Genomic DNA, 505,741 nt, shown 5'->3' with positions numbered 1-505,741 from the left:
CCACTACCCCAGTCTGCCAATCCAGAGTCATTGCACCATCCCTCAACCCCCATGCAATGCTGAAAAAGCACTGTACGATACAAATATGTAAAATTCACTTGAGCCCAAAGACAATACAATATACGTTTAGTTATGTTTTTGTGTTTTCAAAAGCTAAGCATGAAAGCTACTGGTTCCATCTATGTGAAGCATAATACTTTAATTAATGCTGCTTGCCCACAATTTATCATTTTGTTTGGGGCTTTGAACTCCCACACATTTTGACAGGCAGTTCATTTGCTAAAATTAAAAAAATAGAATAGTTCTCTTTGTAAAATGAATGCACAAGCAGCACTAATTTAAACAATAAACCTGTGTCCCTTTGCTTGTGGCTTTGGTTTAATAAATGTACTTCTGTGTAATCACACTAACCACAAAAAGGTCAAATTTTATGTTTGAAACCTTACTTCAAGCAATAAAGAAAGAACAAAGAAAGATAACTAAATTATGTTAAATTTAAAATTCTTTGCATCACTGTGAAAAATATAAAAACTCCATCTCTGATTTTATTGGTCAACAAAGCTGAATGGGAGCCACACATAAATATTCCATTTAGATTATCACATTATTATCAGCACACCATTACCGCTAGTCCATTATGGCATATAAGCGTCACATTGAAGGTATGTTCCAGTCCAACAGAGCAGTGTTTGACTTCACCGTTACCTCTGCTATAACATTAATATCACACATTAATCTTGGCTGCAATCCCACAGCGTATCTTTGGGGACTAACTGCATTACTGGAACGATGCTGTGCTCATACTGATGCTGTGAGGGATGTATCAGGGGAGCTATGAAAGACCAGATAATTAACTCGAGGGCCAACCAAATAAGTCATATTCAGATAAATTATTCAGTATTTGCAGGCGCATGAATGTGCTGCCTCCTCATATTGCAGGCAACACAATAGTGACTTACTGAAACATTAGCAGTTCATTGCTGTCCATTTTATTACAATGCTGGGTCATTTCCATGAGGATACAAATTACAGATTCAGTGGGGCCTACTCTTGCATGCACAGTATGTGGAATGCTAAAGAGTCTGTGCAGAGAGCAAAGATAACCACAACCTGAACCTGTAAAAGACGACAGTTTTTAAGGAATCTGGAAAACAAAAATCACAACATGATAGAAAATTACAAATGTTTGTGTTGAAAATTCAAAACTGAAAATGGAAACAACGGAAGAATGGTATAGAAAAGTAAACACTTCTTTACGTTTTTGTTGTTCTAGTCAGTCTGTGTTTTACTTTCTGACATTTCCTCTCGTCCCTTCTTCTTCTGCAGATAGAGCTGAGTAAATAAAATGAGTCAATAAAATGTGAAGGCCAAAACTGCTTTTGTGGGGTCCAAAATATTTGCATAATTACATTAGTTACACCTGCATTATCATAGACACAGGTGTAACTAATGCAATTAACAGTGCCTGCATTCCAGTGTCAGACTCCTATTGGCTTGCATATCTTACTGCCATTAAAATTAATACATTGATTTAGGTATAGGTATTTAAATATTTGAAACTCTGAACTCTATGCACATGCATCTTTATTGTCTGTCACAGTCTTTGACTGGTGATCATACACATGCAGTTTTTTATGTCCTGTTGATTGAAATCTATTAGCAAAATTAATTTGGATAATAGCATTGGGCCAATAAGTGTTTGGACAATGACTCAATTTTTATATTTTTGCATCTATACACTATCTTCATTCAAGAAGTTTAACCAAATTATTGTTATCAGTTTTTAACAATTTAATTCTAAGAATTTTTAAATGCTGTATTATTAAATACAGTCAATGAAGTTCCTATCTCTACAGCCAAAAGAGATCATGAAATGTTGTTTCCTCCCTTGAGATGCTCTGCCAGGCCTTTATTAAAGCAACTTTCAGTTACTGCTCATTTGTGGGTTCAGATTTGCCTTCAGTAAAGCATCCTCTGATGGGTTGGGATCAAATGACTAAGTGACGAACGGACAAATATCCCATTTCTTTGCCTTGAGAAACCCTTGGGTCACTTTTTTTTTTTTTTTTTTTTTTTTTTATGCTTTTTAAGAATTTAAACACATTCTAATAATGACGACTGAAAATTTAGAAAAAGCCAGCACTTCAGGTTAGATTCATCTTCCACGCAAACATTATCAAAATAACACTATTTTATGGCAGAATGGTGAGCGTGCAAGGAAAAGAGTCCCCACGCTTGTACGTAAAAGAATTTAATAACTGCTAAGCTTACAAGCCAAAGAAGTGGCCCGGAACAAAACCCTGAATCAAAAGGCTCCAGGGGTGCTGTTTTGAGGTCGCTGATGTTGACCTCCGTTTTGAAGAGGGCCAAACAAAGTGTCACATATCTTTAAAGCTCCTCTGTGGCCCAGTAGCTACACTGCAAACAGAGCACAGTGCAAAGATTAAAGCTCTTTGTTACCATGGAGATCAGGACAGAGGCCGACACTTGACAGGTGAATGGAAAGAGAGGAGGGGAGGGGATAATTGACAATAGGGGTGGGGTCAAATCTCACCCTTTACGCTCATTGGTCTGCTTTGCATCACGTTGCCTGTATGGAATGCAAACGAAAGAGTCGCTTCGGTCCACCCTCCCTAGGCCAGGTCTCCTTTGCCGCTGCTTCTTCTGCTGTTGCTGGAGTGCTCCGAGTCTGTTGGGCGCAGCGAGCCACCGTCCAGTGTAGAATATCAGGAGAAACACTGAGCGAGAGCAGTCAGAAGGAGAAGCGACGAAACAAGGTTTTCGGCAACGGTAAGGTCACGTATATTTGGGTTCTTGGCGCAGGATGTCACGGTTCGCACAAGGGTCACATACCTGTTTATATGTGTTTATATGTGCGTCGGAACGCGTGAGGTTAATCGATAGCACAAGCAGACGTCTACACGGGCCCCAGCACAGCAGCAGGCGTTTTTCTAGCTGACTTGCTAACGTCGACGTTAGTTTAAGTGCTAAGTTTAGTGTGCAGATCCTCATATTGGAACAAAATTGTGTTATTATTATGAATAACAACAATCCAGATGTAGCTAACGTTAGCTAGTTTTGTAATGGAATTCAGTGCGAGCAGGAAAGGAGGAAAAATACTTATGAATGAAACAGCGCATGAGCGAAACGTTTATTTGCAATGTTTTGGCCAGTAATAACGCCTCCTTTTTTGTTTTTGATTTACACCAGTGTCTGTAGGGTGTACCTTTGCTAATTTTGAAATGCTAGGCAAAGCTGGCCAAGTGGATACAAACAAGGAGCTGTGGCCCCTCAGGTCATGACATTTGGCACAAAGAAGGAGGTAGTTATGTTGACAAGTGAAGGTCAACACAGCCGATGGCCCGGGCCCTTTAAAAAGCTGCATGGAACAGTCTGTCCATTTAAGGGAAATTAGCAGTGCTTAAGGAGCACAAATCTGTGAGGCAGAAAAATAGAAACTGCAATTACACTTAAAATTGGCTGCAACAAATGGAGTGTAAAATGACTAAGTATATAGCACAATAGTAGCAATGTACTATAATGATGCATCATAGACTTATTTCAGCACTGGAACTGTATTCACCCCAAGCATATGTGCACAAAAGGTTTAATGAACATTGCAGCTATTTAACATATTTTCTTAATTTGTGTAATAAAATGCATTTATTAAAATAGTTAAAAAAATATATATTTGGATCTCAATGAGTTCAGTGAACTTCACATATAATTAAAGCAAAACACAAAAATGTGCATAAGTTGAGGAAAGTGGGGGGGGGGGGGTACTTATGCGCAGACTAACTGGTGTGTTCAATCATAAAACAGCCTCACATACAAAGGAGACCTACACAGTAGCCATAGACAGAATAAAAGATGAATGTAGCCATTTTTATGTCACCCACTGTTTTGGGGCTCTTTTGTTTTTGTTGTTGTTTTTTGTAGAGTCAGATGATATACTATATGGATAAAAAATGAAAAGGTGCTAAGCTATCACTGATACTATCAAGTTTGGTTAGTGCTAAGTAATAAGGTAATAAAATGTTTCTTCAGTCACCCAAACTAAAGCACAACCTCTTGGATGGTCTCTACTACACTACAAGCCATGATAATGAGGTCCAGTTTAATGACTCAAAAGTAGTGGAGCTTGGTCTTTGACTTTCATGGGCTCCAGATGTGTGTGTTTGAACACCTGTCAGTCATTGTGGCCTTCCTCCTGAGTTGTAAGAAATTCACCTCTTTTAGAGTTAAACTGAGGCTAAAACCGTTTTTTGCTCCAGGCTGTAAACGTGGTTTTAATGCTATAAATTTGACCATTTTAACATGGAAGTTTCTGGGAATTGCCTTTGTTTTGGAGCCAGGCTCAAGTAGCACCTAGAGGAACTAGAGTTTGTTTTGTTTTTTGTTTTGTTTTGTTTTTTCCTTTTTTTTGTTGGCTTCATTTTTCGGCTTGACAGTAGCCACACAGAGTGATGGAGAGCCTGTCACTATTGTTGTTAAAAGACCCTCTCCATCATGATCCGGACACCAGTTGCAGCCATTAATGGTTGTTTCACAGAGTTACCTAGATTACCTTTACAATTTCTTCCAGATAGCTCTTGAACAAATGTTGGATTTCTTTAAAGCTGCAGTTATAATTGAAATTAAAATCAGATTAAGCAGAACTACTACATGTCCAGGCTTGGTTTGGTTTCTATGTTTTATTAAAATCTTATTCATTTTCAAAGTTCAGGTTATTAATTTACAGAGAGTGTTGTGCTTTACTTGCCTTGTTGTGGCCTTGGTTTGAAGGTTATTTTGTGCCTAATTTGCATCTATTTCCTGGAGCCAGTGAGTTGAGACGGCCACTTCAAAAGGTGCTGCAAGATGGTGCCGAATATCACTGTATAAAAACTGTGAGGGGTCAAAATCTAAAAGCGGTATATAATTATGATGAAAATAATACTAAGCTGTTAAATATAGGCATGGATATAGGTTTAACTTGCAGTGAATCTTTTTTAGATTAGGGATGTTTACTGATTCGTAGCTGGGAGGGGGGAAGCAATCATTTACATCACTTCAGCTCATACAAACAACTGACTAGTTGTGTGCAGCAGAAAAAAACACAACAGGCTTAGGGAAGAAACTTGTAGATTTTCTTCAGTGATACTGGGGTTAACTGAAGAAGAATTATGCTTTATCCACTTAAAAGCATGTCAAGCTGTTGTAATAGAGTAGAGGACCTTTAAAAACCTGACATCAGTTAGCTAGCTGTGAAAAATCAAGCAGAGATAATTACTTACCCTTCAATTCTTATAGAGAGCACCTGATGCTGTTATTCAAATTAATTATGGGCTTTTATCAGGGAGTTATGAAAAGGTTTATTTGTTTATTTCACAAGAGAGAGAAGCCAAACTTTGTTCCTATATTTTGTTTAGAGATGAGCTCATTTACATATTAGATAGCCATGTTGTCCTTCATCTATATCTGCTTTACATTTACTTGTGACTTGCAACTGCCTGTACCCTTCAGTACACAGCCAGCATATATTGCATGTCATAGCTTTCAAAAGATCCACCTGAGGCAAAATGCCACAACAGATGGCTGACAGACTTCCTGATTGATTGTAGATACTTGCAAGCTGTAGTATAGTTATCAGTGCAGGTACAAATATTGCAGTGATATGTAGTTGTGTTTATCTGCACCAGTAGGCACGGCTACAGTGTTAAGTTTTTCTGTGGGGTCCCAGTTTGTTCATTTTTATTATTATTATTTTTAAACTGCTTATTTATTTCAGGGTCACATAGTGGCTATAGCTGACACCGTATGAAAATTGACGTCTTCATTAAAGTAGATGACAATTCAGGTGAAATAATGCTATGACACATTGATGACCTTAAACTGCATCCCAGGGGCCATGCATAGGTGCAAATTATTAGGTTGGCCTTTGGCTAGGTCCACACTAGCCCGGATAAATTTGAAAACTGCGTTTTCGTCTGAAAACGCTCCGCGTCCACACTATCGTTTTCAGTCATTTTCACAGAGTTGTTCATCCACATTGAAACGTCCGAAAACGCTTACGTTCCAGTACTGCGCATGTGTGAAACGCAAGACGATTCGACCTGCCTCATTTCTGTCTGCTGTTTATTTACTTTCCTGCTCTTTGAAACATCGGGGCAAAATGTTGAGGACAAGCACCGAGTTTTTAAAATGGACTAACAATGAGGTGGAGTTGTTGCTGCGAGTAACACAAAAGTCTGGTAGTGAGTCAGCCCCATAGACTTTACACCAGTTGCAAAAGCGATTGAGAATTAAAGAATTTGAAGAAAAGCTATCTAGAGCATGTGCAAACTGATATTAATCTTTAATAGGGCTGTCAAAATTGAGCACAAACAAAACAGCTGCTGTATAATGTCCTCTGCTATCTTAGTTTAATTAGTCACATGACTGCATCACATGACTAAAATGTTTCATCGTTTTCGAAAAGGCTCCGGTTTCGCTGTCCACACTGCGACGTGAAAACTGCATTTTCAAATGTATCTGCTTTGGAGAGCGTTTTCAAAACGCTGCATTTTCCTTGACCCTAGAGCTGGGCGATATAAGATTTTTTTCAAATCACGATATGCTTTTTTCATTTCAGGCGATAACGATATATATCACGATATAAGCCAAATAACTATATATGTAAGATTTAAATGTGATGTTGCTCACAAATAAAATGTGAAATAATCAGCAGCTTGTTTTGATTTAAATATTCATTTTCCATAATAAGTTCAACAGGGCAGATGTACTTAAAATGAGGCTTCAGTTTTATGGTAAAAATGGTAAATGGCCTGCATTTGTATAGCGCTTTACTCATTCCCTAAGGACCCCAAAGCGCTTTACACTACATTCAGTCATTCACCCATTCACGCACACATTCACACACTGGCAATGGCAAGCTACGTTGTAGCCACAGCTGCCCTGGGGCACACTGACAGAGGCGAGGCTGCCGGACACTGGCGCCACCGGGCCCTCTGACCACCACCAGTTTTATGCAAAATAAAGGCAAATATTACAATCTACACAAAAGGCAGCCGCTAAAGCGTTTAAGTTTCAAAATAGAACAAACAAAACAGACTACTAAATTGTCAGTTCCACTTAGAAACAAAATATTAATTCTAAAAATAAACCTTAGTTTATTTTACAGAAAAAGAGACAAAATTGACCAACTTACATAATATTGCTTTGGAAGCGCTGTCTGAGAGAAATGTTTATGTCCAGGGAGTTGGTAACGAGGATCCATTACCTTAATTAGCTGCTTGAATCCTTCATTTTCGACCGTGTTTATTGGTAGCATGTCTTTAGCAAGACAGTAAGCTATGGCATTCGTTATGTTGCTATGGCTCTTACCTTTTTTGTCATATGGTAAGACGCTGGCGAAAGCCGACTCAATTGACTGTTGCTGCTTCACAGGGATTCCCCTGGTTGTTTTCGATGACAAATTAGCGCTTTCAGTCAGAGATTGAGCGTGCTCCAGTGGGTGGCACTGCTTCAGGTGATAAAAAAGGTTTGTTGTATTTCCAGACTTTGTGGGAACATGCTTTCAGCACAATTTACAGTGCGCGTTACGCTGTTTTTTGTCAGACTTCAAATAGCCGAAATACCTCCACACTACGGAACTTCTCTGGCCTTTCCTTTCGACAATCTCTCCGACATTGGAACCGTCATCTGTGTTCCCTTCGGTATTCTGGTCACCAAAAACCCGGCACGGCGGCTGGCTGCTTCTCAAACAAATACACACGTGCGCCTTGGCACTTGAGCTGTACGTAACAAGTTACGTGACGTGACGCTGCGGCTGTGATTGGTTCGGCTCTGCGCTACTTAATTTTTATTGGCTATTGGTTTTTTTTATAAGACAGGAAGAGCGAGATGAGGTCTATCGCAATAGTTTCATTTTTCTATCGAGAAAAAGTTATTTCGCAATACATATCGTTATCGTTTTATCGCCCAGCTCTACTTGACCCAAAACGCCGTCTCAGTGTGGACGGAAGGCCAAAACCGAGAGAAAAAGATGCATTTTCAAACGAAAACGTATTAGTGTGGACATGGCCTGTGTGTCTACTTCAGTGTCTTTTAATAGTATAAACATTGACTAAAGCTTTCTGTCAGAATGTCAACATGTGTTATCGTTTTCATAATTTTAAACCTGTTGAGTAACACGTCTGTTATTTTGGGCACAAGATTTTGCTTTTGAAAGGTAATAAATTAACACAGTTAAGCTCTCTCAGCTATTTCAAAATGACGAAGTAGCCTCTCTGTTATCCTTTGGATAAGCTCTAATTTTTTTTGTCTCTCTGGTTCCCTGTTGGCATTGATATATATTTAAAGGACTTTAAAGGATTTAAAGGAAGCACTACATTTCTGTTTGCCTCTGCTCATACCTGACCCAGTTCTCTCTTTCTTTCTTTTTTTCTGCTGGCATGAAAGACTCCTGAGAGTGATGCCCGAGAGACTGCTTTGATAGAGTAGTTGGGATTGAAAAGTGTCGCTAATCTCCAAGCTTTAGCAGAACTATTTAATGGTGATATTTATAGATCAGAGAGAGAATCTTTCATTTCTCTGTCGGCACCACTTCAGCCTCTCAGTCTGTCTGTGTGCTTTTCTGTCTGCTTTTGCTGTGTTTATTTTGAGAGGCATTAACAGTCTGAGACATTTTTAGTGTCTACTGGAGCATTTTGCACCTTACAGCCTTAGACCTTACTAAATGAAGGAATAAGGCCAGGGTCCTCTCTGGAGAGTGAAGTCAAAGTGTTTTGTATCTTCGCAGCGTGAGCCTACATATGCTGGAACTGCACACTTAACCTGGAAAGCAGCCAGAGTCTCTTTGTGCTGGTCTACTCAGCTGTGGAAGGCAAGGTGTACAGCTGAATCGGAATCAGATGGCTCAATTACGCTTCCATGGTCGGCCTTTCCTTGGGATCAGAGGGTATCGCTATCTTACACACTTTAACGAAGGCAGTGGCCTGCTTGCTCTGTTTGGACAAGCCCATCAGCTATCATCAGGCCCAGGGGATTCTCCCAGCATCACCAGAGTTCTCCAAGGAAATGCTTTTTCAGAACACATTATCTCGACACTGACTTGAGGTTCATTCCACTGAAAGAACAATGAAATATGAGACCCTCTGTAATTCAGGTCCTTCTGCGTGGTCAAATAGCATTGAAGAGAAACTTCTTCAGGACCTAATGTTGAGGACCTCCCACACACGGTCATGTGACCCTCCAAAGTTTACCCACAATACACTCTTTGAAGTCTTCTCCAATTGATCATAAGAAAAAAAATACCAGATACAAGTAATCACTATTTTTATCTGTTACACTGCATTGTGGATATTAAATTGGTGCAGTTCTACTATGATATTGATACTATGGTATATCACATGATATTAAACTTTATTTTTTCTACAAAGAGCTTTAATTCTGAACAAAAATTAGATTAGATTTGGGCTTTAGACTGTGACGTAAATGTTTTGGGGTTTTTTTTCAATCGTAATTCTGATTGCTCAAATGTTGGGGAAATTTCTACTCACTCCATTTATGTTGAGCTTTTTTTGTAATTACTGACTGTCAAAGTTTGGCTTTGCTTCATGTAATACACTGAAATTGGGTGGGAGGTACTGATTGGAAGGGAATGACCCATTAAAAGTTGAAATAAATAGGCCAAACCCTCTAAAATGATATTTTAGTTTCTTAGAGGTAAGGTCTTTGTGCAGAGGTTCTATTGTAAGAGGCAATCTTGTACTTAACAAATGAAGCCATTAGGTGTGAGTAATAAAGACAGTGGGTCCCCATCCTAAGTTGGTCTTTTTGAACTTGGTTAGTTTGACTTTAGTCACAGCTGTTCTGCTAACTAGAGAGAATTAGTTTTGTCAATTTATGAAGTCTAAAGAAAAGCTTTTGAGACCTAACCAGTGTGTCAAAAGTAGCTCTGTTTATCCTTTTTCAAGCAAAAAAATGGTAACATTGAAAATAATTATTGGCATTGATAAAAATGAACTGATAAAACCCTATCAATACCATAAATGAACAGCAGTTATCAGTTTATCATTATATTGAATTTATTCCTATGTTTTAGGTTTGTCCGTCTTTATTTCTTTTCATTACCGCAATATATTTTTAGTGCCTTAAATTTTTTGCCACATTTGAAGGTGCGCAAAAAATTTCCTTGGAAGAAAACACAATACCCTATTTCAAATGGTTCATTGAATGTTTGTGAGATAAATGTCAACAAAATAGCCCCAGCAAACTCATGTTCATTTTGTCAGTCTGACTCCATACCAATTTAATTTAATAATATCTTGCCTGTTTTGCCATCTGACATCTTTAAATGTCCTCATTATCCTCATCCTCAAATAATTTAGTTTACCAACTTTAGGGAAGTTAAATAAAAGCAATTATTTAAATCTTAATCTTAATCTTAATCTTAAATCTTATTTAACCTAGACTTTTACCATCATAGCTCCGGTTAGGGTCTATTAGGCCCCTGGCTGAACCACCTTTTATACCTCCTTGCATCGTAATTCCTTTGTTTTGGAGACTGAGCTTTAGGATGTTGAGTTTTATCATCAAAGAGCTGATATCTCACTGAGCCACACTATTGGTCTTTTCTTCCTGTTTTTAACCCCCCCCCCCAGCTCTGTTAGCCAAGTGTGAGATTTCAGGCTTGCACTTCTGGATGCACTGCCAGCTAATCTATATGCTAATGAGAAGATGATAATCAATGATGTTCACGCATGGTTGGCCCCAATCAATACTATATTGCACCCGCAAACGGCTCAAATAGCCACATTTCAAATTGCCAGACAGTTGGGTGGCGTGTTAATGTTGTGGGGTAGAGCATAAGTATGCCATTATCCTTTGGTTTTTATCTTCCCAATTCCATGTAAATGAATTCTGTTGTCATTAAAGAGGAGTTTAAATTCAACTCTAAAGCTATCTCATTTCATTTTTATGAGGGGTTTTGCTGTTTTTCCTCTTTTGTTATTTTGTTTCTAAGCTTGATGTTTTTACAGAAATCTTTGGCACCAATTATTCAAAGCTTTCAGTAATGAATCGATCTAGTCTAGTCTAGTGTGTACACTGTTATGTTTTTTTTTTTTAAACTGCCTAGCTTGGGAGTCACTGCACCTAGTGCTCTGATTACCACTGGGACCACTGTTTCCTTCACCCTCCACATCTTCTCAAGCTCTTCTCTGAGCCCTTGGTACTAATTCCAGCTTCTCGTGTTTCTTCTTCCTGATGTTGCTGTCATTCAGTATTGCTACATCTATCACTATGGCCGTCTTCTTATGCTTGTCTACCACCACTATGTCTGGTTGGTTAGCCACCACCATTTTGTCCATCTGTATCTGGAAGTCCCACAGGATCTTAGCTCGGCCATTCTCCACCACCCTTGGGGGTAGGGCTGCTCGATTATGGCAAAAATGATAATCACGATTATTTTCACTGAAATTGAGATCTCGATTATTTGATGATATTTATTTAACAATAACAATGTATTGAATAATGGCTTTAAAGATGTCAAAAAATAATATAAAATAGTGTGCAAATACTGATAACAGTGCAAATGTTTGCAATATAAAAAATAAATGAAAAATGTAAACATCTATGTTTAGTGAACTTCAAAATACTGCATAATACTGGTTGTTCACTGTGTTAATTGAGCAGTGGTCTTTGGCGAGGAAGGGGTGTTCCTTCATTGTTTGATCGTATGTCACTTTGTGAGCGGTCTTCAAATGATTGAATAAATTTGTAGTGTTGCTCTGTGGTGCAGCTACGACACCGTAGCAAAGTTTCCACACTATGTCTACTTGATCCACGTCTGACTCCGCGAACCCATAATGTTTCCACACCACTTAAGTCGTTTTACCTCTCTTTTCAACCAACGGCATTCTTTCTTCAGCAGCCATTATCCTCTCCTCTCCAAATAACTTCTGCTTAGCTTTCCGAGCTTCCCTCGGGTCCTCTTAATTGTTGTGACCCGTGTTCGAAACGCAGAGAGGTGCGCTCGATTTGCCACACGGAGCAGCGCGAGAGGAGGAGCTAATAATCGGCTCAGTCATTTTTAATGATCGTTGAAAGCCCAGATCGTAATCACGATTAAAATTCGATTAATTGAGCAGCCCTACTTGGGGGCATCTCCCAGCCTCGTTCCTGCTTGTTCCTGTGCTGCCATGATTAGTGCCTCTTTCAGTCCAACTTTGTCCAGCCACTGGTAGGACTTCTGGATGTCAGCCACTTCCTCTATCTGCCAGTGGTACATACCGTGCAGGGATCTAGCCTTCCATGATTGTTCCTTCTCTTTCTCGGGTTTCTGCTGCCTGAGGTATTCACGGAGCATGTGGTCCGTTGGGGCCATCTTCATGATGTATTTGCGGATGTTTGTTGTCTCTCCTCGTCAGTCTCTAGACATGAGAGCAGTCCCTTCTTCACAATGTTGGAACACTGAGCTACTAGTTTTTCCATCAGTGTAAATGTTGCGTATTGAAGATTCCATAGGTCCCTCATCCTATTCATGTAACCCCTTCCTTGTTCAGCCTGTGACTCACTGTTCCTGTCCTTACCTGAATGCTAAGGAAAATGGGCCTATTGCAACTGCAGGTTATTTGTGGAAATTGTGCTGCAGACTTGAAGTGAAAACTGAAATACTGAAAAGGGAAAGAAGCCTTCGGTTTTCCACTGTTCAGGTCTAGACTAAGCAAAAGGGAAGAAAAATCATTTCAGGGTTATTTTTATGAAATGCCTCATTATCTTGGATTTTCAGCTATTTGAAAATAATTTGGGTGATGTGGGGGGGTTAGGGTCTAAGCATCCTAAAAAAAAAAATTCAGTATTCAGGAAGCATCAGAGGGGGAGGGGAGAGTAAAATCATTACCGTCATCTTCATTAAAGAGGATCCTGTTGTCCAATCAGGATGCGGCTCTGCATGGGGATTCCATAAGCACCCGTTGGCTGTCGCTAGGATACCACATAATCAGGAGGCAGGCTGTGGCCTGGTTGGTGGACTTGGGTGTTGATGCTGGGACGACGAGCTCGCTGTGTGTTGGGGGTAGACAAGAGGGGCAGGGGGTTTGGAGGCAGCACAGAAACACCCTTGCACGCGCTCATTTATTCACTCAGTCAGCCAGGCAGCCAGGCAGCCAGCCACTCACTTAGGCAGACAAAGAGGAAAGAGGAGCAACATCCTGCAGGAGGACAGCACGCTCCCCGGGGGATGGGGCATCATACCCCTGCATCGCGTTGGGGGTGTCGGAGGAGGTAGGAACACCAGGGTTAGGGGGCTTTGTCTCAGAAGCTGAGTACCCCTCCTCTCTCACACACACACACACACACACACACACACACACACACACACACACACACACACAGAAATATATATAAAAATACACACAGGCACACATTTCTCTGTGGATCTTTTAGCTATTAAAGCTATTATCACACATCAATCGATTAGTGGAGCTGACAAATGCATTCTCATAGTATTTTTAATGTGGGTCATCAGAGTTGCATGGGCACTGATGGAGGTTTCTGCACTTCCTTACTGTGATGTAAGCTCTGTAGAGACAGCCAGTCTGTCTGACAGTCTCTTAACAGCTCTCATCGTCTTGCTGGATATGCGAAACGGATCACACACAAAGCTGACTGTCAGTTCTTGTGGTCTTGTTATGCCAGCATGAATGGATCAATATGCTCCAACAGCACTTAAATTACATTGTTATGGCATTGACTGGCTCTTTGCACTGTGTTTCATGCTGCTGGTGCTGCTTTGATGTTCTCTTAAAAAAAACTGAATAGCACTTTTCATGGGTGCAAGGGGTCCTCCATGAAACCCAACTGAAAACCAGATTTGTGGATGTAACAATGTAAAAGTGGTACTTGGTTGAGGCTGAGCAAGGGGTGATCTACATGGCACTGTTTACTGATTGATGGGTGACTCCTCTCAGAGGGACATGGGTTGCAGGGATCATTACCAGAGGGGATTCCCTCCCCTCTCCCCACATAAGGAGGCAATATGAAGCACACTGTGGGATGTAGGCTAATGATGGCATACAGACAAGCAGGCTTTGGCAGCAGTGGTGCTTTGTTTACAACCTGGACCCAGCTCTGCCTGACTGCATTTCAGTTTTTCAGCCACAAATATGAAAACATCAAGTTTTCAATCAGTGACTGGCACTGCTGAATGGAAAATAAGGGTCTTTTTAAGTTAGGAGATCTTGAAATATGTATTTTATGTTTTTCCATTTTTCATCCAGTTTGAATTAGGATCCAGTTCTTTGCTTTAATGCTGTTAGATATATCAGGTTAATATGTAAAAGCATTTTTAATTGATACTTGTACTGCCCTAATTTGACTGTTTGCTGCCTTTCTTGTTATGCAACCTATGTTTTAAATTAAAGCATTTAAGCTGTTTAAACAAATATTTAAAAAATGTCTTTTAACTCACTCACTGGTTTGCTCAAATATTTTGTAACCTTTTGTGGGCTGCTCTGCGTTTGCCATTTTAAGGAATAGCATGTGGTTTAGTGAGATGGCAGATTGTTTCCAAGTCTCCTTTGTAGCCTAAATGGGCTGTAGAGCTTTGCTTTGGCTCCTAATCTGCTCAAAAGAATGAGTATGTGGAGGAAATGGCTTAAGAATTGCAGCATGACGGCAGCATTGCTCCTTATTTAATTACTTCCATTACACACTCGTCCCACTCCTGCCCATTTAAAATCCTGAACCTGTTCACTCAACCTTCACCTCTCACTTGCTCCTTTTTCCTTGTAGCTGCGGTGACTTAATGTGAACCTGTATAACCTGAAGGCTAGAAATTCCTCCCTCCCTTTTTTCCCCTTTTCTAACTCGTACAGTGATTGTTATTCTTTCTGATTCCCCCATCAAACATGCTCATTAATCTCATTCTTGACACTAGTCTGGATCTTAATGAGTTCAGATTCTTTTCTTGCTTCTTTTTACTTCTTCTTTTTCTTTTCTTTTTAAAAAAAATTAACTTCTGGACTTTGTTTAAACAAATGAATCTTTGACTTTTTCCAAAGATTGCTTATTTTCCACCAAGGAAGGATGCTTGATCTCCTTCCATCATCTTCACTTTTTATCACCTGCCATGCTGAAATCTTCTCCACCTCGTCTGCCCGGAGAGCTCTGAACCTTTTTTGTTTTGTGCTAATGGTTAGCAAAGCACCAAGGGACCAAACCTAAAAAGGCCTTTATGGAAGGACCCTAAATCATTCCTCCATATTCTTGTGACTGACTGAATGAAATAGATTCATTATTTTATTTTTTTAAATCTCACTCACTCAACACTCTCGGGCTGAGTGTTGACTTAATTTAGGCTTGTAGTGTCAGCTTACCCCTTATATTTATGCTAAATTCAGTGGAGTTCACTGGATTCCTGAAATACAATTTTATGTGTATTTTTACATGAAAACAGAGGTATCATTTATTTTCCAGCTTGTGTTTGTATCCTGCATATTCATTTCATGCAGTCGGACAGCATATCCGTCTTTGAAAACAGAGGTGTGACTTAAACAAGATGACAAGAGATATCCCGATGTTTGTTTTGTAACTTGTACTGAATTTATATAACTTTAGCTTGGCTCAGTTTATTGAATACATAAATACAAAGTAAACAATGAGATGAAAACTCCCTTCTTTGAACAGTAAAAACAAAGAGTGTATAAAATGTTTGAAACTTGAAAGCGGCTCCCCAAAAAAGATGGTATGCCTTGTTTTGTATGAGAGAGAATGCTTAGTATCACAACATATATGTATATTTTGGATAGTTTGTCAAGCTGGGGGCTGGACAGTCATGGCAACAGGGATGTGGGTGTCAAATTAAGTCGAGGTAAAAACAAAAAAGAAAGTTAATGATTGGCTGCAGAGTTCGACATGATCTCTTTCATGGTTTCTGCAGGGAGAGATGCTAAAAATTTAAGAACTCTGCTTGACATTCATCAGATTTTAGATCGTGTTACTAAAGATGTTTTTTCTAGTCAATCTTTGAACCGTGTGCTTTTATTATTCAGGTAGTTGCTGTAGTAAAAGATTGCAGTGACCTACAGCTTACACTGGGTTGGTTTGCTGCTGGGTGCGAAGGATAAACTGAGCACTGAAATGCTCACTGAGCTGGGGGAAAAAATGTGAAACTGGTAATTCGCTGGTCGATCTGCATTCCTAACCTCACCTATGGACACGAGCTCTGAGTCTTGTCCAAAAAATAAAATCATAGATACCCAAATGGCAGAAGAGTTTCTTTCGAAGCATAATAATTTGGGAGGGGCTCGAAGTAAAACGACTACGCTTTCATGTCAAAAGTGGTTGTTAAGTTGATTCAGGCATCTGACTAGTGTGTTTTCTCAACTCCTGGGTGAGGTGTTTTGGGCATGTGCTACAGGGAGGTGACCTCGGGGCAGTCGGAACATGCTGGATGTGTTTCTGGAGTGGCTTGGGAATGGCTCGGTGTATCCCCACAAGAGCTGGAGGTGGCAGGGGAGAGGGAGGTCTAAAGGTATTGGTTTAGACCCTGATCAGGAGCAGAAGATGGATAGGTGTAATAAAGATTAGTTTCAACCCTAAAAGTTATAAGTAAAACAATGATTTTGTAGTTATGTATTAAATGTTTTTTGAAGTCAAGTACTAACTTGAGCAAGCTGAAATTTTGAGACTATTTTTCTTTACACTAATATAAAATCGACGAAACTTGAACCTGGTGAAATCTTCATAGCCAGAGTTCAGAGTTTTTGTTCAGAAGAGATTTTACTTAACTTGAGTTCCTTTTTTGGGGGTCTTTTGATCATTTATGAGTCTAAATTGCATTTTTTGGTGGCAGGGTGATGCGCTAATCAGTACCTACTTACTTTTCATTCTCTAAAGGGATTATGGCACATGTGTCAAACTCAAGACCCAGGGGTTCAATCCAGTCCTTTGCAAGTTTTAATCCAGCCTGCCAATCAGTTTAGTCTTTGAAAAACTTATTAGTCATTTGTAAGTTTTCATGTGAACCTCCTTTTTCATCCTAGAAGCCTGTGGAGTTCATTTAGTTTAAAATTTTCAAAGCTCTTTAAGTTTTACTTTTGTTTTTCTTTGAAATTCCCCACATGTACTGAGCTTTCAGGTTCATGCTTTTAAGAATTTTAAGATTGATTATTTTACCTTGAGATATTTGTGCTCGACTAAATGATATGACATAGTTAGGAATCTTTGGCCAAGTTGTTGTTAACAATATCTGATGTATGTAACCATAATAAGCTGTAAACTGTATATGGCCTTAGGTGTGACCAACCGTGGTAAAATTCATTTTGTTGCCCTTGACTTATAGTGCAACATAAGACTAAAACAGTTTGGGTAGATGTGTCACTGGTCTTACATTTACTTGGTGTTGAGTGGTTTATTAACAGCCATGTTCAGGTGCATCTTGTTTCTACTACTTTGTCTCCATTCAGTTGTATGTAAATGTAGAAACCTAAAGCATTTTTTTCAATCCATGAGCCAAAACTCTGAGTTAATAATAATTGAGTTGGTTATCTAAAAAAAATTACTAATTCCAACTTCTGTATCAGTGGCAGAAACAAGCTTCCATACATTCATCAGGTTTTTTGCTTCTTTCTTGAAGGCACAGGAGAGCCATTCAGAAGAGCCGGGGGTCAAAGGTGAAAAGAGCAGAGGGCACCATGGAGAGTGAGCCAGGGGCCCCTGCTTCCACTGCCAGCAGTACCGGGACCACCGCAGCCACCACCACGTCCACCACCAATTCCTCCAGCACCACTGCTGTCAGCAGTAGTAGTACCTCTAACACTACTACGACTACTACTACTTCTACCACTTCCACTAGCACTAGTAATAGTAGCAGTAGCAGCAGCAGCAGTAGTAGTAGTAGTAGTAGTACTAACACTAGCAGTACTTCCAGCAGTAGTACTACAGCTGGAAGACAGGCAATGCCTCAAATATCGGTTTACAGTGGAATACCTGACCGTACAGTACAGGTGAGTGTTTTGGTTCTGTAATAAAACTGCTGAGAGCTTAAGTTGAGGTATTCTGTGTAACATCCTGACACTCTTTGCTCTACTGCCCTCTGTTGGTGTTTAAAATTGACATACAAGCTTCTAAAATTGTTTTGATGTTGCATCGTTTATTACAAGGGAAATTGATGAAAAAGGGAATTTGTCTTCCCCGTGAAGGATCTCACATGTGTGGTAATGTTGGAGCATGTCTCCAATTTGAAGGAAAGAATGTTTTCTGTGCTTTAGTGCTTTTGACCCCTTGCCCTCGGGGTAAGCCTCTACACAGGCTTAGCCTCCCTCTGAATTAGGTCCACTCAACTTTGAGTGCTGATGGTTTGACAGCAGGGTTTTTGTTAGATTGAGCCCTTCTTTTCACCCCCTCAGCATGCTGACAATCACAAGGCAAACACTATTGTCACTGAGCAGCACTGTGAGCATAAAGGACCACTGGAAATCAGTTCATGCATGTATTTCATCTTTGCTGCTTGTGCCCGTCTCCGACACAATGTGGGTCCTGATGCTTCTGTGACACTGTTGACTGCAGGTCAAAATCCTTGGAAACATGTTACTTGGAAACATGGCAGAGGGCACTTGGAGAGGTGGTTTCACAGTGGTAGGGGTTTAACTCTCTTAGAGTTGTGTCTGGCACAGGGTGAAACCTTTCTGTCCCACATTTAGGAAAAAAGGGTTGTTTGTGTGCTTGCAGTAATTGGAGGTTTTGAAACCCTGACTTCTGTCTCCCGATTAGTCTCTTAAATAGGCAGGGATGCAATCAGTTCAGATTCAACACATTTTGATTAGACCACATTTAGGATTGCTTAATGAAGAAAAAGCAGCAGTTTGGTCTGTAAAGCATTTTGAAATACTATCAGGACAAGATTTTTAAGCTCAAGTGATAAAATGATTATAAATCTACAACTTTGTAAAGTTTGTAAAATGTTAAATTCAGAATAACTTAGTTTTATTTAGAGCAGAAGTAAATGTCTTAGGGTAAAATGTCTAAAATAAAGCATAAGGGTATTATTATTATTATTGTTAGGGATGCCGCTATATCATCTGAACATATTTTTATATCATAGATATTTACGTTACTAAGCCTTATGAAATTCCAACACATAAATCAGAAAATGCACCATGCAATTAAACTGACATTTCTTGATGTTGTTTACTGTTATCACACCATTTTCTTTTCATTTTTCCCACCAGATAATCTGCATGAGCAAAGATCCTAATAAATAAAACTGCATTTAATATGGGGAAGTATTAGCAACTGTTACTGGTATCAGAGTTTTTGGGTTGCCTGCTTTTTTTGTGTGTGTCTTTGGCATTGTTCTAGCACCGCTGTATGTTTGTAAAAGAGCAAATCATTTCTAAAAACCACAGGTAAGGCTGTACAAAGAACATAACTATTTTTAGGACAGGTGTGATGTTGGTGGCTTTAAGCGGTTGTATAATAGAAGAATATGAGAGAGTGTGGAGGTGGGTGATACAGCCTCAGATTATATCACAATATTTCAAAGAAATTTGCAACAATATTTCTGGTAATATAGAAAACGTTTTATTTGTGAATGAAGTGGTGCCAGCAATAGCAGCATTATAGTGCAACAGTAGTGACACACCTCAAGTCAAACGGGTATTGTTTTCCAAGGAAATTTTAACTAAGTCTAAAATAAGTGTTTAATACTTTCGCAATAACTGAAGTAAGCTTGTAACTCTTCAGAAGGCTGCACAATATTGTCACACAATAAAACTGAAGCTGAAGAATATTTTCCACCTCTGATGTAATTTGGGTCTGCTATTTTTTTGTTTTCTTTTTTTTTTTTTAATCTGTTGCCCCAAGGCCTGCTTTTCCACTGGTTGAATTGGCCAAATAATATGCAACTGCATCAGTAATTTCTATCCACTGTTTGCTCTTCTTGTCATATGAACTTTAACAAGTGCTCCAGCAATGCTCGGTTTAGACATTTCTTTACTTTTGTGTCGTAGATCACCAGCTGCTCCACTTTCCTCTTGGCATGCCTTTGTAGCATGGTTATACTTACAGTGTGTTTTTGGTGATACAGGTTTGCGTTTTCGATGTTCAGCAGGGACGGTTTTCTTGCACATTTTAGAAAGCGTTGTTATGTTGGGGGATGTTGAAGTAGCTCCCTTTTACCAAATAGTCACTGTAGGCGGACACATGGCTCTGGCTGTCAGATATATCTGGGCTTGTCTACTTGTTGTGCCATTATATAATGTAAACACATGGCGTTGCTATAGAAATAAAATTATAAAACCCATTTTCTTTTCTTTTTATTTATCATGTAAAAATTTGTACTGAGATTACCCACATGGTAGAGGCACAGAGGCTTTGGTTTGCTTTGTTGACACATCATGAAGAATTGATGTTGTTTTGAGGTGACTGAATCTGTGATTCTTTGGATTTTATGAAAGTTTAGTTCAGATGTAAAAATCAAATGTTTTTGCACCTGTTTTTATTTGCAGGTATTCCAGCAGGCGTTGCATAGACAGCCCAACACAGCAGCACAGTACTTGCAGCAGATGTATGCAGCTCAGCAGCAGCATCTGATGCTGCAAACTGCAGCTCTCCAGCAGCAGCACAGCCTCAGCCTGGCTGCTGTACAGCAGGTCAGCAAGCAGGCATCACAAATAATTCATCCTCTCAGTTTAGAGATGATGATTGCAGTTATTGTTGACCTGCTGCAAGACATGTTTTAGAAATTGTGCATCACTCACCCTGTCCCTTCTGCCTCTCTTCCTTTGTGATAGGCCAGTATCGCGGCTGGCCGGCAAAGCTCTTCACAAAATGGCACTTCATCTCAGCAAACAGGATCTACTCAGGCTACGGTAAGTGCAGTTTGGAGTGCTGCCTTCCTAAAAGCCTCTTTAAGTTATCTTTGTCCTGTTGGATTATCATCGAGCCAAGTTGATTTTTAGCAGCAGGATGCTAGCAGCTTGGTTGCTCCTTCTGTTTTACCTTTAAGATTCAAGTTTCTTTTTGATTTTGAACATATTTAGCTGTAAGAAATATTAGCAGAATGAAAACAGGTCAAAAAAAAAAAATTTAACTATTAAATTAGATGCTGTCAAATTTAAAAGTTGGGATATGATGCTTTGGTCTCGGAACTCCTCACATCTTTTCAGGACTTGTATGTATAACCTAATAATCCTGATTATCTCTCCCCATAGATCAACCTGACCACGTCTCCGGCGGCAGCTCAGCTGATCAGCCGAGCTCAGAATATTAGCTCAACCCCCACCACTATTTCCCAGCAGGCTGTTCTGCTGGGCAGCCCATCGAGCCCCACTCTTACACCCACCCAAGCACAGATGTACCTGCGTGCACAGATGGTAAGACCACAGAGAAAAGAAATGGCCACAGGCACATTTACATGATCCTCCACTTTATGCATAAACACTAGCACACTCGTAGTGCCTGATTTAAATGGGTATGCCATTCAGATTTCTTTATTGTCATACAGTCAATACATCACATATGCATTACTGAACAAAATTGCATGCACAGAGAAAAACTCACCGCAATAAAAACAGGGCTGGGTTAAAAAAGAAAATATGAAGGTGTTATTGCACATGTATAAAACATTACATACATAAATACATAAATAAATAAAAATATACAAAATACATATTGTGTTTGTAAGTAATTCCACTGTAAATGGTGTGTTTTGTTGTCATCTTGGAATAGAGTAGGTGGTCAGGATAATGCATTTGCCTACAGAGAGCTCTTTGCAAACATGGAAGTCTTTAACGTGAATGCTCAGAAAATATTTTTTGGTGTGTGTGTGTGTGTGTTCGTGTGTGTGTTCGTGTGTGTGTTCGTGTGTGTTCTCTCTTTCTCTTGTTGAAGGAATAGAAAGTGGTTATTTTGGGTATAGCTGGTTTTGGGTGCTTGTCAGTTGGAGTTTCCAGATTGTACAACTGATTTTGCAAACTGAAACTGGCAATGAGGTGATAGAACAACCTGCTTATTACGAGCAAAAACACAACGTTATCAGATGCCTGTCATGATTGAGGCAGGAAGCAAACTGCATGTCAGTTTAGTCATGGACTTTATTTCGAGTACAGTTTCCTGGTGTTACATTTGCTCATATCAGTGTCCCAAAATATTTTCTTTAGTTTCCTGTTTTGTCTTATCATACACCAGAGGTTGAAAACTAACTAAATATACACATGCAGTGCCCCATGATTAAATGATTAAAATGATTAAATGATCTTCTGTCTGGTTAAGTATTTGTAAATAGTTTTGTAAATAGTGTGATTTAACATTTATTGGGAGCCTGTGCCCCTTATTCAGTGTAATGTCCAAGGTACTGAGTCATATTTTCTAAAGCAGAATGGATGCTTCTGGCACAGCTTCACCTACTTCATAGGTGCATGTTTTGGCCTGTGGCTTTCATCAGGTCAAAATGGTTATGGCCATTATTCAACACCATGTCCTGGGTACTGAGCCAGTTTTCACAGGTAGTTAGATACTGATTTGGTGATACAAATCTTTGTCATCAGCCCATGAGTCTGGGCTGACGAGGATTAAAATTGTAGTTCACTAGTTGGTGGGGGCATATGATCAGTAATGACACAGGAGAGTAATTTTAGTTTACAGTTTGCTTCTCCTATTTTAGTTCCCCATTTTAATGTGTGTCATACTTTCCAGGCCCAGGTACAGGTGGCGAGGAGCCTGGGTCGTGCTGTTCCTCTGTCCCCACAGCTCATCTTTACCCCAGCTGCCACTGTGACAGCTGTGCAGTCTGACAGCTCTACGCAGGCCTCCTCACAGGTAATATTGCTGGAACGTATGTTATCACTAATAATACAAGACCAGTCTTTTCTCTCGCCTTAACATCTTTTCCAGCTCCCTCTCATAAATATAACTTTATATATTTTACACATATGTAGCAAAGCAGTAATCCATAAAAATAAATATTGAACTTAAAAGCTTTAAATGAATTTCCAGCATTTTACAAACAAAATTCTTATGAACATAGTCAAAAAATCCACAGCTTGAGCCATTTGTGAATCTTGTTTGTCTCTTTTTCTATTTTGTCTTAAGAATCAGGTACAGAATCTGGCCATCCGTGGCCAGCAGGGGGCGACAACATCCTCCTCTCAGACTCAGACGCCACAGGCTCTCAGTCTGAAGCAGGCCCCTGTGCCTATCCAGCCTGCCTCACTGATCAAAAACCCAAGTCAAGGTACCCAGGCCTCAGCAGGGGGGAAGACCAGCTCCTTAGACAGTCCCTCTGAAGGAGGGAAGAAGGGGGACAGTGCAGCAGTCACAGAAGTCCGAGCTATAAACATGAGCCGCAGTGTCACAGCTGTGAATGCTCAGCCTCTGCTTGCTCCAGGTAAGAGAAGTTTGCATATCCACAACATTAAATCCCACCCATTAAAGGAATGTCTCTCACAGAAGTGAGAGAAAAAAATAATAATGATGGATATTAGTGATGCAAATAACAAACCCAAAACAAATGGTTGGTTAACAGGTTGTTTTGTTTGATCTTTAAAAGTACAGGAAGTAATACTTTTCTTGTTCTACTTACTGCTCTCACTCTTTTTAATCAAGAAAATTGTCTGCGGCTCAACCAATATTTATTGATACGTGCAGCCTTAATGTGTTTTAAACCTAATGCTTTGTGCGCTTGCCAAATTGTTTGCAACACAAAGTCTTAAAAAACAGCAATAAATTCTGTGTAAGATATCAAGATGTGCTTACTAGGTCTGGTTGAATATGAGTGTTGGTATTAAATGGCAGCATTGTGGTTCAGTTGATGGCACCATTTCCTCACAGCAAGAGTGTTCTGGGTTGAAACCTTGACAGGGCCCTACTGTGTGGAGGTTTGTCTGGGACCACTTAATTCAAGTTAAAACTTGTGGCTCCACAGTGTAGTGGTTAAAACACATTTAACATGTGAAAGTTCAAGACCAGAAGAAGGAGGGTTATGTCAGGAAGGGCATCTGCCATTAAAATCTCTTCTAAATCAAATCTGTGGTGACACTGCCATACGCTCTAGACAATCTAACCAACATGTGCAAGCTAACGAAATAGGGTTGTTACATTTATAACAAGTTATTTTTAGGCAACACTGTAGCATAACAGATTACATTTTAATGGCCCCAATCATGTATTGTAGCAACTTAAAAGCAGTCTTATAAACCAATGTTTGTCAGGTCACTGCTTTGATTCTGACTAAATTATATCAGCTGCTCGACTGGATTGCCATGAAATTATGCACAGCAGAGATTGGTGGTCACAAGAGCATGAATCCTAGTGTCTCCACTGAGTCTCCTCTTCTGTGTTTCTTCAATCAAATTGTCTTATAGCCAGTAAAATCTTTAATCTTAGTCTATTTTAAATGCTGTTCCTGAGCACATCTTAGATAAAACTTGTGCTGCTCATGCTATGTCTTCTGAATGCACCAATGTTTTCCTCTGAAAAATAAGTCCATGTGGGCCACAGAGCATGTAAGCTCTAAAACTGCAGTGAAGTTATGGTTTCATTTTTGTGGACAGAAAAAGGAAACTGACAAACTGTTTGCCGGCGGCTGCATGCTTCTGTTATATCAGATGTACATTTCAAACCTCAAGAGAGATTTTGGCTTTGTGACAGCTGTCTTATATACATACACAGAGCTGTGCTCTAGTGTTTATAGTGAGATTAGATGAAAAGACATTTCACACATGGACGTTTGAAAGCTTTTTCTTGGCTGTTGCCGTGACTTGTCGGGCCTGCTTCACAAATCCATTCACTCACTAAAGGGGTGAAACCAGCTCTATTAGAGACAGCGTGTTGGTTTTGTGTCTGGAACAGTCTAGCTGCTTTGTGAATTAGAAGCTGTGAAAGGCACACTGCCATGCAAGAGTGTTTTTAAACCACTTATTGTGTAATTGAAAGTCAGCAGCTGTTTTTTAAAAAAAAATGTTTTTTTCCTCTTTTTTAGCATGAATGGTTGTGAATGTTCTAGCAGCACAAGCTGATTACGTCAAATTAAGTCCCATTTGTTTGCATGATAAGTCCCTTTAGATGCATTTTAAGGAGGGTCCTGATAGAAAATCACATCTTACAAAATAATTTGTCTGTCTGTGCATGTGCCATATTTATGTCTGTATGACTGCATGGCTGTAACCCTCTTTATACATTTATGGTTGGTGTTTTGCGTGTGTGTGTGTGTGTGTGTGTGTGTGTGTGCGCGTGTGCGCACTTGGGCTTGTGTGTTTGTGAAGAGAGGGGGAGGTGGGGATTATCTGTGCACAACTGTGTCTTGCTTTGTTTCAGTAATAGATTCGCATAAATGAAAGGGAGGATGGAAGCTGAAAATCTGGCAGCATGCTGTCTGGGAAATAAAAAAAAATTACCATGGGTTGCCATAGCAGCAGCCCACGAGGGACAGGTGTGCACATGAGATGCTGGGGAGTTATTACTCTGTGGATCAGGAAGAGAAGAGGTAGTGTGGCTGGCTGATGGGATTCGGATTAGGATAAAAGCTTGGATTCAACTTTACTGTGGCTGGGTCAAGATGCACTTTGCTTTAGGGGGTAAAATCGGTAATAGAAGGGAGCAGCCATTATTTTTAGCTGCAGGAAACCAGAGATTTTGCTCCATGTTGTTGGTGGGTAATTTCACTCCCTGAGGATGGTTTTGGTTCATAGAGTGAAAGATTGTAGAGGTAATTGCTACTTAGAACTTTATGTAATTCATCAGCAGTTTTAGTGATTTTAGTCTTATTAAAATTATGACACTTAGCTACTTTTGAAATGCAACAGTTAATTGCTATTATGCGCCAGGAAAATTTAGATATGAACTCAGCTAGTGGTTGTGCACAGTTCACATTCATGATATCAATTATTAATAGTTTCAGTTGGCAGATGAACCACCTATAATGTTACAATCTTACTAACTTTGTTGCTAGTTACTACACTGACGTTGACTATATTAGACATTCAGCCTAAATTCACCTAACAAAATGGGTGGTGAATTTATGCAGGAGGCCTGCAGACTTTAGAAGTGTTTAGAAGTGTAATATGGTAATTATGGTTTCTTGCACAAGTAAAAGGAATAATTACATCAATAACCTTGCTTTAATTAGTTTTTTTATGTTTAAAAAAAGAATACAGTACATACAATAGTGCATATTTGCAGTGATTTTTGTTTTAAACAGGACACACCCGGCCAACCAAGGGGTGAACAATATCCATCATAATTTCACAGATTGATAAATGGATTCATAAGTAGGCTCAATAATTCATGTGAAGGATGCCTTATAGCGTCTCAAAGTGAAAAAGAAAGGGATAATAGATGCAGTTAAATGGTTGGTGTGCACAGCATGTGTTAGCATGTATTACCCAGACATAAACTTTAGGTTGCACAAGTATATTTTTAAAGTCCAGTTGCTGCTTAGCAGCTTGCCCTGGTGCTCTATGGTCTTCATTCCGGCCTTTTACCCAGTTTGCTCTTGTGGAGGTAGTCCACCAGTCAGCTTTGTCTCACAGTCAGACAAACTCCAGGTTTTGAGTCCTCTTCCTGCTCTGGAGGGCCACTCCAACCAGAACCTGCAGTGGGCTGGAAAAGAGTTTCATGTGTGACAAAGACTAAAGGATGTAGTTGGAGTAGATCCACTCACAAAAGTGGCAGCTCATTTGTGCTCATTATTGTCACAAAGTATATATTGCATTACTCCATAATTCATTTAACAAAACGGAGGTGCACCTCCCATCAAAAGACTCCTATGCGCATACCCTTGTTATCGCCACAAATAGAATCTTAATAAAAAACAAACACCTGACGTGTCTCATTTCTACCAAATCTGTGTTAAATCTAACTCAGCATAGAACAAATTGATTAATTGTGCTTACTCTGAGAGTTTGTCAGATTCACATTCATGGGAATTGGGGAGGAAGCAAATGTTAGGCCGTCTGGCTTGGTGCAGCAAGTGTATGTCTGTCATCACCTTCTCTCAGCAAGAAAGAGCCGGCACCACACTATAAAACCACAGCAGGGAAACCCCATCAGCACTATTCTCACAGATGAAAGGATGTGATCTTCACACGATGTCTGTGTTATGGCATATAATCATGTAACTGCTGGCATTGCTATGAGTCACTAGCTTTATATAGATATAAAAAACTGGACACACGAAAACTTTTTTCTTTTTCTTTCTTTAAGGGGTGCTTATGTATAAAACCTTTACTGTACTGTAAGTTTGGAAGCCAGTTGGGAACTGGATTCATGGAGCTAATTTTCCTTGATAAACAATCTTCAATCCTTATTTGGAATCGTATTAAAATTAGGAAAGGTGACTCAAGGTCTACTGTTGCTGTGGTGTTGTTAGTCAATATTTTTCAAGATGGTAAGCCAAAGCAGCAGTCAGTGAAAATGTGGAAACTCTGGGGTTTTCCAGGGCCTGGTGCTGCAAAAGCTGGAAGGAATGTATACTGTCCTCAATTTTAGGACATTGCTCTGCAATACACAGAGTAAGAGGTCTACAAACATACACAGCCTTGGGGGTGGAGGGAGTGGGCTTCCGCATACTGTAGACTATATGATTTGTATGTATATATTAGTGTGGGGTGCCTGAGTAATTCCAGTCCCTAATCTTAAGACCTTAAGGGGGAATAACATTTAAATGAATTTCCCAATCTTCCTCTTCTTTCAAGACTTCTTTCTGTTACTCATTAGAGGCTTGAGAAAGATGTCAGGATTCATGAGAAGGGGCTGATTGTATCCGGTGTGTACTGATTCAGAAATCCCCCTCCTCCTCCCTTACAGGAGGCTGAGAGTCTCTTGATACTGCAAGTTTGATGCAGTTTAACCCCAGCAAGGGAGCTTTCTGCTGCCGTTTTGATCTTTGATCACATTACAATAGAATAATCATTAATAAAATAGGTAAATGTGCACACCATTTGTTAACTATTGAATATGGCAACCAACAAGTTAAAGATAGACATACATGTAGCAGGCTCTGCTACTGTAATTGGACCTTTCCTGACTGTTTCGTGTCTTAAGGTGGTCAGTTTGGAATGACAGAATTGTAGTCAGTCTCCAATACTCAATGATCAATTAAACTCAGAACAAGCACCAACTTTGAGTAGCCGCCTTCATGTTACATTCAAGACTAAGAACAGCAGACTGTGGCTCCCTCAACTTGTGGTGTTTGGAGGTAGTAGGTTGACTTCACAGCCGGGAATGTCTTAAAATTATTAAACTATCTTGTAACGTCAGTGGATGTTACACCACAGTGTGTCATACAAACTCATGTTTCTGCTGTGGAAAGATGGCCGATGTTAAAATCAATTCAAAACAATCTCGTTTTCTGGTCCATTTACTTGGTATTTACACATAGTATGGTTTTATGTAGCACGTCTATCATCATCGTCATTCTACCACTTTGTAGAAAGTCCACTTTGAAGAAATATTTGAGTTCAGAACAAATGTTCACGTTATCCAGGAGATTAAGAATCACCACAGTCAGTAGGTTTATTTTTATTTTAGTGCAACCACAAGGCTGCACTAAAACATGGTTTGTGTCTTTAAAAAAAATGGATTTCTCTGGAATTTGATGCTCGCAATTATCGTGTAGAGCAGGGGTGTCAGACTCATTTTAGCTCATGTGCTGAATACAGCCCAATTTGACCTCACATGGGCCCGACCAGCGAAACCACAGCATAATAACCCATCAAAAAAACCTAAACTCTCAAAGCATTCCCATTCAGCTTTGTCTCAATTGTTTCACATTTGGTGTGTTGCAATTTTTAAAAAGCTACTGTTTTAACTTAAAGAAACGCGTCAGCGTGGCTCCTTGGCTTAACCATCTTTGGGGTGGTTTTGGCCGGCAGTGTGTAATGTCTTTGTCAGCAGGAAGGCTGTAAAAACTGGACATGATTCAGAGCCCTGGTTTGAATGGCAATTAATGATTAGGACTAACACTCTCATCATCTATTCTTGCAGTGAAAATCTAAAACTTATGCTCCTCTTATCTGTAGTTTTCACACTTTATGAGCCCTTACAGGACGCCTGATCAGATATTTTTAGGAGACTTGTTGTAGACTGTTAACTTTGCTTTTCTACGCTTATTTATTTTGGTTGTCTCAGACGAGAAGACAGTTGAGCAAACTTTATTTAGTAAATTAAAGTTGCTTAAATGGGAAAGGGTGGACTTTAGTTCGCCGTGTCCATGACCAACACAAAACTGATTGCTTGAAGTTTTTATTCTCTTCTACCATACAGACTCTTTACATTAAAAAGATGCTTTAAATGAAAGGCTTTGGGGCTGTGATGTTTGAGTTAACAAAAAAGCATGTCTCCACTCATTTCTTTTCCCCACCCATAGGCATAGTTGTTGAGTTGATGGATATAATTTTCCACGGTCTGTTTTTAAAGTTTGTTTCTTTTTTAAAATCCCTATAATGGTTAGCATCTAGCTGGCTTTATCCACCCATCCACGTCTTATGTTTATCCTTCTCTTAACATAATAAATATTAACTGAAGGTTTTCATCGACGCCACAGCTAACCAAATTTTCTGTCAGTGGGTTCCACTGTGTCTCACCATGTGAAAATGAAAACTCTTCTCAGCGGTCCTCGTACCATTAAAGGGACTAATGACATGCAAACTCTGCTGGATAGAAATGTCTATATTTTCCACGGCAGGGTACGGAGTGTGGTTGCTGCCTCACAGGGAAACTTTGGAACCAGATGGAGCCTGTCCCACACGAAACAATGCAAAAAGAACAGGGGGGCGGAGGGAGGGGCCGAGGGGGATCTAAGACAAACACTGATGCACTTGGCAGTTTTCCACTCTGGGATTTACTGCGATGTTTATTAACATAACCAGATGCACCTCTAGGTTCACATGGCTTATATAGCAGGACCTGCTGTTTAGTAGTTTTCAGGGATAACTCCTTGTTTTTGGGGGATTTTTAGTAATCAGATTTTTTTCTTTGTTAATAAAGTTGTTAGAAATCAAGGAGGTGTGTGAGATACTGGAACCCACTGACTCATCATTAACTCTATACAGGGTGTCATAGACAGTTGGCTCTGCATGTTTCTTCCTGAGGCATTTCTAATATTAGACTAGCCTCAGGCTACTTCCGAAGAACACTCTCCCACTCGCACATGCTCCCACAATACAAGATTGATGTGCTGTGTCTTGGGCTTGGGGGCAAGTTATGAGCTCAGGATGTCCTTTTACCCACAGCAGCACTGACAGGTGGTGACAGGCCATTTTAAAACGATTTGTGAGTAATGGTCTGGCCAACACTGCAACAGTGGGCCTCTCTATGCACCTTTCAACAAGCTCTTAATATTATATCCTGTCAACAAGGGACTTACAGGTGAAGGCGCTGCAAAACAAGCTCTTTTGTGCAGACGTCTACATTTTTCAATGTTTATGAGCCTGAGGCGCAGTTCTCCGGATATCAAGAGTTTGGACAGTTGTCAGCATGCATGAGAAAAAGAATGCTCATTGTATGACGATGACTTGCTTTGTAAGGATATTTATGAACAGTTCTTTTTCTTACCAAATAGTTTTAACCAATAATCCTAGCTGAAATAAAATCACTTTCAGAAATAAGTGTTGGTGTTCTCGTTCCAGCATACACCCAGATTCAGCCGCATTCTCTGGTTCAGCAACACAAGCAGCAGCAGCAGTTTGTGGTTCAGCAGAGCCAAGGTTCCCAAAGGACGACGGGCCAGCTGCTGCAGACGGCCTCCGTTCAGCCGTCACAGCATCCTGTCCCCGTGCTGCCCAAACCTGCTCCTCACCAGCTTTCTACACCGAGCCAGCAGGCTACCATCTTCCACTCCACTATCAGCCCACATGCCCTTCACTCCTCCCTCAACCATGCCAAAGCTCAGCCTGTCCAGCTCACTGCCATCAACCTACAAATACAGCCAACGGTATGTACACAAACGCAGATTAATGCCACACACAAAAGAGCTTGAAGACAGGATTTTTCTAGGTTGTGCAAATGCTGCAGGTTTGACACAAATGGCAGCCTACCCATAAATAAACAGTTATAACAGCTCAAAAACTCCACAGATCATTTTTCAAGGAGGCTTCCTATGCTTTAACTTATTGTCTCTTGTTTATTTGCAATGACAGTGTTGGGCACTCATATTAAACGCGGTCATTACTTTAAATAATGACTGTGCGTCATCCCTGTGAGTCACAAACTCAGACTTAAAACTGCTCAAAATGCTCAGTTTCAGACATTTTTTCCCCCATTCTTGGATCTTTATAATGGCAAGGTGAGCAAATATGTCTAATATGGTGATCTTACTTAACTACCTGCTGTTCAAACACTATGTCTGACTGCTAGCTCATCTGAAAAAGTTGACTTTAACCTTAGATGATGTGGTAGCTGAACCTAGGGGCTACACCAAATCTCAGCAAAATGTAAATGAGGATTATTTTGAAGAGTGAAAATATGTCCTTGAAATGAATGTAACCCATCTGCTTTAATTAAAATCACGATTAGATGTACAAAGCTATTTGCTTTCAAATTTTTGAGACTTTATTTTCTAATATGAAAAATGTCAGTTCAATAAGTCAATTCTCCAAAGTGAACTTTTCGCCTGTGTCCTACCTGTAGATATAAAACCACAGGAAAATATCTCTCTCAGAGTAATGCTATCCTTTTCAAAATTGCGTAATGAATGTGTTTAAAGTATTTTGAGTTCTGGTACACGTTCTGCAAATGGTATTTTGACAGTGGCAACCAGCTAAACAAAAACTACTTTTACAGCAGCGCCACAGTCTTCATTTCTTCTCCAAGAGACACAAAGGAAAAAAAAAAAAAAACACAGGAATTTTCGCAGTATTATATTTTCCCCCTCATGTGATGTTTTCCAAAGCTGATGTATTTCAATTTTTCAGTCCCTGATGTTTGTTGTCTTATCTGTCTCAGATGTCTTCTTCTCACACTTTTTTCTTTTTGTTTGTTTCTACTGCACTTCTCAGGCCTCCCGACTACTTCAGGACAGTAAAGATAAGCCGACCTCGCTGGTAGTCAGAGAGACATGTCAGACCCCGTCCACACAGCAACAGCAACAACAACAACAACAGCAGCAACAGCAACCTGCAGCTTCTCCATCCCAACCCTCCAAGCCTGTAGAGCAGCCCAAGGTTGACTCAGCCGCACCAGCTGTTCAGCAGCAAGGTAGAGACTCAGTGGGATTTTCTAAGCTGAAAGTCTTATTAAGAGCATAATTTATGTACTTGCCTCTGGGACGACATTACTAGTAGGAGTTTAACAACTCTGTTAGCTACAAATTTGTTCCTCGACAATTCAGCCATCTCACATCTGATATCTTTAATCTGTTCACTTGCATAATGAAGGAAGATGGATTTTTGGTTTCTGCCAAAGGTGTTATGATAATGAATCCAGTTTTTCACTCTTTTCCAGCATACATCAATCACATAGACATTTGTTGATTTCATTATGGGTAAACTGATACATCAAAATGATAATAGAAACTTTAAAACATTTATATTATATCCTTAATTCTGCTAAGTTCCCTGAGATTAAAAATCTTTTTCGAGAGGTACACCGTCAAGAGGAAAATGGATATTTTAATAATTGTAAGCACAAAAGAGCACACAGTGGTAACTGTTAAACACTACAGATGATTTAACACACAATTCAGATTATAAGCAATTTTACAGTCAAATAAAATCAAGATCAAAACTGGTAGAACAATGTGCTCAATTGTAACCTCTTCTGATAATGTCCAGTCCTTCTGTAAGGGCCTGCCTTGTTTTGGCACATGCTATCTGCTGTCGAGTTGTGTAATATTCACCTGGCCAATAGTGAGCAGTTGACGTTGAAATGTGTTTACATTTGTATAGTGTGCTAAAGTTTTTACACCACAAATATACCACATCCCACTAACTATGGCCTTGGTCTTAAAGTACCAGCTAACCTAAAGTATAGCAGTCTCTATTCTTTTGGATTTTGTTATATATTGTTATATATTCAATTCAATTCAAGTAAATCAACTGATAGATGTATGAATCTATATTTGCGTTAAAAATGAAACCAGGAGTCAAATGCAGCTGAGAATGTTGTTACTTTCATATTTTATGTGTTACCTGTTAAAATGTTACCTTTGATGTTTCCTGTCCATTAGAGAATGCCTGAGGCTTAGTCTTGAAACACGCCATCATGACAGTTTATTGAAAGAATCAAAGTTCAAAGTTTTGTATGCATACTAAGCAATGAACGATTGATGAGCTCTAAACTGTTTTTCAGTCACATTTTCTCTTAACAGTTTGCAAAAGGTTACCAAAAGCTGTATCTTGAAAAATTGGATATTTTTTGAGCCACATATTAGGCAGTGAAGCAGATGTTATGTTCAAAACAGAGGAAGATTGTTATAATCCACTGGTTGGAGGGTCTTTTGGGGCCCAAACTTAGGACAGAGCTGTCCCAACAGAAGCTCCTTTTTCCCCCTCTCTTGCCACTAGCTAAGCATACATATTTGATAGCTACAAAAATTATCTGCACTGTAGTTTTTGGTCAGATTTCCTGCTCTGTGCTAAAACCACTTTCGACTATGAAATAGAGTAGTAGGAATTTATCAATCTGATACTGTGGATTTGAAATTACCAGTGGCCCCTTTTGTAACCGTTTAATATTTGCTAGTTATTGTTTTATTAATATCCCCCTTTGACCTGACAACCCAGACCCTTTGCCTTTTTTCTGGATTGAGTGATTTATAGCTTTCCTTGTAATTATCACAGGGAAAATCTGAAATCATTCTTTCACTGATAACATTAAACAGTCACTCAGTTGCAGAGTTTAAACTAATTGGACTTCATCTTAAGAGTTGCAAGTGGCTTTACACTAAATAAGTGTGTGTGTATCAATTTAATATATAGTTCAGAGTTTGTTTTCTGTATAAAGGAAAAATATTATAGGCTGCCAGTGGGAGGGCACTGAACCGCTGTTAACCTCCTTAACATGCAGCTCTAAAGGATTTTTTTTTGGGGGGGGGGGTCATTGTGTAACAAAATGACAAATACAAGCTGGCTTTCTGTCTCTATGTTAACCTCATAGTAGCCTACCAACTTTTGCCATATGACTGCTAAGATGGGCTCCAGCCCCAATGTGACCCTGAGTTGATAAATGGTTAAAATGTTTCCCTGACAATTGGGGTTTGCTTTAGTCTTAACCTTTAAACATGCAATTAAAATAACAATTTTTTCTAGTTATCATTTTGATTTTACTGGGGTTGCATCCAACGACACAGGTTCACTGGCACATCTTTTTGCTTTGGGCAGGAACTCTGGGATTTACATCTCATTTAGTTTCTTTCACTTATGGGAAGTTTACCGGTCCTTTTTTGTACCTGTCTTTTTCTTTGTGGTAGTTTTCAAGTCTTGCACCTTCTCTTTGGTGACGGGCAATTTCACACTATCGTCATGCATTTCCCACACGCTAATCTTTATTGTCTAGTTCATAGTCATGTGGTAAAACACATACTTTCGAAAAGTGTACGTCTCTGACAAAGGAGACTCAAGTATTGCCTTCGAATGTGTGGAGATGTACAGTTCCACATAAGCTCCTTGATGATACCAGGTACTGTTTTTGTACTTACTCCGCCGGGGTTCCAAACGATTCGAGGGGATGTCAGCACACTGCATGCAACCCATTGGCTTGTCAGTGGCGTCACTCAGTCATGAGGGTATCTCCTTCACGAAAATCAAAACCACCACTTTGTTGTGGCAGTCGTGTCACATACTAATTAGGTCACAGGACACTTGGCTGCGTTGCTATATGACCCCAAGCACATTAGGTGGTACTCGACTGTAATCGAAAATGAGTCGAGTTGTGCCCCGCATCAAGCTGATCTGAGTAGGTACTGATAGAAATGGGGCTATAAAGGATATTTAGGGACCCATTTGGGGAAGGCTTTGAGACGATGTTTTGTTTCTATGGAGTAATTCATTAAATTAAGTGCGGACCAAAACGTCTAAATAGTGTGGAGATTATTCCAATATGTGTTCTGGGGAATGTTTTTGTGTGTGAGGGTGGAGGGTACATTGGGGGACTCGGATGGCCCGTGTAACTCTAAAATCCTTTTTGCGGCCCTGCTGAAAAGCATGCCTTTTGTGGCAGGGTTATTTGAGGATTGCTTGCATTTTCAGTGAGAGACTGGTTGAAGTCCGTGCCAAAAAGAAGATATTTCCTGTAGTAGGCTGAAGCTGGAGGCTCTGTGCTGGTTTGTGTTGATGTGCAGCAGCAGCAGCAGGCGGAGTGAGGAAGATCAGAGCTACTAACGTGGGAGGAAACGGGGAGGCGGGGAGATATTTACGTGAAGCGGCGCTGCAGCTTAAAGCCGCGCACAACAGCGGCAGGCTGGCGTGTTGGAGCAAAAACAAACAGCAAACCGCACGTGCTTTTTGACCGAGAAGAGCGGAAGTTGCGCGGTAAGAAAACGCTTTCTCATTCAACCCAGCCGGATTTTAGGGTGACAAAGCGCAGAGGAGCGGTGTTTACTTTCGCTTTGGAGGGGGTTTTCACAAAAAGCCGAAGCGTCTTTGTGGCGGTGCAAGCGACAGATGTGGGGTGGTTGCGTTGATGTTGACTGGTACACTGTTACAGGAGGTCAGTGCGGGATCGTTTAGGTCTGCCGACAGATGAGCAGGTGGATATGACTGCTATAATTTGCCTGAAAGTGACCGTAATTGGACATTTCTGAGATTGCGAAATGTAATCAAATTAGTCCGTGCAGCTTCGGTGCTGTTATATGAAGACAGACATTTACGATGTTGCAAACAATATACTACTACTACTACTACTGATAATAATAATAATAATAATAATAATAATAATAATAATGATGATGATGATGATGATGATAAAGTAAATCCATTAAAGGATTCGCGTTCTCAAAAGTTTAGCCTTTAAATTTATGGCTGCAACTAATTACGTTATCCATAAATCTATTTATCTATAAAACATAACAAACAAAACAAAGTTTATGTTTGCCTGCTGCAGACCTCCGAGGTGTCAGCTCCATCGTTATCACACACTCAGTGGCCACTTTATTAGGTACAGCTTGCTACCTTTTTGGCTTCAGAGCTGCTCTAATTCTTTGTGCCATAGATTCAACATAATGCTGGACAGATTCCTTAGAGTTTGATCAGTACACGATGTCAGCATCACAGGTATTGCAGATTTATCAGCTGCACCTCCATCAGATGAATCTTCCATTCAAACACATCCAAAAGGTGCTCTGTTGGACTGAGATCTGGTGACTGTGGAAGCTATTCGAGTACACTGAACTCATTGTCAGGTTTAAGAAACCAGTTTGACTTGATTGGAGCTTTGTGTTATTCTGCTGGAAACGGCCCACAGAAGATGGGTATGCTGTTGTCATCAAGGGATTTGGATTTAGTCAGCAGCAATACTTGGGTAGGCTGTGATTATTAAAGGATGCTCAGTTGGTACTAAGGGGCTAAAATATTAATTTCAATTCATTTATATAGCACTACAACAACGGTCCCTAGCAGTTGGGAGGCTGAACAAGCCAGGATGGATCCATGCTTTCATGTTGTTTTTGCTGAATTCTGACTCTACTATTTGAATGTTAAAGCAGAAATCCAGACTCCTCAGACCAGGAAACCTTTTTCCACTCTTCTGTTGTCCAGTTTTGGTAAACACATTAAGTTTGTTGCTTCAGTTTCCTGTTCCTAGTTGACAGAAGTGGCACCTGGTGTAGTCTTTTGCTGCTGTAGTCCATCTGCTTCAAGTAGAGCTTGACCACTGTAGGACTTTGGATACCGATGCCAATCTTTGATGATTTAAAAATCCCATATTCTGATATGTTGTTTTTTATTTTCTATCTTTCAGACACACAGAGAGCTTTTCCTAACATTTATTATTTATTGTTATTTCTTTTTTCATTTATGCCCTGCTTTGATCAGCTGATTGTAATATTCTAAACTTGTTGCCAACAGGGGAGGTTGCAGAGTGCCCTCTGGTGGTTAACATGGTTGGGGCACTTCTCCTGTGTCTTATTTACTTTTAAAATCTTCATTTATTGGCTGTTATAAACGCCAATACTGGTAACAAAAGGCTTACGGCGGCTGATAGTCCAACAAAATCGGTCAGGCTTGAGTTTTTAACTGTTAAGAGCGGCACTTGGCAGGGTCTTCTGCTGCTGTCACTCATCTGCTTCAAGGCTCTACGTTTTGTGGGTTTTGTGGGTTCAGAGATGCTCTGCTGCATACTTTGGTTGTAATGACTGGTTATACTGGTAAATATTCTCTGACCGCTGACATCAACAAGGGATTTCTGCCCAGAGAACTGCTGCTCACTAGATGCGTTCTCCTTTTTGGAGACCCTTTGTATAGCCTAAAGGTGGTCGTGTGGGAAAATCCCAATAGATCAGACATGTTTAAAGTCACTTAAATTACCTTTGTTCTCCATTCTGATGCTTTAATGTTATTGGCAGTTTGCATTAAACAGTTAAACTGATGTTCATTAATGGAATTCGCCAAATTGGATGTTGAGTGTAATAAATTGTAATTATTAAAATTTAAGAAACTGAGATGGGTAACTGTTGAACATTTTAACTTAAATGTGATGCAGATTTGATGACAAGATTAGTTGATTTTTGTTAAATATGCCTGTTAAAATTTCCCCCAAATTAAAATGGGAATGAAATGCTTGGTTTTACAGCTGAAGTTTTGTTTGTTTCGTGTGTTTTTAAACATAAAATTATAGCAAATCGCATAATATGTCCAGCATAGTGTCTGCAAATCTGTTGTTTGTAATGTTCTCAGCATTGTCTGCAGCACATGCAGCAGTGTAGCATCACAATAAAATTATTAATTTTAAGTACATTTTTGGGAAAATTATTAAACAAATACCCTATGGTTGCCTTTTCATTGTTACTCTAACACACTGTATTTATATTTATGTGCATAAATATGCATACAATCCAATATATTTCCAATATAGTATATTGGATAATTACATTAAATTTGATATAATTATGATTATATGAAAATCAGAAATTTCTATTAAAAAATAAACAAAAGGAAAAGAAATCTACTTGTCTTGCTTAACCAACAATGTACAACCAAAAAATATTCAGTTTATTGTAGAAGCATCAGCAATTCAGATCTGAAAATGTAACGTCTTTTCTGCTTTTCTAAATGACTGAAACGATCATCAGCTACTTCTTTTTAAGCTTTAATTTCATTCAAACTGAAACATTTCTCAATGGATACATGCTCTTTTTATATTAAATGCACCCATTTTGTTTTTGTTTTTTTCTCTCCATCAGGTGGGGGTTCAGCGAAGAGGCCGAGTGCAGCAGTGGGGACCCCACCTCCAGCCATGACCTCAGGAAATGAGAGCGAGGCGCCCACCGTGACGGGCAGCACGCCACAAAACGGAGAGAACAAGCCACCTCAGGCCATCGTCAAGCCCCAGGTCCTCACACATGTCATCGAAGGCTTTGTCATCCAGGAAGGAGCTGAGCCGTTTCCCGTGTGTGTAAGTGCTCAATCTCGGCAATACTGGCAGACAAACATGATAAACAACCCAAAGCCAGCACCGTCTCCAGTGTACACGCCTGCAGGGAACTGTCAGCAGGCAAACACATACCCTCTGTTACTGCTAGCAGTGACATCGTACAGCTTCTGTTTGATTCAGTCGTTAATTACAGGGAGATGAGACCCTGCGAATGGGAAAGAATACAGATGGAAAAAGGTAATGAGCAGCGCTCTGTAGTCAGTTCATTTAATCAAGGGCATTAAAATCCTTCCTTAATCTGTGTAGTCATCTCCCTTGAAATTGGCTCATTATTATCTCATATTGTTTGTACAGTTTAACATGTGCTTTTATATTAATGTTTGTATCTTCTCAATTGTATTAGTCATTAGGGGGGAAAAAGTGTAGTTTTAATTTCTAGGCTTTGGCCTCTCTGCCTCCTACTGGACACTTTGTGAAAATGCTCTATATACATGCACACATGGCTAAACAAGCAGATTACATTTCCAATTTTTAATCAACAGACAGGAAAAGAAATAAAATGCAGTATGCGTATTTATGAAGATGCGTACACACTCGATGACACACAGAGTTGAGGATTATTTTTCCTTTTATAGGAATACGTTTTTTATTCATTTTATGACTCAAATGAATCTGATTACATTTTCCACCTCAGTGTTCTGTTAATTTTTTTTAAAAAAAAGAATAAATTAAACACCGAGTACATATTTCTTATGATGCCAACACTGTCCTGTAAAAGAACTTGATTGTTAACAGTTAACTGTTACTTTATATACGCTGGTATTCAAGTTGCTTTATGTGCCGTATGGACAGGAGAATTAACTGTATGCAAGCTTCATGTGTGCGACATGCAATGCTTGAAAATCGGACTACATTGAAGTGAACATGTCAAGTCTACATTATCAGTTTAAAGGGTCACTGTGTGTGGTGGTTTAACAATGATGGTGTTTATCTGTTATTTTTGTGATCGCTATATATTCAAACATTAACATCCGGAAGACTTTAAAACATTCACTTGGTGACCACTGTTTCCTTTTAAGTCTAAAAGGTTTAAAGTGTAGTGCCCAGCATTCAGCTGACTTTTTTTTTTAATGTCATCCCATCAATACTACGGTAATGAGGCGCAGTGGGGCTGTGCAGTGAAACAGCTGCCCTGATTGCCAGGTTACAATTTGGAGTAGCAGCAGTCTTTGCGTTAATGTTGCTGCGGCGACAGAATGCAGCTGTTGTGATAAAGCAGTCCAGATGTAAACCCTTAAACCACACCCATTGTTTCTTGTTACTGTTGTGTGCAGTGTTTCATTTTTAGTCCATTTATAAATATTTTCTGCCCCACACCAGGTGGAGCGTCTGCCCATTCTCATCGATAGTCCAAAGAAGCTGGACCATCAGCTCTCATCTGACCCGGACAAAACTCCGGTCAGCAACGCAGCCAACACCGACTCCGAGCCCGAGGACATGAGCCAACCAGGTGAGACCAAACACATTACAGTGTAGATTGTGTGGCTTCACCAAGTTTTGGAGGTGTTAGTCTGTCGCTCCTGATTTTTCCTGCCAGTCTTTCACATAACATTAAAGGAATTCCACTTTACAATGATCATCCTCTCATAGTATTGGAAGGTGTTCTGAGCAGACACCGATCCAACAGACAGAAACTCTGACCCTGGTGTATCCGTACAGTTTATTTAACCACGTAAACTGCGTTTTGCTCCTCTTCCCCAACAGTCAAACCCCACACTTCTAAATAATGTAGACCCTCTGGAAGTGTTTTTAACTCAGTTGCTGGAAGTTCATTATTAATTAGATGTTCTGTCAGTTCCTGTTTCCTGATACATGCTTCTTTTTTTTACCTTTGTCTAACATGTTGTAACAAGTTGTCCATTTATAAGTTAGAAAAAGATCTATGTAGAAAAGTGCTGAAAATATCACTAACTGGAAACGGTGTGGAGTAGATATTTGGCAACACTAGCTAATGTTGACATTTGTGGTTTTGGTGCAAATGCCTGTTTTTTTGCCTTCACTTTAATGTGGAACACTTGCAGGAAGTGCCATCAATAGCTTTACAAGGGTTGACCAGCTGATGTAAATAAAGCAGACTAGACTCACTGCACTCTCAGAGAAATGTCTTGAAAAAGGTTCAAAACAATGTAGGTTTGTTTGTATTTGTGCACAGGAAGCAGATAAGAATTTTAAGTTGTAAATAACATCTGTACCCTGAGCCTTAACCATCTCATGACTCTCCATCAGAAGTAGAAATGAGGCTTTAACATTGAGCCCCAAATAGTTTAGATGAGCTACCTACAGCTTCATTTTCTGCATATTAAACAGGCTGAATATACTTAGTATTACGTCTGTCCTTTTTTTTTTTTTTTTTTTTTGTTCAGAAGAAAGTCTAATACTTGACATGTGTGTTGTGTTTATGCTGCTTCCTCTCCCCCAGAAAAAGATGAGCCCAAGCTGACGTGTGAATACTGTGGCTGGGTTGATTTTGCTTACACATTCAAAGGCTCTAAAAGGTTCTGCTCGGTGGTTTGTGCAAAGAGGTAAATAACCTTGGCTTTTTTTTCTTTCATGTGTGAAAATAGCTACTTTTCCATTATGTTCACAAAAAAGGAATTAAAAAATTATATATTTGTATGAACAGATACAACGTGGGCTGTACGAAGCGGATTGGACTTTTCCGTCCAGAGAGGAACAAACCAGCAAATCGCTGGCGTCGACGGTCTCAGGGCCGCCCCAGTATTGAGGCGAAAAAGCAGGTAAAAACATGCTTCTTAACTGTCGTAAAACTTCCTCATCAACACTTTACCTCTCATCAGATACTGCTTCTGCTGCACATTTTAAACCCTGCACTTTTCATGCCTCGTGCTTTTTAATGAAGTTGAACATAATTTGTGTGAGCCCGATTATCTCCCTCTGTCTTTAAAGGGTCATTAAGTACTCAATGATCTTCGTCAGCCTTTATTGGTGACCGGCAGAAATGGGAGAGCATTAGTAGAGATTTTCTGCCTTCTGCACAAGTTATATAGATGTAGATAACAACTGGATTCACAGTTTTCTCCCCACACGTGAAAGCCTTCTTTTAGAACGTAACACATTATCCTGTAACTGATCTTAAAGAGAAGCAGTTTAGGTAATTATAGCAGAAATTCAGTGGAAAATATAAAGCAAGCATTTTACACCACAATAGTCTCTTTTTAAATTTTCTTTTTGGATCAAGAACTTTTTAATATTTTATGGCCAGCTTATGTAATGTTATAAGGATTCAGCTTTAAACCTCCAGTGGGGGGTGCTTTTGTGTCATGTTTACACCAATATGCTTAGGGCTTTGTAATTCAAAGACAAAGTGATCTTTGAGGCAATGCTATTGATACATTAATCCCCATCATATCCCTGCAGGTGTATTATCGTCATTTAAACCTATTGTACCCTACAAATCTTACTTATTACCTCATTAATCTTTGCGTTGACTTTTATATTGACCTGTGAGTGTTTTACTTATGCGCTATCCTTTTCTTAAATGTAACAATTGATGTCACTCCTGTTTGTATTGCTTTGCAGAAGCTGGCCTCATCACCACAGCAAACTCAGGGCGGCTCTGTATCCTCGCCACATCCCTCCCAGCCCAGTCAGGAGGAATCCAGCCCGTGTTCAGACATGTCGAGCTACGAGGAGCCACCGTCTCCCTTGTCAGCAGCCAGCTCTGGACCTTTGGCTCCTGCTCCGGCTCCAGCCCAGGTCCCCGTCCCTGTCCGCCGTCAGCCGAGCAGGGCCCCGGACCAGGAGGCCTGCGTTGGGAGAGATGGAGCACCGCTCTGTCAGCGCTTTGTACCCAACGACCCCACCAAGTGGAATGTGGAGGAGGTTTATGAGTTCATCCGTTCACTACCAGGTGAGTAGGCTTTGCTCAGAAGGCACAATCATAACGCTTTATACTCCGATGTGTTCCGTGCATGAAACCTGTTTGCCTGTTATTAACTGTAGCTTGTGCCTCTGCTGTTTTCACAGGTTGCCAGGAGATAGCAGACGAGTTTCGCTCTCAGGAAATCGATGGACAGGCCTTGCTCCTGTTAAAGGAGGACCACCTGATGAGCACTATGAACATTAAGCTGGGACCTGCACTCAAGATCTTTGCACGCATCAACATGCTCAAAGACTCTTAGCAGGAAACCGTGTGTGTATGGGTGTGTCTGTTTGTGTGTATTTGTAGATTATAGCACTGATGGCACAGAGTACTGACTGCACTGTGAGCAGGCCTGCTCCATTACTGGACTGGTTCCTGTCATCCAGAATCTCACTCAAGCTTGACTCGACCTCCCAAACCAGATCATACTCACCGGCATCAGCTCAGTCGCCTTGTGACCATTTATGCTTCTGCTTGGTAACGTTAGAGTGACGTGTCAGACACTTCAGTCTGTGTTTACATGCAATCACAGGAGCAGCTTCTCAGTTGCTAAACCTTAAAGGAGCCTGTACAAAAGCTGTGCCAAAATCTTTTATTTTTCCAGATCAAAAGAATTTATACTTTAAAAGTATACATGGTTGAAACAGCAGACGCATAAGTTTCCACCTGGCAGTGCACCTGGTGAGTTCTTTCTGGGTTTAAACAAAAAAAACCAAAATGAGCTGATGTGGGTATAACTGTTAGTAGAAAAGACATCAGATGTCAAAACTGGAGACAAGTTAATGGCAAGCAGCAGCCTCTGGGGCTGAAAAAGCCAACGCACAAGTGCCAAAAACTGCAGTTCTTCTACAGTCGCTGGCTCTAAAAGCCATTAATCCCCCTTACCCAGTTTATGCTTCCCGTTGTCGCCTCGCTAACAGTGGTGCTGACCAACAGTGACATCACAACTGCTGGCAAGCACGACGCATTGGTGTCGTGTAGGCTGGTGTGTACTATCATGCCGCCATTTCAGTGACACAGTCATACAGAAGCTCGGAGTTTCTAGAGGGATTTTTATAGCAAGGCAGATGCAGCAACAGCTTAAAAACATGACTTTGCTGTAGCTTTGCATCCTTTTTCTTCTTCTCCCATACCAATGCTCCTGCGAAGGATTCTTCTTAATAGGAGATGAATCTGATGTGCGTCAAGCACCAGTATCAATGGGTACAGGGCTGTAATGTCGTCACGGTTGGTGTAACAAGCAGTTTGATAACCATAAGCTAGACTTTAGACCCCAATGTTAAAATGCTTGACTTTACTGTATCAATAAACATGTCTGCAGCCCTGTACAAAAAATGGTTTGGTCTTTCTGGATAGATTACACTTTCAAACAGCCTCACTGTATCTGATAGCTCTTGGCGAAGCTTCCATTCAGCTAATTTGAGTCACTATATTTAACTTCTCTACTGTGTTTGGTGCCTTTGGGAGCTTTTTTTAATGCAGTTAACTGACATTTTATATGGTACTAAAGCACTGCTGAGCTTCATATCTGTGCAGGTATCTGTACTATAGATGTAGCTTACTAACCAAGCTTGCCAGCATTAACTGATAGCACTCTTTGCTGTTGAACAAATACATTCACCACAGCTCCAACACAACATGGACGTATAGCTCAAAGTTTAAAGTGCCAGTCCATAAGTTGATAAGTGATGTTGCACTACGTCCATCAATTACATAATCTGCTTCTCTGCCATAAACAGGCAACGGGGGAAAACACCTCTATAATGTCACCTTTTCAAGCTGGGAAATGATAATCTTCTCTTACATGTGTAATCTGTTAAGCTGTGATCACACTGCAGGAGAATTAAGATAACAAGAGTGTCCTTTTAGTACCAGATGTAACAGCAATTATCAAATGTCATTAAGCAGATTCCAGATGAAGATACTGATCCTGTGATAATTACAGAAAAATGGAGTGTCATGTTTGCCCCGGAGAAGGGTTAAAAAAAAAAAGGTCTATAAAAGCTTAACTGGGGGAAAATGTGGCTAAGAAAAGAGACAGTGCCAAGGTGCATTACCTGTTCAGTTATGATTGGGCCGGGTCACACTGCAGCACAGTCGGTGCTGAATGGAGGCATTGGGACAAAACATGAGAGAAGTCTGGATTTATTATATTATTAGACATGTTTTTGTACAGTTTGGTTAGCGTGTGAATGAGAGCGAGGTGGCTGTATGTGCGGCTGGGAACAGAAGATTGCATTCATTAATTTGCTCTTTTTTATTCACTTGATGCTCCTTTGCCTTTTCTCACAATAGACTCTCACAGCTCTCGAATACAAAGCTTGAATGCGGAGAAACCATTTAAGCAGCCTCTTTTGTGACATCGATTTTTCCCTTCCAACCGCCAGTTTTCTCCTCTGAACTTACACTGCTTACAAATGATTTTTTTTCCAGCTGCTCTTTTGTTTTTTTGTTAAAGATTTACTAAAATATGATATTGATTTCTTGTATGAGATTTGTAAAAGTACACTAAATTATCAAAGGAAAAATTTTGGTATGCTGCTCTCTTTACGTAGCAGCCGCGTTTTTGGCACTTATTCTCTCTTTTGCTTTAATGTTGGGAAACACTTCACCTAAAAGTGAGAAATCTGGAGTGGCATTTGTGAAGCGGTGCCAAAAAAAAAAGTTTATATGTGCATCACAGCTCAAGTGAGGAAGAAGAGTGTGAATCTGTTAAGTTATCGTTTTGTTTTTTTAACAAAAGTATAAAAGGTGTTTGATATTTTGAAATATGCAAATGTATAAAGTACCATTGGCTTGGGAATTTTGGGTTTGTCTTTTGTTTTGTTTTTTCTATGGGGAAAAATTTTCATATTGTGTTTTGTGGGCGTGTTGGAAAGCTGACTTTTTTTTAGATACTGCTTTGTTAAAGCTTGTATTTATCAAAACTGTTTGTTACACATTTTGCAGTCATAAATAATTTGCTATACAATTCTGTCTCGGGACATTTGTGTGTCTGTGGACTTTATCATTTATTTATTGATTTTTATTAATGGGACACCTCTAGTTGTTAATTTATATACAAAGCGTTTAATTTCACAAATTCCATTTGAATGAATGTACTTGGATGTTATCATGCTTTCTTTCTCTTGAAGTTTCAGACTCGTGAGGACCGAAATGTAAAATGCTGAAATATTTTCAGTTTTATTTCATTAAAGATGGAAGGTAGTTTTGAAAATGGGTAGCTTTGGCAATATATTTTGAGATTTCTTCAATTAAGAATTGAAGATATAATTATAACCAAGAACCAAAGGGTTTTGTTTTTGTTTTTTTTTTCATTTAAAAAGGCACATTGACATACACAGTGACACAAAAGTGGCTCATTTCCCAGACTACATATCTTTTTTTTTTTCTTGTATATACATGTTCAGCCTCCCTGTCTACATGATGTATTTAAAGAAATATGCTCATCTATAGAGTGATCACAACTGAAATCCAAAAATGATTAACAGACAGAACAGCATCTGAAATGATGGCGTTATTGGGATATGATAAAAAAATAAAATAAAAAATAAAAACATGAGCTTGAGAAGACATGCAAAAGCAAATTAGCTTTTTTTGGGGGGGGGGGGGGGGGGGTTGCTTCCATCTGTGTTTATTCTATTTGGCTTACTTGATGAGGGAGGTGAGGAAACTGAATCATATAAAATATATGAAATATAAAATCCAGTAACAAACCTGGAACCTGAACACACACACAGAACATAAAAAAAAATATGGATCGTTTGGTTTATAAAGCATAAGGTAAACAGAACATAGACTTTTAAAAAATATTCACTAATTATAGAACAGGCCTTTTAAAAGTACTGGTGCAGTATTTGAGTGGTTCGGTATAACGCACTGGTTCACGGTTCACTTCCTAAGCTGTATACCTGCTCTTTCTCGAAATTGGAACAAAGATATTTCCAGGTGTTGAGCTCTTATAACGTTTCGTACAATGGCTAACGGGCGGTTTCCTTTTTGTTTCCGCTGAACTACAATGAAGAAACAGGTAGCTCGAGTTTTGTTTCAAACGCAGAGAAGAGCGGCGTACACGTACAGTATAGAAAACTACAGCACAGACACGCCCATTGTTTTGATTTGAGAACGGACCAAACCAAAAGAAGTAGCGGCTTTTTTTAATGTCTTTTTCAAGTAGAAAATAATTTAGGTCAATAGTTTATGTTTATAGCTGCACTTTTCTATATGAACACAGCTACGCATACAGGAAGCAGGTGAAAGCAGTGAAACAGGAAGAACCTCTATTATTTTTACCGCCCCTCCCCCGCGTAATGGGTAACAATGGTTTAGTCCAAGTTTGAAACATTGGTGTTTTGAACTGGAGGTTTTTAAACTCCGGAAAGAAACACTGTAGCGTTTCTAACATACTACTCACCTCTAAAACCTATACTATATTCATTCAAATAACAGCAACAGGTAAGTTCGCCTTTAGAAAGTTGTCATATTTTCATTTCTGTGTAGTCTCACTTTTGATTTTAACAAATAATTTAATTTAATTTAATTTTTACACATTTTATTTTATGTAATTTTTTGTTAATACTTTAATGTACACATGTAATAGTACATTTTCTGTGTGTGGAGCATAGTTGTACCCAATTTTACCCTTGTATCCAATTTCATTAGTTTTCATTTTTTTTCTAATAAATAACGTTTAACCTAAATATTTAGGTTTATATCAATAAACATATTTATATCAATAGCTGCTATAGTGTGTGTGTGTGTGTGTGTACATATGTATGTGTGTATATATAAATATAGAAAAATGTGTGTGAATATAGATAAAGTTCAATATAGATATAGGACTATTGTACATATATAGAAAAAGGTGAAAAACCTTTATAATTTCCTAGATGTAGTCACACTTTATGTTCTTTTTGATCACTACTCCCCAAACCAGGAGGCAAATCTTAACATCTGAAACTGTAGCTGTGCTCTTTCTCATTAAAATATTACTAAAACTGTTGCTTGATTGTTAATCAATTGACGAACAGTCTCAGCCATGAACATTTTGAGTGGAGGCGTTGTTAAAACCTGACAAAAGTGACCATTCTTACCACGTTAACGAGTGATTTAAATGTCTAGACTGCTTCTGAAATGCCAAATCAGAGAGAGGGGGCCACTGATGATTCCCCTGCTGACCTTCCCTGTCTGGAAAAACTTGACTCTCCAACAGGTACGTGGCAGTTATTACAGCAGTTATTGTTTTCAGGCACATTCAGAGGCCATTAGTAATTGAAATATTACCACCGTGGCAGTTTTAATTATCTGTGGGTGTGTGTGTCCTGTCTGTGGTGTCAGGGAGCCCACCCACTGCCTCATTATCCAGTCTAATGGAGCTGGAAAATTGTGTTTCCAACCTGAGTCTTGCACATGAGATAGTGGTGAACAGAGACTTCTGCTTCAAACCCCGAAATCCTTCTACAGACAGGCAAGAACACACTTAACCACATCTACAGTGACCTTGGTTATTCTTAGTTCCTATATTAATGAGTATTTTTACCCTTGAGCTGTTCTTTTAAACTGCTTATCTGCAGCCTGGAGGGTAGAGTGACAGAAATCGTTCACCGGGCCTTTTGGGACAGTCTTCAGGAGCAGCTGAACAGCGATCCTCCAAACTACAGCCATGCTGTCCTTCTGCTGCAGGAAGTCAAAACTGTGAGTATCTGGCATTGGAAGGGTCAAAAGGAAAGCACAAACATGATCACCAACCTTACAAAAGGAGAAATTAGTGCTATCTGATCAATAAGGCATTACTTTAATTCACAATGCATTTGTTATGACGCTGTCAAAAATATTCAGGTTTAAAAAGAAATTTAGAGGTTTTTTTGTAACAGTTAAAAACTCATTTTTAAAGTGACATAAAAAAAAAAAGTCAGAGAAATACACATCACAATGATATTACAACAGATTGGGTTTGGCAGTTGTGTGACAGTCCTTTGAGTTTATTTGAGTTTGTACATCACTTCGATGTGTAGAAATCCTGTTGTGGGCAGATGTCCCAGTCCTTTTCACACAAGAAAGAAGCGGAACAGCTGCTTGTTTCAGAGTTTCAAAATTGATGAAGTGTTTGTGCCTTACACTGAATGAAAATATTGGTGGTTGAAAATATACAGTACGGGGAAAGTGATTATCCAGCTCATTTCTTTGATCATACTGAAAAACAACATTGTATATTTTAAGATGAAACATTAGGTCACTGCAAAGTGTATTTGTAGCTTTTGGGAACCCAAACATATATACCCAGATGTTTATCTTTAATATAGTCACAATACTGCGCCTCCACCATTGACAAGGTTTGGCCGCTTTGAGAGTGTACATTCACTTAGAGAAGCTCTGTCTTTGCACAATCTTCTATTTCCTGTAAATTTAAATTAAAAAATGGAATAAGATCCCTTGAGCACATATGTAGATTTTCATATCTTCTCTTTTGATTCCCAAAAAAAAGAAGAAATGAAAAAAATAGAAAGAAACTGGCCATGTCATCTTTAATCAAACCCATATACTACTCTACTTTTATCTTAAATGTGTGTTTGTATTTTATAGCTTGTTTAAGATTGTGTTTATGTGCCCAGGGATTGTAAACTTGGTAGTAGCTAAAGCTTTATTAAATAGACTTAAAAAACAGTTCCAAGTGACTGTTTGCAGTGTATTATATTAAATGAACTAGATAAACTGAATATTTCCGAACATAGCATAAAATGTTAGTGAAAGCAGACATTTTTCTTCACATTAGATGCTTCAGTCCCTGCTCTTGCCCGCTCACGTCAGACTGAGGTCTCAGCTTGACGAGGTGCTGGATATGGATCTGATCAGGCAGGAGGTCGACCACGGGGCTCTGGACCTCCACCGACTGGCGGAATTTGTTATCAACACCATGGCATCTTTATGTGCTCCGGTGCGCGACCCAGAAGTCAGAGCACTGCGGGATCTCAAGGAACCTGTGGAGCTCCTGAGGTAAGAAGCAGGTTAACAACACCTTCACCGAATAAACTTGTGTCTGACATGGAATCAGTGGCAGGCTGTGGCCGTGTATTAAATCCAGCATGCAGCAAACTGTATTCCTGTAATGACATCACTTGCAGACCACATTATTACCATGAAATGTAACGTAAAACCGAATTAATATACATTCACTGATCAGTTTTCTGCTTAGTAATGCAGTGTCAATATAAGATAAATCCAATCATTTTTTTCAGTTGGTGTGAGTTTGGATGCTCCGTTCTGCAGGAATACCTCTCATAATGTCCAATTAGAACTAAAAATAATCCTCAGCTTGTGCAAATATTTAAAGGCGCTTGTAAATTCTTGTTTTAAAAATAGTATAAATCCCACCAGAATTAACCAAATCTATTTAAACAAAATAAAGATGCAAATCTATTAATTTATATCCAAAGCATCTATATATTGTGCTGTAGAGATATTAACTAAAATTGAACTTTGGCCAAGCTGTACTATCATATAATGCCAGTTTGTGCCACATGATGATGCTGTGAGTAACCTTCATTTAACTGGCCAAGTCCTTTGCTCTAGCGATGACCTGCTATTTCTTGAGGAAATGCATGTAGAGCTAAAAAGAAGTCTCAAATGTTTAAAACATCTCCACACAGCCTTTAAAATTCTGCCCCCTAGTGGTTGAGGTTGCCTTATTTCCAAGAACGTCAAAAAAGATTTCACTCAAACATTGTTCCTCTCAGGGAGATCTTCCGTGTCTTGGGTCTCATGAAGACCGACATGGTTAACTTCACCATTCAAAGCCTGAGGCCTCATCTCATGCAGCAGGCCATACAGTACGAGCGGGCGAAATTCCAGCAGATCCTGGACAAGCAGCCAGGTGAGAAGGGATTTCATTTCCAGCACTCTTCAATCTTCAACTCCACTGGTGCAACGAGTGATAGATGATAAAGGTGACTTTGTAAGTGCTACATTTATGGTCGCTAGATATTTCAATTTTCAATTAAACCTCTTTTGACCCTCGTCTCTCCAAAGTACCATCCTGCCATTTTTCTGCTTCTCATATATTGGGTAAGGAGTGGGACAGCCAATCCCTGAACTGAGTTTTTGGCTCATGTACTGTGCTTCTGTAGCACTGGCTAATCAGAGTAACTGGCAACGTGACAGTCACTGAAAAAGCCATGTTAGCATCCATCCATTTATTTTGTTAATCGCTCATCCAACTTAGGGTCATGGGGGGAGTTGAAGCCTATCCCAGCTGTCATATGGTCAGAGTCGGCCTTTACAAAAGGCTGACAAAGAGACAGAGAACCACACAGTTTCACATCCACACTTAGTTGTTTTGTTTTGGGTTGTTTTTTAATGTAATTGTTTCATGTAAAAAACTCCAGAGTAGACAGCATGCTTATGGAGTCACTAGACAAATAATCAGTAACAGCCATTTAGGATATTGACCCCAAGTGGTCAAAGTGGGAACTAGAATCGTGTAACTCCCCGTGGTTTGATTTTCAGGCTTAAAAAATTTTTACCTGCAGTGGGAGATTTTGGCCAAACAATTTTTTCTCACTACTCTGGTGAGTAGTTTAAAGACTGAAAAGTCTAAATAGTAAGCAAGATCATGAGTTAAGCAAAAGATTTTTATCACCTGGGAGAGACACCTGGTGCAATTCCATGTGAAGCTATTGTTGAGATGGCTGGAGCTTATTTTAAGTGTCATTGAGTGACATGTCGAGGAAAAGGAGAAGACAAGACGGGTCCTTTTTAAGAGCAGCAAAAAAAAAAAAAGAGCGATGGTAGCCAAGAAGTACAAAACCCAGAGAATCACTTATGAACATTAGTTTATTTATAAGCTAGCTGTCCAACCTTATATTATGTGCATAGGTACATCACTCTTAACAAATGTTCTAGAGCAGGGGTGTCCAACTCCAGGCCTCAAGGGCCGGTGTCCTGCAGGTTTTAGATATTACCCTGGGTCAACACACCTGAATCAAATTATTAGTTCATTACCAGCCCTCTGGAGAACTTGAAGACATGTTGAGGAGGTAATTTAGCCATTTAAATCAGCTGTGTTGGTTCAAGGACACATCTAAAACCTGCAGGACACTGGTCCTTGAGGCCTGGAGTTGGACACCCGTGTTCTAGAGTCATCACAGCAATCAGGTTTTCACCAGCCATCTCTAACCAGAAACCACCTTTTACTGGGTCCAGCTCCTCCACCACATTCAACACCAGTTCCACAGACTTAACTCCAAGGCTATAGTCCCACGTCAATTGCAAATGTACCATAAAAGTTCAATATATGCTGATATATTACTCTTCATAAAAAGACAAAGTGGGATGGAGATGATTGACTTTTTAACAGAGCACCAGTCTTAAACTAAGGTAGGTGTGGGGAAAACCACAGAGGTAAATTCAACAAATTATTGTGCTTTAAAGGTGCATAGTTAAATCTGTAAATAATAAGTGCAAACACATACAAGGTAAACACAGTCTTAGCAAAATAACTCAAGTATGAATTCACGGCTAAACCCTACATGAGTTTCTAGTTTCTATTAGATAGAGCATGTTTATTTTTTTAAATGATGGTCTCATTAATTTAAAAATTGATGATAAAGCAGGGGATGCTCTAAGTTGCATGGAGTTATTGCTCAGTTTCTCAGTCGGTCTCCGCCTCAATCGTCACAACATCTAAAATGGAGATGGTGAAAACGCTCAGCCAGATGCCTGACAAACCACAGTGACATAACCATGGCTACATCCATCTTTAATGAACAGTCTATGGCTGGCTCGCTCAGTAGCCACTAAAATCCATGATTCACTTAGTCGGTCTCATCTGTGTAGTTTCAGTTTTTTAGTATATTCTTAATCATTTTATAATTTGTCACTTCTCTTCAGATTCTTTGGACAATACCACCGCTTGGCTTCAGGCAGCAGCGTCTGAGGTGGTGTCGGCGTGTGAGGCGCAGTCTGATTCTCCCGGTCCTGACAGCCGCGGTCCTCTCAGCCCCACCGCTGTCCTCAACCGGGCCTACATACGTCTTCTCCACTGGGACCCACAGGACCAGAAATATCCTGAGGTCAGCTGCTGTCTGAAAAATTACATCACGCCCACGCCTTTCATCGGACCCGGTGATATTTTATTGATTATGAGGGAATGTTCAGTTTGCCTACCCATTCCTTCTCACTGGTTAAAAGCATGTGAAAAGCAATTTTTTAATTTCAAGCACTCGTACAAGTGCGGCTCCATTTTTTAAGAATCTGAACTCAAAGACTTATTAGTCAGCATCATGTGTGTTTCAACAGAGTGCAGCTGAACTGATTTTAGACTTGGTGTTACCTAGCGCTGCATTAATATAATTGATGAATCATGACAGTTTGCATTTGTATACTGTATGACCCCTGGAAAATCATCAATTACCTGTGGCTTTCACAATCTTATTTAGGGTTATAGCCATTAGACTCTTTATTGAGGTATTGATTTCATATTTATGCTGAAAACATTGCCCCCTTGTGACCCCAATCTGTCTTCCACGCACAGACCATCCTGATGGATCGGGCCCGCCTGGATGCTCTTGGTCAGCGGCTCCAGATGTTGGTCCTGGAGGCGTCGGTGCTGCTCTTGACTAACGCTCAGTGCGGCCGTGTCGTTTTCTCCCTGCAGGGGTTTGTAGGTAAACTCAGGCAGTCCATCACTGCCCTGCTGGAGGGCAGTCACACCAGGTAAGAGGAGGATGTCGTGATGCATGTACTGGCTGTCACAGGGAACAGGTATTGTATGAGAAAGAAACCAACGGAGGTGACATGAGGCAGCTAGCTTGTCAGAACAGATCCAGCTAACCTCATTCTTTCTGTTCAAGAGAGGGTGTGTCATGATTAGTGGATAAATGTGGAACAGCAGCTTGTAATGTTCGAGGTCTGCTCGCACTCTGGTCCGAGCTGCAATAAAATGCAGCACAGGCTGTTTCTGCCTTAATCGCCTTTGTTACAATGTGGCGGTATTTAAAGACCACCGCTGTTTTTTGACCCTTTGTAATATGTTCATGCGATCATTATTTAAATGCCAGAAGAGAAATCCTGAGCAAAATTAGAAGCCATTGCCACGGTTGAGCATTTCTGCCTTGGTGTGGTGTAACAATGAATATCTCAAACTTGGCCTGGATTCATAGTTGAGAAACTTCAAAAACTGAACCAATCAACATGCGAGGCTAACTTGTTAGAGCTGTTTAGGGGTACGAGGTTTATCTAACATTAGTGAGGAATTATCAGCTATAATCAAGCCTGAATGTTCAGATTATCTATGAACTCTATGAACTGGATCTATTTTACCTGACTGTCTTTTATGCATATACTGTTACCATGGTGTAGGCTAATACTAAACAGGACCAGAGTTTCAAAATAGAGCAGTCCTAGACCGCATATCTCCGCCATGGCTGAAGACGACCTCAAATCAATTTCATAGATTTGAAAAAATGTTTGAATTATTTCGTGATGTTTTCTTGAAAAAATAGAAACAATGTTTGATATTTGGCAAGTTCTCCAATTTTGCCAGGCATTGTTTTGTTTTGTTGTTTTTTTTAACTGTTGGCTCTAAATGTTGTCAATAAGAGCAGGTATCCTTAATATGGTCACAGTGCAGCCTGTGAGCACAGAAGCCCCACCTACCTGCTGTTAAAACCGTCTGTTTGACAGCAACAGCCAGTCAGAAGAAAGTTGGCTTAAAAGGGAGCGTGGTCTTAGAGTTAGAGGAGCTAACACTGTTTGTTTGAGACTGTAGAAGTAGTAGAAGTGGAGTAAGGAATATGTTGAACTGTGTAATATGTAAAGCTTCCCCAACTTTAAAATGATGGAGCCAAAAATGAGGATAATAGTTCCACTTTAACATTTCTAACACTGTAGAAGCTGTTCTGATAAATTTAGTTCCAGACAATCTGGCATTTGCTCTTCAAAATCTATTTCCAGGTCGAACATCTGTGGCTCATTTACTCCTACGTTAGTTTTATCATTGCATAGCAGAAAGTAGTCTTTCAGTGTTTTAACCGTCAGAGCAAAGCAGATATGCCTCAGCAGCAGAAGAGGTGGGAGGAGACAGAAGACGGCACTAATTTGCATTTTCATAAATACGCATCTACTAAAAAGAGGCAAGGGTGTAGAATTATATCGAAGCCATTTTAAGGAGTGCGCTCATGGAAAAAAATGTGTAATTGTGAAAAACAAAGATGAGTTTGTAGGAGTTTAATCAATGGGCAGAAGAGGAACTTTAATCAAATTCCTGCTCTTGGAGAACTCCTTTATTACTTCCATCAGTCCCTGTACATAGATGCGTAGGCCTGTGAGACAATATATGTCTGATGAAATTGCTGATGGTTGGTCTTATGCTGGTTTCTGGTGCTACAGGGAAGCTGACCTGAAGGGGGCCTTGTTGGGGATTGGGGAGATAGTATTGCAGCAGATGTCCGACGCTCTGGCTACTCAGGGAGGAGCAGCACTGCCGCAGGAGAGCCAGGATCTGCTGAAAGGACAAATATCTGAGCTATGGAAACAGAACAACCCAGTCTGCGTGCTTATAGGTAAGACATGATGGGGGAAATGAAATAAATCCACATATTGGACTTATGTCAGTGTGTATTACTATATAATGTCAGCTTTTTACATTTTGTAAGGTGTGAGTAGAAAAAAATAGCCATTTAAGGCTACTGGAAAACATTTTATAAAGAAGTATATTTTAGGCAGCAAAGACTCATGTTTGGAGAATCACCATTTTCAATGGACAGATTAAACTAATCAGTTAATTTGATCTTTTTTATGTGCGTTAAATGTCACAAAAAGACCATGGTGATATCAGGATGTAGAAGCAGATCATGTTCCTCGAAAAATAAATCCTCAAAGTATTTATTATAAAAACTACAGAGTATTTGCACATGTTTTTTTCCTTCTTTTTAAAAAGCAATATAATCTTGTATTTTATATATTATAAGATTATAATATTTATAATACAGTTGAACATCTACTCCATATTTCTTTATATTTTGATTCCAAAGAGCCAGACTTTATTGCAGTGGTCTTGAGCAATAGTTCTCCACGCTTTCTGAAGGTCTTTTAAACGTGTCCTTTGACCATTGGCTGCTTTTTCCACTCATTTTCAGTCCACTCCTTGTACCTGACCATTTTCATAGGAATGTTTTTTGTTTGTTAAACCACTTGAGCCTGACTCATGAATCATTCAAATTAGCACTTAAGGGACAAACCAGTGTTTGTCACACTGTCATTAGCAGCCTGTTCCCATGTCTTCAGTTGACTCTATAAACAACAAGATGATTCCAAAGAGCTATTAGCTGAAAACTTGGCATATGTTGGCATGATGTCCAGTGTGTACTCAAAGACATTGAGAAAGCATCAGGTTTTTGGTTAAGTTCTTACTTCATTAAAATTTAGGGTAACCTGGCTAAACAGAGTGGTTAAAAAAAGGCGGTCGTGGAAAAATATTTTCATTAAGATAGATAAGTACATGTTCCTGCACTTTAATGCTGCTGAGTTTAGATAATCTCTGTTTAAACTTGGATGTGTGCTGCTGCATAGCTGACTTCTCTCCCTCCTTCTCTCCATCAAACAGGAGAAAGGGTACAGGGTTTCCTCCAGGACATGCTGCGGGGCGGCCCTGCTAAAAGGAGTCCAGAGCTGCCTGCTCCCCTCGGGCTGCTGAGTGCTGAGCTACTTGAGCTGGGGACGGCCTTCGGGCGAATCGTCCACTTCAACCAAACAGTCTTTGGTCCCTTCTATGCGCCCATCCTCAGGAAACTGCTGTTCCAGCCAGGAGGTGCCGAGGCTGGGGAGGACTCACGCTAAACTGAGGCTGACCCTTTCAGTTTGTAGCTACACTCTTGAGCAATTTAAAGAAAGAAAGGCACAGAACCAAAATCCTGTGTTGCCTTATACATATTTACTGCCTTTAGAGAAAAAAAAAAAAAAAACACGTGCAAGAAATTATGTAATTCTGACCCAGGTGAAAGCTATAATTATTATATTTAGCCATTTTAAGACGCTGAATGTGAATGATTTTAGAAATCAGTGCACCAAAGAACATATGCTAAGTCTGTAAATAACACTTAAGCTTTAATATGTAGCTCTTCATGTTGAAAAATGTTTATGAGTAACTTACCAAAGACAGCATGCACTTTTTCATTATTTTTATTATTATTATTTTTTCTTCTTGAATCAAAAATATACTTGTGTTTCTTTCAGTCGTTGACATTGGAGGGGGTGTGTACTACTAAACAAATACCAAAGTGATATATTTTTTCCACCAGCCATTCAAAGACATGAAAACACGTGTGCTTGAAAGAAATCATCGTTCAACTTGTTACATTTTAAGCAATATTTCAGAAAAACTGTTACAGGATACACGTACAATGGAATAAGTTAAATCCTAAAGGGGTCTTATTTTTAAATCTGTATTTTTTTTTCTTTTTTAAAAATACTAATAAGGTTTTTAGTATTTTTTCCCCCATTACATGTTATTGTAGTGAAGCTTACAAGAGTCCTGTTTTAAATGTATGTACACGCTAACTTTTCAAATGTTTGGAGTGACTGTGCTATAGCTGACTGCCAACAAGGAAAGGAAGTGTTCAGAAACCTATTTGTGCCTTTTTATTTGCTTCTGGCACTATTTTTGTAACACATTAACAAACTGTATAAAAAAGATGGACATAGCCATGGGGTCTATAAAGTGAAGCCAGTGCATAAACGCCTTAAACCTAGATTCTTTATAATGGCCAGCAGGGGCCAATTCTGGAAGCAGCCAAAAACTGTGTACAAGTGAGAAAAACTGCAGTTCCTTCAGTGACCACTTGTGTCTCCATTGACTCTCATGTTTAATCCACAAGCTTGGTACAAAAACAGATTTGGTCACAACTATACAGGGTTTTTTTTCTTCGCACATACAGTAAATAATAATTATAAATGCAGAAGCAGACAGTTGGTGATTTCATTGGTCGCTACCTTACTGATGCACCCAATTGTGATGATACGATACCTGGTAACTTGTATTTCTTTCTTAGGAAAAGACTTATTATACTTTCAAACATACTTTTCATAAATAAAATGTTATCCATCTAATTTATTCACATTAGTCTTATTTTAGTTCTGTGAGTGACCACTGCATACTGACGTCCTTTACAGCGACACTTCTCAAAGCGCCTCCAGATGACTACTGCTGTGATTTGGCGCTATATAAATAAAATTGAATTCTTTACCTACCTTTACCTGCTGTCACTGTGAGCACACCTCATATGCATGGGGTAAAGCCAATAACAGAAACATGAGGTGAAATAATACCACATGGAGTTGACAACATGTTACTGTATGTTACTGCAGTAATGCAATAAAAGCTTTTTAACAAGTGTTACACTGAGCATAACAAGAGTGAGGACCAGCGAGAGTGGGCAAACAAGAGAGAGAAGCTGATAGGGAAAGCATCCGAGTCTGAGTTTTTCAGCAAATAAGTTAACTTATAAGTCATAAATAAACGATTTCTTTGCTTTTAGCTTCCTCCATGTTAGCTTCCATGCTTTTGACTCGTGAAACACAGAAATGAAATTAAGTCAGTAAAATATAGATTTAAATTGAACAGAATGACTCATTGGTAGCAGATCCAAATATCAGATCAATCCACACCTATCTACATCCATCTTTTATATTCAGTCAATCAATTTCAGTAAAGATAAAGTTTATATTAACTTTTGCCAGTGTTGCTTTATTGTTTTCTAATAGTTCATGCTACAGTCACACTAGGTAAAACAGTGGTAGGAGACCACAGCACGACCAAAATTATTGCATCACTCACCAATCACGTTGGAATCTCACTGCCTTTAAAATGGTTACATTAAAGACAGGGAGCACGTCTGCAGTCAGGTATCTTCAAAATGACTTTGGTGCTTCAAGAAAGCGCTACAGCAGCACAGCCAGTCTGCTATCAGTTTGCGGCTGAATGGAGTCAAGTTGGCAGTTACATTGCGTTTGTGAAAATACAACGATTAAATGTGATAAATGAGTGAAAATCTCAAATGCTTCAGGAATTCTCATTGAACAGAAACTGACAGTAACTCATATTCAGTGGGGCCCAGCAAGTTTCTCATAGATTTGAAATTCCTCCTCAAATACTCACATAGTTGCTGCAGGAGAGCAGGCAGGTTGTACTCATCGGAGTAGACTAACTCGGATTGTTTGCCAGTCTGTCTGCATTTATAAATTAAATGGCAATTATTTGACTTTCTGGGGATTATCGGTGACCAATGCAGTCGTCTTGCAGTCCAGTGTGCTTGTCCAGAGGTTTAGGGTGCTGCTCGCTCAACCTCTGGTTAACCACTTGGTCACCACAACTATAGTCAATCAGTCTCGAGTTGTAAAAAATAAATAAATGAATGGATTCAAACACAAGGCAATGGGCAATTTTTTCCTGCTTTTACTCTAGTGTAACTGAGCTGGTTTGAAAGCTATGCAGGATGACCCAACGTGCATTTTAAAGAGTCAGCTTTTCATTTTCTATTTAAATTAAATCTATACCCATAGCTGGAATTTAGCTAAAATAAAACATTTCTAAAACAATTCCAGTTTTGAAGAATTGTATTCATAAGGTTAGCAAAAACATGCAAAAAAAGGACAGGTAATTCTCATTTAACTTTGACTTTGCTACAGGTCCCAACAGAACTGATAAACATATACCTGACAGAAAACTGTTTCTTCATGTTGTGCAAATGCTACGTTTACTGTGTTGAATACTGATGTGTGTGTGTTTTCACCAGGCACCTGGATGCTTGGCTCTGACTTGAATGCAGTTGGAGACATGAGAGACACAGAGACTGGGGGCTAATCGTTTGTTTAGAATAAAAAGTTGCACCACCCACTAATCTCTTTGGCAGGAGAAAGAGTGAAAGTATAATTGTACATTAATTACCACGTTTGTTGTATTTGTCACTTTAAATTTTAAACAGCTGGTGTAATGTTTCTGCTTTTAACTACTCAGCCATATAAAAGAAATCAATGCTGACAACAGACGTGAGAGGGATTCTTTAGTCTTTGTATTATTTAATGTCATTAATATAATATTGCTTTGAAATTTGAAACAGTATCACATTTTCATTGACAAACCATACTCTGTCCAGAAACATGGGCAAAGCATTGTATGCTGGTACAGTTTTTTTTTCTTTTCCTCTACATTTTGTTACCCTTTAATAATAATTCCCACATTTTCAATAGACCTGAATCAATAGAAATGCTCATTAATGGTCTATATCATTAATGGTCTACAGTGCTCTAAACATTACAGTACCTACATAACAAGATCAGAAAGTCACACGGAGGCCAGGAAATAGACTTGACCTTTCTGAGTGACCTTTCTCAAGACAGGAGTGATACACAGGTCCTGTTTAGCCAGTGATGTGGGACTACCGGGTTACCTTTTAGTCTGTGTTGGGATTCATCTCAGGGGCAGTGGAGGAGCAGGGGATATACGGAGTGAGATCTAAATGTCAGAGTAAGCGCTGGTTTGGCCCTGCACATTGCGTAAGGCTTACCTCTCAGTTTCTCTCTACCTCTTTCACACTGCTCTGCCCGCTATAACTCAACACACACAAACACACTCGCATCGGCTGCTCCCCTTCAACTCACAGCTTGGTATCCGGAAACTTGAACGCTGGGGCGAGCTACACAAGGAAAACACCAATGTTAAAAAGAGCGGTTACATGCACAGCGATATCATGCCACCAAAACTTGCTTTAAATAGCTTGCTGCTCATTTAAGTGTAATGCTTTCATATTGTGCATCCATAATAGAGCAGGTTGTTTCGGTGACACACAGAACGGAAGAACATACATGACAAAATGTTGGACGACGATGGCAAAACGGAGGGATGAGGGTGAAGCGCTGAGTTGGCGTGTGACGGGGAGAGGGAACGTAAAAAGCGAATGGCAGATGAGTGAGAGGAGACGAGACACTGCTACGGTACATACAGAGAGACTGCTCAGGCCAAGTGCATCAAAGGGTACGAAAACACAAACACACTGCCAACATGCAATCGTCAGTGGAAGCTAACAGTTAACAGTCAGAAACAGAGTGGCAATGACACAGCCACGGTACCGCACGCAGGCCGGTTACACCATAATAAAAAAAAAATAAAATCAGTCAGCCTCCACGAGCTCAATCCTTCACTTCTCCCGCAGCACACAAAAAACAAGGACAGTGGCCAGTGATGTAACGGTCCAAACTCCCATGAGGACAGACAGAAACAAGGCATACAGCACGCACAGCAGGTAGTGCACACAGGGGAGAACCCACAGATATGTGTCGACTTCACGACGACCTTTTTTTTCAGTCACAGTGCAGGAGGAAAATCTTTTAAGAAAAAAAATAAATGGTACCACGCTCTCAGCATTACAAATCCACTCGCATTAACACGACACCAGAGCAACATTTAGATTTGGCTCTTTTAATGTAGTGGAATAAAATCTTTTCACCCCCTCAAAGTAACACACTTTGCATGTACTGTACCTAATTCTAAATTGGAGTGAAACAACATGGATACCTACTCAAGTAATCATGATAATAAGATGCTATGACGGGAAATGTGCATCAGATTGTGCTAGAGGCTCATTAATAGACCCAATATTCTTTTTTTAAACTTTGTTTACGTTTTGTTTTTTTTGCCTCTGGTAGTAATGTTGGGATTCTTTACAATCCCTTCTTAATCATTCCCCCCAACCCGCATTTCAGTTATGCCCCATCTATCAAAAAGTATCACAAAAATCCACTAATGTCCCATTTGCACCATAAGAAAAAAAGAAAACAAGGTCTTAAAAGGGATAGTGCCATGTTTTTAAACACAGTGTTTCTTTTCATTTTTTTTTCTTTGTTTAAACTGACAATAAGAAGAAGCTGTGATTTTCAGGCTCTCAGTGCTACCACGACTGCTGAGAGGCACTGGGCAGTACAAGGCCAGAGCAAAGACTCATCCTGACAAAAACTGTACCATCTCTGCATCAACGTCATCCCAGCTAGTCACAGTCAATTTAAATACAGCAGGAAATAAGAAGTGTTGCCTTTTTTTGTTTTCGTTTTTTTGCCTTTAAAGTCTTTTAGAAGCAGGGTGGAGGCGTGCAGTTGTTGGGTGGTGGTGTTCGGGCAGGTCAGGGGATTTTAGTTGATTATAGATAACCATAATGAAGTAAGGCTGTTGTCCTTGATATTGTCCTTCTGGGTGTGTATGTGTGTATTTGTGTGAGTTTACGAGGTCTCAGTTTTTGGTCCGTTTTGAGTCCAGACATCAGTGATTAGATTCGTGACCGATTCCTTGTGGTCTTTCTATGAATATTGTACAAATGCGTAGAAAAAAACCCAACAACAACAAAAAGAAAACACAAGTTGTTTGCTGCATGTTGCTGTTTTGTCTTTCATTGATTAATTGTCCATCTTGCATCCCATGCTATCAAAGCAGCCTCCTCATAGTGCTTCACAGTGGTAGATGCCTGGTAAGACAGGACAGGCTACAGATGGAGAAAGAAAAAAAATTATAACTGTCGAGAGGCAAAACAACCAAACAATTGTGTAAATGAAAAATATATGTTAATAAAAAAAACCCAAAAAACTAAATATAAGATTAAGCTACTGACTTTAAATCTACCAAAAAGACACAATAAAGAAAAAGTTATCATTTTGGAGAATATGCTTGCTGGGAATTATGCAAGAGGACACAACTGTACACTTAGTATGGAGCTGACTGGATTTACAGGTAGCAGACCACCTGCTTAATTAAGCTCAGCTGCCATAAGAACAGATACTGAACTGAAAATGTAACTTTCTTCTGAGTAGTTTTTGCTTTATTGGGGTTATTTTGTTTGGTTAAGTTTTATTTTTATTGTACGAATGTATTTAAGCCATTCTGTTTTTGGTTGTGTTTTTTGTTTTGGTTGCTATAACACAGACATTTCCCAACTTTTGGGATAAACTAAGTAGAAATGCTTTAATCTGTTTGGCATACAATCTTATAACTAGCTAACCTGGCTTTAGAAAATGAAAAACAATCAGCACCACTAAAGCTCCCTAACGATGTGGCTTGTTTAACCCAGCGGTTCTTAAAGTGTGGATGGCATACCCTGGTGGGACTTTCAGAGCCATCGCAGGTCAGTGTTTGCAAGTGTTTGCAGATGAGTTGGCGTCTTCCATGTGAACAACAGGCACCAGTGACAATCTGCTGGAAACCAAAACAGTCGCAAGGAAACTTGCATGATGGGCTTTAGCAACCAATTTCACAGTGACCCCAACAACCTCAGCAACCATTGCACTTTTTTTTTCCCACGTTGCCAGGGTGGGAGTGGAGGGGTCGCCTGTGTCTAGGCCGGTGTGAAAACTAAAAAGTGCAGTATACTTATAATTTAACTCTATAATCTAAATCTAATAATATTAGAACATTTCTTCAGCTATTTATTAAATAGCTGAACTTTGTCAATAATCAGTGGGAGAATGCTTTGGTGCATGTGCTTATTGAGACTGGTATATGTAGTCTGTGTGATTTCTGTTTCAGCTTCATATTAACTATACACCTGTGAGACTTTTGTCAATATCCTCACGTAATTCTCTGCTAGACATATTTCCCAAAACTTCAAACTGTTCGTCTAACAGTTTAAAACACTGACTCCTTACAGAAAACCATTTTTTAAAATAATATAAACTCAACATTTCTGGAAATACTTCAACTTGCCTTTAGCCAGTGTGAAGTCTAGACAGAGCAATAGAAAAAATGAGCATGCTTGTTTTGCCTGTGGAGAATCAATTAAAAAAAAATGGCTTGAAAGAGGAAGAATAATAAAGATGCAACCTCTGGGAGCTATCGGGGAATTGGAGGCAGATGCAAGTTGTCAGGAAGAGGAGGATGAGGAGGAAGAGGCAGTTTGGTTGAGAGAGCGGGGCCACTGTAAAATGAGATCAGTCCAGGATCATCCGTTCCAGAGCTCCGCCATTGGCTGTAGCAGCAACAGGCGACGGAGGCTGCCAGGGGGTGTTGGGGAGGCACGGGGGAGCCGCAGGAGTGTTTGTCATGGCAGGTAGGAGGTTGGTTTGGGTCGCTGGGCAGGGCAAAGGAGGGTGCAGGAGTAGGCAGCCCTGAGGGATGCTATACCATCACAGTGAGAAGGCACGGGGCTCACATGTATATATGTGTGAGTGTGAGAGATAAATAGAGAACCGGATGCAGGGGCAGAGGAAAATACAGGGGGTGCAGAGGGGCGGCTGTGGAGTCCGGCCTCAGAATATGGTGGTCTCGTACTTGGTGCTGACAGGGCGCCTGTTGGCGTCCCGCTGGTCCAAGAGCCAGGTGGTGCTGCCCAGGGACTGCATGTCTGGGTCCATCTCCAGGGGGTCGATCTGCCGGGGGAGGGAGGGAGGAGGGACGAGAGGAGGGCGTGAGACGTGCGGCAGTGGAGGCCATTGCGCCACACTGACAAGTCCTCAGCTCACACACGTGCATGTGGATTAGAGGTACAGTCCAGTGATCATGTTATAATCACAGACACTCAGGGCTCAATCCACAACATGGATGATGTCTGACAGAAAAGACCCTCAGCCTGTATAAGCAGCGGCAGTAAAACCAATGATACGACCCTCTGGGAGTTAAAACATATGCTGATTAGTAGTTCAAAAGCACCATGCTCTACACCATTGGCTACTGTCATAGCACAAACGGCAAAGACACATCATTCTACATGCATTACGCTGATTAATTTACTTAGAAATACATTTGACTTTTAATTAGCTTGAAAAAAATCTCAATGTAGGCGTTTGGCAATCTGAAATTTCCTGCTTATGAAAGACACCTTCAGTTGAAAATATCTTAAAAAGACACAAGAAATGAGAAACAGTTTAAAACCATCGAGCAGAAACAACTTCAGCCATCATGTTATTGACGCAATGGGCTAAACCCACACTGGCACAATTTAGCCAACAGTCTTCATATAAAGACGGTAAATCGCATCAAGGAGTCCCTCGTCCCCGAATGGGTTTAACCACAGAGCTAATTGCATTTTAACACTAAAATGTAAGATGAAGATGAGAGATGGGAAAATAAAAGGATGAGGTTCATGGTTGAAATACTAAGAACCACACAACGTGGAGGCGAGGTGCACCGAAGCACTCAGATGCAAGAAAAATAAAGAGGAGAGGGAACTGTGTGTAAGAAGATGCATGATTAAGGATTGAATAGAGGAAAGGAAAGAGAAGGACCTGGACTCCAGGGCTAACAGAGTGCAACGGGAGGAAGGAAGGACGGTGGGTAGTACACGTGTGACAGTGACAGCAGCGGCATTCGAGCAGAGGGGCACCCTGGGAAGCAGGAGGACCAAGAAGACAAGAACAAAGACATGTTAAAAAAAGAAGAGCGGAGAGGGACAGAGCATTTATATGCACTAAACGGACAGTGTAGAAATCCAGAAGCAGCAGAACGAGCAGTTCATTATCTGTCCTTAAAGCTCAAGAGGGCAAATTTCTCAGCATCTTTGAGTTTTCTTGTCATTGACTGTTTACTTAACCCTGTCCATGAATAGTGACGGTCCAATTATAGCTTAGCAGCTCCAGCTAGGCATGGCAGTATTTATTTATACTTGTGTCATTTTTGGCCCTCCATATGGCAGGTCTGTGAAGCGCTGGATTTCTCCACTTGCTCAAGTGGCGTGCATGTGGCTAAAGTAAAGATGGAGCAAAGTGTGAGGAATTAATTTACGAGTGTTTATACTGTTTATAGAAATCAGCAGCATGCCCAGATGACTAGCTTGGTAACTACAGTAACTGTGCATGCATCTGATTTGAGAAATGAACAGTCCAGGGTAACAGTATTTCTATAAATTGTTCAAATTCACATATCAATATTTGTCAGTGATCCCAGTGAAGCAATTATATACTGGAAACAGCTACAAAGGTTGCATCAATGTTGTTTCTATATTCCCAAAGCAAACAAACACAACAAAGATTACAAACTTAGCCCCAAAGCCAAGAAACTCAAGTACATACATCATTATTAAGAAATCCACTTTGCAGCGTTTCTTTACTGAGTACATCCTGGGGTCTGTCAAAGGCTAACATTACTGGCTAGGCCCTGTTCTTTATTGAATGGGCACATTTACACTCCAGCTAAAGTTACTCAGGTAAGCTACATTTGATCATCACGCTCATTAACAGTGGAAGCTTTTTAAAGCATTTTTAGAAATATTTTATCCACAGCACAGATAAACCACTAGGGTTAGCTAGCTTTAGACATGACAAAAACTATTCGTGCATAGATGATGAGCTGGCGAGGTTTGTGAAATTTAGCCAGGGGTGTGCGGCTTTTGAATCTGTCTTAGAACACTGGTTTAACAGTTGTTTTCAGTTATGTTTACCATCTTCTGCTTTATTTCAAAGCTCTGACACTAAATGGGCACACACTCAAATATTCTGGTTTCCTAATACGTCATGTCATTGACTACAGTTTAACCCATTAACAGTAATGTATACATGTCATCTAATGACATATGTTTTAGTCACTGCATTATTTCTAGGGTGGGGCTTTTCCTAGCGTGAGAAATACACCGACCAATCGCAATTGGATTTCTTTAAGGGAAACAGCCATTAACGGATCTGGCCAATGGGCGTACACTGGACTTTTTTTTTTCATTTTGAGATGCATACTTAAGATTCCTTTACAATATTTTTGTTTTAAAACAAGAGGGAAAAACCTGACAGTAACAGTTGATAAATATTTTTAGTTTTAGGAAATATTGTCTTTATGTAAACTACAGAGGACAGGGCTTAGCAGACAGTGAATCTCTTCTTAGGTAAAATACATGAAAAACCTTCATGATTGTCACAGTTTTTGTTTCACTTCACTTGGTAGCAGCGAAGTGTATTAAAACAAATCGCAGCTGACAGAAATCAGCCCCCCCCCCTCTGTTCTCATCTAAAACTTAAACAACCAGCCAGGCTCATTATGCAGCTCTGTGATCACTCCATATATTATCCTTGCAGGCAGGTAGTAAAACAATGTGATTTGTGTCTCTGAATAAGCAAGTGGTCCAGCAGTGTGTGTGTGCGTGCTCCTAGCGGCGGCTGTGCAGCGCTCTCAGGTGACAGTGATCACTGAGTGCTTATTATATGCAGCCTGAGAGGTCAATGCATCAATGCTCAGGGTATACGTGAACATTTATGCAGCACACTCAATCAGAAGTGAGGAAGCAGCGGGTGGTTCTGACCAACGAGGCTGTGCACAGGCTTAAAAAAATCCCAGAGGAAATCACACACCTCCTCCCACCCCCCTGTTAGCAACAAATAAAAGGAATCATTCATCACGCTTCACATATGCACAAAAAGAAAGTCTCCTCTGATTGGAGTGACTCACAGAGCAAAGTAATGACTCATCACTTTCTACCACACGCACAGCAAATCCTCCTTTGTAGGTGGCCCATTAGGGGTTCAGCAGTGGAGAAAAAGTGGGTCACGGGGTCTGTCTACCTATTTTGAAGTATGACTGCACAATATGTTCCTTCACACCCGCTTTCCTTTTAACGTGTAGAGTAACCTCACCACTCAAATGCACTCAGAGATGCACACATTCGCCACGATTTTCTTAAGGTTTTATAGGCTGGTACTCACTGCTGATCTTCGCATGCTGCTCCACGACTGAGATACAGGACGGCTGGTTTTAGTGTCTATGACCTCAGAGCCCAGAGATGAAGGAGGCATGTAGTGTCTCGCCCTGGACTGAATCGCCATCTGATAAGCCACCTCAAACGCCTGTCCCAGCGTTAGGATGATCTCGTAGGTCTGTGTCTGGAAAATAAAGATTCATTGTACTGAAATATGTGACGAAAAGCAAAGCTGAAAAAAACAAGACAAAATCTTTATGCGCTTTGCTTGTGTGCTCAGTAAACATTTAGTTTCCATAAAAAAACACAACTAAGCACCTTGTATTAGTAACACTACAAAGCTTGGACTAAAAAAGTCTTCTGAACGTGTTACAGTATTTGTTTTGAGTTAACCACTATTCAATTTGGTTTGCAAACACTTGTTTTCAGCAAATTCACAGCACACAAAAGCGCTGCTCTTCACATTTTTAGGATAATTACTTTGTATAATTATCCACAGGCTCTTGTTTGAATATGATGCATTTACAGAGAAAAGCTAAAGCAGTTTTTAATCTGACATTCTGTGCATGGAGGAGCTGTGTGAAGTATAAATAATCAAGGCTCAGTAGTGTTTTATTTGGCCCTGTAAAGATCTTTTTCAATGCAGTTCATTAAAAAAAAAAAAAACCCCACAAAAAAAATGTCTCCCTGCAGTTAAAGTGCCCCCACAGTGGTCGATCTGCCAAAAATGAAACATCACTATTGACCTTTTAACAGACCTTTCGACTCAAATGACAACATAATTTGTGCTTGTGCATGGAAATGCCATGCATAGCAGGAGTGGGTCTTCAATCAAGCTATTTGATGAACCAATCAAGAAAATAATCCATAGGATGCTCCAGGAAGGTTTAACTGCAGGATATCTGACGTCCTACAAGGGACATTTTGGTTTTCTTACTTTATTTACCAAAAAATTTGCAAAACATTCCACAATGATATGAAAATATGGGCTCTCTATAGTGGATTATTTTAATATATTACAGTGATTACAGTGTATTATGCTTGTAGTTCTAATTCTATTATATCAATCACAGGGCTGATGTTACTCACCACTTCCACAGTGCTGAAGACATGACAGAAGTGGTGGCCGCTCTTCAGATCCTTGGTAATGTATGCAAATGTGCAGAGGTCATCTGGGTCTTGGGCGGCACATGAGATATTCCTGATCTCATGTTCTGCTACTATAGTCTAATGAAGACAGGAATGAAGTGAGCGCTAAATGGGAATCAACCACTAATGGACAGTCAGAAAGTCGACAGCAGTGTTTGCGTTGGACAGGTCAATAATCAATAATTCCCATTACCTTTGTGGCTGCATCGATGAACTTAACACCTCTATAGGTAATGGACAGTATGACAACTGGACCCTTTTTGGAGTCCTTGGATTTCTGGAATAGATACAATAAAGAATAAGTGAGAAGAAAGAAAAAAATCACTGCCTATTTTGGGGAGTTTATTAATTGTTATGACGGATAAAAAAACTTTTCAGTTATTCTTGAAAAAGAAGGAAAAATTAAGGTTTTGTAAGACTAAACCCAGATAATAAAGCAGTAAATCTTTGTCCATTCTCCTACAGTTTAGGCTTTGTCCTGTTTTATATTTGTGGTCTCTCTATGCTTCTTTTGTCTCTCTTCTTTCCCCTCATGTTTTCACCAGTCGCAGCAGATGACTGCCCCCCACCCCTGAACCTTGGCTCTTTTGGGCCAATATGCCCGATCATCTCCTTTATAAGAGCCTGGACACAGATCATGAACCAACAGTATTGTTGCTCACATGAAAGCAAGCAACCATGCTAAGGGTTTAGTTTCAGCTGTTTGCTGGCAGATACATCTAGTTGTTTATACATTAGTGTATTTTAGGGGACTTAAAATTGATTTATTATTGGATTGATGGCATGAACTAGCGTGGTGTTTGCCCACAATGTAAATTAAAGTAGTAAAAAAACCCAAAACAACCGGCAAGAACCTGTAAGAAAAAAATAAGCTTTTCAAACCTTATTTTGTGAAAATGCCACCAATCTTTTCAAATTAAAAAAAAAAGTATGTTTAACTGGTTATTCTATGCATAAAGTTAAAGCTCTCTCCCCAACCACGCGTCAGTGTTGGGTGTTACCACGATGGCTTTTACATTTGCTCTTAGAAGGACTTTGATAAATACTTACCCTAATTTTAGCACAGGCATCTTGTGTGGACTCAATCCCTCGTAGATCCCTGATTATCAATGATCCTAGATACTAGAGGAAAGAGTCAAAACACAATTTAAAAAATGATTTAAAAGTTGGTGCTGGCAAACTAAGTCAACTACAGACACAGACGGGCCATCGCAAGCACAGGATGTATTTGAATTAAAATGTCCTACGCTATTTCTTGTTTAATAGTGCAACGTCCATCTATATCATATATTTACAGCATATTCTGGCATCTATGCTGAAGACAGTAAAAGTGACTTACTGTTGCCTCGTACCCGCAGGAGTCCAGAATTAGTTTCTCAGGCTGGTGATGCCAGGCGGAGACCGTGGCATAGGTAGCAGAGTGGCTCGGCGGCCGGAGGTTTAAACGAGACTCTTTATGCCGGTCGCTGTGTCTGTCCTGCACAGATGCAAATTAACAGGCTGCTAAACGCAATAAAGAGAACAGACTGATCCAAGAACAAAAAAAATCCTCTGCCTTGTGTTCAATATTTGTAGATATTAAAGGGGATATTATTTTCACTGTTTTGCAGGATGTTTGTAACCACACTCATTTCAAATACTAATTTGTGCATCCATCAAGCTGGCAAGGTAAAGGGTTTTTGACCGCTGAACATAAGTGTGAAGGCAAATGTCTGGTCAGCACTTTAATGCAAGTCTTTTATGCTAGGAAACTAATAAATATTCATGCATGCTGGGCCTTAAGGTCAGTGTAGGCTGTGCTCATTGCTTTCATGAATCAATGTCAGAGTAAAATATACTGATGATGATCATTACACACTAAGGTTTTATGGAAATGGTAAGTATTGATTTTTATACAGCAGTGGTACTATATTCCTTTTCCTTATTTGTGGATGCTCCTGTGTGCTTCCAGATTGGCCTCAGTGAGTCAGAAAGCAGCTATGCCAGCTTGACTGTTTGTGTCGTAGTTTGACCTTTAACAAATGCTAAGATTTGATCACTGTGTTATTCTTGGTTTCTTTTCTTAAAGAAGAAACCAAGAAACTGAATTCAGATCAAAAACTGCTCAATGGCACTCCATGTTTTTTTTGTTTTTTCTTCTTTGGACTACTTCATCAAAATTACACATATTTATATATAAGAAATAAACTCAAGTTTTTGTTCATTAAGAATCAGCAGTGCTTCAAAGGTTTATTTGGAAAGGGAGAAAATATCAGACAGATGATTAAATATGATATCAAGTTTTCCAACTATATTGATTCAAAATGTCAGCTCCAAAATGTGGGTTTCCAAAACTTTCCATCGACTGTATTTTCTACGTACAACACATACAGCACATCCTTAAGACTAGAGCCACAAGGTGGGATGAGCTGATCAGGATACCTCCAGGACATCTCCTAGTTGAGGTTTATCAGGTATGTCTAATCAAGAGGAGAGCAACAGGCAGACCCAGGACATACTGGAGAGTTTATATATCTCCAGGACTAAGGACTAAGCAAGAGCTGTAGGAGGTGGCTGAGTGGAAGGATGTCTGAACATCTCTGCTTAGACCTGGCTACGCAGCAAAAATAAAATGTAAAAAACCCAACAACCTTGAATGCACCTCTGCTTTTTTCACTGGTTCTGGTTCCATTTTACTTTAATCAATCACTCTGCACATGCACGCTTCAATGCGATTCAAACAGCAAACTTAGTTTTACATCCAGACCACCACAACACATTTAACTTTTGGCAGCATTTATTTATTTGTTTCTTTTATTTATTTATTTAAAAAAGAAAGAAGAGGTCAGAGTGATGTGATTATTTAAAAAGAAATAGCAATACCCCCAAAGTTATTTTTACGTGATAACAAGCAGCAAACAAAATGAGCCGCCCCCCCAAAAAAAATCTTAGACACTGGATAAGACAAATGATGTCAAACCTATGGCTAGAAAGACTAAATATACTGTAAATATTATGTATGTTAGATTGAAGGTCAAACAAGGGGTTGTAGAAAAGGTTTGCAATTAATCTGATTGACTTATTGTCAATGGTTTTCTGTGTGTGGAAACAGGGAACAGGCTGTTTTCTTTTCATCTTTGTCGTTTCTTTGTGCCTGATTGTGCTCCTGCATCTGCTGAAAGCTACAGACATTGTTGGAGAAAAGCATTCAGGTAAAAGAAGGTGGCACTCACTACAGAACGTGGCCTCTCGCTATAAGAACGCAGAGATACACTACAGTCTTGGTCGACTCCTCTTCGCCTCCGATCTGACTCGGTCAGGGGAAGGAGCATGTCCATGGAGCGACTGGTGTAGGGGTCCAGCTGACTGAGGGGAGATGTGGTCTGGGATAGGAGGTCATGGAACTGCCATACGCATCGACACCCACCCACACACACACAGACACACACACACACACACACACACACACACACACACACACACACACAGATTAATGATTTGAAAGCACCGTCTACACAGGCTGGTTTTCCTGATCTACATCCAAGCCTAATCCTTGACAAAAAGAGCCTCTTCCATGGAGATTCTCAATTCTTTTTAGCCCAGTTTAATCTGCCTGGGAAATCAGCCCTCAGTATTTAACTGTTGTGAACATAATGATATTGAAGAATCTCATTCCAAAATTAGATTTCCGCTGCAGCAAGAAAAAGGATCCATTTTCTCACAAAATGATGTTGGTATAGAAAAACAGCTCATCCGTGCCATGCTGCTTTACACTTCAGCTCTGTCTGGATTGTTGTACAGTAAGAAAAAAATTAACTAAAATATAACAGCACACAGGAACGAGGGTAAACATGCTGAGGAAAAAGAAATCTCATAACAGACAGGAGTGACACGATATGTGTGTTATATCGAGGGTATGAGCAGAGCTATCCTTCTTACTAAGCACATTAAACATATCTGATCTATTAATCGAATAAGTGTCGACTGTGGTTAAATAGCAGCACTAACACTGCTGCAGTCTGGCTGGTGCTTTAAATAAAAACATCTTCCATCTTTTGGAGCTGACTGTATTTTTGTGAATTCTAGAGAAAATGTGAGAAAATGTGAAATACATTACCATAATTGGGGACAGACGGCGGGACTTAGACGGAGCCTCTTCATAGGGTCTCTCTGCTAGAGAGGCAATGATCCTCTTCCTGTGACCCAGAGGACCAACCTTAATAACCTAGAGAGGACAACATCAGGGCATAGCATGAGACTTTCCACTGTACCCTTACATCCATATCTGACATACAGGAGTTTATCTAGACTAAACTAATATAGATACTTTATATTCAAAATAAACTGACACAGAGTTGGTGGCAAGCACCCCTCACTGGCAGGCATCCACAGGCAAACAGAAACGACTTTCGTCAATAATTCAACCTCAATCTGTTTTGCCGTAAGCTTGAAGTACCGCACTGTCTCCTTCTCGGGACACTCTATAATTTACGACCCATTTTTGGACATAGTGCTTAAAAAACACACAAGACTTTACTGATTTATGTACGATAACATGTGACATATGAAAAGGATAAAGCATAACAGTGTCACTATGTAAATACACACTGTGTTTGCCATTCACAGTATATAAACACTGCTGGTCTATGCACAGCATCTGTCTCGCTAAACATTTTTGTTTTTACAAAGGCCACTTCAGCTAGTGAGTCTAAAATCCTCACAAAAGGAACAATAAGCTAATGTTATGTAGTCGAAGCCCATCACCTCAAAACTGACAATTTGCATAATTGGCTATTAACATTCATGCTCATCCAGTAAAGGTGGATGTTGAGTGATTAATGTTACATTTGCAATTATGTCACGGGTACAAAATATTCCGTAACAGGCTCATATGATTCTTTGTCTGAAGCTTCAATTATTTATTCAGTGGGAGTCAGAGGCAGAAGAGGCAACTGGTCTGTGTGCTGGATTTCTGGTGCTGTTTTCATTAAAACCATGTACAGAATCCCAGTGAGGCCAGTGTGCACGAGGCCTGTGAAATGAGACAAAATTTAAATAGTAATAAAGAACACCTTGGGAATATACGGGGAACCAGCTCATAGATCATCTCAGTGCTCGATGCTGTTTGCTGTGAGACGCTGAGGAGGATGTCGGAGATGTAATGGGCAAAGTGAGTTCTGCCAAGATGCTCAGAGGCAGTTCTGCTACTCTGCACACTGAAAGTAATGTGCCCTGCACTCACACCCCCATCTTTCTGCATCGCAGTCTGCTGGACACCATCCCTCGCACACTGCATAGACAGTATGCTTGGCTGCTGCTCGACTGTTGCTGCTGCTGCTGCTGCTGCTGCTGTGACTGCAGCTGTTGCTGGTTTCTGCTAATTTACCGCCACAGTTTTTTGTGTTTTTCACAACTATGCACAAAAACAAACGAAGTGAGAAGTGCAAAAAAACCAAAAACCAAAAAGAGAAACGATGACTCAATATCAGCTTTGTTACGGTGCTCTCTTTGCGTATGAGCCATATTGGATCATATCATTGCTGCTATTTTTTTATGATTCACAACAAGAAAAATTACATTTTCAACACAATCTGTTATAAATTAGAAAACACGGAAACATTATCACCACATTAAAAACTGACAGACAGATGTTGATTCCATATACATTAGTGATCCAGTCACACCCTCTCTCAGAGTAAGAAATATTGATCGCATTATTGCAGTGAACAGAGGAAATGCACATTACTGTTGATTGACTGACAACCATTTGGTCAAATGAGATGGTTGCAATCAGACAGCTGCACAACATTCACTCCTCATACAAAAATATGGTATTGGTATATAGATGGAATTTATGTACTGCTTTATATAACGCACATTCCTGTCTCATCACATTCTGTCCGACGAACCTGCTTATATTGACTCTCACAATTCTTATGTCTCTGCTGCTCCAATGTCAGCAATATAACGCTATGACATGTTTACATTACATGCTATTTTCACATATGAAGTTTGGACAGTTTGGGGAAAATCGAGTTGGGATATTTTCCAGTTGTCATTTCTCAGATGCAGCACACATAAGGTAACAGCCCACTTCAGACATGTTCTAGTTTGGACATTTCTTATATATCCACTAATATATAGGCAAGAAATCACCACTCACTCATGGTAAATTACCTTTTTATGAGTTTCTTGCTCTGAGCAAGATGATATCATAACACTGAATTTACACAAGCTTCTCCTTCTTATAAAGTGCAAAAAGGAGATAATGCTGCAGACATTGCACAGCTTTCATATTAAAGCAGTTGATCAACAATAAACTTCCACTTTGCAAGATCTCTAACATCAGTTACAAAAAGTGAAATTTGTACAATGTGAATAAACCAGGTATCAAGTAGCAAATGGAAAAACATCAAAAGGACGCCTATAAAGTTGTTGCAACTCAATACTGCTTAAGCACTTTGATTTGTGACTCCAGCAGACAAAGCAATGGCAATTTGCAAATCATCATCACAGGCAGATTATTCCATTTGGATAATTTACATGTAGCCAATATTATCAATATTTCATAATAAATTATTTTTAAAAAAAGAGAGCCGTCTTGAAAAATCTCTAACTATGGATCATGTGTTTTTCTACTTCCATATTCTAGTAATTATGTTTCAAACCTGTCAGGAAAACACTGTTCTCCATGTACACACAATCTTCACACATGTTGCACCCATGTTTCTAGGCAAAATTAATAAGACCGCCTCTCTAATCACTAATTATCATAAAATGTCACACTATTTCCATACGGATAAAACCAAATTACATTTCTCCATGTCAACAGTCACAACTTTGCCTCTTAATTTACACACATCTGTTAATTATCCACTAATTACTGTGTGGTGATTTTGTCTCTGCTATAGTTTTATGCAAATGCTTCCATCACGAAGCATTTCTGATATTTCAGCTCAGCATTTTAAAGTGCTGCTTAACTTCACTGGGAGCCACATATTAAGATGGCCTTGTTACTAAGGCTGTGAGAACTGGCCCACAGCATCACAGATTCAAAAGCTGACGACTTCATCCATCCACAGAGTTAATCGGTGCTGGACTGTAAACCCCAAAAAGACCCCAAAAAGTTCATAGAGCTTAAATAAAAGCAACTAATCATCAACTAAGGCAAACTTAAATCAAATGTTTACTGAATTATTTTCTGAGCACATGCTATATATCTGTACTTTAATTTTAATAACTGTAAATTACTGTTTTAGTAACTATTGTATGATGTAAATATGTAAAAATTTTGTGTGTTTCTGATGTTTCTGATGTCCTGTGTCCTGTTCTGTTTGTATATGTGTTGTTTTTTTTTGCTGCTGTTACAACCAAATTTCCCCTTGTGGCACAATTAAAGGATTATTCTATTCTATTCTATATCCATTTTTGTATGTCACATTTAAATACAATCAATATTCATGACTCTTGTCTTGTATGAAAAGTATGGTGAGTGATTATGTGATTATTTATTATTAAAAAATGTCTCAATTTATTTTAGTTTTTATTCATTTAGTCTTAGTTATGACTTGCAGTTATAATTTGAGAATATGATTGCAATATAATATATTATCATATAAACTTACCTTTTTCAGTTTCTTTAGACTGCTCTCTCTAATTGCTCATGTACCATATGTCTCATTTCTTGCATGTACAATGATACAGCAACACAACAATCCAGAAACACTCACACAGACCTCTCAGTCTCAAAAAAAAACTTCATGCCAGAATGACAAGAAATAAAAACAAACTACATTTCTTCTACCTTTTTGAAATTAGTTTTGTAGCTATACAATACAGTTTCTGTGTGTCCCTTTTGTTTAGAGTGCATGTTTTCCTGGTGCAGAGTGTTTTTTCTTGCATCTGTGGTTTTACCTGACATTAGAGAACATGCTAGGTTAATGCTGCTTATGTCAGCCCATGACACTCTTATGAAAGATATTCATTATCTGAAGAATTTACTTTATGGTTAAAGAAAAGCTTTATATAAAACAATAACCTTTATGATTGCATGCTCTTGATGAAAATCAGCAAGACAGCTTAAAAATATTAACTTTAAAGATTTTCTTCCTTTACAATGAGCATGCTCACTCCTTGCGGTGCCACAGTGTTAGTCACTAGCTCACCTACCCACCTCAGCCATGACAGCTTTGTTATTCAAACATGAAGGTAAATAAAACACGACCCAAGCAACTGAACTGTAAACATAATGGTACAAATATAGAAGTACTAAGTAGAGTAGAGCATTCAATATTAATGGGTGAGCACTGACTATTGTAGACACAGTTAAATACTTAATATTACTTAATTATATTTTTAGGTAGCATTTATTTTATCAGAAAAAAACGTTTTTGGACTCAGAAAGGGAAAAACCCATAAAACATTGCAAAATGTCATGAAACTCAAAATATTTTAGTAGAAAGAAAGAAAGAAAAATAATTTTTTTGCTACCTAATGCATTTAATTACTCGTAGTGCATGCATTTATAATCTGAATAATCAGCGGCCTCTTACATTGATGATCTCCAGTTCCCACAGGTTCTTAACACACTCCAGTGTGCGGTAGCCGCTGGCAAGAAAGTTGGGCAGATATTCATGCAGGCCAAGGCCATCCAACCAAGTGGCAAGAGATGTGCTGCCATCACACCCCAGTGCTTTTACCTGTGGAGACAGATGCATCTAAGTAAGCAAGAACTGTGACTTTATGGAAGAACAATTTGGGTTTTCTACCCAACTAAAGCTGATTGCTGCAGCGGCCATGCTAGGCAAATAGCTTAAGAAACAGCAATGTCAGTTCAGCTCTTGGACGACTGCCGGATGGCGTGCTGTGAAATCATATAGAAACATTTATAGTCCCCAGGGAAGGTTACTCCTGACTTTGCTGATCCCTTCATATTCCATCTAAACTTTTCTCTTCTCTGGAACGAAAATGTCATTTGTACAACACTGCAAAGCTCATGATCTTAAGTGACAGTATATCAGCTGCTTCCACTTCTTTAGGTACACTTGTTCAAGTGGTGGTCTAAAGGAACTAGTACATGCCCATGCTATAGCACTGTTTGACCTGTTCATGCTGGTGGCCATGAAATGAAAATGATACGATGCTTTGCTGTAGGCACGTAAATAGGTAATTTTAGCCAATTGCTAGGTGGTTGCTAGGCAACATACAATAGATCATGTGTAATTCAGTTTTTGTGGATATAAATGAGATGCTACTGTGATGACATAAAAAAGATACAATACTTTTAGATGGTGTTATAATCGTTAAACACTAAAAACAAGTCATTTTAGCCTGTTGCTAAGTAATATCTAGGGAATCTGATGACATCAGAAACCTGATATACAAAACCTTCAGGAGCCTATGATGTACCTGCGTGCCAAGTTTGGTTGCTCAACTCCTGACTGTGTAGGAGGAGTTAGCAGCCAAAAAAACAAACACACAGACAGAGATTTGTACAGTAAATCAGTGGCACGTAGACATAGTCAAGACGATCTGCTCAAACCAAGTTCAAACCAAGAACATGGAAAAGAGTTGCCTTTTAATGAAGCTTAATTGAAAGCCAACAGTGTTCTTTGCACTGAACAGTTTGGATAATATTGTTCCATTCTTAAAATAACTTCATCAGCAATAACTTGCAAGTAAATATGCAAGAAATGGACATTGGAGAAATGGAGGTGTAGCAGTATGCAGACTGTAGAAGGCAAGATCAGAATGATTCACTATCGCACTCACGACGGTAAGAACAAAATTGGCCAGTGCAACTGTTACATGAGTTTAACAGTAATTTTGCATGCACAGTTGGTTTTTGTTCAGTTTAACAACATTTCTACAAACATCTTAGTGAAAGAGGCCAAATGAGTTCATTAAACTGTAATGACTTCCATATTAACCAGAGTTCAATATCACAGAAAACATCTGTGAACTAAAACGGGACTCACATCAGTGCTGGACCAACTGCATAATGCTATCATTTCAATGTTTTTTTTACAGAGTCACCGGTTCATTTGTGGATTAATGTTAAAATGATACTAGCGTAGTATAAAACATAATTCACTCAAGCATACCTTAGGTTTAATTTTTTTTTATTGTAAATGAGGAGAAAAATTGTCTTTTAAAAATGGACAGTTGTCTAAATAAATGTAATAACTAGTGTTTTATGACTCGTTTTTTCATTTGCAGTGATATCAAACAGATATAAGAGTATAACAAACACAAATAAAGCCACTCATCCATCCATCCATTCATTCAACTATCCTCTTAATCAGTTGTCCAGTTGAGGGTCACTGAATAGGAGCCTATCCCAGCTATCATAGAGTGAAAAGTGTGTATTCCTGAATGAAAGATAATAGGTTTTAAATGAACCCACTCTGTCATTTTGTTTGCTTAGACAGCTTTGTTGCTTCAGGCTTAACCCACTCTGTGGACAGCATGAATACTCCTTCAACACTATAACACATATCAGGGTGCCATTTATTTATTTTTTAGCTTATTTGCTGTTGTTATTAAAGTACTTGTCCTTATTGTTTTTTTGTTATTTGAGATCCTGTCAGTTGCTGGTCTCCTTAGTGCTGAAGATAACCTAAGATATTAAGTACCTTGGGCAAGCTGCGTGCCGCGTGGAGGATTTTCTTTCGATGTCCTGGATCAGTGATCCCGATGTCTCTGAGATCCTGGTCCTCCATCACGTTACTTCCCTGGATGTGCACAAACACAGGAGAGACACACAAATAAACACATTCACACACAGGCACACACAAAGGCGTAGTCATCAGACATACGTGCATGCAAACAATCACATACACACAAGCACATAGACAGTACGCAGAATGGAAATGGATATACAGAACAATAGTATGCAAGAAAAATCATTTAAAATACCGTATACATATTTGCACAGAAATAACCAATCCACTCAATAAAAGTATCATGACTTGCTCCACAGCCTTACTGCAAGGGTAAAACTGTGACTGAACAAATACACACTTGCCCTTAACACACACCGCATGCGCAAACACGCAGAATATGCACATCTCTGACACAAACAGTAACAGCAGAGTGGGAGGACAATGAAGTCAAATAAATTGTGCATGCCAAGAGTAATCAATCTGATCTGGTGCGACTCAGCAGGAACAAAGCCTTCAGAATTGCTGCTGCATCTCCAGGATCCCTGTGCTGCTGTGCTTCATCCAGGGACACCAAACAGTCCAAGAGGAAGTATTCCACAACAATTTCAGACTATTTGTTAATTTAGGGTGTGGAAACAATGAACAATAGATTTTTTTTCTCACATCCTGAAAGCTTCAAAAAGAAAATTCTTCCCTTATTCAAATCAAATCCCCACTGCCTTCATTGTCTTATACTGGTTTATAGGTAGGAATGTAAATACAAGGAGAACCATGAAAATGAAGAGCTAAGCGTTTTTCCCTGACTGCTGCAGATTGATTCTCTCTGGCCAAGAATGTTAAAATGTTCTGTAGTCTTTACTCAATCTGCTCTCACTGGATTGGTTTCAGAGCACAATGCAGCAGTATTCACAGGCCTCTATCAGGGTGCAGTTGGGAGATTACTCACTGATCGCAAGAATAAAAGGTCAAAATGAAGCGGGCCTGATGTAAGGGAGGTCCAAAAATAGATCCTCCACTTTTATTAACACGGTTGGAAGTTTGATGATGCCTCGGGAGACTCTGCAAACTTGTTATTTCATGCTGCATTTGAAACATGTGACAGGAATGTATGGTTCAGTTCTTACATAGCTTATAAGCTATGGTAGTGTGATTTGATCTGATACGACTTGCAGATGTAGCCATGGTAGAAGTCCTTCATCTCACTAAATGCACTCAGTTAAGGCAACAGTGAATTAGAACTGCTCTATTCCCCTTCTCCACAGAGGAATAGTTTAGAAGCATAAAGATTTTCCATTTTTAAAGCGGCCGTAACAGGGAAATGATAAAGAATAAAGAGTTTACGGATCAGAATGTTTATGTTCAGCTCCATATTATGATATTTGAAAATGGGGGGGATGTAGGGTCTGATGCAATATTAATGCAGAAGAGATGCAGTATAAATGGATGATGATGGACGAACTTCTACGATGTTCTCCTCCACTAGATTGTTTATCTCAAAAAAATGAAATGTGTATTTTTTCACGCAAATGAAATGTGTGGCCATGAAGGCCAAGAGAATGAAAGCGACGGGTGCCCCACTTTTGGTAGCGCAAAAATGATTATCATCGTGTAAAAATTATGAGAATGGGCACACAGCTGTTCATAATTTATGATCCCTCAAAAGCTGCATCTCAGAGCAATCATCACATGCAGAGAGCCTTGCCGACTCATGTGAGCGGCTGCTCTCGTGCGCTGACGGGCGGGCACGAGGAAACTTTCCAAGCAGGACTATACAGTGTATCTTAAGCTGTGACAGCAGTGGGTTGTGGGCACAGTAAGGCTTGCGTGCTGAGACTCCTGTCACTGCAGAATTAAACTGGGAAGAGCTTTCAATCCCCTCTGGGCTCACAAACGATATAGTGTTTAAAGTAAAATCTGCTCTGGGTTTACCCTGATCTTATTTTTATGTGAAGTGATTTCTAGAAATGGTTAAATATTACTACACGTTCCTCTGGGCTCTATTGCATTGTTCCAAAATAGAGTGTTAATACATAAATGAAATCAAACATGACGGGAAACTGAAAAGGAGCCACAGTACTGCCCTCTACTGATCAGTTTACTCAAATTTGCAATGAATCCCACAAATGAGTTCTGATATTTAAGTTCAGTTAGATTGATGACATCTGAAGCAAGCCTAGCACAATCTAAAAGGTCAATATTAAACATTCACAGTGCCTGCCTGCCTACTCTGACCTTTCTTCTTGTTTGCAACCTCCACATCCTTGTAAATATCCACGGCTAATTTGCCTTGTGAAGCTAATGATTTATTTCCTTGATGCATCAAGTCCAGCAGACACATTAGCTGTGGCATGAACATCAGAAAGGCTAATGAACCAAGTCCACATCACATTGTACCCTGGAAATCTTGATCAACATGGATTCATTCAATCCCAATCAGACGGTAAAGCTCGCTTTTTGTTCTCTAAGTCTACTATGATAAATGTTACATTTTGGGCAAAATAACAAAATACAGGCAGAGATACTGCTTAGTCAATTGAGGATGACAGTTATTCTACCTGGTTGTTGCATCTGGCTTTTGTTGGCTTATGTTGCCTATGTAAAAAATCAATAAGAAACAGATTTCTTCATCAACTAAATGAAGTACCTGCTCCCTCATTTACAAGAGGACTAAAAACATATAATGATTAGATTTAATCAGTCAAGGTTAGAAATCATCCTTTTTTAGTGCCAAAGGACTCATCCCCTCAAATCTTATGCATTGAAGTCTGAATTTAATACAGATGACCTGAGTTTTGTACAGTACAGTACAACTGGCTGAATCCATAATGTGTTTTTGCTGGACATTTTCTGACTGAAAAAGTCAACTTGCCCTTTTATTCCTAGTGTACTAATTACGTAACAGCATTTCCAAATCTCTCAGTGTCTAAATTACTTCCAACTTAATTAACTCCAGAGTATTACTCTGGAGATAACTGATTTATTAGTGTAGCTGTAATCACCTTCTACCAAATACTGTATTCCTTTATTTTTACAACCATGCTCTTGTGTTATCGCCTCATAAACAAATATAAATCTGAGTCTGTCTGAATGGTCACACTCTTATGGATTTCCACTATACTGCAATCTCATTTCTACCCAGAATGGGAAAAGAAATCCAGAAAAGACAGTAGCACTTATAAACTATACAGATTTGTCAATACAACCACTCTTTTTTTCTGACCTCACTGGTCTCACTTGACTGAGCTCCACTGTGACATCGGACGCACTGTATCATATAACCCATGGTGCTAATGCAGCTCTGTGGCCTGAGAAATGTTACCCCCAGGCCTACTTATTTACAGCATATAGCCATGTTTTCAGAGAAACATGACTATCAGATGGAAAGTGGTGTTTTTGGCTATCCCTGTCAAATGCAATATCAGGTTTCCTCACAATGTTCTTTACGGGAAACATGATAAAGCTTTCAGCCAGATTGTGGACATCGTTTGAGCTTTAGTATGAATATATTAATATTAGATTCTTACTGGAACATAAAAAAATGCTAAATTGTATAAAATTCTTCAATAACTTTTTATGTTTTAGGAAAACTTATCTATTTTTTAAACCACTACAGTGGTTGATTTTGATCATTTTTTACCGTTTAAATAATAAATTAGAAAATAGAAAAATAGATGCATGCAAACATGTGTAATGCAATTGTAGCATATCTTTGTAAGAAAAAAATAGAGCACAACAGCATGCTGCTGCAGTGTAATCATCTCTTGTAAGGTAAATGCAAGACTGGCCCACCATATGGATAGTATAGAGAATAATCCGTGGAAGATTTAATAAGATTTAGCAATCAACCATGCAAAGCGTATCTAGGATAAAACATGCTGTGGTTATATTAAGAATTGTTTGTCCTGGTTAGGTGACTATATCTAAACAGAGGTCAAGTACAGTGGCTGTAAATCAAGGGAATCAATGTGGAGACGGACATCTGAATTTTACAGTAAATGAGATGACTGGGAATGCTGGGAAAAAAAGTTAATGAATGTTGGCTGTCTCTGTGTTCCCACTGGTGACAGCTCATACTCTTTATAGGGATTCAGGAAGAGGCCATAAATTTTAGCTGGGTCATGCATTGTATGGAGGTGAGGAGGAGTTATGGAGGGGAGATGGGAAAGTGTTATAAAGGAAGAGAGAGAGTGGAAGGGTGAGTGAGAGATAGAAATAAGGGGGCGTGGAGTTACCAAGAGACAAGCAGAGTGGTGACATAAAAAGACTAATGCAGCTTGTTTGACAGCGGAGAGACAGGGTGATGTAAAGTGGAACCGACCCTTGAGATGACATGCTGCAGGTGACTCACCATGAATCGTAGGTCATCAAAGCCATTGAGCAGGAGCTTGCTCTCGTACTGCGGCAGCCCCACGTGCTCCAGCCACTCTCCCACCGGCTGGTCCAGGGCTTTACCACAGGCCCCATCTGCCGAGAGAGGGAAGCGCTTCAGCAGGGAGAAGCCGTTCAGCCGGTAGCAGCGGCACTCAGAGGACGACACATGGCATTGCCACATCATCCTCGGCCAGCAGAAGCAGAGCCGAGTGCAGCAGCACCAGGCAGGGTAGGGGGGAGACAGGGTCCAGGCCGGGGGTGAGGGGCTCCCACAGTACAGGCGGGGGCCCGGCTAAACTCAAACACAGGAGGAGGAAAGGAAGTGCTGCAGGCACCGCTCAAGCCCTGCAGGGGACTGACTAGGCTAATATACACCCACTGGTGTTAGTGTGACTGACTAGATATGTCAGGCAAGGGTGGAGGTAGTGCGGGGAAGGGAGCCCATCTGAAGCTCTGTATTGTTAAGTTATGTTGGACTGAGCCACTACAGCATCTTCCAACAAACCGAGCTCACTAAGCATTCCTTTAGTGAGCAGATGAGCAAGTGTAAAAACAAGTGCCTAGTTCGTCCAAAATCATTACAACACACCACTACAAGTCAAGAGACTAGATCATTTTCAGACTGAGTGGAAATGGAAATTATGTTTCACTAAACAAGACATTTTCATATACCTGACATTATTTACTCTGTTAAAAATATCCCCGTCACTTATTCTAAAATCAGAAACTACTCCATCAGGATGTAACACAGAAATACTCAGCTCCCCCAAAATGAATCTGTCAGGGTTTTCACCACATACTTGTAAAGCTCTGGCTGAGTCCCATGGCTTCATTGGTCAACCTCTTTGAGAGCTAGGACAAGGCTCATACAATGAAGGTAGCAGCATTCTAAAGTACTGTTGAGGTACGCGTGTTATTTTTGATCAAGGAATAGACATTTGCTTAAATCATATTTCGTCCTTACTCCACAGCCACACGGAGTACGGTCAGGTAGACATATTGTAAATCCTACATCAAAGAAACGTTGGCTTAGGCTTTCCACAGTGTGCTGATTCCAAACTCCTCAATTCATAATAAAATCCAAGTTTAGATTCCTTGATAAAGCTCCACGTAAGCTGTCTGCCAGAGGAAAAAGGCTCAGTGTCCTTGGTGGTACCAGTGCTCCCTGTGCTGCCCACATTCACACTTTTCAGCAAGCTGCTGGATGTGCGGCTAAGCCAAAGAACGTGCTTCTCATCTCTGAAAGCAGTAAATCCAGGTTCAGATCCAACAGATGGCAGGTGAGCCTCTTGACTCTGAAGCGAGGATCACTGCAGGACCACAGTGCCGGTTAAGGTAGCTCCTTCCTGAGGCAGGCGCCCCCCACTCCCTCCCCAGCCCACCTGGTTCTTCCCCTCGCTGGGTGCAGCTAGCAGCCTCTGTGCTCAGGGCAGAGGTTTGCTGCATCCCCTGCCTGTCGGAGACACGCAGGCAGCGCAGATGCAGTCACAGCAGCTGCTCCTGGCTCACACACGCTACCCCTCACTGCTCACAGGGCATAGCGTCCTCACGCTGGCTACTTCTACACAGGAGACCACCGATCTGCCTCAAGCTCAGCCACTGCCGCCACGTCCTTCTCACATCCACGACAGCCAACAGACTCACTGTTCATCCCCCCCTTCTCATCCGAGCAAATCCCTCAAGCTCTTCTTTGTAACTCCCCCCCCCCTCTTGTCTCTCTCGCTTCTCTCTGCTTTCTTTCTCTCAATCTCATAGCCCCATACCCATACTGTGTGATCGCACTGCAGGGCTGCCGTATGCTGCCTGATGAAGTGGGGTGCTGCTCCACGTAACCACCTCTCTCTCCCACTATATCACTTCCCCTCCCTCTGCCTCTCTCTCCCTCTCTGGCTTGCACTCTCCCTCACTCTGTCTCGCTCCTTGCCTCTCGTTCTCAAACACATAGACAGATGCAAACGCACACACACTTTCTCTCTCGACTCATCGTCTGTCTGTCTACCCCTTCCCATTATATCTTGCTCCTCTTTCTCTCTCAATCAAATGCACACATACTCACTCTTTTCTGGCAGTGTCTCTCTAACCTTAACGTACCTCTCCCCCTCTCTCCCCCTCCACTGCACTGATTAGAATTGCACAGAAGCACTCTGATCTTGCCAGTGCAGAAAGGACACCACCATCAGAGGCGAGGAACAAGCTCCGAAAGCCCCAAATCACAGTCTTTTCCAGCTAAGAATGACTAGAATTTAAAGGGATGATGGAACCTCGATCCAGTTCTGCAGGAGCCACGCCAGTTTTTTTGGCTAACATGGGATATTGAAACAAAGACTCTGCTCAAATCCCTGCTTATTACCAGAAGGCTTTAATTCATTTACATCTTACTTTGATGATAGGACAAGGGGGGGCAGCATTGATTCAAGTCAGCAGAGTTTTTAATGCACTTGGAGAAGAGAAGAGAAGAGAAGAGAAGAGAAGAGAAGAGAAGAGAAGAGAAGAGAAGAGAAGAGAACATGTCGAGACCTGCCTCTTCTCCATCTCATCCAGCATGACAGAAAAGAGGCAAATTCCATTATGTACTTCCAGATGCTGATGTCATGTCAACCATTTTTAGAGCACAACAGAGGCTTCTTACAGGAAAAAGCCTGCATAAGAAAGTATGATGACATAAAAGTTTTAGAATTGGGGTTAAAAATAAATAAATCAGATCATGTGTGACATTAACATGTCTTTAGTAATCTGATCACAACTGGACAACTGCAGAAGTTCACACTTGGCATTTGAATGCCAAGTTATCGCTTTTAATCATAACTACAATTTGCAACATCTCAAGACACTTGAATTGGAGGTAAAGACAATACAATGATTGAGCCCCCTGTGAGCTAACGCTTCATGATGGTGGGAAGTAAGGAACCTCTTTTAAGTGGAAAAGACATCCTGTAGAACCAGTATCGGGAAGGGGCAGGCATGTGCCTTGGGGGTTGAGGGAAAGAGAATAACGGGGAAAAAAAGAGACAATGACAAAAATGTGAAAGGGAAAAGTCAAAAACTAATGATAAGACCAAATGCCACCCATATGAAAAAGAAATAGGAAAAACTTCTAAAAGACTTGCATCAGCTTTAGCTTGCTTCATATAGTGAATCATATAAGGCTTATATGATTTACTCATGAAAGTGGCCACTTTCTCATTACTTTCATATATTGTTTTAGGAAGTATCCAAAACTTACAAGTTTCATTTATATAATTTTTGAAGGGATCTTATATCTGTTTTCACTCTTGTATGCTGTCACCAAAGCACTTTCTCAGAGGGGTTGGGGCCTTTTCTTTCTTTGTATTATTGTAGGCTTTACAATATAAAGTGCCTTGAGGCAACTACTGTTGTGATTTGGTGCTATGTAAATAAAATTGAACTGAACTGAATTGAATTGAATTAAAGTGCCTTTCACAGATTATAAAATCATCCAATAGTCTTTTGCAGAAGTAATAATAAATAATAGCCACAGGTGTTCAAACTGCTAAAGCCAATGGCAGATGCACAGCTGTATTTTAGTGACTACCAAAGCTTCAGTTGACTAGTGCTACTCTGCAGTCAAGTGGCAACTTCCTAGGCTGAAAAATGAAGCCAATGCTAAAGTACCTGAAGTAGACAGCTTATAGCTATTGAACTGTAACTTTCTTTGTGGTGTTGGTGACGTTTTGACATTTAAACAGTTCAAGAGTCTCTGCCTCAGTTTTATTGCATGAAATTCTATTATTTTATGTTTTATTAGAACTAATTTATGAATATGTGTGGTATGTGCTTTGCACCTCCACAGTTTATGGAAGCATTTGCTAACCAAGTTTAGCACTTCATTTTTTCGTCTAAATATGTCCATCTTTCATTACTCTGTCTTTTTCCCACAACATGTCAGGACCCACTAACCTAACACCCGAGCTTTAAAATGCAGTCTACACAAACCAATCCCTGATGTCCCAAATGCTACGTTCGTCTTTTATAGACAAAGAAGGTGGATCAAACCACCTCCAATGGGGTTTGAGCTATGTGATCTCGGTACATCTTGAGTATATTCACACCTGTAATTAGAACTGTCCACCTGTGATCTTGACCAAAAATGCATGTTAATGACAGGTGAACAAGGCCTGAAAGACTCTCTCACTCACCTATGCAAGGTGTCCAGTGGTGTTATCCCAGTACAGCATTATTATGCAGGCTTTCAAGCAGCCTGCAATCACCTCACGCATTCCCCAACGGGTAGCCAGCCAGTCAGTAAGGTAGAGAGGGCGAGGAGAAGCAATGACAACACAGGGAGGCAAAGTGAAGGGCTATTGATTGAACCTTCTCTTTAATTGGCCACGTATACCTTTGTTTCTTCGCCCTTAACAATTAGGTGAAAGACCAAGTCAGGTCTCAATGACCTGTCAGTCATCCACAAGGACCGATGCTCATCATTCGTTATCAGGAAAAGAGGCTGCTATTAAATTTTCTGTGACTGAGGACAAGAATGATGGATAGGGGGAAGGAGAAAGGAAGGGAGAAGGAGAGAATGTGCAAGAGAGATAAGACTGAAAAAGACTAATAGAGGAGGAGGCGATGAAACATATGGGTGAGATAAGATGGTAATAGGAAGTAAGAAGGATTGAAGTGGACTAATTATGATTCACTACAAGATCCCACAACTCCTCCTTCTCATACTTTACACTTTTCTTCTAAGCCTCATACCAAACTCAGCTTTTACGATACAACAAAACTGCTCAAAATACCATCCACCCCACTCAATTTCTTCCATTCTTTTGGGACAGGAACACCTCCCACGATAGTAAAACCTAATTACTGACTGACAGAGGATCCAATTCTCCTTTGGGGGGTGGGGGGAAATGGGTCACTGTCTTATCCCCTGTTAAACAGCCCAAGCTGTCAAATCTGTCCAAGTGGGTTTCTGTGCTGTGTGAGCACTACAAGGTCTAGACTTGGCGCCATGGAACACCCCGAATGGCCTATTTACCGAAGAAGAGGTAGAGGTTGTGTGCAGATAAAGCCATGCCTCTTTATCAGAGCAGGAGAAAAGCAGTAGCGCCTTGTCAACACACCCAAGCACTGGAGAAAATGAGCCGCAAAGCTGAATTAATTCAGAGAAACTGAAGGCGGACTCTTTTCCTTTGAACGTCAGAGTGTGCCTGTACACAAACCGAGCCGATGCCTCCTGTGTGCTGTTAGCTGTGCGGTCTCTTTCTCCAGTCCCTCTCTTTTTCTAAGCACATTTACTCAGTGAACTCTTAGCATACAATCAAGGCACTTGTGATGGGCACACAACACAAACATCATTATCTTTGAGGATTTATATGGTACAAAACTGCATTAAAATTCTGCTAGCCAAGAAAATCTGATTCTTTTCAGAAATTGCTTTGAGAAGATGAATGACCATCCTTGACTTGTGTTATAATGTGGATAAGGTTTTCCTCATCCTGTCACAACAAAAGCTAAAAGTGGAATAAAGATTTACAATTTAGGTTTCCATCTTTGTGTAATCCCTCCTCTCCTACGTCTCTCCTCTCCTATCTATGTGTACCTCCTTCCCCATGTGATTACTCTGAAGGGTAGCCGATCGTTCCCTTACACAGTGAAAAAAGAAATATGACCTTTTTATTAAGAGACACACAAAAAAAAGCATCAAAAGCGTCCTGGCAACCATCAGAACTAGTTGTGCACAATCTCCGATTTAAATCGGAGCAGCAAGTGTATGACTCAGCTGAATCTGGGACACTTTCAGCATGTCATTCTTCAAACAAGGACTATTAATAGCACACACCTATAAGTGTAGAGAAAACAAACACCATATTTGCTCTTACGTAATGTGGAATAACTCCAGGTCTTAATTGCTTAGATAGCATTTAATCCAACACTGCTCACTGAGCTGGAATTTAAGTCAAAATTAAAATGATAAATTAACAAGATTTCCTTAAAAAAGATATATTTGATCTTAAAGATAATGAATGAACAGAAATTATCCTTAAAAGAACTGCATTGTGATGAAATAAGTACATTTAATGATTTCTAAGAACAGTTTCTTTTTATTGTTTTTGATATACTTTTGTCCTCTTCTTTTAAAAATGTACATTTTTAAATTGTGAGATTCTTAAAAGCACTTTGATCTGCATTTTGTTACTTTAGGGGAAATCATAAACATTGAGAATTTTCACCTCATTATTGCCACTCAAAAAGCTGTCTAATGTTTATTTACTTTTACAATATAGGTTTTACTTCTCAAGGCTAAAAGAAATCGATTGTCTTCCTGACATGACGACTGAAAATAAAATTTAACGCTAAATCCAAAACAGAAAATTTACAATCTTCACTATTTTATATTAAAAGTGGTCAAAACAATCACATAAATACACCAAATGAACATTTGTAAGCGGATTACAGGAAGATGTTATGGAAGAAATGACAGCATAGAATCAGAAAATGATGAAAGAAACTCTCTCGTTGCTTTGGTCAGCAGACACTGCAGCCCATAAGGCATACTGCACATTACTAATGAAAATGTTATCCCAATAAATCTGATGAGACACGTAAAACGCAGTCCTGTGCAGAAAAATGCCCTTACACAGTCCTGTACGACAAAGCCTCCTTTCCTACAGAGTATGCAATGGAGGTAGGTTTACACTGTATCAACTCAGTTGTGTTATCTAAACAAACTGAGATGATGCCAGCTGGCTTCTCCCTCTGTACTGCCTGAAGGACACTTGATGAAGCGTACTATCAAATCAAGCCCTATTGAGATCTACAGTAACACGAGAAAAAAAGTTACAACACCGAGGGGAATTTAGAATTTGATTTCCCATGAAGTGGAAACCTTGTGAGTAATAAATAACAACAATGATGTGCCAAACAAAAGTCAGCATGAATCACTGTAACTTGTGAGAACAATAAAAGTGCTCTCCGTCTTTTCTGAAGGCGTGTTTAAATGCCATGAAGGAGCTCTTGCTGGTGTAAAATGACTGGTTGCAGATAATATTATATATAATTCGTGCTCAATAAACTCATCAGAGTTAAATGAGTAACATTTCCTTAATACCCCAGACAGTGTTGTTGTTTTGCATTTACACCACAAAGTCAAATCTGTGGAGAAGAAAAGACTCCAAATTCAAGTTGGTTATTGATGGATTACCTGAACTTGGTATGGGCTGCTTGTTTTTAGATGTTTCAATTCCTGCTCCAATTAAGTTCATGATCTTCTCAATCTGTTGAAGAGAATAAACGTGAAACACTGGTGAAAAATTACCTTACCCGAGACTGACATATTAACTCATGACTTTAAAACAGAAGGCAAAACATCATAATGGATTGACTTTAATGCATTAATGTAAAACACACATCCAACCTTCCATTATCCTATCTGAGCCAAACCAATTATAAAACAGGAAGCAGTGAGACTGCCGGGAAAGTTAGGTCTGTGCACTGCTACTGCTGGGAGTGTTGGAGAGAAGGCAGGCTACTTTGCATTGATGGATTACAAGCAACAGTCCAACGTGGACAGCAATTCAATGACTAATGCTTCACTCAGCAAAAACACAGACGGTTGATTAAGGTGAAGCAAGAATATCTAGGAAGTTCTGTAACCAGGTCCAAAATGCATAAACTAAGCCCCAAGAGAATGAGAGCTGCTGTTGACTGTTTCAGGGAGTAACTGATTGCCCCCTCAGACCTGTGTTATTTAGGCTTCGGAGAATAAAGCAATAGCTTACTGCAAGATTAAGTGTGCACAATGCTGCATGCAGGAGATTACAGAACAACTCAAAGAAGAGTTGTTCTGGGGCTTAGAGCTGAGCGTGTTTATTTAAGAGGACTCTGATTTTCCAGAGCCAAAATATATTTTAAGGTTGTTTGTTTGTTTTTGTTTATTTTGCTGAGTAACAGAACATTTGTGCAGATTCTAGTGAAATGCTTTTGGGGACTGATAAAGGTATCACAGCTGATATTTGAAAGGCAAGGAAGACAAGCTATGAACATTATTTTTTTTTCATCCCAATAGGAATGAATATGCACAGATTATACACTGAATCTGTGGTATGTAGGAAGTACATTTCAGCAGTAGAAGAATACTCCAGTGGTTTATTATTGCACTTCATAGACTTGATTTAAAGTTTGTCAAAAATTGAAACACTGAAAAAGCCAAGATAGAATTACTTTCTACATTTTTCATTGCATAAAAATCATAATAAACAAACAAGCTTTAAACTCTACACTCCAAAGTTTGAAACACAGCATTTGCTATATACTCTACCGAGACAGAGAATCCCAGCTGTGCCCAAAAACAGTTAAGAAATTACGCAATCAAGAATAGCAGGACTTTCCAAGTGTTTTTTTAATCTTCACTGGCATAAAGGTAGTTTAGAGGTGCAACTGGCCTGCCAGCTATCAGAGGTGATAACCCTGTGTGGATTATCTGCGATTTCTTGTTGTTTTTATCAGTAGTTTAATTATCTGCAAGTGACTATTGCATTGTTACTAAACACAATAATTCAAAAATGGAACAGTTTGACATCTTCAAGTTGAAATTCATAGAAAATAAACTAATAAAATGAAATCTGTTTTTGCATGTTAATCTAGAAGTTTTGCAATTTTAGGAAATGTGAAAAAGAAAAAATATCTAAAGTTTGGACTTTAGCCCAGTGAAAAAAGGTGAAATGGCTCTGAAACATCCTCTTCATGACACTGACATTTAAATGAAGCTTATGCGTAAGTTCAGTAAGGAAGATCTGTAGTCACCCATCTGTCTGCTTCCCAGGTGTTGACGGATAATCTAAGCTTTACATCAATTCCACTTTCCCACGCTGTCAAGTTGATTATGACATCACAGGTCTAGTCCAATCAGTTTTCTGCCAGCCTCCTTCAGGCCGATCAGCCTTTACTCAGCTACTTTAAATCTCACTGCGCATCTGTCATTCTTCCTTGCAGTCGCCTTCGTGCAACCCACCTCCTCCCTATCACCGCCTCTCATCACTCAGGCTCCATTCAAGCCTCCATCTTCATCTCCACCACCAGCGTCTAGACTCTGGGGGGGTCCTGCCCTTCTCCCTATCACTGTACTGCTGTGCTAGGCCATCGAGGTCTGAACGCCAAATACCTCAAATTGAATTTTGTACATCAATAAATCACGTTCAATTCATTTTAATGATCACTTCTTATTGAACCGAAGCTTCCTGTTGTTCCAAATACACTTATGTTCACTATCAATTTTATTCAATCGGTCATGGTTTTGGTACAACCTAAACAACCCTAAACACCAAGTTAAGCTCCCAGTCGACAACACCTTGGCAACCTCTGGTGCTAGGGAAAAATGTGTAGGCGAGTTACAAAGTTACAAAGGAAGTGTTGCACCAAACGCCTCATTGTGATTGGTCACTAGCAGAATGTTGCCGTTGCCCATAGTTTGTATAGAAGACACCAACTTGCCGTCAGAAACTTGCATACTACTGGCTGAGTGGTAGCAAAACTTGAAAACGTTTGAACTGTTTGCTAACAGGTTGGTTCAATACAAACTATAGACAACCTTGCAAATCTGCTAGCAATCAAAGTAAAGCTGTGTGGCTAATTTTGCACAATCACTCACCAAATGGCCGGGGGAAAAACATTCACCTTCACCTGCTAAAAACATTTGGTTAAAGCTTAAAAAATAAAAATAGAAATCCAAAGATGAAATAGATGTGAATTTTATTTGTCTATTTATTCATTTTGTTAACTACTTCTCCAACCTAGGGCTGTAGGCGGGATGTGTTCTATCTTAGCTGTCACAGGGCAAAAGAAAAAGTACATCCTGGACAGACTGCCAGTAAATTACAGGGCCATCAAATGAACATCCTTATATTTTATTTATTACAACCCTATTCCCCATTCCTATGAATAATAATCACTATAATCACTGGCCAGGTGTATAGTCATGCATCAAGAACAACAAGGCAAATGATCTGTACCAGTCACTCTGTTGTAAAAGAATCTGCTACAAAAATAACATTCAATATTCTTCAGCTATTGCAGACAAGTGTAAATCCAACTACAAGTTCTGACAACTTCAAGCAAGCCAATTAACAGGCTGGGGTCACCTTAAAATGTATGAACACAGTATTGCGAATCAGGCTAGAGACTATATTTAGAAACACTGGAGTAGTCTATTCATAATCAGCATGAAGATTTTTGCAAGCCTGAAAAACTGATTCTGCTTCCACTAGTGACACCAGAGACACAGCCAGGCTTATTTGATGTAATATTTAGTGTTTGAAAAAGCCCTATGCACTTTGCTAGTGGCATCAACACTGTGGATTGCCTTGATTCATTTGGAAGTCAGGCACGTGGGACACACAGCATATGCCTCCAGCAATACAGACCTCACATTACTTTATGAATTAACCCAGTTACATTCTATATCACATAGACACACTCATAAGGAGTGCATTACATCTAAGCTTAAGTGCACCTTTATTAAGACCCGTCACCAAAAAATGCTGCTTCTGAGGAAATTAATTACGTAATAGCTAAAGTGCTGAAATGTCTTCATGTGCATATGGCCTCATCCAGTGCATACAATTCCCCAAACAATAGTTGCAAAAAACTTTTAGGATATTTTATGTGATTTAAAAAAGAGAAAGTTGCCATCATACATGTTAAAACACACAGCACTGTGCAAACATTGCACCCACCAGAAGTAAAGCAAGGTTGCTTTCAAAAACAATGTAATGAATAGTTTATCAATTAAGTTCATATAAAGTCCATCTGTTGCTTTTAAAACTGCATTAATTCCCCCAGGTACACTTTTACATAGTTTTATAGAGTGAGTAGGATGTCCACAATATCTTGGAGGGCTTGCCATAGTTCGTCCTCTCGCTTCTTCCCAGACTTGGGCGCCATAAAATCAGGGCTTTATTCTTTGGCTTTTACTCTGGCTCTGTGTTTGCTGTTTGTACCCTTACCTGATGCCCAACATTTTTTGCACTGTATTGTATATTAAAGGTATTTCTCATGAAACAGTTACCATGTGAACTGTGCCACATGTACTTATCCACTAACAAGCAAGTCCACTTTAGCCCTAAGCCAAAGTTAAAAATGGTGGTTACGCAAGAATGATGTTACAGAGGAATTTTTACACCACAAGAAAAATTAAAGCAATAGTTCTGGATTTGGGAAAATGTGCTTGTTGGCTTTCTTGAAGTGAGTTAAAAGAGAGGATCAATAAAATGCTCAGATCTGCACACAAAATATGAAGTTATAGCTAAAATTTGGTTACTTCAGGTTAGAGTAAAGGTGCGACACAATGAGTGAGCCTCGCTGTGTCTAAAGTCCACAAAATCTGCCCACCAGCACCTCAAAATCTCAGTATTTGTTATATCTCGACTCCATACACAAAATGAATGCCCCCAGGAACAGCTCCCAAGAAGTCAGCAAAGACATCAGGAAATCACCAGCCACAGCCAAAACACATAGTCTCTATTTCCAAACTTTGGTTTTTGCATGAATAAAATTACTGATTTTATTCTATAATATATTAATTGGTGATAAAATAGGCATAACAGTTGCTGGATGGAATATTTTGTTGGTTTTAGACAAAACTAATATAGCCATTTAAACCTGTTTCTAGGTTTAATGCCAAGATAACCAGCAGTAGGCTGTTCTATCACTCAGTGTAACACCAGTCTAACTCATATTAAGAAAATTAAGACATTTATTTCAGTGTCAGACATTTCCCATAATCACTACTGTTTACTACCGCCTGTATACCTCATGGAATTTCTGCATTAACACAAAGCAAAACCTACTTTAATTCAGTTTTATTTATACAGTTTCACATCACAAAAAAAATTAATTATTAAAAAAACTCATCTCAAGGTGCTTTATATAGTATAAGGTAAAGGCACTATAACATAAGACACAGAAACCCAACAATACCCTAGAAGTAAGCGCTTTGCATTACTGAAAAGAAAAAAAACCCAAAGCTCTATTTTAACAGGAAGAAACCTCCGGCAGAACCAGGCTAAGGGAGGGCAGCCATCTGCCACGACCGGCTGGGGTGAAGGAAGAAACACAACAAACAAATCACAGAACAAAGCGCAAACTACAAGAGAGAGAAGACACAAAGCTAATTACATGCAGTAACGGTGTACAAATACATGGGGAGTGAAAGAGAGGAGAGGTGCTCAGTGCATTATAGAAGATCTGCCTGCAGCTTAAGCCTACAGCAGCATAACTAAGGAATGGGTCAATTACTAGCTTTATCAAAAAGTTATATATTTGAAGCCTAATGTGTATAATAGACACAGTGTCTGACACCTCCCATATGGAAAAGATTTATATAAATCTTATAAAGTTTGTATCTGTCTTGTGTGAAACTTGTATGAAAAGCATACAAGAGTGAAAACAGATATAAGATCCCTTGAAAAATTATATAATGAAACTTGTATGTTTTGGATACTTACTAAAACAATATATGAAAGTAATGAGAAAGTGGCCACTTTCATGAGTAAATCATATAAGTTTTTACTATTTCTTTTCCATATGGGCTGAACCCAGCCTGATAAAGATAAAGGCTTTGACCCACAATGGAAACTCCAGGAACCTCAAGTAATGCGGTAGTTTGGAAGCAGTGCTCTGTTGGCCTAACACAGCAGTATAGCTAGCGTGCATCAACCTAACCAAATAGGTATGAAATAATAATTTATAAAGTCACAGTTTGTTCTCTGAATCTAGTTAAGCACTGCTTTTTCCTTAAGTATTATATCTGAAAGGTGAAGTTAACCCAGCCTTTTCTCAATGGTATTAAGTTTAACTCATAGCGTATTTTCTAGAAAATGTCTGGGAGTCAGAGGGGATATGATCAAGTAGATGTATTCACACTGAAATGCTACTGATAATGCTGTTATGAAGCACTTGGAGGTTTGAGTGGGCTGTATCATAAAAATCGGTGCTCAGCTGAATGATAGCACTAAATCCTGAAGTGATTTAGATGTTAATACAGTTTAAGCCGCTCCTCAGTTCATGCACATATTGCAAAAAATTATCCACTCTGTGCCACCTTTTCATGCTCGAGTGCTTCAGTGAAAAAGATCCGATGGTAAAGGTGAAATCATTTTTGCTTCTTTCCAATGCAATCAACCGCCCTACTGAATTCCTGTGATCACTCCTTCAGTCCTTGGCACTTACTCTGTAACACCTCCAGATATCATGACTTATTCCTCTCAATCTTGAAACAAGCTTTTTTCTGAAGAGGTTTTAAATCCTAATTAAATCCTAATTATTGACCAAAGGACAAGTTAAGATCAACATTCCTTGAATTACACTCTGCTTTGTCTCAGAGACCAAATTTTTGGAGGACTGGTCTTGATCTAATTTAGGAGATTAAGACTTGAACATAAATCCAAGGTGATTAAGTAATTTAACTCCTTAACTCACCCCCACTCTGTGTGGGTGATATAAAGGCAGGTTCTGTTGGTTTGGAGACGTTTGTTTGCCAATTCTCAACCAATGGTGGGTAAAAAAGTATATCAGGCAACTTGATTGCCCCATTTTTCTCCCCATTCAGGCCAATGACTGCTTTCTGCCAATAACAGTAAAATTGCAAAGAAATGCTTTGCAATTTTTATTTTCCTGTTGTCTGTAGCCTATTTTCATTTTAAAGGAAGCAGTTGAGGTTACTGAGATAAAGAGGCTGTTCTTAGCTGCATGGAAAACTAAGGAGGAAGGCACGACAGCATGAGGATTTTGCTTGCATGCGTCTAAAATTAGATGTGTGCATACTGCAAAATGTATTTAGAAGCATAGGTGTGAATAAAATGTAATATACTCCACTCAAGCTGGTTGGGTTTTCTCAACAAAAAGGTTTACAACACAGCAGCAGTGGGGACGATGTTGTAGTTTATGGTGGAGCTGGAGCCTTGCCCCTCAGACACAGCAAACAGCAAAGAGGCAGAATTGCAACCAAGACGGTGGACCCAGGATGACTGAGAGATGCTGTCGTTACAAGAACAAGGCCCCTTACTGTATTCAGAATCAAGACCTCTGCTGGTAAAAGGCCAAAAGTATCCTTTCAAAGAAAAGCAACTTTTTACCTGCTCCCATCTGCGAGTTTATTTAGGACACTAACAAAGCTGTTTAAACAGAAACCAGGTGATATGATGTATATTTATATGAGAGGACAATAAAACTGCTGTAAATATGGAAGGAGCAGCGCTTTAACCACAGAGGCGTGCAAGACGTTGCATTTCTGCTTAGCTATGTTTTGCTGGTTCAACAAGTGTTTGATGCTCAACTCAAGTGAGCTAATTAGGAAAACATAACATCAAGTCATTTTTGATCTCTTGGTGCTGCTTTACTCGTGAGTGAGACGTTTTGCACGCAGGAAAAGAAACACAAAAAGCACGTTAGAAATCAGGTTTGCCTACATTTTATCATCAGCAGAAAGTCAGTTATCAGAACTGTAGCAATAACTCAGTGTTGCTTAACAGCCTGGGATGTATTGTGTATCCTTTATATCACTGACAAATCAATACAAATAACACATTGCTGACTTAAATCAATGGCACTTTAACATGCTGGTGACTGAGCCTGTTATCTTTAAGACAGGCCTGTTATTTGCCAGGGTTTGGACAATTTTATCCTGGGGTAGTCAGCCTGAGTGAGTGTTACTCTACAGTCTTTAGATACTAACTCTCATCTTGGGTGTTTTAGTGCACACAAGATGAGAAATAAATACACGTGTGATGACATTCCAAGAGATTCTAGACCCTCAAGTACTGCTGGAAACCAGGAGATGGAATATTTTAATGTAATTACAATAAAAATTGAAAATTCCCCAACTTCAGCTAGAGGCAAAAATTACAGACAAATTGGTCGCACATCAGCAATGAACATTTTTTAAGTCCTATTAGGGTGTGACTTCTATAGGGTTTAGTTGCTGTTGGACCTACTTGTCTGGGGACACTGTGTCAAACATAAATAAAAACAGAATGCAATTAATTAATTTTAAAACATTTAAACTCTATATTTAATTGAAATTATTACAAACGCAACATGTCAAATGCACAAAGTGACAATTAATATTCTATTCAGTTGTCCTGTCCCTTCCACCAAAGAGCAAATCAACAGGCAAACTGGGAAGTACAAGTCAGCAAACAGCTGAGGCCACTCCAGTAGTGTGCTGGCAGACATACTGCATCTTTATCACAGTATAGATGTGTGTATTTACCATGTTTTATGTCCCATAAAACCCCATGGAAAGAGCTTAGATTTAAAAGAATGATTAAAAAAGCTGGTCTAGAGCAGGTTATATTTAAGAAAAGAGAACAAAAAGCTGCAAAATCATCACCTTCTGACCAATCAGTTATCTAGAAAATAGCATCAACAGTCCTGCGACATCCCTCTGACCTCATACATACTAAGAATGAGTCTCACATTTCTTTTGAACGTCTAAAATCTTAGTCTATCTTTGCTAAACATCAGTAATAAATAAAGATTCAACTTTAATCCTTAATTAATTCCTTAAAATCCCTTTTTCCTGTTCGTTCAATCAATCAATCAAATCAGTTTTATATTTCTATAAACCTCAATATATAACCCTAAAACAGGAACTCTATTTTTACTTGTTGACTTGTCAATTATACACACAAACATCACTAATTTGTCTGCAGAAGATGTAATACTTGCTGGCTCTACATATTTAACATATTCATATTTTTCTAACATTTTAGATTTATGTTTCTTTGTAGCATGCAGCAGTCTGTTGTAAGCAGACTTATCCATGACTGTGATTGATCAGATGGGGCCATTGCTGAAGAGGTATAAGCTATATTAAAGACCCGATGACAAGCTAAGCTTGGCAAGTGTCACTTGATCAGCACCATCCTTCCTTAATTTCCCTTTTTCTGTGCAGCAAGAACACAAAAAAGTATAAAAATGCTACATTATACACATATTTGCAGTTCAGCTAGTTTTGTAACAACAGTAGGCATTTAAATTCCTCAAACTACATACTAGCTAACATGTTAGAGATAATGTGAAATGATCCTAAACAATGCGCTTTAGAGAGCATTATTGTTCACTGAGCCAGAGTCTGAATGCGCATAAATGATGGCTGCAAATCCAGAACAGAAAAGACAAAGAAAACGATGGCTGAATATAGAAATACTAAAAAGACTACTTAGAAAGGCTGCCTGCTTCACTGTCGCTTGTCTGGAAACAGGATTAGCGCCTCAGTATCACTGTCAATAAAGACAGATGGCCCAGTAGCTCCACAGTATACAAGACCAGCAACACATAATTCTATCCACCAGATTTTATTTGACAGCTCTGAAACCACACAGCATAAATAAAGCCTGTGAGAATCGTAACAGTAAAGTCAAGAACGCCTTTATGGTTCAGCTTATTCATCTTTTCAAGTATCATTCAAGAATCCGTATGATGTAAATATAGTTACATATAAACAGGTTTGAAAGTATTTTTTCACAAGATTCTAAAATTCTATTGAGGAAGAAATATATTTTAAGGTTTATTGTGAAAGCTGCTAGCTTAGGTTGAACTCACATTGCAATAAATTTAAGGGCCGCTTAAGTGTAACTTTCATAATAATTTTACTCAATCCTGCTTGTCAAAAAAAACCCCCCTCCAATTAAATATCTGTGCCAAGTCACAAAATCAAACAAATTTGAAAAAAGGGTGTTCACTTTTATGCAGTTGTATGCAGATTTCGCCAGTGAATTATCAGAAAACATACAAAACATCAAGGGTGCTAATATGTATTTTTTTTGTTACTCTAAATCATAGATGTTAAATTAGTGCAGTTTTATAATTAAAGCTATTAAAAATATGTTACATGGACCTGCTAATGGAGCTGAACGCATGCCATGAAGATCATGGATCACAGTTTTTGTGGTGATCTCAATGCTAGAGGACGCCTGGAAAGAGTGGAGAGTTGAATTGGCTTGACAGTTTTGGACATCTTAAAATGTACAATCTGAAATTTCTATTTTCAAAGTTTTAAACTCCCATTTTTAAAAGGAATTATAGTTTCAGCTCTTGCCCATGTGCAAAAACAGCATTAAAAAGCAGTTTGGAAGCAGTGTAGAAGCAGTCTCCTGCTTCTGATACACCTGTTGTGAAATTTTACAGGCATCAGAAGCAGGACTGTGCCTCACCCCACCAAGCCTCCTGAAAACACCATTACTCTCATATTAATGTACCACATCTGTCAAACCAGATCTTGGAATGTGTTCACTCTGCTGTAGCTCGCTATATAATTTATGAACCAGCTTGCACATACTGTAAAAAACTTGGCACCAGCTGTAATCTACAACATTATGATATTTTTGTGCCCTTTTCATTTTTTCTTACTACATGCATAAAGCATGTGAATATTTAACAGAACCAAATTAACAAGATAAAAATATATTAGAGGGCCACATCAGCTTGTGTGATTTATAACCACAGCCATAAGTAAAGGAAGAATAATTTGAAACCCCAGAAATACCACTGGGAAACTTTGAGTACATGCAGAAATGAACCCAGTCAAGCATCTGTAATATGTGGCTGTGTTAACCTTTGGCTTTTGAGCGTTCAACACATGTACGATGCCAATCACCTTAATGACATTAAGATAACTGAAGTGAAAATTACTATATAATTGAAGTTATTTGTAGCATTACATCAAAGGGAAAAGGAGAAATTCACAATTAAATCCACATGTAAAAGTAGTGAAAGGTGAAAGTAGTCAGTTCACTGGGAGAAATATTTACATTTGCTAAATGCCTGCTATTGATAATAACCATCAAACCAATTTACAAATGTTGTTTAATTTTACAGGAACAGTAATGGTAAAACTGGATAGTAGTTTATCTTTGAGTAGTTATTAATAAATGTTATTAAGGCCTGCAAGATGTAGTCTAAGATGCATTTTTGAAGCTTAACATTTTTTCCCTATCCTCAAAGAAAGAAAAAAGAACCTTGCTTGTTCCTCTATAATTAAAATATACATTCAAATGAAAATAGTGCAGGATGCTGACATAAAATCATGTACTGGAATATTTAGATTTGGTGGGATGTTCATGAAACATATAGTTGTGCTTGAAAAAAACTGTAAATCAGGTTTTAAAATAAATATCACCACTTAGAAGGCATTTAAATTATTCTCAATTAATAATAATTACCATAACCTTTACCATAAAATATTAACACTTGCTGCAATTTTATTTGATTTATATGGAAGCCCGTTTCCGCCACTAAAGAAAAAAAAGAAAAGGATCCATAACTCGAAATTTCAAGTTATTTTCTCAAAATATTGACTTTTTCTCTCAAAATTTCGACCTTTTTTCTCAAAATTTTGACTTATTTTCTCAAAATTTCGACTTATTAACTCGAAATTTCAAGTTATTAACTCAAAATTTTGAGAAAAGTAACTCGAAATATCGAGTTAGCGCTGCCAATCAGTAATCTATGTGAATGACATCATTTCCTTGTTACCCGGAAGCTGAAGCCCTCAGGTACAAATGCTACAGCTAAGCTACCGGTATTACATCTAGTCATGAATGCACAGATTGCTGAGTATGTTCAGCGTGGCTTCAAACATGATGAAATCCTTGTGTTATTAGCTGAATCACATGGCATTACTATCAGCAAACGTACTTGTAAAAGCGCCAATTTGTTGCGATCCGGTTTCAGTTTTCAGTTTTATTTGTCATATGCAAGTTAGCACAGGGTCAACATTGCAATGAAATGTGTTTGACGAGCAGCAGTCACTCAGCAGCATGATACAGTAGGAGAAAATATAATAAAATATAATAAAATAAAATAAAATAAAAAATAGAAAAATAGTAAAGAGCAAAATGTTAGAGAGACATGGTAAAAGAGAAAAGATGACTAAACATATATGTATCTATAAATATAAATATATGTACACTAGTGATTAAATAAGAAAATCTTGAAAAGAAATATGATGGGAGGGCAGATGGGATATTGCACAGGAATGAGCAGCAGAAAATTACAGTATTGCACTTTTTAAATATAAATATCAATAACAATAAAGTGAAGTGACCAGTGCAGATTAAACAGAGTCCTTGTGAAGCTGCAGGGTAGCTTCTGAGTGCTGTGTTGTGTGTGTTTAAGTGTTGTGGTTGAGGTGTCGTATGGCTTGGTGGTAAAAACTGTTTTTAAGTCTTGTAGTCCGAGCAGACAGACTCCTGTAACGTCTGCCAGATGGTAACAAGGAGAACAGCTGATGTGCTGGGTGGCTGTGGTCCTTGATGATGCTGTGTGCTTTACGGAGGCATCGCTGGAGATAAATGTCCTGAATGGCAGGAAGCCTCATGCCAGTGATGTGCTCTGCTGCCTTCACCACCCTCTGTAGTGATTTACGGCTGCTGGCAGAGCAGCTTCTGTACCAAACTGTGATGCAGCTCGTCAGCAAGCTCTCAATTGCACACCTGTAAAATTTTGAGGTGATGTTGGCGTTCATGCTAAACTTCCTCAGCCTCCTCAGGAAGTAAAGCCGCTGGCGAGCTTTCCTGATAGCAGTGTCTGTGTGAAGGGTCCAGGAGAAGTCCTCAGTGATGTTGACTCCAAGGAACTTGAAGCTGCTGACCCTTTCAACCTTGACACCGTTGATGTGGATGGGCTGGTGTTCTCTGACTGGTCGTTTCCGGTAGACCACTATCATTTCTCTAGTTTTGCTGATGTTGAGAGTCAGGTTATTTTCCAGGCACCACTCGTACAGTGCCATCACCTCCTCTCTATAGGCCGTCTCATCATTGCCTGTGATGAGGCCTATGATGGTTGTGTCATCCGCAAACTTGATGATGATGTTGGACTCATGTTTAGCAACACAGTCGTGTGTGAACAGGGAATATAGGAGGGGGCTAAGCACACAACCCTGTGGCGTACCTGTGTTTAGGATGAGTGGTGAGGAGGTGTGCTTACCAACTCTCACCACCTGGGGCCTGTTTGTGAGGAAGTTTAGAATCCATCTGCAGATCGGTGTTCCCAGCCCAAGGTCGACGAGCTTCGTGGCAAGTTTTGAGGGGATGATAGTGTTAAATGCCGAGCTGTAGTCGATGAAGAGCATCCTTGCATATGTATTCCCTTTCTCCAGGTGAGTGAGGGTGGTGTGCGTTGCCAGGGCGATGGCATCCTCTGTGGCTCTGTTTGTCCGATAGGCAAACTGAAGAGGGTCCAGTGTGTCAGGGAGGGAGGAGCAGATGTGACCTTTGACCAGCCGCTCCAGGCACTTCATGATGACGGATGTCAGTGCAACATTAGTCATTCAGACAGGAGACCACTGATTTTTTGGGAACGGGAATGATGGTGGATGCTTTGAGGGACGTGGGGACCACTGACTGCCTCAGGGAGAGGTTGAAGATGTTGGTGAACACCTCTGCCAGCTCGTCTGCACACACTCTGAGTAGCCGGCCTGGGATGCCGTCCGGTCCTGGAGCTTTGTGAGGATTGACCTTTTTAAAGGTCCATCTCACAGCTTCTGTTTTCAGAGTTTTGAGTGTGCGTTACTTTGCGCCATATGCTTCCGGGTAACAAGAAAGTGACATCATTCACGTAAATTACTGATTGGCAGAGCTAACTTGAAATTTTGAGAAAAGTAACTCGAAATTTCGAGTTATGTTTCTCCAAATTTCAAATTATGTTTCTCGAAATTTCGAGATATGTTTCTCGAAATTTCGAGTTAATAAGTCAAAAATTCGAGTTAATAAGTTGAAATTTCAAGAAAATAACTTGAAATTTCGAGTTATGGATATTTTTTTTTTTGTTTGTTTTTTTAGTGGCGGAAACGGGCTTCCATAGAATTATGAGACATTTTGACAAGTTTTTTAATGTTAGCAAACTTCAGCTGCGCCTGATTTAAGCTAGCTAGCTACTAGTTTAGCTAATTTGGGCTGTAAGATTTAACCTAGATATGTATGCATAAATAATTTTGTTTAACACAAACAATTAAAACTAAATTTGAACTTGATTTTTTTTTATTTTACGAGACACCACAAATCAATAAGAAGTAGTTTACCCTCAAACTTTGCTGTCATCAGTGGTGTTGAAGTTAATGCCGGGTGTTCTGGGAATCCATCCTACCCCTTGTTTCTGCGCATGCACTGCATATGCGCACAACACAAACCCCAAATTTACTTCATTTTTTTAAGCTATTGTGAATATTTGCTATGGTTAGGATTAGGGTCAAATTAGCCTACAGGCAAGACAATTTGCCAAAGTAGGATGGTTTCTCAAAACACCCGGCTGTTATATTCCTCAGCTTTCCTGAGTGACAGCATTTCCTGGTTTTACATTTTATTCGTAGTGGGAAAGAACTAAAATGGAGAAGTGGCTAACAGAGTCAAATTCACAAAGGAAAAAATTTTTAGAGAATCAAAAGAAGGAAATAATTCATTACAGGGTCATGAAACCTGTTCTAAACATTGAAAAAAAGCTCACCTGTGGTTATTGTGTTTGACAGAAAGGAAATAAAACAACTTTACAACCAAGGTATATCGACTAATACAGTTTACATATTTAAACTGAATTTGGAACAATTACAAAAATATAAAGGATGCAGGAAATGTCATTGTTCATCTGTTTTCAATAAAACAAAATTATATGCAGTCAAAACAATCTTACTTTAGGCAGAAATTCTGATGAAAGGTGCAGGTCCTAGGCACATGTCAGCAATATCATTTAGTAATCCAGCAACAGCTGACAGCACAAGCACAGGACATCATGATTCATGTCATAAATGTGAAACAACAGATGCAGCAGCACCACTCACCCTGCAGATGTCTGCCATTTCAGGGCTCTGAGGTTTTCTGCTGAGTATTTTCCTTAATTAAAGCTTAGTTTAATCACACTACAGACAACTCCACAAGGATTTGTATGCGTCAAAGCATTACACAGTAGTATCACTCTCCACACCAACAACTTCAAGTCCTGAACTAATGGCTAATCTGAAGATTTTTGATCCACAGTATCAGAAAGGAAAGCTTTCTCATCACAAAAACGAATGCCTGTCTTTGTTTAAATAAAAAATTTCATAGAATATCAAGTCTTTTCACAATAAAGGAGAACAAAAAATGCTTTATAGTTATATAACATACCAGATATAATATTTTTTTAAATGTATCAATGGGGTTATTGAGCTCAAAGGTTTCTTTTTTTAATGAGATCATCTGAATGCCATAATGTGTATACAGTTTGGCTTTCTTTGTGTGCACATACTGCCACGAAAGTGTTTATTTATATGACCTGAAGCCCAGTCCCCCTCTAGGCCTGGTATGTTGCATTAATGTTTTCATGTTTAATGTGGTGGTTGATTGCATTATGACATACATTGGCTCAGCAATTGGATCAGCAGACTTCCAGACAGATCCATAAGGCAATTTCATGCTTAGGGTCACTGGTTTTATATATCCACTATAAACAATCTTTGAGCAGCAACTGCAAAATTGGTAAACATAGTAAACATGAGTATAGTAAGCTACCGATGTTCATTAAAAGAGCAAAACTCGAACTTTTATCCCTCACAGCCTGGTCTATGGTTAAAAAGATTAAAAAGGCTGAAGCACCAGTAACTCAACTACATAACTGTGAGCAAAATGAAGAGGAACAGGTGAGAAACAGCCACAAGAATCATATCACGCATCAACAAGAATAACAAGACAAATTCAGTTCACAGGCCATTTGAGTAGAAAGAGTGAGCACAGAGGGAGAGTGATATGACAGAAACCGTTTGTAGGCCTAAAGAATAAGGCAGCAAGGATTAAATTTGCAAAAGAACATGCACAGTAAGGCTTTTTAAAACTTGTGTTATTTTTGGATGGTTTTTAAATTCAACCTACAAGGATCTAATGCTAGAAAGCCGGTATGGAGAAAGCCAGGGGGGAAATCTTCAGTCAGGTCACCTTGCTTTGGCACATTATGACAAAGCAAGGTGGAGGACGCATGCAGGTTTGAGGCAGTGTTCAGGTGAACTTGTATATATTCACTGATGGAATCATGAACTCTGCATTTTAAGGGTAGCAACCAAAATAAGCTTCTTTTTTTTTTTTTTTGTCAGGATGATGACTCGAAAGCGACTCTTTGAGAGTCCTTAGAGCACCTAAGGGAGAGAAAAAAAGCCAGCTTGTTGACATGCTTGTCTGCATGAACTGAAAGCTTTGCTGACTGAAACATGATGGAAAAACTTCACCATAGCTATTAAGAGAATGCTGTCAAGCTGTTCTACAAGTAAAAGGACAGAAAGCAAAGACTAAAATATTATGACTTTGATGCTAATAGAGAGCATCCAAGTACTTTTTTGTCCTTATTTGAACTTAAGCATAACAAACATTTTGTGCCTAATGTAATGCCTTTGATAGCTGTTTTTATTTGCTAATGCAATAAAAATGTGGTGTAAGTCTCCCTAAGTGTTGGTGCTATTGTATATATACACATAGTGTATATAAACACATGTATGCACAAACTGATTTAACTTTTGCCCTCAGCCTCACCCACACCCATATCCCCAACCCAAACAAATCCCTTGAAATGTGGAAGAGAAACAGACACTCCAGGACAGCTGCAAAACAGGATGCCCTTGAGAACAGGACACCCCACCCAACATAGCCTGGGTAAACAGTCCTGTCAGAGAACAGGGGTGGAGCAGAAAACAGGCACAGGGTATGCAGGGCTGACAAAGAGAGAGATCCAAGTTCAAGATGTCTTGGACCCCTAAACTGCTTCAGCTACTGCAGCCCTTGTTGTAACATATGGTACAAACCATACTTTTTTAATGTGAACATATTTTTTAAAAATGCTTTCATTAAAACATGAGGCAAGATTAGTTTAAGATAAATCTTTTAAAATTGAATCAAGTCCAAACAGGCTCGAAACTGAGTCAAGATCAGGGCAAGCAAGTCAGCTGTCTTACTGATGGTCACAGTGAGACAGATTTAGGTAACATTTACTGTAACAACTCACTCTGAGCATTCTTTAAGAAAAGCTTAAAGTGCTGTAAAATCGATTAAAAATATAGAAGAAAAAATGAAAAGAAAACTGATTTCCCCAACAGGCATATGGCACTTTTGAACTTTCCAGTGCAGTCAGTATACATACACTTAAAATAACAGTAAAGGCTTTTAAACTTTTAGGAAGCAGTCATGATTTCTGGAGCCTGTGGGGCCATCATTGACATCAAGGGAAGACATTTTGTGTTTAATTGTCATTTAAAAGTCATGCATACAAACATAAGCCTTCTTTGAATTTGCAATCTTAAATAATTAAATATATAAAATTATGAAATCAATGAAATCTAAAAGAAACTAAAAAAGTGCTGTCCTTCTGGTGCACGTTGCAAATTCTAAAATCTTAAAAATGAATTTTTTGTGTTACATTTACTTACAACTGATAATATATGGAAAACAAGAATCACAGGCATTGGTTTACAATCACAGACTGTCTTTTGGATAACTGTGACCATAAAGCAGTGTCTTCAGATGCTGGATTTTGGAATAGTCCCAACCTAACCAAAAATAATGGATGAGCGACTGAACATAAAAGATGGATGTAGCGAGCACAATGTGACCCAATGTTAAGTGAAGTCCTGTTGTGAAACATTAGCTGGTCTATGAGCTTTAAACTGGATGTAACAAGCAAGTGGAGCTCACTGAGGAACACTACACAGTTACAGGATACTATATCTTGCTTTACCTTCCTTTTGGACCCACAAGTTACAACTTGAGCATGATGATGTATTCAATAACACTTGACGCTAGCAAATGAGATTGTAACATTTAATAAAATTGAGTAAAAGAGCAGAAGCAGTGTTTCCTCAAAGACATGTGTATAATGTGACTTTGATTTGCAACCATTCTTCCCTGCTGGACATTAAGGAATGCACATTTGCATTACAGTCACTTTTTAGATCCATCTTTTATATAAAGTCTTAGTGGATATAATGAAAGAGGGTTTCGTATTGCTCATTTGGCTGCCCAATTGTAGTTTCTCTTCTGTTTTGCATAAAAAGATTGATTTTTAAGAAACTAATCGGTCAAGTTGTAATTATCAGTGGAGCCAATAGCTTTTGCTTAAGCACTGATAGCAAAAAAAATCATGCAAGCAGGAAGAACTGAGTGCCCCAAATAAATTGCAGACAACTAAAGCCTTTTCTTAAGAGGCATTTTAGTTTGACTTAAACCATTTGCTAGCCAAGATATCAGCTGGGTTTGATGACATATGGCATTATGCCAAAACTTAATCTGATAATCTGTTTAAAATCCTTCACGTTATTATTGTGATGGGGAATAATCACCAGGCATGAAGCGTCAGATATGTTCTACTTTGCTGTGGACATTTTAAAAAATTGTACTGCTCTGCCTCTAAGCTGTATAATTTAATAATATATTATCAGTCGTCAGCCATTGTCTTCTTTGTCTCCAACCATTTAAGTTCTGCTAAGAAATGATTATTCATTCCGTGGTTTTTGCAGTGCTTTAGGGTGTACTGCATTGATGCTCCAAAGTGCTCAGAAATCACAAGTTAAGGCTTTTGGCAATAATGGGGGGTGGAGGACCATTCACATTGGGCTGAAAGTAGATGGCGCAAGACGTAGAAAAGGAGCCAGAAGAGAGCAGGAGACAGTGGAAGCGTGGGTCGGCCCTTGAGACATGTACTGAGTGGATATGGAATGACAGCACAAGCCCAATTAGTCTTGGATGCCAGGGCTGCTACAGGGAGGTCGGTGCAAGTGATCAAGCCATTCATGCATTCAAGCACTCGCCCGCAGGCATTCTCCGCCGACAGCCTGGGTAAAGTTACTCTATCACTGCTTCTGCTGGACTCCTGATCGCTCTCATAGCGCTGCCTCCGCTCTCCCCCTCTCCCTTCCTTCCTTCCTTCCTCTAGCATGAAATGCACTGCCTCGCCCGTTCTCATTTGTCTTTTTTCACACTAATCAAGAGTTACTTCTCTTATTGGTTTTCTTTTTTTTCCCCTCACACATTCACACTTGCTAACACACTCTCTCTTAAAGACATTAACACGCTCCACTCGAAAGCCTGTCCATGCCTGAGCAGTGACAGTACCACTCCCTCTGTCCTCTACACCCTCCCACTTTTTCCCCATCCCTAGAACTTGAGTATTACCTCATCCCACTCAGAGGCAAAGGAAGGCATGCGCTCCATGGATGGCTGCCCAGAACTGCAGTTAGACACAGACCCACTTCGGCCAACCAGACCTCCATCCTCCTCTCCGAGTGGTGATGCCAACAAATCAGAGTCTGACTTGGACAAACTTCGAATCAGCCCCGCGTCTGCAGGTCTGACTTTGGCTGCTCCTGCTGATGCAGACTCAGACGAAACCTCACTCAGCTCCTTTATGTCAGCCTCTGGATTCTGGATCACGTTGGTGGGGTTAACATCCGGTGTGCACTCTGCCATTGTTTTTGGAGCTGCCAAGTGCAGCTCAGTGCCCTTAGTGTTTTTCTGCCGTACTCTAACTTGTTCAGTCAGTCCAGAGAGTGATCCAAAGTCTTTGTGGAGTTTTTAAGCTTGTAGTTGTGGAAAGCCAACAGATGTACTGGAAGATGCAGATTAATGAAATATAGATGTTGAAGGTTCAGTTAATCTTTCTGCGCAGCAGCTCACTCAAAGTCATTCAAAGTTCTCCTGTTTTGAGGGAAAGGCGGCACAAATGAGAGACTTGTTGTGCACGGAAACAATAATCAAGGTCCACCCACTAGTTGTATCCTGTAGCCCTCCCCTTACTAACTGGCTGCTCACTTTGATACTCCTACACTTGCTTTTATCCACACATGCAGCTTTTAAAAAAAATAATAAAAAAAATCAGTTTTTATCATCAGCTCAAGTCATTTATTTAATTATGCAAAGCCTAAAAGAGAGTACTCCCAAAGAAATCTGGGAGGGTAACTCAGGATTAGATAGAGCAAGAAGCACATGTGTTTATAATGTAAATATAAAACATACAGGAAAATGTTTCTACTTTAAGATATAATCTACTCACAAATATTTAAAAAACTTAAACTCACCAGAACCAAAGAAGCCAGAATCAAAGTTTTAACTACTGCATCTTACCTGCTGGCTTTTGCTGGTCCTACCAGTTCTTTCCCCTTCCCTGTGATTGTGTCTGTCCTGCTCTGCTCCAAAATCTCAAGGAGGACTGCTTCTATCATGTAGTGAGGATCAGACGACGGGAGGATCCCGAAGCCTGGCCTTATTCAGACTGACAGCTGGGGTAATCAGGTTACTGACGCACTGGGTGGCTGCTCCATTTTAAAGGGAGGGAGAGTCGGGATTCCTACGTTGTCGTTCATGCGTGTCTACCAGTGTGGGTGCGTGGAAGAGATTGAGGTTATTGAGTTACTTAGCTTTGTTACTGTAGAGCAGAAAGAGTCAAAAAAGTATTTCAAACCTTTACTAAACCTGTATGGAATACCAATGAGATTTCTAGCAGTGTACCTTTGTGCAGTATACCTATTTATACACAGCGTATTCCTATCTAAAACTCTTTTCTTGGCCCAACTCTGTTCTGATGTTGTGACCTAAAATCTTGGTAAAAAACTAAAGATGTTCCTCCAGGAGCTTCTCCCATTTTCTTACCTCTGCAAATTCTACCTGACCTGAAACTTTATCGCTAACAGACTTACATATTCATATATTATAATCACAAATCCATTTGAGGCCCAAATATTCACAGTTCAGTGAAACTGATTTTGGTGCCATTTTCATTGTTATTATCATTTATGATTATATTTCTAATCTAATCTTGTGCAAAAGCACTCACTAAGTTGTAGGCAGCAGCTCAATCAGGATTATGTACAATACACATCCAGTATGCACACAGTTATTCACATTAAACACATATACAAATGGAATGAAACATCAACTAAGCATAAAACAGGGGTAATAAGGGTCATGCATACAGCTGCAGACAGATGTGACTGCTTCTTCTAGTCATTTGGTGAGACCAACTCACTAAGATTGAACTGATTTTTGCAACTGATTCCAAGCAGCATCTTTAAAAGTCCCCTTCTTTTTTTCTAATTCATCCTTACGACCAAAAACATATTTTTTGTATACTTTTTTGAAGGATGTAACTCTGTAGGCTCTGCAAAACCAAATGTTCTTGTTCATGAGTTTACAAGAGGACAAAACAGTTCATCCACTTCAAGCATACAATGTGCAATAGCAAGAGTTTTGAGTTTTGTGATGAATCCATCAAGCTTGTGTAAACACCGCGAGGATGCCTGCACACGAATAACGTCAACATAATCCAGCACAGGCATAAAAGCCCTGGGAACAACTCTTTTTTTGGCCTCAGAGGAAGGCAGGACTAGGAATCTAAAATAAATACCAAATTTTATTTGATCTTTTACTAACTGGTAAATGTGAGTCTTTGAAGAGAGAGAGGTAGAGGCATACTGAGATAGTAACACAATTTTAGAACCATGTAAAGTAATGATTAAAAAAAAAGCTGAATGGATTTCATTTCACATGTGAGGAGAGTTTAAGATGACACCAGACAGTGTTTCTGCTAGAAAAGGTGTTGAAATGTCACTCTTCAGACAGGGTAGAGATGAGTGTCAGGGATGATTTGTGACAGAAAGAGAACAGCAAGAGTGAAAGGGAATATTCACAAGATGGTAGTGAGACCTACCACGCTGTATGGTTTGTTGACGGCGGCACCGACAAAAAAAAGACGGGAGAAGATTAGACATGCGTAGATCAGGTCGAGCCCTTTGGACTTGGTGACTTAGAGAGGCAGGGTTGAGATGGTTTGAACCAGTAGTTGATGCTCTGGACAACAGGTGGTGAATATGAAGCTCAGAAATAAAGGAGCAAACTCATGGAGAAGGCTCATGAATCTAGTGCAGAATCAAAAGTGAGCCTTTATTTTGGCTGGTGAAAAGTTCATAAACAAAGTCCATCAGAAAACTAAATAAACTGGCTGGAAACAGAGAGAGGAGGTTAACAGATGCTGTGACAAAAGACAAAGGAAGAGCTTGAGCACACAAAAGAAAAAAGACTGGGTGAACAAAGCTTTTCAGTCTGTGGCTCCAAGCCTCTGGAACACTTTACCAACGTTTAGCTGACTCTGTGGAGTCTTTTAAAAAACTCATTTAAATCCATTTATTTATTTGTATTCTGTTTTAATGGTTCTCCATTGATATTAGTTGTGTTTTAATTATCTCACTTTGTGACCTTTGTGTTGGTGAATAGCACTATTTAAATAAACTTACCTACTTACAAAGTCGTTATGGGGAAGTGGACACAGGAGGGTCAAGAGTCACAGGTGACAGTAATCAAATGCAGTTACACAGGAGGGGAAGTGAATTAAACTCAAGACACTAGAAATGAGAAACTATAAAAATAAAACAGGAAGTGAGGACCATAACTGAATGGGAAATGCAGGAACAATAAAAATCTTAACATAAAGCAGTTGACATGGGGGAATAAGATAGGAAACATTGAGGGAATAAAATATACCAGCAGAGAAAGTAAATGGAACTAAACACTGAAGACTGAAAATGCTACGGAATAACACAAAGATGACAGCATAAATAATGAGCAAAGTAACTGACAAACAGAAAATATTTAACAATAAAAAGAACCTGAAAGCCCCAAACTGAAAAAGGTGGGTCAAACACCCAGGACCATAACACATGCAGAGGGTTGATGTGACAGAGGATGGCTGGGATAGGGTGAGAGGGAGTGAGGGTGAGGGAGGCAGATGATCCACTGTGGCAACCCCTAAAGAGAGCAGGCAAAAGAAGAAGACTCTTTCATCAAGAGGTGAAAAAATGTATCAAAATGTATCTAAAATTGAGGGCTTATAGTCACCTGAACTATGACTTCATGAGAGATTCTTTCAAAATGTGGCTATTTTTAATATGATCACCCCTCACCATGTCAGAAAGTTGGAAAATTTTTAGCTTGACATAATTTATCAATTATATATATGAGTTTTTGTTAAGTACAAAGGTTTTAAACATTGAAATAGGAAATCTTGATGATATGGCAGGAAGATCTCACACCCCCTGTGCTATTTATGACTCTTCTCAAAGGGCGCTGACGCTGACAAAAGATTCGCTTGTGAGACATCCTTAGTATTCACAGGCAGCCATAGCAGTGCACAGCTTGCCTCTGTGCCCTGTGCCCTCAATCAGCCAAGTTCCTTGCATGCTCACCTCTTCCCCATGGGCAGTGCTGGTATGAGCATGACAGAAAAGATAACATCCTTCGTTCGCCAAGGAGGGTTCATACAGCCAGACGCTGCTTAGGCTCGCAATAACAAAACCCTTTCCTAATGACGCACGCTGGATTGAACGTCTAATGATGAAACAGTTTAAGTTATACACGTATTCAGTGCCATTTTAAACAATAAAAGCTCTGGAAAAAAAAACGTTACGAGATAATGATGTCTTCACGCCATATTAGAGAGACAAAAATAAAACATGCATCCCCTCCTTCAGCTGGCTGGATGCTGAGCCTTAGGGTAAAGACAGTGGTGACTCATGAACACTCCTCTAACAAAGACATGCACACTGTGCAAGTAACAGAGAGGCAGTGTATACAGTAAACGCACATGCTGAAGTGCAGTGTTTTCAAGTGCACAGGGTTTGTGTCTGTGAATGTGGATTTTGTGCCCCTAAATTGTTTGCACACCGTGACACATGAATGCCTTTTTAGGATTCCTCTGATTCTTCTTGTTTTATCTGCACCTGCTGTATGTGTCTCCAGGTCTACAACTGACATTTTTAATAACATTTCAAAACTTCTAATACCATTTTCTCATCACTCCAGTATGTAAATCATTATCCTTCTCTGCAATTTGGTGCCCTGCAGTTCCCACCTAATCAGTCGGCATTACAGGCACAGAGAATGAGGCCACTGGGTAAAGATCTAATAAAGTTAATCAACCGAGGACGCTATTACCTTCAGATAAGTTCCAAAACAAGTGCTGCAAATCAGCGTCTGATGAAAATCGTAAAAAGTGAAATACAGCTCCCTGCATGCCTGTGAATGCGTAGATCCAAACGGCATTTTTTCACTTGTTTGCCTTGGAGAGATTTAGAGTACATTAACCCCAGAGTCATGGACCCGAATGCTTTGATGCTAACCTCTGAGGTCCTCTGATCCCAGAGGCAGCAGGGATGCCATTCATCCATGCTATCATTTTCACAAACCCCAAAAGTGGGAATTATTACTATTTATCATTGGTGTAGCAGAGCAGTCCAAGGACTGATATCATACTAGATCCAGTTGTGCTTAGAAGACTAGAAAAAAAGGTCATTTAGAGGGCAACAACGCAGCAGATACACATTCTGAAATAACCCCGAAACACATTCGGGACCTCAGCAGCAAAAGTCATGTGTTTGCCATCATTTTGGAGCTACTGAGAACAAGTGTTTCACTCTGAATAAAACACTCGGCAACACTACAAATGTTCCTTCATTGTAAAAGACACTTCAAAGTCAAGGGATGAAATAAATCACTTCAAATAGAGGCAACAGCAAAACTACCTGCTGTTAGCTCAGAGTAGCTAAAGATGAGGCTCCTGTGAAAGCTTTCCAGCAGACACGAACAGCACTGACCTCTCAGCAGGGAAATGGGAGGGCAAGTGTGCACGGCTGAGTGAAGACGTAGTGCTGGATATCCGTCAGCGTTAGAGGAGGAGGGCAAGAGAAAGAGAGACTAGAGGGTAGAGATGCGATCTTTTCTCAGAGTTTAGTGGGGTTTTGTCAGTAATCTCACTTTGCTATTTTTTCAGACTCTCTTTTACCAGTAAGATCTGAAATATTTGAAGGCTATGGGAAATGAGGTTTCCTAAACTGAAGGAGGCAACAGTTGGCTACCTGATAGTGTGTTTCTAATTAAATAGCTTGGAAATGGTGATGCCCAAAGAGTTTGGTGGTTAACAGTTTTCAGCTATTTTGTAAAGTGTGGTAAAAGAGTGGTTCACCACTCAAAAAAAAGCCTATTTGTTTACCGAACATGTGCAGCTATTAATTTATTACTGTACCTCTGCCAAGGAGGTAGCATTTGCATGCATATATACATGTCATTCTTTCTGTCTGTAAACACAATAGCTCAAAAAGTTTTGAATGAAATCTGATAAAACTTTGTAGAGGTGTAGAGTTGATTCATGTTAACAATCCTTTTAAATTTGGCTTACATCCTTCAAGGTCTTCAGAGTCAGCTTAATGATTTATTCATCAAAATTTGATAAAAAGGATTATAACTTAGAAACTATGATTCTTACAAGTGTGCTATTGTCAACGAATAATACGTATATAATAAAGATTTAAAATATGATGTCACATTTGACCTCTGACCTCTCCTTCAAGGTCAATAGACCAATCATAAGTAAGATGTTTCTTACATCCATTGTTTGTATTGACAACATATAGCCATAGAGGGAATGATATATGGGGGTTCTAAGTATCCCGTCAGAGTTTGTATCCAAATATCATGTCACATTTGACCTCTGACCTCATTTTTACATTTTACATCTGCCTTTCTTTCATGTTGGCCCCAAAATATGTTATTTTTACTGCACTACAAACCTCTTAAATCATGCTTAAAAAGAATAAAGAACACAAAATGAATATACAAAAAACAATACGATTCCCTTAAAAGTAAATACTGCCCAGAGACTGAGCTGCCTCAGTAGAGGTTTGCAGTCTTGGAGTGCTTCTTGTTTAGACTATTTTTGACGTGGGTTTCCCGTTTTTGGAGATATCGCCCTTCTGTTGAATGTGTGTTTTGGTTTTCACATGGAACAGGGTCCTTTTACGTCTGAGATGTAAATTTTGTCATTGGACAGCAAGTGCTAGGATCTGTGTGTAGATGTCTGCGTGCCTGCCAGTTTTTTGTGACACATTGTGATACTACACTGTACTGATTACGCATGTGCCCTTCAGTCAGATTTTAAAGAAGCATTATAGGAATCATGACTCGTCTGTGCGTTGCAGTCCGTATCTGCAACTGAGAATAATCCCAAAGTCCAGTTTGTTTGCCAAGTATGACTGCTGCATGCCACGTCCAGGCGTGGTTAAGTGTACGGCACCCTGAGTGGCTTAAATAAGTTTCCCCAGGCATGGTATGTGTACAGCCAGACCACACCCAACAAATGAACTCCAATGATTCCTGAACTACAGCTGCCTCTTCTAAGATGGAACTAGATGGCAGTTACCTTGTGGTCTTCAAAACACCATAAAAAATACAGTTGAAAAACTCAGCAGGCATGTCTCTTTCCAGAAATCATGACATGTTTCCAAAGACCTTATTGTGAGCATTTTTATGCAGACAATATTTTGTTTTCGCTGCCTACAGGGGCGTTAATCTGCAGAATGAGTGAAGTTGTTGGCAGGTATAGTAGAAGAGAAAATACTTGAATACATGAAACTGCTCACAGCAGGTTCATGGTGTATGGAAAGAGACTTTGTTACAGAGGTTTCACTTATTTATTTATTTTTTTGGCACTTTGGGCACCACAAAGCAAGCACCATTTAGGGTCCATTATATTAAAGAGAAATCAAATATTACTTAAGAATTTATATCCATATTTAGGCAATTCTAATGTATAAATTAAGCTTAATAGGCACAGAATCATGTGCAGACATCCATGGCCCTGAGGTGATGGTCATGACTTTGATGATCCCCATTTTTCCCCCTGTTTAACGAGACTCTCTTGTGTGATTGTGACTAAAGGGTTCATTACAGTCTTTGAAGGGATTTTCACTGACCTTGGTGGTCCTGTGGTACTTTTTCTAATGCCATTATCAGATAAGAAGTGAAATATATCTAATATTTTAGATTTATATTTTCAACTGGCACATTTATGTAAAGTGTAGCTCTGTCACATTACACCAAGAAGGTTAATGTGTGGAGTCCTCTCTGTTCCTGCATGACTTCCCTCCCTCACACAGCCCAAAGACATGCATGTCAGGCTAACTGGTTTTCAACTTATTCTTCCTCCCGTCTCTACCAGCTGGTCATAGCAGATAGATGCCCTTTCCTGACTTAGTTGGAGGTTTCTTCCTGTTTAGAGGGCGTTTTTCCTTCCCACTGTTGCCAGGTGCTTGCTCAAAAAATGCTTTTTGATTGTTGAGGTTTTTGCTGTGTTATTGTAGAGTCTTTACACTCAAAAAACTTTGTTTGATTACTTAGATATATAAAAATGCTTGATTAATATAAATCTATTATGTTTATGGTTATTAATCGATTCCTTCTTGTTGGTTATATTTGAATTAAAGAAATTCAGATCAACTAGATTTATATGTGTTCATTCACTGACAACAGACTCTGTCATTGCTAACTATTACGTATGCTCCACACCCTGGAAAAAGTTCAAATCAAAGCAAGTGGGAAGAAACATTGGAACGCTGATAAGCAACACATCCTCAGAACTACTATTTGCAGAACTACTTTTTTTTGCACCCTTAATATCAAGGGTAAATAATGCATAACTAATGTACAATTATATACCTCAATATGTTCATTTCTGTAGGAGTGATGAGTAAATCTTTTATAAGTTTATAGTTAACAATGATACCTCAACCCTATGCTGTGTTGTTTGTTTTCCAGTATACCCCTTGCATGTTTTTACTCTTACTGATCTTACTGGTCTCGCTGTAGATATTTTACAATTATTAATTACCTTTCATGGTTAATATCTTGCTCAGTGTCAAATTTCTTTCCATTCATGAAAATATTCCTATTTTCCCTCTTCTGACTGATTATAATCATTAAACATCTGATGTGTCAAGGTTGAAATGAGAGTTCTTTGTGTGTGTTTTACAGTTGAAATGTAAGTAGAATTTATTTGATTATTCTTGACTTTACCAGAAGTACATCACAAAATAAATGAGCCCTTTATCTGCTCGTTGGCGCCTGCTCTTTAATCCATGGTAAGTTTTTTACACATTTCTAATTAGATGCACATTCATGTACTTGGGGTTCGGGTAAGCTTCATAATATTATCCTTGGACTCCACTAGAGGATATTGTACGCAATGCATGGTGGCATTGATATGCAGTAACGTATACTTAAAAACTATGCTGAAATCATTTACATGATTTGCCATTTTAAATATATGGCTTCAGTAAACTAATCAAAAATATGGGGGTGTTAGTCTAGTTAAGTTAAGATTAACAACCAAACTGGATGAAATGGTTATTTACAGTATACTGTATGTCAGTATATACAGTATGCTGTGTTTGTGTGTTCATAAGGTAATAGTCTTGTTGCAGTGCAATTTTTAAATGAATTATATTACTTAAGATATTAAAACTGTATTCTATATTACAGGACAAATCAGGATCATTCATTTGAGGGATTCTTGAGAATTCATATTTAGATAAGCTTTGTCTTGCCTTCAGATGTTTGTTAAAATGTCTGTATTTCTTCTTTTAATAGTAGACTTGTGTTTTTATCAGACACAATACAGACATGGAGGGTAGGAGTGAGAACAAAAACAACGTTGGGGCTGTATGTGACAGAGAAGATGCCCGTTTGGATATCAGTGTCTTCATTCAAGCTGTGGTGTTCCTCACTGGTCTGGCTAGAACTGCACAGGCATGTGGTCTGCTGTTTGGACTTTAGCTATCCACCAGAGTTCAAATACATGTTTGAAGATATTTTGGAATCTTGATGGACACAAATTGTTATCCACAGCAAAAACTCTCAAAACCAAGCTTAGTGTTAGGTTCAAGATAGTTGAATGTGTGTGTGAATGGGTGGATGACTGGTTGTGTAAAGCGCTTTGGGGTCCTTAGGGACTAGTAAAAGCGCTATACAAATACAGGCCATTTACCATTTACCATAAAAATATAGGCAACTAACTCAGTTTGCTTGGAATTTTTAAAAACATGTTGAGTCTTGGAAACTGTTGTGGACAACAACTCATTAATTTGTTTTTCCTAGAGAAATGATGAAATGGGTGCAACACCCATGAATGCTAAACTCGAGGTTTTTTTAAATGAGACTTCACAAACCCAATTTTTGCCTTTTACTTTTGAATTTATGTTAAATATGTTAATACATTATTTTATTTTTAAATGGTATGTTTTAATATTGACTGTTGAACCTGTTATAACAGTAATGTCGGGTGTGTTAATAATGTAATTTATCTAGAATTTTTTTTATCTCATTAAATGAATCTAATTGAAACAAGATTGATATTCATAATACTTGACCTGTATCAGTTCATTCAACAAGAGTGACACTTAAATAATAGTGTTTAAAATAGGCAAAATTTTGTTGCTCTGCAGTATTTGATTGAGGCTGAGTAAATTAACACAAATTCTGTTGGATTTACTAAAGCCAAATATTTGGACTCAATGAAAGGTTAATAAATTAAAGCTACATAACTGAATAAGATTTTTTGACGAATTTATTTCATGTTCATATAACTTTATCAAGATAGATTAAGCAAATGAGAGTTTTTGGTGGCATGATAAAATTATGTTCATTCAACAGATTAATTTTTTGAGTATACCATACAATATAAAGCCCAATGAGATGACTGCTGTTGTGATTTGGCACTATATAAATAAAACTGAATTGAATTAAAACTGGCCTTAGGTGTGAATGTAGAATGAATGATTGTCTCTTCTTTAGCCCTGTGATAGACTGGCAACCCATCAAACTCCACCTATCACTATTGCGGTAGGCTCTAGACATCTTGCGACCCCTAACTCGATAACTAGTAAGGAAAGTGGATGGCTATTTGCAGAGCTGTGATATTGACATAGGCATCAGCTGTACTTACATTTCTTGAGTTTATATGCAGGGCACATAGCAGGTTGAGAGCGGGTTGTCTATAAATCAGAAGGTTAGTGATTCGATCCTGATCTCGTTGGGTTCACATCAACAGAGATCTGACCTGAAGGGTCCTTGGTCAAGATACTAAACCTAAGTACCTGCTGCATCTGTTGGACTGTACTTAAAGACTCAAATTGCTGTTAGAAGGTGAATGTGGCTTTGCTCAGTTTCAGAAGAAAAGTGCTATAAGTTGCAGTCCATAAGCTTGGTAACACTTATTTGCATTTTAAACTAAACTGGTGACTACGGGAAACATACCTTGTAAAGATTATGCATTTGCACTGTCATACATCTGCTAGCATGGCTGTTAACTGATCAGGGAAAAGAAATAAGGTGTCAGAGTGCTGCCCTGAATTTTCTTGCATTAAAGAGCATTCACTCAGTGGAAAATATAAGTTTCCACTTATGTTTAGTGCGAAAGCAATTGGACAAGAGCAGTGTGCTCGGAATCTGAAGGCTCAGGAATGTGTTGATAGGCAGCAGATGCCTTTGAACGAGTTGTTGTGATGGTGAGAAACAGGGAGAGCTGTATCCTTAGCAGACATTTAAGGATTGTTTCCAAGAAATGTACCAGCGAAATCTGGTTATATGATCAACGCCATTACAGGTTTTATATGCCATCATTGTCAAAAGGATATAAAATACATTTTCGGTGTGGTGTGATAAGGGATTGCTCATTCTTTGCTTTCACACTGCGAGGAGTCGTGTGAAACAGTAAATGCTGCCGGCCACATAAGGACAAAGATAAAATTAACAGATAAACATAACAGGCCGGAAAGATCAGAATCAAAACACAACCTGGAATCTAACTGTATCTCTGCCATTTGCATGCAAGAACAGAAACAGTAGTATGTTGGCTTGTGTGTGGGGTGGGTGGGTGTTTACCTGCAGTGTTGTCATGCATGAATGCACGCATAAGCGTTTTATGGCCGCACGTGCACGTATGTATGCATGCAGGGTAAATGTTTGTGTTGGAGAGCCAGAGGCATGCAGAGCTTCCTGTGTTAGGTTAATGCTCCCTGTGTCGCTCTCAGTGAAAACAATGGGCACAGCTCCATGTTTCTGAATTTCCCATCAGGGGGACGATGATGACAATCGCCACTGACAGATTAAACACATTCCCTGTTTTTACTGCGGCTGGCTTAGAATATCACGGTTAAAGAGAAGAAAAAGGAACACCACAGATTTTCCACTTGTATTTAAGTGCTAACAATTTTCTGCTTCTTACTGAAGCTACATGGTGAGGCATTGAATGGGGAACACATTTATATTCAGAGGAAAGATGGGACAAAGGGAGAAGACGCAATCTCATTCTCACCCTACACAGGTAGAGTGAGGATGAGAGGGCAGAGTAATTAATCCACAGATAATGCTGATGGTTCACAGCCAGGTCACTTTCAGCGTAACATCACCATAATAGCTGCCCTTGACAAGCTCCATATTCAGTGAGCACCGGAAATGTATGTCTAAATGATAGTAATGATATTGGCAGTCATGAATCAATGAGACATGCTCAATATATTCAGCAAGAGAGAGTCGAGAAATTTATTCTCAGCGATGTGATAGTGTCAGACAATGCACTTCCATTATGAACCGGCTCACACAGCACTTTAAGATAGATTAAGAACACAAGTTGAGAATAAAGACATTAATCACTGTTGATAGCTGAAGAAAAAAATCCATTTATAAAAGAAAGGTTTGTACATGTTTAAGGTACAAAATACTACAGGAGCTTCTTTCTATCGTCACCTCTTTGTTGGACAAACTCTGGTCCAAACCCCTGGCTAAATCTGCCTTCATCTTTAGATATGCAACACTAACTCCAGTGCTTTTAGCCTTTTCAAACTTTCTCAACAACAAAGAGAGCAAGAATCCTCTCCTACAAAAATAGACTCTGCCCTTGACTCTATATTGAGCACATTTTTAGAAACAACTTTACTTGTTGCTGGAGTAAAAGATGGCACAGCACTCTAGCATTCATCCTCACTGTGATGATGACATCTTCAGATTTAAAAGGTGACATTACAGGAAATGTTTTGTTTGAACCTTGATTTACCTGCTTGTTTTTATTTTTAGAAGGAGAAATGTCTCTGTTGTTTTATGTGTATAAAACATGTTTTTTTCAGTCAGTAATAGCTGCAAATGTGCAAATTAGCATCTCCTCAGAGAAGCATGCCTCGGCAATTTGAAGACACTAATGACAGTAAAAACTCTGAATTCTCACAAACTGTGCTTAGAAAATGGTTTCAGTTTTGTTTTAAGGTACTGAATATGTTAATTTAGCAGAAAGCTGATTATCGGATCAACAAATCTTTGGCAAATGAGTCATGTTAGAAAAGAAAGCACAGAGTGGACTAGCAGTCTAAAGTACACTTTGATAAAGACGGGCCTTAGCTAATTTCTAACAAGAGCCGAGTGCTTGTATTAAACACCATCACATGCATGAGTGAGATAGTAACAGATGATGGCTTTTTCAATTTCCACGTCGGTGCATATTGACTGGCAGAAGAGAACAAGAGAAATTTCTATAGGAGAGATAAGCTATTTGATTGCAAAGACAGCACCCAGCAGAAACAATTTGCAAAACTTGAGGCAGTTTCACATGTGCCTCTGAGGCAAAGATTTTTCAGACTTCTTTCTTTTCTGCTGTTAATCTTCCACAGCCATTATGGATAAAACTGCAGATTTTGCACCTTCGCTTTGTTCGTTTCATCTTCTGTGTGCATGAGCAAGTGAAAAGGACTGTACTGGAGGGCATTAAGTTGTTCATGATCCTGATGATAAGAACACAGAATGAACATGAGCAGGAAAGCCTTTATGGCTGCACCATGTGGGGCTGCTGTCAGTCAAGTGAGTATTATCATTCTATTTTTAAAAGAGAAGACAGAAGAGAGAAAAAATGTTTAAAGTTTTCAGCATTTGGTGAGAAACACTTTAAATGCCTTATTTTTTAGGCTTTTGAGGTTATTATGTATATAAACGAATATACTACATCCTGCACTTGGAAAATGTTCCTTTATATAATTGATATAGTTTATCCAGAATAGCCAAAAACAGTCACTGGACACTTTATTAGGTACACAAATTCAACTGTGCATTAACACACATCTAATCGGCCAGTCACATGGAAGAAAATCAGTTCATTTGGGCATGTAGATATGGTCAAGACCAAATCCTGATGTTCAGACTGAACGTCAGAATGGTGAAGAAATGTGATTTAAGACATTCTGAATGTGGCATGGTTGCTGTTGCCAGATGGGCTGCTCTGAGTAATTCAATAGCTGCAAGTTTACTGGGATTTTCCCACACAACCGTCTCATGGTTTTCAGAGAATGATTTTATAAACCAAAAAACCCCGGTACGGCCAGATGAGCAGAATCAACTACCTCACAAGTGTTGCTTTATCATAGAGGTTCCCAAAGTGTGGGGCCCGCCCCCCCCCCCCCCCTCAGAGCCATTGCAGGGGGGCCCGTAATGAAAAGAAGAAAAAAAAAAAAAAAGAGCGCTTGGACACTGTGGACAGGTTTTTGACGGGGCTCCCACACAAACGCAAAGCAGGAGATGAAGCATCGCCAAATATGTTTCCAAACCAACTTCCTTCCAAGCCAAAGACTAGAAAATATGATGAAGCATATCTTCCCTTTGGCTTCACCTGCACAAGTGCCAAGGTAGGTCTCCCCTGCAAAATTAGTTTTCCCTGCGTCGGGAGCAGCGCTGGGCTCTCCAAATCACGACAAACAGTATCCCACATTCTTGATTTTTAGTTCACAAACACTTCTTGTAATAACGAACTACTCCTGACATTTTGGACATGTTAGCTCTTTATGCAGTAAAGTTACAGCGGGATACAAATAATATCAGGCTGATCCTGCCGTAATTTGTTCCCCCGGTTCAAATCACGGACAAACAGTATCCCACAGCTGTTTTTGTTTTTGAACCCATTTTGCACAGAGAGGCATTTTTTGAAAAATGTATTGATAGCAATGTTGAAAATTATTACACAGGAAAAAACAACTACACGTAAAATAATTACACCGTGACGCCTCTGCCTTTCTAAATGGAGGGACAGTAACTGCGTGTATATGTAAGCGTGTAAAACCTGAAGATAGTCAGATTAACAGTATTTTGTCTCTATCTGCCATTCTGCAATTCATCTCATGTAAACAATAACGTGGCGCACAGCGTGACGTGAAAAGAGGCACATACCTTTGACGTTGCGTGACTGAACTCTGTAATCCTCGTCCACACGTAAACGCAAAAAAGGAGTTTTAAATAATCTCCGTTTTCGGTGAATCGCAACGCCGTTTACGTGTTGACGAAAAGCCCAAACGCATAGATACAGCTGAGTTTTCAAAAATACCCGTGTAGGTGTGGACGTAGCGTAAAAGAGTTAGTAGTATATTTTATTACTACCTGTAATTTATTGCCGTTTACTTGTATTTGCTTAATTGTTTACTAAATGTTTGAGGTGTGAAATAAACCGCAATGGAGTTTGTAAACAAAATATGGGTGTGTGTGGTTGGAGGATGCGTTTGTGGGGGGCGCGAACATTTTTCTTGTAAAAAAGGGGGGCCTGGCAAAAAAAGTTTGGGAACCACTGCTTTATCATGTTCATCCCTTCATAACCACACTGTACCCATCTTCTGATGACTGCTTCCAGGAGGATAAAGTGTCATGTCACAATGTTCAAATGATCTCAAACTGGGTTTTTTTTAACATGACAGTAAATTCACTGTACTCAGATGGCCTCCAGAGTCACTAGATTGGTCCAATTTGGGAGCTGGTGGAACAGGAAAACACAGATTATGCTATCATTATACTATCATGTTAGTATGAACTAAAATCGAGTATTTTCAGCGTTATGACAAATTAAAGCAGTTCTGAAGGCAAAGTGATGCCCAACTGAGCTTTAACAATCTTCCACTGTCCAATTTTGGTGACCCCGTGTGAATTGTAGCCCCCTTTTCCCAACTTAGCTTACAGGAGTGGCACCTGGTGTGGTCTTCTGCTGCTGTAGCACATCTGTTTCAAGGAAGAATGTGTTGTGCATTCAAAGATGCTCTTCTAAATACCTCAGTTGTAACAATTAGTTATTTGAATAACTGTTGCCTTCCAATCACCTTGAAGAAATCTGGCCAATTTAATATGACTTGTGGTTTCAACAAAACATTTTCTATCAGAGAACAACCATATTTTCTCTTTCTCTGTACACCCAGGGATTGTTGTGCAGATTAAGTTTCTAAAAACCTCAGACTAGCCAGCTGTCACCAACAACCGTGTGCATTTACAGAGTCGCTTAAATCACCTTTCCTCCCATGCTCAGTTTGAACTTCAGCAGGTTGTCTTGACTATAGTCCCTATAGTTACTGGTTTAACATCTTCTTGTTTTAATGTGTTTTATTTTTGTCCCATGTTATACTGCATTTTAAACTTATAATGTTGTGCTTTTCTTGACAAAGGTTAACGTTTAAAGAATGTAATTAAAAAAGCATGTATATCAAATGTTGGGAAAAGTGCAATAAAGGTAAGACAAACTAGAAATGTTCTGAGTACACTGGAGCAACATCATATGAACAGAGGGGCAGGGTGTGCTTTAAAAAGCCAGAAAATGAGATTTCCTAAGAAAAGCACAAAAATAATCTTGTGATGCCACATCAACGATTGACTTGGGAAACTCTTAAAAGGCAGAAATTTGCAACTGCTTTTAAATGCATGTATGGACGGGAACCATATGTTTGAGGTGATGAGGACCCTAATAAAAAATTCAAGTCCTTTAGTTGGAGGTGAGGTTATATGAAAAATTTATCAGGTGACTTTATTCCAAATTTAGACTTCAGGAATTGGGGAAAACAAAAACACTCCAGAAGAGAAGATCGACCTCTATGTGCCTGGATTTTTCTTTTTCTGTAGCTTTTAAAATTCAGCTTGACTGTTAGAAAGGTTCATGCCTTATGAAGTGTCTATCCATGTAAACAATCATAAGAATAGGAATAATTTGATACTTGATTTTAAAGGTTAAACATTTATTCATTCATTTGAATTCATTAGGATCTGTTATCATAAAGGAATACTTCATATATTTAAACGGTTGGTATGGTTGCGTTGCTGTTTAGGAAGAAAATTAGGCAAATTTAAGTTGTTAGAAATCGTTTTTATGTATTTTGAGCAGCTGACATGCATTTGGAGATGCTTGCATAGTCAAATGTAAATGTAGTCAACACCACTTGCTCAGCATCACTGGGTCCATCCATCTCAGATAGTCTTTTTAGAGCATTCCCTGCTTGACCGTCTCGAATTTGCATGAAAATTTTATGGTACAAAGATTGAACATACAGTTTATTATAGTTGTAAATTTCAAATCCTTACAAAAGAGAAAGAATGAATGAATTTCTGACTTAAATATTGATTAATGGAGCTGAGCATTTACATTCACTGGTCATTTTATTAGGTACACCTTGCCTGTACCAGCTCAGACATCCTTTTGCATTTAGAATTCCCTTAATTCTTCATGGTATACATTCAACAAGGTGGTGGATACATTCCTCACAGGTTTTGCTCCCTATTAACATGATGGAATCTTCTATTGCAAAATTGTGGTGAGTCTGTGCAAATTTCAGCCTCTGTTTCCTGTTCGTAGCTGACAGCACTGGCAGCTACGAACAGTGCTGTCAGCTGACAGCACTGTTATGATTGTTTACATGGATAGTTTACATGGATTGACACAATCTCCTCAGTGCATATCAGTTTGCTCTTTTGCTACAGTAGCCCGTCTGCTTTGAGGATCAATATGGTGTGTGTTCAAAGACGCTCTTCTGCATACCTTGATTGTATTACGAATGCTTATTTGACAATTGATCCCTTCCTATCTGCTTAAAGCTTTCTGGTTATTCTCCTTTGACTTCTGCCATGAACAAGGCATTTTCAACCAGAGAACTTCTGCTCACTGGATATTATCTCTTTTTGGACCATTCTCTGTAAACACTCGAGATGGTTGTGTGAGAAAATCCAAGTAAATCATCAGTTTCTGAAATACTCAGACCAAGCCATCTGTCACCAACAAGCACGCCACGTTCAGAGTCACTTAAATCACTTTTCCTCGCTCAGTGACCTTCAAGCAGGTTGTCTTGACCATTTCTACATGCCTAAATGCAGTAAGTTGTTGCCATGCAACTGGCTGATTAGATATTTTTATTAACGAGCAGTTGAACTATAAATAACATAGTGGCAGGTGAGAGTAGCGTTTTCTTCGGGCCTTTTTGTACTAACTTAAAGTGCAATAATGTCTGACAGTTCCAACCGTATCAGTAGTTTAGGGTAAATTGTTTGGCTGTCCTTTTGACTTTATGAAACTCATCTGTAAAGTGCAAAATACTTGTATGCAAATGCTAACAGATGAATATTTAACACACAGTTATTTATAAAACATGGCAATGCACAACGCAGTGGAGCAGGTGAAGGAGAATCACTGTCAGTGTCCACAGAGCATACAGCTGGCCGGTGGCACCCTTGGGGTGGGCTTAAGACAGTTTATACTGAAGCAGGGCAGCTAACAATGTTATGTGCGCTCAAAATGTTCACCCAGTGGCAGCGAATGACTAGTTCTTCAGTTAAATATAGACATTTATCCGATGGCGTGTCGTCATTTTGCTCAAGGACACTTTAGCAGGCTGTTCATGATTGAATCTCCTCAGTGCAGTATAGTAATAGTAAATACTCTTCATCTCCCATCCCAGTATGCTCCACTGTGCTGACGGTAGGTCTAAATCAATCCTGGAGGGAGAAGAAATAATAATTCCAACTTCCTTCCTGGTCACTGGCATGGCCCACTCATCAAATTAGCTTTAATTGAATCTGATTCAGTGTCATTCATTTACTAACCAACTAGGCGTTGCATTTCATCATCTCTCAGGAAGAGTATTGTTCAGAGTAATCAAGAAGGAAATCTTGGGAGAAGTGTAGGTTGTGGAACAAAACACAGGTTAAAATGTGAGGCGAGTGAGAGATGAGATGCAAGCCTTGCTTTGTTTTCCAGATACTGTTGTGTAGTACATCTGTATCAGCTGGCAGGCCCACGGGAGCCCCTGCTGGCCAACACAACCACTGTTTGAAACAAGCAGATTCAAGAGGCTCTCCCTAAGGCCAAGGAAAATGGATATTGATCTGGAGCCATGACTAAATGGATTAAATTACAGAGTAGTGTTGGTAGCAGGGCAGCAGAGAGAACGAGGCAAGAGGGAGGAGGAAGAGAGGAGGTAGAAGAGTTGGAGGAAGAGACAAAAGGGAGGAGGAAAGGGAGAGACAGGGGGTATTGAAGAAGTCTACCCAAATCTTTGCCTTGCAGACTGCTTTCTTTCTCCCTGATTCTTTTAATCAATACTCCACCCAGTAGCTCTGTGCAATCATCCCCTGCATGCCGTACTGAAGCATCACCCTGGTCTTCATGCAGTTATGAGCCAAATGGTTTTAGAGGAATTGCTGGTCAGGGGATTATTATTTTCTATTCAGCCAAGGCTGCTGGACGGAAAGAATGCCAAGTGCATGCTGGGAGTGAAAGAAGATGCACCATCATGAATACAGAAGCCAAACTATCTTGCAAAGAGCGTAAATCTGGGCGGAGGTGGCTGTCTGTCTGCCGCAGTCTAACCTGTTTGGTATGAACGGTTAATCAATCAGTAGTTCTGCTTAAGCCCCTCTGTGCTGAGGCCTCGCCGATGGGTCTGGGGGTCTGCAGAGAATAGCTTTCCGAGTGCCTCTCTGTGAGCTCTGAGTGTTGATATTCGTGACATTAATGCGTTGACTTGTGACAGGAATATCAAAAAGGTGAATGTGAGCTGCACTGTAAAAAACGAAAAAAGATGAGAAGAGTTAGCAAACATCAAAAGAATATGAAGTTAAGCAATTTAACCAAGATAAATCAAACATCCTTACATTAATAAGTCTGTTGCAATGAACCCACAGAGAACTATAACCCAAAACTGTGAAGCTTTGCACAGCTCTGCAGCACCTTTCAGCTCATTGTTTTGGTTTAAAGTGGACTGGTTCTCATATAGTGCTTTTCTACTGTACTTCAGCACTGAAAGGTCTTTATACAACAGGCCTCATTCACACACATTCTTACAAGCACTTCTTTTTGCTTTCAATCTAAGATTTACACTTTGATGAACCCATGAGAGAGCAACTTGGGGTTCAGTATCTTGCCTAAGGATAGTTTAGCATGCAGTATGGAGCAGATAGGAATCTACCTCCAAAGCTACATAGATTTAAACAGTGTGTTTAAAGCAGGGGTGTTGAAGTCCAGGCCTCGAGGGCCGGTGTCCTGCAGGTTTTAGATAACACCCTGGGTGAACACACCTGAATCAAATGAGTAGTTCATTACCAGGCCTCTGGAGAACTACAAGACATGTTGAGGAGGTAATTTAGCCATTTGAATCAGCTGTGTGGGATCAAGGTCACATCCAAAACCTGCAGGACACCGGCCCTCGAGGCCTGGACTTCGACACCTGTGGTTTAAAGTGTGTTCCACAAAAACACCCAACACTAGCTGTGCAGCTTCAAATGGTAGTGTTAGCTCCTAACTGGTGACATTTGTTGAACATTTGGTGGCTAAAGCACCATTTATTTCTCTAACGAGATAGAAAAAAAAAGAAATTGAATTTATTTCACACTGTTGCATGTCAGCTGAGTAAATGAATTCAGGAGGTGTGTTTTGTTTTCCCTGTTTGTAATGCAGTTTCAAGTTTTGCCGATGTGCAACTCTGATATTGGTGAATTTGTTTCAACCAAAGTAAAAATTTCACTTTCAGATTTATTTCTTAATGAGCAGTGTTGTTTGTTATATATGAACTAAAAATGCAAAATCTGATACCTTGGGAGATTCACTTCCTGACATATGTTCTAAAGGCGAAAGGGGTCCAACTTGATGCTGGCAAGTTGTACCGAACAAAGTGGCCAGTGAGTGTATATGATAGTGTTTTATAGTGCAAAATAGAGCTCCAGTGATGGAAACATCAAGGGAATACTTTCTCCCAAAGCTCCCTTTGCCTGTATTGTTGAAAATATCTCTGCATAAATTTTTTTTTCAGGGCCTAATTTCACTCAACCCGACAATGCGGTGGATGCTCACGAGCTGCTTTGCTTCTGTAGATTTCATTATAATACATATTTCTCATGATTTCCTCAACTCCTGAGCTCTAATCATAAACACTTCTCGCCACTCCACTTCCTCCCCTTCAGGGCAACGCTCCACTTCATGGCTGGATTGAATATTCATAAAGAGTCTGTGGATTTCAGATGACACAGGGGCATCCGCCTATGCTCGACATATGCATAAAATGTGCATTAACATGGTTTTATTTCTGTCTCACTGATGTGGAGAGTGAATGTTTATAGGACACTTAATGAAAGCTGAAACCTTTAGAGTGGCCTAAAGAATGCATGTAATCTAGCAGTCTCTTTGAAGATTACAATTTACACCATGCATGACTGACAGCTCCCAAAAGTTATCTGATGTGGTGCACAGCACTGTAACAGTTTGGATTGTCTTTGCAGTGCCTTCCCTCTGCTCTGCAAGTCTATAAATTGGCAAACGCAGCGTGAAGCATATGGCTATTGCCCCCCAACAAATTTGTTTCTTTTTTGTACATGGCCTAGAAATTTCCTAAACCATAAAGCCACAAAAATGTCCTCTGGGAGTGTGAGATACAAAGAAATTTGACAGTCCATGGAAGCACAAAAATCAGTCACTGCACATCATTCCAGTGTCTTGGCTCTAATTGGAAAGCATTACGACTCTCTAGCTCCATCTGTTGAGAAAATTTCATAACTATGGGCAGAGGTTTGTGTTAACGGATAGGGAGGTTAGAGCCCAACTAGAGGACAGAAGTGAATTCTTGCAAGGCATGGAAGATACAAATGTCAGCTGAGATAATGATTCACTAGCTGCTGCAGATTCTTATGTAAGAGCTGTAATTCTTCAAACATGCTTGACTGAGTAAACTAATGAGGGTCGGGTGAACTTTCTCATTTGTCTTGTGAAACAATATTAGAAATATCCATCTGTTGTGTTTCTCTGCTTGCAATGCTGAGAGAGGCTAACACATTAACCAACACATTAATACCTGCAGGCTGAGACAACGTGCCCCTCGCATGTAGGATGAACCAAGTACGGGAGAGGCAAACCTTGAAACTTCTTTCTACAATTTCTGGTTTCAAATTCTCTAAATGTTTGCATCGAATAACAAACCGGGACACGAGCAGGTAGAGTTCAGAGTGTATTACAGTGGCAATAATTGCATTCTCGTTTTCCGCTTTTCCTCTTTTGAGAGCAGAAGCAAACACTTTTTTTCTTTTGAGCGATGCTGTGTCAAATCCATTTTTGAACACACACACAATCCACACCATGTAATTCTGTCAGCAGCTCAAAACAACATTCAGCTGCCAACTATGAGCTTTAATTTCAAAGACACAGTTTAATTTTAAAAGGATCCATAAAGCAGTATCTAGGCTGATATACCGGCTCTGTGTCACCTACTTAAGTTGATATGCCAAACCCGTTAGCAAAGGGTTGCCTGAAACATTCAGGAAATAAAAATCTGTCAACTCTTTTTCCAAATGTATAAAACAACATTGCTATAATCTAAATTAGTGTTTAATTACAGAGTTTTTGGCATGTGAGCAATATTAGTGGTCTTTAATCTTTGTTTAATGTTGTTTGGCTATGTCTTTGTTTTATAATCCAAATGCTTCAGCTGCACTTATCTATGCAAAGATGTTTTTGCATCTTTGGCTTTCTTTTACTTTTTAGAAATACCATTAACCCATCAGGGACTGCAGATGAGCATTTAAATGATGGACCCAAGTGCTCACGTTAATTAATGTGCATTGTCCCTGTTCAAATAAACATTAAAAATACATTTGAGTTGCACTGCTGCCCAGCTGCTTTCGTATCACCCCAATAGAGCACTTTGCTCTCAGACTGCAGGCTTACCTCTGTTTCCTATGGTATTTAAAAGTAGAATGGGAGGCAGAGCCTTCAGCTTTTAGGCTCCTCTTCCCTGGAACCAGCTCCCAGCTTGGATTCAAGAGACAGACCTTCTCTACTTTTAAGATTAGGCTCAAAACTTTGCTTTTCAATAAAGCATATAGTTAAATGTGGATCAGATGACCTGGAATCTTCTCTTAGTTACGCTGCATTAGGCAGCTGGGGGATTTCTGTGATGCACAGTTTTTTCTTCTCTCGCCCCTTTTAACTCACCGTATGTTTATACATCTCTCTGTATTTAATTGTGAGTTACTATTAATCTCTAACTCTCCCCGTGGCTGCCCCTCCCTGAGCCTGGCTTTGTTTCTTCCTGTTGAAACAGAGCTTATTCTTCCCACTGTCGCCAACGTGCTTGTTCATAGGGGGTGGTCTGATTGTTGGGGTTTCTCTGTGTTATTGTAGGGTCTTTCCTTACATTACCTTGAGGTGAGTGTTGTGAATAAAACTGTTTAATAAAAAGAAAAACATATTGAATTGAATTGATCTACTTTTTAGCTCCTAAATGCTCCTCATTCTTCACTATCTTTGTTGTGTTATGGTGTACAGATACTGTTAATTGCCTTGATTCCTGTTGCATAAAGTTGGAAGTAATTGGACAATTGGCTCAAGAGCAGTTTCAAAGCAAGGTGAGGCCTGTGCCCTTGTTTCATGATGAATTAAGAAGATAAAAGATGTGGATCTTGATTCCAAGAGTTGAACTTGCTTTTGGTAGCGATTCAACTCTGACTGTGATTTCCAAAAAGATGTCAATGTAAGTGAAGCTGAAAAACCAAATATAATCCAACATAAACCTATCAGAGGAAAATTAGCGGTCAAATCCACAGACTATTATAGTCTTAAGACTGAAAGAACTTGCCAGCTCAGGACCACCAAAAAGCCTGAAAGACCACAAGGATGATTGCAAGTTTTATTCCTTGGTTAATAAAAACACCTTCACAACATCTAGTCTAGTGACATCTTGCAAGTCAAGAAAACTCTTGAGGAGGAAAGTGTATCATGTCCAAAATCTTTGCAATTTTCAGAATGACTGGAAAAGGAACATCTCATTATCGGAAGCATGCTGCATCCATGAAACAGATGAGCATCTAGCTACCAGTGTTTTATGTTGTGACTGCTGATCGATACAGCAGGATGAATTCTGCAGTGTACAGAGATATACTCACTACCCTGATTCAAACAAACCAGCGTTTCACTCACATGTACAGGGAGTGCAGAATTATTAGGCAAATGAGTATTTTGTCCACATCATCCTCTTCATGCATGTTGTCTTACTCCAAGCTGTATAGGCTCGAAAGCCTACTACCAATTAAGCATATTAGCTGATGTGCATCTCTGTAATGAGAAGGGGTGTGGTCTAATGACATCAACACCCTATATCAGGTGTGCATAATTATTAGGCAACTTCCTTTCCTTTGGCAAAATGGGTCAAAAGAAGGACTTGACAGGTTCAGAAAAGTCAAAAATAGTGAGATATCTTGCAGAGGGATGCAGCAGTCTTAAAATAGCAAAGCTTCTGAAGCGTGATCATCGAACAATCAAGCGTTTCATTCAAAATAGTCAACAGGGTCGCAAGAAGCGTGTGGAAAAACCAAGGCGCAAAATAACTGCCCATGAACTGAGAAAAGTCAAGCGTGCAGCTGCCAAGATGCCACTTGCCACCAGTTTGGCCATATTTCAGAGCTGCAACATCACTGGAGTGCCCAAAAGCACAAGGTGTGCAATACTCAGAGACATGGCCAAGGTAAGAAAGGCTGAAAGACGACCACCACTGAACAAGACACACAAGCTGAAACGTCAAGACTGGGCCAAGAAATATCTCAAGACTGATTTTTCTAAGGTTTTATGGACTGATGAAATGAGAGTGAGTCTTGATGGGCCAGATGGATGGGCCCGTCGCTGGATTGGTAAAGGGCAGAGAGCTCCAGTCCCACTCAGACGCCAGCAAGGTGGAGGTGGAGTACTGGTTTGGGCTGGTATCATCAAAGATGAGCTTGTGGGGCCTTTTCGGGTTGAGGATGGAGTCAAGCTCAACTCCCAGTCCTACTGCCAGTTTCTGGAAGACACCTTCTTCAAGCAGTGGTACAGGAAGAAGTCTGCATCCTTCAAGAAAAATATGATTTTCATGCAGGACAATGCTCCATCACACGCGTCCAAGTACTCCACAGCGTGGCTGGCAAGAAAGGGTATAAAAGAAGAAAAACTAATGACATGGCCTCCTTGTTCACCTGATCTGAACCCCATTGAGAACCTGTGGTCCATCATCAAATGTGAGATTTACAAGGAGGGAAAACAGTACACCTCTCTGAACAGTGTCTGGGAGGCTGTGGTTGCTGCTGCACGCAATGTTGATGGTGAACAGATCAAAACACTGACAGAATCCATGGATGGCAGGCTTTTGAGTGTCCTTGCAAAGAAAGGTGGCTATATTGGTCGCTGATTTGTTTTTGTTTTGTTTTTGAATGTCAGAAATGTATATTTGTGAATGTGGAGATGTTATATCGGTTTCACTGGTAAAAATAAATAATTGAAATGGGTATATATTTGTTTTTTGTTAAGTTGCCTAATAATTATGCACAGTAATAGTCACCTGCACACACAGATATCCCCCTAAAATAGCTCAAACTAAAAACAAACTAAAAACTACTTCCAAAAACATTCAGCTTTGATATTGAGTTTTTTGGGTTCATTGAGAACATGGTTGTTGTTCAATAATAAAATTATTCCTCAAAAATACAACTTGCCTAATAATTCTGCACTCCCTGTATGACACAAAGCACACTGCAAAAGTAACCCAAGACTTTCTCAAGGCAAAGAAATTGGATATTGTTCTGTCCAAATCCGTCGCTTGATTTCAACCCAGTAGAGCGCGGCTTTCATTCACTGACAACAAAACTGAAGACAGAAAACATCACAAGCAAGAAGCAACTGAATGAGATGCTCTGCCAGGCCTGGCAGGTAACAGCATTTAGTGATGTCCATGAGCTGTAGATTTCAACTAGTCACTGACTGCAAATGATTTTCATAGTATTAAAAGCATGGCCTATATTAAAAATGATTGTTTCATCCAATCAAATTGAGCCTCTGAAAATCACATCAGTTAAAATCACATCAGTTAATACTATAGAAATGGTTAGATTGTGACTGACTTATAATCAACAATGGTGTTGTACAGAGGGAACATTACGAGTTTTATTACAATTTTTGATTGATAAAGTAAATGCTTTAATATTGGCTGTGCTTAGAGTCTGAACATAAGGGTTTAAATAATTACAAGGAAACAGGTTTTTAAACCAACATTTTATTCCTGCAACCATTGCAACAAAGTACAAAAACATTTAAAATCTAAAACAAAGCAAAACCTTAGTGATGAACATTGTCAAATCAAACCTGCTTCTCTTATGTGTTCGTTGAATATCAGTGGAAAAAAAAAAAAAAGTTCTTCCAATCATACTCTTCAAAATGAGACGATTTGTATGGCTATTGTCATAAATACCAGGAAATTAAGTATTTATACAGAAATGACATAATTTAAATGCATGTTCAAGGTTGAAGACCGGCTGAGCAGGCTTACAAAAAAAAAAAAAAAAAACCCCAAAAAACAAAAAAAAGAGTTTAAGCCAAGTGTCCTCCGTACTCAGCGACTCTTCATGGAAACAAACAAAGCACAAAGTCCACTCGGCCTTATCTGTCTGGTCTCATCATGCCCGGCCTCACCGGCGGCATCATCATCGGTCGAGGATGACGCATCATGTTTGGCGGTCCTGGCATCATCTGCATGGGTCCTCCCATTGGTGGCCTCATGCCTCCTAGATGTGATGGTGATGGCATACGCAGCTTTAGGTATTATTCATTACACCAGTTTACCCAAACACCCACATCAGTGCACTGACAGACTTTTTCAAATAACCTCCTTGTCTTTTGTCTCATCTGGCCACCAAGGCACAGAAATGTCTGATTGCTTAAGATATTTTAATTTTGCCAAGGCTGATTCAGAAGATATTGATTTTACAGTGATATAAAAGCAAAAGAAAGTCTGCCAATCAGGAAAGAGAAGTCACACACAATACAATAATAAATAAATATTCAAATAACCGTGTGTGGTCAACAGCTTCATCTGCATATGTGGTCATTGCTTATGAATACAACCTTGTTTAACAACAATGAGTCTAAAACTTTTTAAATGACTATCTTCAAAACATTTCTGTATCATATTGAATAAATATCAAATTAACAATTGAACTAGGGCCAGGCCACACCTTCAGGTAATACCAAATTGTATCATAAAATTAAGGAAAAATGTTTCTTACCAGGCCCACCGGGCATCATGCCATGTGGTGGAGGCCCCATCATAGGCATCATTGGAGGACCTCCCATGGGGGGTGTTGGTAGCATGCCTGGACGAGGAGGACCAGCTGTATTTGAGACAGAAAAATGCCAGTGGACAATTAATGTTAAGACTCTGTACAGTGCACAGAAATTTACATGTCAAAATCCCATAGAGTGAATCACAGTATATGCAAAGAGCCTCATTTACAGTGATATGTGACCAACAAGAGAAAACAAATATCCAACAACAGACAAAGCTTATGCTCACTACAGTTCCAAGGGATCGTTTTATTGGTCGCAGTTTTATCATCATTATCTTTGACCTTTTTTTTTTTTTTTTTCCTCCTTCTCTTTGATCAATAAATCTGCAAACTTGTGATTGTGAGTTTTGTTGCTCCCCTTAATTCATTTTCACGCATGAGCTCAATGTTGGGGAATTTTATAGAGTTTCCCTATAGCACCACAGCAGGCCATGGTTCACTTAGATGCATTCTCACTCCTGGAAATAATAAAATAATTGAAGCGAGGTGCTTCCTGGTGGGGGGAAAAATAGACTAGTCAACTTGTCTAAAAGACAACACTCAGCATACAGCCAAAATAGAGTACCAGCTAATGGATGAGGTTAAACATGGTAAAAATACTGGATGTGTATTTAAGCAGCATTTAATAACTAATAATTACATTATTCAGTATTAAATTCAGGATTTTTAAATCTCACTAATAAGTGTGGTACTTTACACTGTGCATAACACTTAACAGTTTGCCTATGTTAATGTTAGTGCTAGCACCAGTAGCCATCTTTCCTTGCAGGCTAATCTGCACATAACTGTGCAGAATATGGTTACACACTGCCGTGTTGGAAGTAAACCAAACATGCAACTGTTTATTTCTAGGTTAAAGTAGTGCAGAACCACACCGGTATGTTCAACCATCATTTCTTTTACCTCCCACTTTGCTTGTTTTCAACCTACATTAACAGAGAAAGAGCTGCTGCTGTCTGTTAGAGCTCCAGTGGTGGATAATGGTGGACGGCATCTTAACATCTTGCAACCACTAATTAAATTGTCTTAAACATTAACAAACTATTTATTTATCAATTTATGTGATTAGAGTTGCCACAATCAGCTAGAGTGGGGGTGACTCAACATATGTTTACCATTAACTTTGTCGTGCAGGTTTGTGGTCACAGTTTTACCACAATTTGGAATTTAAAAAAAACAAAACAAAACAAAACAAAACAACATTTTACTGACCAAAAAAAAAAAAAAAAAAAAAAAAAAATCTGCAAATCAGTGACTCACATCGTAGCTCAATTTCATCTTAATTTTCACACAACACTGAGAAATTGCTCGCAGTTGCTCTTCCTCGCACATAACACAACAAGAGACAATCTGCTTCAGATGCATTGTCACTACTGGCAATAATGCAATAATATAAGCAAAAGGTGCTTCTTGGGTAGCGCTTGCAGGAGGCACAACATGATGTGCCTCCTGTGAATTTACTCAACTTTACAGGCACTAGTTACATATGAACTCAATCTGACATTACTTAAGGAATGTGTGCTTTTGTCTGATCTCACAGGGTCAGATGCATCTCTAGCATAGACGCTAGATGCATGTAATAAGTTAAGATGCTGAATACAAAGCCTCTTATTTAAAAGCTTTAAAACGCTGATAATTGGCACATAGTCTGGACTTGATACACGTTTGTATAAGCAATCCCAACCTGAGTCATAAATCCAGCTTTTAGCAAATATATATAGTGTATATATAAAAACACTGCATATTTTTTTCATGTCATGAGATGCTTTATTCACGCGAATTAATTGTTAGTTATCCTCAGGATATGACTGCTAAAGCTCCACATGTATGGCTTCTTGTTAGTCTAGTGAAATGCACTTCATTCAACCTCCAATTAAAAAGAAAATGTTAACAGAATTTCCCATATGGTTATGAATTTATAAAAAGCCAGTGTCCGTGTTATGGTTGGTTAATTAAATTAGTACCAAGTGTAAAGACTCACCTGGGGGAGGGCCACCTGGGAACGGCGTGGGAGGAATCTTTCCCTGTTGAAATGCGGCCGCTGTTGGCAGAAAAGACAAAATTAAAAACACACAAAAAAAGAAATTTTTCATGAAGATTATGAATCGTGTACAGATCCCAATCTAACTTCAGTGCAATGCTCTACATATGGAGTCCAACAAATGGGATCTTTTTAAATGGGAGAGGAAGTAACATAAAAGTGACTTCAAAAAACAAAATCAAATGTCATGTTTAAAAGCCACAAAGAAGAATTTAGTTTGTAAAACAACAGATTCCTCCACAGTGGACAAAAACACTCATGAGCTTTGCATTTTATATATGGATTAGTGGTTTGTAATCTCAGAGGCCCAAGTAAGCTGGTGTATAGAGCCCACTGGTTAAGCAGAGAACTTGGATATCCTACATGAGTGCAAAAGCATGCCTGTGTGGGATATGTAACAGGCTTTTACTGTCTGCCTCTAAACCAGCTTACTAAATATGGAAAAGAAAGAGCATGCAGCACCCACATTAAGCATATAGGCGGTTTGCTGTACAGTGGTCCCTCGCTATAACGCGGTTCACCTTTCGCTGATTTTTTTTTGTGCAATTTTGCATGCTTTTTTTTTTTTTTTTTTTAAATTACAGTGCATTGTGTTCTGCATCCCAATCGGCTGTAGACTATCGTCAAACAATCTCCGCCGTGTCTCCTGTCCAGTACAGAATGCGTTCAGCTTGTCAAATTTAAATAAATCTTCGATCGCTAGCTAGTTTTCTCCCCAACAAACACAACAATGTCGACGAAACGTTTTGCACCGTCAAAGGCACCTGCAGTAGCACCCAAAAGGCAGAGGAAGATGCTAACCATCGCACAAAAAGTTGGACTTCTGGACATGCTAAAGGAAGGTAGAAGTTACCGTATTTTTATATAATACTGGACTTTAGGGCTGTTCGATATAACGATATATGTCGGATGACGATATAAAAACGTCTATCGTTTCATTTTACGCTATCGTTTGTTTCGTGGTGTCGCAAAATAAACTGTTTACGGCAATATTTTTTCATTATTATGATGGTCACTGTAGTGGCTATATTAATTTCCTAAAGTTCTCTCTTTCTCTTATATTTAATATAACCACACTACAGAAGGACAAGCGCTTGTTTTTATGCGTTGTCGTTAGCAACAACGACGGTAAAACCACCTCGTGTCCGCTTGTTTATTTTCCACATAAACCTTTCACAATAAAGCTCAAGATCCTGTTGAGACTTTTCAAAATAAACTGAATCACATGAAAGATGCAGAGTATTTACGGATGAGAAGCAAAAAAGAGCCGTCAGGTGCTAAAAAATAAACCTTAGACTCAAACATTAGAACAGGCTTTTCCCCACAGCACGCTGTGTAATAAATACTCACAAAGAAAACGGCGGCGTTACAACCTATGTCTAAAAATGTATCGTTTCATGCATCACTTAAAACACTCGACTCCAGGTACGCGACGCCCAGCTGGAAACACTTCACGCAAGTCGAGCTGCCCGACATTCACAGAATTTACAGAAAATGTCACATTTTTGTGATTTATATCGTTATCGGACGATAGATGTCTTAATATCGGGATATGAGATTTTGGTCATATCGCACAGCCCTACTGGACTTATTTTTCTATGAAGATTTGAACTTTGAGGGTGTTTAAACAAGAGAGAAAAGTGTGAAAATCTTCTTGCCTGTCTGAGAAAAGTGTGTGTAGTGAGGGGTTTTACAGCCTTAAAACATCTATAATAATTGTAAAAACTAAAGTTGGCTACTTCGCGGATTTCACCTATCGCAGGTTACAAGGCTCGCAAAATCTCTGGTAGCCCTTCGGGCAGGCACTCGTCAGTTTTTGGTAGCCCAAAATAAATTTAAGTAGCCCGAATAAAAAAGAGCAATTTTTTAATGTTCTGTTTCCTTTACAATACTATACATTAAAGTATAATATTGTAATGGAAACAAAAATTAATCAGAAAATTGTTAAAATACAAATCACAACAACTGTATAAAAATTACAATCATCAACTCAAATACTTGGTTCTAATTGAACAGAAATTTCTATGAACTTGCAAGAACTGTGTAGAACATGAATCAGTCTGTGTCAGATCCTGAATCTGAAATTTCCACTGAAGTCAAGGGTAAGGGGTAAGTGGAACCAAGATTTAGGCCATTTGCTTTTTGAAGTTTGCAAAGACTGCTAATTTTTGACAATGGTAGTTCACTCTTTGCAACATAGTACGCTTTTGAAAGATTTTTTCAGGACTTCTGCTTGTGCTTGGTTTATTTTTAGTATGTTTTTTGCAATTGCTGTTTGTTCTGGGAAAGATATTGCAGACTGAGCAATAATGCATTTCTTGGATTTCTCATGGGTTCTGATGGGGTCTTTCTTAAAATTACTGGTTCCAGTTACAAAGGCGCTTGTCGACTCAAATGAAATGAAACTCGCAACACACCTGGCAGAACATCATGTTATTTAGCTCGTCATATTCCAGCCACATAAATTCTTTTGTCCATGAAACCAAAAAAGCTGAGCTTTCTTTTTGCCTCATAGTCTGATTTGTCATAACTTTTCCGTTTTGTGGTAGGCTTTTATTTGGCTGCCCCTTCTTCACCCCGACCTGTCTTATTTGGCTCAGCAGAACTAAAATACCGGCGTAAATCCTGCTGCTTTTACACACGTACTTACATAACGGTCAGCGATTCTCTGCGCAATCAACCTCTATGACATGTTTAAGCTTGCTGTGGGAGATTTCACTTGTCACGTTTGAATAGTAAGCTAATGAGTGATAAGACGATGTCAGAGGAATTGGTGCGCAATTAATCGTCACTCACCAATCAGTGCTGCCGTTCTCTACACACCATTCGTGCGATCGCAAAGTGAAAGCGAAAGCAAAAAACAAGCGCAAATTCAAACGCGATTTCAGTATGTCACATATTGACAGTGGGTCATCGATGCCAATCACATAATTACTCAGCTACATTTTCGAAAGAATGCAAAAGCATTGACATATATTTTTCCTTCCTATGATAGCCCGACGGGCAGGGCTGAGGTAGATTTTGGTAGCCCGACTGGAAAAATCGCTAGCCCCGGGACGTCGGGCTAGCAATTTTGCGAGCCCTGGGTCATTTTTAGAACGCAACTCCCGCGATAAACGAGGGACCACTGTACAAGCAAATAAAAACATCACTGATGCTGCCACTAGAGGGCACTTTCACATTTAAGTTAGGCTTGTTGGACATGTGATCTGTATCCAAAAGAGCTCAGAATCAGAACAGAGTTTCTCCCCTGATCAAAACATGTTTTGTCATCAGGAGACTATGACTCACGTTTCCTAATCTTACCTGAAACCAAAGCCTGTAGTAATTTTATTCTTGACACAAGACATTCAGACAATAATATTCTTACTTGTTTTATCAATGAGACTCTGTGCTTGCTCCTCCATCCATTTCTGGTAGTAATCTTTCACATTTTCTTTGTGCTTTCGGCCACTGCAGTGGGTTTTCCTCACTGACGGCTTAAACAGAAACAGAGTAAAAGCATGAGATATTGAACTGGAGCAGAAAAGACACACACACACACACACACACACACACACACACACACACACACACACTAATGCCTTTCAACAATTTGATTTGATACAAACAAAACTTACCGAATCATGTGTAAGGTAGGTATCACAGTAGTCACAGTAAAACCTGAGGATTTAAAAAAACAAAAAACAAAAAAAAAACAACAAAGGTTAACTTTTTAGTGGTTTTTTTTTGTTTGTTTATTTTTTTTTGTTTATTTATTTATTTATTTTTTTTTTTAAATCCAGACCTTTTAAATATGACCAATCGGATATATTATAATTCTGATCATTTATCAGTACATATCCATATTTCTATATCTATGTATACACTTGTGAGACTTCATCACAGCAGATGCCTTTGTGTCAAAGTAAGCGGTTATCAGCGCTTTGTGTTGACATCATTTTGCAGAATCTGTTTACCTGCTCTCATTTGCCGTTTTAGCTGTTTGGCGTTTTTTTTAAATAGTTTTGTGAGCTTTAACCTGAGATTCTGGTGTTTCTGACAAAATACATGTATATTTAAAAATCAAATTACGATTTAATGAATAGATATTGCATTATTCAAACTATAATTGATTTGAATCAGAGAAATCGATTGTTTAAACCCACCCCTAATATCAATAACATAGGGCTGGTACTCTTATACACTCACTGGCCACTTTATGTCTGCTCAACAATGCAAACAAAGTAAATAAATTTAATAGGCTAAATCACATGGCACCAACTAGTGCATTTTGTCATGTAGACTTGGTTAAGTTTTATATTATACATGACATGGTTGTTGCTGCCAGGCACGCTGGTTTGATTTTCTTGAGATGCTCAGCACATCAAACCTTGAAGCAGATGGACTACAGCAAAAGAAGACCATACTGGGTGTCACTAAAGTCTGCTAAGAACAGGAAAATGAGGCAACAATTCACACCAAATCGTTGCCACGGCAGACAAAAGATTGAAAATATGTTTTCTGGTCTGATGAGTCGCTACTTCTGTTGTGATATCTGAACGGTCATGGACTGGCAGAAGCAGCATGAAATGCTGGATCCATCCTGCCTTGTATCAATGGTTCACGGTTTGATGGTCAATAATCCAGGTAAGGAAATCCCATAAAGTTTATTCAGTTCATCTGTACATAACATTTTCAGTGGGAAAAGCATGGATGAGAAATTAAACTATTCACTCACCGAAAATGCTGCATCCAAATAAAATGAACTAACTTTTAAACAACATGGCGTACCTGAGTAATGTCCATCCTTTTAAAAACAGTTTTCAAACAGGGTAACACCATGTCACAGGTCAGCTCAAAACACCACTAGACAAAATATTCCCTCTAATATATCTTTTTGTATATTAGAAGTGTGTTGTAAAGGACAATGCATTTTTTTAAGTAACATATGTTCCATGCAGGTGTTAGAAAATGTCCAGCTAGATTTTGAGATGCCCTACACAAAAAGTCCCTCCCAGCTGGAAATATTTACCTTTCACAAAGCATAGCATGTATACTTCTGTGGTCATGCAAGAAATGTTTACAGTATTCTTATTTTTCAGAAATAGATATGATATTCTCAGGCCAGGTGACTCACAATTGTAGCTAACATCAAATTAGTTGAAAAGTACCATTTTAAAAAAGTGATTTTTTGGCATGCATTTTCCTCATCATAAAGTGATGATAATCTTTTAATAGTCTCACTTTCTTTTTTACTTATTTGTTATGGTGAGCTTTGCAGCTAGTCTCCCTCTATGGCGTTCACCTTGAAAGTAAAATAATGTTAATATGTGTCAACAAGATCTTTAATCTAATACCAGACCACACTTCTACATGTGAATGTTTTCTGAATTTAAAAAAAGGCGAAAAAACAATGAAAAGTTTGAACTAAATACACATTTAATTGTTGGACCATTAGGAACCGCGAGAAAACTCGAACAAAACAGCGAACTGCTCTGTAGTTTAGATATTTGTTAAGCATATACAAGTTACGTTAGCCTCAATAGAAACCACTGATAGACTGATCTATTCAATATCACGGACCCATGACTTCACTATCTGTCGATATTTGCTGGTAAATGTTGGCTTTCGCTCCAGCAAATAGCCAGAGCCCAGACACAGCTTACAGCCTCGGTCTGAGCATACCCCGGTTATTAGTCTCCAGGGTTTTTCTTACCACCAATTCTTACTTAATTTAAATACAAACGCACATCAATGCTGTTAAACGAAATAGGTAAAAGACTTATCAGTAAAAACAAATTTTATGTGAACTTACTTCGGCATGTTTCACAGCAACCTCAGCCAGAAAGCGCGACGCCGGTACTGCCAATAAGCGTTCCGACAAGATATGGAGACCTCCACAAATTTAGTTCCGCCTAAAATCGTGTTACGGAAAATTACATGGTTTTCTTTCTTCTGTTGGTATTTAGCTATTTAGTTGTGATTTAAATACAGTAGATGAAAAGTATGATGATAATAATAATAATAATAATAATAATAATAATAATAATAATAAAGTACAATAACAATAATAATTTTTTGACATTTAGTGATTTCCATTACTATTAGGTAGTATATACTACCACTGCATGTAAATGACGTAATTACATTCATAATTACAACCAAAATCAGCAACTTTCAAACAAACAAACTAATTAAATTTTTTTAAACCCACCATATTAGCAAGAAGATTTTGTACCAATAATAAAACAATTATATTTTGCAATCCAATTAAAAAAGAAGGTGGTGCAGATAAAGGGCATCATTTACATATATCTAGTAGATTCAGTGTTGTTCAAAAGAAAACCCAACAACAATAAAATAAATGTGTTAATTTCTCCCAAGACACTGGACAGGAAATGTTGTCAAAAGCACTATATTCATATAACCCCCTATATTGATAATGAACAACGCACGTTTTTTAAAACTTTGTATTCATTTACCATTTATAAAATTCAAAAATAGGGATTTTGAAGCATGAGATTGATACATAAAATATGATTATCTGAATAGATAAAAGATTAGGTACATGAGGTCTATTGTTAAACTGTGAAAATTTGCTATGTAAATGATATATACAGATCGTTACTGATTTATATATTTCTTTCCTGTATGTTGAATTTTGCTTTCAAGCATAATCACTTCATAGAAAGGTTAAGGAAAAGTACATCTTTAAAAAGTGAGTTCTTATAATTCTGAAAAGGTTTTGTATGTTTAATTATTATATTCAGTGCTGTTCTTTTCATATATATTGGTAGTCATACTGTCCATATTTTACACTGAACTGATAGATGGGAAACAGATTTCATTGATAAACCAATGAAAAGGTGGCTACAAATAGCAACAGATGACGTCGACGCCCACCAGGTGATTGGCGGAGGGCGACGAGCGCGCTGTTGCAACGTCAAACATCGTCCCCCTAGTTGTGCCATGCGCACTAACGGTTGTTGTTGTTGAGCTGGTTGTTATGGCTGAACAAGGCCTCGGACTCAATTGAGAGAGGACCCCCGTACCACCCCCGTCTCCGCCACGGGACACCTGGCACCCATGGAGGGCACGGACATGGACGTGGACGCGGAGCTCATGCAGAAGTTCAGCTGCATGGGCACCACGGACAAAGACGTCCTCATTTCAGAGTTTCAGAGGCTGCTGGGCTTTCAGCTCAACCCTGCCGGCTGCGCCTTCTTCCTGGACATGACCAACTGGTGAGTGCGGGGATTGGAGGGCCCGCTGTGGGGAGGACAGAAGTATGACGCTAACCTAGCTTTATAATTAGCTTGTTAGCCTACATAGATAAAAATTGTACAAAATAGAGCGCTATGGAGGTGACGTTGAACCCTGAAGGGAATCATAGCACCATTCCCATTCCATGGGATGGCTGTTAACTCCAAGCGATCATCACTGGCAAACGGAAGTGAAACGGTAAAGTTTGCCGTGACCGCAGAGGAAACAGTAAGGTGAAGTCACTGAGGAACCAAATAGCTAGCAGGCTAATTTAAGCACAGGGAACTCTCGCTCCTGGATCGTCAGCCATGTTACATAACAGCGCACAGAGCCAGTTAAACCGTGCTCCTCGGGAAGCCAAAACTCAAGGCAGCGCCGCTCACTTCACGTTATTCTGATGACGTAACCAGTCGTGATCTATCAACGGCCGACAACAAGTGGTCTTGATCACAACGCCTTTGTGCTCCTGGCCAGCTACGCTCACGTTCTTTAGTTTGTCAGCGATTGATGCCCTTGATTGGATCAGTTTTGAAAGATAAAACTTGATTTCACATAGCTTCTGTATAGGGGAATGGAGCTTAGGAGGTCATAATGGAAAGAAGGCATCATTACGCGGCAGTTGTTTGAATCTGTCCCCTTTATCCAAGATTTGGAAGTTCTAAGTAAACATGAATTTATGGCTAGTATATGAGCAATGGCTCAGAGGTAGCAACCCACTAAACCAGGCAGCATTATTTCTCTCTTACTGGCAGAGCTAAACTAAGAGAAGTGCCACTAAGATGACTATGCAGGACTGTACAACTTTTTTTACTTCTTTTTGTTGTGTATTTTTCACACTTACATGCTTCAGATCAGCAAAAAAATGTGAGTAGACAAAGATAATCTGAGTTAAAACAAAATACAGTTTTCATATGATGATTTAATTAAGGGGGAAAAAAGTTATCCAAACCTACCTGAGACAAATCTAATTACTAGTTTTGCCACCCTTGGCAGTAAGAACTACAATCAAGAGTCTGCAGTAACTGGCAATGAGTCTTTTACACAGCTGTGGAGGAATTATGGCCCGCTCTTTAATTCAGCCACATTAGAGGCTTTTCAATCATGAGCAGACTGTTTAAGGTTATGCCAAAGCATCTTAATCAGATTTAAATTCAGACTTTAACTAAGCCACTCCAAAACATTTGTTTTCTTTTTATCTTATTTATTTTGATCTTTCTGATATTTTGTTGTTGTCCTGCTGCATAACCTGAGTGTGCTTCAGCTTCAGGACAAAAAACCGATGGCTTCAGGATTTTCTAGTATAGATTAGAATTCACGATTCCATCAATAATGGCAAGTTGTCCAGCTCCTGAAGCAGCAAAGCAGCCCAATGCCATTATACTACCACCACCATGATTGACTATTGGTGTGATGTTATTTTTTATCAAATATTGTGTTAGTTTATGCCAGATATAAAAGGATATAAACTTTCCAAAAAAACTGAACTTTAGTCTCATCATTCCACTGAATATTTTATGTTTTGGGGATCATCAAGGTGCATTTGGCAAGCCTTTGTGGGGATTTTTTTGGTAGCTCAGTAGGTAGAGCAGGTCATCTAATAATTGGAAAGTTGGTGGTTTGGTCCCTGGCTGCTCCAGTCTGCATGCCAGATGGGCAAGATACTAACTATGCATACTAGAATGGATACTAGAATACTAGAATGGATGCATCAGAGTATGAATGTGTGTAAAATGTAGATAGAAAGCACTTAAGCATAGAAAAATGAATAGGAGTGTGTGAAAGAGGCATGTTAAATGAAGCGCTTTGTGCTCTGGGAGAGTAGAAAAGCACCATATAAGAATCCGGTTTTGGTCAGAAGTGTTTTTTTGCTGTGGAACTCTCCCATAGATGCCATTTTTGCCCAGTCTCGTTTTTTGTTGAGTCATACACTCTGGCATTAAGTGAGCCAAGTGGGGCCTGCAGTTCCTTAGATGATGTTCTGGGTCCTTTTGTGACCTCCAGGATGAGCCGTGTATGTGTTCTTGGAGGAATTTTGGTTTGGATAGCTTTTTCCCCCTCTTAATAATTGAAATCATCATTTGAAATTTATTAGTTCTTTTTGACTAATTAAAATTTGTTTGATCTGAAAACATGTAAATGTAACAAATATCCAAAACATAAGAAATCAGAAAAGGCAGAAGGTGCATGTTGAAGTTGGACAGACTTTACTGTATACTGCAGCACTATGATTTCAAGATTAATAACCGGGATCGATAGGTATTGCTGATGTGTATTAACTCTATGCTCCTTCTTTTGCATTGGAACAGGAATCTGCAGGCTGCTATTGGTGCATATTATGACTTTGAAAGTCCCAATGTCAACACCCCATCTATGTCCTTTGTTGAGGATGTGACAATTGGGGAAGGAGAGTCTGTCCCTCCAGATACACTGTTCACTAAGACCTGGAGGATACAAAACACAGGTATATGGGATTTACATTTACACCTTCACATTGTATACATGTAGGTAGTCTTTATAAATCTGTAACATGTTCATGGATTTTGTTGAGATGTATTTTGAATGAATTCTTCTTGGTGTCTTGTAGGTGCAGAGTCGTGGCCACCGGGCGTTTGTCTCAAGTACATTGGAGGCGATCAGTTTGGGCATGTAAACACAGTTATGGTGAAGTCACTAGATCCCCAAGAAATATCAGATGTGAGTGTGCAGATGCGAAGTCCCACAACTCCTGGCATGTACCAGGGCCAGTGGAGGATGTGTACTGCCACTGGATTATTTTATGGAGGTAAGAACCACTACTACTTTGATTAACTATCAAGTACATTTGAGACCTATGACTAATAATAGTAAATAATAATTTCAGTTCATACTAAGCCAAGATTTAAAGATTTAAATCTCATTTACAATTTTCGATTCCTGTGATGATTAAAAACAACATTATAATATAACTGTTAGTATTTTGCTTTCATGTTCACAACAAAGGTCTTGTTTAGGTACTCTGTAATACATTAGGCTCCCCTTTTCTTCTTAGCTGTGTTCTTTGCTCATCTTAATAACTTAAAGTCAGTCGCTTTTTACTGCAGCTTCAGAAAAGATCGTTAAGAGACATCAATCAAGAAGATCAATCTCGAGGAAGTAAGACTCTAGTTTTTGTAGTCAAAACCTGCAGGATTATCAGTTGTGTGTGGCTCCATGTTTCTGCAGATCCAATGGTCGTTCACTCAGCCCACTTTTAACAGTGTGCGACAATTTGCTGTCGGCTTTGGGTTTTTTTCGCCTCTGTGACTGCTTTGCAGGTCTCTGAGCCACGTGAGCTCACTGTCACTCTGTGCCCTCTTGGCCTCCATCTGTGCCTGCAGACTTCCCACAGCGGAGGCAGGTTGGCAGGAACCAATAGCTGCCGGAGACTGGCTTTACAAAAATTGCCCCCTAGTCAAGGCCTAACACTTCCTCACCCCCCATGATTAGGATTTTTGCCATAATTGAACTGCCTTAGTTTATACCTCAGTTTCTCATAAAATAAGACGAACAACAAAATTTCATCAGACTGTCAGGTTTTAACCAGACACCAGACAATGTTGAGGATGCCCGTGGTTTAAGTCTTCATTTGAGACTTGTAACAAACCTACTTCATATTGTTGTCTCAGGCATGTAGCTCTGGCTGTGAGCACAGAGGTCCCACCCACTATCTCAGTCTTTTGTTTTAGAGGGACAGGCAATCAGAAGCAAGTTGGTTTAAAGTGAAGGGGGGAGGGAGTGAAATCTGCATGTTTCTGACAGAAGGTCACCTGGGGGGGCTCCACAAATGCCCAGCAGAGAATCAACATCACCCTCAGCTGTAGATAATCACACCTCAGCTTGTGAAACCTGTTCACAGCAGTCCCTTATCTCCTTCCTCATCATGCACTCCTGTGCTTACATCTACCTCTCCCTTGTTGTTGTTATCAGAATCAGAAAACTTTATTAATCCCTAAGGAAATTATGCAATTATGCCAGCACCATTAGTTACATTGCTGGTAACAATGTTAGTTAGATTTAGCAGGTTCATTGTTTTCCCTTTTTCCTTGTTCTTTTGGAAGAGGTCACGATACAAAGTGGAAGAGAATAGTTTCAGTAATTATTTTCTAAAAGCTTCGAAACAGCAATGCAGCACATGCTTTAGGGGATATCCTCCAAAAACCAGAGGTTAACCAGCTGTAAAGCATGCAAAAATGCTCTAAAAGAGTACAAAAATACATATAAAGAGTTGGAAAAGAGCAGAAAAGTTCCCCCTTAAAAACCTAATTTTAGTTTACAAACTAAACCACATACTCTTTTTTTTGTTTTTTTGGCACCAACACACGGCAACAAATTCCTGTTTTTGTACAAGCTTGGCAATAAAAGCGATTCTGATTCTACATATTCTGTTAATAGCAATTTAACACTAAGAAAGTTGTCAAACTAGCAAAACAATTGAGTCTTACACAGTCAGGTCACTTTTGTGCTCGTTTGTTATCTCCACAGATGTAATATGGGTGATTCTTAGTGTAGAAGTTGGAGGTCTTCTTGGAGTGACTCAGCAGCTATCTTCCTTCGAGACGGAATTCAACACTCAGCCCCAGCGCAATGTGCAGGGAGACTTCAACCCTTTTGCCTCACCACAGAAGAACAAGCATGATGCCACTGACAACAGCTTCAGAGATCCAGGTGGAGCTTGGGAGCGCACGCAAGAGCCAATCCAGCAAGATCAGAATGGACTGTCTCATAATGCTGTAAATAGGGCGTCAAATGGTCTCCAAACTAATCTTTCTGTGGTAACTTATGGACAGGTATGTATATGTAACAATGAACTCATCACAGATCTACTGTCACCTTTAAACCTACATCACTACATTCACTCCGTTATACTTTTAAGTACCATATGCAAGTTTTCGTAAAAACTACATTCTTTCATTCTACATGTGATGGGCAGCAGATGAGCAGTTGTTTTGACTTGTACAAAATTTTTAAATATTTAGCTTTATGCAGTTCTATGGCTCTATAGGGTGTAGCTTACGAAGTGTTCGACATTGCCAGACTTTCTTTGCATCTTTGCAAACCCCTGACAGGTATCACAGTGGCAGCTATCAGCTTTCTTTGTGTTTGGATTCTGCCTGTGTTCACTAGAGATTATAACAAAGAATATAATGGAAAAATGCAACACTGTCGTTGCAAATAAGAGAGCAGTGCTGGCAGAAAAACATTAATCTCTGGAATTTGTAAGTTATTATTTATTTTACCACTCGGTATACCCCCCATGTTGCTGTTTATTTATAACGTGACAGCTGCACATTAGAGCTCTTAAACTTAAACTTGATCCATTTAAACAAAGCACTAAGTAAACTTTACGTGCTGCTTTCAGCTCTGACGCTGTCCCACCAAGAAGGAGATGGGGAAATCATATCAGTGCTGAATTGTGAGACTGAAACCTTCTTTCGGCAATGCTACGTGGATTTTTTTCTTTATATGCCACAAAAAGAAGCCATAATGGTCATTGTTTCTCTGTAAAATTAAATTCTATTACATTATCAGTGTTTCGTTTAGTTCCACTTAAACTGTGAAGCTGGTCCCAAGTATCAGATATCTTTTTTTTTTTCTCTCTCTCCCTCTCTCTCTTTCTATGGGCATGAATATGATAATTGCGTTTATCATTTTCTTCCTCTTGGGACTACACATATTTGCACACATTTTAACACAAATTTAATATAATCAATTCACCTACATATGCTTCCCACTGACTAAAATGTTGCCAAAGGAAAGTTCACGTGAGTAATTAGATGATTAGATTTCTTTACTCGGGGGATTGTGGTTAGACACTAACCGTCTTCTTGGCAGTCTGCTCTGCAGCTGTCGGCATATCAGGTTGTGGACAGTTAGACGAGCCTCAGGGTTTAAAACTTTATTCTAATTAGTTGTAACTTGAGATGGATTACTTAAAACAGAAAATAATTCCTGTGACTTAATCCATTTTAGTCTTACTGTACAGTTTGGCGCAACATATTGCGCAATCGTCTGGTTTCTAGGAGTCAGTGGGGATATTTGTAGTTTTTCTGTCCTGTAATATAGAAGTGATTATAGGACTAAAAGCTTGGTTTAATGTTGACATTTGATGATGTGCATCGCAGTTTCTATGTTAAACACTTTAGTCCAGAGTGAAATATTTTGACATTTTTAAGTGCAGTCATTAGTCATGAGAAAAACGAATAATGTCCTATGTCCAAGTTCTATTTCGAACACTGTAGATGACGAAAAAATTCAGCACTTTGATGACAGCTGAAATGCTGTGATATTAACACACAAAACAATAATGTTATTAAGCACAGCTTGAGCCATGATGATGCAGAACAAAGTTTGAATATTAAAAAAAATGTTCTAATTTTACAGACAGAGCAGGGGTTTTTTGTGTGTGTTTTGGTGGTAACTACATTCAAATCAGCGGTTGGTCTGCAAATGGTCAAAACCAAGTTTAGGGTATCTTATTTAGCTTTTTCCCTTTTTTTTTTCTAAGTTTGAGTAAATAAACCTCACTTAAATATATATAGTTTTTAATTACAGTGGAAGGCCTGAACCTTCCAAAGGAATGAAAAGCCCCACTTTTTCAACTGGGAATGCTATAGAGTTTTACTTTTGGCCAGGTTTTGTATTTTCTTGCAGTGTTGGTGGTAAGTATCAGAGAAAAGCAAAGCGAGCTCCTCATTTCTTGTTAAGTTCTTACTTTTATTCTTAATTACCGTAATTGCAATTCTAGTCTGGCTAAACATCCTGTTAAAATCAGAGATGATATGCATTGTTGCCAACATGTAAGTATTGCTACAGTTTGGCTAACAGGTAATTATTTGTGAGATGTGTAAACCTCTATGTTACAGCCTTGTTAAACTCCCTCAATGTTCTTTGTTGAAGAAAAAAATCACACTTACTTAAATCTTTTAGATGAGACTATTTTGTTCTATGGTATTATCTCCTCAAACACTGTATGGACTGAACCACCTACACATTACACCTGGAGGAGCTGATCGTCTGTGCCACGAAGCTCCATGCACGCAGTTATTTTGCTGATGTTTATGCCAGTGGAAGTTTTGGCGTCTGCAGTTACTGGGTCAGCAGAGAGCTGGCGACTTTTATGCACATGGCTGATGCGCTGTGGTTCCACAATGCTTCCACTTTCCACTTAAAGCCGATCATGGACTATTTAGGAGGGAAGAAATTTGCATGAACGACTTGTTGCAGTGATGGCATCCTGTTACAGTTACAAATTCAGTGAGCTCTTTAGAACAACCCATTATTTTATAAATGCTTGTAAAAGCACACTGCATGGCTACGTCCATCATCTTATACACCTGTAGCAATGCAAATATTCGAATTCAAAGGTTAAGAGGTGTGGTCCAGTACTTTTCATAGGCAAAGCTTTGTTTACAGTTTGACCTCTCAACCTTTTCAGGGTTGGCTACACTGGAATGATTAGAGTCAGCTAGCTGTGTGAATCTTTTGTGGCTTTTTAAGCGATGCATTAATTCGAAAGAAGACTGCCTGGGTGCTTTTGTTTTGTCACGTTTTATTACCGCCCTGAAACTGAAGATAAACACAGACATGGTGGAGCTTTTGCTTTTCTTTCCCCTTTGTGTTGTAATAGAAACTAAACCAAAAGGCTTTCTCTCATTTTTTTTTTTTGTCTTCCCCCACAGGGACCCTACCCATTTGGACAGAGCTAGAATGACAAAGACCCCTCTCCCCCATGGTGAATGAAGAGCTTGGCACCCTGGGAGTCCTTAAACACAGAGGAGTTGGAGGGGGGGAGGAACAGTTGTTTTATATTGACTCATGACAACCCTCTTCCAAAAACAACACGTGGCCCTTTCCACAGAAACACAGAGGACAGTGAAGTGATGGATTACATCAGCTGCAGTGAAACATCCCACCTGACATCAAACCTGGATTCGCATGTGTGAATGCTTCATTTAAGAGTGCTATAAACCTTTACGAATAGATACACCTGACTATTTTTTATTTACGTGGTAAAAACGTGCCTAGTTAAAGTGAAAGTCACCCTAAACAGTTTGGTATTCCCGTGGGCAGTTGAATGCTTTCTCTCTTTGGGGTTCCTACCCAGGTCTAGAAATATTTTTTTTTTGTTTTTTTTTTTAAATATGTTAGAGTAGTACAGGAAATTCTAGTGGTCATTCATGTTGAGGCTTTAAACAGTGTTTGAAAGAAGACTCAGAATTGAACAAAAAAGGTGTTGTCTTTTATTCACCATACCCCTCAAAAAAAATGTAAAAAATCTAAATGTGCAGAAGTTTCAAACTCCTTTAGGTAAAACACAGAAGCAGAAAACTACACATAAGAAAGGAAAGAAAGAAAACATGCACAGGTCTTTGCCAGCTCTGGAAAATCATCACTTAAGTGCGTACAAAAATGTAAGCCTCAAAGTTGCATTCATGTATGAGAGAGATGGGAATCTTTCCCATCATCAACCAATTTTACATCACCAGACAACTAGTAGTAATGGATATGGCGATGCCATGTTTAAAATGTAACACTATATCCAAAGTGCCCCTGTTATGCTCATTTACAGCCTGTATTGTTTTATATGATTTCAGTGTTCAAAATAATGTTCACATTTTTGGCACACTCGCATCTTTTTGAGGTCTCTCATGAAAAGCGAGGAAACCGTCTGAAAGCTGTTGACTGCTAACAAAAGGTTTTTAAAACTGTTAGAAATACATTGTATCGCTTCTGCCTTTTACTTTGACTCATCAGCACAGCTGTTGTCTTCTAGCTATGATAATGCTGATCGTCGCAGTTAAAACGCAAGGATTTTTAGCCTTGTGAAAAATGGCTGATTAGTCCTGTACTGTGCTGTGTTTGTGTCACTATTACATGTATGAAATGTGTAAATGAGGACTGCTTTTTTTGGAGTTGGAATAATTGAGTTTGGCCTTTTTAACTCTGCAAGCTATTTATATGCACAGAAGATATGTAACACACTGGAGGGAAGGAGAAAGCACAATAGGGGCACTTTAATTTTGGCTTTGGCAACAATCAATATCTGACTTTGGCTAAAGTGAGTCGTCCGTATTTGTTTGGTTAAAGCTCCAAAAATATGGGAGCTTTTAGAAAAATCACACACTTCCATTTGTGATTCAAATTTTAAGAAATTCACAAGCTGGAAACTTGAAATTCTCAAAACTCCAATATGACTCCAGCAGTTACTGCATTGCAGCATGACACTTTCCCCCCTGCTACGACTTGGCTTGTTAGACTGATTGCTCCACATACAGTCACTTTTTTTTCCTTTTCTTTGCAGTCCTTGATTTGAGTTTAGTACTCATCCTTGATAATTTGGAGATTTTATGTTCTGCTGTCATACAGATTTGGACTGTAAGATGGCTTGGATGCTTGTAACAGAAGCCGTTTTCTCTCGTTACTACAGTTAACTTCAAACTAAGCAGGGTTGGACTTTGTGAATCCAGGATGCCACATGCATTTGACTTGTGTTGTCTGACAAAATATCTAAAGAAACAAGTCTTATTGTCCAAGTTTACATAGACTATTAAAAACTAAGACTTCCTGCCCTTCTGCATATAAATATTTGTAATTCTTGTGTAGGAACCCAGTTTCTTCCAAAGACAAAATCCAGAGAGACCAGACACAAATGGGTGGCATCATCCGCTGCATAGTCTGCAGGTGCATAATTGAAACTGCATGGGACAAGGGTGGAGTTTATTTTATTATTATTTTTGTTTGTTTTATTTTGTTTAGGGTGGGTTTCGCTTTTAATGGAGGCTGAAGCGCAAATGGATGTGAGTAAGCTTGAATATGTGAGTTGTGAGGAAAGGTTGATAAAGCCATCTAAATCTATTTTGCCTGGTGAATGACTGTAGTATCTGAGTCCATGTCTACAGCACATGTACTGAGTATATATATATATATGTGTATATATATATATATACATAATGTATGTATGTATGTGCCTGCGTGGTGCGTGTGTGCGTGTAAATGTTAATGGTTTCTCTTTGGATTGAACTGACATAAATGGTGTATACTACTTGGGGAAAGGATGACTTGACACATGCACATCATTACTGACAGAGCTTTAATAAGTGTGTACCTCAGAAGTATTTTTGAGTGATTCTGCACCAAAAATTCACGCATCAAAAGTTTCCCAGATGTTATTTATTTTGTCTTTCTGTCTGTGCTGCAGATTTAATAATTCCCATTCGTAGCCAGCAGGTGGTGCTAAAAATCAGAAGACCAAACTACACCAGACTTGTCGTGAGTGCTGAGTATACTGTATGAGGGGGGAAAAGTGATGAGTTGTACTGTGAGCCTAGCAGATTGTCTGAAGAAATGTAGATGTTTGTTATCAGCATTGTTAGCACTGAGGGTCAGTTGAGGTTTTCTTTGGCTTATTGTGGATTGTGACACCAGCATTTCCCCCCTCCTCAAAATATTTTATTGATTTGTGTATTCCTCACAGCTTCAGGTTTTTGTTTTTATATATCCTGAAATGAAAGGTTTCAGTGTTAAACACTAGTTTCATTCCTGCACCAGTGTCTGATGTTGAACGTGAAGGTTAATGTATGGTTTTTGGGTTTGTTTTTTTCTCTTCTGATCACATGAATGAGTTTGTCTGCTGTTACACCTGAATTTCTACTTCAGCTTTGCTACCTTCATTATGTCCATTGTTTTGTTTTGTTTTTTGTTTTTTTTGTTTTTTCTGTGTATCTTTTTGGCCTAAAAATAAAATGGGTGGTCCATAGAACGCCATTATAGTGTTACAGTTTTTATAAGGAAGTGTTCAAACAGGATTATTAGAAACTTTTAATATTTTGATTTTAAAGTCCTTTAAACAACTTTTGATGGTTAATTATAAAGGGGATTGTTTCTTCTATTATAGTGTATGTTTATCTTTAAAATTCACCAGCATTCTGTGTTGCAGCTCTTCTCTGTTTGTATTGAGTCATCTGACAGTCCTCCTCCCAAACAGTATACACTGTTCTGCACTGCTTCGATTATTCACGTCTGTCTTTTCCTTCTTTTCGTGTGTGCGTGCGTGCGTGCGCTTCCTTCTTGTTGGCTTGCTTGTGTGTGTGTGTGTGTGTGTGTGTGTGTGTGTGTGTGTGTGTGTGTGAGAGAGAAAATAGTGCTGGATCCATTCTTTAGTTTTAGTTTGTGACTATGTTTGGACTTGAGATGGGTGGCAGAGTGAGTGGATGAGATGAAAGTTTACATAGTCCTAAGATAGCACATTTATCTGAAGAGAAATTGTCAAAATTAAGTTGTTTTTTTTTTCCTCCTGTAACTATAATTAAGCATTTGTATGATTAAATTAACACTGAAACAATGACTTCAGTTTTTGTTTTGTTCATGGGGTCAAAGTAAATGTCATCTTTGCATAAAATCACTCTATACTCCAGCTGCCGCTTTAACCTTAAGCTACACCCAACTCAAACAGTATCATGTAATCGCTGAGCTACAGTTTCACATCCATCGACAGCACAAAAGATGCACTGTGTAGCCACAGTAACGTCACGCAAAGTCCCACTTCAAATCGTCAAAATTAGTTTTAGCCGCAGCTTACTGTACTTGGATGAACGTGTGGAGTTCTAAGGTTTGTTAGCAAGCTGCATCCATTAACACAAAAAGTGCAACTTTTAATGCCAAGCAAATTATTAAATAGTAATAAAATTTCAACCACAAAACACAAACTTCTTGGATGGTGTGTGTCACACAGAAACGACATTGTGTTTCATTAAAAATTCTACAAAAGGCACCATTAGCACGCACATGGTAAACAGGTGCAGATCATTGATTCTAATTAGCACCAGGGAGGCGCAGCACCTACAGCTGCCAATGTCAGCACATCTGTCAAAGTGGCAGAGCCATCAGGCTTTGATGCCAGTGTGTTTTGGGGCCACACCTATCTTAAAATTAGTGTGTGTGCATGTATTGGCATGGTGATTGGCATGTATTGGAGTTATTATGGTGTTCTATTTTTTCATTGTTTTTTTAATTTTTAATTTTAACCTGTGCTGCCATGTTATTTTTAGAGAGAAGGCAACACTTCCAAACAAGCCATAATTGTTCAGGTTTTTTTTTTTCTCGTTGCACTGTCATGAGCTGGAGTCTGCATGCAGCTCTTGGATCTTTTTGCATTTTCTCTAAATGTGCACGGTCTGATCTTGGGACAAATTTCCGTTAACATATATATATATACATATTGTTAATTGCCCCTTGGGGATAAATAAAGTCTTCTGATTCTGATATGTGAATGCTTAAGACATGCGAATGGCCAACATTGCTGTTTTCATAGAAGTCTTGCAGGTCTTGCTCACGCTTGCTGTTGATCAGCTAGCAGCACATGACTACTGATCTTAATCTTAATTCCTATGGAAGCAGTAAGGTTATTTTTCCTTTTTTTTCTGGAGTGCATAGTGAAATCTTTTTGCACGAAAGCCTCATATGACAGCCGCTAGTCTTATGGTGATAAGGTATGGTGATAAGGTGTGCTATGTCTATGTATGTATCTATTATTTTGGCAGTATATAAAGGTGTGTGTGTTTATGTGTGGGAAGGCGAGATGTCCATGTGCATTCAGGCAAGCCAGCACTGAGGCAATTGTTTGAATGTGTCTTGTGTGCCAGGGTGACTGAGGACAAATATTGACTTTTGCAGCGTGAATTCAGCAAACATCCCATCATGTCTATCATCTCTCATTGCGCTTGAGTCACTGTTTTTTGTTTTGGATAACTGCCTGTCATTTCTATTAGGTCAACGAGGTCTTTAATGTGAGGCTTCAACTGTTTCAGTGAAAGAATGAAAGTCAGATGTGACAGATAATGTTTTTGTCTTGAAAACTAAAGTTTAATATTAAAATAATTAAAATGGAATACATTTTAATGACTTGGTTTTTAGTTAATGTTAAAAAATGTCTGTGGTTATGGATAATATGCTTTAATTCGTCATATTGTTTATGACATTTGTTTAGGACGGTATGTTTACAACTTAAATTTATATAAAATGTTTAAAGAAGAATAGGTTGCTGCAGTTTTTCCTGGGGATCTCTCGTCAGTGACATGTGACGAGAGCCCTCAAAGTCAGCCATTGAATATAAAATAAAGGTTTAAAGTACAACTCTTGCATTTTTAGTACAATAAAAAAGAGAGAGAGTCGGCGTTAAGGACAGGAAGCTGCCATATGTTTTCAAACACCATCTGGTTAATGGGGAATTTGCTGCCTTTGGAGCTATCAATGTGATTAGATTACGGATTTTATTTGTGTGGGTGGGGAGCACTGAAGGTGTTATAAATGACAGACAACTTTAAATGATGGTAAGTCTTGAGCATCGAGAACTACGAAAAGTAAATAGCGGAAAAGCATTTCCTGAAGTTAAACAGTACTGCCTTACAAGAAAATTTGCTCACTCAAAAAATGTCACGTAGCCTCTTATTATCCTGCGGCTGTCGGGCAGATTTAAACATGTAATTTTTAAATACATGAGAAACCAGGCGTTGTGTCTCAGACACTGTTCTGAAATCAGCATTTTTATAAGAACAATGGATTATAACAAAACACATTCTGAGAAAGAGAACATATGAAAATGAGTTCCCTTCATCTTAACTTCAATCTCTTTAAAATAATTGTTTTATTTTTCCAGTGCTAACTTTTCTGATGTGGGTCACTTCTAATGCTGCTCCTGTTTTCTGCTCTGATAAACTTGATTGCACGTGCTCTGCCAAAATACACTGCTCAAAAAATAAAGGGAAAACTTAAATAACACAAAGTAACTCCAAGTCAATCACACTTCTGTGAAATCAAACTGTCCACTTAGGAAGCAACACTGATTAACAATCAGTGTCACATGCTGTTGTGCAAATGGAATAGACAACAGGTGGAAATTATAGGCAATTAGCGAGACATCCCCAGTCAAGGAGTGGTTCTGCAGGTGGTGACCACAGACCACTTCTCAGTACCTGTGCTTTCTGGCTGATGTTTCGGTCACTTTTGAATACTGGTGGTGATTTCACTCTAGTGGCAGCATGAGACAGACTACAACCCACACAAGTGGCTCAGGTAGTGCAGCTTATCCAGGATGGCACATCAATGCGAGCTATGGCAAGAACGTTTGCTGTGTCTGTCAGCGTAGTGTCCAGAGCATGGAGGCACTACCAGGAGACAGGCTGGTACACCAGGAGACGTGAAGGAGGCCGTAGGAGGGCAACAGCCCAGCAGCAGGACTGCTACCTTTGTGCAAGGAGGAACAGGAAGAGCACTGCCAGGGCCCTGCAAAAAGACCTCCAGCAGGCCACAAATGTGTATGTGTCTGCTCAAATGGTCAGAAACAGACTCCATGAGGGTGGCATGAGGGCCCGATGTCCACAGATGGGGGTTGTGCTTACAGCCCAACACCCTGCAGGATGTTTGGCATTTGCCAGAGAACACCAAGATTGGCAACTTTGCCACTGGCGCCCAGTGCTCTTCACACATGAAAACAGGTTCACACTGAGCACATGTGACAGAGTCTGGAGATGCTGCGGAGAATGTTCTGCTGCCTGCAACATCCTCCAGCATGACCGGTTTGGCAGTGGGTCAGTAATGGTGTGGAGTGGCATTTCTCTGGGGGGGCCGCACAGCCCTCCATGTGCTCGCCAGAGGTAGACTGACTGCCATTAGGTACCGAGATGGGTTCCTCCTAATCTAGGACAATGCTAGCTCTCATGTGGCTGGAGTGTGTCAGCAGTTCCTGCAAGACAAAGGCATTGATGCTATGGACTGACCTGACCCCATTCCTGAGTCCAATTAAGCACATCTGAGACATCTCGCTCCATCCACCAACGCCACGTTGCACCACATACTGTCCAGGAGTTGGCGGATGCTTTAGTCCAGGTCTGTGAGGAGATCCCTCAGGAGACCATCTGCAATCTCATCAAGAGCATGCCCACGCATTGTAGGGAGGCATGTGGAGGCCACACACACTACTGAGACTCATTTTGACTTGTTTTAAGGACATTACATCAAATTTGGATCCACATGTAGTGTGTTTTTTCCACTTTAATTTTGAGTGTGACTCCAAATCCAGACCTCCATGGGTTGCTAAATTTGATTTCAATTGATAATTTTTGTGTGATTTTGCTGTCAGCACATTCAACTATGTAAAGAGCAGAGTATTTAATAAGAATATTTCATTAATTCACATCTGGGATGTCTTGTTTTTGTGTTCCCTTTATTTTTTGCACAGTGTACAAACGGGCACAGTGAGTAACCTCAGTTATTTTAACAAGGTGTCAGGACAGAATAAGGAAAATACAACCTCAGATGAACAACAACGCATAACATATTAGATCTTGTCTTTATTTATTTAACAAAAATTAAGCTAAAATGAAGCAGTGGTTAGTAAACCTAGACAAACCAGTGCTGATTCCATAGGACTGAAGAGGGCAAGTAAAACCCAGGTGCTACATGAATAAATAAAATACACTTGATTAAGTGAACATCCACCAGACCACTTCTATAACAGGAGAAATTTGCTGGTTTGCTGGCATTCAGGTGTGTGTTAACACAGTTGTTGCTGCCCAGTAATCAGGACTTACTAATGGTCTTACAGTCTTACAAACGTAAGACCATTCCTAAACAATTTGATCCACCATTTCAGAATAACAAAGATTTATTCAATTGTGAAAAATGTTCAATTTAGATGATAATCCTTAGGGGTGGATGTTCCAGAAAATTCTCATAAAAGTCAGACACTGCACTGCTCAGAGAAAATGCAATATATTAAAAAAAACAAAAAAACAAGACCTACCAATACCAAGGCCTCATTAAGCATGTTAAATGTTAAAGTTCATGACAATGCAATTAGAAAAACATTGAACCAGTACGGCTTGTTTGGAAGACTTGACCTTTTCTCTCTAAAAAGAGCAGGACAACACATCTTTGGTTTCCACGTGAACTAACCACAAGATTTCTGGAACAGTGTCGTTTGGATAGATGAGTCCAAAGTGGAGATGTTTAGGCCATAATGCACAGCATCGCGTTTGGTGAAAACCAAACACAGTATTTCAGCACCAAGGAAGTAAATATCGTTTAAGTAACGTTTAATTACAAGCGCTTTTCACAGACGTCTTGTCACAAAGCCTGTAAAACGAAATAAATGAAAACTCGGATTAATCATTATAAACAGAACTGGAGTGGTAGAGTATTTCAAAGCCTTGCTGCCACAGGCTGAAAGGCTCTTCAATCTCATATGAGGAACAGCTAATAAATTCCAAGTCTGAGACAGAAGAGAGCCAGAGAGCAGCGAGTGTGTTTAACAAGAAGACAGCACCTGGGCATCTTACATACATAAACTTTATGTTACATGTCTTGATCCGCAAACGGTTATAACTTCCTGAATGCCCCCTTTTTCCCAGTTTCTGCTTAAAAAACAAAACAACACAAAAACAAGTCAAAATAAGTCCTTTTAAGTAAACATTCCCTTAGCACAAGTCGCCTTCAAACACGGATATATGTATACTAATGCAAATTTCTGTCCCTGAAGCAGGAAGTAATCCTGCTCTCGTCTCCATCAGTGATAATAATTACAGTTCTAACGCTGACGGAAACAAAATTGTTTTCAGTTAGTAGTTTATTTAGGAAACGAAAATAAAAATTACACAGACAAGCTTGGAGAGATGGAATTCATCAGAATGTAATTATTTAAACAGTGACTTGGCCCATTTTCACAACAAAGACGGCAAAACCTGTCAATTTGCATTTGCATGCTGTATGACCTGAGTACTGTTAGTTTTCAGTGGAACTTTACGTCTGATAACACAACATGCAATCAATCAAAAAGGTGACTGAGAAATCGACCTGAGAAAACGTTTGAATTTAAGCTTCAGCACTCCACCCTGTTCCAGCAAATTTAATTTAAATGATAATAATTAAAACACTGAAAAATAACAACTTTACATTTACAGAATATGTAAAGAACTTAAACAGAAAAAGAGAAACAGTTTTCAGGGTCTAATTCTTTTAGATAAAATAGCTCATTGTATGGTTCTGACCTGGACATGATTCATTTCAGTTCAGTAAAATTTTCTTTGTATTGCATCAGCTGGCAGCTACAGTCACCTCAAGGCACCTAATATTGTAAGATAAAGGCCCTGCAGTGTTAGAAAGGAACTTCAACAATCACACGGTCTCTATAAGCAAGCGCTTTGGGAAGAAAAACCTCTGGCAGAACCAGGCTCAGGTGCAAAAATCAACCAAGCTCACCCCAATTAATCGGGGTGAGGGAAAAGAGAAGGGCTGATATACTGAAACTACTTATCTTTATTCTCATGAATCTTATTGATATTATGAAACCATGATTACTCCATGACATGATTACTGTTGCTTGAAATGATGAACTGCTAGGCTGCTAATTTGTTATTTTTCTTCATTCTACACTGATTTAATGACTTTGGCTCTAGCAGGGTGCTATTTTCAGTGAAAAAAAATCCACATGCACTGTGTACTTCACAGACAGATTTAGCAACTACCTGGAAAAGAGAGTGAAGCATTAATCAGCTAAAAGAAATTTCTCCCACTTAATTCACCAGGAGGTCACAAAAACTCTCTGCAACTCCTGCATATACACTGTATTGCGAAAAGTATTCACATGTCTACCTTCACATGCGTAAGAACTTGAGTGACATCAAATTCTTAATCCATAGGGTTTAATATGATGTCGGTCCACCCTTTGCTGCTATAACAGCTGCAGCTCTTCAAGGAAGGCTTTCCACAAGGTTCAGGAGTGTGTTTATGAGAAATTTTGACCATTCTTCCAGAATTTCATTTGTGCACTTGCTTTGTGCACTGGTCCACAGTCATGGTGGAAAACAAAGGGGCCATCCCCAACTTTTTCCCACAAAATATGGAGCATGAAATTGTCCAAAATGTCTTGGTATTGGTGAAGCATTAAAAGTTCCTTTCACTAGTACTAAGGGGGTGGGTTCAAGTTATGAAAAACAACCAAATTCTGTAAGTACACCCTCCACCAAAATTTACACTTGGCACAATGCAGTCAGACGAGTACTGTTCTCCTTTTGCACATTATATTGTAAGTTAAGGACCCTGCAATAATAAAAAGAAAACAGAGAAAACCCCGACAATCATATGAACCTTTGTGAGCAAGTGCTTTGGTGACAGTGGGAAGGAAAACCTCCCTCTTAACAGGAAAGCTCCAACACAACCAGGCTGAGGGAGGGGTGGCCATTTGCTGCAACCATTGGAAGAGAGCCAGAGATTATCAGTAACTCAGAATTAAATGCAAAGAGGTGTATAAACACATCATGAATGAAAAAGGTGAATAAAGAAGAAACGCTCAATGCATCATGGGAGGAAAGTCTTAAAGACGGTTCCTGTTTCTGTCTCCCAAATCCAAGTGGAATCTGGTTACACAGAAGTAGGCCCTGAAAACTGAAGGCTTTACCTCCCATTCTGTGCACAATAATAAACAGGGCCCCAAAATACAGTAAGTATTTTATAAAGGAATTTGCTGCATTTCTGACTGAAGTCACGATAAACTATGACTCCTTTCTTATTGTCGGGGATTTTAATATTCACTTATGCTGTCCAGAAAAGCCCATGGTTAAAGACTTTTTGAATCTTACTGATTCTTTTAATTTAGTTCGATGTGTGTCTGCACCCACACAACAGTGTGGCCACACTCTCGATCTGGTTTTAGCGCACGCATTGCCTGTTTTTAATCTGAAAGTCTCTAATCCTGTTTTCTCTGATCATATGCTGGTTCTGTTTGACATCTCTTTATCTAGAAATGAATTCAGGGGGCATGTCCCTGCTCAGCCATCTCGTTTGTTAAATTCTTTCACTGCAGCACGGTTCTCCACCTACTATAATCAATTCTCCATTCCTGAGACACTCCAAAGCATAAAGGAACTCACTTCTTGGTTTCATACCACTTGTCAGACTGCCTTGAATATTGTTGCCCCTCTAAAAATCAGGCATTCTAAGACTAAGTTTGAACCCTGGTTGAACAATGAAAGCCGTGCTGCGAGGCGTGAATGTCGTAGGGCTGAGTGGAGATGCAAAAAAGATAACTTACAGGTCTCTTTACAAAATTTAAGAGAGCACTGGGCCTTATATCAGTTCACAGTAAAAGAAGCAAAGTGGAAGTAGTTTGCTAAAATTATTTTGGTAAATTATCAGAAACCACATATATTGTTTAAGTCAGTTGAGACTGTTTTAAGCTCTTTTTCCTGTTCTCAGGTTTGAGCCTTTACATGAAATGTGTGAAAAGTTTCTGCACTTCTTTATAAACAAGGTAGCCTCGGTTAGGGCACAGATTATTTTGCCCACATCTGACCCCTCTGATCCTCAAATTTGCTCGGCTGTGTTTCAACTGTTTGAGTCGGTTACCCTTGCTCAGCTACAGGAGGTGGTGGTTCATTTAAAGCCTGTAGGCTCACCTTATGATGCTATCCTTCCCCGTTTTCTGAAATAAGTTTTTTCTACCATAGTTCAACCATTTTAAATAGCAGCCTTACCTCAGGTGTGGTTCCAAAGAATTTCAAAGATGCAATTGTGCAACCACTTCTTAAGAAACCTGGGCTAGATACAAACGCTGCTGTAAACTTCAGACCAATATCGAAGCTGCCCTTTTTATCTAAAGTCTTGGAAAAAGTAGTACATAACCAATTGATCCCGTACTTGAATTCACAAAATGTTCAGGAGATTTTCCAATCTGGTTTTAAAGCAATGCATAGCACTGAATCAGCACTTTTAAGAATTTTTAATTATATATTTTTATCATGTGATTCTGGTGAAAGTGTCATTCTTATCTTACTCGATTTAACTGCTGCATTTGACACCGTAGACCAGGAAATTTTAATCTCACATTTGGAGCAGTGTGTCGGTATAACAGGTGTGGCTCTGAAATGGTTCAGGTCTTACTTAACAGATCAAACCTTTTCAGTTTGCTTAGGAAACTGTGAGTCCTCCCATGCTCCATTGTGTCATGGAGTACAACAGGGTTCCATTCTGGGCCCTATCCCATTTTTGCTTTATTTACTTCCCTTGGGCTCAATTTTTAGGAGACATGGACTCTCTTTTCACTGTTATGCAGATAACTGCCAGATTTATGTTCCTCTTAAAAAGAAAGATGGGTTGTCTGTAAATCGCCTGCAAACATGTCTGGAGGACGTCAAGCTGTGGTTGGCGCTAAACTTTCTTTGTTTTAATGATTCTAAAGCTGAAGTAATGGTGTTTAGACCTGCCTCCACTGGTGTTCCGTGTGTTGATTTGCAATCCCTGAAATCATTTTGTAAACCAGAGATTGTAAATCTGGGTTTTAAAATGGATCTTGAACTTAAGCTTGAAAGCCAGATCTGGTCGGTTGTAAGGTCTAGTTTCTTTCATCTGAGGCAGCTGGCCAAAATTAAGCACTTTCTTGCGCGACAGCAATTTGAAACAGTAATCCATGACTTTGTAACTGTTCAGCTGGATTACTGTAATTCTCTTTATTATGGGGTGAGTCGATCTTCTGCTTTTCAACTGCAGCTAGTTCAGAATGCTGCTGCACGTCTTTTAACTGGCACTCGTAGATGCGAGCATATCACCCCAGTTTTATATTCATTTCATTGGCTGCCCGTGCATTTTAGGATCCATTTTAAGCTGCTTTTATTTGTTTTTAAATGTTTGTCCAATGCTGCCTCTCTGTACCTCTCTGAGCTTCTTCATCCATACATACCTTCCCGGTCCCTCAGGTCGGCAGACCAGCTCCTCCTGAGTGTGCCCAGGACTACTCGTAAGCTCAGAGGGGATCAGGTGTTTGTGGTGGCAGCACCAAAATTGTGGAATGAGTTGCCTTTACATGTTAGACAGGCACCTTCCTTATCACGTCTTAAAACATATTTATTTACCTTGGCTTTCAGCACAGCAGGACTTGTTGGTGTCTCTTAATCTGTTTGTTATTAATCATATTTTTTATTTTTTATTTTTAGGTATTCTATATGTAATTTAACTGTTTTCTCTTTTGTTTTATATTTGTAGCACTTTGGCCAACATTGTTGGATGTAAACTGCATTATAAATAAAGATGCTATGCTATGCTATTCGACTTTAAATATGCTAGGAACCACAAGTAAGCCTGCAGTGTAAGAGCTCTAATGAGGTGATGTGGTACTATAAGGTCATTAAGGTAAGATGGGGCCTGATTATTCAAGACCTTGTATGTGAGAAGCAGGATTTTAAATTAGATTCTGGATTTAACATTGAGCCAATCAAGAGAAGCCAAACTAGGAGAAATATGCTGTCTCTTTCTAGTAAACACATTAAATTAGGAACCCCATTCTGTGTAGAGCTCTGCACGTTGTTCTTAAGCTAATCTGAAGGCCACACGAAGTTTGGAGGTCTGTAGCAATTGACTTGGTAGGAAATTGATACCTGAGCATCAGCTCTGTGATTTTTTGTGGACATTTCCTGACTGAGTTGCTGCTGTTCTCAATAGATTCCACTTTGTTGTATTACCACTAACACCTGACTGTTATTCAACTTAAAAAATAGATTAATTGTTGCCTCTAAAATCCACAATTATGATTTTCATTTGAAGCGGTTAAGATTTTGCAAGCATCTGCAGAGTCAGGTCAGCACAGACAGCATGCTAACCCAAAGCTAGAAAGCTGAGTTCATGCTGACCCCAGCCCAGCAGCCAGAGCATAATGTTCAACAGGTAACCAAGTAAGTGATGAGCAGTTAGGTTTGCATTTTTACTAATACATGTTTGTGCAGAAGAATAATTGTGAAGTCCTTTTAGGCTGGTTATCAACTTTGTCTTGTGTTTTAACACCATAGAAAGATTGCATGTATGCCCTCATTATGATATGGATTTGCATTTCAGTTTATTCTACGGAGTAATGAGAAAGTAATGTATCAAGTAGTGTAACAAATCACTTTACTATCCATTACTATCAAATCACTTTGATAGTAATGTAATGTACTGTCATGTAAGTAATGTACTGTGTTACTTTTAAGAAAAAAAGTAATGGCTAATACACAACTTTTTAAACTAACAACCCCAACACCATACCATTATGAAGCCTACACCTGAACATTTTATATACTGTCACATTGGTGTTTTGATGAGCAAAGGGTCATTATGAAGGTTGAAAATGAAATGTATAATTAAGAATTGCTCTTTTACGGTGTTGGCTATGAAGGTTCCAAGGACGTATTAGCCTATAATGATCAGGACTGGATAATCTGTTAGGATTGAAAAGACACCACATTGTTTCATCAACCAACAGAGGGCTGAACTCAAAGACACCCTGAAAACGAAAGTGAAAACCAGACAAGATGGTAAATGCTTTGCTGACATTTTATTGCAGCAATTTCAGTGTCTTTCATGCCTGCTTGTATGCATTCCTGATAAATGTCCTTATGAGACAATGGAAGGTGTCCTGGGGGATTGCCTCCCACTTCTGGACTGAGCTTCTGGACAGTCTAACCTTACAGCATCAGACAGACCGAATTGTCCCAGAGATGTTGTATTGGATTTAGGTCAGGAAAGCGTGGTGCCCTAAATCCAATCAATACAACACGTCTGGAATGTGGTATTAATTCTTTCATTCTCCAGAAACAGTCCCCAAAGTCTCGCCACAAGAGGCCGGGTATTGTTGCACACTAGAAAGAACCACTGCACCACTGTAGGGCCAGACAATGGGTCTAAGGGTTTCATTGTGATACCTAATGGCAGTCAGGGTTTTGTTGCCTAGCACATAGAGGTCTATGTCTCTGTTCATGATAATGTCTCATCAGACTATCATTGATCCACCCCCAAATCTGCTGAACAATGTTACTGGCATCTCTGAACTATGAAAAGCACATGGTACCATTGGTGAACCTGCCAATTCTGGTATTCTATGGCAATGCCAATTGGGTTCCATGGTGCTGGACAGTGTGCACAGGGCCATTGTAGGGAGTCGGGTCCTCAGGCCACAGTGCATGGAGGAGGAATCTCCTCCAATATTCTGGCAATGGCACACATTGATATGCCAGGCTGGAGGAGTTGGACTAAATGTGCAACCTCTGTAGGGTCCAAGTATCGCCTGATGTTGCCAATAGTGACAACAACACTAGCCAAATACAAAACCAGTGAAAAAAAAAACAGTCAGAAAAGGTGAGGAGGGAAAAAATGCCAGCGGCCTCCACTTGTAAAACCAGTCCTGTTTTTATGGTTGTCTCATTGCTGCCCCTCAAATGAACCTGTTGTTAATTTCACTGTCAACCCCCTCTGCTACTTAACTGGCCACATATCCCAGAGGTTTCACTGCTTTGATACTATACACTGAAAATACTAAAAAGTGTTCGATTAATTTTTTTAAGGCAGTGTAAATAAAGTTCCTTGATTCAAAAACACATACCAATTTTTCCAAGATGCACAAGTAAAAGACAAGTACACACAATGTGAATGAATTAATGGACTCCATTAATTCATTCACAAGTATACCAAGCTCAAATCTTCTCACTGCAGCTAATGTATGTTGCAAAAACTTTAGGCCTGCCTGAAGAATTTAAAGGCCTTGATACACTTCCACCAAAGCATGTCCATTGTGTTCTTTCTCACTAATAGCTCTTACACTTCTATAATGAAATGATTACATAACGTTCCACACCAAATCACCTTAAATCAGTTGGGTTTTGCACAAAGTCAGCATCAGGCATGTCCCTGCAGGTCCAAGTAATTTACAGGCTGCACAGCACCTTGGCAGGCTGCCAGGGTTTTACAGTAGATCTCTAGGAAGTGTCTAGAGATCTACTGCATAGCTCAGTGAATAAATCTCTCTATTTTTAAGAAGGAGTCACTAAATAAGGCCATACACTAATAATGAGGCTTGAGGATGCTTCATTTTTCCAATGTGAAATTAGTTTTTCAGCTTACTAAGCTCCCAAACAGTTGAAAGACAACTGACTTCGTATTCATGACAGTCTGAAACATATTCATGCAACAAAGATTACACTGAGGCCAACTACAGGGGTTTATTGACACTGCTAAGACAACTTAGGTGGGTCATTGGCACCTGTTTACAGTAAGGACACCTGCACAATCATTAGTCATATCAAGATCATCATGGACCGATTGTGGCTTTGTGTTTGACATTTAGTCTGTTAGTTTCTTTTAGCTCATTGTCTTTCAACCATGAGAATATTGTTCTAGAGCCAAGGAAAAAAGCAAACGCTAGTTAAAGAAACTGCCATGCAAATTTTGCTCATGGAATGGATGTGGGCAAAGCCAAAAGCAAACAGATATTTTTCTTCCTGCAAATCTCCAATCATTTCCATTTAATGAAAGAATTTTAAAAAATGTTATCTTTTAGAATAATGTTGCAAATTTAGCTTCAACTATAAGCCAGTTCTTAATGAGTAAAATACAGCTTTGTATTATCGTGTGCATACAGAGGTTTGCACTCGTATACTAGGTAATTAAATGCACATTTGCACATTTATGCCCATGCACAAATGCGCACGTTCTTATTTAGTTTCAAAGTGAGCTGTCTTATGAATGGTGGCTGTCATCTCTCACAGTTTGATTTGGTGTGTCTACAAACACTTGGTTGCTGAGAAGCCTTGACGCAGTTTGTGCACACCCTCTCCATATCTCACAATCAATCCATTCAAACTGTTTGGCTCACCATATCAAACTCAGAGCTCTTGCATTCGAAATCAAAGAATAGAAAATGTGTTCGGGGATTGAAAAAGAACAGGAATCTTTAGAATTTGCTGGGTGCTATCAGAGGACGGGCCATTTAGCGACGATAAATTAAAAGCAAGATTAGTTGGGAAAGATTAGATATAAAGTAATACTTTTATTGTTGTGGGTTACCACTGTTCTGCTAATAACAAGCTTTTCTTTGAATGCCCTTTCACAAACACCTGTTTCTATGGTTTTGACAGATCCACATTGTTCAAACAGGCTAAAATTACACAAAGCACTCCTCCAGCAGAAAAAGGTTTTGTTTTTAATTACAGTCACTTTGCAGTTAAAGCAAACACAATTACACAAAGAGTTTTCAGAATTTTGGTTTAGATTCACAGATTCTAAATAAATTAAGTGCATGTTTAAAAGCAGAGATTTGGTCCGTCAGGTAAGTACAGTTTGGGAATATATGTTTGTTTTCTGCAATTGTTATTGATGTTCATAATATCACTTTGTTGTCTATGTTGCTGCAAAACCTTTTCTGTGTGATATGTCTAATCAAAAATATATTTCATATTTCTCTGACAATATTTTGGGAGCCTTTTCGGGTCAAGGTACAACAAGTGTGCTAATATTATTTTCAAGCCAGGATTTGCATAAGAAATCATAAAATACTCATATTAGTGCAAAGTATTATGTAAAAGCTGAATAAAACCTGTGCAATGTTAACATTTAGCACATAGCTGTCAAGTAATAGGGAAATATGAATTATTTGGGGGATTGTTTCACCTTGTGTTTTTTTCTATGCATGAACTATAAAAACAAAGTCCATGCAGTCATCCATATGAAAACATTTTATTTATTTTTTATTTGTTCATCTTGTCTGTGCAGTAGGAAACAAACAGTGGACTAACTTCACCAGGTTATTTATTTGTTCAGAGAAGTTGTTGATATTGCTATTCAGCAGTATGTAATAAATGCAATTGAGTGCCACTTTAAATAGTGAAATGGATAATTGAATGCACTGATTTGTGTTCATGAAAAAAAGATCTCGGTTTGAACTCAAATATAGTGTTTATGGAGTTCCCTGGATCATGATTTACATCTGGGACTGTCATAAAATACAAAAATATGACTGCTCCATCCAGCAGTGCACTATATGTGGCTACTTAGTGAATTTTAAGGCCTTCACTACTCTGGACCAGCAGTAGTCCAATTACTTGGAATTGTTAGTCTGTCACTGACCCCGCTTATCGGTTCCACTTGCACTTATCCACAGCTGATTTCAGTTCCCGTGGCAGTCTGCAGAGTGGATGTGGACACTTTTATTACTTTTATTTTTATTGCACAAAAGGAGAGAGTGGGGTGGTTAAGTGCAAACTGCATCCAGGACAGAAACAATCACTTTATGTTGCTAACATAACTTTAGCTTTTTGCAAGCACCTGCACAGACAGCATGCTAATGTTAAGCTATCCAAGAAGCCAAAGTAATGCCAAACCTGAGTGAATGCCGACCCCTGCCCAGCAGCCAGCCCCTCAACCTCAACAGGTAGCAAACTGATAAGCAGTCAGGCTGCAGCCGCGTTTTCTACCTGTTCATGTTTCTAAAGCAGAATCACTGTGGCGATCGCCTAGAAGTCTCTTTGTGCTGGTTTCCATCTTTGCTTTGTGCTGTCGGCTTCATACCTAAATACTAAGAGAAAGATCGTATGTGTACCTCATTAGGATAGGAATTTGTGTTGACCAGTGGGATTGTAGCTTATATGTTTATATTGTTTAATGGTAATAATGAGACAATACATTGTCAGTTAATGTAAAGAGTAGTTACTTTCTCCTGGGAGTAATTAAGTACTCCATTACTTTTAAGAAAACTGTTCTGTGTAATGCATTAGTTTGTAGATGCAGTTAATTTGCATGAATGTCTGATATGCTCCTTAGCGATGGCGATGGCTGGAGCCAATGAGAACCCAGTGAGAATCGATAAGTGATATTGATAATTGAATTGAAATTGCTAAATTCTTATCAATTGCCATCCCTACTTGGTATGAGCTGTTTGTGGTGCATTTTCTTCTGCATTTTGGTTATTTCTACCCAAAGGACATAGTTCCAGAAGCCTTGTAGTTTATTCTGATGCAACTATCAAACCAAAGCTGTGCTGTCATGTTCTTTGTAGAGAGAAAAAGCTTTCTTCTGACAGCCTCTCCAAACAAGTCATACTTGTTCAGTCTTTTTCTGATTGTACTGTCTTCAACATTTAGCTAAGTGAGTCCTGCAGATTCTGAGATATAGCTCCTGGGCTTTTTGCCGTTTCTCTGATTGTTGCATTATCTGATCTTGGGGTAAATTTGCTTTTACGTCCAAACCTGGGAAGAGAGTCATGTGATTTGAATCTTTTCCACTTGCGAACAATCTCTCTCAGTGCAGAATGACGAAGGTCAAATTGTTTGGAAATTACCTTATAACCCTTCTTGGATTGATGGGAAGTAACAGATGTTTGTTTAAGCTCACTGCTAAAACCTTTCCCCCTCAGCATTGTGTTAACAGACATCTGAATGTCCCAGACCAGCAAACTGACAAAATTTCTGCTTTTATGGAGGTGCTCGCACTTGCTGATCGTCAGTTAATCATGTGAACGTGATTATCAGCAACTGGCTGCTGCTTACCCTCTTAATTCTAATGGAAGCAGTAAGGCTTTACTGAGGCTTTTACTAACTGCTTTTGTATTTTAGCTTAGTCTTTGTTAAATAAGACAGTTTAGTATGTCATATGTCGTTGTTCCTCTAAGGTTTTACCTAATGTAAGAATTAAAACAGGTGTACCTTCTTTTTCACGTGACTGTACTTTGGTGATTGCCATTGAATAATATAATAATAAGGGGGAAAAACATGATGATAATGAAAAACAGTATTCAGGAGTTAAAAAAATGACCTCCAGCTCTGTCGGTTACATTGTGAAAGCCCGGCACACCCACACAGGTGTTATGAATTATTTGGGTTTCATGATATCTTAGCTGAGAAACCACTGTTGAAACTAAGCAGATTATCACAAAGGAATAATAAGTAAATTGTTAAGAAAAACAAAGTTTAACTGGATTATAAATTATAACATGGCATTAAAGAAGAAGAATGACTTGCAAATAAACTCGGGTGAGTAAGAGTGATGTCATGTCCACGCAGTTTGAAGAAGATATCTAATGAGGACAAATTGATGAAAACAATGGTGTTAATGTGCAGAATCTTTAAATTGTTGTTTATAGGGACAGTAATAACAATACAAAGGAAAACTGCTTTTGAGAGGTTATTTAGAGAGGTTTGTATGTTTTAGGCTTAACCCTCCCATATGACAACTAAAACCACTTTCATTATTCAATCCTTTTAAACAAGCCACAAGAAGACCCCGTCTCAAAGAAAGTAGGTTTTGGGAGGAAAGCGTCAGTAATTTTTTTGCAAATAGTTGTTCAAGTGGAAAAACCAGACATGTAGTGGAGAGCAGTCTGAGTTAGAGAAATGGTAAGCCAGAATTATTTTACTATTCAATACCCCTCTTTCTGCAGCTCAGTGGAGAAACACAAGCAAACACTAACTGTAGGTAATATTAAATTTCATTCTGCTGAAGCATCGTATTTCTTCAGTGGATGTCTGTGCAAATATTCTTAACACAGAAAAGGGTCTAATGTTTCTTTTGGGTTTCTTACACGGAAATGATTTTAGAAGCAAAATGAAATATCACACCAGCTTTGTATGTGAGCACATGAGAACGCTAACATGTTAACATCAAACTGTGACTTGTTATTGTAATGGTTAATATACAAACATTATTATCTTAAGTGTTTAGTAATTAATGTTTTTGTTTAAACAGCATCTCCTTCCATGTTCTTGAGTAGACAGTGAAGGAAATACTCAGATTAGTGGTTTACATTGAAGTGACACACATTTAAAATCTCACTTAATTCGTGGTGACTTAAAACATATTACATTAAAAATGTTCTTACAGTATAACCAATAACAGCAGTGCTGCAGAAAACAATGAGTCATTAAGTATGGCATTATTAGATTTTTGAGAAGAAGCAGCTGTTTATTATCATCCATACTAGGGACAGGGGTTTGCTAATATACTTTATATCAAAGACCAGCATGTTCTGCAAAGTCTGGTTTTGAAACCTTGAGCCCAGTATTTTTCCTCTCATTATCATTGCTGTTTAAAACTAGATGTCACAAGTGAGGCGTGAATCTGGCATGCATGGTGCACTTATGTTGGCAACTTATCACTTACCTCAAGCTCTAACTTCCTTGTGATGACAATCAGGACTACAATGTACAAAATGAACAGCATGTTGTTTTCAGTCAGCCTTTGAGCTTGCATTCAGGAAAGTGCTCACTGAAGCCATGGGTAACAGAAGCCAATGACTAATTATATTTATAGACTTCTCTACAAATGGACATGTTTTAAAGCTACATTTATCATTTAAACTCTGTGAGTTTGTGGGATAAATTTACTACTCACAGCTCAGACATCTATAATAATGTGTTTCCTATTTTTAACATAACATGACATAAAAATGGTAAGTTTGTAAATACAGTCTTCAAACAGTAGGGAAGTAGAAAGCAGGAGTACAAAGAACAAAAACCAGCAACAAATGGAAACATGATAAAAAAAAAAAGTATACTTAACTAAAGTGTTGTATTTGGCTACATAATCACTCACTTTAAACTGTAATTTTTAATTATTTATTTAATCTGATCACTTTCAGTTCTCTCTCACCTAAACACTAAGGTTGGCTCGCAGGGTTTGAGGAGGTCTGAGCTAATCAGCAAAGACACACACACACACACAGAGGGAGAGAGAGAGAGAGAGAGAGAGAGAGAGAGAGAGTTGTCTGCATAAGTAAACATGGCTGCCTTATAAATATAAATTGCAGTCAATGGAGGTGGAATTCCTTTGCACTCACTCACCCAGCCACTAGTCCTCTTGGCTTCACTTTGAACACACCCGCAGCAGGTGCTTCCACTTGAACTAAGTGTGCAGTTGTGTTTTAGGCTGTGACTTTCAGGTTAAGTGTAATTCTGCCAAAACCAAAAACCAACCAAACAAACAAACAAACAAAAAAGCCTGGGAAGATTTGAGGAGACCTGTGTTTGGGGCTCAGTGACAGTCATCAGCAAGAAGCCGACTGAAGGTTGCCCGCTGCCTGTTGCGCCTCATCTTCAGGCAGCAACCGGCCACTGGCTGGAAACAGCACTGCATCTGCCAGCATCCAGTCAAGTCATTGACTCAAGAACATCAGAGCATCATTGCTGGGTAAGAAGTTGCTCTCTTAAACAAGGTCTTGGATATTTCTGTAGCACAATCTTATTATAGGCCCATTATTTATAGGACATATGCTGTATATCTGAGATATGTGTGTTTGTGTGTGTCTATAGTTTTCTTAGTAGTCTTGAACAGTTCGTTTAACCTAATTAGTAACATCCAGAGATTTTGACTCTCAGTAATTAAAGGGAAAAGTTTAATTATTAAATACATCCCCTGTCTTAATGTGAAAGTTAAGAGTAAAAATATTAAAAAGAAACATTCAGACATTCCTGAACCAACTGCAGATCAGATTAAGCAAATAAATAAATACCCAGTCAAATATAAAAGGAAAAAAGAGACTGAGACCTGTTTTTCTTCTTTCATAAATCTCATGCAAATCTGAAAGTTTCCATTCAGAAAGGAAATATGCAAAATGTGGTCAGAAAAAATGCTGTTGTCAGTTAGGTACCATAAACCACAGCAATAGACTGACTTTGAAACAAACCAAAAAACCCAACAGATTTCTTTCTGCTGTCACTGTGGGATGAGACGGGGGATTTCACTGTGGTTTTAATCAAAGGTGGAAATCAAATACGACTGCAACTACCTGAGACAGAAAGAAGAGAAATTCCAAAGAGGAATAACAGAAGCGGATTGTTTGTTCTGTTTCTTCTATGGGTACAGGTGCATTTATATTCCTTTTCATGTCAAGCTAATCGATTATTTTTCAGAGGCCTTGTGACCTTGTTAGTATGGAAATGTATGAAATTACTTTTGTCTTAAGAGGTCTTACATTTTTAAAGCCAAAGTTTAAATGTAGAATCTATATAAATCTTAACAACCCTTTTTAATTCATGGCACAGATAACAAGATAGCACAGATAATCACACGTAAGGCATAACATTGTACAAACAGTGGGGTAAGAAAAACAGAAAAGACCTTTCTATTCCCCCCAAAGTTTGCTTTTCTCCCTTCATCAAAATATATAAACCACATCTCCTGATAATTTCATGCAATACTTGGTTACTTGATTCAGGAGGTTTGGTATGAAATACTGGGGCAGGTTTTTACACAATCAAATAGTAGTTCTTTCCTGGTTGTCGGACCAGGTCTGAAGTCAAAAGTGTTTTTAAAGCTTTGAAACAGATATCGTATCATATAAACACAGAAATAATGGCACACAATTTCATAGCTTTGCAATCAGTACACGTGAAAGGTAACAGTGATGATTGTGTAAAGAATGAACAAACCCTAGCTCCTTTTTCACTTCCATTGGGGGGGTGAGACCTGACTTCTCATGAACAATCTGCTGCCTCTGATCGCTCAGGAGACTCAAAATTATCCGTGATTCTCTTCTAAAGAAGCACACACAGTTTGCTGACAGTTATTTCAGATTTGCAATAAGTTTCAAACTCCGCACAAGTTAAAAAATGAAATTATATAAACAAAAAGTAAAAGATTAATGTTCCCATGAACTGGTCATATGCAAATATGAACTAGTTGCATCTAGAAAAAACCAGTTGATGGTTCAGCCAAATCCTCTACATATGCCCTGTTAGACGTACAGGATTTGTTCCTTGTTCATTCTTACATGTTTTTCTCTTCAGTGACTTCACAGCCCATTTCCCTCACACTTGCAGGATTTCAGTTATGTTGGGTCAAGTGCGAAATTTTCTGATAGTTTCTGTATTTTTTTCTTTGTTTCTTTGTTTTGTTTTTAATTTTATTCCTAGCATTTGAAAGTTAAACAGAGTGCCTGTTTGCCAGCGTGTGCTATGATCTGATAAAGTTATGAGTAGTGAATTGTGTCTCAAATAACATATATCATCACACTTTGTAAGGCAGCTGATGAAAAGGGTCATCCTTGTGTTTAACATTTAAAAAACTGGGTTTGGTTTTTTTTTTTGCTTGTTTGATTTTTTTTCTTTAATCTTGTGATGATTTACGATTTAAACCCAGCGCTCAAGAAAACGCCCGAGGCCACGTAGCGGCAGCCCTTATATCTGCCTTTGCTAGAACAGTGACAGGTTTATTTTTTTATCCCATTTTCAAGTTCTCCAATCTTTAGGTCCAACCCCAATTAAATGAGGTTTATTACCAGCATAATTAGCTCTAAGTAGCCTCTTTGTCAAGATTAATTTAGACCAACATCAAAGCCATTTTCCTTGGATATTGGCTTAATGCCTGCACACCTGACTAACAGCAGATATGAATCACCATACATCCCCTAGCAGTGTGGGTGGTTGGAAAAATTTGTTAAAAACAGAGTTTAATGGGATCAGTATTATAAGGCAGTGTAGGTACAAGCACACGAAATAAACCTTTATTGCATTTCATAAAATAAGCACATAAACTGAAGCTAATTTATAACGTGAACAGAGCACCTGCACATGTCACTGCTGCAATAAAAATTCCCTAAGGGAGCAATCTGCAGATCTAAATCTCCTCCTCCAACCAGCAGGCGTTTCTTTGCAGAGCAACAGTCATACTAAGTAAGAAGAAGATGAAATTCCTTCCGTTTTTCTCTGAACAATGACTTCATGAGTGGGTCCAAATTTCCCATGAGGAACAATAACAGGGAAAAAACAGGGGGTGGGGGAGTGTCACATGGCAAACAGTCACTCTTGGCTGTATACGCTTCTTTAATACCAGACTGAAACACTACCAGCATAACACTCAGTGTGTTTTGATTATGCCTTGATAGATGGCATCAGATCTAATCTCTGACCTTTTCTCTTTTTTTGGTGCTTGAATGGATTCATCCAAGTTAAACAAGACGAGACATTTGGAGTTGTTTTAATCACTACTCATTAACTATAAATTAAACACTTACCTGTCTTCTTTCACAAAACTGTTCAACAATGCTGAGTTGGCTCGCAGGTTAATATTTAGCTAGATTGGCTCCACTGGTTTGCAAATTTCACCACTTTCATTTTAGGAAAAGAATTTTTCCAGATAAAAATATGACCTACAGGTTGGGCAAAAGGCAGTTTAGATTTTAAAAAAAAATCTCTTCACGCAGCTGTAACCATACAAAACTTAAGGCAGTGATACAAACTTCACCTCACATAATCACCGTATTTATGTTAAATAAGACCAAGCAGGTGGAAAAAATATGGTTCCCAGGGTGGGCGCCAGCATGGATGGAGTCCCATTCCTTCTGATTCCAAGGCTGACTTTGTTGAGTAAATGGAGCAAGCTCTAATGCTCCTGAAATGAATATCAGCGTCTTGACCAAACTCATTTAGAGATCAGTCAGGGCCTTAATCCATCTCTGCAGGGGTGGGTGTTTGTGTCTTTCTCTGGTGTCCCCTCTTCCTTTTGGAAAAAGGTAATATGGCTAAATTTGCTTTGCTAATGGGCTTAGCGCAAGCTGTTACAGAGCAGAGTTGACACACAGCGGCAGGCTTGGATACCAGGGGCTTTTAATCTGACTGACTGATGGAGTAAAAGGCAGGGTGGGTGATAGTTTACGAGAAGTCTAGAGATAAAAGGAAGACTGTGGAGGCTATTTATCAATGGCATGCTGAGGTCCAAGAGCTAGAAGGAGATTTTTTTTTCTTTTTGCAGTCAAATTTCATTTAGGTGTGTTTGGCAACAGTGGAAATCCAGTTTTAGCTTGTTCAGATTTTACATTTCTTTTTAGGTGGATATAGCCACGCAGTCCAGGTTTTCCCATTGCAGGCTAATGCGCCTGACCTCAATAGGAGACCAGTTCAGACAGCAGCTTCAGGGAGTGTGTAATCTGAAATCCCACATAACAGACAATAATTCTCAACTGAGTTGGTTTATTTTGATAATGGAAAGAGAGAATCGTTTCTGAACGATAAGAGATAAGAGATTCTGTATTATGTGTGTGTGGTGATAAAATGATGACAGGTTAAACTGGGAAAACCTTACATGGAACAACAAAAATGTATTTAAAATAAGAGAACTGGTAATGACAAGTAAAAGCATTTTAACAAGAACAAGAGTAAGAAAAAAATCAAAGGTACAAACAGCATAAGCAACAAAACAAAACAGATAAGACCGTGGTCAGTGCAGCACGGCTGAGAAATTCACGTTTGTTAAAGTTTTGCAAACTAAATTGATTCTTTTTCTTTCGAGAGCTCTCATGTCTTCGTGGTTTGTTTCAAAGTTACCCTTACTGTTGGTTTTGACTCAGTGGATGTTGTATATTACTTTTGCAAATTTTACAAGACTTTAATTGTTTGCACTTTGACGAATTAAATGGTGACGCTCCCTAAACATGTGCTCTGTGGGAGTTTACTTCCTTTACTGTGGCATCAGCCACAGCTGCTGATAACCTGCTGCTGTGTCCTCCCATTTACCAGCTGTGGCAGGTAAGCATTATGGGTATCATAATCAAGATTACACTTGTGCTACAGCTCACAAACCTTCATAAGTGTACACATTTAAAGGCCACCTCCTATTAAAGGGCTGTTTTCATAAAGCCTACTCTTCATAAAACAGACATTTTGGCTGGGCAGATTTTATGCACGCTCTTCTCTCCACATTATCTAACTTCGATTTGATTAAAATCTCCAGCTGACAGTGGAGACAGAGGGCTGCAGAGACGGCACCTTGAAAGCCCGGGCAGACAGCAGAGCTGTTTCGGGTCTCAATACAAGTCACCTACCCCCATGAAACAAATCATTCTGGGCCAGTGACCCTCAAATAAGAGACTCAGTCAAATCCATTTTGCCCCACGCCTGTCAGCACTGTGTGTGTTTTAACTGTTTTCAGGGTCAGTATCTCCATTAGACTTATAGAGCTTCTTATAGAGCCTACACCAGCACAGTCTCACCTCAGTTCTCTGCACATTCACATGCACAACTCTGATGGAGATCATTGCAAAACTAAAGCAGCTGTCATTTTAGTATCTTGAGAAACAAAGGAGAGGAACTGTTGTGAAAAGGTAACCATGACTTAAATCATGATTTTTTTTGCATATTTTTTTTTGACTAAATTACTTAAAATGAACTAATGTCTGCTGCAGATTTAAGTGGCATACACACCTGTTACATGGGCTTATGTGACAGAGAGATCTTTCAGATTTTATGCTACGCTGAATAGTTACAAACTTTTAAATCACGTCTCATTTCATTTGCAGTTCACAGCGTAGAAGTTTAATGTGGCTTTTTGTGTTTCTTTTTTTTTCTCTCTCCCTCTCAGGACCAGTTATGTCAAACCCAGTGGGCAGCGTACCCGAAACCACATCGTATGGGTCTCGGATTGGGATGACAGAGGACTCCCTCTCCATCCTGGAGCAAAGCAGAGGCTGCGAAGACCCCTGGGAGATGGGGGAAACCAAACCAAACGTGGAAGCCCTGGAGCGGGGCATGCCAGGCGTCTACCTCTCCTGCTTCGACATGCTCCTCACAGAAGATGCTACTTGGCTGGTGAAAGTTTCAGAGGCCTCTTCAGCACTGGCTTTACCCATGAGCCGCGTAGAACCCCGGGAGGAACCGGAGCAGTGCCCGGTCATTGATAGCCAGGAACAGGGGATCTCTCCTGGCCTGGAGGGGCAGGAGGAGGAGCGATCTCTGGAGCAGGTGCAGAGCATGGTTGTGGGAGAAGTACTGAAGGACATTGAAACAGCCTGCAAACTGCTCAACATCACCCCAGGTAGGCTGCTTTCCAGCACACCTGCTCCTGCTGCTGTGGCGAGTCTATTACTGCGTATAACTGACAAAGAAGCTGACCTTAAACAAAACATATTTCATCTCCCCCAAAATGCTGAAGTGTTTCTCTTTATTTGCAAATACAGAAGTATTGATCCAGATACTTAAGCTACTGGATCTTACTCGCAAAATCAACACATATTTGTGTGGACACAAGATGACAGAACTCCTAAATCATATCCTTACTGACGCAAAGCTGTGTTTGCCTGCTCCAGGATCTGTTTAATCCTGACCTTTGCAAAGGTACTCCTGGATTGTAATAGTGATGGTTCTTGCCTGCCAGTAGACGTGTACACAGTCTTAAGGGCGAGGCCTCTCCTGCTCATAAAGCAAACAGAGGAAGCGTTTTTCATGTATTGTATGGCTTCTAGCTGTTATAAACCTATGCAATCCCCAATCGTCTGTTCTACTGATTAAAACTGTTGTGGCATAAAAGCTTGGTAATCTTGTGGTTTCAGCAGATTTATTATGAGTCAAGGGCAAACAAAATACAGACAGGGTAAAGGTGAAAACAATATTGATATATAAATGACTTATCTTGATCCATATGACATTAGTGTCACTAAAGAAATGGTCCAAGATAAGGTCATTTATTGCATTGGCAGCTGGAAGTTTTCTCACTGATTTCATATCTATTTCCGCCTGTAGATCCGATAGAGTGGAATACTGGGAATGTCCAGAAGTGGCTGCTCTGGACTGAACATCTCTACAGATTGCCCCATGCGGGAAAGGCCTTCCAGGAGCTGACGGGAAAGGATCTGTGCGCCATGAGCGAGGAGGAGTTTCGCCAGCGTTCCCCGCAGTGTGGAGACACGCTGCACGCACACCTGGACATATGGAAGTCAGGTAATATTTATTTAACACGTTCAACATGTGCAGCCTGCTGCACCCCCTGTGATGATTTTATTATCGGATGTTTGGCTGCTGTGAACTTTTGAGCGGGTGTAAATTTTATTACTGCATTCATGTGTGTTTGGGTGGGATTATTTGAAGTTCTAGCCTTTTCTTAGCTTGAACTTTTCTGCATCTGTTTACTTTCCAGCTGCATGGATGAAAGAGCGGTTTTCCATTGGAGACACTAAAACTACAGGTAAGATTCTTGTTTGCATTAGCTGTCATGCAAGTTGCATTCACACAAAAAATCCAACGCACAGTATAATTTTAACACTGTATTTTACATAGACGCTAATAACTATATGCTGCAGGATTTCAGTGAAAAATCAAGATTTGCATTGTGTATATTCAATGCCCTGATGAAAGGGCTCCTTGATTTTTTGGTCCCTCACGGTACAGAGCTTTTTCATTGAAACAATACACAAGAACCCCGAGGACTGAATGGTTTTGTTTTGCTGTGCAGGCAGCGAGGAGCTATGGTCTGAGGCAGATTCATCTTGTTCAGGTCAACCTATTCATCTGTGGCAGTTTCTCAGAGAGCTCCTGCTCAAACCCCACAACTATGGACGTTGCATTCGCTGGCTCAATAAAGAAAAGGGTACTTTCATTTTCATTTCATTTATTCTTTATTTGCTCTATTTAGTCCTTGAACACATGAATAAAACTTAATTTACCTGGTGTTTTTAAATAAAAATGTGAGAAAAATGTGTATGACATTGTGCTATTACAATTTAAGTGCTTTCTTCTTTTATGCTTCAGCTTAAAATAAAATGTTTTTTTTTTTACATTTCAATTTTTGTCCCAACTGCTTTTATCTTTTATTAGTTCATCTACTGTTCAGAGCTATGCAGACTTTTATGGGCTCATCATACTGCTTTGAAGCTCCAAAATCTTGACACATTAATTTAAAAAAATCAAAAAATAAACTGGAAATATTTTGAATGAGAGTAAAAGTTTTCAATAAAATTGCATTATTACAATTTAAAAGTAATAATTGTAGGACAACACTACATAAGGGGGCCATGTGTGTGCAAAATTAGTAAATAGAACAAATATAGTTATTTCATTCACTGTTCTTATTTTAAGGTGGATTTAAATCTGAACCTAAGAGTGTGCAGGCCTCCCTCCTTTTTTCCCAACCTTAAATGCAATAGTACAAATTGGTACAAACACTACACAATAAAAATCAGCCACACACAATAAGAACACCGTTAAAGCGTATTTAAAGTGAAACCACAATGGAGTGAATGCCGGATGTATGTCAGGTTTTCACTTACTGGGTTTGTTAATGCCTTAAAGGCAAAAAGCATGCCAAATGAAATATGAGTCCAAGTGGAGGACTTTTTATGTGTGCACATAAAGTGTAATCATTCATTGTTTTGCACGTGTTGTATTGTGTGGTAATAACTGCTTTTGATTCCCACCAGGTATTTTCAAAATCGAAGACTCTGCCCACGTCGCGAGACTGTGGGGACTCCGAAAGAATCGACCTGCAATGAACTACGACAAGCTGAGCCGTTCCATACGTCAGTACTACAAGAAAGGCATCATCCGCAAGCCCGACGTGTCTCAGAGACTGGTCTACCAGTTTGTTCACCCAGTATGAGACTGCAAGCAAAGTGGGAGGAGAAGGCGGAGGACGATGAGATGAGAACTCGGAAAATTATAAAGACAAATTGTGTCACCATGCACCCGAACACCTAATTCCTGAGATGAAAAGGTGACATGGAACATGTGCACTGAATTACCCCGATGGTACACACCTGACTGCCAACACTGAAGTAACAGCTGGCAGCTGCTGCAGTCTTATCTGTGCAAAGCCAGACAGGAAGAGACAAAAACAGTGTAGCTGTTGAGGCTTTTTCCTGCTGCAAAATTAAAAAGACAACAGAATAAAAAAACAAAGACAAAGCAAAACAGAAAAACAGTACATGAACTGCCTTATTATTTGCATGATCTGCCTGTTTATGTTTCCCTATTGTGATTTCTAAATATCTTGAGCTCAAATCAAAGCGTTACAACTGATGGCTCTTCGGTAAAAGCGTCTACAGCTGCACTGGCTTTGTCTGAACAGGAAACTCTTCTTATCTCATCTTAAAGCTACTGAGAAATGGACTTCCTCTTTTTAGGCATTGCCTCAAATCCTGCTGTGGAAGTGTAATAGGGACTCTTGTATATATGTTTGTTTTCTAATGTATAACTTCTGAAGTGTGATGCATTCCTCTTTGAATAGCTTTATATAGTTTACCCTGCCTGGTCCATTTACAGAGCAATTAATACTGTGGGTCTTTGAAACCCAAAGTTTTCCGAATTTAATAAACCAAAAAGACTTGAAATGAATAATCATATACAAATGGAGACAAAATATGCAATAAAAATAAAGTTTTACCTGAGAATTGACGTGACATGTTGCACAAATTCATCATTCCTGGAATATGAAATGATTTTTTTCAGCCATTACGGGTTGGCAACTTGAAACACGGGATAAATTATTAAAACTCTTTTTTTTTTCATTCTGTTTTATTAGTTGTTTATGCAACTTTGGATGGCAGCGGGCTGGAGCCTATCCCAGCTGTCATAGGATCAGAGAACACCCTGGACAGGTTGCCAGTCTGTCACCAACTAGTCATACTCACATTCACACCTGCAGCCAAGTTAGGATCACCAGTTAACCCAGTAGTATATCCTCAAACACAGAGCCTCTTTAGCTGGGGCCTAGACTAGCAGGGGAAAAATATGAAGTGAAAAATAAGCTGAACGAACATTTTGCTGGTTCTATTATGATAACCCATGATGCACTTTTAATGAGTTGGGGGTTTTTTTACTTATAAAGTAGGGAAAGCACAGGGCAAACATGTAAATGAAACACAGAGAGGTCCGAGCCAACCACTAGAAAACGCTGCGAGTCACGGGTTAACTTTTGTTTTTAAATGCTCAATTGTCAAATGATGTCACGATCTCAGTGTCAACTTACTGCTGCACCTGTTAAACAATCAAAAAAGTCAAGATAAAAAATAATTCAACTGCACCATGACAACAAAACTGCAGATATACTCTATTGAAAAAATTAAAAGAATTCATAATTAAAATGTCAAAAGTTTAGCATGTTATTCTTGCCATAAAGTCTGGACACAGGGTTTAATAATCTCACATAAGGGAGCTGCACTGGAGGTTTGCTAGCAGTTTGTTCTGTTGTTGTGGACAGCAGCAGGGTGAAAAGATTGTGGCTGTGGTGAGTATTTCTTTATAGGGTCCATTGGGATCTGCACAAAAACCTACCCTTCAAAACCTTCCAGTCCTGGGAAGCTGTGCTCATCTGATTCCTACAGCGGTTGATCAGATCCCTACAAACTAATGTGGCGCAAAGAATACGTTTGTGAAGGACAAGATGCGGCTTGAGCTAAAGCTGTGCATGCTCCGTATTAATGCAGCTGTTTTTTTGTTTTTCTTGTATTATTACAACCCTCTCTCCCCTTTTATGTCCCAATAACTGTAAAAACAGTTAACTGCTCTTCCACAGATTGGCAGTGTTTTGAGCCAAAGGTGCCTTGTGACTCACATGTTGACTTTGCAACAGGAGCAAATTAAACTAGAGTCAAGAGATAAAAACAAAATGTGCAATACAGTAGGACACCGGGTCACCCTGCTCATGCCAGATGCTTGCTGTTGCTCCTGAGGGAACAAGAATGTAGCACATGAACTTAGCCTTCCTTAGAGCACTTAAAAAAACAATGTGTAATTTTTCTGAGTTTTCTTTACCAGAACATAGATGTGTGATGACTGGGCAAATAAATAGTAGATAAAAACCAAGGCTAGGCCCATGGCAGCAGATATGGTGCAGGCCTGCTTTTGTTTAATCTACAAATGAATTCGCCAGGCATTACATTTACACAGCTCTAGTGGTTTCCACCAGCAACAATCACTAATTGGGAAACACCTGCTAATGAGCCTCACTTTGCTTGTATCGTGTTTCCTTTTTTCGCAAAAGTGATGTAAAAATGTCTTATATTATAAACTATAATGAAAGCTGTCACCAACACCAGACATAAATAATGAATTTACACTTAAGTATAGAACACTAAAAAGGCCAAGCAACTCTCCCATACGATTTCATTCTTGGTCTCTGCCAGAACCTTTCAATAATGTTCAAACCCCCAGAGACACAATGTCCATATGTCATAACACAGATGATTCATTTTGCACACATAACCTACGCAAATGTGCTTATATGTGGTGATCAATGACATTCCTGTTGCCAATATTGTCTCTTTAACTCACAGGCTCTGCTTACAGAGAGTAGCTGCTTGAATCCCTGGATGAGAGCATCACACACACATATTCTTAGAATGTTCAAAAAAATAGCCAATAAATATTTAATAGGTCTCATTTGCAAGTTTATTCTTCTTAATGTTTTTTTTCTGAAAGTGCAATATCACCTAAATAAGAAGCAGTAATGAAATACCGTTTATTTACAGGCAGCTAACTTCTATATCAATCATCGGTTTTGATAGGTCTTTAGCCAATAAGGATATCCTTGATTATCCTCGTCACTGACTGTGAGAATGATCGGAAGATAAATTTCATATTTCATTCAGCAGGATGTGAAACTAGTGACCAAACCCAGAATGTTATGAGAAAAGTTTTTAAAAATTGTTTTATTATTGAGGTCAACCAAAGAAGTCGCCCTCTGATGATGTAACTTTTCAGACTTGAATTTGATTTGTTTGTTTTTTTTATTCAGTGGGAGGGGATACAAATCAAAATCTACCAAATAAAATATGTGGAGCCAAATGCCACGGTGACCTCGTGACTCGATGAGTAGCTGAAAGCAACTTTTTCCTGTAGAAAAATGAACAAATTGTTTGGAAATGGCCTTACAAGCCCTCCCAGAGCAACAATATCTTCTCATTCCTGATGTCGTTCCCCCTCTGAGTTGTGTTAGCACACATCTGAATGCTCCAGATATAGAGTTGCTCACAGATGCTGACAATCAATTAATCATTAGTCTGCCTATGGAAGCTGTATATGGAGCTTTTCTCGCACTGTTTCTGCATTTTGGCTTCATTTTTATTAATAAAATAATGATATATTATAATATATCACAATCTATTGCCCACCTGAGGTTGTATTTATCTAATTTTAAGGATCAGGTGATTTTATATTATGCCCTGCTACATAAAGGTGTACTTTCTTTTTACCTGTAACCTCTCTAGAGGGCACAGATCACTTCTATCTGATACAAATTCACACAAGACTAAAAGCTGCTCCACCCACAGTTTCGCAAATATGTTCATGTGAACATCTACTTGAAGTTTATGTTAGTTCCATGTACTCTGCTTTAGCTCTTTCACACCAGTTTAACACATCTGGAAATGTCTAAGCAAACATCTGTGGGATCAGAACTCTTTGTTCAAACTTTTTTTTTTTTGTTGACTGGATCTGTTTGCTGTGTCTAAGTAAATGAAGTGAATGTAAAATCAGCTTTGTGAAGTTCCTAAAAGGCTCAACTCTTATCATCTAATTACTTTTTCTGTATATTCTTTTCCGGTTCATGTCCTTACTGTCATGTTAACTTTTCCCACCTCCAACTGTGCTCTCAAGAAGTCCAACAGGTTTTGAGAGATTTCACAATTCCAATCAATCTTGCAGCAAGTCAGAGGGTGAACATCTGCCAAAACGAGGTGGCCCCGAGCTATGTGGACCAGTTTACTGTTGTAGACGAAAAGCGGTTCTTTTGATGAGTAAGAGGTGAGCCTATCCCAGCGTATTGTATACACGTTGGGATAGGCTCATGAGCCTCTTGATCCATGTTTCCCTCTGGGTAGTTTGACACATAAGGGGACACATGTTTTAAAAGGCTTAAGTGGAATTAAGATGTCATCCTTTCGGTCAAAAGCTATGACTGTGTGATATCTGTGATTACTTTAGTCATCTTCACCATGCTGAAGTGACAGATAGGTAACGTAAAGCTTCAGAAATTTACAGTATTTTTTAACTCTTCTGACAAAATAGAAGATCAAAAACAAGATAAACCTATAGCAAAATATGTGACTGCCAATAAGATCTGCTGTTGTCTGTTTAGCCAGCTGCCAGTCAGGAGAAAGAAACATCCACCCAACCACAAAAGACACAGGGACTAGTTTTGTAACAGTTCTTTTCCATTGCTGAATTTCCCTGTAAGTCATGTGACATCTGTAATATGAAAAAGTATAACCACAAATTTGATCAGTAACTCCCTCAGCGGACTGACACGACACTTTGGTGCAGTGGTTAGCACCTTCGCCTCACGTTAAGAGGGTTCTGTATTTGAATGTTCTCATCTCCTGTCCCTTATGTGTGGAGTCTGCATGGGTTTCCTCTGGGCACTCCGAGTTCTTCCCACAGTGATATAGGTTCCCTTAGGTTAACTGACTTGGCCATAGGTTTTAATGCAAGGTGGATGAAGGGTTTAACAACACAGACAAAAGTGCTGCATGAATATATATATGAAAAGGTCAAATATGGCTTGCAGCATAATGTGCTTTGAGTTGTCAGTAAGACTAGAAAGTCCTGTATAAGTTATTGCAGAATAAACAAGCGACAAACAACTACTTTCCTCTATATCATGAATCACTTGGTGTAGAAGTGCTGTTTTACTTACTTTAATTTGTTGGAACATCTTTAGTGAGTCTTGGGTTATGCTGCCCTCTTGTGGCAGGCTGCAGATTTTTTGTGAAAATCATTATTAAATACACTGCTAGCTGCTGTTTATAAACGAGCCCCTCTTATTAAAGATATTTTGATTTTTTCCCCTGTGGGTTTGGAATTTTTTTTTTTTTTTTTTTTTTTACCGTGTGTCAACAATGCAAAAGCAGAAAACTAAGAATCCCACTTTGTTCATCACAGCTGACCACACTGTGGTCACAAAGGGATTGACGTGGTCGGCAACAATACCCAGGTACACTGCGTGCCACGAAAATAAAGTATTTGTGATGACTGATCATAAATGGTTTGTGCAGATTTAACTGTGAGCATCTCCCAAAGCAAATAATTGGTGTGAAGCTATGTGAAGCCAACCTGCAATTTTGTACTCTCCTTAATTCATCTGACAGCCAGATAGAGTATAAAAACATGACGCTTTAACACCAACATATAATTTTTACTCAAAGTGGCTCAACTTTAATTTCCACATTCACAGTAATCAACCTCTTTATGCTAACAGAGGCCATTTTTCTGCACACTGGACAATTTAACCTTTATACCTCGCTATAACGCCACGTCATTTAAATGCTGGACCTTTTGCTGCAGGGTATTCCTGCTTTCTCATTCATATCAAATTGCACCATAATATCTATATTTATGTGCAGCATCACTTGTTTTGGTCCGGCGATGAATCTAACCTTTGTGATTAATCTTTGACTCAGACTCTTTGTGTGTGCCTCAGTTTTCCGATGACATCTTTTATTTTTGCTTGAACAGGCACTACAGTTTGAAAATTACAGCACTATGCTAAAAGAAAAAAAAAATCAAGAAAGCCCTCTAATTCGCAGCATGAGCACTAAACAGACAAAAGAGGAGTTGGAGGTGCTTGAGCGTTTTAAAATATGCTTTCCCGTCCTTCAGGAGTTTCACAGTGGATGCTGCAGCTGTAGCTTTTTCCCCCTTTTACATAAAACTTGTAAATAGTCCCATTCAGCTTCAAATATAAAGATACATTGAGACAGTAAAGATGCTGTAGTGTTTAAATTTATATAATCTTCAATCAGTCAAAGAGCGTCTGTGTGTCATGTTGGTGTAAAGTGATCTTCATAAGCTGGAGTCAGATTCTCTGGTGATGAGCTCTCTTTCACTTCATTGAAGGCGGCGACTGACAGTCTTTGGAGTGGCAAGGTGGTAGATTTTGGTAAGGCAGTACATATTACACTCTGAATCCAGTGTTAACAGAGGCAACGCTTAAAAAATAGCACACAGAGGCATTAATACGACAACAAGAGACATTTCCCTACTGGATCCCGTAGAAATGAATTTAGTTCATGCAGCAGAAAAGGCGACTGTCTCATCAATATTTCAGAGACGGATCCTCTTTCTGCTTTTCACATTGGAGCTTTCTCTAGCTGCATCAGTAAGAGAACACCTGCCTTCCTCACTGACAAGAGAGCAGTCTTCACCAGTAGTAAAGCAATCGACACCACGTACCGCAGGGCCACACACACACTCTGAATCCAAAATATTTAAACAGAAAGACACAAAACTGAATACAGTCTGCAGAGGTCCTAATCATGTCGACAGTCTAGGAGTATTAATTTAATCAAAATTCAGTTGATAATTTGGAGGAAACTCATCAAAGCCATGCACTGGTTCAGTTCAGACCAGATGAGCAAACAGTGTGTGAGAGCATCAGCATGCACCTAATCACGGAGCTGATAATGCCAAAACACTCACATTCACTCGAATCTCCGCACAAAACAGCTGCAGCTTTATATCTCCAGACAGGTTTTAGCTCATGCTGTCGACGTTATTAACACACGTAGATTAGGAGAAACTTGGTGGAAGGTAAAAGTCTTAAACAGGCACACTGCTGTAGAAGGGCGGGACAGCGGAGGTTAATGTAAACAATCCTCGCAGTGTCTGGTAGAGTACATATTTCCATTTCAAAGACAATCTCGGCTTAGAGTGGCTGTGGTGTGCGTGTGTGTTTTTGTACTGATGGGGAGCAGTCTTTTATCTGGTTTCAAAATGCTAATTCAGAGACATGCTGCAGACTGGAGCACGAAAACAAGTCAAGGCATTAAAGAATCAGTTCAGCATTCTGGGAAAAATATGCTTCTCGCTTTCTTGCAAACAGTAAGATGAGAAGATTGACACATCGCTCGTGTTTGTATTCTACATTAACTCAAAACCTCTAAATAACCTCTTGTGCTATTGCAGCTGGTTCGATTCCAGCCAGAGAAACAAATCCTCTTTGAGGTTGCGTAAAATCTGCCAAATCATACTTACAGAGCAACCTGCTGTGGCGACCCCTTGTGGCAAGCCAGCCGAAAGTAGCTTTTACTTTTTTGTCTGTGGTTTGAGGAACTGGACGTATTGCATGTGTTAGCTGTGTGTTAAACCACTGTAAACTTTCACGGGTGAAATATGAAGCCACTGCTTTTATATTGCTCAACCCTTTAAATCATATTAGGGCTTAAATTCATACTATCCAGTTGTTTATTAGGTGGCATCTCTTGGTGCCTTTTGGAGCATTTAATGAAATTATCTGTTGAACATGGCTCGCTATGTGGTTAAGTGCACTAACAGCCTGTCGAAGAAGACTGGATTCCAGTTTGTCTCAGGTTGTTATAGCTTAGCAACAAGTTAACCTGCTAACCAAGGTAGCTAGTGTTAATTCCAGGAGAGCAGTAACCACTGAAACAGCCATTAGTATGTTGTTAAAAAGCACTAAGCTGAGATGAACACTTTGTGTTTGTAGCCTTCATGTTGTTCCAACTTAAAAAGATGCAAAGAGTATTTGAGGGGTAAAGGGGCGAAGGTTGACAGAGTGGTTGCAATTGCTGACAGTTGCCAATGGTTCAGTCACACTAGAGTAAAAACAGGACAGCAACCTCCTTTTCACTAGGAAAAAGCAGTGGTTGCCTGGTGGTTGCATTTCATTTTTTAGGTGTCAGAAACCAATTGAAAGTACACTGACCAACTGGTTGTATGCAACGCCGCCAACTCCAGTAGCTGGCCACTTTCGATTGCATGTAGACTGCACAGGTTGAATGGCGGACGCAACCTGACTTCACAGTCAGACTCGGACTGACTGCAGTCACTCTGAGAAAGTTTGGTGAATTTTTACAAATAACTATCATCTAATTAATAAATTCAGCCACACTGCAACAATGTTGCAATCAATCTGAATCTGGTCTTTAAAACAACCACTTCAAAGGCGACAAGATCACAAGTTCACTGCAGTTGCAAAACTTTTTGGGAGGTTTAAACCACTGCTTTCCCTAGTGTGACTGTAACATAACTATATATCTAATTTGCTGAGATTTTAGCCAAAAGATATACCTATCTTTTTTGAGTTTGAACAACGAGCTGTTTTCAGACTCACATTCAAGCGGCATAAATCTTCTCATCTTGTCAGTCAGGACGAAAGCGAACATGCGCAATTCCCAAAATGTCAAATTATTCCTCAAAGGCTAAATGTGTGAATACTGAGAAAGAAAACACTGTACTCAGTGAGGAAATAAACTGTACAAGCATCCCGACTGTTAAAAAAATATATACATGAAATGCACAATGCATAGCTCATTCTCGCTATCCAGGCACAGCTGACGTTACCACATCAATAATACAATGAGAGAACATCTTGTATGGCGTGTTAGCGTCACAACCGGTGTTAAACACAGCTACACACGAAAGACATAATAATATTTTGCTTCAGTTGCAGTATCTGGAGGTGAAGTGATCCTGAACAGATTGAGCTGTCAGTCTTCTTCACCATGAGTGCAGAGATGAAGACAGCTCACTGTGCCTGACAGGAAGAGAAGGCTTTGATTTGATTTCAGGTCTCTGGCAATGTGCAGTTATGACCGGACGTTTCAGTCTGGGTTTGATGAGGAAACGTCCTCAGCTGGAACTTTTAAATTGTCTCCACGTAATTGGCTGGGTAAAGACCGAGCTTGCCGTTGTCCAGGCGACCTTTACACCAGCCCTGATCGTCCTCATCCTCCAGTTTCGTCAGCTCATCACCTATAACAGAGGAAGAGAGTCTGAGAAACAACAAATTACAAAAACACTGTGATCTCAGATAAAATAAAAACTCGCAGCGTCACGCAGGACCCTCAAAAGCTTTTCCAGTGGTTTTCATAACATTAACCATTTGTCTCACTCACCAACTCTGAAGCTGAGTTCGTCCTGCTCTTGGCCATCATAGTCATACAGCGCTCTCACTCTCACACCTGTGCCCACATCTTCGTCGAAGGGGTTCATCCCTCCGTTGGTGTCGTTCCCTGAGTTCGGGGCCATCTGGTCCTCATCTGACCACTCTGTGGAGGCCGTGTACGCCTGGTTTTTATCGTAGCTGCTTACACTGAAAGAAAATTGTTTCACAAACAATACAAAAGGCACTCAGAGGATGATGTGGATTAGGACATGCATTAAAAGCACTGATAACTGGTAAGCTGTTACCTTCCTCGGTCTACAGCGTGGTCTCCTGCTGTCGTAACATGAGTCAGCATGACTACATCATTTCCTTTCTTTGACTTTTCTTTCTTAGAGATGTTATGGACAAGGTCTGGGTTGTATTCCTGCAAAAAAACAAAACAGAAAAAGATGAAAAAAGGGTATTGTTTTTTCTAATATGTCATTTCTAATATGTCTAATATGTGTACAATTATCCCTTTTTAATGTACACCACAACCATATAAATATTTAACACCCTGCTTCATCCATATACTGCTTTATAAATCATTATTTCTCTGTAATGGTCCACCCGCACACGTGCAGCCTGTTCTAGTATTTAATTACCTCAAACTGTGGCCAGTTCATGTGCATGCCGGGACCGTGAGTGTTGCTGAACCACTTCAGATCTTCTTGTGGGCTGGCTGATGTGATGGTGCGTTCAAGCTCTCTGTACACTGTAGCATAACTGAACAGAAAGTGGGGATTTGGTGAATGGGTAATGTTTACATGATTGCTGTCTTGTTATCGTAACACTTTCAATCATGTCAGACCTTTGGTTCTCTGTGAGGTTGAGGTGGCGTTTGACATCCAGCATCACCTCCCTGAGGAAACTCAGCCTCTTCTCTTCAAACTGCTGGCACTGGTCGAACACCTGCTCCATGTTCTCCATGTATGAAGGGGTGCATTTACTTAGTTCATCCAGAGCCTTCTCATACTTCTCCTTAGTCTGTGTTGCAACACACACAGACATTACATGATTAAAGAATCATTCCAGAAGCAAAGCTCTTCATGGTCTCATGCTTCCATGTAAAAACCTCTGGCATTAATCTGCTAATCGTTGCAAAGTACCCTTGGCACTGCTGAACCATGGCATCAGACTGCCGGATGACCTGAGAGCAGCTGGAAGAGTTAAAATGTTTAAACTTACCTCGTCAGTGTGGCTTTTGACTTGGTATACTTTACAGACATCACTTTATTTCATGTACTGTTTTTATTTGATCTAATTTGTACTTTTATTCTTATTTCTTGATTCAAGTATTTATGCCTCTTAATTTTTACTTTTTATTTTTACTTAGCAATTAGTGACTGTCCATCCATCCATCCATCCATCCATCCATCCATCCATCCATCCGTCCGTCCATCCATCCATCCATCCATCCATCCATCCGTCCGTCCGTCCATCCATCCGTCCGTCCGTCCGTCCGTCCGTCCGTCCGTCCGTCCATCCATCCACTTATCCAACAGGCATGTTTTAGGACTGTAGGAGACAGCTGGAGAACCCAAAGAGATCCCACACAAGCACAGAAAGGCTCCAACCAGCCTGTGGTTTCAACTTGCCTGCTTTCTAATTGTTGTTAATTTTATCATATCGTATCACACTCTCTGCAATGTTTTGGTTTTTTAACTTAGGTTAAATTGCTTATCTGTGTATATTATCGGCTTGTTTTATTATATTTTCCTGTCCTCAGTCATTTCTAAAGCACATTCAGCACATTCAGGCAAGGTTACAAATAAAGTTTGACTGATCAGAAATTGTTTCTTGTCATGGACAAATAACCAAAAAGAACCAAGAAAGCATCCTGCTTATTGTAGTTTAGATTAGTTTTGGCTTATATGTCTGTGGCATACTACTCTACTGATGTCCAAAAACAATTAAAAATAAATCATATCCCTATTGACATCCCTCCCCTACAATCAACACACACACAATTGGTTGCTTTATCACGGTACCTGAACCATTATATGAATGGAAGTAGTGGTTAGTACCACGAGAAGAAGGCTGCATCTGTGAATGTTTTGATGTAGCACCTCCTAGAGGCTGTTATATCAGTGTTTCAAACTTTAGGTCCAGCCATTTTTGAGCACTGGCACTAGCCTATTTGTTAGTCGAAATTAATAACACTGTTTCTAGATTAGTGGTACAATGTCAGTTTAATTCTGTTTAACTGAAATGGTTCTGCTTCAGAAGTTCTTCCACTTCCGGTGGAAAAACAGTCTCTAACTAATGTCGGCTTTACTCCTGCTTTAAGCTCCATTAAAAAAAAACAAACAGATAATGTGACTGAGCTGCTTTTAAAAAACGATTACAATTATTTATATTTAAGTCTGTAATAAAATCCAAATGGCTTGGGGTGACCATTGTTTTAATAATACACGTATTCCACGTGTTCATATATGTTTCATTTATGGAGTCAATGTGAAACAGACTAATCTTGAGAGAACAGTATCAAATGTTCCAGCACTGAGGCAGTAAAATGAGACTAGAGTCCATTTCAAGAGCAGTGAATGAGAGTTACTGACTGAAGGAGTGGCATACTGTCACATATTAACAATGCTGCACTGGCTCCAAGCAGACAGCCTTAAAATAGCCTTATTTGCCTTTGGCTTTATTGCAGAAACTATCTTTTGCATAATGATGCTGGAGCAGCGGCAGCTGATGTTCTCACCTTCTGTGAGTCCTGTTTACATTTGTCCACTTTCTCATGGAGTTTCTTCTGTTGATCAGCTGCCACAGATGACTCTCCCTTGATGTTGGCCTCTCTGGTGGTAGCCAGCTTCTCCTCTTTGCAGGCCATGTGGTATGTTTTCTTGGCAGCCTCGAGCTGAAGAAGGAAATTCAACATAAACAGAAGAACGCAGTATGTAATCAGACTTTGAAGATTTAAAACGAGTCCTCGTAAAGTCCACACTCACTTACCTCTTTCAGTTTTTTGGCCCATGGTTTCTGAGCCTTCTTAAAGCCTTCCTCTGCCTCTTTGGTTTCCTTGAATCCACCCATCATTTGTTTGTGGTACGAGTCTTTCTGCCAGTTCTTCACTTTCTCAAAGTCCTCATTGATCAGGTAGTTCTTAATGTCCTGATGGAGCTCGCTCACGTTCTCGGCCTCTGTCATCATCGCCATCCAAGCTCGTTCTACTGTGCCGTACTGAGGCCCTAGTGGAAGAATGATGTGTGGGTAAAGTACTAAAACTTTACTTGACATGGAGTCAGATCTGGGAGGTGAAAGATAACACTGAGAACAGAAGCCTAGAGGAAGGACTGTGGCTATACCCTAAAATCTATAAATGGGTATTGAGGAAAACTGTTGCCATTTTAAATGCAAAAGATATCTTTCTGTTTATTGCACTTTGAAGGCAATTTGTAAATAAACACTACTAATGTATCTCCATGTTAATATGAAATACAAACCCAATTCTGAAAAAGTTGGGACCCTGTGTAAATTGTCAATTAAAACATAATGCAATGACAATGATTTTAAAATCTCATAAGCCCATATTTTATTCACAAGAGAACAAAAAATATCAAAAGCTTAAACTGAGACATTTCATTATTTCATGAATAATAATAGCTGATTTTGAATTTGTTGGCAACAATTCCTCTTAGCAAAATTGGAATGGGAGCAACAACAGGCTGGAAAAGTATCTGCTACTAAAAACAGTTGGAGTTAACTAACAGCAGATCAGTAACATGAGTATAAATGGGTTTTATTTCTGGGTATAAAAAACACCTGAGCGAGCCAGAGTTTCATAGAATTAAATATTGGCAGCGGTTCATCAGTTTGCAAAAACTACGTTCAAAAACTATGAATAAGGGTCCTCAACATAAAATTGTAAAGACTTTAAATATCTCTCATCTAAAGTCCATAACATATTACGTAAAAACAGATATAGAATAGCCTTTATTCTATATCTATTCTATTCTAAAAAAAAAAAAGATATCATCAAAATGTACATTTTATCAGTTTAAACACTTGATATGTTTTCTGTGCTCTGTCTTAAATAAAATATGGGTTCATCAGAGTTGCAAATCTCTGCATTCTGTTTTTATTTTTACAAAGTATCCCATGTTTTTTGGAATTGGGTAAAATGATGCCTCACCTTTGTCTACCAGCTGTCTCCATCTCTTGGACCACTCGGTCAGTTGCTGTGCGTAGGATTTCTCAATTTTGGCACGCTCTTGGATGCAGTTCATCAGATCATTGCAGAGCCGATGACCATCATCAATCCGCTTTACCGTGCGTTTGTAGTTCCCAACCTTATATAAAAACAAATGAACATCACAGTGACATTCAGGTTACACATCAGACAAACCCATTATTACTTACAAATATCACACAACCCAGATGTATTTATATACAACCAAATCACAACAGTTGCCTGATGGCATTTAATTTAGTTGTAACAGAGAGTACACCCCAACAATCAGATGACCCCCTCTGAGCAAGTACTTGGTGGCAGTGGGAAGAAAAAAACTCTTTTTTTAACAGGAAGAAACCTCCAGCAGACTTGGGGAGGGACAGCCATCTGCTGTGGGGATCACTAATGATAATGTTCTTAAAATATTAGTGTTCTGCCTTATTGAGGTTCTTGGAAGAAAATTCATCACCTGAGGCTTTAAGCTGTGAGATGTAGTTAATTTATAATCAGTTCAGACCAACAGCTTTCTATGAAAAACTGCTAGTCAAAAAGGCTGCAGACATATTTTAAGTATCACAATAAATACACTGTTAGTCCAATAATCCTTTTTACACAAACCTTCCGAATTGTCAGTTAACCGCATAGCAAGCGACACAAACTGTTTGCTGTCTTTAAAATATCCTCAGTCAAACTTGTTTGTCCACTTCAGTACTCTTTAGTTTACTGATTTGGTTCACTGATTAGACTATCTGAAGTTAGCCTGTAGTGGATGACGACAAACACAGCTGAACAAGCACGGTTCAGTGGCCTTGAGCATAGCAACCCCACACATCTGTCCCAGCCAATCGGACAAAAGTTGACTTAAAGGGAGGGGAGCTAAAATAGCTTGTTTCAGTCACAAGGTGAACTGAAGGGCTGCACAAAGGCCAAGTACATCATAAATAAAGATTATTCTAAACTGCATTTCATGCAAAGTCACTCTGGTAGAATCCAAGAATAAAAACTTGTGTTTGAAATTTGCACAATAGGTCCCCTTTAACTGTGTCCTAAAATGTTCAAATCAGGACATCAGAATTCCCTTAGGAGAGTATCACTGAGTTATTAGGACCCATACTGATTTTTAGCACTGATATGATTTCAGATAGTTTTCAGATACCCACTTTGTTTGGAAAAAAAACATGTTTCGCTATTTATGCAATGTCACTAAAACTGTCGGCGAACTGTGGACCAATGTCACACGGTTATTCTCTGTCACCTCAACTGTACACATTTGAATAAATGCTTAAAAATATATATATTACAAAACAAGAAAAAAAATGTGTCTCAGACTATCTCCTAAAATATGGGTCTTTTCTAGTTCTAGCTAAAGCTATCTAAAGGATTGGTATTACAGTGATAATGGATTTAAACGACCTGTGTACTTCTACTGTAATTTGAGGCACCTTTAAAAAAAAAAACCAAAAGCCTGTCGGTGAAGCAGGAAGGATCAGCGGGAAATGGCTGCTGCTGCTGCGCAAAGTTATGCAATGAAAGCAGGGGACTGATTAATGTCATATAATTTACAACTCTCCATGGATGCAGGAGCAGCAACCTCACAGAGAGCTCTGCCGAGAGACAGACCCCTGAGAGAGAGAGAGAGGGAGCTACACAAAGGCTGAACCCCCAGTTTACTGGCTTCATTTTACACTTTTAGCAGGACTGCATCTTTGCTGAATAGGTAGTAGATGTTTACACTTAATACACCATGAAAGTAACACCCAACAAGCCTCAAATCTGAACTAAATGAAAGCAGCTGGGGGGGAGCAAATGATTGGATTCCACACCAGGCCTCTGCTGGAGCAGCAGTGAGCCGAGTCAGCGATCAGTGGGCAGCACTGCAGCAGCTCCACAGCAGTAATGCAGTGGCTGACTGTGATAAAGTGACTTTGTGCTGGAAGCAAATACCTCTGCTCCTCCACCTGACTCCCAAACATAGGCTGAAGAGACATGATGAGGATAAAACTGAACCAAGTCTGAGAGGAGATCGATTCTAAAACCCGAATGTATGAAGTGACAATACCTCTCTTCTGTCTAAAGCACCTCCTGAGTACATTCATCAAATAAAACTCCTGCATCTGAACGTAAAGCAACAGAACAGTCTGTACTGATGAGGTGAATAATTTCAACAGCGAACTGCTACCTCACCACCTTACCTGAGTCACCACCTCTCATATATAATAAATGAGCTTCTTGGCACTTGTTTCTCAAATTACTCAGGGCTGTTTTTGCTCAGGAAAGGCTGCAGCTGATGTAATCTTGTGGGAAAAAAACCCAGAACAACAAACTGCAATTGAAACAACAGACATGCGGAAATTTAATCCTTGGTAAACCATTAATATTTACGCCATTCTATGCAGAAAATCGCCTACTTCCAGCATTTCAGTTTTAACAAAATGGTGCTATCCTTCAACTTAGCAGATGGTACACTGAAAATGTGTGTATTTCAAGACAGATGAAATAAGCAACAAATAGACTATAAGAAGTTGTGCTGGAAATTTCCTATTTTTCATATACAGAAAACAACAGCTTAATCAAATAAAGTAAGACTGATCTACAGTGATAAACTATCAACCTGTTGGGACCAATAAACACAGTACCTTTTTCACTGGCATGATCTGGAATAAGGTGAATTGTCCCACAGATAACTCATCCTCATCCCATCTCTATTAATCCATCGTTTGGACTGCCTTTGTCTATACTGGTGCCAAATTCAGAGATTATAAAATCTTACTCTGACTTGGCTGAGAGACATGGAAGATGAGCCAATCACAGCTTGAAATGCTACCGTTTAGAAAAAGCCTCCCCAAAAAAATAGTGTTTTCTGAACCCAGTGTAACCCTCCTGTTATTTCCGATTCTGCCCTGCATTAACCCCAGTTTGTCCCATCTTTCCCAGTCATCTGATATCCCACACCCACTGGCTCACCTTTTTCTCTTCCCTCATCAGCTTCTTTATAAATATGCTGGTCAAATTCCACTTGCATTGACAGGTTGTCCAACATTGATGTACAGTGCCAGAGAGCTTTTATCTTTTCACCCCTCATCTAACCCCTTCATTGCTCTTGCTTGCAACATTTTATGGTAAAGTGAACTGTGTTTACCTTTAATTTGTGTTTATTAGTCCAGTGTAGGTGGGTACTCACTCATTAGTGTGTGTACATGCTCTTGCTGTGTTTCATGTGAAACGCAAAGTTTAAAGTTTAACAGGTCCATTTATTTTCCATTTAACAAAGATAACCACATCTAAACAAACTGTCCCCTCATGCCCTAAGTACCTGGGCTGATCAAACCTTTGAGGTCTGCGGCAGGCTCTGCCTGTACCCCGGAGGTTTTGCTGTTTCTATGGATTTTTTTAAAAGGCAGCTAAAGACACATTTGGTTTACACGCTAAGCATTTTATTTTAGTTCTTGTGCTGATTTTATCTGTATTTCTTTTCCTTCATTTTCTGATGAGCATTTTAATATATGGTGACACATTTCAGCTTGATGTCTCATCAGGATCACAGTTTGGCAATCAAACGGGTAAATGGGCTGGCATTTATGCACCACTTTTCAAGTCTAATTGACCACTCGAAGTGGTTCAAGAGCACTCCCGCGTGCACAGTGGAGGAGTTGGGTTTGAAACACCTGATTAATGGCGGACTTGGTCTACCTCCTGAGGCACAGCTGTTTAATGTGACTTGTCCACAAAGATACACAGGACAAAAAAAACAAAACCAAACTACTGGTGAGGAGTTCTTAATTCTTACATTTTAAGAGCACAGGTTGGGCCAACAATGAAATATTTCTGTTTTTCCTTTCATTTTAACTGTGCCATAATACAAGATTCAGTCGACTCAATCAGAAATAATGGCACCAGCATAGAGAAATTTGTCATGCTGAGGAAATGTGTGCGTCATTTTCTGATCTGAGTTTGAGGCACCCACAGCTCAGTGATCCAGCTCTGTCGATAAATCTGTTGCTATGCGCAGTGGCGAGTACTTGCCTGATTTACGTGCAAATCTCCACACGGCTGACAAATGAGCCCCTGTATCTTTCTCTCAGATAAAGTAGGTTTACTGAGAGTTCATTACTAGGTCGTGTCACTTCCCGGTTAGGTTTAATCTGTCAAATATTGCTCCTAGCTGTCTCACCTCCCAGAAACTGTCTGTGGTCTCCTCCAGACTGGCGGACTCGTCGTAGGCTCCAGACATGGTCCCAGATTTGGCAGGGTGGCTTTAGGCTGTGGTAGTCTGCAGCAAAATAACTCTCCTTATGCACTGTAAGACAAGACAAGCGCAGAGGAATGTAAAACCCTCTGATGTGTGAGACACATAAAAACTCAGGTCAAAACTCTCTTAGAATTTATAAATCAGATTAGAACAAATCCAGCATCTGCAGTGAGATTCACTAAAAAACACTGTTTAAAGCAAGATTAGGTGCATGGCAAATTACTAATTGGCAAAACCAATTAGTAATAGTAGCATAATACCTTGGTAACAATATGATAACCTGCTAGAAATAAGAAGGTAATGTCGGTGAGTTTATAGTTATAGTTATATTTGGGACCGTGTACTTATTAACTTAAACCATATCCTATTAGCTTATTCGACTAATAGAATAAAAACTAAGGTTGCATAAAAGTAAGGTTTCTTAAAATAGCTGACAATTATTGAAAATACCGATAAAGAACTAGATGTGGTTAGTTATACTGTTATTTAAAATATTCACTCCAAAATTAAGCACTCCAGTTTCAACAGTTTAGGCGAGAGTGTTAGAGGTGTGGTGTACTTAGAATATAGCTATCCATCCCTAGTGAATTTTGTTGTGGTTTATTTCTAATAATACACATTAAATATCCAAATGTGTTCCAATATAATATTTTGGGCAGAAAAGAAAAAAGATAAATTAATTATTTTACTGTATACACAAATTATAATAGTGCATTTTTTTAAATTTTTTTTGCTGCTTTTTAATAAGGCAATCCGTATCTCTGAAATGCTTGCTCAAAGAACTGCCAATTACATCATGCTTGCTTTAACATTATTCTTCTTTCAAAACTTCTCATTTACAGTATGCAAGTGGGCAGCCTGGTGCTACTTGCTGCAAGAGAGGCTGTATCTTTGGATGGTTAGAGGTCAGTGAAGAAGATGGCGCAGCCCCCCTACCAACCTGAATTGGATAAGCGGGAGAACATGGATGAGATCCTGTTTTTGTATACTGGACATTTGAAATATGTATTCCATGACCACTTTCCTTCCTACCTCAAATATAATTTTACAGTGTTATGTGTTGTCATCCAGATATAAAATATGCTGTGAACGATGGCCCTCTTCATTATGTTTGTTTTAAAAGGTCGTTAACATGTTTACTAATATGTTACTAAATAGAAACAGGTGGTTTATCATTTTGCAGCATAATATTTACATTATTGCTTTTAAAACCAGCAGGGTGTTGGGAATCAAAGGTAGGATTAATTCAATAAATATAATATAGTAATACTATCCAAATATGCTCAAATATTGGTCAATATTACCTTATTATTATGAGGTTAATACAATTTAAACTCTGTATAAAAATGTGAAGATTACCTTTTTATTTCAAGCAGGTTATCATGTTGTTACCAAGGTATTACCCTACTATTACTAATTAGTTTTACCACATGGGGATGCCTTTATTTCCACATTACTACCCCCACTATTATCCAGTTACATCAGTTTCAGTGTAATATTACTCAACTGTAAGCACTGTTGCTACGATGATATTGCTTGATATTAACTGTTATTACTTTGTAACTGCATTGTAATAACTCAGAAATTGCCACATTATTATGTAATTGTTTCTGCCTTGTTACTCAACTACTACTGTAATAAAAAGTGCTGCCACAAAAACTATATTAATAGGCTAAAAAACTTTATTACAAAAGACAAACCAAAGGAAAATAGAGATTGGCATCAAGGGACATCAAAGGTTAGTCAATCAAGCATGTTGCTTTATACATGCTGATATCAGGTGAACTCAAATGCAATCTTACCCTTATAGCCTGAATGCTTCCAGCTATTTTCTACCTGCTCTCGTGAGATTACTCTGTCAATAGAGTTAATGACTAGCTATTAATTTTCAGTGGCATAGACTCAGGCAGCTATTATCAGAACACTGCTGTAAAATTGCAGGGTAATCTTCACTCATTGTGGTCAGTTAATATTATCCCACGGCCTTACTGGAACACCTGCTGCAGAAGTTAATCAGTTGTGGCTACTAGTGATGGCACAAGATTTTCTATTTGTCTGAAAATATCTAATATTTATATCTATATCCACCAGATTACAAACCCTCAGCACAATTACTAAGCACGCAGACTGCCTAACAGTATTTAAGCTCATGCCTCACGCCCACCAGCTTTGGTACACAATACAAATTGCAGTTGCAGAAAGACTACACTGTCAAACTGCCACACAGCATACCACTGGATGGAATTAAAGTCGAGAACCAGCAATATAAGTAAGTAAATATAATTAACTTCTATAGAAAAAAACCATTAGGTGTTTCACAACAAAATATCAAAGCATAAATTAGAGAGAGATTACCGCTCTCTACTGAATAGGGAAACTTCAATATCCCCCGGTAATAGGTAGAGGAGGTGGCCAAGGAGGTGTCTTTGCATAGACTGTAGGCCCAATAACTCCAAAAAGTCCAAATATATGAAAAATCCAGAAAGTATTCAGAATCTAAAAGGGAGAAAATTGAGGCCCAACAGATGGTGCCAACTGAGATGTAGAAAATATCCGGGGATCAAACAGGAGGATATGAAAAGGGGAGAAACGGGCCTACCTATATGAACAGAAAACTACTTTGGATAGCAGGACAAAGATGAGCGAAGATAACAGGAGGAAACAGTTAACTGCATATAAACTACACAGGTAACACAGACAGGGAGACACTGGGAACTACCATTGCTAGTTAAAATAATACTCCTGACATGAATAAAAACACAAGATCAGAAACATAACAAACAGAAACTTATCACTACAATAACCAAAAAGAAAAAAAAGAAAACCAAAGACGTAACAATGTAACAAAAATTGAAACTCAGATACATTATCCATGAATCCAAAACACAACTAAAAATCTACAGACTTATACTGAACTCAAAACAGGAGTATGAAACTTAAAAGCCACACAAAACCCTGGATCATGACATATACAAGAGTTGATACTAATGTTTAACGGTGACCTCAACTAAAATTCAGCTTAGATCCTTTTTGTAATTGTTAATAGATACAAATGATGAGGAATGTGAGGATTTTGAGAAAAACTCTGAGAATCTCTGGCTTCAGGTAATGAACCATACTAAGGTTATAGATCCATTTCAGCCAGAAACACATATTTCAGATTATCAGTTTGATTAAGACTTATGGCTTTTATCTACAATGTTTTGTCACTTCTACACGACAGAAAGTGCTTTTTTCATTGTGCACAAGCAGAACAGGCCATCTAGGCTGCAAAATCTGGAGAGCCTACAGGTGTAAGTCATGATATGAGTAATGTGAAATGTATTTAAAATGCTCAGATAGACATTTTATGGGGGCAAGAGCCTGCCCATGAAACAGGAAAAGGAGTGTCGATGTGTGGTGACATGTTGAGAGGGGCAAGAAAACAGAACACAGGGAGATGCAGGAGAGTGCATCTGGTTGTGGCATAAACATTAATTATTCCCCAGCTAAAGTGCAAGAAAGGCTTGAGGACAAAAAACTCTAACAGGGCATGATGTATACACACGGTTGGTACATCTGTTTACATTTTTAGCACTGATATGCTACATTGTTGTTGTTTCAGTGCTTTGTAATTTTTTTGTGTTTACTGTAGTTTCCTATGTTGCACTGTGGTGTGTGACTACTGCAGTACATTTGAAGGATATCCACTTTTATTAGTCAAAAAATGTGAAAGACAATACTTTTTGGAAATTAAAAGACAATGAACTCACTTCTAATACTGGAGACTAAAAAAACACAAATATTTTATGGTCAAAGGAACTTTTTTCTGTTTTGTTGTTAAATTGAAGGTTTTGGGTGAGTAATGGAATTTATTTGGTTAACTAGAGTGTTTTGCAGCAGCTCCTCTCGTTTTGGAAATATATCTTTCAAGAAATGCTGAGAATAACTCAGCAACTGAGAATTACTCAGTTACTTTTATAATACTTATACTCTACTATACTTATACACTAACTGCCAGCTTGTGTAATGAGAAATTCCCATGTTTTGAGAAGGTACCAACAAAAATGACATCACTTTGCTGTTTGTTTGGGTAGGCTGCCAAACACAAACTCATCAGTCCTGATTGGCACTCTTTCAGCCTTTTTGTAATTGTAACTGCATAGGGTTGGGAATTTGGTCAATTTCAGTTTTACAGACAATCGTTTAAAACACTTCAGTCTGGACAAAAGGAAGCACATAAAACAGAATCCTGGATTAGCCGTTGTAGCAATAACTGCAGGATAATCTCCTCTGGTAGAAACCAGACTGCTTGCGTAGGCATAGGCTGCTAGTTTGTTCCACTGCATATTCTTCAAAACATTCCAAACTTAATTTTCTTTAGATATTTGCAAGCATCAGAGACACAGGGGCTTTCATTTTAATAAATATATGTAGCAAGATGTGAATGTGTGCATATGAAACAAGGGCTACAAACAAAATTTACAAACACACCACAATATTTGGAATGCATTTGCATTTTGATAAAACGAAAATGATATGAACATGAAGTAAAACGTCATCTACAGCCACCGTGGGAAGACAAAACAACAACAGACAAGTCATGTTACAGTCAGAGAATCTAATTTCCTCTATGACACTGTATTGATGCACTGGCTGTTAAATATGGAGCAATTTATTTTTACATGTATTTTGTAGGGACTAACCAGGAACGCAGAGAAATGGACCAGTGAATCTGTCAGGAATGACAAATTTTGTATGTTAAATGAACATTTTGAGAAATATTCTTATTTTCTCTCTTTCTCAGAGTTATATATACTAGATCTATATGGATCTATATGGATATAGATCAACGCTGCTTTAATGACTCTTGCTAAACATGAAGCTAATGACTTGGCTTTGCGAAGTAGATTGGAAACCGGGTGAAACAGTGCAAAAGGGAAAATCCACAGCTAACTTTGGCTCCATCTAAAACAAATTCTATTATGTTTGTTTAAGTTTATTGTTTTACAAGGGGGATATGTACGATTGCCAGGTAAAAAGCAAAGAAAGTTCTACCTCTAACTCTGCATGAAACCACAGCTTGTAATATTTACATTTTGTCTTGTAAGGATTACACAAACCTGATATATTATGTGGATGGCTAATGTGTTTTGGAAAGAGCAGGCTGGCTGTTTCCACCTGCTTCCAGTGTTTATGCAAATCTAAATGGTTACTGACCACAGACAAATGAGAGTAGCAACATGTAATGATTGGCAAGAAAAAGCACTTCTCTTGACATGTTAAATTATTTACGTCATTTTGTTCCACACACCACACACTGTGAATATGGAAACCAAATTAAAACATGTTTTGGGAACGCTCAAGATATTAGCAGACAGATTACCGTTGCATTAAACAACAAAAACAATGCAAAAGCTATTAAGAGCAAAATGTTTGATGCCTCAGAGAAGAATATGAAACAATGGAGAGAGAAGCACCAGTGATGTGTTTTGATAAGAAGTCAGGGGGAGGGGCAGAAGCTGCATGGTTATTTGGGTCAACCATGGAGAAAAGGATGGAGTGACACCTTTGATGATAAAAAGCCGAGATGAAGTGAGGGAGGAAATTGGTTGGACACCCCCACCCCCAGAGCTTGCTACTACATAAATAAACAAATAATCAAGGGGAATTTCTGCTATGATGTAACCTGGCAATTCTGGGCAAAACAAATGCTTGGGCAGCAATGCAACGTGGAGAGTGGGGTAAAGAAGTGGGTGTTTATCATGCCTGGTTAATCCATTAGCTACATGCCGAGAGGGGCTTTTGTTGAGGATAGCCCTTTGCTTCGCGTGCATAAAGGCAGATCGCAGTGCGGGAAAACAACCGCTGACCAGCTTCTTCCACTTTTCATTAAAGTCAAGTAGCGATAAAGGTGACACAGACATTATTATATAAATACTGTATCTAAATTGAAGTAAAATCATGCAGTGAGTTATTCATTGTAAGCAGAAACAATGCATTGATACCGACCCGCACATGCATATACAACCTCAAACAGTGGCGGCAACCTACAAAATGAATTAGCGTCACGCTGCTTTGTTTAACTCTTGACTTTTTCCTAAGTATAACCTGCAATCTTGGATCCGCATCCTCAAAAAACAAGGAAGAGCATCACGAATTCCTATCCCTCCACTGCAAGTGCATAAGCATCAAAAAGCATTACAATTCCCAGGGTACCAAGCCAGTGGCATCAACATCAAAAGAGTAAAACCCCCAGACAAAGGCTGTCAAAAGACCCCAAGAGTAAGAGAGCACAGCCCACCAAGAAGCAACAAAAGCTTACCCCGAGTCCTCCATTAACAGCGGCTAACGGCTAGGAGAAAAAAAGACATGTGGGCTTCTCCAGAAGGCAGCCCCTCTCCTCCTCTCCACCCCTCGTATCTGTTTGTTATTGCTCAGTGCTGCCCGCCGTCCTCTCTGTCTGACAAAGCCGCGGTGCATCAGTGTGCAAAGCAGGAAAACAGGAGTCGAGAACTCAAATCTCTGATAAGATCAGCAAACTTTACGTGTGTGCCTGCCTCACTGAGTGAGAGATAATCCTATGGTGTTGTGCCTGAATGGCTCAGACAGAGTAGCAGAGGACAGAGAAGAGGGAGAGAAAACGCAGGGTGGGGGGACACAGGCTGCAGGGCTGAGCACTGGGGATGCGAGGTGTTCAGTGATCATATTGTTAAATAAAATGCATACAAAGATAGTGTTTAGGTAACCGACTGGTCATTTTAAAATAAGACTATTCAGCAAAAGAGAGACATCTATATGATTGTATAAAAGCATGAAATGGCTATAAAATGATTATTGAAGTTGATAATTGGACTTTTTTCAGATTTAGTACAGGCAGAAATTTAAAGTCACATTTCTTTAGACCAATATTGGAGGAGCTTTGTCGTGTGGCATAAGTCAAGTTTACGAAGCTTACAAAGTCAACTTCTACAGCAAATGTGGCAGATCACTTGATCTCTCCACCAGCCCCCATCAACTGAAACCCTTCAGAACATACAACTGATAATTATACAGTATTTATCTGCTTTATCCTGCTAACAGTTGCTGTGGATCTGCAAGCCTCTTTGCAACCAAGCTCCACCCCAGTTCTATATGGTTTAATCATATGTATCATAATCACATATGATTTAATCACTGTTAATACAGACACTGTTACCCTCAGGTTCTATCAGGTGATGTTGAGGTCTTAGGTCTCTAAGTGGGCCTTGCTTGTTTAGATTGTCCCAGATACGTATGCATATGGATAAGATTTCAGTGACACCAATGCCAACATCAGTTCTACAAGTCTGATTCTTTATTGATTTCTGATCAGTTTTCTGTGTAAAAGAAAAAAAGTTCACCTTTAAAGTCCACCTCATCATGTTGTTAAGCGAGTCTGTACACAGTGTAGAAACAGAAAAAAAGATTCAGGTACGCAAAAGCGCCACTGCTATGACTGTGATGCTACTGACTCTCAATGTACAATTGTAAGAAAAAGCATTGAAAAACTTGTGATGGATTAAACATTTTGAAACCTGGGTCTAACAAACCAAGTTGCAAGGGGAGGATGCAAATACAGGGCAAGGAGAGGGAAAGCAAAAGTCAAAAATCCAAGCACACAGTGGTCATACACAGAAATGGAAGTAAGGCAAAAGGCAACGTCTAGAAATCAGTCTAAAGGCATATATTAATACAGGATATACTAATACTAAATTAACAGAGAAGGAGATCAATATATATCAAGGAACCTGAAAAGCTTGACTAAACAAACAGGATGATTAAAGGTCTGTACAAGGAAGCTTCTTACTTGAGTACTTCACTATAACCTATAAGGCAGACCAAACCCGTTCCCAATCAAGTTGTGTTCAAGATAAGAGATTAACAGGTATGAAATCGCAACCTGTGGATGAATAAATTCTAAGCAAAATAATTTCACATTTTGTAGAGCCCCCCCGCCCCCAGGCCTCTGTACATGGACAAGAGGGTCTGAAGTCTTTGCCTTTCCCCGATGAGTGTCAGTGATGAATCAGAATCTTCAATGGCTTTTTACAACTGACTGCCTCTCTGTACTTCTGGATCTTGTATCAAGTTTGCACATAGACTAAGCCTACATTATATTTTTCTAATATTGGCATTTTATCTTTTTAAGATCAGCTACTCTTCCACCAGAAGACTTATCCAGACTTGTGATTGTTTACATGCGGTCAAGGGCAGCACTTTCATGTGAACATAGTCCTAGCTAGATTATTAATACCTGGGTTGACTTATTTAGTTGATAACCACCTTTATGTAACTTTTGTATGACCTGATGTTATGGTAAGTGAAGCCAGATAATGGAAAGATATTTTGGGTATGTTATAGCAAATAGATTAAATGTAGTATCTTTAAAAAAGATAGAAAAGTATGAATCTACTGAATGAGGATCAGTGTGCCAATTGATTTAGCAAATCAAGTGTGAAACAGACATTAGCTCTCACCTGCTGATTTGCATGTGCAGCACATGTATAACATAATACACATACACTTTTTTTATAGCCTGAATTATATTTTAGTATTTGTGTTGTTGTTTTTCTGTTTCTGTATATGAATAAATGGACTTATATAAAAAAAAGAATGACTAAATCAGAGTTCATATCGCTACTCCTACGCTGGTTCAGCAAGGCATTAATCATAAATTGTCCATGTGATCTGTTATTGACATTTAAAATGGGTGATCACAGTGTTAACTGTACTGCTCCACGACCCACACAAAGGCTTCATAGTTTCACAAAGGCTGAGAAGATGATGCAACGTCAAAGTTAGTTCTGATTTCTGAACAAAAGGAGGGACGGAAGATCAGAAGGAAAAGCTGCAGAACTCGTAAGGACCAAACTCTATCAAGATTTAAAAGAAGTAAAAAAGAAAAGTAAAAAAGAAAAAAAGCTTAATTTTATTACGGCACAAGTTCCTTCAGTAGACTGCAGTAAAAGGCAAGTATTGATTATGTCATAGGGAGATTACAACGATACCAAGTGTGTAGGTGACCCTGAGATTGACAGACGTAAGCTGCTGGGAATTTGCATGATGGCCAGAGAGCATTCCTCTGCTACTAACAAGGCGGCTATAAAATGTTTAATAATTAACAAGGAATTCAGAACAAAAGTCAATCATATTACTGAACATTAATTATTTTTGTTGTTGTTTATCAGCTGCTGGGTGGTTACAGCTAGAGATGCCAGGCTAGTGAGTCCCAGCTGCAAAAGAGCTGCCTAAATGGTGTTTGCTGTTAATTGGACTGCACTGTGTTATTCTGGCACTGGGGTTGGAAGGGCAGTTTGTTCACTTTTTCATATTTTTGTTAATTGTTTGCTTAGTTATTCTTTAGAAAAGTCTCACTTGATCCCCCTCGAATGTCTTGCTAGCTCATTTCTGTTGATGCTGGAACTTAGTTTTTAAGTTTTGTAGTCATTTTAATTTTTTATGTATATAAAAATATGTGTGTAATATGTAATGTAGGCCAACAACCCAGTTCCTCACAGCCCGTATATGTGAAACTCTTGATTTGTTACAAAAAGCTGACAAAATTAACAAAAGAAAGCTGACAAAAGATTAGCAACACTGCACCTTGCCTTATGAAGCCAGTTAGACAAAGATCAAATAATGGTGTCCACTATGTGTGAAATTTGAATACACTCTAACACACATCCTCTGCCCCTCTCAGCTCGTGTACGGTCCACATTATTCAAATTCAACTCTTTTTCTTCCCTTAGAACCAACCTGTTCATGCTGCCCTCAACACATTCAAGTCCTATAAATAGAAACACATTCATCAATTATTCACACTGCTGTGTAAACAGTTAGACGAGATGAACAACCCCACCTCACGTGGAGAAACTCTGTGATCTCACACCACTGTAAAGACAAAAAGATCAATATAATACAGGTGCACTCCAACGGGCCTACACGTAACATTTACATGTAAATGTATTTTACATCTTGAAGAAAGTTAGATTTGAATACTAGTACAAACTACATCATCTGATGTACAAACAACATGACTCCAGCTCTGGAATCACAGGCAATGTCTCAGCTGAAAACACGAAGTCTGCAAGTAAATAAAATGTGTATGATCAAAGAGAATCTGGATGCCTCTTGCCTCCCTTAACAGCTGCTGTTATAACAAAATAAGCCTTGACGAGAGCACTTCTCCTGAGTGACTGTTTTGCCATTCCCTGGTACAAATATGTTACAAAATTCTTTACTCAGTCAAACAAATGGAAAAAAAACAGTGTTTATACTGTAGCAAAACAGACTCCAAACCTAAAGAGTGCTAAAAGAAAGAACTTGAAATCAACGAGAACAAGGCAGCCTGACAGCTCAAATCTTCTAGGCCTAGTTTTGAAGCCACATGCATTATGTTAATTTCTTCTATATTTTAATTCTTGGCCTGCACCAAAGTAGTTTTTATGAAAATAATTCATAGTTATGTCATACTGTTCTTTGTGAAGCCCCTCAGGTGAGCCTCTGTCTAAAACCAGCAGTTTTATCTCCACTCTCTTTAAGGCTACCTTTCTGATAAGCCAGTTTTCAGCTGACTGGTGCCCTCGCCCAAACAGAAGATTGGAGCATCAGGTTTGAGAGCTCCACTACTCAACCAGACTGGGGCATCCTAGATATTAAGGATTAACCATTTTAAGGATGTTAATTCACACTAACATCACACAGAGCCTAGAGCAGAAGAAAAAATGGTCCAGACCACCTAAAGCCTAAGCATTTGGTTTCATTATTCAAAATTCTAGCCATCTTTTATAGGACAATCCACTTTTATAACAATATAAATCACAGGAAATAAGGAAAAGAAAAGTAGGTGTACATTTCAGGTATGATCAGTAGGATGCAAACAGATTGTTAGCAGTTACACCATGTTCAACATCTAATTAACGAGTAGGAGAAAAAAGGTGTTTACTAACTCTAAGGTTACTTATCCACAAATGAAATATAGCTACAGACGGTCATCAACAGAGCCAGAAAATAAACAAAAGCAGACATGACTCATGCAGTAGCTGGAAACACCTTATTCGTGCTATTATTCTGTCTATTCCCCTAATTTAATATTGAAATCATCGGTGGTTATATCACTGAGAAGCCACTGTGAATACTTACAGTGGCACTACAGATCAAAGTCTAGCTGCAGGCATTATACAGAAAAAATTGCAGACTTTTGTGAATCCAGAGGTGACTGTGTGGAGTCTGATATACCTGCAGCAGTTACACAGTCAGAAAAAAGGCAGCTTACCAGACACTTCGGCCATAGGCTACATTAGTCACAAGTACTAAATAGTAATAAACATGAACTTATGAACAAAATGTTGGTAGGTGAATTGCATAATGTATGAAGTATGAACATTTATTTAAAACTGTTGTCTGACAACGTCACAGGTTACATTGGTCTTTAATGCTACTAATAAAATGGTATTTGAAGGCATGCAAAATAATGCCCATTCATTCCTTTGAATAAGAAGTCATAATTGAAGTGCGGCACAGGATCAGTCATAAAAACCACAAAACAAAACCCTCCACTTCAATTTCAGATTAAATACACACACAGAGCAGACTAAAAGCAGACATTCAGACACATCACTGCAGATCATAGTGGCTACTAAACCTGGTTTATCCTCTTTGTGGCCTCTCAGTCCTGGACAGCGTTGCCTCGAGAAATTCTGACAGAACTGACACCTGACACTGAAAGACAGTGTCTGTTTACCTGCAACTCTGACACATCCTGCAGTCTACCACGCCTTTTACAAACACACACTGCAAGAGTGAACTTTGACGTATGTCTGAGAAGACACATTACGCCATCAATAATTAGCTGAACGCGAGTGAGGGTGGAGACTGTCGTTCCTTAAAAGGCACCTTGTAACCAAGCACAACTGATACTGCATATCTAAAGGAAGGCCGACTGATAGAGGGAAGGCATAAAATTACTCGTCACAGGGATTAAAACGGGCAGAAAGGACAAAGGGAGGAGACAGTCACACGGGTGGTCAGATAAAGCCTGATCTGCGGAGCACAGACAGGGATGAGTCAACATCAGGGTAACATTTCAGCCGCGCTGCATCCACTCAATCAATACAGATTTGCTGGTGTGAACGCTGCAGTCTGAGCCATAACATTTTTTTTTTAGAATGGTGCATGAAAAAAACTGAATGATAATGAGTGCCGCAACACATATTAGGAAAAAGCACCTCTGTTATTTAGTGTGATGCTGTGAATAAGGGGAGCAAGCAGGTGTGCTTATGTGCTTCAACAACAGACAGAGCAGTGTTAAAACATCAGCCATGCACAGCAGTAGATAACAACATGCAGGGACCCCAGAATCAAAGAAAGCTAACTGCCTATCCGCACAGACAGGCGCTCATCTCCCCTGTACGTGCCATCTGTGGGTCATCTACTCGTGCTTTTCCCAGGGGGCGACTGCTCTGTTTGACCCCAGTGTTATATCCCATAATTGCACAAAGTAATTTATGACCAGTGTGCTGGCAAATAAAAACTGAAAGGGCTACAGGTCTGGCTTTATGCCCCTGTACAAAAAACACAATCTTGTAATGCAGTCTTTTTTTCCTGCTGTGATTTGACAATTTCTTTTTTATTATTGTGCTGGGGCATGGACGAGTGTGAAGCACTGGTAAAACTCTTTGAATATTTTGGTTTTATTGATTCATTGAAGACATAAAAGCAGCCTAGTAAAGTCTGGCTAGAATGAAAGTCACAGTACATTTACTTTCATTATAATACCCACGAGCTAGTTCCTCTTTAATTCTGTATAATGTTTTGATGACAAGCAGTGAAAAATATTGTGTCCAACCTTGTGGTTTTAAACGCCATTTAGTGTTCAGAGCTGAGCCAGTTTTCTTTCAAAGAATTCAATCAATAATCCAGGGCAAGTTTTGAGGACCCCAGTGCTCTCAATGCCAGTTTTTTGCAATGAATAATCTTTTTTTTCATCATCCACAGCAGAGAGGCAGTGTGAGCTTTTTATTGAAGACCCCTGGTTCAGCTGCTGGGGTTAAAGTGTGAACCACACACACACACATTGAAGCCTGGACTGAGCAAAGCTGATGCTGGGGAGGAAAATGGAAGTTACTGATTCAGTGCAGCTGCTAAAAGCTATGAGATGCACACACAAAAGCCTCTGCTGTTGATCTCATGAATAAACATTTCACACAGCTAGAAGTGAGAGCAACTCAGAGGATACACCATCAGTGATACAATCAGGTGAGTGCAAACTATGCAGGCTACTGTTCAACCGGCAACTTTGGGGCAGTCAAGTTGGAATCTGAGCCTTTTATATTCAAATTCGGTTCTGCAGTGCACATATGGTTTATGAACACAATTTGTAGGTTTAATTAATTAATTAACTTTTTCGATGCAGAAGAAAGAAACATCCTTTTCAAATGCGCACAGTGCAGCGCATTGACACTTTATGACAAGCCGAAGAAACACTTAGGTTTAGAGTTAATCTAATAAAAATATTATCAGAAGACAGTTCATTACTGTTAAGCTTTCTCTATCATAAAACCCTTCTGACACTGGAAAAACACTGAACTGATATTTCTGGGTCTTTCTGTAAGCCAGTTTAAAGCTTACTTTTGGCCTTGGAACATCTGACAATATCTTAGCTATTGTTCTGCTTTGATGATTTTACATGACTATATGTACATTTGCGTTGGTGTTTGGACAAAACATCAATTCAGCGGCTTCATCCTGGAGTTGGGTCATTTTTTTAATGTAAATGTATTTTCTGACATTTTAAGTCATTAAATTAACTGGTGCAGTTCTAATCCGTACAAACACGTATATATTTTCACACACAGACCCCATCTTTCACAAACCCAGTCACTATGGCAACATCAAGCCCTCTTCCTTCCTTCTCATTTGACTCTTAAGCTCTTCACTGATGCTATAAATCTGATGGCTGGAACCTCAGAGGACCGAAGCAAACCTCCAGCCAACAACCTCTAATAGCCTCTTCTTGTTCCCCTAAAGCTGTGAGGTTCTTTTGTAACATAACACCTACAATAAAGATGCCCCGGAGATACGCACTGATATATTACACTCCAGTAAATAGAGGTATGCACATCACGTGATGCATATCACATCAACTTATCCAAGTGCATTTGCTCAGTGAAGCTCTCACTGATACTCACACAAGCCTGAGTTGCGGTAAACTACAGCTAAAGAATGTCTTCTCAGGAATCGTACTGCGCCTGATCAAGTTATTAAATATCAGGGGCATCTGACTGAAAGACTGCACTGCCCTAATGGTTAAAAACAATTTGCAAATGAATTAGAGTTTGAGGAAAAGCAAGAAAAATACTTGTTTTTGTCTATAATTATTTTTAGATCCATTTAACTTGGGACAACTTTCAGGGCCCTGAGCCCCAGTTTGAGATACAGATTTTCATTAAGACTGCAACTAAATATTATTTTCCTCATTGCCTTTTTAAATTAAATGTTTAGTCTTGGGGTGCATGTAATTAATATTTTTTTCCATTAACTGTTTGGTCTGTAGCGCTTTAAATCTCTGGGGGGAAAAGGCTGAGTCAGGTTAACAAAACATACACAAAAAACAGAATATAAACCTATGAAATCACCCATTTACCTTTAAAATCTCACAAAAGGCAAAAATTCAGAACTGAGAAAATGTCCACAATATTTTGCTTCTAACATGTCTGTTTATCAAGCACTTCTAGTTCATGGTAATGAAAGAGCAGCTGAAGAACTGAAGAGAATTTATAAGAGTTTGATGACTGGATTGTGTTTGCAGCTGCTCTGCACTGCACAGTCATTGTCAGACTGTGCTGATTAAGAATCTAAAGGCACAGTGCAGTGAAGTCAGACAGTACCTAAACACAAGCAGTGGCTGGGCAGACAATTTTGAAACAGAAAATGTGTCATTAACATATTACCCATGTAAATAAATACAATAGATTTGGCTTTCATTACTGGTTTGCTTTTAGGGGGGATCTGTTTCATACCAGTTGGTCTACAGAAAAATCATGAACAAAGTCAGTTTTGACCAAAGCTCTCAAAACTTAGTCTTAAAACAGATCCAGATAGCAGACATGGGCCTAATCCACCTTACTATTGGAACCACAGCAGTAAAAAAAACAAGCAAAATTTTACTTTTCTGCAGATTCTTTTTCTGCTCTGGTCACACTACACGAAAACAACTGGATCACAGAAAAACACAACTCATGTACAGGTATTTAAGGACAAGCTAAGTGAAAACACAAATCATTTCATGTGTCACATCAGCTATATGGAAAGGATGGAGGACGCAAACCTTTAAGGGTTTGAAAAACAGCCCGGCTCTCTCTCATGATCCCCTGTGAGGATCCTATCTGAGACACCAATTACCTTCTAGTTCACAGCAGAATCGAAGGCCCTGCTCTCTCAACCGTTTACCCTAAAGGTCTGAGCCACTAAAAATGTACTGAGATAGCTATAAGTGGATCCCTTCCATTCAGCGATGGAAATTATTACCCAGAGAGTTTGTCCAAACACGCAGCAGTTTTCAAAACAAGGAGCAAAAGCACTCATCTGTTTTGCTAGAGAGCAAATACGTAGCTCAGGAACAATTACATGTACAACTTATTTAATGTTGGGGTAATTCTCAGAGCAACTAAGATGAAATTACAATTTTAATTGCATTCAACCAAAGCCAGACACAGATGAAGTAGCTTAGGATGTCTGAAGCCATATTCTAGGTTACAAAGGCTAAAGGGACACATAGAAAGAAATACTCAAGCTTAATTGCTTTCTTCCAATCGTCTAACATCAGCAGGGTGCACCAGATGTGATGTGCCAATCATGGAAAGTACAAATGACAACTGGAAGCAAACTGTTGTGTCTATTCCCACTGGGAATGACATATCCCTAATTATTCATACAAAAAGCAAAGACGGGCTAGGTTTTAGTCTAATTGATTACGTTAACAGTGACACTTCATCTGTCACCCTTCCTACAAAAATGGAAAGGGGCTGAACCGCCAGCAGCAAATCAAATGAGTGTCACTAATTCGTCCGATAAATTAATCCAAGCTGGCACTCAAATGAAAGCTCTTTAACATGTGCACACTCAGGCCTCCCTCTTTAAATTTGTGGTCCTCAAACTGTGGGGCACACCGCACTGTTGTGGTGAAGCATCAATTCATGATATATTACACTTGCTGGCGACTTCATTAACTACACCTTGTTAGTACTCCATTGGATCCCATGTTGCCTACAGAACTGCCTTAATTCTTCTTGGTATAGACCCAACAAGGTGGTGGAAACATTCCTCAGACATTTTGCTCCCTATTGAGATGATAGCATCAAATAGACAATGAGGATCTTCCATTCTTCCAAATAGCAAAGGTGCTCTATTGGATTAAGATCTGGTGACCGTGGAGGCGATTTCAATGCAGTGAACTCATTGTCAAGTTTGAGAAATCAGTTTGAGATGATATGAGCTTTGTGACATGGCACACTATCCTGCTGGAACCAGCAACCAGAAAATAGGTACACTCATAAAGAGCTATACATGGTTAGCATCAATATTCAGGCAGGCTGTGGCATTTAAATGATGCTCAATTGGTACTGAAGGGTTGGGATCAAAGTGTGTTGAGAATCCCCCCACATCATTTCACCACCACTATCAGCCTAATCTGATGATATAAGCTAGGATGGATCCATGCTTTGATGTTGTTTACACCAAATTCTGACGCTAAAAATCAAGACTCATCAGGCGAGACAAGGTTTTTTCAGTCTTCTGTTATCTGATGTTGGTGAGCCCATGCAAATTATAACCTTAGTTTGCTGTTCTTATCTAACATCTGTGGCACCTGGCGTGGTCTTCTGCTGTTGCAGCCCATCTGCTTCAAAGTTCAAAGTTGTGTCGTGCACTCAGAGATGCTCTTCTGCAACCCTTGGTTATAATAAGTGCTCTCCTTTCAGCTTAAAGTTAAAGGTTGTGAAAAAATCCCAGTGTCTACATGCCTAAATGGACTGAGCTGCTATCATGTCTTCAGTATTTTCTTTACCGCTCCAGTTATCGTGGCTGAATAAACCTTCCTAATATTCACATAATAAATTTATAGACAATACACTTTATTTTTTCCAAAATGTGGGAAATTCCCTTGGTCCAACTGCTAGAAGAATAGAATAAAAAAGGACAAAATACACGTCTTAATAAGAGAAAAGTAATTTCAAATAAAAAAGGATAAAACAAAATAAATATAAATAACACTTTTTAGTGTCAAGAAATTTCACCTACAATGAAAGATCACATTCCTTCAGGAGTTCATCATTAAAAAATTAGAGCACCAACTCGCTTGCAATGTTTCCTCACGCAAATGATGCCTGTTATGACAGGGCAGTGTTTGTTTAAGCCTTGTCATAGCAGGATGATGAGTTTGATGATGAGAAATGAGCTGCAAAGACTCATAGTAAACAGCATGAGAGGCAAAGGATTTTGAATAAGCCTATAGACTCAAAGCAAATCCCAGTCCACTGGATGGACAAGACTCTGCTTGGATAATAATTAAGGGTTAATCTGTAAATGTTTATTTGTAAAAAAATAAATAAATGTTAATCACAATTTCATCAATTCTCCAGAAAAGTGTCACAAATGCTGTGTTTTATCCATCTTTTAACTGTCAGATCTCAAGTGTTTACAATTATGGAGAAGATAAAACATCAGATCCTCAAATTGACAAATAATGTGAATAATTAATGAATAATTGACACCGTTGTCACCTAATTATTGGTTAATTAACTGACCAGTTTAACATATAGCAAAGAACATCTACCCACATGTACACAGTAAGCTTTCTCTAATATACAAGAAATGTTTTTTGTAAAAAAAAAATAAAACAAAATAAAACTGACTTTAAAACAGTATTTTGGGAAATAATTACTTCAGGAAGTTCAAAATCAACTTAGCAGTACTCCCTCAACATCTTTCTGGTAATGGATTAGAAGAGCTGCAGGCAACCCCAGTTATCAGTTTAATACACAACTATTCAGCCAGATATTAAAGCACATAGTAAATGGTAAATGGAGTGGTACTTCCACAGTGTCTTTCTATTCAATTCGGGCACTTCTCTACTTCTGGTAAGTCTCATTCAGCCAATGTTTATGTAACTTTTAGTCCTACTGCTAACATGACAGATTTTGGAGTTTGCAAAATCAAACTGAGGTTTCTGATTGCTGTCTTCAGAACCACAGGGAGTGAAAAAAGCCAAAACTGTTCTTGGAGTGTTTCTTTTTTAATTGCACATTTAATTGATGTATGATGCACATTTTAATCTATGGTTCTTACACAACTTTTTCCCTTTTACATTCCAGATGCACAGTGTCCAGCGGTCTGATCTCTCACGGTCTGTCTGAACAGCAGAGCCTACCAAGGATCTGAGTTCAGAACCGTGGACAGAGCTCACTAACACGAGATGAGTGCCTCTGCTCAGGGGGAGGTCAGCAGCCCTGTCTGGCCTGATGTACCACCAGCTGATCTCCAGCGATAAATCAAAGAAATTTGCTGGTCTGGAGGAAGCACGGGCTTTTGCCCAGAGACAAGCTTTTTACTTCAGACGTCCCTCCCTGCCCTCTGCCGCAGCCCGCACAGGTTGCTGCCGGCCGGTGTTCTGACAAAAACTCCTACTAAGGACTCAGATTGTAGATGTGCTGTTCTTTGCTCATTTTTATATGAATAAGTGTCATGAAGCAGCAGAACAGAGCAGCGGTGTTAGATACAAACTGCGGGGTTTAGGCACAGATAAGGGAGGCAAATAATAACAAATCTTAGGCAGACTTGTTTTTCTTTTATAAAAATTAACTTTTAAATCTGTGGACATTAATTGAATCTCGTTGGCAATCGTCGCGGTCGCTTGCCACCTCGTTATCGCCGACAGCAGTAATATTTGCTCTGAATTAAGCTACTTCATCACAAAAACCAACCGCCGGTGGCTAGCTGTTGATAGCAAACACACGGTTATGAAAGAAATCAAGAATAACTTACGAATTTATACGAATTGATAATCCAGCTTCCTTTGAGCTCTCAAAATGTAATCATTCCGTTCATCACCCGAGACTGCCTCCTTTCTGTCGCCGGTAAACGCGCCGCTGAAAGGAGCCGCCAGATGGGGGATGGTGAGTGGGCTCAAATCAAACTAACCGTAACGGAGGGGTTGTTTTCCGGGAAGGTCTTTCAAAATAAATGCCCAATTTTCTTCTTCTTCCTATTATTATTATTATTATTATTATTATTACAAAGTTTCCAGGAAACTGTGTCAAAATATGTATAAGATAAAATCCTTGTATTAGAGAAGCTGAAACCACAGGTTTTCTATTTTTCACTGTACTAAAAACTACAAGTATTTTTGGACAGTGGCAAATTGCTGTTATCTAAATAATCTTATTTTTATTTCTTTTTTGGTTACTCACTCTTGCAGACATGAATGCCACAAAATTATCATTCATTTATACCAAGCTTTTTGAGTAAATCAATTAACTAAAAAAAATTCAAACAATTTGCTAAAGTATATACATTAGACTGAATGTACCTCATTGCCTGTGTGTTAACACGCTGTGACTGTGTGTAGTCTGAGTAAAAATAAAGTAAGAATTGAGTAAAAATAGCCCATAATACTACTCTTAAAGGAAAAGTACGTATGTATGAAACAGACCAAATGTATTTCGAGTCACTTTGAGATAATACTCGGAAATTTTTACTTGCTACCATGCAAATAAATGGGCTGCATACAACACATTTCTTGGGGTTATTGTTTTGTTTTGAATTTTAAATGCCACATCCCTTCATTAAAAATGGTCTGTCTGCTCTTATTCATATTTAAAAACATTCCAGGAAGATATGAAAATTTTCTGCAGGTGTGACTTTCTTTTCTTGGAGGGCTGCATCTTTCTATCCAGGGTTCATGTTTCTGAAGCCTTTGAATCACTACTGAGTAAAAAAAAAATCACTTTATTTATTTATCTATTTATTTGTTTATTCTTTTATTTATGATATTTGTAATATCAATATTACAAATAAACAAAGTCATACAAAAGGAGAAGGAGCGCAGAGAACTAGTGGATGATTTTGTCGAGTTTTGAAATACCCCTCAAGTCATGTTTAAACTAAGAAGTCGCTGATCAGCTTGTGCAGCTAGCTTTAAAGGATGACCCAAAACTTTGCAGCTACGTAATGAACACAGGATGCGCTTCCCCTCCACACCAGCAGAGGGCAAGCCTTTCCAGGCGGCCCGCGCCACAGCATATACCTTCCTGATCGAAGAGAAACTTTCCTTCCGGCTCCGGTCCCTTAACAAGTGGAAAGGTAAAGTGAGACCCGGCGTAATAATCCAAATATATCTTCACCATCTCACATTTTGTAAAATAAAATTATTCGGTTTTTCATTGTTATTAAAGTTATAAATGGAGACATATGCGTATTTTAGCCTTAAACGCGTCTCAGTTGTTGATATTCGGCTTAGAAGTGGAGAAGTAACCCCGGCTTCGGCGTTCACGAACGGCTGCCATTTTTCTCCTGTGACGCGGTCTTCACATATTAGCTTTTAATTTCTATAAAACAGAGTGGCTGTTGATGTGAATGTGTCCAAACATTCCTGATGTGTTGAGTTATTAAAGCGTCAGCTGATTGTCTCTTCAGCGGTTTGATTTTCATTACTAGATGTGTCTTAGCACGCTAGCCAGTTAGCATGCTATTATTGAGGCTGCTGTAAGTATCGGTTGAGTTCCAGGGATCTGATGCACGTTGTCTCTTAATGCAGATGCTGATGCCCAAGAAGAACCGCATTGCTATCTACGAGCTCCTCTTCAAGGAGGGAGTCATGGTGGCCAAGAAAGACGTCCACCTGGCCAAGCATCCCGAGCTTGCTGACAAGAATGTACCCAACCTTCACGTGATGAAAGCGATGCAGGTGAGAAAGAACGAAGGTCCAGCATGTAAAGTTCTCACCAAGACTAGAATTAACTGAGTTGTAGTGACTGTAAATGGGCTTGCAGGCAGAAGAACTTGGGAGGCATGTGACACAGTGATCTTGAATGTGTTTTGACTATCACTTAGGAGTTCTGGGGTTATGCGTTCTTAAGTGGGAAAACGTCATTTGTCAGTCCAGATATCAAGTCCTGGTTGTGAACCCGTGAAAGTTGTTTAGTAGTTTGACCAGACAGCAAGGTACTGTCAATGTCCTCCTTACATGTTTGGGTTAGAGAAAGTTAAGGGATGAGAATTATATTTTTATTTTCAGCATTTAATTCTGAAGTAAAGCTCCTCTGCATCAAAATGAGCCAATTTAGATGGTTTGGGGATGTAGTTAAGACACCTCTTAGGGGAGATTTTTTTTTTTTTTTTTTTTTTTAGGCGTGGTCCAGATTGGGGTGGCTAGACCCAAGGCAAATCCAGGATACGCTAATTTGGGACTCTCTTCCTATCCTCCCAGAAGAGCGGGAGTGAATGCAGATTTAGACTTTTCTTTTTGTATTTATAATATAGAGCAGTTAAGAAGAGAGGAAGTAAGGGAATGCATGCAGCAAAAGGACTTGGCTTGAAGGCAAACCTGGGCTGCTGCATTTCATCTTGTGGCATGTGGTCATCTGGTACACCTGTGAGTCCTTGATTTAGACTTCTGCAGTGTGTCTTTGTAGAATTTATTGTGTAATGTATACAAATGACTGATGCCATCGCCACCTTGTGCATGGTGCTCGTATCCCAGTGTTTTATGCAATGCCTGCCACAATAGAAACAAAATGTCGGGACCTGTCCCCTCTTTGTGTAGTCCCCCACCAGTTTTTAAAAGAGGGTCTGATTTGGTCCACTGTTGTATGTGGGGGGGAAAAAAATCAGCATGCATCTGTTTTGTTTTGGGGTTTTTTTGTTTTTGCAACGTTTAGCTGATTTTTACTGCCATCACACTCATTTACAGTAGGATGCTACTGATGCATATCTTTTCTGCCCTCTCGGGTTTCGTAAACTTGTGTGACTGATTATTTGCTCTTTCAAGATATGTGACAGGCCTAAACTCATGAAAACAGTTTAGAAAAAAAAAAAAAAAATTGGAGATAATTTTGATTCCATGACATGATGAGGGGAGTAAATGACAACGAGAAATGTGTTTTTTTTGCGACATTTTTCACATGGGTGTTGGTGTCGGCTCAGAGTTCATTGCATCTGAGTTCATTTTATCTTTTGGAATGATTGTAGGGCAGTATGTTGTGTGTTGGTTGGCACTGTTGCCTCACAACAAGAAGGTCCCGGATTTGAATCTACTATCTGGCCAGGGCCTTTCTGTGCATTTACCTGAGCAAGAACCCTAAAGATACTTTCTGCATAGTCCTGCCATACCAACCTAGATTTTGTACTGATTTATTGTAGTAGTCAATATAATGTGGTAATTTGCTTTTCCATGCAGTCTCTGAAGTCCTGTGGGTACGTCAAGGAGCAATTTGCCTGGCGCCATTTCTACTGGTACCTCACCAATGAGGGCATCCAGTACCTGAGAGACTTCCTCCACCTTCCCCCTGAGATCGTGCCTGCCACCCTGCGCCGCCAGACCCGCCCTGAGACCGCAAGGCCCAGGCCCAAGGGTAAAACATCTATCATACATGCTTGTTTCTAATAAGTTTTGATTTTTCATTTCCTGAAGCCAGAAATACTAGTAATAGTATTTAATATGTTAATGCTTCCTGAGGTTATAAATGATATTGAAGCTGATTGTGAACTCAAAATCTGGTGCTCAAACACAGTTTTCCAGAAATCAAAGTTGCTAATCTAAACTTCAGCAGATTATTTTAGATGTTCTGGATCCTGAGTGTGATCTGTTCTAAATAAGGTTTAATTTGTCTCTTTATCAATGAGTAATTTTTGATTAACTTCTGAACTAGATCGTAACAATCTCATTTCATAATTTCCTTGCCTTTCGTTGAAGCTGAAGTTGCAGTTTCAATTGGTATCTTCAATTGGATCTTATGAAAATATGCTCAAGAGGTTTCAGCAATTAAGTGCCCCATGAAATGTTATGGTCTCCTCTTGCTGTTAAAGGGTGTTTGTTTTTCTGTAAAGAATACAAATTTATTGAAGTAGTTCATCAATAAACTCAAAAGAGGAACCCCAGAGTCCAAAGACTCGTATTTAGTGAGAATTGTTAGCATTAAAATTAAAGAATTTTAAAGCCTATTGAATTTCCTCTGTTGGAAAGCTAGGAAAACTGGAGCTTAATGTTTTGTCATCTTTTTACCCGCAGGAGTGGAAGGAGAAAGGCCCGCTCGCCTTAACCGTGGGGAGGCTGACAGAGATGCTTACAGGCGATCTGCCGCACCCCGTACGTATAACACAAACTACACTAGTCACATTATGAGCTGCTCATGTGGTCTTGTGATGTTTACATGAACAATGCAAACTGAAATGGTAATTTTGGATCATTAAATCATACGGTGGTGTTATGCATTAATAAAATTTCTTGATTTTTGAGAGTGAAATGTGAAAATGCAGTGATGCGACCCATCACATGTTCCTATAGTTTGTCTACTCTTGTCTGAATGAGCACCTCAGTCCTAATTCTTATAGGCTGCTCACGCAAATATTAACACCAATAGTTTTAACAGCACGAAAATCTGAAATTACCAGCCTCCAAAAAGTACAGGCATCTGCAGACATCCAAGCACCTCGATAAAGTTTGACCACCATGAGTAGATTTGTATAAAATTTTAATGTTGGAGGACCTCTAGTGGCTGTCTGAATCACTGCATGTAAAAACTTTACACTGGCTATGTCACCTTTAGATGGTGGTAGAAACCGATTCCCTGGAAATTGTTAAACGTTAATGGTAAATTTAATGTTGTAAAATCGTTTGTTTTAGGCCAAATCACAGCCTATTTCCAAACCAGTAGTGCTTGTGCCAAAACAAAGGCAAATGACATGTAAAATTGTTCTTAGATGAGAATCTATATCAAGTTTCCTTTAGAAAATTGAATCATTGTGATCACTTTGTTGTAGAACAGACAAAATCATAACATAGGCAATGACATTATCAAATATATATTATTGAAAGGATTGATATTTTGTCTTTGTCATAAAAGCAAAACGAGGCATATGAAGCTCCCATCATCATTTCTGACAATGAGAAGGCAATTTGTGCTGGTGTGAACTTTCAACTTGTTTACCAAAAACATCTGCAAAGAGAATGACAGTAAAAATTATTTGAATTAGACACAACCCCTAAGAATCTAATTTTGGTATATATTTGACATGTTATAGTGAAGTTTTAACAAGTTTGATGTTTCTGAAAGTTGCTGGCTGGCCTTTTAACTCATAACTTCTCCTTTAGCTGGTGCTGACAAGAAGGCAGAGGCCGGTGCTGGAGCTGCCACAGAGTTCCAGTTCGTAAGTACATTTCCTTTGTTTAATTCGGGTATTTGGAGAAATGGGCTGGCAACAAAAACCTCATCTTGATCTTGAATGTTTTTCTGTTATAAGAATTGTTTTCTACAGCAGAACAAAGGCATTCCTCCCTAAAACCTTATTTGTGGGTGCGGTTTTACATGGGTTTCAAAAAGGAATGTCAGAAAGCTAAATGTGGTTTATACAGTGCAGCTGGAAAACTTGTATTGAACTTGTAGATTCTTGTATTGAACATGTTGCTCAACTGACAAAATGTTTTTTGTTCTGCAGAGAGGTGGCTTTGGACGCGGCAGAGGACAGCAGCCTCAGTAAATTTCACTCTCTCTTTGTGTACAATAAAGAAAATCCAAATACAACTCTGTCTGTTTGTGCTTTTCTTTTTTTTTTTTTTTTTTTTTAAGTATTTTGTAAGATGAGCAGGATAAAGTCCACATATGTTGGTTATAAATTTGAGTAATGTGATGGCGGACCAGCTCAGGATTAATTGAGTCTTAAAATACTTGGATAATTAATGAGCATGCCAAGAGAGGTGCCACAGTGAGACTGAGATGGTGTCAAATGAAACTTGAACCCTGTGATTTGTAAGCCATCTAGAGGCTTTTCTTAGAACAGAGGAGTTTGAATACTAGAAATGGTGATAAGACTCAGTTGTGTTAAAAGTGCAGTGTGAGGCCAAAGGCCAGTAGATTTTCGCAACTAAACAGAGTCCAGCAGCTGTTGGTTTTTGTCTTTTGACTCATGTTTTGATGTGATTAAATGCCTTTGTTTTTGGCAGGAAGTCAGTCTGGTGGGTAAATTGTGTGGAGGGTCATTTTTACAGTCATCTCCCTCACTGTTAGTCCACACAGAAAACATTAGGTGGTTATAGTAACGTCAAGTTGAAATGATCTAGGACTCGATGACTCACCTGTATACTAAATTAGGCCTTTTTGCCAAAGTTATAATTAACCCAAAAGAACCCTTTTACACTGAGGAAAATTTCTGTTTAAAGTTTAACATTGACTCTGATAGTTTCCCTGAAATATCTGCTTATAAGTGGATTTATCTAATGAAAGAAAGTGTCTGACAGTCCTAGTGTAGCAAGATGTCCTGCTGCTGACATGTTGAAAGTAGCCCTAACAACTCTTTTTGCACATAAACCTCAAGAGTTAAAACAAACAAAAAAAAACAAAAACTGATGGGTGAGTTAGCTACAGAGTTACAATAATCCAGTTGTTGTAAATACTTACATACTCTACAGAGAGCACACTTGGAGAAGTATTGAACACACAGACACCAGCCTGAATGTGAAATACTGGTGTTTATTTGTTGGCACATTTATATTACAATCTTCAGTCTTCTCACACTGGTCTTATTCCACAGTCCCAAATGACAAAAGAGGAAAAAAAAAAAAAAAAAATTCCAGTGACACATAGACCTTGAACACAAATACAGATATGTAACTTCAAGGCTGAGGTCAACGGTTCAAAAGTGAAGTTATCAAATTCAGAGTTTGTTTGGTTGTTTTTCAGAGATGGCAGCTGTTTTTTTTTTTTTGTTTTTTTTAATTAACATATGTATTTTTCCAGTCGTTTAGCAGGTGAAACGGTCATCATTGTGCTAAAGGAAAACTGAATGTTATGAATCCTCAGCTGCCAAGTGATGTGCTTTGTTTTATTCCTTTGCTTTGGCCACAAGATGGCGCCAACTAACTGACATGGCAACACATTAATAAACCGTCCACTTTGGTAAATTAAATGAAGTGACTTTATCTGAAGCTCCAGCTGTTTCAGGTTAGGAAGCGTCATCATTTTAAAGAGGCAATTTTATAGCCAAAAGGTCCAATTAAGGGTGAATGTGTTTGTACCATCTAATGATACAATCAGTCTAATGTGGAATTTAAGTGAAAACCTCCAAATTTCCCACTAGCACTCCAACCTAAATCAGTCAATTTGTGACAGGAACTGTTTGAATTTTAGTAAGAAGGGTTAAAAAAAAATTACAATAATCCTTTAGGACCAAAGCCAAAGTGCATTCTCTGGCTATCTGCTGTGTTACCTATATACAAGACATCAGGTTGTCAGTAACAAGAGAAGACAGACAAAACAAAAGAAACAGGATAAGGAATAAGTGGTTATTAATAATTAAAAATGACTGGCTGTTTACTTGTGGAAATCCTCCTCACATTCATTTTGACAGTACCTGTCACCCACATCAAACTAGAGAGCCATTTTAATCATTAGTTTATTAGGCTTTTGCTTTCTGCCATATGTAGTTTCATCCCATTTCTATTTAATTGTACCTTTAGATGATGACTGAAAAGTCTAATCAACTCAAAATCTCATTTCAAGTGCCAGGCAGAGCATCATAAAGCAAGACTTTGACCACCACACCTTTCTAAAACAGCAGTAAAAATGATTCAGTCTCAGACTGGAGGAGACTTTAGACCCTTTTCACCTTAACTGTCATTCAGAAGAGATCTGAATTCCTGGATTATCGCAGGGCAGTGTTAGCAGCCGTGCTAGCATGTGGTGATTTCCACCATAATCATAAACATGGAAGAAAAGACTCAGTCCACCACTAAAAGCCACCCTGCTCTTTGTCTAGATAAACTTTGCTCCACTTGCTTTCAGTTCTCATTTCCTATTAAAGGGTTTCTCATCAGATTATGAATCATAAGACTGGAGTTTTCTGTGCATATTCATTGTTAAATACATAAGTACTGCCAAGTCTTTTCCAACAGAAACCCTAATGAAATCTTTTTAAATCTATGGGCATCAAATACTTTTTTAATGTGGCTATAATGAGTTTTTTGTTAACATGATTTTTTTTTGTACGTAAATTGTGTCAACTGTGTCTCTCTTATGTAAGAATCAAAGACCTATGTAGTCAAACTCAACTTTACACTATTATTCAGCATCTTTTAGCTCCTTCTTGGGGTTTTCCAGCCTGCAGTCCCACATTGACTACATTTATGCAGTTGTAGCATAGTTTTCAGCTGCAGCTGCTTAGCAAAAACAGAGTAAACAGCCAGCTGGTGAAAGTAGTGGAGGGGTTATAAACTAGTCAGAAAGAGATAAGGGAGAGCAAATAAAAGATTAATAAAAGAAAAACAGAACTGAATGAAATTCACCAGCTAGAAAAAGACAACTCCAAACAAATGCAAATGTTTTTATCTGTTGGATGTGCAAATTGTGTGTCCTATAAACTTGGAAGGTGAAACATATCAGGTTTGCTTGTGCAAATCTTTCCAAATTCATCCATGTGGAAAAAAAAAGGTTGAAATGTGGACAGAACACCAAAGTGAAGAGATCAATGAAAGAAACCATCTAGGGGAAAATTCACTGATTAAACCTAGTGGTACAGAGGAAAAGACTCCAGGCTTTCCAACTCAGAATGCAGTTATACTTCATTTCATAGTTTGACTAAAGACTATTAACAAAAAAAAAAAAAACAAAAAAAAAAGGGAAAAAAAAATCCTTGCCGTTACCAATTTGTTTTGGTCTAAAACAAAAACATTAAGGTTTTAAGAATTTTCTATTATAAATAGGCTCTTTAATCTCACCCACAGCCACATTCCTTGTTCTTTAGCCTCTGATGTACTGAATGCTATCTCAAGAGAAAATTCCCCACAGCTTCAAAGCCAACGCAGTGAGTTCAATCAGGTTTTCCAGCCTCAATTGAAATGACATGTAGCACTCACAGATGTGTAAGAGGTGTTTTGTCATTTGTATTCTCACCTTTGATCTATACAGAAATAAACAATTTACAATAAAAACCTCTTACATGCTATCTACAGCGCCTCCAGTTTCACAGTATTGAGCCAGCTGCTTCACGCCACATCGCAGCCAAGTGACACAGCTGAGCTAAAGAGACTTGCCAAACGTTAGAGAGGAGAAAAAACAAAAAAAACAAAAACAAAAACTAGTATCCAAAAAGCATTTTACATGTTAAAAACAAGGTCTCAAACTGTACAAGGCTTGTTTGTTCTGCATCTTGCCAAAATCAGCATTAAAGATCCATTCCGTTTAATGTCAAGCAGGTATTTTGAGTGTTTTGGGGGATGCAGAATAAATACTAAGGAGGGAAGGGTTTGTTTTTTTTTAAGAAAAAAAAAAAAGAAAAAAAAAAGGTCATGACCATAATGAAAAGTGCCCGCTAAATTCATCTGTACTATGTTACAAACACAATGTAAACAATTGCTTTTAACCAAACTGAATGTGAGGAGTAAAATATATGGAAATGGGTTTTAATAACTTAAGTGATATGTGCTGCACTTTGAAATTACACAAGTCCATGATTCTGAAATCTACCATTTCTACCCTCTCAATGTTTGGAGGAAGACTCTGTAGTCAGTCACACAAAAGCGTTTTAACAAAGAAAACAAAAAGGGATCAAAAAGAGGAGACACTGAGGACAAAGATGGTTTTTACATTGTCTGCTAACATTCTTTCAGTCACTGTGCAGCGCATATACATATATACATATATGCATGCTCTGAAATTGAAACCTGTAGTGCTTGGCTAGCTTCCCAAATAGGAAAGAAACACCGCTGAAAACAGAAATGGAAAGACTATTGAAATTAAGGGGCCGTATCCTTCTGATTAAAAAACAAAACAAAACCACAAAAAAATAACAAGAACAACTACAACAGGGAGAAGAGTGAAGAAAAGCCAAAAGACCTTACCCTGTCTGTCACACAGTCAGCATCAGGCCACTCGAGTGAGTGAAACGCAACAACAATAGCGCTCATGCAAGACAAGTCACTTCCCACAATTCTTTTCGTTCAGATACAATTTTTCCTATCCTTAAAACAGGGGAGGGAGTACACTTATTATGGGCACATTCATTCACAGAAAAATAAACAAACAAACAAAAAAAAGATGGAGACATTAAAAAGACCACGAAAAGCCTTCAGCTTAAGCACTAAGTATACACTTTTACATTACAACAGTAAAAAGTAGTTCTTGCATTCAATAAACACCACGCTAAGGGTGTGTTAAGGAAAAGGGAATGAGGGGACACTTCATGCAGTTGTCAGTAAAAAGAAAAAGAAAAACAAAAAAGAAGAGGGGTCAAAAATTACATTTACATTTACAAAGTGTTTTGGACTATTCATCCAACACTTGTTGAGTCTGCGCCAGATTTCTGGCACAAAGGAGTTGGCAAGGCAAACCATGTTACTGAGACAAAAAAAAAAGAAAAAGAGAAGAATAGAGAAGAGAAGAGAAGAGAAGAGAAGAGAAGAGAAATAACACAAGTAAGAGCGCAGGTGGTGGCGAAAGCTCCTGGGGTATTCAGAGTTGTGGTTTTAGTTATCTGATCCCCGAAACAGAGCTCTGATTGATGCTGTAGGTAGGGGAGAGGTCCCCACCTATCGTGGTCACCAGTGGAGTTCCATTACTGGTCAGACAACTCTCCTGGAGAGCCTCAAAGTAGGTGGCCTGCACAGGCTTGTGACACTGCAACACTTGTATGGCATCGTCTATTTTAAACCATTCCCTTTTTCTCCCTGTTTTGCAGAAAAAGAAAGCATTGTGGAGAAGGTTAACACGCAAGATAAAACAACACACGGGGGAAAAAAAAAGTCATTATGAAAAATGGGTTTTGACTGATTATTAGTACTGTACACACTGTTAAAGTGAAAATCACAAGGGCAGGAACAAAGCTGGTTTTATAATCTTCCCCAGTAAACATACACTAAAAACTGTAATATCACTAAGGCCAGGCAAAAAAAAAAAAAAAAGCTACAGTCAAGCATGTGTCTGCCTGAGAACTTTGTCCGTATGATCCCCATTCTGACAAGTAAACAAACAGTGCTTTACCAATGTTGACTGAGTCCTCCCAGTCCTCCAGCACCTCCGTTACAATAAGAACATACACATAGGTCCTGTGTTTTCTCTCCTGGTTCTGTGGAAGAAAACATTTGCATAATTAACCAAACAGTATGGTGACACTTGAACCCCCCCCCCAAAAAGAAGTCAACACATAGCAGCTCACCTCAAATATTCCCACCAAGCGACCTAAAGTCCCCTTCACACCAGCCTGTAAAAATGAATGAAAAATGATGAAATGCTCAGTAAATACTGTCACAGGATGAAGTCACAGACGATTAAAGGCTTTTCGTTCAATATGAAGAGATTGAGGTCTATGCAAAAACACTTGTATAATTTAATGCACTCCAACAGCCTAACAATAAACACTCATTTGAACCTCAGTGTTTAGTTGAAATAGTTTCAAATAGAGCTGATTTAATTTGTATGGTAATTGGAAATGGTGTTTGTTTTGCACTGGATTACATTACATCATAAGATTGTGTTTATCCCCAGCACATTCACTCCATCTAAATCCTGGATTGTTGTTTTTGAGGCCACAGAATAAAAACAATATACAGCATATACAAAGACTGAAGTCATGTTTTGCATGCACTTTCCTGCAACGAGGCACATTATTTAGGGCTGTAAAACAAAAACAATTGGGGATGTTCTTGGACACTAACTTAGATTTTTAGTAGATACACTTATTGAATCCATTTGAAAATTTGACTTCCTTCTCGAGTTATGGCACTTACAAGATTTTCTGAAAATTTGACCTATGACCTTTCCCTTGAGATCGAGGTAACAGATTCAATCTCATCCAAGATTTTTAGCAGATACCTATGGCATCAATTTGAATATCCTTCATTGCTTTGTTCTTGAGTTATCTCACTCACAAACTTGGGTGTCCACATTGCCCTTTAGTGTCCACTGGTACTAGTGTTGCACGTTGTCTATTGCTTCGGCTGAGTGTTGCACATTAAAGAAATATAAGCCTCACTGACAGAAATTTTCACTGCTGACAAGCCAGGGCAGCAATGTTCAACTGTCCAGTCAACAGATTGTATTTTGTAGGAATGTGCACAGTCATGTGAGTCTTGTGAAAACCGAAGTACACCCTTACTGCCTCCAAAGGAATTAAGAGGGTAAGCAAAGCCAGGTGCTACTAATTAAGTGGGTATGCAAGTGTGAAGAAGTTTGGACAAGTATGGGTTGTTTGGAGGGGTTGCCAAAAGAAAGATTAATCTCTGTAAAAAGAACATGGCAACACAACTTGGGTTTAGGTTTGCAAAGTTGCATATGAACAAACCACACACACTTGTGGAACAATGTCCTTTCAACAGATGAGACCAAAGTGAAGATTTTTTTTTTTACCATAATACAAAATGCCACATTTGGATAAAACCCAAACACAAGATATCAGCACAAACCCCTGATACCACTAGCAATGACACCTAAAACTTGGCCAAAATTGGGTCATGCAACAGGACAATGATCCAAAGAATACCAGCAGATCTACAACAAATTTACAAAGAAAGGACTCAAGGTGTTGCAATGGAACAGTCGAAGTCAGGACCTGAACGTGACAGAATCACTTGCTGCTGTGTACTTATTGCTGAGTGTACTTCAGTTTATCGCAGGACTGCTTAGTCTGATGAAAACTTTTTTCATATGACTGTATGTCATCTGACATGTTGTTCTTCTTTTGATTACACTGTAAAGCATGCTTTTGACAGCCCATTTGCTGTCCAACAGTGCCACTAGCATATATCTTGCCTCCTTTAGCTTTAACACAAGACCCCCCCCCAAAAAAAGTAGAGAAAAAACAAAGCAAAACAAAAACAAGGTTTTTGCTGCCTCAACTTCAAAACCAGTTTTGTTTTTTTCCTAGAAGGGATTGGTTTCCACGTTTCTCTTTAGATACCATGTTATCATTACCAAACTTCGCCCAACAGATAACACACTTGGGCTAACAGTCGTTGACATTGCTGGTCCAGCAGAAGCCATATGACAGGTATTTTTTACCCACTCTCCCCTTAAATTGTGTGCAAACTGGTGTAAACTTTGTTTTCCCACAAAACAAAGCACTATATTTTTCCCCTATTAGGCTCCCATATATGCAAATTGCCATTTGGCTCTCAGTTTTTGTTTTTTGCAGTTCCAAACTACAAAAACCTATGATCCTCCCAAAAAAAAAAAAAAAAAAAAAGGTGCACCACTTGGAAAACTGTCCTAGCTGAAAAAGTTAACATCCCAAAAAAAGGGATCAACTCACAAAGTAGGTCAATGTCAGGTTCCCCCCTCATAATGACTGGACATAAATTACATAAATTACTTCTACAGCAATGAAATTACTATTAAAAGCATTGATAATTTTCATTCTGACAACATGTTTAACATTAATCAAGCAACTGACAAAATAAACAAAAACAAAACAATAATATTGTGAATTTGTTTTTCCTCACTATCTCTCAGAGCCCAGTCTCAGATGTCCAACTACTAGTCAAAAAACTAAACTACATAAAACATAATATTCAACAAAAACAGAAAAACATTTTTCAGAGGCTGAAGCCACAGTTTTCTTGGAAATTTAATTAAAAAGATCAAGTGCCAGATTAATGGGGGAAAAGGTTCCTGATTTACTGATTAACTGATTTTTAAAATTGACTTATTATACATCTGAAAAACAACCCTCTCTCAACTTTTGGCACATTTTGACAGCCTCTCTCTCAAAATCACTTTTAGTTTCGTTATGTAAAAGGTCAGGAAAAAAAGCAGATGAATAAAAACTTTGCGAGTTATTATACCTTTTCTCACAATCCTAAAATCAGAGCCATATAAATGTCACAACCTTTCTGTCATAGAGAAACTTTAAGGTCTCTAAGAGCTTAATATTGTTGAGAAAATTTTAACACCAAAAATCATCTCCAAGATTTTAACTCCCAGAGGTGAACAGTAGGTCAGGTTTTGACACAGCGCCAGGCCCTCACTGACATCTCTGCAGCTTCTTCCTCAGTTTCCAGTTTCACTCTATAAATAAATGTTGACTCCACACACTGTACCAACACCTCGGTATTGCACTCCTAAGGCCTTCAGCTTGATCATATGGTAAAGAGCAGGCACACCACTAGAAACTCCAAAGACGAGCCAGGGATTAAGTAATAGGCCAAAAGTCAACCTGTTTGTTTTTATGAGATGGAAAAAGTCTCCCAGCTCTGACATTCATGTAACACAAGACTACTGGGCAACACTTCAACACTTGGGAAGAGGATGTACAGCTGAGACTTCGTTACCAGTTATGCAATGCGTCTTCAGGTTGCAGGGTCAGGGTGCATCTCCATAATACAAGGATAAGCAAAGATAGTGAACAGTCTAACAAAGAAACCCTCTGTAAATTTTGGCTTGCTACTGCATGCCTTGTCTTCACTCTCATCCCTGGAGAGACTCCAAACCAATAAGCATAAGCAATCACTCATATGGTAATCAGAACAGGCTCACCAGGATTAGGATATGTCCTGTTACACCATCGTCCAATAAGAGGCTTAGAAAGCCAATGTAGTTGGTGATGTGTCAAGCAGCACAAAGTTTCTGAATGTTGCCTTTTAGCACATAAGGAGCCTGAGCAGTGATGTGACATTGCTTTTGACCCTGTGGAAATTTGCTGGCAGGCCTCAGTGTCCTGCAACCACCAAAGCTACCAATCAGCAGGAGCCAGGATAAGGGATGATATCAGCATCCATCAGTGTGATGGATCACACAGAGAGGATAGGCTTTATAAGGTCAGCGGCCCACTAGGAGCCAACTGCCGGGTGAGATTCAGTGTCTTATGTGCCCTGTGTCCGTTCTGATCAAAATATCCAAAGGATGAACAGCATGCAGAGTGGAAGAATACCTGATTTAACAAACAGGCGTAAGCAGTATAAGTAGAATATTGATTTCCAATTAGCTTCAGAACCGTTTACTAATTACTACCCATCCACCCCAATACAGAACAACAAAAACAACATGTTGTGTCCTCCAAGCTGCCCTTGTAATGTGACCACTACTGTATACTAATATATATAGCTACGAGAAAACGTACAAACAATAAAACTCAATTGTTGTCATTTTCTGCGTTTGTGTGACTTGACTGTACTGCAGTCAAACTACTGTGCAGCCAGTGTTCAATCTCTGTGTGACCTCCTTTGACACCTAAAGACTGCTTTGTAACATGATGCTATGATACAGCTTACATGTTGCTAGGCTCTCTCTCTCTTACAGTCCATGCAAACAGGATGACTACATTGACAAAATGGATTTTGAGAACAAGGTATCAGGCTCAGTGTTAAATACAGACACGAGTTAACAGAATTGTAATACAATACATCTTATGAGTCTATAGTCAAACAAATTTGCCACACTTTCTGAGAATTATATTTCCAGCTACTGACATTTCTGAAAAAGATCATGTTAAGGTTCCCAGTACGCAGTGTACATAGAGACAACATCTGTCACTTGGAAAACCAAAGAGAAAAGGCCATCATGCTACAGGCTTAAATAAGATATAACAATATTGAGTGACACAACTGACCTCTTCACACACTTCTCGAGCTGCTGCAACATTGGGCTCCTCTTCGGGCTCCATTCCCCCTCCAGGAACTATCCACTTGTCAGGATGTCGACTACTGCTCACCAGTAGCACCTGCAAAACACCCCATATAATACTGGTCAGGTATGACAGTCCAACTCTGAGTTACTGTTCACATAATATCAACTGGGACATCGAAAAATACAACTTCAAGAAAAATGGAAATGATAACCCATTGGGTTTAAAATAACTAGTACTTTTATTACTGTCAATAAATCATAGCTAGTGAACTAGTTTAGATGTTGGGTTCTTAGTGGAGATGAACTGTGGAACGCCTAGGTGTCAGTCAGATAAACTACAGTCTTAGGTAAAAGTTTCCACTTTGGTGCTGGTAATGCTGATACGTTTCCTGTAATCAACAACCCGTGTCTACACAGTCTGGCCTTTACTTTAAGCAAAATGGGGAATTGGTTTGGTCCCATCTCCTCCCCTAGTAAAATGTTTTAAGTACAAAGGCATCTTTGTGTCTCCTTTTGACTGTACGTGAGCGTCCTAAATCGTGACTGAGCTCAAGTAATCCACAACACGTTTTCGCTTTTTCTGATACGGCTAGATAGGAGCGATAAATACACAAATAGCAACATTAATAAGCGATGTTGTAAAATGTGCACACGGGGCTCGACGCTCCCATTAAGCTGGTGCTCCAAATATCAACAGTGTCAATTTCGCAAACAAACTAATCAAAATACACAAGTGATACAAGCAAGCCGGCTATCACTGCCAGAGTCATCTTCTGGCTTAAACTAGGATAGCTACTAGCTACATAGCAGTACAATGTTTGGCTAGTTGCATTAACACAATACACTTAGCTCGCCAAACTATCTGTAACGCGAGCAGATACATATCTTAGCTGTCGCTTTAAATACTAAATATTCTCTGTCCATCCGACAGCTGGTAGTAATAGAGTCAGCACTCACCACAGCCTGTACTGTGGGCTGTGGTTCCTGGCCGATAGCCGGCTGCCCACGGCAGCAACCCGGGTAGTTAGCAAGCTAACGTTAGCATTAGCGCGGAGCTAGTAAGTCTGATCATAACCGAGGCTGCTATCTGCACTGCTAAAGAGGCTTACATAACACTCGGGTAAGTACCAGCTGAAAAATAGTGAATAATCATAACGTCGGGAGTCGACACGAGAATAAAAGAAATCCTTTTCCAGCTGGGATAAAACCAAAGCCGTGTTGATAAACGTGTCGATCTACATACAACAGAAAAGGCTGGATAAAACCTACGGATGCTAATATTAGCTTGGCCCGCCAGACAGTTCACATCACCGAACTCACCTCCTCCTCGCTCTCGCTCCTGAAGCACAGGCAAGCGGCCCGCTTCTTGTAGCCATCCCCGTCGTACGTCCGGGTTTGGTTTGACTTGAGCTTCATCATTTCGGGAGCGTAAAAGTTCAAAAGTACAGCTATGTTTGCCACTTATAAAGACGATGGTTGTAGACGCAAAGTCCTCCTGCGGGGAACCTCGGCGTTTTACTTAAAAGAAATAACTTCTTCTTCGCTTCATTTTCACAAACCTGGGAACATCTACGGCACGGTCGCCATTACAAGGAGCCGCTACGCCCACGACGTAGTTTAACCATTAATAGCTTGGCGAGCGTAAGAAATTTACCTATCAGGGGTTGAAGAATTAGGGCAACGAAGCGTGGGGGGAAACGCAGCACCACGCTCTGACTGGAGTGAGCCGGTAAAGGGAACTGGCACGTTAGGCTCCAACTAGATGGCCCGGTCTGCTTATCTGATGCCGATATTAATTTATATGACTTTTTATTTGGGGAAACATCGTATTTAGCGTAATCAAATTAGTTTGCTGCTCACATTAGAAAAAGACACACCAGGTTAATTCATCAGTTTCAGCACCGCAGGTAATGGACAGCGCAGGAATGGCCCTCAAAATAGATCCGACAATGTAAGCATATAATGTGAGAAAAGCGGTTTTTAGGCAAACACAAAATTCAAGTAAGGCATCAAATGTATTTTTGTCAAATCCTAATGTACTTCAAATGGAAAATAGCTGCAAAAATACCTAAATAATAGAAATGGTTAATCAATTATAAAGAGTAAAACTGGATTGACCTATAATAAAAATATCTTTTAATTAAGGTGGATAGTCTACTATCATGTTGATTTTCAACCTTGTTATCTCTACATGGGAGTTTTAGTATTTAATTGCTCAGATGCTTGTGAAAACACATTTTCCAATAATAATTATAAACTATAATTACACACTGTAATGGCTTTGGGTCTCTCTAGACTTTTTTATACAGGTTAAAAAAATACATTTGAAAGTGCTCCACTAATCTTCTTTTATTCTTCATCTAGTACTATCTAATGCCCCATATCTGCAGAGCAGGCTGTGGCTCTAACAGTGCATGCTAAATCAACATAGAAGCAAATAGCGTATCGATCAGAAAGAACACCCTTGTGCCCTCAGTTAGATCACAAAGACATTTCTGAATCTTTATCTTTGCTTTCCAGGAAAGGTTGACCAAAGTCTGAATCTTATCAGGGTTTTCTGCATTGTTATAACTTGGATAAGACATATAAATATCTCTCTTTTTTGCTTGCCAAAGTCTACCAACAATGCAGAAGTCTATTTCATTGATGTCTTCTAATATTTGGAAAAGAAATGTAGCTTTTTCAGTCTCGTTTAACATCTGTTTTAACTGTTTACATGAGATTTGATTGAACCAAAACTGGAACCTTTCATGTAAACTAAATTCTAAAAGAATTTAGGAAAGCAGAGCTTTAAACAGCATTGGATGGTCTGGGCTTGTCGATGTTGCTAAAAAAAGCACTTTGCTCTGCATTTGCATTATTATAAATGAATAAACAGTGAGTCACAGTCTTACAAACCTGTTCAGGTCCCTAAATAATCAGTTTAATCTCATTATTGCAGCGACTTAATTGTGGGAACTCAAAATTGAATTTTAAATTGAATTTGTTACATAAACTCACCAACCACACAACAAAACCCTGTCCTTAACAACGGAGGATGAATCTGATGTAACTGCAGTGTGAAGGAGTGGGCCACAGCAAACAATAAAACAAAAATGCTTTATTGTTGAATGTCTCAATTTCACACACAAACCCAAAAAACACGGACATGAATCTCAGCTGTCATACAAGCAAACAAGTTCATTTACAGTATTTTAATGATGTGTGTAAAGAAAAAACAAGAAACCACCACCACAAAACCCCCCACAAAAAACAGTTCAAACAGTTCAAAGTTCATGGAATAATAAAGAGCAGTTAAGCGGACATGAATGAAAACTCTTTAGTGTCAGTTGAAATGTTTTCTGTGTGAAAAATTGGGGCAGGGATAGCTCAGTAGGTAGCATGGCCGCCCCCCCACTGGACAGCTACCCTGAGGTACCCCTGAGCAAGTTACCGTCCCTACACACTGCTTCCCGGGCGCCCCATTAGTGGCTGCCCACTGCTTCACTGAGTGAATGGGTTAAATGCAGAGAGAGTAATTTCCCCACGGGGATCAATAAAGTATACATTATTATTATTATTATTATTATTAAATTAGTCAGGTCTGCAAATACAAACAATAAACCAAACCAGAAAAGAAAAAAAGGGGCAAATATTGAAGTTATTTTAAGCTGACTGGCACATCATGATTTCCACCAAACTCACACAAATCCTCAGCATGCTGATTTCTTACAAAAAGCTCTTATTCAAGTCTTTTCTATTGATTGTTCAAGTTCTCATTTCATTGCTTTTGTCATAGCTGCAATAACTCAATTTCCTACCAGTAATCAAAGCAACGCAATTTCTCCTTATTCGATTCACTTACTTCTCAGTTTTCTACCCACAGATGTTGACATTTGAAGTGGCTCTTACCTTCTTCTCAGCACATCTCAGATTGCTCTTCATTAAAGGGCAAGTCTTGCTTCGATGACATAATCAAGGAGAGAAACAAACACAAACAAAGCTAATCAAAAACTAATATGAAATTATGGTATTGAATCTCTATAAAATAAGAATAACTCAGGCTTATCGCTTACATTTTTATACATCTACGGTAATTATTTGAAAATATGTAACACTGAGCAAGGACGCCTTTTAAAAGGTTTAAACATGGAAATACATTAGGCTGTGAGGAGGAGACTATAACTAAGTGACAGGTTGCTTGTATTTTGGACCCATTCGTCCATTTCTTCCACTTATCAAATTAAGGGTTGCCACAGGGCTGGAGCATTTATTAAACCCTCATAGGCTGAGAGACCCTGCACAAATTGCCAGTCTGTTGCAGGACTAACACACAGAGACAGACAGTTCATCTTCACAACCCTAACCCTTTACATCTATAGCCAATTTAGAATCTCCTAACCCGAAATATGTCTTTGGACTATGGGAGCTCATGCAAACACCGGAAGAAGATGCAAACTTCACAGACAAAGGCCCAAACCTGGATTCAAACCAGAACCTAATTGCTGTGTGGGTGACAGTGCTAGCCATCAGACCACCATGCCACCTATATTTGGTCCTACTTGTATCATATTTTTATTTAAACACATCCCCGATTAATTATTGGGGAAAAAAGTGAAAAGCTTGAGTCCCCTTAAAGTGAAACTAATTGTACGGCACAGTAGGTGTTCATAATATTGTGTCCACCACCTCCTGTGTGTAGCTATTAAAATACATTACTAGATGCAGGAAAGAAAAATGTAATTAGATGTGTTTCCCCGGGCTAATGTAAATTATGCGACATTAACATATAAATGTAATTAAAATAAAATAACAATTAAAAAAAGTGTTTTCTAGGAGCAGGAGTTGGGTCAACACATTCTCAGTTGTTGAGAAAAGGCTTCATGATACTGTAATTATGCACATTCAGCATCACCACAGCATTATTGTTGACTACTAGCAGATGATTTTCAGTGTGCAAGGAAAACACACAGACGTGTGGGGCCACAGAATTTTTTGTTTGTTGTAGATTTTTTTTCTCTACAAAAATCTATATTATATCAGACTTGTCTGCAAGACTGACTAATCTCTTTATTTCTTTATCAACTTTAACAACCCAGAAAATGTATGACACCAAGCGACAGGTGAAGTTTTGATGGTTTCAATTGATGATTTTTCTCAGTGAATCAAGTTTCGGGTTTCAGCTATGTTGATTTCACTTTCTCCAAGCACCTGCCAACTTCCAAGGAATCCATAAGATTTATGAACCCAACAGAAAATAAACAACACATGTTGCAAAGACATTTGAAATTCATCAGGGTCACAGTTGTTTGCACAGAATGAAATATATAGTTTCTATGCTGCCTCTCTCTCTCTCTTCAGGATGAGGAAAGCAGGTCTTACACAATTAAACATATCTGTGTAGGGTCACACTCAAGAGGCTGCACTATTACGATCTGCTGTTGCTACGGCAACCAATTCTCTTTGGAAGTCTCTGATGAACCATTCACACATAGGGGCGGTGTTACAGTTTCTGCCCTGTCCAGAAGAGGGCGCTCACCTCTTGCAGTACTGCAGCATTTCTTTTTAAATTAATTAATTAATTTTTTTAAAAATCGTTCATAAGGGACCTCTTATTCCTAGACCATATGATCTGATCCATGCGTATTTTAAGGAGGAATTCTTACTATGTTCCTTTCCCCCCTTTTTCCATTTTGAAATATATATCTTTTTTTTTTTGTTTGAATTTTCATGAAAGGAAACATGACTTTGATGTTTATCTTCTACGTTGTGTCACTGGTAGCATATGTGTGCTTAAATTAAAAGTGACAGATATTGAAAATCAAAACCTAACAAGTGATGAACTCCAAATCATGGATATTAATTATGATTTGAAAATGATGAAAACTAATCAGAGTTAAGGCATATTAAAGCACACTATATTAAAAAAGAAAAACAAACTACAGAACACATTAGCTAACCTAAATTAGATACTGTTAGCTTTATATTAATGGGCTCCAACTGCAGCTGCTCATATAATCCAACACCTGAACAGCTATAGTCTCAGATCTTACAGTGAAACCTCTGTATAATAAGATAAGATAAGATAAGATGGCCTTTATTAGTCCCACAGGTGGGAAATTTGTTTTGTTACAGCAAAAGTGCAAAGTTATGTAGCAGAAATTAGAAAACACTGGAATGCAATAAAATACAATAAAATAAAATAAAATAAATAAAATAAAATAAAATACTATATACAATAGAATAAAATAGAAATACAAATACTATATACAACTGAGTAGGAAAATACAAAAACACAACTTCGTCAGAAGAAGAATTGCACGTATAGCAGTCTTATTGCACATGTGTGGGTTTGTGTGTTTGATCAGCTGCAAAAGTCTTTATTGTGGAGTCTGACAGCAGTGGGGAGGAAAGACCTGCGAAATCTCTCCGTCCCACACCGTGGGTGCCGCAGTCTCCCACTGAAGGAGCTGCTCAGTGCTGTCACAGTCTCCTGCATGGGGTGGGAGATGTTGTCCAACAGGGATGACAGCTTAGCCACCATTCTCCTGTCACTCACCACCTCCACTGGGTCCAGAGGGCATCCTAGAACAGAGCTGGCCCTTCGGATCAGCCTGTTCAGTCTCTTCCTGTCCCCAGCAGAGATGCTGCCCCCCCAGCAGACCACACCATAAAAGATGGCTGAGGCCACCACAGAGTCATAGAAGGTCTTCAGGAGTGGGCCCTCCACTCCAAACGACCTGAGTCTCCGAAGCAGGTACAGCCTGCTCTGCCCTTTCCTGTAGAGGGCGTCTGAGTTATGAGTCCAGTCCAGTTTGTTGTTCAGATGAACACCAAGGTACCTGTAGCTGTCCACAGCCTCGATGTCCATACCTTGGATGTTCAGTGGTTGCAGTGGAGGATGCTTGTGCCTGCGGAAGTCTACCACCAGTTCCTTGGTTTTACTGCACTGTAAAATGTAATTCTAGATGTTTGTTATTTCAACATATTATTCTATATCAGTTTGACGATAGATGACTGAAGTTGTTGTTATAACATAGAATTACAAGTTAAAAACGTCCCAATTACACCAAAAAAAGCTAACTTGAAAACTCATGTCCAGCTAAATCAGCAACTTATGTGAACTTGACAATGTGGGTAAGTTGAGCACAGCAGGATTCAAAACTGCCTCACGTGACTGCTACCGAGGTGCATCATGGGGAATTGGCGGTTAACGACATGCTCACTTTACTTGGACGTTTTCTAATCGTCTTCTTTGGAATATGCTTTCAAGGTGAGTAACATTGGTTATAACTATAAGGAAAGAGAGCTACAAAAGTTGGAACATGTTTTGAATCTATGGCATGATGTGTGTTTTTCTCTTTTACCGAAATGTTTGCTTTAGCTAATGTAACTTTAGCCGACAAGGTCCAGCTTGTATGTCATGACCAAACTTGAGCTAATAAACTGACATATGGCCTTTTTTATGGGTTTAATGTGGTACTGACCAAATCACAAGTATTGTGCCGCTAGCTTTAAGGTTGTGCACTCAACCACTGTTGCGATATTAGCAAGCTAACTCAGCTAATTAATAAAGCTTATTTCATATTGTCTCTGTACTTGTAAATTTCTTTCAAGTTCACAGGCTGTTGTATTTTGGTGGAAGTTCATTTTGGCAATATTTTCAATAACTGACTGGGTTCAAAAAGAACTTTTTGGCAGGACTCGGATGCTTGTTGTCATCTGTTTATCCCTATGTAATCACTTAAGTTGTTATGAACTGCTGCATGCTAAGCTGCAAGAGTGCACTGAGGACTGAGACAAAATATGGTCTACAAACCAGCATTATATTAGTTTTTATCAGATAGTCCTCCAGTGTGTTTAGTTTTTGCTTTAATTCTATTGTGCAGTTATTTGTTACCCTGAAATGCTTTATGCTTAACAACAGCTCACTATTTTGACTTATTTTTGAACTCTTGTGATCAGTATGACTAGTTTGTGTGAGTTTCCATACTAAAAGAGCTGTAGTGATAAAATAATTGGCATCAGAGACACTGATTTTTGGCATGGTATACTGCAGAAGTTTGTTTTTTTTTTGCATAATTTACCTTTTAATTAAACTGCATTCTCTGTATTGTAACAAAACTAACATTGTTTATATGTCAGAAAATTAGCAAACATGAATAAATGGCGAAAACAATATAATTATAACATATATTTTTATTTTACTTATTTTAGGTCTGTGAAGCCAAACTTGATGCTGGGGATTTATTTTTGTCAGTGGAGTCAAATGGTAAGTTACAATTTGTGCATTTTGTCATACTGGAAACACCACAGATTATATTGTAACTTAATAGCTCTGTAGAACAAATGATATAAAGATTGTAGTGTCAGGGTACTTCTTAAGAAGTAATATGGCACTATTGATGATCACATGCAGGTGGCATAAACTAAATATTCAGACCTGTTACCAACAAGTGATTCATTAACAAAAGCAATGGAGCAGACTGTTTAGGTTCTTGTGGTTGTAATAACATCCATAACTGCAAGTTTGTCATTAATTTATTTTCACAGGTCTAGATGATCACATCTGTCTTTGTCATTTAAATGAGGTGGACTTGCAAACTTTGCACTCTTTTGGGTAAATTGCTGTCCACTACATATACACAGAATGTGCACAGTATTTCAGATCTAAAAAGGGAGTATGTAATGGACTTGCTGGCTTTAATGTAAAAAGCCTGTTGTGTAACTTTAATGAGGCAGTTGGACTAAAACAGTATTGCTCATCAAGGTAAACATCTGAGGAATAAGGAAATTGTTACTTGTCCTTTTACTCAGTGTTCTTTTAATCGCACGTTTACTAAAGTTTTACATCACATAAGTCATTTTCACAATCATTCTACTTTAAAAGATTTCAAGACAGAGCTTATTGTTCTCTGAACTTCCTTGTTTGCTGAACGGCAGGTAAAGTGCATCTTTTTGTTTGTTTGCTTTTGTGTGTTTGTGTTTTCTCTAATGGGCCTCAGATGACTGTTTGCTTAAATTTGGGTCTCAAAGAATCTTTTTTTTTATTCTGCCTTTACTCTCCACCCCTCTTCTTCTATTGCTCAGGTTGAAGCAGAATTTGCCCGTCTTACATCTGTTGACCTGAAAGGGTTCCTTTTTGCTGTGCTTGACCATTATGGAGAGGTTCGTGGAGCTGTACAAAATCAAGAGCGGCATAGGAGGGCTAACTAGGCTCATAAAATGCTTCGGAGATGATGTAAGTGTTCAACTGCGAAATGTTCTCCTTTGTTTAAGTTTTAGGTTATCCAGTTCAACTGATGAACTCATTGAAAGAAAGCTGATAAGTAAAGTCTGTTATCATATTTCACAACTGGACATTTAGTGTGGTAACTTTTACAGAATCTGTGTATATTGGTGGTAGGTTGGATATCATATTCTACTTGAATGTCCTGATAAGCCTGATTCAAAATCTCCAATGATAATCATATATTGATGGAATTATGTATCAAAAAGCTGTGAATTTGGAGCTGTCTACATGCTTCATAAACACTGTTTAAAAAGTGTTTTTGTTTTCTTTTTGACTTCTTTGACCAGAGCCCTACACAAAGGAAGAGGACAGAGGACCTCATTTTCTAAAGGAAGAGCCCTCACACACTTTCAAGACTGTGAAGGTTAGCATTGTTTCTTTTAGTAAATTTAATAATGACAGCACCACAGTGGATTTTAAATGAAACATGTGGCATCTATGAAACAACAGATGCCACATGATAACATGTGTACTTTTTCCTCACCAAATGTATTATTACAAGATCTTTGACACTGGATTTGGTCTGGGTTTCAGAGAAACTAACTGGCAAGCTAGCATTGATATTATTAGTGTCTTGTGTTTATTCATGTCTTCACCAGGGTCTTTGACATTTCGCTGCTGTACTGTTCACTTCAGCTTTACGTTTGATTTCTCACATTGTATATTGTAATGGCAGAGATATTAGGATATTTAAGGGGCTGCAGTGGCTGCTACAGCTGTGGGGGGCAATACTTTGGTGAAATGTCCTGGACCCTGGAAAAGAGACTGTGTAGACTGGGTAAGCAATTAAAGGTTACTGGCCGAGAGTCATTGGGCAGCTGGGTAAAGGTGGATGTTGATATTCAGTGCCAATTATGCAACCTGTTCAGCCATGTCTATATGCTCTTTTTTCATGCTGTTAATATAGGGGGAAAATAAACTTTAATCAATAAACTGATTAAAGAAGCATTGTCTATGGAGCCACAATCTGATCCTGTAGTGTAGCTGCAGTTTGCACATTTCATGTATTCTCAGCCAGATTTGGTTTAGAGCACAGCCAATATTTAGCATAACTAGATTTAAATTCACACACTGGTGATGGCAAGCTACATTGTAGCCACAGCCGCCCTGGGGCGCACTGACAGAGGCGAGGCTGCCAGACATTGGCACCACCGGGCCCTCTGGCCACCACCAGTAGGCAACAGGTGAAGTGTCTTGCCCAAGGACACAACGACTGAAACTGTCGGAGCCGGGGCTCGAACCGGCAACCTTCCAATTATAAGACGAACTGTCAACTCTTGAGTCACGATTCAGTCATCCACCCATGTGTGTGAATGACTGAATGTGTAAAGCACTTTGGAGTCCTTAGGGGACTAGTAAAGCGCTATACAAATACAGGCCATTTACCATTTAAATTGAAAATTTTGTTTGAATTCTGCAATTGAAGACATGCTCAGTTATTTATGAACATGGTCTTTGTTTAAAGCAAGAAATGGATTTGTAACATGGGGGTGCATATCTCATTCTGAAAAAACTTTAACAACTAATAAGTGTTACCCAAAGCCAATCACCATCATCCAAAGCATCAGTATGGCTCTTCTTTGGAAAGACATGAATTCTTAAGCACAAGGGATATTGTGTAATTGTAATTGTGTAATTTTTTATTTTTTTTTGTCTTTGAACCCTTTTATAGCCGACAGGTATTGAAGACACGTTTTCTAAGAGGATGAAAGTTGGCATTGCGATGGTGAAAGAAGAAGACATCATCGATGTGTTGGTTGTCCTTGAGGCGGCAGTAATCCTGTCTAATCTGAGGGATGTCTCAAGTGCCATTTCCATGCTGATGGGCCTTCTTTTTGCCCTCAACATAGACTATCCAAAGGAACTTAAGGACATCTTTGAAGTCATTCAGAACATCCTAATGAACATTGGTGGAAGGCAGTGCATCTCACTAGTGCATGGTCTAAGAAACAGACTCTTGCAGAAAGCCATGCAGAACTGTAATTGTATGCTCCTTAGTGTTAAGGACAGTTTTTATTTTACTGTTTGTTTTTTTATTCTTGCAAGTTCTCATTCTCACTTTTGTATGTCACTAAATGACTACACTTTACATTCCAGATTAGACAATTACTCATTTGTTCATGGTTTAAGAAACTTATGTGAACAACAATATAATGCTGGACTTTGCAGATGCTTATCTCATGCAAGTCAGTAGTTTTTCCTTTGTTTTGCAATTGAGCAGACTCAAACTGATGTTTCTGAAATATCCATATTATCAAATGTTTCAGAAGCATGCACTCATTTTCAGAGATATTGGTTCTGTGGAATTTGTTGCAATTGTAAACGAAGACAAATACAAGAGTTTGATGTCTTACTTGTTATAAACTGATCTTTACTGTCACTTATCAAAGGTTTTGTACTATTTTAATATTTCAAGTTTTATGCTAACAGGTGTGACTGAGCACAATGAAGTTTAAAAATTTTGTAAATGTAAAGAATAACTTTTCTAAAATAGCAAGTGTCCCGTTGATACATTACATTAATGCAGACTTTATGTTGTTACTTCACAAGAATCACTACTGCTCCTAGAGTATTGGTCAGAATTTAATCTTCACCCAAACTGGGCTCAAGACCAAGTTCAAATTTATTGTTTCACAGGGAGCAACCTTTGAGTTTTGATGGATTGTGAGCCTGATGAGCTACGTCACTGATTTTTCTGTTTCTCAGATGACTAAGATGGCACAATAAATGGTGAATGTTGGGTGCTCATGAGTAATTGTCTTGTCATGTTCTTAAAACAAACTTTCTGTATGAAATGATCAGATAGACTTTAATGGAATCTGTGGGGTTTTATTTTTTTTTCTGTAAACAACAGAAAATTAATTTAAAGGAATGTAGATATTTAAACCTGAGATCTAAGATGAACCTAACAGGTAGTTTTGCTGAAATGGATGTTAGAAAGCTAAAAAAACAAAACAAAACTTAAGATGTTTAATACACATTTTTCTTTACATCCAGTCAATCAACTCTGATAATTAAAATGAAAATGATTTACAAGTTCACTCAGCTACCTTAAGGAGCTCAGTTAATTAATAAACTTAAATCAACTTAGCCAACAGATTATGTTAGTTAAGCTAAAATAGATTCCTAAGTTAAAAGAACTACTAAAGTATTTGAATTAACTAAAAAACCCAAGTCAACTGAACTAGGACAAGAGTTTAAACAATAGATTATTTTAATTTAGCTGAAAAGGTTTTCCCAAGTAAAGATGACAATTAAAGGAGTTGAACTGACTAACAAATCTCAGTCAACTAAACTAAGATGAAAGTTTAGACAACGTGATTTTTCATTAAGATAACAATTGGTTGTGTTATAAGAACAAACTCTATTTCTTGACTTAACTTAAAATTTTAAGGCAGCCCTTTACCTCATATTTTTAAGTTGAAACAACAAGTTATATTTTACAGTGTGGCGTTGATCTGGAGGTAGTTCAGCTGGCACCAGTCCACAAAGTCTTGAGTCAGTCCTCTGTACTCCTTGTCGTCCCCATCAGTGATGAGGCCGACTATTGCAGAGTCATCAGAGAACTTCTGCAGGAAGCACTGGGTGGAGTTGTGGGAGAAGTCTGCAGTGTAGATGGTGAAGAGGAACGGAGCCAGAACCGTTCCCTGTGGGGCCCCCGTACTGCAGACGACCCTGTCCGACACACAGCCCTGAGTCCTCACATACTGTGGTCGGTCGGTGAGGTAGTCCAAAATCCAGGTAGTGAGGTGATGGTCCACTCCAGAGTTCTCCAGCTTGTCCTTCAGAACCGAGGGAAGAATGGTGTTGAAGGCACTGGAGAAATCAAAGAACATGATTCTCACAGTGCTCCCAGCGGTCTCCAGGTGAGCGAGGGAACGATGTAGGAGGTGAATGATGGCATCATCCGCTCCAATGCCAGGCTGGTAGGCAAACTGAAGTCATGTAGGACATTAAATCTGGGTCCTTGCAGACTTTGATACGGATCTTAAGCTTCGCTCTCACAGGTATTGTTCCAGTTTCAGTTAATATAACTAAACTTGCTGATTTGCTGATTACAGTTATGTGGTAAAAAGGCTTTTTACGAATTATTTTGACAACTTGTACTTTGTGACAACTTTGAAAATTAATTAAAAAGTGTAAACCTTTTTCTGCACTATTTTAAAGTAGGAAGGGGAAAAAAAGCAATTTATAGCAATGCAAATGCTGTAACTCTTTTGTACTCATCAGCATCTGTGTCTGTATTATACATACAATTGATATATTGCCCGTAATTCTGAAAAATATAATATATAACATGATATAATATAATTCTTCTTTTTTCTTTAAAGTTTCAATTGGCACATCCTTTGTTTTGGTACTTGCTTTTCCATGTGTATACATCTTCAAAGAACTGTACTATTTGCTTCAGTGACTTGGGTCCACCTGACCTCAAAAGATGACAATTAAAAGGCTAGTCACATAATAGTAATTAGTACAAATAGGACTTTGTTGTAAACACACCATATGTTGCATACAAATAGCTAAAAGAAAGAAACTGCAGAACAATCAAAAGAACTGAGAACATTTTGTTTGCACATCAATAAAATTGATAGCATCCACAGTTTGTAGTTGAATGATAACTAGTGATGCATGACATCCATGGACACATGATCAGCTGCGTGACATAGAAGACACTGTGTCGGCTGTCTTGGATGCTTGCATTTTTACATATACTTTGTTTCTCACCAGGCGACTACCTGTGTGTGTGTGTGTGTGTGTGTGTGTGTGTGTGTGTGTGTTTGAAACACTGCCGGCTGAAATGGCTGATAGGCAGACACATCAAAACCATTCATGCCCAAGAAAATAGCTTTTGAAAAGCTGTCCAATGCAGTGACCACTATGCATGAAAGAGCCACAAGAGAGACTGCATTTTTTTAAGTAGTCGCATAGTCTAAAAAGAAATCAATATTTTAAAATAAGAATTCCATCCATCCATCCATCCATCCATCCATCCATTTGTTTTTTTTTAAATTATGTTTTATATACAGCATATCATCTTCTTTCAACACAATGTGCTTATGTCTGGGTGGAACTTTTTGATTGATTCAATGATTTATTGAGCATAGCTGTTTTCTCATGATCTGTTCTCATCAGACCAACCTCTTCCACCTGATCTTCTGTTCTGTCACCTGTTGCACCTCTTTGGTCACCTCTTCCCACTCTGCTAATCTGTCTCCATGGTACATTGTCCGTGTCCTTGTCTGTATTCGGCTGGCACACTTTTAACTTTATTTGTCTGCCTAGTTTGGTACAACCTGTACTTTTGGCTTTTACCCTTTTGTGTCTTGTTTTGGGTCCTTAGCCTCTTTCACCCACAGGTCTTTTCCAGTAACTGACTAAAACGTCGCTACAGTTTTAAATAGTTGAGACATTAAGTCTCAGTGCATACATTTAGATATACATTTAGCCAGTTTGAAACCACTGGAACTTTTTATTATACATTTGCACATTTATGTGTGAATGCTGGCAGTTGCTACAACCCAGTACACTCCACATTTTTATTTTTAGAACAAAGAATGAGTGTAAAAGCTCATCGGCCTAGTTGTTACATTAGATCTTTAGTGGTAGCAGTAGACCCAGCAGTCAGAACCAAAACTCAACTGTGTCAAAAGTAAATGAGCAGGGAAATTCAGCTTTAGTGCTATATCTCTTAATATTGCAATCCCAGAAGATGCCATACAACCAAAGGCTATGTAGCTGCTGAGGTCTGTTTAATCGAAGACTCCAAAGATATTGGCAACATTAACCTTTCAAGTACCTTTTTTTTTCATCTGGTAAATATGCACGTTAATGACCAAACAAGCAGGAGATTGTGTTGTCTTGCCCAAGGCCAGAATAGATTGTGCTCGGCTTCACACACAGGAGAACCAATTTACTGGGTTGTGTTTTTCTGGGCTTAAAGTAGCATTGCCCTCTGTCTGCAAAGAAACATTGCTGAAAAGGTTGGTAACATATAAAATCATGACTTATATCATAGCCCATCAGATATTGCGCTTTAGTTTTCTTTAATTGAATGCTCAGCAAAAAAGAGAAAAAAAAGGACTATCTGGAAAAGTGTCTAAAAATATAAATATTAAATACAATATCACTATTTGTTCATCTTCTCTTCTGCTATGATCCATTTAATAAAAGGCCTGAGCTATAGTTATCTAATTTGACTGATGTCTGATGGAAAAGAGTGTATATGTCTCACTTCAATATTATATCCAAATTATGGTAAACCACTCTTTTTTGAGTTTAGGTTGGAGTGCATGTTAAATGCCATAACCACCAGGGGCTGCTATTATGCCAGTTACAGAAAGCCCAAGCTCATATTTCCAGTGATATTCAATACCTAATTTATTTAACAGCCAAGAGAGATGAGCTCATGTGTATAGTATAATAATATAAGGTTAAATCACTTTAATTTGAAAACTAATATCAGCATTTAATACTAAACAGCTAAATAAGTTCTCAATTAATTATTTGATGTATGATAATTTACTTTAATAAAGAGCTAAAGAGTCATCAAAAGACAGAGAAAGCAACATCACTAAACCTACAGACAGCACTGCTCTGTATTTTTATAGCTTTGATGGCTTTGGTATTTTTGTCCAGTGTTTCTTGATCTATGCTAAAACACTCTTATTAACTGTATTTATTACTCACAAGGCATCTCTGTACATGCAGTAATCTTATACAGCTGTCTAAGTGTTTCGTGGTAATCTACAGATCAAATCTGTTTTTCTGTGTGCACATCCTCGGCCAATTTGGACTGCAGCCAGTCTCTTATATAAAAAAGGCTCTTGGAGTTCAAAGGTTACAGCTGCAACAACTGTCAGCCAGCCAGCATCTCGACAAAAATATTTCACTCACATAAAGCATATGGCTTGTCTGTCTGCCCCGGCTGGCCTGTTTCACCATTTCGTTGCAAAATATTGCTTTAAACAAGAGTGACAAACTGACTCATTCCTTTGTCTTGCCACTTGTGGGCGTGTCAGACAGTCTCAATTTTAGATAATCAGATGTTAGCGAACAGTCTGTATGTCCTCAGAGTTCAATATTCGATGACACAGACGCTGATGAAAAGATGTGACACAAACATCAGATTCTGTTCCAACAATTAGATTATTTATTTGAATGGGGAGCATCTGTGTCATCTCCTCCTCCTTATTCTTCCACACATCATCATTTGTCTTTGAAAACTTTTAAAGCAGCTCATCCTCACTGAGATTAATCCAGCTTTTGTTATTAAGAAGAAAAAAAAAGCTATTTAAAGCCAAATTATCTAGATCACTGAATGAGTGAATGGGCAAAAACCAAACCAGCTCAGAGTTGTCATAAGAAGAGGATTCCTCTAAATCACAAAAGTACTGAATAAGTTTTGGCCTTTACTGAGCACCATCAATAAAGTGAAATCTTGTGACCTCACAATTTACATTTTGATTAATTTCCCTAATGGATCCATGAAATGAGAGATGTCTGGGGGAAGGCGATTATGCTTGAGTGGCTAGTCTCTTTGACTGGGATTTTCACTAGTGACTGGAATTAACATGGCTTAAATTCTCTCCGCCCCATAGCTAATTGAAACAAGTAATTCTCCAGAGTTGTCTTGCGCAGAGGGATGGGGAGGACTCAGCTCCATAACATGTTATCCTCAGAGCAAGCACGTTCAACAAGACCCGGTGTACTGCAGCAGAAAGCAAAGCAGAAATGGGTCTCCTGGTGGAAATAACTTTTGTATCCATTCTCCACAGCTAAATAATTCACTTATTATGCCAACTATGCTAAACAGAAATAGAACACCGGTTTGAGGAGCTGACAGATGGAAGGGAGTCAATGCTTTGTGGAGTAATAAAAAGATGTAAAACACTCTGTTCAATAATGTGCACAAGTTAGATCTGTGATTTTTTTTTCTTTTCTTATTTTTTGCACGACTTACAAGGTCCCACTACAGCTCACAAGACTTTCACTCAGTCTAGGCATGTAGCTGGAATTTGCTCCAGCAGAGGTGTGGATGAATATTCAGAGGCTAAGCTGCCTCCAAGGCCCTGAGAGACATGACACACACACACACACACACGCACACACACACAACCACCATCAAGGACCCCCACCGCCCCAGCCTCCAAGTCTCTCTCTCTCTCTCTCTCTCTCCCTATACAGGCACAATCCCTTCCACTTTCCCTTGATGTGGTGGAGTACGTCCAACACTCCACAGGTGTGACCCACTCAGACCTGTGAAAGCCTCCACCCCCCCGGCCCTGTGATCAGGGAGGCAGAAAGAGCAGCTGCGCATATACTCGAGGCAAAGGCCAAATAATCACCGGGAGCCTCCTATTGGACATCTTGGAAAATTAATCAATCAGGACTGCAAGATGCACCGATGCCACCGTTGAATTGATCGATGAGGAAGTCCTTTGTCACTTCACAACACACGTTAGACGTTTGAAGGTTAATAGCCAAAAAATGGGTCCATCAATCGCATTCAAGTCTCAAATAATAACATCCCATGCCTAGTTTAAAACTAATTTCTCGCATTTTTGCTGGATAATCTGGGACATATATTGGCATGCCCTTGGACATAATTTCATAAATGTGCTGCAGAGCGTGGCTGCTGTCAGTCAGCGAAACACGCACACGGACACACAACACACACCTAGTATCTAGATTGAGTTTTCTCACTCGGTGATTGGACTTGATATCTTCGTCATGGTCTACGCACAGCATCCCAAACCTTTGAGATTCAACATACTGCATAGGCTGCGCAACAGCACCTGTAACGTGCGAGCCGACCCAAAAGCGTCACATTTGAATCATTTATACCATCTCTGCTGCTGTCTCCGTGAAAATTGCATTGATTGCAAGCGATCTCATAGTCACAGGAATTCATTATATCTGACAGAAAAATATCAGTGGGATAAAACAGAATTGTTGCGACTTGTTTAATTAGTCCAAAAGGATTTGGTACGCATGAAATGAGCCTTACAACTTCAATACTGAGATATTTTATTAAAAAAACAAACAAACAAGCAAACAAAGAAAAATATCAACTAAATCAGATTTGACTGGCAGTAGGGGTAGACAGGGTGGTTTTCTGTGTTTCTTGTTGCTCACTATATAGATGAAGATAAACACAATCCCCGACACTGAGGTCTGGGTGTGCTGAGGGGTGAAGCAGCAGGCGGCCAAATGGACGTTAAAATTGAACAAATTGATGCACAGCCTGTATGTCACACTCCAGCCAAAGCGCTGGTAGCTTTACATGCTTTAATCAGACATTCACACCTTTTTCCCCCGTCGTTCACTGATGGTGCATTTCTTTTCTGATAAAGGCGGTGTGCTGCGATGCATTTAACATCATTCACATCCAGTGCAAGGGGCGCATGTAGTCTTCCCTCTGTCAATGAGAAAGTGCTCTCGCCTCGGGTGTGGGATATGCGCTTCTCCGCTCTTTTATCCCGTAAAAATCAGATCCGCTTTTCGCAGGAGCTGTATTAGTGAGCAGCTCTACTGGACATGTCTTTTATTTTCCCTTCGCACACAGCCTAAAGTTAGGACTTGAGACTTTCAGCGCCACTTTTCCGAGGACAGCGCTCGAAATGATTTCTGGAGATTGACGGAGCCTCCAAACGAGTGTACATTCCCGCTGGATACTATTCAGAAAGAATGTTTAGACGCTTTTTTTGAAGCTCGGGAAATCTTCTCTCTAGAAATTGATGCGCCCAACAAGATGCGATTTTGCCGTGAATATGGGTCACTTCTTATGAAAGGCTTCTTCGTGGACAGGAGAAAGGGGTAAGAACAGCTGCCCGAGCCGCAAAATGGGTCATCTATGACAATCAAATGTTTGTTAACGTCGTGACTTAAAATTACTTGATACTTACTAGTGTGAATGCAGAGCGCTGGCAACGAGGACCCATGATAGATATCTGGGGGTGCACACAAACATTTGTCATGTACATTTCAGAGCTGTATAATACTTCATTTGATGATCCACACGGTTGTAGTTTGGAAAAGTAAATGTATGTGCCGGCTGTAAAAAGGAGTGCAACGCCCTGGACTGTAAGTGCATTGATTGTTTTTACGCGTTAAGGCGCAGCGTTTTGTGTGGAGCCCTGTATCTCGCTGCGCTGCAGAGGCGCCTGAAGTCTCACAAAAATATGATAAAAGAATGACTCAATATCGAAACTACTGGAGCTGCAGGGTTTTAATATAAATATAGTTGCAGCTTTGAAAGCGCAGAATAGACCGAAACCATGGATAAATCCTCTCTTCAATTCAAGCAAAACCCAGTCTAACTCTGAAAGGCAGCAACACAACAGCATGCAAACAACCGCTTCATCGTTCCCAGCTCCCCCACATTTGTCTCATCCCCACCTCTCTCCCAGTGTCTCCCTCTCAGCCCTGAAACAAGTTGAGTCACGCAGGGGAGCACCCCGGCTGGGTGGTGTTTTGTGAGAGTGTGTCGGGGTGGGGGGTGGGGTAAACGGTGTGTGAACCATCGATTGTCAGTCACTGTGCTGTGCAGATGTGCAGCCTCCTGGCAGTGGAAGGGAGAGTGGAGACAGTGGTAGACCAGCTGATGTGAGACTGCTGCTGTACTATACCCCAGAGCAAACTTTAATAGATTATTTAGGCATGCATGGGCTGCACTTTAAGGCTTTTTTTTCCTGGTTATTAGGGATGCATATTAAGCTTGATTTACCTGCACAGTTTTTGTCTGTTGGCCTTTTAATAAAGGGCTTGGAGAGGCGGTGAAGGTTCATGCCAGGAGCAAATATACCTGACACGCAGAGAGCGTGGTTTTAATACTGCTTCCATTTTGTGCTGCCCCCTCGGGCCTTTTTGTTGAGCCAAAGATTAGCTTTGTGCTATCTTACTCTCTTAGCTTCAATTGATGGTGGGGGGCTGCTATGATTACGGCCAAATATGCCATTGTCTGCATTCCCTCTGAACTTACAGCCAAGTGGGGAAATGTTCTTCATATCAGCGGGTAATTATCTAAAGAGAGTGACTCAGCAAAAGAGAGATTTTTTAATTCGTTCTTGTCCAGACTCTGAGGTCCCATGAGATGGATTTTATGTCTTATGTTGGGGTTATTCTTGTTGGCATGTTCTTCACTACTGCAGTGACTGATAGCCTACCTGGATCTAGCAACAAAGCGTGCTTAAGAAATCTCCCCCAGAGAGAGATTGGGACGAATACTCTGTGCGCTGATTGTAGCTGGCAGAGAGGTGCAGGGCTTATTCAAACAGCCTCAGATTTACTTTTCCAAGCTTTGCCTGGCTTATCATGTCCTCTGAGTTAGTTTAGCAAGTGCAGACTCAGCGTAAGACCCCTGGTTTGCCTGCTGCTAAGTTCTCTTCAATACTGTGTGGACTAGAGCGTAAGCAGCCATAAGAACATACTGTAGTATTGCTTCATTCTCTGCTTAATAATACACCAGGTTTCACCAGCATACGGTAGATAAGCTTTCTCAGTAAATTCAAATGCTTCTCTGTTTTTTTGTTCCTTTGACAAAGGGGTCAAATAATGAACACATCACATTCATGATGGAAACCATGATGATCAAAGTGATTGAAATCATTCCAGCAAGTGGGGGCTCGATGCTCTTTTCCAGTCTGCAGAGACACTCTCCAGTATCCAGGGTGTTTACTGTAGCTGCTGCATGGAGAAAGGCTCCAATAAACAAACGTGTTTTCCAAAACAGACCCATGGTTAAATTCCCACTAGACCTCTGTTGTTCCCTTTTACAAAAGCTTGCTCTGGAAATGGGGAAATGTGTGTGCAGTGTATAGAGCCCAGGTTTTAGCTTTATTCTCCTCCCGGCAGGCGCCATCTGCTCACCAGGGAGGTTTTCCAAACAATTCCATAGTAAAGATTGGAGGGATATGGGAAACTTGGCTACAGTACAAACACGGCATTTTAGATATGAAATAAATAGTAGGCAGTTTAATGTGAAATGAAACAGATGATTAAATATACGGATAAGTGTGTGAACTAAAACAGCCAAGTTAAAAATCCCTGCACTGATTTATGCCCTCGTGTTGCATTCACATTATGTAAGCATGCTTTCATAGATACTCATAATATTTTCTCTCAGTGCATTAAGAAACACTATGGCCATTCTCATAGTTGACAATTTGTCAGCTTTTCACTTAAACTCCCTGCAATTAGTGGACTCAATTTGATCTCTCTAAGGACAGTTTTTTAAATGCATTATACATTTATAGTGTGCTAAAATGCTTTCATTTTGTACACACTATTAATTAATGGATTAATTTCATGTCATATTTAAGGTAGTGTGTATATGATGAGCAAGCTATTTTAATGGACTTCTGACAGCAGTGATGGAGATTCCCCATACTTAGGGCTGATGGATGGAAATGAAATGTTTATCCTCATAACAGGTTATCAAATATATGAACTGATGCTGTTTTCCCTTTAGGTGGTACCATTTCAATTGTGTGTTAGATTGTAAATTCTGAATAAAGCCACAGGTGGAAATTAAACCGTTTTAATGTCCATAATGCATCTTTTGAAGTAATTTTTGAGGAAACGCTGACTTCCATTAACTCGTGTGTATTTCATGCATAACATGGCTTTGGTACTTATTACATTCCTGACACATAATTTATTCTACAATAGCGTGGAAAAGTGATTTGACTCCAGATTATTAACAATGGAGAGAAACAACACGAGAAAGATGCAGAAGAGTGATGTTGTGTATTTCCTGAGTCATCATACACACAGATTCTTCCTAGGGCAGCGTTGTGTGAAATGGAGTGTGAAATGAGTGCACTTAACATCCCTGCAGTGGATTATGCACATTATCTTACACTAGGGTTCGAGAGCATCTTGCCTCCTGCCTGTGAATCTGTCATCGAGTTACATTCACCTTTCCTCAAGCCCATTTAATGTTTCCTACATGCTGGAGTCCTTTTGTTCGATCAATCCATGCTCAGAGACCCAGAGCTGAGTGAAATAATATCTTGAAAGAATTCTTTAGGGCTGCGTAATACATTTCTGACACATTGTTCATCTTGAAAAAGAACTAAAGTTGACTTTAAAACTGTCTGTTCACTGTTTTGATTTTTTTAACTTTATATCATATTACACATTAATCTAGACATGATCATGCCAGTCATAAATAAATAAACGAAAGACGAACGAAATAAGACTTGATACTGATAACAAAAGCACCCATCCACTGAAGTTAAACTAAAAATAAACAAATTTTGGACCCATTTTATTATTTGCTGTGTGCACAAGTAGCCAAAAATAGGATTTTTTTTTAAACATTTGAAACACTTTTTCCAGTGTTGGTTGGAAAACCATGTGAGATTTTGTGTCTGCCAAAAAAACAGGAGTAGCTCCTTCGTGCAAGAGTGTTCAACAGTCGTACAGGGAACACTGGACCTACATCACAGAAGAGGAAAGGTGTCACTTCTTCACTTTCACTTTTACTTCCTCCATAAGTGGCCTCGACAGACCAAAAGGCAATGGTGGAAAAATAGTGCGTTTGGAGTAAAGGAGAGCCAAGATCACAGCTGCAACCACATGTTCGAGAAGTTGTTGGAGAGCTTGTTGTATCCTTGCACTTGCAAGTCTATATTTTCTGGAAATGACTGTAGCATTGTAACTCTTCTTCTGTGTCCGTCATCAAAAGCCATTCTTTGAAACAAAGCCTGTAGAGAAACAGTGTGTAAAGCAAAAGCTGTAGCTGGAGCAGATGAAGTAGGTGGACATATAACAGAAATACAGACTGTTTCCCCTCCAAACCTTCATTTAATGTTACAGAGAAATACCAAATATTTGAAGCCAAATTTTTAGGGACCCAAAATACAATCAGCACCACTACCTGACAATATTTTACAAATAAGGAAATTATCATAAGTAGTAGCATTGTTGCTGAAATTAAAGATACACCTATTTTTGACATGACCAAATCATAGTTCTTCAGATCTTAAGCCTTTCCCCCCCTTTGTTTGCATTTTCTTGTTTCAGAATGTGTTCAGATTTTAATTGACTTTTAACTTAAACAAGAATGGAAATGAAGTCACCGGCTTTATTATTATTAGGTCAGCAGTTTAGGAAATAAATAGGTCAGCAGTGATTTGTTCAACAATCACACCTTACCAAGTAAAGTCCACAAAACAAAGAGATAAGTGTCCCAGTGTTTCCCTTAGTCTTAGCTCCATCCCACCCGTAGCTGCCTTTAGCTCCCATTGGTGTCCCTCCACGATTATCCAAACTACCTCCCGTCCTCATTTGCCTCCTGCTGTTCCTGACATGTGCAGTTCCAATATAATGCATATGAACAGACTGCACCTGAATGCATTCTTTTCTTGACATGAAATTACCGCTGCTGCAAAAGAGAGTTGCAGACTTTTGTGTCGAGCTTCTTTTTTCCTTCTTTTTTTCACTCAAGGAGTGACAATGACAACGACACCAGATATGAGAGCCTTGGCTGAGAATGAGTGCTGTGACAGTGCTGATGTTACGAGTTTCTACCTCCTATTTTCCCCAACCATCATCTGTGATTTCTTTTCCTGCTATTCATGGATGGTTGTGTAATGTTTGCTGATATCAGTGCTTCTCCTGTACTGCACCCGCATAATAAAATAATAGAAAAAGAAGCTTTGGTAACATACAAACTATTCAGAAAGGATACTTCATTGCTCTTCTTCACCTCATTGAAGGGCCTTTATGTGGTAGATAGATACACAGATGCATAGAGATATGTATCGATACATAGATAGATAGGAGCTCTTATTTCAGTTGAGCTAGAATGGCCTGAGTAAAATTTGCCAACATAGCTCGCTTAGTTTTCTTTCCCCCTCTGAATGTGGGTGAGGCAATAGAGGCTAGAGTCCACTATGATCATTCTGCACTAATCTTTATACTCTGCATGTAGACAATATCCTAACCAATTTGTTTTCTTGAACCCTCTTCTCAGATGATCAGCTTTCAGGTTGTTCATGGTGCATTTCTTTCTCTGTTATTTTTGAAATGGTGAATCCATTATTTATTATTTAGAATGTGTTTTTTACAAGCCTGCATTTCAATGCTTTCTGGAAATACTTTAACACATCGGTGGAAAGCAGGATTTCACTGGACTGTGGGCTGTAATATGTGTGTCAGTACCGCTACATCACAATGCTAAGCTGTTGATAAGCTAACGTTAAATTCTTACATCATCCATCCATCCATCCATCCATCCAGCCATCCATCTTTTAAAAACTTATCCAGTTCAGGGTCATGGGAAGGCCAATGTGGATTACGCTCTGGACAGGTCGCTAGTCCATCACAGGGCTAACACAGAATAACAGATGTGCATTCATGCCTCTAGGCAATTTAGAATTACCAGTTAACCAAACAAGCCTCTTGGGACTGTGGGAAAAACTGGAGTACCTGGAGCAAACCCTTTTTTTTGGAGTGTGGGACAAAACTGGAAGAACTGAAGGAAACCCACACATCACAGGGAGGACATACAAACGCCATGCAGAAATGCCCCAAGCCAAGCAGAAGGCGTAAATGCAGAACCATCTTGCTGCGCTATTGCACTATAGTGCTACCCCCTAAGTTGCCCCTTAAATCTGCAGTAAATTATTTTTGTCTGTATTTGGGGCAGCTTAAGCTGTTAACACATCGCCTTACAAAAGGTGAATGTTTTGGCAGTAGTTGCTTATTTACCCATCTAACACACAAGAACGCATAAACCATAAACTCAAGTCTTCTTTGTACAGACACCGATGTGGGAGCGTGTATGCTCTAAGCAGAAACAGGCCTCTCTCCAGAAATTTGCTGCTCGCTGTTGAGACCGGCATAGCTTACAAAGAGGCTGCATGGCTCCTACCCACAGATATAGAGCTCAAGTCACAAACCACATTACCTCAAATCCCAATCTCTGGTATTTGTAGATAACAAATTGGTTTGCAACCAAGCAAATGAGGGACACATGCTGCTGCCTAGCCAGCCTGAAGGAAACAAATGTTTATGATCTGATGAAAATGCTAAGAATCACTGCCTACTCATACACCTGATTCACAGTCATACATCCCATGCGCTGCTTTATTTATACTGCTAATTGCACAACTGAATTTCTGCCATTTACAGTATTGTGCAAAAGTCTCAAACCACCCCTACTTTCTTTATATTTTGCTAGAAAAATGGAAAATAGCTGCAGCTATTTATTGAAACTTGCAGACATGCATGCAAATTTAGTATATTAAACAAAAACAGGGTCAGTATTTGCTCTAACCATCTTTAAACACTCTTTGCTATAACCACTCTCTTATGGAAGCTTTCTTTTAATTTTTTTATTTCTTCAGGAATACTTCTCCAGAATTCCTGAAGGATAGTCAACGCTCTTCTTTGGATATTAGTTTTGTTTGTTTTCTTTTCTGTCAAGAAGATCCCAGACTACTTTATCAATAAACTTGAGGTATGGGCTTTAAAGAGTCCAGTGAATGACTTATAAACTGCCACTGTGTATTGTTCTACAGAGATATGCTTTTACCTCCCTGACAGTATATTTGGGATCGTTGCCATGTGGAAAAGACGATGCCAATCAGACAGTTTCCAGATGGTGTTACTGGATCAAAATCTGACGGCACCTTTCTGCATTAATAATTCCATCAATGTTGATGATCATTTTCCTCACTACCACTCTCTGAAATGCAGTTCCAAACCATTATAGGCCTCGACTGTGTTTTACTGGTTGTGCATTAAACTCTTCTTGCCTCCTCTGTGTAAACTGACGATCATTTGATCTAGAAATTTGATTGCATTACTTCAGAATGTAGTTTTTTGTGTAACTTGCCATACCGCAACCTTTTCTCCCAATTTTCCTTCCTTAACGATGACTTCTTGACAGCTACAATTCTGCTGAAACAATGTCTGATGAGGCTTTGGTGAACAGTAGATGGACTGCTGGGAATCTTTGTAGAGCCTGTGGTGTAACTTATATAAGTGACCACAGTTGTTGCCCTCATTTATGCTTGTGTTGGTGCATTATGTGTTAATTACCTTGTGCTTGTGTCCCAGTGTTTTTAATAACCAGACAATAGAAACAAATAAGATGCTAGGATTTTTTACCCTCCTGGGTCCCCTCCCTGTGCGATAATCAGGTTTTTTTGGATGCAAATATATTTGTCATTCAATTTTTCCAACTTCTTTGTACATTACCTCACGCCCATTTCAATAGTATCCACAATCTCTCTCCAGAAATTTACTGACATTTCTGTGTCTTTATATTGATGCTATGATTATTATTTCTTACACTGAGATGATGATGCTATTGTTTCACTGATCTATTCAAAAAAGTAGCTGTAAATTGCACATGAGGAATCAGTGCTAAAGCACAGGCCAATCAAACAGTTGTGGGCTGTCGACCCAACGTTTAGTTTCATATTTAGGGAGGTGCACATCGGGTCACACTTGAGGTATGGGCTCTAAAGAGAGTTTTAGAAGGGTTTGCAGTTACAGTGTAGGTATGATGTAAATTTCCCATAAATCCCCAGTCTGAAAGACCAGATCCACTTTCAAATTTAGCTCATCAGCATTTTAGCATTTTATCTTTTGTCCACTCGCCCAGTTTTCCAAAATTTGGTTCATAAACACTGATTCATCCCTTGAGTTAGGTGTCTTTTCACTGCTTGAATGATTCATAGATCAGTGTTAAGCAGCTTATCAAAAAAAAAGAAAAAGAAAAAAAAGAAACATTCCTCTGAAAATGTTCTGGATTGAAAATGAAGGAAAAAGCAGCCAAATAAAGAAAAACTAAGATTTTTGGACTTTACAACATAACTGTGTAATTTTCTCAAGTGAATAACATTACAGATTTTTAATTAGCAAAGTTTTACATCTTCTATGACAGAAATCATTGTTTGTCCTTTAGAACAAACGAGACAAACTTTTTGATTTGTGGTATAATCTCATTTTGTACAGACCTTCCAAAACTGTTTCTACTTACTGCAGAAATCCAGATCAATAAATGTAATAATGTGGTTTTACTTTAGATAAGGTTTGGTCAGGCACAAAAAACACTGCGATTCAATAAAAAGGTCAGAGCTTTGGCTGAAATAGCCATGTTAAGGCCATAGCTTCTTCTTTCTCATGGTCACAAGAATGAACACATTGTTATGGTCAGGGAAGGATTATAATCACGGGTTTAAAAATCACTGTGCTGGTTACAAACTGGAAATATCTCCTGTGATGTCCATATTGTTTGAGCCAACACGGGAAAAGACAACAAAGCACTGGAGAAAGTCATGCAACTGACTTACTTAAACCTATGAGTAGAAAAAACTAATTAAACATGCTGTCAGTTAATATGTCTCTGATAAATTTGGCAGATTACTAATTGTTTCATCATTTTCATCAATTGTTTCTTTAATTTTGAACTAATATCTGTCATCAGAATCATGATTAAAACATCAAAAGTGAGGATTTACACTGCAGTATTGCTGTCTTTATAGGGGCAGGCTTTTCTGTGTGGAGTTTGTATGTTCTCCTTGTGTCTGCATGGGTTCACTCTGGGTATCCGGTTTATTTCCACAGTCCAAAGAACCTTTTCGGTTAATTGGTGATTCTAAAGTGGCGGTAGGTGTCAATGGTTATCTGTCTCTCTGCAAGAGATTGCAGACCGCTCCAGGGTGTAAACAGATATGAGAGCAAAATGATAAATGTTTCATTTCAAGTGCATTTTTATTAAAATGTGAGCCTAAACTTTTTTCAAAAGTTTTGTTTTTCAAATCCAGAAGTTTTGATTCCTATGCAGCTTAACCTTGTGGGCAAGACACTGAAAGATGTAAGACACATCTCTCTTGATCAGATTGACAGCTTGTTAGTAAATGAGAGTCCATCCATGGAGAAGACACGAGAGCAAAGACAGAAAATCAATTCATAGGTATGTTTTCACATCACTTCCTTCAACATAATAAACAAGAATGTTGGGTTTGAACTGGTGCATGTAGATTGCTTTTATTTAACAGTCTGTAATAGGTAATGGGTTGTAATGGGTCTATTTTATAAATATTCTTTTACGTATGTTTAAAACATTCGCACAGATTCTCAACTAAACTTTGATAAAAGTTAATTGTATAAATAACTGCATACTGAGTTTCTGTCTTCTCCTTGCACTCCCCCTCTCATGTATTAACTGTCATTTGCAATCTTACCAACCTGTTAACTGATCAAGATTAGCCAAGAGAATTGTGTCTCACAGTTTTTCAGTATAGGTGCCACCCACAAGATTTACTTTGCTACAACATTTTGCTTTCCTTCTTTAATTGTTAGTGTATTTCACAGCAAACTGCACAAAAAATAAATTGCATGCAAACCCATATGGTTTAAATGCTTCTTTTGTACTTCTAAAATGCCTCTTTTGTCCTAGCTATTGGAGTGATGGACAAAATAAGATCCATTTTAGTGATAATAACACCCCGCTAGGATTTATGCTGAAGGAACCCAGTGTACACACAGATGTTGGGATGCTCATGGTACAATAAAATGTCTCTCCAAGTGATTTACTCTTTATCATGGGAACAAATCTGTATGGTATATTAAACTTTAGAATGCTACCTCAGACTAACCATTCAACACACTTAAGGTGACATGCTTGCTGAGTGGTTTTCAGCTGAGGTGGGAACTCCAGCCTATAATGAAGTCTTGCAGATGAACTACTTTTAGCCACCCTCTTTGCTTCTCCGCAGTGAGGGGGAAAAAAACCTGGAAATCATGGCAGTAGATGCAGATTTTCATGTTTCATGTTGTTTCTTCTATGGCCTTTTCTGCACCAGCTGTCTACAAAGCCATCACTTATCAGCACAGGTGTTGATAAAGTGGCTTCAATTATTTGTTCAGACATCTGCATTACAAATGGATGCCTGGGCCGTTACCCGGGGATAGCTCCGGTTCACACAGTCACACTCTGCCAGTTGAGAGGAAGGTGTTTGATTCAAAAATATGGCTCTACTCTGAAATAGATTGCTTGGCTTGCTATGATGAGATTAGTGTGTTGCAGGTTCTGGTGTTTTGACAGAACATGAAGGGATCGCTATAGCTCCTGTATGGCTGACGTGCCCTAGCATTAGTGTCTATGGGCACTAAAGCGAAGGCTGAATCCTCTGATGTCCTGTGGTTATTCATTTAACTTTGCAACGGCTGATTAAACTACCTCTGCCTTCTTTTTATCAAAGCATGACATGATGACAGCTTGACAATGAAGCCTTTTTTATTTTAAATCTGCATTGCACCATTTACTGCTATCAGTGGCACCGACATATTAAAGTGAAACTTGCTGTCATTGATGCAGATACACATGCAGGAACACAAAGGAGAACTGGCATATCTCAATTTTTGTGATAAATTTACACCGTTGCAAGTCAGACCCTGCTATTTAGGATTCAAATTAGCGTTGTAGATGAATGTGCACGTGCTATTTACAAATTGCTCACACATACTTAATTTATGGAACATTTAACTAAAAAAGGGGGGAATGCAATAAGAAATGTAGAAGTTAAGGTACAAGTAAAGAGGGATCTGTGCAAGGTGTGGTGTGTGTTATTCCCGATATATCTGAGCAAATGGGAAAATGGCTTGATCAGACTTATCAGCATTTACACATGTGAATATTCACTGAAGCGCTGTGCTATTGCTTTAATCCTCAACACGTGGGCTATCATTAACAGGAGCTTCCTAAAATAAAATCAAAACCCTATATCTCTTCTGACCAACTGCTGTGCACACACACATAAAAGGCAAAAAAATGATTTAAGTTCTCTGAATATCTGTCTCAACCACATCCACCTACACTTTGCACACAGAGCACAAAAGCATATGTACATCACGTTGAAAGGCATGCACACAGATGCTCACTGACACACGGAGAAAATGCTACAGAGATACTTATGACCACATGCTACAGATATGAGAGATTAGATAGATCTACAAACATGCAAATCACTATTGCACGTAAGACTAAGGGGGTGGATGCAAAGAGAGTGTGTCCGTGAGCTGTATGAGAGCTCTTCTGAGATCCCTCTAGCCCACCGTGGGTGTTTTGTCTTTCCCGCGAGGGATGCTCGTTGTTTTGCGGAGGCAGGTTCAGCTCTAGGATTAATGAAAAGCTCCATCTTAGTCATGAAAAGAGCATTTTCACAATCTATTTAACATCATGCATACCAAAGGCTCACATTAGGCGCTGTTGACTTATGCTCGCCTACAGCAGTGTTTTCTGATGCATTCATTGCCACTGCTGTGATCTTCTGTGGGTAGGCTGCCCCCCCCCCCAGCCGTGCCCATTGAGTCTCTTGCATTTCTCATGTTCACTGTCAGAAAAGTCATTCTTCAGCGCTGAGATGAAATATGGTGCACAACTGGAAGTCTGAGGGAGTTACTGAAGAAATGAGAGTAATAAAGCTTCCCAGGACTTCAGTGTTCTTTTTGGATAATGTCTTTTTTTTCATCTGGCGATGGATGATTGTCCACAGAAAGAGAGGATTCACTGGCACACAGCATGGTATTAGCCAATTTAGCCAAACCTTCAGGTCAAACAGCACTCTGTGAACTTGCTGAGAGTGGGGCTAGGTCAAAGGATTGCAATGCAGGATGTTTCTATCTCAGTGGCCAGGCTGACCTAACCGAGACTAAAGTGGTGTAATAGGCTGCAGTGGAAAAGCTCACAGAAGTGCATTCCATGAGTGCTGGGTGTTTTTTCAGTGGTTGCTCCTAGTGAATTATTTAGTGCACATGCTTGTAATTACACAGTGAATACAGTGAGGCCGATTGGGTTGTGGTGTGCCTAGATCATTGCAGGGATCACAGGACAATGTGATGAACTCAAAAGCATTCCAGGAACTGCTGCATACTGCTGCTCTCCTCTTCCCCACTGCCCTCTCCCCCTTTAGCACTGTCAGCAATTTTCTCCTGTGAATGGCTGGCGTCAGGCCGGCCTTCTTAGAGCTTTTAAAAGGTTGTTAAAGGTCCTTGTGAGACATGGCCTCTATCCTTCCATTGCCACCCACACCCTCCACTGCCCACAAAGCCCTCAAAGCAATCACAGCTTCTCAGGATGTCAGTTAGCATTAGGGTATCACCCCCACCCCACCCCTTACGCCTGCGATCAGGGCTCAGCCGGGCAGGGTAACTGGGCCACTGCAAAGGCACTCGCTTGTAGCAGCCAAGGGAGAGACCGGTCATCTCTGCCACAGTGACCTTTAAGGGCTTTTCAAGGATCAGGATGTGATGGCGTGGGCGATGAATGATGGTGAAAGTAATGCTCTGATTCATCTGTTGGTGTAAACACAGAATGACTAGCACAGCAGAACAAGATGCAGCTATGGACTCAAATAAGACACAAATGTCATCCAATTCAGTTTTTTAAGGGTAAGACAACTGGAGGGCCCATTATGTGGCCCTGCTCTCCAGACCTGTCCAGGTTGGTTCGTCTGTCAAAGTAAAATGGCAGGACTGCAAATTCTGCTTGACAGTGCATACTCCCCTTAGGGAGACTAAGTGGCATCAACCTGTCGTAGTCACACACTGTTGCTGACAAGGTGATGATGAACACCTTTCATTAAAAAGAGGAAGCTGGGGTTTTACTGTGAGAGAGCATGTTCCGGTCTTAATGTCAAAGGGAATGGCTGGAAGAGGGAGCTTTGGGGCCCAAACTCTATACTGTTTTATATGCCAAGAACTCGTGTATTTCGCCATGATGTACATTAAAAAACCCACAGGACCTGCAATTAGAGGCACACAAAAAGGTGGCTGCTTGGATTAAAGCACTCCCACGAAAATGGTTTGCATCTTGTCACAACTGCAGGTAACATATGATATTTGGATTTATTGCAAAAAGACTAATCGTTCCAAATTAGAGTCCACAGATTGTGGAGCTTTGGTGCAATTAAAAACACAGATTTCTAGGGGGCAAAACATTGCAATATTGATAGATTGATTGTCTGGGATGGGGGAAATATCCCACCCCACACCCCTTTGCATGCAGATAACACAACTAGTAAAAGTGGGGGTGGCTGCTGTCTCAGCCTGTAGCAACATTTACAAGGATTTACTGTGAAATTTGAAGATAAGTGGCAAATAGTAGTCTGTCTGCATACATACAGCTTTAGTTTTAGCTTGTTTTTAACAAGTCAGCCTAGCAAGCATAAAAAATACACGAGGTGGATGGGACCACTTCACATGTAACTTTTCTCCTTGTTAAAGGTTATTTAACAGATGATGAGATAGGAGTCAGTAAAAATGAGTAGTTATTGTTAAATCTAGAATAAGGTTATAGCTCAACTCAGTTGTGTAAAGTGCGAATGGATTTGATTTGCCTGTCGACTGCTGTCCACTAATGAAGCTTTGGCTGCTGCATGTCTAAGCACTAATTGGGTACATTGAAAAAAGCCCCATTAGAACCCATACTAACTGTGTCTTGAGATAGCAGACTTATTTTTGTAATAATAGTGAGTGCTGGGTTCAAGACCGTTGAATTTTTAGTTTGGCAAATCCCATGCGCATTGGAGCTGGCAGGCTACACTGAAGATGCCAATACAGAAGCCGCTTTGGTAAAGCAGTTAAAAGCTGCACAGCTTTAGATATAGGATGCTGTTTTCTGGGGTTGCTGATGCTGTCCCGTTTATACACAGTTTTCATTTTACAGTATATTGCTTTCAGTTGCATTTTAATCAAATGCAGGGAAAGCAAGCCCAGTGTAAACACACACCAACTGTGATTGTTTGACCCCAAGAGCTTTGTTATTAGGTGAAGAATTTTAAAACATCAGCTGTTAAAATAAATTAACATTGTATAAATCATTAACCATCTGTGGCAGTGGATGCAAAATATTTTGGCAATTTTAAGCCCAGCACTTAGAAATCATGGCTTGATAAGTCATCAGATTGCACAAAGCAATACTGACTCGTCTGTAGTTGCTTTATAGGGACAGGAGCTCATAGCTGGCAAAAGAAATATTGCAGAGACCATTTTCCCCTGGTCACTGCGATAGCTTTTTGCTGATTAGGATGCATTTTTTCCCCCCTTAAATTTATATATATATATCTTGTTTACTTCCATGGGCACCAGAATTAATCAGTGTGGTCTCATTTACTTTTGAGGGGGCACTGGCTTGCAGCCTCCAAACACAAATGTGTTTTTAAATGGAAATTTGATGTGCTGTAGCTTCAAAATGCAAAGCAGAACCCTCTTTGTCAATATATATATAGAACACTGCAGCTTAAATATTGACTGTCTTTGCCATCACTATGTCACAGTGCTGATAATTTTTGACAGATGTTTGGTATCTCTTAGGGAGGTAAAGAGTCATACTGCCTGGTGTAAAAGCAAATCCCTGCCAGGATGTCATCACAGGCAAAATAATATAAAAGGTTTTTCACTGGGTGTCCAAACTATAAATATATATATGATATGCAAAGGTAATAATGATCATAATAGTAATAATACAACAACTGCAACATCTGCTAATAATACCATCATAAAACAATTATACTGAGCTGCAAGATCAAAAAGATTAAAACTTATTTCCATTTCCCACGTTTTGATTGTTCAGCTGAACAAAGAGGGAAGATGTGGAGCACTGGATCCATTAGAGTCCACTAGCTGAATGTAAATTATGACATTAGAAGCAATAAAATAGCTTGGATCTCCCAGTAAACACTAGTGTCTGAAGTACCCTGGCTGCCAGCATATGGCTTCAAACGAGACACAGCTCCCACACCTACAATCCATCCACAAATCATTACTGGCCTAATGAGCAACATCAAACCCTGACATTACAACATGTTACTACTACCTCCATGACAACTAGGACGACAGAAAAAAGAGCAATCTGTCCTTGGCTTTTCCTTTTCCTTTCCTTTATGCAGGTTTCATACCCTGAAACTATATCAACAATCCTAGCACTCCAGAGGCTGGAATTTGTACAGTTTCTGCTTTGTCTCTGCTGGTTCATCTAAGTGCAGGATGATGATAATGCGTGTTATTTTACAGTAGAGGATTGTATCTACCCTCGCTATCTCAGTGGCCACACAGTGTTCAATTACATTGATTTTTTTTCTCCCTTCTTCCTTTGTTGTCCAGTTGGATATTTTATAGGCTTTGAAGGTGCACCATGGAAAAGAAGGCAAGAAACACGGGGCGTACCTGATATCAGTTTATTACCAGAGAATCTGAAAACAGCACAAAAGAAGATGAAAAGAATTTGAAATGACCACATTAACATATTACCCTTGTCTAGTAAGAGCTTTGAAATCCCAAATTGTAATTTTTTTAACCGAAAATATAAAGGTAGAAGGACATCTGTAATTACATAACACTGAAAAAAATGCATAGATGTCAAACAAAAGCAAGACATCCTTGTTTCCTTTTTCACGTCTCCACAGTAGTCATTGTTGAGATGCAAATTTCAGTGTTGCCCAAAATAATGTTCCTCTTTTTTGTGATAAGAAACTTTGCATTTATTGTAAAATTATGTTAAGGATAAAAAGGTGAGATTGTCACAAATGTAAAATGGAGACATGTATTGTGAAGTTTACATTCACCTGTCACAATTAGTGTTTATTGAGCAATTACACCATTGGACTGATGGCAGTGTCATCACCATAGATCATGCCTGGCATGAAAAATGCAAAAATAAAGCGATTACAAGTGTAACATGAGTAAAGTCGTGTACACAGTGCCGTGCTTGTTAGGATAATTAGTATTAGAGAAAGCATAGGTTGAGCTCTTACTGGCATTCACAGAGCTATTTTGAGACATGTTAGGCATTGTCTTAATGGGAAGTCTGAGAAATGTATGCCTAAGTAGTGTTCTCCTATGACATGTAAACTGCATTATTGTGATACATTATATGCACAGAGTGAGACTTGCATAATCAGCTTAACTGCAGTGTTGCTCTAGTTGAACTATTAGTAAGATGCGTTATTATTTTAATGCATGCAGAACGTGAAAGGTTTTATGATGGGACTCTGAGTTTGATTGATGATCTATCAGTTTTGTTCAGAATGAAACAACAGCTCAACTCACTGTAAATATACTGAAATTTTGTATTGACATTGTCTGTGGAGAGAAAAATCCTAATGACGCAGGTGATCCTGTGATGTTCAGTCTTGTTACCAACAATGATTTTTTTTTTACTCAACCAGGAAAATGTTGCAAAACTTGGCACAAATATTCAAACATTTATTCGAACTGCAAGTTCAGTATTTTCACTTGAAATTGAATTGAATGGCCATCAGCAGTTTTAATCAGTTACATAGATATGGCCAGCAGACACCCTCTCCGCCCGGTAGGAAGCTTGGTATTCACTTATCGTCCACTGTAATCAGTGATAAACAGAAATCAGCTCAGCTTATAAGTCTAGAAAACCTTTAGCTGTTCTGTGATGAAGTGCACGTAGAACGGCATGTGGTAAATGACAAAATTCAGCTTGGTAACACGTTGCTTGCTTACTAAAGATTGTCCATTCATTTTCTTCTGCTTACCCCAGCTGTCATAGGGCCAAAGATGAGGTACACCCTGGAGTGGTTGACCGCCTACTGCAGGAGAGACATGCTCACATTCATTCCTATGGCCAATTAAGAATTACCAATAAATCTAGCATGTTTAGGCTGCAGAAGAGCAACAACCTGGAATATCCAGGCAGAAGCCATAAACAAACAGGGAAAACATGCAAACCCCACCAAAAAAGGCCTGCTGGTGGATTCAAACCCAGGACAATCTATGCTGTGCAGCGCTAAACTGCTGCATCACCTTCTCTGAAGGTTCTAGGGTTTTTTTTGTTTTTTTGATTGGTACTTTATACTGAACCAAACAGCCTAAAACCAACCAATAAGCAGTAAGCAATTTCAACAGCAAAATGTGATTCAAATCATTCAAGTCCAAAAGATATTTCTTAATCTCCTGGCTCGTGTGTGACCAATGTCAGCACCACTCCTCCTGCCAGTGGAGACACTCCACTCATTACGGAGGAACTTCTCCCCAGTGGAAGGTGTTATAATTTCCCGCTGATCCTGCAAATAAGTGGAAAGAGCCCTCCTACATGCAATAAGTATTGGACTGATAACAGCTGATAATGGCCATTTATGAAGTGGGCTGATAACATTAAAAACAGGTCACTAATGACATCAGCCTCCCCTGTATTTTGTATCATTGAATTTTGAACATGGTTAACATTTTTGCAGAGAAACATCAATGTGAGGATATTTCAAATGTATCCAAGGAGAGCTTCAGACCTGCTACCCAGGCTCTGAGCAATTAGGCATTTCTTTTCTAATTTTATTCAATAGTATGTGAGATAAATATAATATACAGGCAACCTTATGTTATATAAAAGTTCTTTAATAGCAGTGCTATGGTTCTGAAACATTATAGCTCTAAAGACGCTGACCTTTCTTTTACCAAAGGTGTATGTGCTCTGCCACCTTTCTCCAAGCTTTTCTCAAAGGAGCCCTGGACAGCCTTGTTCAGACACAGAAGGTTATTGTCTATACGGCTTTATGAAGTCAGGGCAGTCATTCAAAAGAAAATTTTAAAGACCATTCAGATGCCTGTCGTCACTGGATTGTATATTGATATTGACAAGTCACTCAAATATGTTTATATTTTGTTATTTTAATGTTCAAAATGATATTTAATTTTTTTTTCTAATTTGTAATCCTTTTGCACAGCATAGTTTAAAAAAATCCCCATTAAGCTTATATTTATGCTAATAAATCCAGTTCATTTATACTTTAAATACTTTAACGTACTTCATTTCATTGATGTTTATCTGACGGTTATGCATCAAATCAAGTTTATTACTATGTTGATTTATATGTAATTGAAATACATAACCCTTCACATTAGTCCCAATATTTTTATGCTGTTGTCTTTTTATCTTTAGTGTAATGTTATTGCATGCATATGAACAGGAACATCGATAATTCGCAGTTGCTCCCACTTTGTGCTGAAAGGCCATTTCAAGTTGTATTTTTTTCAGAACACATTACACCTGTTCATGAATATATGCATATCTCATCAGCCACACTTTGCAAGAGGCAGTTTTCATGCTCACAAGCATTGTTGTGTTGCATGTGAATGCAGGGCTAGGGTTGACGTGCTTGTATAGTTTAATACTTACACTCATCGCTGCAAATTGAATGTAGTTAATAAGTGGCGCTAACTTTTTAAAATGAAATTCATTTCCAGGCACAGTCATTTTCTTGTTTAGTTATTACTTCAGATGCAGACAAAATAGGGCCATCTTCCAAATGTATTTCTGAACATATCTTTGTTAGACGTAATGGGTTATGAATGTGAAATGAAAATAATCACAAATTGGTTTCCAAGGTTGTGTCAGTTAATTAGCACCTGCTTAAGTGGTCAGTGGAGATGTCCACATCGTACTGTGGGATGAGGCTGTGAACAGCATCAAAAGAGCGCCCATTAACCAAAAATGTTCTGAGTAATAGTGGAAATTATTGAAAGTGTTTCACAGGGGCACTCTAAAGGCTGCATAATGCAAAACAAAACAATGCCACAAATTAGCAATATTACACAATACATAAATTTAAAAAAAAATGCAACAATAACAATAATAAAATGGAGAATTAATATGAGCTGATTTAGCTTAGTACATAAAAAGAACACAAATGAAATCTTAAGGAGCATCACTGCCATGTTCTCTTTTTTTTCTTTTTAAGAAGTGCTCTTTGTGCAGGAAATGACTACTTATATTTGCTGCTGGTAGAAAAAGAAATCTCATTAGCAGTCGAGCTTCATGCTCTGCAAAATTGTCAGTGACATCCTTCTCTCCTGCCCCCTGAAGACTTGTTACAGTGTTCAGGGCAACTTGTGAAGGCATGGCAGTGTAAACTGATGTTTGAACTGTGACATGAATGCAGACAGAGAGGCGGTATTATTTTCTAGAAGAGACATCTTTCTCCTCGAACAATGGCCCCCTTCTTTTTCATTCAGATAATCTTATTTGATATTGCATTGTCGTGCTGGCTTCAAAAGTGTCACATAGCAATTACACACTTGTAAAGACCTATAGGCTGTGCAGTTCAGACACTTGCACATTACGCTCACTTGTTGGCTGATATGCAGGGAAGGTCTGGTGTTTGTTCTTTCTTTGATCTGTTTGTCTCACGTCCAAAAAGATGCACTGGAATTTGTTAGGCTGGCCTCCTACTCTTCTCTTTGTCAGCATAGTCTCTGCTATAGCAGTATTATTTGACTTCAGGTTTATTAGCAGGGTTCAGTTGTGAATAGCCGCTTACAGCACAACAGATGATTCACCAGTTTTTCATTACTCATTCTGACAAATGCTGAAACTAGTATTACTGTCTGACACAAATTCCTGCCACAATGTTTTCATATTCTTTCTCAAACAATGCAAGGTAGCAATCACATTTAAGGTCACTGCTATCTCACATTGTATTGGGGTATTTGGCAAGGATTTTTGTGATCTCCTCTCAAGCAATACCATTTATCTTATCCAATCATCTGCCCTTACAGATCAAATAATGTTATATACTTACTTCAGTCACATCTATGCGCTCCTGCTTCTTTTCATATTGGACTTTTTGCTGCTATACCCAACACTCACAGTCTCAATTTTTACTAAGCTTGAATTGAGCTTGGGTCTATAGGCGACTTTCTGTGACATTTCAATAAACAATTTCTTAGTCTTTATTGACAAACCCTGTCAAAGACTGCCAAAGCTGTTCCACCGTAACAAAGACATCAGCTATGACTTAGACACAGTTGCCAGGTACAATTTTGCTGCACTTATGGTAAGCTGAAGCTGGTGAACAGAAGGCTCTCCAGCCTACATTCTGCCTGCCTGTGCATTTCGTGGTGAATGGCTACTCTCACTTGCAGCTCCGGAAGGAGTGCCCGTACTGTCAACATCTGCTGCAGGTCTCAAAGGACCTGCAGGCTGTTGCACTACAGAGAATGTTTGCTTTTAATTCATACAAGCATTTGGATAATGGGAACTCTGTTCTTGAAAAACAGAAAAATAAAATTCACACTCACATCATCAAAGAAAGTGAGAGAAGATGGGTCATAGTGAAAGGTGTCTTTTCAGGTTAGTGAACGGGTGTTCAATCTCATGCTGAAAGCATAAATATATTAAGTATGCATAAAAAAGCTTGTCTGTACGCATGATGAAAAGATGCTTAAAATTAGCCATCAAGCCTACAAACAAAAACAGACACATTTTCACGGTAGGCATTATATACAAGATGGTCTGTGATTTCAAAATTAGAGGTTTGCAAATTGATGAGCACTGGTCAGTGGACATTCAGAAAAGGAGGATGGCTGCATCAATGTGATCGTGGTGATGAATTCTAGTCTGACAGAGCAAGTGTAAAATTGATTCGAATTAGACACAGAGAACAATTACACGTTTTGTGTGGACACTATCAGTGTGCATGAAACAAGACTCATTTTCTCATTTATTTAGCTATAATCCTGTGTTGCATACTCAAAGGCACAATACAATACCTTACTGCAGGGTCTCACGGTACAAAGTGCCTTGAGGCGACCGTTGCTGTGATTTGGCACAATATGAACAAACCTGAATTCAATTGAAAAGAAGAACGTGTAAACAAAAGGGTAGACATTTCATTATGGTTCTGGACACGTGTCAGCATTGCCCAGTCATTTCACTCAAAGTCAAAAAAAAGTTGACTCCAAACTAGTTATTCTTATAAACGTAAAAATAAAGTTTGCTTCTGAAGAATGCGCAGCTGTATGAATCTTTGCTATTAGGGGAAAAGAAAAATCTTAACGATAAGCATTAAAGATAAGATAGAAGATAAGATGATGAAGAAGAGGCTGCTGAAAAATCACAATGGCATGCACGAGGGTAAGAAAAATAACACATGCCATGTATGCAACATCAGTGAAGATAAGGCAACGTTAAATAAAAAAAGGAAGTAGCAAACTAAGACAAAAAATGGTGCTTTAGTTTCACTCCTACTTGCAGAGTTTAATGCCTATATAAAACAACGAAACAAAAAACTGCCTCTTTGCCCCTTTCTAAACGTTATTGATTTCTTCAAAATTAGAGGTTTGCAATAACATCATAACATCATTTATGTTATTGATTTCTGTTTGGAGGAAAGAGCGCCCTCTAGAGCAACCTATATTTAATGCCCATTCACGGCTATTTAAAACCATGCAGTCAAGCCAAAAGAAGCCAGGTGCACATTTTAATTAAAAACACATTTTTCCAATTACAGTTGAAACCGTGAACCTAAAATAAAAAGCGAAGCAAATGTCGTGAGTTCAAGCAAGCTAATTACAGTAAATCAAATGGAAAGTTACTAAAGATAGAATCAAAGCTTAAGGCTAACTTTATATGTTTGCTTAACGCCAGGCTGCAGCACTGGGGGGTCGATGGCTTCATTTTTCTTTTAGCATTCAGGTCTGGGCTGCTTCCTAAAATTGACTTAAAGTTGCATTCATTGGGAAATCTGGGTCCTTAAAATCCGGATCTGAGAAGGCAGAGAAGGAAATAGGGAAAAAATTGCATGTTTTCTCTTAAGGCACCTGGTGAGTCTTTCCAATAAAATAATCGGTGAGTCGTTGTCTTTTTTTCGTTTTTGTTTGTTGGATTTACTGATGGCAGCCTGTTGTAGCGCTGTGTATAAAGTGGGCTGTTGTTAGTGCTGTGCAGCCTGTATTGCTTAATTGTGCAATTCCCTTGTTGGGCTGGATTTGTTAGCAGTCAGGTGTACAGAGGCTGACAGAAGGCTACATGCTGACAGTGCTGTGTGCATGCAGACCCACAAAGCTCCAGGATGGAACTCATTAAGGTGGATGAATGAGTGGTCAGATCACCTCTTCAGTGCATCATTTATGTTATTTCATCTTTGCTTTGCTTTTAAGATGCTCTAAATTGGGTTTACTGTATTGAAAGTTACCCAAACAATGCTGGACATGGATCAAAAGAGCATGGCTAAATTATGGTTGGTTTTACATTGAGGATTTAGGCTGTTGTTTAAGCATTGATAATGACTGAAGCTGTTATTTTACTTTTTATGGAAAGATTGTTTTGCATTTACGGGATCAGGAAATTAGGCAGCTTTTCATTCCAAAGTCCAAAATAAGTTCAAATTTAGTTTAAAAACAAACAAAAAATCCCCACTTATTTCTAAAAACTGTGATGATATTTTTGATTAGCTTATTCAATAATTGACAAGTATCACAATTTGAACATTTATCATAATTCATTTTTCATTTTCTCAAAACTTTAAACACAAAACCAGTTTCAACAGTGCTTAATTGGTACTAAGGGGTCCAAAGTGTGCCAAGAAATTATCCCAGACACCAATTCACGATCGCCAGCCTGAACTATTGATGCAAGGCATCATCCATGTTTTCATGTTTATGCCATTTGACTCTGCTACCTAAATGTTGGTGCAGAAATCAAGACTCATCAGTCCAGGCAACATTTTGGCAATCTTCCATTATTCAGTGTTGGTCAGTCTGTGCAAATTTTAGCCTCTGTTTGTTGTTTTTAGCTGCCAGGAGTGGCAGCCACTGTGGTCGTCTGCTACTGTACCCCATCTGCTTCAACAGTTGACGTGTTTTGTGTTCAGTGGTTATTTGAGTCACGGTTTCCTCTCCGTCAGCTTGAAGCAGACTGGACATTCTACTCTGATACCTCTGGCATCAACAAGGAATTTCTGCACAAAGAGCTGCCTCTCACTGGAAATGTTCACTTTTTCAAAGCATTCTCCGCAAACACTGGAGATGGTTATGCATTTCCTGAAAGACTCAAAACAACCTGTCTGTCACATAAATCACCTTTCTCATGCTTGGTTTGAGCGTTAGCAAGTCATCTTGACCACACCTGTGTGCCTAATCGCATTGAGTTGCTGCCATGTATTTAACTGAATAGATATTTTAATGAGCAGTTGAACAGGCGTACCAGTGACCGATGAGTAAATTTCTTTTTCTTATGAGTAAATCATAGTGTGAGAAGTATAGTCTCATATTAAACAGTTCTTCTATTACTTTACAAATGTGGTCTGTTGCAGTGGGTCAAATTTCTTCTGAAATTACTGAAATGATTTTGCTCTTTCTCCTCTACCTCAGTTAGTTTCCATCCACTGATATTTTCAACATTCAGCTCACCATTGCTGGCTGTGGGTTCTGAACTGCTTCAGTTTCGGGCTTCAGGTTTATCATTCTTAGCAACAAGTGCGAACAATTCTGTGTTTAAGAAATGGCATCTGTGCTGTAGTTTAACTTTTGCCTCCTGTGGTTACCATTATGCTTCATAACGGAATCGCTGAGCAGAATGTGTTTTAGTGAGTGGGGTTGTACTTAGAGTTTTACAAAAAGGTTAAAGGAGAACTGCAAATTGCATCTAATTAGGTGAAAACAGTTTAACGTTTTTGCCAAAAGAGGGATTGATTAGCTTAGGACATTGAGAATTTGCTTCAGAGAATGAGAGTTAGTGTTTTAACAGTTCAGGAAAGCTGTAATAAACCAAGGTTGTGAAAGCTAAACTGAGGATAGATTTTACTGTTGGTTGTGCAGTCTCTTCCTTCCAGCTTATTTTGTGCTGTGTTGCAGAAATTACAGTGGAAACACTGTCCTGTTGTGAAGTTTGGGGATATATGGGGCTCTTTGTTAGCTTGTCCCCTGTTGACTCTGTGTTTTTTGCTTGTTTGCAGGTCTACTTATGTGTTCCCAAGAAAGCACGAGGCGCAGAGACTTAAATTTTCACATAATCAGCCATCTTCTCTGAGATACACTGAAAGACTACGTTTCTCACGCTGCATGTGGTGGAGATTATGAGCTTGTACTCAGAAGGGAGGCCTTCCGATTCAGTCTTTTACTCTCTAGAGTCCCTGGGCCTTATGTATTTTGTATTAGCTGCTATAGATTAAAATTGTTCATACAATTTTCTCTGGGGGATAGAAGGCGATGGCTCTGCTTGAAATATGTGTTGCATTTTTCTTTCTCTTGCAATTTATGTAAAGAGACCTGATAGGATTTGGATTCAAACAGACTTCAGACCAGATGAACTGAACAGCGGCTGTATCTCGTGCCCTTAAAGTTTGTGTGACTGCACATCGCTTTGTTCCCATTATCTTGAAAAATCTAACGAGCACACACTATACTTGCAAACCACTCATTCTTACAGATATGCCCTAGTTTTCCATATGTTGCTGCTTCAAGTGATTCAGTTGGAAATGGGTCTGTCAGGGGAACAGGTTTGATAAGACATAATTCCTTAATCCTGACAGGCAGGCAGGCCTAGCCCAACAGATACAGTAAATCAATCAGTGTGTCTGAGAAGTACCTGCCTTCAGTATCGACTGTGACCTCACCACCCCCATGCTATTCTCTCTCTCACACACACACACTCACACTCACTCACACACACACACACACACACACACACACACACACACACACACACACACACACTCTTTCTAGGACATGCTCTATAGTCTCTTTTCGCATTCACGCTCTGTAAATACTAAGCTTTGGTACATTATAGTCTAAAATACAAAGTTGAAAAGAGAGCGTATTTGACCCACAAGATGAAGTATGGTAGGCATCATTACCAAGAGCCGCTTAGTGTCAACAGGAGGCTGGAGATGGTTCACCTCATACCATCTTTTTACTGGGCCATTAACCAGGCTCACATAGTGCGTAAGAATGAGCAGCCTTCAGTGCCAGAGGCTTTGAGAGACCAAGGTGTTTGGATATATTTTAACCTGTAGATTCAAGATTCAAGCCTGCCTTCTGAATCATATTCAATTCAGGCCCCCAGGTATGCATGTGATGGCTGGTAGGAACTGAAAGCTTTATAGGGAAATATAATGGTGATGAATACTAAGTAGACCTGCCCCCCCCCCCCCCTCCCCCCCTTTTTCCTAACAGGAGAGGCTAAAGAATGTATTGGAGGTTATCTGAATAAAGGATAAGACACTGTGAACCATAACAGAGCTTGAGGATTGTGGAGGTGTATATTTCATTGTTAGAGCAAGATAATAGTCATTGAATCAGTCAGTCAGCGAACAGGAAGTCAACAATTTCTCCCTTTCGCATAGCGTCTTCAGCTTATTCAAGCAGCATTATATTTCTCCCACCAGTCTTCTGGGATAGGAGAATCAGGGCTTCTTCTCACATTTCAGTCCATTTATCTCTTGCTAGATGTGGCTCAGTGGCCTTTAGCCCTCCATTAGCCTGCACCGAAAAACATCCAGCGCAAGTAAACAAAAAAATTTAGGGATGGCCCACTTCTTCTCCCCCCTTCTGTTTTCAACTTTGACTTCCAAATGTCTTCCAAGATCTCCAAAACAACACATTACATTTGCTGTGTTTGGGGAAAACACAGCGATGGCCTGGTGTTAATAAGCCTTGTTTGCATGTTCTAAAATTTCTGTAGCTGGCACAGAAATGGAGCGGCTCTCTGGTGCGGTTGTCATAAAGTTGATATTTCAAGAGATAAATTACACCCTGGTTTCCTGAGGGTTCTCAGCGAAGGGAAATCAAACGGCCACAGTCAGCTATTGCATAATATCATGTCTTAGCAAGATTTACCACATATCTCAGGGTTCTAAATAAATCACAACTGTCAACTGCATTTTGCTGTTTCTGTAATTAATGCGCCCCGGAGATAAAATATTCAAGCTCCCAGCTCCCATCTCTCTTTATATCTAACAGTGACAAAACACATCAGATGTCGAGGGAAAGAAAGTGGGATCATTTTAGTCATTTTCCTGTCTGTAAAATTGTTTTTCCAATTGGACCACTTTGGTAGTGATGTACCAAATCCATACATAATACTGGACATGATTCCATCAGTGTAACAAGTTAATTGATTCATTTTTCAGCAATATGTAGTATGTAGCAGCGGATTAAGTGATCAGATGATTACTAGAAAAATCATTTACTGTTATTTATCAGCAAAAAACATGCACTGATTTGCTTCTCTCTCTCTTTTTGAAAGGCTATGATAATGTTTACAAGTTGGGATAACGGCGTGATATTTCAAATGACTCTAGTTAGATATTCACAAGCCCCATTTGGATGGGATTACCATTAGTGTGGGACATGGGGGGATAAAATAATCCCTGTGGATCAAGTAAATTAAAATTACCGTTCTGCTCAGGATTTTAAAATGAGATTCAGGAGAACAAAACAAACAAACAAACATGAGTAAAGGTTCATGAATCCACTTGGAATGACCCTCTAGAACCCATCTTTCTTCCTTAACACAGAAATCCAATGATAGTTATTTGTACAGCTTTGGTACATTACAAATGGGACCCACTAATTACAAATTTTTCTTGCTTGTAATGGTACCAAAATGTAAATAGACACAGGTTAGAAATTGGGCCCTGAAGAGAACAGCAGTGTCTACCGTTATCTTTCATTACAGCAGCCAATCAGTGGGCTTTGCAGGGTGTAGCTCTTTTGATAGCTTTAATTTATTCCTTCATGTCTTCTCTGTTTATTGGCGGTAACATTTTTGACTTCTTCCATTTTCACACAAAAGCTGAGCTTCATACTGAGCTGATAAAATGAAACTGAAGGGGGAAAAAAACTATGAAAGTTTAAAAAGCAAAGGTTTCACTCTAGATGGAATTTAAATTGCATGAGAACTTGTGAGTTTGTGAACGAACAGTAGGCTCAATTATTAATGGTGGGGAGGTGGTGAAAAATTATTTGCATATATGTGCTGATTTAAAACCACTGACCAGAGTAGGTAATAATAAGGTCACCACGTCTTCTTTTGAGAAATCATGTCTGAAATCCTGCCAGTCACAGTGCAGAATCAACATGAAGGTCAAATTCAAATTAGAGCCCAGCTCCATCTCACATGCATTTAAACAAAGTCCCCAATAAAACAGTGCGCCTCACACATAGTACCTAAACAGTTTGAATATTTTTACACAGTGACATCCTACTTTAAATCATAACTGGTAAATAAAGCTGCAGTTTTACATGTAAGGGGACAACATCTTACATTCAGGTCCTTGCCAAACAAGTTCAAACAATGTCTGTGCAGACAGTGCCACAAAAGTGCACTGGTAGTGATGCATTTTTCATCAGCCAGTAATGATTGGTTTGCCAGAACTGAAGAGGGGAGTAACGATTGTGCAGGATTCTGCAAATAGAAGTCTGGTTGGAAAAACCAAGAAAGATTTAAAAAGAAAAAAGAAACTTGCTGTTCAAAGAATTTATTTTTCTTTAGAAATGTTTTTGTCATTTTATTTTTGCTAATTCAGTAGTCTGCCCCTTTCTACAAGTAGTGCAACTGCCAAATTGTGCCATAATTTGAAGTCTCTTTTCTCTGTTGTGTTGAACTAGAGCCTTGTAGACAGGCACTGATAAATATTCTCCTCATAAAAGATTAGAGAATTTAGAGTCTGGAGACCTGACATTGTTTGGCAGATGCTAAGTACTATAAAGCGAAGCACCAGTGTAGAAGTCTCCTCTCCTGTCTTTGATGAATTTGAGCTCACAAGCTATCCACGAGCCAAGGCAAAGCAAGCTAGCTACCTTATCATGATTTATGAAGTTTCCACTGCATTTCTGAGCTCACGGCTTGTCCAATCTAATCATTTAAACAGCAAACTGTATATAAAGCTGTAATTCTTTCATTTGGAGACTAAAAGGAATCCTTTATCTGATGGGTTTTTAGGGTATATGTATTGTTTTTGGCTTTGCGGTTTTTACAATTTAAAACAAATCTGTCGCACATAGTATTTTATTCTTTTTAGATGTGAGCATGCATGTGCATGCATGTACACACACACACACACACACACACACACACACACACACACACACACACACACACACACACACACACACACCTGGAGAAATATTTGCAGAGGCATGCTTCTGGGCTGACAGTGGCCGGCTGGAAAATTTCAACATTTCGGCCAACCCTGACTGATACTCTAATTATTTTTGCAATATACACACTCCCTGCTGATTTTTTTTTTTTCTTCTGAGAATTGAAAAGATTATATCAGTAGGTAAAAAGCTGTTTGAATAATTACTGTGGAAATTGTGCATCCTGACTCTTCAGGAGTATTTATACCTTGGGCCAGTTTTGTAAACAATAATTATGGTAAGCTGGAATAAGTATGTAGGCAGATTGAGCCAAACTTTTTTGTTTTTTTCTAATTAGGCAAACTAACACCTATACTGGAAGCTGTCAGTATTAACTGCATGGCTTGGCTGAGGCACTGCTGCTTAGAAACTTGACACACTCAAGAGAGAATAAACCTCACATTCAGGCTGCACAGATCTGAATGAGGCTTCTCTCTATTGTAAAGGATGACACAAACGAATATCAAGATTGCTCTTTGTCTCAGATGCATAGTTTGACAGCTGGCAATAAAAACTCTTGTCATCAAGACCCGTTCTGTAGTTCTGCATGGAGGCGTTTGAAGGCTTGAAGATTTGTATTATCAATATTATGCAAATATACTTTAGTAGTAACTTTGTGCAGAGCTGGAATTGTGTTTATACTTCTCAATATATTCCTTATCTGAAACCTGTGTAACAAAAGATTTTGCCTTGTTTTGAGCGCAGTAATGGTTACGCTTTATAATTCCAAAGTTTGGGGCACTAAGAAATGAGGTTTTTCTTTAAAGAGAATCAAATTTGCTGTTATATAACACGATGAGTCATAAATTATTTTTGATGAATGTCTCTATTAAAATATTTCTGATGAGTTAATATTTAGTGAGAACAAATGTGCTCGATGCAGCACTAAACACTCATTATTGACTAAAAAAGAAAATCCAGCACAAAACTGAAATATATAAGAAGACAGTAGATGCAGGTAAAAAATAATTATTTCGTGTTTTCTGTTGTAACAGTACTAGAATTACTGTATTGCGGTGCTAAAAATCAGCTCAATGACAGATGGCCTAGCTCACCCTAGTGTTGTGCACCAATTGTATGGCAATTTTTTTTTTCTTTTTCAGTTCAAGAAATAATTATTTTCTCCATTCCACTTTTAAGTTTGATTCACCCGATCAATATGTCCTTTTAAGGCTTATTTCAGTAATTTTTTTTCTTTCATTAGAAACATAGTGACAGCCTCTTCCAAGCTCTCAAATCCTTGTGTGCAGCTAAGCCCTCCTCTCTCCATTCATTTTCCTCAGGGCAGCCTACTTCTACCTTCCTATTGATCTGCTGTGCAGCATCAACATGCTGGAGTGTCAATTAGAGAACCCATCCTGCCCATCTGTGAGAGAAGAGCTGCAGCATTTCTCAAACTTTCCCTGGCTCACTTGGCCATCCAGCAGCTGCTCAGGTCTCTGAAGATAAAGAGGGGAATAATCGTTTTAGAATAAATAATAATTTATCTCAGCTGTACCCTTGTCCATATTTATAATGTTCCTTTCGCAGCACTGATTAGAATGTAAAATACTTGCACTAGCTGTGTGATTTCTAATGTAAAGTGATAAATATTACGAGGGAACTTAAAGGAGTAAGGGCAGATCTGCAGAACACATTTGTCTGCTTCAAAGAGGACACCTCTTATTTATTTATTTCTTTTTTGTCAGGTGGATTGCATTTGTAAGGGTAGGCATGTTGAGGCGAGCGAATGGAAAACCTTTTATTTATTTATTTTTAGGCGAACGCAGGCTGTCTTCAGCATTGTTTCGCTTAGTAACCAAAGTCTGGTGTGTTGCAGATCTCTGCAGTGGCTTTAGTATTTCCAGGACTGGCTTGAATGCAAAACAGCTTTCTGGAAATCAGGTTTTAAAAGATGGGGTTGAATGTGAAAACAAGATATTCAACATCAGGTTGTTTTTGTTTTTTGTTTTCAAAGGAGAGTGTACCACTGTGACATTATTGGTCTTAATGCTTCCTGACCTCGTCAAATCTGTGTATATATTTCTGTCATCCCCATCTACTCTAGGATATCAGCCAAAATACAGCAGACAGGCACTGGTAGAATATTGTGAGTCTTCTTGGTTTTTTGAAAATGACGTTCAGTTTTTAAGTATATAACCTGAGTCTCTTTCTGTCTTTACCCTCTGCTTCATGAGAGAGGACGGCTGATGTGCAGCTGCAATTGAAATGGCCAGCGACTGTGTTTCCGAGTAGAAACCTGGCTTTTTAAAATCAAAGTACACCTTTTTGGCACGGTCATAACAAAACATCTTGTGTGTTAATTTGTGCCCTTTTGTTCCCATTGAGAGTACATTAAATTAAATTATCAGCATTGACAGTGACAATTTTGGGAAACCCTGTTTGTGGTCAGCATTTCAACACCAAGTTTTAACTTCAACAGGTTTTTGCTTTTGGGCCACGCCCACTTCTGACATGACTCTTCATCCCTTGCAAAGAGAAATTAGATTAATGATGGCTAAAAACAAGTTCATGACTTCATCTGATACGTTTTACTGCAGAAGCGCACAGGGAGCAAATCTGACAGCCAAGATGATGAGGAGCTCAAAAAACAGTGTGAAAAGTGATACGTAGCTGTCAGAGAAAATCATTCTGACCATTTCAAGAGCCTAACGGGAGAAAGTGGGAGTATGGGACTGATAGGACAAACTAGACAAATGTGCCATTCATCCGTCAGCCTATTTCCTGTTTCTCAAAAAGCTTCGATGACGAAGACTCTCCTGTGATTGTTAATGATTATATCTCAGAAAAAATAACATGGTTTTCCACAACCAGGCCTAGTTGTGATAACAGATATTGCAGGACTAATTTCATGGTATAGAGGCTAATTTAGATTACAGTGTGAATCAGCACCATCTCATTCCTTCCTGTTCCCACTTAAAGTCATATTATTTGTTTTTTGTTGTTGTTTTTTTTTAGAATATTTCCATTAGAACTCTCTTTAAATTGAACCCTGTATATATAATTGACCATCTTGTTTGTGTGGGGTTAATGCAAGAAGTTGAAATTCTTGAAAATATATTATTGCTAACCATTTTTGGGTTTATCAGTACTAAGGAGTTACTGCTTCCGCTGTCGCTTGCAAGGCCGTTTAACATTACACACTGATTTGCCTGAAGGTTGATGGCCTTTTGAAATGAATACATAGTCTGCTCTGAAATATGCTTTTGCACCTGAGGAAAGGTTGTTCTCTGATATGAATCTCCAGTAATTCCTGCAGCTGTCTTTGACATTTTCTAGCTGGTAAACATTTTGGTTGTTTTGCATAAGTCTGTGCTTCATATGGTTTTTGAGGTATGCTATTAAGAGTTCATCTGTGAATGTGAACACATTTTGTACTTTTATTCAGTACTTTTTTTTTTCTGAAAATGAAAACAGCAGAATTCCATAAAATAAAGGCAGAACATAGATTTTGTGCGTTATATAGAGTATATTCCAGATGTTTTTATAAGCTACACAGTAAAAACCACTGATTGTGCTTTCTGTGAGATACTACGTCACTACTTATTGTGCTGAATGGAAGTCTGACAAGTGGTCTGTTGTAACCTCAATGCTTCATTAAAACAGAATTCATAGTTTTGGCTGAATGGTGATTGTTCTGAGATGATTAATTCTAAGACAGCCCACCCTTAATGCCCTGAGATCTCTCAAATATCAGAAAGAATTGTCTCCACTGTGGCTAAAGATGAAACACCATAAGATATTAATCTGTAACAAGACAACACAAGCTGATTAACAAGATAATACTTCATGTAATCTTGTGAGATATAAGATCTTTTTCCTTCAGTTGCACATGAGCTACTTCTACAGATTAACTGGCTTTCTTCAGTCTGAATAAGACATGGGAGCTGTCACCCAACCAGCTTTTCTTCTGTTCAAGCAGAAGTTTGATGACATCGGTCTTCAAATCTGCAGCCTTGCAGAACCGTTTCTTATTTGAACTGTTCAATGTTTACACCTGTATTTTATTTTTTATTTTTTAGACTATCTGTACCATGCTATGCTGGCAGCAGCACTCCCCACCTCAATCTTAGTGTTTGCTTTAATGTCAGATGTGCTGCTGCATGGTTTGTGTTTGGTTATGGGGGCTAAGGTGAGTTGGCTGGCTTTCCAGTTGTCATCTGCCCTGCAGCAGTTTAAGTGGACCTGCAGTGAATCAACTCTGAAAAATTACTTCTCACTCAGTAGGAGATAGTTGGGTGTATTCAAAGGACCTTGTCACTTCCAATATGCTCTCAATGAATCTCCGCCGTTGCCGATGCAAGGCCTCAACCCACTCTGCTGGAAAACCAATGTCTACAGCTGTATTTTGTGACTGTGTGCAGGGAGATTGTTCCTTCAGAAGTTATTACAACTTCAGGAATGAGAAGGGTGTAGACGTGTAGATACAAGATGGTTTATAGTGGCATATTTTGTGTGTCTGGCATGTGTGTACTTTTTATCTCAGGCAGAAAAGGATGAGGGCAGAAATAATAGTGCAGGGTAGTGATGACTAGATGTGCGTCACAGGAATCAACTTAGAAATTAAAAATTTGTCTTCAAATTTACATTAAAATGTACCCAATGAGCTTGTTTACGACACCTGAATTTGCAAAGAATCTCATAACATCATCTAACAGCACTCATAGCAGCAAAACAAAAAACAAATGCAGTTTGATATATCAGAAAATAAGGTTTTAATGACTCAGAGTGCTGTTTCTACATGTTTTTGGTTGGCTGCTCTAAATGTTCTGCTTAGCAATTTTCCCCTCTTCTTTTTAATCTATAGCTATCTATATGATGTCAGTGTGAGCAGATATACCTGATACGGTTCTCTCAGGCAAACAACTCTCGCTGTGAACACAGACGTGCCACCCACATGCTGGTCAAAAAAATTCTTATTTTGTGAGGGGCAGCCAATCAGAAGAAAGCTAGTTTAAAGGGAGGGGGAAAGGAACTAGAAATGGCTTCTTCGCTTTCATACACTCCGAGGATAAAAAGAAATATGACATTGTTCCCCTTTAAGGTAGACCATCTTCTTCTTTTGGCTGCTCACCACAGCAGATGATATGCCTCCATCTCACCCTATCCCTAACATCCTCCTCTGTCACAGCAGCCTTCCGCGTATCCTTCTTTACTCTATCCATCAATCGTCTCTGTGGTCCTCGTGTTTTCCTTCTCCCTGACAGCTCCATATTCAACATCCATTGTCTCCTTTAAGACAGATGTTGGACATAAAAGTGGCTTTTCACAGTTAGTTTCAAACTCAGCCCATAAACCTGTTGCTTAGAAATACTTAAGTGACTCTGAGGCCCACATATGAATTTCATTATATTATACCGAATCTATATGGAGTTGGTTTTGCCTGTTGTAAGCAGAAATATCCAGGTAATGCTGAAGTGGTTCTTTTGGCACAAAGGGAAATCTTCTATATGAGTAGCTTATTCAGCCCCTTGGACTTTTCTTTAAACTCTGTTATTTTTAATGATAAGCTTTGAAGATGTATATAACATGATGGAAATGCTGATAGACTGTATGATAAATACTAATTTCTGAGCAAAGTACTGCCACAGACCAGCAGCCTCATTACTACCACCAATGCTGTCAGCGCAGTCTTATGTTAGTGGAACCATAAAAATGTCAGTACTTTTTCAATTTGTCAGTTTGATGGAGAATTGACAGAGAAAATGAGAAACGTGATAGCCTGAGAATGTCACAGCATTGTGACTGTGGCTGAATGTGTTGCTGACATGGTTGATAGGTGAAAATGAAGCATGTGGGATCAGACTCGCAGCCCTCTCAACCTTGAGAGTCCATGGCAACCCACTGAAAGCAGAATGGTAAACGGAGGCAGGCTGTGTGAGAGAAAGAAATTAGTTTTGGACCAGAACTGTCTCTTCATTTCCGCATAATACTGGAGTAAAAAGGTTGAGAAAGAAGAAAAAAGTATTAAAAATCTTAGACCAATACAAATCCCTGTGCTTTTTTGCCCCTGTTTTCTCTGTGCTATGTCTCACTTCTCTACTCTTTTTCATCTTTCAGGAATTCACTCTGAAGACTGTGGACCTAAGCAGGCCTGAGGGCTCTGACATATACCAAATCCCTGCCCAGGGGAACAGGGGAGATTAAAAACTTCTGATTGAGGTGGAGAGGAAAGAGACACAGAGAGAGGGAAGGAGAGACAGAAAGAAAGCTTATCGTTCACCTTTGTTCTTTTTAATGCCCCAAGTGAAAGATCTCCATAGGCATGTCTGTGAATAACAGCAAACACAAGAGCAGCTGCCCACCACTGTGGTCAGAAGATGGAGTGAGAGAGTGAGGGAGGAGACGAGAACAGGATTACATCCTGTGAAAGAGCCAAGCTCATATTCTACATTAATTGAATGCCTGGGAGAAAGGAGAGGCATGAGAGCAAGCCTTTTCAGTGCCAACTGCTTCAAGAGGTACTGCAATTAACCCTCTGGCCATCATAAAGTAATACCTGGCTTTTGTTGTTTTCCAATTGCTGGGTTTGGTTGTACACTGTGGATGTGTGCTTGGGCCGTGGTCATGTTTCAGCCCCTGGTGTGTAGACCGGAACGGACCGGCTCTCAAAGAAACGGCCTGATTCCTCCTCTGTTGCTGCTGCTGCTGCTTCCTTACACCTCCCTTAAGCCCGCTCAGGCGGCCAAACCCAAAGGGCCAGGACACACACATTTGAACTCTATTCGCATCGATGGGGATATCTCCTTAGGTGGGCTCTTCCCAGTACACGCCAGAGGGCACGATGGAAAGCCATGTGGGGAGCTGAAGAAGGAGAAGGGTATACATAGACTGGAGGCCATGCTCTTTGCCCTTGACCGCATCAATAATGACAATAATCTACTGCCCAACATCACACTGGGAGCACGAATCCTGGACACCTGCTCAAGGGACACTCACGCCTTGGAGCAGTCTCTCACCTTCGTGCAGGCTCTGATCGAGAAGGACGGCACAGATGTCAAATGTCTCGGTGGGGGGGCGCCCATTATCACCAAACCTGAGAGGGTTGTAGGTGTCATTGGAGCCTCCTCCAGCTCTGTTTCCATCATGGTGGCCAATATATTACGCCTGTTTAAGGTAAGATTATCATTACTTATTTGCTTGGTTTGTTGGGATGTGCGAATTGCAAAAAAATAGGATAGAATCAATTTCAAATGATGTATTAGCCTAAAAGATATATATGCTTTTGCTTCAGTGATGCACGTAGATACTGTATTTGTTTGAATAATTAATAACACCGGATGGAAAACAGTACAAGCCGCTGAACAATGTGAGAGAACAATAAGTGTTCGATATCTGCTGCCACACAAAGACCAATTTCATAACTTCAGTGAGGAGATGCCTGGGTAAATCTCATCCCTCTGCCTGGTGCCCTGGAGGAGCTGGTTGCTAAGCAGTGAGAGGTATTGCCTGTCACAATACAAAAGTGATTAATAGGATTTGATTTCATTTTTGGCCTATAGCCTTTCCCTTGATCACAATAGTGTTTACATTTGTTTACACTACAGAAAAAAAATATGTTCTCTTTGTGGACATTTGGACATTTGATGAATTATTTAATACAGATTTTATTATCACGCCAGTCAGCCATGGCAGTTATAATAGTTCTTTTTCACTTTACCAAAGGTATGATTGCTATTTAACGCTTGGCTCACTACAAAAATAACAAACCTTTTTGACTAAAAAGAATTAGTTTTTTAAAAGTACTGTCATGTTTGAAAAGGTTTCATGGGTAATTACACCTTTTTGCAAAATATTAGTCAAATCACTTTCAGTGAGATGAGGTAGTGGCTGATTTAAATTCAGTGATAATTAAAACCAGGAACTTTTCCTCACACAAACTTGGGGCTAAAAAAATATTTTAATATTTATACAAGACCCTGACTCCAGATTTTACCTTCACCTTGATCTTGCATGGAAATTTGTGTCTATTACCGTCCTTCTTTTCTTGCTTATGCTGCAAGGTCAAAGGGGAACTCAATCACACTCAAAAACATTCCTTCAGCTGATTCAGTGTTTGCCCAAGGACACTTCAACAGAACAGGTGTTTACTGTCGTCAATTCTTTTAAAACATCAGTTATGTGAAATGCCAGATGAGGAGCTGCAGATTCAACTCGAAGCACACTGCTGGACATTTTTTCAATGCTGTATCACTGTACACAACACCAGATGAAAGCACAGCAGGCCACACATAGATTTTACTCTGGCAGGACACGTGGGTATATTGAGGGCTGTCCAAGTATATTTTGAAACCAGCCTTTTTATTTAAACTTCTGTTATATATAAGAGTCCTAGTAGCTGCCTCCGAGGCTGAAAAGTGAAGCTAACACAAAGTGTCAAAAACTCCTCTTCCTAGAGTGGCCACAAAAGCCAGTCAGTCCCCATAGACTCCCACTTTTAAACGTGGTAAAAAGCATGTTTATGGATATTGTACCTTTTCATAACAACTGTATATAATTTTTCTTTTTTAATAACACGTTCATTTGGATACTGGTTAAAGTTCACATTAAGTCTGCAGCATGGCTGCTTCATTTCACAGATGTAGTGGCACCTGCAGCCAATTGCTGTCTATTAGGTTGTGCCTCCTTTAATGTGGGTGACTGACAGTCTTTGTGTGGTTGATATCACTTGGCAATTAGAAATGTAATTACATTACAGACAGCACTGTAAGTCAGGTGTGCTGCACCTGTGCAATTTTTGGTATCTGCTTACCAAACAAACTAGCGTTAGTTCGTAACTTAGCAGTCTATCCTCTTGTCCAAACATGGCAACCTCAGGCTCCAGAAAATTAACATGGTGGAGACCAAAATGCTAATACTAATGCTTCAAACTGTGGAGTCCAGAATATTATGTGATGTAACAGTGATTACTTCCATCTTTTATATACAGTGTATGCTGCCAACCAGCCACCTGAGACCCTTCATCTTGTGCACGTTTCTGTACTGGCAACCAAACTGCTTTTGTTTCAGCTCTTTATTAAACACTGCACGCTTACATACAGCATTGTGCAAAAGTTTTAGGCAGGTGAGGGAAAAAAAAATGCCGTAAACAAAGAATGCTTTTAAAAATGGAAGTGTTAATCATTTATTTTCATCAGTCAACAAAATGAATGAACAAAAGAGAAATCTAAATCAAATCATTTTTGCTGTGACCATATTTTGCCTTCAAAACAGCATCAGTTCTAAGTACACGTGCACACAGTTTTTTGAAGCAACTCGGCTGGTAAGTTGTTCCAAACATCTTGGAGAACTAACCACAGATCTTCTGTGGATGTAGGCTTCCTCACATCTCTTCATCTAATCACAGACACACTCGATGATGTTGAGATCAGGGCTCTGTGGGGTCATACCATCACTTCCAGTACTTCTTGTTCTTATTTACGCTGAAAATAGTTCTTAATGACTTTGGCTTTATGTTTGGGGTCGTTGTGCTGCTGCAGAATACATTTGGGGCCAATAAACAATCATTTATATTTCTGAAAGCATTCTTTGTTTAGCGCATTTTTCCACACCTGCCTAAAACTTTTGCACAGTACTGTATATAAATGTAATGAAAATATCAAAGGGTTTTGGTGAAATAAAAAGAATTGATCAGCCTACCATATGTTCATTATTCATTCATTCATTCATTAGTTTATTAATGATTAGTTATTTGTAATTTTTAAGCCAAATGCTTAATTCAAAGCTTTGTTAATTCATGTATTTTTACTTTGTTTTATTTTGCTACTGTTCTTTGTCTTATTTCATGTATGAATTCAGTAACTCAGGTTCTGGAGTGTAGTTTTGAGGGTCGGAGGGGAGGCAATTTGAAGTTGTTACCTTGGGCTCTGGGAAACTCCGGGGGCATTTTTACTATTTGCGACATAATTTAGGAAATAATTGGCTGATGGACGTGAATGAATGAATGAAAATGAAATGAAAAATAATCATTAGCTGCACTGTTGGATGATGCAAATGAAAACCAAAGGAGCATGATGTACAATGTGTTTCTATACTACTTTTTTCCCCCTTGATCAACCAATCAATGTTCTCATCACCAGTGCCAAATCCTAGACAACCGCTGAACCAGACCAGACTCTGGCATTGCTTTATCTGCTACCTTCCAGTGTGATGTCATTTGCCAGCGGTATGCAGGAGAGATGCTCCGCTGTGTGATTGGTTGTTATAACTGGACTATGATTAGGACATGTTTCTTTTTTATTTCATTGCCTGTGAAAATGTGTTCATTTTACAGGCGATGTGAGTGAAGCCGAAAAAAAGGGAGATGTGAAGTAAAGCATGAAAGCTGATATATACTGTAGGAGTTTGGTGTGGGGTAGCTGGTGTGTAGGTGTGCTGCACTGCAGTGTATCTGGACAGAAGCCATTAATACTATAGCACCACTCATACTTCCAGATAGGTTGAGTAGTTTTAAAAATCAAAAATATGGAAAATGAAAAGTAGTATTCACATCACTAAATAAAATCAATACAAATGACCTGGAATGCTTAGATTTAGCTACAGCTCTAGATTTTGCTGAGATGGATATGAGGCTTTTATTTTGTTTTTATGCTTATTTATGTATTAGTTAATCTAATACTCCACAGCAACAGCCTGCAGTCTATGTGTTATTTGATAAGCTCCCTGATTCCAGAGTGTTACAAACCACATGGGATGTATCCTCCTCCTCGAGGCCCCCAGCGTTAATCAGTGTGAACCCAGTGTGACGGCACACACGCACTTTCTCACACACGCCAAGGTCTCGTGCATCCTTTTATATGTTTCAGTGTGTGTAAATGTTTTTGTTAAAGTCTGTGTATAGGTTTGTACATCTCCGTACGGTTTGTTCAGTATACACCAGTAGAAAATATACTCTAGCACACAGAACCCTGTGCATGAACTTTGCATTTCTCTCTGTCTCCATCTCATAAAGTATGCCTATATGTGCACTCACACAGGTAAGAGTCGGTGTGGGCCACAGTAATGAGCATCTCCTGCAGTGCGTTCCTGATCCCTTTCTCGCATGGGAGCCTCAAATCCTTCGTCATTAGCACAGTGCTCATTGCTTCTTCATTAATGCATGTAAGCGTTGTCCTTGCATATTTAATCTGAATGTCTCTGATCTCCTATCTCTTTATTCTCAATGCATATAAGCAATGCATCCCCCTCTTCTGCTTTTTTATATGCAGACAAATGGAGGGTGAGAAAGCAGCACTAGACTGACAGCAAGCCAGTCCATCTTCAATACTATCACTTTTTAATCGCTCTTCTGAAATCAAACACCGAGACAGTGATAAATCAATCAAAGACTGTTGCAACACTCCAAAAAAAGACTGAACTAAACTGTTACAGTTGCACAGATTTAATAGCAAACCTTTAACGCAGAGCGGTGTGTGGTCATTTAGGCAAAGACTTTGAGTTATAGCTTCCCAGGGATCCATAGGTCAGCCAAATGCCAGCCTGTTCTTCTGGCCCTGATGGAGCTGCTGATGGCCTCAAAGTTTTAACTTCCTCCTTGCCACCAAGACCCCCCCACCCCCTTCCCCCAAAGACAAAAAAAATGTCTGCTTATTATAAAAATAATAAGTAGAAGGAGTTCAGGGAGGACTGTGTCTACTAGCATTGTAGCTAGGCATAAATGCTTGAATTAAAAGAAAGCAAAGTATCTACACAACTACCAACTCAGCATACTGGTGAAGTAAAACCAACTTGTAGACATGCTTATGCATCTGTGTGCATATCTACATGCATAAACCATGTGCAAAATTGCAGCACTCAAATATACGAGCTATATAAAAGCTTCACACAAAGAAACACAGTCTCGTACAAAAGTAATCATGCACATTTGCACACAAACCACTTTAAAGGCAGCAGCAGCCACCCTGGTGTAGTTAGCAGGTTTTCTGAAAAGTGTTTCCTCAGCACTCAGCTGCATACAGATGTGGTCCAGAGCAGCTGATGAATATTTTACTTGAACCTTATGTAACGGTACATGGGGACCAGGAGCTGCAGCTCAAGAAGATTTTAGTGCGTTTCACTGAGAAGAGGGAGCAGCTTTGACAAGCATTTGGGGAAAAAGATAATTCGTGATCACAGAAAAGCTATGTCAGATGATTACATTATTCATTTACGCAGCAGATGTGTTCATAATGTGTTGACTCATGTCACCGATTACACTACCAGGTCTGTCCTTCCCAATCAGCGGGAGGTACTGACAGGGATTTTATTTTAAATTCAACCACAGCAGAAGCTTGGCTCTCGTTCAGTGAAAACAAAGTAGTTTTCTAAATTTCATTTGATTTCATTTGATCTGTTCTGTGGTACACATGAGTAGCAAAACAGAGACACATTGACCCAGGAATAAGATGCTCAGAGCCTTCAAGCCTTTAATGCTCACTGGAAAGCATTTTGCTGGCTTTTTGTTGCTCTAACATTACAGTTTAGTGCTGGCTGGACAAAGCATCTCACATTCACTTAATGGTTAGTTTCAGCAGTAAAAGGGTTCAGAGAAGAGTAAAAAGAGTAAAAAAATATCCATTTCGAGGAAGAAAAGTAGAAGAAAATGATTTTTCATGCAAGAAAACACAAGCCTTCACTTCAGCATCCCACTCAATGTTGCATTATCTCTGAAATTTAGTTCACGCCCTAATGTTTTTTTTTCTTTATAAAGTTTTGTATTGGAAATATAAAAACTGACCTGTGTTTATGCACCTCCACATTGTGGGAGCATTTTCTAAACTGTAAAGGTCTCAAGAAAAAAAACAAAACACAAACAAGAAGCACAAAATAAGAAATTAGGACACTAAGTACTTCTGACCTTTTAGTAAATCTTGTTAGGTTATTAAATGCTTTAAACACTCAAAAGTAAAGCAAATCATTTTTATTACTTTTGGGTAGATTGGATGGAAAAAACACTAAATATTAATATTTCCCATGATTTAAGGTGGACTTTTGTACATGATTCCTAATCATATACATATCATATACCCATGAATCATTGCTAATAAAAAAGCATGTGAATAAGAAGACCTATGCTGAAAAGTACATTGTTAGGCAGATCAGATAAAAAATGCTGTCTGTTACTCTAGAGCCTGTGATCCTAAAAAGTAAACCAATATATCTCAGATTTAAATAGTGATTCTAGCTTATTTTTGTTTTACAGTAATACAGAGTGGGTGGTGTTTTTGAAGGAGAATAAAAGCCATACTTTAAAAATCAAATTTCAGTCTGATGCTGCTAATGTTTGCTTTTTACTGGCTTCTTTGGCGACCATGACTCATTTCTGAGTGTGTACTTGTGCACTTGGGAGAAAAAAATATCACTTATAGTAAAGCTACAATTATGTGGCGGCTTGTAAGGTAAAAGCTGTCGGTGTCAGTCTCATTCAGAGTATGTCCATGTTGAAACCTAGTCACAAAAGAAACCACGAAGAGGGTGGCAGATATCATTAGCTGACTGTCTCTATCGTGGTTCCCTGAATGAGTGAGCTGATACATTCTGCAGCTGTTATGTGGTCAAAGCTCCACCACATCCCTTTCTCCCAGTGGTGTTCACCATCTGCTTTGTTGTAGCCTCTTTTAGCAAGTTAATGCTTATTTCCCCCCAGTTGATCCTTTGCTCCTGTGCTCATTTTGGCTTTGGACCAGTTTGGCAAAATCTGTTAATGTTATGCTGGTATGGTCATTTGTTTCTTTTTTTTCTCTTTGGTTAGAAAATATAAGAGGTCTTGAAGGTTATTTTAGGTGTAGTAAAATAAGAAAAAGCAATGTTGGTTTATTTTTGCTATTACTAATTATTGAGAATAGCTACTAGGAGAGCATATTCATTTTTTAAATCTTAATTTTCCCATACTATGCTAATTCCAGAGTACATTATTTTATTTTGAAGGTTTGCTAGGCTGGGTCCTTTCTGTGTGGAGTTTGCATGTTGTCCCTGTCTGGCAAGGGTTCTCTGTGAATAGAAATTTTGGATATAGCATTAAAAGAAACCTTGTTCCAAAAAAAGTTGATTTGGATTTAGTACAGTGTCATACCTGGGGAAAATATGAAAAGGTGTTTTTTCTCCACAAATTCAAGCTGTAATAGCTGTAAAAAAAACAAACAAACCCAAAAACCCCAAAACAAAAAACACTTACCTGAATTAGATTGTTTTAAAGAATATTATGTTCCATGCATATGAGAAGCTGTTAAAAAAACATCATGATTTCTTGTGGCCTCCAAATCTTCTGTCAGAGATTATACATAGATTTCTTTTCTTAAATTTTTTTATTCTGTTAACTTTAGCTACTTTCCTGAGAGTCCATATTCATGGAACCCAATTATCAGATATTTATCATGAAAAATTTCAAATGCGTAGCTCAAATGGTTTTATATAGTACAATTGATTATTGATTATTAAAATACCCCCCTGAAAAAAATCAATGGCAGGGAAAAAACATCTCAAAATAACCCTACCTACATCAGTTAAATTTTTTTTTTGTAATTATTTTTATTGATAGTAAAGATTTTTGAGTATGAATGTGTCCCGTATCATATCATCTTGAAAGTTAACTGTAAATCTTTGACTCAGAATCAGGCCCAGAACAGGGAGTGACCCCTGCACAAGTCCTTCGTTTACATGATGTATCCATGCAGTGGCATTGCCATTTCCAAAATTACTTTCATTGTGACCATTTATTCTGAGCTGAGGCAAAGGTTACAGCTAAGGCGGAGGTATGTATGGCTGTCAGAATATTAGTCAAAAACTACCATGCTGAATTACATGATGGAGCATGTGCAAATGAAAAATTTGGTTGGGACCTACATTATTTTGCTTAAACTTAAAAAGATCTTAAACCAGAAAAAATATATTAATCCCTACAATATTAGATTTTTATTGCAATAAAAATGCCTTGATTTATTTTCTTTTCTTAGAAAATTACTTTTGATTGTTGTAGTATGACTACTAAATGCAAAATCTGTTACATCACTCATTTGTGAAGTGCTGTTCTGAAGCTTCAAGATTTTTTGCACTCATCATCTTGATGCTATCGTCACATTCTAAACCAGATGTGACGAGGATGAGGGATCCAAACACGAAACCGAGCTGCGCACTGAGGATATAAACAGTGTTTACAGAGGTCAAAGTGGGCCATTTTAGCAACCATAGCTATCGCCCCCTAGTGGCCTTCTAAAAAAATTGCAAGTTTAAGGAACTTGCGCACTGGTTTACTTGTCAGAACCGGAAGTTCTGCTCGTTTTTTATGCTGTCTATGATTTTTGCTCTAAGAATCAGTAAAAAAGTATCAAAAAAGCAGTTATTGTATTCAAATTCTAGATTCACCTTGTTCCTAAAATGACACTGAGGTGATATTCATGGACAGTGAAGCTACGTTTCGATGTTGGGTGAAACTTTTATTTTTGAACTATATTTTCAAACCTACATTGTCTTTGACCGTTAAATATAATTAAATTGAAAACCAATGAAACAGAAGTGGTGGAAGATGTATGTTCATCTGGGCTGGAATAAGGCCCAGATTAGAGGGTATTTTCAAGCGTAAAGCCTGTCTTTAAATGGCAACTACTGATCCACACAGGTCTATGAATAAAAGACTGATGGCTCCAATACAGAGTTCTGTGGGTGCCCTCTTTTCCTCATCTTGGCTCAAGCTGAACTAAACTGTAAGGTTTGAGCATTTACAGAGGATGGGTGACCTCTGCAAGAAAGAAAGAAAGAAAGAAAACAAAAAGAGAGCATCATTGCTTAAATTGCTTAAATTAATACGATACAATAATCATTTTATCTTCAAAATTTTAATTAAGCATAAAGTTTGATCCACTGCCCAGTCCTGAGTCATAAAACAAAAGCCTGGATTTCAAATTAGGCAGTTCATCAGTAGTGTTTTCTCTGGGATTTGTAACTTATTTTATTTTATTTTATTATTATTTTTTTTTAAATACACAGCATTATAAAACACTGAAAGAAAGGGCAAGGTGGTGGTGGTGGTGGGGGATAACACAGACACTTTGTTGGACATTAAGTTTGAAATGATTTCCTGTAAAATCCTCCCAGTCTTTGCCAGCTTTTCAAAACACATTATTTGAGCAGCTTTTTATCTTTTCGCCGTTGGGGTTGTATTCATTTGGAATGAAGCAATAACCCGAGTAGAGCTTCTATAGAAAATTTAATCAAATCTCCAAATTTAAATGCATACTTTTGGTGTTAATTTAGATTTTGTATCCAGACAGAATTACATTAGCGGTAGGAAAAAGTCCAAAACCTTCAGCACTGTAATATATTTCAGTCCATGTATTTCTGCACTTATAAAAAACTGACAGGCCTTGAATTAAAACACGAATAGTTTCATTTTATAATACACGTTATTCATTTTCTGTACATCATGTTTTATCACTGCCTGGATGAAAATTGGTTATCCTATTTATTTCATTTTATCAGTGTGATTGCTCACACTTTTAATGACACTGGATACGGTCATCAATCATTCGGTATCTGATACATTTCTTTGAATTTTGACCCTGTCGTAGCCCTTGCAGCGAACTCTTAAAACATGGGGGAAAAAAATGGGTCATGAAATTTCATGCTTCATCTCACCTTGTTCTGATGGTTTTTATTCCCCTATAAACCTTCCAGTGACACAGCACAATGACGGCCCTGTGCCAAAATTGATTTAGCAGCTCATTTGGGGGATGACAGCTAAATCAAGATTTACTAGTATCAGCTCATTGAAGCATCTCACTTCGACCAAACCCACTCATTCAGTGAGCCAGTGACAACATGATTGTTTGCACCAACTGCTTCATTGCTGTGCATGTACTTCAGTTCATGTAACAAGGTGACATGTTTAGACTTAAGTCAGACAAAAAAAATCAAAGTTTTAGCATTTGCAGAGGCAGGTTTCATTTTATGTGCTGTGGGATGTTATTGACAACAAAATGCTTTTTTATACAGACATAGTTCCAAGGACAATAGATTACATTTTTAATTAGACAGAAACCTGGACACATCAATTTAAAGAGATTCAAGGGGATGGCACAGCACAGATGGAAAGATGGTACAGGGTACAGGGCTTTGCTACATTATTATTTCAAAATGTGAGCCATTTTGGCCCAAGTACTGTAAGTCATTGTAGAAGCTGCAGTTCTCGGAGGTGTTTTTTTTCCCATTTTCTCTATTTTCCTGTGCTTTTCCCATCCCTATCCTTCTTTTTTCTCTCTGTCATCCAACTACTCCATTAACAAAATGCTGACCTATGAAGCCATCACTTTCTTCTCCATTCTTTTATATATAATATACATATAGTAACTGTATAGTTCTGTCTCAATTTTTGATTTTGGTCAGCCAGATGTTATTTGACTTGGAAACACATTGTGCTTTGACTGCCAGAGAGGCTTCTGCATCATCCATGTAATTTCATTCTGCTCATGCAGCCTCTGCCTGCACCTACAGTGCAAGCCTCTGTCTGGCTCAACATGAGAGGGGCATTTTGTGGATATATATATATTTTTTTGTCCTGATTTGGTCCAATCCTAAATCAGACCCCCCAAAATTTTAGTCTTTCACTGAATGGCCCAGATTTCACAGATCTGACAAAGAACCATTTTCTGCAGGTCTTATAAGTAGTATGAAGCTAGTGTGTAGTTTGATACCATAAGAAAACACTTGTTCTTTACTCACATCCAGGTTTTATGTAGATGTTCTTGTTTGTGCTCCCTTAAATGAAAGCAATACAACCTCAAATAACTAGCTGAAAATGCAGAATAAAGCATTTAAAAAAATCTTGTCCTCTTTTAAATCTGCTGTGGTATAGTTAAATTACCGAGTTCAAAGGATGTAGAATCAGAGAAAGATTAAAATGGGAAAAGATTACTTTGTGTGACGGGAGACTCAAAAGAAAGAGGCAAATATTCCAAATAAAAATAGAACACGGGCAAAATGAAGCTGTGTTCATTATACATTATATGGGTAAAAATGCAGGGCCATCTACGTGTTACGCTACAGGAGCTGCTCGGCCATAGAAACTCAAGTTCCTAGGACACAGTTTTTCTTCTAGGAGGCAACTGGACTTAAAACACCTGAATTCAAACATTAAGAGTTTGATGAGGAGCGAGCATTTAGAACAACTGAACATGATTTATTGAGATAGAGAGATTGATTAATCTCTCTGGTGATAAGACACCGATGGCCCATCATGGCAGAATGGAACCCCACAGTTGATTGCCAATACTTTTATCCATATAGTGCTATATTAGAAATTATACTGAAGTTTTAACAAAAGAAATGGTGTAGGGTAGGCCTGTGGGCCCCTGTATTTTTGTCCAATGCAGAAAAGATCTGATAGATATTTTCACCTTTTGTTTTGATGTGTATTTGAAAGGTTTTTACAGTAATGAGTACAGTAATCTTCAGCTTGAGAGATTTTATCCTCACCTTACTGGTCTCTGCACTGGTCAGGCTTTACACACACATTGCACTACACAATAAAAGCAACACATACACAGTGATATTCTGAGCAGAGACAAAGGCGAACTAGCCTGGCAGTAGATTATGGCATAAACACAGGAGAGACTCTCTAACTGAGCTGCATTAGGAGCTTCTCTGCTTCCCTTCTTCTTCCGATATTACTTCTGATATTTGCTAGTGTGATTTTTGTTTTTTGATCATTTCCTTGACAAATTAAACAAGTTGGTTTACCTTGAACATGACAGACATAGGAAGGAGTATATCATACGCAGCTTGAGAAAATGGAAAAACAAGCTAAAACCAAAATAAAGATACATTTTAAATATGTGATATTAATATAATCTAAAAATACCATGCAACAAATGATGATGTGGTTTTATGACATGCAGTCTCCATGCAAAAATGTTGCACAAAATATTTCCAGATTCAGGTCTTAGCGTGCTATTTTCTTGAGTGCAATCTTTATTACTGCCTGATTTCTTGCTTGTGTTGTTTTGCTTCTCTGTGAGTAAGCATTGCATTGATTCATGGTGACTCATTCATCATCTTAAAAAAACAAAGTTTTAAAGATGCACAAGGCCATGAGACATACATTTTATATTAATATAGATGAGATTTCTCAGAGAAGTGATTTAAATAACTTTTAAATCAGCAGCAATTATTGATTATACTCCTTATTACCATTTGTTATGGTATGTTGTATTTCCCTTTGCAGCTTGTTTTTCCTGCATTAAACACAAATTATTTACGGCAGGTGTTTGCCGCCACTGTAGGGTTTCTGGGAACTAGATGTTGTGTTATCTTGTATAATCATATTGTTTTACACTATAATTATATTTTGCCATGACTCTGATCTCATGTCGCCAAATACAAGCAACTCATTCTCAATGCAAATCAGCCATAACATAATTTCTGTATCTTCAAGAGTTGATAAACGTCCATCTAGAATCAAGATCCAGACCTTCCACCATCTGCCAGTGTTCTTTACATGCCAACCACACTTGTGTATCTATGTGTGTGTGTCTGTGGGTGGCTGTGTTTGAACACGAGTACATATGTGTTTCACAGGCTGTTTGTTTGCATATTTCTCTTTGGTTATATGAAGATTCTCTTATAATAGCCATATGTTTTTGCACAAACATGAAAACAAACAGCTTGAAAATTGTCTCTGTTCCCTCACAATTCAATGTACCATTAGCAGAAAGCAAGTTTTCAGTTCACAGAATCCACTGATATAGGTTTCCTAAAAAAGAGAAAGAAAGGATAAGAAAATGCTAGAATAGAAAATGACAGAATGCTTGCTTTATGCAGTTGCTTTTAAAAAGAACTACTTACTAGTACAGCAAAAATAACATATTGAAAATTGTTGGTCTTATGGCACTAAACAAGTTCTTTTATTAACAAGAACTTAAAAAGAGGAACTTAATGAGCTGTGAGCAAATAATCATTACAAAAAGAAATAAATAAATAAAAATTAGCAAATACATTGAAGATTTTCTTTTTATTATTTGGCTCCACAAATGGAAAAATTGTGTACGAAAGGTAAGATTTTTTGCTGCTATTTGGAAATGCAACTGCAAATGGTAACAGTGCCACTAGAAGAAATGTCATTAAATGCTGATAATCACACTTATGAAGCAGTTCTTTCACTTCAAATAGCTGAACATATTTGAGGTCTGACATTTAACTCTTTAACTCCTTTGCTGCTTCATTTAAGTAGCAAGCCAACAGAGCTCTGAATAAGTGTCCAAACCTCAAATATGTTCAGCTATTTGAAGTGAAAGAACTGCTTCATAAGTGTGATTATCAGTATTTAATGACATTTCTTCTAGTGGCACTGTTACCATTTGCAGTTGCATTTCCAAATAGCAGCAAAAAATCTTACCTTTTGTACACAATTTTTCCATTTGTGGAGCCAAATAATAAAAAAAAAAAATCTTCAATGTATTTACTAATTTTTATTTCTTTCTTTCTTTTTGTAATGATTATTTGCTCACAGCTCATTAAGTTCCTCTTTTTAAGTTCTTGTTAATAAAAGAACTTGTTTAGTTTATATAAAGGGAAATGGCATATGATAGATCAAATATAAAAGACAACTTATGAATGCACCCTGCTGGAGTCATTACAGATTGAACATTTGATTTTTAATGGAATTTATAATTAGGAATAAAAATGTGAAAGCTCTGCACATCACGATATCTCCGGCAGTAACAACCATTACTGTTAAAGTTAAGATCTGCTGAATAAAATAGCTGTTAGTGTTTATTTGGTATTATTATTTTCAGTTTGATATGTGTGTGTGTGTGTGTGTGTGGTGGTGGTGGTGGTGGTGGGTGGGCGGATTTATAATCTGTTATTTGTAAATATTATGTGAAAATTCACACAAGTAATTTTTTCTTGAATCAAGAACCAAACTATCTGAGTTGATGCTCTATAGTAATGATTGAGACAAAATATCGATACTGCAGTATTAGGGCTATATTGGCACACAGTATCAATAACTGTATTAAGACACGCAAGTGTCCTAAACTTATTTCTCCACTATTCGGACTTAAGTCACTGTTGCATGTATTTTACTGGCAACCATTACTGAATTCATGAAGGTAAAGTGATCTGGAAGTTGCCTTAATGATGATGATGTAGAAGAACTGCCAATATCTTTCTATCTTTTTGAAATTAGTACATATATATATATATATATATATATAGGAGTTAAAGAATAAACTACTTGATTGGCCTTGAATGGGACAGGCGCTGTCACTTGGTGTTCGCTCGCTTTGTGGTAGAGTATCACTTCCTGTTCCTGCTCAAACACAGTGGTGTTTCTGAGTAGCTTTTCTACTTAGCAATTTAATTTAAATCTTTTGATACATTCCTTTTTCATAGTATAATCTTCACGTGCTTCATCTGAAGCACCCTTTCTGTGTGCTGACTACCTAATTTATAGCCAAAGTATTCACTCACAGTCTCTGTACTGTTTCGCTAGCTTAGCTTAGCTCGTAGCCGACTCGTTAGCACCATGGCTACTTCACCTGTCCCTCCTGCACTTTCTTGCTCATTGTGTCAGATGTTTAGTTACTCCTCGGCCTCCTTTAGCAGTAATGATACCTGTAACAAATGTAGCATATTTGCAGCTCTGGAGGCCAGGATTACTGAATTGGAGACTCGGCTTCGCACCCTTCATTCACCCGTAGATAGCCAGGCCCCTGTAGCTGGTGCAGCCGAAGATAGCGTAGGCCCCGCTAGCTGTTCCCCGGCAGACCCCAAGCAGCTGGGGAAAGAGGGCGGCTGGGTGACGGTGAGGAGGAAGCATAGTCTTAAACAGAAGCCCCAGGTACACCACCAACCTGTTCATGTGTCTAACCGTTTTTCCCCACTCTGCGACACACCCACCGGGGGTCAAACTCTGGTAATTGGTGATTCTGTTCTCAGACATGTGAAGCTAGAGACACCGGCAACCATAGTCAATTGTCTTCCAGGGGCCAGAGCAGGCGACATTGAAGGAAATTTAAAACTGCTGGCTAAGGGTAAACGTAAATACAGTAAGATCATAATTCATGTCGGCAGTAATGACACCCGGTTACGCCAATCGGAGGTCACTAAAATCAATATTGAATCGGCGTGCAACTTTGCCAAAACAATGTCGGACTCTGTAGTTTTCTCTGGTCCCCTCCCCAATCAGACCAGGAGTGACATGTTTAGCCGCATGTTCTCCTTGCTGGCTGTCTGAGTGGTGTCCCAGAAACGATGTGGGCTTCATAGATAATTGGCAAACCTTCTGGAGGAAACCTGGTCTTGTTAGGAGAGACGGCATCCATCCCACTTTGGATGGAGCAGCTCTCATTTCTAGAAATATGCACCAATTTATTAAACCCCCCAAAATATGACTATCCAGAGTTGGGACCAGGAAGCAGAGTTGCAGTCTTACACGCCTCTCTGCAGCTTCTCTCCTCCTGCTACCCCCCCAAAAACCCGTCTCCATTGAGACTGTGTCAGCTCCCAAACGGACAAAAAACAAACTAAAAACCAGCAATAAACAATTTAAACATAAAAAATCAAAAAGAAAGAACAATACAGTATCCACATCTGAACCAAAGTGTAAAACAGTGAAATGTGGATTATTAAATATTAGGTCTCTCTCCTCCAAGTCTCTGTTAGTACATGACTTAATAATTGATCAACAAATTGATTTACTCTGCCTTACAGAAACCTGGTTGCAGCCAGATGAGTATGTTAGTTTAAATGAATCAACACCCCCGAGTCATTCTAACTACCAGAAATCTTGAAGCACAGGCCGAGGGGGCGGTGTGGCAGCAATTTTTCACACCAGCCTATTAATTAACGAAAGACCAAGACTGACTTTTAATTCATTTGAAAGCCTGATGCTTAGCCTTGTCCACCCCAGCTGTAAAACTCAGAAACCAGTCTTACTTGTTATCATCTATCGTCCACCTGGGCCTTACACAGAGTTTCTGTCTGATTTCTCAGACTTTTTATCTGATTTAGTGCTCAGCTCAGATAAAATAATTATTGTGGGTGATTTTAACATCCATGTAGATGCTAAAAATGACAGCCTCAACATGGCATTTAATCTGTTATTAGACTCAATTGGCTTCTCTCAAAATGTAAAAGAACCCACCCACCACTTTAATCACACTCTAGATCTTGTTTTAACATATGGCATAGAAACTGAACATTTAACAGTGTTTCCTGAAAACCCTCTGCTGTCTGATCATTTCCTGATAACATTTACATTTACAATAATTGATTACACAGCAGCGGAGGGTAGACTTTATCAAAGTAGATGTCTTTCTGAAAGTGCTGTAACTAAGTTTAAGAATATAATCCACCCACTGTTATCATCTTCAATGCCCTGTACCAACATAGAGCAGAGCAGCTATCTGAATGCTACTCCAACAGAGGTCGATTATCTTGTTAATAATTTTACCTCCTCACTACGTACGACTCTGGATACTGTAGCTCCTGTGAAAACTAAGGCCTCAAATCCGAAGTACCTGACTCCGTGGTATAATTCACAAACACGTAGCCTAAAGCAGATAACTCGTAAGCTGGAGAGGAAATGGCGTGTCACAAATTTAGAGGATCATCATTTAGCCTGGAGAAATAGTTTGCTGCTTTATAAGAAAGCCCTCCGCAAAGCCAGAACATCTTACTATTCGTCACTGATTGAAGAAAATAAGAACAACCCCAGGTTTCTCTTCAGCACTGTAGCCAGGCTGGCAAAAAGTCCAAGCTCTACTGAGCCAACAATCCCTTTAACGTTAACTAGTAATGACTTCATGAACTTCTTCACAAATAAAATTTTTATCATTAGAGAAAAAATTACCAATAATCATCCCACAGATGTAATATCATCTACAGCTACTCTTAGTACCATCGATGTTAAGTTAGACTCTTTTTCTCCAATTGATCTTTCTGAGTTAACTTTAATAATTAATTCCTCCAAACCATCAACGTGTCTTTTAGACCCCATTCCTACAAAACTGCTCAAAGAAGTCCTGCCATTAATTAATTCTTCAATCTTAAATATGATCAACCTATCTCTAATAATCAGCTATGTACCACAGGCCTTCAAGGTGGCTGTAGTTAAACCTTTACTTAAAAAGCCATCTCTAGACCCAGCTGTCTTAGCTAATTATAGGCCAATCTCCAACCTTCCTTTCATATCAAACATCCTTGAAAGAGTAGTTGTCAAACAGCTAACAGATCATCTGCAGAGGAATGGCTTATTTGAAGAGTTTCAGTCAGGTTTCAGAGCTCATCACAGCACAGAAACAGCTTTAGTGAAGGTTACAAATGATCTTCTTATGGCCTCTGACAGTGGACTCATCTCTGTGCTTGTCCTGCTAGACCTTAGTGCTGCGTTTGATACTGTTGATCATAATATCCTATTAGAGCGATTAGAACATGCTGTAGGTATTACAGGTACTGCACTGCAGTGGTTTATATCATATCTATCTAATAGACTCCAATTTGTTCATGTAAATGGAGAGTCCTCTTCACACACTAAGGTCAATTATGGAGTTCCACAGGGTTCCATGCTAGGACCAATTCTGTTTACATTATACATGCTTCCCCTAGGCAGCATCATTAGAAGACATAGCATAAATTTTCACTGCTATGCAGATGACACGCAGCTCTATCTATCCATGAAGCCAGGTAACACAGACCAATTAGTTAAACTGCAGGAATGCCTTAAAGACATAAACACCTGGATGGCCGCTAACTTTCTGCTTCTAAATTCAGATAAAACTGAGGTTATTGTACTCGGCCCTGAAAATCTTAGAAATATGGTATCTAACCAGATTCTTACTCTGGATGGCATTACCTTGGCCTCCAGTAATGCTGTGAGGAACCTTGGAGTCATTTTTGACCAGGATATGTCCTTCAACGCACATATTAAACAAATATGCAGGACTGCTTTTTTCCATTTGTGCAACATCTCTAAAATTAGAAATATCCTGTCGCTTAGTGACGCTGAAAAACTAGTTCATGCATTTATTACTTCCAGGCTGGACTACTGTAATTCTTTATTATCAGGATGTCCTAAAAACTCGCTGAGAAACCTTCAGCTAATCCAAAATGCTGCAGCAAGAGTACTGACAGGGACTAGAAAGAGAGAGCATATTTCTCCTGTTTTGGCTTCCCTTCATTGGCTTCCTGTTAAATCCAGAATTGAATTCAAAATCCTGCTCCTCACATACAAGGTCTTAAATAATCAGGCCCCATCTTATCTTAATGACCTTGTAGTACCATATCACCCTATTAGAGCACTTCGCTCTTGCTCTGCAGGCCTACTTGGTGTCCCTAGAGTGTTTAAAAGTAGAATGGGAGGGAGAGCCTTCAGTTTTCAGGCCCCTCTTCTGTGGAACCAGCTTCCAGTTTGGATTCAGGAGACAGACACTATCTCTACTTTCAAGATTAGGCTTAAAACTTTCCTTTTTGCTAAAGCATATAGTTAGGGCTGGACCAGGTGACCCTGAATCCTCCCTTAGTTATGCTGCAACAGACGTAGGCTGCCGGGGGATTCCCATGATGCATTGAGTTTTTCCTTTCCAGTCACCTTTCTCACTCACTATGTGTTAATAGACCTCTCTGCATTGAATCGTACCTGCTATTAATCTCTGTCTCTCTTCCACAGCATGTCTTTATCCTGTTTTCCTTCTCTCACCCCAACCGGTCGCAGCAGATGGCCCGCCCCTCCCTGAGCCTGGTTCTGCCGGAGGTTTCTTCCTGTTAAAAGGGAGTTTTTCCTTCCCACTGTCGCCAAAGTGCTTGCTCATAGGGGGTCATATGATTGTTGGGTTTTTCTCTGTATTTATTATTGTGCGATCTACTGTACAATATAAAGCGCCTTGAGGCGACTTTTGTTGTGATTTGGCGCTATATAACTAAAATTGAATTGAATTGAATTGAATTGAATTGACAGACAAAAGCAAGCAAACACAGTCTGTGCAAACCCTTGAAGTACTAAGTCCACCTCATGATTCAGGAGCTTGTAGAACCACCTTTAAGCAGCAGTATCTTGAAGTAATCATTTTCTGTATGACTTTATCAGTCTCTCACGTTGTTGTGGAGGAACTTTGGCCCACTCTTCATTACAACATTGCTTCAGTTTATTAATGCCGCTTTTCCACTAGTATCTACTCGGCTTGGCTCGGCTCAACTCTAACCTGTTTCGGTCATTTTTAATTACAGTTGAGTACATCCTCGATGTGTGTGGGGTTGTTATTGCGATGTAGCCGAAAAGTCCCATGATGTCATTTGTATGCGACACAAACACAACACAGTAATGGAGGACGTTGATACAATGGCATACCTGCTGCTCGGTCTCTGTTTTTTTGTCTTATCCGGTAACCACACCGTTGATTTTTGTGCAGTCATTTCCCTCGTTGCTCTGTTTCAGAACTGACGTTTTTTATTTTTGTGAAGGAGTTGCTTTCATGACGCATGTACCTGGTACCAGGTGCTACCACATAATAGAAAACACTAAAAACCAAGTTGAGTTGAGCTGAGCAGAGTAGCTACTAGTAGAAAAGAGGAAGGAGATTTGTGGGCATTTATGCACAGTTGTCTTGCCACAGCATTACACTCTTTTTGAGGCCTGAAATTTGACTGGGTCTTTATAACAGCCTGATTCTTCTCTTCTTCATCCATTCTATTATAGATTTGCTGGTGTGATTGGGATCACTGTCCTGTTGCATGACCCAGTTTCAGCCACTTTTAGCTGGTGAAGAGATGGTCTCAAATTTGACTCTAGAATACGTTCTGTATACAGAGGAGTTCATGGTTGACTCAGTGACTGCAAAGTGTCCAGGTTCTCTGGCTCCCAAACAAGTTCATCAACCCTCCACCACTGTGGCTGTCAGTTTTATAAGGTGTTGGTGCTGAACTGCGTGTGTTTGGCTTCCACCAAACATCTCCACTTTGGTCTCATCTGTCCAAAGGATTTTGTTCCAGATGTCTATTCAGATGCAACTTTGCTGCCATGTTCTTTTTATAGAAAAGTGGCTTTCTCATGGCAACCCTTCCAAACAAGCCATACTTGTTTAGTCTCTTTCTAAATGTACTGTCATGAACTTTAACATTTAACATGCTGACTGAAGCCTGTAGTCTGAGATGTAGCTCTTGGGTTTTTTGCAGTTTATCTGAGCATTGTGTGTCTTGATATGATGAGCTGACTCTTGGAAGCTTCAGACTCTGGGGGAGTTAGTGGCACTAAAAGACTCAGTCTGCTGTGTTTTTTTTAAAACACAAACATCATCATCAATTTGAGTCATAGAATTAACAATAGATAGTAAGAGTTGATGCAGCCTTGAAAAACATTTGAGTAGGAGGATACACGCAGTCAACAAGGATACACATCTATAGACACCCCCCCCCCCCCCCCCCCCCCAAAAAAAAAGAAATAGAAAAAGAAATAGGAGTTAGAGGATTAACTCTCTGAAAAAGGTTTTTAGGTTAAACATAACTGTGCCAAACAAAAAAGGCAATTAATTGTTATTTAAAAGAGAGTGCCTTCGAGTTTTTGATTTTTAAACTGATGAAAAATGGGAAGCAGGTTCCTAAGTGTTTTGTACTCTGAGCTTTGCTAATAAGAGTGTCAGAGCTCAAGAGTGATTTACACTGTTGAGCCTGAATAATTTTTCAGCATGCAAGTGAAATGTTCACACTGTAGCTGTGGGAATTCCAGTTTACTTTAGTCCATTAAAAACTAGGTTTGACATTTTTTTCTTTGTTGTACTCTGTATATATATTTGATTTACCATTGTATTCAGGTATTTATACATATATTTAAACTTTTTACTTGTCTGAATTTCTTTTACAGTTTATACTGTTGGTTTTATTTTTTTAGACTTTTTAACTTGTGCAAAAGATGTCATCGTGCACACAATCTGAACATGAGCATTTTCAACCTTATTTTCAGGCAAATTTAACTGGTAAAGGTGTTTAACTGGTAAAGGTATTTAGTGTTTTATACTGTGTGGATAACTGCATTCCACTTCTTATTGCCTGGTTTCTGTGTGCTCAGCTTATGCTAGAGTGAGCTTCTTCCTGATGCTCCAGTTTCCTCCTGCTGTTCAAACACATGCAGGTCAGTAAGGAGTTTCTAAATTGCCTATAGTTGGGACTGTCTGTCAGTTTTTTGTGCAAGCCTTGTGACTGCCGTATGCTTAATGCCAACTCTTTTCCTCAAAGGACCCTTCATAGGGATAAGCAGTTGTAATTAAAACTATTTTAACGCAGTCCTTCAGGTCTCAGGATAATTTGCATTTTCGACAAGAAAGGAGAACCTAACCTTAACCCAAAGGAAGAAAAATGCATAGAAATTTCTCAGATTACCACAGCTTCTATAGACAGTTCAGTGCATGCGTTGATTACATTTTTTTGATTACATTCTTTTGCCAGTGGTTGCCATAAATGTTTCAATGCAAATTTTAAATAAACACAGTTTGTTTTAAGCCCTATCTTGCGTTGTAGTAGAAAATTCTATGTAATTAAATGGAATGGTAAATAGACTGAAGTCTATTTAGTGTTTTTCTAGTATTGTACACCACTTAAATCATTCACACTACAAGCCACAGTCACCCAGAGATCGAACCTACTGACCTTTGGATTAGCAGATGAGCCTCTCTACCTTTTGTCTGACAGATTCCCCAGAATTCAACATCATTTGGAGTATAAAATGTGACTTTATATTCATTTGCAATACAAATTCTTTTTTGATAATGACACTGTATTAATGCGATTAAGGTTCCAGGTTAGGAGACCAAAGTTTGTTTGTTTTTTTTAAAAAAAAATTTTTAAATTTTAAAATGGTAAAAAAAACAAACCCTGGCTTTAAGATATGAATACTGTCTACATTTCTTAATTATTAGAAATAATCCACTTTATTGTTTTGTACATATTGGATGATAAAAATTATTATCAGGCTTAAATTGCTATCCAACCTTTTAAAACATTATTGTTCCTTGCTTTTAAGGTTAAAAAAAATTATAGAGTAGAAGTCACAAAAAGTTGATTCTTTTCATCTGGATGTAGAGTTTACAGTGAAACATTTATATATACCAACTTTATAAGGAATACATTTTGCAGCTCTGCTGCCTAAGCGAAAACTGTGATCTCTTATGTGTCAAGAGTATCGGAACAGCTGAGACCCATTCTAAACACTGCATCTCTGTGGCTTTCAAACCCCAAACACGTTGCGCCAAAAACTGATCTACCCCAAGGATCAGGTCCCCCGGCACAAACAGAGTAATGTAGTGTTCACTGTTAGGTGCCAGGAGGATTGCCATGATTTATACATCGGGGAAAGCAAGCAACCTCTGGCTAATTGTCTTACTGCATGCTCTATCATTCAGGTAAGGAAATCTCAAAAAGTTGATTCTGTTCATCTGGACGTAGCATTTTCAGAAATTTTTTGGGAACCTCTGGCTAAGCGGATGACACAACACAGAAGAACTAACTTGTCAGGCCAGGACTCCGCAGTCAGTTTACACCTACAGGCCAGTGGACACTCTTTAAGTGATGAGGCTGTAGAGATCCTGGACAGGGAGGAACACTGGTTTGATGGAAAGTCCATCTCTGATTCGAGGAAGGGCCTAAGGGTACATCTTTCACCATCTTACAATGCTGTGATTGCAGCCAGTCCCCGACTCTCCGTGAATGGTACTCATGGCAATTGATCAATGGTCTTTGATCAATGATCAATGGTCTTTGATCAGTAGTTGTTGATCAATGGCCATGACTACCATTCACAGAGAGTTGAAAACGCTACATTCAGATGTACAGAATCAACCTTTTGGGATTTACTTACCTGGATGATTGACCATACACCAAGACAAATAGAGTAAAAGATTTACTGTAGCTTTTCCAAAGCTCATCAGCCATGCTTATATCAAGCAAAGAGAACCCACTTCTACTCAATGTTACAAAAGTTGTTTTGAAAAATTAGGGAAAATCAGACAAAAGCAGAAAAGTGGTTTCACCAAAACACAAACCAAAATGCTTCATTTCAAAATGCTCTAAAATTATACATTATAAATATCTAACAAAGTAGCAGTATAGAAAGGATTTTTTTTTGAAAAAAAAAAAAATGTATTAAACGCCTTAGTTTACAAAACCATGGCTTCACTTACCATTTCACATATTGCTAACATGTCACACATGTCCCCCCACAAAGCTTTTTGTGTGGCAAAGAGTGAGAGATGCTCCAAGAACCAAGAATTCCCTCTTAATAACTGTCTACACTGAATTCTGAACTACATCTCTCTTTAGAGCGTATAAGTAGCCTATCTGACATTAAGAAATGGATGATACATCATTCATTGGTTCAGAGTGCAATAAAAGTGTATTTTTTAAAATACATTTTTTTTAGGTTTTACAAACCTACAAAATTTAGGTTTTATAAACTTTTTACCACCGTACTGCCCTGTTACAGACATTCTATCTGAATAAAGGCACCCTCAGACCTCTGTATTACTTTTATTCCTTATGTGCACAATAGATCCATAGATCATACCTGTTCTGTGGTACTTCTTCATTGTTTCAAGATTCGCAAAGTACCATTCAAACACCAGCAGCTGCCTGTCTCTGTGAGAATCTGGGCAAATGTGTGAAAAACTGGGAAAAACTGGGAGCATTTGTGACAGCGTCAAGGTTCCCTTTGAACTCTGACACCACAGATCCATAAAAGACGCACACTAAAACAAGCCCACACAGAGTGATCAAGATAAGATTCCCTAAAATCTCAACTTTCCTTGATTTGTCCCCACTGGTGGATTATATATCTGAACAGAAGTTTTTTTTTAAAATTTGGCATGGAGCAGCCTCAATGTACACAAATGTGTAGCTCCTATATTAAAATATACAATTGTTAAATATTTTTATTTTTATGTATTTCGGGTCACTTTTGGTCTTTAGAATGTTTTTTTCTTTTATTGCTGTCAGATGTTAAATTGGATCAGATTTGACTCAAACAGTAAGGTAAAAAATATAAAAACAAAAAACATTTGTTTTGTAAAATCAGCTTTGGGATCAGCGACTTGAAGTAATGGTTTTCTGTATGACTTTATCAGTATCATGTTGTGGAGGACTGTTAGCCCACTCTTTACAATGCTGCTTCTCTTCATGGAGGTTTTAGGGGCATTCATTTATACACAGCTCTCTTTAGGTCGCACCATATCAATTCAATCAGTTTGAGGTCTGGACTGTAACTGGGCCATTGCAACACCTTATTCCTTAATTGCTGCTGTGCTTGGGATCATTGTCCCAGCTTTGCACATGCTTTAGCTGTTGGACAGATGACCTCACATTTGACTCTAGAATACTTTGGCATACAAAGAAGCTCATTGTTAACTCAATGATTGCAAAGTGACCAGGTTTTAGAGAGAAGAGTCAATCCTGCAACTCTTGGATTTTTTGCAGTTTCTCAGAGTTTTGTCTGCTCTGACCTTGGGGTGAATTTACTGTTATGTCGACTCCTGGGAAGCAAGTGTTTTGAATCTTTTCCATTTGTGAATAATCCTTTTCACTAAGAAATTTTGGATTTAGAATTGTTTGGAAATGACCTTCTAACCCTTTCCAGATTGATGGGCACCAACAGTTGCTTCGGATCATTGCTGCTGTCTCTCTTCCTTGGCATTCTGCTTTTTAGAGGTGCTCACACTTGCTGATGATCCAAATAGTCAAATGCATTTGTTTAGCAGAACCTATGGAAGTACTAGAGGCATACTTATGAAATAGGGTTTTATAAGAGTCTTTTGAACACTTTTTTTTTTTTTTAAGACTCCACCTTTGTACATTTCTGGTCCACAATAAGTAAACATGGTGAGTTTGAGGTCCAATAAGTTGCCCTAGGGCATAGATCCAGTGTATTGTATCTTTTACAGAAAGAAATGGTCTTTTATGTATCCCCGTTTCAGTCGGTCAGACTCAATCTCCACTGTGAGGAAACATAGTTGCGGTCGATAGTTCTTCTGCTCTGGAGATGAGCAGAAGAAGCAGAGATGAGCTCTGAGGTCAGCAAACCCAGAACCTGAACATGTGGATAACTGGTACATGCACTGATACACTGAACTCACTGAAGCTGCACAGGTGAACAGCGACTACAGCTGCAGTCCAACATTGTGGAGTCTGATTTTGTTTGTTCACTGGAGAGGCAGCTACATTAATCCCTGTGCTGTTATTTATTGTTACAAATAGTCTAGTTAAATGATTAATTTAAAATGAATAATACCTCCTTTTGCACCTCACTACTGCCTCAAATAACCAAATTCTTTGGGAAATGGTGGAGTTTTATAAACAAATAGTTGTTCATGTGTTCAGATGGTAACAGTAGGCTAATAATCATGCATTAGCTAGCTTAAGCGTTGCAAAAAAAAATTTTTTCAGTAAGTTTTCATAATGCCAAACTTTGGCTGGTGGTCAGCAGCTGGGTGTGCAGGTTGACATCAAGTGCTTCAGATAGAGAAAGAACCTGGTTTAGTTGAACTACTCATAGTCACATATGCCAGTTTATCTTGAGAGCTCCAAGTCACACCCTTTCCTAATACTGTTGACAGGCATAAGGTTGATGTAGTTAGTTGATGTATTGATCTTCAATGTTCACAACCTGTCTTTGGTGGCTCTTTTCATCCTTATCGTTCCCACAACACCTATGTTGGTGATTACAGCTGCTTACTGATGATGGCTGTAATAGACTGATGTCAAGCAAGAAAGAGACCATGTTCTGTGAGCATTGGCCACAAAACGTAATCAGTTGTCTATGGGAAGTCTGAGCACTTCTTATCAAGCAGCTTGGCTGAGCAGCACAGATCGATTGCCAAGATGCTGTAACGTTAGATTGACCATAGTGAAGAGAGAAGTCGAATCTTGTTATGGCACTTTTTTTCATGGAGACATCTGAAACTCATGAAATTCGACTTATCAAACTCTAAACATAAAAGAGCCAGTGTTTCTCCCAATCCTGCTAGGGAATGGTTGAGTGAGTGATTATTTAGGCACGCTTACTTTCAAGACATCTTGGACAACTGGCAATTTGGCTTGACCCATACTGATTGTCACCCTGACTCTGAAGTTGACAGATGCCAAACAGTGAAGAGAGGCTCCAAACTTACTCTGTGAGCCCTTCCTTTGTGCATATACTCCAGTATACACACACACATGAGGGATATGGGTACATGTGTACGTGCTTAGGTACAGCCTGGGCATCTATTAGTGAAAAGGCCACTGGACCAGCTAGGAATTGTAAAGGAGTGTTTGTCAACCCTCCCGTCATCCAAATCTGTATGTAGTTTTCTCAGACTGAAGACAGTCTGCAGTGAGGCATGAGAAAGACCATTACACACACGTCTACCACGCTCTAGATGATGAAGAGATCTGGGAACACATACTCCCATGAAAACTGCCTCTGGCTGAGATGCTGCATTTCCTGCATACGGGCCCCAGTCAAGCCTTGCCAGCCTGTGCTGATATAATGTACACATGGTGGAAACTACCCCGAGACAGCCTTGTGTCACACTCAAGTGTTAAAATTGGAATGAAATGAATAAAATGTCCCTGCTGGAGGAAAAAATGGAAATACAAAGGGTGTTTTTATAAAAGTGTGTTTAAAACAACAACAACAAACCACCAGAATATATACCAACAGATAAACCTTCAAACCTTTCTCATATTCTCATATTTGATGTAATATGAATCATTGGAATTTTTTTTGTTTTTTTTGCAGATGTCAAGGTAATGTGAATGTTGTCTGTAATAGACTGGCATACACCCCCCTTCGGATATCATAGTATTAGCTACACATGGATGAATAATTTTTTGCAAGCTAGCATGGACTTTGTAACATGAGTAACCATAAATGACACATGCTTTAAACAATTACTTCTTGATGCTTATGACAAGAAACTACAAACTGGAATTTGTATAAAAACAGCCGCCTCTATGTTTCAGTTGCTTCTCTCATTGTATTCAATGCCAGCCTCTGTGTGGGGACAAAATAGCATCAGTGAAGCAATTAACTTGTAGTGAATGTTAAGTATTCACAGAGTGTGCCCGTCTGATCAGTTCTGACCAGCATCTTTTCAGTTGCTTCAGCTCAGGCAATATTTGCCCCATGTGGCTGGGAGTGCTTAGAATGGGAACCTTGAAGTTTCCCACAATTTGATTTTGATTGATGTTGCTTTCATACCATTAAACTGCATTTTTTTCATGAATCTTCACGCATCTCGTTTCTTACAGAATAATGATAATTGTTATGTCCATCCATCCATTTTCTTATGCGCTTATTATATCTCACCTGCCACAGGGTGAGAGGCAGGGACAATCCTGGACAGGTCACCTGTCTCTCACATTTCTACCAGAGAGACATACAACTGTTTACACTTGCGGCCAATTTAGAGTCACCAATTTTGGAAAAAAAAGTGTTTTGGAAGAAGCCAGGATGCCCAAAGAGAATCCACAGGGAGACACAGGGACAACATGTAATTCTAACTCTACACAGAAAAGCCTCAGTCAGCTGGAAGATATGAACCTTACTGCAAACCACTGCATCACTGTGCCACCCTAACAGAAATGGCAATCTTACTTTTTTTTTTTTTTACATCATAGAAAGTGAATTGGGTTTTGGGTGCCCTAATAGCATAATGGGTTTGTATTTGGTTCCACTGTCAATTTTATACTAAGCTCTTATTTATTTATCAATTTATTAGCACTAAAGAAGAATGCCAATCCCCATTAGCATGGGATAGCACTGTTTACGCCTTCATTTTGTGAGAGAAATTAGTCCTTTTTCGACAATATTGTCAGCCTTCAATAAACAAAGTGAGTGCAGCTGTTGTCTTTGAACAAAATCCATTTTGTTTTTTTGAACAAGCTGTTAAACTCATCACTCGCTGCTTTTCTCACTGTCTCAACCACAGTTACTGTCACAGCTCAGCTGTCACTTTGATGGCTAAGCTGGGCGATGTGGACCAAAAATCATAAAAATCAATCGTCTCTGCATTGTTAAGCTGAATGGCAATACACAATATGCGTTTGTTTTCTTCAAAATGGGTTAACGTTCTCTTAAAAAGCAAAGTACATGTGTGACATAACAAGCACTTTTATTAGAAAAGGCTGAACAGAATGACATACAATGCAAATTGTTAAAAAAATTATGGGTCATATTTAAAAGCAGTAGGGTTCCGAGTTAGCAGCTATTATATTTTTCAGGAAAACTTGAAAATTTGACAGATTTTATTCTGATATTTGACAGATTAACCATTTCACCAGGTCAGCTATTTTTACTCAGTTCATTTTATCTGAAGTGGGGTTATATGAGGTACTTACCCATTGCCAGTGCATTACCTATAGTGGTGTGCACGGCCCCAAGCTGGATTATCAATTCAGGTAAAGCTATATTTATGTTTTCAATGCCTTACCTGTCTGGCAGACAACCCTTTCTGACTGGGAGTCAAAGGGCATTTTATCTTTAAAGCCACCAGACTTGCATTGCAATTTTACCTTACAAAATATAGAAGTTGCTAATCAGACCAGAAATTCCTGTGTTCTACAATAATAATATACTTTTCTTTTTGTCAGTGGAGTCTAGCAGCTTTGAAGGGAATCATTTCTTAAGTTAAAGTTAATATACACCTTTTAAGGCTTACAAAATTATTTACTGTTTGCCCGGTGCTGTGTAGGGAGCATTGGGGAGTAGTTGTGTGAGTTGAATCGTGCCACTAAGAAGTAGAGCTGCAAACATTGGCACAACAACATGCCAGAGATTATGCAACACAAATACTTATATCAATAATAAATGCTGCCATATATCTTACAACATCTTGCTTGAAAATATACTAATATGCCTTAAAGGGTATCTATTATACTGATTGCCAAATGTTGGCAATCTTGGTCTTGGTCTCTACTTAAGTAGGTTGTTGGGTCATAGTAGTCACAGCAGTCCTAAAATAGTCCTATTTAACTTAAATTGGGCCTTGTGGTAGTGTCATTCATCCACCGTCTGAAACTAGCTCACTTTTGGCTCACTTCCCTTTAAGATCACCCTCATTCTAAGCCAGATATCTTCCGATTCCTCTTTCAAATAAAAGATTGAAACTGCAGGAGAGTGGGCCGTCTGTGCTTACCACATTTAGGATATCTCCTCTCTAGAAAAATCTGTCTTAAATTGAGCATTTAGAGCAGTCTGGACGTTTTGTGAGATTTGGGTTCACATGGAGAACTTGTACACCTTCTAACCTTTTAATATTTTAAACTTTGTCCATGTTTAATATGAGCATTTGCCTTTGACAAAGTACGTTTATATATTGTGGGGGAAAAAAAGTATAACAAGAAAATACAACAGCAGCAACACACCTTAAGGTATCAACATACCAGATGGAGTAGAATTATTACTAAACACCCTGTGTGAGTCTTCTACCATGCACTCCCACAAAGACATGTATTAATTCATTAATAATTTTTTTGTTTTGTTTTGTTTTTTTGCATTGTTGGGCACACTTGTCAGGGACTAGTTTTAAAGAGCAGCAAACTGCACCATTGTTGTAGTGATTGACACTCTCAGCATTGTTATCTGCGTAAACCCAAATATGTTTTTAATGTTATAAATTAAAAAAAAAAATATTGATCACGATCCCTCTTACAACTTCTAATCATATTCCACGGCATGTAGAAGGCTGCAGATTTTCCGCTGACATCATCTAAACAAATGATTCAATTAGAATGAATAAATCAGAAAATTGCTGAGTGTCAGCGCGCAGGCAGCTACATACTTCTAAGAACTTAATATTCTCCAGTGAGGGGAAAGATGGAAGAAAGATTCCAAAGACCACAAATGTACCATAAGACATGGCGAGGAAACAGTTACTGATACAGTTATTTTACTGCACTATGTAAAGCTGAACTCTTTCAGTTCAGCATAAAGGATACATACTTTCCCACCCTACAAATCTAAAGTTTGGAATATTATTTCATAAGCAACTGTGGGCTCTTCTACAATGAAGACAAAACATTACAGAACTGCTCTAAATACCAGCAAATGCAAAGCTGTGGAAAAAAAAGAGAAAAGAAATCTGCTGCCTTCTGTAAAAATGTTAATGACCAGACTGTATGAATAGTATTTGGGTGGGAAGTGGAGGGAATTAATGCATTTCAGGTAAATATTCTCACAATCGTCAAAAGTGTTCATGCAGCTGCACAAAAATGGCTACACGCTATCGTGCCTCATTAGATTTATGACTCTGATGATGATGCATAACGGGTATCTGAATGGGGCACTTCACTGATATTACGTTATTTTAGTCATGTTCAGTTCAGCTTGGTCTATAAAAAGAGCTTTATATGTAATATATATAGATAGATGGATAGCTATAAGATATTAATGGTGCTAATATTTAGGAATAATGGTTATTCAAGTGACACTTGAGGGATATTTTTATCTTATCTATTCTCATAAATTATGTTCTTAACCACATGTATTATACATGAATTAACATTCTTGAGTAGAAAACTGCAATGCCATTGTTGATCAGGGTCTTTCACAACATTTCAGTGTGGATAGTAAATGGATAAAGGATGAATTGATGTCGAGTTCTTTTGTGGCTGGAGCAGCCACTCTGGCTACGTCCTCGTGTAGAATCTTCAAGCATTCAATAGAACAGAAGGTGGAAGCAAAGGCCGTCATTGTTTCCCAAATTAAATTGAATTATCCACCCTTTCTTTCCCCAAGGTTTATAATGATACTAAGAATTAGGCCCCTTAATGTCAGTAACGCATAACAAATTAACTGGAATTACGTTTAAATTCAGGGTGAACTATTTGCAAATTCTATGTGCTGAAATGTCACACGTTTGTTGTGTAGATTTAGTTTACCAATGGGATGTGCTTTATGCCAGATGTTTAAAAGGGGACTCTGTGGTAATGATAATAAAATAGTTTTATTTGACATGGAGTACTTTAAAGGAATGCTTACTTTTGCTCACTGTGGTGTCTAAAATGTTTAATTCTGCAGCTTATATTTTACTCAGCACAACTACGCACAACTCTTACCCATAAAATGCAAAAGATCTGATTTGTCCTTCAAAGCATGCATCCCATGCCGGCAATCATATGCCTGCATATGGTCATGTAGACATTGTTACGATGACTCATTGAGCTTCTGACCAAGCATCAAAATCAGGTAGAAAGGTGATTTAAGTGACTTTGAATGTGGCATTGTTGGCGGTGCCATATGGGCTGGTTTGAATATTTCAGAAGCTGCTGATGTACTGGGATTTTCCCACACAACCATCTATACAGTTAACACGGATTGGTAAAAAAAAGATAAAATATCCAGTGAGCAAAGATGTCTTATTATCAGAAGTCAGAAGAAAGTGGCCAGAGTGTTCCAAACAGATAGGAAGATAACCACTCTTTACAAACAGGTTTTGTAAAAGAGCATCTCTGAATGCATAACATGTCGAGCCTTAAAGCATTTGGGCTACAGCAGCAGAAGACCACACCAGGTGCCACTGTCAGCTAAAGACAGTAAACTGAGACCACAGTTCACATGGGCCCACCAAAATTAGACAAATTAGATGTGGTCTAAGTCTAGATTTCTTCTGTCACAAATCTCAACTATTCTCTAACTCAAATGTTCACCACAGTCACCAGATTTCAATCCCACAGAGCACCTTTGGGATGAATTTGAATGGAGGATTCTTATCATGAATGTAAATGTAATGCTGATAAATCTGCAGCAACTGTGTGATGCTATCATGTCAACATGGACCAAAATCTCTAAAGAATGTTTACAGTATTTTGTTTTATCTGTACCAAAAGGGCGTCCAGCCTTGTTCTAATAAGGTTTCACATCGTGGACATCTTCTGGTGTGGGTGCAATAATCTGAAATTTTTTTTATTGAGATTTACCTTTTGGACATTGCCTCCTTTGTTCACCCATTTTTCTTTGTCTTTATAGTTTAATTCCTTTTTCTAATTCCAATGACCTGCCAATGGATTTGTGTGCAATCCACAGTAAGGGCTAATGGTAAAAATGAGAGGAAGTCTATAGATATCGGTCAAATAAGGTAGAGTCATTGTGTTTATTGAACATGGAACAATTATGGTTCACTGTTGGGCAATATAACTCCCCAGAGAGCCATTTTGAGTTGGGAATAACCCTGTAGTAGTTAATCAGTTAACCGCTATGGGTGATGCAGTGATGGTGTCACAGTTAATATTAAAGATTTTCTTGTTTAATTATCCAGCTTTTGTTTAAGAGTAGATATGTTGAAATGTTTTAATATTTATTTACTTAGACAACAATACAGTGGTGTGAAAAAGTGTTTGCCCCTTCCTGATTTCCTATTTTTTTGTATGTTTGTCACAATTAAATGTTCAGATCACCAAACAAATTTAAATATTAGACAAAGAGAAAACAAGTAAATACAAAATGCAGTTTCTAAATGAAGGTGTTTATGATAAAGGGGAAAAAAAATCCAACGCCACATGGCCCTCTGTGAAAAAGTGATTGTCCCCTAAACCTAATAGCTGTTTAGGTCACTCATGGGAGCAACCACTGCAATCAGGTATTTGCGATATGGTGCAATCAGATTTTTACAGCACTGTGGAGGAATTTTGGCCCAATCATCTTTGCAGAATTGTTGTAATTCAACCACATTGGAGGGTTTTCAAACATGGAAGCCCTTTTTAAGGTCATGCCACAGCATCTCAACTGATTCGGGTCAGGACTTTGACTAGGCCACTCCAAAGTCTTTCTTTTGGTTGTCTTCAGCCATTCAGAGGTGGACTTGCTACCACTACCATATTTATATGTAAGTAATCATATGTGTTACTTTTACACCAGATGTAATGGGACACACACCCTCCAAAAAGTTCAGCTTTTGTCTCATCAGTATTTTCTCAAAAGTCTTTGGGATCATCAAAGTGTTTTCTAGCAAAACTGAGTCGAGCCTTTGTTACTTTTGCTCAGTAGTGGTTTTGATCTTGGAACTCTGGGCAAAAATGGCCTATATGGCAGTCTCTTTCTTATGGTGGAGTCATCTTCTTTGGATGTTGTTCTGGGGTCTTTTGTGATCTCTTGGATGAGTTGTCGCTGTGCTCTTGGGGTAATTTTGGTCGGCTGGCCCCTCCTGTGAAGGTTCACCACTGTTCTGTATTTTCACCATTTGTGGATCATGACTCTGATGGTGGTTTGCTGGAGTCCCACAGATTTAGAAAAGGCTTTATAAAGTGTTTGCAGGGGGCAAACACTTTTTCACTTCACTGTATGTTGTGGTAGAATAATGGAAGGCATATGAGCTTTATATAAGTTTCTTTTCCTATACTCTTGAGTATGTGCAGATAAAAGTATGCCTTTACTTTAGTAAACAGTTAAAACAGTTATGACATTGAGCAGATGCTAATATTACTGACAAAACACTTTTCCAAAACTGCAAAATTAAGATCAAAGTTTTCCTAAACTAGATTATCCTTGTCTTCATGAGAAATCCCTATCTACTTTTATCGCCTTCATGTTTCCCAGGTGTTAATTGAAGGTTGCAAACATTTGTGCATCAAATGTATTTTGTTTCAGCAAGCTGTCAAACACACACGCTGCACAGCAAGCAGAAAGCCTCCAGAAGAGCGGTGCAGGATGACGCAACAAGGTGTGCAACTGTGCACACTTCTAAAACACAGTGTAAGTGCGCTAAATATAGGAGATGTTGAGGTAAATGTCAGTATGTATTATAGTACAACTGTTGGGCTGTGAACAGCTTAGATAATGCTGCACCAGCCATTTAGGGAAATATGAAGAGCGAAAGGATTACGTTGCAGATGCACTATGGGAACAGGTGTTAGGCTGAGCATCAGAATGGGCAAGAAAGGTGAGTTAAGAGACTTTAAATGTGCCATGTTTGTTGGTGCCAGTCGGATTGGTACGAATATTTTAGAAACTGCTGATCTACTGGATTTTTCCCACACAACCACCTCTGGTCCAAAAAAGAGAAAATTTCCAGTGAGCAGAAGTACTCTGAGTGAAAATGCCTTGTTGATCAGAGGTCAGAGGAGAATGCCCAGACTGCTTTGAGCTAGTAGGAAAGCAACAGTAACTCAAATAACCACTTGTTACAACCAAAGTGTACACAAGAGCATCTCTGAATGCACAACACATAAAACCTTGAAGCAGATTGGCAACAGCAGCAGACAATATTCTTGGTACATTTCAGGTCCTTTAGTAGCATTGTTTAATTGCCGCAGCTTACATAAGTATTGTTGCTGACCCTGTCCATCCTTTACTGACCATGTACCCATCCATTGATGGCTGCTTCCAGCAGGATAATGCACCATGTCACAAACTTCAAATCATTTCAAACATGAACATGACCCTGAGTTCATAGCACTCAAATAGCCTCCACAGTCAGCGCATCTCAATCCAATAGAGCAGATTTGGGATGTGGTAGAACGGGAGATTCTCATCATTGATTTGCATGCAGCAAATCTGCAGCAACTGTCTGATGCTATCATGTCAATACACACCAACATTTCTGAGGAATATTTTCTAGAACCTTGTTAAATCTGAATCTGTGCCATGAAGAATTAAAGCAGTTCTGAAGGCAAAAGGGAGTCCAACCCTGTACTAGCAAAATGTACAGGGGAAAGGGCCCAGGGATTTTATTTCAGCAGTTGTTCAGCTGTTTATTTTAACCACATCTTGGATCTGTACTACACACTGGTTGTGGGTGCAATCAACTCTAAATCTTTTATTGTATCCATGGTATTTGTTTTATAGCTTTAGGCATTTCTTCTATAACATTGCATTCACTAAGTCAGTTTTTGAAATCTGACAGGCTTTACAAGTTGGGCAGCTTGATTATGACAAAAACATAATCCTATTATGTGAAATGATTACTCATTAACTGTGGAAACATGCATTTGTAACTTCCCCATAGCAATTGGTGTAATTGATGGATATCACTGAGAAACAGAATTTTCTTTTTTCAAAGCTGATCCAGGATTTCAGAAAAATGTGGTATGATCGGTTTGGCTGTGACTGCTTGTGTTTTTTCCCTACCAGATATTGTTTTGGCAATGCTGGTACCCAGAGGAATGATGTCATAACTGATAAGTATTAGATAAAAGAAAAAAACACACTGGTTAATGACATAAATAAAAAAAAATCTGTAATATGATGTGTTAATGTAATTCTAATTGCAAATATTACATGCCGTCAGAAACTACTATATGCAGTGGGAGTAATTAGCAGCTATAAGACATAACCATAATAAGACAAAACTTTTTGGGAGATGAGATACTTGACGTGGATTCACATATTTAGTCTGCCTGTAACAGATACTTTTATTCTTTATGAAAAAAAAGTCACCCTACTCTAGAACTGAATCACATTTACCTAATTGACAATTAGGGACTCTCTGATTAGTCATTCATGAGAATATAAACACCCTAATCGTTATGATCATCTCCGACAAAAACCTATGCCACACAAGCTTGCTCAATCTTTAAGAGTTGCTTAACATTTGGTAGATTACATTTAACTCAAAATCACAGCAGTCTACAAGAATAAAGAAGTAGAAAGAAAGGTTGCACCGTTTAGTAAGTAATCATATATAATCTGTCTCTGTGCTGGAAATTATAATGTTCAAAACATCCAAAATCTTACGTATACAAAACTTTTATAACCTGAATTTATATTTATCTTGCTTTCAGCATCTTAATTTGGTATCAGTTAACTGTTTGTCTGTGTTCCCCGACACTCTTAAATTATTTCCTAGTGCCATTGCTCTCCAGTGTTTGATAAGAGCTACTATAAACACAATGCTGCACAGCTTCACAAAGAGCATGAACACTATGGATAAAACCAAAATAACCACAACAATCTCTCTATATATTAAATATAATTATGTCAACATTTCACTTTTTCCTGTAACTATTTCCTTTTAGTGAATGTTTGAAGTGATGTCAGGCTTGTGCATTTGTCACACAGTCCATTTAGTGGTGGAGGAACTCAGCGTTCACATGATTTGTGTCTAACACAGCGTGTGCGCATTACCAAATATTTGTTTCCCTTTGAAGAGAGGCAGAGTTGGCTTGAGTTTATTTATACTTGACATTATTCTTGTTAATGATGTTTGGACTATTTTCTAATTACAGCTAGGTCCATACATTTTTGGACAATGAGAAACTTCTTTTTCTAATTTCTTCTCTGTACACAGCGTGTCTTAAGCCAAACAGCATTCAGTTTTGTCTTCAGTAACTAAAAATCGTGTTCTTTTGGGTTGAGGTCAGGTGACTGACTTGGCCATTGAAGAATATCCCATTGCGTTGTGTTGAGGAACTTTTGGGTAGCTTTCACAGTATGCTTTCAGCCATTATCCATTTGCACTGTGAGGCACTGTCAGATCAGTTTTGCAGCATTTAGCTGAATCTGAGCTGCAAGTATAACCCCGTACACTTTAGGATTCATCCTGCTACTTTTAGCAGCTTTCACATCTTCAATAAACACAGCTTTATAAATACAATTGAAATGAACTGAATCAAATTGACATTCATAGACGCTCATAACATAACATTGCTTCCACACTGTTTAACAGATAATGTTGTACGGTATAGATCATGAACTATCTCTTTCCTTATCCATACTGTTCTCTTACACAGTAATCTTGGTACAAGTTAATCTTGTAGTTCAAAGATTTCTTTTGTGTTATTTGTTTTCAAGAACTGGGCAGGGTGTCTTTAAATAAGTCTAATCTGACTCTGAATTTACATTTATAAAGGTGTCTCTTGATTGATGACCTTGACAAGATGTTCTAAGGTTATTTTATTAAACCTAAAATAATTCCATTATCATATAGTTTAGTTGTTTTTTGGGGTCTTCCGGGCCTTTTGGTGTTGCTGAACTGGCCGCTGTAGCAGATTATTGGTTTTGCCACTCCTAAAGTTTTTGGATGACCTCCTTCCTTTGCATAGACATCACTATGGACAACATTTTTTTTAAGAGTTCCTGTGGAAAAACTACCAAATGCAAGGTTTTAATCTTTGAAAATCGGGCACTGTAAATAAAGGCTGTAATTCCTCAACAGTTAATGCAAGAGTCTGCACTTCAAACACATCGTGATTGTTTGTTTTAAAATCAACTGATCAAATAATTATTGTCCATAATCTTTTTGTAAGCTTGTGAATGCGAATTTATTTTGTAATGACCTGAACAGCCTGAAGCAGTCTAATATAAATGATTTTATAGGCTGTATAAATGCATTTATATATAGAAATGAAACTGAATGTAGTATTCCACTCATCACAGAAAACATAAAATTTTGATGTTTTCATAATTAAAAATTAAATTGTTTTATATTTATCTCTGAATTAATATCATTTTAATCAGCTGTAGTTACACTTTGCCAGCATGGAAATTCGTTTTAACATTTCTATGTAATCAAGATTGTTTTTTAAATTATTAACTAGTATCATGATGAGTGATACCCTTGTTTTTATGTGTTTTAAAAAGGAGTTCTTTTCAAAATATGAGACTCCTGAGGAAAAGAGGAGAAAAAACATCGCTGTCTCATCTTCTTTGTGGATGTTTTCAACACTGACTTACATAAATTGCTAAATTTAAACTGGTCAGCTTCACAGGCATCATAGAGCATCACTAAGCTTTAAAACCCAAACCAAGTTTAATGTGTTTTTCACATTAAGTTGTGAGAAGTTTCCTCATTCTCCATGTCCCTTTTAATTTCCTGTCATAAGGACAAGAGAAAGAACCCCCTGAATAGCTGGAAGGAGACATGTTTATCACTTTCCTGCAGATGCACGCAACGGTAAATCAAATCTATGTGTGATGTCATGCAGAGGAGGGAGATTTTCCTCTAGTCACTCCTAACACAGGCTACCTCTGACATTAGAGAAAATGATCTGAGGGGGAATGCTATCTGTCGCTTACAGCCCTGAAAGCCTGTGTGCTGCGAGTTACTCAGCTACAGGTCTAAAAGTCAGAGGAGAACTTTTTTTCAAATGTTTTGCTGACGGGTATGACACTCTCAAGAACCTAATTTGGCTGGTTTTTGTACAGCATATAGCATTTAACCAGTGGAGCTGTTTAAAATTGTTCAGTCTGTGAAATTAAGACTTTTTATGTTTCATGATAATTGAATTGTCAGGAATAAGTGTAGCATATAATTGTATTTTTGATGTTTTTGCAAGAAGAGCTTACTTTTTAAAAATTGAGCTGAGAGGTGAACAAGATGAAGTTAATTAAGCGTCCCCTTCTTACAGCATGTATCCGAACCTGTGGGAGTAAAAAGTATGTAGGTTTTAACTTTTTAAGACAAGAAAAATCCCACTTGTTCTTTACTCCTACATCATTGTCCCCATTTTTCTTTCTCATTTTTATGGCCTCAATTTTGAACATCTATTTTTTTTTTTTTTGGTTATTGTCCTTCCCTCTTAAGCCATACACCTCCCTCATCCACTTTCTATTTCACAGTATTTTTCATCTTGTAGTTGATGGGGTTCTTGGTGGCTGAATGAGTTCACTCCCATTCTGTTGTCCTCACTTTCTTCTGCTGACTGTGTCCCATTCAACCCGGGAGTCTCTGAGGGGCCAAACCGTGAAGCGGGTGTCTGATGCAGACTTCCAGAGATTGATAGCATTTGTTGAACCATAGCTTCTGCTGTGAAATAATAAAAGTCTGGTGTGTCACCAAGGTTATTATTTGAAATACGCCACTAAAAGATGTGGAGTGATTATATTTAAAAAAAAAAAAACAAGATGATAAACCTCCAATGATGATTTTTTCCCCTCTATTTATGATAGGTTTGGAGGCTTTGTCATAGTTACTTTAATTAATCTGCCCCACTTTAAAGGGTTCTGCTTCTGTCGGCTGTATTCATCTTCTGTGGCCTTTATCAGGGGCCAATGCAATTTTCTCCCCTCTACCACATATCACAGGCACAGAAACAGAACTCTGATGGCAACTATAGAACGTAGTCTTTCAAAGGAACTCCAGTGGGTATTCATGAAAAATGCATGAGTGCCGACTGCACATGGATGCTCCCTTGAGCTGAGGCTCTGAGAATATGACAGTGACAAACAATGGTCTCATATGTCAGCATTACTACAAAGAAGAGGAATATCTGAATGAATGTTTGCATGCTTATATGTATATTACGGACTCAGTGGGGCTGGTCACAGTCCCTTGGGTGCAGACTGCCCCTTACATCCAAACCTCAAACATATTTTCTCCCCTAGTTTTTTCCACATCCAGCAGCTCCCCTAAATGCGTGAGAATGCGAAGGCTGACTTTTGTTGTAGTTGTTGTTAAAGTGGACATTGGGAGGCTGGCTCTTTTCCCTTGTGTCTTTTTAATCAACATCATGCGATAAGTTTAAAGAATCTCAAAACATTAAAAGAGTAAACTCTCACTCTTTTCTTTGAATGCGGCTACCCCTGCAGTTACAAGATAATGTTAAGGATGCAGAAAATCAGCAAGTGGAGGTGTTTGATCAACTGTCAGAGACAAACTATGAAGATGACTTCTGCTCTAATTCAGTAATACCGAACATCACATGTTGCTTTATGTTCCTCCAGCTAACCTCAGCTGATTAAAACTATAATTGCACCGCTTTTGTGCTTTGTGAAATACGACCTTTCAGTCTTAAACCGTTTACCTTGATTCTCCAAAGACGAGGGTGCCTAAATCAAATTGAGCGATTGAAGTATGAAACGAGGCAATAAATGAAGTCTTGTAATGTCTTCTTGTAATGCTGTTTTGTGGTCACACTTATCACAGGGGTTACATGTCACAGCAGGCTGATAAGCCAGAGTCATGAAAGAAGCGAACAGCTAACGGGCCGATGTTAAGCCAGTTTCCTCTCTAATACTGATAGTCATGGTCTATTTTAACCAGACCCTGCTGAGCTGATAACTTTGCTGGTACATGTTTGGCCCTAAAATGATAGAGCCAGCAGAGGTGAGCAAAGCCAATTGAGAGAGGAGTGAATAAGTGGCTGCACCAGATATTCCCTATAAAAGGGAAATGAATTAAACAAGATGGATATTCTCGACTGTGTGTTTGGGGAATCAAGGGAACAATAGCAAGTTAGGGAGGTGGAAGAATAAAATTAACTTGAAATAATAACAGGAGAGAGAAGAGATGTTGAGGGTTTTTTTGTCGCTAGCGGAGTCAAATCCACCAGTAAATGTCAGCAAATTCATGTTTGACCAAAGGGAGACAAAAAAAAAAGAAAACAGCTGCTGGGCACGTCTCATTAATCAGCTGGCAAAGAGTGTCATGAATATTATGTTTTCCTTTTTCACAGAAGTACCTCATTTTCACATTTTTGTAATCCAAGTCAACTTAATTATTTTGGGACTCTTTTTGGCTGGGTGCTGCCATGCTTTCACTTTTTAGCTCATGCCCAAAGCCTCCTTGGTAATGGAATTTGAGCCGCCCTTTTTGGTGACTCATCCCTGTTTCATGAAAGGAAAAGAAGGTCACATTAAATGGGGATTTACATAAGGCTATCTTCACAGCCATGAATTCCAAAGCTGTAATAGCGGATTTTAAGAAGGAAAACAAATGCTTTTGGTGAAACCACACACAACAAAAAACAGAAAAACTTCACCAGAGACAGAATAATTGAGGAATGCAATGGCACTACACTTTCTCATTTTGTCTGTTAGCACTGCTTGTTGAAGTGCACAGCATTTTCTTATGTGGGAGAAGAGATGATGCCATTACATATTCTTTGGGGGCCATTGCTTTCAAAATGTCTGCTCTGTAACAAATGGATGCCTATGCTAAAAAGACCCAAATAAGACAAGAAGACAAATCTCTACTTCCAAAATAAATCTTTTTGCTACCTGACTTCTATGTGAGGTAGCTGTCAAAACCTGTAAAGGTCCCCATCTCTTTGCGAATAACACGAGAATTCTTTGATGTTGCAACAGGGGACACTACAGCCAAATGGAAAGTTCTCACTTGCCAATATTTATGTTTGCTCTGCCCTGGCGAGCGAACGGTTTGTGTCACAATTTGACACACAGACTACAATATTGTGCAAAGATTTATATCCCAGGTGGCCGTGTTCACAATATTGGACGTATTTGTAATATTGGACAGCACATAAAAGATACTGATCTATTTAGGCTGGTATTATTCTATATGGGCAAGCCATTGATAAGAGCTGTCTAATTGAAACAGCAAGTTGAAAAAAGGGATCGATGGGTACACTGGTGCAGAGAGCTCTCTTTGTGAGAGTCATATTATTAGATTTCATACAATTTGATAACCCTTTTGCTTTTGATTGATCTTTTCCATTTCGAGCATTCAGGCCTTGGATCAATGGCCCTGCCCTGCAGCCACTACTGTCAAAGCAGCAGCAGGTCTGCAAAAGCAGGACGTGGTCACTCTCTGAGAAAGGCATTTAAGTAAAACTGCATGTCGCCATATGGTCATGACATAGCATGAAACGTAGCTGCCTCTTAAGTATCAGCACGTCATCTTTATTTACACTAACTCGTAGAATGAAAACTAGTCTTCCATAAGTCTCTCTTTCATGACAAGCTTCTGTTCGTAATTATGAAATAGTGATGCCTTAATTGAGTTTGTCAGATGAGAATCAAAAAAGAGCCTTTCAGTCTTATGGTCGTCACATTATGTCATCTGATCTTTTCACAGTATGCTCTCAAAAGAACTGGGATTTGACAGTGAAGGGCGTAGAGTAAGCAGACCTAAGTGCCTCTCTCTAATTCTCCCAGTCTAGTCTCTTGAGATGGCCTACTGGAGCTGGTGGGTGTTGCTTTATGAACCAAAAGGCTGAATGAACTGTAATGAGATTTGTAAGTACAGCACACAGGAGCAACCATTTTAGGGGGTTGCAAGGCTGGTATTAAATATCTTCCTTCAGCTGGCCTTGCTGCTGAGCTTATCCAAGCTGTATGTAATTTATGAAAATGGAATCCTTCAAGACTCTACTACACGGTATATACATGTGTTCCTGAGGTCTTCATATAAAAGGTTTTCCAGATTACAGTTTATGTCTTGTCATATTATTCATACAGTGAACTCTGGCACAAAGCACTGGTGTTTTTGTCAAACAAGCACATGCTGTTTTGTTCATTTGGTGTAGAGAAAGAAAGAAAAGCCACACATTGTTTGTTATTTATTGAGATTTGCTGCAACCAAACCAGGATAAGTAGGAATAGAATCATCTCGTCTGTTCAGTGCACAAAGAAGTAAGAAAAAATAAGGTTTGTTTATGAGCAGGATTAATTGGCACATACTGAAAACCATGCAGAAACAGAATGATAAATGGGCATGTTATAACATATTTATGAGCTATAGTGACTGTACAGAAGCTACATTTCACTCCCAGGAAAATGCATGATGGACTATATGAGCAACACATTACTGGGAAGGTGCTGGCACTTGCTGCTGCTGTGCATGTTACAATACCTCTAAAGGAACTGTGAATGCATATAGAAGGTGGTGTAAGTGTTGGGCAGGGTTGTCTTTTTTCCCTTTTTTTACACTTAAGATGTCTAAACCCAGTCCCTCACTCTGTTATCCTTGTGCTGAGCTCCACACCAGAGAGCTCTCAGGCTGCATTTCCAGCAGTCAGCTTTCTTGTCTTGATGGTCAGGCAGCCAAAATGAAGAAAGTAAACACAATGAAGGACAGCTATGTTTACACAGAACTGATTTGTAAGTGTGTCTACTTGAATAAGGAGCTACAGTTTGCAGTGCATTGTGTTTACATACCCGTACATGGCAGATTAATTAAAATAAATATAATCCTTGTACTACCTGGAATGATGATATTGAAGAGCTGAAGATGGTGTGGCTGATGTCTGAATTGCACTTTTTGAAAAATGCATCTTTATCTAATGTCAAACTAGGATTACATTTTTATATGCTGTTTACATGCATATTTTAATTAGTATTTGAGTACCTGTTTCAATGTAAGCGCAGTGCAAAAAGACAGAACTTGAAGAAGTATATGCCATACTTACTTCAAGTAGTTGAAGTATGACATATCCTTGAAGAACACTGTGCAAAAGTCATGAGCCACATCTCATTATTTTATTTTCTGTCAGAGAAATGGGGAAAAGTCTCAGCAATTTATTGATGTGAAATACAGTGTAGAGTTTTTGCAGTTATTACAAGCTATTCAATATTTGGTAGGGCTTCTTCAAGGACATTCACAGTTCTTCTTCTTCAGATATTGGCTGTCTTTTCTTCCATTCTCTGCCAAGATGTTCCCACACTACTTCAGTAATGTCCAGGCTCTGGGGAGGCCAATCAATGACCAATAGTGTTCCACTGTTTTTCTATCCAGGTATGCTTTTCTTGCATTGGCTTGTGTTTGGGATCATTGTCATGTTGAAAAATAAAGTCACTGATGGTTTCCAGATGTTATTGCATTTATTATTATTATTGCATGATTTAAATCCATTTTTTCAGAATTCTTTAAGAATACACAGAACACCAGAAGATTTGTCAAGTTTTTGGCTAATAGCTCTTTGGGAATCAGCTTATTGGTGCAAAAATAATATTTCATGCCTGTCAAACTGTGTTGTCTTTGGCACTTTTCATAAATTCAGCTAAAGAAATGGGAGCAAATGATCTGTTTTTGCAACCGATACAATTTAAAATTGGTTCTTTGCTAGGCTGTCATACAGAGATACAACACTGGTTCATCGTTTTTTTTTATGCTTGAATGATTCATAAGTTAGTGTAAAGACACTTATGTTCTTTAAACTAGCCTGTTTAATTTACCAGAATTTCTTGTGCTGTAGGGGTGTAAGGGGTGGCTCATCTGCAGAATATAACTGCTACGCAATCAGGTACAGGAAAATCATGCCGATAGCTGATACTGAAATTAAATTCAAGGTACATGTGCGAGGGCATGCAGATTGAGAATGTTAATATCAAGAACTTTATTCATAGAGCAATCATTTTAATATATTTCACAGTAATAAACAGTTTATGTAGAAAGCACTGTACTTTAATGAAGAGCAGTTGTACATTTATAGGTGCACTGTATTAGCAATTTAAAGCAGGCATTTCTGTTCCACTACTTTACTGTAATTTGTAACATGTGAATTAGAATAGTACAGGAATTATATTTGTTTAATGCAGTGTTATTTATTTAACAAGCCCCAGTAACTCATCACTAAATACAGGTACTGGTTCAGTTATATGCTTAGTTCAGCTTTTGAATTCATGCTATATTTCTGGCAAATGACACGAGCAAATGATTTTAGAGTTTGTTTTGGTCTTTTTCAAGAAGTCCTGGTCCATCTGACAAGGAGGATCCTGGTCCGCTTCCATGTTGCTGGCTTGTGTTGGTAAAGCAAAACAGACAGACTGCAGAATTTTTATAATGATGTAAATGTGGACATTAGTATCAGTTTAAAAGACAGACGATTAAGCACTGTATTTGGTTGACCTTTCCCCTGTTTGTGTTGCGATTATGTGTTTTAGCAGTTACTCATATTAAAACAGCATGAAGAAAGAGTAATGATCAGTTTTAATCTCATAAAAGCCAAGCCAAAAAAAAGGTATGATAAACATCAGGCCCCTGCATGAGTCCCTGTCAGTCATTTGAATCTGAATTTCCCCTGCGGGTCCATGTAATACTGATAATACTGAATGACCGTTGCTGTGAAAAACAAACCAGAACTCCAGCATTTATGTACAATTCCTGAACTACTCTGCCTTACTGATGAAATTTTCATGTGACATTTGTGGTTTTATAATAGTAATAATGATAATAATAATAATAAAAAAAACCCTTTGTAGTTCACATGCTGCATGCTTTTTACCCTTGAATTCATCCTCATGAAAAGTTAATGTGCTCTCATATACAAGTAGAGGAAAGATCAGCAGCTCATGAAGGGAATACAAGCATCAAATTCTCCCCAGTGAGCTTCCATATTTTAAAACACAGAAGCAAAAATAACACTGTTACGCTCAATCTTCTGATTTTACCTTATTAAATCTAAACTCTCTCACACACATATGCACTGAGTTTAAGAATAAAATAGCAAAATAACAAATGGTGTCTATAATTACAATTTGTCCTTGGAAACACTTACGGCTGGAAAAACAGTTGTGAATTAATTTTCTGGTCATTAGTGACACCATGAAGTGAAAGAGCTGCTTATCACAAATGATATTGTTTACCCTCATTAATCAGTTTTACCTTTGGCATGGACCTTTAGTGTTTGCCTGCCCACCTACACTAATCATTCAGACAGGCCAACTAGGAGAAACCCTCTCATGGTCCTGCCTGTTGATGCTGTGTCTCATTTAAACCCTTCTTAAGGTCATGTAATCTAAATGAGTAAAAAAGGAATAGAAATGCCCTCACTGGCTCCATTTTGAACCTCGTGGCCACTCTGCGCTACAGTGTTCATTTTGATAATTGTTCCTCTTGTAATACTAAATCATGGCAAATTGAGGGTGTTCTTACAACATTTATACGCATTGTCCCAATTTAATTAATTTGTTAAAAAAAAAACTACATTTGCTGCAAAATTAGACTTGTACCCTGAGCCAGTTTGCTTAAAGCCATTATTGATGAACATGTTTATCATAAGCTGGCTTCTCCACTTGTACAATTATAATCGCTTACCCCACACCCCCATGATCTGTGGCGCAATCACTAATGAGATTATGAAAATTATAACTTCCTGGCAGGAACAGAACCCAATATTAATGAACAAACCCAGAGCTGATTTAGGATATGAAATTATATATTGGATAAGTCACACTATCTCAAGGTTTAGATGTATTTTGTTGTGTTGCATCTGACAACCATCTCAGAGCTTCCTTCGTCTTCATCACATTAGTGAGAAGAGACAATAAAAGCACACCGGGGAAAGGTCAACCAGATTGTGGAGAAAATGAAAGACAGTGCAGGGGGATGGGTCAAAGATGGCAAGATTGAGAGGCAGTCTGCATAATTAGGTAGCGTAATTAGGTTTTATTAATGAGCCACACAGCATAAAAATCAAACAGTCTTGGATTCATCTCCTCATATTTATGATGGTCACCAGTCTGAAATTGTATTTTACTAATGAATTAAAATAAAATTTAACCAGTTAATTGATAACTTGATCGTGGAGTCAGTGGCTGGTAATATCAGATAGTGTTGGCCTATCACAGGTATGAATATCAGCATGAATGACGTCTGATGTTCACTGATATGGAAACTTTGTTTTAAACAACATATTGCAGAAAAAGATGCCTGGGGTATGTTACAAATGCTGTCATTAAATAGTTTGTCCAGCAGAGCGACTCTGACTCAGCTGTTTACTCTGCTCTCACCACTGTCTGCATCATCTAGCAGGGAAACATCTCGGCTGAGCAGATGGTGGCACAGACTCAAGTGCTGTCTCCACAGTAAGGTGCTAACTAGTTTGTGAAATATAATATCAGAAAGTTAATAACTAATGAATCCAGCTTTTTTAAGCTTTTTTTGTCAATAGAAATCTAACCAATGAAGTGTTATACACATACATTGATTCTTTTGTTACAGTTGAAGTGTGTTGATTTGTGTCAGATGGGTAAAAATACAATAAAGAAATTTGGCGAATGTTATCAGATTAAAGATGCTTTGACAACAGCTGATGATGAAATTGTAAAAAATGCTAGTTGCAGCCCTTACTCCAGCATCATCAGAAGTATCTCTAGCTGCGTGGCTTCTGTGTTTTCAAGCCTCTGAGGCTGTACTTCATTCTTCGTAGACATGGCTGTTTCCATTGCTACATGCCAAATTCAGTAGTCATCCTAGTATCATGATTATGAATAGATTACATTATAACTCACTTTCTACTGCCTGCCAGATCTAATTAGTCGTGGGTAGCTCTGTGCGGGTATCCCCCCCCCCCCCGCTTCTTCTTCTTCTTCCTGTCAAGGAGTGACTTGCCAGCCCTCCATGACCCCGTCTGTGTAACAAAGCTGCCCATCATGCTGTTTTAATCATTTATCCAACTGGTCCTGAAAGCTAGCTGTGAACTGCCAATCCTTTCTCCCGCCATGTGCCTGGCTGCTGGAGCCTACTGATCAAGGAGCGCATGCCAGAACCGAAGTGTCCAGGGACAGCATCCCAGGACTGTTTTAGGGTTGAAGTGACACATTTCGTCACCCCCCTCCCCTTTCACCAAACTGTCGGTTGTAGCATCTAACACATGTATGATACAATGTTTCCCTCCACAGCACGAGGTCTGCCTCTTTGACGTCCAAAGAAATGTTTTGTTTTTAACCTTATTGTCAAAGGTTCACGATGAGGTACAAAATCATATATATCACAAAAATGCAGGTATTTTGAATAATCAGTCTAGCCACAGTCCATAAATGTCAAGCATTTTGCAGTCACATCTTGATAATTGTATGCAGGCTTAACGGGAGCGAGTTTACATTAGGTCTGAATGTTTTAATTACTTTGTGAATTCTCACTTGGAGGGTGATAGAAGGATCTCATTAGAAATATGCCACACCTTTCAAAAGAGGAAAAGCAGGATTTCATGGGAGACACTCACAGCTCTGAGACCTCCATTTTCAATGACTTGCTGTGACCAATAGCATTTTTTCCAGCTGTTGCAATTCTCTAGCTTATTCTTGGGGCAGGGAGACTATCTTACTGACTTGCCAATAAAATGTCTGTTGCCACTGGGAAAGAGCAGGATCCGTCAATTGGTTTCACCTTATCTACCTTAAACATGCCTCTGCTGACTTCATGCTTCTTCCCATTTCTTTTTCTTTTGCAGCTTTTCATTGTTCTTTAACCCTATTCTCCCTCTGCACATGAATCCAAAGAAATTAGTCAGTTACTGAAAATGCATTAGACGAAGATTAAACAAATAACTGTGCAAAAGGTAAAGGTCTACCAGCTGATTTAATTGTTGCCTATCCTGTATATTAGACTAAGAGCTGGTTTTCTCAATGTTTCATTTAAACATCAAAACACTACAAAAACAACCCTTTGGTTTGATCCTGCCATGAAACTCTAAGGGAGTTCGTATAACAATAGTCTTATGTATAATTGAGTGCACACAGCCTATTTGACAAGGACCGGATATGTCTTCATCTCTGGAGACAAGTGGAGGTCAGGAGAGGTAAAACTGATCGCCTTTTGAAAGCTCCTCAAAAATCAGGGCTCCAAACAGTTGTGGAAATATAGATGACAAAGCCTGGCCAGGGAATTGCTCTCAAAGGGTCTGATTGAAAGCTCATGTCAGGGAGGCTGTAGCAATCAAAGGACTTGTGTATTTCAAGTCGAAAGGGGCCATGTTGAGAGCATGATAAATCTAACAAATCTCCTGATCCACCATTCAAAGGCAGCTGTTTTCTATTGTTGCTGCTCCTTGTTGGTGTTCTGCTCCACTCTCTGAAATACTCAGTCTCCATGAGCCTTGATGTGCAACAGAGTCTTAGGATGTCAGAAGAGAGAGACTATGGATTGTTGCTTTAGTGGCAATTCATCATCTGCCATACAAGCTAAGATATCTACAACATTACCCATTTATTTTTGAAATTCACTTTTTGGGGCCAGGCTATAAATATTCTTATTTCTGTTGTAAATTTGGGTATTTAGCTGGAACTCAAGGAACTTTGGGTTTTACTTTCAGGATAGCTTTTCTTTACCTGAGAACCTGTGTTTTTTTGTAAAATGTTACTATTTTGGTTATTTTGGTTATGCAACTATTAATTGCATATCCCTGCATTGAAGTGACAAAAAGATGGTATTTTGGAGAGGGAAAAAATATATTTACATGCAATTGTTTTTAATAGGTTAAGGCAAACTGAAGACACTGTTGTACTTGCAGGTTTGTTAGAGAAAACTACCCAGTAATTGAGAAGCTGCCTGCTGGCTCGTAATGCTGCCAAAATGCCAATTAGCAAAAGCAGCAAGCATCCGCCTCCTTACCAGAAAAAGGTACCACTGGCTAAAAATAACTACAATACTACTAGAAAAATTTGGCCGCCAGTACGGCAGTATTGCAATGCATACACAGTACACAGCTTCTTTGTAATTACTTCATGATCAGATGATTGTGTATATTATGAATGGCGTTATGTGGTGTGTACAATCTGCTCTGCATTACTTTGTGCCTGTGCTGTTTTTTTCCCCCAAATCCATTCCCTTTTGTCACACCAGAACCTGAACTGTGGGCATCCAGAGCTAATCATCCCGATTAAGGAAGAGTTGGTTTTGTTTTTTGTTTTTGCAAAGCCACTATATCACTCGCATTAACCCTCGCACTGCTTTCAACTGCAGGCACATTTTAATAATTAAGGAACCCCAAGATCATCAATAATTGAGTCGTTTATTCATTAAACAACACAAGGAAAGCAACAGGGGCAGAGCCGGTAGGAGGACTATGCAGAGTTCATTCTGAGCTGACAGGGAACACTGATCTTTAGGTTGGAGATTGGACTAAGCAACTTTATGAACTGCAATGTGGGAACCGCTTCTTGCGGTTTGCAGACAGGTTCTCCAGTAGGTTGACAGATATGTGGTATGGATAATTGGGCTGGTGATAACTGTCATCTGGGCACTTAATGAAGATAATAAGCTTTTAGTTTGACAGCTTAGTTATGCCTAGCCAGCTTTTACTCCCTCTACATACATTTCCTCAAGAAAAGGAAACAGATCTTACTGTCAGTTGTAATTTAAAATATATGATAATGTTATATGTATATATGTTTGATATTTTAGGTTATTCTTCGACTCACCCAAAAGTTAACATCCTCCAGAACTGAGACTTTTGTTGGTATCATTTTTGTCTGAAGCTACAATACTCCTACTCCTTCTCACGTAATCCTGATTACAATCAAGGCAAAAGCTGGCTGTGAGTCTGATTATATCTGAACTATAAAAGAAAAGAGACAGAAGCCTGGAAGTGTCCCTCCAATAGTCTGGGTCTTTTTACTTCATTTTCCTTGGCTTTGCAAACTGTGTGGATATTGTTAACAAATGCAGAGCTGCTGCCATCAGCACCTTGCATACTAATGAGAATCATGTTAAGAATTTTTATTATTGCACTCTGAATTTATTCACTATTAATAGCTAGCAGCTCTCCAACTCATGTAAAGAGGGAAATAATAAAGAAAGAAAGCAAGCTTTAATATTTGAATCATCCCCTGTACCTGTAAGAGGTGATCTTTACTTTTGAATGGTCAGTATTGTGTTTTATTTTAATTCGTTTGTGATGAATTAAACAATGAAATCATGGTGAATAGAAAAGACTGCACTTTGAAGTGCAGGTGGTGGTTTAGATGTAGTCGTCTGCTCTCCACTGGGTTTTTGTGATTGAATGCAAATAAGGAAATTCATTTAAGCTCCTTGCCCTCATAATGTGCAATGCAGATGCTACGTTATAGCCAGGGCTGCACATAAGTGGTCCGCAGGTGTGCATGCACTGTTAAAATAAAAGACTCGCACCAGATAAGAAGTTGCAACGCGTGTTTGCGTACATAAGATTTTCTGGAGGAGGACAGACATTTGTTTAGAACTCTTAAAGATGTCAAAGAAGCAAGCTCCTTTAAGCAATTACTTTGGTGTTCCTCAACCTCCAAAGAAATGTCAGAGGGAGTCCGAACCGCAAAAGAAGCGCATATTCTCGGAAAAGTGGTTGCAGGAGGTGAGCTGGCTTCAAACAAATGATGAACGCACAGAGATGTGGTGCAGAATATGCTGTGAAAATCCCACTCTAGCGGACAAACACAGTGCCTTTTATATGTACGCAAACGTGTGTTGCAACTTCTTATCTGGTGTACATCTTTTATTTTGACAGCGAATGCGCACCTGCAGACCACTTATGTGCACCCCTGGTTACAGCTTTAGTCTGTACAGTTGCAAATCTAGTCTGTTGGTCCAAGTTCCAAGACAAGGATTTAACTTGGGTGCTAGAACCTGCACGGGCTGCTTAGATTTTCATAATGAAAAAATATAGTTCTCAGTATGAAAAGCTAACAGACCTACATTACAAATATGGAAAATACAATGAAATAACTGCACCAAACTACACATACATTGTAGCAATTTAGAATAGACTTCTACATTTCATAAGTTAGCATTCACAACTTCTCATTTAGCTTGAATGGATACTGCTTTCAACAGTACAAACAAGTACTGTCCAAGTTAGCTGATAGGTGATTAATCCACTCGTTCTACTGATGCCCTATAAAATGACAGGTAAAACCTTACTCTAGAAATGGTAGGGCAAGTTTATTATAAGTGTTAATGCTAGCTGCAAACGTCTACATTCTTTCAGCCTGCTAGCTACATTAAAACACATTGACTGCTGGCATCCGGACTCTGACTTCAATCACATGCACTCGACTCTGTCATACAATGGCTAACAGAGCTGGGCACACTTCTGCTAGCTAATATAACTAATGTTAAAAATCAGAGTAGCAGGTTACTCCAACCGTCATTGCAAACTTTGCCCACTGCTGAAAAGTACGTCAGCCTTCATCAGTCCCCCACTGGCCTGGGCCAAGACAGTTGTGTGCCCAACCTTTTAGCAGCACTGCCTCTTCAGTATCCCTATAGAGCAAAAACAGGTCAGTTTTCCTGCCATTGTGATTGTAATCATAATTTATTACAGTGATCACAAAGAAGAAGAAAATAACAATTTTCCTGAGTACCTCCATACATGAGTTCAGTCACACTGCAAATTATGACAAAGAGACTCAATGACTGTTTATATGAGATTCATTTGAAGCTATTTATTTTCATTGTCAAGGTGAAAAGCACCTCTATTAGAGTCAGTGTGTGGTTAACACAGTCTGTGGTTCAGTGTTTGTGTATAAACTCCTATTTATTACCTTTATTCTCACATACAGAATAAAGGATTCTTTGTGGATTCTTAGCTTCTGTGGTATCCCAAACTATAGAAGCTGTTAACTGGGGGTTCTCCATTTATGCAAGATACCCTGGGCTTCAAAATGTGTGGGAATTCTAGGTATGTCAATAATAACCTGCGTTATTGTTACAATAATAATAATTATTGTGTATTATGACAAAAGGTGAAATAGATTTGCAACACTACAAAGATTATATATCTCATTTTTTCCACAGGTTTACTTCTTTGAGGGTCCAGGTGTCATTTTACATTGGGAACCTTTTTGCACATGCAACAACATAATGAATTACCCTTTGATAATGAATTGTCTCTAACATTTTTATTATCATTATCATTTTCTGGTCTTTTCTTTGCTTTTTGTATGGGGAGGGCACTGGCTTCCACTCTGAGACCCACACAGCAGGCGTAAAACTGAGAGCAGAGGAAAGAAACTACCATAAATGACAGCAACGGCATGATGAATGAAAAAAGTGCACATGGGGGAAATGTCTGCCCTTTTAGCTGTAAATGCTTCAGTGCATTAATCACAAGTCCTTTTAAGGACCATATTGGGAGGCAGGTGGGGTGGAGGTGACACAAACACACCCAACTGTCAGTTGAGAGATTGGATGTGCAAAGTTGTCTAGCACCACTTGCAGGTGTTTTTCACTCAGGTCTTGGTTATATTTAGGCACCAAAGTGGCTCAGCAAGGGAAAGGTTTTGTCTAAAATACTTATTATTAAGCATATACCTTAAACAATTGCTAAAGAGCCTCTTTTTTGGTTTCAGGATGGTGAGTTTTCTTTTATCCTAAGGTGCTTTCAGTAGCACACATTCTACATCCACTTTTCACATGGGCATTAAAGATCACTTATCTTAATGACAGTATATGCAATAACAGCTTGTGCCACCAACAAGCCAGTGTTTAGTGCATCAACTAGTTATTAAATTTGCCCAGTTAGTGTTTGATGCTGTGAAGGTACTTGGAGGTACTTTCACAAAAAGACCTCATGTAGCAGAGAGAGTGAATCAAAACAGAACAGGAACAGGCCCCATAATAAAAGCAAAGTGCTGAAAGACCCTAAAACAATGTCTACAGCAAAAGGGCAATAGTTTTATAACCCTCTTTGGGTTTGTTACCACAAATGTATAGTACACATACATTTAGTCTAGTGTTTAAATAAAGGTAGCCTATATGTCGGAGCATGGAAAAAGTCCAGCCAAAGATGCTGACTTAAAATCCCAGATGGGGAAAATACACAAGAACAGCTTGGCTTTCCAATATTTCTAATGTTTCTTATCTTAATTTCACTTTCTAGAAGTTTTACTCTTTTACTCTTTTACTAATGTAGTTTAGTTTCTGATGCGTAAAGTGCAAATAAAGAACACGCTGTAGGCTGTGGTGAAAACACTGTGTGCAATGTGATCGATTGCTTTTTATTTGTTTAATCATGTAATCACATTTACTACAAGTGACTGTTTATTTGCATTGTTACTGCACTACAATAATTCAAATAACAAATACAGTTTGATAGGCAGTTTAAGCTGTTTGTGGCTCAGGAAGTTGAGTGGGTCGTCCACTAATTGGAAGGTCAGTGGTTCGATCCCTGGCTCTTAAAATCAGCATGTCAAGGCATCATCTGGCGACATACTGAACCACAAATTGCAATGAGAATAAAAATAATCAAGTGCTGTGTCAATGTGTGTGGAAATGGGTGAATGAGGCTTGCAGTAGAAAGCACTTTGAGTGCTCAGAGTAGAAAAGTGCTATGAATCACCAGACCATTTACATCTTCGAGTTTAACATTTACAGAACAGAAAAAAAGAGAAATCATTCTAGAAATATAGAAATGTTGAAATTTTAGAAAGCATAAAAAAGTTTAAAATAAATAGACTTTTACATGCTGCATCATCAAATGGTAACATAGGTCCAAAGACAGGCATCAAGTTGTCTTTTTCTAATAATTCCTGTTTTTGGTTTTATTAAATTTGATCTTGCCTTGCCATTATTTGATGTGCCTATAGGTACTCATTTATGAACTTAGAATAAAGACACAGTCTGAAAACTTTGAATGTCCCACAAAACGGGAGGGCAGACTAATGAATCATGAGCAGTCGTGCATATCCAATCACTTTAGCAGAGGACCATAATGGCTTATTGACCAATAGTGAAGTAAGACTGATGTTGCTTTGAAATATTTATAATTGCAAACTCTCCATGTCATCTTCACCACCATGTTTAATTTCCAAAAATATGTGTGAACGAGATTGAAAAATCTTTAATTGGACCATGACATGCTGTTCCTATACAGCACGCGCTCTGCATAAATATGTCGTTGTGTGCATTTGAAGTTTACTGGGAATATGCAGCAGAGGTGCTTTGAACACAATATTTTGACTTTTTGCCCTTTTTAATGTTTGAGGCAAAGGAAGACTGTGGCATTTTATGTTTGTTCAGGAACACAGCATGTCAACATTAAAGAACAGGAAATCTCACAGAATTTTAAATAAACAAATATAGCTGTTCCTCGCTATTTTTTATATATATATCTGTTGTGTGGGTAGCTTCATGTTGAAAACAAGAACAAAAAATGTTCAGATATAAGCCCTCAAAAATAAATAAAAAAACCCCCAAAAGAGCAGACATAAGCTCAGCATATAACCTGCCAGTTCTGATCAGTCTATTCAAGATCGTGTGTGTAAAGTCACGGACTGAAGGATGACATACAAGTAAAAGCCCTTTTTAAGGGTCAGTGAATGTGACACTGTGTACTGCTTTGCGGTCTTCACGGTTTAAGGAAAATAATTCAGGGCCAAGGTAAACGGCTTGCCTCTTCTTTGCCACTCCGTCCTCTGCAGTGCAATAACTTTGATGGTTGGATATTGATGATATCTTGGGGTCTTTATGAGGACATTCTGTATCTTTGTTATTAAGTGGCTTTTTATTGGATTGTGAGGCTTTATCTTGGGGCATTTTAAAGCACACAGCAGAGAAAGAGACCTGACCGCGGGATGCTTTCCATCATTTTCCCTTTATTTAAAAAAATGATGAATCATTTCTGCCAATTGTTGTAATGTATCAGTCATTTTTATGTGAGTCTGGAGTGTCATCACACTACATGATATACCATTTTGCTGGAAGCCAGTTGGTAATTCGAAGCCAAAAAAATATGGCGAAAAAAAACCCCTCTGTCTTGATTTATCTTCAAAAGTGTGGCACCCCCATTCATCATTAACTGGCTTAGTTTCGTCTTTCATCTAGCCAAATCCATCCCTAAAACTTCACTCATTAGCTGCCAAGTTGATGAGGTGGCGGAAGACATATATGTGTGTTTCTACCACCATATGGTAGATGCATTCAAATGTTTCAGTGGACTTGTGAACCTCTGTAAACACCATGTGGCTTCTTTTGTGATTGTGGCTTTTTGTCATCATGCTAGAGCGACATTGATGTTTTGTTGATTGCTTAAGTGTTTGTGATACATGATCAGTTGTGCAAAAAGGAGATTCTTTGGAAGGATATAAATCTGTGGAACTTGTGCTTTGGAACAAGACACAGGGATGTGCTTGAATTTATTTTGATTTGCAGCAGAAATATTAGAGCCTGATGGAACTTATTCAAGACTGTTCAAAATCAAGTAGTGGTCCCTGTGAAGAGGAGCACTTGAGTGAAGAAACCGTCCACTCTGCAATGTCACCTTTTAATTCCTAGCCATCGTTTACCTGCTTCTCACTTTTATAAAGCTTTTCTACTGCAGAGGTTTTGACATGTAATTCCAGGAAAAGCAAATTTGTATTTAATATTAATGATGTTTGATGTTTGAGATTTAGTTTGGCTAATTTCAGTGCACACTGACTTGCAGTAATGGCTTTCTCTGACACCTAAATGGACCAGAGTGTTGTTAATGTTTCTCATTCCATCTCTGCTCTCACTGTTAGATCTATTTTTTTAACCAAAAAAGCACTACTAATGTTGAATTAGTACTAAATTCGAACCATGCATCTTAGATTATATGGTCCGAATCATCACTTAAAATAAAAAAAGGAAAAAGAAAAACTGAATCATTTTAGTTTTTATTAGTTGGTCCAACACTTTAACATTTTTTTGAGTTGTTGCTCATTGTCTTTGTGGTTTACACACTTACAAGTGCAGACACCAAAATTCAGTATGTCAAACTTTTAACCTCATGACACACTACTGACCTTTTTTCCTCTTCTATTCTTTTTTTCTTTTGAATTTCCACTCTGAGGCAGTAAAACTAAATCTAAACCACCTGGACCTCCTGAAATAACCCGCTAAATTATTGAAGACTGAATATCATGGTCGGTTTTGACATCAGTCTATTTTGAACAAATCTGCAACCTTTTATTCACCCAAACTTGTTTAGATTTCTCTAACTTCATCTTTTCTAACAGCCCACTCAGTCCTCCAGAAAGCTGTTTTAAAAGCTAAAAGACAAAGATAAAATGTTTATTATTCATGACCACCTACTCCTAATTCTACCTAATGAATTTTTAAAATTTCCTTACTCTGCCTATATAGTGCGAGTAATGGCTGCGGCTAGAGATGTGAGATTTGGTACTGTGGGTTGTGATCATGATTCCTTAAGGGAAAGAACCTCCTGTTATACAAGTGAGCCTTTAATAGGATGTTTCAAAGTGATATTATTGCATAACTTACCTGATAAAGTGAAAGTATATTATTTTTGCCATAGCATGCTTCCGATCCTTCATCTTAATCAGCCACAATGCAAACTAAAACTGCAAAAATAATGTATACACTGGGCAGGTGGTGGGATTACTCTGGCTACCGGTGACATAACAAGAGGTTTAAAAATGGTTTGCTATAGAATCAGTTTCACAAAGTCACTGTGGGAGGCCCAGAGCACAAGGATGGCAGGAACAACTGTACATTTAATCCAGCCACCATTAATGTCATCCTATAATACCACAGAACAAGACCAGCAACGATGGTGTCAAGAAGTGTAACAGCCATCTACCTAACACATGTAAACAAGTTTAAAAGATGGAAAGAAATGCTAACTTTGTTTTTTAACATGTATATTTTTTTATTGCTGCACTCAATAATAAACTGGTAGTGGAAACCTTAATCAGCACTCGATAATCAAAACTTTGAGAACCCCAGCTCTCGCTTAAATTGAAGAGTGAGAATGTTGTAGTTTCACATCACAAGCACCCTCCCACCCCTTAACCTGTTCCAAAACAAATGTTTCTTTAGTTTCCAGAATTGCAACACTTGCCCGGGAGATTGCAAAAAAGTTTAAATTTTGGTGGATCCACTTGGAAGTATGTGGTTTTTGTTTTTGTACAAAAAGTGTTCTCGGGTTTAGTTTTAGGGATGCAACGAATGTGATTCACTGCAAAAAGTGACCCTTTTATCTGGATGATGGTCTCCAAATATCCACATATTCAGCTCACATTAATGTAAAACAGCAAATCCCGAGAATAAAGAAAAAAAAGTAGAAGAACAAAATGTTTGGAAAAACTTTTGTACCTGGTGATAAATTTAGCACACAATATTGCAGAAGGAACCATGCTGCATTCAAGTGCATTTTTATAACCAGCGTTTGTGGCTCTTGTTAAAACTAATGCATTCTGATGCATAAGCCCTGCAAGTAAATCCTTCCTTTACTACTATACATTTAAATACTTATTGTTTGAGTGCTGCTTGTATTGGTGGATGTGCTGGTACTGAGTTGGTTTGGATTATGCTACAACTTTCTTGTTTTTATATTGTTTATATCGTATTGATGTGAATGGAGTGGATGAGAGAGAGTTGTACATAGAAGTAAAACAAATTATAGAATAGGTTTATTTATTTACTTTACAAAATTAAATTAACTCATTATAGAAATATATCTGTGATAGAAACAAAAACAAAAGCAGTTCTGCCTTGTGTTAATTATTCATTAGCTTTGTGATATCATCACAGCCTTTATTCTATTAATCTAAATTTTGTTTTTAATCAGGCCATATCAGTTCATATATACATTTCACAGATTTTCAAACATCATGTGTATGATTTGTAAATTCATAATTCAGTACAAAAGTGTTGCTTGATTAGGCTTAGGATTAAACACAACTAGGTTAGACTTGGGCAACAAAACCACTTGTTTATGTTTAGAAAAATGTCTTAGTTTGTGTTAAAATACAACACTGCTGCTCCTGGTTCCCATAGTGACACTTCCCTGCTTTCTCTACAAAAATACAAAAAGTACATGCTCCTGATTTGAAATATATTTCCTATTGAAATGCATTACATACACATTTGTGTTCACTGACACACTTGGTGGTGCAGCACAAAGAAAGCTGAGAGCCACTGATGACACCAACTTCTAGTCTAACAAGAAGTCTGCCTTTGTAAGGTTAAAATGTGCTTTCCTTAAAATTATGAAAGGTTAAATCAATAAAAATTTAAAGCACTAGTGTGTAATCTTGTAGTTTTGACTTATCTTTCCATATGAGAATGTTTGCTTTTGCAAGGAAACACTCTTAGTGGCAGGTGATTTAAGTAAACCCAATGGGTCGAACAGGTGGCTGTCCCAGTTGACAGGGTTAGAGGAAATCTTTGCCTTTTCACACATCATTATTGTGTGTGTGTGTGTGTGTGTGTGCATGTGTGCGTGTGTGTGTGTGTGTGTGTGTGTGTGTGTGTGTAATGCGTGTGTGTAATGCAGTGCAGTCAACACTCGATAGCCTCCTCAGTGGTTTGAATGACATGCTTCCCTAGGAACGGTGGGGGGCAGAACCATATCAGTCAGTGATGGATGGTGTGAGGATGTTTTCAATGATGGATCTGTAGGTCTATACCAGGACTGACTGTGACATACTGAGCTGCCAAAATGGTTTGGTGTAAAGCATCCTCTGTGGTCAGATTTGAGATATCCTCATCCTCTCCGCTCAGTGTTCACATCACTGATTACAGGTAGAGATCATGCTGTAGTTTTTTTTTGAGGAAGTCATTCTTGTCCTGGATTGAGAGTCTTGTTGTTTTTGGCTCACTAAAACAGCAGTCAGTCCTCTTATGTGTCATCGAAAGACCCGGTTGTGTTTTCTACAAGCTTCAGCAGCTTGAATAAAGGGTCACTCGAGGTGCCGTCTTTGGAGCACACAGAAAGCAGAGCAGAGAGATAGAGACCCAGATAGCAGAGAGTCGATTCCTCACACACTGTGTCATAAGGTCTTTAACAGATGGGGGGTGCTATGTTTAGCACAGATGAGAAGTGCTTTAAAGAAACTTGGAGCATCGTGACAGAGTTTGCACTTTCAGCATGCACTACCTCACTTTGCAATTTGATTCTTCATGTTAACATTAACTGTAGGGGCTTTTTTTGCTAGGTGTCACAATGTGATCGAAGGTGTTGTGTTTTTGCTTTGAATTTATCTTGATAAAAGAGACATTTTTACTGTACTGGATCATTTCAGCATGCAAACTAAGATGAAAAGAGTGCTGAATGTCATACTCAAATAGAAGACCTGATGATCAAAAAAAAAAATTGTTTTTTTTTTGCTTATTATACTAATCAAAGAATCAATTCAATATCTTTGTCTGTTAATCAGGGCTTGCTTTGTAGACACCACTGTCTGCTCGCTTGCACCATTTGTGTCAAAATGGTGACCCCCTCAAGTTAAATGAGTTGGCAGCTTGACCCTTGGGGAATAGTTCACAGTACACACCCCTTGTCAGGCTTGTGCCCAAACAAGCTCCTGACCTGATGCACCACCCTTGTGCTTGGACATTGTGGACTGAAAACTGCTGTTTGGTCTCTGAGTTGTAAGCTTAACATCCAGCTGTTATTATCAACAATGATCTTTGAGAGAAATGAAAGTTGGGGCAGTTTTACACAGAATTTGTTGCTCACTGTACAAATTTTAGGTCTATCATGAAAATGCAGATGCGGTTGTGAAGCAGCCTATGGAACATTATAAAGATAGCAGGAGAGCTGGAAGCAGTACAAAAGGGCACAGGAACAGGTTTTTAAATCATAAACTTTAAAGTTGCTTTTACCAGTGTAAATTTTGACTTAAGTAGGATTAAAATGCAGTAACCATGAAAGAAACAAGTATGGCGTCCTGAATGTATTAGAGAATATTAGTCTGTCTTTTTTTGCATTTTCTAAAATTTTGAATCACATTTAAAAATCCATTAAAAACCAGTTTAATCTATTTAATCTTCTAAAATATGTATTTTTATAAAAGGTTCTCTAAGATTTGTACAGTGCAAGGGCTTGTTTTCACCTTAATGATTTTTAAAACAAATCTTGTTTTGTTGTTTATACCTGCCCCAAAATGCCTCTGAAAATTGAAAATAATATAAAAGGAAGGAGAGCCATCTGCCAGAAAGCCCTAAAGGCAACCTTCTCAGACTAGCAAAGCAAAGTACATGCATTTAGCTGCTTTAAACCATACAGTATGCACGGGCAATATTTTAAGCAGAAGTACATATGCAGGCTGTAGCACTGATACATTATCACTGACTGCCATAAACAGAAACAACATCCACTTACGTTCTGAAACAATAAACAGTATTAAATGTTTCTGCACTGTGACAACTTGATTTAGTCACCATTATTGTTGGGGTTAATTGACTTCCTCCTTCATACACTGGAAAAAATAATGAACAGCTCATTATGAGGTTCTGCCACAGGTTTAAATAACATTTAAAAGTTCTCCAAGTTCAGTTTTTCTTACATCACAAAGCAGATTTTCTTTTAGGAACTTTTTAAAAAAAACTAACAAACTGGAATTCGTCCAAGAGACTGTTATCATATATGAAACCATAAGTGAATAAAAAGTAACCTTTAGCTTTTCTTTTACAGACAAATGTGCCTTTTTTTCAAAATGTCTTTGACATTTTGTTTATTTGTCTCTGGTCAAATAAACAAAATATCCCACTCAGTGAGGTCATTTGTCTCATCAATTGCAGACAAAATCGAAGTGATCTTGTTGAGCTAATATGAGCATTCAAAGCAGAAATATGGTGCAAAAATCAATAACTGGCAAATCTTTCAACCGTGCACACACCAAACACCCACATACCCCAAGTGTGCAAACTAGCATTTTTCAACTGTTTGGCATTCTCATGTGTGGTAGTCAAATTCACCTTTTGCATTTTAACATCCATGTTTTTGATTTTAGAGTTCTTTCCTTTTGCAGCCTTGCCTCTCATAAGATAAACTCACATCCATTTGTCAAGTTTGTCTGACTTTTAGTTCTTAGACCAAGTGGGTCAAAAGTCATATCCCTATACTTTCAGATTGAATAATGATATATGTTTGAGCATTGCATTTTCAGTTCTACATTAAAATCACGTGTGCAACAAAACCAAACCTCTTTCACAGCTAGGAGCCCTTGCAATTTTTATGGCAATTTGGGTAAGACTGTTTTACATATTTCATTACGGTGTTTAAAATTATAACTGTTTCACTCTGTAAACAGTTACTCAGTCATTAAGCATCCATTTTGACTGCTTCTACATACTGTATATCATTCCCTCACAAGGAAAGATACAAAAAAATTTAAACTGGCTGCCGTTATCACAAATCATCAAACTTTGTCAGCTATTACTAAACATGAAAGTGTAACATTTGGTTGATATAATCACACTTGCTGGACAGCATTTCATAAATGAAACCAGTTTTACTGTATTTTTGGCATCTTTGGAACATGGTATTTTTTCCCCGTTCAACTGAATTTTGTTGATTTCATTTAGTGCCATTTCACAGTAATAGTCATGTCTTTCTAGTGCTTTATGTTAGTAAAGATCATGCAGCATTAGAGAATCTCAATGATCACTTCATCCCCTGTGAGCAAGCCCTTGGCTATTATACCATGAGTAAGCCTGGCCTTTGAGAACAAAGTGTTCTATTAGGATAATATGGTCTTCTTAAGCATATAATGGGGCCTGCTAATTCAGAATTTTGTATATGAAATGAAGGATTTTGAATTCATTTCTGGATTTAACATGGAGCCAGTGATATGGGGAGATATGACCTCTTACTAGTCCCCGTTAGTGCTGAAGTGAACTAAACTGAAGGCTTTTCTGAGACAGTGGGCTAATAATTAACAAGAATAGTCTTGCCTAGAAGAAAAAAATGTAGGCAAGACTATTTAGTTATTACCTGTAACAAATGTTTTTCTTGTAGGCAAGACTTTTTTTGATGTTTGAGGACAAACATCTTGAAACTACTGCCTCACCTGAAACAGTCACATCACCAGCAGGTTCATCTCAGTTCACAAATCCTTTTTGAGAAGTCACCATAACTTGACCAAAGCTGAAGTAGGCAGCAGAGAGACTTGGGCTCCCCAGAGTGATCTGCATGATTGAAGCAGGGTGATGTCAGTCCCTGTGGAAGACAAAGCAGGATGAGCTCAGTGTTATTGGCTTTGGCTTCTCTCAATTCAGTCGAATGTCAAAATATTAAAGGTCAAATCTGAGAGATGGAAATATTATGAAAAGGTCTAAAGCATGCTCTGAGTTTTTATCACCAGTCTCTTGGGACTGAACATTTGACAGTACGGTGACACTGCACGGCTGAAATTAAGTAGCATTATTTGGAGTCACAGTTTACCATTTTGGCTCAATTAAACCCATTATAGCTAGACAGTGTATCAGAATAAGCAAGTCTAAGAAAATAATGGCGATAATGAAATAATTCCCACTACTATACTGTCCCTTTATATACTAATGCATCAGTCTGAATCATAGCCAAATATCCCTGTTGTATCCAGTGCTACGTTGTTGTTCATTCCCTCAGCGGTGAGAATATGTTTTGTTATTTCATTATACAGGAATTGGTTTTCTATTCAGAAGGCTCAGCTATTTGCTGCTCCACTTACCCTGACAGTAACAAAGTGAAACTTTAATCTCCCCTCAGTGTCAACAGCAGCTGATAGCAATTACGGAGAAAGCCTGGATACTGAAGTGGTGCGTTTGACTCAAAGAGTTGACCCACATCCCTCACTGAAAATTTAACTGAGTCCTCTTTATGTTTGCAGCCGCTGTCCAAGCCCAAATTTCTTTTCTGGCCCTAAATTAAATTAAGGAGCTACGCGACTGAAGCAATTACACAATTGTCTGGATCTGTGCAGATTTCAGCATGCAAATCAAAACATTATAGATATTGTTTTTCTTCACATCCTAGTCCCATACTAAGTGGCCATTTTATAGTTAAACAATGCAAATTAGATGTTGTAATTTTGTGTAAATTTAATCTGCATGAAGCTGGAGCAGAAAACTGCAGCCATTATCTCTGCCTGAATGTAGTGAGCGCACTGCTGTTTTACCCACTGACACTTAGGTATAATGCAGCCTTTGCTGTGCTGCAGCCAACACACAAAGCTCCTGCTGTGTAAGAGTGAGGAGCTGTTGCACTGCGAGCTTTGCTTTCTCTGACACAGAGCGAAACAATGGTGGAGCCCACTGTTCGCAGAGTACAAAAGCAGACTTCCAAGTGTTCAGTCTTTTTTGGTGTGCAATTATTATGACTGTTTAAGTTTACATTAACACTAGAACTGTTCAATCTTGATTATGTTGCTTAACACAAGTTAAAATCGAGCATGCTTTTTGTAAATGTGCTGAAAAATATCAGCTAAACAGATGAGGAATTTAATGTTGTTTCATTTTGCAACAATCCTGCTATGGAGAGCTATGTGTCTGTCATGAGGAACCAAAAGACAAAGTACACAATATGTCCTTACAAATATCACTTAGCCAATATAGAGTAAATGCTTAAAGAGCAAAAAAAAAAAAGTTTTTTAATTACCGGTACTCAATTGCTTCCACCTGATCTCTTGATCTAAACAGTGTCACATACATTGTCACTGATACGTGTTCTGTTCTGTGCTGCTGGAGCACTTCCTACCTCCAGCTTTTCACATAGGCACATGTAAGGTATATATTCAAAATCCCTGAAGAGAGCGTTACTGCCAAATTTAAATTAGTACATATAGAAAAAACAATCTTCTGTTGACTGTAGTCTATACTAAAAAGATTTGGTTTGTAACTAAATATTTATAGTCAGTGATACACTGCAAAATGCATAGTGTGTATCCCTGACGCCTCAAAGATTAGACATTTGGAGAGCATTTTTCTTTTCATTTTCCAGTTTTTACATTTAAAATCTTCTTTAAAAAAATATACCTATGTTTACCAGCTAGAGCTTTCCCTCTGCCTTTGGTTACACATTACTGCACATCTTGATGCCCTACCACTGCTGGTAAAGCTGTTCTGTGGAATAATCTAAAATCATTGTCAGGACTGTGTATCACATCGCCTCTGTGTGCGCACTTGTGTGCTATTATGTGTAGGAACAAGATAAACTAAACTCAAACAGAAGTCAAATGGAAGTACTCCATAATGGTACCACAGCAAAAACCCCACAGTGTATCTGGAACTGATGATCAAAATGTTGCTATTTCAATTTCAGATTTTTTTTTGTTTTATAAATGATATGTAATGTGAAAAATACTTATTTTCTACTAGATTAATTATGCTATTGACTTTGTAGTCTATAATATGTCTGCACTCATACCATAGATCACAAACACTGAGCTCATGCAATGTTGAAAGTCAGCATTCTTCAGATAGAAAATTAGAATGCCAAGTAGCGCAGCTAAACTATGTCTTTCCATCTATGTTTTCCATATGCAACGTGATTGAAACAGATGCTCTGCATTTGGGCCACACTGCGGGTTGCAAGGATCTGTCAGGTGTCTGAATTACAGATGCAAATATAGTCAGCTATTTTGCATGCCAGCATGATTTGCTCAGAAAAATACTGCACCTACACCTTGGGTCCCAATATTATCATCATTAAGTTGCTCCTCATCTCAACAGGATGCTCAACAAAGCAAACAGTTGAGATAAATATGGCACCACACAGTCACTAAAAGGTCTTAAATGATGCTGGAAAACATAAAGGGAGGAAACACCAATTGTCTCTGCCAGATCATAATTTTAGCATAGCAATTAGGATCTGAGGTAATGTTAGGATATTTGAAAATGTTGCTATTCAAAGTCTTGACCTAAATAGGTAAAAATCTAAATTCTAAATGAATTGATTTAGGATAAGATTCCTATCTGCACATGTAGTCCAACTAAATATCTAAGCCTAAAATTGTTATTTACACACATATTTATATAATACGTCATGTGTTTTTTGTTCTGCAATGAATTCTAGAGGACTGACATTCAACTCAATAGTAAGTGCAGTTTCTGCAGGCAGACTTTCTTTTTATAGTCAGATTACCATGTGTCGCTGGATGTGAATCACACTGAAATCATTAAGTTCTATCACATTCACAGTTAGTTTCCCCACTGCTTTCACAAACTCAGGTGCTTAATGCTAAGAGCGCAAGTTCGGGTTAATAAGGGAAATTGTGAAAAAATCCTGGTCAAGATGAAAACCTTTACACATCTTTGTTAGCGACAAGCAACATGCCAGTAAAACAGAAACTGACAGCCTGTCAGAGTGACGTGGTGTGACAGAAATCTGCTATTTCTGGTCTCTGGATGTACCTGCTAATAGTCACAACAATTAAACAGCTTTGCACTCTGCAGAGTTCTCAGGAGAGAACACGTTGGGTGTCAAAGCTGAGAAAGTCACATGCCAAGCAAGCAAGTATGCTTATTCACTTGTGATTTATTTTCTCCTTCAAATAACAATGCACCTATAACGTACCTTTGTTCATTTCAGATGCAAGGTAAATAATGAGATTCTTTAGATCTTAATCCATTCATCGTGATGTGCATACTTATGAGCTTTCCCATATTCAGCAGGCCACCCAGGATGTATTTTGTCGATATAATTTGAACAAACCCTTGATGTTTTTGATGTAGTGCAGGTTCATGTTTCTATTTTTTCTCCATTTGTGTCTATCTACTTGTCTATCTGGGAGATGTTATATGAGTTGGAACAAGAAAAGGAAATATGAAATTAATTGGTTTGTTATTTCAATAACAAATAAACAAGATAACTACCCCTACACAGATCCCTCGTGTAGGGTTAATTTTACTGAACTGTTTTCATATTTAAAAGGAAAAGTAACTGCAGTATAATAATAATAATAATGACTGTTTCCAAGGAGACTTTTGTGTTGTTTTTTATCCCTACATAAGTTTGATCAGTAATATATTATGGTTGATAAAGTAAGCTTTCAAAGATTCCAGTCTTTGAATACACTCTGTTCCATTATAACATATTCCATATCATTATTTCATGTTTTCCCACACAAGTGCTTGCTCAGGGAATCATTTTAAAGTACTAGTACAAAAGTGAAGTACCTCACTGAGTCTGGCCTCTAACCTGTCCTCAAGAATTGATTTCAAACCAAGCTAAGGTAGCTTAGACCTGCATGGTTAAGGCTGCTGTAGATGGGACTGAAAAGACCACAAACAAACCCCATGTACCAACATGTATTTTTGGCCTGCTGTGTCTCTTTTGATAGCTTAAAAGAAACCAATCCTCTTCACCTCAGATTTGGCCTCAGATGAACATCACATATTTGGAATTTTGGTTGTTTTTTTTATTTTGCAATACAAAAATGTATACATGCCATCACCTTAGAAAGTATTCAGTATTGTTTTAATACAATTTTAAGTCTATAATATTGGATTTTTCCCCCCTCTCTGTCAGTTTAGACTTAAGAACCCATGATAAAAGAAACCAGCTTGGCAGCAGTTACAGCTTACACTAGCAGTCTGCTTGGGTAAGTCTCTACAGGCTTTGCGAACCTGGATTTGGACAGTTTATCCCATTCCTCCTGGCAGAGCCTGTGAAAGCTTCAGAGAACTGCTGTCTTCAGGTCTCCCTACAGATGTTCTGTGAAGTTAAAGTTTATACTTTGGCCGGGCCATTCACAAATAGTCATGACTTCCCCTAAAGCCACTGCACAGTTATCTTACCTTCTTTTTGTTTGCTGTTGCACTGTAGTTGGTTGCATTTTTATTCCCCCCACTTCTGACCAGTTTTTGTTTTTCTGTTGTTGAGAAGGATTCAAGAAGGTGATATTGTCTCTACCATGTTTCACTGATTATCCAACCTGAAACATGAACACAAATAAATTAGGAAATAAAGGAAAATATAAAATGAAACAATGCAACATAAGCTAATTGTCATAGTAGTATAATTAAAGCAGAAAAGAGAACAAAAACACCAAAGCTAATTGTCATAGAGGTCACGATGTGTTCTGATTATGATGTGAGGTAAGCAGGTTGATAAACTGTTTCACTTTTTAGCTCCCGAAGGATTTATCTTTAGTTTAGTTCAGCATATGAAGTTTTTACAAAATTTTGACTGAACTTAATAGATGACCTTCTCAGGAGATAGAACAGGTCATCTACTAATTGGAAGGTTTGATTCCTGGCTGCTCCAGTTTTGCATGATCACATTTCAAGGGAAGGGGTGCATGTCACATACTATCCCAACAGCTAAGGCATTTTCAAACATAAATCATAATGCATACACACTAGTTTCACCTTTCAGATTCTTCTTATTAACTACCCATGAACATGCCGTACCTATGTTTGTTTGTTTTTTTGTCGAATATGTATTTGTATTTACAATGCCAAGGTTGATCTGCAGCCACTGGTGAGTGGAGATAAGTTCTTCGTTTTTATTGATATACTGTAATGTAAAGAAGGGCGTTAGGCCACTCTGGTGTTCATCATGTTGGGAGGACATTGCCTTTAAGTCAGATGTTTTCATTTCAAGGGTTATCTGTGTGTGCGTGCGCCTACAGGTCTGTCAGTGATAATGAAATGCTGCATGTGGCAAAGAAGTATCTGGAGGGAAACAGTGCTGTTTTCATTAGGCTCATGTTTCACTGAGTGCACCTTCTCCTCATTTTGTTCAGAGACACAAAAACATGACGACAGATCCTCATCAAAAAGGCACACTGTGTATCATTACCAGGAAACACCTCTGCCTTCTGTCTGTTTTGTTCAGTGTGAGCCATAGGGATGAAAAATTCCATTTACACAAACACAGTTTATCTATCTCAAAAACTGACATGGTGAAATCCCTGAAAACAGTCTCTTGTGTTGGGAAACACAACACCAGCTAAGAGTAAGTCTTATATAAAATTATGGTCACTCAAGAAAAGCTTCTTGATTTAGCTCACCTATATGTTTTATTTATTTATTTATTTTTTGCTCTTTTAGCTTTTTTGTGTATTGTTTTTCTTGGTGCACACATCAGTGAAATCTTTGATGCAGTTGGAGCAGCAAAAATCAGCATCTTGCACATCTAATGCTTATAAAACCTTATACACTGTACCCTATGTACAATAATGTAGTTATTTATTTTTATATCATTTTCTACAATGCTTGGCTCTAGAAGCTACAGCCAAGCATGGACATTCTCTGGTACACAAATATGCCAGCAAGTGACCCATGCTGAAATGTGTGACATACTCGTGATCTCAATTTATATACTGGCCATCCTACGATAGCATAACGGAGTAGTGATGCTGGGTATTATAAATGGATCAGCAGGGTGTTGTTTGATAACTGTCTAAAGAGAAATAGCTCGAATCGAATAACTTGAATCTCAACTTCAATTGCTAATGGAAAAAAATGGTGTATTTGTGCTTCAATTTCAAAGGCTACATGAAGACATACACAAAATCAGGCTACTATCATAAGAATGCATGATAAACAAAATGATTTAAGCCAGACTATTATATCTAGAAAGTTGCATCAGCATATTCAGAATGCTGTTACATTGAGATCAAGATCAAGTGGCTCATATGACTTCAGTTTTCACACATTTGTATTGATTCCTGTTTTTAAATGAGTGGCTGTGAAATGATTCTACTTAGCACTGAATGGTTCAGGGCTACAATAGATTCCTGTTCTGCTGAAGGTCTGTTTACTGTCCCTTAGTCAAAACTAAAAGTGGATAAGCAGTATTCAGTTTTTATGTACAATAAACTTGTCTATAAACTCTAGGGCTAGTGCCCTTTATTAAATTAAATTGTTTATTCTTTAAATATGTTACTTACTTTTATTGTGGATTTTTTATTGTACCCTTTTTAAATCCTATCTGTGTCTGTTATTACTGTATAGCTTTGAGCTTCTTTTATATCTTGTCCTAATGCCTTTTATGTCTTATGTAAAGCACTTTGATTCCCTTGTAGTTGAAAAGCACACACAAGTAAGTGTGCATTGCTTTGCCTTGATAGTGTTCACTTCAATCCCACAACTCCTTTGACTAGAAGCTCCTTCAAGCTTATGATATTATTATTTCTTTTTGTGCAGATACCCCAGGTGAGCTATGCCTCCACAGCTCCAGAGCTAAGTGACAACACCCGCTATGACTTCTTCTCCCGAGTGGTGCCTCCTGATACCTACCAGGCCCAGGCCATGGTGGATATTGTGAAGTATATGCGCTGGAACTATGTTTCCACAGTGGCCTCAGAGGGGAACTATGGAGAGAGCGGTGTTGATGCTTTCATTCAGAAGTCTCGGGAGGATGGTGAGTACACTTGGCCTTGTATATCATTACTGCGTAACTTGCACACCAAGCGTGGGAAGGTGTCACCTATTCGAGCTTGCTGCGCTGCAGAATGATATATCTCAGTGACACCGCTAGCAAAAGTCAGCCACTGAGGTCAAATGTTAGATTTCATCCCAGAACTTGCATATGCAGAGGTCTACTTTAATACCACAGAGTACATCTGTTTGTTATTACCATGCATATAATTATGATATGAATGGCTTTGAAGCACCATTCAGTTTTACAAGAGTGATGCTATAGAGACAATATCAGTCATATGAAGAAGTTGCTAATTAACATCTAGAATATACACCTAACAATGCACCCATACACTACTTCAAAATGCCAATCACAGTAATCTACACTAAAGTTTATTAAAGCCAAACAATTCTGTAAAATGTTTCATACCCACACAGATTTTCAGTTCAATTCCATTTTATTTATAAAGCACCAAGTCACATCAACAGCTGCCTCAAGGTGCTTTACATTGTAAGGTAAAGACTCTACAATAATACAGAGGAAACCCCAACTGCATTTCATTGCCTTGTACTTGTGACATGTGCAATGACAATAAAGTTGAATTCTATTCTATTCTATTCTATTCTATTCTATTCTATTCTATTCTATTTAGATGAACCCTTATGAGCAAGGGCTTTGTTGACAGTGGAAAAGAAAAACTCCTTTTTAACTGGAAGAAACCTTCCAGAAACTAAGGGGGGGATTCAGGGTCATCTGATCCAACTCTAACTATATGCTGTATCAAAAAGGAAAATTTTAAGCCTAATCTTAAAAGTAGAGAGGCCGTCTGTCTCCCGAATCAAAACTGGAAGCTGGTTCTACAGAAGAGGGGCCTGAAAGTTGAAGGCTCTGTCCCCATTCTACTTTTAAATATTCTAGGAACCACAAGTAAGCCCAGAGTCTGAGAGCTTGGACAAGAAATACTCCTTTCCAGTATCCACACAACTTAGACTATGTGTAACATCTGACAGCCATCAAGAATATATTGCAGTTACAAAATCTATTATTATTTTCCATAGTAGGCAGTAAAAGCCTACCTGGTGTACTTGCATTAAGATGATTTCAGAGCTTTTTGGGAGGTTTAGAGCCTAAATACTGGATTTAATCTTGAAAAAGCAAAATAATTTTACTTATGATTTAAAAGAAAAAACATAAAAAGTTATAAACACACTTGTAAACATAATACAAATACACTGTCACACATGCTTTTGTTAATTAATTTATTTTTATTTTACATAGTGTCCCATATGTTTCTGAAAATGGGGGTCAGTATACATTTAGGTCTCTTCCTTCAAATTACTATTACACTAGAGGAGTTCCCAAGGTACTTGAGGGTTTTGTACAAGTGTCATTAAAAGGTCGGGGCTTGGTCATGTTTCTGGCTTGCACTGTGCTTGACTACAATGAGACTAACTTAGCTGTGCTTGCTCATCAATTATTTCTGTCATTCTGAACCTTAAATCTCTTGGACACATGTCAGGGAAGCTGAGGGGTGGGAAAGAAATGTATTGCAGTTGTTAGTCTAGATAGTGGACATGATCAGGTCTCAACAAATTATATTAGTTGAGAGTGTCACAAATGTAATTAATTTTAACAGTTTAAACATACTATATGGCAAATCTAAATTATCTTCTGTTTGATGATTGTATTTCTGACAAAAGTTTAAAAATGTCTTTACGCTGAAGCTTATAGGCATCTTTTTTTTCCCAGTTTCAAAGTGATGTCATGAAAATCTATAAACAATCTTTTAACAGAATGACCAGAAATATATTGGCATTACTGAATGTAAATAGTGATGCTAAATAGCAATGTCTAAATAATCTCCAGTAAAAATTTCTGTGTTGCATGCTGATATCAATAGCATTAAAGAAAAACATGAACTGAAGATTTTATTGGCTATTGACTGCTCAAACTCTATAGAGTTAAAGAGCAAACCGACAAACAAACAAACAAAAAACAAGTGCCAAAGTGCCAATGCGACAAAGTGCCAATAACTGTAGTTCCTGGAATGACCACTTGAGGCTGTCTTCAACAGCAGTTTATTCCTTATAAAGTCCAATGTAAAATGGCTTACCTTAAAAAGTATAGGTACAGCCTAATACGAAGAGCAAATTTCTCCATATGTGAGAACTTCACAGGGTGTCAATTTCTTAGTGAAATGTTTTAGGTCTCAAGGTTAAGTATTGGAGTGAAAATGATCAGTTTCAGTTATGTTGGTTGCCTTTTGGAACATTCTTAATACAATTACTTAAATATGTGGCTATGTTATGCCCATCTGGTCTATTTAGCAGTCCATCCTTTTGTCACTTTTGCCTTCTAGCATACCAAAATGGAGAAGGCCAGTTAAAGTTAAAATAGAGGCTCCTGAATTAAACAAACTACAAAGTAATGTTGCAATATAGTCAAGGCCAAATGTTTTGACATCAGCAAAAATTTTGGTTTTCATAGACTATTACTTTTTAAAAATATTTTTTCATTTCTTTGTTATATCAAAGAACAGTTAGAAGCATTTCATAAGTTTCACTGCCAAAACGTTTAGGCTATTTTGTTTTAGATAAATAGTATTATTATAATATGTTTAGTTAATTCTTATATACATTAAAAATGAATCAGACTTTAACTGTCAATATGAATTCTTTGGGGGTTTGTTCAAGCTCAGTACATATATAGATTAGTGTGTTTAGAGAGATAAGTTACTCTGAAAAATCATAGATATTAGCTGCGACAATTTAGTTTAAGCTCTTAATTGAAACTATGTGCTTTCACAATATTATGTGAGCAAGTCCCTGTGACTGTGGATATTCTGCTAATTCATTGCTGCACTTATTCTCCTACTTTGCCATGTACCACTGTCATGAGCTGAATAAAGAAAATAACCTGAACGGGCAAATTATCTGACTCAGCTCCCATAGCAGCAGCCCTGGCAGCCCAGGAGCCACATGCTTGGAGCTTCACCAGAACAGCTTTCCCCTAAGAGAGCCAGCAAATAAGACTGAGTACAATGTGGGTAAAAAGCAGATGATGAAAGGTAAATATGAATTCCAGGTGGGGTTTTTTGATCTCTGCTTTTGTATCCCTCTTCTCTGGCAAAAAGTGCCTTGAGCTGAGAATCGGTGGCCTTCAGTGTTTATTTCTGTGTAGTGTCTGAGATGAGAAGCTTCTCATCTCCCGTATACTGACCCAGGATGTGACCCACCCTGAAGGGATGGTTGTAAGAGCTGTGGTAGGATACATGGACACGAAAAGCAGTCACTTGTTTTGTTTAAAAAAAGAACGAAAGAAAGCTTTCCAAATCACATACTTTTTATTTTTACTTTCACTATGCCCTTTTAAACTATGTAATACTGCATGGAGGATGTATACATTTGGGACTCACTACTTCATCGTAATGTTGAACTTTGATGCACTTGCTTAGTTGTAAATGGCACAGAGGATTGTGGACAGGACAGGCAAAAAGTATGCTGGTGGAAGTATTAAGACAACCTGGTATTTTTGTCAAACAGCAATTGACATAAATATCAGGATGCTACATCTTTTTCTGCTATACTAAATTGTAATATGTGTATTAGGTACACCTAATGTTGGAAAAATCCCCCTTTTTCACCTAGTATTTTACTGCAACAGACTAACAGAGATTTTCTCCGCTGGCAATGAATATGTTATATTAAATTACTAAAGACATCAAAGCAAAGAGCAGTACAATGAGGCCATAGTAAGTTCTAATACCACCAGATAATTTGGAACATCTTACGTGTAGCTGATGCAGCCACCGGATGCTTTATTTCTTCAATTTCAAAGGACCTATTTTATGAAACGCACATAGTTTCTGAAATGGAAACTTCCTAATGGTCATCCGGGGCCTACTTAATGGTCTCTTATTGCTTACTACTTTCATATTTATGAATGTACGATTCTTTCAGAGTGCGGACTTTAGGAAACAAACAGGAGACAGAAAGGCCAGTCAGTTCTGGGCAGTGGAAGCTCATCTCTGGCTGAAGACTGCCCTTCTCTGCAGAGACGTTGATTACTATGGAGCATGCCCCCAACAGATGTCATTAATCAAGTTAATGAAACACAATGTCAATAAGAACCCTAACAAGATTTCCCTTGCAAACCAATGGCCTGTCTGACATCAACATAAGAAAACCCTGCTAATGGAGTAACTGCTACCCCCATGTGATGAGGATTACAAGTGTTAGCCACAGAGTTGGGCTGAATAAGCCCATGTGGAGAATGTAAAATGAAGAAGAAGAAAAGGGGAGCACAAACAACTCTGCATTGCTCCTGGGTGGTTTATTTGTAGATCCAGGGAACAGACAATTTTAGAATGGGCTGATTGTTATGCCTGGTGAGCAAAAACAAAGTATGAACTCAGCACATGGGGAAAATGCATAATTATGTTTTATTAACTGATTCTTACTGATATGATCTTTCAGGTTAAAAGCAGTTCACATTTAAATATTAAGGTTGGTGAGGCTTTATATTTATGTCATAAATAACAAATCCCATGAAAATATTAAAACACCAACTGGGTGTTTGTGCACAACTTTGCAGGTCTGAGTTACAGTATTATTTAAAGATTAATACATGTAGCACTGTGAAAACATCTTGAGCTGCCTTTCCTTATATTTTGCTTCAGAGTAGCCAGACTTTCTTGCAATTTTCAAAGTGGTCTTGAAAAATAGTTCTCCAGGGTTTTCGAAGGTCTTTCAAAGTCCTTTGGATATTGGCAGCTTCTTCACTCATTTTCATTCCAGTCCTTGTGCTGGACCATGAATCATCCAAGCACATGTTATCTACCCACCATTGTCACACAGTACAGTCAGAACTTTTCATCATCAGCTTAACACATGGAAGGCCAGAATCATTAAAATTTGCCATCACATTGCTTAAAGAAATTACAAGGAAGCTTGCCTAAGAGAGTTCAGGTTATTTTATAGAATAAAGATGCTCAGTCCAAATATTGATTTTCATGCTGATAAGAAATGTACAAACTAAGCAAAATATGAAGAGATAAGGGGTGACTCAAGACTTTTGCACAGTACCATGGTGCACTAGTACTTAATTTTGATAATAAGTTTGTGCATTAGAGCAAACCTTAAGATGCATAGGGCTTGTGTTTATCATAATGAAGTAATGCACCACTCAACGCAATAGTGTAACAACAATGGAGTTTTATGGCATAGGGGAATAAGCTAGATCACGCTTTCTTCTTACTGCTTTATAAATAATTGATGCACTCTTTGAAGAATATCATGAAAGCTGCAAGGTAAAGAAATTGGAAAGTATTGTAGACTGCGTAACAGGATAAGATAGAAGCACGGCTCCACCCAGAGCAACAGACAGACTTGTGAACATCTGCATTCTGAATGACCGCAGTCACCCAGGGAAGAGATCACAGCACACACAGCGATGTCCCTGTTTCTATCCGTATGGCCTTTTAATCTCTAGTTCACACCCGTCTGTGATGTGTCAGCCAGTTATGTCTTTATTTATTATTTGACATCACGCAAATGACCCCTGAGTGCCTCAGATATGTCCTCTTGCAATTTGTTTAAACAATTACTTGTCATTGCTTAATTAGGCAAAACGAAAGGCTAAATAATCATCACTCATCTTCTCTAGCTGTTCTCTCTCCATCTTTTCTCCCTCTCTGACAGGGACTTAATGGTTACATATTGCTCTTAATGCAAAGACACTATAAAAGCCAATTTCCTTAGCCAAGTGCTATTTGAACTTCGATCTTAAGTAATACCCTATAGAAATGTTAGCTGACCAAATGATTTCATGTGACATCATTCCCTTTCTGCTTCTTGTGTGGCAGCTTGTACTTTATAATGTCAATGCACATTAATACATATTTAAAGAAAGAAAGAAATGGAGAAATACGTGGCGCAGATTCAATCAAAAGTGCAGGGGAAAAAAAGCAACGGATTAGGGTGTGGGGGAGGTTATGGGGGATACTGGAGTTTATTTTAGCCTGAAGTACCCGGGGGATGTGGCACAAATTGGCTACAAAAGAGGTTGTTGTGTGAATTTTTATAGATAAGGTTAGTATATGAATAATTACATGGACACCAAAAACAATAAAATGAGGTTACTGACTTAAAACTATGAGCATCAAATTTTCTTCTAGTTGGTAGTCTGCTTGGTTGTCAGAAAAATGCAGAATGACATTTAAGTGACATTCAGTGGCTTTAGCATTGCACCCAGCAACAGGAGATAATCAGGTTGGTGTAGAAGAAGGATAAAAAACAACAAAAAAACAAGAATATAAGCTGAGTGTGGCAAAATTAAATGAAAAATTCTGGATAAAGCTAGTCAAAGGGTGGACATATAACTGATTTTAACTTTCAAAGAGACTTAAATTTGTCTGTCTACTTATTTAAGACCATCATTCCAAACTGATGAGAAGAGGACGGATTTCAATTACGCAACATAAGACAATAACGTAAATTAGACAACTCAGGCAACTAATCTGGATTACAATACTGCAGATAATCCAGACAGCTCCTTTTCATGAGAACATATCAATATCACTTTTGTCAGGGGGATAAGATTTTCTCAGCTTCCACTAAGCACTTTCTAATGGCTTCATGTTGTCGTCATTAGAATAGGCTTACACATTACGTTACAGTAGTGTAACGATTCCATGACAGTTTCTGAAGCAACATAAGATCTTGTATTGCAATCTTAACGTAGTTTAAAATGACAAAAAATACATACATATACATAGATGGTAAATACACAATAATCAACCATGTTTGATATGTTGGTCACTGCTGTGCAATCATGCAGTGTTTCAATTTTTGAAGGCTCATATTTAAATTAAAAAATGTAAAAAGATATTAAAACTTCAAATGTTACCAAAGTTGCATATGCTCAATTTAGTTCTTACTGTATGAAAGAAATGCACTAACATTGCAAATATTGATTAGACACTTTTTTTTCTTCCAAATTGCTTTAATTCTTTGTGGCAGAGATTCTATTTGATGCTGCAAATATTCCTCAGAGATTTTGCTCATGTTGACATGATAGCATCGCACAGTTGCTGCAGATTTGTCAACTGCAAATGTGAACCTCGTGTTCCATCACATCCAAAAGGTGGATTGAGTACAATGAACTCATTGTTATGTTCAAGAAACCAGTTTGAGATGATGTGAGCTTTGTGATGTGGCATGTTACCTTCCTGGAAACATCCATCAAAAGATGGGTACATTGTGGTCTTAAAGGAACTGAGATCTTCAACAATATACAGGTTAGTCGTAGCATTTGAACAATGCTCAGTTACAGTTACAGGAGCCAAGAACATATTCCCCACAACCTGTGTTAAAAAGCAATTGAACAGGTGTATCTAATTAAGAAGTAGCACATATTTCCATCTATTTTTGGCGTTCACAAAAACCAATAATGTTGTCCAATAGTTTTATCAAAACATGCCTACAAAGCCAGTTTCCTGGCTTTCACACTCTTCCTGGTGCTCTTTACCTTGGTCAATGCATGAACCAAATTAAGCAAAAAATCATTTAAAAAAATCATCATCAAAAAATTGTAACATAAAAATGATTTCAAAAATTTAAATTTTGAAATTTTACCTAAAATATAATTGTTTTAGCTTTAATCAGTGTGCAATTTTTTTACACAGCTATATTTATTTGCTGATGTAGTGGTTTGCATTAGCATTTAACTGTACAGTGTTAAACCCAGAGAGCTTTTCTAAAATGTACTAATTGCTCAGTCCATTTAGAAAAACAAGAGGTGAGTATCGGTAACAACATTGATTAAAACATTACTAAATGCAAAAATAAACATATTTGAATTCCCACTTTGATCAAAAACTGCCCATTAGAAGCTCATTAAGATAGTGATGTTGTATGCAGTTGTACTGATTGGATCCTATGGATGTTACTATGGAGATTTTTTTTCCTTAGGTTGGGTTACAGAGGTCACTCAGAGTTCACTTAATAAAGGAGCCTCACTTGAAGGAATGTAATGACTCAGCATCTCTCTAGAGACACTATGGGCACAGAGTTCCTCTTTTCAAAGATTAGGTAAAAATCATGTCCAACATTAATATTCCGTCTGTCTCTTATAAGACCTGTGACATTTGTAGTGTCTTATTCAGAGAGTAAAGTATGAAGAGTAATGTGCAAAAAAACAACAGGTCCTTCAACTAAATCATCTGTTGCTACAGTACCGCCTGAAACGACCCATGTAAGCATTCCTGAAACAAATGCTTTTAAAGGTCAGACAAAGGTCACATTAGGTGGAATGAAAGTGGCATGGACACATTTTACTGTTCCTTGAGAGACTGGACTCCAGTTTATTTACTTGAACCTTTTCTTTTACTGACTTGTTCTAACTCGTGGTTTGGTTATGTTTCGGCAACAACTGAGAAAAAAACAACCGAGTTAAAATTAGGAAAAGAACTTGCATTATACAAAACTGAACTGTGCAGACATTAGTTCAAAGCTGTTGAGCCACCAGAGGTCATTTTCCTTAAAGCATAAATATTGGACATCATAAATAATATAAACAAATATATAATTTTGCATAATGAACCCTGTTACTTTATTTCAATTCATTTGCTGCACTCCGTAGCCAACATCTCCTCAGTGGTGTTCCAGTGTGACCAAACCTGGTACCACAAGTTTTCTCTGGCACTCACTCAAATATATACAGTCACCCAAACACAGAGTTAGATTACACTAATGCCTAATACATGCATGCATGTCTGTACAACAAAGAGCTTTGGACATTTTCCAGTGAACTCATGGAAAGAACGAGTGCAGTGTACAAATACAAACGCTTACAGAGTAATTTGATGATTTCACACAAAACAATGTGAAAATATTTGTGTAATAAATGCATTAAATTGCCTTTTATATGCCAGGCAACCAACCCAACATTGTACCAGACAAAAACGGAGACAAATCCTAAGAATTATTGTACTGACTCCAAACTTGATTGTTTGTCCTATTCGCACATGTTTACAGGAAATACAACTTTTTAATTCCTGCAGTTTCTCCTTATCCAAGCTGCACTATTTCTGTTAGAGCAATGGTTATTGTTAATTAATTTATCTGGGGCTCCTATCAGGAAGGAAGTATTTTATGATTTTATCATCCTAAGGTTAATTCATTTCATTTTTACTTTCTCTCCATTTTATATATGTGCTGTTTTTATATAGTTGCTGGTTGGCACACTTGGCATCTAGATTACTGGGCGCATGCAGCCAGCGGCACAGTAGAGCAGTGTCTTTAGATTAGTTTGACTTGAGAGTTATTGATCCCTTTGGGGAAATGTGCTCATTACAGCAGCAATAAAATTTAGCTTAGGGAGAGACGAGAATAATATAATTACACAAATCTAAAATAAACAGAAGGCGGTCAAGGTGCATCTCAGCACAGTTTGCGGGAAGGAAGTCAATTAATGAATGTTGTGTTTTTGCCAGTTGTGTCTATTTATCGACGCTGACATATTAACATCTCACTTAACAACAGCATAGCAGAAGAGGCTTTCATGACCTTAGAAATGACAAAATCATTTTATGTGTCTTTATAGTATCTGTGTTTGATCAGACTTTGCTTCACAACTCTGTAAACTTTCTTTACACAGCATGGAGTCGTGTATGACAGAAACACGGATACATCTGCCAGTACAGTTTCCTTCAGAAGTATTGTTCTTTCAGGTTTCTTCCTAACGAGCAGGTGGAAGACGTTGTTTAGTCAGCTTCTCATCTAGCTTGAATCTTCATCCTGATAAACATCCTCACACGAAAACAGAAGCTTTAGATGAAAACCGTGAACCTGTTCTGTTTATGTTACAGTATTGTGTGTTCTTTGGTGTAAATCAGTGAGCTGTTTTTTGTGGAAAGAAAAGGCTTAGTGGTTGAATCGTATGTAGACAGAGTGTGATTGTTGAAACATTTGTCACCGTTAGGTCTTGTTAGTTAAGAGTGTTATGAGGTCATCAGCAATGATGCATTGTGTTACAAGACAAAGCAGTTTTCCAGAGAGAGCGAGTGCAAGTGGTATTTTAATTAGGACAAACTCCCCTCTTGCTGTAGTTCTTCCTTTCAGGGAATATAGTATAGACTGTATATTAAAGATGGAAACTATCATCCTGTCCTGATTTCCTCCCATTGGTGTGTAAGGCCTGGTTATGAAGTGTCCACATACTCATACTCTTGTGAATTATCCATCACAAGTTAGACCTCCATTAAAACCTACATCTTTTTATTATCTTTTTTCCTCTGCACAGGGCTATAATTTAGAAAACAGACATTGTTTTTCATTAAATAAGATTTGAAACTGGAGACTGACAAGTGTTGGAATATTGTGTACTGAGCAGTAGCGATTTCCCTAAGACTTCTATATAATCAGACTTGTTTTGGAGCCAGAGGAGTAAATGAAGAAATCCTGCTTTAAGGCAGTGAGCTTTCAAATCCATAGAACTGTCCCATGGTGCTTTGGATGAACCTGTAATTGTCCACCGACACTGATTCTGGAAGAATGGCTTTGCTGATACAATTCAGCAAGGAGGCAAACTAGCTTTTCTGCTAACCTAGAAATGTGCGAGGTAACATGAAGGAGTTAACAGGACATAACTGTTTACAATGTAAAATATTAATGTTAAAAATGGCTTCTTTTATTGCTAGATGTGGTTCATGATATAATAAAGTTACATATATAAAATCTTTACATATAGAAAGCATGTATAGGTCAGATAAGAGTCTGAGCCTTTTTCTGAAGTTGGAGGCTGTGCCTGAGGATGCACTCGGGCAGGGTGAACTGATGTTAAACAAGATAATATTGTTGCCGTAGTCTTTTTCTGGCTCCCTTGAGAGCTAATTACTGCTCTGGCTAACTTGCATAGTTGCAACATTCTTTCTAAATTGACAATAGTGTTGAAACATTGTGATGGCTGTGCAACTACGGGATGCACAGCAAACTAGATGATGTCAAAGTTTCTTTATTTACCATATCATTAGAACCGAGTTCTGTAATGCACTTCACTGTAAAGGTGAAAAGATGTAAGACAGATGCACCTTTGCTCTCTGGAGATTGGGATGACCTTTAAGAGTCATTAATTGAAATATGCTTGGAACTGATTGATTCCATCTTTCATCCACACCAAATATATAGCTATACTTTCTCTATTTTCTTTTTAGCCACGCAGATTTAAATAATGATTGTGCTGCATAATTCATATAAAACCAAACCTAACATTTTAGTTTGCCATTTGGGTGTAAGTAATCATTTGTGTGACCTATATTTATATTTAATAATTAAAGACAGCGAAGTTATATTGCAGTGAGTAACTCGCTGATGCATGTTCAGCGGCTAAGTGAGCCCTTGGTCCCTTTAAACAGCGAAAACAATATTTTGTCCTGTTTCTGTCAAAATGGTGTTGTTTTACACTGTTTACTGTGATCTTAAAACTCTAACAAGTTCTTGAAACTATATTCTTCATCTGCTGGGGGATTAAACAGCATTTCATCTCTGCAAAGGACCTTGAAAGGTCAATTTTGAATAAATGAGAAAAGCACCCTTGTGCTAGCGAGTCAGGGTTACCATTGTCACAAGGGGGAGGGGGATGAATAGAGGCTTTGAACCTCATGTGATAGGAAAACACTGGCATGAACCAACCACTGACTGTTAGGCACAAGCAATCTCCATACACAGTATGCTGAAATAACCTTGATGGTGGAAACCGAATTTGATTTAGCGCAAAGAAATAAGTGATGCTGTATTTTGAGCAGGATTTCCATAAGGTAATAGGCAGCACAGTGAGACACAAATAGGATTCCAATTGTCCCATTAGCCCTGATGAAATCAGGAAAATGTCTGGGCAAGGCGAAACATCTAGAACTGATTGAAGGGAACGTCAGAGGAATTATAGTTATTTCTGACCAGAAGCATTAGATTTTGTGACAACAGCTGAAAAAGGTTATTGCATTAATATATTCTAGGTATGGGTTTTCCCCAAATCATGTGGTTTGAAAGCATCATCTTTGGGGTTATAAACACATCATGGGATTAAGATGGTTACACATTAATATGTCTGGCATTTTTGCCCTACCGAGCATTTAGAAATTCTGAATATTTTTCCTATATTTGTCACCCAGAGAGAACTAAAGTAACCGAGACTAGAAAACAGACTTTTCACAGCTTCCTCAAAATGCAAAATTGCCCATAAATCTCCAAGACAAACTGCAGGAGCTTGAGGTAATTCTACAAAAGCAAGTGTGAGAGGAGGCAGCCATTTCATTGAAGTGGAGAAAAACCGACATCCTTTGTTGGCATCTAAAAGTTTAACACAATTTTGCTCTTTTTCTTCAACAGGCTTCAAACTCACTTAAGAGGTACGGAGGCTTTGAACTTTCTCAGCAAAATTGGAATAGCGGAAGACATTGGCTACGAAGTGTTATTGAAGACATTATACTGGAGCCTTATTGAAGTTATGGTGGCTCTGTGAGAGTGTTCCTATTTTAATTCAGAATGAGAAATAAAGCAAGAGTGATTTAGCCTGGCAGGAATCGCAGGATAAATTTTTGACATAATGTCACTTCGTCTCAGGGCGTGTCATTTCCATTAGATATGACAAGGCAGTTAGCAGTTAGTTGAGAGGGGGAGAGGAAGAAGAAGGGAGTGACGTGTGGGTGAGAGAAAGTAGGAGCGGATTTGAAGGGTGGAAAAAGGGAAGTGTTTGCCGAATGAGAGAGAAGCATTTGTTTGATCAGCTAGCAGTGAGGGAGCTGCTGCAACTCCATAAATTCATTATGCATTTGTTCTATTGTCAGCCTGATGAGGAAGTGATCAAAATAAAGCTGTTTAGTCTTTACTGTTTGTTTTTTTTTAAACAAACAAACGCTATACTGTGATCATAAAGCGCAGTGCAGCATTTCCCTCCAGGTTTCTGTTTTGTCTTGATTTCTTGGAAAATGCAGGTTAATCTGTTGCAGAGGAGCAAGGAGGGATATTACCTCATTTGTCAGGAAAACATTTATGAGTTTTAATCTCATACTTCCATTTTTCCTGTTGTATTGATCCATTTTGTGCCATCTGCAAGCTTTGTGAATAGATTGAGCTACCATGAAAACAGAGAATGTGGTGTCCCAACATCAGCAGGGTGATCAATGGCAGAGACAACCCGGGTCAACAGTTCTGATGCCTGTGTTTACTGAGGCAAAGTATTGAAAAAGAGACGGGTTGGTGGAGTAGAGAGTGCAAACTAGAATCAATACAACAGCTATCATCATTTGCAGGGTTTATTAATGGCTTTGCCCCTAGCTGGGAAAGAGAATAACACTCACTTGCATTTGGGCAACCAGCACGTCAGTGTTTATGCAGCTGGCTTCCTATCAATCATCACAGTGTAAGTTGCTCTCAGCAATGGTCTGGTTACCTCCACTCACCTCATCAAAACGCCCCCCTCAATCATGTAATGAATGGCATCAATTATGAGACCAAGCTGCCAAGATATACAAATGATTCAGAATGGGTCAAAGTCTAAAGGCAGGCAAAAGCGATTGTGCAAGGCGTAGTTTAATTTACTTTCTTTCACTCGCCTACTGGCTGCAGCTCAATGCAGTTTTCTTTCTTGCATTTTAAAAGGTATGTCTTCCTGTTTTGTGACTGACAAATGCATCAGTCACACTGGATACAGCCATAAGGCAACGAGTGTTTCCACCAATAGGTGTATCCTATCTTGGTGGTAGTCAGGAAATTTCCCCTCAGTAAAAAGCTTTCCTGCTCAGTCTACAAAACTTGTCATCTCCGACATCAGACAGCAAAGAAAAACACATGGTGCTTTTCATGGCAGATGAATTGTTTGTACAGCATGTGGCAGCTCTAAAGAATAGGGAGTATGTTCAGTCAAATATGCCGGTGTAAAGCAAATGAACAAATCCATTTTTCCTGCTGTCAAATAAAACTGCTCAGCGCTGGTAATGGATGAATAAAAAAAGACAAAAGGTCTGCTATTTTAGAGTTCAGAGACAAAAAATATTAGAGGGATTTATTATTAATATAGAAGGAGAGATGTGATTAAAAATGTATTTAAACAGTGTAGTTAAATCTATATGACACTGACTAAAAGCAATGGCATAAACCCATATTAGAATAATGTATGAATTTCAAAAGACAAGAAAGATGGAAAGAATGTAGAAAGTTATCAGCTCTTCTGTCTCTGCACAGATTAGAGCATGGCGCTTGCCTTAAGGTATGTTACTGTGTCCGTAGGATTAGCCCACTTTAATAGAGCTCCCACTGCACTGACCCAGAGACTTGAAATCGTAGCCCTGCTTGACAAAGTCTCCTCCACAGGCCGGCTAACCACATCTAAGATTACCATATTTGAACCCAAAGCTCTGAAGTGTACTGACATGAATAGCAGAGCAGAGATCTAGGAGTGATCCTCCTGCTTCTTTCTTTTACAGTCATCTTCTTGCTGCAGTGGAAGGCATTCCCTTGTCTGAGACTCCAGTAAATCTGCTGTACCTGCAGCAGAAAAATAATGCAAGAATATATTTAGCAGCCTAAAAGAAGTCTTTAAAAGTGTATTCGTTTAGTGCACTAACACTGTCACTCCAATCATTTGACAAGGCACACAAGACAAAGACTTTAATTAAAGACGACAGATAACATGATAAAATAAAACTGTGGCTCTTTGATTCACATATCTTTCATAGCATAAGAACCTGCTTTCATTCACATTATTTGGCATAATTGGAGTCATATGTTATTCATTTTATGTTCGGCCTGTATTTTTCCATCAAGTGTCCTTTTATTGTACGACTGTGAGATGAACAATGTGTGTACTCGTCTGTGAATTCTCCACAGAATTCCTGACAAGGCTTGAAAGATAGAGCAGGCGTGAAATAGTCAGATCTCCATGCGAAGACGAAATCTGTTGTTGTTGTTGTTGTTGTTGTTCATAAAGGGCAATTCCCACTTCTTTTTTAGTTGCTGTCAAGTTAGTTTGTGCAGAGAACATGTAAAACAATTTGTAAATGGATAAATGAATGGAATAGTAAAGTGTACTAAAAGAATTACATTTTTAAGAAGGATGACATTGTGCATGTTATGTCCAAAGAGCAATGCTGGCTTCATAAATTAGTCCGTTGAACCAATATTTAGGAAGACATTGCACATATTTAATTCCCAGTTTTTAACAAAGCCTCTGAAAATCTGTTTTGCTCGTTAGTTAATCCAAATTATCTTTGAATACAATGCTCATCCACTTATCCCCTTCAGTCATAATATTTATATTTGTAACTTTATGCATACTAAACGCAAATTAGCACATGAAAATAAACTGGGCTGCCTGAGTGGTTGATATGCCATGACTTTAGGAAAACATTTAAAAAAAATCTTCCAGTAGGGAACCCCGAGGCCCCCGGCAAATTAAGGTCTCATCATTATCTAACTTTATTCACATTGTTTATAGCATAAGAAATTAGTGCAATTTTGTCTGTAAGGAACGAGTGAGATGTTTCTTGCTGAGGGCAGTTGCTGATGTGAAGTGCAAAAGAAATAAATTAATTAATCAAGTGAGGTACAGCAGTAGCCTCAAGGTTAACGGATCTGGCTAGCAGAAAGTTTCCCAGTTCGAAGACCTACTTGAGCTAGAAGAGGCTGTAGGGGGCTTGATTGACTTTGTAACTACTGTCAGCATGTGCCAGAGGAAGGCACTGAAGCCAGGTTCTTTAGCCCTGTAGGTAAGGCAAGTATAACATTATAGTAAAATGAATATAAAGCTACTGGCGTGCTATAAAGCCATTCCAGCGCTTGTGTAGTTGACTCAGCAGAGATGCACCGTGGAGGTATTGGACAGCTCCCATGTGCAAATGTGTGAAGGTCTGCATACCTGAAGTCAAATGAGTTTATTTATGCAGGCCAAAATCATGAATCAGCCTTTGAACGACTTTGAAATCTGTACAACATCCTTGGCATCATTAGGCCCTGGATTCAGATAAAAGAATTCCCAAGGAAAACCCTACAGTGCAGAAAAAAAGAGAAGAGCAGCATGTCAGACAAGCAATAATGCTGTAAATACAGACTACAGAGAAATGCTCATTCAATTACAACTTGTAGGAAAACAAATTTATACAATAAAATGCACATTCACACAGAAATTTGCTTGTGAAACTACGAAGGTGTGTTTGGATCACAGCACATGGGGCCATTGCAGATGGTAAAGTGACTTTATACTCACATAGTACACAACAGAGCCACCACGGCATGGGCTCTACAAGACCTCTGAAGATGGATACTTATGTTTTTCACACATTTCACACAGCAGATCTTTTTATACCCCAACACCTTGTCATCCCTGGCGTCCAACACAGGCGAGAAATGACTGTCCACTTAATGTTTGATGCATCAAAGACATCGATGTGTCATTCTTATGAGATAATTATTGTTTACATTGAATACCACTTGCGAGTGGTCCTAAGGTTTTTTGGCTCATCAGTGCATATTTGAAACAATACATTTATTTTTATGAATGCATTTGTCTTAAATGTGAGCCTGTACATGTTCTTATGGTGAATATATTCATGAAAAGTACACACACACACACACACACACACACACACACACACACACACACACACACACGTGTACAAAGTATTGTTAAATGTTGAGGGACCATGTTTTCAGACACACAGCAAAGTGTTGCTATGCTTTCAAAAAAGAAAATAAAAACCTCTTGTGACCATGCAAAAGAATAAAATATGCAAAACATGTTTTGTAGTTAATGAAAAATAAAAAGGATGTCAGCACAAAACTAGTACAAACACTTTTCAGATGATTAATTATAATGAACTGAAGGTCAGGCTTTATAAAGGATAAAGACTGCTGCATTCATTTGTGTATAACACTCTGATATTTATTGACATTTTATCAGAAGAAAACATTTCTGAATTGTGCAGAATCAGGAATGCAGAGAAAAGGTTGCAGCATGAGATTTCAGTGAAAATTATATCACTGTCGCTTTGAATTCTTTTCATCTTACTACTTTGATGCAAAATTGGTTTGGTGCAGCTGAGCACTTAACAACATCACAGTGTGTGTGAAATATTTTTCCTTTCTGCACACAAAACACTGAATCCTAAAATCCTGTTTTGGGGATTTATTTGTTTATTTATTTATTTATTTATTTCTGTGTGAGCGACAACACAGACTTCTTTGTTTTAATGTTCTCTCTTAAGATCTGTGTGTATGGTGGCTGTTTATCAAAAACAATTGAAAAATAAAAGGACTTTGAGGCTGTCCTTTAATTATGAATAACTAAGAAATGCTCTGTAATTGTTTGTCGGAGGACAAGCTGACACTTAACGAGGACATTCAAAGAATGCAAACAAGTTCTGTCTTTGTTTATTTTAGTAGAACATCATACTCTGCCATGCTGACTCATCCACATGAAACACACAGATAAGCACAATGAGTTGTACATTATTAAGCCAGGTTACTGGCACACAGAGAAAATAGTACCACCATCTCTCTTTCAGTAAGATTACTGATGGGTTTTATGCCTTCATAATTCTTGTGCAAAGGTGACCAGCTGTGTCTATTTTGTTAAAATTGGAAACAAATGAGCAGGTCAGCTGCTGATCCACTGCAAGTTTCATATTATTTCAGCTCAAGAGAACCAGGGTAAAAGTATCTTCATATGCTGCAAATACTTTTTTTTTTTTATTGCTGATCTAAAACAAAAAAACAACAACAACAACAAAACAGCAATAGAAAGGAAGGTGGAGTGAACTCTGCAATCAATTTGGTTAAAGAGGGGGAATTATTTTAGCTGACCAAGATGTTCTTCAGTTGAAAACAGCACTAAAATTGGATTTTAGGAGTAATACTTATTTCCAGTGCTGAACATTTGGCTATTAATTTTACACATCTGAGCTGTGAGGAAAAAAAATATTGCTTTGTGTTCATCTGACCTCCAATCTGCTCAGAAAAAAGCAAAACAATTTCTTTTAGTATTCAGTATCCAGTATAAATTTGGTGGCCAGGAGAAAAATGATGAGCCAATGTGCAAAAACTGCAGTTCCTCTTGGTGCCACTTGAGAGTGTGTGTCAGTCCCCATAGTTTCCCATTTTAAAATCACATAGCAATTCTGAATAATGTTTGTCTGTTTTTTGTTTTTAATAAAGTTAGTTAGTTAGGGATGTGGGTGCAATGATTGCCTGGTGTCCGATACTGTCCACTAGGGCTGAGCTTCACTGCTGAGCCTCATCCACTGTTTCAAGTTCATACGTTGGACCTCTTTGCTTTAAAAAGCTTCAAAGTTGATTACAAAACCAGTGAATGACAAAGCTACTGATTCAGATTCATTATCTGAATACAATGCAGAGAAAAAAATACTAGCCATAGATCTCCATATATCTTATTATATGTCAGTACAAGTGTCAAGTTTTAGATTGCCTGACTGACGCTTTAGATCATCCTACAATCCCTAAGACAACATTGCAAGCATGGCTACAAATCAAAATAGTCTGCCTGTCTGAGTGTAATCACTGGCGACCTGAATAGCGTCCCTCACAGAGCTGGTAATCCAGGATAACCCAGAAAATTCCCAGAGTCTGTCTACGTTAAACTCTTAATGTAAAAGGTCCCCTTTTGTTGCTGGCACAATCACTTTAAAGCGCTCTTCTCGTTGGGGTAAAGGAGTTGCCAACATGCGTTTGTGGGTATTCTGTGGTAAAATTGAGGTCTACTGTTCTGCTCAGTTCCTTACTGGCACATTTAACAGCTTTCCCTAGTATCCACACATTGTTACTGTAAATCCTAAAACATTTCAATAGACAGGGATAAAGAAGGATCAGGTTTTCACACAACACCCTGATCAGCATCTAGAGGATTTCACTAGAGAAGATCTTCCAACAATTGAGTTGTTTTTGTTACAATGGAATAATTTTAAGGAGTGTAAAGAAGGGTCAGACTATTTTGGGCACTGACAATGTGGTAAAAAAATGAAACATTTAACTGCAGATTTAAATCAACTTTCTCAGACAGAATCCCTCCAAGCAGAACATTGCTAGCTTCTAAAAATCACTCTGTGTACTACTACTATGTTATTTTAGTTGTATTTAAAAATTTTATTCCATTTTTATCTGATAGATAATTTCTGTCCAACTTTCAAAAGACGTCCTATAGAGATTTAATCACACTTTCAGTTGTAGCTAAGGGTGTAAGTTTTCATTCATCAGTCCCACTTGATCATTTGGGGACACCAATTTCCATGATTTCATGAATAAACACTTAACCTGGTACCTTGTAATAACATTGTTGAACAGCTGTGAACTTGTGAAGCAAACATATCAAAATGAATGTTTATTAAATATGAGTGTAAAATGTCTATAATAGCATCCTTAATGTGAAAATCCCACAGTCTTTAACAATAATGTAAACCAAAAGACTTGTTTGAGAGAATTTATGTTTATATTTTTTGCCTCCAGGGAGAGAAACTAAGCTGTTTATTGCTTCACATCATAAACCTCTGTCAGAAACTTCCTCAGAGTCCTAACCAAGAATGACAAACAACTCTTTAATAAAAAGTATTCTTAGCAAAATTCATTTCATGAACAACGATTATCCCAAAGGCAGAAGTAGATATATAGCTCTCAGAAGGATGGAAAAATCCTCAACAATAGCTCATCCTCCGGGCTGAAAGCTTTCAGTGCTTCCATGATCCAGCAACAATAACAACAAAATCTTGTAAACAACTCCCACACTGAGCAGTCAGTCTTTTGCAGCTTCAGATTGTTGATATTTATAAACATATTGAAAATGTGCACGTTTTTTTTACAGCCCACATTTATGCCTTTTCTATAGGGACTCCACAGTAACATCAAATTAGCAAAACAAAACACTTGCCTATTTTTTTTCTTCTTTTTTTGTCAGTTTCCTCAGCAGACAGGACTTTTGTACTACATGAATTCACAAATGATGTTTATATCACCTTCCCACATCAGCGCACCCGCTGAAGCAGCATTCTATAAATCAACTGAAACAGTCTTGGCATTACACCATAAAAAACTTCTCATGGGGTGATAAAAAGCAGGCAAATCAATCAGTCAATTAGAAAATGAAAACATCTGATCCCGTTGTTTTATTCTGTCAATGTTTAATTAATAAGGAGGTGATCATGGCAAATAAACAGAGGTTATTCATCTCCTCCAGCAGAGGCTTTCTTTAGGACAGTTTTGGAGCTAGTTTGAAGGGCAGAAAGTTGATGGGAGTTGGAATTGAAGGGTTTTTGAAAAGAGGGACCAGTCTTATTATTAGGCCATTTTGAAAACACTTTGCTCCACAAATCAGTCTTGAGGTTGCACTTATTTTTCACTGCTTTGCAGATTTTTATGACAGTGTTCCTCCAGGTCTGCATTCATTATATGTGACAGAATGGTTGATACAATTTCTACCACCCAGTATAATGAATTGCAAAATGTGTTTGTTTGTTGTCCACATATTCCCCCAAACCTCTGCATTTGTGATGCTGCAGCCCTGTTATCTTTCAGGCCTGGCAGCTTAAGGGCTTGGATTTTCCTCCTCGAAAGCCCCTATGCTCCCAGGCAACAGGTTCCTCTAATGATGGGAAATTATGCTTGTGGCACGTCAATTATGTTGCAAAAATACTCTGGAGCAGCTGTGTATCATTTCTGGCGGCTTAGCATTTCTCTCATAAGAGGTTTCCCATAGTATTGCAGCTTCCTTCACACTCACAGTACCTCTTACAATAGCACCAATAAAATATTAAGTATAAAAGTATACAAATAGTTTCTGAATTCACTCTCAGTGAAACATCAACATGCTCTTCTCTCCTGTGATGTAATTCACAATTTTGCAAGACAAACCAGCGTAGCCAGATTTGTGAGTGAGTCATGTGTCATCCAATACAGCAGATTTATAAAGTAGCACTGGGCTGTGAAGACCTGTTAACTAATCATTGTCAGTCTGCCACTCCAGATGACCTCCTCTCCACAGAAACATAGAGAAAGAGCAGTTAAGTGAAATTCTAAAGCAGTAGGAGCCTCCTGTTAGGCACCCTCCTCCATATGGTGCCTGTATCCCCCCCTCACCCCATTTAATTAGCACCTTTTGAAGGTAAGCAGGAGTTCTTTTTGCACAGTGCAGGTCAAAGGTGTGAAAAACAAAATCTCTGTAAGAGGCCCAGGCTATCCAGACAGAAACAAGAGGAATATTCCAGTTGTCTGTTTCAGTTTGAAACAAAAAAGAAGTGAGTGCTTTTTTTTTAACCACAAAAAAGAAATGTTATGTGCTTATGTAACAATTAATTAATTGTTATCAATAATTTATGATGAATGTTTATTAATCTTTTGGCTTTCTGTGGAGCCTTGAGGCAACTGTTGTTGTGATTTGGCACTATATATTGAAATTGAACTCTCTGCAGTGTGGCCTTACAAATCTGATATTCAAAAGTATTCATTTGAAAACTTGTTTTCTCTTCACCTCATGCTAATGCTCTCCTGTGTCGTCCCACTAATCACTAACTAGGACAGGCAAAATTATATCCATAAATCAGAATGATTTTGCTTAAAATAGATGCCTGCTAAAACTCGGGCCAATGTAACATCACGTTCTTGGTGGTGACACCTCATATGTTAAAATCATATGATTCTACATAGAGTTTTATCTCTAATTTTGAGTCTCTCTAAAAGTCCTGGAGATTTTATATACAGTGACTGGAATGACTATAACCATTCTTTTTTTAATGGATTAGTTTTGTTTTTTAAACCTATCCATATCTCTGATACAGACTTTGTTGATCTGAGTAAATGTGAGTAAAATCTGTGGTGTGATTTTACACAAAATACATCAATATGCATTCTCAAAAATACGTCATTTATTAACATTTGAAAGAGTAGTGTATTAAAATAGCCTTCTAATGTCTTCTAATCTTCCCCAGTAGGTCAAATATCCAAATGAAAGAACGTTAAGCAAAGTAGATTTAGTGGAGAGGAAATGTGACATGTTAAACTAATTACTCAAAATGACCAATTGTAAATAATCACATTGCTATTCAATTTTAGATTGTCAGCGTTTTGTTGCTAGTGATAAATTTAGAGTTGCACTGGGAAGCCCTTTTGTCATTTTTCAGGGGATCACTGTAGCCAAAGCATGCTTGAAAACTCAGTCAATTTGGTGGCAGTGAACTATGACACTATTACAAAGTCAGTTAGGTAGGCTACATTCTAAAGCCCTCCTTTTCATATGGCACAGTGTGGATTCAGCCCGGCCTAAGGCGTTCCTGGACTGTACTCAAAGGAAAGAGGTCAGACAGAAGTCAATTGTTTTGATTAAAACCACTGCCCTTACTTTTGAGGAGAGGTGAAAAATAAAATACAGGCTATTATGCAGCCTTGTCATTTCTTCTTTTTTTTTCCCTTGCAATTGAAAGAGGGATCTTAGTGAAAAGACTGTGTCAATCCATCTGTTGATGGGATATCTGTGATGATATATCAGAGGTGAAGACTCGCTGGCCTGAATTATAGAGCTCTATAATTATTATTATTTTTTTAGCTTAAATGCAATATGGCAGACACCACCTCCATCCAGTGTTGCTCAAACATTGAGGGATGATTCAATGTGGCACTGTGTTCTAATGTTGAAAACCATTATGGTGAATAGCTTGATGGAGGCGATACCAACTAAAGGTCAACTTTTCAAATAGACAGGTTTAGACTTGACTTTTAAACTTTAGCTCATTTTGGCTCACCACTAACTTAATCAGTAATCTCTGTAGAATCGTTTCTTCTGTAATTTGTCTGCCAATACTGCTGACAACACAATAGGAACATTTTTTTTTATCGTTTTCTTTTTTTTTTGTTTGTGAGAATGGCAGAGGTGAAAGAAATTATTTTTTTTCTCTCTGATGCACTTATAACTGCACATATTTGCCAAAATGTCTGGATTAAGAAAAATTTTGAAAATCTTTTCAGGATATATTTTATATCTGAAATTAAATATATATGTGCTAAAATAGATTGCTTTAAAATGTGTTGACTAACTGTACTCACACTGTTTTTCAGAAAGACATTTTTTTAGTTTTTTGTTTCTGTTTCTTTCTTTTTTTTAAATAGGAGAAGCCATTGATGAGTGATAAAGTGCAAAACTGAAAGCATCAGCTATTCTGTTAGCCCTCAACAATTTTCACACTTACGTGTCAAAAGGCCTGATGCTGGCTGTCACCCATCCTTTGTGCTTCAGCAAATTACTTATTTCAGGAAATGTTTTTTTCTGTCTGTCTACAGCTCCAATTCACTAAAACTGAGAATTTCTAAAGAAACCAGTGAAATATGTAAAAGCAGCAATTAGTTTTAAAAAAAGGCACCAAATTAAAAGTTTGATACTTAAAATGTGTATTTACTTTTCCTGTAAAGATAAGCAGTGTACTAGCTTTAAAGGACACCAATTATGTCTATCTTTATGTTTAGGAGGGCAGCCAATCATAAGAAAGCTGATTTAAAGGGTAGACTTAAATTAAGAGGAGTTAAATGAGCTCGTTTGAGACAGACCGTATGCTAAGGACAAGTATAACATAAATAAAAGGACTATGTTGATGTTTGAATGATAAAAGACTTCTGTTGGCGTCTAAGAATAACAGTATGAGATTGGAAGTAATAACATTTTAATAACAATTCCCCTTTAAAGTGTCTACAAGAGTCATTTTTATCAATAATAATAATGTGAAATGAGACTAAGAAAACAATGCAAGCCATCTCCTCGGAAGGAAATCCAGAATAATGAGTTTAAGATGCTAAAATGGTATACACTTGCAAACTATACCATTTGGTTTTGCATCTGGAGATATATTTTTCACTTTACATATCATAATATAAACACTGATGATTGCAACTTTAAGTAGTGCGATATATTGATTGATTGATTGATTTTATTGATTAGCATTTAAATATCTCAGTGAATACAGAATACAAAATAAAGATTACCACAAAGCAAAAAATCATGAGACAAGGCTAATCAAAAGGTATTGGCTGAAGCATTTGCTTATTATGCCAATGGTATAAAAATAAAGCCCATAAAACTAAAAGCTGTTTTTCCACTTATACCATGTTCATTACTTTGTGTTGCATGTCAGTGTTTCGTGTAGTTGCTGATTATCAGATTGTGAGAGTTTAAAAAGTTCAACCTAGTAAAATTTCCACCTCTTTCAAAAAAATGTTTTTGTTTTACCTGGATCTAGATTTTCCTAGAAAACTAATCACTAGCTTCAACTTTGGTGAAAGTCTAGACCAGAGGTTGGCAAACTGTGGCATGGGTTACAATTAGAGTTAACGTAACCCTATTAATACATATAATTCAATTTTATTTTATTTTATTTATATACTGCCAAATTGTAAGGTGAACACCCTACAGTCACACGAGGAAAACAGGGAAAACACCAACAATCATATGACCCCCTATGAGCAAGCATTTTGGCAACAGTGGGAAGGAAAAACTCCCTTTTAACAGGAAGAAATCTCCAGCATAACCAGACTCGGGGAGGAAGAGAGCCAAATAAAAGACAGCGCAGTAGCTCAATTCAAAGATACAGACTCTTGCAGTTTCTGAACTATTCAAGTATTTTTAATGTCATTGTCCATCAAATGTTGCTCTTTCAGCATATCATTTTACAGTATATGTTGCACGTCATTGACTGTAATGGAAGTGGTTATTTCTGTTTGTGCAAGATTGGTATTTGACTGGTACGGTGTATTTGCTCTCAATTGTTTTAACACAATATTTCAAACTGAAGTCTGAGACTTGCCTGATATGCTTGAAAAGCATAAAAATGAAGTAGCGCTTTAAAGTCAAAAGCATCTAAAGCTTTAAAAAAGAAATCAAGATTGTGTGTTCCACACATTAATTACTTCCTTGAGTGACTCCTCAGACTAAACACACAGAAAGACATGTGTGGTGAACAAATAACAGGGGATAGATGTACAATTTGGGAATTCAGTAGAGCAGAAAAACAACAAATTGTGTTTTCAGACCTAATAGTATTGTATTTTGTTGGTTTAATTGAACAGGAACTGAGCATGGGCCCATCATAACAGATTATAGTATATAACCAGGCACAGTGGTAGGAGATGCATTGGAAAAAAATGTTTTGGAAATTCATTTTGGAAAAACAAATCCCATCAGTGGGCCATATATGTGTGTGTGTATGTATGTATGTATATATATATATATATATATCAAATATATATATGATGGGTTTTTTTTGTCTTTTTCTTCCGGCACATCAGTCACACACAGCAGTTTAAGTTACACAGTGTGCACTTGGCAAGAAAAGAGAATAATTTGCAGAGAAATTATTTCAAATCTCCTCACATATCTATGAAAACAACCTCCTCATGCAAACTATGCCAACAGCAAATGCAGCAGAAAGGTAAAGTCATCACAAGCAGAGTTAGTTTCTAGCATCAAACTGTGTTTCTCAGGATCTGGTTTTCTTCTTTGAATATTTTGTCAGTTCCCTCTTCCTTGAACTTTTCTGACTTTTCTGCTTTTCACATTTCATTTGTAAAACCACAGTACAGCTCTTGAGAACATTAAAATTGTGAAAAGTTCACATTTGTCTTTTTAAATGTATTTTTCTGCAAGTGTAATATCATAAGTCTACATACAATATGAATCCATTCAGGGCTGGCCTCTGTGAGATTACTTTCTCTAGTCCTCATTAATCCAGCAATGTCTGATGACTATTTGGGATTCAGTGCTATCTATGTTTCCTGTGAGGACGTCTGTGTCTTACCTGATTTATTTTTGTGAAATAACTTCACTGACAAAGAGTTCTTTACATAATGCATTCAAATTTGGGAAGAGAGCAGGAAGAGAGAGTTTGTAGTTGAATTAAAAAGCAGTTGTTTTTTTTATAGGACTGCTGCAAGGTTAGCGAGCTCACCACAGTTTGTACAAGTAGTGACTTAAGCAGGGAATTACAGTATGTTTTACCTCAGATTAATACATGAAAGCCATGACATGGAAATGGGCTGTTGCTAATGTAAAAATTCTGTTTAAGTAGAAAGCCTTTGTCAGCTCATGTAGGTCTATCCTTAAAAATTAATCCTGGATTTTTCAGTGGTTGTTCACTGCCGACAATATTACAATACAAAGCCGTGCAGTTTTCTGCAGAATAAAGGCAGGATAATATTGTGACATTTTGTCCTTTGTTGAGTCTGCATCTCAGTAGTCTTTTTATTTTAAGAAAAAATGGCATACATTAAATAGAAGAGTTATCATGCTGGAAGTTAAATCTGTATTTCCCCTTATTTTCTCATGCATATAACAATAAATACATTTCAGACTTAAATGTAGAATTTTTGTAAATGTCTGCAATCGTCTTAGTTTAATAAGGGGCTCGGTTTATATAAATAAGCAGTCCATCTCAGACATTTATTCATATATGCAGTTGCTCAATTTGAGCATCAAAACATACTACTCAAAAAATGAAGGGCATACTTAAATAATATCGGATCTTGATGATTTAGAAATAAAAAAAAATGAAAAACTTTACGGGCATATACTATGCTACAGTCACTAGGAAAACAATGGTTGGTGATGTTACTAAAATGATTGTGAGGATGTGCAAAGCACTTGCAATCTCATTGACTTGAAATGGTTCATTGAAAATCAAGAACAGGTCTGTGACCACTTGCAGTCAGTCGCTGTCTTCAAAGTGATCTTGGTGCATCAGGATGGCAGTAAAATGGGAATAAGATGGTATCAGTCTGCTATCAGTTTGTAGTTGAATTAGGGCATGCTGGCAATTACTTGCAATCTGTTTGTGATAATACAGCAATCAGGTCTGATACAGTAAATTGGTGAAAATAGCAAATCTTTTGCTGTGCACATACACGCAAATTCAAGTTAACTCTTTACAGTCAGAATCCAAAAGAGCCAGAACCTCTTAGATTTAAATGGGAAATACAGAAATTCCACAAATGATGGCTTAGTTGTTGCAGGATGGTGATTTAACACATTTTTGTCTTTCACAGTTTTTTTTTCTTCCAAAAAGTCAAGATCACTGTACTAAATTATTCTATAAACAATGTTGTTATTCCTAACCTCATGGGCCTAATGGTGCTGAATGGTCCATGAGCTGAAGGCCACAGTTAGAGGTTAAAGGATTGATGAGTTGGAACTATTTTCTCATTCTGATGATGACATTATCATTTCTGGGCAAGATACTAATCCTTGCAGCTATGCCAGAGCTGCAGTCGATGATCAACCAGGTGAAGATGCGCCATCTGAGGTGCATACTCTAGGAAGTCAACAAGTTTTTCAATTTCCTAGCAGTAATAATATTTGCTGAGAGAAAGAGAAAATGTCTATCTGTTACACTCTTGCATGCAAGGATAACAAAACCAAACCTGCTATTGTTGTGAAATCTTCAAATCAAAGGTACAAGACTGAAATGTTGAGACAATCTAAAAAATCTTAAGAGTACTGTATGTCACTGTGCACCAGACAAAGAAAAATGATGAAATTTCCAGAAATGGTTGTATCCTGAGGAAACAAAACAAAATTCGAGTGACAAGGAATAGAAAAGTGTTTAAAAAGTCCCGGGTTTTGGATTATACAGGCCTACCTGAGCAATCCAAAGTAGTCGTGATGACAAATCGGAGACATCTGAAACTGCATACAGTAAGTAAAATGGTTAATGGTTTGGCTTGGGATGTATGCATGTTGTACGTTGTGCAAGTGGTCATCACAAAACACAATTAACCTACCTGACTATCATTATCATTAACTTATCATTGACCAAAAGGCCAATTAGTGTAATTGAAAGCTTTCTGTGAATTTGTTTTCAAATTTCCTTTCAATTCATATGATTTTCTTAAGTAACTTAAACAGAAACTTAAACTAACTGTTTAAAAAAAATGTCTCCACACCTCAGACTCATGCAGAAATATTGGTATTTTTACATGATCAAACAGTTTCTAAAGAGTGTACAGCTTATAAGATCTGTGTCTTTATAGCACTGTAAGATAAATAAAGTCAGTACAGCATGCAAATCAAACATGAAGGTAAATCTGAAAGTTCAGTTTGTACGTTTGGTCGCATGTTAGCGGATCAGTCTTAAAACACAACTCTGACATTTTTTTAGGTTTCTAAAGCCGTTTTCTGTTTACACATTCAGCACAGATGGATCAACATTAACATACAAACTCTTAGCAGACAGGAAAAAAAAAACGATGGCACTCAAATCATTAAATCTGTGGGATGTAAAAAATAACAAAACAAAAAAAAACTGTGAGCTGAAAGACAGTAAACACCCTGCAGAGCTGAACAGAACTGCAGTGACATAGTGCGAGTCCTAAAAAATATTTATTACTGTCACTTTGGGAAATCAAACCAAATTCACAAACTAAAAGCAAATGAAATGAAATGATCTTTGTCATATTAACAACATGTAACACAATGAATAAAAAAATAGCGACCACGCGTCACTGGAAATGCCGAGTGTTTCTCAATACTCTATTTGTCTCCAAAAGAGTTAGACGTTTAATAATAGTGTTCACTAAGTTTTAATTTCCACCTATTGCCCATCTGTATTTTTACGTGTTAATTAGCTTGTCATATATCTTCAACATGTTTTCCCTTAGTTTGACACTGTATATTGACAAAACAATGAAGATGTTTTCCTTGTTTTCTTTCCCTACCACCATGACACCTTGTGATGTGAAAAAAGAAAAGAACCTAGTACAAGAGAAGTGCTTGGAAGAAACGACTTGTCAGATTTAACAAGCAAGCCAACAAGAGTCATTGTAATGGCCTGATCTTTAAATGTAAATTTGATTATGTCATTAGTATAATGACTTTGATTGTAGCGATTTATTACAGCTGGGGTTTTTATCCATTCTTCTCTTTGTGATCTGGTCAGCTAAGACTGCAAATATTAGAAAGTGCAGAGAATAAGCACAGAAAATAAATTTAAATAAATGAATAAGAAAAAATGCTGCACTTGTTCATGATGTGGAAAGTCAAGATAGCTAAGTGAACATATACTATAGTAAATGATGTCAGATTATTAGGAAAAGAAAGCTGCAGCTTGACTGCCTGACTTGTCTTCTGATGAATTTATGCCATTAAAATCCATAAATCACTTCACTTTTGACAGCCAAGCATGTCTTCTTTACAATTTAAAAAAAAAAGAAAAGAAGAAGAAATAGCCTCTCCCTGCAGTATAAATCTAATTCTTGGTTATTTGTTCATGAAGTGTTGTGTCCATTCTGTGGTGCTGTGATTTAATCTGATAGAATCCAGTGTTCACATAGTTCAAATACAATAAACGCCGTGGTTGCTGATATCTTGACTTTTTGTTGACATTTTCTTTGAAGATTTGTGTTTATCTCACTAACAGCATGTTGCGCATGTCTGTGTTTATTGGAAGGCATCTCACTATAAATAAAAACAGAAAGAGAAAAATAAGAAACGGTGGCTCAGTTATTGTGACAGAGACCGACTGCGTGGCTGTGGTTGGCCTGACACCACAGCAGCTATTTGTCACTATTAGTTTCCATTAATTTAAGTGAAGACATTGTTAGGATAGCACTGCGGTGGTCCTCTGCTGTGGCAGGTGAGAAACTGCAAAGAGATGCTTGCCTTGAATGCTTGTCAGTTATCTAAACCCATCCATTTTGGTAAACGCCCAGAATGACCAATAATGGAGCCTGTTTGAGTGAAATGGACAAGTGGGTCATCACACATAAATGGCTGAAGTGATGAAATGCTCTCATGACTGCAGTCAAGACACACACATCCTGCAGCATATCTACCATAAACTAAACAATGATCTGAAGCATTAAGACAGTTAAAGTGTTATTTTTATCCATGCTAAACATCTCTTTTAGCATCAAACATGGAATGCTCGTAATGAATATTTCCTCCACCGAATCGCTGTTGGTTTTTGTGATTTATTTAGTGATTTATATTGCTCAAGTGTTGTGGTCATGGACAGCTGTTTCCCTTAGCCGCAGGAAAAATAGATAGTAAGAAAAAAGCTACATGGAGAAATAATTGCAAAAGAAAAGTAGTGAATATAAGAGTGTGGGTGACGCAGATGTACAGGTTGTTACAGAAATAATCCTCTCTTTTAAGCATACTGCTTTTGGTGACAAATCAATTCACAGAACATTTGGATAAAGTGAGGGTTTTTTTGGCATTTCATCAAATGCATGAAAAATGCATAAAAATATCCCTGCATGGTCACCCATGATAAAAATATTTCCAGGGACCACTGCAATAAAAAAGCTGTAGATGTGTCAGTCTGTCTGACTGACTCAAAATATTTGCACAAATTCAAAAGGTATGAAATTTCATGTTTCATTTTCAGGGTTGTGTTTTATTGGACCAATGGATTTCTCCGAAAGGGTATGTGCAATACTTGTGAAAACCAACATTTTGCAAAAAAAATAAAGAAATGCGCTATAGAGACAGTTGGCAAGGTGAAAAAAATGGGACATGGTTTGAATTCACCGATACCGTTAGTGGGAAGGGTAATTGAAAAAACAGTGCAATGTTGTTCTGAGTGATCACCTGTTTCAGGCAATATTTCTGCTGCGACAGGAGTGATCTCTTCCAGGATGAGAATCGAATACGTAGGCTATGAGCGATAACTAAATGGTGTGATGATGATTCACATGCTGTGCCCTTGCTAATCACCAGATCTTCAACACCTTTGTGCCAGAGAACGTCCTCACCCCCATCATCAAAACACCAGATGGTGGAAGAATGAACAATCAATGTCAAAATGCACTGATGGTCTGCTAGTGGCACGCTTTGGCTCAATATCTAATTAAAGTGTTTAATATTGACTTTTCCTTTCCTTTCTTTTCCTTTCTGTTTCCCTTACTTGTTGATGTGGGATGTATAAAATGATGACGCACAGGGGAGACTCACAAGTAAAAACAGCTCTGCTTGGTTGTGTTTTTACAGGATTGAGTTATCCTGCTGCCTTATTTCTGTTTTTATACCCAAATGTTTTATGAACACTTATTTAAGGAGTACCAATACAAGTACATATATGTGCTCCAAGTTGTGCTGTAAAAGAAAAAAATAAATAAATTAAATTTGGAAAAGACAGCATATCACTGCTGATCATTGGCTGATGCTGTTATCCCTTTTGGAGCTTCTTTATATACCATTCCCTGCAGGTTTTTTGCTGACAACATTTTAAATCTTTGCATGTCTGAGGACTGAGCCAGGATTTGTCTGACCTTCTCAAACTTAATGAGGTTCACTGACAGGTGAGGAAGGAGGAGACAGTTTCATCCAACAGAGGGACTCTGTCTCAGACTTCAAAACTTTTTTAGACAGCTAAATGGGGACAGGTTTAGCTGCCCCCTCATTAGGCTGGGCATCAGAGCAGAAGACCACCAAATGGCAGGAGTGTAGGCTATAGACTTTTACAAAGTGCACACACCTTAACTAAATATATGTAGGTGTAATAAAAATAGGACTCATTTGGCATTCTAGTACTCTCATTTTTACTAGTTTGGAGAGCAATATGTGACAGTTAAAAAATAACACACACTGCTTTTGCAGTTGTTTAAGTAGTTATGACCCGCTCACTCTTTCTGGCTTCTAAACAATGTGTTTCTGTGTACGATAAACAGTGTAAAGTATGTGCAAAGCGATCCTCTGGCAGTGTCCCTGCTGCCCGTAGAGCTGCGGGAAGCTCAGAAACAATCGTTCAGACAAACATGGCACTCTGAGGCGCTCTAAATTTCACCCAAGAAATCCTGTTGGAAAAGCCCAGGAAAACTCACTTGAGTGGCATAAAACACATGTCAGCATCCTCTTTCTCTGTTGCCTTTGCAAGGACTCAAAGTGCATTTTTTTCCTTTTGTAGTTTCTCTAACTCTGCGTTGTCTAGTGGGTAAAGAACATACTTCCTATAATATTTCAGCGTTTTATTACAGAAACCGGATAGGCCAACATAACCACAACCTTCACAACATGCCTGCAGCGGTGGAGAAACAAAGCATTCAATAAAAGCCTTTTGTGCCAGTGTTTTGTGCTATCATACTAACCAGCATGGCCAGACCTAACATGGCAGAAAACAAATCAGAGCTGCAAAGCTGTCCTGCCGCATAAAGGTCCTTTGTATGCATCACAATGAACAAACATTACCTTGTTCATTTGGTACATAAACTCCGAGGTCCAGGCTTTCAGCATAACTTAAACAGAGTTAAGAACATTTATACCTGTCCAAGTGAAGCCTAGAGCAAAAAAGTTTGAAGAAGAATAGCACACACAGTAAGCTTTATTGTTAACAAGCATTAACAGTACACGAAAACCTGTTTTGTCCATGGATGAGCGTTATTTAATTTTCAGTGGAAATTATTTAAAAGTGTGTAAAGTACTGGTAGACTCCCACGCTACCTTACCTGACAGAGTTTGTTCCAATTTTTTGTACAGTAACATGTAATCTCAGTGTTTGTTCTGTCTGGTAGCAACAGTGTTCAGGTAAAAGTGAAACTGTATATTTCAATAAACTTAGATAAACTTTTTTTATTGACTATTAAAATATGGAAATTCATGACAATGCTCATGCTGTCACATACATTGCATACATCTTAAACCTATCCTCTGAATCAACATATAGTATGGGTGAGCAGAATTTTCAATTATTAATTGCAAGATAATTTCTCCTGTCCCACAAAAATGCAAAGACTATTTTCCTGGTGAGAGCCGTTAGTAAGTGAAAATGATGTTACTTTAATAAACTATAAAAGACAGTTTGTTTCTCACTTAATAGCCACCACGCTTTATTTAGCAACATACAACATGTAATTTCATATTAATTTCATGTGTGCTATTATGTTAAATTCAAACCACTCAATTAAGTACCGTACTAACTGATCATTGATGTTTTAATCATATATTTGCGTTTCTGAGATTTATCTGACATATTATTTTACGTCTCTATATTTGTTTTTCTAGGCGGTGTGTGCATCTCCCAGTCTGTCAAAATTCCCCGGGAGCCCAAGCAAGGAGAGTTCGACAAGGTCATCCGGCGACTCAGAGAAAATCCAAATGCAAGAGTCGTCATACTTTTTGCCAATGAAGATGATATCAGGTATAACCTGGTAATAGATTAACACTTCTTTTGAAGATTAGAAAACATGACTACAGCAGACAGCATGCAAACATGTGGGAACACAGTCGTTTCAGTGCGGCTCTGCCAGACTACTGTGTAATGAATTGCACAACAAAATCAAAGTGGAGCTGGTTGGGATGCTGACCTTATCTGTGGCAACATCTGTTTCCTCACCTTCGCAGGCGGCTGCTCCATGCAGCGAAAAAGGCCAACCAGACAGGTCATTTTATCTGGGTGGGTTCAGACAGCTGGGGCTCAAAGATCTCTCCGGTTGTGCAGCAGGAGGAGATGGCAGAGGGAGCAGTCACCATCTTGCCCAAGCGTCAGTCCATCAGAGGTACAGAGACGGACATTATGCAAGCATCTGATCTCCCTGCCTTCTAAAATCATGTGCACATATCAGTGATTTATTATTTCCATGCAAGTAAAACAAAACTATTTATCTTTTACTCTTTCAGAAGACTACCAGTTGTTTTGTAATGACTTCAACACTCATTTAATCATCAAAGATGTAAAAAAGTTCAGTCAAACAAAAAAGAAAAAAGAAGCAAAGTGAATGTGCACACGATATTGAATTATTGCTGTCATATACTCTAGAACACATGACAGCTACCATTCTCATATAGCGTTGCTTACACTGAGAATGACTGCATCACTGACAATGAACCGACTGATCTGTCTAGGGTTTGATCGTTACTTCATCAGTCGAACGCTGGAAAACAACAGAAGGAATATCTGGTTTGCTGAGTTCTGGGAGAACAACTTCAACTGCAAACTCAGCCGTCATGCGGTGAAGAAAGGGTCCGGGCTCAAGAAGTGCACAAGTAAGATATTCTCCTGTTGAGAAAAAGCTATTCAGTGTTCTTTTTGTTTAAACTTTTACCCAACATGAAAACATTCTTCTTTTGATGTATCATGAGGGAGGTGACACATTTGGCTCATGGGGAAAGTGTTTTGACAGCATTGCCCACCTATTAAAAGTGGAACCGCTATACATTCAGTCTTCAAAATCACAGTTCATCTCACAGCTCATTTCATTGCTGCTCTATATTTCTGCTGAGTCTAGTGTGTTTATCCACACAGCTATAACAAGTGGATGGTTTAGCTCGGCTGCATGCTTAAAGCTTCGGGCTTAATGCCATACTTTATACAGCTGTAGATAGCACAATCTCTCTTGGTGGGAAAAGTCACTGCATATTTTATCATGATTTAAACCTCTATTAAGTAGTAAAACATATAACAAAATTGAAATTTTGCTTACAGTCACCCCACTATCTTGAAAACTGCAACAGGGTAAAAACTAAACCATATTAATGGGCAACTAAGTTAAATTAACCCCCTTCCCCAAAGAAAAATCCAAAACCAATGTTCTAGACAATGCAGTAGTTATAAGCTGATTAATTTAATATAAGATTTATAGCATATCTGTGATCAGCTCTTATTAGCATTCAAGCCTTGTTACTGCATTACCTTTTCTATCTGCTAAATACTCCATTATGCTCAATAGCTAGTCACCAACCGTGTCTTTATGCTGTTTGGTGCAGGCAGCTCACTGTTGTTTTTAAAGGTTTTTTTTTGCTAAAGGCAGCTACTTGGTATGGCTGCAAAAAGTTGAGAGAGCAATAAGAGTGAAACAAAACACTGAAATTGTTGGCTAGACACCTGAACAATGATCTAAAGTTGATTATAAAGCTCTGCAAAGCTGAAGGGAGGAGTATATTCAGGCTATAATTCTCTATAAAACACTTTTACTTTCTACATTGTTCCACATTCGATATTTCTCGCTGTGTTTTTCCTTTTTCTTTTCAAAGAAAACAAACTTGCACAGTTTTAAACCCTAAATAATATTAATTATAGCATCTTTAAAAGTAGTAGATTTATTTTGGAAAATTAAAAAGCAAAAGAAACTAAGGTAATATTTAGATTCACTTTTGGAACCCAGTTTGTTTCTAGTGCCAGTCCCAAGCCCCAGGTAAATGGAGAAGGTTACATGAGAAAGGGTATCAGGTGTTAAAATCAAACAAGCAGATTATTGAGGTTTCCACATGCGATTTCCATGCCAGATCAGTCAGGGCTCGAGTTAACAATAACTGCCTCCAGTGCTGTTGCCCAACAGCGTGTCAGTGGAAACGGTTTTACTGTTGGCTGAAGACAAAGAAACGGGGAAGGTGTGTTTGGAGGTAGCAAGAGAGACGGGAAGGTATGAGTGTGGAGGTGAGAGCAGGGACTCTGTAGTCTGGTAAAGGGAAAGAGCTAGTTCATGTGCTGGAGAGAAGGAAGGTATATTGTTTGTGCAAGAGACCAGGTGGAAGGGAAGCAAGGACAGAAGCACTGGAGGTGATTGGTAATGAGGTTATTGGATGAGACTTCAGTGGACATGTAGGTGAAGGGAACAGAGGTGATGAGGAGGTGTTGGGGACGTATATTGTTAAGGAGAGAAATGCAAAAGGACAGATGGTTGTGGATTTTGCAAAAAGGATGGAAATGGCTATGGTGAACATGAAGAAGGAACACAAAGGGATGTATAAGAATGGAAGGACGTACATATAGGTGCACTACATCTTATACAGAAGAAGCAATCTGAAGCACAAGTGGAAACAAGAAGTGGAAGTGAGTGAAGACATAGGCAAGGATTAAATGGTAGAAATGTTGCACAGTGAGCGATACTGCCATGAGGGCGTTTGTCCTATTCTCTGGACAGAGTAAAGAAGACAGAGTGACGTGATGGTGGTCACTTTCATAAATGTTACTGCGGAAAAGTATTTAAAGGAAGAGATTAGCAAAGAAAACATGAAAAGTAGTCAGGGTGATGAAGAAAGCTGACAGGACCAGATTGTTTAACACAATCTTGGACAGTGAGAGGATGCCTGAGCAATAGAGAGGAAGTTTACTGGTGCTTTTCAGGAACAAGGGTGATGTGCAGAGCTGTAGTAACTACAGAGAGATAAAGCTGGTGAGCCAGATCATGAAGATATGGAAAAGAGCTGCTGAAGTTAGGTTAAGAAGATAGGTGATAGGTGCAAACAGCAGTATGGCTTCATGTGGAGAAAAGAGCACAGTTCCAGTGTTTGACTTAGAGTGTTGATGGAGGAGTGTAGCGAAGGTCAGAAGGAGTTTCACAGTGTATTTGTGGTCTAGAGAAAGCACAGTGGTATACTGCATGAGAAAGCCAGAAATGGCAGAGAAGTATGTGAGGATGGTGCAGGATATGTTGGTTCTGAGCTCCTTCTTTTTTGCAGTGGTGATGGGCAGTTTGACAGATGAGGTCAGGCACATGTCTCTGTGGAGGATGATGATCACAGGCAATGCTGTGATCTATAGTGAGAGCATGGAGCAGGTGGAAGAGAGCCTGGAGAGGTGGAGGTATGCTTTGGAGACAAGAGAAATGAAAGTAGAAGCAAGACAGAATACATTTGTGTAAATGATAGATGTAACAGTAAATCTACAAGGAGCAGAGGAAGTGAAAATGGACAAGTATGCAACTATCAACTATCCAAGAGAGGGGAAGAAGACACCACAGGTTTGGTGGACACAAGTGTCAGGAGTGATTTGTGACAGCGGGATAGCAGTAAGAGTAGAAAGGGAAGTTTTGCAAGATGGCGAGCCTCTTATGATATATGGTTTGTAGACGGTGACACTAACAGAAAGACAGGAGGCTGAGCTGGAGGTGGCAGAGTTCAAGATGTTAAGATTTTTGTTGGAAGTGCCCAGAATGAGTATATCAGAGGAGAGATAGTGGATATACCAGACAAAGGATGTTAAAAATTGAGTTGCCAGGGACGAGTAAAAGAGGAATATCACAGGAAAGATTCATGGAAGTCATGAAGGAGGATGTGCAGAGGGTTAGTGTGACAGAAGAGGATGCAAGGGATAGGGGTGCCATGAAGGCAAGGATTTGCTGCAGTGACCCATAAAAGGAACAGGTGAAAAAAAAGAAGAAGAATTAGGTGTGTTATTGGTGGGGAAAAAAATCAAGTAAGAGTTGCTGCATGCAGCCCAGCAAGCAAGAACACTACCAAGAAACAGTCTAACATTGCTCTCGACTGTCAGGTCTTAGTGATCCCTTGAGAATCTCCCAAGTTTGAAAATTGCCACGTATAGCCTCAACCCTCGAGTGACATCAATTAATGGAAATATTTCTCCCTAACGTATGCACAGTAGCAAAATGACTAATTAATAACTACAGCATAACACCGAAGTCTGCTGGAAAATGTAAAATATACAACAGAGAAGAAACCAGAGACGCAAATAAGATTTGTATGATAATGACCATCATTACGGCCAAACACTGCAGAATTGTTGCAGATTTCATGCGGTAATAATCCATATCCTCTTAATTACAGGTAGCTAGTATTGGCACTAAAGGCAGATCATCACAACTGGACTGTTAGAATCAGTTTTTTACGCGAAAAGAAGAGGCCAAGTGATGACTGAATGGCTTTTCAACAACCTAAAAAATTAACATTCAAATGCCCAGATTTGAATTATTTAATCTGATGATAAATTTACGCTTACAAATTACTTGCATATTCTCTTTATTCTTAAAATGTGACAGTATTGTGCTTTAGAGGAGCATGGAAAGCTGGATATCATAGAGCTCTGTGTCATTCTTTTGGTAATAAAAAGAAAGTTGAATTTGATTGAATTATTGTAATTTCATATAGCCCCCACTTGCCTCTGAAATAAACATATACTGAATCAAGACAGCTCACTGTGAGGACACAAAATACACAACGGATAAAGAAGTCATAAAAAGAATCACATTATGCTTCATAACATAGTTGGGAATGAGGAATAATTTTGGGGGCATACAGGATTGACAGAAAAATAGATCAGCACACAATTAGAGAACACAAAGTTTAAAAATCCCTCTCTCGAATTTACAGTTAAGAATGAGCAATTTGTCTTTAGGCAGAAACCATGCAAACTCCAAGAAATCAAAGGAAATAAAAGTAACAATCTAGCTGCTGTAAGGTGACAGCACTAACCACTGAGCCACCACCTGCCCTGGAGCCAGATGTGTATATCTGCAATCTACATACACCAGTTTCCACACATACACTAGTATTTAAAAACAAGACTGGCGTGACAGCGTGCGTACAATACGTCCACACTGGCTTTACATGGCGGTAATCCACACATCAGTGGCTGGGCTGAGTTTCACATGCTGCAGCATTATGACTAAGAGAAAGAAAAACATCAAAGAGAGAATCTGGGCAGGATTTGGAGTCGGCGCATTGCACAGCTCCACATGTTCAGTAACATTTATGAATGTGAGCACAGTCTGTTTTCATTCATTTTCTGAAATAGTGACCTTTACTTACAAAGTTTACTTTGCTTTTATTTCTTATTTCTTCAGCCCCGCAGTTAATGCTAATTCAAAATTTATAGATGTTGATGGCTTTTAATGTTAAAAAAAAATAAAAACAAAAAAACCCATGAAGTGCCTCGTTAGGTTGACAGCACTCATCAGGACTGCAGCAGCAGAAAGAAACAAAACAAAATACAGTACACTGCTTGAATGGGTGTGTCGGGAAATAGGAGTACATGATTCTGTTACTAATGATGGAATTTGTGTTGAAGATGCATGCTATCTTCACTCAGTTCAGCTGTTGTGAGGCCACAGGTAATGTTACACTCTTCGTTGTCTTTATTCTTTTCATTTTTTTATATATTTAGTTCTTATGAGGCACCAGCTTTACTTTTTCCTCTGGCAATTTTTTGTTGCAAAAAACAAACAAACTGATTTTGTTGCAGGGTGGGGGGAATCCCTCTTAGTGCAGTTCAGTAGTGCCATAAATCACAAAATGCTCCAAACTAGCAACATTATAGGCTTCATGGAGGTAGGATTTACTGCATGACTAAATTAGATTTTTAAGCTGGTTGTACATTGTCTTACAATGCTATAAGCATCGGTCACAGCTGTGCATTACCCTACGATATAACATGAACAATATAGACTAATTTTATTTTTTTTTATTTTTTTTAAAAGATTTCCAAAGATTTTACCATGCTATTTATTGCATGGTAAAATTTGAAGTGACTGTAATAGACCACTCAGTCAAGAGGACTTTATGGCAGTGCAAAATTTACAGCTTACTTTTCTAAATGTGATGAAGAACTCTGATTTGTCGGGTAGTTAACTGACAGAGCAGACATTACCATTTAGATATATTACCTCTAAACAGTTTCTCAATTAACTCTCTGAAAAATATAGTTGATATGAGAGCCCAGCTGATATAGGATTCTCAAGACTGATATCGATATTAAGCAATTTAAAAATCCCATTATATCAGTCCATATTTTTTCATGTGAAGCTATTCAAGTTATTACTAAGATAATATAACAGTGCAGTTTTATAAATAAACTTATCGGCACAACAAGTCCTAGGTTAATTAATTATGCTCTACTCAGCTGGGTGTTGTGTTTGTGGCCACACCTTTTGGCAACAGGGAAGTTGCAGAATGCCCCCTGGTGGACAAACTATGTAATGCAACACTCAGGACATGGTTGAAGGGTGTTTCTCCCATCTTGTCTTCACGTCATTTATCAGTAGGAATAAATGGCAACACCAATATACTGACAAATAATAATATTTGTTTTGTAATATAGCAGTTGGACTCTACCTGATATACTACTAAATCGCTATACATTACTTTGTATAGCAAATGTTGAATTGACTTATTTTGATTGTTTTACCTTAATGTTTCCAAATTTTCTTCAACCACTGACAGTGGAGGTACAGTAAAACGTGCTTTTCTTCCTTTGTTGAGCATAACAAGTCATAACAACTACACCATAGCAAAGCAATTCTGACGTACGGTGTAAATGGGCATGTTGACATGCAATTATGCGTGATTGTGGATGATCATCCCACTTAGCTCTGCAGTACTAATGTGTATAATAACATGTAATGATAAAAGACAAGGACCCCTGTGCTGAGACTCTAGAGAATCTTAATGTTTATTTATTTGTAGATAAAGGGCAGGGTTGGTAAAACAATAAATAACTGAAACAGCCCTGGTGAAACAGTACAAACAAAATACACCAGAGACATACTTTTACTCAAGGGGTGGGCTGCAGAACCAACAGCTGGTGCTGTGTTCACAGGCAATAAAACCCAACACAGAGTATTCTAAAGAGATAACACAGAGGGTTACATTCAGGGCATCACTCAGGTGGATAAGATAGTACTGATGGATCAATTTGTCTACTGATTGGCTACACTGACCTCTGCCCACCCACCCAAGAGGAAATGTTGCCAAGAACAAAAATACTAGATAGCTCCAGTGACCCTCTGGGAGTCTGCAGTCTGATCAACACCATGGCCAACACTCATACCATGTTTTCATTTCCTTATATAAGTGAGATGGAAAACATGGCACATTGTTTATGTTTGGGCTCAAATGTGTTTCCATTTATTCTTCTTTGTGTCTTGAAATGTCTGTAGTAGGTTTATACTGAATGTTGAGTACTGATGTATATTGATATTAACAGATGGGTCTGGAGGAAGATTTACAATTTATGTTTTGAAATAGTGTTTTGTGGTAAAAATTGCAAATAAATAAACCACCCCGTTTCCTCCCTCCCAAGTTATAGAAGATAAGCCAGTTGGTAATCTAAATATGTCTTAATGTCACAAAATCCTGTGCAGACCAAAACAAAACAAAATGTCAAACTGTTTATTAATACTGTCTGACTTTCCAGCTCTGTCTGTGGCACTCCATAGTCCTTGTGTTTCTTGTAGATGATGCAGACCTTTAAAACTCGTCAGGTCGCATTGTTTTTGTTTTGTTTTTTGGAAAAAAGGCCAAATCACTTCCTAAAATAGCCGGGTACTGCATTTTTGAGCAATTACAGCAACAGAGTTTATTATAATGAAGCAAGAGAGCATTAATGTGGCTTATTTTGTTGGGTTATTTTCTGCCACCAGAACAGGCTTAATACACCTTGGTAGTTATTTGGCAGGTCTCTGGAAATCTATTCTCTCACACAATTTTTCCAAAGATATTCCTTAACTTTGCATTCTGATAAAGGTTATGAGTACTGGTCCAAAATTTCCCTGAGGTGACCCTTCATGCATTGTCAGAAGAAACCACTCTGATCAGGATAGAAATTTTCATCAAAGTAAAGGTGATCACTCAGCCCTGTACTTATTTGCAGTGACCCTTGCAGTGACCTCTCACTCCCTGAGACACACACACTGTAACAAAGTTACTGAATTCATCACTGTAGAGATCAAGGTTGTTTTTCCTTGTTTCTGATCAGAGATATCAAAGCTCTGTTTTATGTTATGGGATTTGCTGAACTTATAAATCTATAGAGAATCTCCAGTTTAATCCTTAAAAATAAAGATGCTCTGCTTCAGAATGTAAATGTGTGTCTTATCTGCAAGATACATTCAATCAATGAAACCAAAACTATAAATGGGGAAAAACTGTTATAAGAGGAAGTGTTCCACAATGAGACAAGGAAAAAGAGTAAATAAAGCAAACATATGATGATTGTTATCTGCCAATAAAACATTAAAACCAATGATGATCTTTAATGATTACTTGTACTCTCAATGATTATACACTTAAAATATTTTTAGCCTTTAGTTTCTGCAGAAGCGTAATTAATAGCTCTGAAAATACCCACATTAACATTGTTAAGTTTATCTCTATAGCAGGAGTGAGTGTTGTATAGGCACCTGCATCTCACACTAAGTAGCTGTTCTTCTATCACTTGCCTCGCTCATTACAGACATTTTAGTATTAAACTTCCCTATCAGCTCTGCTTCACAGGGAGTGAGAGTCTCACAGAATTTGTTTGAGGTTAAAGTATGACACTTGAGCTGCCTCTTCACTGGTGGGGAGCTTTGCAGTGTCCCTGTGGCAGCTGTGCAAAAACCACATGGGGCATGCTGCAGAATTATCAGTGTCCTGAGAGGGTTAGACTGCTTAGTGTGATCAAAGGATAAGGAGGGTATGAGTGACTGAAGAAAAAAAGTGAGACTTGTCTTTTATCTGGGAATGAAGGAGATGTAAAACTGATATTGATTAATGTTGAGAGGAGAGGGGAGGTAGAGCAGGGACCCATTTCGCTGGCTGTGTGTTTCGCCTCTGTATTAACGATGTGAGCGGAACAGCACAGAAAAAGTAATGCAGATAAACTGAGCATGTGCTCTCACATCCAACCATCTATTTTTATACTGCTCACCCTAAACAGCGATCCAGGGTGACTAGAGGGTTTTTCAGCCTTCTCTGGGTAAGAGATGGGGAATATTGGACAGCTTGCCAGTTTATTACAGAAAAGATTTTGTAAAAAGTAATTGAATTCATTGTGGAAATAGATTAAATTATTTTAGGAAGCAGAAATCTCTGATCAGTGGTGTGATGGAGAGTTTAAATAGTCTAAAATTTAAAGCCTACCCTTGAGTTGATTCCAAGCATGAGAACATGAAAAAGACAATACAACTAATAAAACTATTAACCAGTAAATAGCAATTTCATTTAATTAGTTAGAATGTTGACTGGGGTAGGTTTTGAAATCTGTTTGCTAATATGATGTAACCAAATAGGTCTTTACATATACACTAATTGGCCACTTTAATAGGTGCACCTGAGTTGGACTCCACTTCAGCCTAATCCAGGCCAACTCCAATCCAGTTGGATTGAGTTTGCCTCGAGAACTGCCCTAATTCTTCATATTCAACAAGGTGACAGGAAACATTGCTCTGAGATTCTGGTCCATATTGACATAATAGCATCACACAGTTGCTCCAGATTTGTCAACTGCACATCCATGCAGCAAATCTTTGTTTCACCACATCCCTAAAGCGCACTATTAGATTAGATCTAGAGACTCTGGAGGCATTTTGAGGACAGTGGATTCATTGTCATGTTCAAGAGACCCGTTTGAGATGAGCTTTGTGACATGGAACATTATCCAACTGCAAGCAGCCATCAGAAGATGGGTAGACAGTGGTCAAAAAGGGATAAACACAGACAATATTCAGGAAGGCTGTGGGGTTTAAACATTGTTCAGCTGGTTCTGAGGGGCTCAAAAGGACCATTTGTTGGTTACACTGTTGTTTATTACATTGTTGTGACACGTTTATTGAACATTAATACAGTATAGTTGTAAAATTCTTTTTTTTAAAATCAGTGTTAATATTGAAATTACATTTGCTTGAAGTAGCATTTTAATTATTTGCTTCAATAACAAATTTTACATTGACAATCTGGGACCACAAAATGTGAAATCGTTTCTTTTTTGAGTATTAACCCAATAGCAGTTTTTTTTAATGTGATATCATATTTGTTATCATTTTTGATATGTTTTTATATAGTTTAAATTACTATTTCTGTTTGACTGAAAACATACACACAACAGCATATTTTTAGTCCTACATGAATTGAGACTTTCGCTATACAATCACGTATAGGAAAATTCACAGAAAATGTGAAATGAAGGCGCGTGACACATGTCAGCAGCGTCACATTAACTTAAAAGATGGTCCGATTGCCTCAGTGGACTGGATGGCCTGCAGCCGGTCGTAAGCTGAAAAATAGGTCAAAGGTTTTGTGCCCACACTGTCTGTCACATAATGTCTTGTGTTTCACCTCAGTGGAAGACACCCACACTCAGCTTCTGCTTTGCTTAATCTAAAAGGATTTCTCTGAAAGCAAAACGCCAGCTTGGAAAAGTTGTGCGAGAGTGCCAAAATGCCAATGAGGAGTTAGCTACAAAGAGAGACAGAAGGAAAAAGGGAAACTGTCTTATGGAGAAGAGACAATACAAAGTTAGTGTGGGTGGCCTGCCAAGACTGAGAGAGAAATATCACTCTCACACCCACTCTGGCTCACAGGATTCCCCACGGCATAAGCATGGCGGCCAAACTGTGACAATCTCTGTCCAATCAAGGCCCTGTGGCCCTTAATTACTGAGCCGTAACCTCCAACAATAATTCATGCATTTTCAAAAACTCATGAGATAATCTGAGACTTAAAACCCCTCTGGTGTGCAGTGAGGAGCTGGAGATCTAGCAAATGAAAGATGGCTAACAGAAGGAGACCTTTGCTGATTTGGAGGCTAGCACTCTTTTAGATTGAAGTAGCTGCCGAAAATAGCTTGCACCTCAAGAGGATAGTTGTTGCATGATAATGTTTAGGAAAAAGTTTACTTATGAAAGCTGAATATGGACATGTCCAAAAATATCAGATAACCACATACTCACAAAAAACAGTTGTAGCTTGCATATTGTTGAGGTTTGTTAAGGTGGCTTTTAATATTGATATTGTTCACTTGTAGTTCATTAGTTCATATTGGTTCTGACAGTATAATGTCTTTCTTGTTATTAAGGCATATTTGTTTGAACAATTATATGAAGAGGAGGCACCAACTGTGAAATTTTCAACCAATACCAATGTTTTATATAAAAAAATTGTTATTTTTCATGTTTAAGAAACCTTCAGTAGAAAAAGTAACAGAAATTTGTACAACAAGTTAAATTCACAATTTTGTGACTTTAACTTGTTGTATTTGTGGCATCCTATTAGATTACTACATTCGGATTCAGTGAGCTCTTTAAAACAATCTATTCTTTCACAAATGTTTAGAAAAACTGACTACATCCTTGGTGCTTGGTTTTACGTCTGTGGCAATGGGACTGAAAACACCTGATTTAAAAGATTAAGAGGTGTTTAGTATAATGCAGGTCTGTCCATTTTTGTTTTTGAAAATCATTCACTGCGTTACAGTAAACTCTACTTTTAAATAGAGTCAGGTTTTGGCATGGCTTAGGTTTTGATTTAGTTACTCTCTGTCGTGTGGCAAAATTGGTATAACTTACTTTTTGTCATGTTTAAAAAGACTCAAGTTTACTAATGCATTAACCAGAAATTTAACCAAATAAGTACTTACTGAAATATTTTTGTAAATATGGAAGTAAGTTAAGAAGCTCTATAGCATCAAGTATTTTTTTCAACCAACAGTATGGCAATTATTGTGTGAATATCAGCAGCTCATTCCCTGCTGTGTGCTTATTAACTTGCAAAGCCTAATTGAATTCTATGCAGCTCTATCATTAGCTTATCCCTAGTAATTAGTCTATTGTAAATCTTAATTGAACACACCTGCTTTTAATAATGGTTAATGCACATACAGCAGATTTACATAGAAACAGCTTTAAGACTTCAGGCTTGTGAGCAGACAGCCGAAGTTAGGATTGGCACGTTGTATCTCCTTAGACCCCACCTCCTCACAGCAATTAACAATCACAAAAACCTCTGGAACAACCTGAGCCAGGATTAATAAACTCCTATCACGAGTTATTACATTGAGCCCATAAGGGGATTATCCCTGTCCTGTGAATGGATGTCTCTATTTCCTGCTTCTTTGGGTCTTCTAAATTGAACCAGGCAATAAATACTGAATTCACAGTTGGACACTCAGTCAAGAAGGTAAGGAATACAAAAAATTGATCAAACTGGAAGAACTGTTTAAAGCACCTAATGAAAAATAGCATGAGGCATATTTAAAAAATTGTAGAATAGACATGCAGGCCCGAAACATAATGCTTACAAAAATCACACAGAGGGAACTCTACTACTCCTTCAGAAGATATAAGAAAGACTCTTCATTTTTAACAGATGAGATTTCCCAGAGGAGAAGACCTTGCACTCCAGATATTAGAATTGATTCAGTCCTCTGCAGCGTTCCAGGTATTTACTTTCTAGCTAATTGCAAGAGGCAACACCATTCAGTACATAAAAAATAAGACTCACTGAGGAGCAATGTATTTTCTTCTGTCTTTTGGACTGATGCCACACCCTTCATTTAAAAGGTTTAGTTCATTCCAAGTAGCGTGAACACAATTGTCTTATCCAAAAGCTGCCATCCAGAGTGGGGATGACACAGAAGACAAGTGTTGAGAAGATAAGTTTTCCTGACTATTGGCACACATCAGTAGAATCTTCATCAAGTTACTTTATAAATTAGTTTCAAGATGGACTATTCTTTTGCTATAATTGTGCATATTAATTGTCTAGAACAGGCACTGAATATGCTGCTTTATCATCAGCCTTCTTTAAACAAGTGTCAGAGACAAACTCACAAGTAGATAATTCTTTAAGCTGGATCCACTCATGGAAACCACTCATGCCTTTAAATGAATACAATTTTCTTAATTGCATGATGTGGCTGATAGAGCTACAGATTTTTTGCCTGATTGAGTCGTTTAAATCCACTTGTAAAATCTTTTTCTGTCTCAAACATGATTGCTTGACTACATGGATACTAATGCTGGACTCAACCTTGTACTTGACATGGTGACCAAACCAAATGAATGACCCCAGATCATTACATATATCACTTACCATGATTTGAATTATTTCATGAATTCTTCTAACCAATTGATATTTATAAAATCACACACATGCATCTGTCTATGTCTTTCAGATCAGGAGCGAATCGGGAAGGACTCGCAATATGAGCAGGAGGGAAAGGTACAGTTTGTTATCGATGCCGTCTATGCAATGGCTCATGCCTTGCACAACATGCACCAGGAGCTGTGCCCAGGCAAGGTTGGTCTCTGCGCTAAAATGGACCCCATAAATGGCACTCATCTGCTGAAGCATATTCGTCGTCTCAACTTTTCAGGTCAGTTATAGACACTCAAATGTATGCTTTTAGGATCATTTGGTATTACTTTTGAAATGACAATATCTTATGTCAATTAAAGTTTATTAGAATAATTTTTATGAATCAGTGATGATGTTACATGGGATATCTAAGCAGGCATAGACAGGGCTCTTTTTGGCAGCTGTCATTCTCGTATTTAAGTGGCACATTCTGTTACCAAATGCAAATTTTTATGTTAAAAGGCTAACTCATAATTAGAAAAGCCTTTTTGAAAAACGCTTGTGGCAGAGCTGAAAGGGTTTTTGAGAAGCAGGTGTTTTTTGAGAAACAAATGCTTCAGTGGTCCTCAACCGCCTGCTTATAAATGGTTTAAAAAAAGAAAGAAAAAAAGTGGTATGGAGAGAATGGACAAATCAATCCAAGTTTGAAGTCTTTGGATAAAAAATGTGGAGGAGTACTTGACTTCACCTGTCAAGCATGGTGGAGATGTGGTGCTTCAGGGTGTTAGGGTGATTGTAGAGATAGATATTTAAAGTACATAATAAAATACATATATGACAACAAAGGGTATCATTCTTTTTTTTTTAAGCCATGCAAACGATTCCAACTTGCAGGAAGTGTTTAAGAAAGCATGTACTTCATTTACGTTCTTCAGACTGACAATTATAATGCCAAAGGTCTGTGAGGCTGTGAATGCTGCAAAGAGATGATTCTTCTCTTCTTTCAAGGGCAGAACAATGTTTTATATATGACTTCTATATATTTCCCACTGACTTTGTAGGAAACTGAATGCATGCAACTAGGATTTTTTTCATGTTAAATGTGAACTTTTAAGGTTGAAAATGTGAAAAGATGCAAGCGATATAGGATTACAAACATACATTGCTTATAGAAGTTCCATCAGAGGTCTGTGTTTGAGGGTTAAAATGGTAACTACTTGAATTTTACAGTATTAGAATTACTTTTTTTCGACACAACCATACAGTTTGAAGAACATTGTCTTACATTGAGATGCCATTTATGGCTCCCGACCCAGCACACAACTTACTTTTCCCCCTCTACTGTATGACCTATTTTCCAACTCTTTATGTAGCATTACATTAAACCCAGTTATCAGTCAAGTTCACATTCATGACTGGCATATTAATAATTGACTGCTTTCACACAAAGAGCAGTGATCCAGAGTTTCATTATATAGACAGCCTTTTTAAAGCAAAGCTGTTCAACGCAATTATAATTCTTTCATAGAGACTTGAGTATGCAGTGTTTGTACAGATAAATTATTCATTTGAACTCATGCTCTTCAAGCTAATTTGTCATTTTAATATCTAGTTATTACATTGGCAGAATGTCAATTTAATGTTTAATTCACATTTGGGAAGTAAATTTATATTTTTAATTTCAAAATAATTTGATTGGGTGATTCTGCAGGTTTTGGTATCATTAAACCTGCTTTTGAACATACTGTCAGCATTTTGGGTTATGACATAGTCTTTAGCCACATTGCCCAAAGTCGGTTTTACTTGCATTGTTAAATCCATGTTTACAAGCTTGAAACAACCTACTCATAAAAAATAGCACTAGAGCACTACTAGATTGCCACATAGAGTGTGGCAATAAATGGGGACACATTTTTTTTTTATTGGCCTAAAAAGCTTTTACTTAAGTGATGTCAGTAATCACTACTGACTTCTGTGCTGAGTTATCTGGGCCAAAATCTTGCTTGTTAGAGTAAAGCAGTGTAACCTCCTGAAATCTGCTACCACTATTACAGTGCCATAGTTGATGAATTGAAATCATAACTGAGCACAATTATGTCGCTGATGGATATAAAGCTAGTTCCTTTTAATACATCAGCAGGAGTCAGTGGTTTTTATGGAACAAACATCATGCCTGCGTCATTATTACCAAAGCAGGACTGTGTACAGAATTCAGTAAAATGTAATTTTTACTTTCACAAATACAGTACTGTGCAAAAGTTTCAAGTCACCCCCCTTTTCTTTTTTTTAAATTGTTTTGCTTTTAAGGACATAGACTTTCTTGTTATTCGTTAAAGTGGTTTTGAGCAATAGTTCTCCAGGTGTTCTAGAGGTCTATGAAAGTGTGAGGGTTTTTTTTTTTTGTTTTGTTTTTTAGCTTTTTTTGACATTGTCTGCTTTTTTTTAGTCATATTGAAATCATTCAAACACTGAAAAGGAGTCATTAGCTGAAAACTTGGCATGGTTTGCAGTGTGTCCTTCAAAAAATTGGGAAACTGGACAAATAGATGAGAAAAGAAGTGGTAGGCCTAAAGAAAAACGATCTACAGCAGTTGCACTGTATCTGAAACTTGTGTCCTTAACAAATTGGGGAAAAAATCCAACAAAGATGTGACACAGGACCTGAGAAACGCATCTGGCCCTTGAGTTGATCAATCTATTTTTTCACTGAAGCCTAATCAGAAATGGTCTCAGTGGAAGGGTGGCTATCAAGAAGGCTTTCTTAAGGAGGAGAAACAGGGAGAAAAGGCTGAGGCATGTCAAGTCACACAAGAACTGGACTGGAAATCGGTGGCTACAAGTCTTATGGAGGGATGCATCCAAATGTAATATTTTTAATCTAAATCGTTATCAATATGTACCGAGGAGGTTAGCAGAGAGGTACATCACTGAGTGTCTGCAGCTATCTATAAAAGATGGTGAAGGTTCTGTCATGGTTTGGTACTGCATTTCAGTAAGTGGTGTTGGGGATCCTGTCAAAATTAATGGAATGATAAATGCAGGTCAGATTTTGATCCACCAGGCAATCTGATTGGCAGTGACTTAATTTTTAGATAGACAGATAAACAGAAAAGTCTATTTTGAAAATGTAAATATAACTAAAATTAGAAGCAAAGTTTTCATGAATATCTCCGTCTACACAATGTTTATGCTTGAAACCTTTTTCAGCATATTAATGATTCCAAACACGCTGCCAGTGCAATAAAAGCAATACTTGGATAGATAACACATACAATGGATGTTATCACTCGTGGATTAGCCTCCCCAGAGCCTGGACCTCAGAATTGTTGAAGCAGTGTGGGTTCATGTTGAAAGAGAACAAACGGCAGCCAATTCCTGAGGACAAAGAAATTTCAAGACAGCTTGCCTAAGAGAAGTCAGGCTCATTAGAATTGTACACACTGTGTCTTTGCCTTAAATATAGTATATCTGGATATGTGGAGTACAAGGTCTTCACCTCTGGGAAATAGAGTAAGAAATGATGGGTGATTCAACAGTTTTGCAAAAAAGCAACCTTTTTAAAATCTTATTACATAATTCCTCAACACAATTTTTAGCATCAGTTCAGCTCTTTTCACCCTATTTATGACATATTGATGTAAAGTACTGATTACAATCTCCTGGCTTAGTAGTAAATCAGGTGCCCTTAGCACTGCTCTGCACCAGCTGAGCTGCTCAGGATCCAATAATGTGAGAGAAAAACAACTCGCAACATGCAGTATGTTGTTGAAAGTGGTTCTCATGATCTGATGTAAAACAGCTTCTGTAGTTTTCTTTTCATCCCAGACAAAAAGGTTCTGATAGTTTCTGTCTAGACAAATCATGTTTATGTCATTGTCTAGACAGTGATGTTCAAGATTTCCAATTTCATATGCTGTATATAGACCAGTGAGCCTGGAGGTTCAAAGGCAACCACTCTTGAATTTAATGCAACTTCTGTTTCTCCCTTTTAGAGCTGATGTTTGGATGCTCCTATAAGAAATGACATTTTCAACCATGGGAAACAAGAAATTGAATTAAAATTGACATATTGAATAGAAGAACTGTGTGATGGAATAGCATGTTAGTAATGTGTGTGCATTATAAGTGCATCCACAATTACTTCAAACGTGTATTTAATTGGCCTGTTTGTAAAGTAATGATTGAGGGGTGCTCTCTGTAAAAAGTGGTTTGAACAGGGGTTTTAGCCCATGAGCAGGGACAGAAAACTCCTGTGCAGTAAGCACTTTTGAGCTGAATTTTGTTCTTAGCAGGCAGACTATATTCACACCATCAGACCAGAGGGGTTGCCTTGAGGTTACACTACACTTCATCTAATTGCATCAGCTCACAGTAGTATATTGAACTTGTCCAGATACATAAAACAGCCCAACAGCTGAGACTGTACTTACTGGCCAGTGTACAAAAACTTCAAAGATAATATTTATCTCTGTGTTGGGACATTAGTATGTTACTCAGCAGTAAATACACTGAGCAGTTGTCCTGTTTCTTCCTACAAATTGACAGAAATGTATGTAGAAGTAGGTCATTGTTTGTTGTGATGAATCATTCTTGAGGCCGAGCCAGCAAGAATCTATTGTTACACATTTCTGTTTATTGTAAGCAGTTTCAGCAGACATCTTCTAAAAATAATTCAAATTTCTTCCTCTGCAGACCTGCATAGTGAAGTCCATACACAGCTCAAATGCACTCTGTCTTACATTACAGATGTTGAAACTGGTAAAGGTCAACAAGTTCCTTTAAATACAAAGATGTACTAAACCTTCTGCTCCTCGTGTGCCACAAAAATACATAAATGCATCAATATCTCAGCAGACTGTCATGGGCTCAACAAGGGACACAGTAGCTGATGACAGATAACCTTTTAGAAAATATTAAAAGAAAAGTCAAAAAACATTTATTTCTATTGGTCTGTGGTGTCTGTGCTTTTTCGAAAAAGCTTTTATTCTTTTGTGTTTTCCACACAGATGTATCTGGGGATGTAACTGTGTTTCCTCTTTTGTAAATCACCAACTTCACAAGTGCTGATTATTGGTTCATTCAGTAGCAGCTGGAGCTGCAGCCCACAAAGCGAAAGAATCAAACACCTTCAATCTATCTTTATGCACTGTTTGACACTTTAGAGCTTTCCTTTTCTTGCTCCTTCTCAGCAATGCATGTGTCTAATGGTTGTTGAGACTTCAGTGGGCCACAGTTGAATGGAGCTTCCTGTCAGTGTTTCATGGCTCTTGCAATCACATCAGGGGGAGGTGTTTTTGTTCTACCTCTGACTGAAAAGCAGTGGCCTTTCCACTGTCTTTCTCACCAGGGACAGCAGTTATGAGTGTGGAATAAAGGCATGCTCTCAGGTTTTTCCATTTTTCCACACTTCTCTTTCTTCTCAAGGATGTGCAAAATCTTTATTGTCGCATAGCACAAAAGCTAATTCTATCCTGACATATTTTTTTGCATGTGCAGTATGTCTGTTTTTTTGTATTTGGCATCATACTCAATCATGTTATTGAAAAAAGATCCCCCCACATCTTGTAGAATAGACATTATCTTAAAAAAAGATCTATTTATCATTCTCTACTATCAACTTCTGTCACCTCAGATGAGCAGTACATCCTGTTGTTTACAGAGTCTGTGTCTAATACAGAAGCTATAACAGTAAAGCAAATGTTGAAATACCAGCTGGGGTTGTTATTTATCTTTATTTGATAAAACTTTAATTCTACCAGAAATAAGCCTTCTTTGATGCTAGTGCTTGTAACCGTTTGATGAACTGCTCTCATTTTAAAATCCTATTCAGAGTGACTGTAGGAGGTGTGACCTTGTGGCTATGTCGTGTTGCAGGTAATGTGGAAACACAGAGAGAATGACTGACCACCACTCAGTGTAGTGTGGACAGCGTCAAAGAGCTCGTAGTCAGAGCTAACCAGGCATGAGGAGCTACTGTCAGACTGTGTTTCTCCTCTGGAAAGATGGAGAGTGTGGTGGAGCTTTGTCAGCCAATGGAAACACATTTAAAGTCCTTTGAGAGTGTTCCTGTGCACGCACCTTAGTTGTGCTATAGCTGAACTGCTTTTCAGACTAGAGTGGCTTTTCTGTGTTCTTGTTTGTAAGGCAGTGTCAGTACATGGCCACATAACACAATTTTGTCTCTTCATCAGCCCTAAATAATTTGTTACGCATTGGAAGTGCAGTGTTTACTTGTGTTTTTCTGGGTAGAACTGCTGAGTCAGCAGAAGACGATAAACTGAACAAACGAGTTTTAGAGCAGCAGGGTGTGGCAGCGGAAAGCTGGCAGATGTTGCTCGGAAACACAGACAGAGGAGAGACCTTTATACTCGTGAAGAGAATCTCTGAAGTTGCTTTACACTGATGACTTTTCATTGGGAAAGTTTTGAAGTAGGATTCAAAAACACATCTCATCATTCCATATGAAAGCACTGTTTTCATTCACTTACTATTCTAGTAAGTGTTTTGGGGTCTTTTTGCATCTTTCTGAGCATAGATTAAATGAGTCAATACAACAAAAGCAACACTTGCTGCACATTGAAAGCTCAAAAGGTATATTCATCCTTTTACATGCTTGTGAAACAGCTGTACGTCAGGTTGTATTGACAGTATTTTATGGTGCTCCCAAATAAGGCAGAGACAGACTAAATGGAAGCTGTGTTATGTTTTATAAAGAGAACATCCTGAAGAGAACTGTTTAGTGTGACATAGCTGCTGTTGCACTGATGAAAATAGTGCTGTGAGATTCCACATTATGCTAAATTTACCATGCTAGCTCTAACATTACTGTTTTTTCACTCCTCTGATGCTTTTTGCATGCCCTTCATTTGTTTGTGTTGGGTAATATTTAAATACCGGCTTTTATGTGACAATTTGCAGTGTTTTAAAATATCTACACTCTCTTAGCAGATCCAAAACCCAGCTGTGTTGTGGTGATTTGAATATACATTTTCACATATTATAGGATTTTTAAAAGCAACCTCTTGCATGCTTTCAGAACATTTTAGGGCCAGTTTGAGAGTACTTGCAGATAGTAAACGTGTATATGCTATGACTGAGCAATCATGTAAAGGTCATGCCTGTGACTGAATGGCGTAAAGAGTGAAAGTGGATCCATGCCAAATTCGACATTATGTGTCTGGGTACAGGTCATTAAGAGTTAATGACCAGCTGTCATGTTGTTGTCATTCACTGAGGTGTTCTGGTTGTGCATCGATGCAGAACAAGCACATGCTGGATTAATGATCATATCATGGTAATTATTAAGAAGTTTATGTATACATTTACTCGGGATTGTAACAACAGTGCAAGAGAAAGAGGTCAAAATCATTAAATATTACATATAATTACAAGCACCTCATTAACCCCAAACGAGCAGCCTGAGGTACACACTTGTGCTACCCCAGGCTACGCTACCACATTAGTTCACAGCACAATGGAGCCATGGCACAGTCCTCTGTGCAATCATTATTTCCTGAACTTGAGAGTTGACTATTTCGACAAGCAGTTTACGGCATGATAAATCTAATTTCTTAGTTGCAACTGAAAACTGACCATAGTGCCGCAAAATAAACTACCATCCACTTAAGATTGTATTTCCCCATTTTTCTTTAATTTTGTTTCATTATAGAAAAATAAGTGGCCAATATTTTGTTAAATTTTGTTGATATCCTTTTCCAGTCCCAAAATATTTGACCCCCATACTGCATTATTCTAGAAAACCTATGTCTAGTTAGCATTTAGAAAGCTAGTGTTATATCATGTGATAGCAAGGTAATTTATAGTCATTTGAAAAGAAAAGTACACCACATGATTGAATAACTTGTAGAACCAACTTCATCAGCAATAACTTAAGTAATTTCTGTACAATTACTTTACAAAATCTTTATAATATTTGTAGAACATTGCTTAAGTTGATTTTGGTTTGCAGGCACTTGTTTATGCAAATGTTTCTCAATGGCCCACCACAGCATTTCAGTCAGGTTGAATTCGGAGCTTTTGACTGGGTCAACACCTTGATTCTTTTCTTTTTCACCCATCCTGTTGTAGATTTGCTCGTGTGCTTGGAATCCTTGCGCTGTTGTTTGACCCATTTTTCAATGAGCTTTAGCTGTCAGAAAAATGACCTCGCATTTGACTCTGGAATATTTTCACATATAGATGAGTTCAGTCGACTCAGTGACTGCAAGGTGCACAGGTCCTGTGGCTCAAAAACAACCCTGTATTATCACCACCGTGCTTGACAGCTAGTATGATGTGTTTGTTCTGATATGTGTATGGTTTTCAGCAAGTGCGGCGCTGTACATTACGGCCAACCATCTCTACTATGGACTAGAGATGGACGATCCGATATTAAGTATCGGTATCGGTCAGATACTGACGTAAATTACTGGATCGGATATCGGAGAGAAATAAAAAATGTAATCCGATCCATTAAATATCAAAAAAGTACCTCACAAATCTTGCCACACAGCGTAACTGGGCTCATAACCGTAGCACGTGGGAGCATTATGCGTCATGTGATAGAGTGGCTGTGTGTATTTGTAGCCTCGCTAGCAAACCACCATTTCATCTCCGAGGAAGTTATCCCAGAGAGAAGTAAAGCAAGTGTGTAAGTTCATCTCTGAATGTTTGTAAAGCATTCCCGCGTTAAGCTTAACAACCGATGCCTCTCTCTCCCTCCCTCTCCTGCTGCTACTTCAATCATGAAACTGATTAATGATCAGCTGATCGGCTTTTCTGTCAGGAGTCCGTCTCTCTTCTTTGTTTTTGGCCCACTTTTTGGCCCCAGAAAGAGGAAACCAGCGGCTGAACAACAGCAGCACGTTTAAGCTTGATAAGCTGTTGTTAGAATTTATTTAATATTACTTTCTAGACCAGGATCCTTTTCTATGTAGCTGACAGCTGGTAACTGTGCAGGGGCGGATCTAGCAAAGTTTAGCCAGGGGGGCCGATAGGGCATTAACAGGGAAAAGGGGGCACAAAGACATACTTTTCTTTCTTATTCTCATTTAAAATATCTAGCTTTTAATAAATAATTATCCGAATCTTACACCCAAAGTTTTAATCTGATGTAAAATGTATAGAAGTCCATTACTGTATATAGTAACTGTTAAGTCTAATATACCCTAGTAAGCTATAGTACTTTTTCCTTTGGGAAGGTACCATCTGTGCAGTCTGCAATTCTGTTGAAGAAAGATGTTGAATCTATTTAATTATTCTTGAAAAATAATTTAATTCTGTGCATTTTTTTCACACTGCATCAAATTAAAGTTGATTACGTCGATTAAGCATCGTGAGGTGGAGGGTGGGGGGTGGTTCCCTATTTTTTTTTGCTGGGAGTTTGCAACCCTATTAGTTAGGTTGCTTAATATTTCTGCTAAGTACTCTTTAAAATACCAGAATAGGGAGGATGGAGTAGGTTTAAGTTTATTAGATTGATCAGTGTTGCTGAACTATGAAATATTTTGGGCGCAGTGTATTTTTTACATACAGGTATAACAGAATAGCTTTAGTGTTGTTGTTTATTTAAACTTGAGTATGAACTTATACAAAATGCAGCAATTGATTAAAAAACACTATATCGGATTCATATCGGTATCGGCAGATATCCAAATTTATGATATCGGTATCGGTATCGGACATAAAAAAGTGGTATCGTGCCATCTCTACTATGGACCCACCTGTCTAAAGGACATTGCTTCACAAGTCTTATGGGTTGATTAGGTTCAGCTTTACATATTTAAGCTGTGCTGCTGTGTTCTTTATAGAGAAAATACTTTTTTTTCCTTTTTCTCCTTCTTATTAAGAAATACTTGCTCAGTCTTTTTCTAATTGTACTGTTATGAAGCTTTTATAGTTGGTCACACTTGCTGACGATCAGTTAATCAACAGCTTTGATTGGCACCCAGCTGCTTCCTACTCTTAGTTTTTCGCAGGACTTCATATTCCTCACATCTGACTCCTTGCATTAGTTTCTTGAATTGTCCAGATTTCCAATATTAAGTTACATGGTGTGAAAATGCTTTAATTGTCAAGATCCAAAAGTACAAACACTGTTCTTGCTGATGTCTCTTTTAGTGCATCTAACCACATTGCTCCATGTAATTCAAAGTCAATGTAGCACAAGGAATTTGTGGCTTAATGCACCCTGTCTCTATTCGAGAGTTACTTGTGTGTCTCACATACATACTAAAACCAACATCGTTTTTATATTTATAATGACCCAACAGAAAATTAAAGAATAGTCCATTTAAATGTTATTACAAAAGCATATATAAATAAAATCACTGCAAAACTGCTTTGTTTTTTTATATGTGCATAAAAGAGAAGATTAACAGTAGCTCAGAGACTCAATAAGAGACCAGTCAGTCTATGAAAGGATTTAATTTGGAAAGCAAGCATAACCAAAAGGCCCACAAGGCTTTACATACAACTATATCAGACGCGTTGCCGTATCATTCTCTTAAAGCCACCAGTGACATTCATGGTCCGTTTTCCTCTTTCACTGAAGGTGTCCATAGGAGCGCTTGATCTCATAGGCTATATCCAAGCTTTTAAGGCTTTAGCTTGAGGTTATGTGTTCAACCATGACAGCGTAGGCAGACAACCATGACACTGGAAGGCAGATAGCTTTAATCTTTTTTTAAATTGCTCTGGACATTAGTGAAAATAAAACAAGCTTTGCATGATTAAAATCTTTAAAAAAAAATGTCATAGCTTACTAACACTGGCGATGTTCTTAATATTTTTATATAAAAACTGCCTCTGTGGTTCATAAAGTCACTGTAATCCTCCCATGATCAGTAACTGCTTTGTGATGTGGGCGGCATTGTCACAAGGCTGAGTAAAACGGTAATGCCGTAATCCAACAGGGCTGACTCATCGAGATGTGGATTAGGGTGCCGCTTCCCCAGAATTGAAACAAAGAGCAAGGACAAAAAAAAATTCTCATCAGCAGAAAATCCATCAGCAGCAATTGGCCAGGTTTACCTTTTTTGTCTTAACTGAGATTTTAATTGTCTTTGGGAGACTTAATTTTAAACCACAAGTGGCCTAAATTAAAATAAAATAAAAAGAAGCATTTACGTCATTCTCTGGCCAAAGAAGACCATTCTATGAATACCATACTGTGATTAACATACTTATCGTAAAACAGGAACACAGGAATATTATTTAGAGTCATTATTGCAAAGATAAATTATAGCCCACCTATAATTTTGTATAGAAAAATCCGTACAAAATGCAGTCAGTACTCAATCTCTGAACAACCTGCTCAAGTCCAACTGTTTACAGCCAGCTTGCTGTAAGAAGAAGGCGGGCTCTTAAGGTTTCTTGTGTGCAGTGAGATGCACTGGTAATGGATTTTTCTTAAAAAAAAAAAAACACCGAAACAAAATAAAGTGATAAAAGAGAACCTGAAAATTCGAATTAATTGTCAGATTCTTACGTATTTTTTATTTATTCTACCATATATGGGTTTAATTGCCAAGATTGATAAGCTTAGGAAACTGGAACATTTGATTACGTTTAAGATGAGAACTCTGATAAACACACACTGCTGTCTTAGCTTTACTTGGTTCTTTCAGATTCTGTTTTGTTGTGTTTAAGAAGTTGGCATGTTGACATATCTGTCCTACCACTTTTAGCCAGTGCAAACTACAATGGATTACATGGAAAAATAACATTTATCTTAATTTCCATTCTCTGGTAGCTACATGTGCAGGAACGTTATGTATTTACACTTAATCCCACCTACAGCCGAGTAGAAATGTAGTGGAAGCAACTGTCAAATAGCCAAAAGCTAAAAAAGCAGAAGTCACCATTGCTTTCACTTACTGAACTCAGCAGAAATGTGGTCAGTAATCCAAGACTGGATGGCTCATTTAGAACTTCGCTGGTCTTTGATGGATCTCCAACTCCTCCACGCCCTTACTTTCCACATATTGATGAATTATTGTACACTGTAAAATCACCCATGAGCACAAGAACTGAAAAATTGTAAAAAGCACACACAGAACACAAAAAATGACTGGAACAGATAATGATGATGAATATTTTTGTTCTCTCACTTAGGCATAGCTGGCAACCCAGTGCTCTTCAATGAAAACGGAGATGCCCCTGGACGTTATGAGATCTACCAATACCAGATCAGAAACCGAACAGCTGAGTACAAAATTATTGGTCACTGGGCGGATCAACTCCATCTGAATGTGAGCACTGGCATTTTCTATTCTGTGTCCCCTACAACTTATGTTTGTGTCAGTGTTTGCAATGAAAATCCTCCGAAAGGTTACTTCAGCTCTGCAGCTGCATGTTAGATCTCTAACCCCTCTAAACCATTTCACAGTGCTCAGTTCTATCTTCAAAGGTGTAAATATCCAGGGGGCACTTTAAATGATTAACAGAATGGACTGTGATGAAAAGAAAGCCATGGGAGCTTTCGGACAGACATATTTAATATCAGACAGCAGACGGCATCACTGACTTCCAAAAACAATACTGTGGGCAGGCAGTGTGATGAAGTAACAGTATTATGACAGTAAATTACATAAAGGACTCAAACAAATTATGTTTTCACAAAATGAAGAGGGGGCCTTGGGCAGGCAAATGAGTCCAATTGAACACATGAGGCCGGCTGAGGGGAGCTTTGTCTTCTTCACCTCTTTCAACAACATGTGCTGAAAGAAAAAAAGAAAGGTAAGGTATTTGTAGGTACCTACTGTAAAATGTGCCAGGTCTCATTTTGAAAGCCAGCAGTATTTAATTAGTGTTATTTGAGTTTTCAATTAAATACACATTTAAAGACAAATTTACTGGCTTTGAATGAACTGCCACAATTGAATAAAACCAATAACATTAAAGGGAGCAGACCTTGTTTCCAATGATGAATTTAATTTATCCTCCAAAGTATGCTTAGGAAACTGGAAAATCAACAAAGGAGAATAATATTTTGAAACGAGACATCTCTTTCTACTTTGATTAATTTTTAACACAAAAAATTGCCAAAGCCAAAAAAATACAGGAATGGTGCCATTAGTTCACTGCAGCGCAAACATTCCGTTTCTCTTTTCCTCTCAGATCTTGCCCTTCAGAAAAGTTGACCTACCACTGAAAAATTTTGCTGAATGTAGGAGGAATACTTGAATAGTTTGCCTTTTTTCAACTTCTCACCCAAATAAATACAGAGAACCAAAAACACGAATTCTCCTTGGCCTCCAGGGGTTCTGAGGAACATTCTGGATCAATAAAGCACCCTTTTGTCTACCTATCTCAGCTGTATGCAATTCTGTGAGCTTTGTACACTAAAATCTTTTCTCAGATGTTTCTTCTCTCTCTCTCTCTCTCTCTGTCCATTCGTCCCTTTCCACATTCCTCTGCCTCCCTCCTAGGTTCGTTCAATGCAGTGGCCCGGTGGTGTCCGTCAGATCCCTTCCTCAATCTGCAGCCAGCCCTGTCGGCCTGGTGAGCGCAAGAAGATTGTGAAGGGCATCCCTTGCTGTTGGCACTGCGAACGCTGCGATGGCTATCAATACCAGGCAGACACCTACACGTGTAAGATGTGTCACTTTGATTTGAGGCCCAATGAGAATCACACAGGCTGCGTTCCAATCCCCATTGTTAAGCTGGAGTGGAGCTCTCCGTGGGCAGTCATCCCTGTGTTTGTTGCAGTCATTGGCATCATGGCCACTTTGTTTGTGGTGGTCACATTCGTTCGCTACAATGACACTCCAATTGTGAAAGCATCAGGCCGGGAGCTAAGCTATGTCCTGCTAACTGGCATTTTTCTCTGCTATGCCACAACGTTCCTGATGATCTCTGCTCCTGATGTCGTAATCTGCTCCCTTCGTCGGATCTTCTTGGGTCTGGGGATGAGCATTAGTTATGCTGCTCTGCTCACCAAAACCAATCGTATTTACCGCATCTTCGAGCAGGGTAGTATGTCTGTGAGCGCGCCAAAGTTCATTTCTCCAGCCTCACAGCTAGTCATCACGTTCACCCTGGCCTCGGTGCAGCTGGTCGGGGTGTGCATCTGGTTTGTTGTGGATCCCTCCAAAGCTATTATTGACTATGAGGACCAGAGAACCTCTAACCCAGCGCTGGCTCGTGGTGTGCTCAAGTGTGACATCTCTGACCTGTCCCTCATCTGCCTGCTTGGCTATAGTATGCTGCTCATGGTCACCTGCACAGTCTATGCGATTAAAACCAGAGGGGTGCCGGAGACCTTCAATGAGGCCAAACCAATTGGTTTTACTATGTACACCACCTGCATTATTTGGCTAGCATTCATCCCAATCTTCTTTGGCACATCACAATCAACAGAAAAGGTAAGCTTACAACTAATACTGGAGTGCAATTTATATTTTTTGTCTGTCAGTTTCTTTTAAGACATGCTTAGTTTTGTGTAGCTGCATGTCTATCTTTAACACCTATTAGTATGGCTTTTGGCATTCTTATATTTCTTGACATTTATTTAGAAGACAAAACATAACCTCACAAATAATTGTAGGCTGGTGACCATGTAAAGCAGAAGTAGTCTTATCATAACTAACAGGTAGTGGGTTTACTTACTGACTTCAACCAGTATTACCTGGTTTCCCTGTTTTCCTTTAACAATTGTCTTTATCTTGCTTTAGTAGAATATCACAATTATCAAGAAAGACATGAAACAAAGATTATAGGAAAGATTTTCTCTACTGCTCTATCCAGTTAATCAACCTCTTGTGGGTGGTGGGGTGACCACTGGGTTAAGCCTTCCTGCAGTATTAAGCATTTATAATTAGATCCACCTAGGTCTGCTGAATTAAAGTGCTGTTTGAATGTTAAATATGTATCTAATTATATACTTTATATAATGACAAGGCTAAATTATGGTTCTACTCAGTTTTCTTTACTGCTGTTCTGTAATTTTCAAACATTTTGTGTAGTGCCAGTAATGATAAAAACCAAGAACTTAAAAAGAGGCTTGTGAATACAGGATCTGCAACGTGTACACATAAAGTAATGTAAATGTTTCTGTAATAACTCTGAAGGCAACACACAAGCCTGTGACTCACATATATGTGACAGCTGTATGCCACAGTGCATTAGGGAACCATGAGCTGTTTACATAAACACAAGCTCACACTCTTATTCCCATGTCAAATCAATGTGCCCGACCTCTTGAACCATAGACCTGGACTGTGTTCAGCGGGAGCACTGAGGTCAAGAGGGATCCAAATGGGACATGGAAATGGAGGTTGGGCTTGGACCTCACATTCAGAGGAGAAAGTCTGGGGACAAAGCCAAAGGGGTACAACAATGACACAATAGCAATGTGTTGATCCAGTTGAAAGAGGTGTTTTGGCAGTGTAACAAAAGGGGCTCGATGGCTACAAGAGAGGGCAGTGGTGAGGCAAAAAAATAAAAAAGCCCTAAAACTGGCACGGACATTATCAGCAGTGCCAGCATGGGTCTGACAGATGCAACAAATTAATCCTTACCTTCTTCCCTTTGGGATTAAACAAAACAATGCATCAAAATGCTGGCCTGGAAACTGGCTGTGATAGTTAGCTTGGTGGGAAGAAAAGTGTGTATTGTGGCTCAGAGCACACCCCCGCCCCCTCCCAATTTCTGTAGTTTACAGCATTGCAGAAAATCTGCATATGACTGTAGCCAATTGTATTATATTAATGCAATATGTGATCAGCAGTACAATGACTTATTTTCATATGCTGCATGTTGTATTAATACTATGAAGTCCAAACTACAGGCTTCTTCTTACCCCATATATTAACTAGCATGAACAGAAAAGGTGCAGACAACAGCATTCAGACGCTGAAAACTGAGACACCAGTTGAGTTTCACATATATTGCTTGATTAATGTTACATTTCCTCAATATAGTCAGAGGAAGAAAAAAACCATCAGCTGTCATCACTATACATTTTTCATTATCATACACGTAGCATACATAGTAAAGAAGAATTGGTCCAAGTGCAAAGCCCACATTATTTTTTAATGTGAGTGTTGCACATCTGAAGTCGCATGTCAACACCAGCCACGGAGATCAGCGAGTTCTTTGTTTAATCATTCCATCTCCTCTCTCTGAAGATGAAAGAGAATTATACAATCACAGAGAGATTGAACAGCTTTTTTAGAGGATGAGGTAATCCATTAGCTAGCCTGGCTTTGAATAGTAAAATAGAAGTGAAAAAAAAAATCTTTGAAGGGTATGTGAAGTCCTACTTTTTGTTCCTTTCTTCTATACCTCAGATGAATTTAATTTACAAACCCTGAAAACTTTTCTCACCCAGTCTTAATATAAAACACTTTTCTTGATCTAAATTACATGAGTCACTTATTAATTATTATTTCCTGTGGAAAACTGTACACACCATGGCTGGAGGACAGTTTTACTTTTATCATTTAGAAAACTTTTACTTTGGCCCTGAGCTATGTTAAGGTAAAGCACAAAATGGAACACAAAATGGAAGTTTAGCTTCAGGGAAATGTCCTACATTTTTTTTCTTTCCTCATTTGAGAAAGAGTAATCATATTTAATATATAACCCAAAAGGGCTTTTGAGTGTTGAGTCTGAAAAACTTAATTTAAGTTACTCTCCAATATGGTTTATAGCTTTGTCAGACCACACAGCATACTGCTACTGCAAATGTTTTTTTTTTTTTTTTTTACCAAGCACTTAGAAATAATGGGAACAAAGACCGGATGTAGCTTAATGAATTAGAATGAGTTTTGTCCCTTGAGAGCAAAGAAGAGCCAGTATTAAGATATCACTGTAGAAAAATACATCAAAGTTAAGAAGGCAGAGGTCAAAGCAGATGAATGTCCACAGAACATGGAAACATTGGTTTCTTGTAACGAAGGCTACGTCCACACTAGCCCGGATAGATTTGAAAACAGCGTTTTTGTCTGAAAACGCTCCGCGTCCGCACTATCGTTTTCAGTCGTTTTCACAGAGTTGTGCGTCCACATTGAAACGGCCAAAAATGCTTATGTTCCAGTACTGTGCATGCTTGAAACGCAAGACGATTCGACCTGCCTCATTTCTGTCTGGCGTTTATTTACTTTCTGGCTCTTTGAAACATCGCGGCAAAATGTTGAGGAAAAGCACCAAGTTTTTTAAATGGACTAACAATGAGGTGGATTTGTTGCTGCGAGTAACACAAAAGTACAAAGTTGCAAAAGCGAGTGATAATTAAAGAATTTGAAGAAAAGCTATCTGGAGCATGTACAAACTGATATTAATCTTTAATAGGGCTGTCAAAATTGAGAGCAAACAAAGCAACTGCTGTATAATGTCCTCCGCTATTTTGGTTTAATTGGTCACTTGACTGCATCACATGACTAAAATGTGTCATCGTTTTCAAAAAGTCTCCGTTTTCGCTGTCCACACTGCGACGCAAAAGCACCTTTTTCAAATGTATGCGTTTTCGAGAGCGTTTTCCTTGAGGGAAAACGCCGTCTAAGTGTGGACGGGAGGCCAAAACGTGTTGTGGAAGTGGCCGAAGAGATAGTTCCAAAACCTTGAAGACAATTGACACCCTAAATTAAAGTCCCAAGAACGCTGAATACAGATATGCATGTAGTTGAAATTCTATTGTTGAAATTTGCCGTATACAGGACTTCTAGCTAAATGTAAGGGTATTATAATATAATAACAATGATAATAATAATGATAAAAATAATGATAATAATAATAATAATAATATTGGAATCATGATGATTTTATCAAAATAGTCAGTAACAGTCAGTCAGAACAGTAATATTACTGCAATAGGAGCAATAGCATGCCTTCTTCTGTCTTTGTAGTGTGTACTCCAGAGAGTTAGGAGGGATAGTCCATGATGGAGAGCATTTTGTTCAATGACCTCCTGCTTTACACTGACTTGGAGTCAAGTTTTTTTTTTTCCCAATTAAAGTTCCGGCCTTGAGAATGTTTTTTTTTATTCTGTTGCCATGTACTCTCCTAGAAAACCACTCCACAGTATACAGGGAGTGCAGACTTATTAGGCAAGTTGTATTTTTGAGGAATAATTTTATTATTGAACAACAACCATGTTCTCAATGAACCCAAAAAACTCATTAATATCAAAGCTGAATGTTTTTGGAAGTAGTTTTTAGTTTGTTTTTAGTTTTAGCTATTTTAGGGGGATATCTGTGTGTGCAGGTGACTATTACTGTGCATAATTATTAGGCAACTTAACAAAAAACAAATATATACCCATTTCAATTATTTATTTTTACCAGTGAAACCAATATAACATCTCCACATTCACAAATATACATTTCTGACATTCAAAAACAAAACAAAAACAAATCAGCGACCAATATAGCCACCTTTCTTTGCAAGGACACTCAAAAGCCTGCCATCCATGGATTCTGTCAGTGTTTTGATCTGTTCACCATCAACATTGCGTGCAGCAGCAACCACAGCCTCCCAGACACTGTTCAGAGAGGTGTACTGTTTTCCCTCCTTGTAAATCTCACATTTGATGATGGACCACAGGTTCTCAATGGGGTTCAGATCAGGTGAACAAGGAGGCCATGTCATTAGTTTTTCTTCTTTTATACCCTTTCTTGCCAGCCACGCTGTGGAGTACTTGGATGCGTGTGATGGAGCATTGTCCTGCATGAAAATCGTGTTTTTCTTGAAGGAGGTGTCTTCCAGAAACTGGCAGTAGGACTGGGAGTTGAGCTTGACTCCATCCTCAACCCGAAAAGGCCCCACAAGCTCATCTTTGATGATTCCAGCCCAAACCAGTACTCCACCTCCACCTTGCTGGCGTCTGAGTCGGACTGGAGCTCTCTGCCCTTTACCAATCCAGCCACGGGCCCATCCATCTGGCCCATCAAGACTCACTCTCATTTCATCAGTCCATAAAACCTTAGAAAAATCAGTCTTGAGATATTTCTTGGCCCAGTCTTGACGTTTCAGCTTGTGTGTCTTGTTCAGTGGTGGTCGTCTTTCAGCCTTTCTTACCTTGGCCATGTCTCTGAGTATTGCACACCTTGTGCTTTTGGGCACTCCAGTGATGTTGCAGCTCTGAAATATGGCCAAACTGGTGGCAAGTGGCATCTTGGCAGCTGCACGCTTGACTTTTCTCAGTTCATGGGCAGTTATTTTGCGCCTTGGTTTTTCCACACGCTTCTTGCGACCCTGTTGACTATTTTGAATGAAACGCTTGATTGTTCGATGATCACGCTTCAGAAGCTTTGCAATTTTAAGACTGTTGCATCCCTCTGCAAGATATCTCACTATTTTTGACTTTTCTGAGCCTGTCAAGTCCTCCTTTTGACCCATTTTGCCAAAGGAAAGGAAGTTGCCTAATAATTATGCACACCTGATATAGGGTGTTGATGTCATTAGACCACACCCCTTCTCATTACAGAGATGCACATCACCTAATATGCTTAATTGGTAGTAGGCTTTCGAGCCTATACAGCTTGGAGTAAGACAACATGCATGAAGAGGATGATGTGGACAAAATACTCATTTGCCTAATAATTCTGCACTCCCTGTATACACAGCACACAGTCTGATGAAGACTGCTTGAAAATCTCGAGAATATTTTTGTGCACAAAACTAAGCAAAAAGAAAAGAAAAAAGAATAATCATCTTGTTCTTGTACACAGTTGCAGTATTGGTCCTCTATCCTATTTAAACTGACACCCTAAATACTCTAAAATTCCAAATGTAGGGATGTTCATGGGCTTGATTGCACTTCTAACCATCATAAGATTGTTGACAATCTTCCAGGTTTTAGTGCACTTAGGAGATTATGCAATCTGCCTCATCAGGACAAACAAATATCCACCATTATCTCAACTCTAGATGATCTGTAACAGCACTCTACCACTGCAGAGTGGTCAGAACTTTTACAGGTGGCTTGAGTTAAACTGAAAAGCTGAAGTGAAGAGAAACGGACAGGATAGGCCCCCAGTGGTGCTCTTCTGTTACCATGAAAACAGTGACATAGCTGCCATTTACATGTCAACATTTCTGATGAATGTGGTCAAAGCCAATAAGACCTTTAAGGAAACTTGTTATGCCCATTTCTAACTCCATATTTTTACTCTGTTAGAGTAGTTTGATGGTTCAAAATAATCTTTATCTACATGGGATGTTGGCGCACACAATGTATCCATTGCCTAAAGCAAGCAGCTTCAGCCTTTTTCTTACTCTCACTTACAGCCAACTTTGCTCTTATTTGCTGCTCCTCATAAATAGAAGATCTGACAAGCAGCTGTGTACCTGGGATGACTATCCTAAGGATACACGCTCTCATTGGCATCATACTGCACAGAACCAACAGTAGGAAGACTCAGCATGCTCTCCTCTTTGGTTATGAATTTGGTCGTGTATAATATGACCACTCATCATTTTAACAATATATATATTTGGAAATGAGGAAAAGGATAACAGGAATAAATATAGGAAGTTAGATCATTAAGCAGATTCAGAACCATTTTAGGAAGTGTGGACAAATAAAATTTCTCTCCTGTTGAACAGTTACAAACATTGCATTTTGGAAAACTTGTTAGTTGAGCAGGAAAGTTAGCTAGTTTTGCTGTGCCAGATTTTCTTCTTCTTGTTTTATTTTTTTAAATAAAGCCCGTGACTGATTTGCTGAGCTGTTATATAAACAATGATCTTATTTAAGGAATTAACATGTCAAAGCAAACACACCTCATAATCATTGTACTGTAAATGTCAGGCTGCACAAAGCTTCACAGCCCACATTGACGAGTCTTTCAGAGCAATTAAATGCTCCACTTCCTTTGGGTCTCGCTTTACCTTATCTAGCTGTGTACGCACTCATCACCCGTTTACAGCAGGCCTCTGCCTCAGCATTACAAGCACCGTCATTTATTTGTCATCTGGTGCCAAGATACATGCAACGAATGCCATAGGAAGCTTTCTCTATCATTTAAACGAGGACATCTGGTCTATCTATGGAGTGTTTATGCTACCTTCAGGAATAGATGTGACACCTGCTTACCTGGAGAAACTGCCTAAATCAGCGGCTGTCTCAAAGACATAGGCAGGAGGAGGGGCAGCAGACAATAGCATGCATGGGAATGAGGCTACAGCACAATGGGCTTAGCCCACACAAAGAGGTCCTGCCATTACAGTGCATGAATCGTCTGATGAATTGAGTGGTGTTGTTTATTTCTGTATGAAGTCTCCATCTCACTATTGGCACCGTTAGGACAAAAAAACAAAAACAAAAAAACTGCTGTTAAAGTGGTAGTCAGACAAAGAAGTGGGAGTTTCAGTTCAACCAGACCAGAGTCAGGAGTGGGGTTTTTTTTGTTATTTTTTTGTGTTACACAGTGTAATCTGTGTTCATACCTGCTACCTGTTACCACCCATTCCATGTTCCTATCCATTTCTCCCTTTGTCTTTTCTCAGTTGTAAGATAAACAGCGTTATTCACAGTAATGCCCCTCAGGCTCTGTAATAAATAATGACGATTGATGCTATGAAGCAGAGGAAGCTAAGCAACATCTTGGACTTCAGAGAGCAGTTGTTGCATTCATTAGGCCTAGAGCACCGCAGCCCTCTGTTGACCTCTGGTTGCTTCAATAATGGGTGGATAGGCCGTGAAGCTAATCAAGGCCAAAGAATTATGATCTTTATAAATGACAATCTGCCATGAAGCTATATTATTGTGTCCCCTAAGGCTTCTATTTGTTTATTGGCTTAATTAGAGTGCAATTATATTGAATTCTCATGCAGCAAACTCCTCTGCTCAATACTTCCATAGCATGCTGAGAAAAAACAGTGCCTTAATATAGTGAGGGAATTATGCAAGTTTAAATAAATTTGATTGTTTGCATCCTGCCTCAGAGACTCTCTTGGGTTGAATTGAAAATGCAGTCTGTTCACATTTATTAGCCGTCAAATTAATCTTATGAGTTATCAGAGATGTTTTTACTCACTTTTGCTCTACTCACCGTAGGCCAGGGTGTGGAATTGTTTTTATCACTTCTACAGGAGTGAAAATAATGAAATACAATTCCTATGATTACTGTAAGAAAGTAGATTATCGTTATTGGTTATCTTCATGTGTATTTTTTATGTGAAAATCAATTGCAGAGTTACCAACAAAAAAACAACTCTAATACATCTTCAAGCCCAAGGCAACACAGCTTCATTATGCTGTGTTTTCACAACCATGTAGAGGCCCTCTCTTACAAAAACTCTACTTACTACCTATTCTGCAAAAGTATTGTATGTTAATTAACTGTAACGACTTCAGTTCAAAGGTCATGGGTATAGCAGATTGTTAATGTTTTAAGTTTGTGTTAGCCTGGCGATCTAACAAACGTTAGCTTGCTACTTTTGCTTATTTAGGATGCATTACCATTGTTGCTCAGTTAATGCTGCATTTGCTTGATCTCTGGCTTGACAGAAGTTGAGCTGTGTAGGAGTAAATAAGAAATCAACATTTAAATATGACCTTATCGTTTCTGTTATGATTCTTTTTTTTTTTTTTTTTGTTAGTGGAGCAGAGAAACTGAGACCAAAGAGCAAATTCAGACGCCCAGAGAAGCAGATACAACAGCAGCCTAACTGCTGTTACACAAAGCACTGTGTTCAGTTGCATGTAGTATTTGTGTGAGTGCATTACACTGTGCATAAACATTTTGCAGCTTCCTTTTTTGCTTTAAAATGTCAGTTTGTGAGCTTTTTCTCTACATTTACTTGCTTTAGGCTCGGTGTGGCTCACCAGACTTATTATCACCATATAACAAATTTTCTTTACTTTTCTTTACCACCAAAATGACTACACCTATTAAAAAAATTCTGGAGGCGACCCTTGCTCTTCAGCTTCCTCTTGTGTAATACAGCCATGTTTACTAATAATACCATTATTTCACCTACGTTTTATTGGAGTACTGTTGTACACAAGTATGTTTTTACTTGAGTAAATATTTCCAGGACTCTTCCCATCACTGATCCTCCAGGTATTGATAGATCCCTGCCTTCTTTCCATCTAGTTCAGTCATTAATGCGACTATGAGTACTTCTTCCATGTTATGTTTTGCCTAAGGCAAGCTACGCTAATGGCAGTGTGATGATATGTGTGTGAGATATATGGCATCTCTCTTCATTTCTCTTCCAAGTTGCTCCAGTCATTGAATGCTCAGGTGCATTTCAATCAGGAGGAAACAAATTAATGGACTGAATATTGGATGTGCTCTGACACTGAAAACAGGACTCCATTTGTAAGCTAACATCAATGAGGCATTAGAGAGGGGATGAAAGTTTCTTTTCTCATGGCACATGCTATCTGATGAAATACCAAACAATAATATATTGATTTCAAGTAAGGTCAAGGCAATAATTTCCTTTCATATAACATATTATATTATATACATATTATTATAACATATTACCATAGACCAACAAACAGGCAGGGCTGACATTAGCTTATAAAATGTGCTGATTTGTTTTTCCATTGTTCATCTATAAGAAGGTATCAATTACTATAAAATCTATCACTTTGTCTATGTTGCTGTTACAATTGATTCAAAAGGTAAAATTAACAAATAATTGTTTATTTCAAAAAAGAAAACTGTTCATGTACTAACTAGTCACTTCATTAGGTACACATGCTAGTCCTGGGTTGGACCGCTTTTGTCTTCAAGTGCCTCAGTTATTCTTGCCATAGATGTACCAAGGTGGTGGAAACATTCCTCTTAGATTTTGGTCCATATTGAAAAGATATCATTACTCTGTTACTGAAGATTTGTTAGCTGCACATCCATGCTGTAACTCTGCTGTTCCACCACATACCAAAGGTGCTCTGAGATTGATTGGTGACCATGGAGGCCTCTGGAGTACAGGGAACTCATTGTCATGTTCAAGAAACCAATTTGAGATGATTTCAGCTTTATGACATGGTTTGTTATGCTGCTGGAAGCAGCTATCACAAGATGGGTACACTTTGGTCATAAAGGGATAGACATGGTCAGCAAAAATACTCGGGCAGGCTGTGATGTATTGCTAAGTTGGTACTAAGAAGCCCAAAGCATGACAAGAAAATATCCCCCATGCCATTGCACAACTGCCACACTGAGCTGTTATAATAAGACAGAATGGAGCCATGTTTATGTCAAATTCTGACGCTACCACCTGAATGTTTTGCTGTAGAAGTCAAGACTCTTAAAACCAGGGAACATTTCTGCAATCGTGTATTGTCTAATTTTAGAAACTGTAGCCTCAGTTCCCTGTTCTTAGCTGACTAGCTGTCCTTCAAATTACCTTTCTTCCCCATTCTGTTCAATTTTATTTATATAGCACCAATTCACAATGGCGGTATTATTATAGAGACCCTACAAAAATACAAACATTACTCCATTTAAACTTAAGTAGGTCATCTTGATCATCTCTACATACTTTGCCTTGAGTTGCTACTGTTTGGCTAATTAGATATTTGTGTTAATCAGCAGCTGAACAATTGTACCTAATTAAGTGGCCAATGTATATTATCACCAACATTAAATGTAAAATATAAAATAAACTATTATTCTTGCACACTGTACTATTTGGCATTAAATCCACTTATATTCTATTCTCAGCCTCTACAATGTGACAGCTTACTGATTGTCCTGATTTATATCACTGCTGACATAATGTTCAAAATTTAAAATTACCTAAGGTTACAATAGATTAAATGATAATAACAATAATTGTGCTTGAACGTGCTTGAACGTGACCTAATTTTCAGTGAGATATGGTACAGTTACATAATCATAGTAGTTATTATTGGAACTGCTTTGATAAGTTGATTAGTTGATTAGTTGAGCCACAAATAAAGCAAGTTTTTATAGCTCTGACATAGGATAACTGACTTCTTTTAGTTGCTCGACATCAAAGATGATTTAAGAGTCTTTTGTTCCTTGTTTCAATAATTTTACAGACCAAAACTGAAATGATTGAGAATATAATTTTCAAATTTTTAAAAAATGTTATTCTGACGCAGACTTTAAATATTATCTTCTCAGATTTAAAGTCATTTTACTGTTCTTATTTATTCTGTGCCTGCCAACTCGGTATATAATCAGTGACCGAGAGGATGGATTTTAAGATGATATTATTCCTGGGTGAAAGGCAGCAGAACACTTTTATGTTCTGTTTATGTGATGAACAGCTTGGGTTCAACAGTCCGTCCCTGAGGCAGCAGTGAACCAAGCCCTGAGCAGTTCACTGGTTAATACTCCCCACAGCTGGGAGGGGAGCGCTGCAGCTGTCTCTCTATAATACTGACTCCATTCTTCCTTCTTCTCTTCAGCCAGCAGTCTCACATGGAAAGAGGGTTGGCTGAGTATATAGGGAAAGCACTGTGGAGAGTCAAAATAATAAAAACAAACAACATATTAAAACAGAGGTCACGTATGAGAAGCGGTTACTTTTGTTGAATCAAAAAATAGCAGAGACCTGATGAGGAAAAACGTAAGCTAGTCAAAAGAAAGATTGACTCTTAAATTACCAACAAATAAAATACTAGTGAGTAAAAATCTATGCATGAGAGGATTTATCGTCTGATTCGAATATTGTCCCTGCAAGAAATAACAGATTCTGATTTGTTGGCAGTGTGTGTTCATTTAAATACCGTAGTCGACTGTGGTTTAATTATCTTTGTAAATCAGTGATTATGGTAACCAAAGAATGAAAAACCTGCTCTCGTTTCAGTCTTTCTTGTTGTTTCCATTGAGATTCGTGTTGCAGTGTTTCATACTGGAAATCTGCTGCTCTATTCTAAAGGGAAAAACAAAACACAAATGGTCCTCATAGGTCCTCAAAAGAGCTCTTATTTTTTCAGCTGTTCAGTAAACTAAAATATGTCTCATTAAACACTTTTGAAATTGATGGACATGCTGAAAGTTAATCTACATTAAGAATAAATCTAATGGAAGACATTGCATTTATTTGTATGCTAAAGCCCATTCATAATTGTTTTGTTTTTATATTTTCACATATAAGTATTTTTCATTTTTTACAGAGAGGATAATCCTTACTACTCGCACCTGTCATCCTCCGAGTAAATATATTAAATCTTACACCCACAGCAGGTTATAGCCCATTACAGTATTTGAAGCCTCACCATCAATTTTGATGCATTAGGAACAATTTTGGTGGAATTAAAGGAACAACAAAATCTCTCATTATCTGGACTTCACAGTATTCATACATTTGTCTATGTAGTTACACCAGATAAATGATCATAATTAGATTCTTGTTGTGTGTTACCAGGTGTAGTAAATTACAGCAAGCACAATTTCTATCCAAACAAAACTCCTCCTTTTTAGTGAACTGAACTTTCAGTTTTATATATATGTAAAAATTAAATTTTATATATTTTATCTATATCTCGCTCTATATACCTTTCTCTATATATCTCTCTATCTCGATCGATTGATTATCGATGGATAGATAGTGTGTGTGTGTGTGTGTGTGTGTATCCCAATATTAGCCAGTTGTAAAATCATTCCTCAATCAGTCACCACAGTATGATGTTTAGAAATTGCATAAGCTTTTCTTCTACCTTATTGCATCTTTAAAGATGACTCATTAATTTGCTGCAGTTCTGCAAACAATTAAATGGAATGAATGAAGATGATACTCTGTTGCCCTCCCCCATAATTTGGAGGATTTGACCATGTGTAAAATTTTCATGAGCTTGTTTCTTTTTTATGGGCCTGCTTATTATGAGTCAGAAAAAGATCCAATCGGCTGGCGTGATCAAATCTGTGTTCAGGGTGGACGTGATAGTCATATTAAAACTAGAATGGCAGAAAATTAAGTAAACACTGTGGCCCTGGCTGGCTCAGCACACATACACCATAAAAGCAGATAAGATGCTGATTTAAAACAAGTTTAACACATCATTTTCATTAGATAGCTTTGCAGCTTCTACTGGACAAAGTAGATACTCGTTTAAAAACTCCTTGACCAACGCATGGGTCATTGAATACTCTAATTATAATGATGCACAGCACATGTCTCTTGTGCTGTACATGTCACTGCCCACACAGAAAAATCTGTAATGCAAAACAGTGTTAAACTGTTTGTATCATTCATTTTTGGTTTTTGCCTCTTGCAGATGTACATCCAAACAACCACGCTGACGATCTCTGTGAGCCTGAGTGCTTCAGTGTCCCTCGGGTTGCTCTACATGCCCAAGGTCTATGTGGTTCTTTTCCACCCTGAGCAGAATGTGCCTAAGCGCACACGGACCCTCAAGGCTGTGGTTACTGCTGCCACCATGTCCAACAAGTTCAACCCCAAGGCTGGACTCAGACCCAATGGAGAAGCCAAGACCGAGCTGTGCGAAAGCCTCGAAACACAGTGTAAGAGCAAAAATGCAAATGAGGAAAGCTTTGACTAGAAACCTGCTCGCTTAAGTTCAGGAATGTTTTGTCCTTCCGTGACTGTAAAACAAATTGATGCAATGATAGGATGCAGTGTGGAAAAAAAACCTTATTAACAAATGTATAGCATGTTATTTAACACTTCATTGAATCTAGTAAATGTGCCACTGTTATTCATTTGGTGGTGAGGCTGTGGAAATTGTTTTTCAAGAAGCATTACAGGAATCACAATTATGTGTGTGAGAATGAAGTCACAAAGGAATGGATTAGAAAGCATATTCTGGAGTCCAACAATGGAACTAAGACGCCTGTAAAACATTGAGGTATGATTTTATTACTGGCATCAATCTTCTCTTTTTATTAAAGTGAATGTTTTCCAAAATGTCAAACTATTCCTAAAGTGACAAGTAAACAAGGGTAACACACGTCCTTAAAAAAGTCCATTCGTCTAAATTTTAGGCCTTCTTTAAAAAGATGAAGATGACTTTACCACATGTTAAAAATTGATACAATTTGATTGTTTCACTTTTAAATGTGTTTTGGGAAAAAAATTTTATTGATCATGTTGTAACAAAATTGCAGTATGAAACCAACACGGAGTCAATAACTGCTAATGCAAACTGTGCAGCCCAGTCAGAAGCATACAAGTCTAAAAAAAGGTTAGGACAGAGCCGTGTTTACCACTGTGCGGCATTCCCTTCTTTTAAAAACAGTCTGTAAATATCAGGGAACTGAAGAACACCAGTTGCTTCACTTCTGGGAGAGGAATGTTGTTCCATTCTTGTCTAATATAGGATTCTTGGGTCTTCTCTGTTGAATTTTTCATTTGCAAGGCCTATGCTGAAAAAGATGTGGAAAAAGAAGCATATGTTCCTCTAAAACCTATGTATACCTTTCAGATCTGATTGTGCCTTTCCAGATGTGCAGGCTGCCAATTCCATAGGCACCTCCATACTTTCAGAGATGCAGGTTTTTGAACTGAGTGCTAATAACAAGCCAGATGGTCCCTCTCCACTTTAGTCCAGCGCATATGTCCATGTTTTTACATTTTTGAAATTCTTTATTATATCTTTTTATTCATCTTACCAAAGAACAGTTTTCCATTTTGCCTCAGTCCCGATGAGCTGTGGCCCAGAGAAGACAACGGTTTTTCTGGATCATTTTCACATATGGTTTCTTCTAATCATCATACTGTAGAAATTTAACCTTCATTTGTGGATGGCACAGCAAATTGTGTTCATAGCCCTGACCTGTGTCCCTTTATTCAGATTCTCAAAATCATTTTGTGATATGATTTAAAATGTACTATAGGTGTTGAGTTAGTCAAAGTCTTTATTCTGAAAGCCATTATTCTATAATAATGAATAATGAAGTAATTATTCTGAAAATTGTTCTACAATTTGTAGATTTTTTTTCTGAGAAACACTGTCTCTCTAAAGTGCTCTTTTTTTATAGCCAGTCATGTTACTGACTTGTTGCCAGTTAACCCAATCAATCGCAAAATATCCCTGCAGTAGTTCTCGTAGTTATCCCTGTTCAAACTTTGAGACATGTTACTGCCAACTAATTGAAAATGAGCTAATTCGTGAAATATTAAAATGTCTCAGTGTAAACTTTGTGTTTTTTATTTCTATCTGTTTGAATTCTGCTTTATTTATATTTTATATAGCGTTCCAGTTCTTGTGTGGAATTGGGTTTCTAATAATTTTCAGTTTATCTCTGACTTAAACTGTTGATTTTTGTCGTGCAACCATTGGTTACAATTCATTATAATGCAAATATTTACTTGCTCTATCCTGTAAAATGAAGCTTTCAGATTGGGAAACCTATCTGCATTCATTACTGTTTACTGACATGCTATATATAAACGGAAACAATATTCAATAGATAAATATTTGAATCACTAATCGAAGTCTAGTATTTGCACACATTATTAAAAAAAACAAGAAAGGTGTGACTCTCTTTTCTAAAGCAGCTGAATCATTGTGTATGCCTCCTAATCTCAATACCAACAAAAATGCTTGGCACTCCTGTGTCAGTGACACACTGTGGATTTATATTAGTGAGGTAAATAATGACCTCAGCAACTGAGTCAGCAGAAATTACTCAAGTGGCGTTCAAAACACTCTTCTTGCCTTAAGCAGGGAAAGGTTTTTATCAGTCTGTCAGCCGGGATGTGTTCCCACAGTGTGGCTTGAACTTATAAGGAACCTTTTGTCAGACATTTTAAGCCCCCCACACCCACACCCACTTTTAAACCACAAGTATTGACAGCTGTTTCCTTTCATAGGAGAATAAAATAGCTGACATTATATTTACTGTTAGCACAAAACCAGAAATCAATGTAAAACTTATCACAATGCTCTGCAGTAACAATAGCACAATGGTGTGAGGCCAGTCACGAAAACTACATGTATCCAAACAGAGCAGCATTAATTCCATTCTTGCTTCATGTTTGTGTGGATGGTTAAAAGGGCCTTTTGTTAAAATAAGTGTCGAGAAGGCAGAGACGCTGAATTGATAGCCAGCAGCAAATTATCCTGATGGGGTTACCGTTTACAGGGGCTATACAGTGTATGGCTATTTGAATGAGCGCCATTTGTCATTGTCAACGCCAGTGTGGATATATGGCTTGATGAAATTGAAAAATTCCTGTCTGGGCCAGCTCCCCCCAATGCTGAGATCTAGTGGCGATATGTCAGGATTTATCTGCTCCCACTCAGAGAATCAGCTAACACGGTCCGGGGAGACAGCTGGAAAGTTAACTCCTGATAGCTGTGAGGAAAAAAAAATGGTGGTGGTGGCTAAAGGTAATAGCTACATTTGGCACATGCTGAGGGGAAAAACATGACCTGAGAACTAGGAATATCATAACCAATCAGGAATTAAACACATTTTTTTCAGCCCTGTGTAGCAGTTCCTTACTCTTGTTACTACAGGAAGAGAGCTAAACAAAAAGAGCTTCATGCCCAAATCAGCTCCCTTTCTTAAGTTACAAAGTTTACCTCAACTGTATCTAACTCTGACTCTTCCTTCTCATTTCATCTCTTTCAGCGTTTTCAACAAAGCAAACCTACATCAGCTACAGCAACCATGCAATCTGAAGGACAAAGGTTGTTATCACGATTCAGGATTTCCGTCCCAGCAAAGAAAACAAAACATGCAGTGGAATTTCAAGCATCCGGCAAAAATAAATAAAGTCAAATAAATTAAATAGATATGTCTTTTTTGCGGGTGGAGATCAGAGAAATATTGGACAAAGACGCAACATTGTGTGGAAAGAGCACATGAGATGCAGGGATGGACAAAACAGGGGACCAGAACAGATAACAGCACAATTTTAAGGTTCCATCTTTGGTCTGCCTCACAAGAATACATACATAAAAGAAAAATGAAAATATTTGCATGGCAGAGGCCTATAGACTGAAGGATGGAGCTTTCCTTTTCTGTGTTTACATTTCAGCTATGCCCTCTTTTAAAGACTTCTCCGTCATCTTTCGCAGCGCTGACTGAAACTGAACTAAGAGTAAGAATATGTTCAGGTTCTTAATGTCGTCTGCCAGTTTTGTGAATTATAATTAATCTTCAAATCCTCAAGGCATCACAAGGGATTAATCAACACCAAAAAGGCATGAAAACATGGTCTATGGATCTCTGAGAGGGGCTTGTGTTTGTTTTTATTTCTAAATGTGTTCTGGTCTCGTGAGTCAAATGACTGGAAATATTGATCATCACAACAATGCAACAGATCTTTACCAGACTCCATGTATTTTGATTTCCTCTTCCAAGTTGCCGATGAGTTAATAAGAATGACTACACATATAAAATGGTCTCTGCTGATTTTGAGCATGCCAGTTTTAACATCCTGTGTTGTGTTGTTTAAAAAAAACAAAAGGAAAAAAAAAGGAATGCGTTTAAACTCTGTTGCAGCGTTGTTAAAAATTGTTTGGGCCTATTGTACGTTAAAAACTGTTCTCAAATGGTGAAGGTCTAGTGAGTGATTGTTTATCTGTGCTACAGTAAGGCCATGATTTGTATTACCAGCTAGCCCAAGGCTGCCACTGCCCTCTGCATATCTGTATGTGCTTTGAAACAGTGGCTCATGGTTAAAATAAACAGTGTTTTAGCCAGGAGATCTCACTGTGAGCTGTTATCCAGGATGACCCTACCACCACTGCCACCAGCTATTCTCACACATTCATAGTGTAAGGGTAAAGCTTAGCTGTACAGATCCATTAGTAGGGGAATTAAGATGAAGTATGCCCTTGAGAGGATCATGCAATATACCCTGAAGGTGATATCCATAATGGACCAGCTACTGAAAAAAAATCATGTCCTCTTCAGGCACTCTTGTGATAGGGAGGAGGTGTCAGGAAGTTGCAAGGCATTTTAGCAAATGAAATTCTAATTGCAAAACTATACAATATCTCTATCAATCACTCCGAGTTGGCGGAACAGATTAAGAGTTGGCTTCGTGCAGTATAAAAGCCCTCTATTGTCTTGGGGAAAATATTGTGGGGTCATTTGTGTTGTGAATTCAATGCTGCTTTTCATGCCTCCCTCTGTATTACTTTCAACACCATTTGTGTTGCAGAATAAAATGTGAGTGCTGACCAAATTAAATGGTAAGTTAATGTATGTTATTAAATAGATTGATGATGTCTGCTTTATGTCCTGACATATCTTAAAATTGGGGAAAAAAATACAAAAAGATACAGTGCCTGGCTATCTATGTATTTGTTAAACCTCATGAAAACTAATGAAGTGTGTGAAGCATGTTTAGTTTTTTTTTATACAGAATTTTATTTCTATTAAAAATGTTTTAAAACTTTATTGTCCATTTTCACATTTCTGTAATTCAAGAAAGTTGAAAATTGGTTTGTTTATTATTTTTTGTCTTTGTTCAGTTTTTCAACAGGTTATCATTAACAGTTCCTGTCTGGTCTTGTACATATGTTGCTTGAGTTTTTTAAAAAAAGAGAGAGAAAATGATACACTAGCAAACTTACAATATCCCTAGCTAAATGATTGGCAGCACTTCTGTGTGAGTGAGTGTGTACTTTGTTCCCAATGTAAAGTGTTTGTCCGCCCTGAAGAAAATAAGACAATGGGTGCCATCCTCTGAATAATACGTTGCCACAATTGCTCTGATCATAGTGCTGGAAGGACACAGAGTTGGTGGAAGGAAACATGAAATTATTTAAAATGAATGGGGAGCCCCTACTTGCATCCAAGGCCTTTGCATGCAGAAAGCTCTCTGCATCTATCATCTTCTCCACGCCTCCCTGATAGTGTGAGCCCACAATACAACAAAAGGCTTGGAAAATAACAGTCATTGCATAGCAAGAGCAAGAAGAAACAGAGCACAGAAAAATGACGCTCTTTATCAGTACATTATCAGCACATTATTAGAATCATCATTATTAATAGATCTGGAAGAAAACCCATCAAAAATCAGTCCTCCATCTCAGTAGGTTTTCTAATGACTACTGGAGATGATCCAAAAAGTAGATCACAAGACATGTTTGTACATCTCTCATGCTTTTAAAAACACAAGCTATACGCATACACTGTCCAAATGTTTATTACAATTCATTTAACGTCACCAACAGTGCAGGTATGTAATAAGATTGATCTGATCTACATAACTTGACACCCTATACCACACCTCAGTAAATCCATACATTTAAACTACAACCGATAAAACAATTATTCAATTCAAAAACTGCAGTATCTTCTAAATGGTAAAAACTTCAATTCGCAAACTTTTAATGTGAAACAGCTGAAGAAGGGCACAGCAAATGGGAGGTGATCATAATGAATCAGTGGTACACTACATGCTGTTTGGACTCATTATCACCAATCCTGATATACTGCTAAATTCAAACCAACAATATGGTGAGAATTGCATTAGTTTATCAGTTCATGACATAAATGATTTTGCATATTTAGCACCAAAACACAGTTTGCAATATGTATGTATGTGTCTGAAAGTGGATCTCTCCTGTTTGATTCTGTTCTGCTTATCAGCAAGTGGTGGCAGTAATATTCCATAAAATGCAGCAGTGAGCCAACTGCAGACAATCAGATCTACATTTTTATGTTTTGTGTTTTCTAAGAAAAGCAAACAAAACTGGACTTTTGCATTGCCTGCCATCAGAGGAATGTTAGCAAAGTCCTTCTGGAGGCAATGAGCAATCTTGAGCTATATGTGTTATTGTAAATGTATGTATGAACAACTACATTACTGCATCAAATACAGTAAAGTAATGGTTGACTGATGTTGTCATGGATGTGCTGTGTGGCATGCAGAGGTAGGACCAAATGCAGGACTTGAACACAAAGGTATTAACTAAGGAAGGCAGCTTTTATTGCTGTAGGACCAAACACGAAAACAAGGAAACATAACTTAAACTGGAACCTGGGAAACTGAACTAAGAAACTAGGAGCTAGGAGAAAACTAAGAGTAATGAGCAAAACTGAGGAGCTCGGGGAAACACACAGCAATGTGGAAAACGTGACAACATGCAGAGGAAGACAGAGGAGTAACGAGGGGATGGGAAACAGGAGGAAAACACAGCTGGAACTAATCAGACTAAGGACAGGAAAACAAGACTGAACATAATGCACAAAGGACAGGAGACTATCAAAGTAAAATAGGAAACATGGGACACACACTAAGGCTACGGAAGCATTCGCGATGTCTTCTCGGGCGCTTCTCCGGCGCTGATAATTGGCGTCTGTCCTTTGTCAGTGACGTAAAAGACGGATTTAATGCGACATGACCGTTCAAACAGCAGTCGCTTTCTAAAACATCGGATATGTATCGGATTCAGTACCACATACGAAAGTGACCCAGATCGGATTTGAAAATATCGGATTTGTGCCGTTCACACTGTCATAGCATGATCGGATAAGGGTCGCATAGGGTCAAAAAAATCGGATTTGATGCGCTTTCGCCTGCAGTGTGAACGTAGCCTAAGACACGGACTGACTGAATACAGGAAACAGAAGAGGTGAGAGACACAACTGGAAAACAGATGAATAAACCTGGAGACAGACTAACATACATGAAAGACAGGACAGACTACACATTGAACATGGACGTAGGGGAGGCAAATAAACAGAACGATTAATACAACTAAAACAAAGAATATAAATCAAACACTGGGTCATAGACCCAGGACCATGACAAGTTATTTTGATCCAATGTCATGATGGTGTCAAGATAATGATTGTCTCTGGCTCACCCCATCAGACTACTTGAACAAATGTCATCCTAATGCATATAATTAATATCGTAAGAAGCAAATAGATAAGTACACTTACTAAGTGAACTAACTGTGACATTATCTTTGAGGTAACAAAATATTCCTGACATCAAACATTTGCCAGTGGCAATGATATCTTGCAACAGGAGTTGAATGCTCTAACTACTGAGTTCCAATAGAATATAGCCCAAAAATAAGATCAGCACTCAGCACCAAACAACTGAACTCAAGACTTATTCAGGTTCTCAAAAACAAATCCACCAAACTCGAAGTAGAAAGATTTAACCTTTGTTGAGACAAAAGTGTTTATTAGAGAGATAGTTATGTGGATGATATATAATGTCTGACTAATAGAACTTATAATAGCTGAATTCATGATTGATACAAGCGGTTACAAAAAGGAAAAAAACCCTACTCTAATGACTTTTTCAAATGATGGTGCAACCAGAATCTTCAGCCCATCAGAGACTTGAGTGTCTGAAACTATGGACTTTTGTCCCAACTTTGCAGGAGACAAGCAAGTGTGAATGTGTTATTCTGCCAACAGCTGGCCTCTCCTTGCTTCAATGCGTCTGACTCTGAAAGAACAATATTTGGGACAACTTGAGATGTTGTTCGGCAGCACGGCAGCAAAATACACTCAAGAAAAAAATTTGTGTGGGTGGTCATATCGACACAACTGTCAAGCGATTCAATGCAATCTGCTCAACTGTGTTATTGCAGACAGGGAGATACAAATACTCAGATAAGCATTGAGGGGGTTATCAACACAGGCTAATGATACACGTATGAACCAGTATGACACTAGAAATGTACAACTAGATCTCTGATGAAGTGGTCTCATGATATGAATAGTGACAGCAAAATCAAGAAAGTAAGCTTCCGTTTTGAATATAGATCTCTCCTCAGCATTATGTGATCTTAGTAAAAAAGACAGCTGCTTTAGAATAGTGGAATAAATGAATTTCAATGCTACTCACACAATAGGGGGAAATATTAGCATAGAGTCTATGCAAACCCCACCATTTGACTACTGGATCTTAGAGCAAGCAATAATCCTTTCTTATGTTCTTGAAATCATCTTGCCTCACTTCCAATTGAACCATGTCAAGTCTTTAAAATGTGTAAATGCAAGCCATCTGTCTTTGCTCTGAAAAGCACTGCAAAAGTAATTTAATTTGGTTTTAGTCATCAAAAACATTTCATTAAGCATTTAAACTGGATCTGACTGCAGTGGATGGGAAGTGAAGTGCCAAAGCTGAGACAATCCTCATGCAAGTATGAATAGCTGAGCAGATAAAATGTTTATCCACTAGTCCGCTCCCGTGTGCACCTCAGAATAATACAATACAACTGCCCTCAGGTGACAGAATGAGTGCAGGAGCACATTTGTCTCGAATTGAGCACCAATATACAGCAGGATTTGAGAGAAGCAATGCAGTGATGCTTTCTCTCTGGGGTCCCGTGACTGGGCTCTCTCAGCTGTGCAGCTATGCTATTGTATACCATCACAAATGCAACACTGACAGGGGCTGCTTTGCTGTAAAAAGCCTGATCTAGAGGCAGCATCAGTCGAAGAGGCTCAACCAATTCACTGTGGACAGGAACAGAAATGAATGTGTGTATTGAGAAAAAAAACAAAACAGCGTAACAAAAATAAACTGGAAATATTTGAAAAGCTGTCTGTCCCATTTCTTTAAACATTCCTCTAACATCTCATTCATCTTTTGTCTTAGTGATCACAGACATGCTACTATAGCTCATACAGTACACAGCGCATACGCTATGTTGCTAGGAAACAGTACCTCATGAATATCCTGCAGTTACTGCGCAATCAAAGGAGTAATGTTCTGATAATGCAGTCACTGCATAAAAGCAAAACGTCGAATATACCAAAATGTGTTTCACTGTAGTTTTTTTGTTTTTGTAGTGTGTTGCAACATGCATGCAACATTGTAACCAAGACTGCACTGATGCATGTGCTGCACCATCATTTTACTTTTTGTTTAATGCTTCAGAAAGTTACTTTATTTCTGTTCTCTCTGCAATGGCAAAAATGTGACTAAAAAAATGTGAATATGTTATCAGCATTAATGCTATGTTTGCATATTGTAAATAAAGAATAAAGAAATTAGAGAAAAGAAAGAAAAATACCACACCTCTCTGACTGCCAGTACTTGGCTAGAAATGCCAACCAAGTTTCATTCATTCATGCCACTCTGCCAGAAGCATTATTTTACTTGCTTATTTTACTGATTTCATTGGGACATGAAGATATCATTTGCAATTTCAAGTCAGAGGTTAAGGTTTTAAAGAAAACACACTCCTCTGTAACGCTCAACACGTCATCATCTTGACTGTAGAGTCCATTGAACAATATTTCTAATTGAGCCCCAGGGAAGATGAAGAACCAGACAAGTGCTGTAAGTAGAGCTCCCCAGGTTAAAGAGAGACACTGTGGTAATGTGTTTTCCTCTGGGGAGAAAAACACAAGTGTGAGGAGGTGGGTAAAGTCTTTACAATGAAACTAGGCCATCCTAAAAAGAACTGGGAAAGGCTGTGACAGTAGAATACAGAGCCTAGTTTACCGCAGCCTGGGTCTCATATTCACAACCAATAATGCTTTCATTTGCTATGCACCACTTCACTCTCTCCTTTTAGCTCAGTCGACCTCAAACGCACAGTGCTGTATGTTAAATACATCTTCTTAGGTATTCTGTCAGAGAGTCATTTCACTGTCCAAATCTAGATTTTGATTATACAAATAACAACAGGTATATATTGTATGTTTATGCTGATTCAAAAATGTGACAGCACTGACATGGCGTTCTTTTAAAATTTAATGTATTTTGTTAATATTTAATGCTTCTATTCATATTTTATAACAACAGAATTTACGTTTCTAACCTGTCATTTCTCTTTCTGTGCACCTGAATATGTCCTGTATTTATTTATTTGAACTGAATTTTCTGAAATGCCATACCAGTATGTATGATCACTATTACCACGGTGGTGTCATAACATTATAAATTAGTCCACCATTACCAACTACTGGATTAACTGTCATGAAATTCCTTCAGGGTTCTTCTTTACAGCCTATGTCATGGTCCAGTACAGTTTACAATCTAGTTTCTGTTTTTGGTTATAGTTTTAGTTGTATTTAAATCCCTGAGTTAGCTTCAAGGATTTGGACCCCTGGGTTGTTATCACACTGACTGATAATACCTCCTTTGCCACAGGGAAAACCCTCTGGAGCAAATCATATAGTTTTAATACTACAAGCCATGATCAGTAGTTTAAAAGAAAAAGACAGTCATTATGTTATTAAAACTTTACACTACTACTTGCTCACTCTGACATAACCAGGCTTTTTTTATGATTTGCATAAAAACCCATGAGATGGGATAATGGGTAGAATGAACTTTTTAAACTCAGGCTTTCTGCTTGAGATCCACAAAAAGGCATGTTTGAAGAGTCATTTGAGTCTTCTTCTAGTAACATCCGTTACTTACATCATTCACAGTATGCTAATAACTTTTTCTGTTTTACTTGTCGTCACTAGAAATGCCTTGATCCTTTGCTCATCCCGAAGCTGCTGGTTTGTGGGTGGTTCTGAGCTCTAGATAGCTTAAGCTTTAGACATTTTTTTCTTTTTCATCCTCTTTAAAATTTTCCTTATTGAATTGGGTGAAGGCAATTTAAGTATCTGATTGTGTTTTTAACAACATTTTTGTGCTGTTGAACAAAGTTCACCAGGAGGAGGAGTTCCTGGTAAACTTTTTGTGTCCACCTCTGTGTACATGAGGGACCTACTGACATGTTAGCATGTGGCTGTGAGTCTACACGTGATTCTGGTCCCTGGATGGTTGTTTAGTGCATCTCAATAGTGGATATGTGTATAACCTTTACAATTTTTAAAGTCTGTTTCAAAAAGGGCTATAATATTACTGTACTCAGATCTGCCAAGATAAAAAGAGAGCCATCTTTGTGCACTGAGAACTCTGGCTTTAGGGTCAAAACATCTGACTAACCCTTTAATCTTGCTGGGTAGTACATGCCTCCAGATGGAACTCAAACTGTGGAACACATCAAGTAATTACAAACTATTGAGAAAGCAACTTTTCCACATTTTACATGTCATTTGGTAGTAGTCTAGTTTTTGCATGTCATTTTACAAAGTGTCATTTTATAGCATTGCATCTTGAATTAGGGGTGAGAGATAGGCCTAAATTGTTATTAACTATAAATAAAAGCTGTTAAATAAAACTCTAGCAGCACAAATGTATTGTATTAAGACACAAAATGACTCAAGAAGAATAGTGGGCTGAACTTTTGATATCAGTCTTGTAACTGACAAATCAGCAGGCCACTGACACAAAAGAACACCTACACCTACAAGCACTCAAATGTTAACTATGATACTGTACATTTGAAAAAGTAGGGAACAGTGAAGCTTAATACTTGGTGAAATTCAACTGACTCACTAGAGAACATAGATTTTTATCTTTTGTTGCTTAAACCTCTGAGCACTAACTCTTTTGTTGTACCTCTCTTCCTCTGCTGAGCAAGTGTTACTAGCAGTAACTAATGGCAGGAAGGAAGTTGTTATTTCAAAAACTTAAACCTAAAAATCCAGGTGTAGACATTGTTGAGCAATTGGTATTGATTTTATCTTCGATCCGTGCTAGAGGGCATTATTTTTTTAAAATTGTGGTTTAAATAAAGTGTTTTTAGGAGTGCAAAGACTGTAAAGTATGTCTGCTTTTATAGATGAATTTTTTGCAAGCGTTTAAGTGGTTAAGTATTTTAGTCATGGCTCTAGAGCCAAAACTAATCTACACATAGATAGTTTGGCAAATTGAGCATTGCATCATTTGAGAACAGCCACAGAGTCAAACTCAGCTGTAATTCCAACAGCCATGATGATCTTAGTGTCAGCCAGCATCAGCTTATGGCTCAGCTGATGCACTTCTATGCATCCAAGTGGCAAATTTCAAATACTACTGAAGCTGCTTTAGCCTGCCCACAGTTGTGGTGCAGCTGCATCCCGCTTTGTAGCCTACCTCCAACCCAGCTCCTCCTTTTGTGCTATGTCCGACTTAATCATTGTCAAATCTGTTTTCAAAGATGCCCGCACTGTTCTATGGTGTGGCCTTGCTGGTGCTCCTCCAACCTCTGGCTTTCTATCGACACATTGGATGGACTGTCCTTTGCTTTCAACATCCAGTCATGTGAAAAAAAAACATCCAAAAAACCCAAAGTCTATAACAATACATAAAAGAGTCATCCAGATCTTACTAGACTTTAAATGAGGTAAATACAATCTCAGGTGCACAATAACACGACATATTACATCATGTTAATATTTAACAAAAATATACTAAAAATACAAACATTTTGCACCCCAAGATTCAATAGCCTGTACACCCACATCTTTTCTTTTGAAGCAATTCTGTTGTAGATTTGCTGATGTGCTGGGGATCATTCCCCTGTCTTATGACCCAATTTCAGCCAAGCTTTAGGTGCCTGACAGATGGCCGCACACTTGACTCTGGAGTTCATGGTCAATTTAATGACTGCAAGATGTTCAGGTCCTGTGCTGTATATCACCACTCCTCCACCACAATGGTTGACAACTGGTATTAAATGTTTGCACTAATACATTCTGTTTAGTTTACACTAAACGCAGCACTGTTCGTTATGGCTTAATTTTTCCACTTTGGTCTTATCAGTCTAAAGGACATTGTTCCAGAAATCTTGTGGTTTTTCCAGGTGGAACTTTACAAACCTAAGGTGTGCTGCTATGTTCTTTTCAGAGAGAAGAATCTTTCTACTGGCAAACACACCACACATACTGTAATGAATTTTAACATTTGACATGCTAACTGAGTCCTGCAGAATCTGAGATTGACTTCTTGGGGTTTTTGTTATTTCTCTGTGTACTGCATGGCCTGACCTTGAGTGGATTTGCTGAAATTGTTTGGAAATGGCTCTATAATGTTTCTGAGACTGAGCAGGAGAAACGTTTGCTTCTCTAAGTTTCCGATTATTTTTTTTTTATAATGTCTTGATACATAAAACCTTGAAAATGAAAGAGGTTGCACTTTTTGCCATGACTTTATGAATAAGCAACAAGGTCCCAGAAGTGAGCAATGCCATCAAAGGTAAATTGCTGCAGATGGAAATAATCTTCCTCTGACTTTAGTGGCTGTGAGTGAAATAATCTTAGCTATGGTGAAACTAAAGGAATTCAACAATTAATCCATGACTCAGTGCAAAGAAAATTAAATAATTATGGTCAAGCAAGAACGCGTGAGTCAGTCACAAGTAAGGGAACTGACTACCTAGCTGTTTTCCAGAGTTTTCACATTTTATTTGGACTTCTGAACTGTCTCAACTTTGTTTTACATATTTTATTTCATCACGTTTTACTTGTGATATCTGAGACTATTATGGGTAGCAGGTAATTCAAAGAGAAACATCCTAAGAATGAGACTCATGTGTGATGTTATACAATAAAATAATGGAGCAGAATGTGACTTAAAATGGTTAATAAATAATGGGGGCTGGACTATAATGGTGATTGTCTGTGTATAACTAATGGAATGACAAAGTGGACAATGAGTACTCCGAGAAGATCCACATTTATCTTTCATCTCACGAGGGACTCTGGAACAACTTTGTGTGGACTTTGCTAAGAAGTAGGTCAAGTCTAGATAGAGGTGAACTTAATCCCTAAAGCTGTTAAAATCATGATTTATTGCAAACCATTCAAAGCCCTTCACTGCAGTAACACTGGATGACACTGTATGAAAATGTGATACATAGGGTAAAAAAGCATTCTACTTTTATAAGCAAACATTGGTGTCTGGTCACGGAGACGATGGGAGCTCATATTGTAATATATTGTCAGAGAGTCCAACATAAGAGGAAATATGGGCCCATTTTTAATATAGTTCAACCTTCCAGGCAGATAGTAGGGCAAGGGTCTTATAATATGACCACTCATATTTTTACAAATATTCTCTAATTTAAGAAACACCAGCTCTGATTATATTCAGAAAGATTTTCTCGCTACTAACAAGAATTAATAACCGAGATATTTGCTCTATTTCCACTGAGGCAGGTTGGCAACAAACTATAAAGATTATGAGCTACAAGGGAATGTTTATCTCTTTGAGTCTCACTTTTCTACCACAGGAACTGTAATTCCCCTGGATTGATTTGGTTGTTAAATGTTCTATTGAGATTAATATTAGATCCACAGCCTGTTTTTCCTATAAATACAACTATGCTTAAAATGACTTTGTGCTATCACTCTTCAAGCCAAAACACCCTTTTACAAATTTGATACATGTTGATCTTTTAAAGTAGAATATTTTACACACTAAAATCTGCAATACCATCATCTTTTACCATTAGAGGACTTCAGAAACAAGCACCTAATATTAGTAAATTACTGCCTTGTATGTTCGTACAAAAAACTTTTTACTCGAGGCCTGTTTATTTACTAACTCAGCAGTTACAGAGCAGCATTAGTCTAATAACTTTAATTTCAATAATCCACTTAAATAACCCGGCTCTGCTAAATATTCCAGTGTGTTCAGCAAAGAGTTTTAAACTCAAGTGCAGCAGATTTTCAGTACTTTATCACTTACACCAGCTGCCTGGCTCCAGCCGAAGACGACACCATAAGGGTGAACGAAAACGGTAAAAAGCTGGAATATAATGAGATGCAACTCTCTGTAAAGTTTTATAACACTAAGCAGGGCTGCAGATTCAGGTGACAATTACCTTTATTGCCCCTATACCCGTATGACTGACTCTTTTCACACCATCACACATTATTGTTACATCTCCATTTCATAATTTTAAAAAAGTACATACAAGTGTATGAGTGTGCTATTTTAGCTTTTTGAGTTATGTGTGAGAGAATACTAGCAAAGCAAATAAAACCATATTCACAGTTACACATATTTCAGGGGAAACCTATTTTCTTTGAAAAGCCTCTGAGCATGTCACATGTAGACTGTCATTAAGTTAGTATTTTGAAGAGAGAATAGCTATGAGGATGCACTTGCTCATACAAATGACATTAAATTCAGCACTGGACTTACTCAGGTCAGTAGTATCAAACTTTCTAAGATTAAAACAGTCAGATGTATGGGTATCAAGATAGACAATTGTCGGGTGGCCAGATTTCTCAAATTATACTCATTAATGTCATGTGATAGTAATTGCAATTTCATGACCTCCTCTTAAGGGCACAGCTACATATCTAAATGGACCAAATGGACCACACACTAAACAAAAGTGAAAGCTTTAACTTTTTCATCTTCTACATTAATATTTTTAATGCAAATTTCAAACTTAGGTTCATATATTTGTTGGGAATAACAACTGATACAGTATTTTTTTCCCAGTGAAAACTATAAATACTGTGACACTACTGCTTTTTGACTCAAGGCAAAAAATTTAAATTCACCACTGGGCCTCCAAAGTCTCCAAATGCCAAATGTATGTTCAACAGTCTGTGACAAATGCTATTAGTCACAATGTCCCTCTGATGTAGAGGGTATGATATAGGGCCTCATCAAGCCTTATCCAACTTAATCGCTCTGAGTTTTAAGTCTTGATGAGTGCACAAAGTGCCTCTTTCTCTCTTACTTCATTTGTCGCCTTAAGGCTTTACTCTGTGCTCTCACAATCTTGGCAACAAAAAATATTAAAATAAAATATACAAATGTCTTTTTCCCCATGTTTTTTACTTGGGAAGATATTGTAAACTGAACAAAATAAGGTTGTTAAAGAAAACATCTGAAACGTAATAAATAAAAAGTCAGTTCAAAGTATTAGAACAAGGAGGTGATTTTTGTAATTTGCCTCCATGCATCATTTTAAAAGAGTCTAAACTTTCAGCTTTAATTCAAGAGGTTAAAAAACAAATGAACATAATTCTAAACATACTTTTTTTTGTAGGATGCATTTCTATTTTATGTGGATAATGGACATATGGATGCTGCCTTCAACTGCTGAATATTTGTGGTTCTTTTTACTTTCAGTTTTGTCTTCAGTAAGTGGAAGTCACACTCTACTACTGTTCTATTTAAGATCATTCAATTTCAAATTCTAAGATGCTCTTGTTTTGTTTTCAGGGCATGCTCTGGGTCATTATGCATCTGTACTGTGGAACAACGTCAAATCAACATTGTGGCATTTGACTAGATCTGACCAGACAGTATAGCTCTATACACTTCAAATTTCATCCTGCTGCTTCTATCAGCAGTCACAGCATCATACAGCAATGACCCAGTTATATTGGCCATGCCATAACATTGCCTTTACCATTTTTGACAAATGACATTGTGTACTTTGGATTATGAGCCTTCCTTTACTTCAAATTCTTAATTTCCCACTATTTGGTTACAAATCAATCTTGGTTTCATCCATTTAAATAATCTTGCTCCTGTTTAGGAGACATTCGACATTTTTTGAATGTAAGCCAAAACACACAGAATTGAAGATCATGATTAGATCCCACCTTGTGCTCTGATTATGGGTACAGATTTGCTGGGTACAGATCAACTGGTAAGACAACGTGTGAGGGTCACATCACAACCAGCAGGTTACACCAGTAAGATGTGGTAGGTGCTGTGCTCAGCAGTAACACAAGGTTTTCTGGTTCTCTGAACATCTTGAAAGCATAGGGAGAGACAGAGTCTATTTGGAGAACCCAATAAATAACAGTGTTGACTTTGGTGCCAAATCCCATCAATCCCACAAAATGGTTGAAAGAACAGTTGTTAGTCTGCAAAAGTGTTTTGCCAACGTGTTCTCCCTACCAGGTTGCACCAGTCTCATACAACATAATACTGAAACTTGCCTGGGTGTGACGGTTCTGTCATGACCCATAGGTTACCAGAACAGAAGTTCTGTTGGAACCGAAAGCAATGCTGGAAACGGGGGTGATGATCTCATAGTGTCTGCTATAGCTTATACCCAACTATTCATGTCATTAAAAATGTTAAGTGAATGAAGTGTCATGATTTTATGCTTATCCCATGCCCCTGATCAAAAAGCTACAGGAAGTTAACCAAGGGCTCCTGGAAGAGTTCCTTCTCCTCGGAGTCTAGGGAAGTTGGTATATCCCACTCTATTCAATATACCAACTTGTTACACTTACTTTCAGTTTTTTAATGCTTTTTAGGTACCTCATGGACGGGGTGCAGCGCGTTATGCTGCTACCTGTGTGGATAATGTCATCATCTACTGCTCACCTGGCATGTGCAGCAGGTGGCCATGGTATGGGAGTCTGGGCTTATCACTAACCTGAAGAAGTATGCGGATGGATGGAGAGAGGTACAGTATCTGGGGTACCACATGGGCAGTCAACAGGTGGTCTCTCAGGCAGATGAAACTCACTTTGCTCTCATCCAAATCTGTTCCAGAGGCCAGATCAATGCCAGGTGGAATTTGAGAGCGAAACAAGCTCCGCTCAGCGCTCCTTGCTTCTCTCCTCTTTGTCTCGCAGACTCATGCTTCAAACACAGGGCTCAGGGCCATTTTGTTCCAGCATGGATATCAGCCAGAAATTGTCAGAGTATGGAATCAGGCTACAGTACTGTCGAGAAAGAGTGTCCTATGATACCGTACACTATTACTGCCTGGGACACTCACTGGGGGCTGGGGGTTCTGGTTCAGCTGCAGGAGGAGACACGGGGCAGAGAGATTCAGGGAACAGTGCCAGGTGAGGTGATTGGGACACCTGTTGTGCATGTGCCAGTTATCCTCTCCCTTTTTTATGAATTAGGTACAGGCCTCTTCAAAGACACACACACACACTAACCTGGGAAGACAGCCAATGGGCTGTGGAATGGAAGAGAGCTCTTCACCCTTAAAGAGTGCTCTTCATTTAACTAGATGTAGCCAAGAGTTTTTTCTTGACCTACTTCAGTTGTAGAAGTCAAATCTAACAAACTGATGATGTGGTCACTTCATCAACAGCTCCTTGGACTGAATACTGAGAGTTTCCATGAACAGGTGCCAAATGCAAATTCAGCTATTGGACTTCAGTAATAAATTCAATTCATTGTCCAGTTGCTTTTGAGCCAGTGGCTGTGATTCCTAAATGGTTGATGCAACATTTTACCTCTTGAATTAAAGCTGAAACTGTAGACTTCAATCACATCTCGATTGTGTAATTTAAAATCTATTGTGGAGGTGTACAAAGGAAAACCTGTTGAAATTGTATATTTCAATATTTGACCTGACTGTATAATACACCAATCAAAATGCAAACACAAACAGGGAGCTGATTTAGCTACAGGCTGAGGCGCTGAGTCAAACTCAGAAATCTGGTGGGCACATTCACAGTACACTAAATACTTCTTTCATCAACAACTTAACCACACCAGTCCTCAGTGATAGTCAATTAGGTGTGAGAAATAACAGGGTACAGTCTGGTTTCTGTACTATGTGGAGCCAAATACAATGCTCATAAAAGTGACATATTTCAGCCTCCTAATTATTAACCACCATCTGCATGGTGTCTGAGGGATTTGGATGATTTGTTTGGGGAATCCTAAACAATGAACCCTGACAAACAAACTGGCACAAGGAAAGCTAATACCATATTTCAGATAGGTTTTATGCTTGAAATATTGATAACTGCACTGATAAGACATTGCGCTGAACATTTCTGTTATTGCTCTCCATCTGTAAAAGTGATATGACATTTTTAATAGGTAACAGGAGGCTGGTTTACAAAGTTAACCACTTAAGCTTAGTGCATTTATGTTTTAATATTTACTGTTCAGCACAAAACATAACGAAATCTGCTGGAGCCACTTGCCTAGCCTGGGAGTCACTGCACCTATTGCTCTGATTACCACTGCATGGTAGCATTCCAACAGAGCCCTGTTTTAATCTCTTGCCCACCGATGGCATCTTTTTCCAGTAGCTTCTCATCATGTCCTGGTTCCTCAACACCTGACGTGGACCTTGTTAATCTGGGTGACGTCTGAGCCGATATGGCTTCATACTTATGTCTCTTGCTCATGTGAGAGGTAGGCTTGATTAGCACGGGGGGGCTAGGCTAGAACCCTTACTGGATATAGAAGCCCCGGTCAGGAATCGAACCTACAACTACGGCGTGCAGTCTGACCACGAATATATTGAATGAATGTCTAAATATATTGAATAAATTGAATGTGTTGGCACCAGATGTGTAATATTATAGCATCTGATGTCGGTAGACAGGGAAGCTGCATTCCTAAGTAATGAAGACATGATTCTATGGAAAATGCTTGCACTGTCCAAACTAATACTAGTAACAGCGTTCAGGGCAACGATAATCAGCCTTTCAAAAATTTCTGATACAAATTCTTAAGCAGTGCAAAAGACAAAAGACTGTTGAGAGCACTCAAGGAAACAAGTCTTGGAAGTTTCTCTGCATACGTGTAAGACTTTAGGCAGAGTAGATAATCACTAACGATCACTCCACTCAGTCTTATAAGGTGTGACAACTGACACGTGTTTTCCTGGACACTCTCTGTCTGGTTTCAGTCTGAAAATTGCACTGCCAATAGATATTACCTCTTATAGACTTGCTTAAGAGGTAGTACAGGGAATACGTGTTGAGAACCTCAGAACAGATAGTGCTGTTTTCCACTTCTGTTTTCCTTGAGTTCTTATTTTGTGCCCTCCTGTCTCTTTTGCCTCCACAACATACTCTTAATCCACTGGGTTCTGACATGCGTGACCTGCTGACTGATACAGTAATTGAAGGACAGTTGATAAACTGTGTGTCTGGCTGCTACTACAACATGTATGCTTAGTGCTGATAGGAGAAAAGATTAAACCACAACTGGGTAAGAGTCTATACTCTGTCACTTTTCAATTAAAGGTTTTAGAGTACAGATAAATATCTGTGTTTAGACATATTCTCCCTGTAAACAGATTAGTGAGTCAGTGCGCTGTGGCTGGATATTTTAACCTCCCATCATAACTGAAAAATGACTATGTTTTCAATAGTTGTAAGGATTAATGGTACATTATCTGACAACTACAATAAGCAGCACTTTAGCTTTTACAAGAACAACCTACAACTTTCATTAGATAATTTAACCTCTTTTCATTGCTTAAAACTCTTCAGAATTGCTTAAGAGGAATAGAATATACATTTATCATGGAATCGGTTTCATGGAACTATATACTTAAGTAAACAGGCTTTAAACAGAAGCAGGCAAGGGCTACAACACTTCAAAATGTCCTAAAACCTCAATGATTCTTGTGAGTTAGTTTACAAAGAACATTTCGTTTGCAAAAATGTATGACCTACTCATATTATCTGACAAAAGACTCTGAGTGACGCTTAAAAGATACTGTTGTTTTCCAGACTGCAGATGCTTGGGTAAAGAAATTCACTGCTCAGTCTGTTAGGTCTCTGGCGAGGTTTCCTGCTGCTTTTATTTTAGTATAATCAAGAGTCCTTGAAGCTGACAAACTGCTTTTATCCTGCTCTAATGACGGAAGACACTGACAAGGAACAAACATCACAAGAGGAAGGTGTACCTTCGTTTTACATGTACAGTGAAATGAATGAACCTCATCAGATGGACTCATGACTCATAATCCGCAGACATAGGTGGGTGATTCGAATGAGTAATACTGTCCCTTTCCTTACAAATTACTGTCAAATTGCCCTTCACGAAGGCACTGAAATTCGTATTCAGCAGGAAGGATGAAGTACACAGGTAGCTGTGGTGGTTGGATCCCTAGGGAGAAGTATTTTCTCTGTGCTGTTAAAAAAATAAAACACCTACCTTGTTGAAAAACAACACATGCCCCTCTGATTAGTATCACTGTGGTGGCAATTAGTAGTGCAGAGTTTTACAAGTTTATTGTTAAGCAGGGGTGCTAAATAAAACACAGTGTTGGCAAGGCTTTTGATCAAATAATGATGCCAACTGAATCAGCAAAATAAAAAAATAAAAAAAGAATTCATACCTTATTACATCTCGCTGATGAATATTAATCTGTGTCTTTTGGTAAGTTTTTGACATCCTCATATTTGTGGCTCCAATATTGTATTTGCGACAAACATGATAACTTCATGCAGTCATGCTGGTATTTTTTTTTCTCCTAGTCAATATTTCAGAAGTATACATGCACTGTGTGTTTCTGGAAATAATAATTAAAAAGCAACTGATGCATTATATCTATAGACTAGAAAAGTATTATCAGGCAAAAAAGTATTATTATCAACACTAAATAGTCTTTTTACATGGAAAGAGTTTCCGTTACATGATATTTGAGGTCTTATTGTTAGCAGGTTGGCGTGTTTTGATCTTTTTAAATTATATCTTTTAAAATCTAAAAGTATTTTCTCAGCTTCATTCACTCTACAAGAGTTTTTGCTTCTTTTGTGAAGCAGTTGATTTCTTGAAAAATAGTTCAAAATGCCACAGGATCATAAAACAAGTAGCCAGAAATCCATCCAGAAATTCGCAGTGCATAAACAAAGTCTGCAAAAACAGAGAGATGACAGACAACTGATAAATAAACTGCACAAATTTGAAATTAATCTTTGATTTAATAGTATCACTTCCAGTTTTATTTTTATATTTTATAATAATGTGTTCTCAGCTCAGAGTGTCAAATACACACATTGTTTCAGATACTGCTGGCATTGCAGAAATATGTACAAGGTGTCATTTGGCTTGGATGCCTTCATGCACCAGCTGCAGCAGTATTGTACACCACAGAGGAAAAGTCTGCATTAGGACGCTGGAGAGGTGTCATTAATGGTTCTCAGATAGGAGAACACAGTTGGTATCCTGTTTGGTCGTTAAGTCACGGCACCCAAATTAATTGATTAGGTTTAGGCAGTAAAAATAACTTCTATGGGTTTATGAGGAGATCTTCTATTAACAAAAAGATGAAATGTGGAATGAGGTGGAATTATGATTACGTCTATACAGTATGTTGGTACATGAGATGTCAAGGGATCCTTAAAAAGTGTTCATATCTGATGAGTTGGAAATGAGAGCCATCAAACTATTGTCATAACTGGTGTGTTATGTTGTTGAGTGTACTACTTGCCTGGCTCTAAATTAAAAAATGAAAGGGTTCTTTTTATGAAGTGGTGGGCATTTCTTTTCTATTTCTGTGTGACATCTTTTCACACAACTTCTAAAACTAGAATAAATATAGAGAAAAACAGTAGGAAAGAAATGTATAAAAAGAACCCAAATAAATAGAACCCTAATAATATCTTATGAGATTAAATGTTATATTCTTTGGATCTGATGCACAAAGTATTTGCCCCCTTCCTGATTTTTTTTTTTGGTTTAAGCATCACAGTGGCAGACATAAAAGAAAAGGTCTACAGTATGAAAAGTTAGACAGCACCGGGGCCCGACATGATTCACGCCTGGCGGCACAAATGAACCAGCTGCTAATGGATGAGAGACACCCAAAATGGCTAACTGCGTGTCAGACAGTCCTGATCCCCAAGGATCCCCAGAAGAGACAGGTGCCATAAACTGCCAGCCAATAACCTGCCTCAGTACCACATGGAAGCTCCTGTCAGGCATCATAGCAGCTAAGACGAACAGGTATATGGCTCAATACATGAGCGTGGTACATAAAGGCCTTGGCAGGCACACCAGAGGGGCGAAACACCATCTACTGGTAGATAAAGCAGTTGCCAGAGACTGGAAGACCAAGCTTACCAACCTGTGCACCACCTGGATTGAAAGCCTGTGACTCAATGCCCCACATATGGATCGTGGAATGCCTACAATTCTACAAGATCAACAGGACCATAACAGCCTTCATCAGGAGTTTGATGGGGATGTGGCAAACAACACTAGAGGCCAACTTCAAGTCAGTCGCACAAGTCCCCCTCAGTGAGATTACTGACAAGATGGATACCAACTACGGAACAGAGAAAAGTCAGCCACATCCTCTAAATAGATGACATTAAGCTGTATGCCAGGAGTGAACGAGACATAGATTCACTGGTTCACATCACTAGGATATGCAACAACAACAACATCAGAATGTCATTCTGACTGGAGAAGTTAGTTATTTAATTCATTATTTTACTTTTTATTTTATTTTATTTGGCTTTTACTTATACCTTATGTACTTTTATATAGTTCCTATGTACAGCACTTTGTGTCAGCTGTGGTTGTTTTAAAGTGCTTTATAAATAAAGGTGATGATGATGATGATGAAGTGTAGTTCAATGGTAACAAAGAGAGGGAATTTATTCAGAACTGAGGGCATTATACTACTACAAGGGAATATTGCAGCTACAAATACCTTGGAATCACACAGGCAGATTGGAACCACGAAGAAGCCGTTAGGAAAGCCGCAACCACCAAATACCTGCAGAAGGTCAGGCAAGTCCTAAAGATCCATGCAATCAACATCTACGTCCTGCCAGTGATCAGATACCTGCTGGGATAATAAGCTGATCAAAGAAGGAGACAGAGGAGCCATGGACATCAACACAAGGAAACTCCTTACAAAGGAGAGATGCAAGGAAGATGGCTACAACTGACCATGTGCTTAGTGAATACCTCAGGTAGCAAACAACCTGAGAAATAAGAGGAGCAAGGAGAAGAACCATCATGGCTAGATAAAGCTGGATTGAAAGACAGCACAGAGGCACTAATCATGGCAGTCCAAGAAACAGATACTGTGCAGAACAAGCATGAAGGATAAAGACTACCTTGCAGGGCAAGTGGGGAGCTTTATTTTAGATGTACACATTTACCCATTTGGCATGACTTTAAACAAGCTGTTCATGCTGGAAAACCCTCCAGTGTGACTGAACTAAGACAAAACTGCAAAGAACAGTCGGCCAACACCCCTCCAGAGCGATGCGAAAGACTCATTGGCAGCTATTGCAAATCCTTGACTGCAATTTTTTCTTTCACAGCAGTGGGCAGTGGGCATTTATAGACAGATAATCGAAAAAAAAATATCTAAACTTCATAACACAACGTTTTGGAAGTGAATTGTTGTTGTTGGTACCATCTTGGAGTTTGGACTCCACCACTTTACAGGCACCAGTGTTTATACAAATTAACCCTTTAAAGTCTGAACCATGAAAAAAATGCCAGAAAAAAAACAACCAAATTAATGTTAATATATATGTATATATATTGCTTATTTAGATTTTTCAGGGGGAACAAACATAAAGATATTATGTAAAAGTCTCAAAAGCTAAAGAAAGCCCCTCATATATCAAATATGATACACTAGGCATTAAAATAGAATAACATGAATAGAATATAACAAAATAAACAAAATAGAACTTTTTGGTTTAAATACAAGTGTTACATTTGGAGAAAGAAAAAAAACATTGTGGTGGTACAATTAATTCTGAATTATATCAGTAATAAACAAAAAATGAAAAAAAAACTCATTATAGATATCTCAAGAAATAGTGAGTCATGCAGAAGAGCAATAACCCTCAGGTTTCACATTGTTCTGCCAACAAATGCTTGAGGAAGAATAAAGAAAATGTTTCACACAATCAAGTCTGAGTCAAAGTCCTGACCTTAACCCAGTAAGTTGGTGGACAGCATGAAAGCGGTTCATCTGAGGTTAGTTACTGGAAACAGTAACCTGCAGTTACTGCTGCACCAGTGGATCACATCAATGACTCACTCTAACATTTCCATTTAATTTGCTTTTCATTCATTTGTAACTAGATTCTCTTTTTCTACTTTAAGGACCTATAAAAATGGATGATGTTTTATTTTATTCATATCCAGGAGAATAGAAAGGGTTTACTATTTTTTTTCCCCCCGCAAATGAAGTAATACTCATGTTTAGAAGGATTAAGACTGTAGGGGATCTCTTAAACATGTTTATTGGCAATTCTTGTAGATTTAAAATTAGCAAGTAATAAGCTAATGAATGGATGAAGTTGGATGGATGAAGGGTCCTGGTTTAAATACTTTAAATAGAACTTTAGGTTTAATATTGACTAACAAACCTACTGAAAGGTGTCAATAAATGGTTCTCTGAAATTTTACAAACTCGTATAACTCTTGTGAAGAGTTCCATAGTCTGGTTTTACGATACATTTGCTGTAGTTAAACAAAATGAAAGGGAAACTGCATGTACAGCACACTGGTAACATGACTCTAGCATGGTGATAACAGGTAATGGAGAAGAAATGTGAGTGATGATGAAAGGGCTGGCACAGGAGAGGTTTTAGCCTCTTGATTTCTATGTACACTAAGATATCTATGTTAGCAGTACAGCCAATGTCATTATTGAGCAATGAGTCACAGTCAGTTCCTTCAGGGAGAATCATCCACTGGAATCCTGGATTTAGGGGAGTTTCTTTATTAATGTTATACTTTTGCTCCTTTTCTTTTTTGCTGGAGGAGCTTTAAAAAAAATTGAAGCGCTGCCGCTCATACAGTGACAAGTGAAAAGCCTGGGGAGATGACTTTTTCAGTGTATTCTACAATAACATAATATTGTGGTTCCTTACCCCCTGACCTTGAGGCTATACTTGTCATTTACACCTACTTGCACTGAACAGATGTGGAGATGCAATATAACATCTAAAACGCATGTAAAAGTTTAGCTGATCATACTCTTCACACATCTTTTTTTTCAATTTAGTGACCTATTGCTATTTTTATTGGGTTTTTTTGTTTCGTTTTTTTTCCTATTTAGTTACAGTGAGGGAGGTCTGAAGCTGGATCAGCCAGACTGGAGGATAAATGGCTATTATGATGGAAGGTGAAATACAGCACAATCAGACTTGTTTTTTTTCCTTCTTATTGGCTGTTTCCACAGCCAGAAAAAGCCCAGACAGCAGAAAGAAATAACTGAGCAATTCTACTCCACATAAAAAAAATACAACTATGTCTGTGGCTTTACCTTCCTGTCTAATTTCTTCCGCAAACAGTCTTTATTCTCCTAAGCAGCTGATCCATCATACTTTAGAAAAAAGCCAACTTCCTTTGCCAATGTCCAGTTTGGTCAAAACTGAATTTGGAAATAGTAACTGGTAAAAATGTTTTTGTAACCAACTGTATGGTTATTTCAGACTAACAGCAAGCTGACTAAGCTGTGATACAAATCCATAACCAGCAAGCATGATTTACATGCCTGATCTGCTCAACAAAAGTTAACCTGTTTTTACATTCAGACTCCAACTGCCTGTGTCTTCACCTGATCCATAGGAAGAAGCAGAGATGGGTAAGTATCTCACAGGAATATTACTATGAGGCTTATGAGGTAGCTCATCGGCAGATAGATGGCATTCTGCAAAGCCAGAGATGGGGACCTTAAGATATTAGCCTAAATGATGACCACTATTTCACCTAGCAAAGGATAAGGCTGTTGAGCTCCAAATAATGGCCACAACAGAGAAAAAGAAATTACTTTAGAAGGAAACATCATACTAGTAGAGGCCCAATTTCAGTAGCAGCATACTTAAAGAATGATAGATACAGAATGTGCCCAGATATAATGAAATTGAAAAGTATGGTGATGACAGCTGGTCTAACGTTCAAAACTATTTGCACAGAAAGGAAAATTTAAATTACAGTCTTATTAGTTAGAATTTTTTTTGCAGTAAGTCCACAGTAAGCCTATGCTGGCATAGGATTGTATATACCAATGAAGTAACATGATTACAACTATTACAATTGCTGATGGCTAGCAGATGTAATATTAACCACATTTAGCAACTTGGTTTAGCATGTTAGTGTTTGCTTATTAGTTTTAACCAGTAATTGTTTTTATTGTTTTAAAGTATGCTTTAAAGTGTGTTTGAATGGTTTTTTTTAATGTTTTTTGTTTGCATTATTGTCTGTTTAGCCTACCTCAATCACAATGAGCCAATGTGTTGCTTTAGCAGTCATAACTTTAGAGTAAACGTTTAAGGCAAAGTACTGTTCAAGCATGCTGGAAAACACCAACTCAGTTTTTAGGATCACCTCTCAAAAAATGTTTATAGTATGACTAAGCAATGTTTAAAGTCATGTGGAGATTTTGTTTTAACAGGAATACACGGGTGGACAAAGGTTATGCATATTTAAAATATGGATGGGTCAGTAGTTTTGTTGTTTGAAGGCGAAACACACGACTTAAACATTTATTAAATATCTAATTTGTTAGTACTGGTTTAATGTTAGCTAACTACAGCATTGGGTTATGGGGCTGTTAGTTTCAGTATTAGTGTGGTTAAAGACACTATGATATTGTTGAGCAATAAGTACCATGATATTAAACTATGCAAAAGTGCATAGATTATTAGCAAGATATGTTAACGCTGCATATCCACCCAATCATGATTTTGCCTTGTTCCCATTAAAGGTGCACTATAGCTTAGCCCTCGTAAAAAAACCAAATTCTACTACTGTCACTAATATGGTGAACAAATAAGACCGTATGCTGCACACACTATGAGTAGCTACTACTGGCTTGTGCTAGATGAAAAGTCAAGGGACCATTATGATCACCATGAATATCTGTACAAAATGTATAAATATTGATATTTAAATCTAGACCAGCGTTGTTAGCCTGAGAGCTGCCTGCCTGGCTTTGATTCTGGCACTTCAGTTAGATGTGCTCACCACTGGTGAAAGAAATATATTTGCAGAGAATTCTCCAGTACTAAGAGACAACAAATTATTCTGCATAGTTACAGCCTTGGTCAGCTCAGACATAGAGTAGCTGTGTGGAGGATTTCACTCTTGAGTTTTCTCACACATGAGGTTTTCAACAAGAAGGTCCTTTAAGAAAAGGAGTGTATAAAAAAGAATATATTCCTACAACAGGGGCTCGTCTGTCATCACGGCTGTGCAGAGGTCCATTATTACATTGGAGTTATCGCTCCTGTCTCTGGTAACACTGCAGTTCTTAAACAGCTACTATAAGGAAGACTTATGGTGACCAAGACAGAGATATATATAATGGCAAAGCATCATATGAAAAATTACTGCTTTGCCTGAGCTTGGGTTTGCTGTGATATATACCAAAAAGCACAATACAAAAATGGTTTGTCTGTCAGTGTAGGTGGGTATCAGGCAGGCCAACAAGCTCAGACACACGGGCTCGGTTCTAGTATCCCATCACTGCACTATGATGAACATGTACCATCCTTTTATGGATATGCACAAACAAGGTCATCCTATATGCATTTGATTGCAGGCATGCAGTAGCCTTGAATCTGATACACTGACTTGACGCAAATATACTTTCCATTCACATGTTCCATAAATATTGATGTAATTTACAGAAAATCAGCTATAAAGAATGGCAATTAACATGCATTTCCACCCACTGTCCCTATTAAGAGTTGATGTGCATCTAGATAAACATCCTGTGGGGCTAATTTAGCACAGGGGTAACTAAACTGCTGCTAAAGACATGGTGGAAAAGGGTATATTTATTTTACAGGAATTTATTAATCGTTGCTTAATGTTATGTTAATATTTCTGAGCTGTTCACACAAATATAATGTTTTTGTCTACTTCAGTCAAGTACAAAGTATGCAGACAGGTGTGGCAGGATGCAGGTGTTTTATAGGAGCTGCATTTTGAAAAAGGAATAAAGGCATACTTAATAGCTTAATAATTATATTAAGTTAATAATTATTGTTCACCTTGTACACATAGTATTAATGAACCACTATTCATTTAAATTATATTGTATTCACAATATCTTAATGGTATTCAATTCAATTCAGTTTTATTTATATAGTGCCAAATTACAACAATCAACAACCAGTCAACAAACAGCTAATCCACTATGAGCAAGCACTTGGTGTCAGCGGGAAGGAAAAACTCCCTTTAAACAGGAAGAAACCTCCAGGCTCCAGGGAGCGGCAGCCATCTGTTGTGACTGGTAAGAGATGAAGAGAGGGAGATAGAACAAAAGAAGCACAGTGGAAGACAGCCAGAGTTTAATAATAACTAATGATTAAATGCAAAGTGGTGTATAAACACACAATGAGAGAAAACGCTCTGTGTGTTTATACACCTGTTTGAACATGACAGGCATACTGTCTCCTACCAACTTTGACTGCTGGTAGGAGAAAAGATGAAAACAGCAGTCTACAGAGTCAAAGACTTTCATCTCCCTACCCTGGATTTCAGTGGATGACTGCAAGGTTCTAATGATGTTATAATTAAATAGTTTTCTTTTCAAGAACACAATTATCTGCCGTTTCATTTTTTTAAACCGATCGCCAGTGCTGCTGTTTTCTGGTGAGGACAGCTGACATTTGGTCCTTGGTGGTGTTCTGCCAGGCCTGGACTATGGCCAGTTTTTAGTCTTGTAGCCTGCAGCCTGGTATTTACCAAGAGAGACATCATTTGGAATTGCAGTTATGTCACTGACTTGGCCATCCTTAAAAGTCAAGAACGTGTCACTGTTTGGCTCAAAATATCTGACAAATGGTATAGTCGCTGCTTTTAATGCACACACATGGTAGGCAGAGTCATATTATCAGTAGAAATTACTGCATATTGGTTCTCAATAAATATACTGCTAAATTCAAATTAGATTCAAATCTACTTTAATATGATATTTTCATTATAAATGATAAGAGATATTTTTGCCTATAGTCACATAAAATTTGTACTTGTGGCAGTATAATGCACAGTGTAATGCAGCTGTCTAGATGATCGGGCATATTTAAGAACATTTGCAAGACTGAAGAGAAGTTAGAAGTACTTTCGTGGGTTTCAGAATACATAACCAAAACCTGCTGTGGTGAAGAGAAATACTCCTTGAGTATTCCTATTCAATGCTTGCTTTTACAAAGAAGCAATTTGGAGGTTTGATGCTTGAAATCATTTTCTCCGAAAAGAATGATATGCTAATCTTCTTAAACGTGTGCTGTAGGGTAATTCATGTTGCGGCTATGAATCATACTATTGTTGGCTCTCACATTAAGGTGGATGCACGACTACACCTGAGCCCTTTTAAAAACCACTTTTACTAGTAGCTTTATCCTGTTCCTGGGTGACCTCCCACTTTGAAGCTTCATGCTTGAAATTTAGCCTCGAGATCTTTTGGGGAGAAAAAAAGGAATAAGTAAATAAATCAAATCCTTTCATCCTGCAGCTGTCAAAGATTTTTCCACAGTTTGGCAAAGGTGTTTCAAAGGCACAAATCAGATCTATAAAATATTTAAATGATTGCTTTGGTCTAGTCAACCATAACTTAGAGTCTTTGGATAATGTCATTCTGTCATTTCTGAGACAACTTTTATATGAACAGAATTCATAAACTGTCATTCAGTGCCACCTCCAGTATGTTATCCAAATGAGAAATGGTTAGGTGGACATACCAAAAAAAGATTAAGTGGAGGTCCTTCTGTTAGGAATACATATATTACTAAGACACTATTTATCATCTAAGGGAATTTTATACTGCAATCAGTATTACATGGTCACACTAACTGCAGTACCAGAATGGAATCCAGGCTTCAAAACTGCATTGTAATTCAGGGTATAAACATTCTGACCAGTGTGTGCCACATGACTCCTCAGCTTTTGATTTTTAATTGATTAAAATGTGTTAAATTCATACCCTGTTGTGAGGGAAGCCTGTCCTCACAGTAAAGCGTAACAACACCATCTAGTGGCAGCATTGGCCACACTATAACAATGACAAATATGTCAAGGAACCATGTTAAGCTCTGAATGTTGAAATCTGCATTGGAAATGACTACGAATTTTTTTCACTTTAAATGACTGTTTAAACAGTGAGTCCATAATGTGATTTCATAATGCTGATGGGGCCGTTTATGTCTTGCCCACATTCCAACACTAAGTAGAAATATGATCTATGTGGTTTTCATGGCTGCTCAGCGCTGACGATCAGTTTCCCAAGAACTATTTTAAACCCCGCTGGCCACACAGTAAACACCAGAACATGCCCCTGGCCTTCATCGGGCGCTGATAGATGCATGTTTCATAGGCTAAGAAAAGCAACATACTAATTCCCTTTTTCAACATTATGTTTAATTTCTTTCATGAAGTATCTTAACATGAGCACAATGAATGAAATGCTACAGACAGTAGTAAATACTACGGACACAGACTTTGCCTTCGTTTATATAAATATGCAATTGATGAAACCACACAAGAGGAAGCCACAAGAACTAATTTTCACCTACTCCAGAACAACAGGATGCTCTGATCCACCTGGCCTCTAAGATTAGCTTTACTGATTGTAGTGAGTGCAACTGATTAAATTCTTTTACAAAAAAGAGAACTATTATAGATAATTACCAGTAATTATCTGTAGTAAAAGTCAATCTCCATTTCTTCTATGTACATGCTTCTGTTTAGAATAAAGAAAGAAAGTATCTGCTTCCAAAAACCATAAAAAATTAAGACAATTAAATTAGATTAATAAGGTTCATCCATGTTGAGTTTTTATAGTTTAAGACTCTCTGTAACTCTCTATATATTTATTACTTTCATCTTCTCTACTTCTTAATGACATATATACATATAATGACATATATATATATATATATACACACATATAATGACATATATATATATATATATATATATACATATGCCTATTTAAAAATCGTGCACAGAACAAAGTGAACAACAGTCAAATTCCTTGTCTGTGTGCACAAAAATGGCCAAATAAAGATGATTCTGATTCTAAAAATGAGTGAGGGCCATTAGTATCCATAATGCTAAGTGTTTTTTCTCAATCAAAATATCAGTTCTTATTGACAGTGACAGATGGTTTCACATTTCACTAAAATATGTTTGACAGAAAGGTGATAATATGAGCATCTATGCGGTTATTAAGTCATCGTAATATATCTGATAAAAACACCATTGATTGCGGCTTTATTTGCCAGTAGATAAGGGCCTGCCTAGTTAGTTTAAGAGTTATAGCTCCAGTGATCCTTATGCCTTGCTGTTGGAAGAAGGTCTCTTATATTCTGTTTTTAAGAAGAAAAATCAAATTGAGATGAACATGGAGAAAATATGTGTATTTGAATTTTTCTAAGTGGGTCAGGCTTTTTATGTTTTTCATTTAGATGTAAATAAAGAGCATTGCTCAGAGAATGTTATCGCTATGTGTTCAGTGTCATGGCTTTTTTGTTTTCTGTAATTGATAATCTTCTGCGTTTAATCAGTCACACTCACTACTAATTACCAAATCACACTGGCTACTTTTCCTATAGTAATTAAAAATCATGTTGCTTCTGGCACAAACTTACACATACATTTCAAGTGTGCAAAGGCTTTCATGAACTGGATATAGATATAGGATGTCAACAAACACCTCATGTCCATGTTCATTTAGGTGAAGGGTATCGATTTAAGTTTGCTGCAGCATCTCATAGAAATACTGGGGCTACAGAAAAATGATAAAACCACTCATGTAAGAATGTGCTTGCGGCTCAAATGTCGAAAGGGGCCTCTGTTTACTGTTGCAGAGTCAGGTCGAAATGGGTCAGACGCTTTGGACCACAGAATCATCCATCATCTGCTGGGCAGGACAGGACAGAGGGAAACTGGTGACAGTCAGGCTATTCCAGCTGATGATAAAAAATCATCAAGATCTCAAAGATTAATCTCAAAGATACTCTGTAATCGATTGCTACGAAATTGCAGGTCAGTGGGGAAACACTGATTATATGAGCATGTGGGTTATTTCGTTAAATAAAAAAAAGCCGATGTGTACCCTAACTTCTGCCCTATATCACACTAAAACTGGAAAAGCACTTAAGAAAATGGACAGATGGATGAATGAACTGATAAAAGATCATTACTTCATTATTACCACCTAGATGTAGGACTTTTTAAAAGGAGTTGGGAGTCAGGGAATCAGTCAAAAGGGAGGGTGACAGAATGATGGGGAGATGTAGTAGCAGATGCCAGACCAAATCACTTTAAGTTTAAAGACTTTAGACCAGGGGTGTCGAATTCCAGCCCTCGAGAACCGGTGTCCTGCAGGTTTTAGATCTCACCCTGGGTCAACACACCTGAATCAAATGATTAGCTCATTACCAGGTCTCTGGAGAACTTCAAGACATGTTGAAGAGGTCGTTTGGCATTTAAATCAGCTGTGTTGGATCAAGGACACATCTAAAACCTGCAGGCCCTTGAGGCCTGGAGTTCGACATCCCTGCTTTAGACAGACCTCCCACTGCCAGTACAGTACAGTAGAAAAGTACTCCATATAACCCCAGTTCATTATGCACAACACTGAAAAGCAAGGTACGGTCACTAACAAAAAGCCTAGTCATAATTCTGTTTTAATCTGTTAAGAAGGATAAATAAAAAAGGATAACATTAAAAAAAAACATCTCATGTCTTGTTTCAAGTTCACCTTTGCAAAGACCAAGATCAAAACTTCAAATATAAGACTTTTAACATTATAGTCTTTACAATATTCAGTGAAAAAGAAAAGAAAAGAAAACATAAAACACCCAAACTGTTCATAACAGAAAAAAGACCCTCCACCCCAGCAACACCCTCGAGCAGAGAATGCAGTCTGAAAATTGACCATAAATTAAACTGTTACTGTGAAAGTATCTAATTAAACATTGTATATTAAGTCATGTCTAAGTGCATTGAGCCATTTCTGTTTGAAGAGTGTGAAGAATACTGTATTTACAAAACTGTTTTAATTGAGTGTTGGATATATTTTCTTTAATACTCATTCTAGTGATTCTCTCCAGATCTTTTTTCCCCATTTTAAAGTCTCAGGATGTCTCAGGATGAGATCAAGTATCAGCATGCTGCATCAGTGTCGTCATAACCTAAAAAAGCTTTTATTGGTGCTAATTTACCACTTTTATGGCCAAGGTTTAACTGAATTTTTATGAGAATCAATAAGAGTGATTGTGACTGGACCTCTAGCAAATGAACATCAATAACATCTGGACATCTGCACATTAATAACAGAAATCTGGAATTTAAGAATATGTGAACTGTAGCTTTTCACTTAAAAAAAACTTGTATGACTTTGTCAGTGGAAACCAGATATGTAGAATAGAAGCCCTTTATTGTCATTGTACAACAGATTTATAATTACAAATACATTGCAATTATGACAGCTGCTGAGCAAAAGAGCTTACATTAAAAGATCCAAAGCTTAAGATTTCATGTGGAATGCTTTAATATTAACCGCAAAACACATTTTGTAAACCTACCAAATGACCGAAAGAGAACAGGAATAAAATTGTGAGTCATTTCAGATCTCTATTAATTTGTAAACAGATTTTGTACTAAAGGAAATTACTTAAGATTGTAATAATTTCTTTACAACAGTTGTGAAAGACAAAATCACATCCATTCTAACTTTCACAGACATGCATTACTCTTTGCAGAGTCAAAAGAAGCTGATTTAGAAAATTGAGATCATTGAGATGTTGTAAGTAAAGGTTAACATCAATAAATTACAAAATGTTTTATGTCCACAAATATGTTCTTTTCAAATACTAAAACATAGAAATTTAATATGGAATTAAGCTACCAAATAATAAATTTATAAATTTGATTTGATAATGTGCACTTCTGACAGATTTCATGTATTTACTAAAATACAGTTAAAAAAAAAAAAAAGCTGGTTGGACAAGAGGACATTTGATGCATTTAAAACATTTTAAATCTACATTATTATATATTATAATCTATATTATTATAAATTTAAACTCAAATTAATTTTTAAAGAAACAGTTTCATTAGTAAAATGCAACTGTAAACTGTCACATGGTCCGAATGTAAGCATTTGGTAACAGATATAATGGTGAGATGATGGTGCTGTGGCTCTGTTGTTGTAAATCTAAGAATCAAAATCTTTTGTGAACTATATTTAAACAGTTAGCTATTAAACATTCAGTCTATACAGCTGCATATAAAGCGTTTCCGTATTTTCCGCCTTATGTATGAATTCTCGTTGTGCTTACTGACCTCGAACCGATTTTATGTGGTACATGGCACTCAAAAATCTGTCAAAAAATGTTTTAGTACGACTTTGGTAAGCTATGAAGCCGCACTGCTCGATGGATTGTCGGAGCTTTACGGCTACCGTAGTCAGGAGTAATCTGGATCCAAAACTCCATCAGCTTCAGGTCCCAAAGTCAAACGAACACTGCAGCATCACTGAGAGTTAAAAACTGTCTAAATTCTTTCATCTTTAATAAAATGATCAGCCTTGCTGTTTTATCAGGTGTAACAATTAAGTTTAAAATCCAGGCATCCATGAAAACAAAATTTATTACATTTAACGGAGTTAGAAGTTAGCAGGACGTTAGCTCGCTAGTTTCCACCTAAACATGATCTGGCATGTTCTGACTGAGAGATTTCTGAAAAAACTAAACTTTCTGCTATCACTTCCAACATAAATGAAGACAGAAAACTAAACAACAGTGACATTTGTAGGGTTACTGAAATTGGACTTGCAGGTATGTAATGATGTGCTACGTGATCGCTAGCGACACAGCTATGTTAGATGTAACATAAACACAGTGAAGCTGGAGGATGAATGCTAACTTTTTTCCACTTGATAAAAGTTAATGTGAGTGTTCTCGAGGGTTAGGGACAAATGCAATCGCATGATAGGATGCTGTAAACAGACCAAACTTCAGTCAGGAGAACAACTGAGATAATCCATCCACAATACGAGGTTAGTCATTGATATACTGACACATGGGAATAGAGCAGCTGCGAGAGAATCCAACATTAATGAATCAATGGTACAGAAGTGGAGGAAGCAAGAAGAATGGGTTGAGTAAAGTTTGACTTATTTGTTTTGTTTCACTTAATGCGCCTTATAATTCGGTCCGCCTTATGGTTCGAAAAATACGGTACTTCCCAATGATGTAATATACTTCCCATTGGTGTAATATAATATAATGCTATTTTTTTGGTCCTAGGTTTTCAAGTGTTGGAAATATTACTATGAAATGTAGCAAAAATGTGTAATTTTGCTAATTTTGCTAAAACTATCACAGGTGTTTACAGGTAATCATGACAATTAAACAAGTTATATTTTTACTTCCAAACAAAGAAGAATGGGAAATAAGGTTTATTTAACAAAAAGTGAGTTGTTTATTTAGGCTGAGAGAAAAAACAAACAAGAATACAAAACAAAAGGCAAAAGTAGACTCAGACTTTACTAAACTGGGAAGCACTAAAAGCATGGAGATGAACGGAAGTGATATTCTGGCGAGGGTCAAAGGGGAACAGACACAATTTATACACATGAGGGTGATTAGGGAAAGTGGAGACACCTGGGAACACAGGGGGGACAAATCAGGCATACCGAGACAGCGGAAGCGAAACTGAACACAATGCACAAGAGTTGAGGGACTGTCTAAATAAAACAGGAAGTAGCACACACACCAAGACTAAGACAAGGACATGCAGACTTGACACTAAGACGGGGGTAAACAAACATGGAAACAATTGACAGACTAGGGGAGACAAAGGAAACACAGGGAGAAGAACATGGAGACAGAGCAAAGACGGAACAGGGACGAGCGACAGAGAGGGCGAGAGACATGACAGTCAGGGAACAAATTCAGAGACCAGAAAAGAGAGTTGGACTATAAACTGATAACCATGAAGTAACTTAAAACTAAACTAGAGATCTCTAATAATATAGCAGGGAAATTATCAGGGATTATAAAACTCAAAACAATTTCAGTAGTTTGGTAAAGCTCCAAAACACAAAAGGTCCAAAACACAGAACACTGGGTCAACAACCCAACCCCCCTACCATGACATAAGGTATGATTAAGCAGCATCAGTCTGAGGCTACTACCACAAGTCAGTATATAAACACTGTAATGTGCAGATATTGTCATTTTATTGCTAACAGGTTATCACATTGGTTTGCTTTATAGACCTACATTTCTTTCTACATTATCCCGCACTTTCTGGCACATTGTTACACCATTAGATTAAATGCCAACGTAATATTACTCAACTATAGCCATTGTTGATAGAGGAAGGTTACTTGGGCATTATTTGGATATTACTTTGGTAATCCAGTGGTAATAACTTGCTGTTCCATGTTATTACCTTCTTGCTTCAACATTATTACCCCTTTAAAAGGTGCTACCAATGGGCTTTTTGGTCTGTCCCTTCTTCTGTTCTCCACTTGTTCTGTTTCCTCAAACTTTTTACAGCTCTGCTTCACACCATGCTGTGATATGCCAACTTTTCAGCTAATTGCTCTTTGCTAACCCCTTTGTTGTTGCAAAATTACTATTTTATGACTGTCAAACTGTGTTATCTTTGGCATTTTTCATAGATTAAACAAAAGAAATTGGAACAAATTATGCATTTTTGGGACACCCTGCCAGTAAGAATGTGCCTAACAATACAATTCAAAACTGGTTCTTTCCCAAGTTGTCTGTTATGTTTGCTGTGAAAGACCTTCAGAAAGCCCAGAGAATTACTGCTCAAGGCGATTTTGAAAAAAATTACAAGAACATCTGGCTTTGGAAACAAAATACAGAGAAATGAGGGATAGTTACATACTTGTGCACTGTAGTTGCAGTAAAAACGCTTCTTATGTAATAAGTTATTCAACTGTTAGAGGTTCTTATAAAGCCAACATAAAGATAGGCCATATTAAGAATTGTAGCACACAGGAAATCCTTTCATGTTTCTTGTCTTCTATTTGTGCAAAATTCTACATTTCACAGTATCTTCTTCAATGTGGAATGAATGTGTTACAAAAATGAAAGACAATGCCCTATTTAGGGACATTTAACCTTTGACTACAATCTGTAACATGAAGCACATAATGTAAAGTGCATTGGTATCAAACTGTTGATCAATATCCTTACTATTTCTCAGAGTTAGTATCTGCACAGTGGAGTGTTTGCATCACTGACTCAACAAATGCTACCCTAAAAGGATACTGGGTGGGGGCAGTAAATGAGTATCGCCAAGTTTGCAGTATCCTAACTAGTATCATCAAGTGTCCTGGTATGCACTAGCAACAGGTGGCACCTTCATGAGCGCCAAAAGTGTTGCATGACAGAAACGGCTATGGGTTTATTACCACGACCAAAAGGGAGAGACGGGCAAGGAAAGAGGGAACAGGATTGGAAAGTTGGTGGATGAGATAGTGACCAAGCAAATACAAAGAGGAAGGAAATGAAATTTTAAAAAAAAAGATTTAGACACTTTGTCCTTTTGTTTTTAATGTTGTAAAGAACAGATTGTTCCTTGACTGCAAATAGAGACATGTCAGTTATCCCAAACCTTTCTTCAGCAGCCAAGACACATGATGAACAGAGAATTCCAGAGAGGTCACACTAACCTCGACCCCTACCTAACTCTGTCATGCTAAAGGAGCCTCTGATCATGCCAGATGACCTCAAAGAATTTTAGTTCTAAGAGGCTGTGGCTTACTCAGTCCAAATCAATGAGCATGACATCCATCCAAGTTGCATAAAGAAGGACATATATGAACAAATTAAATAACTACATATAACTACACTCCAAGAGGTTTGGTTTTATGTTTTCTGATTAACAAGGTCATACTGACTTGATTACAAATACAAATATGGTACGCAATCCTGATATCACAGACCAATGCCAGATCAATCTATACTCTCACTGAGACTAGATACACTTTGCTATTACTGGGTTGTAACCAAACCAATTCCATTCTTGTAGTAGAAATCAAGCATCATCAGACCAGGAAACATAATTCCAATCTTCTATTGTATAGTTGTATTGAGTGATGTAAAATGTTCTCATTTTTCTCCTGACAGCGATGGTACCCAGTGTGGTCTTATACAGCGGTAGCCCATCCCCGTCAAGGTTCAGCGTGTCTATTCAGAGATGCTCTTCTCTTCTTCTTGGTTGTAAAGAGTGTTTACAAGAAATTTTTACCTATAAAACTGCAGCTGACTGGATATTTTCTATTTTGTGCAGAAAAATCAGAAGATCAGCAGTTTCTCAAATACTCAGACTGCCCTGTCTGGAACCATCATCAATGACACATTCAGAGTCACTTCAATCACCTTTCATCCCCATTCTGCTGAACTTCAGCAGGTAGTCTTGAACACGTCTGGCTGATTTGATATTTGTGTTAATTAGGAGTATAATACACTGGGATCTAATACAAGATCAAAAATTACATTAGCTTTAAACACAATGTACAAGCTGTGTCAATAATGTATTCCTTTAAGAAACATGTAATACATAATTGCCACAGCCCGACTTACGCACACCTAATTCATATCTAATTGGATTACATTAAACTTTATGTTTAATCACACATCCTTGTGAAAACTACTTGAACTCACTGTGTTTTCCTGACAGATTGACATCAGCTCGCAACTCGAAACGGTGACATGCCATATGTGCCCATTTCCCATTCCTGCTAAATTGTCAATTAACATGTATGAAAACAGAATCATCTCTCTATGTCTATGTCTGCTCAACCATCTGTTAACTGGACTATACTAGAGCCATACAACTGCACCTACCTCTGTCCTCATAGATTTAACAATTTACACAGTTACAAGGATGATACAAAAATTTACAGCCCGAATAACAGAAACAGATTACAGTGATTAAACAATACAAGGCTGAGTACTCACAGGTATCAAAATTGCATACAAAACCTTTACCAAAAATTTACTGAGTGTACGCATCTCACTGGCAGTCAAGTAGAGGTAATGCTATGTACTGTGCAGACCTCAAGTTCTCTGGATGCGATGAGGAGTTTGCTGAGAGCAGATGCCTGGTCAATGTCTCTTAGTATATTTTCAGTAAAGTAACCCTTTGAAAGTATACTTCAACCAAAATTGAGTTTTCCATGCTGTTGAGTCTGTGACGGGGACAAGATGAGCACCACTTTAGGGTTGGGAAAGTGTAAAAGGCAAGATTTCAATTATTTTGGATTTAAAGTAAGACGTTTAGCTTCTTCTTCCTCTTCTCTGGTTGAACGTGTAAGTGGTTTGAAGTGAGGCTAAATCTTAATACATTTCTCAACACAAACTTGTGTGATCATTTGATTTAAAGTTGTAAATACATACACCTCACTTTTTCAATGTATTCAACTGTGCCAAAAATTGAGAATCAAAATGACAGATACAAAGTTATATTCACACAGTAAGAGCACAAAACTGGACAAAACCAGAAAAGCCTTTCATGTTTACAAGTACTCTCACAACAAAAGGTATTAATGTCTTTTGATTCATACACTACATGCTGCTGTGGCCACAGTCCTAAGCTTGGTGTATCCACATAGCAAAGCTGGCAGGGCATTGAATCTGACACAGGGAGAGACCTCATCAGCCACTTACCTCTTTCAAGAATTGGGGCCATCACCTTTCCCGATCGCACCTTTTCCTGGTGCACTCCCTGTAGTTCCAAAACATTCCGTCGCTATTAAAATTATCCACATAAAACTAGCCACATGAAGGATAGTTGTTGACCCACACTGCTTACTGCACTGCTTACTGGGAAAAACCTTTGAAGTCTGTCTATTGCAATTCACAAAAACATGCAAGCTAACAAACAAATGAATGATTCAAAAGACAAATCAACGACAAAAAATGGATCAACACTGATTTATTTGTTTACAAGATAAAATGTAAAAAATTAAAAGGAGGATAAAATGTTGCATGCAAGAAGAGATTCAAAGGAAGGACAGGAATATCAAAGAATAGGTAGATATGTTTGGTAAGTAGTGGAGTGTGAATTATCAGACAGACCGTTAAAACAGATGCACACTGCTGTAAAGCACTAGTTTGCAGGCACATCACCAATACCAATAATAAAATCATACTGCAGCTCTGAGTTTCTTTTTCTTTCTTTCATTTTTTCTGATGTAAAATTCCCCCTTTGTGGCACCATCCATTCCATTGCAGTTTAGCACAGAGACACCTTCAGTTGTCTAAATCACACTGCTGCATCACAATGGCTTGTGATAGATTTATACAATGGATTATTTGACACGTGAATCAGCACAGTGGATTTTATTCTTCATCTCTTTGACTGAAAGCATTTTTGTAATTCTTTCATTTAAAGTGTCAAGATGAGAAATGTTCATATTAAAAGAAGCTGATTCAAGTTTCTTATTGATGCCTGACTATTGTTTAAAAACAGGCTTTAATGGCAAAATGTAAATATATCCTTTAACACAGAAACATGATGATGTTGTTGATGCATTTATGAAATATAGACATTTCAGCCATTATTCATATGAACTGACCTGAATGAATGAATGAATTAAAAGATTTCTACATTTATGTTATGCCTGCAATGGAATTCATAGGTCACTTGCAAAGCATGGCCTATACAACACTGGGAAAAACTAATTACATTTATTTATTTATGTCCCCCTTGCTTTCTTTTTGACACTTTTGAGAAAAAAAAACACTGTAAACACAATTTATATAATCATATATTCTCCTTCTGAATATTTTCAAAAGCTACTGAAGTTTTATATAATGTAGAATAATTTAAATCTAATATATGACCTGGGGGGCATCCTTTCATTTAATATGGATTCAATAAAAAGTTTTGGTAGGCACTATATAGCGATGTGTTTTACTTGGAGTTAAAAAAAAAGTTGTTAAAAAAAGTCCAATTTAATTAACTAAAACCAATCCAGTACGTTTGATCTCTATACCAACCAGCCACAACATTAAAACCAGCAGCCTCACACTGTGTAGCTCCCCTTTGTGCTGACAAAACAGCTCTGAACCACTGAGGCATGAACTCCAAAAGACCTCTTAAGGTGTCCTTGTGCCACAAAAGCTAGCACTGGCACTGACACAGAGTCATAAAACAGCAGGGCCCAAAGTTGGAATCACTGATATTAATACATATGAGAAGATGCACTCCGAGAAATTCCCAGGTGATTCAAAGTCGTAGCAGGCTGCTAATGTCTGATGTTCTTTTGTCGTGACTTTCTTTCTCAGGGAATTATCCTATCCGGTGTAAAATAACAGTAAATAATTTTTTGTTCTCTAACTTGTCAAAATAGTTTCAAAGGAACAGAAGGCAAAAGTGGCTCCATAACAGCATTGACACCACATCTGTTGAATGTCATAGTGTCATATTCCTCAAATCAATTCAGAACATTTTTTGCATTGTTGCAGGGTGCATAATTTGTTTTCTGAAAGAGCCTACTGCTATCAACTAATACTGTTTTTGCTGGCTGACAGCATCCAAAAACAGCATGAGGCAGCTTTTGTGGTCTTCATCAGATCTTTCCAACCTCGACCTGACCCAGTGACATGTCTAACCTCAGCCAATAAATTATGCCGGGGGTATCATTTTTCCATGTGAGTGAATGCATAAATCTCTTAAGTATCTGATGCAAATGTATGTATGTTTATGATTGTATGTAGAATATGTAGAAACAAGTAAGGTGCTGCTCGCTCTCTCTATGACAAATTAAATCCTCATGCAGGATTATTCTGTAGTGGAATTATTTTCTGGAATAAGTTTTCACTTATTTTTACAATGAACTATATATTTACTTAAGCATAAGTTAAATAGTGGTGGGCCTATATATTAGGATATTTTGCCTGGAGACCTTTAGTTATTTTTAGGTAAAGTTTACTGTCAAGACAGGAAGCTTAAGGAAATATTGTCATGTGTTACATTTTTTTGGCGTAACTACTTTTGACAATTAGAATTTTTTTAATCATTAAATTCATTATGGTATTAGTATGTATGTATTTCCAGTAAGGATGTTTTTGTTGCAGTTACTAACACTCGTCAACACCCATGAGCAAGTTTCCGATGCTCATGAGGAAAGACTTTCAACAGCTGCCTGGTGATTGGCAGAACACCCAATGGGAGGGGACAATATGACACACCTACAATACACGTCATCTCTTTATTTAATCCTCTGTGGACAATGTCTGGCAACTTCTAGAGCAAATCTTAAAATAATACCACAACTCTAAACATGACATACAGTCTGCAATATCCTAGTGTGTATTAAAAGACATGATACAAAAGCATTTATAGCTGCAGCCTTTAAACTTGGCCTAAATAGGAAAGATAAAAAACAACAACACATTAATGGCAAACCTGTTGTTAGATATTACATGATGATGCTTATCAACTCTAATATGCCAATCTGCTATGAAGATTTTGAAAACAACCCTCTCTGGATATCATACTTTACCCATTTAAGATGATCATCAATACATATTTCTACTCCAGTTGTCACATCAATATTAGCCATTTAGCTACTCCCTATTTTGTTAATAAAAGTTGACAGGGTGATAATTATTATGTCCCAGCAGTCAAAAATGGATTGCTTCTGATGAATGTCAAAGTTAGGTAATGAAGTTATAATGCACTGGATGACAGGACATCATCTCTGCACTGAAAATGTGTAGTTTTGTTTAATGTTTTGCAATGTCCCTTTTCCAGGTGATATTTGGGTTTAGTTTATAATTAAATTGTGTTGAATGGTATGACGATTCATTTTATGTCCACATTTTATATGCTGGTTGTATAAACACACATTTTAGAGAGAGACAGAAAGAGAGGGAAAGATCCAGGCTTCAAAACAAAACAAAACAAAACAAAAAAACTGGATTAACAAACAAAATGTTCTTTAATAGGAGTTCAACCTGCTGCCACCCCCCCACCCCTTCACATTACCTCCCTGCTTCACCACCCACTCAACCTCCAATGTCTTTGGGGTCACGACTAATACAAAAAAGCCTAAACAGCTTTTGGCAGTCACTGGGTCCGGGCAGTAGAGGAGCATTGAGCTCAGACTTGCACACTGCTGGAAGGATCTATTACACTGAAAAAATTAGGAGAAGGCACAGTGTGACCAGACTGCTGTCTGAAAGGGAAGAGTGCTAAGAGGACTGAGAGCAGGTAGGTGGCCCTCAAAAATGAAGGCTGGATAAGTAAATGTAGAAATGAATTGCAAAAGCCTATTCTCTGTGAGTCTGCAGCTGGGAGCGCAATCTGAATAAATACAATGTCTACCATCGCTGTTTATATCAGAAAGATGTCAGTACTTTGTGAACAGGTGCTTAAGGTTGCAATAAAAAAGCTAAAGTGTAAATGCATGAGACATGAAGAGATGTTTCTATTTTCCTATCCAAAGACTGAGCTTGAAGTTTAAAAGTGCACATAAGTCACGAATGTGGTATCTGATGTCAGTTTCTAAAATTACAGTGCATGCAGGGTTTGCTACCATATTAATAATTCAGATATACATGAAAACTTACAGGACAGGATTTAATTACAAAGAGGGCAGAATTGGTGTTGCTGCATGAAATCGCTTAAGCAAGGCATGTAGGCTTCTCAGTTTGAATTTCACAGCTTTAAATCTGGGAAGCTCATCATAGCAGTATGGTCAGAGCTGTGAGGTTGTTGGGTGATGACTAACTTTAGAAGGAGGTATCAAATCAATATATGACCTAAGATTCAAGAAGCTGCATGGAGGGAGTGGGTTGTATTTTGGCAGAGAACTGGATTTCTTTTTACATTAAGTGAATTCACAGGGCTACAGTTCACAATGTACAAATCTTCCTAACACTGAGCACATACAGTGCATCTCTCTTGCATTTAAAGATTGAAAAAACAAAGCAAAATGCTGTATTTAGTGCAGTTAGTAGCTTAAATAGACAAAGACCAGCACACTCATTACAACATACACATTACATGTAGGCTAAGTATTTCTTACATGTTTTGAATAGCATTTATCAACCGAACATATAAACAAATCCACTGGGAGGCTCAAAAAGCACCATTAACACTAGGACACTAAAAGACGTGTCATCAGACTCAGTTTTGTGTTAGAAAGTGACTTCAGCTGTGCATCTTGTGCACTCAGCTGCAATCAGTGACGTGTAGAAAAATGCAGTGAAGGACATTTGAGAAGCTACCAGATGCCATTTCAAGAATATGTAGTCAGCGGTGCAGTCATCTGCAGTAGGTGTCACATGCGCTCCTACGTATTGGGTGTAGTCTAGTTGTCTGCTGTTTCTCAAGTTTCTCAAGAGTCTTCTTTACAAATTTCTATATGTTTAAGACTCCATTTCATGTTGGTAACATAGAAAGAGATCATTTCAGTATTGTAAGCAAAAGAAATACATCGATTTCATTACATAATAAAAAAACAATCATCATAAATATATCAGTGCTATTTTTTCCACTTTTAATGTAAATGAGGAACATAATAATGAATAAGTATAGTAGTGAAGTGTACAGGAAAACATATGCGGCAACAACAACCAATACTTTTCTGTAGCAGTGGCCCAGCATTTCAGATAGTCCATCTCTAATTTCAGCCATGGCGGCTTGTTATCTTGCCTGCAGTGACAGCCAGCCTGCCTACATACTGGTTATATGTAATGATTTTTTGAAGCATGTTTTTTTTCTTTTGTTTATATTTTTTTAAGTAACAACATTTAATGAAATGCAGCCTGCAGCACAAATCCGTGAATCTCTGGGACAGTGACTAAGACAGATTTATTCTGGAATGCATTGAGAATAAAAAAATGTCTAGAATATCCCCTCCCCCACAAGTCAAAATTTAAAAAAACAGATGTAAGCAGCAGCCAAACAGTAAATGATAAGAGCTAGCACAGCAACAACTATTCAGTGGAAGAGAAGATGAGAGCATTGCCTTTTAATGAAAAGAACCTTTTGCCAAGATGTCTCCTTTTGCATGCTGTTTTCCCTTTACCATATGTGTTGTGCAGTTCAATCTCAAGACAGACCAAGTGCCAAGATCACTGCTGGAGCCCAGAACCTTTTTAACATATGCTAGAGCATGTGCACAACTATAAATAAAACAGTTATTTGCGGAGATGTTAATGTGGAGATTATTTGACATCCAAATTGTCCCCCCCAAAAAAAATATATATATATAAATACATTTCAGCATTAATTTCAATATTTATTACTCATTCTTAGCTACTTGAATGAGTGCATGAGCACAGATTAGCTGAGTGTGGACATGTTAATCTCTCAAAAGATCATCGCAATAGATCACCCATATCCACCACACACCAGCTTTCAATTCACCCAGCCTAACAACCTTCAAATGATTAGAGGAGTTCATATAGGTTCAGCACACATGCCTTCTGAATGCCTGAATTTCTGTAAGACCAACATTGAACAAGCAATTTAACAAAGCAAGCACAATTTAAGAATTACATGAGCAACATTTCAAAGTCATGAGCATTTTGGTTATGGCTGTTTCTTCATTAGTAGAGTGTGACACAGGAACTAAACCAAGTTTTAAACACTATACATATATATATATATACACATATATATACATATATGTGTGAACAGGACTTACCTCTTCACATCAACGTTATCTTCTAAAAATCCATGTTGAGCTACAAAGTAATGACAATAATATTATTTACCCATAAGTAACCACACCCACTGTAAATCTCTGTCCAATGAGGAAGTTAAGACGTCTTAACATGACTCTTTGGTTCAAATTTTACAAGAACAAAAAATAGTAATGGCATAAATCCATATGCATGACCTTTTATAACTGTGACGAATGTCAATTTGTCAAGTGCTGTGTTGCACCTGATGTTCTTTAAAAAAAACCCAAAAACAACAGAGAAACGTTTAACTTTTGAGCATCTGAAACAATATTTCAGTCAAGATGGAAAAACAATTTTCCTTTATAGCTTCATCTCTTCAGCTTTCAAATACTTACGGAGCTAAAAAAGGTGATTTGACACGGTGGTACACATGCACAAGTTTTTTGAAAGTTTTTCCTACATTAAATGTTGGGTGGTTTTGTTTGTTTTTTGAGGGGGTTGTTACAAGATTATATGAACTTTAACTGATTTTTTTAACTGAAAATATTTGAAAATGATTACAATTTGTTTTAATTGGTATTAACATCTACACAGCTACATAATGTTTTCCTTTGTTTTTATAAAATAGGGTTGTATTGACCATGGTGGTGTGATTCTGAGCCAGTGAAACCCTTGTTGCTCAAGAAATCTCACTAAATGTAGTACTATGGAAAACTTTGATGTATATTTTTACACACATACACACACACACACCAAATTAATTATCCTCAAATCATTTTGCGGCATGTCATAAGCATATATCTTCAGCAATTAAACATAAAGAATTTCCTTTGAATTTCATTTGATCCTTGTCACTGACTTCATCCAGAATTGTACAGAAGATCCCAGAACTCTTCTAAGTACAGTAAAATGTTTAAAAATGTTTGCAGTATAATGTCTGTAAAATTATAAATTTCAAACTGGCATGTAAGTTATTGTCATTAACTGGGTGATCATATAATTATTGCTGTACATTGTGCAGCATTACCAATCTAATTCCAAATCTTCTCCATGTTTATATGAGGTTTCATTGAGCACCTCGGTTAATTAAGAAATGTCTGCAAAGGAATCCTGAGACACAGAATAATCCCATGTTAAGTCTGACGTTCACTGTCAATGACATTGGCTGAACGGGTGCTGATGATCACTTTGTGCCACTGGAAAAGTAATTAGAGCAGTCTGCTTCAAATGCATTACATTACTCTATGAAAACTTTTAAATGGCGTCTGCTTACATTTTCAAAAAGAGAACAGCAAAAACAATCCCAAAATTAAAAGACTAACACCTCAAACTCTGACACAAATGTCTTATATCAAGGATTTCATTTGAGCCACACTTGTACAATACATTAAATATTTCCTATTCTTTCTTTTAGTGCAGAGCCTTCTGAATCAGCAGAGCTCAAGAGAAAACCAAGATGTCGAAGAAGTCAAAGGTGACCGATCAGACTGCCACTGGGCAGGCGGGTAAGTAAAGAAGCCAGTCAACGGTTGGTATTGCAGCCTTGTCACCCTGTACGTTCTCTTATTGCAGTGACACACAAGAACAGGATCCTTCTCACAGACAGCAAACAACTAAACTTTATTAAAACTAAAGAGCTGTGTGACACTGCATTCAGGAATAATTAAGACAAGAAAGCAACAGGTAAAAATGACATGCCAAATGGTATTTAAAGAATAAAATTACAATAAAATGTGTAATATGAAGGCCATCACCAACAACTTAAAAAGAAGATAAACAATACAGCTGCTTATTTTCTTGAGTGGAAGCAGTCGATACAAGATCCCTGCAAGATATCGAGATTTTGTGTGGCAATGAGAAAACAGATGCTATTTTTCTTCTTTTTTTCTGTCTAAGAAGAGAAGCCGTTTTTCAGCCACAAGCTTCTCCACTCGAATGAAGATGTCGATCAAAGAAATGATCAGCGGCATCACTGACGCCACAAGAGAAGATGCAAACAAGCTCTCATCATCTTTAAAAAAGATTTTTTCATGACCAAAGACAAAAAATACTCAGGATTCATCTGAGAAGCAATACTGGCAATGCAACTGTTGGGGAAATGGAAAATCGAAACAAGATCATCGAAGATTAATTCAACACACACTTGAAGCTGCCACAAATAAAGAGCGAGCTGAAAATGAAATTGTGTCTCTGTTTGATAGAAGACAAAATGAAGGCTTATTTGAAATCATCTTTCTACAAATTGCTTTTCTATTTATACATAATTTCTCTCAAGCACTGCACAGGAAACATCCTGAGATGTCTACCATGAGAAAATGCGTAAGAAAGTGTGAAGCTATGTCTAATCATCAGTTGTACAGTACAGCATTTACATGCTTGCTGTAACAACACATTGCTAACCTCTGTCTTATTTTTTGTCTGTGACTAATGATTTGATGTGCAATGTGTCTCTAAATATTAGGGTCTGCTCAAGTCTGTCTGTTTGTGCTTTCAATTCCCGGGTATATACTGTATATTGTGGTGTTTTATGTCTATTATATGTTATAATCCTGTCGAAGTTCCAAACCAACATGGTGCTTTTGTCAGGATTAATATTTACCTGTCCTATTCCCTCTCCCACTGTCACATTGCGTGTTAAGTCGGCGGTTCTGAGGGAGTTCACCCAGACGACAAAGGTATGCGAGCAAAAGACAAAAAACAAAACAAAAAAATCGAATTACCTGAACGATTCATCTTTGTAAATGCATGATTCCATGATGGGTGAGTTGCATGTATGATATGATCATCATTCATTGAAAGGTGTCATCCAGAACGGATGATATGACTTTCAGTGTCACAACAGATGCATTTCATTGTGACATTTTCAAACCCCTCATATGAATACTGTCTGCAGGCTGTTGCTAGAGGGCACTGCGGTTGATTGCCAACTGTTGACTGTAGCTTGTAATTTCATGAAAAAAATGCCTCTTTTAAAGATGTATTCAAATGCAAAGTAACCTTGTACAATATGCTGGCACAGTTCAGCCTAAATAAGTGAACTTGCTCTACAGGAATGGCATAATGTCTCCTAAAATCTATCTAATGCAACTTGCCACCCTGTCACATTAGATAGATTTTTGCACTTTCTAAGGACACTTAAAAAGTGCAAATTTCATCAAGCTTTAACATAATTACATTTAAACTGCAAATGGCGTGCATTTGGTATAAGTGGAAAGATTACCAGTAAATTATATCTGAGTACTTTCCTTTAATTTGGACCATTCTGTACCCTCTTAAATATTTTGACCTTTGTATTCCTGCTCAACTGTGAAATGTCAAGGTAACCAGCTAAAATGACAATTCTGAGTTTCATTTAATGTCTTATACACGACAGACAAAAGCACTGGGTAAAAACCTTTAATCTACCTTTGAATTTAAGAGTTTTAATCCCATTGGTAGAGGAATATAAAATCACGCACCTGCAGTCCATCTTTACAAAGAGTGGAAGGGAAAGACCTACTGTAATACTGTATGGTACAACACTGTAACAAAAGAGTTCATGAAATTTCTTCAGCTCTGCTATAGACCATGTAAAGATGCAGATTTACAAACCTCCTCTGGTGTTAACGTCAGCACAAAAACTGTGCAACAGGAGATTGACAGCATGGTTTCCTATGGCCAAGTAGCTCCAATAGGTGTAAATATGTAAGTGGCCTGGGACTTTTGGGCCTATAATGTATTATTTCATTACTCAGTCTAAGGTATCAAATAAATACATAAAAATAAAACTCATATTTTACTGCAAATCTCACAATTTATACACTGTGACTAGTGCAATGGTGTTTAGTGGCCTGTTCTACTCAGCAGACCTGACCAACTCTGACCCTGACTCTTAAGAAACTTTGCGGTATCAAAACAGCTAACAAGTTTTACATCGATAAGCACAATGAGTAACCTATTCTGCTGCTCGGCAGTATTTAGTGATATTTTAGTGATGTCGTGGTGATGTCATTTAATATATTATAAATGCAACCCTAGTAACAACACCAATTTTAAACAAAATTAAATCCAATTTTCAAAGTGTACTCAGTTCAAGGTTCAAGGTTAATCCAATAATAGCACAACAAATCCTTTCTCATAGTTGCGTTTAAAGTTGCACATATTTATTTGTACTTATTTTGCATGTGAAACCAGACATTAATGACTTAATCTTCAGATTACAGGTGCCAGAATCGGCCTGTCAAATCGGCATGCTGGACAGCTTTAGAAAATATGAAGCAGGCCAACATTTTTGGGCCTTTAGCTGTATTTTTATAAGTTTTACAGCTTTTCCTGATGATAAAGACCTCCCCCACAGCCAGTCATGCTACACCAAAGTAGTTAAGTAATAAATAAACAATTACATTTCAAAATAGTTACCAGTAAAAAGAAACACTGAGATGTGCTATTGAAATTGCACTTCTTGATCTTATTTTAAGATATCTAAGAGATTAAATGTGTAGTTAAACATCTTTAAATGTCTCTACACTGCAAATTAAACAAAAATAAACTAAAATGTTTTTTCATCAGAGCTTTTTCACAAGATAAAACTTACGTAAAGCCATTTTCCTGTGAGACACAGGGGGATTTAACAATAAATCAACAAATAATTTGGAGGATTAGAGAGCATTTTCCAAGGTTTTTTTAATTAGTTGAGGTTTTAAAAAATAAACAGAAACAAGAAACAAAAAAAAACCACACTACAGAGTTTAACTACAGTCGGACAGTATCAAATAAAAACAGTTCAGCACTACTTATCTACAAATGAAAAAGAAAATACATTATTGAGTCCTGTCAGTCTAATCTGACAAAAAGGTTGAAACTGTACTGTTGAGAATACAAACATCTGACAAAAATAAGAACAAACTGGAGAGTGAGCAGGTTTTGACAGTCTACCTGAATAGACTCATTATTCATTCATATCATTCATTCTTTTGTACAGTTGTTTGCTGAGGAAAGCCAAGTGTATGAAACATCATTCAAATAACAAGAGCCTTATGAGATACAAAGACACAAAAGGGAAAAGTAGATTTTGTTTAAAAAAAATGAAGTGGAATATCTTTTCTGAGTTTGTTTGTCAGCTTTTAAGTAAACACTGAGGGACAAAGACACTAAGAACAGATGGTACAGTAATTATCAACTACTAATTCGTTCCAAAAAGAGGTTCACTGCAAGTGATGAACACGCAAAAAACACACAAAAGGAAAATTTCTTCTGTCGCATCTGTGTTTGGTAGACAACTCAAACAAAACAGGGACACTTCCACTGCAACGGTAGTGCAAATGTTCAGTGACAGCAATCATTTAAGTCCAAAAAAACAAGATATCAGGGATGTGATGTTGAGAAAAGTAGATGTAAGATAACTCAGATATAATATATATGTTTTACACTGTTTTTAATCAAGAACATAAGTCTTGTTAAATCTACTTCAGAATGACAGAACTGAATTAAACCTTTTCCTACCACAAATATGCTAATTATTTTTAAATGTTATCCGCAAACTGACCCATGATATCAATGCTTGGCTTTCATGTCATTCTAATCACTGTCTTATTTTGAAAAGCTGATCAACATTTTCATGCACATATGTTGTTTTTATTGTTGCATCATCCTAAAAATTCCACAGTGTGAACATTCAGCTTGCTAGCAGCAACACCAGTGTAACGGTATCACCACCATGCAGCATACAAACCATGTGTACTATTCAGTAACTCCTGCTGCAAGCAATTTAACTCCAGCGTGCTTCAGACTGCAAAATGCTGGGTGGGGCATTCTGCTCTCACATCCTTTAATAAAAATATAAATATTCTGTAGCTAATATTCTGCCTATTGCAGGTCTTTCATGCAAGGTGAAAATAATTAAAGACCAGGGATCCCTGGGCCAGCTTTATCCTTGTGAACAGCAATCAGTGATGAAGTCTTCGATATTGCTGAGGGTTAGTTTATATCAATACTCTAATAGTACAGCACATGGATGTAGATCCATGTCTGATTCTGTTGACACATATTTTAAAATACCGAAGCATGAGCTAACCTCGACCTTTTTGTTCAGTTTTATCTTTTCTGGCACTCACAAATTTAGAATGAACTGTGCTGAGAATAATAAAACTAAAGCTGTAAGTGTTTTAGTAAATTACAAATGTGTTTTTTTAAGAGTATGTATGCAATGAATTGAAATAGACTGAGGTTTGTTAAATTGTTATAGGCAACTCTATCTTCTTTTACAAAGTTACTTAAAAAACCTAATTAAATATCTCAGTTATACATTCATTGTAAGTAACGGTTTATGATTGTTCACCCTGCTGTTAATCTCTATGTAAGCAGCTTTTATCCTACTTAAACAGCACTAGAAATTGGATAAACTGTGGGAGCAAGTTCAACAAACCTTCAGCAATATCAAACTATCCCAGCTGATAGCTGACATATTTCATTACCAAATAAGCTGACTGTTAGAGTATTATTCCTTCACCTTAGAATAAGCACTTGCAGTTTGTAAAGAAAAAATGGTAGATAATCTTATAAAATTCAGCTTTTCTTAGTCATTTTGTCAGCAGTTGAAATTTGTCCGTGTATTGTGGCATTTTAACATCAGAATATGCACTCTCTTCACACATACTTGATTTGTATGTTAGAATGTGACTGTGTTTGCAATTGACCCTGACCTCTCATGTTTTCTGGTCTGGGTTTTAAATTTGTATCTGAATATTAGTATTAGCCTTTCTTTAAACGTGCTGTTTTTTTCCTATCAAAATATCAAGACTTTTTATAGACTTATAGAGTTGCTTTTTTAATGTTTTATGTGATCTATTATCCTCAGTCTGGATCACACAAATGTGTATCTACCTGGTCTGCTTAGAAATATTAGGGTTGCCTAATTGCCTAATATGCCTTGATTTGGTTAGGCATCAGGAAGAAGTCAAAAGTGCCTGGTGTCATGATAACACAGTTTATGGAGGAACTTCCAGAGGGGATGACAACTCCGGATTTCACCCGCAAACCCATTGCTCTAACTATTCAAGAGGGTAAGTCTCATGTCATGTCTCAAATGCTTCACAATACAAAAAAATGTGCTGCACACTGACCTACACCTTAAACATACACAATTGTTCTGACATACTCACATTGTTCTGGTGAGGTAATTAAACTGAAGTCACTAACAAAAGTATCTATTAAACAGATGACAAAGATAAATTCCAGTGAGTGAAACCATTTAGATGCATGTGATCATGTTTGTGATCAGGTTTTTGAGAAGCTCTTAATCCAGTTTTCAAGAAAATGTGTACTGCATGCTCTTATCTGGGTTACTGAATGCTATTGACCACTGAGGTTTTATGTACTGGGAGGGTTTTTTTTTTTAGTTGAATAAAAAAACATGACATGCTACACTATGTCACTGTCAGTAACTACAAGATGCCCAGGACCTGTGGTTGCAAAACAAGACCAAATTATCATCCCTACACCACCATGCTTGCCAGTTTGTATGAGTCGTTTATGCTGCAATACCTTGTTTGGTTTTTGCCAGACATGGTGTTGTGCATTATGGCCAAACATCTCCTGTGATATTGGGTTGAAATAAATATCATAAAAATGAAGAAAACTAGGAAAAGCCTCAAACCTTCATTTCTGCACACTCAGTGGCAACAGAAACATCCCCAATCATGGAATATTACAGTCATGAGGTGGTAATGCTTAAATGGAACTTTTCTACTTGTAAATATGACAGGCCTCTTATCGTTTTAGAATTTCTTAATGTAATGTATTGAAATGTTCTGTAACATTTGTATCTGCAACATTTCCATTTATTAAAACATGTTAAGAGTTATTTTTTCAATACTAAACAATCCTCAACTTTTTCTATTATAGGTAAATTTGCATTCTTTAAAGCCAAAATAGTAGGAACCCCAACCCCTACTGTGACATGGAGTAGAGCAAATGGAGAAATACTTTTTCACCCTGCTGTGTGCCAACAAAAATATGATGAGGCAACCGAAGAACACACCCTTGAGGTAAGCTTCACAATAGCACTTACAAGGTACAAGTGATTGTGAGCTGAATTGAGTAACAACACTTAATATGCAGTCAAACATAATAAAATAACAACTCTGTGCTTCATTAGTTCCCTAAAGTTGCTCCAGAAGATGCTGACACCTACAAGTGTTTTGCAACAAATGAATATGGAAGGGCTGTTTGCACTGTTGTTTTAAATGTTATTGAAGGTAAGATTTTTATTCTCTGAAATACTGTCTGTCAGATGTGTTAAAGCTGAATTACATATCTTCATGAGCAACTGGTATCTTCATGATGAATTAAAAACAAAACTAATAAATAAATAATTATGTTTTATTGTTCACAGTTGGATTTTCTAAGACCAAAGAACTCCAAAAGGCACAAATCGAAGGTAAGAGCTCATAAACACTTGCTGATGTATGACCTTGAAATGTTTTCTTAGAAGCATTTAGTGTTTCCTTCACTAAAAGCTTCTTCCTATTAAAAGGGAGTTTTTTCTTCCCACTGTCGCCAAAGTGCTTGCTCATAGGGGGGGTGTCATATGATTGTTGGGTTTTTCTCTGTATGTATTATTGTAGGGCAGGGGAAGGCAACTCCAGGCTTCGAGTGCCGGTGTCCTGCAGGTTTTAGATATCACCCTGGGTCAACACACCTGAATCAAATGATTAGTTCATTACCAGGCCTCTGGAGAACTTCAAGACAGAGGAGGTAATTTAACGATTTGAATCAGGTGTATTGGATCAGGGACACATCTAAAACCTGCAGGACACCAGCACTTGAGGCCTGGAGTTGCCCACCCCTGTTGTAGGGTGTACCTTACTATATAAAGGGCCTTGAGGCAACTGTTGTTGTGATTTGGCACTGTATAAATAAAACTGAATTGAATTGTTTGTTATCAGGTCAATTTCCATTGACCACATTTTCCAGAAAATAAGCAAACTGCATCACAACCAAACTATAAATGTAATTCATAAAACATCTATTAGATTTTTTACAAAGGACATTGAGGGAACTTGGCAAGATAAGATAAATGGATATTGGTGGGCTTTCTTCAAATCTACCAACATTTAGTATGATAGAGTGGTTCACTTTTTCTCCTACATAATTTGCCCATTGATTTTAATTGCAAGCTGACATTTCATTCAGTGATTTGAATTATTTGGAAAAATCTATCTGTCACATCAGCACAGTTTCACTGTGCACTGACTGAGAAATCAGTGACTCCTTTTCTGAAAATATTAACCTCAGCCCCCAGACGCTTGCCATTATGAAGCTATGCTGTGGTTTAGTTACTAGAGCCTCCTCTGGTCAGAGCCTCCCACATTTATGATATTTATATATTTACTGACAGACTTGTGTTTTAAGTTTTTTTTATGGTTCCGCAGAAACAATTGACTTCAGAAAACATCTAAAAAAACGGTGAGTTTTTTATAGTTTGTGAACTACTCTTACTTTTTGTATTCTTTATAGCTGTGAATTCTAACTTAATGCTGCTTGTCAATACAGTAATCCAGATGGAACACGTGAGCATAAGACAATGGAGACAGAGGAGAAGGTCTGGGAAATTCTGCTCAGTGCAGACAAGAAAGACTATGAGCGCATCTGTGCTGAGTATGGTATCACAGACTTCCGTGGCATGCTAAAGAAACTTAATGAAATGAAAAAAGAACGAGAAGAGGAGATCGCAGAGGTACAGATCTCTGGCATTGTTTTATTCATTCAAAAGCCTCTCCAACAAAACTGCTTTTATTCACAGAGGCCTATTTTGTTTTCTTTAAATTTGCTGTATTGTATACAGTCGCTTGACTATTATTATAATTTTCGATATATCTCTGCCATAGTTTGTCACACATATCAGCAGTTTAAAGCCTATTGAGGTCAAAGATGATGATTATGCAACAATTGAGTTGGATATGGACCTCAAGGATCCCAGCAGCAAAATTTACCTGTACAAGGTAAGAAATTAACTGCTCATTACATTTTGTCTTGTGTCTTTTTTTTTAAACTTATTATCAAAATGTTAATACGTCTTTAAATTCTGCAGGATGGTGTCATGGTTCCATTTTCCAAAGAAGAGGGTGATGATCTGAAACACAGTTTGAAACAAGTTGGCAAAAAATACATATTCAAAATCAAAAAACTAGGAACAGAAGATGCTGGACTCTACTCAGTGGATGTTGAGGGTGTCAATGTGTTCTCCACTGATTTTAAAGGTCTGTCTTTAATCCAGGTATTAAGATTAGATAAGGTTTAAGTGTATTTAGCTTCTTTTATTGTTACTTATACAGTTGTTAACCATAAATCGTGTTTTTCCATTTAATTGAAATGTACTTATAGCTTAAATTAATTTAACTCATTAAGATGGGGCAGCTCTGAAGAAACAGTTCTTGAACAGGGTAAGCAGTTTAGAAAATGGATTGAGTGACGTTAAATAAGTTTGTCTCTGATTCTTTTGTGTTTTTAAAACCTTGCAGTACCTCCAGTCGACTTTGCTGTCAAAATACAAGAGATCAAGGCAGAAGAACGAGAGGACGCCCTCTTTCAATGTGTCCTAACTGCACCCATGAATGAGATCAAATGGTATGGCAAAAGTGCTCTGCTGTCAAATAGTGAAAAACATGAAATTACTGTATCTGAGGATAAGCTCATCCACAAATTGATTGTGCGGGACTGCATGCCTTTGGATGCCGGTATCTATGCTGCTGTGGCAGGAATAAAATCTTGCAACGCTTGGCTTATAGTTGAAGGTGAGAATTATGTATATATATACACACACACACATACATATACATATATATATATACATATATATACATATATATATATATATATATATATTTATCATTAAAAAAAAATCACATAATTCACATTAAACATTTTATATTCCAAAACCAGCTGCAAGTTAAAAATATATTTGACATGTTTTCATAGCTGACAAAGATCCTGCAAGTAAGGGCAAGAAGGCGGCTCGCAAAACCACCATGGCTGGAGGTGGCAACGAAGAGGAGCTGTTGAAAATAGCAAAGGAGCAGCAAGAAAAATATCAGAAAGAATTGGAAGAAAAACTGGAACTTGCAAAGAAAGCCCATGCCGAGAAAGAAGCCGCTGGAGCAGCAACCCAAGAGGATGAAGAAGCAGCTAAAAAGGCAGCTGCTGAAGCCAAAGCTAAAGCTAAGGCTGCTGCAAGAGCTAAAAGGGCAGCAGCTGGTAAAGACGGAGCTCCGAGGAAAAGTAAGAAAAAAGGAGCTGGTGCTGGAAGTGGCGCGGCCTCTGCTGATGGAACTGTTGGTGCCGGGGGTGCTGCTGGTGTTGGTGGGGCTGCCAGTGCTGGTGGTGCTGATGGAGCTGTTGGTGCCGGGGGTGCTGCTGGTGTTGGTGGGGCTGCCGGTGCTGGTGGTGCCGGGGGTGCTGCTGGTGATGGGGGTGCTGCTGGTGTTGGCGGCGCTGTTGGTGCCGGGGGTGCTGCTGGTGTTGGCGGCGCTGTTGGTGCCGGGGTGCTGCTGGTGTTGGCGGCGCTGTTGGTGCCGGGGGTGCTGCTGGTGTTGGCGGCGCTTTTGGTCCCGGTGGTGCTGCTGGTGCTGGCGGGACCAGTGGTCCTGGTGGTGCTGGCGGTGCTGCTGGTGCTGCTGGTATTGGTATTGCTGCTGGTGCTACTGCAGTTGCAGGTGCTGGTAGTACCAGTGGTATTGGTGCAGGAGGTGCAGGGGGTGCAGGCATTGGAGTTGATGGTGGTGCCAGTGCTGGTGGACAAGAAGGTGGACATGGAGCTGCAGCCATTGGAAAAGGTGGAGCTCAAGGTGCAGCCGGCGTAGGAGTCGGTGGCGTGGAAGGAGAAGCTTTTGAGGAAGAAGATGAATATGATTCATTTGAAGATTCTGATGAAGAATTTGAGGGGGAGTGGGGAGAAGAAGGATATGTAGGAGGAGGAGGAGAGGAAGGAGAAGGAGGAGAGGGAGGAGAAGGGGGTGAAGGAGGAGAGGGAGGAGGTAAAGGAGGAAAACGCAGAAAACGTGTGAGAGCTGGTCCTCTGGTTCCAGATACAGTAATAGGTAAGTTGTTAATACTGTACTTTACTGCACTACACACAGAATTATATAATAAAAAAAAAGAGTTGACCGTTTTTATTCTTTCAATTTATTTAATTTGTATTGTATTAGACAACTTTTCATTTACGCTGTAAATATTACTAGCAGTCTATTCTGTATAAAAGTGTTATAAAATAATTAGAAATATAAATGATGAGGAAACCACAAATCAACGAGGAGACTTGTGGTTTCCTGTGAAAAAGAAAAACGCTGAAAAAAGGTAAATGTGGCATTTGAAGAACCTTTTATTGGTAAGCAACGTAAAGGTTGCATGCTGTAGTTTACTGACAAATAAGTCATTGGGAATGAAAATCGCTTTATCATTACAACTGTAGGGAATTCTAAATACTTCAGTTTAGATGCAGGTGCGTAAGCTGTAGCTGATATCTTACAAAGTTTTTCAGTGCTCTGCTTTGCCAACTGCAAAATTAAGCCCCACGAAGTGGATTAAAAAAGAAATAAAAACAAATTCCAGAAGTGTCTTGTTAAACCTCAGTAAGTAACAGAACACTGGGATGTTAAACAAGCTAAAGGGTTAAGTTTACTGCTTCTTGACAATCCAACATTCAAATATAATGTCATTTAATGAGTCATCTGTAAATGCAACCATGTACTTACAGATTGCATGGTTTTCAGTCCAGAAACAATGAAAACCTCTGGTTAATTAGAAAAAAACTGTTGTATATTATGCCTGCTTTTGTTTTTGTGTCTTGTCTTGAAAACTAGCATATATGTTTTTTACATTTTAAACTCTCTTTTAAAGCTTTCACATATATGGAAAGTCGTCTGTATTTGTGTTTTATGCGTAATGTGCTTTCATGTTTGTTTTTATGCTGTATAAATGTCATGTTTGAATCATTTGAGGTCTTCTATTTAGTAGGCAAATAGGAAAGATTATTAAATCCCAAACAACTTCACATATCTAATCATGAACTGTCCACTTTTTGAAGCACTAGAAAATTTTAAAAGGATCAGCACCTTTATCACATGTATTACTGCTTTAGGTTATTTCATCTATTTATTTTTCACATATACCAAGAAATACTATCCAAGTTAGAGATCACCTTTTCCACCACTCTGTTGTACCGATTGCTGTTTGTTTTTATTATCTATGTAAATATTTTGTTATTATTACTGACTTTATCAATGTTATTTGTAAGGCTTAACCAACAGCAAATGAGAAATACTGGATTGATGGTATTTATGGTGATGTCCCTTAAACTTGAAAAGCAAAAAACTGAGAAGCAAGAGATACCAATGGTGATAATGGCACTGGACCATCAGCAGGCAGTGATGAATCTCCTGAAAATGGTGAGGGAGCAGATGATGATGAGCCAGCAGCAGCTGGCAAACGTTCAGGCCGTGCACAGCAAGGCTGACTGTTCGACGAGACAGTTGGTGGTAAGATTACAGGTGCTATATTAACTGCTGCATGGGAAAGCAATCTCACTGGAAGTCATATGATGAGCTGATGACATTTCCAGTGGCTTGGGACTTAATAGAAGTGTGTGATCATTAAGAAGAAGAGCAGATTTAATATCTAATTGGATAAATTACGTCCTACAATGATTACAGGTCACGACAAGTGGATTTAACTTTGAGCATGCATTTAATTAGGAAACATCAATTTAATCTGATACACTAATGTTTTTTAGCTTAATTGTCCCAGAATTGCTAAAACTACTTCACATATTTTTTAGGTAACAGAACACCATTACTTATATAATTTTATTTTATTTTTTTGATCTACAAGTTGATTAGCTGCCAACAATTTGTTTATTTGCGTCTACATGTGTCTTTGTATGTATTTGAAGGTTGGGTGTGGTGTGTGTATGTGATTTTTATGCATCTGTGCTTTGTGTGCTTTCTGTGTTAACAATCTTGCTTTTCATTTTAAAAGTTAATTCAGGATGAATCAGTGCTTTGGAGTTATTTATTTTTTGAACTGGTCATTTAAATACTTTGTGTAGTTGCACTCTTACGTAACTGGAAGATGGAAGACAACTTGGACTGACCTTGGAGGATGACAATGTCCTAAACCAGATTCATGGGTGTTTTTTTTTTTTTTTCCATATTTCACTTGATGCTGAATTTATGCCAGCAAAAATTATATACTCTTTCACTGACCAAGAAGGCCAAGGCCAATCCCAAGTGGGACATCTTAATAGTAAATCTTTCTTTTTTCCAAGACTAATTAAGTGAACGGAGACAAATGGACGACTCTGTGAAGACATTCCTGAGCTGTGCCAAGAGTTGGCTTGAGCTGACGAAGGCCAATGCCATATGAGACAAGCTACAAATTTAAAAAAATAAATCTTCATCAAGTCAATTTTTTTTCCCAAAAAACCCACTCTTATTGCACCATTTACCAACTTGGATTAAACGGTTACTACAAATCTGAAATTTCTGTCATACAAACATATTTTTTATAAGCAAAAAATAAAATAGGTAAGTATGTCCACAATTGCATTTCTGCATACATGAATGGAAATCTTCAAATCACTAAAATTGTAAATGTACAATTACAAAAATGAAATAAAAGATAAACTGTATTTGCAATTACTAACTTAATGTTTGATAAATCTTCAGACCCAGGAGTTCACTTTCATGCTGGACTTTCTGACTGCAAAGCCGTTATTGGAGAAGCGGCAGAGCTGGAGTGTAAAGTGAGCAGTGAAGACTGTGTGGGAGTCTGGTACAAAGATGGAGAAGAGGTAAGCTCATGGTCTTCATGTTGCATTTAGACTTTACCTGCATGGGTTTCCTCTGGGTACTCTGGCTTCACCCCACTGTCTAAAGACATTGTATTTTGGCCATGGATGACAGGCAGATATTATTATAGAATAAAGCGCTATATCAGGGGTCTCAAACCTGAGGCCCACAACACTGTATATTAACGTGGAGAAATACAATGCAATTTGACCCTTGAAGTTACTTTTTTGTTAGGATTTGTTTGTTGCTGAGTGCAATGTTAAAATAGGTTCTTTAAAAAGCACAAAATAATTTAATATGATGGCAATATGAGCACAGAGTACAAACATGTTGAGGGGTTGGCTGTGTTAGTTCAGTGAGAGTTATTTTTTAAAGAAAACAATTTTCACTAGCAGTCAAAAACTAATGTGTACACTTATGTCTGCATTTTTATTTTGTTATTATTCCAGATTAAGTCATCTGAGGGGTTAACTATTTCAAAGGATGGAACATTTCACAGACTGAAAATTCATAAAGTCACCGAAGAATTTGCAGGGAAATATAAATTTGAAGCAGATGGGCGTAAAACAGAGGCAGAGATTACTGTTGAAGGTAAAAATATTAGTATTGCAATAGCTATTTTCTTGCTCACAAGGTTTGCATCATTCATTAAGCAGTGTGTTTAGTTCATGATGAAATATAATTTTTAAGAGCAGTGCAAAATAAGTTTATTTAGTGTACATACAGTAACTACAAAGCGTAACAGTGCTTGAAATATGCTTTTGTTTTTTTATGACTCATTCTAGATCCACCACGATTTAATGCTGAAGATCTGAAAGCATTCAAAACTCCTGTCACTGTGAAAAAAGGACACAAAGCTACGTTCAACTTGGCTTTTATTGGACGGGAACCTATAAAAATTCAGTGGTACCGTGAGGGTGAAGAGCTTTCGGAGGACGCAAACATCAAGATAGAGCATTCAGAGGGGTCTAGCCGTCTACTGCTATTGAAGCTTCAGCGTAAAGATAGTGGTGAAATCAAGTTTAAACTCAAAAATGAGTTTGGCACTGTGGAGGCTCTCAGCCAACTTGTTGTACTGGGTGTGTGTATAGCACTTTTGCATAGGATACTGGATTTAATACACTTAAAAATCTTGGTTCTCCATGAATATTCTGTATGGTACTTTCTCTTCAAACAGATAAACCTACTCCTCCAATGGGACCTCTAGAAACTGTTGAAGCCTCCTCCTCTGCAGTTGAATTCAAGTGGAGACCCCCAAAAGACAGTGGTGGCTGCAAGATATTAAACTATATCCTTGAACGACAACAAGTTGGCCGTAACACCTGGAAGAAGTTGGGGCCAATTGGTCCTGAGGCCAAATACAGGGACACGGATGTAGACCATGGCCGACGGTATTGCTATCGTCTCAGAGTGGAGACTGAAATGGGCATCAGTGAGCTGATGGAAACAGAGGACATTCAAGCTGGTACAAAAGGTGAACTAAGATAACAATTATTTAAATGCCATCTTCTCAAAATACCACTGTATTAACGATCTGGTCATCAACATTCAAAACGCAAATCTTACAGGGAAAAAAAAAAGAAAAAAAGTTATTGAAAAACTCAGCTACTTGTTTTTTTGTGTTTTTCCTCCTGTGCTTCATCATAAAATTGACTTTCCTCATGACATGGCTTCACAAAAATGGGAATGGTCTGCAGACAGCTGTGAGATAGGAGACATATATTTTAAATAAACTATGCAAACTTACTTCTCTGACAATAAATTGAACAACCTTATTTTCATTTTTTCCCATATTCATTTTTTTCTATTTAAGTCTTTGCTGAATTAGGAAAAAAACCTGACAACTAAAAGTCAGGCAAAAGCTTTCATTAACAACGTAATAAATTTAGCTGTGTACATTTCGAGAGAACAAATGGATACATTTTGCTGTGCTAATTTCTCATGTGGCTAGACTTCTAATTTAAGGTAGCTAAATTAGGGTGACCATATTTTGATTTCCAAAAAAGACGACACTTGTCCCAGTCATGAAGAAGTTTAATAATACTGTTTGCTTAAAGAAAACTTTAACATATTTAAATGATGCCTTCTCTGTGCGGTTAATGAATGGTGAAATAAAAATGTCATGCAGGATTTTGCAAGTCAACAAGTGCAAAAAAAAAAAAAAAAGAGGACAGTTGGTCACCCTAAGCTAAATAACTGAAGAGAATGCAAAGAATATCTTTTAATTCCAGCTGACCACTATGGTTTCTAATACAATAAAGATATGGTTCAGCTTTTGTGTCATTCGCAATGTCAGTTCCTCAAAAGTAGACAACCTTTTTTAATGAACCTTTAGACAAAAAAATAAATAAATGAAAAAAATACTAATCCCACTCTTTTCTGTATACAGCATACCCCGGACCTCCATCAGCACCCAAGGTTGTCAGTGCCTTCAAAGACTGCATCACTCTCTCCTGGTCTCCCCCTGCTGACACCGGAGGAACCGGTATTCTGGGATACAACCTTGAAAAGCGCAAGAAGGGCAGCAACTTATGGGGCCCTGTCAATCCACCCAATGAGATGATTAGAGGTTTCTTATTCACAGCCAGTTTCTGTTTGTTTATGTTAGAATAACTTGACAGCGCAACAGTGTTGTCCTAATGATTTATTGCTGCAATTCAAATTTTTCCCTTACAGGGAAGCAATTTGCTGTGAAAGATGTAGTTGAGGGCATGGAGTATGAATTCCGTGTGTCTGCGATCAATAACTCTGGAGCTGGTGAATTCAGTTCCCCTTCAGAATTCGTGTTTGCCAGAGACCCTAAAAGTAGGTGGAAACTGATACGGTTGGCTTTTTTAGACTATATTCAGCTTTGTGTAAAAATAATGTCTGTCTTTGAATCATATTTTACAGAACCTCCTGGTAAAGTCAGTGACTTCAAAGTGACAGATTCCACTTACACAACCATCTCCTTGTCTTGGACAAAACCCAAGGACATTGTGGGGGTTGCAGATGAAGCAAAGGGATATTTTGTGGAGATCAGGCTTGCAGAAAACACAGAGTGGGATCGCTGTAATTTGAATGCAATAACCATGACGTCTTATACAGTAAAAGGCATGAAGTCAATGGGTATGTACTGGGTAAGAGTCATTGCTATCAATGAAGGAGGCCATGGAGACCCACAGGAACTGGATAACTACCATATCTCTATGCCACCTCCTGGTGAGAAAATTCCCAAATGTTATATCCAAAGTCTTATACCCAAATGTTATATTTAATGTCATGATTACAAAGCAACATAATAATGATAAATTCAGTAATTATTCTTTATTTTGTTTCCACTAAGCAATGCTTGACTCAAGTTAGGTATATAGTTTCAATTACTTGTAAATACCAGAATTTTGCATACTTCAGAAATCTAATACCGGCATAAAAGGTACAATCACAACATTTGGCAATACATACCAGATTAAAATTTGAGGTAGTTTCCTTGAGCATCAATACACCCAGTGTCTCCACTGCTCATGGTACATTTGAATTGCTCCATAAAAGACCACTGCAGGTTTGCATTTGCTATTTTATCATGTTCAGTGTGTAAATATCTTCTGTGCCAAATTATTACCACCAAAGCCTACTTGTGAGGTTTGTCTTCCTGTAACTTTTACCCAATATTAAATTTTGTTCTGACAAACTTTTATCCTGCTGTTTACATAGTGAGGCCACGATTCACTGATGCCAAAATTAAGAGTTTCATGGTAGTGAGAGCAGGAAATTCAGCACGATTCAACATTAACTTTGAGGTAATAACTTGATTACCATATTTGTGACAACAGACATATAGGGATCTTATTTTATCTTCTTACAAACTAAGAAAATTACATCTTTGTATTCTTTGTAGGCCTCTCCTTGGCCAGATGTAATCTGGCTAAAAGATGGCGTGCCAGTGTCTAAAAAAGTGACCATCAGTAATGCAGAGGGTACATCCCAGATTCTCATTCCTTCTGCTGAGCGCTCAGATACTGGAGTCTATACAATCATTGTCAAGAACGTTGTTGGGCAAGAAACAATCAGCATTGAAATTAGAGTCACAGGTGTGTTTGGAATATTCTTGTATTTACTGTAAAACTTCCATTTCATATGCTGTGGACAAAAGAAAAAAACTAAACTTTCTTTTTAACTTTAGATGAGCCCAAGCCTCCAGGTCCTGTGGAGTTAGACGAAAATGTGCATGGTACTGTGACTATTTCATGGACAGCATCTCCAGATGAGAAACGTGATGACAGGCTGCACTACATGGTGACCAAGCGTGATTCAAGCAAAAGAACATGGAACACCATTGCAGATCGAATCTTCAACAACAGATTCACAGCATGTAACATAATGCCAGGCCGAGAATACCAGTTCAGAGTCTATGCAAAGAACGACATGGGCTCCTCCAAACCCTCTGAATCGCCCAAGTGGCTGATTCCTGCCAAAAAAGGTATGTACATGGTTATGGCTTCAAAGCCTGTCTTTTTGGAAGACATGTTAGTTTGAAGAAGAACTGCAATTTTTAAGAGTACAGCTTTAAGAAAATCCAGTATTAAATATTAACAACTAAATGACTCTTCAGCTACAAAATAAAGTTTAACTGTCTGTGACCCTATCTATTTTACTTAATTTGCACTGACACTGATGTTATAGGGCCATGTATATATATGTAATGTGGACAATGGGCATGCATTGCTGTATATATCTGTATTTGCTTTTATGACTTATCCACTGATATTTGAAACTTTAGAGTTTTAACATTGTTTCCCTATTGCTTTGCTGTATGATTATGACAAACTCTAGTACATGAACAGGACTAGTATCTACTTGCAATTTCTAATAATACTGTTGTAGCGCCATCATATTGAAACATTTTCTAATGTTAGATGAATACAATTAGAATGCATTGCATGTTCGCTTTCTTCCAGAAAAGTTCACTGTGAAAGTGCCAGAATCAAAGGCGTGCAATCTGCTGTGTCCTCCCAAGTTCATTGTCCCACTGAAAATGCACACAGCTCCTGAAGGGTATGAATGCTATATGACTTGTGCTATAAAAGGGGATCCAACACCTCATGTCACATGGCTCCGCGACAATGTCAGTCTGAATACAAACACTAACTACCTAATCTCCAACACATGTGGAGTATGCTCTCTGCTCATATTGAGGGTTGGGTCTAAAGACACCGGGGAGTACAAGGTTGCTGCAGAAAACTCTTTGGGAAGGGCAGAGTCTGCAACTAAACTCACAGTCAGAGGTAAGCCTTTCAAAGAGACATTTTATGCCTTTCCTCATTTGCTGTCATAATGAGTATATATATCAGTATATCAGATGTATATTAGTATAATGTAAGTCATCTCTTCATGTTTTAAATAATAAGAGAAAAATAATTCCTGTGGGCAAAATGCTCACTTCGGGCTGCTCTCACCAGTTTCAAACAGTTTCTTTCCAGAATGTGTTTCTTTTTTTCTGTATGGTTTTTGTTGTGTATAAGTATACATCATATATACCGTGGTGATGTGTGAAGTTTGAACCTAATATCTGCTTTACCTTTTCTTCACAGAATAAATGGACACACTGAAGATGGCAGACTTGCTTTATAATGCCAGCATAAATCAAGCTCGTGATAATGCCATATTGTTTGCAGTTAAGTGAGAACTGTCATGAATGAAACCTTTTTTGTTGTTTTTTAAATTATGCTAGTAATGCCTTCCTTATTTGATTCACAAATTCAAAAAAACATCATCTAAAGTTGAAGTAACAATAAAGCTTTAGGCCTGCAAAAATTGCTTAAATAAAAGTAACCAACATGTGTCTATTTTCCTTTCAAGGGTATAACAGTAATGAAATAAAATACTGAAATATAACTGTGAAAACTATATAGAGTATTTAGCTCTGCACAGCACTGACTGTTATTAGATTAGTTGCTATTAGTCTGAAGGTGATGAAACAACTGACTTGTGTCTTGACAGATTTTTAGAGGCAAGAATCTTTGGCTTGTGTAGTAGGTATTTGTAGAAGACCCCAGAATAAAACTAATATGAGACAACATATGAACTGACAGGATATTTACATTATAATGACACTGCTGTCATAAAATGACATCACTATGAAAATTGTGTGAGTTTGATGTAAATAAATATTTCAAACAGCATCGTGACATTAATTTTTAATGTGACCTGCAAGTCACTTTGACCTGAAAATAATAATAAAAATGTACTGTACATTTGTGCTGACAGATTTTTGTTACTATAGACTATTGTGGCCCTGGGTCAAGCCTCAGCATAGCAGACAAGTATTGAAATTCATGTGCGTTGTTCACATTCATGAAACTTTCTGAATAATAACTCATGTCCAGTCTTTCTTATATTACATTTTTAAGCATATTTTGAAAGGCTCAGCCATCATTCCAAGTTTAGAGTCAATAAGGACTAGAGGCTTAGGTAAACCCTGAGCCATACATAAATTCTGAATGCAGGGTGACACAGCTCAGTTTCAAATACTGAAATTAATATAAATGCTAAATCTGCTCATATTCACGTTCAGCCTAAACCTGCAATAAAATAACTGTCGCTCATTGGTACCTTAATTTTAGAATGAGGTTTATCTTGCTTTATTTTGATGAACAAATAAAAATGTATTCCTTTTCTTATATGTTCAGATATATATCAGATAGCCTACATGTAAAATCAGATAATGCCAAGGCGGCTCCACCAGTGGCACTACAACCCTCTGTACCAGATCCTATGAGACAGCACAGAAGCACCCTGCTGCCATTCTAAAGTTGACTTTCCAGTTTTGAGGGTGATATTAGTGAGACTTAATGCTGCAATTTATCTGCTGTCACCTTTTCAAGGACTTATACCCGTCCTTGAACTTATACCCAAGGACACTTCACCCGTTGCCTACTGGTGGTGGTCAGAGGGCCCGGTGGCGCCAGTGTCCGGCAGCCTCGCCTCTGTCAGTGCGCCCCAGGGTGGCTGTGGCTACAATGTAGCTTACCATCACCAGTGTGTGAATGTGTGCGTGAATGGGTGAATGACTGGATATGTAAAGCGCTTTGGGGTCCTTAGGGACTAGTAAGGCGCTATATAAATACAGGCCATTTACCATTTATAGGAATCCAGTACCAAGGCTTATGTCAGTAACCTCCAAGAACCATGGTAACAAAAAAAAGTAAAAAGCAGTGGTTAAAGGTTGTTCTGAGGGTTTTTGAAAGGCTTTACTGCATCTCAAAAAGAAAGCCCAGACTCAAAAATCATCTGAAACCTGGCTGACAACAGACAACGGAAATTGAAAATACGGTAAGTAAAATGACCAAGAACACCGTAATGATCATGTCCACAAACACACAATTGAAATACTCTAGTTTTACTAATTATATTACACAATCATATAGATCAGATACAGAGTAAGGTTTAATGCTGCCAACTTATTTTAACGTTTAAGATAGTTTTCAGTTACTAAATGACTGGTTTAATCAACTAGCGTTTTAATATATTATGACACTACACTATATTCTAAATGGTGGTATGCACATTTGATTGCACTGTTTTGTCATGAATTTACATAAGTTACAGTAATTGTTTTTTCTGGGGTTTGCCCCTTTTTCATTTAAAATAGTTTACAAGATTAGTATATAGATTGGGCTCCGTCTCATTTGGGCAAGTCAGTTTGTTAAGAGATTATTTATTTATTTATTCATTTAATATAGACAAACCACATTGCTGTTATTTATATTCATCATTTAATAAAAGCATAATTGTGAAAATAACAGATGTATTGTTACTCATGCTAATGTCATTATGGAGAGAAATTGACTAAATTTATTGCTAATAGCATTCATGAGAGAAAAGAACCAGATACAAGCTCACTCATTTATATGCTTATATTTACCATGTTCCTCTTAAGATTTTTACACTTTTTTTCTGAAACTTTAAATTCTTTCAAACAAAAGGAAAAATTACATGATATGCATGCCCATGTTATAAATCAATCAGTTCACTTATAACAGCCTTGAAAAGCCAACTCTCTAATAAATGTGTGTGTGAATGTGTGTGTGAATGGGTGAATGACTGGATATGTAAAGCGCTTTGGGGTCCTTAGGGACTAGAAAGCGCTATATAAATACAGGCCATTTACCATAAATATGGCTTCACAACAGTACACCAAGCATGCAAAACCATTAAATATGTAGGCCCTTCATTAACTGACAGAGCCCAGATGATTAATTTTAATTAAAATTAATAGAGAAAGTTTAAGTAGCTATCAAATATACTGTCATTGGACTATTGAACCATATAAATGAAGGAAGACTGAGCATAAATATATTGAGAACAGAAGCTTTCACATTGCTTTTTCCTTGAGATACAGTGTGATGCAGCATATTGTTGACATTACATGAGAACAATCAATTTTAATCTCCTAAATATGCAAACACATTGCCAAAAGTATCTAAAATCTAAATCTTTTTTTCTTTCTACATTCATTTGTAAGTCATGTAAGTATGGTGCTACGTCTTCTGCTACATAACAATACAAATGCCCTCAATTTCAGTTATGCAGAACAGAACCATGCAGGTACAACAGCAGGTGAAACGTTGTTCTGTTTTAGTTTGACAGGTTTATGTTTTTAGATACAATTTTATTTTCTAAGACTTCTGCATTTTTTCCTCTTTTTGGATGGCTGACACTGAAAACAAAGACAAAGCCACAAATCAATGACAAGTTTTGCAAACTGTTGATGAGCCTGGCAAGAAAGATTACACGAGCATCTGTTCTGAACTACTGATTTGTGCTGGATGCTGAGGAAACTACATGAGCAAGAAAAAGCACATTTCAGGTTCATCTAAATAGAAATACAAAGCAAGCACAGTTATATATCATCAATAACAAAATGTTGTCATACAAGAAAAAATATTTTAACTGTGACATTTCTTTCGCCGATTACAACAGAAATAGATTGTTGACAGATTTTGCAAGATAAAATATAGAAGAAATAAATAAACAAATAAATAAAAATAAAGCTGATAGCATTTCAGACTTTGATATTGAAATGTTACCCTAGCACCCTTTTAGCATTCTCTTGTTTGATATTTGATATTTTTTAAGATTTAATTTTTTTTTAAATTTTTTTTATAAATCTAGAACTTATGAAATTAGAATACTCAAAGTCTATCCTACTCACACACTGAAACAGTTTTTCTGGCTGCTTGTGACTGAGCAGGATGAAATAAATAACACAGACCAAATCTCAGTTCAAAACATTCTACAGAGCCACCATAGAGAGCATCCTAACGTACGGCATAACAACATGGTATGCAGGGTGCTCAGCTGCAGACAGGAAAGTACTGCAGAGGGTCATCAACACAGCCCAGAAGATCACTGGCTGCTCTCTGCCCAGCCTGGAGGTCATTGCAAACTCCCGGTACCTCAGCAGAGCTGGCAATATCATCAAGGACCATTCTCACCCCAGCAATCAACTGTTTGAACTATTACCGTCAGGCCAACGATACAGGTCACATAAAACCAGGACAAACAGATTCAGGGATAGCTTCTTTCCCAGAGCTATCACCGTTGTAAATAAGCACAAAAACAATTGAACCTGCTTAGCCATACCATACTGTCACTGTCATTATATTATGCTGCTATTCATACTGCAATACTGTCATTATATTAATGCTGCTATCCTGTAAATATCATACTTACTTTTGTTGAGTACTTACGTTTATTTTATTGTACCTTTTATATTTTACATTTATATTTATTATTGCATTTTTGCACCAAGGGAGTGGCACTCCAATTTCGTTGTACCCTGTACAATGACAATAAAGGCTATTCTATTCTAAAAAAGTGGGACAGGAGTTTGTGGTCAGCAACAATAATGTTCATCCTGCATCCTTTGGATGGCTGCATCCAAATTGAAGGCAAAGTTTCAAATAATGGGGAATGTCAGAGATAGGCCATAAACTGAGCATCCCAAGAAGACGACACTACAAGACTGTTTCCTTACCATGTCAGCACTTACGAACTGTGGGCAGTGTTATACAGATTTACAGTGAAGGCTTGAAGGATGATATGGCATACAGCTCTTTACCCAGGGATTCTGGACATAGTGCACACAGCCAGTCTCTGATGTCAAAGGGATGGCAGGAGACCTGCCAGGCCACAGATGTTTCTGAATACTATGCCGGCCACTTGGTTATGATGTTCTATGTATGCCCTGCCTGCTAGCATCTTGCACCCTGTTGTTATGTGCTGGATTAGCTCAGTGGCATCTTTACACCTGGGGTCTTGCCTAGTGTGATGGACCCCGGTCTCAATGGATCTTGTGCTCAAAGCTTGTTCCTGTGCTGCCATGATTA

At 38.4% G+C, this 505,741-nt stretch overlaps 11 protein-coding genes and 3 long non-coding RNA genes across 27 annotated transcripts; 8 read left to right on the top strand and 6 right to left on the bottom strand.

Moving 5' to 3' along the window:
* Positions 1-1,255: 1,255 nt before the first annotated feature.
* Positions 1,256-2,694, bottom strand: LOC112846883 (uncharacterized). The gene is made up of 3 exons (XR_003220075.1): positions 2,555-2,694; positions 2,272-2,418; positions 1,256-1,332 (listed from the first exon to the last, which is right to left on the bottom strand). It is a non-coding gene; the product is annotated as an uncharacterized LOC112846883 (long non-coding RNA).
* Positions 2,642-45,425, top strand: phc2b (polyhomeotic homolog 2b (Drosophila)). 2 transcript variants are annotated; one of them, XM_005458432.4, is made up of 15 exons: positions 2,642-2,790; positions 17,624-17,993; positions 20,496-20,639; positions 20,781-20,858; positions 21,201-21,362; positions 22,684-22,806; positions 23,080-23,374; positions 30,615-30,919; positions 31,983-32,181; positions 38,321-38,532; positions 39,892-40,021; positions 40,991-41,093; positions 41,195-41,309; positions 42,112-42,442; positions 42,559-45,425. In XM_005458432.4, exons 2-15 carry the CDS (start codon positions 17,682-17,684, stop codon positions 42,711-42,713), a joined length of 2,664 nt encoding a protein of 887 aa, XP_005458489.1. In that variant the 5' UTR covers positions 2,642-2,790; positions 17,624-17,681; the 3' UTR covers positions 42,714-45,425. The 2 variants fall into 2 exon arrangements, with proteins under 2 accessions (XP_005458489.1, XP_025762908.1); XM_025907123.1 differs by lacking the exon at positions 2,642-2,790 and adding an exon at positions 13,013-13,269.
* LOC112846882 (uncharacterized) lies at positions 26,473-27,446 on the bottom strand. Its single transcript, XR_003220074.1, has 2 exons — positions 26,880-27,446; positions 26,473-26,586 (listed from the first exon to the last, which is right to left on the bottom strand). It is a non-coding gene; the product is annotated as an uncharacterized LOC112846882 (long non-coding RNA).
* A 1,334-nt stretch (positions 45,426-46,759) lies between the features above and the next one.
* On the top strand, positions 46,760-57,560 carry LOC100709272 (T-complex protein 11-like protein 1). The gene is made up of 10 exons (XM_003453696.5): positions 46,760-46,909; positions 47,576-47,666; positions 47,792-47,921; positions 48,028-48,148; positions 49,227-49,447; positions 50,188-50,324; positions 52,340-52,521; positions 52,983-53,164; positions 54,839-55,011; positions 56,055-57,560. The coding sequence occupies exons 2-10, from the start codon at positions 47,588-47,590 to the stop codon at positions 56,285-56,287; spliced, it is 1,458 nt and encodes a 485-aa protein (XP_003453744.1). The 5' UTR covers positions 46,760-46,909; positions 47,576-47,587; the 3' UTR covers positions 56,288-57,560.
* Positions 57,482-112,267, bottom strand: anks1ab (ankyrin repeat and sterile alpha motif domain containing 1Ab). Of its 5 annotated transcripts, XM_019359066.2 has the most exons (16): positions 111,936-112,266; positions 110,354-110,598; positions 109,406-109,927; positions 90,430-90,502; positions 83,242-83,357; positions 78,864-78,962; positions 76,782-76,928; positions 72,347-72,454; positions 71,463-71,633; positions 69,590-69,727; positions 69,301-69,372; positions 68,444-68,527; positions 68,191-68,328; positions 67,109-67,285; positions 64,709-64,807; positions 63,586-63,853 (listed from the first exon to the last, which is right to left on the bottom strand). In XM_019359066.2, the coding sequence occupies exons 3-16, from the start codon at positions 109,697-109,699 to the stop codon at positions 63,734-63,736; spliced, it is 1,836 nt and encodes a 611-aa protein (XP_019214611.1). In that variant the 5' UTR covers positions 109,700-109,927; positions 110,354-110,598; positions 111,936-112,266; the 3' UTR covers positions 63,586-63,733. The 5 variants fall into 5 exon arrangements, with proteins under 5 accessions (XP_025762909.1, XP_025762910.1, XP_019214611.1 ...); XM_019359067.2 differs by lacking the exon at positions 64,709-64,807 and having other exon boundaries at positions 111,936-112,267; XM_025907124.1 differs by lacking the exons at positions 90,430-90,502; positions 109,406-109,927; positions 110,354-110,598; positions 111,936-112,266 and adding an exon at positions 84,065-85,468 and having other exon boundaries at positions 57,482-63,853; positions 64,709-64,824.
* A 23,157-nt stretch (positions 112,268-135,424) lies between these two features.
* On the bottom strand, positions 135,425-144,451 carry snrpc (small nuclear ribonucleoprotein polypeptide C). The gene is made up of 6 exons (XM_003453668.5): positions 144,352-144,451; positions 142,175-142,217; positions 141,925-142,033; positions 138,495-138,554; positions 136,454-136,558; positions 135,425-135,952 (listed from the first exon to the last, which is right to left on the bottom strand). Exons 1-6 carry the CDS (start codon positions 144,357-144,359, stop codon positions 135,828-135,830), a joined length of 450 nt encoding a protein of 149 aa, XP_003453716.1. The 5' UTR covers positions 144,360-144,451; the 3' UTR covers positions 135,425-135,827.
* A 992-nt stretch (positions 144,452-145,443) lies between these two features.
* ilrun (inflammation and lipid regulator with UBA-like and NBR1-like domains) lies at positions 145,444-157,161 on the top strand. Of its 3 annotated transcripts, none has more exons than XM_003453695.5 (5): positions 145,444-145,780; positions 148,106-148,260; positions 148,384-148,581; positions 150,300-150,604; positions 153,497-157,161. In XM_003453695.5, the coding sequence occupies exons 1-5, from the start codon at positions 145,623-145,625 to the stop codon at positions 153,521-153,523; spliced, it is 843 nt and encodes a 280-aa protein (XP_003453743.1). In that variant the 5' UTR covers positions 145,444-145,622; the 3' UTR covers positions 153,524-157,161. The 3 variants fall into 3 exon arrangements, with proteins under 3 accessions (XP_003453743.1, XP_005458484.1, XP_005458485.1); XM_005458427.4 differs by lacking the exon at positions 145,444-145,780 and adding an exon at positions 145,917-146,032; XM_005458428.4 differs by lacking the exon at positions 145,444-145,780 and adding an exon at positions 146,285-146,663.
* Positions 150,611-151,334, top strand: LOC112846881 (uncharacterized). Its single transcript, XR_003220073.1, has 2 exons — positions 150,611-151,033; positions 151,177-151,334. It is a non-coding gene; the product is annotated as an uncharacterized LOC112846881 (long non-coding RNA).
* Positions 157,162-175,414: 18,253 nt separating the features above from the next.
* spdef (SAM pointed domain containing ets transcription factor) lies at positions 175,415-184,756 on the top strand. Of its 2 annotated transcripts, none has more exons than XM_003453667.5 (6): positions 175,415-175,787; positions 180,954-181,406; positions 182,111-182,308; positions 182,505-182,552; positions 182,820-182,954; positions 183,784-184,756. In XM_003453667.5, the coding sequence occupies exons 2-6, from the start codon at positions 180,962-180,964 to the stop codon at positions 183,960-183,962; spliced, it is 1,005 nt and encodes a 334-aa protein (XP_003453715.2). In that variant the 5' UTR covers positions 175,415-175,787; positions 180,954-180,961; the 3' UTR covers positions 183,963-184,756. The 2 variants fall into 2 exon arrangements, with proteins under 2 accessions (XP_003453715.2, XP_025762766.1); XM_025906981.1 differs by lacking the exon at positions 175,415-175,787 and adding an exon at positions 180,272-180,696.
* A 5,379-nt stretch (positions 184,757-190,135) lies between these two features.
* Positions 190,136-220,890, bottom strand: pacsin1b (protein kinase C and casein kinase substrate in neurons 1b). Its single transcript, XM_003453694.5, has 10 exons — positions 220,712-220,890; positions 201,593-201,718; positions 197,383-197,539; positions 196,203-196,438; positions 195,952-196,107; positions 194,056-194,231; positions 193,850-193,970; positions 193,511-193,629; positions 193,216-193,412; positions 190,136-193,072 (listed from the first exon to the last, which is right to left on the bottom strand). Exons 2-10 carry the CDS (start codon positions 201,650-201,652, stop codon positions 192,963-192,965), a joined length of 1,332 nt encoding a protein of 443 aa, XP_003453742.1. The 5' UTR covers positions 201,653-201,718; positions 220,712-220,890; the 3' UTR covers positions 190,136-192,962.
* A 999-nt stretch (positions 220,891-221,889) lies between these two features.
* Positions 221,890-226,467, top strand: rps10 (ribosomal protein S10). Its single transcript, XM_005458423.4, has 6 exons — positions 221,890-222,028; positions 222,483-222,632; positions 224,124-224,298; positions 224,955-225,032; positions 226,038-226,093; positions 226,382-226,467. Exons 2-6 carry the CDS (start codon positions 222,483-222,485, stop codon positions 226,421-226,423), a joined length of 501 nt encoding a protein of 166 aa, XP_005458480.1. The 5' UTR covers positions 221,890-222,028; the 3' UTR covers positions 226,424-226,467.
* Positions 226,468-227,392: 925 nt separating this feature from the next.
* nudt3b (nudix (nucleoside diphosphate linked moiety X)-type motif 3b) lies at positions 227,393-238,195 on the bottom strand. Its single transcript, XM_003453666.5, has 5 exons — positions 237,814-238,195; positions 236,477-236,587; positions 232,091-232,135; positions 231,916-232,000; positions 227,393-231,602 (listed from the first exon to the last, which is right to left on the bottom strand). The coding sequence occupies exons 1-5, from the start codon at positions 237,910-237,912 to the stop codon at positions 231,406-231,408; spliced, it is 537 nt and encodes a 178-aa protein (XP_003453714.1). The 5' UTR covers positions 237,913-238,195; the 3' UTR covers positions 227,393-231,405.
* A 16,719-nt stretch (positions 238,196-254,914) lies between these two features.
* LOC100700221 (metabotropic glutamate receptor 4) lies at positions 254,915-438,816 on the top strand. 6 transcript variants are annotated; one of them, XR_001225175.3, is made up of 12 exons: positions 276,974-277,382; positions 289,736-290,791; positions 359,815-360,031; positions 393,059-393,194; positions 393,398-393,552; positions 393,899-394,039; positions 406,659-406,859; positions 418,676-418,812; positions 419,992-420,927; positions 433,716-433,962; positions 434,195-434,306; positions 437,038-438,816. XR_001225175.3 is itself a non-coding variant. In XM_013276610.3 (12 exons), exons 3-12 carry the CDS (start codon positions 290,222-290,224, stop codon positions 437,085-437,087), a joined length of 2,790 nt encoding a protein of 929 aa, XP_013132064.1. In that variant the 5' UTR covers positions 276,974-277,084; positions 277,182-277,382; positions 289,736-290,221; the 3' UTR covers positions 437,088-438,816. The 6 variants fall into 6 exon arrangements, 4 of the variants coding, with proteins under 4 accessions (XP_003453713.1, XP_013132064.1, XP_013132063.1 ...); XR_003220071.1 differs by lacking the exon at positions 437,038-438,816 and adding an exon at positions 434,883-437,012; XM_013276610.3 differs by lacking the exon at positions 434,195-434,306 and having other exon boundaries at positions 276,974-277,084; positions 277,182-277,382.
* Positions 438,817-477,948: 39,132 nt separating this feature from the next.
* igfn1.1 (immunoglobulin like and fibronectin type III domain containing 1, tandem duplicate 1) lies at positions 477,949-501,604 on the top strand. The gene is made up of 23 exons (XM_019359065.2): positions 477,949-478,126; positions 481,964-482,054; positions 487,470-487,589; positions 488,431-488,573; positions 488,684-488,783; positions 488,921-488,965; positions 489,960-489,993; positions 490,081-490,264; positions 490,416-490,529; positions 490,619-490,787; positions 491,049-491,321; positions 495,249-495,373; positions 495,821-495,962; positions 496,157-496,450; positions 496,549-496,845; positions 497,761-497,940; positions 498,048-498,176; positions 498,264-498,572; positions 499,065-499,150; positions 499,249-499,441; positions 499,534-499,830; positions 500,309-500,635; positions 500,942-501,604. Exons 2-23 carry the CDS (start codon positions 482,006-482,008, stop codon positions 500,944-500,946), a joined length of 3,615 nt encoding a protein of 1,204 aa, XP_019214610.1. The 5' UTR covers positions 477,949-478,126; positions 481,964-482,005; the 3' UTR covers positions 500,947-501,604.
* The last annotated feature ends 4,137 nt before the right edge of the window (positions 501,605-505,741 follow it).

Source organism: Oreochromis niloticus, linkage group LG5 (assembly GCF_001858045.2).
Source record: "Oreochromis niloticus isolate F11D_XX linkage group LG5, O_niloticus_UMD_NMBU, whole genome shotgun sequence".
In the NCBI taxonomy this organism is placed as follows: domain Eukaryota; kingdom Metazoa; phylum Chordata; class Actinopteri; order Cichliformes; family Cichlidae; genus Oreochromis; species Oreochromis niloticus.
The sequence above is the reverse complement of the archived record's forward strand: the minus strand, read 5'-3'. Positions and strand labels throughout refer to the sequence as shown.

What these genes read in the sequence shown, in the direction of transcription:
- phc2b (XM_025907123.1), top strand. Translation starts at nt 13,028, where the DNA reads ATGCTGGGACGACGAGCTCGCTGTGTGTTGGGGGTAGACAAGAGGGGC. An exon ending in CTGAGCCGTTTCCCGTGTGT is followed by an intron (nt 38,533 to 39,891) that starts GTAAGTGCTCAA and finishes GCCCCACACCAG; the next exon opens with GTGGAGCGTCTGCCCATTCT. An exon ending in TCGGTGGTTTGTGCAAAGAG is followed by an intron (nt 41,094 to 41,194) that starts GTAAATAACCTT and finishes TTGTATGAACAG; the next exon opens with ATACAACGTGGGCTGTACGA.
- LOC100709272 (XM_003453696.5), top strand. Translation starts at nt 47,588, where the DNA reads ATGCCAAATCAGAGAGAGGGGGCCACTGATGATTCCCCTGCTGACCTT. An exon ending in AAAACTTGACTCTCCAACAG is followed by an intron (nt 47,667 to 47,791) that starts GTACGTGGCAGT and finishes CTGTGGTGTCAG; the next exon opens with GGAGCCCACCCACTGCCTCA. An exon ending in AGGACCAGAAATATCCTGAG is followed by an intron (nt 52,522 to 52,982) that starts GTCAGCTGCTGT and finishes TTCCACGCACAG; the next exon opens with ACCATCCTGATGGATCGGGC.
- anks1ab (XM_019359066.2), bottom strand. Translation starts at nt 109,699, where the DNA reads ATGGCAGAGTGCACACCGGATGTTAACCCCACCAACGTGATCCAGAAT. An exon ending in TTGCCTCTGAGTGGGATGAG is followed by an intron (nt 90,503 to 109,405) that starts GTAATACTCAAG and finishes TCTCTTCAACAG; the next exon opens with ATTGAGAAGATCATGAACTT. An exon ending in TTGATGACCTACGATTCATG is followed by an intron (nt 78,963 to 83,241) that starts GTGAGTCACCTG and finishes GTGCACATCCAG; the next exon opens with GGAAGTAACGTGATGGAGGA.
- snrpc (XM_003453668.5), bottom strand. An exon ending in CCCAGGTGGCCCTCCCCCAG is followed by an intron (nt 136,559 to 138,494) that starts GTGAGTCTTTAC and finishes TCTCAAATACAG; the next exon opens with CTGGTCCTCCTCGTCCAGGC. An exon ending in CATGATGCCCGGTGGGCCTG is followed by an intron (nt 135,953 to 136,453) that starts GTAAGAAACATT and finishes CATCACATCTAG; the next exon opens with GAGGCATGAGGCCACCAATG.
- ilrun (XM_003453695.5), top strand. Translation starts at nt 145,623, where the DNA reads ATGGAGGGCACGGACATGGACGTGGACGCGGAGCTCATGCAGAAGTTC. An exon ending in TTCCTGGACATGACCAACTG is followed by an intron (nt 145,781 to 148,105) that starts GTGAGTGCGGGG and finishes GCATTGGAACAG; the next exon opens with GAATCTGCAGGCTGCTATTG. An exon ending in CTGGAGGATACAAAACACAG is followed by an intron (nt 148,261 to 148,383) that starts GTATATGGGATT and finishes GGTGTCTTGTAG; the next exon opens with GTGCAGAGTCGTGGCCACCG.
- spdef (XM_003453667.5), top strand. Translation starts at nt 180,962, where the DNA reads ATGTCAAACCCAGTGGGCAGCGTACCCGAAACCACATCGTATGGGTCT. An exon ending in ACTGCTCAACATCACCCCAG is followed by an intron (nt 181,407 to 182,110) that starts GTAGGCTGCTTT and finishes TTCCGCCTGTAG; the next exon opens with ATCCGATAGAGTGGAATACT. An exon ending in TGGAGACACTAAAACTACAG is followed by an intron (nt 182,553 to 182,819) that starts GTAAGATTCTTG and finishes TTTGCTGTGCAG; the next exon opens with GCAGCGAGGAGCTATGGTCT.
- pacsin1b (XM_003453694.5), bottom strand. Translation starts at nt 201,652, where the DNA reads ATGTCTGGAGCCTACGACGAGTCCGCCAGTCTGGAGGAGACCACAGAC. An exon ending in GAGACAGCTGGTAGACAAAG is followed by an intron (nt 196,439 to 197,382) that starts GTGAGGCATCAT and finishes TTCTTCCACTAG; the next exon opens with GGCCTCAGTACGGCACAGTA. An exon ending in GTAAACAGGACTCACAGAAG is followed by an intron (nt 194,232 to 195,951) that starts GTGAGAACATCA and finishes GTTGCAACACAG; the next exon opens with ACTAAGGAGAAGTATGAGAA.
- rps10 (XM_005458423.4), top strand. Translation starts at nt 222,483, where the DNA reads ATGCTGATGCCCAAGAAGAACCGCATTGCTATCTACGAGCTCCTCTTC. An exon ending in CGCAAGGCCCAGGCCCAAGG is followed by an intron (nt 224,299 to 224,954) that starts GTAAAACATCTA and finishes TTTTACCCGCAG; the next exon opens with GAGTGGAAGGAGAAAGGCCC. An exon ending in CTGCCACAGAGTTCCAGTTC is followed by an intron (nt 226,094 to 226,381) that starts GTAAGTACATTT and finishes TTTGTTCTGCAG; the next exon opens with AGAGGTGGCTTTGGACGCGG.
- nudt3b (XM_003453666.5), bottom strand. Translation starts at nt 237,912, where the DNA reads ATGATGAAGCTCAAGTCAAACCAAACCCGGACGTACGACGGGGATGGC. An exon ending in CTCGAGAAGTGTGTGAAGAG is followed by an intron (nt 232,136 to 236,476) that starts GTCAGTTGTGTC and finishes TCATTTTTACAG; the next exon opens with GCTGGTGTGAAGGGGACTTT. An exon ending in GGAGGACTCAGTCAACATTG is followed by an intron (nt 231,603 to 231,915) that starts GTAAAGCACTGT and finishes TCTGCAAAACAG; the next exon opens with GGAGAAAAAGGGAATGGTTT.
- LOC100700221 (XM_003453665.5), top strand. Translation starts at nt 290,222, where the DNA reads ATGTGTGCTTGGGCCGTGGTCATGTTTCAGCCCCTGGTGTGTAGACCG. An exon ending in TCAGAAGTCTCGGGAGGATG is followed by an intron (nt 360,032 to 393,058) that starts GTGAGTACACTT and finishes TTGTTTTTCTAG; the next exon opens with GCGGTGTGTGCATCTCCCAG. An exon ending in CAAGCGTCAGTCCATCAGAG is followed by an intron (nt 393,553 to 393,898) that starts GTACAGAGACGG and finishes TGATCTGTCTAG; the next exon opens with GGTTTGATCGTTACTTCATC.
- igfn1.1 (XM_019359065.2), top strand. Translation starts at nt 482,006, where the DNA reads ATGTCGAAGAAGTCAAAGGTGACCGATCAGACTGCCACTGGGCAGGCG. An exon ending in CATTCAAGCTGGTACAAAAG is followed by an intron (nt 496,846 to 497,760) that starts GTGAACTAAGAT and finishes TTCTGTATACAG; the next exon opens with CATACCCCGGACCTCCATCA. An exon ending in ACCCAATGAGATGATTAGAG is followed by an intron (nt 497,941 to 498,047) that starts GTTTCTTATTCA and finishes TTTCCCTTACAG; the next exon opens with GGAAGCAATTTGCTGTGAAA.